The 576,716-nt window shown below is 42.1% G+C and overlaps 2 protein-coding genes and 1 pseudogene across 5 annotated transcripts; 2 read left to right on the top strand and 1 right to left on the bottom strand.

Moving 5' to 3' along the window:
• The first annotated feature begins 53,405 nt into the window (after positions 1–53,405).
• Positions 53,406–176,541, top strand: LOC126282519 (branched-chain-amino-acid aminotransferase, cytosolic). 4 transcript variants are annotated; one of them, XM_049982182.1, is made up of 8 exons: positions 53,406–53,518; positions 137,845–137,922; positions 146,684–146,893; positions 149,676–149,906; positions 152,321–152,509; positions 154,652–154,766; positions 167,890–168,044; positions 173,562–176,541. In XM_049982182.1, the coding sequence occupies exons 1-8, from the start codon at positions 53,492–53,494 to the stop codon at positions 173,757–173,759; spliced, it is 1,203 nt and encodes a 400-aa protein (XP_049838139.1). In that variant the 5' UTR covers positions 53,406–53,491; the 3' UTR covers positions 173,760–176,541. The 4 variants fall into 4 exon arrangements, with proteins under 4 accessions (XP_049838139.1, XP_049838138.1, XP_049838140.1 ...); XM_049982181.1 differs by lacking the exon at positions 53,406–53,518 and adding an exon at positions 134,923–135,380; XM_049982183.1 differs by lacking the exon at positions 53,406–53,518 and adding an exon at positions 135,017–135,380 and having other exon boundaries at positions 137,856–137,922.
• A 108,957-nt stretch (positions 176,542–285,498) lies between these two features.
• On the top strand, positions 285,499–285,616 carry LOC126282610 (5S ribosomal RNA; annotated as a pseudogene).
• A 6,280-nt stretch (positions 285,617–291,896) lies between these two features.
• Positions 291,897–540,209, bottom strand: LOC126281571 (uncharacterized). Its single transcript, XM_049980644.1, has 6 exons — positions 540,080–540,209; positions 361,130–361,302; positions 346,581–346,810; positions 322,541–322,784; positions 317,163–317,363; positions 291,897–301,120 (listed from the first exon to the last, which is right to left on the bottom strand). Exons 2-6 carry the CDS (start codon positions 361,295–361,297, stop codon positions 300,737–300,739), a joined length of 1,227 nt encoding a protein of 408 aa, XP_049836601.1. The 5' UTR covers positions 361,298–361,302; positions 540,080–540,209; the 3' UTR covers positions 291,897–300,736.
• Between the last annotated feature and the right edge of the window lie 36,507 nt (positions 540,210–576,716).

The following is a 576,716-nucleotide window of genomic DNA, read 5'->3' as shown; positions in this document are numbered from 1 at the left end:
ACTGATCCTTGATTACATGCCAAACCTGATATTGCTTTCTTTCCTCCCGATTTGTTTTTCTTTTTGTTCGTAAATCTTAAATGCTGAATACATTTCAACTAGTGGGTAGATTTTGTGTTCCTCCCACTGTTTTGATTATGGTACATACTTTACTGTTTAGTTACAACTTCACGATAGACTTTCATTAACTGATGCTAAAATAAACTGCTTGATTCACTGGTGTAATTAGGATCGAGTAAGTTGCTTCCAAGGTCACACAGTACGGCATCGTCCTCTTTTGGGTTTCTCTTCTTAGAGGAGGTGATAGACAGTCGAGGTGTACCACGAAAACCGAGGCGTTAAACACTAATCGTCCTTGCTAAGAGTCTCTCCTGGACGGAAAATGGTGGGAAACAAGAAAGGGAGTTTGTGGCCTAACGTCGCAGCGCCAACATGGTCAATACAGACGTAGCATCTACCTTGGATCAGAAAAGGATGGAGAAGGAAGTTGCGTGTAATTAAATGAAACTATATGGGTTCAGAGACGTTTTCAAGTCTCAGTCTAAGATGAACACTCACGTTCCGAAGAAAACGGAACGCTTTGAAAGATTAGATACAGCAGTTTCGCATTTACAGGACATGTAGATTATTACGTTCTGCAGAAATTATTAGCATTTCAGTGACGTCGGTTCAGAATGGGTTCCGTTGCCCGGTAGAAACAGGGTCCGCGTGGGTCCTGATAACTTTTTCCATGCGTTATGACATCGAAACATTTAAGGTGCATGTGGTGTCTTGCGGTAGAGCCATCCATACTGCGTTCTCCTGGTTCCGAAGTTCGTCTGTGGTGGTTGGCATCGGGCCATAGCGCTGCACCCTTCATTCTACCATATCCCACGCGTTTTCGATTGCTGACACGTGTGGTGGACCGGCGAGCCAGGCAAAAAGGCTGACATTCTGTGACACCAAGAAAACACGTGTTCGTGCGTGAACATAGGTCGTGCATTGTCTTGCTGAAAAATGGCGTCTGGGGTTTTGTGCATAACGGGTATGGCTATGGGTCACAGGATTTCATGCACGTAGGTCACACTGGTCACAGAGGGCTGTGTACGCACCAACTGTGGTTATACTCAATAGCACCCCACATCATAAGGCCTTGAATTGCCTTTGTATGTCTTCTGCGAATGCACTGACTGTGATGCCGATTCCCCTGTCTGCAGCGACCCAAAATGCGGCCATCATTTTCAAACAAACAGAACATGGGTTCATTCGGAAACTCTATCTGATGCCATTTTCGTCCACAATGACATCGTCCTATACAGCATTGCCGTTTACCATGTTTCTGTACATTCGTCAAAGGTAGGTCCAGAAGATGACGACCCGCAAGTAACCTATGCCGTAATGAACGGCGAAGGACGTCACCCATGATAGAGTACGATGTGTTAAACTCTTCCGCTTGAGCCGAGGAGGACGCAAATCTATACTGCAATGCCACTCGAATGATTCGCGTAGGGTGATCTGGCGTTGTGACCTGACCCACCTGGTCGTGTTCTACGGCCTTCCGTGGGCTATTCTGCACACACTCGTCGCAGTTCAGAAACGTTTCTTCCCACACCAGCAGCAATTTCCCTGATGGATCAATCACATTCTCTCATTCCAATAGTGCGCCCTCTTTCAAACTCACAGCTTTGACGGTACGGTTCGCGTATATGTCTGAGAGGCCTCCTGCGCGTCTGCTCGAGTCACACTGATAGTTACCTTCGGTTTATAGCGACGACGAGAACCGCATGCACGTGTTGACCTTGAACCCGAGGTCCGACATGGTTCAAATGCTAATCATCTCTGCAGAACATACTAATGTACATGTCCTGTGAGTATAAACATCCTGTGGTGTCGATAGTTACGATGCCACAGCGTAGGTGCGCTCTGCTAGGTTGTCACTACGACACCGACATCGACGACAGCTCCCACTAGCCAGCGCTGTGGAGCTCCACGAGCGCCGCTCCAGATTCTACCCATTTGATGCCGAGCAGACGACCAAGCAACATTGTTTCTATTTCATAGCGGGCGCGCCACTACTTGTAACTTTGTAACTTGATGTACAGCTACGCACCTACGTGTTCATCTCAGCCAAAGTTAAGTACATAGTAAAAACACTTTCAATTGCAGTACCAAGTGTTCTACCTCACCTGCTCCTCCTAGCTTCCTACATTCGGCCTACCCTTCAAGTTTCAGGAGCAGAACCGAAGCCGCCTATCCAGGTGGGATACAAAACATCCTATCTCCAGTCATTTTTCTGAACGTGAGTGAACACGTGCAGACTGAACGTACGAATGAAAATTTGTAGTTAGACCGGGATTCGAACCCAGTTCTTCTACTCACTAGGCAGAAACGCTAACCAATACGCCACACTGGCAAAGTGATTTTGCACAACTGCACGCACTGCTCTAGCATGTCTGTGTTTTTTCTATTCTTGTATTTGCATTTCACAATTTAAGGAAACCCAGGGATAATGTTATCCAAATGTATAGACTCGGTTTAGAAAAGCATTCCGTTTGAACGTAAACTGCCTACGTAGCGCAGGAGTCAGCGAGTCTGGCTGCTATGTGGAAGTCACGGATTGAATTTCAGTACCGCCAGGGACTTTTCCTGGTGGGAAGACTGGTCCAAGTTGCATCAGCCTCCTGAGACCAATATACACCACTGGCCATTAAAATTGCTACACCACGAAGATGGCGTGCTACAGACGCGGAATTTAATCGACAGGAAGAAGATGCTGAGCTATGCAAATGATTAGCTTTTCAGAGCATTCACACAAGTTTGGCACCGGTGGCGACACCTACAACGTGCTGACATGAGAAAGTTTCCAACCGATTTCTCATACACAAGCAGCAGTTGACCGCCGTTGCCTGATGAAACGTTGTTGTGATACCTTGTGTAAGGAGGAGAAATGCGTACCATCTCGTTTCTGACGTTGATAAAGGTCGGATGGTAGCCTATCGCGATTGCGGTTTATAGTATCGCGACATTGCTGTTTGCGTTGGTCCAGATCCAATGACTGTTAGCAGAATATGGAATCGGTGGGTTCAGGAGGCTGTGCTGGATCCCAACGGCCTCGTATCCCTAGCAGTCGAGATGACAGGCGTCTTATCTGCATGGCTGTAACGGATCCCTGAGTCAACACATGGGGACGTTTGCAAGACAACAACCATCTGCACCAACAGTTCCACGACGTTTGCAACAGCACGGACTATCAGATCGGAGACCATGCCTGCGGTTACCCTGGACGCTGCAACACAGACAGGAGCGCCTGCGATGGTATACTCAACGATGAACCTGAGTGCACGAATGGCAAAACGTCATTTTTTGGATGAATTCAGGTTCTGTTTACAGCATCATGATGGTCGCATCGTGTTTGGCGACATCGCGGTAAACGCACATTGGAAGCGTGTATTAGTCATCGCCATACTGGCGTATCACCCGGCGTGATTATATGGGTGCCATTCATTACACGTCTCGGTTACCTCTTGTTCGAATTGACGGCACTTTGCACAGTGGACGTTACATTTCAGATGTGTTACGACCCGTGGCTCTACCCTTCACTCGATCCCTGCGAAACCCTATATTTCAGCAGGATAATGCACGACCGCATGTTGCAGGTCCTATACGGACCTTTCTGGATACAAAAAATGTTCGGCTGCTGCCCTGGCCAGCACATTCTCCAGCTCTCACCAACTGAAAACGTCTGGTCAATGGTGGCCGAGCAACTGGCTCGTCACAATACGCCAGTCACTAACTCTTGATGAACTGTGCTATGGTGTTGAAGCTGCATGGGCAGCTGTACCTGTACACGCCATCCAAGCTCTGTTTGACTCAATGCCCAGGCGTATCAAGGCCGTTATTACGGCCAGAGGTGGTTGTTCTGGGTACTGATTTCTCAGGATCTATGCACCCATATTGCGTGAAAATGTAATCACATGTCAGTTGTAGTATAATATAGTTGTCTAATGAACACCCGTTTATCACCTGCATTTCTTCTTGGTGTAGCAATTTTAATGGCCAGTAGTGTAATAATAGCTTTTCTATCATGTGAAGTGCCATATTTTGGTCATTTTGTGCACTTTCCTGGTTTCAGTAAAGCCCCGCGTCGTTCCATGCATTTATCTCTTTACCTAAATTATTCCATGAAGTACTGAATTTTCTTTTGTTGAGGGACTGTTGGGTACATTACGAAGAGAAGTACAGATTATCTGTCACAACTCTGGGTCTGCTTTACTAATTCACACACTACAAATGTGTTTGGACAGGCGAGTCAAAAAATTGGCGTTGAGACCTGTAACTAAAGGATGTAGTCGATACAAATGCGTGGTACCACTTCTACGTAAATCTTTTACTGGATGCTGTGTAACCAGCTGTACGCTCCTGTGCAGCTGGTCTTATCCTCCACTCGCTATCGCTGCCATAAAACCGCTCGCTCCTCAAAAAACGTGTTTTCTTTATCTCGAGTGTAGCTTGTGTGAAGTAGCAAACAGTGCTTTTAACTAATACTGCTCAAGAAAATGTCGACCTATGCCCGCTCATCCGACTGTTATTAGTCAATTACCGACAGTCAAAATCACTCCACAACTTCAGTTTATCTTTGAGAAAACAGTTCTTTTATTATTACGTTTACTTCAGTGAGTAAAATTAGAGTAAAAAATTAATTAATGATACTAAAATAGACTTTTATTTTGCCTCACTTTCACAGAGACTTTTATTATTACAATACCTAGGTACTGAGGTTTGATGTCTTATCTACTCGGTGCACTGCAGCTCACAAGAATCTCAAGAACATCATTTCTGATGACTAAATTGGCAGCTTCTGCTGCAAAGGACTTATTGTGGTAGGTTGGTATCGTCAGACATGTCCCAATGACGCACTGTAAGTATCTTTATGTCGTAGGAACAGCCTTTAAAACATGTACTACATGCTCTCTTACGTCCATGGTGGGCAAACTGAAACTGGTCTGGAAAATATTTCATGCATCGTAAGATAGACAACCCAACTTTCGTAATCAGCACCTTGGGCAGCTGATATAAGTTGGATTACCTACCTGGAAGTGCATAAAATATTTTCCGCACCAGTTTTATCTTGTCCACCATGTACAGGTCACGAACGTACATTGTTATTATGTAGAACTTCTTTTACATACTTCTGTGTGGTAAAATCATACTATTAAATAGAGTGAGTCACTGCTTTCCATAAATTAGGAAAAATACAGCAACTTAGTAGAAAACCTTGTGATCTGGAGGAAGCCATCAGTTGGTGCCTGTAGCGGATCCCGTTTTCGGTTGTGGTAATGGGGGGGAGGGATCACACTTTCTTACTGTTCACCTCCCCCTCAACTCCCGAATATAACTGTAAATCACCCCTTCCCTCCGCTTTTGAAGTATCAGAGAGGTCTTGAATTTAATAATAATAATAATAATAATATATAAATGTTTTACTATAATAACAATAATAATAATTTTTTAAAAAGGTTTTGTAGTAGATTACTATAGCGTAACTTTCAAAGAATTAGTTTCCCTTTAATTTACGTCTATGGTCACAAACTTTTTGTTAACAGATTACCGATTTCGGTCGATAATGACCATCATCAGATCTGCAGCAAAAAATGGGGAAAATAAACATAAATATACTCGCAGATAGTCTACAACTTAAAAACAATACAAATAACATAATGAAAAGTACTACTGACGAATATATGCATTTGTGCGCTTTCAAGTATGAAGAGGCATACCTGTTCTGTAAAAACAACATCCTAATGTACTGCAGCCATTTTGGCCTCGTCAAATGTTAAATGCTGAATATACATCTACATCTACATTTATACTCCACAAGCCACCCTATGGTATGTGGCGGAGGGCACTTTACGTGCCACTGTCATTACCTCCCTTTCCTGCTCCAGTCGCGTATGGTTCGCGGGAGGAACCAGCATCGTCAAATATATATAAATAAAATCATATGCAAGGGGCATGTTGTCAGTAGCACTACTGTTCAAAACAAGCTGCCGTTTCAAGGAATTGTAATTCAGAGTTATACAGTATTTCAGAAGCATTTGTCTGAAAAATTGAAAAGTACATGTGTCATGCAACTGATCTTAGAGCTGTCATAGCACCAATCTCTGACGGCTTTGATGTTATCTTATGTACAGTGCGCAACAAAATTAAAGGAATACTTATTTGAAATCTCATAATTGTCTCCCCATTCCGACGCATAAGTTTGAATCTGGCTCAAAGATGCCTACAGCCTTCCTGGGCTATGATGCAAAAGCGCGGCGCCCTGCCACGTCACTATAGGGCCCGGCGACACTTCGAACAGCAAGGCGTCAATACATGTGAGAAAAAGGCCACACCACAGAAGTTCTTATGAGTTATAAGGTAGGTTAAAGATGTCACATTGACACCAAATTCCACCGTGCACGTGTCATACTATGCGAACGTCGACTTACATTTCACCCCGTTCTTTGACGCCTTTGCGATGGAGGTCAGAACCGAGACACGTAGCATTGCAATCAAGCTGTTTTCTTATGGGTGGCGGATCAAGACATTTCAGACACACTGCCGTACTGAACCGACTCGGAAAGGCCCCAGGGGGCTATGTAAAGGGCGCCAATTAAAGGGCGCCAATGAAACCATCCCTTCGCTTGGAGCGTCAATCCCCACAAATTTCGCTTTCGAAAACGGAAGTCCGCACTGCGATAAACAACAGTGTACGACGTTCTTGCCAACGTTTGACCGTTCTGCCATCTTCTACATCTACATCTACATCTACATGGATATCCTCCAAATCACATTTAAGTGTCTGGCACAGTGTTCATCGAATCACCTTCACATTTCTCTATTATTCCAATCTCGTACAGCGCGCGGAAAGAACGAACACCTATATCTTTCCGTACGAGCTCTGATTTCCCTTTTTTTATCGTGGTGATCGTTTCTCCCTGTATAGGTCGGTGTTAACAAATTATTTTCGCATTCGGAGGAGAAATTTGGTGATTGGAATGTAGTGAGAGGATTCCGTCACATCGAAAAACGCATTTCTTTTAATGGTGTCCAGCCCAAATCCTGTATCATTTCTGTGACTCTCTCTCCCATATTTCGCGATAATACAAAACTTACTGCCGTTCTTAGAACTTTTTCGATGTAATCCGTCAGTCCTATCTAGTAAGGGTCCCACACCGCGCAGCAGTGTTCTAAAAGAGGACGGACAAGCGTAGTGTAGGCAGTTTCCTTAGTAGATTTGTTATACTTTTAAGTGTCCAGCCAATAAAACGCAGTCTTTGGTTTGCCTTCCCCACAACATTCTCTATATGTTCCTTTGAGTTTAAGTTATTCGTAATTGTAATTCCTAGGTATTTAGTTGACCTTACGGCCTTTAGATTTGACTGATTTACCGTGTAACCGAAATTTAACGAGTTCCTTTTAGCACACATGTGGATGACCTCACTCTTTTCGCTATTTAGGGTCAACTGCCACTTTTTGCACCATTCCGATATCTTTTCTAAATCGTTTTGCAATTTGTTTTGATCTTCTGATGACTTTATTAGTGTATAAACGAAAGCGTCATCTGCAAGCAACCTAAGACGGCTGCTCAGATTGTCGCCCAAATTGTTTAAATAGAAAAGAAACGGCAATGGGCTTATAACACTACCTAGGGGAACGCCAGAAATCACTTCTGTTTTACTCGATTATTTTGCGTCAATTACTACGAACTGTTTCCTCTGTGACAGGAAATCAGAATCCAGTCACATACTTAAGCCGATATTCCATTAGCACGCAATTTTACTACAAGCCGCTTGTATGGTACAGTGTCACAAGCCTTCTGTAAATCTGGAGATTCTGGGCATTTGAACCCTGCTATGAGGACGTAAGAGGGCTGAAACGCCATTGAACGTGATCTGTCCTCTTTGGAGCGTAGTGCAAATGCAATTTTTCCTCCGTTATACAGGGAGAAACCACAAGACACCGTTGAAAACCATTCGACGAAATCTGAACTTGATCCGAAACAGAAATAAGATTTTGCGCTTTTTCATCCCTCCTTTTTCGCGCCCTCCTATGGAGTGATCACAGGAAGGTGCAACATTAAGATGTGCGTGAATAAAGCCAGAAAGGGTTCCTCTAAGACCTACCCTCCCCCCCTTTCTCTCGGTCGGCAATACACTGGGTGCCACCCAAGCACCTTAGTTGAGTACGTTACATATGTACCTGCCAGAAACTTCGACAAACTTTTTGCTTTGCGGATGCTCCAGCGTGTGAAAGTAGCTAATACCACTTGAGGGCTGTAGAAGGGGTTACCTAATCCTCAGGCGCTAGAGCAGACAAAGTTTCAGACAGGCACATTTGTAGCGCACTCAACTAAGCTGCTTGGGTGGCACCAAGGGTGGGGGACCTTAGAGAGGGACCCTTTGCCGTTTTATTACCGCCCGCACAACTTACAACTTAACGTCACCGCCACCCCCCCCCCCCCCCCTCCTTGACCATGGTATAGGAGGGATGAAAAAGCATATGAACCCTTTGCTGCTTCCGACCACGTTCAGATTTCGTCGAATGGTTTTTAATAGTCCTTACTTCTTCCCCCCATATAACCCATAGTCTAAGGGTTGGCCGACACGGTAGCTCAGCGTGTTCGATCAGAGTATTAGCTGCCCTCTTAAACAAAAAACAAAAAAAAAAAAAAAAAAACTGAGTCAATGGATCAACGATGAACCTCAAAAGATCTCATGTGACGTCCGTCCCGAACAAATGCAACGAACTATAACAAACAAAATGTGATCAATAGAAAAAAAAAGGGGTAGCGTATTTGATTCATAATCAAAACGACTTCGGTCCCGGGTTCGAATCCCACCGCTGCTTAAATTTTGATTAATAATCAGCACCGGTGGCCGAAGACTTCCGGCATGTCACCTCTCATTCTGCCAACTACCTTGTCAAAGGGGGTGGAGGAGCGGACATATGTTCAGAGCTCTCTTGTCCTACGGGTGGAAGAATCAGCAATGATCAACGGCATGACGATGCAGAAGGCAATAGAAACCACTGCATTAAAGACACGTAACGTGTATCCACAGGACATGTGGCCTGTAATTGAAGAAGTGTCATGATAATCTCTCCATTGGCAAAAGGTTCCGGGATACTCCCCCATTCGGATCTCCGGGAGGGGATTGCCAAAGTGGAGGTTACCATGAGAAAAAGGTTGAATAATCAACGGAAGGATAACTTTCTCCGAGTCGGGGCGTGGAATTTCAGAAGCTTTAACGTGGTAGGGAAAGTAGAAAACCTGAAAAGGGAAATGCAAAGGCTCAATCTAGTTATAGTAGGGGTCAGTGAAGTGAAGTGGAAAGAAGACAAGCATTTCTGGTTGGATGAGTATAGGGTAATATCAACAGCAGAAGAAAATGGTATGAAGGGAGTAGGCTTCGTAATGAACTGGAAGGTAGGGCAGAAAGTGTGTTACTGTCCGCCCCCGGTAGCTGAGTGGTCAGCGCGACAGACTGTCGATTCCAAAGGGCCCGGGTTCGATTCCCGGCTGGGTCGGAGATTTTCTCCGCTCAGGGACTGGGTGTTGTGTTGTCCTAATCATCATCATTTCATCCCCATCGACGCGCAAGTCGCCGAAGTGGCGTCAAATCGAAAGACTTGCACCAGATGAACGGTCTACCCGACGGGAGGCCCTCGTCACACGACATTTCATTTCATTTCAGTGTGTTATTGTGAACAGTTTAGTGATAGGGTTGTTCTTATCATAATCGATAGCAATACCAACACCTACAGCGATAGTTCAGGTGTATATGCCGAAGTCGGAAGCTGAATAGGAAGAGATAGAGAGAGTGTATGATGACATTATAACGGTGATACAGTATGTAAAGGGATATGAAAATCTGACAGTCATGGGAGACTGGATTGCAGTTGTAGAGGAAAGAGCAGAAGAAAAGGTTACAGGAGAATATGGGCTCGGGACAAGGAATGAAAGAGGGGAAAGACTAATTGAGTTCTGTAACAAGTTCCAGCTAGTGATAGTGAATACTCTATTCAAGAATCGTAAGAGGAGAAGATATATTTGGAAAAGGCCGGGTGATACAGAAAGATTTCAGTTAGATTACATCATGGTCAGACAGAGATTCCGAAATCAGATACTGGATTGTAAGGCGTACCCAAGAGCAGACATAGACTCATGTTACAGTACAGTAGTGAAGAAATTTTTCTCTGTGACAACTCTCAGAAAATGATGAAAGGGAAAAAATTTATCGCCAACCACATTTTCACTGTTCACGCAGTAAACTACCGTATGAAGCATGACGTTTTCACTTACTACTTCTTTACTAACTGTACTTACGAGACTTTTAGCAGACAGTATTCATTTATACCTCTGAACGTACCAACGGAGTTATATCATTGTACGACACGTAATTCAGGAGATAATACGTCAAATAATTTAGATGCGTGAAAAACTGCCGCATCATGCGTGTCGTTTTAATTTATTACTACTTTACTAGCGACTCTTTCACAACACATTTTGTAGACGGTAGCCACATATATCACTGGCTGTACCTGCAAAACTATGTCACTGTACGACACACTGGATGATTCACCAAGATATGCATATATTTTGATATGTTATTCTACAAGTAAACCTAAAGAAAAAAGTTCATATAAACATAGGTCCGCAAATGTTTAGTTACGGCTAGTAAAAGATTTTACCTGAAATTTAGCAACTTCGCTAATATGAAGCTATGGCAAAACTGTACGAGATTAAAGTAAAGCAAGATTTTCATTTATTTTGTTGTTATTGGACTGTTGAATCCAATAAAACATGTCCCAGATGTGTATCTCAGTAGTTTCCAGAACATCCAGAGAAGCAAAGAGTTTTATAGAAGTAAATTTGTTTTCCATTAATAATTTAGAAACGTTTATGTCATTGTTGGAAACCGTTACTGAATTGTTTAGTGAATGAGCATAATGACAACAATGCATTTAAGTGAAACCACATAGTACCTGTTGTAGTTTGTTGAATTAACGTTATTACCATCATTTTTCCAAAATTTAATTGTCTACAACTTCGGTTGAAAACTTTGTGCAATTGTCGGGAATTTGAAAAACAAATAGGGCCCAGTAGCTAATGAATTAAAAATTTCCCGAAATTACGTCTTTGCTTCTCTGGGTAGTCTGGAAAACTACTACAGATATACGTCTCGGACATATTTTATTAGATTCACCAGATCAATAACAACAAAATCAATGGGGAATCGTGCTTTACTTTAACCTCGTGCAGTTTTGCGATGTCTTCATATTAGCGAAGTTACTAAATTTCAGGCAAAATCTTTTATTAGCCGTAACTCCGTAACAAAACATTTGCGGAACTATGCTTATATGAACTTTTTTCTTTAGTTTTACTAGTAGAATAACATATTGAAATATCTGCACACCTTCGTGAATCGCCCTATATAGTTCAGGAGATACAAAGTCAGAAACATTCAACTGCGTGAAAATGAAACTGCAGGGCGAAATCCGCAAGAGATACAGGTGAAATATTTGTACACGTAACTTTGAAATTTATTAAAAATTTATTAAATACATGTTAAATATATTAGAAATATGCCTTCGTGGGCAACACCACAGTTGAAAAACTCTTCATAAACCCATGGAACCATTTCAAACAATTTTGGTACAAACTTTAGTTAATCTGGTAAGAAGTACTGTGAGGGTAAGAACCACCAGCCTCCTATGGAGATGGGGGTGATAACATGGAGACAGAAGGGTCAGGAGGAGATCGTCAGACAAAGAGGAGAAAGGAGAAGATGAATAAAGATAGGGGCTGAGGAGGAGATGGAAAGAGAGAGCAGGGAGAATGAGATGGACAGAGAGAGGATGGAGCAGTAGACGAACAGCGAGAGGTGTGGAAGGATTTTGTGTGGGAGAGGAGGGGGGGGGGGGAGAGAGATCAACAGAGAGTGAGGCGTGCAGGAGGTGGGGGATAGACAGAGAGAGGGGGTGGACGAAGTTGACAGTGGAGGGGGGGGGAGGAAGAAACGGACAGAGAGAGGGGGAAGAAGGAGATGGACTAATAGAAGATTGGAATAAATACATACTTGGGCCTTTTTTTTATAAATAACTGTTTGCCCCCGGTATCTGAGTGGTCAGCGCCACAGAATGTCAATCCTAAGGGCCAGGGTTCGGTTCCCGGCTGGGTCGGAGATTTTCTCAGCTCAGGGACTGGGTGTTGTGTTGTCCTAATCATCATCATTTCATCCCCATCGACGCGCAAGTCGCCGAAGTGGCGTCAAATCGAAAGACTTGCACCAGGTCTACCCGACGGGAGGCCCTCGTCACACGACATTTCATTGCATTTCACAGCGAGAAACAACGCAGGGTGGAGGTAGTAATTTACATAACGTAAAACATGTGTGCTTGTACAGTTGTCAGTAGTGTACTTGTCATAATAATAGTAAGCATAAGTTTTCGAACTACAGCTCCTCGCACAGAGACGGCTGTTTCTTTCAGTCGTTCCCGCCAATCTTTCGGAAGGTCAGTTTTCTTGTTATTTTTTTCTTGGTGGAGGGTTTGCGTCAAGCCGATTCGTGTGTTTTCTGAATCTACCTGTAGAGTTACGAACCACGTCGGGTTTGTCGTTGGCAGTGGGTCTGACCAGCGTGTGGTGGTGCGCCTTTGACATGTCTGAGATGTTTTCTGCAACCGGTCAGAGCGGAAGGCCAGTTTAGAATCGCTTAGTTTTAAAGGTACTTTTTCCTCCGAAAGTTAGTTTAAAAATTTGGAAATTTTTAAATGAAAACACATAAACGCTTCTACTAAAATGTTTTTTTTTTTTTGGGGGGGGGGGTGAATTAATGTATCCCATGACCCTCCCCTTCGATATGCGCCTGGTTGGTAGTATGACAGTAGGAAAAGCAAGTAGAATAATAAGTTTCATTGACCTCGTGGTGTGATTCAGAGACCTACAATACTGGCCATTAAAATTGCTACATCACGAAGATGACGTGCTACAGACGTGAAATTTTACCGACAGGAAGAAGATCCTGTGATATGCAAATGATTAGCTTTTCAGGGCATTCAGACAAGGTGGTGACACCTACAACGTGCTGACATGAGGGAAGTTTCCAATCGATTTCTCTTACACAAACAGCAGATGACCGGCGTTGCCTGGTGAAACGTTGTTGTGATGCCGCGTGTAAGGAGGAGAAATGCGTACCATCACGTTTCCGACTTTGATAAAGGTCGGATTGTGGCCTATCGCGATTCTGCTTTATCGTATCGCCACATTGCTGCACCCATTGGTCGAGATCCAATGACTGTTAGAAGAATATGGAATCGGTGGGTTCAGGAGGGTAATACGGGACGCAGTGCTGGATCCCAACGGCCTCGTATCACTAGCAGTCGAGATGACAGGCATCTTACCCGCATGGCTGTAACGGATCGTGCAGCCACGTCTCGATCCCTGAGTCAACAGATGGGGACGTTTGCAAGACAACAACCGTCTGCACGGACAGTTCGACGACGTTTGCAGCAGCATAAACTATCAGCTCTGAGGCCATGGCTGCGGTTACCCTTGTCGCTGCATCACTAACAAGAGCGCCTGCGATGGTGTACTCAACGACGAACCTAGGTGCACGAATGGCAAAACGTCATTTTTTTCGGGTGAATCCAGGTTCTGTTTACAGCATCATGATGTTTGCATCGTGTTTGACGACATCGCAGTGAACGCACATTGGAAGTGTGTATTCGTCATCGCCATACTGGTGTATCACTTGGCGTGGTGGTATGGGGTGCCATTGGTTACACGTCTTGGTCACCTCTTGTTAGCATTGACGGCACTTTGAACAGTGGACGTTACATTTCAGATGTATTACGACCCGTGGCTCTACCCTTCATTCGATCCCTGCGAAACCCTACATTTCAGCAGGATAATGCACGACCGCATGTTGCACGTCCTGTACGGGCCTTTCTGGATACAGAAAATGTTCGACTGCTGCCCTGGCCAGCACATTCTCCAGATCTCTCACCAATTGAAAACGTCTGGTCAATGGTGGCCGAGCAACTGGCTCGTCACAATACGCCAGTCACTACTCTTGATGAACTGCGGTATGGTGTTGAAGCTGCATGGGCAGCTGTACCTGTACACGCCATCCAAGCTCTGTTTGACTCAATGCCCAGGCGTATCAAGGCCGTTATTACGGCCAGAGGTTGATGTTCTGGGTACTGATTCCTCAGGATCTATGCACCTAAATTGTATGAAAATGTATTCACATGTCAGTTCTAGTATAATACGTTTGTCCAACGAATACCCGTTTATCATCTGCATTTCTTCTTGGTGTAGCAACTTTAATGGCCAGTAGTGTAACTGCCACGGAGGATCACTGACAAAATTGAGGTAGATCAAATTCAGAAGTGGATAGATGTTGGCCTCCCGTTGTGTTAGAAGGTGGCAAAATTTCTCATGAGGAGTCCGGCATCCTGAAGACTTAGCGAAACTGATCAACATCTCCTCCTGCACGAATGGTCAGTAACTGCTGTTAAGTAATTGACATTATTGGAACTGTGGCCTATCCTCGTAACAGTCACTGGATATTACTCACTGAACTCACAAGAAGGAAAATTTGTGTAATGGTTCGTAAAATTTCAAAACTACATATCTGAATGATACCAAAGTCGGTAGTGGAAGCGGGAACTGGGTTAATAAAGTGCGGAGTCACTGCTTCCGATTATTAATTAAAAATACTGCAACGGCAAAAAAGTTAGAATTTAAATAACTGTCTGCTACTGTAATTAAATGTTAGACGGTCTACAATGAATGACTTATTCACTCCTTTGAAGGAATGTCTCTTTATCGGTTACAATCAGCCAATACTTAAGATCATTTGTAACGACTAACAAAACGTTATAAACAACGAATACTGATAATCTGCAAGATAAATTGCATTTGGATTTCACCAAGACGAAAGTTATAAACCTCCCATACTGATTTTCTCACTTTTAGATCATTAGTATTGCCGAGGCTCTCCAATATTGGTGTAGCACCCCACCTTTGTGCGTAATGGGTAAATCCCGCCTATGCTTTAGCTGTTGGTGAGCTATTACTTAAGCTTTTATCCTTATGAAAAATGAAGCTGAGACTCAGCATGTCTCCAAGAAAGTCTAATTACATAAGATCAGTAAATTACCTGCCCCTGAGGTACAGGAAGGATTCCCCCATTGCAAAGGTGGGGTGCTATCGAAAATTGGCGAGCTTAGGCAATACTGAAGATTTAAGGAAGGGAGAATCAGGATGGGCTGAGGTGTAAACAGAAGTTTGTGTTAGGGAGGGCACCGGACTAGGATAGTCCATACAGCTGTGTTAGCCACAATTACATGATGTTGTAGTGGATAGCACACCTGCCTAGTAAGCAAGAGACACAGATTAAAATGGCTCTGAGCACTATGGGATCGCACGGTTCCAGACTGTAGAGCCTAGAACCGCTCGGCCACTCCGGCTGGCAAGAGATCCAGGTTCAGATCCTGCCCTTGGCACAAATTCCTTATTGCAGTTTCCATCCTTATCGATGATAAATGGTTCAAATGGCTCTGAGCAATATGGTACTTAACTTCTGAGGTAATCAGTCCCCTAGCAATTAGAACTACTTAAACCTAACTAACCTAAGGACATCACACACATCCATGCCCGAGGCAGGATTCGAACCTGCGACCGTAGCGATCGCACGGTTCCAGACTGTAGCGTCTCGAACCGCTCGGCCACACCGGCCGGCTTATCGAAGATAAAGTTGAAATTTAATATGTCTCCAGCATAATGTAAGTATATAAAACCAAATAATACTTCATAAAGTGATTAGCATATGCAGGAGCACATAGTTCTAAGAAACGCTCTTTTAGCTCATAGGGAAGCCAAACAACTTAAAGTAACGCTACATAAAATAACTAGCATGTGGAGTTCCACTTAACTCTCAAACCCGCCGATACAACATCGTACATCGTATAACCTGTCACACATATTTAGTAACAACAAGTACTTGTTTAAATTAAAGACTAAAGACGACTAAAGACTAACATAACACTCCCCAGCCATAGCTGTGGTTCAGAATCTCAGGTGAGTTTAATACAGGTAGCACAAAAGTAAATATTGGGCCAATAGACCAATTCTTGCGAGTGGGCCATGTTCCATTCACGCACCATACCCACAGCAGCAACAATCTCCATCAGCACTGACCCCAGTGCCTACTTAGTTGCGTCCATAATGATTATATGAAGTCAGAATGGCGACGGCAGCGATCCGGTCTAGTTCACTTTTCCAAGCCAAAACATCAGGAATCTAGAAACGAATCCAAGACCACAAGCTATGGGCATTCGACCCACCTGAAACCCAGCCAACACCTCACGAGCCCACAGTTGATAACGATGAGATTGCACTACCTGCATTCTACATTTCACTGAGTATTGTGCATCTCTCCACAATACATTCCCTTCTGGAAATTCGAGCATTCTCAAATAGATGCTCCAAAATTTCCTTAAGAAGCTCAGGTCGCTATTCGAATTCCGTCCGGCCTTTATGATTTAGGTTTTCCGTGATTTCCCTGAAGGCAAATGTCGGGATGGTTTCTTCGAAAGAGCATGGCCGATTTCCTTCTCTGTTGTTCTCCAACCCGAGCTTGTGCTCCGTCTCTAATGACTGCGTTGCCGACGGGACGTTAAACACTAATCTCTTCCTCCTCCCGAGTTCTAAGAGAGATGAAAACCGACTAGCTATTGCAGGTAACGTAGCAAACAGTCTCGCCATCGTGCCGCACCACTTCATACACAGTACGATAACAGTCAGATCTCAGACTGTCAACTGCTGCAGTCAGTTTACATCACCTCAGGTCCTTCCTGTTCGTAGGCTCACAATCGACTCCAATCGCCGCCGCCCCGGTCTGTCTGTTCGGCTTCGACACACAGTGGCCGCCAACGCACGGAGCCAAACATCACACGGTTAGCATCGACAACATTGTGTAACAAAAAGGCATGGGACAAAAAGTTCTGAATATGTGACCACGTCTTGTGATACGGACCACTTGCATGAAGATCACGTGCGACACTGGCCGAAAAGTTTGACCATGCTGCAAAATGATGCGGTCATATTGCCAGAAATGAACCACACTTATTCAATATTTTGTAACATGTAAAATCTCTAATCGTGTCTAAGGCTTCAATTCAGTCCGTTTGTCTGACCAGTCTGGGGTGGCAGTTGAAGATAGCAAGACGAGAGTCGAACTTTTAAATTTCAAATTCAAGAAGTCGTTCACACAGGAGAAAATGGTTCAAATGGCTCTGAGCACTATGGGACTTAACTTCTAAGGTCATTAGTCCCCTAGAACTTAGAACTACTTAAACCTAACCAACCTAAGGACATCACACACATCCATGCCCGAGCACACAGGAGAATCGTACAAACACACCATCATTTGACCATCGGACAGACTCCCGTATAGATGCCGTAGTAATAAGCGTATTTGGAATAGAGAAAAAACTAAACGATTTGAAAGCAAATAAATCACCGCGTCCGGATGAAATTTCATTTCGATTTTACAAAGGGAACTCTACGGCATTTGCCCCTTACCTTGCTCCCATTTATCATGAATCTCTCGTCCAGCAGGACATTCCAAGTGACTGAAAAAAAGAGCATTGATTCCTGTGTATTAGAAGGGTAAAAGAACGGACCCGGGAAATTACAGACCAATATCCCAAACTTCGGTTTGCCGCAGGATTGTTGAACATATTCCCAGTTCGAATAAATGAGACTTTCTTGAGACTGAAAAGCTTATGTCCACGAATCAACATTGTTTTAGAAAGCATCATTCGTGTGAAACATGATACACTGCGTACTATGGATGAAGGGCATCACGCAGGTTCCATATTTCTACATTTCCGGAAAGCATTTGATACGATACCCCATCAAAATGGTTCAAATGGCTCTGAGAACTATGGGACTTAACGTCTGAGGTCATCAGTCCCCTAGAACTTAGGCCGCCCGGGTGGCTGTGCGGTTCTAGGCGCTGCAGTCCGGAACCGCGGGACTGTTACGGTCGCAGGTTAGAATCTTGCCTCGGGCGTGGATGTGTGTGATATCCTTAGGTTAGTTAGGTTTAAGTAATTCTAAGTTCTAGGGGACTGATGACCTAAGGTGTTAAGTCCCATAGTGCTCAGAGCCTTTTGAACCATTTTTAACCCTAGAACTTAGAACTACTTAAACCTAACTAACCTAAGGACATCACACACATCCATGCCCGAGGCAGGATTCGAACCTGCGACCATAGCGGTCGCGCAGTTCCAGAGTGAAGCGCCTAGAACCGCTCGGCCACGATACCCCACCACAGGCTGGTAACGGAGGTATGAGAATATAGAATAACTTCACAGATATGTGAGGTGCTAGAAGTCTTCTTAAGTAACAGAACCTAGTATGTTCATCACAGACAAGGATATCGTCAGGAGTGTCCCAGGGAAGTAGGATAGGACCGGTGTTGCTTTCTGTGTACATAAATGATTTGGCGGACGGGGTAGACAGCAATCTGTGGTTGTTTGCTGATGATGCTGTGGTATACTATAAGGTGTGGAAGTTGAGTGACTGTAGGAAGATACAAGACGATTCAGACAATATTTCTAGTTGGTGTGACGAATGGCAGCTAACGCTAAACGTGGAAAAATGTAAGTCAATGCTGATGAGTAGGAAGAACAAACATGTAATTTTCGGTTACGGTGTTACTAGTGTCCTGCTTAAGAAAGTCAAGTCGTTTAAATATCTGGGCGTCTTCACAGCTCTGTGCATTGATTGTGGTTCCCCGCTAGAGGAACACGAGGAGTAGTGGACCCCTGCACTCAAAGAAGGAGGTCATTATGGCCTTAGCGGGACTTGTGTGAACGGCTTTGGATTTCTTTGCTGGGTTAGAGGTGGAATGTTTCCGCTGTTGGCTTTGCCGTTGACCCTCGAGCCATCGGAAAGCTGTCGGACAGAATAATCCTGTCTCCCGATAACGCTGATCATCATACTGGCCGGCCGCCGGTGGCCGAGCGGTTCTAGGCGCTTCAGTCTGGAACCGCGCGACCGCTACGGTCGCAGGTTCGAATCCTGCCTCGGGCATAGATGTTTGTGATGTCCTTAGGTTAGTTAGGTTTAAGTAGTTCTAAGTTCTAGGGGACGGATGGCCTGAGATGTTAAGTCCCATAGTGCTCAGAGCCATTTTTTCATCATACTGCCGATCGGACGAAGGCCACCCTTCAGTTATTTGGTTGGGAAACATTGCAACATCCTCTGTACAGTCCGGATATTTCAGGGCGTGGTTTTCACGTCTTTGGTGACGTGAAGAAAGACGACGTCGGTTTCAATCGGAGGAGGAAATGCAAGAGTGGGTGCTGTTGTGGATCCGTCAGTGGCCGATCGTGTTCTGTGAAACAGGAATTGATCGTCTCGTCTTCCAGTGGGGTAAATGTCTTAATACATGTGGTGATTACTTTTGAGTGGAACAACGCCATACAAACCACGTATCACCTCTTGTTATGCTATCCTAGCTACATGCACTATGTGTCCGACTCACAGTCACTTTCGTGCTACGTTTCTAATAACGTCATGTTTACGTGAACGGTAGAGAAAGTGGATCACCGGATAAAAAAAAGGGTGCTATTTCAGAAAGACATACCGCTATTCTTATCGAACAAAGATACAAGGAAGACACTCATTCTTGTAATTGTTTCTCTAGGGTTACACAACATCTGTTGATATTTTTTTGTTTTTCTTTTTGTTTCTGTAAAAAAGTCATTTGGGCTGGTGCAGAGAAATGGAACATGCTGATGAAAAGAAATAAATTATGAGATTTGTGGCAACTGGGTATTGAAATGAATTCAGTGGCAGCAAGTGGAAAGTTGTACTGAACCGGTATTCGAATCTGTAGTTCCCCACTGTACGCGAGCGGCCGCTTTAAGCGCTTCGGCTATGCAAGCACGCTTTCCGTTCGACCCAAATTCCCAGCTCGTTGCACACTACATACATAGAGCTCCCTGTCCACAATACTTAATGCTCGCCGCATCATGCTGGAATCCCGCTAGAGTTGAGGAGAGAGTGTGCATCCACACTGAAATGATCTTAATGACAGGCCGGCTGGAGTAGCCGAGCGGTTCTAGGCGCTACAGTCTGGAACCGTGCGACCGCTATGGTCGCAGGTTCGAATCCTGCCTCGGGCATGGAAGTGTGTGATGTCCTTACGTTAGTTAGGTTTAAGTAGTACTAAGCTCTAGGGGACTGATGACCTCAGAAGTTAAGTCCCATAGTGCTCAGAGCCATCTCAATGACAGAAAGAACAGCCGCCACACTTATATAAATAAATGGGACAGTCAGTATACTATACTGCTGTTCGACGAAACATGCTTACTTCTGACGCTGCTTGTGCTATAGCAAACTAACAAATTCTGATTGTACATTTCAGACATGTTCTACACACAGACATAAATAGTTGTCTGAGTTTCTGTCTTCTCATACTATGCCAATGGCACGTTATATGTTCTGTATGCTTGTATAGATTCATCATAATCGTTACATAATTTTTTTTCAGTTAACACATTTATGCTGTTTTTATTAATTACTTGCGGATAGTATTCTCAATGGCATTAACAGAAATTGTTAACCCCTAAAGGAAACGAGCTCGTCTGTAACAGCTGTGTCTCAGACATACAGTTCCTTCCTGTTAGCGTCCTCGAAGTGTTGTAATCTCCGACGCTAACGCTATTGACCTGTATGAGCGACACGTGTGGATGTGGGGACACAGAAATCCCGTCTGCGCAACCGTTTTCCGCTTCCAAGCGAATTTACGCTACAAGTCGTGCGGGGACTTCTTGGCTCCGCAGAACGTCTGACGTCACGCGTGCTGCAAAATCATTGGTCTCGCTATGTAATTACCCTTTATCAGTTACTTAGAAATCTTCCAAGGCGCGTTCTCCAACACAAGTGCTTCCCGCTTCGATAGCTCTCTGAATTTTTTAATGTCTTCAGCGAGTGGTATAATGCACTATAAAAAGAAAGATCGTATTTTTCCATCGCGTATCACATACAACTCAGGCAATGATTCATTTACTGTATATCCACTCAAAGTCGACTGTTTCTTTCACTGTTTTCACATTATAATAGTCTGTAGATTACTTATGCCTGCAATTTTTCGTACTTGTGCCAGACATTTATTCGCAAGATTCATATGTCAAACTCTCGCAGTGGTGTGTACGCCCTATATCAAATTTCATCATATTAAAATTAAAAGGAAGGTCAGCGTTGGCCGTAATATTGATGTTTTATTGATAGCAAAATCGATTTTCGATCACATGGTTATCATCTTCAGTGCTGTACAAATTAAATTCAGACACTGATATCAATTTATCAATAACCAAAACTGAGAAGCGATCACAACAGAGTTATTGTAATCGCTTCTCAATTTTGGTTATTGATAACTTGATACCAGTGTCTGAGTTTAATTTGTTCAGCACTGAAGATGATCACCATGTGATCGAAAATCAATTCTACTTTCCATGAAGCATCAATATTACGGCCAACACTGACCTTCCTTTTAATTTAACATATATGGTCGCTATGCACACAGTACTCCATGGAGTCGCCAATCAATAAAATTTCGTTATTCCCGCAAGTTTTTCACCTTTAACCCATCCCTCAAAATGGTTCAAATGGATCTGAGCACTATGGAACTTAACATCTGAGGTCATCAGTCCCCTAGAACTTAGAACTACTTAAAACTAACTAACCTAAGGACATCACACACATCCATGCCCGAGGCAGGATTTGAACCTGTGACCGTAGCAGTCGCGTGGTTCCGGACTGAAGCGCCTAGAACCGCTCGGCCACCGAGGCCGGCACTCATCCCGCACTGGATGCTATACTTCAGTGGCCTGTAGTCCATGTTTGTTTTTATAAGTGTAGAGTGAACATTTATGAAACGGACAAACTCGAGGGACAGATTCCTGATTGGAAACAGAGGGAAAAAGGTCCCATTAACATGTGTCCGGAAATGCATCTTTGCCACGGTATATGGCGCTGTCGAATGGAAGTTCCTCTGGCCACGTGCCGTATGTTCCTTGTATGCTGCAGGCAGTGTGAACGACGCAGCGTATTGTAAGCAGCAGAACTGGTTTTTATATCGGTATCAAACACTTGGTTCAAGAACCAGAAAAGAAGGCTGTATACATGGAAGAAGCCTAGAGATACTGACAGGATTCAGATAGATTATATAATGGTAAGACAGAGATTTAGGAACCAGATTTTAAATTGTAAGACATTTCCAGGGGCAGATGTGGACTCCGACCACCATCTATTGGTTATGACCTGTAGATTAAAACTAAAGAAACTGCAAAAAGGTGGGATTTAAGGAGAAGGGATCTGGATAAACTAAAAGAACCAGAGGTTGTACAGAGTTTCAGTGAGAACATAAGGGAGCAATTGACAGGAATGTGGGAAAGAAATACGGTAGAAGAAGAATGGGTAGCTTTGAGGGATGAAGTAGTGAAGGCAGCAGAGGATCAAGTAGGTAAAAAGATGAAGGCTAGTAGAAATCCTTGAGTAACAGAAGAAATATTGAATTTAATTGATGAAAGGAGAAAATATAAAAATGCAGTAAACGAAGCAGACAAATAGGAATACGTCTCAAAAATGAGATCGACAGGATGTGCAAAATGGCTAAGCAGGGATGGCAAGAGGACAAATGTAAGGATGTAGGGACTTATCTCACGAGGGGTAAGATAAATAATGCCTACAGGAAAATTAAAGAGACCTTCGGAGAAAAGAGAGCCACTTGTATGAACATCAAGAGCTCAGAAGGAAACCCAGTTCTAAGCAAAGAAGGGAAGGCAGAAAGGAGGAAGGAGTATATAGAGGGTCTATACAAGGGCGATGTACTTGAGGACAATATTACGGAAATGGAAGAGGATGTAGATGAAGATGAAATGGGAGATACGATACTGCGTGAAGAGTTTGACAGAGCACTGAAAGACCTGAGTCGAAACAAGGCCCCCGGAGTAGACAAAATTCCATTGGAACTACTGACGGTCTTGGGAGAGCCAGTCCTGACAAAACTCTACCATCTGGTGAGCAAGATGTATGAGACAGGCGAAATACCCTCAGACTTCAAGAAGAATATAATAATTCCAATCCCAAAGAAAGCAGGTGTTGACAGATGTGAAAATTACCGAACTATCAGTTTAATAAGTCACAGCTGCAAAATACTAACGCGAATTCTTTACAGACGAATGGAAAAACTGGTAGAAGCCGACCTCGGGGAAGATCAGTTTGGATTCCGTAGAAATGTTGGAACACGTGAGGCAATACTGTGCCTACGACTTATCTTAGAAGCTAGATTAAGGAAGGGCAAACCTACGTTTCTAGCATTTGTAGACTTAGAGAAAGCTTTTGACAATGTTGATTGGAATACTCTCTTTCAAATTCTGAAGGTAGCAGGGGTAAAATACAGGGAGCGAAAGGCTATTTACAATTTGTACAGAAACCAGATGGCAGTTATAAGAGTCGAGGGACATGAAAGGGAAGCAGTGGTTGGGAAGGGAGTGAGACAGGGTTGTAGTCTCTCCCCGATGTTATTCAATCTGTATATTGAGCAAGCAGTGAAGGAAACAAAAGAAAAATTCGGAGTAGGTATTAAAATCCATGGAGAAGAAATAAAAATGTTGAGGTTCGCCGATGACATCGTAATTCTGTCAGAGACAGCAAAGGACTTGGAAGAACAGTTGAACGGAATGGATAGTGTCTTGAAAGGAGCGTATAAGGTGAACATCAACAAAAGCAAAACGAGGATAATGGAATGTAGTCGAATAAAGTCGGGTGATGCTGATGGAATTAGATTAGGAAATGAGACACTTAAAGTAGTAAAGGAGTTTTGCTATTGGGGGAGCAAAATAACTGATGAAGGTCGAAGTAGAGAGGATATAAAATGTAGACTGGCAATGGCAAGGAAAGCGTTTCTGAAAAAGAGAAATTTGTTAACATCTAGTATAGATTTAAGTGTCAGGAAGTCGTTTCTGAAAGTATTTGTATGGAGTGTAGCCATGTATGGAAGTGAAACATGGACGATAAATAGTTTAGAGAAGAAGAGAATAGAAGTTTTCGGAATGTAGTTCTACAGAAGAATGCTGAAGATTAGATGGGTAGATCACATAACTAATGAGGAAGTATTGAATAGGATTGGAGAGAAGGAAGTTTGTGGCACAACTTGACCAGAAGAAAGGATCGGTTGGTAGGACATGTTTTGAGACTTGGTAGGACATGTTTTGAGGCATCAAGGGATCACCAATTTAGTATTAGAGGGCAGCGTGGAGGGTAAAAATCGTAGAGGTAGACCAAGAGATGACTACACTAAGCAGATTCAGAAGAATGTAGGTTGCAGTAGGTACTGGGAGATGAAAAAGCTTGCACAAGATACAGTAGCATGGAGAGCTGCATCAAACCAGTCTCAGGACTGAAACCACAACAACAACATACCGAGATGGTGATTGTGTAGGGCCAAGCAGATGGAAACAGTCGAGAGACAGCACTGCTGCAGCAAAACAAGTACCCTAACAGTCACCAACCGCATAACACAACAATTCAAGCCCTTTTCGGGCGTTTATGTGATCATGGGTCCTTTCTGATAGACGAACTTGCAGGGGGGCGACGAACTGTGGGTACACCAGACCTGGAGGACCAGATTCATAGGATATTGAGACGTGCCCCAGTGTAAGAACCAGGCAAGTGGCCCGACAACATGGTGTAAGCGCAAGTACGATTATGTATATCCTGCACGACAACCGCTACTATCCCTACCACCCGCAATCCCAAAGAGGTCACTTTAACATCTCTTCTGACTTCGATGCGATGAAGGTCTGTATATTGTTCCAGGGGACGATTCCATGTACGCTGTCCGTTTATGGACAATGTTCATACGACCTCTTTTCCTCCTTTTCCAGTCAGGAATCTGTCCTTGCAGTTTTTCGGTTTTATTAATGTTCGCCCTGTATAATAAATCCATTAGACAGTAGTTACAGGCATCTAGAATGAAATTTTCACTCTATAGCGGAGTGTGCGCTGATGTGAAACTTCCTGGCAGATTAAAACTGTGTGCCCGACCGAGACTCGAACTCGAGTCTCGATCCGGCACACAGTTTTAATCTGCCAGAAAGTTTCATATCAGCGCACACTCCGTTGTAGAGTGAAAATTTCATTCTAGAAACATCCCCCAGGCTGCGGCTAAGCCATGTCTCCGCAATATCATTTCTTCCAGGAGTGCTAGTTCTGCAAGGTTCGCAGGAGAGCTTCTGTGAAGTTTGGAAGGTAGGAGACGAGGTACTGGCAGAATTACAGCTGCCAGGATGGGGCGTGCGTCGTGCTTGGGTAGCTCAGCCGGTAGAGCGCTTGCCCGCGAAAGGCAAAGGTCCCGAGTTCGAGTCTCGGTCCGGCACACAGTTTTAATCTGTCAGGAAGTTTCAGTTACAGGTATGTTATTATGATACGTTTTCTGATGTTATACTCTTGTTTTCAGGTTAGAAACTACTTTTGCAGCACTAGTTTCGTGAGGTTAAACTAACGCCCCCCCATGAACCATGGACCTTGCCGTTGGTGGGGAGGCTTGCGTGCCTCAGCGATACAGATGGCCGTACCGTAGGTGCAACCACAACAGAGGGGTATCTGTTGAGAGGCCAGACAAACGTGTGGTTCCTGAAGAGGGGCAGCAGCCTTTTCAGTAGTTGCAGGGGCAACAGTCTGGATGATTGACTGATCTGGCCTTGCAACATTAACCAAAACGGCCTTGCTGTGCTGGTACTGCGAACGGCTGAAAGCAAGGGGAAACTACAGCCGTAATTTTTCCCGAGGACATGCAGCTTTACTGTATGATTAAATGATGATGGCATCCTCTTGGGTAAAATATTCCGGAGGTAAAATAGTCCCCCATTCGGATCTCCGGGCGGGGACTACTCAGGAGGATGTCATTATCAGGAGAAAGAAAACTGGCGTTCTACGGATCGGAGCGTGGAATGTCAGATCCCTTAATCGGGCAGGTAGGTTAGAAAATTTAAAAAGGGAAATGGATAGGTTAAAGTTAGATATAGTGGGAATTAGTGAAGTTCGGTGGCAGGAGGAACAAGACTTCTGGTCAGGTGACTACAGGGTTGTAAACACAAAATCAAATAGGGGTAATGCAGGAGTAGGTTTAATAATGAATAGGAAAATAGGAATGCGGGTAAGCTACTACAAACAGCATAGTGAACGCATTATTGTGGCCAAGATAGATACGAAGCCCACACCTACTACAGTAGTACAAGTTTATATGCCAACTAGCTCTGCAGATGATGAAGAAATTGAAGAAATGTACGATGAAATAAAAGAAATTATTCAGGTAGTGAAGGGAGACGGAAATTTAATAGTCATGGGTGACTGGAATTCGAGTGTAGGAAAAGGGAGAGAAGGAAACATAGTAGGTGAATATGGATTGGGGCTAAGAAATGAAAGAGGAAGCCGCCTAGTAGAATTTTGCACAGAGCACAACTTAATCATAGCTAACACCTGGTTTAAGAATCATGAAAGAAGGTTGTATACGTGGAAGAACCCTGGAGATACTAAAAGGTATCAGATAGATTATATAATGGTAAGACAGAGATTTAGGAACCAGGTTTTAAGTTGTAAGACATTTCCAGGGGCAGATGTGGACTCTGACCACAATCTATTGGTTATGACCTGTAGATTAAAACTGAAAAAACTGCAAAAAGGTGGGAAATTAAGGAGATGGGACCTGGATAAACTGAAAGAACCAGAGGTTGTACAGAGTTTCAGGGAGAGCATAAGGGAACAATTGACAGGAATAGGGGAAAAAAATACAGTAGAAGAATAATGGGTAGCTTTGAGGGATATAGTAGTGAAGGCAGCAGAGGATAAAGTAGGTACAAAGACGAGGGCTGCTAGAAATTCTTGGGTAACAGAAGAAATATTGAATTTAATTGATGAAAGGAGAAAATATAAAAATGCAGTAAATGAAGCAGGCAAAAAGGAATACAAACGTCTCAAAAATGAGATCGACAGGATGTGCAAAATGGCTAAACAGGGATGGCTAGAGGACAAATGTAAGGATGTAGAAGCTTATCTCACGAGGGGTAAGATAGATACTGCCTACAGGAAAATTAAAGAGACCTTTGGAGAGAAGAGAACCACGTGTATGAATATCAAGAGCTCAGATGGCAGCCCAGTTCTAAGCAAAGAAGGGAAGGCAGAAAGGTGGAAGGAGTATATAGAAGGTTTATACAAGGGCGATGTACTTGAGGACAATATTATGGAAATGGAAGAGGATGTAGATGAAGACGAAATGGGAGATACGATACTGCGTGAAGAGTTTGACAGAGCACTGAAGGACCTGAGTCGAAACAAGGCCCCCGGAATAGACAACATTCCATTAGAACTACTGACGGCCTTGGAACAACCAGTCCTGACAAAACTCTATCAGCTGGTGAGCAAGATGTATGAGACAGGCGAAATACCCTCAGACTTCAAGAAGAATATAATAATTCCAATCCCAAAGAAAGCAGGTGCTGACAGATGTGAAAATTACCGAACTATCAGTTTAATAAGCCACGGCTGCAAAATACTAACGCGAATTCTTTACAGACGAATGGAAAAACTGGTAGATGCAGACCTCGGGGAGGATCAGTTTGGATTCCGTCGAAATGTTGGAACACGTGAGGCAATACTGACCTTATGACTTATCTTAGAAGAAAGATTAAGAAAAGGTAAACCTACGTTTCTAGCATTTGTAGACTTAGAGAAAGCTTTTGACAATGTTGACTGGAATACTCTTTTTCAAATTCTAAAGGTGGCAGGGGTAAAATACAGGGAGCGAAAGGCTATTTATAATTTGTACAGAAACCAGATGGCAGTAATAAGAGTCGAGGGGCATGAAAGGGAAGCAGTGGTTGGGAAAGGAGTGAGACAGGGTTGTAGCCTCTCCCCGATGTTATTCAATCTGTATATTGAGCAAGCAGTAAAGGAAACAAAAGAAACATTTGGAGTAGGTATTAAAATTCATGGAGACGAAGTAAAAACTTTGAGGTTCGCCGATGACATTGTAATTCTGTCAGAGACGGCAAAGGACTTGGAGGAGCAGTTGAACGGAATGGACAGTGTCTTGAAAGGAGGATATGAGATGAACATTAACAAAAGCAAAACGAGAATAATGGAATGTAGTCAAATTAAATCGGGTGATGCTGAGGGAATTAGATTAGGAAATGAGACACTTAAAGTAGTAAAGGAGTTTTGCTATTTAGGAAGTAAAATAACTGATGATGGTCGAAGTAGAGAGGATATAAAATGTAGACTGGCAATGGCAAGGAAAGCGTTTCTGAAGAAGAGAAATTTGTTAACATCGAATATCGATTTATGTATCAGGAAGTCGTTTCTGAAAGTATTTGTTTGGAGTGTAGCCATGTATGGAAGTGAAACATGGACGATAACTAGTTTGGACAAGAAGAGAATAGAAGCTTTCGAAATGTGGTGCTACAGAAGAATACTGAAGATAAGGTGGATAGAGCACGTAACTAATGAGGAGGTATTGAATAGGATTGGGGAGAAGAGAAGTTTGTGGCACAACTTGACTAGAAGAAGGGATCGGTTGGTAGGACATGTTTTGAGGCATAAAGGGATCACAAATTTAGCATTGGAGGGCAGCGTGGAGGGTAAAAATCGTAGAGGGAGACCGAGAGATGAGTACACTAAGCAGATTCAGAAGGATGTAGGTTGCAGTAGGTACTGGGAGATGAAGCAGCTTGCACAGGATAGAGTAGCATGAAGAGCTGCATCAAACCAGTCTCAGGACTGAAGACAACAACAACACAACAGGTATTAAATTCACACACTCGCCAACAACAGACAAACACACAGCGACAGTTGGCAACACTTCGCTCTATAAACATACACACACGTTCAACAGACAGTGAGAAGTGCAAGTGGAGTGTTGTAATAAAGGTAAGTGAAAAAACTCCGGAAATCAGCCATCTGGAGTATGGAGACCGAGTGAACTAGTCAGGCCACAAACATGGACCAACAACTCTGGATATCGTAAGTAACACCAAACGATAATTTAACCCTACAGAACTCGTGCTGCAAAAAGTTGTTTCTAGCATGAAAAACAAGAGAATAACATGAGACAAAGTAACAAAGTAACATACTTGTAACTGCTACATAATGCTTTTGTTACATATACAAAAACAAAGCCGACCGTTGTGGCCGAGCAGTTCTAGGCGCTTCAGTCCGGAACCGAGTGACTGCTACGGTCGCAGGTTCGAATCCTGCCTCGGGCATGGATGTGTGTGATGTCCTTAGGTTAGTTAGGTTTAAGTAGTTCTAAGTTCTTGGGGACTGATGACCTCAGATGTTAAGTCCCATAGTGCTCAGAGCCATTTGAACCACTTGAACAAAAACAAAATGTATACATGGACTGAAGATACTTAATAAATAAAAAGTTGCCAAGATGGAGCATACCTCCATGAATTTTGAAGCAACTAAGGAACAACGGAAAACGGGAAACATGAGAATTTATTAATTAACTTGATGTTTAGAAAACCCTTTCGCCACGTCAGGATTTTACCCAGTGCGTACCTTCCTCTTTTTTATCTGTTCACATTTAGGTTCCTTGTTGCGCTGTGCACAACATACTAAATATAATGAATTTTGTCTGCTTTGCTAGATCTATATATACGTGAATCCAGAAGATTCTTCTTGATGTTAAAAGTATTCTGTGCCTTTCTACGCTTTATCTCTTCCTCGTTCCAGTCGGCTTCTATTATTCTGCTTCCTACATGGTGAAAAGATTCACTTTTCACGTATGGTCTCTCTAGCTTTGATCATCAATTATCTTCAGCTAGTAACTATGTAAGGTATTATGCGTGAACCTTGACGCTGGTAGCTGTCCCCAGCACGCAGCACTTTCACTAAAACTAAATGTATTAACGTTTTTGCTTCGCGAAGAACGTAACATAAAAATGTGAATATATTTAGTGTTAGTAAAAGGGCTGTGTGCTGAAAGCTGTCATATATTCATACAGGGTGTTTCTATAAGAACCGTGCAAAAATTTAATAGGACATAGAGGACGCTCCATCGAACAATTTGAGCTAGGGAACCTGGGATCGGAGAAGCCAGTTTAAGGAGATAATAGGAATAAAATCACAGTACTGTGTACTTTTTCAGTTACATTAGTTAACTGCAAATATCGTCACTGACACAATGGACGTACCATTTGTACGGTATTTTATTAAAAGTTTTGAAACTGACGGCCATCAACCTCAATGCAAGCATGACATCAGCAAACAAGATTCTGACGCACCCTGACAAATATCCCTGGTGTGTTTCGAATCACATCACAGGCAGCTACAGTTCTGGCAATTAATTCCATCTCCATTTCCACTAGTGTCTCATACACAAGTGACTTTAGATATTCCCATAGGAAATAATCAAGGGGATTGAGGTCAGGCTTAGGACCTCCACTTCCAATCCAGCGACCAGGAAATACTTCCTAGTCACCAGGCCCATCCTCCTCGTTACCTCGCAGGAAACACAGAATGTAAATGTAAATAAACATCACAGTACGTGTAAACTTGTACGTAAGTTAGTTCTAAATAAGCTGGAAAACAGCAATGCTAGACAAAGGTGTAGACCTTTACTTCCATATCCCCTTAAGCTGGCTTTTCCAGCCACACGTTCCCTGCCTCAAACTGTGCAGTGAAGCATTCTCTATGTCCCGTTACATCTTTGCACGCTCTTACGGAAACACCCTGTATTTGTGTAGACGATCGTGAATAATGCAATAAGAAGCAAAAATCTGTTCACTGAAAAGGCTTTAGAATAACTGTACCGCGTTTGGTCTTAGTAGACTTTATTTCAATCGCAAAAGACGGTATTTTACCTACACAACCAAGTGACTGTAAACAAGGCGTTTATAACATAAGATGTCGACAAAATTACTGTTTCCTTTGTTCTTACGGTGAATATCGCCCTGCGCGTGTAAATCATCAACTGCAAAATAACAATATATCTAACGGCCTACAGTGCCTTCCTGGAACTTTACGTATTTGCAATCCCATAATTCCCTTTGACTTTTCTTTTCATGCATTTTATGAAAATATTATTAAATACAATATACTGAGCATTGCTTCGATTTATCTGTATTGTAAGAAACGAAAAACTGAAAACTGAAAAAGAAAAAGGTTTCCACATACACACTTGACCCCTCAACCCTCGGATTACCGTTTTGTACTCTTTACGCGATGCCAGCCGCTGCTTGGAAACAACGTTAACGTAAATGCCCCACCAACAGAACGAAAAACCAGTCCAAGTTGCAAATATTTTATTTTTCATTCGATGACTAGTTTCGGGCCGAGACCTATTTTAAAATCAACATAACAAAGTCGAAAATGACGTTTCCGAAGATGTCAACGAAATGTATAATGCAGTTTCACAGTGCGTACATTACACATTTTGTTGAAATCATCGGGAATGCCGTTTCCAACTTTGGTAAGTTGATTTGAAAATGGTCATCGAATGAAAAATAAAATATTGGCAACTTGGACTGGTTTTTAGTTCTATTGTTTAACAGAAGTTGCTGACCCCAGTTACTCCAGCATGCAGGCAGCTCATAAATGTATCATATCTCGCCCGACTCGCGCCTAAAATGCTGTTTTCTGTCTAAACTCTCGACCATCTTGAGCTTCTTCTTCTGTCACATTCATTTCTGAGCGAACCTCACAAACAGACCTGGCATAAATTTGGACCAAATCAATGATGACGAAGGTGCGGTGTCCTTGTAAGTAATAATTAAAGTCAGTGACCAATCTTCACCCGACATCTCTAGTAGTGGATCTTATGCGTGTGACAGTGCCTTGTCAAAGTTAACTGTGTCATCGTCAAAACGAGCGACGATATGTCTAGCATTACATGCTAAATCAACAACAGACACACAGGTATTCTCTATACACCCAATCGCCTTACAGATATCATTAACAGTTGAGTTTCTTCTTAAGACGCGGAACGGGTTCACTTTTCTGCACGACTCTGTCAATACGACATTTACTATTTACCTTTCTTTCATTACTGCTTTTCAGACTTCTGTTTTCATCTTAATTGTGCATTCAGCAGCTGCTACTATCGCGTATTTTCGCATTCTGCACGTGTTGTATATGTGGTTAATATTGAGACTGAGAGGTTATCGCTATTCCGAAGGACAAATTTGGCAATTTGCCCGACATACGTGGTCTGTCCTTGCTTCTGCCAGCTCGTTGGAATACTCGTTCCATTTACTCATATCCAGTTAATGTGTTCGCTCGTTTACGCGCCTATCTCTTTTCGGTCTGTTTTTACGGCAGAAACAGAGGCTGCCATGCAAGCACTCCAGTTTGTGAGGCCGCCAGGAACTGGACGAGATAATGATCATATCAAGTCGTTAGTGTACTCTACTATCGGCTCGCAGCATCCTAGTAACATTGGGGAACAACAACGTTTACCTCAGGAATGTACGGTATAGGGTGGCCCAGTTACATCGATATGGAACTTCTTTGAGACGTTTTTGGATAGCAGAGCAACAAGCATCATAAAAAGTGAGTACATGGACCTCTTTGTAAAGGACTCAAGGACACTAGCTTAGCCTTACTTTCAATGCATCCAGTCATAACACTGAAGTCAAAGTCAGGGTGTATAATGCTTGAATAGAAGAAGGCGTCAGTACTATAATCATTTTCACAGAACGTCGCGATTTACGAATTGCACGTGCAGTAGGCAGCAACTAACGTTCACCAAAGAATGCGCTCGTATCACGTCAAGTTACCGTGTGTAGAGGGGTTCATGCACTATGAAGTAAACTTAAACAAGTCGGTTGCAGAAGCTACGAGCTATTTCACTTGCAAACACCCCCAGCTTGTCGACTTCAACAAGCTTCTTCAACTTGCAGAACCTTCTTCTGCAAACAGTTTCTTGCATCTTACTGCAAGTACTTCTCAGTTGTGTATTCAGCACCGGTACGAAAATGTGAATTATCGAAAAGGAGAGTGGTGCAAACATAGATGGGTCGAAATAAAGATGCCATTGGGTGAATCACCTAAACTTGCACCGCAAATATTGAGGAAATGGGAAGTGCTACTGCCGTGTGGTTTTCACAGAAGGGATTGGTTGTTAGGGGCTCGTATTGTTAGCCAATAAATAGATTACATTACCATTTAGAAAGTGTATTTTCTCTGCAAATATACACTTTTTTAATTGGAACAATGCTTATAGACATTAACATACTAAAATTACGGTAAATTATAATGTCAGTATTGTATGTTGAAGGATTCTAGCGCGAGTGGTTTACGAGATAGCGTATTTTGAAAAGTTTCCACATGGGGGTTTGTGCCATATCACATAACAAAGAACAACACAAGTGCATAAACTGATTATATGGATTCTGACCAGAAACGAGACAATTGGCCGTCACAGGTTGTGTTCAAAATAACCACCTGCAGCGACAATATACGCTTCCAGTCTGGTTTGGAACGACTGCTGCACACGTGCTAGCATTTCAGGGGAGGTATCAGAGCAGGCTAACGTAATACATCATCGTTTAACATCTGGTGTAATCGGTATATCCTTGTAGACAGCACCTTTCAGCTGTCCCTACCAAAAAGTTTACAGGCATTAAATTCGGAGAACAGGCTGGCCAAGGTGCAGGTCCTCTGCATCCAGTCCAAAGATTTGCAAACAATTCGTGAAGAGATGCTGAAGTACTTCATGTACTATGGACTGGACAGCCATCATGTTTGCACAACAGGTTCCTCCAAGTCTTCAGAGGAATGTCTTTTAACATCCTTGGAAGGCTACGATACTTGTGCGCGTTCAGTGTTTCATCTATGAAAAACAGGCCTATGAGCTGACGGTTCACTATCCCACACCACGGATTTACTCTCCATGGACGCTGACGTTCCACCTGACGAAGCCAACTAGGGTTGTCAACAGACCAATAGCACCTGTTTCGGTAGTTTACCTGGCCATGATTGCGAAATGTGTCTTCATCACTAAACAAGATACGTGATACATCTGGAGTACCTTGTCTTAAAGCCCATGTACAAAAGTTAATACGATTCTCATCATTGTTTACATGCAACTCTAGATGGGAAAAAATATCATGGAAATGGAACCTATGTCGATGGAGAATGTGTAGGAGACTTTCCTGACTCATACGTGGGAGATCACGTGCGGATCAACTGCAACAGCAGCAAGAATATCAATTTCCCCCTCTTATGTCACCACTCGTTTCCGTCTGTTACATTGTGTACGCTACCACTTTCACGTAACTGCTTGAAAAGCTCGATTAATAATTGTCGAGATGGTTTCCGTCTGTTGGGATACCTTGCCGCACACACTGTACAAAAACAAACTCCATTCTTCCTACATCTCCGATACACCACGAGCTTGTCGCCTTTTTCTGCATTGGTTAATCCCATCGTCCACTCACAAGTACTGCTTGGGCTGTCACACACCAACTGACCAGCAAGTCGCACGCACTCGAGGAAGACACACACACAGTGTAAGCCAATATAACAACATCGTACCTAGCGACTAAGCAGCTCGAATGGCACAAATAATTTCCGGTGTGAAACTTTTCAGAGCATGATGTATCGTAAATAGCTCATACTAGAATAGTGCAACAAAGATCATTGACGTTCTAATTTACCGTACTTTTAAAATGGTTCAAGTGGCTCTGAGCACTATGGGACTTACCGTACTTTTAGTTTGCCAGTGTCCATAGGCATTGTTACATATAAAAGTGCATGTTTGTGCAAACAATACACTTTCTAAGTATTACGAGTAATACGATCTGTTTATTAAACAACGGTAAAAGCCCGTGACTACCAATCCATTCTGTGAAAACCGCACATAAACAGAAATTTCCATATCAGCAATATTTGCGCTGCAAGTTTTGCATGATTCACCCTGTATATTTTTAACCACAGCAGCAAAGAAATGTGAATGCACTTGCCGATTACTATGTTTCACCAGAAGGGAAAGTTGAATGGGCGTAAAGACTGCTTCAAATTTTAAGTTGCTTGGTTTTTATAATGACATCAGAAACATAAATGCATTACATCTGTCACAAAAGTAATAAATTCTCTTTGCAAAAATCGGAAAGTACGAGGGTAAGCCAATTATTATCCGCAATTAAGTTATATTCCGCCCCCAAGAACCACGGACCTTGCCGTTGGTGGGGAGGCTTGCGTGCCTCAACGATACACATAGCCGTACCGTAGGTGCAACCACAACGGAGGGGTATCTGTTGAGAGGCCAGACAAAAGTTTGGTTCCTGAAGAGGGGCAGCAGCCTTTTCAGTAGTTGCAGGGGCAGCAGTCTGGATGACTTACTGATATGGCCCTGTAACACTAACCAAAACGGCCTTGCTGTTTTGGTACTGCGAACGGTTAAAAGCAGGGGGAAACTACAGCCATAATTTCTCCCGAGGGCATACAGATTTACTTTATGATTAAATGATGATGGCGTCCTCTTGGGTAAAATATTACGGAGGTAAAATAGTCCCCCATCCAGATCTCCGGGCGGGGAGTACTCAAGAGGACATCGTTATCAGGAGAAAGAAAACTGGCGTTCTACGAATCGGAGCGTGGAATGTCAGATCCCTTAATCAGGCAGGTAGGTTAGAAAATTTAAAAAGGTAAATGGATAGGTTAAAGTTAGATATAGCGGGAATTAGTGAAGTTCGGTGGCAGGAGAAACACGACTTCTGGTCAGGTGAATACAGGGTTATAAATACAGAATCAAATAGGGGTAATGCAGGAGTAGGTTTAATAATCAATATAAAATAGGAGTGCGGGGAAGCGATTACAAACAGCATAGTGAACGCATTATTGTGGCCAAGATAGCCACGAAGCCCACGCCTACTACAGTAGTACAAGTTTATATGACCAACTAACTCTGCAGATGATGAAGAAATTGATTAAATGTATGATGAGATAAAAGAGATTATTCAAGTAGTGAAGGGAGATGAAAATTTAATAGTCATGGGTGACTGGAATTCGACAGTAGGAAAAGGAAGAGAAGGAAAAGTAGTAGGTGAATATAGATTGGTGCTAAGAAATCAAAGAGGAAGCCGCCTGGTAGAATTTTGCATAGAGCATAACTTAATCATAGCTAACACTTGGTTCAAGAATCGTGAAAGAAGGTTGTATACATGGAAGAACCATGGAGATACTAAAAGGTTTCAGGGGCAGGTGTGGACTCTGACCACAATCTATTGGTTATGAACTGAAGATTAAAACTGAAGAAACTGCAAAAAGGTGGGAATTTAAGGAGATGGGACCTGGATAAACTGACTAAACCAGAGGTTGTACAGAGTTTCAGGAAGAGCATAAGGGAACAATTGACAGCAATGGGGGAAAGAAATACAGTAGAAGAAGAATGGGTAGCTTTGAGGAATGAAGTAGTGAAGGCAGCAGAGGATCAAGTAGGTAAAAAGATGAAGGCTAGTAGAAATCCTTGGGTAATAGAAGAGATACTGAATTTAATTGATGAAAGGAGAAAATACAAAAATGCAGCAAGTGAAGTAGGCAAAAAGGAATACGAACGTCTCAAAAATGAGATCGACAGGAAGTGCAAAATGGCTAAGCAGGGATGGCCAGAGGACAAATGTAAGGATGTAGGGGCTTATCTCATGAGGGGTAAGATAGATAAAGCCTACAGGAAAATTAAAGAGACCTTTGGAGAAGAGAGAACCACTTGCATGAATATCAAGAGCTCAGATGGAAACTCAGTTCTAAGCAAAGAAGGGAAAGCAGAAAGATGGAAGTATATAGACGGTCTATACAGGGGCGATGTTCTTGAGGATAATATTATGGAAATGGAAGAGGAGGTAGATAAAGATGAAATGTTAGATATGATACTGCATGAAGAGTTTGACAGAGCACTGAAAGACCTAAGTGGAAACAAAGCCCCGAGAGTAGACAACATTCCATTAGAACTACTGACAGCCTTGGGAAGGCCAGTCCTGACAAACCTCTACCATCTGGTGAGCAAGATGTATGAGACAGGCGAAATACCCTCAGACTTCAAGAAGAATATAATAATTCCAATCCCAAAGAAAGCAGGTGTTGACAGATGTGAAAATTACCGAACTATCAGTTTAATAAGTCACAGCTGCAAAATACTAACGCGAATTCTTTACAGACGAATGGAAAAACTGGTAGAAGCCGACCTCGGGGAAGATCAGTTTGGATTTCGTAGAAATGTTGGAACACGTGAGGCAATACTGACCCTACGAGGTATATTAGAAGAAGAGACAAGAAGAGAATAGAAGCTTTCGAAATGTAGTGCTACAGAAGAATGCTGAAGATTAGATGGGTAGATCACATAACTAATGAGGAGGTATTGAATAGAATCGGGGGGAAGAGAAGTTTGTGGCACAGCTTGACAAGAAGAAGGGATCGGTTGGTAGGACATGTTTTGAGGCATCAAGGGATCAACAATTTAGTATTGGAGTGCAGCGTCGAGGGTAAAAATCGTAGAGGGAGACCAAGAGATGAATACACTAAAAAGATTTAGAAGGATGTAGGCTGCAGTAAGTGCTGGGAGTTGAAGAAGCTTGCACTGGATAGAGTAGCATGGAGAGCTGCATCAAACCAGTCTCAGGACTGAAGACCACAACAACAACAACAAGTTATATTCTTGCTTATTTTTGTAGTAGTGTCGTTTTACGTTCATGACGCATGCTTTGTTTATTTGTTGTTATATCTTTGCAATTTTCAAGCTGCTAGGTTAGTATCGTTATCGCTGCCGTGCTGTTAATCATGGCTGCTCCACTGTCTGTCTGCACCAAAGAAGAGCAACGTTCAGTAATACCTTTTTTGTGGTCGGATGCCGTATCAAGGGCCGAAATTCATCGAAGACTTTCAGTACAGTACGGGAACAGTATTTTGCCACAACGGAGTGTCTACGAATGGACTGTAAAATTCCGAAATGTTCGCACAAGTGTTAACGCACCACGAAGGAGCCAGACGATCGTTTACCGCCACAAATGAAGAAACCATTGAGCGTTCACGTGAACTGATTCTCTCAGACAGACGATTAACTATTGACGAAGTGGCACATCGTCTGCAGATTAGTCATGGTTCTGCCTATGAAAACATCCACAACAGACTTGGGTTTCATAAATTTTGTGAAAGATGTGTCGTGTCCCAAAACAACCCACACAGGTGCATAAACAAACGCGCTTGGACATTTGCTATAGTAACGAAGGAAATAACTTCTTAGACAGGATCGTTACTGGTGACGAAACATGGATCCATCATTACGGGCCGGAGAGTAAACGGTACAGTATGGAATCGAAACATCCAAATTCGCAGTGCTAGAAAAAGTTCAAGACCCAACCGTCCGCAGGAAAACTGATGCTTACGGTTTTTTGGGAGGTACAAGGTCGAGTACTGGAACATTATGGGGAAAGGGGCACAACAATGAACAGTGTACGTTACTGTGAGCTGCTTACTGCCAGGCTAAAGCCTTCAATTCGAAACAAACGCCGAGGATTGCTGTCAAAAGGTGTTGTATTGTAGCACAATGCCCGTCCGCATACTGCTGCCCACACTCTTGAAACGCTCCAGAAACTCAAATTTGAAGTACTGGACCATCCTCCATATAGTCCCGATCTTGCCCCTTCTGACTATCACTTGTTTGGTCCACTCAAACAGGCATTACGGGGCCGTCGATTTGCCTCGGACGAATCAGTGAAAGGAGCGGTACATTCCTGGCTCGCGGCTCAACCGAGAACCTTCTTTTCTGAGGACATCAGGAAGCTTGTACATCGATGGACCAAGTGCGTTGAACTGCAAGGAGACTATTTGGTTACAATAAAATTTTATAACTGCTTTGCGGAAAATAATTGACTTACGCTAGTAATTAAGGGGTCATCTCTTGGTAATATATTTGTCACACTTTTGTGCCCTGTTTTCGAATATTTAATTATACTATAAAAAAAACATGTTCAAGGCTGGTATACGACATTATCAGATAGTTTTTAATCTGAGCAAAGTCCTCTAACTTCATTTCATTCAATAGTGTTTCTTTATAACTGAAATATGTACGCTTCCGTATCCATTTTCTTCACGTAAACATTTATTTTTTTCTTAGCTTTGTTTTTCGTAACGGTTTTTCTTTAATAATAATAATAATAATAATGCAACAGGAGCGGGGGTGCACTAGTAGTTGTTGTGTCAGAACGAGCGAACAGACAAAGAACGGACGTCCGGCCACCAACTGCCAAAACCGTAACTCGTGATATACACTATGTGATCAAAAGTATCCGGACACCCAGCTGAAAATGACTTACATGTTCGTGGCGCCCTCCGTCGGCAATGCTGGAATTCAATGTAGTATTAGCCCACCTTAGCCTTGATGACAGCTTCAACTCACGCAGGCATACGTTCAGTCAGGTGCTGGAAGGTTTCTTGGGGAATGGCATCCCATTCTTCAACGTATGATGAGGTGAGGTATCGATGTCTGTTGGTGAGGCCTGGCACGAAGTCGGCGTTCCCAAACATCCCAAAGGTGTTCTATAGGTTTCAGGTCAGGACTCTATGCAGGCCAGTTCATTGTGGGAATGTTATTGTCGTGTAACCATTCCGTCACAGGCCGTGCATTATGAACAGGTGCTCGAGCGTGTTAAAAGATACATTCGCCATCCTCGAATTGATCTTCAACAGTGGGAAACACGAAGTTGCTTATAAGATCAATGTAGGCCTGTGCTGCGATAGTGCCACGCAAAACAACCAGGGGTGCAAGCCCCCTCCATGAAAACCACAGCCACACCATAACACCACACCCTCCGAATTTTGCTATTGCCACTACACACGCCGACAGATGACGTTCACCGGGCCTTCGGATTGCCTAATTGTGTACTCCACACATTTTCCCACTGTTCACTCGACCAATGTTTACGCTCCTTACATCAAGAGAGGACTTGTCTGGCATTTACCTGCTTGATGTGTAGCTTATGGGCAGCCGCTCGACCCCGAAATCGAAGTTTTCTCACCTCCCGTCTAACTGTCACAGTACTTGCAGTGGATCCTGATGCAGTTTGGAATTCTTGTGTGATGGACTGGATAGATGTCCGCCTATTACACATTACGACCCTCTTCAACAGTCGGCGGTCTCTGTCAGTCTACAGACGAAGTCGGCCTGTACGCTTTTGTGCTGTACGTGTCCCTTCACGTTTCCACTTCACTATCACATCGGAAACATCTGACCTAGGGACAGTTAGAAGTGTGGAAATCTCGCGTACTGAAGTATGACACAAGTAACATCCAATGGCCTGATCACGTTCGAAGTCCATGAGTTCCACGGAGCGTCCCATTCTGCTCTCTCACGATGTCTAATAACTACTGAGGTTGCTGATATGGATTACCTGACAGTAGGTGGCAGCACAATGTACCTAATATGGAAAAAATATATTTTTGAGCGTGTTCGAACACTTTTGATCACATAGTGTAATACTGCCGGTCCCGCAGAGAAAAGGCAAAACAAGAAGGCCGTCACCAATATTTTCCCGTTACAAAATACAACTTACAGAATCGTTTAACACAGTTCTTTCAATAACGTTCATGCAACTTTCGGATGTTTGTCATCTTTGAATGGCAATCAAAGAGGCCCACACAAAACTAAACTATTAAAATGACACTTAGTTCAGTCTTTTGATGTTGGCTTTGTTGTCTCTTCTCAGGGGTATAATAATGTCCTCAGGTCTTCGTTGTACATAAAAGTTATACTAGTACTTCCAGGATTTTAAAGTTCATTGGCTCACTAACTACAAAATAAAACCAGTTTTTTTATTTATTCCCGCCATATTTTGGATTACTCACATGACTGGTTCACAAAACATATGAGCTACTAAGTTGTAACTGTTTGTTTCGGCTACTTCTCATAAAAGGTTCCACAAGGCCCCATTCTACAACTGCTCTTCCTGCAAATGCGAGAGATAGCTCAAAGATTACATATAAAGGCAAATAAACTAATTATTAACATCCCTGGCAAAGATCTTATTTAAATAAACTTACATATTTTTGCGTAAAAGTTCACAAAACCAAACAGATGAAATGTTGTAAATAAATTTATAAAACATATAGTTACGTTTCTATTTACGAGTACATCGAATGTAAATATTAACGTGTAGAACGACATTTTAGTGAACATTAGTTTTGTATGAAGTGACTGAGTTCAATATCGATACCTTGCGGTATCATAGAGTTCATAACCTGGATTAGGCTGATTACATCACAGTCATTATCGACTTTTTAAAAGACTGTAACCTATTCATTTCAGAGAATGTTAGTAGCTTTATGCTATTCCTTACCTTTCTCCACAATAATATAAAATAGTAGCATTTGTTAATTGTTACCATTATGTATTATTATGATCAGCTATTACGTGCTCCGTCTGTCAGTACAGTTTTTCTTTTTTTTTATCGTGAAATGTACCACCTATGTAGTAAGGCGTCGGCTGCATGTTACGTAGAGCAAAGGGCAATTAAAGATATTCGAAGAGAATAAAATCTTCATTAGAAGTAAAAAACGTAACTGTCAGAACGACAGGACGGTAGATAGGCGGGGTGTATACATAGCATAGCGTGGCTGTGGTACAGGTTTCAAAACACCGATGACGTCGCACCAATCCGTGTCATATCGTCAAACGGTCATTACCCTTCAACAGGACTGTTATCTGTCCCTAACGGCGGGACGTAAGCGATGGATGTCGGCCCCGAAACTCGCAGCAGCAATAGGAGGGCCCTGCTGAAAGCGACCTGTCTACCAGCTGCTGCACATAACTAGACGACCCTTGTACCTATCTCGTTAACCTTTGCGCAACGGTTGATTTGCTCTGAAACATTGAAATAAAGATACCAAATCAGTAGTACATTTTGTGCTTTTGCGACAGCGCCAATCACTACTCACAACTCACTACTCTTTGGTGACCGATTCACATACTTAAATAATGGGGGACGTTCATGAAACAGACCGAAAATGTCGATTTTCAGTTTATTTTTTATTTATTAGTGGAACTTATGGACAACAAGTTCCCAAAGCTTTAATGATAAAATCGCGTCCAAGGTACCTGAAATACACTCCTGGAAATTGAAATAAGAACACCGTGAATTCATTGTCCCAGGAAGGGGAAACTTTATTGACACATTTCTGGGGTCAGATACATCACATGATCACACTGACAGAACCACAGGCACATAGACACAGGCAACAGAGCATGCCCAATGTCGGCACTAGTACAGTGTATATCCACCTTTCGCAGCAATGCAGGCTGCTATTCTCCCATGGAGACGATCGTAGAGATGCTGGATGTAGTCCTGTGGAACGGCTTGCCATGCCATTTCCACCTGGCGCCTCAGTTGAACCAGCGTTCGTGCTGGACGTGCAGACCGCGTGAGACGACGCTTCATCGAGTCACAAACATGCTCAATGGGGGACAGATCCGGAGATCTTGCTGGCCAGGGTAGTTGACTTACACCTTCTAGAGCACGTTGGGTGGCACGGGGTACATGCGGACGTGCATTGTCCTGTTGGAACAGCAAGTTCCCTTGCCAGTCTAGGAATGGTAGAACGATGGGTTCGATGACGGTTTGGATGTACCGTGCACTATTCAGTGTCCCCTCGACGATCACCAGAGGTGTACGGCCAGTGTAGGAGATCGCTCCCCACACCATGATGCCGGGTGTTGGCCCTGTGTGCCTCGGTCGTATGCAGTCCTGATTGTGGCGCTCACCTGCACGGCGCCAAACACGCATACGACCATCATTGGCACCAAGGTAGAAGCGACTCTCATCGCTGAAGACGACACATCTCCATTCGTCCCTCCATTCACGCCTGTCGCGACTCCACTGGAGGCGGGCTGCACGATGTTGGGGCGTGAGCGGAAGACGGCCTAACGGTGTGCGGGACCGTAGCCCAGCTTCATGGAGACGGTTGCGAAAGGTCCTCGCCGATACCCCAGGAGCAACAGTGTCCCTAATTTGCTGGCAAGTGGCGGTGCGGTCCCCTACGGCACTGCGTAGGATCCTACGGTCTTGGCGTGCATCCGTGCGTCGCTGCGGTCCGGTCCGAGGTCGACGGGCACGTGCACCTTCCGTCGACCACTGGCGACAACATCGATGTACTGTGGAGACCTCACGCCCCACGTGTTAAGCAATTCGGCGGTACGTCCACCCGGCCTCCCGCATGCCCACTATACGCCCTCGCTCAAAGTCCGTCAACTGCACATACGGTTCACGTCCACGCTGTCGCGGCATGCTACCAGTGTTAAAGACTGCGATGGAGCTCTGTATGCCACGGCAAACTGGCTGACACTGACGGCGGCGGTGCACAAATGCTGCGCAGCTAGCGCCATTCGACGGCCAACACCACGGTTCCTGGTGTGTCCGCTATGCCGTGCGTGTGATCATTGCTTGTACAGCCCTCGCAGTGTCCGGAGCAAGTATGGTGGGTCTGACACACCGGTGTCAATGTGTTCTTTTTTCCATTTCCAGGAGTGTATAATTAAATGTGTGTCGCGACCTTCCTGCCACTCCCAGATTTTAAAGCAACATTTCAGTACTAGCTCGGTGAACAATGATTCCGTGGATTACTTTCAAGCGAACTTACACAGGATACATCAAGTTGGTTGTAATATATGCTATTTGATTTTCTAGATCATCTGTGCCTCTGGTCCGTATCTTTGGAACATAACAAACCCGCTGGGTTGTTTACGAAGAAGCAATTCTTGTTTTGCCTTGTGCTACTGACGGATGTTTACGCAAGTATTCGAGTCTTTCATCATGTCAATAAAGCCAGAACCTATCCAATGTAAGTGACACGAAAAGTGCAGATGGGCTACATATTTCCACATGGCGTCAACAACTGAACATCCCATTCATCAACTGTGCCACATTAGCTGGTGTAAATATCTACAGGTTCAGAGGGATAAAAACTCACACATTCATGAGAAGAGGCTTTCAAATTGTATCCTGAATGTTGTCAAGCTTAATTATAGCTTTCTGGCCCATCCTGACTTCTAAAAAAAGCGTGTTCATGGGAACACTCAGTCCAAATGAGTCTCTAAATTCACTCATATGGAAACGATGCCCTAAAATCATGATTTATTGTGCTACAGTTGTCAAAATTACGACTTATGATGCACTCCTTGTATTTAATGATGGAAACATAGGGATGAAGTTATTGGAGAGAATGAGTATACGATAGGTAATTTCACTAAAAACATCTTGAGAAAAAGTACTTTACAGCGCCTGTCAATTGAAAAGTCGTTGAAGACCTGGTAAAGGAAAGAAGGCAGAAAGAAAGAAACCAGAGGAAAGCCGTGAAGGGAAATAGGGCACTGAGTACAAATATGTGGCACTCTGAAGAGCTGACATAAGAAAAAACGTTGGGTTGAACTTTTTTAAAGTTTATGTACTCTTTTCTGAGAATATATAAAGGCTACAATTATGAAACATTGTTTCTATTAACCAAACAGGTGTTCTCTCAAGAGTAAATTTTGGAATTCTGAGTATAAGCTGAAATGTATGCAAAATACTTAGAATATTGCAAAAAAATGTATTATACTTAACAGCTTACTATATTCAAAGAGATTAAACAGAGAAAACGTTGCAGAAATCTCTAGAATAGTTTTTGAGAAAACAACATTTTTAAATTCCATACATGGAATTTATGGAATTTAAAAATATTTTCTCAAAAACTATTCCACATATGGAATTTAAAAATGTTGTTTCCTCAAAAACTATTCAAGAGATTTCTGTAACGTTTTCTCTGTTTCATCTCTTTGCATGTAGTAAGCTGTTAAGTATAACACAATTTTTTGCAAAATTCCAAGTACTTTGCCACATATTTCAGCTTATACTCAGAATTCCAAAATTTACTCTTGAGACAACACTTATTGGGTTAATAGAATCAATATTTCATAATTCTAGCCTTATATATTACAAAATTTCATTGTCACGTCTTCAAAACTGAACTGTGGATTTAAGCTCGCGGCCTGCCTCGTCACGTTACGCGACAGCAGCGCTCCTACCGCAAATGTCAAAACTATAGTGTCTGTGACAATGTTGACGGGGTAGTTGACGGGGTAACGCACCGATAGGAATGGGACCTTTTTCCCTACATGCCAAGCCAACAAATTATGCCTGAAAACACACGTTTTTGAGATACGTTCATATTATGTTCACCACATCTTCAGATTATATCGAGTTATTGCGCCGTGAACACTGTGTCTTTAATTATGACGTTTTACAATATTTGTCTTAAAAACCTCCGCTACAAAACGCTGCACCGCCGATAGTAAAGAAACCATATTTGTGACACATAAACAAATGTAATCGTCTGAGCATGAGTTTCCAGGCATCGTGAAGTGTCAGCATGGAAAAATTAACACCTATTAAAGCAACTCATCACTTGATGGTGATATGGAGGGACATGTGGTTAGCGCACCGCTCTGCCGGCCGTTGTCAGTTTTCGTGACCGGAGCCGCAACCAAGTAGCTCCTCGGTTGGCCTCACAAGGGCTGAGTGCACATCGCTTGCTAACAGCGCTCGGCCACCCATGCAAGTGCTAGCCAAGCCCGATGGTAGCCGGTGCTACTCTCATGGCAATTCTCGGCATTAATGCAGCTCGTTGTAGCTAATTCATTAAAAATTAAATTCCATCTAAACAGTTGCAGTGCTCTAATAAATCTATAAAGGACAGTAATTATTTAGCAATGCTAATATGAGAAGGTATAAACAGTTAAGAGTAACATGTTAACTGAAGGGCAGTGGTGGGGGGGGGGGGGGGGGGAGGAAAGGAAAGGAAAGGAAAGGAAGTAATGATTTCAGCTGCATCAAGACTTTGTGTGAATTCAGGAGTAACAAGTGAAAACATGTGCTGGACTTAGACTCGAACGGTGGTCTAGTACGAACAATAACCTTGTTACTGTCCAATTAATCGGAAGGAATCAGTACAGAAATGACAGGGATATAGTGTTGCGGGTAATTATAGACACTCTGGAAATATTGATTATCTTTGAATTAATGTTTTATATTCCATGATGTACGTTCCTTGGAGAGAAATAAATTAATGTTGTATTGTAATCACGGTGTTGTATGTCCGTAATATTTTGGTGCCGAAACCCGGGAAGAAATTGCGATTTACTGCGTGATTTCAACAATTAACGGCCTACTTCACGCTATAGAAAACAAGAGACGACGTCGGACCGCATCACAAGCTAAGTCCATTCCAATGTAATATGATCGCATGAATTGGTTGGTTCAAAACAATTTTTGCGGCTTTGTATTGCAAGATTTCTCAACACAGTCCTGGTCAGCATAGCAGCAGCACTAAACTCTAGACCAATTATGCAAGGGGGAGAGGAATCTGAGCCACTGATGCCCGCACATTTCCTTGTAGGTGATCCACTCACAACACTACCTACTGGTCCAGAATCACCAGTAAGAAAGGACTTGTCCAAGGAATTTCAACGGCTGCAGAAGATGGAAGAACACTTCTGGAACAGGTGAAAGAAAGAATATCTGATCCTGCTCAAAAACTTCCATGAAACTCATCAACCAAGGCCAGGTTCAGGAAGACTCCAATTGGGTGATGTCGTTCTTCTATAAGAGGATGTTCGTCCACAACACATGTGGAGGAAGACGGCGATAGAAGATATTCATGAAGGAAGAGATGGGAAAATACGAACTGTGACCTTCAGAAGGATCCATAATCTCACGCCCCGTTCAACTGGTCATTCCTCTAGAAGATGACCAGGTTGGGGAGGGTGTTGCGGGTTGATATTTGTAATTATATACACTCTGGAAATATTGATTATCCTTGAATTAATGTTTTATATTCCATGATGTACGTTCCTTGGAGAGAGATAAATTAATGTTGTATTGGAGTCACGGTGTTGTGTGTCCGTAATATATAGTATTGTGCCCAGAGGCGCTACCACTGCAGCAACGGCTGGTGATCAGACAACTCATTTATGTTCATTGTCAACATACACCGCAGGGGCCACTTTCTCAATGAACTCGTATGTAGAGTCCAGGATCATCCCTCACTAATCCGCTGCTTGCCTTGAGTTTGCACTGCGAGACCTTGGCAGGAATACTTGGCTCCCCTTGTTTGAACAAGGATAAGCTCTCCGAGTTGTTACTTAAGACGTTCCCATTTATCCAGTTCCAGTGGAATTTCTTCTTGATGAAATTCTCTGGTGTCGATCAGAAAGGCAGGAAAAAGTTGCTTTTGTTTGCTGAAAGAAAGAATGTTACTGCCACAACAGATGCAGTGCTGCAGCCTGGAGTTAGTAGTACAATTTTTCTGGAATTACAGATCGCAGATACTTCCGTTAACTTTCCTGCTGATATACTCATTTCTCTGAGACGTCTCCTGGGAAACGAGATGAAACAGAAAAGTCGGCTGCGGAGGGACAGACACTCTAGAAAAACGAATATCGAGCAAATTTTCTGGAAGCTCAGGTTTCATCCATTCCACTTGTAAGGTGGCTAGAGTATTTTTGGTATTCAATTACTGTGATGTGGGCTCTGTATTTTCATTTCTTGTGTTATATTTCACGTTTGTATACTGGATATATTTCAAACAGATGTTTTTAATAGTTGATATGTTACGCCTCAGAAGTTCTGAGTATAAGCAATGTGATCTTTGGTCGCTAGTAGCGCTGTCGTTCCCAGGGGCATTCTGTGAGAAGTCGGACGTTGGTGACACTACAGAGCAGCCTAAAAATTGCTAGCAGAGCACATAGATAAAGTTGCTGAATTTCGAAAATATGATTTGGTAAAGATTAAACTAATAATTGCGAAGATTTTCAGCTAACGTCGCTGCACTGCTTGGATAGGCATAATTTACAACGTGTTTGAGAAAAGAAAACTTTAAGTGCGATTTTTCTTTATTGGTTCGAGTTAGTTAGTTTCATCATTCAGAAGTGACTAAACAAAGTTGTCTGCTCACGTAGCTTGCACTGAAACTTTTAGATGCGTCACTCCTTTACCATTCTATTAACTCATTTCGTGCCAGAGTCACAGTCATTATAAAAAGAGTGATATTTTTTGTACATTTTATTGCATTTGTTAAGAAAACAGAGTTTCAATATAGTTTCGGAATGACAGTCTCTTTTTAACAATTTAGTTCATGCAGTATCTTCCATCGCCTCCTCAGAAAAATTTGTTGTTCCCATAATTGTATCACTACAGTGCACTTGGTGGAACACAACAACTAAAACTGAAGAATCATCTGTTTAGCATAGTTACACGTCCTGCGATGCTCCTGCGCAAGGCTTTCTTTCCTTTAGCCGGTGTGCTGCTGTGTTCAAGCAGTATTTATTTTTATCACTTTCGAATAGTACCGAATTTTCCATTTCTACATGTAAGCCATGAAAATTTGTTAGGGCCAGTTTTACATCACAGTTAGAACATAGTAAGATCATTCACAATTAAGTTTTGCATTTGGAAATTAACATCGGGTTCGATTTAGAAAATTTGGAAATTTGTGCTAAGGTCTTATGGGACCAAACTGCTGAGGTCATCAGTCCATAAACCTACACACTACTTAATCTAACTTAAACTAACTTACGCTATGAACAACACACACAGGACTCGAACCTCCGACGGGGGTAGACGCACGAACCGTGATAAGGCGCTCTTAGACCGCGCTGCTACCCAGCGCGGCTTTCGATTTAGGTGAGGTTCAGCACAGATTTTATTCTTCATGCAGACAACCTTATTCTTCCAGTACTGCTCTATATTTGTGTGTGCATTATTTAAAGTTTGGAATTTTATTTATTCAAGTTATATATGTAAAATCAGAGGACATTTTTACAGAAACTGTTTGGTTATTTGCTCGTGCAAAATTCGATTTGTAAATTTATATAGAATTTTCACGCTGTCATCTTTGTGTGTTGGAATTGCAAATCACGCACTATGACGTCACAGATTTAAATAAATGGTTCAAATGGCTCTGAGCACTATGGGACTTAACTTCTGAGGTCATCAGTCCCCTAGAATTTAGAACTACTTAAACCTAACTAACCTAAGGACATCACACACATCCATGCCCGAGGCGGGTTTCGAACCTGCGACCGTAGCAGTTGCGCAGTTACAGACTGTAGCGCCTAGAACCACTCGGCAACAACCAGCCGGACACAGATTTTAGAATTGTCCACTGCACTGCACAATACAAGTTTTACAGGACAGCTTATTTAATATACAGTTTTCATTTTGGTAAAAGTTATATAGATTTACACAATTTCAGATAGTTTTGGGGCCTCATTTAATCAGGGGTACACCACTTACATTGTTCAGGATTACAACGCAGACACACAGATACGAAGTATAAAGCATAGAAATCCAGTCCAATTCAGTTTAGTTCAGATTTTAGTGCACATAGTGCCCATAGTGTTGGTCATAATGTAAAGTACATAGACGTGGCGCAGTCGGCAGTGGCTCTCTGCTGGTTTCCTTCAAAGCGCGCGCCAGCCTGTGTGGCCAAGGGGTTCTAGGCGCTTCAGTATGGAACGGCGCAACGCTACGGTCACAGGTTAAAATCCTGCCTCGGGCATGGATGTGTGTGATGTCCTTAGGTTAATTAGGTTTAAGTAGTTCTAAGTTCTACGGGACTGATGACGTCAGAAGTTTAGTCCCATAGGGCTCAGAGCCATTTGAACCAAAAAAATCCTGTTCAGTCCATGTTTCACCCTTTGTCTCTGTACAGAGATGAGCTACAAACATCTGCTGCCGTACATATCACTTGTAGTTCTAACGGTAAGTTCTCCTTACTCAAGAGGAGGACATCTCTACATATAACAGTGACATCTCAAATTTCTCTGTCACAGTCACAAGCGGAGACACTGCGATCTGGGCCTACTGTTCATGTATTTTTCCAGATATACAGAAGATCGGGATTGTCAACATGTTTTTCCATCGTACATCCTCGTGTGTGTGTATGTGTGTCTCCAGCATGAGGTATAGCTTCTTTCCAGGCGGCACGGTTCCAGAAAATGCCGTCACTCCCACTTCTAACGTGCCACGGACGTCCACGATTTTAACGCTAATAACAATAACAAATATAAAACGTTTCATACAACAATAATTTTTGGTTTAGTACGTCTCTTAAGTACATCCCTTTAATATAGCTTTCGTGAAATTGCAATTCAGAGACATACAGTATTTGAAAAGGATTTGTTCAAAAACAGAGGAAATACATGAGTCACGCAAATCATTGAAACTCTGATAGCAAAAACTGCTATATCACTGAAAATTTGATAGTCTACACGATACATGAAATCAAGCTGCGCAGTCGCCACTAGCAGTATTACACTTGCCACTACGTCTGTGAACACAGGTCTGAAGAGTATGGATGAATAAGCGTGTAAATGTGTCGAATTCTGGTTCTTTCGATCACTTACGTCTACTTTCAGGAAGTTAGCTTTTTACTAGTGCTTCCTGTGCACTCACGAACTTTGTCGAATTTCTTGTTTGCAGCTGGTGCGGTCAACATTTGAATTGGAGGGAAGGGATGCTATCTACAACCGGTCAGAATACAAATAAGTCCACGTTGGGTAGCCTTCAGATTAGCAACTGTATGTCTCCAATTATCGCCTCGGACCTCCTTTGACAGGCGTAGTGAAGTAATTCGACGTGGCATAGGCTCAACAAGTCGTTTTAAGTCCCCTGCTTCTATTGTCGTGCATAACTGCGAAGGTGTTGCCCGTGCACGGTTTTGTGCACGAACTCACCTCTCGATTATGTCCCACAAATGTTCGATGGCATTCACACTGGCGATCTGGGTAGCCAAATCATTCGCTTTCATTAGCTCGGATTATCCAAAATGTTCTTCAAACCAGTCGCGAACAATTGTGATCCGGAAACATAGCGCATTGTCATCCATAAAAATTTCATCGTTGTTTGGGAAGTCCACGAATGACAGTCCATTCCATACCACACCATTATGTAGCCACCACCAACTTGCATAGTGCCTTGTTGACAACTTAGTTTCATGGCTTCGTGGGGTCTGCGCCTCTCGAGTCCTACCAGCAGCTCTTACGAATAGAAATCGGGACACACGTGACCAGACCATGATTTTCCAGTAGTCTATGGTCCAGCCGATACGGTCACGAGCCCACGAGAGTCGCTCCAAGCGGTGTCGTGATGTTAGCAAAGGAACGCGCGTCTGTTTCGTGTTGCCACAGCCCATTAAAGCCAAATTTCGCCGCACTGTCCTAACGGATACGTTCGTCGTACGTCTCACACTAATTTCTGCGGTTCTTTCACGCAGTGTTGCTTGTCTGTTAGCACTGACAACTCTACGCAAACGCCACTGCTCTTGATAGTCAGTGAAGGCCGTCGGTCACTGTCTTGTCCGTAGCGAGAGGCTATTCCTGAAATTTGGTATTCTCGGCACACTCTTGACTGTGTGGACCTCAGAATACTGAATTCCTTAACGGTTTCCGAAATGGAATTTCCCATGCGTCTAGCTCCAACTACCATTCCGCGTTCAGAGTCGATTAATTCCCGTCGTTCGGCCATAATCACTTTGGAAACTTGATAATGTGAATCATCTGTGTACAAATGACAGGTCCGCCAATGCACTGCCCACTTATGCCTTATGTACGGGATCCTAATGCCATCTGTATATGTGGATATCGCTATCCCATGGCCTTTGTCCCCTCAGTGTATAGCTAATAGTTTCTACACGGAGTGACAGTAAGTGAAACCCCCTCAACGGGGGGAAGAAACGGAGTGAAACTTCATGGGCTAAGAGACTGTGTGACGTTATTTCAGTGATTACAGAACCGCGTCAGAATGACAAAGAACTTGGCAGTACGAGCCAACTTATCAGTATGGCTGTGCATTTTCTCTGACGTGAATGCATGTACTGATTCGTGTGAAAACGGTGTCATAAAGCCATTGTGTTCTCCCTCAAGGCAAGCTGGCCGAGAACTGTTGTAATCGATCCTTGACATCCTGGATATTGGCAGAGGGACGGAGACGACGTCCAAGCTGTGACAAACCTGGGGGCCTTGTTACTTCATAGAGACAGGTGCCACGAGCATTGTCCTGTTGAAAAATGGCTCCACAATATTGCCACACGACAGGTAACACACGAGTCATGGTTAGTGCAGAACCGTAATTCCTCGCTGAGCAAAATGTGACGCCATTCATCAGTAGTCCATGCTTTCTGGTAAGGTCACCACTCCGAACGCAGCAGTCTGTGTTGCCATGCCAGTGGCAGCCTACACATAGGACGGAAATTTCGTACTCCGGCTGCTTCTAGTCTCCTACTAATGGTGCAGGACGACACAATGCTGCAAAAAATCAGGTGGGAGGAACAGATGTGAAGGGGTTCCGATGTGCTTGGTGCGCAAAATAGCGATCTCCACTTGTAATGGTCACTCGTCGTCGACAGGAACCTCGACGGAGAAGATGCCTGCCCTCACATTCCTGTACAGTCCAACATCGACCACTGTTATATCCGAATGACCCACAAATCCGGATATTGCACGATTCGACCAGCAGACGAAATGGAGATCCCCCAGTGGGGCCCCTTTTAAACTACCTGAGGTGCTGATAATGCTGTTTCACACGAGTACGCAGGATCTCCGTGTCCTTCGCAGTGATCACTGAACATCTGACGCTGTTGACACCTCTTGTATATCCTACCGGTTCTCGTAACAAACTGAACACGAACAACACTATTGCACTCTGGTGATCTACCTCTCACAGAAAATTACAACTACAATCACTTACATTATGCAGCCATCACCAACTTACTCAGTGTCTTGTTGACAACTTGGGTCCATGGCTTCGTGGTATTACTTAAATACCCGCCATGGCGTGAACACCTGCAATGTTACATTGACATCAGACCACGTCACTTTTTAGTCATGCGCTGCACAGCTCCTTGCCATTTTCGAGATACTTTCTATTCTAGTCTATTTTCCGAAAGTTAGCTGAGCATATGCTAAGGGAGCATGCGAAATGATGCAGCCATTCCACAAACATTATTGTTTGCATCTTGCGTAGTTTAATGAGCAGCCGAGCGATGAGACAGTTAACGAGTGGTCTCTGAACGTGGCTTGTGCTTCGTCAGAACATCCCCGTGGTTTCCCGAGGACGCGGAAGGCAGGGGTCTGTACCGGAGGAGATGCTATTTGCCAGGGCGACACGGCTTCTCGCCATTGGCGGAGGAACTGCCTGCGGTTGCGATATCTCGCGCACGCCCCTCCGCGACCTTCACTGAACCGGAAACCGTGACGTATTCGCGCCGAGAAGCGCCGCGGAAGTTCATCGCAAATAACTGGAGTACGTAGCGGCCGACGAGCAGACTCGTTACCAGCCACGCGCCGTAGCACAAGCACCAACCATGGCAGTGCGCTCCGTTGCTCTCCAGGTCAGTAATCGCCTATTATCTGCAGCGACGGACTCCATTCGTTTTCTGCTACTAAAGAGGCTTCGATAAACCTCACGCATCTCAGTGGAGAAGTTTTCTTTCTTCGCTCGGTGCAAGGATCGCAGTTGATTCTCAGCATAGGCAAATGCAGTGCTGGTATGTTGTTGTTGTAGTCTTCAGGCCGTAGACTGGTTTCATGCAGCTCTATAAGCTACGCTATCCTGTGCAAGCCTCACCATCTCCGAATAACTACTGCAACTTACAGCCTTCTGAATTAGTTTATTCTACTCATCTCTTGGTCTGCCTCTACTATTTTACACCTCACTCTTCCCTCCAATACTACAATGGTGATCCCATGATGTCTCAGAAGGTATCCTGTCAACCAATCCCTTCTTCCGGTCAGGATGTGCCACAAATTTCTTTTCTCCCCAATACTATCCAGTACCTCCACATTAGTTACGTCATCTACCCATCGAATCTCTTCTGCACCACAACAGTTCAAAAGCTTCTATAATCTTATTGTCTATACAGTTTATCGTCCATGTTTCACTTCCGTACACGGTTTCCGAAAAAGTACAAATACTTTCGGAAAAGATTTCCTAAAATTTAAAAAAATATTCGGTGTTAACAAATTTATTTTCTTCAGAAACACTTTTCTTACCATTGCCAGTCTAGATTTTATATTCTCTCTACTTCAGCCATCATCAGTTATTTTGCTGCCCTAATAGCAAACACATCTACTACTTTAAGTGTCTCGTTTCCTAATCAAATTACCTCAGCAACACCTGACTTAATTCGACTACATTTCATCATCCTTGTTTTGCTTTTGTTGATGTTCATCCTATATCCTCCTTTCAAGACACTGTCAATTCCGTTCAACTGCTCTTCCAAGTCCTTTGCTGTCTCTGACAGAATTACAGTGTCATCGGAAAATTTTATTTGTTTTACTGCTTGCTCAATGTACAGACAGAATAACATCGGCGATACGCTGCAACCCTGTTTCATTCCCTTTTCGACAATTACACATAACAACGAGGTGTCCTATTACCTTTGGTCAGTGTATGCATCCATATGAACCCTAATTTCCCTTATCTTTTCTTCACAAGCCTTTCTTAAATTGCATGTTGGTGGCACGTCGACTCTTTATAATTGCCGTCCGTTTTGTGTACAATTCGTAAATAGCCTTTCCCTCCCTGTATTTTACCGCTGCTACCTTGAGAATTTCAAAGAGAGTTTCCAGCCAATATTGTCAAAAGCTTTCTCTAAGTCTATAAATGCTATAAACGTAAGTTTGCGTTTCTTAACCTATCTTCTAAGATATGTCGTAGGGTCCGTATTGCCTCGCGTGTTCCTGCATTTCCAAGGAATCCAAACTGATCTTCCCTGAGGTCGGCTGGTACCAGTTTTACCATTTTTCTGTACAGAACTCATGTTTGTACTTTGCAACAGTAACTTATTAGATTGATAATTGGGTAATATTCACACGTTTCAGAAACTCCTTTCTTTGGAAATGGCATAAAATAGAACGACCACTTCGGTTTATTGAAAGAATTCTCTGAAAGGGTAACTCATATACCCCTATAGAAGCTAGCATAAAGAGCACAAGTGCGTCCCATTCTTGAGAACTGATCCATTCTCGAGAACTTCTTGAGAGTTTGGGATGCTCAGCAGATCGGATTAAAGGGAGACCTCATTGAAATTCAGAGGCATGCTTCTAGATTTGTTGCTGATGGTTCGATCAAGACACAAGTATTTCAGAAATGTTACTAATCTCAAATAGGGAACCCTAGGGGGAAGACGAAGTTCTTTTGAAGAAACACTTTTGAGAAAATTTAGTGAACCGGCGTTTGTGGCTGATTGCAGAACGACACTACTGCCACCAACATACAATTTAAGAAAGGCTCGTGAAGAAAAGATAAGGGAAATTAGGGTTCATATGGATGCATACACTGACCAAAGGTAATATGACACCTCGTTGTTATGTGTAATTGACCACTAGATGTCACGCTACGAGGACCCGCCACTATACAAGGAGGCAAGGAGTATCGTGTGGGAGTGGAGAAGTAGCGACAGCGGAATAGGTAGGTAGGGAGACTTCGAAAGTGCGGTGCATCAGGGATATTTCAGTCCTACTAAAGCTACCAAGATCGACAGCTGATGAAGTGATTGTGGTGGAAAAGCGACGGGACAACCACAGTTACACTAAGACCAGCCAGACGTGTAGTGGTGGATAGGGACCCTCGAGCACTGCCGACGGAGGTTGTAAAAAAACTCACAATAAGTCAGCGGAAGAAATAACTCATGGGTTAGAAAGTGATATCCGACGTCCAGCTAGCACTATGGCTGTGCGCAGCGAATTATAAATAATGGGGTACAGTGTTCAAACAGCTCCTCATACGCCACACGTCGTTGTGGCCAGTGTTAGCCATCACTTGAAATGGTCTAAAGAACGACACAACAGGACAGTGGTTCATTGGAAACGAGTGATTTGGAGTAATGAACCACCCTATAACTTGTCTTAATCTGATGGAAAAGTTAGTTATATGTAGGGCCAACAGTGAAATACAGAGGTGGTGCTAAGGGATAGGGAGGTTTTTCATGGGTCCTTAAAAAAACGCTAAATGCGGAAGAATATGATCATATTTTGCAGCTCTGTGTACTGTGTACAGTAGAGGAACAGTTCGGAGACAATGGCGGTATCAGCATGACGCCGCAACCTGTCATCAAGCAGCGTCAGTGAGGCAATGGTTGTGGACGATAACATTCCTGAAATGGACTTCCTTGCCCACAGTCCCGACTTGAATCCAATAGAACACCTTTGGGATGATGAAGGACGTCGAATTCGCTCTAGAACCCACTACGTTCTCCGTTTTCGGCTCTTGAGGAAGAAGGGCTGCCATTTCTCTGCAGACATTCAGACGCCTCGTTGAAAGTGTCCTCTTCACAGTTGAAGCCGTCATCAAGGCATAGTTTGGACGCAGCCCCCACAGATTTTCGATAATAAGTGCCGTATTTTATTGATCACATAGACTATAGACACTCGTTTTCTGTCCGCTCCTTTGGCGAGTGGAACGGGAAAGAGAATGAGTAGCAATAGAATAAGGTAAGCTTCGCGATGCAGCCTGTGGTGCTTTGCGAAGTCCACTATGTGATCAAAAGTATCTGGGCACCTGGCTGAAAATGATCTACAAGTTCGTAGCGCCCTCCTTCGATAATGCAGGAATTTGGTATGGTATTGGCCCACTCTTAGCCTTGAAGACAGCTTCCACTCCCGCAGACATACGGTCAGTCAGGCGCTGAAAGGTTTCTTGGGGAATGGCAGTCCATTCTTCACAGAGTGCTGAACTGACGAGAGGTATCGATTCGGTCGGTGAGACCTGACTCGAAGTCGGCGTTCCAAAACATCCCAAAGGTGTTCTATAGGATTCAGGTCAGGATTCTGTGCATGCCAGTCCGTTACAGGGATGTTATTGTCGTGTATCCACTCCGCCACAGGCCGTGCATTATGAACAGGTATTCGATCGGGTTGAAATATGCCATCGCCATCCTCGAATTGCTCTTCACCAGTGCGAAGCAAGAAGGTGCACAAAACACCAATGTAGGCCTGTGCTGTGATAGTGTCATGCAAAACAGCAAAGGGTGCAAGCCCCCTCCACACTATAACACCACCACCTCCGAATTTTACTGCCAGTACTACACACGTTGGCAGATGACGTTCACCGGGTATTCACCATACCCTTACCCCGCCATCGGATCGCCACATTGTGTACCATGATTCGTCACTCCACACAACGTGTTTTCACTGTTCAATCGTCCATTGTTTACACCAAGCGAGGCGTCGTTTGACATTTACCGGAGTGATGAGTGGCTTATGAGCAGCCGCTCGACCATGAAATCCAAGTTTTCTCACCTCCGACCTCACTGTCACAGTACTTGCAGTGGACCCTGGTGCAGTTTGGAATTCGTTTGTCATGGTCTGGATAGATGTCTGCCTATTACACATCACGACCCTCTTCAACTGTCGGCAGTCTCTGTCAGTCAACAGACGAGGTCGACCTGTACGCTTTAGTGCTGTACGTGTCTCTTGACGTTTCCACTTCACTATCTCATCGGAAACAGTGGACCTAGGGTTATTTAGGAGTGTGAAATCTCTCGTACAGACATGTTAACAAAAGTGACACCCAACCACCTGATTACGTTCGAAGTCTGTGAGTTCTGCGGAGTGCGCCATTCTGCTCTCTCACGATGTCTAATGACTACTGAGATCGCTGATATGGAGTACCTGGCAGCAGGTGGCAGCACAATGCACCTAATATGAAAACCGTATGTTTTTGGGAGTGCCCGGATACTTTTGATCACATAGTGTATGTACGAGATGTGTGAGGAAAATAAGGAGACCGACAACAATGCGAGCGGTACGGCGTTGGCTGTGTGGTTCGAGTTGTGTAGACTGATGTGTTCATCCATTCCAGATACTAAGTCCTAGTTTCAGATTCGTACAGCCGTTACGTGACTTTTGAAATCGCCATCGGTGAAGTTATGTTTTTGTTGTGTATCATGAAAAATGGAACACCTGGATTTGGAACAGCGTTCGCCATCGAGTTTTATGTTAAGCTTAAGGCATCCGTGATTGTGACTTTTGAAAAGTTGAAACAGGCTTTTAGGGAACATTAGTTTTTCGCTGGCAAAAATCATTTTTGGAAGGCCAAGATCACGTTGAAGATGAAACTCCTCAGGGAGACTATCAAAATTCAAAAACCGACGAAACGTCGAATGTGTGCTTACTGTTGTGAGATCAGACAGAATTTGTCCCTCTAGCACAAACTACCAGCCAAGTGTTTTACAAAGCTCCCCTTGAAAGGCTCGGGAAATGTCAATCGAGTGTGACTTGGTACTGTGTACATGTGGGTTCTGCATCATGAAAACGTCTCATGTCACATAACTACTTCCATCAAGAAATTTTTGACCTCAAAATACAGTTCCGTTGTTCCAAAGGCGCCCTATTCACCTGATCAAGGTCGTTGTGGCTTTTTTCTTTTCTCGAAACAGAAAAAGTCCATAAAGGATGTCATTTTCGTACTCTGGAGAACATTCGAAGGAATGTAACCGAAATGTTAAAGGCCCTACCATTTGAAGTCTTTCAGTGTTGCTTTCAAGACTGGAAACGACTCCGCCGACGTATAGCTACCGAAGGGAACTTCTTTGGAAGGGACAATATTGTTGTTCGAAAATAAAAATAAAAAATATGGTAGATAAAAAATGAGTCTCATTGATTTTTTCTCACGCCTCGTATGCAAATATAAATGTGGCTACGTAAGCGTTGGCCAGGAACATAACCTTAACGGAACTAAGAGATTTACACAAAACGGAAGTTACTGTGACAGGATATGTTACGCAGGACAGACGTATGCACCTTGTCCGATAGGATGTTACATCGCACTTCCTGTTCTCATGTCTGCTCATACCGCTGGAGAGGCAGTTTCCTAAGAAATGTAACCCTCGCCAATCTGTAGACAATTTGGACGCAAGGGCACTATTTCAAGCAATTTTTTTCCTGAAATTGCAGCACAATAAAAAAGTCATTTAAAAAAATGCCTTGTACTCTCCAAATGCCCTAACATCTGTGGTAATTGAATAGCTCACGAGAAATGAAGAAAAGGCAGGAAATCAGAAGTTGAGGGTCCGTGGATGACGAGGCGACGAGGTGATCATAGACAAACTAGGAAAGGAAATCAAATGGTTCAAATGGCTCTGAGCACTATGGGACTTAATATCTGAGGTCATCAGCCCCCTAGAACTCAGAACAACTTAAACCTAACTAACTTAAGGACATCACACACATCCATGCCGGAGGCAGGATTCGAACCTGCGACCGTAGCGGTCGCGCGGTTCCAGACTGTAGCGCCTAGAACCGCTCGGCCACAGCGGCCGGCGAAACGAAATCAGCCTAGCCCTTCTAAAAGAAAGCGTTGCGGTATTTTCCTTAAGCGAAACCATCTTAAAACTAAGTCTGGATGAGGATTTGAAGCGCCGTCCATCTGAATGCGAGGCTACAGTCGCTAAATAATTTAAGCTTCGAGGATATGTAGAAGAGGATGCCAGTGAGAAGGCTTAAAGCCTGAATATAGAGGCGAACAGGTAGGTGCAGCAGTGCTCTTTTGTGTGATCAGAAAGATTTGTCGCCTGTCAATGAAGAGACATCAGACGAAGTAGAAAAGTGAAAGCAGTATGCTTCATCACCATATAGCGCAGTGTGACTGTGTGTGCGTGTTCAGCCGGAACAGTATTATCCGGCTCTGCTGCGACGAGAGTGCTGCGTATGTGGAACTAGCGGCTAGCAGAGGCTCATAGGAGCGACGAGCGGGTTCTGGATTGTCCATAGTGCTACATCGACGATTGAAAATGTTATTTGCGCGCTAGAGGCTGCAATGATGTCACACGTATCGCAGTGTCAGCTTCGACAAACGATAAGCGACTCAAACTGCAATGGGCACATAAACGTCGCTGCCCTGACGAGTGGCTGACGTTCAGTGTTTCGAAACGAGTCCCACGTCAGCTAGCCTTGCAGCAGTTGCATTTGCACACGTATTAGATGCTACCGTTCCGGCCACAATCGGGCAGAATACGCTGACGCGTGGCGTAGCGAACAAACGTCACGTATGATTTGTGACGCTCTTGAATAACGTACGCGAGTCGATTACCACATCTGAACATCAACCACTACGTCGGGGAGGTTTAGAGCCACAGCTGCTGCCCATATTTAGGACAATTTCAGCTCCTGCTCGCACGTGTGTCATATCCGTCTGGGAACGTTGTTTTTTGTAAACTTCCGCAAGGGCTCAGACATGACGATCCCTATATGGTCAAATAATCGGTATGCGTACCTAATACGTTCCAAAACGCCGCGCATAAAAACACGCTTTTCCTGTGCTGATACATCGTGTTCTGTTGGTGATAAAAAGGTAGGTTCAAGTATTTTGGATAGCCTTAGGACCAGGGACCATTTATATATCCAATTGAAGGATCGTTTTATTGTTACTGCCCTACAGTATAGGGTCAAAGTATGATTGTTACATACTTCCTACTGCTTAGGCAAATAATGGAGCAAATCTGTTATTTCTTTTTTCATTTGATATGGTCTACAATGGGCCTGATGGCACTTACGGAGGAGCCATTAGCTCACGGGCGGTTGCTCGGAAAGACCCACGAAAAGAATTTTTTTACTGTATTTTCGTCGTCACCAGCTGAACAAAACTCAGCAGAGGATTCTAAGAAGTATATGCACAGCAAATGGCTGAAATTTTTACGATATATTTCTCAGATCCAGATCTCGCACAACCATGAAAATTTTGTTGATATAGTTATCCGTTTCCAAGATACAGAAGTTTAAATTTACCCTACATCTACAAGTAAAATCCGGTATTACGAGAAATTTAAATAATAAATAACCGAAGTAAATTGCTCAAATTTTAACGGTATATTCTTTAGGTATTTATCTAGAAGAGCCATCTCCCTATTTTCTAAAATCTTTATCCGTCATCGAGAAACGCCCCCCAAAACTAGTTTTTTTTTTTTTTTATCTTAAAACCCACTGCGGATTCCGAGACAGCTAATCACACCAAGTGGCTGTAATTTTTACGATTACTCCTATTATCCTGTTTTCGAACAGCCCTGCAAAATTTTTTCATACCTTTATCCGTTTCCGATTTACAGATGGTCAAATTTACCCTACATGCACACGAAAAATACGCACGTAAAATACGGCTTGAGGCGAAAACGTTGTTTATAATGTGACATAGCACGAAGAAGTATGCTGTAAAGCGTCTCCGTTATCACCTGGGAACCCCATTTTGCAGTTCTGAAAAACAAGCGCAATTGTTTTGCATGTAAAATCCGATCTGAAGTGTAAAATTGGTTTTGCTTTATTTCAATTTCACATAAGTAACCTATGTACTTTTCATATGAGTTATCCGTCATGTTGCAGCGGGGAAAGGAGGGAAGCAGCGTTAAAATGCTCCTACCGGATCACAAAAGATGCTGATATGTTCCTGTTTATTTAAAAGACTCTGACTGAAAAGTGTTGTACCAGCTGCCTCAATCTGCCTTCCTCAGCATCTTTAAACATTCGATACGTAATTGCAGTGCCTGTGTTATTCTGATTACGATGCAAAGTTGCTTTCGACATGCATGCATGTCCAAAAAAACAAGCACTGTGGCGACCAAAGTAGTTACGAAACACATCAAATGAATTCGCAGTGAAAATTTGTGCCGGATTTCCCGGAACACCAAAACACCGTAGCGTAAGCATACAACGCGTAACATGGCATAAATTAAACTTTAGAGCACAATTACTGTCAAAGAATTTATGCTACAGCATGTTCCAAGCAGTAAGATATCATCAGTGAGCAATGCGTGTGGAGTATGCGTCTATAAACAGCCAGCCACATCGAATTCTGGGGCGCCACCTAGAAGAACAATACATAATCGCACAAGATGTGTCTTCGATGGTGATTGTCATTAGATTTCATGAGATGGGGCATTACTCGATAGCGAAACTAACAGACATTCATTTAATATAGGGTGCAGTTAGACATACCCGGAAATCTAAACAAAATAACGTAAAAAGCTTTCAGCATAGACACCACCCTCATTGCAGAAAACTGATCTCCGGCCAACGCCTTCGACAAAAATGTGTTAGGAGATCGTGAAAGGGGAAGATTTAACAATAAACAATCATCAAGCTGTCGGCGAAACGCTCACTTACAGAGAACAGAGTGGGGAATACTGCATTCCTCTACATCTACATCCACACTCTGCACAGCGCATGGCGGCAGAGTGTACTCCACATTATACCAGTTACAAAGGGTTTTCCCTTTCCATCCACATATGAGAGAGCGAGAGGAGTAACTATTTAAATGCCTCAGTTCAGGCTGTAATTAATCTAATCTTGTTCTCACGATCTCTACGAGAGCGATGCGTGGTACGCTGTACTGTATTCCTAGATTCATTATTTAAAGCTGGTTCTCGGAATTTTAAGCAGCGTTTTTCGGTACAGTGTACGTCTGTGTTCCAGTGTCTGCTAGGTCAGGTTTTTTTTTTCAAATCTCTGTGACACTCACTCAGGGTCAAGCAAAACTGTGACCAGATGTGCTGTACTTCTCTGTGTATTTTCAGTATCACTTGTTAGCCCTGTTTGATGTGGGTTTCATACACTTGAGTAGAATTCGAGGATGGATCGTATGAGTGATTTTTAAGCAATCTCCACCGTGGACAGGCTGCATTCGGGTAGTATTCTATCAATAAACCGATGTCTGATACCTGCTTCAACTACGGTTGAGCATATTTGATCATTCCATTTCATATCCTAACGAAGTTTTACACCTAACTGTTTGTGTGGGTTGACCGATTCCAATTGTGACTCTTTGATACTGTAGTCATAGTATACTTTTTTTCGTTTTCTGGAGTGTACAGTTCTACATTTCTGCACGTTTAAAGCAAGTAACTTATCTTCCCAGAACTTTGAAATCTTTTCAAGATTCGGCTGAATTTATGTGTAGCTTTTTTCAGTCAGCATTTCATTGAAACAACTGCATCATCTGTGAAAACGTCCAGGTTACTATTAATACTCGGATTATCTGTAAGGTCATGAATATGCGACATGACCAGAAACGGTTCCAACACACTACCTTGGGGCACACCCGAAGGTGGTTCCACATCTGTCCGTGACTTTTCATCCAAGACAACGTGCTACGTCCTCCCGGCCAAGAGACCGTAATTCCAGTCATAAATTTCAGTATATACCCCGCACGATCGGACTTTTCATAATAAATATCTATGTGGTACTGAATTATATGCTTTTCGAAACTGGAAAAATAACTGTCTCTGTCTGATTGCCTTGATCCATGGCTTTCAGGATGATTGACAACGTGTATAAGTAATGCTGCCAAGCGACAGTGAAAGCAGAGTCCGTTTTCTCAACAGTATTATGTTGCAATCCAAGCACTGAGTCTAACAGTATTCAGTTAGTACAGTTAATAACAACTGAAGCTGTTGCTACAAGGCGTAAATGCCTGCGTGAATAAAACACTAAACATTAATTCGCGACTATTATTGGCCCATTACAAGCAGTTTAAGACTCTCTGCCATCTGAACAATTTGACGCTAAGCATCTAGGATAACGTGAATGCAGATGCACATGGATTGCAACTGCAATAATTAAGTACGAAAATTACATATCACCTGATTCATATTTTGATGCGTTACTAGTTTTTTTTTTATTGTTTCCGACTGATTTGTGTAAACTGGTGCACTTCGTCGTGGCCTTCGCGAACAGGTGAACTTTTGTAACATCAGAAGGCACAATTCAACGCTGACAGTCTCTGATCCAGGCGCGAATTGCGAAACGAGAAATGTTTCTTGATGTTACAAAATAAATATAAAAGGTAAAAAAATATATAAAATGTTTTACTGATTCTTCTGCGTATACTTAAACTTTTAAAATTTTTCTTACTCTCTATAGTTTAGTGACATGCTGCTCATATTTGGTACAGTAAACATTTCATCGCATGATCATAACATTGGCAGGATCTGGAATACACATTGTCATTTTTAGATTTCCGTGCCTAATCTGTAAAAACAGAATCCTTATACGATCGTTTTGTTGCAAGTTTGTCTGTCTGTCTCCCTGTCCGACTGTTAGGAACTCCCTTTCTCAAGAATGAGCAGACGTGTCAAGTTCAAATTTATGTCACATATTAAGGTCTATGGTCCTTTGGCGATGTAAACGTTTTCGATTTCTAAGTCTCTTCAGACAAAACATACGGCTATTTACGTTATGTATTTTCATACTCGAAAACTCACTCATCGAAACCTATACGGTACTATAGATTGACCTAGAATCATGATAAGCTCAAGCACTGTGGTATGAATGGGGCAGCGCTCAAATGGTTTAAATCATACCTAACTGGAAGAGTGCAGGAAGTTGAAATAAGCAGTTCACATAATATGCAAAAAACTGGTGATTTCTCAAACTGGGAAACAATCAAGAATGGGCTGCCGCAAGGTTCGGTCTTGGGTCCTCTGCTGTTCTTAATATATATTATAGACTTGCCATTCTATGTTCACGAAGATGCAAAGCTGGTACTTTTTGCCGATGACACAAGTATAGCTATCACACCCAGCAGATAAGAATTAACTGGTGAAATTGCAAACGATGTTTTTCAGAAAATCATTAAGTGGTTCTCTGCAAATGGGCTCTCATTAAACTTTGACAAAACACAGTAAATACAGTTCCACACAGTAAGTGGAATGACACTATTAATAAGTATAGACTTCGATCAGAAATCGGTAGCTAAGGTAGAATATTCAAAATTTCTAGGTGTATGCTTTGATGAGGGGTTGAACTGAAAAAAACACACTGAGGATATGCTGAAACGTTTGAGTTCAGCTACTTATGCTGTTAGGGTCATTGCAAATTTTGGCGATATATATCTCAGTAAATTAGCTTACCACTCCTCTGCTTGCATATGGCATCATATTCTGGGGTAACTCATCATTGAGTAAAAGAGTGTTCATTACTCGAAAGCGTGTAGTCAGAATAATTGCTGGAGCTCATCCAAGATCATTCTGCAGACACTTATTTAAAGAGCTAGAGATCTTCACTGTAGCCTCACAATATATATATTCACTTACGAAATTTGTTATTAACAATCCGAACGAATTCAAAAATAAAAGCAGTGTACGTGGCTACAACACAAGGAGAAAGGATGATCTTCACTACTCAAGATTAAATCTAACTTTGGCTCAGAAGGGGGTAAATTATGCTGCCACAAAAGTCTTTGGTCATACCTAATAGCATCAAAAGTCTGACAGATAGCCATATAGCATTTAAAAGGAAATTAAAAGAATTTCTTAACGGCAGCTCCTTCTACTCATTAGATGAATGTTTGGATATAGTAAGTGGGTAATTCCCCCAACTCACACAAAAAAATTTAAAAATTTTAATAATATTAAGTGTCATGTAATATTTTGTGTAATGTAATATCTTGTATAGACACCTTTTATTAACCTGACACATTCCACATCATTGCGAAGTGTTGTATTCATGATCTATGGAACAAGTACTAATCTATTCTAATCTGAAATTTGGTAAGAAACAAGGTTCCACAGTGCAAGTAAAGGAAAAATCAAAAACTGTTAACTTGTAATTATATTACACGAAAAAATATTTATTTCTTCATTTGTTATCCGACTTCATACTTGAACTTCAAACAGTCTCGAAAGTTTTGGAATACTTGGATATGTTGCCAGTCGATAATAGGCAAAAATCGTCACTATTCTCTGTTGCGGATTGGATAAACTGTCTATAATCATGTTTGAACGGAACCCTCAGTGTGCGAGTCCTACTCGTACATGGCCATTTTTTATCTCACTTTGGAGAACAACAGTGCCACAACGAATATATGGTCATCTGTTGCACATCTACAGTGACCAGTCAGAACATTATAACCACCTACCTAATAGCCGGTATGTCCACCATTGGCACGGATAACAGTGGCGACATGTCGTGGCATGGAAACAATGAAGCCTTGCTAGGTCTCTGGAGGGAGTTGGTGCCATATCTGCACACACACACATCACCTAATTCCCATAAATTCCGTGGAAGGGAGGAGCGGAAGGGGGGGGGGGGGGTGATGTGCTCTGACATCATGTTCAATCACATCCCATATGTGTTCCGTAGTGTCCAGATATGGCGAGTTGGGAGGCCAGCTCATCAAATGGAACGCGCCACTCTCGAACCACTCCATCACACTTCTACTCTTGTGACATGGCCCCTTATCTTGTTGAAATATGCCACTGTTGTCACGAAACATAATCGAAAGAAGGGGTGTACATAGTTTGCAACCAGTGCGCGATACTCTTTGGCCGTCACGGTGCCTTGCATGAGCTCCACTGGACCCATGGATTTCCACGTGAAAGTTCCCCAGAGCATAATGGAGCCACAACCAGCTTGTCGCCGTTCCCCGGTACAGGTGTCAAGGAGCTGGTCGCTTGGAAGACACCAGATTCCCGCCCTCCCATCGGCGCGACGAAGGAGGTAGCGGGATTCAAAAGTTCATGCAACGCTCTTCCATCGCACCAACGTCCAGTGCCAATGGTCACGTGTCCATTTCGGTCGTATTTGTCGGTGACGTGATATTTATCAGTGCATGGGTCGTCGGCTGTGAAGGCCCATCGTTAGGAGTCGCCAGGTGCTGAAGACACTCACCACAGCACTTCCCGAACACCTGACAAATCGTGCAGTCTCCGAAATTATCGTGCCGGACCTCAGGGCCATCACAGGCTTCTTTCGGTCAGATTCAGACAAATCGCGCGCCATCCCCATTGTATACAAGGTCAGATACTACAGACACCGCGCGTGTGTCTGGCTAGCAGTTATTCCTCGCCAGGTGACGCTGCTGTTGCCTGGACGGGTTATATCGATAGTAGATCAGTGGTCATAATGTTCTGGCTGATCGGTTTGTGAAGAAGGGTACTAACAGTCCATTCTAATTTTTCTTTCATTTTCATTGGACTTTTACCCTTATTTTCCGAATAATCCTAGTCTATCACGGATCCATGTGGTGCGATTAAACTTTTGTTGCTAGAAATGTGATGACTTGTTCGCAATATTTTGCAACGGTTGTACAAATAGTTTCGTTTCCACTACCTCAGCTGATGCCACTCACTTCTTATTTTAAAATGCCTGTGGGTGATTGTTTGTTTAGTGTCTCCTTTTCACATAGCGGCGTGAGAAATAAGTCAGCCATTTCGGACACGGAAAACATTGCGACCAAAGTCACCTCGGAACGTACGATCGTCCAAGGAGGTCTGTATTTCAAATGTGAGGATACTGGTATTCTTATCCGAGATATACGTCACTTAAACGAGCGGACTCACTCCAGCGTACTTAAAACATCAGTAGATCATTACTCAGCCAATTTGCACCATCGCATGACTCCTTGAATTCTGCTTTCACCCACATATATGGAGATGAGCGCTCTCATTAACTACTTCTTGACACACCACTAACCACTGGATTTACTACACTGATTTAGGCTCGTCACACAACAATATGAAGAGAACGACATGTCTCAGCTTTCGGTCCTACTCATCTACAGTATGGATTCAATGCCTTAACTGCTGCCCCACCCTGACACGCTGTTTGATACGTGATTCTTCGACAAAGCTAATGACGTGGCAGGTAATCGGAGAATGTGACTCTGAATTTCCCACCGGTAGCTGTTTGAAGACTGATAATTCCCAATTAACAATTGTTAATTCAAAGTATATCGATTTATTTCCCAGCCACCACATTTTCAAGAACTACCCAGCATGTACACTGACACTCATTAACAACAACCGTACTACACACATCAAAAAAAAGTTTTGCATCACCTCGGTTCGTAGGGTTCCGGAACCTGCACAGAAAACTGGAATAGAGATCAACATAAAATCATTTCCGCCCTTTTTATTGCACATGAAAACCACAAATTGCATGTTGTACAACCATACAGCGAGACCTTCAGAGGGGGTGGTCCAGATTACTGTACACACCAGTACCTCTAATACCCGGTACCACGTCATCTTGCATTGATGCATATCTGTATTCGTCGTGGCATGCTATACGCAAGTTCACCAAGGCACAGTTGGTCCAGATTGTCCTACTCTTCAATGGCGATTAGGCGTAGATCCCTGAGAGTGGTTGGTGGGTCACGCCGTCCATAAACAGCCCTTTTAAATCTGTCCGAGGCATGTTCGATAGGGTTCATGTCTGGAGAATGTGCTGGTCATTCTAGTTGAGCGATGTCGTTATCCTGAGGAAGACATTCACAAGATGTGCACAATGGGGGCGCGAACTGTCGTCTATGAAGACGAATGCCTCGCCAATGTGCTGCCGATATGGTTGCACTACCGGTCAGAGGATGGCATTCACGTATCGTACAGCCCTCCATGACCATCAGCAGCGTACGTTGGCCCCACATAATGCCACCCCAAAACAGCAGGGAACCTCCACCTTACTGCACTCGCTGGACAGTGCGTCTAAGGCGTTCAGACTGACCGGGTTGACTACAAACAATTCTCCAACGATTTTCTGGTTGAAGGCATATGCGACACTCATCGGTGAAGAGAACTTGATGCCAATCCTGAGCGTTCCATTCAGCATGTTGTTGGGCCCATATGTAACGCGTTGCACGGTGTCGTGGTTGCAAAGGTGAACCTCGCCATGGACGTCAGAAGTGAAGTTCGCATCATGCAGCCTATTGTGCACAGTTTGAGTCGTAACACAAGGCCCTGTGGCTGCACGAAAAGCATTAATCAACACGGTGGGCCATATTCCGTTGGTAGCGGTCATCCATTGCTGTAGTAGCCCTTGGGCGGCCTGAGCGAGGCATTTCATCGAGCCTGTCTCTCTCTATCTCCTCCATGTCCGAAAAACAGCGCTTTGGTTCACTCCGAGACGTCTGGACACTTCCCTCGTTGAGAGCCCTTCCTAGCACAAAGTAACAATGCGGCCGCGATCGAATCGCGGTAGTAACCGTCTAGGCATTGTTGAACTACATGCAACACAAGTCGTGTATCTCCTTCCTGGTGGAATGACAGGAACTGAACGGTGGTCTGACTCCTTCCGTCTAATAGGCGCTGCTCATGCATAGTTGTTTACTTCTTTGGGCGAGTTTAGTGACATCTCTGACCAGCCAAAGCGACTGTGTCTGTCATACAGTATCCACAGTCAACGTCTATCTTCAGGAGTTCTGGGAACCGGGGTGATGCAAAACTTTTTTGATGTGAGTGTATCGACACCGACGGTATGTTAAACACTTATCTTGCTTTTTTCCTAAAGTGACACGCAGAGGCGACTGATTAAAAAGAAACATCGAATGAATCTAGCTGACAAATACAGACGTGTTGACCTAGCGAAAAAGTATTCAGTATCGTAGTGTGTGATTTCCACAGAGCGCAAATATTACTTTTGAGCCGGCTGTTGTGGCCGAGCGGTTCTAGGCACTTCAGTCTGGAACCGCGCGACTGCTACGGTCGCAGGTTCGAACCCTGCCTCGGGCTTGGATGTGTGTGATGTCCTTGGGTTAGCTAAGCTTTAAGTAGTTCTAAGTTCTAGGGGACTGATGACCTCAGATGTTAAGTCCCATAGTGCTCAGAGCCAATCACTTTTGATTTTGTGATCGTTTACTTTCTTCAGAACTAAAATAACAGAAAATTTCGGGGGCAGTAGGAAATAAGACACACGACACAATGTGGAAATTATACCGAAGGGCGGCAAGTAAACGCCAGCGGTGTTTGGGCTTACGACCTTGAAACAGGTCTGTTGCTGCGCAGAACACAGCAAGCTTTGAGACTGCCTCAGCAGCTACACCTCTGCGATATCTCTTGCGTAACCGCAACAACCGATTACGCCCAGATACGAAGGAGAACCTCAATGTCATTCACTTGTTTGTTCAGTGTGTCATAAAAGCTAGCTGAATAATAAGGTCAGAATTTTGAGAACTTATTTTTTCTATTGGTATGCTGAGCCAAACGTTGTATTAATTGAGCATGACCACCCCCATATAGAATCTTCTCCTCACCCACGTCCGATCGCTTAAATTATCGTGATCGAAAGTCTAACAGTTCGAAAATGATGCAAAGAGCCTCGAATAACAGCAGAAAATAGATGGGGAACCTTCAAGACAGCAAACGAGACGTCCGGCACACAAGTTAAATCTGCCAGGAGGTTTCAAATCAGCGCACACTTCCTTGCAGAGATCATATTCATTTTGGAAAGAGTCCTCTGCGTTGTGGCTAAGTCATTTCTGTACAACATCCTCTCTTACACGAGTGCCACTCCCGCAAGGTATGCAGGAGATCTTCGTGAAGTGTGGAAGGTAGGAAGAAAGCTACTGGTCGAAGGAAAGCTAGGTGGCGAATTGCGAGTCCTGCATGGACAGACAGACCGTTTACTCGCAGTAAGCTAAGGTTCGGGATCCGAATTCTAGTCCAGAACACAGTTTTAATTTGCCAGAGAGTTTCAGACTGAATCGTGATTGCATGATTGCGACCTTTCATTTATTTATTTATTTATTGATTTATTGCTGCTTTGTATATGACGCCGTAGAAGGAACTGCAGTCCATGCTTCACAGTTATTGTACAAATGTTTTCTCAGAACGAAAACAGGAGTCTCCAGGTATTACACAGTGCATTTTTGCCCGAATTTTCATCGGGAAACGAAGAGAGGGAAATGGAGGAACGGAGTATCAAAGTGACCAGCGTGAGGTCTAGTTGTTCAAAAACAGATTTAATTGCTTGAAATTAATCAGGATAATTAAAAAAATAATTACTGACTTGAGGGACAATTGACATATTTCACGAACAGCTGTTGAAATGTGAAAAAGTTCATATCTTTGGGGCATAGCTATTATGTACATAAAAATTTATATTGTTATGATGTTTAACCGTCAAAAATATCTGTATAAAACTTGAAATAAAAAAGTCAAATCATTTGTGAAATGATTTGCCTGAATGTCAGAAATAAAATAGAACAGAGCTACATTTGACATGCCTTTGAATGATGCTCGAAACGTTTACATCTCATGACCACATTAACAACGGACAGCATGGTAAATATCCATTAACACTCTTAAAAATTCTAAAACATTGAGCTTTAAAATCTCAATTGGCTCCTCGTTTGCTGTACATGATTTCGAGGACCACATGTTTTTCTACTCTACACTTTTTTTGTCTAATTCATCCATGAAGACCATTTCCCTTAGCATCTGTGGAACGCGCGTTACCGTGTCTCTTTGTTCGAAAATCCTACGCAACATAATTGAAAGGTCACATTATGACAAAGAAGTTTGAGATTCGGCACCTGTGTATTGGTGCAAAATAGTGGCGCCCTGCGACATCAGCCTCCGACTCGGCGAGTGTTTCAAACAGTAATGTGTCGACACACACGAACGAAAGTCCGGAGCTCGGAAGCTCATGTTATCTGTAAGGTGACTTAATGACGTCACTTTGGCAGAAATTTCGCCACAATTCTGCTCGATCCCATCGTGCGTGTCACACCTTGGGAAGGTCATCGCAGCCCCTCTTATCCACATTTAACCCCCCCCCCCCCCTTTCTTTTATTTTGACGCCCCTACGGTGAGAGTCAGACCCGCGACTCCCAGAATTGAAAGCCCCCTGCTTTCTTGTGGGTGGCCAAGGAAAACATTTCAGACACACTGCTGACCAGAATCGACACGAAAAGACCTCAGGGGGTGGCATATAGGGCGTAAATGAAACCACGTCTTCCCCTGGGGCGCCGATTCGCTCACATTTTGCGGTCGAAAACGAAATTTCGCGCCGCGAATAGCAACAGGACAACGTTCTTGACAATCTTTGATACTGCTGACTCCTCCTCCCCTCCCACTCCCCCCCCCCCCCCTCGCTGGACAATTCAACCCTCCTCTAAGAATGCCGTGACTGCCTTCCGTTGGAACGCAGCGCGACTGCAAATTCTGTTCTGGAGCACAGAGTGGGAAACCTAAGGACCGTTCAAAATCATTCAACGATATCTGAAAGTGATCCGAAGCAGGTAAGAGTGCTTATGCTTTCTCAGTTCTCATTTCGTGCCTTCCACTGACGTCACCACAGGGCAGAGGGAGAGGGGACGGGGAGTTACAGCTTTCAAACATGCGAAAACGGCGAATGGTACTGTAAGACTGCCAGTTGTGGCAATAGCCTCAGTAACACATGCCTACCTTTATTGGGTACTTTAAAAATGTACTTTGCAAAAACCAAGTGTGATGGCGTCATAGGCACCTGCAAGCACGTTATAATGTAGAGCATCAAGAGGTGTGCAGTATCAGATGGGTGTCATAGGGTTGCCTGCCTGCAGGCGCTTAGGGGCTCTGGCACAGGTTTCTCTGTACAGGTACATTTTTAAAGCGCTGAATAAAGGTGGAAACATGGTGTTGCCAAAATGGGCGGTCTTAGAAGAAGCCGTTTTATTCATGTGCCTTTCAAAGGGTCACCCCCATCCCCCCCCCCCCCAAACCACACGCCAAAGGAGGGCGCGAAAAAAGGAGGGATGAAAAATCACAAACACTCTTTTCTGCTTCAGATCGAGTCCAGATATCGTCAGATGATTTTGAACGGTCTCTAGTGACTCCATACAGCAGACTAAAGCAAAACTTGCAGTTGCACTATATTTCAAAGGAGCAAGATCACATTCTGTGAGCTTGCAGCCCAGCGATGTCCTTGGAAAAGGGTTGAATGGTTCAGGAGGTGTCAGCAGTGTCGTTTCCGACAGCATAATGTGTGGAAATCAACGTCCCATAGAACCGGTGGTTCTGCTGACACCATCTGTGCCACCCCGTGCGGCCTTCTCGTGTCAATTCTGAGCGGCAGTGTCTCTGAAATGTTTTCCTCGGCTACTCATAAGAAAACCGAATGATTTAAATGTTGGGCATTGCAAGTCTGACTTACTACGTAGAGGCGTCGAAAGAAAGGATGAAATGTGTGTAAGAGAGGGTGTGACAACCATCCTATCGTCTGACACATCTTGAGGGGCGTTGGGCAGAGTTGGGGTGAAATTTGGTGTAAATGTGGCATCATTAACTCACGTTACACCTCACGTGAACGTTTCAGCTGTGGCCTTTATTTCGCATGTGTCGACAACTCGCTGTTTGAAGCATTGTCAAGCCAGATGGTGACGTCGCAAGGCGCCACCCTTTTGCTCAGTTACAGAGGAACGCAAAATTTCAAACTTCTGCGTCGCAATGGGAGACAATTACAGGGTTTCGAAAAAGTGACCCTTTAGCAGCGTTGCACAGCGTATTTTACTTGTTACTTTTCGACAAATCATTTCACAAAAAATTTACCGTATATTTGTAATTTTTTTAATAATAATCTATACCACATTAATAACTCCAGGATAGGTTGTGGAGATGGCATTAACAGAAGGTGCTAGATTCCGACGTGACTAGAAGCTCGAACATAGCCTGAAATTTCCCAAGCTGTGACGTAAACTGCTCGAGCTATTCTGGACATGCTTAAGTACCGCACTACTATATGATACTTCAGTAGCGCAGATAAGTAACTGATAACGTTCTTGGCCTATGTCTGTTCAAGTTTTCCAGTTTCTCTGTAGCTGTAGATATATCTAGTATGTCATCATCTGACGATAATGACAAATTAATATCACAGTTTTACAAGGTTTATCAGAAAAGAGACATTTGATTAGCAGTTAAACGTAACTTCCGTTATAGAGATGCAGCTATCAAAAGTTTTGTTTGCAACATATTTATTTAGGCGTTGTTGTAACATCCTAGGCTGCCCGGATAGCCGTGCGTGTTAAAGCTCTGCTTCCGTGATGGAGAGATTAACGAGGGACAGTGGGCTGGCGAGCCTGTATGTTGTTTTTAGGCGGTTTATCACATTTTACTAAGTGAGTACCGGCCTGGTACCCAACTCCCGCCTAAGTTATACGATGATCATAACCACTGAAAAGATAGTTTTTTCATGAGATAGCACCCATACACTACGAAGAGAAGTTGCATAATAAGGTATCTAAGCAGAACTTTTCCAGTCAGGTGACATTATCACCTTCCCACGCCTCTCTGACAATAATGGTGTACAACTTCACATCGATTTCTGTCGTTAGGAAACGGTGTCATTGTCTATAAGTAGTGCCTCTTTCTTCTCATCTGTTCTAGTCCAAATCAATAAAAGACTTACCAGCAAAAAACTTACGGTCTTTACGGAATTAATGCATAGAGAGATCATAATTATTCTGGTAATCGATTGTGAATGTACCGACATTTATTTCACCTTAACTTACGTTAAAAACTCGATTAATTATTTTAGTTTGCCTTTTTTTATTTTAAAACAGTAGAGCGTTCACTTACTATCTGGAACTTGATGACGGAAAGAAGGCCGATTTCCCCTGACACTCAACACGTAACATCGGCACAAGTCGTAACATTTCGTGTCGACTGTGTTGTATCTGCGATTGTTACCAACCTCAGCGATCGAACAGCAGTGGGTCACGGGTTTGTTTGAACATGAACGTCCCTGTATGTGCTTTCACCAATCCTTGTTAGAACTACTTTCGTAGTAATTTATACCACAGCTGCTGATCGGTACGAGGCACGCCAGTCCGTAAGTTGTCATTACTGAACTCAAAAAAGTTAACCATTCCTCCTTTCACGTCCCTTCAGCACACGGTGGTTGTGTTATTCTCCTGCTCCCTGATATCTATGAGCTAATCGGATTTCGACCCACAACCAAGGGTATTCATACCCAGGGGGCGGCCCCTCCCATCCCCCCTCCCCCAACGACCCCCCCCCCCCCCACACACACACACACAACACACTCACTGAAAAGGAAAAATTTCAATGCAACCAGGTGTTTTTTCTTTAAAGTATGATTTTAAAGTCGGTATTTCGCTGATTTGTAACAATCGGAACCCCATTCGTCTTCCAAAATATAAAAAATACTCCATATGTTCAGGTCTAGGCCCTGCCCCTACAAATTATCGTATAGACACCCTTGTCCACAACCAAGCCCTATTCTTGTGCCCAATGTCCAAGTCATTGTGTGTACATAAGGACAAGTTAAAATTATGGCACCAAAGAAATCGAGACGAATAGTATGGAAATACATTTAAAAATGTGACAAAGGTTTATGATCACTTTGAAAAAATTCTGATGCTTGTAACAATATTCACTACAGTATCTGTATTCCAAACAACGATTTTACAAAGATTAAATGCATACATATTTCTACTAAAAGTAAAAATTGTAATCATGTACTTCATAAAACAAAGCAACTATTATAAGTTAGTTAAAAGAGATATACATGTGCAACAGTAGCGATTTATTTTTTTGTTAAACGAACGTTTTTACCACAAAAAAGCAATATATTGTCATAAAAAATAATTTCATGGAATTGCTTCATACACCTAAACATTAAGACGTGATATAACAGTTACCTGAATAAACTATTGTTCGGATGCAGTTAATATACAGCAAATCAATTCATTTAAACAATCGAAAAGACTCTTATTCACAATCGCCCATCCCTAAATCCGTGTGCTTTTTCCTTCAGTATAAGCTCGCACGTGGATGTATACGTGGCCGCAGCACCATCTATGCAGTCTTATCACAAAGCCGCCAAGCGGTCCCATTTTTCGGGCCTGATACAGCGTTATGTAACCGACTTTTGGTGCCATGTCTCATCCTTGAATTTTTCGTTATCTGAGCTCGTGAATGGGAAGTTTTGAACAGCATGCATTAATTTTAATTGTGTTTCACTTATTACAGTGTGTATTAATTTCCGTGCCATGACACATGACCAGTTTTCAACACTGAAACTTTATTACACACTGACGCAAAAAAAGTTGCAACATCAAGAAGGAGTTGTGTGAAATGAACGAAAGTTGTTAGGCGTGTTTGCATATCTGAAAGATGATATCTGTTCAAATTTCGCATAAGAGCGGCGATAGAAGTGACACGATGAGGATGCAATCAGGTTTACTTTAAATAAACATTAGTGAGCGTTTATTACCTTTGATTGTCTTTGAGATTGGAGGTGGTGAGTTGATGTTAGTCAAGAATGCCTTTCAGGCGACAAAGATGCCATTATCAACAACTAACTGGGTTTGAATGGGGTTTAATAGGGCTGCGAGGAGTTGGATATTCCTTCTGCGACACTGCAGAAAGACTTGGCAACAATGTAGCGACTGTATATGACTGCTGCTTAAGAAGACCAGGTTCCGGACTACCACGTCGCACTACCAAGAGAGAAAACCATCGTGTTCGGCATATTGCTCTGGCACATCTTAATTCATCTGCAGCAATAATTTGGGCAGCAATTGGCGCCACAGTGACACAACGAATCGGATACTTCAAGGACAGCTCCGAGTCAGAGACCCTGTAGCTTGCATTCCACTAACCCCTAATCACCGCCATTTGCGACTTCAGTAGTGGTAAGTGAGAGTTCATAGGAGGGTAGGGTGTAGATGTGTTTTCTGACGAAAGCTAGTTCTGTCTCGGTGCCAATAATGGCCGTTTATTGGATAGAAGGAGGTCTGTTGAGGACCTCCTACCAACCAGTCTGTGGTGTAGACGCACCTTACCCACACCTGGAGTTATGGTGAGGGATACGATTTCGGATGACAGCAGGAGCATTCTCGTGGTAATCCAGCGCTCCCTGACTGCAAATCTGTACGTTAATCTGGTGATTCGACCTACTGCGCTGTTATTCATGAACTGCATTCCTAGCGGTGTTTCTCAAAAGGACAACGCTCGCCCATATACCGCTGTTGTAACCCAAAATGCTCTACAGAATGTCGACATATTGTCCCGGCCTATTCGATCACCATCTCTGTCTCCAGTCTAGGGCATATGGGACGTCATCGGACGACATCTGGAGCGTTATTCACACCCAGTATTTTCCGTCCCTGTAATTACTGATCAAGTGCAACGGACATGGAACACCATCCCACAAAGTGACATCCAGCCCCAGTAAAACACAATACACGCACGTTTGCATGCTATCAGTCAACATTTTGACCTTTACACTGGTTATAAATGTACCAGCATTTCACATTTACAGTTAGTCATCTCGCACTCCCGTTAACCTGTGACATTGCAGTATTAATCACTCGAATATGTTAAATAGACAAATGTATTCCCGAAATTTCGTTACTCTACATTAATTATTTTTTGGTGCTGCAATTTTTCCCCTCGATTTTTGTGTAATATCATAGCTTTATTTTTTGTGGAACAAGCCTTTTTTTGATGAAAACACTTTTTATGATAAAAAATAATTGTAGAGGAATTCTTCACAGACCTTACCATAAAGACGTAACACAACAGTTAAATGAATATTCGATTATCAGGATTTAATTAATGACAGGATTCATCGTGTCATTTGAACAGTCGACAAGACATTAAGTGACAACCGCCCATTTCTAAACCTATGTACTTTCTTCTCCAGCGGAAGTCCGCACGTGGATGAACACATGGCTGCGGCACCATCTATGCAATCTTATCACAGACGGCCAATCGGACTCATTTTTTGGGTCTGATACAGGGTTATGTAACCGATTTTTGATGCCACGTCTCATCCTTGAAATTTTTTCTTATCTGAACTTGTGGATGGGAAACTTTGAACAGCCTGTATTAATTTTGACTGAGTTCTCTCATATATTACAGTACGCATTAAGTTCCATGGCATGTCACATGATCAGTTTTCAGCATTGAAGCCTGGATTAAAATTTTAGAGCTTTTTAATGATATGACTGTACTGTAAAAATGTACCATTGCCTGCCACGGGTAAAGCGAATGGCAAGTGAGGTGACGCGTTCAATATTTTACCACAAATCTGCTTGGCGTGAATGATGTCCAGTCCGGCAAAGCAGCGTTTCCTTCGCGATAAAAATCAGTCCAGATAACACGAAGGCCGAATTGGTGAGGGTTTACTTTTATTTTGGGTTTTCGTTACGGTCCACGAAGATATTTTTCAGAGAAGTGTAAGCATTATACATAAATATCAATGATATAACGGTTGTCAGATGTTGTCAGGTGCCGTAACTACACTGTGTAGTGTGTTAGTGTATGTGTCACAGAATATCTTCTAATTGTAAGAGCAGCACTTAGTGACTCAACAGTATTTTGTGAAGCCTTGATGTAATTGGAAATCTAGAGATAAGGTCTATAGCTAAGTGGAAGCTAAAAATTAATTGGTGGTAATTCCCGCAGTGTGTGTATTTTCCGGAGCAGAAGTATCACTTTCTGCTTTTTCTTTCCTGGCAGATACCATTAAAGTTCCATGACACCAATACGTAAGGAAATTCCATTGAGAAAGGAATGATTTGCACCGTATCAGTAGAGGTGGAGTCTGTCCTCTCTACTGGAAAGAAAAGGGAGACAACGGTTTCCATCGACGAAGAGGTAATGATAAATGGTGCGTGGATGAAATACGACTAAGGAAGGAAATTATCAGTTTTCATTTCAGAGCAATTACCCCACCGTCATATGGGGATTGATGAAACCACATGAAACCTAAATTTGGTTGCCAGACACTGATTCGAACCCGTCTCCTTCGAAGTGCGAGTCCGGTGCCTTGCCGGATGCACCACTTCTCTTGGTTGAATACAAAATATTGGATCCCCGCTTAAAACTAAAATTTACTTTGTCTCCTGCTAAAACTTCCAGTACGCACTGCTGCATTTTTCCGTGAATAATAACGCCTTTTTCCTGAACTTCAGACACCAGAGCCACGGAATCGCATCTCGAACTAGAAATGAACAGAAAAAATATGACTTGGTTTGAAGAACTGTCCCACGTACGCTTCAAGTGATTTGAGAAGACCACGAAAACATAAATCGATATGATCAGATGAAATCGACAGTCACGTCTTGCGAAAAAAGTAGTGAACTTGAAGCGTTTACGGCCTTCTAAAACAGACGTCCTCCAAATCACGTGCCTAGAAATACACAGCATCTGATGAGACTCTGAGGAGCCCACCGCTTCGTCCGTCTACATCTGGCTGGCTGACTACATAGGCGTAATAGTTAAGCGCCGCTAAGTTTAACGCACCTGTCGTGTGTACAGACGGAGAAAGCTTCGAATCCCCGTCCAGTCATTCTGATCTGGAATACTCATCATTCTATAATACAGTTCATACTAATGCCAGAATGGTTCCCTTGATAATACCACAGGCAAATCCTTCCGAAACCTATTGCAGCTGGTGCTCCATTCCAAATTTGTAGACAAGGCATTACACTCTGGTCTTCTTTCTCCCACTCAGATCAATACAACTGAGGAGATTCGGTGAACCGAGTTTTCAATTATTGAGTACTTAAAACAGGCTGGCAGCGTGGGATGTTAAAACGTCGTTTCGTCGGAGTCCATTGCGTTAAGCAATGTGGCATCTAGCCCAAATGATCGATGTTAGCCCGCATCTCGTGGTCGTGCGGTAGCGTTTTCGCTTCCCGCTTCCTGGGTTCGATTCCCGGCGGGGTCGGGGATTTTCTCTGCCTCGTGATGGCTGGGTGTTGTGTGTTGTCCTTAGGTTAGTTAGGTTTAAGTAGTTCTTAGTTCTAGGGGACTGATAACCATAGATGTTAAGTCCCATAGTGCTCAGAGCCATTTATTTTTTTTTTTGATCGATATTACCGTATGGCCAAATTGTTATGTTCCTTCAAGTAAATGAATCTGTTAGCTTTAAAATCCATTCGTACTTTGATATCCACAGATTGTTAAGCTCAGTGGCATTGATGTGATAGAGAACCCTTGAACGTGATATAGTTCCTAATGTGTCATACAGGTTGTTGCAGGAGCAGTGGTAAATATTTTAGTATATGGTAGTATAGAATAAATCGAATAAAACATACCATCTAACATGTGTCCAGTTTCTACTGGTTACGGATACACGATGGTTACCAGCAAAATTCTTCATTGCGCTTGTTGGTGTATTCGATTCGCTACGGGCTTTTATTGCGATTGTCATTTTTTAAAGTTCTAATTGTGAAGTTGTGCATGAATTTACATAACTGAATTTTCTAACTGTGTCTGTGATTATATTTTGCTGGAAAATTCTGTTGTAAAGTTTAAGCGTGCCTCACGTGTTCATAACTACTACGTTCTGTATGTCGATATGATATTTTTGTACAGGTTTTGTGATGGAGAGGCTGCTGCCTGCTTGTAGAAAGTATAGTAGGGGTTTCCTTAACCGCATAGTACCACATGCGAGACTGTTTATTCGTTTTTTTCACTAACCTGTGTAATCCTGGTGCAATTTCCAGCTGTGATGTCGCATCTGAAAACGCAAATGAACAGTGTGTCGATGAAATACGAGGACGTGCTGAAATCTAATGTCTCCGATTTTTTTATGTCAATACTCATGAAGCTTTTTGAATAAGACAAACGTTATTAACATTCTACACATCTAGATGTTTATTTCACAACATAGTCACCCGGGCAAAGGAAACATTTCTCCCAACGAGAGACCAGTTTGTTGATACCGTCACTGTATAATGTTCATAGGCACACCACAACCTCACCCCTGCTTGCACCGCTTCATCACTATCAAAGCGAAGTCGTCAAAGGCGTTCTTTAAGTTTTAGAAATAGATTAAAATCGAATGGGGCCTTGTCGGGACTGTATGTAGGATGATCGCTGACAGTAAACCAAAGGAGTCAGAGTGTTGCAGATACCGCAGCGCAGTTGTGTGGTATGGCGTTGTCGTGCTGAAGGAGAAGACACTCAATATGCGGACAAACTCATTCCTCCAATACTAAATTGACAATTGCTTCACGTTTCAGAATTTGTCCTAAAAACCGATCCCTTCTACTAGTCAGGATGTGAGACAAATTTCTTTTCTCCCGAATTCATTAGATACGATCTAATCTTTAGCACCACATTTCAGAAGCTTCGATTCCGTTATTCTCTTAACTGTGCATCGTTCTCATTCTACTTCCGTACGAGGCTATATTCCTAACAAATGTCTTCACAAAAGACTCCCTAACTCTTAAATTTGTATTAGCTATTAACAAAGTGCTACCGTTGCCAGTCTACATTTTATGTCCTCTCTACTTTACCTATCAGACCATGTAATCACGTGCCCCAGGTAGTGCTAGCGTTCGTGCAATGACGCGACAATTGTTCACCCATGGTCAGCAGTACGGAAAGTTTTGTTGTCTATTTTACACAGGTAGCTGTACAAGCTCCAGACGGTAAGCAGCAACTGAAACCTCATGATCTGTAGCAACGTTCTGAAATTGTCCATCGGTATCTAACACTGATCGAAGCTGATGAGATGTGGCCGGGAAATATTCTCCGGAATGACGAGGCACATTTTACACTACAACGTGCAGTGAATACACAGAACTGCCGAATTAGCAATTCTGTGAAATCGCGTGCCGTTGCAGCTGCCGTATGTGACTATGTGGTGTGGATTCACAAGCATCTTTATTCTGTCCGTTCTTCTTTGAAGAGAATACGCGCAGAGATCTGCCAGATGTACCGTGACTGTAACACGTTTACATGGACTGTGCCGCTGGTCCAGGCGGAGGTTCGAGTCCTCCCACTGGCATGGGTGTGTGTGTTTGTCCTTAGGATAATTTAGATTAAGTTGTATGTAAGCTTAGGGACTGATGACCTTAGCAGGTAAGTCCCATAAGATTTCACACACATTTGAACATTTTTGCAACATGTTTCGAGGCCTCCTTTTACAGCATGTGCTTCCTGATTTGGAAGAGCGCACTATGAGGAAACCAGTGTTTTCATGTAAGATGGAGCAACTCCTCATGTTGCTCGTCCAATGAAATATATGCACGATGCAATATTTCACTAATATGTTATCTCCAGAGGTTTTTCAGATGGATGGCCTGCAAGATCACCTGATCTGAACCCCTGTTTGATCCTTTCCTCCCACGTCCCCTTCCTACACATTAAATATGGAAACATTTCTATAAATATTTCTTTCTTCCACAGCGCCAGATTTGCACGTAGTGGCCAAAACTGTATTAATTTTTTCCAGCAGAAATCGGTTTTACATTAACGTGTTACAACGACTACCAAGTTTCTTAGCCGTAAAATAATTACAACCCACGCGGGCTTCTGTGAGTAGCAGCACTTTAATTACAATCATCCGATGTAATTCTCTCAGCATTGCCTGAATGCTACTACATACCGTCTCTGTAACCAACAAAAATTGGACATATGTTCCAAGGAAGTTTTATTCAAAGTAGTCTGTCCTACCACTTCTTAAAATACTTGCTGTTTCTTCTCAAACGTGCTGGTGCATCACATTGTAAAAGTAACAGTGATGCTGGTAGAATACAAGGGAGCTAATTTAATTCGCGGAAGAGTTAGATAAAGGCAGCAACTCGTGTAACAAGATCATATGGAAATGCAACACGATTGCCGGAGAAGCCACATGATGCGAGGTCGCTAGTGATACTTAAACTTGCGGTTTCCGACAGCACAAGAGGCGAACCACACGTCACGAAGGCGGGGGCTGCCTCGCTGACCCCAGCTGACAAGCAGCGAGCTGACTCGCCAATAAATAACATCGCCTGTCTTTACACGTCGGCGCCATTTCCTGTCATTCATGAAACACAAGACCCCGTACGGAAGCGCCTTAACCGACACTGCAAACCTACAAAATCGCCCAAGCGTGTGATAGTGATACATATTACACTTATCTTGCTTGTTAGTTTCCACTTGGTTAGAGACCGCTACTGCGCCACAACTGCGTTTTAAGTTTATGAACAGCCACTCTAGACGCTAAAACGTTCTTTACTTTAGCTTTCCCAGTGTAATCTGAAGCTGACACTGAAAATGCAACCAAACGTTGCTCATAATACAATGAATAATTAACAAGAATGTAGGAGTTTGAAGATGAAGAAGTTTTTAAGTTTATACATGTATCGTATAACTACAGAAAAAAGGAAAATATAACTTACATTGTGCTGTGGTGGAGCAGAGTCAAACGATAAAGATAGTAAGAGACGGGAAGATTTAAAAATGACGCTCCAGGTAACATCGTAAGAAAAATAGACGTGTCATGATTCTAGAAAGTAGACATTTTGATAAAATAGAAATAAAGCAAAGCTTCAGCATTAAAAAGGAGTTATTCTGTTTCGTTGAAAACAGACATTTTGAGACTGTGAATGTTAAGAAAATACAGGACGGTTCTTGTAAAGAAAACCACCCAGCCGCTGTTATAATTCATATTCACACAAATATATAATTCATTTATTCACACAAATAGCGCCGTTACCGGTTTCGAACCGACAAGTTCATCTTCAGACAGTTGTTCACGTTTAGATGTACATTTCTTAATATTTATATTAGCTTGCGGCGCGTTCCATGAGGCGGTGGTGCCTCTAAAATACTGCTTCATTATATTGCAACTTTTTTTTAATTTATTGGCTTTCGACAGGGGGGGGGGGGGCAGTGAGGGCCGAACCGCACAATAACCCTGGGTTCGATGTGGGGCGGCGGTGGGGTGAGTAGACTGCTATAGCCTGTTGTGGACTTGTGAACTACTGAGGACGAAGCCTCTCAGCCGTTGCTAGGTCCCCAGTTCCATTCAATACAATACAATATCCTCCACCACACACTATAAGTTGGCCTCCAGAGTCCATCAACTATCACAACAATGAACTTGTTTCAAAAGAGGTACCTGAATATTCTACCATATCCCCGCTCTGATAATAAAACAAGTACACTATGTGATCAAAAGTATCCGGACGCCCTCAAAAACATACGTTTTTCATATTAGGTGCATTGTGTTGCCACCTACTACCACGTACTCCATTAGACATCTGTAGTCATTAGACATCGTGACAGAGCAGAATGGTGCTCTCTGCAGAACTCAACGGTCAAGTGATTGGGTGTCAATTGTGTCATAAGCCTGTACGCAAGATTTCCACACTCCTAAACATCCCTAGGTCCACTGTTTCCGATGTGATTGTGAAGTGTACGCTCAAAAGCGTACAGCCCAACCTAGTCTGTTTGACAGTGACCGGCGACAGTTGAAGAGGGTGTAATACGCAGACATCTATCCAGACCATCACACAGGAATTCCAAACTGCATCAGAATCTGGTCATGATGTGGGGATGTTTTGAGGTCCATAAAGTAGAAGATCCATTGAGAATTAATAGAGCATTAAAGAAGGATGCTGCTGATCAACATTGCAGTTCCATATGGCAAGACACATAATGTTCGTGGGTCTGTTCTACAGCAAGACAGTGATCCCAAACATGCTTCTGAATGTGGGGAACTGAAGAACATTATTTGGCCACGCCAGTCACATGACTTAAATAGCATTGAACTATTATGGGTGAACTTGTCAGGGATGCCAGAAAACCGACGTTGAAGAGCTGTGGAATACTTTACAGAGGAGTTCAAAGACAGAATAACAAGAGTTTGTGCAGCTGTTCTTACGATAATGGGTTGATACTTTGAAAAGGCTGCAGTCTAAACCATATTGTACTATACTTAATGACGGAGAGAAAATACTTATGTTGTTAGTATATTTAATTTGTACGATGTTTGTACGAGGGTAAGTCAATTATTATCTGCAAGGTAGTTATAAAATGTCATTGTAATCAAATAGGAAACCTAAAAGAACACCATTTTTCGACATAGTCTCCTTGCGTTTCAACGCACTTGGTCCATCGTTGTACAAGCTTCCTGATACCCTCATAAAAGAAGGTACTCGGTTGTGCTGCGAGCCAGAAATGTACCGCTTCTTTCACTGCTTCGTCCAAGGCAAATCGACGGCCCCTTAATGCCTGTGTGAACGGACCAAACAAGTGACAGTCAGAAAGGGCAAGATCGGGACTATTGGAGGATGAACCAGTACTTCCAATTTGAGTTTCTGGAGCTTTTCAGCAATGTATGCAGCAGTATGCGGACGGGCATTGTTGTGCAACAACACACCTTTTGACAGCAATCCTCGGTGTTTGCTTCGAATTGCAAGCTTTAGACTGGCAGTAATCATCTCACTGTAACGTACACTGTTCATTGTTGTGCCCCTTTCCCCATAATGTTCCAATACTTGATGTTGTACGTTCCAAAAAACTGTAAGCATCAGTTTTCCTGCGGACGGCTGGGTCTTGAACTTTTTCTTGCACGGCCAATTTGGATATTTCCATTCCATACTCTGCCGTTTACTCTCCGGCTCGTAATGATGGATCCATGTTTCGTCACCAGTAATGATCCTGTCAAAGAAGTTGTCCCCTTCGTTACCATAGCGATCCAAATGTTTTCTGCAGATGTCCAAAGCGTTTGTTTATGCAACTGTGTGAGTTGTTTTGGGACCCATCTTGCACAAACTTTATGAAACCCAAGTCTGTTGTGGATGATTTCCTAGGCAGAACCGTGACTAATTTGCAGACGATGTGCCACTTCGTCAATAGTTAATCGTCTGTCTAAGAGAATCATTTCACGTCAACTCTTTCACGTAAACTCTTCATTTGTGGCGGTAAAGGGTCGTACGGCTCCTTCATCGTGTGTAACACTTGTGCGACCATTTCGGAACTTTTCAATCCATTCGTAGACACTCCCTTGTGACAAAACACTGTACCCCGTACTGTGCCGAAAGTCTTCGATGAATTTCGGCCCCTGATACGCCTTCCGACCACAAAAACGGATCACTGAACGTTGCTCTTCTTTGGTGCAAGCACACGGCGGAGCAGCCATGATTAACAGCACGGCAACGATAACGAAATTAACCTAGCAGCTTGAAAATAGCAAAGATGTGACAACAAATAAACAAAGCATGCGTCATCAACGTAAAACGACAATACTATCAAAATAAACAAAATATATTTAAATTGCAGTAAATAATTGACTTACTTTCGTACATTAAAGTACAGAATGTAGACTTGATGATAGCTCTAAGAATGTATGGCAAAAGTACACTGTATATCTTCTCCTCCTTCTTCTTCTTCTCCACTTCACATATTAGGCAGGTTGCCTGTACGTTACTTCATCTCTTGCATAGGCTGCCTACCCTTCTTCTTCCAGGGTGTTTATAACCGAGAGCCTTTACCGGGAATCTTTCGCCAGCGATACAGTTCCCTCCTTTTTCTCCTATATTCCTTTATATTTTCGTTTAAGTTATGTATTCCTAAATCATTCCTTATATCTTCATTCCTTTTTCGGTCTACCCTTGTACATCCTTCCATTCTTCTTAGAAATGTCATTTCTCGATCCTGTATTCTAGTTTCTTGACGTCTTATTGTTGACCATGCTTCACTTCCATAAATAAGGGTTGGTAATGCTATTTTTTGTGAAACTTCAGGCGGAATTCTTTCATGGCTTTATTCTGCAAAGTTTTTAAGATTCCACCACATATGAAAGTAAATTTATTTAACTTTTGGCATACGCCATGGTTACATTCATAAATCATGTCCAATTCTAGATATTTAAAATGATTTACTCGCTCCATGATTTTATTGTTCAAGACTATTTTAGGTCTTACTGATAGCCTACCCTGAAATTACATCACTTTCGTGTTATCTACCTAGAATGTTAGGCTGTAATACGTGGCTATCTGCTACAACTTATAGGGTCCCATCAGAAGGACATCTTCATTCTCTGTAATCATAGCTCATCTGCATATAAAATTACATTTAGTCTAGTGTCACAATTTCAAAGAACTCCATTTGTGTACAACATGTTCTATCTGCTTAAAACTACGTCTATGTATATGTTGAAGAGTGCTGGAGAAATGTCGCGCGGAATGGCTGCTTGGTTTGAACCGCCATGTCACGGATTGCGAGACCCCTCCATCGGGCAGGGGTGCGTGTGTGTGTGTGTGTGTGTGTGTGTGTGTGTGTGTGTGTGTGTGTTGTTCTTAGCATAAGTTAGTTTAAGTTAGTTTATGTAGTGTGTAAGTCTAGGGACCGATGACCTCAGCAATTTGGTCCCTTAGGAATTCACACACGTAATAAATACAGCATCCTTGTCGTAGCCCTTTATTTGTATTCATTGGCTTTATTGTTATGTTTCCCGTATCTATAAAAATTTCGGTGCTTGTGTATAGACCTTTGAAAGCATTTGTGAGGTGAGGTGAGATAGATAATCTCGTTAAACCATGATACTCCATAGCATTTCTCTATTCACATTGACGAACACTTTCTCAAAATCCACAAAAGTAAGATTCGTTTACCAATTGAACTCTCGCCTCTTTTCTACAACTTGTTGCAGTACAAAACGTTGTTAATGGTTGATCGTCTTTTTCTCAAACCTGATTGTTGTTCAGATACTTCTAAGTCTTGCGTTCAGAATTTTGGCCTATAATTTATAGGCTGCATCCAGGAGGCTTATACCTCGACGGTTACTACATTTATTTTTATCGCACTTCATAAAGACAGATATTACTTTGGCTCTCAGTCAGTTTTTTGGTACTTTCTTATTCCTCCAACATTAATTAAATATGTGAAGAAGTCTTAGATGCTGGAATAACCTTCCATACTTTTAAAGTTCCATACAATACCATCTAAACCAGTGGCTTTCCTATTTTTTGTAGCTTTTAGAGCTTCTGTCATTTCTCTCATGTCAGTATCGTCCAGGATCTTTGTCTCATTGAATTCAGGTAACACTTGTATTAAAGCATCGTCATACCACAATTTTTTATAATGGCTTATCCATTAGTTCTCTCCTATATTATTAATATGTATACGATCATTTTCTTGCATGTTGAGTGATTGTAACTAATTCTTGCACGGGATCGACACGATAGAATCAGTTGTGGGACTTCAGTCTTTCCGATATTGCGTAGAAAGGCTTCTTCGTGTCTACCGCATTTTCTGAAAACGAAAATAATGTGGTGGAAAATCTATCGCTTAACTGCCATCGCAGTCGTTATTCGTGCGTCAAGTCTGTGCTAAGCATATAACCATCCTCCTGGTACCCTTACTGACAGACAATGCAATAGAAAATGAAATGTCGCAAGCGTCCTTCGAGAAGGCATTTGTGTTGCTAGCGGAGTTTTCCTGAGTACTGGTCCTCATCTTGCATCACACAGAATAGTATGGGCTGTTACACATAGTGTAACTGCCAAGTGAAAAGTCTTTAGGGCTGTAATCTCAATGGACTCTTCTAACGACCATATTTTGCAAAATATCTCGCCCATTTGCTGTACTTTCTGGACTAAGCGCTCGTTAACGAAAATATTCCCATTTCGTCTGCATCGAGTGTGAATGGAATTTTAATGGCCATATTGAAGACGCACCCGTGTTTTGTTTAAGCGTCGTGGCGACTCCGTTACAATTGATGAGTCGTAGTTTTGAAGAGTACCGTAAGCCACACCAGGGACTGTGTTGTTGGAGACATATTATAAACAGTCTCTTACTCTTCGATATCAAGTGAAACAATGGTTATGTCTCGCGGTTATATTCTCGAAGTAAGAGCGTACTTACAGTTATTTCAATTTACTGGTATTTCACACGTGACTGCTACTAATTCCATTGAGACAGAAACGGTAGCTCTCTTAAATGGCCAGAGAACAAGCAGTCTGATCTTTTAGCATTATTTTGAGTCTAATCTCAATATTTCCATAGAGCATTTTTAAAGGAGACGATTATTGAACCGATGTATAACAAGATGACAAGTTTTAACCGCGATATTTGTTCATTACCACCACAGTTTTCTATACATTGCTCTGACTTACTCATTTCTTCTTCTTTTTGTTCCGCCTTGGTTCCTGGGCATCACCGCCCGGGTGAGGGGGGTGAAGGAGCAGGTGGGACATGTTGTTGTTATTGTTGTTGTCGTGGTCTTCAGTCCTGAGACTAATTTGAGCAGCTCTCCATGCTGCTCTATCCTATGCATGTTGCTTCATCTCACAGTACCTACTGCAGCCTACATCCTTCTGAACCTGCTTAGTGTATTCATCTCTTGGTCTCCCTCTACGATTTTTACCCTCCACGCTGCCCTCCAGTACTAAATTTAGTGATTCCTTGATGCCTCAGAACATGTCCTACCAACCGATCCCTTCTTCTAGTCAAGTTGTGCCACAAACTCCTCTTATCCCCAATTACATTCAATCCCACCTCATTAGTTGTGTGATCTACCCATCTAATCTTCAACATTCTTCCGTAGCACCACATTTCGAAAGCTTCTATTCTCTTCTTGTCTAAACTTTTTATCGTCCATGTTTCACTTCCATACATGGCTACACTCCATAGAAATACTTTCAGAAACGACTTTCTGACACTTAAATCAATACTCGATGTTAACAAAGTTCTGTTCTTCAGAAACGCTTTCCTTGCCATTGCCAGTCTACATTTTATATCCTCTCTACTTCGACCATCATCAGTTATTTTGCTCCCCAAATAGCAAAACTCCTTTACTACTTTAAGCGTCTCATTTCCTAATCTAATTCCCTCAGCATCACCTGACTTAATTCGACTACATTCCATTAGCCTCGTTTTGCTTTTGTTGATGTTCATCCTATACCGTCCTTTCAAGACACAGTCCATTCCGTTCAACTGCTCCTCCAAGTACTTTGCTGTCTCTGACAGAATTACAATGTCGTCGGCAAACTTCAAAGTTTTTATTTCTTTTCGATGGATTTTAATATCTACTCCAAACTTTTCTTTTGTTTCTTTTACCGCTTGCTCAATACACAGATTGAATAGCATCGGAGAAGGCTACAATCCTGTCTCACTCCCTTCCCAACCACTGCTTCCCTTTCATGCCCCTCGACTCTTATAACTGCCAACTGCTTTCTATACAAATTGCAAATAGCCTTTTTCTCCCTGTATTTTACGTCAGAATTTGAAAGAGAGTATTCCAGTCAACATTGTCAAAAGCTTTCTCTAAGTCTAGAAATGCTAGAAACGTAGGTTTACCTTTCCTTAATATTTCCTCTAAGATAAGTCGTAGGGTCAGTATTGCCTCACGTGTTCCAACATTTCTACGGAATCCAAACTGATCTTCCCCGAGGTCGGCAGGTGGGATATAAGCCCCCAATACTGTTTTCAAAGCAATATAAATTTTGTTGAGTCTTAGTTGAAAAAAAAATTAAACCGTTGTACGAACATACCCAAGCTTAACTAATTACACATACTATAAGCTCTTTCGCAGGAACAATTAATTTTTTGCAGGATTTATTAACGTTCCAGTTAATCATATCCACTTATTCACTAAAAAGCCCAATTCCACGTTTTAATGAATCGTGTTGGTACGACTAGGAGTGATGAAGGAGCAAAGTAAATAAGCACGAATCCGCTTAGTTTCGTTGTATGTTTGTAGGAAAGGTGGCCAGCAGGCAGACGCCTAACAATCGAACGAAACGCGACAGTCTTCCGCACTCCGGTGTTTGTACAATAATAAAAGTGTAGCCAGTGCATGTGTCGAGAGGAATTGCTATGAAGAGAAGAGATTTCAAGGCAATTCATCCACATTGTCTCTTTTTAAAAGGCAAAGTAATGACGGTGAATCTTTATTACAAAATGTATTCAAACATACTCAATTTTTCCGCTACAATGTAGTAGAAAACTAGTTTATAGGTATTTATGAACGGTCTTTTAAACTGATCTAATATAGCATGTAGCATATTTTGTTCTATACATTGCAACAAACAATCCTGAATTAATAACGAGCATCAAGACGAATCCAGGAATTAGCGAACACAGGGTTGTCGTAGCGAGACTGAATATTGCAATCCCAAAACCATCCAAAAATAAACGAAAAAAAGCAAAAAAGCAAATAAACATTCACTTGACGCCTTCCAAATTAATAAGTGTAGACCAGATGTGGCTTGAATTCAAAGAAATAGTAGCTGTAGTAATTAAGATATTTATATCAAATAAATTAACAAACGACGGAGCCGATCGTCCTTGGTACACAAAACGGGTCAGAACACAGTTGCAGAAACAACGAAACAAACATGCCAAATTTAAACATACGCAAAATCCCCAAGATTGGCCATCTTTTACAGAAACTCGAAATTTAGCGCGGACTTCAATGCGAGATGCTTATAATAGTTTCCACAACGAAACTTTGTCTCAAAACCTGGCAGGAAATCCATAGAGATTCTGGTCGTTTTTTAAGTACGTTAGCGGCAAGAAACAATCAATGCCTTCTGTGCACTATAGCAATGGAGATACAATTGAAGACAGTGCTGCCAAAGTATAGTTACTAAACACAGCCTTCCGAAATGCCTTCACAAAAGAAGACGAAGTAAACATTCCAGAATTATCAAGAACAGCTGCCAACATGAGTAACGTAGAAGTAAATATCCTCGGAGTACTGAAGCAATTCAAATCACTTAACAAAAGCAAGTCTTCTGGTCCAGACTGTATACCAATTAGGTTACTTTCAGAGTATTCCGTTGCATTAGCTCCATACTGAACAATCATATACAACCGTTCGCTCGACGAAAGATACGTACCCAAAGACTGGAAAATTGCACAGGTCACACCAATATTCGAAAAAGGTAATAGGAGTAATCCACTTAATTACTGGCCCTAATCATTAACGTCGATATGCAGCAGGATTTTGGAACATATATTGTGTTCGAACATTATGAATTACCTCCAAGAAAACGGTTTATTGACATACAGTCAACATGGCTTTAGAAAACATCGTTCTTGTGAAACACAACTAGCTCTTTAGTCGCATGAAGTGCTGAGTGCTATTGACAACGGATTTCAGATCGATTCCGTATTTCTGGATTTCCAGAAGGGTTTTCGCACTGTACCACACAAGCGACTTGTAGTGAAATTGCGTTCTTATGGAATATCATCTCCATTATGTGACTGGATTTGTGATTTCCTGTCAGATAGGGCACAGTTCGTAGTAACGGATGGAAAGTCATCGAGTGAAACAGAAGTGTGCAGGTAGTGTTGTAGGCCCTTTGCTGTTCCTTATCTATATAAACGACTTGGGAGACAATCTGAGCAGCCGTCTTAGGTTGTTCGCACATGACGCTGTCGTTAATCGACTAATAAAGTCATCAGAAGATAAAAAAAACTGCGAAACGATTTAGAAGAGATATCTGTATGGTGAGAAAATTGGCAATTGACCCTAAATAACGAAAAGTGTGATGTCATCCACACGAGTGCTAAAAGCAATTAGTTAAACTTCGGTTAGACGATAAATCAGTCAAATCTAAAGGCCGTAAATTCAACTACACACCTAGGAATTACAATTATAAAATGTAACAGATCTATTAAGGAGACTGCCTACACTACTCTTGTTCGTCCTCTTTTAGAATACTGCTGCGCATGTTTGATCCTTACCAGATAGGATTGACGGAGTTCATCGAATAAGTTCAAAGAAGGGCAGCACTTTGTGTATTATCACAAAATATGGGAGAGAGTGTCACTGAAATGATACTGTATTTGGGCTGGACATCATTAAAAGATAGGCATTCTTCGTTGCGGCGGAATCTTCTCACGAAGTTCCAATCATCAACTTTCTCATCCGAATGCGAAAATATTTTGTTAACATTGACCTACACAGGGACAAACTATCATCACCACGATAAAATAAGGGAAATCAGAGCTCGTATGGAAAGATATACGTGTCTTTCTTTGCGCGTGCTATATGAGTTTGGAATAATAGAGAATTGTGAAGGTGGTTCGATGAACCCTCTGCAAGGCACTTAAATGTAACTTGCAGAGTATCCATGCAGATGTAGATGTAGATGTAGATATTATTTTTCCTTGATTATTCCCTAAAAAGTTTTGTAATAAAGTTTTCTGTCGTTGCTTTGCCGGTGTTACTAAACAAAAGAAGGTGTGAATTCTTGTAGGGTATTCTTGTAAAGTAATAAGTTCCCAGCATTCTCCATGGTTTAAAAGCGTAGGTCTGTACTTTAAACCGCAAAATACATAGTTTGTAGCGGCTTACTTTCTCTTTATTAAACTGATTGTAATAATCAGACTAATACAGTATTTAAAAATCTGGAGGTCTTTATCTGTTACTGTTTTTCTCAAGCGACTGAGCTGAAATTTTCGTTGGGCGAAGCTTTTATGTATGGAAAGAGCTCAGGACTATTGCCATTTCGCTTCGGACGTTATGCACAATGATCATACACACGCTGTCGATAAATTTAAATGTTAACATTATACCAGGTGAACACTAAGGACAGACGTTTAGAAAAAACCAAAATATAATTACTTGTCCTTTAAAAATATTATTTACAGAATAATACTCAAATGATGTTGCCTTTTTACAAAATTAATGCTTGAAAACATCTCCCAGACGACGGCCGTTTTCAGCGATGCACTTCTCAAGCCACTCGCCAACTAATGTCACCAAACCGGGAAATGGCGCGACAGCGAAAAATAGTCCGAATAGCTTTCATTGACAATCTTGGTGTGTGAGCTGTGCCCCCGTCCTGCTGAAACCGAGCTCGCCGGATAGGAATACGTTTTCTTCTTTGTTCAGATGAGAAGAATTCAGTGATCGTCTGTCTATAACGTTCCCAAGTTACACTTACAGGCTACCTCTATCGTCTTGGAAAGAAGTATGGATCAATAAAATCTTTACAGGTTACAGCACACCAGACAGTCACCTTGGGACTATGTGATGGTCTCTCATGCGTTATTTTTGGATTCCACTGGCCCAATAACGACAGTTTTGCTTATTTACTATGCCATTCAATTGATAATGATGTTCACCATTCATAAAGATAGTAATGTTGTCATTTTGCTCAAGTATGGCCCCTATTTCTTGAGCCGACCTCAACCACTATACATAATCTTTAGCGTTCAATAGTTGCACCATGGCCATTTTGCAGGGATGAAATTCTACATCAGTATCCAAAATCCGCCTTACTGAAAGTTCATCAGAACGTCTCCTAGCACCGAGCGACGTGGCGCAGTGGTTAGCACCCTGGACTCGCATTCGGGAGGACGACGGTTCAATCCCGTGCCCGGCCTTCCTGATTTAGGTTTTCCGCGATTTCCCTAAATCGCTCCAGGCAAATGCCGGGATGGTTCCTTTGTAAGGGCATGGCCGACTACCTTCCCCACTCTTCCCTAATCTGATAAGACCGATGAGCACGCTGTTTGGTCTCTTCCCCCAAACAACCCAACCTGTCTCCTAGCAGTTAGAGCAGGACTACAGAGTATGGCTTGCTGAACTCTTTCAACATTTTCTGCAGTGCATACTGACCGAGGAGCCCATGGCGGTTTTCTGTTCATCACTGTTCCTTGTAAACGAAATGATTCAGCCCAACGTAAAATGGTGTTAAAGTTGGAACACTATCGTGCCTCGCAAGATTGAAGTGGTGACGAAACTCACACTGAAGTGCAGCAATAGACTCATTATTGGGCACAAAACTATCGTAAGCAAACACACGATGTTGCACAGTCCACGGCGCCATGACCTCGACCAAGCACGTGACCACATCAGTTCCCCCCTCCTACTACTTGAGCCTGAGTACTATCTGTTCTAAAAACGTCCATCCTTTCTGCCTCACCCTGTACAGCTTTTTATACTCGGTAGTCGCGAAATGCGTTTTAATTCAGCTTAAAATGTCAAGCTTTAGAAGTTTTAAGCGCCATGAAAATATATGATCCAGAATGCTCCAAGAAGTGGTTTTAGCTCCTAATTTTTCAACTTTTTTCAAGGTGATCTCCCGTTTAGACCCCTTGTGATACATTCACTATTTATTGAGTCGTGCTCCCCAGTAATTCTGTGCTAGTGGTGCCTATCTTCGTTATCCTTATTACATTCTGTTTGACAAAAAAAAAGTGTAGCACCCAGAAATATGGTCTAATGCCAACGCACTTTCGTACATGTACACATACCATCGGTATTATTAGAGCTGTAAATGTTTGTGAGAGGGGGAATGGCCACTAGAGTGCTTTAGCGTTGTTCAAGTTTAATGTTGTTTCAGGGATGGTAGGATATATAAGGGGATGTAAACAGAATCATATGGTGAGTGATCACTGTGAAGGACAAGGAAATGCTGTGCAGTCGGATGAGACAGCGTTGTCCACATCTGACAGAGTTTGAAAATGGGCTTATTGTGGATCCCCATTAGGCCGGCCGGTCGAATGGTGCAGTACCCAGAAAAGTATAGTGACAGTGGCTCGATGTTGCACTGCCTGGGAACTCGAGGACGGGTATACAGGGACTGGACGTCAAGTTTCCGTCTGCGCCGCCTGCAGATAATACAGAACAAAGTGCTACGTATCACAAGGAACGCACCTTCACAGAGAATACCGCCTTGAGACTCTCACAGAGGTGTCAAAAAACCAGCAACACGACTGTACTGGAAAACGAGACATTTGAACAATCCTTCCATCCTTAACCTGAGAAACTACGATCACAACCATAGGCTGAAACATAACTGTCCAAAACACTACTAGTTAGGGACAGTTAACCGTCCAGAAACACTATGGATTAGGGTATGCATAATAAGTGGGTAGCTGCAGGACAAGTAACACAGAACGCCAACGTCCTAAACAATGTTACAGAATACGTTTATGTGGGGCAATTAATTGACACAAAAGGGGATTTGAAACCTGAAATTTTTCGTCGAATTAAACTGAGTTAGAGGGCTTACGGAAGGAATGCAACAGTTTTCAAATCTAACATGCCAGTCTACTTAAAGAAGACAGTTTTTGATAAGTGTGTACTACCGCTTTCAATGTACGAGCGTGAAACTTGGACTTTAAATGAATTTTTCAAAAGGAAACTTAGAACTGCTCAGAGAGCTACGGAAAGGTCAATATTAGGTCTCGCTAAGAAAGGTCGACAGAAAAGAGAAGACGTTCGAGCAATAACAGGAGTGAAAGATATTATAGAACGGGTTAAGACTCTAAAATGGCAGTGGGCAGGACATAGTGCACGAACGAAGGATGGAGGATGGACAAAATCAGTTTTAGAGTGGAGTGACAGAGAAAAACGAAGACCACCGGGGAAACTACCTGATCGCTGGGATAAGGAATTCATGAAGGTTGCGAGCTTCAACTGGCAGAAGACAGCAGAGGACAGAGATGCATGGAAACGCCTCTTAAAAATGTATTTAATAACTTTAAGAGGCTACATCTTATACAGATTGAATTAGCTGACTAATAAATAAATATATAAATAACCGACCAAAAACACTACTAGTTAGGGACAATGAACCACCTATGGGTAGCACCAACACACATACATAGCAAATACTGGTGAACCGTACAGACGCTGCAGTTGACCCAGGGAAGTCACAGGTTCCTAGCTCAGCAGTAGCCCTTCTCGATAGGACTGACAACGACCTAACCTATGACAACGAACTGAGCATAGCACCAAGGCAGAAAATAACAACAACGTCAACTTTACATTATCTACCGCAGATAACAAGAAAACTTCTTCTGCTCTTACTACCTGACAAGACTATTGCAGAGGATTTTTTCCCATTGTCGTTTGTCTTGGCACTTTCTTCCCTCTGCCCTTGAAACCGCTACCGTTCGTTTCCTTTTCGTCCACTATCTGTCTCCTTGATGTGACTGTAATAGTGAGTACTCCCACACAGACGTATGGGTAACATTACAATTTCACATCTCGTGAAGTTCTCGATTCGTAACAACAAATACGGAGGTGAGAGTAGAATTTTTGTGATGGTTATCACGTTGGTGTGGGCGTGGTGGGGCTCCACATTTTTTTTTTTAAATAAAGAAAAAGGTTCCTGTCGACCGTGTCTGACAATAAGAAGGGAGGATCGTCGTGCTGTGTATCAAGCACAGCCTAACCCCTCCATACCTGCGTCTGCCATCCGCGAAAAAGTAACGGACTGCCTCCAATATTTTGTGTCATTCTGCACCATTGGTCACAGACCACCAGAAGCCCAACTAGGGAGTTACCGTCCCGTGGGTAGACTGCCGTTAACAGCACAACACAAACGGCAGCGTTTGGGGTGGTGCCGTGACTGGGAAGCATGGACTGCTAATGAATGGCGTCACTTAGTGTTCAGCGACGGATGGCGTTTCTGCACTATCCCGGATGACCGCAGCCGGTGAATATGGCGGCGACTTCGGGGGATTGCGACACTTGTGAGGAGCGAAAGTTGTGAGGAGTGACATTTGAGAGGAGACCCGGCCGAACAGGTAGCGGGCGGTCTACAGGAACACCAAACAGGTAGCACACCACACTTCGGTACTGCATCGTCACATCAATGCCGTCACACAGGAGTGCAACACGATCGCTGCAACGCATCAGGCAAAAAGCATTGGATCTACACAAGATCCGACCGATGCTGCAGGAATATTTCTGCAAGAACATCATTTGCTAATGAATGATGGGAGCAAATATTTACTTGCAGATGACGACAGCGGACCAGATGATAGAATATTGGTGTTCGCCAGCGAAAGGGGAAAATCCTGTTTAACAGATTGCAATACGTTCTTTGTCCATGGAACGTTCAAAAGCTCCTGCAAGCAGTTTGGACAACTATTTATTGTTCATGCCGATATTTTTAGTTCTGAGGAGGAAACAAACATAGTTCCAACCGTGTACGCCTTGCTACCCAATTAAAAACGAGAAACGTACGATCGCTTTTTCACAGCTGTTGAGAGCAACGTACCTGAATGGAATCCTACAGCTATCATGATGGATTTTGAAGCTGCAATCATCCAGTCAGTAACACATTTGTTTCCTGTTGCAAAGATTAATGGCTGCAACTACCATTTCAATCAGTGCTTGTGGAGGCACGTGCAGAATTGCAGCCTTGTTTCTGCCTACAAGGAAAACGAAGAAATTCGTTTTCACATAAGATTGTGTTCCGCTTTGGCTCACATTGCCCTCGACATGTTAGATGATGGGTTCCTATGCATTCAGGAGAGCATTCCAGATAATGAAAAACTGCAGGATTCTTACGACTGTTTTTGTGAACAATGTCTGGATAATGAAGACATGCCAAGAGATATATGGAACTGCGCAGGAAGACGTCACCGTACCAAAAATGTTTCAGAAAGATGGAATCGGAGGATAAATACATTCATTTCGAAGGTTCATGCAAATTTTTACTCCTTAGTAAAAATTATCAGAGAAGACGCAGAATATCATGGGCACCGACTAGTTTTAAATCTAGGTGGGAAAAGAAGAAAGAATTCCACAATTAAGACAGATGAGATAGTTTCTAAGACCCTTACAAGTCTCCAAGTTGACGGCAATACAAAATCATTTCTTACTTGCGTGGTTTATGCACAGAAATTACAATAAAAAGGAAATGGCTCAAGCTACAGCATCACTTGTAAATATTGAAAAGGGGTTCAGTTCACGTCGATAGCCCAATTGTAAAAATTGTAAATAAATAATCATCCTGTAAATATTATAAACAAATATAATGCAATGCGGGACGAAGAGAGACTACCTCCTTGTGGTGTTCCCTGGAAATGACACAAATACGGCTAAATGTCTCTTGCAGATTGTAAAAGATTCACTAATGGAGTCAAAAATGTCGTAGCTTTTCTAACAATCACAATCAGCATTTTTGTGTAGAGAATTTTAGAAACAATGCCTGTTTGAGTGGACGATAAATACATCTTGTTTCAATACATAAAATGCATTCCTTAACGCTAATTGATAGCAGGACTCACATTAGACCTCAGTACACTTCCCTGCGTAGTACGGAAAAATTGAGGTTTATTTCGAAATAATTAAAGAAAAAGTTTCAACCGAGAACCAAATTCTTTAGTTGGCTCCTCTTAATATATGGTAAAAGGTTGCCACTCTTATCATATCAAATTTTGGGTGAGGGGTTGAAAGATGGAAAACATTTTGGGTTTCTATAGTTTCTGTAAAATATATCGTTAAGTATGAGGTTGAGAAAAAATTATGCCCTATGTAAGATTAATCAGATTAAAAATTCCAATGAAAAAGGGCTTACGCATAACTGTGCTGCAACTATCGACTGACATGATATCGTGGGGGCAAAATCAGCTCAGATTTCTAATTTGACTAAGGCCACTCTTCCTTGCCCAAAAAAATTTTGAAATAATGTAACCTGGCTGCACTGGAGGAGTGTGAATGTCCCTCGGCAGCTGCCCGGGCCGGCACAAGCCGAGCGTTCAGTCACACTGAGCGGCAGCAGATAGTGGCCGAGCAGGTGGTGGCGCAGCATTTGCGACACACCCTGTGGCGGTCCCTTAGCATTCCGGATATCTCACAAGTGTCGCCACATTCCAGTTTCTCACAAGTGTCGCTTCTCACAAGTGTCTACAACGCGACCTCAGGAAGCTGCCATTATTTGCAATATTTTGGAGTGGCACAGCGGCGTTACTCCTGGCGTCATTGCGTGGTGCGCCACCAGGTATGAATTCGCGACGTGGCTGGTAGCGATTTAGGGAACTCCGGTCCGTCACTGGTATCCTGAGTGCTCGTGTGCCACCTCTCATGCGACAGTTTCGTATTGACATGTTTCAGCGAGGCAGTTCTCGCCCACTCGCAGCAAGTGTCTCTATGGACTTATTTACTCCCCTAAACAACAAGTTCCCTAGACCTGTCCCCGACAGAACATGTACTATACCGGCTCGGATGTGAACTCCGTGCCTGCGCCAGTATCTACACCTACATCATACTCAGCAAGACAGCTGACGGTGTGTGGCCCAGGATACTTCTGGTACCATTAACTGTTGCCCCTGCCCTGTTCCACTCGCGAACGGCGAGTTGGAAGAATTACTGCCGAAAAGACTCTTTATTAGCTCAAATTTCCCGAATTTTCTAGTCGTGGCCACTTCTCGAGATGTGTGTGAGAGGAAGTAATATGTTGTCCGATTCTTCCCGGAAAGTGCTCCCTCGAAATGTCAACAGCAAACCTTTCCGTGATGCACAACGCCTGTCTTGTCACGTCTGCCACAGAAATTTGTTGACTATCTCTACAGTGCTTTCGCGACGACTAAAAACCCGTGACGAAACGCGCCGCTCACCGTTGGATCTTCTCTATCCCTTCTATTAGTCCTATCTGATAACGATCCCATATTGATGAACACTTTTCAAGATTCGGTCGAACGAGCCTTCGTAAGCCGCTTCCTTCGTGGATGGCTTACATTTCCTTCAGACTCTTCCTATGAATCTCAGTCTGAAATCTGCTTTTATTACTATTTTTTAAGTGGTCATCCCCCTTCAGCTAGTTACTCCTAGATATTTTACGGTAGGTACTGTTTCCTGGAGAATTACATCAATAGTGTGGTTGTGAAGTATTGGATTTCTTTTCCTACGTACAGGCAGTATGCTACATTTATATAAGTTCAAGATCAACTGCCAGAACCTACACCATTCAACAATCCTCTTCAGGTCATTCTGCAAATCGATTGTGTCATCCGGCATTGCTACCGTCTTATAGTAACCGCATCATCTGTGAACAGTCTTACAGAGCTTCCGACGCTTTCTACTAGATCATTGTAAACAGTAACGGTCACATCACACTTCCTTCGGCACTCCGCAAACTAGTCCGCAACTCGTGGTCTAGCGGCTATCGTTGCTGCCCCTGAATCACAGGGTCCCGGGTCCGATTCCCGGCCAGACGGGGGATTTGCTCTGCCCGGAGACTGGGTGTTTGTGTCTTCCTCATCATTTCATCATCATTCTAGAACGTGGCGAGACTGGACAGGGTAAAGACTGGTAATTTGTTTCGGCGCTGATAACCACACAGTTGGGCGCCGCACAAACGAAAATCATCATCATCGAGAAATACCCTATATATCTGTCGATTTTGTTCCGTTAACAACGACGTGTTGAGCTCTATCTGCAAGGCAGTCTTGAACCCAGTCGGAAATCTGGTTCGATACTCCATAAGCTCGTTTACTCTATCTCTCTCTCTCTCTCTCTCTCTCTCTCTCTCTCTCTCTCTCTCTCTCTCTCTCTCTAACTGGCAGTGCGGGACGGTGTGAAATGCATTCCTGAAGTCAAGGACCAGTTGTGAGCTAGTTTGCCTCAGGGACGATACAATGGCTTTGTTACACCCTTCCCAACCGAATCAGTGCGGGCACTTAGGCCGAACGGGGTTCAACTGTATACTCGTAAAGTGGCTACGTAAAATTTGACTCTGTTTTGAAATAACTGAAATAACACTTGTCTTCTCAGCCTATTTTGTTTCCTGCTTTCCTTCTGTGTGCTTAACCTTCTTTGTCATGAAGTGTATGTAGACTCTTTTGCCACGCCACTAACTCGAAGTCATCTCTTTCCCGTCTCCTCGCGTATATGAGCAACGTTTTTTATGTGTCTATTCCTTCCAAAATATTTCAATACCCTTCTCTCCCAATTATACTTATCCTCTGCAACCAAATCGCACTCTCATTCCCTCTAAAGGTGTGAGTTGTTATCCCTGCGCAGCCGTAAGGCCTATAGAAGTAATAAACTGTGTCTGTCTTATGTCAAGAAGGTGTCATCATCTGAAGACACTGACAGTAACGTCACTTAAAGTGACCACTTGACGCGATTGGATGCCAGGGAATATTTTATTAGTTTGTATCACCACGAGACCGTAGATTCGTAAGTTACCCGACCTGTTCTGAAAGCACCTCATATGTGATCCCATTATGCCAGACGACCATAATTTCCCACCAACAATTGACAGCTGCCTGAGAAAGATAATCGCTTACCGCATATGCAGGGTGGTTATAATTAAACTTTCACACTTGAGCCAGAGTAGCCTGTTTATCGTATGGGTGCTAAACGTTGTGGAAATTATGTTCAACCAATGCGCTAGAGGATTTGAATTGTTAGTAGTGTTATCGTCATGACGTGCCGTTAGACGCCGGTACTGCGACGGCGACATGGGTTGAAACGCAAGCACCGGTGTGCATTACAGCTGCAGGCAGTCAACTTGGGTCCTGGACAAAGTGAGCATTAAGGGAGTACGGGAGGTCCTCTTTCCACACAAGGGTTGAAGAATGCGATTCGGAAGTTCGAATTAACTGGCTATTTGGGAATTACTCCTGGAAGATGCCGACAGCCAATTGCACCACAAATTGATCAAGAAGTTACTGTTAGCATGGCTGAGAAACGTGCGATCTTCAAGCAGTGCATAAGCTGTGTCACGACAGCTGAACATTCCGTGGTCCACCATTCGAAAAATTGAGAAATGGTATCTCCAATACGGTTCCAGGCTGGAAGCAAATGGTCGTTACATTGAGCAATGTTTGTAACCTGGAACGTAAACGTGATACGCAATAACAAATGTTACCCTCTTATTTAGAGATTAAAATGTGTTTCTTCCAGTGGTTTATTCCTTATTTTTCTTCCCCAAGTCATTGCAAATGTATCCATAAAATTTTATTGCTTTACGATCACTCGTTTTTTTTCACGAGGTCTTCTCAAGTAGCAAAAATGTAATTTTAACCACCTGTATTTTCACAGTAGCGAACACTAGGCATCAAAAGCGCTCGCACCATAGCTGTGCCACCGCTGTATGTTTTTAATTCGTCTGCCTAATCTATGAAGCGGCTGTATCAGTGACACACCTTCTCAAGATGATAAAAAAACTATGAGACGATAAGATAAGGGAGAACACCCAGTAGCGGTCTCCCAAACAGTTTTATCTCTGCGGATGCCGCTGGAAACACCGACGGACCAGAGGAGAATTTATCGCAGTACTTATCTGCCACTTCAAGCTAAATGTTTCGCTAATGGCTACCCGCATACTCTCATAAACATCTTTTTTAAGGAAGTTTTTTTTTACTGACATTAATATCTGTTTCACCATGTCAATATGTTTATGAATTACGTCCGCCGACAGCGTCACTAACTCTCTTACTTGCCAAATCGTAGTTCAATAATGATGTAACTTAGCATTGGCTTCTAAAGCCAGCCGGCCGCGGTGGTCTCGCGGTTCTAGGCGCTCAGTCCGGAACCGCGTGACTTCTACGATCGCAGGTTCGAATCCTGCCTCGGGCATGGATGTGTGTGATGTCCTTAGGTTAGTTAGGTTTAAGTAGTTCTAGGGGACTGCTGACCATAGATGTTAAGTCCCATAGTGCTCAGAGCCATTTGAACCATTTTTTTTCTAAAGCCAGCTACGAAAGACAGTTTTGACCAGGCGAAGAATAGCTAACAATGTGCTGGTTAACACGAAAATGTGTTTAGACCAGCCTTTCTCAACCTTTCAGTATTCACGACCCCGATTTTCAATAATAATTTTCATCGCCGCCTCCTCCCTTCCTTTATTTTATATATATGTATGGTATCACAAAAAAACACCCGCAACTCTTAGTACATACTATGTCGTGCGCGAAGGCAAAGTGATCGATTTTCGAGAAGGAACACATGTCCGCAAACGGACAGCTTGTGCGCTGGAAAGCGTCGAAAATTGAGAACGAACGATTGTGACGGTTTGTTCCGATTCGTTTTGGTGTCTCAATACGGAAGTTATGCAACCATTCAACTTTATGTGTACTGCGGATGGACGGCCTAAACCTAATAACATTTCTGCGCATGCGCTACATTCCTCCACAGAGCCGTTGTGTGCATCCTACCGCTGACGATGTGTGGTCTGCCAGTGCAAATAATGTTGTTGTCAACAGTGCGAACTGCACCTGTACAAATCTGCGGAAATAACCGGCACAGTGCTCGCATACGATAAAGCGGACTGCGGTCGGAGAGCTGCCGCAAGATTATATGCAGAACATTTTCCAAACAAACATCCTACCCATTATTCCACGTTCTGCCAAGCGGTCTAGGGCGCTGCAGTCATTGACTGTGCGACTGGTCCCGGCGGACGTTCGAGTCCTCCCTCGGGCATGGGTGTGTGTGTTAGTCCTTAGGATAATTTAGGTTTAAGTAGTTTCAAGTCTAGGGGACTGATGACCTCAGATGTTAAGTCCCATAGTGCTTAGAGCCATTTGAACCATTCCACGTTCGCAGTCATTGTGGGACGCCTCAGAGAAGCCGGAAAGTTGCACGTAGGTATGTTCTGTCTGAGGTGTGTCCATTACGTATTAAAGTAGTAGCATTTTGTGCTTGGTTCTTGCGAGTACTATCCTCAGTCTACTATTTGTACCCTGGTAGGTGCCGAAACGTGATGCGGGTCGTCCACGCCGGCTCGAATACTACAACTGGAGGAGAACGTGTTGTCAGTGTTCGAAGAGGAGCCAGCCACCAGCACTCGGCAGGTGGCAAAGGCGCTGCATACGGGTAAAAGTGCCGTGTGGCGAGTTGCCTATGAACACTGGCTCCATCCATACGATCTGCACAAAGTCCAGGCATTCCGGGAGGAGGACTACCCTCGACATGTGCAGTTTGCGCAGTGGTGTTTACAAAAATGGTCGTGCGGTAGCGTTCTCGTGCCTCGTGATGGCTGGGTGTTGTGTGTTGTCCTTAGGTTAGTTAGGTTTAAGTAGTTCTAAGTTCTAGGGGACTGATGACCGTAGATGTTAAGTCCCATAGTGCTCAGAGCCATTTGAACCATTTGAACGATTTACAAATATACGTACTCCAGCCACAGTTCAAGGGCTTGGTGCTACTCACGGATGAATGCACGTGCACTAGCGACGGCATATTAAACATGCACAACATGCACGTTTGAGCGGACGAAAATCGGTATGCACAGGTGATTCAAATTCACTAACACAGGGTTTGTATTAACATCTGGGCCGGGATAATTCGTGACCATATCATTGGGCCGTCCGCAGCTTTCGGTAGACTTCTCGCTTCCCGCGCACGGGGTCCCGGATTCGATTAGCGCCGAGGTCAGGGATTTTCTCTGCCTGGTGATGACTGGGTGTTTGTTGTGTCGTCTTCATCATCATCATTCATCCCCATTACGGTCGGAGGAAGGCAATAGCAAACCACCTCCGCTAGGATCTTGCCTAGTACAGCGGACGGTTCTCCCGCATCGTCCCCTGCGCTCCTCGGAGTATGGGACCTCATCATCATCATCATTGAGCCATATCTACTGCCAAACAGACTAATAGGACCGATCTACCGTCAAATTAATAGAGGTGTTTTGCCTACCCTATCGGATGTAGTGCCACAAAATGTTCGGATGGACGTGTGGCTACAAGACGACGGAGCTCCAAGCTTAGATGTCGATTAGCGAAATCACCTCAACGTCGCATATCCCAGTCGATGGTTTGATACGGATGGACCAGTTCCGTCACCAGCACGGTCGCCAACTCTGACACCTTTCGGCTATTTTATGTGGCGTATTATGAAGCGTATGGTGTATGGCACACATGTAAAAGCCAGTGTCCTCCCCGATAGCTGAGTGGTCAGCGTGAGGATTGCCGGCCTACGGGCCCTGGTTCGATTCCCGGCTGGGTCGGAGATTTTCTCCGCTCAGGGACTGGGTGTTGTGTTGTCTTCATCGTCATTTCATCCCCAACCGGCGCTCAGGTCGTCCAATGTGGCGTCGATATGTAAGAGGTTCATGACTAAGGAATTTGTTGCTAGCGCACTGGAGCAGATGTAATTCCGATCGATTGCTCACGCGTTGCCTGCGATATGTAAGCTATAAGAGAATCTGAAACCAGAGAGTAGTGTCGACTGCAGTAAGAACTGTGTAGCGGTAGTAGTGGTAGTAGCTAGGAGTCTGGTGTATGGAGTTGGCTGGGCCGGTCGTGTGGAGCGATGGCGGTGCCTGAGCATTGTAGTATAAGGTAAAAGCAGCCTCGCGCATATGTAGTATTGATATAAGTCCCATGTAAATGTTTTTAAAAAAATCTCTTAATAATAATCTTTCTCATAAAAAGTAACTTTTGACAATCATTCATCTCAATTTAAAGAATTTACTAATTTCTCCAATCCATGGTCATCCCGATTATTGTAAAGAAAAATCAGTTTTTTCTTTTTATACATGACAAATCTATCGGCCAGCATTGCACTGAGCTGTGCCAGAAAAATTATATATGCGTTATCCGGCGACTTTATTGAAGTTAGAATTTTCAATTTATTCAGTATGATCTTTCAGGGCCATGACGCAGCACTGCTGACGTCCAAAGTTATCAGCTTAGATTCACAGTCAGTTAATTATTGAAAGATTATATATTTTTTATTAGGAGGTTAGTCACATTCTTATTATTGGTAGGTTACGAAATTTAACTGTTGGGAGGTTACAATGTAATCAGACCTGCAACAAGGCGGCCTGATCTGCCCCGAAGGGGCCTCCCGGCCAGTGACGACAAACGCTCATTATATTTCGTGTAAAGCCAGTGGAGGATCTTATTGCTCGAGTACACGGAGCGATTGAAGTACTTCGAAGACAACCGAACGCACTGACGCAGATTGAATCCATTTTGTAATGTAGACAGAGTGGTGTGCTACTCTAGTTGAGTTTGTTGACGTTGTGTGGAGTGGACCCGAGCCGTGAGTTTCCGGATGTGCGTTCCTTCTTGAAAAGTGATCAGTGTGCCTTCCCGCACAACATGCTTCCTCCCACCCCAAATTCACACCTTGTATGTAACTATTCTGTCAACGTATTTTTGCACTTTTTTTTATAATTGCTCTCGACTTTACAACTCGTTTTCATTATAGCGTTTTCTTGTCTGTTTGTTCGGTACAAATTTTGCAGTTCATTTTAAACTAACTTGAGCTAGAGACTTGAAATTTTCATCATCTTTCAGGACTGAGTGGAATGCAATGTTAACTCGCTTTCTTGTCTGGCGTGTAGCGAACGGTATTTCCCGCTTTCCTGCTCCACTTGAGAATGTTTCGTGGTAAGAATAGTTATCGGTTAGCTCCCGTGTGCACTTTAATCTTCTAATTTTTGCCTTCGAGGATTTTTCGTGGTATAAAAGTAGAAGGAAACATTGTATTGGTTGACTCAGGTGAAGAGAAACTGAAATAATTCTAAAACTAACCGCATATCTCTGGTTTAATTTCATCAAAAAGTTTGAAATCGACTGAAAAATCTCACACACAGAAGACTAAAAAGCAGAAAATAATTATTTGAATAAAAATCTTTTTAACGCAACACGGTCTTAAATCGGTCTAAAAAGCATTAAATAATTTCTCATCGCTCCGTACATATCCCTAACCCTATACAGATAGCCATGAAAATTTTTGCTTGTGAATTTTTAACAGTTATGTAAATACTTGTAGAATTTAAAACATAAAACGTGTGTCGCTTGCATTACATAACTGATGCATGAAGAGTTCACCTTCTTATTATTATCTGTTGCCTGCGCCCCATATTTCTCGTTTTAATTTCTACAAACACTTTCGTAACTATTAAAAATTCACAAGCGCAAATATTCAGGGCTCTTTATATTGGGGTGGAATCCATATATGGCTAGGAATAAGTATTTTATACTTTTTAGTCCGTTTTAAAACATGTTGTGTTAAAGACCATTTTATTTAAATAATTACTTCCGTGTTTCCAGAGAAAGAAGATAGGACGGTTATAGATAAGCACTCGTCATCATGAAGCTGTATAGAGACAAAGCATTTATTGGTTAGAACAAAAATGGAGAGAGTCTTTTTTCGTGACTTCTTTGAAGAAATATTCCCGCTATTTACATCAAGCAGTTTAGAAACATTCCGGAAAACGTAAATCACGATGGTCAGCTGGGAATATGAACCTGGCCCCAGCACCTTCACCATCTCGCTACATCGATGACAATAAGGATCAGTCGATACATAAATGTAGACAGCTCAATTCGAGATCTACGACGTTTCAGAAAGAGATTCCAAAATCAAAGAAAGGCTGTCACGGTTGACAGGATGCGGAAAAGCTCTTCTTTTTCGTATGTGATTAAAATTTATCTTTTTCTTCTTCGCTTCATAGATTAGGCTTTTAAGCCTATTTCGTCTTCACAAATTCTTTACTTCTTATTCCTCAAGATGAAACAAAGAAAATAGCGTTTTGTGTCGAAGATCTGGTCCGACATGAAATTGTTTTACGGACGCGGTTTTAATCATCTAGCTATTAGGGTTGGTGAATTCGATATATCATTAAAAATCTTGAAACATAATTATCCAGTCTCAATACAGAAGTGGCACTATTCACAACACATTCAAGAACAAAACCCAGCGATAATAAAGGATAGCACTTCATTGTTTTATATAGCACCGAGATAATCATGCAAAAAGTTTTTTTTTTTAATTTGCACGCCAAGTATTTTTTACCAGCATTCAGTGAAAGAAAATCTTATGGATTTAACATCCCTTCAACAACGAGTTCACTGAAGACAGAGAACGAGTTCTGATCAGAATTGAATGTAGAACGATGTCGACCATATCCTTTCAAAGGAATCGTCCCGGAATTTGCATAAATGTATTTATGGAAACATCGCTGTTACCGTTCCCTTAATCTGTCATGTACACAAAAAGACGGGTGTTGAAGATGAAGAAAATTCTTGCAACCTTGCGTACTATTGTTTGTTGTAAACTTTTCCAATTATTTCGAACCCTTTATGAAATATGAGCTTACGTGGTTCGCCCTTTAATTAAACATGGAGATGCTCTTCGTCGCATTGGTTGTGTTTTAGGAAGAAGGGATCGAGAATGCTATCGCGTGACGTCTTCCGCGGGTCTAGTCTTCGTTAGTTAACGGCTGACGCCTTAAGAATCCGTTTGCCTTCCTGTGCGTTATACTCCCTTCAGAAAACTGCGCCGTTATCACTTGAGGAGCGTAAAAGGCCACACCGACGGAATGTGGGCGTGTTTGCGAACACGAGTACCGTAGCGCCACGTAATACCAACAGCGTTACGCAAATACAGCTGTTCTGCTACTTCGCACGTCACGAACGGGCTTACAGATCAGTGCGAGGTGTTTTTCTCTCGTTGAACAGTTGGCCTATCCATAATGTTCGGCACCGCTAAGACCTCCTTTTGATTATTCTTGCTGCAAAAGAGTGTGGAGTTACAACGTTGTCTGACGTGCCTTGAAACGCATTCCAATTTATCTGAAAAACTTATTTTCAAATTATTTGTGCAAACAGTAAAAATTTAAATCTGTGTATCTGGACTAGTAAAAAGTCAGAATTTCTCGATTGCCACAGCTGAAATAGTTCCTTTCCCCTCACCCTTTCCCATCATTCTTAAATAACTTTCGAATCGTTACTGAATCCTTTCTTTTAATTATCTTAGTAGGCTTACGCAAATATTTAAATAATTAAGATTTCAACTGTGATCAACAGATGTCTTTGACATAGTTATCGTGATTCGAGAATATTCCACTCTGAAAGAAAATATTGAATCAACACATCGTGGAACTATGATCTTTCAACGCACTGTTGCGATCGCAGTTCAAAATTATACGGCTCTCAAGTTCCATAGTAACTAGCGGCGAATCCCAAAACACAATAATAGCTCTGAATCCCCAATCTCAGAGTACTTAAATCTCCTAATTTTTCCAGCCTCAGTTCTCTTAACTAAACTTTACAGAATCTCCTAACTTTCAACCTTTCAGTCTCCAAACTAGTTGATATCGAATTTGAAATTTTTGTACAAATCTGCTGAAGGGAACAATACCTCCAGGCCTCTTTGGTTCGGTCTTGCTCGATAGTTATTCACCACGCTTGTTGCGAACGAGCATTACATCGTTGAGTGATCCTTTGTGAGGGCAATATGTTCGTGAAAACTCGATAATTTCACAGATCCACAGCATATCGCGTTTGGTAGGATCACCACACCCTTTCCTTCATCATGAACAGGTTCACCTCTCAGCAACGATTCCTTTACCGCTTTCTGCAGTAAAGGTTTCCAAGCGGCCAATCATGGATGTTACCATTAGTTTATTCACTCAGATTTCGTTATTCCCCTCAGTATGAGATGAAGCCTAAATGGATGTTGAATGGTTTAAAACAAGCGGTACTTCTGGTGCCTCGTTGTCTTAGAGATCATTTGAAAAAGTAGCGAAATGCAACGGGCAGTGCAGAAGATAATGTAAGTAGCCGAATCTACGCTATAGTCAACTACCCACTGGAAAAAGTCGTAATCTCCAAATACATAGCGGTAGCCTCGTGGAGTGATGTAACTGTACGGAAGGCAGATGATAAATCCCAGGGCCTTTCGAAGAAACCTAAGAAAGCGCCACGTAGTCTCAGGAGCAATCTCCTACAAAACTCCCGTTTCATTTTATTTTTATCAAGGACCTCTACTACCACAATGAATGGTTTCGTTGTAATGCTACGTCTCTTGATGTGTTTTGTATACAATCCAATTTCAGCCCACATCCCTCTACAAGTGTCAGGAGTTATCGAGGGAATTTTGGAACATGCTGAAATGTAGCTCCATTTGGGACAGCCTCCAATGAAACAGTAGATACAAATCATTCATCCAAAAAACGCATAGGTTGCATCTAAAAAGTATGTTACCTGACTGATGGCAATTTTGATCCACTACGTTGTGTTCCTAGCCTCTCAAGTACATTAAAAAACTCATAGTTTACAATCTTGTACTATCCCACCCCTGGTTGATAGTAAATTTGACCCACAATGTTGTGTTCCTATCCTCTCAAGTACAAAAGGGTTATCTCCCAGTCAGGCGTTTGAATAATACGTAATACCTTTTGCTTCTCTTCGTTATTCAAGTTACAGCAGGAGCAACTGATGGTGTAGCTATGTTGTGCTAAACTAGTTACGAAAGGCTTGAGAGAAAGCATGCTTCAGTTGATTTTTGATTTTGTATCACTTACAAAAAAAGTTTCCAAAGTCATCTCTACGTGACTCTTGCACCACTGAATATTTAACAGCAACGGATATCGGTGCACACACTTCGATAAAATAATACTGTATCCACCAACCTATTTTGACGCTAAAGTTCGCGTAGTTCATGATACAAACATTCCATCGAAATCCAACGGAAGAATGGTTAACGTTGTCGTAACATTATTTGTAACCTTCCCACTAAGTCGGAAAGAACTACTTCCACTGAAGTAACTGTTTTTCCCTTATCTTGACCTTATCTTGAAGGAAGCTTTTAGCTTGTAAGTGTAAGAATTTTCTTGGAAACCTAATCGGTAGTTCTTCTGGAGCGGCATTAAGTGAGAAGTAAAGTGAAGGGACTTTCCACAACAAACAAAAACACTTACGAGGTATGGCGAGCAAAATGTAGACATTTTCATAAAACAACAGAGCGCTCCAGTCTGTTAGTTTTATTTGTCTCAGCAGAAACTGCATTGCCGGAAAGAAAATTAGTACACCCTTTTAGAAGTTTCCAATTCACTCAAAATTTCCAGAATGAGATTTTCACTTTGCAGTGAAGTGTGCGCCGATATGAAACTTCTTGGCAGATTAAAACTGTGTGCCGGACCGAGAATCGAACTGGGGACCTTTGCCTTTCACGGGCAAGTGCTCTACCATCTGAGCTACCCAAGCACGACTCACGCCCCGTACTCACAACTTTACTTCTGCCAGTAAGTTTCACTCAAGATTCATTGTTCTAACGGTGCATATAGAGTACATGAGATGATTACATTGCAGATCAATAGCACAAGCGTTTTTGAGGTACCACGTGCCGACCCATGCTGAAACACCCATATTAGTACGTGGTGTGGCCTACACGGGTGGCAATGCTGGCGCTGACTCTGGCATACAGTCGATCGAGCAGATAGCCAATACTGTCCTGGGACACGTTATGCCACGCATGCTCCACCTGTTCTAGTAGTTCTGCAAGAGATGTTGATCGACGAATCCCAAGAGTCACTTCTCGTCCCATCATATCCCACACGTGCTTAATTGGAGACAAGTTTGCAGATCGTGCTGTGCAGGGAAGTTTACGAACGTCTTGCAGAGCATTTTGTCTCACGGGCAGAGTGTGGCTGAGCATTATCTTGTTGGAACGACACATCACGTTCCGTTGCAAGAACGGAAAAAGAAATGGATTCAACAACTTGCTGCACATACTGAGCCCTGGTTAGCGTCCCCACCAGAAACACCAAATTAGAATTATATATTAATACCGTAAGCTGCTGACTGTCGTTGATATATATCAACGGGGACAGGTGAAAATGTGTGCCCGAACCGCGACTCGAACCCGGGATCTCCTGCTTGCATGGCAGACGCTCTATCCATCTATCCATATATAATCCTAATTTCTTTCTAGACGGCTGCAGGTCATCAATGGTGTCTGTTCTATCGGACATGTCCGAAAGAACTGACACCATATCCATATAGGTATATAGTTCTGGGTATACCGGCCATGACCTTCTTCTTCTGTGCGGATGCACACATATTACCCCAACTCTTACGGGACTTTGTAAGAATGTCTTCCACGATTAATGAGTGTGTTGTGTGGGGACACTACGAATGTAGTAAGTGGACATACAAGGTGAGAATGTGGGTCTCGCGGGAGTCGTGAACGAGAAAGTTCCTGCAGTCGCACTATCCTCTGTGCCCTCTGTGGCTCGGATAGATAGAGCGTGTGCTATGTAAACAGGAGATCCCAGGTTCGAGTCCCGGTCGGGGCACACATTTTCACCTGTCCCCCGTTGATATATATATCAATGGCCGTCAGCAGCTGAAGGTATTAATATATAATTCTAATTTCGTTCTAGACGGCTGCACCTCGAACCACCATACCGCGATAAAAGTGTTAATTCCCTTCGTGCGGCCCTAATCACGTCGGAAACCTTTTCACATGAAGCATCTGATTAGAAATGACAGCTCCGCCATTTCGCCGCCCTTTTGTACCTTGTGTACGTGATACTACCGTCTTCAGCATACATGCATATCGCTATCCCATGACTTCTGTCACTTCAGTGTGGCCGCGCGGGATTAGCCGAGCGGTCTGTTCACAGATGAGTTAACAGTTTAACTTGGAGTGAAATGGTTCAGTATGGTGACTGCAAGCTAATTCGGACCACGTACGCTTCTATGTGTGTTTCCTAGTGGTATTGTGACATTTTAAATATTTAGAGATAATGTCTGCGGCGGAATGTGTGCATTTCTGTGATTCATGTAGACTAAGTTACAACTCAAGGATGGTAATCCCAACAACAAATGTCTGATCTGGTGAACGAGTACCTACAATGACATAACGTATCTAGAATGGCCAGCTTATTCTCCCGGCTTAAATTCGATCGAAAATGCATAAAGGCATAAAGACTGCAGCCCTACTCCGCTACCATAGGCCGCTGTTGACCGTCGGGCAGCACTTCCTGACAATGGGTAAGGGGTGCGTTAATGCAAGACATGGTAGACAGCCTGATGCACAGTATAGGGAGTCACTCTGCATAATTTTATGGGATTCGTGGTGACTTATGTGTAGACAACGGCTGCGTAGTAGGATTTCTGGAAAACATTAAATTTATTTATTATACTGGACTGGTAATGGAACACTTACCCTTCTTCAACAGCGCAGCGGTCTAAAATTACATACGAACACATATAGTGCCTAACTGAACAGTGTTGGCTCGATAGACGGCATGTTTGGTGTCTGTTGTGTCTAATTTTAAGTATCGATTTAAGCCGCGCGGGATTAGCCGAGCGGTCTTAGGCGTTGCAGTCACGGACTGTGCGGCTGGTCCCGGCGGAGGTTCGAGTCCTCCATCGGGCATGGGTGTGTGTGTGTGTTTGTCCTTAGTATAATTTAGGTTAAGTAGTTTGTAAGCTTATGGACTGATGACCTTAGCAGTTAAGTCCCATAAGATTTCACATACATTTGAACATTTTTGAACTTAAGTGTGTGTTACGCTTATTTGTGTTGTCCAGCCGCAATTTAGTCTATCCTGCGACTTGGTCTGCCTTTTTCCCTTTGCCTTGTAAAAAAATAAAAAAATAAAAAACTTTGAAGTAAACTAACAAATAAAAAGGTATGTGTTTTGTATTTGGAGCTAATGTGATGATAACGCTGATGATAACGTTTCCACAACAGGAACAGCAATAAACAGCTTTACCTTTTGGCAGTCTCTAAATAATAGAAAATCTCTAAAATACGTGACCGGAAAAAATTAGTAGACCTGAAAAGACGACGTCTATTTTGATCCGATGACGACGCATGCCGCCTTGGGATAGTAGATGTACTGATAATGATTTCAGTCTCATCCGCCAACATAGCGTAGTGGCACGGCTACCAGAGAGTCATCTGTATCTACCCTTAAACAGGGAACGCTCACAGCTAGAAGGCTCAATGTGGTGCAAATGTGCGAACCAAGCAGGCAACCATGCCTCGGAGACGCGCTCGTACTTCTTACAGCCAACTGAGAAGTCTGAAAGAGTTCAAATTATGGTCTTCCGAGTGGCGGGTTGATCCCTTCGGAAAACTGCTACACAAGTTGGTCCTGTTGCCCGTAAGGCCTGGGATGGGGCCACTGTGTCTTGGACGAATGCAGTCTACGAGACAACGCTTGCCAGGTATATGTCGCATGCACGAACGACCATTACTAGCGCGCAGGCAGGATCTGCTTTCATCGTTGAAGATCATAGTACGCCATTCCACTTTCCAAATGATTATCTCACGGCACAAGTCGAACCGTGCTCTTCGATACTGTGGCGTGAGTGGAAGGCGAGCTAGAGGTGTTCGTGTCCGTAATCCCACTGCTAATAATCGGTTCGTAACAGTTCGTGTTGACACGCTTGGCTCGCAAGCCCTCTTATCTATACTGTGGCAGCTGTACAATCTGCCACTGTTGCCTTTACAATACGACTGTCCTGGCCGGCGTCTGTGCTGCTCAGACGTCCAGAACCTCGTCTACAGATATGGGAATGTTGACGTGACCACTGATACCAGCATCGTCGCGCAATTGAGGCAGCAGGACCAACTTGTGTGGTAGTTCTCCGAAAGGATCAACCCGCCACTCGGAAGACCATAGTTTGAACTCTTTCAGACTCTCTCAGTTGGCTGTAAGAAGTACGAGCGCGTCTCCGAGGCATGGTTGCCTGCTTGGTTCGCACATTTGCACCACATTGAGCCTTCTAGCTGTGAGCGTTCCCTGTTTAAGGGTAAACACAGATGACTCTCTGGTAGCCGTGCCACTACGCTATGTTGGCGGATGACGCTGAAACCATTATCATCTACTATCTCCAATGTGGCATACGTCGTCATCGGATCAAAATCGACGTCGTCTTTTCAGGTCTACTAATTTTTTCCGGTCACGTATTTTAGAGATTTTCTATTATTTAGAGACTGCCAAAAGGTAAAGCTGTTTATTGCTGCTCCTGTTGTGGAAACGTTATCATCGGCGTTATCATCAGTTTAGCTCCAAATACATAACACAAACATGTTTATTTGTTAGTTTTCCTTTAAAGTTTTTTTTATTTTTTGCCGGGAAAAGGGAAAAAGACAGGCCAAGTCGAAAGACAGACTAAATTGCGGCTCTACAACACAAATACGAGTAACATACACTGAATGACAAAAGTCATGGATAGCGATATGAATAGACAGGGTGTTACAAAAAGGTACCGCCAAACTTTCAGGAAACATTCCTCGCACACAAATAAAGAAAAGATGTTATGTGGACATGTGTCCGGAAACGCTTAATTTCCATGTTAGAGTTCATTTTAGTTTCTTCCACGTACGCTCAATGGAGCACGTTATCATGATTTCATACGGCATACTCTACCTGTGCTGCTAGAACATGTGCCTTTACAAGTACGATACAACATGTGGTTCATGCGCGATGGAGCTCCTGCACATTTCAGTCGAAGTGTTCGTACGCTTCTCAACAACAGATTCGGTGACCGATGGATTGGTAGAGGCGGACCAATTCCATGGCCTCCACGCTCTCCTGACCTCAACCCTCTTGACTTTCATTTATGGGGGCATTTGGAAGCTCTTGTCTACGCAACCCCGCTACCAAAAGTAGAGACTCTTCGTGCTCGTATTGTGGACGGCTGTGATACAATACGCCATTCTCCAGAGCTGCATCAGCGCATCAGGGATTCCATGCGACGGAGGGTGGATGCATGTATCCTAGCTAACGGAGGACATTTTGAACATTTCCTGTAGCAAAGTGTTTGAAGCTACGCTGGTACGTTCTGTTCTGTGTGTTTCCATTCCATGATTAATTTGATTTGAAGAGAAGTAATAAAATGAGCTCTAACACGGAAAGTAAGCGTTTCCGGACACATGTCCACATAACATACTTTCTTTCTATGTGTGTGAGAAATGTTTCCTGACAGATTGGCCGTACCTTTTTGTAACATCCTGTATACAGAAGATGGTGATGGTGATGGAGGTTGTTAGTGTTTAACGTCCCGTAGACAACGAGGTCATTAGAGACGGAGCGCAAGCTCGGGTTAGGGAAGGATTTGGAAGGAAATCGGCCGTGCCCTTTCAAAGGAACCGTTCCGGCATTTAGCCGGCCGCGGTGGTCTCGCGGTTCTAGGCGCGCAGTCCGGAACCGTGCGACTGCTACGGTCGCAGGTTCGAATCCTGCCTCGGGCATGGATGTGTGTGATGTCCTTAGGTTAGTTAGGTTTAAGTAGTTCTAAGTTCTAGGGGACTAATGACCACAGCAGTTGAGTCCCATAGTGCTCAGAGCCATTTGAACCACCCCGGCATTTGCCTGAAACGATTTAGGGAAATCACGGAATACCTAAATCAGGATGGCCGGAGACGGGATTGAACCATCGTCCTCCCGAATGCGAGTCCAGTGTGCTAACCACTGCGCCACCTCGCTCGGTTATACAGAAGAAGGTAGTATCGCGCACACAAGGTACAAAAGGGCGGCGAAATGGCGGAGTTGTCATTTCTAATCAGATGCTTCATGTGAAAAGGTTTCCGACGTGAGTAAGGCCGCACGACGGGAATTAACAGACTTTTATCGCGGTATGGTGGTTCGACTTAGACGCGCTGGAAATTCCATTTCGGAAATCATTAGGATATTCTGTATTCCGAAAGCCACAGTGTCAAGAGTGTGCCGAGAATACGAAATTTCAGGCATTACCTCTCACCACGGACGACGCAGTAGCGGACAGCTTCACTTTAACGACCGAAGCAGCTGTGTTTGCGTAGACTTGTCAGCGATAACAAACACACAGCTCTGTTTGAAATAACCGCAGAAATCAATGTGGGAAATACGACGAACATATCCGTTAGTACAATGCGGTAAACCTAACTAACCTAAGGACAGCACACACATCCATGCCCGAAGCAGGATTCGAACCTGCGACCGTAACGGTCACGCGGTTCCAGACTGAAGCGCCAGAACCGCACGGCCACACCGGCCGGCTTCAGTTTTCAATATTCGAATTACAGGGTATCGGGATTGCACATGAAACACATAGTGACGGCATTATGAGCGGCCAGATGACTGGCATATTACAAGCCAGTCCTATTCAGCGCTAAGTGAATCGAGAATTTAATGTCGTTTTTAATAATAATAATAATAATAATAAAATAGGACAATCTACCATAAGCAAAGTAAGTGAATTTAAATATCTCGGAAGCAACAATAACTGAAGACTTGAGATGTCACCAGGAGGTGAAATAGCGAAGGAGGCATTCAACAGAAAGAGGAGACTCTTTTGTGGCAAATTAGATAAGGACTAAGGAAAAGGCTTGGCAAATGTTTTGTCTGGAGTGTGGCACTATATGGGGCAGAAACATGGAAACTGAGACGAGAGGATGAAAAAAGGTTAGAAGCATTTGAGATGTGGATGTGGAGGGGAATGGAGAGAATAAGCTGGATGTAAAGAGTAAGTAATGAAAGAGTATTGGAAAGGGTTGGTGAGAGAAGATGTCTGCTACAGGTTGCAAGAGAAAGGAAAAAGAACTGGTTGGGACATTCATTGAGAAGGGAGTGCTTGCTAGTAGATGCTTTGGAAGGATTGGTTTGTGGGAGAAGACTTAGAGGAAGAAGGAGATACAAGATGTAGACGACATAAAGGGAAGAGGAAATTATGCAGACCTGAAGAGGATGGCAGAAGATCGGACAGCCTGGAGAACTACCATGTGAAAACCTGCCTTTAGGCAGAACACTGATGATGATTTAATATCATTTGCTGGCGAAATTAGGATTGAAGAAACAATCAAGAACTGTACAAGATGGAGCATGTACTATAACTCAAGTCCTGGATCATTACCTTCCCTTACGTGGCCGAAGATGTTGGAAGATGCTCAGTCTGCACAGGATACACTAGTTTAGAGATCACGCAGATGCCTCAGGGCCATACATCTCTTATCAGATTGTGGACCATCGGCTTTCACGAGTAGCTGTATAAACTTTCCAACTCGTCACACATATTCCTAACACTCGACTATTGTGGCACCTTTTCCAGTATGAGTAGATTCTAGAACATTGGCATAGTTTCCTGTTCACAGATGAGTTAACAGTTTAACTTGGAGTGGAATGGTTCAGTATGGTGGCTCCAAGCTAATTCGGAGCACGTACACCTCTATGTGTGTTTCCTAGTGGTATTGTGACATTTTAAATATTTAGAGGTAATGTCTGCGGAGGAATGTGTGCATTTTTGTGATTCATGTAGACTAAGTTACAGCTCAAGGATGGTAATCCCAACAGCAAATGTCTGATCCGGTGAACGAGTACCTACAATGACATAACGCATCTAGAATGGCCAGCTTATTCTCCCGGCTTAAATTCGATTGAAAATGCATAAAGGCATAAAGATTGCAGCCCTACACCGCTACCATAGGCCGCTGATGCACAGTATAGGGAGTCACTGTGTATAAATTCATGGGATTCGTGGTGACTTATGTGTAGACAACGGCTGCGTAGTAGGATTTCTGGAAAACATTAAATTTATTTATTATACTGGACCGGTAATGGAACACTTACCCTTCTTCAACAGCGCAGCGGTCTAAAATTACATACAAACACATATAGTGCCTAACTGAACAGTGTTGGCTCGATAGACGGCATGTTTGGTGTCTGTTGTGTCTAATTTTAAGTATCGATTTAAGCCGCGCGGGATTAGCCGAGCGGTCTTAGGCGCTGCAGTCACGGACTGTGCGGCTGGTCCCGGCGGAGGTTCGAGTCCTCCATCGGGCATGGTTGTGTGTGTGTTTGTCCTTAGGATAATTTAGGGACTGATGACTTTAGCAGTTAAGTCCCATAAGATTTCACACACACATTTTTATCGATTTGAGATCTTCTTCAATGGAATTATTACGGTTATACGAGGGCCAATACATGATGATACAGGCCTTATATCTTTACTACACTGGCTAATTACACGTGTGGTTTCTCTAAATCGTGTAACCAAATGCGGTGATAGTTCCATTGGAAAGGACACATCTGATTTCCTTCCTTTAACGTTCCCCAATTCGAGTATTTGCTACGCCCCCTACGATCCTGTCATAGACGGAATGTTAAATCCTAATGCTCCTTCCCTTTATGAACAGCAGCACCACTTTCAAAGTCTGTCGAATATAGGCAACTGCTCGAGGTATTGGCGAGTGGATTTCACACTCATACTGCCATTGTCTTTCCACTTCTTTCTGGTGAACGTACTTCGATTACCTCTTTAATGCAGCATTGTTTTACTCAAAGCAAAATCTCATCTCAGCCATTTTCGCAGTTGATGTGACTTTCGCTATCGGCTGGAATAACATTGCGTTATACTATCCTGGGAAAATATTAACAACGTTTCATTTTGTTACAAAGATACTGCCTACCAAAGACGAGCAAATTTATTTGTAATTTCTTCGCTCCCCCCTTTCCGATTCCCCCTCCCTCCCGCTCCCTCCCCCCCCCCCCCCAAAAAAAAAAACACCTTATTCGCCTGAGATGACACAAGAAAGTTAAAAATCAGTGCCGCTCTTAACACAGGCGTACGAGATCGTCAGTTGAGACCTGTCCACCCTGATATTTCCTATCTGTTGCTAAGATGGAGCGCAATGAAGTAAATACTTGTGAAAGGGCAAATATGATAAGAGATGACAAACATCGGATTGTTGATAAGAGTGTGTTTTCAGTTTCCTTTCACCTTTGTTTACGCTAGTGACTCACATATCATAACAACACTCCATCACTTATCAAGTCAACAACAATTAATTGAAAATAAACCTGTTTTGCTCAAGTTACTTAACAGTATTGCCGGTGCTCTGGCTCTACTCACCTGATGTCGACGAGGCGTTAAATTCTACTTCCGCTTAGTGAGTATCGAGTGTGGACAGAGTTGGTCTCGCATTGCCCATCAAGGCTTCTGAGAAGCCCACTCTGGTTTCTTTTGTGGCAAAAACAAACGCTATCTTTTGCATATACTTATTAAAACTGGACCGCTAAATACTGTAATAAACATAGGAAAGCTGCGTGGATCAAGCTGTACGCGATGACATTACATCCGGAGAAACTTTGCATTACTTTGGAGGGATATGTCGAAGTTTTGTCTGAGCTCTATTGTCTATAAGATGGTGCAGTGACTAACAACATATGTATTAGCATTCTAAGAGTTTTAAAAAAATATTTGTATCGTTAAAGAGATGAACCAAAGCACAGACAGTAATGAAATGGATTGCTTTTCGGAATTAATGCCTCATAAATTCTAGAAGCCTTTCCAGGTACGAAGAAAGGAAAGGTGCCAGGAAATAACATCGTTTCAGTAGAAATGATTGAACTTGGAAGGAAAAATATACAAAAGAAAATTGTAATGTTTTTACAGTATTTTTGCGAAAGGAGGTAAAAAAGTTCTGTAAAACTGAAAAAAAGTACGATTATTTTCCTTAAACACACAGGTGACATCAGCACAGCTTGAATCTGTTTAAAGTAAGCCATCACGAAACCACCAAAAATCGTTGTAAAATGTATGTATTCAGTTAAGCGACCAACTCAAGTTACCTTCATACGCACAAAAATTTGTATGGGACGTTATATGTCAAAATGATTACCGTGGCCAATTGCATATAATAGATAATCTGTGTTAATTCGCGAATGAATCCACCATAATTATGTTGCCGTGTAATGGTCCGTATACATTTTTAGCTAGAAGATGGTCCCTTGACCAAACCTGTTTGTCCGAGTATATATACACAATATCAGATCAAAAGTATAAGGGCACTCCCTGTAAGGCGTAATTGGCCACTACATAGCACGAGAGACGAACCACTCAGTATGAAAGGAGGCGGGTAGTATTGTTTTGTCAGTAGAGAAGCAGTAACTGCAACAATATTGATGCCAAACTTCCAGAGTATACAGTTTTTCCTGCAGCTTTTCAGCCGGTAACAGTTCTCCAGAACTACTAATCGTCTCTGAAGCTGTTCTACATATATTGAGCCTTATATTAGTTTTTGTTTCACTATACCAAAGCAATGAATTCAGAATTTGGACAAATGTGTATTTTGCAGCTTTTTCGGTTTCTGTATCTCCTCTGATACGAAACTTCCCTATTTGCCTAGTGCAACATCTACGAAATTTCCACTAACTTTCAAATATCTCATTTTTCCGACTTTCACAAGCGGGCCGCATTTTGCATATTTATCCATTAGTTTTCACGTCATAAAGTTCACAACAACTTCATCGAGGCAGTCATGGGATCGTCCGTGAATAAGACAGCATATAAATAATTATCACTTATTTCAACAACTATTCATATCAATGTATAAGTTTTAAAGAAAGTGGGTGACAAACATCATCCGTGTTGAATACTTCCGGTACAAATTTCTTTTATGAAGAATCGATTTTTGGAAACCCAGAATTTTATGTACAATCTTACAGCGTTAGTCGATTTGATCCAGGTTTAATGCGCGATGACTCACCTTTCACCATCTTCCACACTTCGAACCTACACCTATTGCACTTTTGTACTTCAGCGGTCACGGTGGTCTGGCTTTGAACACTATGGGACTTAACATCTGAGTTCATCATAGATCATAACTGCGGTCTCTCTCTGTGGTTTTGTGTATGTTTTACTATTATAATACCCTTTCTCAGATTTCTTATATTGTATTCCATTTTGTGGCACTTTGATAATTGTTAAAAACAAGTAGGTATTTCGTGGAGGTTTATTAGTACGAAAACAACTATGGTCTCCATAGACCCGAAGATCCCGTGCCAACCTTTCATAACAATACAAAACAGTGCACAAGTACACAAACGTTCATCACAATCAGCGCCATGACGTGCGTACACTCTAGGTACTGCGTGACATGTCGGAGGATGGCTCTGTCGAGTACATAACCAAAGAAGCAAAGCAGGATTCTTTGACTCTTCAGAAATACCGTTGTCGCTTTTATTAACATTACGTACTTCGGAAAGTACAATTAAAATACCCGACAAACGTTATATACTGCAGATAATATGAATTAAACGCCAGACAAACATGTTTGAACGCCACAGTGCTTTTCTAGGGACGACAAATTGTAAATGGTGTGCTCTGGACCTCCTCTAATACGACGGCTGGCCTGTATAGGGTACTCGTTTTTTTTTTCCCCTCATACACAAAAGATTTACAGAGGTGAAAGTTGCTGCAGCTGCCAGAACAAGAGTCACGTACGAAGTTGGGGCACGAGCTATACGCGTAGAGATTTGAAATTGTTGTTGATCCTTACCAGTGCAGTCATAAAACGACTACCATTGGTGGCAGCACTAATAAAATTAAAAACTGATGTCGCTCAACAAGATTGGTGAGATGTATTGCTCTTTTTCCTAAGTATTTAGAACTTTGATTCAGAAAAGAGAGTTAACTTTTTCTTCCTTCGCTTCTCGGAAGAACAACTTCTTAGTTATAAATGAAAACACAATACTGTGTACGTTTTACGGTAGTAAATTATTTTGTTAACCCTTAACTGACTATCCTCGTCAAAAACAGTCAGTCAGTCAGTGTGATGATGGTCATGTAAGCCGAAAACCAGTTAACCGAATATATTAATATCGTAAAACGTACACAATATTGTGCTTTTCATTTAGAATTAAAAAAAAACAGTACTTATTCCTCGTCAGGACCACAATACTGTTTCTTTGTGATTACCGGTTTCAGTTTTTAGCTAACGACATGCTCACTGAACAGACGTAGTAGTCGCACCGGAAGGAATTACCTAATATGGAGATTGTTTTATAGAAACTGAAACTGGTGATAACAAAATAATAATAATCCATACATATTACAAAAATGTATGTGTGTGTGTGTGTGTGTGTGTGTGTGTGTGTGTGTGTGTGGGAGGGTGTGTGTGTCTCTCTGTGTGTGTGTGTGTGTGTGTGTGTGTGTGTGTGTGTGTGTGTGTTTGTTTGTTTGTTTGTTTGTTTGTTTGTGTGTGTGTGTGTGTGTGTGTGTGTGTGTGTGTGTGTGTGTGTGTGTGTATTGTCCCACATCTCCTCCTAAGCCTCTGGATCACGGGTTCCCGGGTTCGATTCCCGGCCGGGTTGTGGTGTTTCTCTGCCCGGGGACTGGGTGTTTGTGTTGTCCTCATCATGACGTCATAATCATCATTTGTGAGAGCGACTAGATTGGATTGTGAGAAGAAAATGGAGTGTGTAAAAATTGGGACTCTGATGACCGCGCAGTTGAGCGCCCCACCAACCAAACATCATCATCATCATCATCATCCTAAGCCACAGGACTTATTTTAGCCGAATTTGGTATACATATCCCTTACTGTCAAGCAACTATCACTGTGGGAAAAGAACCACGTACGTATCATAGTACTGGAGATATAATGTCATAAACAATGAGGTGCGTGAAAAAATTCCGCATAATGCAAGACATTTAAAATTATTATTCTGTGCTACTAACTCTACTTGCAATAAGTTTCGCAGGCAAAGTCCACATATGTCGCTAAATGCACTTACAAAATTATATCATGATACCACACATAGTTCAAGAGATATGACGTCACAGACATTGAGATGCGTGTGAAACTGCCACATTGTGCATGAAATTTACATTAAATTTATTACTTCTTCGTTACTAAAACTGTTCGTAGCACATTTTGTAAACGACATCCACGAATGGTTCAAATGGCTCTGAGCACTATGGGACTTAACATCTTAGGTCATCAGTCCCCTGTAACTTAGAACTAGTGAGAGCCTTAACCGCGAGACCACCGCGGCCGGCATCCACGAATGTACCTACAAAATTATATCCTATAAGACATAGATGAAGAGATATGACGTCATAAACACTGAGATACTTGAAAAAACGCCGCATCACGCATGATGTTTAAATTTAGTACCTCTTTGCTACTAACGCTATTCGCAACTTATTTTGGAGATAGTATGCACATAAGCCCTGAACGTACCTACAAAAGTATATCGTTGTATGCGACATAGATCAGAAGATACGACGCCATAAACACAGACATGCGTTAAAAAAATTCCGTATCGTGAATGATGTTGTAATACATTTATTCTTTATTAGTAAGACACTCACTCCTTCAGTCAAGTCAGCTTATTGAAATCCCTGACCCATGGCCGAGCTTTTGACACCTTTCAACTTCGAAACGCAGACGACGGATTTTCTGTTTTCATTTCTAACGGAAAATTGGCAATGCCCAGTCTGTCAGCTAGTAAATAAATAAAACTGTGGTGTGTTCTCATTTCTAATGGAAAACTGGCAAAATGAATACCTAGGCAATGCCGAGATGCCGGGTTTGTCAGCTACTAAATAAATAAAATTGTGAGGCTGATGTTGAATAAATACTGTGTTAAAATAAGGGATTATCACGAGTTCACTAACATCCGGTATCTTTTTTGTATGGGATTTCGAAAATAACATGAACTGGAAAAAAGGGGTGAAAAAAATATTAGCGTACCAGAAACAGTAAATAAAAATATTTTCTGAAAGAGCTGTAATAGTGCTTCTGCTTTCATCGGCCAAGCGTACACCACAAACTACAGTCCTGAAATGACTATGCCACAAACACATTCCACTATGCGGAAACCCCATTTGGCAGATTCCCGCGCCAGTCGCTCACAAAGGCACGCTGCGAACAACTTTCGTAACGGGATCCCGAGTAGACATTCCGTTGTCCTTACCTGTTCCGAAACAGGGGGACTATGCCAAGCACAAGGGAGCGAGGACAATTCGCAAGCGTCGTCAGACGTCACAAAACAGGAATTACCTTCCTTCGGCGCTTAAAACTCTTCTACTCCACCTCTATACTGTGCAAACCACTGCATGGCATAGGGTGTATCCAATTGTACCAGTTATTGGGCCCCTTTCCTTTCCGACGACGGGAAGCTAAACCCAATCTTCCTTCCTTTACTTTCCGTTCCATTCACGGATGGAGCGCGGGAATAATGATTGCATAAACGTCTCTATGCGAACTGTAATTAGTCTAATTTCGTCTTCGCAATCCCTTTCGAGAGCATTATTCTAAGACGGGTCGAACTAATGTTTTGTATGCAGCCTCCTTTGTAGGCTAACTGCATTTCCATAGTGTTCTACCAATGAGGCGCAGTCTACCGCCTGAATTACCTACTAATAAGACTATGTGATCGATCCATTTCATATCCCTTCAAATTGTATGACTTGAGCGATTCCATTCATCAAAGATAGATCTAATGTAGGGAGTAGTAACATCTTTAGTGCAGGTGGAATGCTACTGTAAGTAAAATGAAAACGAACCACCGTTAACTATTATGTTCGTCAAAAGTAGTTTCATTATCGTTTTGGAACCGAAAGATGCGTTTTGAGACCTCAGTTCACATTCATTTTATGATATTTATATAGTGGAATTCAGGAATTCCAAGATACACGCCTTCCATATTTAATTGTTTTTTCGTGGCAGATAATTTGATTTTCGAATGATCTTACACATTCCCTGAGTTACCAGAGACTATTAGAGCGTGGTTAGCACGTAAGCGTCAATGACGGTGTGTTTACATTGTTTGTCGGGTGCGAAACGCTAGTGATCGCAAACGCAGGCACAACGAAGGCTACCTAAAAATTAAACAGTGCTTCTAGTATCGGCGTTACAAGTTAACGTGAACAACGTTTCCACTTCTGAGAGTTGATTAGTCAAGTCTCTGACATTAGAGCGAACCACTACCTCAAATCATATAATAATTGTTATGTGACCTGGGTCACTATGAAACTGCAAAGTAACTGAAACGTCTAGTAGAAGAATGATCAAAGACACGTGTTCGTCGAGAATGAATCATTCTAATTATAATCGTAAAAAAAGATTAAATAGAACAACTTTAAGCATTTGTCTTTGTATTAATGAAAAAACTGCTGATCTTCATCCAAATGATAATAAATAATTCTGTACCGACATTGTTAATAGAACATTGAAAGTATGCGTGAAATTATGGAAAAACGATTAATGATTATTGAACATAAGCACACAAAAAGAGTTTTCTAAGTGATCAAAACATTCGCACTACACGTGTCATATAAATTTTCATGAAGAAAATCAGTTAGGTTTAGGAAACTGCTCAGAAATGCCACTCTCTTAACAATTTGTTATAGACAGGGTTGTCAAGGATAGCTGAAAAAATTATCGAACATTTCCTGGCGAAAGGAACTGCTGAGCTGAGGGTGAACGCAATAAAACACTCAGTAAACATTAAAAATATTTTTATCGCTACTTACAGCTTTCAACAAATACTTGTTACCTTTAATTTTTTGTAAAAAGTCATTGCATGTTGCAAACTTCAAATTAGACGAATGCGTAGTTCTGATTTTACCATACCGTCACTCAATTTGTTTCTAGAATCAGATCATAAATGATTCATGAGGCTGAAGACACTCTGCACAGAGGCATTGCTACATAGAACCGCCATTATCATTTTTATATTTTTATTTTAGCCGTTTCTCCTCCGTTTAAAAACATTTTCCAGGAAAATGAATTTTCATGGACATAGAAGCTTGTCTTCGTAATTGTTTCAAAGTTTTACGTACTATCTCTCCTTAGTAGATCTCTTCTTATAAACGATCTAAATTAGTGATACGAAAGGAATTCTAAATTTGCCGAGCCACTCGTCCTTAGATACCGAACACCGAACACGGGGCTAAAATACAGAACAGTTCGCTAAAACCGTACACCTGGGAATCCAGGTTGTAGGAATTACTGTGCAGCTTTAGTGTAATATCTCCTCAGAACCTGTAGAAACTGAAATTTTGACTTGTAGAACCTGATATCTATTATTGCAAGACTCGGATAAGCGCACTTCTTTCTGAATGAAGCGTTTAATTCCGATGTACTGTCATAAACCAAGTTATGCTCAGTTTCGACCACAATAAAAGGGGGATCGATTTAGTCATGCTCCTCTATGACGTCATTCCATGTAAATGAATTTCCATCGGCTTTCCTGATTTATCGGGGCCATACTGCTATCATATTCAAGGTAACTGTGGTCTCTCACTGGAAAGGTAATCATTACTTGAGCAAAACGTCTCTTTCCGTGTAAGTTATGAAACGCAGCGCAGTTTTCATTTGTCCTCCAACAGAATCTCACAGAAGAGGTGACACGTCATAAAACTTTCCGATACGAAATTGACGGTGAAAGTCACTCTGTTTGTGCTATGGATATGCACTATAAACATTGTAACGTACACTCAAAAGGCTTTCAATAACATCACTCTTAGCACGAAACCTCTTATATGCATCGCTAATTGTTCGAGTCTTCATCCTTCTCTGTTGCATTTCATCATGATCTAAATAATGATTTAATTGTGTGGTGCTGCTTTCTTGAAAACGATATGCGAGTGAACAATAACAATGAAGCTGTTTAGGTAACATAACAAAACGCAAAACATTCCTTTAGCTCATAAAACTAGTTTCTGGTGGATTAAACAAATGCGCTATAACAAGTGAAAGACGGTTGAGGTGCTCAGGTTGGCCAACACGTTTTATAACAGCTCCTTCCAAATTAAAAAGAACTGCCCTTAAAAATAGAAAAGAATATTCAGAACACTGATCATTCCTCAGCATAAGTGAGGACTTGAATAGTTTATTGCTAAACATAGATCGTTATTACATTGAGACTCGAATTTCGGAAGCAGAACTTTCCCCATGCTGATGTCTCATTGAAAATGCTGTACTTGACCTTCACGAACAGGTGCCATCATTAATTCGTTAAAAAGAAAAGAGTTCGATCGTTTTTCCTTGGCATCCTTCAAAAGAAAAGCGAGAGGACATAACTATTACCAACTGTACCGGGCAATTGTCAACATTTTGTTCCGTGTAGCAATTGGCTAAGGAATCTGCACATCTACACTACCCGGTACCAACTGAAATTCAGTGGCCGGTTACGAAGTTCGCTCTCTTTTGCTGAATGTGATTAGTGATTCCACTCCTTGCGCAGTTGTAGTCACAACTGGCATTTTTGTTCGACATGTTTTGGTCCACCTTAGTGGATTGCAACCTTAATAAATCGCTATATGAGACATCAGCAGGCAAAGATACACAAAGCGTCTGAAGATTGACTTTCCAAGTCCGAAGAAAAAAATGTAAGGGGCGTTAAGTTTAATGTCCAGCCGATGCAACTGATCAAAGCCCATATGTCCAGTCGATGCAACATCATCAGGAACTGATCAAAGTCCAAAACCGGGCATGCTTCATCTGTAAATAAAATTGCTTGAAAAAAGAATTGTGGCTTGTCGCTCTCATTTAAGTAAAGTATTTTGCGCATTGCATGCAACTGCTTATCTCTACATGTCTGTATACGAAGAAATTAGCGCTCTTGAACTCCTCTACACAATAAAACTTCCATACTCACTTGCTCTGTAGTTCAAGATTAAAGAAAGGAAGTTCGAGTTTGTATCAATGCAGTACCGGAAGGACTTGACAGTCGCAGTAGCGAACCGCAAAATTTCTCTTTCATAAAACGTCGTAGCTTATGTATGCAGGAATACAACGGGTAACGACAGACACAATATATTAAATATCTCATACTTGTGAGAAGTCACGTCTTCTGAGCGAAAAAGAAGACAGGAATCGAGCTTCATGCCTGCCGAAGTACGAAACAACAATTACTCGTTGCTTTGGTCCGAAGAAGACCAGTAGGCCTACTTTCGCGTCATCATGCATCTAGAAATAAATCAAAGCTGACAAAGAGACTTCCTCAACCTGGGGTCACGGATTTTACAGTCCTTTTAGGATAAGGAAGTACTCGTTGTAAGTAAACTAAAGGTCTCCGTTTTGGCCGTCAATGCTCAGCCATTTCGAAGAAAATTCGGTTTGAATAATGTGACGCGATTTATTTACCTGTATTGTTACATGGACTATGGCCATGGCCGCGTAGCTCGGACGATAAGCACCTGATTACTGCCCGGCTGATCCATATTCGATTCCAGGTCCTGACGTTCTTTTTCTTTCTTTTTTTCTATTGCTACCAGACGACGTATTATTCATTCTTCCGAGATTTTGTCAACTAATCTGTGGATTGGAATGTTATTAATTTTCACTGTTTACAACAAAATTTTACAAAAATGTAGAATATATTTCGTTTGTGGCATCGTTATCTTTCGCTGTCGTGTCGTCATCTGGAGCACAATTCCTACATTAACGCGAAAGGTACTTGTCGTAGAAGCACGCGAAACATGAATTGTGTTTACGCCATGCGCACTGTATAAACGCAATGTCCTCACATAGGCAATTTTTTTACGACCGTCACAGGGAAGCATACTTCGTTGACATTTAAGATGGTGGTGGTGGTGGTTGGGTGTTTAACGTCCCGTCGACAACGAGGTCATTAGAGACGGAGCAGAAGCTCTGGTGAGGGAAGGATTGGGAAGGAAATCGGCCGCGCCCTTTCAAAGGAACCATCCCTGCATTTGCCTGAAACGATTTAGGGAAATCACGGAAAACCTAAATCAGGATGGCTAGAGACGGGATTGAACCGTCGTCCTCCCGAATGCGAGTCCAGTGTGCTAACCACTGCGCTACCTCTCTCGGTGACATTTAAGAATGCAGGCCCCTGTTCAGTCAAACTGGCAACAGACCAAGAATATTACAATATATTTTCAAATATTGGTGTGCTCAGTTCATTCATAATCAAGGAATATATCTCGATAGGCCGGCCGTTGTGGCCGAGCGGTTCTAGGCGCTTCAGTCTGGAACCGCGCGACCGCTGCGCTCGCAGGTTCGAATCCTGCCTCGGGCATGGATGTGTGTGATGTCCTTAGGTTAGTTAGGTTTAAGTAGTTCTAAGTTATAGGGGACTGATGACCTCAGATGTTAAGTCCCATAGGCTCAGAGCCATTTGAACCGTTTTATCTCGATAGAATCTTCGCTCGATGATACTTCCCTCCTGCCTTTCATTAAACATCGCCCCCGACGTTTTGCAACCGCTTCGTCAAAAGTTTCACCTGTCGATAGAAATAAGTATCCATCACAAGGACGACAGATGGGCGTAACTTTCGAGGCATGAATTTGAAAGTGCACGTCACTTCTCCAGCCTCATTGTCAAAAATCTCGTCGTGCGTACTGCAACCGGGAAGAGTCCGCACATGATACCGTAGCCGAGGTGCAGTGACCAATTTTCGTCCTAAGCGCTGGGCGAGTTCAATCGTTAGCTCGAATGGGGAGGCCGACATGTGTTTGACCCCTTTTTGGCCGGTGAACTATTACAGTATCGAGGAGTATGCCCTGCAGTCTTTCTCAAACGATTTTTGCAGAAACTATTCGGTAAAACAATTTCATTTTTGCGTTATTTATAGCATTATATGAGAGCGTCATGATAATGTGGCCATCATTTCGTTAACGGTCATAATTGTTGTGATATTTACACGTAAGTAAGACAATGAGCAAAATGCGAAATAGTTTGCAATGAAGAATAGGGATCGCTATGAGTTTGGGTTTGGTGCACATTATACAATATGTTACTGTGTATGAAATTTAGCTAACGTACTGAATTTTTCTTTAGATTTGGCTGGATGTATCCATCTGTAACCAATCTCGCGAAGTCTTCTTAGATGTCGCACGCTTATTTGTGATCACGAGCGGCAGCGATAAAGCTAGAGTGAAATATCCGTAACATTCCTCATATTTCATAAGCAGTTTGAGATCCTGAAGTGGGACTTTGGTAAATGATAGCACGTAAAGAAGAACGTATTTTGCCTTATGGTTATTATGCAAAACTTCATTATCTACCATGGCATTCCACTAATTAAAGACTTTTTCGAGGAAAAAATGTAATTCTTAAGGGCCATCGATAGCTGGAGAAATGGGACATGCTGTGCATTTTGGAGCAACATAAATGAGGACATTACATATTTAGCTTCTTATAAGCTACTGAATCTTACTTTTCCTCAGTACCTCACTTAATAAACTTAATAAGTCACTGTTTCAGAATTCTCTCGCAATTGCATCTGCACAACATATTAGTTAGGTGACACTGTGTAAACTCCGATGTGTTTTGGCAAAAGAAGCGATTCTTAACATGGCAACAAGAGAAATTCGCCATTCCAGACGCTTCTCTGAAAGTTAGAAATGGTTAACAAGACAGACGAAAGTAAATCACTGCATTTTCAGTGACATTCTTTTTAGATACTAACCAAAATAGAGGTGACATGTTTTTGTATGGTCTCCATGCAAGTGTGAGCGTGGAGGAGCTCCACTTAAACTGTAAAAACAAAAAAAGGAAAACAAATGCTTGGGCTTCATTTTAGAATGGCCCTTCCTCTCCAGTGCTCGGCATTTCCCCTACATCGCCTGCCCATAACCCCCACCACTACCGGCCTCCAAATGTGCAGCCTGTGGCCATACTATTCTGCCCAGACTCTATCAGTAACGAGTAAGAACTTTTCATTCTTCACAAAATGTCGTAGTACTGTTTTGAGACAATTCCGATAAAGACCTTTGATGAGCTTCCCGGACTTTGAAGACACCACAACAACATTTTTAAATTCTGTGGTCAGTTTATCAACAGTTTTCTAAAGAATCAAATGCATGTTGGTTTTTTTTTTTTTTTGTGTGTGTAGACAGATGGAAACCTTGGGGAGGAGCTTGCTAGATGTACTTACACTGAACTGTGCGGCATACGAATGTGATGGCTTATTCAAACTCTGTTCTGTGTCCAATGTAGTCTTTCCTCCCTGATAGCCAACTATCTGTTGTACGTTGTTTGATACTGACAACTAGTCTCATCTCTGCTGATCACAAAATCCATAGCAAAACGAGCAACTAGCTCCTGTTTTGTGTTTGAAAATTTTGCACTAGCTGTGCAGTTTGTCCCAGAATAGTGTTCTCTCTTCTGTCCTCGAATTTCTTTACTTTTCATTATCTTGTCTCTTTGTTTGAAACGTGCACCCAGAAGGGACTCGCTTGAAAACCTAAATTACTAAAAAAAAAAATGGTTCAAATGACTCTGAGCACTATGGGACTTAACATCTGAGGTCATCAGTCCCCTGGAACTTAGAACTACTTGAACCTAACTAACCTAAGGACATCACACACATCCATGTCTGAGGCAGGATTCGAACCTGCGACCGTAGCAGCAGCGCGATTCCAGCCTGAAACGCCTAGAGCCGCTCGGCCATAACGGCCGGCCTAAATCACTGGAAAGATGGGATAAAGATGCCACGGTCACCCATTGCTGAATTGTTCTCGTAGTCACCCGTAAATTTGTAATTCGCGTACATGTAACATACCTTGAATTGAACCTGACAGAAATACGTATTACATTCCTCGTGGAAAAATTATTTCGAATATTCTTGCCTGTTTGACAGAACTTCTTGCTTCTAGGAAACGCTGAAAAGCGTGCGAATTAATCAACTGCAAACTTGCCAGTTTTTGTGTCACCACGTCGTCTCTTCTTTCCACCGATTAATAAGGTCTTTCTCTTCAAGAGAGGACTGCTGTGAACTCTTCTTCAGTGGAAAGGAAGTTTTCGTTTACCAAGTCCATAGTATCTCTGCTGATTTCTTCGGCCATGGCTTCGCTTGGATGCTGGTCTCTGATTAGATTGTGCTGGTGGTAAATCGCATTCGCTGCAAGAAGAGCGTTCATTAACTAGACATTTGAATTTTTGATCTTCCCACGAAGTCTCACGGAGGTTTATTTTCGTACCGGTGGGAAGTCCAGCTTCTTCTTCCATTTCTGTTCTTTTATTATCTCACACGAATATGTTGGTGCAATTCACACACCTAAAAACCTTTCCGTTTATAGATTTGTGAAGAATGTTTGATCTGCAATGCATACACGACCGTGTCACACTGACTCAAAACGGCTATCCTGCTTTCTTCCTCACCTTTGACAACTTCGAGGAAGGCGGTAGGTATAAAGGGAATATGGGAATATGGACTGTGTACGAGCGGCGGAGGAGCAGGTATAAAAGGAAGGCCTCGATTTCTACGAGGGACAGGGAAGCAGAAATGAAAGGGACGCCGCAGTTTGTGGAGGAAGCAGTTGTAAAAGTTCTCCAGACTCTCATTGTGGAATGTAAAGAAATCGAAAGTAACATTATTTTCGAGTCAAAATCACTTAAAAGAAAATAATAAATATTAATAGCCTCCCAGTCCAAAGATTAGTCGACAAATCGTGAAAGAATGAATTATACGTCGTCGGATAGTAATAGAAAAGAAAAAGAAGAAAGAAAAACTCCCGGGCTAGGAATCGAACACTAACTGGCCGCTCATCCTCTGAGCAGGGAGTCTCGGCGATAGCTTATGCAACATTACGGGTATAAGACTCGCGTGACGTTATTCAAACCGATTTTACTAGGAAACGGCTGAGCGTTGACGGCCAAGTGGACGTCTTTAGTTTACGGTTTGGAGCACTTGTTTACGCAATGGACTCACTTTCGGGAAAAAATAGAGTTCAAATTCTCGCCCACCCATCCAGATTTAGTTTTTCCGTCGTTTCCCTAAAAATACTGGGATGGTTCCTTTCAAACAGACACTGCCAATTTCCTTCTCCATTCTTGCCTAGTCCGAGTTTGTGTTCCGTCTCTGATGACCTTGTTGATGGGACGTTAAACCGTAAAATTTCTTCATCGTTTGGCTTACAGTAACGGCATTATGCCTATTTTTCCCAAGCATTTCTGGGACAATCATACAGCATGACGCAAATCTTTTCCTCGATGTCTTCTTACTTGCTCAACTCCTGCGTCTACTTCAGATATCTTAACTTCTTGTCAATTTTATGATTCGGTCACCGCTAAACGCATTGCATCATTCTTGTATCTTTGCCCTATGAAGTTTGTTAGTCAACGGGTGAGCAGCGTCAGTCGTGAATGAAATGACTCCGTCATTGTTTAACAACTCTTGTTACTGAGTGATGTGTTGTTACGATTGAGGTCACATGTCCGAAAAAGTACAAAGTCATGTACTATCCTGATCTGAGAGAATAACGTGGCGGTTACTTAAAGAAGAGTCACGGCTGCTTCCTTCGACCATCACTTTTCAACCGACAAATTTTGCGTCAATAGCGACTTTGCTTTAGAAACCCTTGTCACAGTCATAATTTCTACTGTCGCAGTCACATAAAGTCTCAAAGTATAAAATCGAATAATTGTTGTCCTTTAATAAGTCTGTCAACACCTTAAATTAATGCAGGAATCTGTTGAGCGTGAGTGGAATTTTTCTTTCTTCATTTTTCTTACTTGTTTCTGACGTGTTCTACACACACGAGGATCATCACATTTTGTGGTCTATAGACCGGAAACAGAATCTAATCCAATATAAGTCGAATGGTTGTGTTAGACGAAATCAGGGAATTAGTTCATCATTACTCTAAATTGATGTTGTGATCTCTTTGTAAAGCCGTGGTCTCCAAACGACTAGATATGTACCGTAGTGGGAACCGATTTGTCTCTATTTCCTACATCTAGTGAATGAACACAAATCTAGTGACTTATTCTGTTCTGTCAGAATCAATTTATATAAATAGGACATTCAAGTCCCTTGAGGCAAGCAAAAATGCTGTTACTTTTTGCTATTGGGTTCCTTTAGGTTTTTCTGTGGATTCCCCAAATCCCTTCATCCTTTGAACATATTACAAAGGGATCCTAAGTTTAATGACTCTTTGTAAAGCTGACATTATTTTAAAGTTTCACAAAGTACAAAAATTCAATACTGCATTCGAAAAGACGAGGAAGAAGCAATGCTCAACGCTGGACAGGTTGGAAATGGCACTGAGAATCAACAGGCAGAAAATAAGACAAACAGAGTGGGTTTCACTGCCGAAGTCTCACAGATTAACGCACAAATTGAGCAACCCGTCATGTTTCGTAAGGCTGTTTGTTTCGCATTTGTTGATATGATGTCACGTTAGAGATAAGTCGTTTTTGCTTCTGTTGGCAGCATAGTGTAGGCCGGAGATGCTCCACTCGGTAGCTTATGTTGGTGGCCCTGTAGTGTTCATCAGACAGTATAGCGTCGCACGAGGGAAAGCGCTCGCAAAGTGAATGCGTGTTAGTAAGCTACGGAGCGCGCGTCTGTTTAGAACTTAGTGTAAACGCAATAACTGTGGACCAGCTGACTTAAAAGAATATGAATGTGATACAGAGGTGACAGTGCGTTTTAAACACTTATTATGTTCCAAAGACGTAAAGAGTATTACCAAGACAAACTGTTCGTTGTGCCGAGGCAGCCAATTAACAACATTCCGTCTTCGTTTTGTTGATAGTGTTAAAGTGATACTTGTGTAAACGGGATTGAAATGGCACGGCTTACACATTTTTCGCAGCTATTGTTACTACGTAAGGTGTGTATGCGAAACATACATATGTTTAGAAGAATTGAGTAGGTTATTTTTGTTTTGCTAGCGTAAATGCTATGTGTACTGGTGGAGTTTGCGGGTGAAATAGTATCATCATGGAATTAAAGTTCAAATTTTGGTGTCTTCCGTAATAAAACAGGAACTGTGTTCAGAGTGTAAGACTTTAAGACAATATTTTATTTTGTTTGTCCGTGGCATTTGAATTCCAAATATCTCAGACACTCTTCCTTGATGGCATATACTGGACGCCCGTTTGTGTGTGTGTGTGTGTGTGTGTGCTGATAATCTCGTATGTATTCGCCATGGGCTTATATCATTTATGTATGTCCAGATATTTTGCTTGTTGATCTCTGGTGAAGTGAGTGAATGATTCAGCACTATAGGGCCTTCATGGCTCTGTGAGCGCACGCTATAAATACATCATCGAATAAATTTTTGTGGCAACTGTCCTCATATAGCCATATTTAACTTAACAGTACATATCGTCCTTGCCAATCTCTAGGCACGCAAGGAGCGTGGGAGGGCAACTAGTGAAAGTGCTTATATATAAAGAAACTCTTATGCTTGCTGTAGTGATCCAGCCCTCAGCAGTTCTTCATTAATAAGACTGCTGCCAGATCACAAGTCTCAATGTATGTCTCTGAATTGTGTTGCTTGGTAATGATTTTTAAAAATAGAACCAGTTATTTTCACTTCATTGTGACTGTCACCCTGTTCTACCAAACAAAGTTTTGCCTAATCTCGTTTCTGATCTCGTATGGGCTATTGTCTGTGGTACATATTGTAGTGAGACACGGTGGAAGATTATTGGTTGGTTTGTGGGATTAAAGGCACCAGACTGCTATGGTCATCGGTCCTGGAACATTATTATTTCAAACTGTACTGCTAGCGTTTTTTCAGTGGTTGGAACAGGTCCAATAGACTGATTTTGGATCAAAGATCAGTTATAGTGCTCCAAACGAAGAAAAAAAGAAAAATTGGCAGTGTAAATGTGAAATCGTTTAGTCACAATTTAAATCAATGCATTAAAAATAAGTGTGACTTGACATTAGTCTCCTTGTATTCCATTCAAAGCTGTATGTAGCAATTTTACTATCCATTGTCAGTGTGAAGGGGAAACAGATACAGAGAGAGATTCCATTATGATGTCATTAATTTCTCATAGAGTTCCTGATCTTTGCCTTAAAAGGAGGGCATCATATCTATTAGATGACATTGCACTTTCTGAAATTTTGGTTTTTATACCAATTTTAAAGATGGCAGCAATGTTGCACAGGAAAGGGAAAGTGCTTTTTCATTGCTGATCTAAAGGACCAATGGATGCCACAGAAGCAAGTTTGGAAAGCTGTAGTCCAAGGTTTATGTGATGTGATGGTTAAAGTTAGTCACTGATCATGCTCGGCCTGTTTTGCCTTACATTTTTGTTCACTCACAAAAGAATGAACTCTTGATTTGTAATATCTGTAGCTCTTGCATTTAATTTGAATGATTTTATATGGGGTTTGAGTAAGGGTAATTTTCTTGCCCATTTCTATTTTCATTTTTTGTATTTAGAAACAGTTCCCTTTAATTTTAGTTGTTCTAGTAGGCTGCCCACATTTTTGCTTTGAACATACGTTCTGCAGTGGTCTTTTGAATAGGCATCTTTAACAAGACAAAAGAGTCAACTAAATTACACTGCCAAACAGTATAAGTAATTGAATCTGAAAACCTTTATGCTGATTGCAAACAAGTTATTTTTATGTGCAAAGTTATTTTTCTGTGAAGTTTGTGTTCCATAAGAGTGTTGCTAACATATTTAAATCTGAACACTACACACCATTTTCAAGTGCATAGCACAGGGAACTTCTCATTGTACCATGTATTAGGGATTCTTCCTCTTTCGTTAGCATAATTATTTTACTTTTCTCACATACAGTTCCTTTGGGAACAGTGTATGGGATGTTGTTTATCTAGTCCTTATTTAATAATAAAAAAGCATTATAACCAATTGAAATGCTGTATACTGTCTTCCATTGTACATACTGTGAACCAATAATAGTTTGCATAATGTATTGCAAAACTGTAGTGCGGAAGTGTAAATTGCTATAGTATCTTTCAAAGTATTTACAGTTTTGTAATGGTGGTATTATGCAACAGATTGATTGCGACTCAGCATATAGAGAAGAAACTGAGTAACAGACTGGTACAATGAAAAGACTGTTACCATTAAGCTTTTGTACAAAAGGCCTCTCCTGAAGTAGAAAACTCGCTCATTCACAAACTATGAGCATTTGCTGCTAATTTATTAATGGCAATGTTTCACACTTTTGTATATAATATTCACTTATTTTGCATTTTCATTATTACAAAAATTTATAAGTTTGGCTCTGACAGATATGCTTAACTGCACTTTTTATTTAACTCTTTTATGTGCTCTATTCAAATTTATAACTAATTGTGTTTGTAGTTTCTTTCCAGAAATCTCATCCACAGCCAGGTGAAATCAGTTCGGAGGTTGTCTTTAAAAGTGCATCATACTTTCAAGGTAAATATTATATATGCTGAATTTGTTTCTTTTGTTTGCCACTTTTCAGGATCACTAGAAAGTACACTGTTATTACTGCTCTGATAAGTTGTAACAACCATCCATTATGTTTTTGTGGCTGCAAATATGATAAAGTGCAAATTTTGCCACTGATGTACATGGAGTTGTACTGTGCTCCTTGCCTGCAGAAATCATCTCAGACAAACATATCTTTGAGATGAGTGAGAATTTATAAGAAGGTAATGCATTTCATAGAAATACCACATTCAGTCTTGGTGGTGTTTTATACATCACACATAAGTTACTGGAATATTGATTGCAACACAGTGCAGCTTATCACTTGTGTGTAATTGCCTGCGTAGTGAGGCCAATGAGATAAAGAGCTAAAAGCAGTCTGTAAGCCTTAGTTATCTACTTATTTCATGTTTTTCTTTGAGTAGCTCCACAGTATTCAAGGATGTTCATCTAAAGAGAAAAATGGTGTGCAAGTAAGTAAATTCAGTAGGGTCAGAGGACTACATTATATAAAAACACTGGCAGAGAGCAATAGTCAGTCATTATTAGGCTTTAGAAGTAGTGGCTCAGTAGAGCAACATTTACAAAAATTGTGTGTAGGCTGAATTGGAAGAAAAGTCTCCTTTTGGCATTTAGAAATCCTTCCATTACACATATATTGCAAGCAATGTTGACAACGCTGGTGGAGATGGTTGTATGTGTGATTAATGCATTACTGCAGTATGCAAAACCCTGAGTGTTAATAAAATGATCATAAAATTTTCATATCAGTGTCATTCTCAAGAAAAGCCGCTACTGACATTTGTTGAGATGCTCTCTCTGTTTTACCGCTCCCTCTTCTTTTTACCAGTGTCAAAAATCATTCGGAGTACATGCAAAGAACATGAGTGGTGCTGGGAGTTCAGCGGACTTATGCCATTGTATTTTTGCTCTTATTTTGACTAACTTATTTGCAGCAGTTAAACTAAAATGTTAAATGTTACATATGATGGTATAATAATAAAGTTTTTAAATATTCTGTGGCTTGAAGATGAAACTGAAGTTTGATAGTAGCTTCAGTTCCATAAACCATTTTTTCTTTAAAAACTTGTCTCAGATATAATTTAAAAGAATAACATACCTAAGATTGCAATTAAATAAAAATAATTTTTATCTTTTCATAAGAGGGTGGTTTGATAAGCCTGGCAAATTTTCATGAGAGAATGAAACATTTTTGTTGTGCTTTCATGTTTGGAAAGCTCGATTATTTCATGACTCGTATAAAGAATTTCAACAATGTAAAGTGTATGGTTCATCGTTGACAACATTTTGAATTTGTCAGTGTGTTGGCTGCAATTGAAAACTGAGAAAACTTAACTTCATGCTGTTATTAAACATTTTCATGTGAACGGTTGGACTGATGCACAAATTGCAACAGGAATTAATTTCATGCAGATGCTACAGCATCAATGAAGACCAGTTGCTTTTGGAGTAATGAATTTAAACATGGTTGGACAAGCACTGAAAATGAAATGTTCTCTGGCTATCCAATTGAGATTACAACAACAGAAACCATGGTTTGGTACTGCAAGACTACTGAATAAAGATTTGTGAGATTACTGAGACTGTAGGTATCTCATCTGAAGGAGTGCATGATATTTTGCATGGAGAATTGTCTATCAAAAAATTGTTGCAAGGTAGGTGCTGCAATTGCTCACAATTGAGCAGAAGTGCATCTTGCACAATATTTCAGCACAATTTCTGGCATTGTGTAGTTGCAGTCTACAAGACATCCTCATCCAATTTGTGATTGGATTTGATGAAACCTAGAGCCATAAGTACACAGCAGACTCTAAACAGCTGTCAAAACAATGGAAAATGCTGATGAAAGTGCTCTGAAGAAGGCAAAGTCCATTTTGTCACCTGGTTAGATGATGAGCAGTTTCTTTTGGGATTCCCAAGAAATGGTCCTCATAGATTACTTGGAAAAAGATAGAACCGTAACTGGATCCTATCTGCTTCATTGTTGGATTGTTTGGAATGTGTGCTGGCTGAAAACAGAGCAAGGTTGGCATGCGAAGAAGTGCTCTTTCACTAGGATAATGCACTATCCTACACATCAGCAATAACAAAAGTGCATGAACTGGACTTTGAATTGGTTCCTCATCCACCCTGTTCATGAGACTTAACCCTAAGTGACTACTTCTTGTTCCCTGGCGTGAAACTTTGGCTGGCTGGGAAGTAACTTTCATCAAATTAGGAAGTGATAGTTGCAGTCAACGAGTATTTCCCAGAGCTTGACAGCACCTACTTTTCTGATGGGATGAAAAAGCAGGATTACTGGACCAAATTTATACCCCTCAATGGAGACTGTTGAGATATGAGTTATTTATGAAGCAAGCACATTTTCCTTGCTTTTCCACCAGACTTGTCAAACCATCCTTGTGCGCCTACCTACAGTGATCAACTGTCGAGGGCCATCGAATGTTGAATTCTTCATGCGGTATTATTTACACTAAGCCGCTTGATGGTCTTACCGAGGGAGAAATCCAAATTTACCTCTCCGATCAGGGTGTTATAACAGTCCATAGGGTAAAGAAAAAGATTGATGCAACCTTAGTGCTTACATGTTTGACAGAATAGTGCTTCCATCAAAGATCAAAGTAGGCTATGAAGTCATCACAGTCTGACCATATGCTCCAAATTTGATGTGTTGCTACCATTGTCAATGTTTGCAATCACACTCAAATGTGCTATCAAAACACGGCCAAACATGTTACTTTGAGTAGGGATGCTCATGACGGTGACTGTCTACCTTCTCTTCCTCGCTGTATCAATTGCAGTGGCGACCATGCAGCCTCATCCTGCGAATGTTCCATGTATCTTGATGAGCGGGCCATCCAAGAGATCCCAGTGAAGGAGGAAGTACCTTACACTGTTGCTCGCAAGCTGTTGGCTAGTCGAAAGCCCTACTTTTTACCATCTGTCACTTACCGTACCATTCTTGCTATGCCTCACTTCACAAAGGACTTGCGACCTCAAATTCAGGAGTGCAGTTATAAAATTGACCAGTGCCATGGTAGTATCCCTGTCTCCTCCCCCTCCACCTGTGCAACAAGTGACAGCCAGAAAGGACAGAAGGAATACTCCCACGAAGTCTTCTTACATCCCTTCACCAATCAAACATCTGAGTCTTCATCTGCCAGTTGCAAAGCCTCTACAAAATCAAAGACAAATGGTCTTCTCCATTGCTGACTCGGAGATCCTTTCAACTGTGTTGCTGCGTGATACCCTCACTGACCCGATCTCCATTTCACTGCTGCGCACCACCAACTGTTTTTCTGCCCTGGAATCTGCAGGCTAAACCCAGAGAAAGTGCCACTGCTTCCTTAGCTCTGATGGAACAGAATCCTCCAGCGTCTGTGCCCTGTAGCAGTGAGTCTTGGGAAGCTGGCACTCAGCAGCTGCTTAGGTGACAACTCTTCATTTTTTCCCTCCTCCCCTCTCCCCATCATGACTTTCCTCCAATGGAACATTCACTGCATTAGATCCAACAAGGAGGAGTTATGCCTGCTCTTGGCATCAGTGTCCACTTGTGTTTTGCCTCCAGAAAACAAAATTGCATCCTCGCACCTACTTTGACTTCTAACATTTATTTCCAGTCCAATTTGACATTCTCCCTCCCACCCCTGGGGACGGCATTTCAAATTGCATCTCACCAAACCCCCAGCTGCAGGCTGTTGCAATCTGCATTTTCCTTCCTCACTTCACCTTTTCTCTTTGCACTGAGCACATCCCTTTGTCATTCGGCATCAACAGGGCAGATTTTCTCCAGCTTATTGGTCAACTCCTTCTCCTCTTTTTGCTGCTTGGTGATTTCAGTGCTAATGATCCCCTTTGAGGCTCTTCGAGAACCTGTTGGAGAAGTGTCCTCTTGCCTGACCTGCTCAATTGACTCAACCTCATCTGCCTTAAAACTGAAGTCCCCATGTTCCTTTCAGACTCCACACACACCTATTCACATTTGGACTTCTCATTCTGCACTGTCCAGCTTTCCCCTCATTTCAAGTGGTCCATTCTCTCTTCCATGTTCTCGAGTGTCCATTTCCCATGTGCTATCCGTTAGCTGACTCAAACCCCACGTACGTGAAACCCAGTTGGCAGCTTTCTAAGGCTGACTAGAGGCTTGAGTAAGCCTAGTAGTATCCCTGTCTCCTCCCCCTCCACCTGTGTAACAAGTGACAAGATGTTCACTTTGACAGCAAAATCACCTGCTACACAGCCAGAAAGGCTGCGAACAACATTTCCCCCAGTTGTGATGACCGAGTAGAATACCATACAAATATTATTCTTACCACTTCACCTTTACCACGCTGTTCCCCATCCCTTGGTGTATTGAGGTGTGCTGTGATGCAATTTGTGTGTGGAGGCATGATCTGTGCGATTTTAACTATCATCCTATGATGGAAATAGTATTCATCATAACCAGATTGTGTGCAGTGTCGTCGCATTCTTAGGGATAGCAAGAGAGCTAACTGGATTTCATTTCCTTGTTCTTTTAACAGTTCCATTCTCCCTTCCATCATGTGCACCAACCTCCAAAGGCTCTCTGGGACTGAGATGTGTTGCCCAATTTCCAGACTGGCCATAGCAAGTGATGTCATTGTGGACCCTATTACTATATCCAGCACCTTTGGCTGCTATCTTGTGGAGATTTCAAGTTCCACCCACTATCCCCCTACCTTCCTCCATTGGAAATGAATGGAGGAAGCTCAGATCATACCCTTCTCCTCACAGAATTGGGAATTCTTACTATGAGGGAGCTAGCTCATGCTCTCCCTTCATCTTGATCTCTTCCATCCTGGGACCAGATGAAGTTAACATTTGTATGTTGCAACCCCTTCCTGCTGGTGTGAAGCCACTGTCGTACCCATCCATACCCAAGCCCAGTAAGGACAAAACATCTTCCTTCGAACTTCTGCACCATTTCTCTCACCAGATGTGTAGGCAAGATGATGGAACGTATTATTTGTGCCAGGCTGGTATGGTGGCTTGAGAGTCTTGCAATTTACTAACAACTGCACAGTTGCAGTTGACCACCTCATCACTTTGTCAACCCATGCCTTGAATGGTTTTCTGTGGAAGCACCAGACTGTGGTCGCATTTTTTGGTTTGGAGAAAGCCTACAATGTCTGATGGAGGACTGATATCCTTTGTAATCTCTAAACGTGGGGCTTTCAAGGCTGCTTGCCTCATTACCTTCAGGATTTTTTAAAAGACAGAGTTTTCAAATTATGTGTGGGTTCTGCCTTGTTGGACATCTTTATCCAGGAAAATGGGGTGCCTTAGGGCTCTGTCCTGAGTGTTGTTCTCTTTACTATAGCCATTAACCCTATTATGGCCTGTCTTCCGACGGCCATCTCCGGCTTACTTTTTGTTGACAAATTTGCGATCTATTCAAGTTCTCTACGGACTTGTCTCAATCACTTTTACTCACGGAGCATTGGCAATGGTTTTCGCTTTTCCACTGGCAAAACCATTTGTATGAATTCCTGATGGTGCAGTGGGTTTCTCCCACTGTCTTTAAAGCTTTACTCTTAACTCCTTTGACCGCCAGTATGGGGCACGCCCCTCTTCTATTATCTCATGGAGTTCGCATTTGGCTCTTGCTCCAGCAGCTTAACTTCATGCTAACTGCCACTTTTCCAATGGATGTGAACCTTTCGCCACCTTGGCTTTGTGCAGCGGCCTGTGTTCACCTTGGACTTCATTCGCTTCCTAAGAAAACTACCTTAGGTTTGATCTATCGCTGTAACTTTCTCGAACTTCGCACAGAGCTTAGCGATGGTACCTTTGTATACATTGATGGCTCTTGCACTGACCGTGGTGTCAGGTGTGCCTTCATCATTGGCACCGATGATTTAGGCATTGGTTTCCGGAACACTGCTCAGTATTTACAGTGGAGCATTTTGCACTGTATCAGGCCATGCATACACTTGGTGCCGCAGGCTTTTCAATTGTCCCCCCTGCTCTGATCCTCCCAGTGCCCTTCAGAGTCTTTGTGTGCTGTAAACAGATCATCCCTTAGTGCAACAGATCCAAGAAAGCTTCTACTCACTCACTCTAAAGGAAACCACTGTGGTGTTTATGTGGGTTCCCGGTCACATTGGTCTGATGGGAAACAGGGCTGCTGACACTGCTGCCAAGACTGCAGTCCTCCTACCTCGCCCCACTAGTCCTTCCATACCTTCTGATGATCTCAGTTTTTCCGTCTGTCAATAGATGATGTCACTGTGGCATCAACACTGCTCTTCCCTTCACGGGAACAAGTACTGAGCAATTAAATCTCTCCCAGCAGCTTGGCCATCACAAGGACATCATTTTAGTTAGGTTGTGCATTGGGCACTGTTGTTGTAGCCATCACCATTTGTTAAGTGGTGATCCCCCAGCATTTTGTGCTCATTGTCATCAACCTTTGACAGTTCGCCATTTGCTGACCGAATGCCTTTTTTTAACCACTTACTTTCTCATGTACATTTGCCACCTGAGTTACCAGCCATTTTAGCAAACCACGTGCAGGCTGTCAACCATGTTTTACTTTTTATCCATCGTAGCAATATGGCAAAGGATATTTAATCTTTAGTTCAGGATCTCCAGTGTCTCTATGGCATTATTTTGCGGACCTGTCTCCAAGGGGAAGTTCTTGTTCTTAGCTCTCTTTCCTTTCATTTATTGGGCTTACCATGTAGTCACTTTTAACTCCTTTTTTGTATTATTGTTCTAAGGCTCTGACACGGGCGCATATGACCTTAGTTGTTTCTGCGCCCTAAAACAAAAGAAAACCAAAACAACCTGTGTAAGCTGAGACACTAAAATATTTTGAACCTAGACTTCCATCAGGGGTTAAGTTGTAATGCATGTATAGAGATTGACAGTCATCTGTTACAGGTATTCCTGTGAACTTCTGCTTAAACAGTAAGGTGTAAGTTGCTTATCATAGAAATTGTTTAATATTCATTCTTGACCTTTAGTTCCTCTAGTCAAAGATTAAAACTGTCCCGAGGAGAAGCTACTAATAATAATGTGAAATATGAGGTGTCACATTGGGGCATAGAATAGATGAAGTGTATGAGAACTTAAAAAAAAGGGGGATAGGGGAGGAGGGAGTGGTGGGTTCAGGTCAGTCTGGTATATCAGAGCAGTTAAGAGCAACTGAAGAAAGACTAATTTTCAATGAGGACCGATGATCACTCAGATCAGTATCAAACAGTCGCAGAGCACCTATGAGATGTGCGGATTTTGGGACTTAATAATGATACTTGTAGAAATTGCAGTGATCCAAATAAAACTTGTATATTAGGCTGAATGCAATAAACTACAGTGAAGATTATTTGTAAGTGCTAGAAAAAGCAAGGATGTTAATGTTGGGGTGACAGAAGTGCGTGTCTGAGTCTGAGAGGTAACAGCTAACAGAAGTAGCAATCAGTAGCTTCATCATAAAGCACAAACATTTGAGCATCATTTCAAGTGAGAAAGCAGACTTGAATCGAATCTTGGCCAAAGCTGGCATTGAGTGACATCAAGTTGGTACCCAAATGTTCTGACATAACTACTCTGAATGTAAAAATACATGATCTATTTAAGGATTGCAGTGGTGCTTTGTTCTCCCATTGGCTCTCCATTCCACTGGTACTTTATAGGCATTGGCTAATCTGACATGTGGCTTTATGCCACCATGGCACTTCTGCCCAACCATGTTCGGGTCTGCCTCCTACTCCTATTATGTAGGCTGGTATGTTCCTGGCCTTTGCACTACAAATTCCACGTTTGATACCTACAGCATTCCGCTGAAAGCTAAATATCACTGCTTGTCCTAGTATGGCTAGCAGCAACAGTATTTTATGTCACCCCTTCTGGAGTGGGGATCACTGTTCCGGCAGTTTTACTCATTTGCCATGTCTCTCTAACTGTGTGAATCCACTGATGTTGCTGCAATCTAAGACATGCCTGTTTCTCACTAACATGTGCTGTGGCACTGTACGATGGTATATAAAAGGTGTTTGGAGTAACCAACTAATTTTTTAAATTGAAACATCTACCCTGAGACAACTGCCCTGAGAACCCGCATTTGAATGCCACTCCTGTTAATGTTTGCGGTCTTGGAGTGCCCTAACTGGCTTCCAACAGCATCAAGCTTGACATTGGAAAAGTTGCCAATACAGGACAAAGGACCTCTCTAATTTTGTGATGAGCTACTCTCTGCCAATTCTAAGGTGTCAGAGTCTCAGCTGATATGTATTACTGTTATTAATTCTCATCCTGTCTAGTGTGTATCTGTTGATCCAGTCCACTGACAGTTTTCATAGTTGGTAACTGGTTTTTATTCCCTTCCAACAAATTAAAGTACCTGAATTACAAGTGAAGGAAAGCTGATATTCACCATTTGGTGAGTTAAATTGTTAAATGGGATAGGCAGGCTGATTAGTAAGTAAATTGGGTTAAGAATGTAGTAAAGAAACTGAAAATGGGGGGGGGGGGGGGGGGAGCAGGAATGGGAATGCACAGTGTGTAGTCCATAAATTTCTGGACAGATTTTTGCTGTTTCCACAACAAGCCATCTGTTAGCTGACTGCTGAACTATGTAATTTGAACTCTTTCAAATAGCCATGTTGACAGCAATTGTTAAAGTTTATGGATGCCTCATATAACGTGTGTGTGTGCATTTTTTATCTTGCTGTTAATTATTTGAAGATACTTTTTTCCCAAGTTTTCAGACTTGTCTGTGAGGTTGGCATCACCTGATGAACTGCATTCTAAACCAGATGTTAGTGAACTTCAGTTTGGCAAACATTTTACTGATCATATGCTGAAGGTTGCATACCATGCATCATTGGGTGGATGGCAGAAACCAGAAATTACACCTATGGAGAATCTCGTATTACATCCAGCTGCTAAAGTTTTGCATTATGCCATCGAGGTTAGTAAAATACTTAAGTTTGCTTATTTGTTACAGAATTTGTCACGTTGGTCAAAAAAAGTCTTCAAATGTTTACTGTGCTTACAAAATATTTGTGATGATTTCATTCCGTAACAGTTATTATACATTGGTTTACTAGCATTCAGTATAATATTGCCGCTCTCAACAGTACCTGCTTTAATGAATGCAAATTTTATTACTAGTAAATAAAATGTAGGTATTATTTGCAAAATCACTGGCTTATACCCATTTACTTTTTACGATATTTTGAGGTGGGAGATGGGCATTTTTTCTTGTCTTTTTTTATATCTGCTCCTTATTGATTGGATTTCCATTACCCATTGCACCCTGTAGATGCACCATGTCACGTCTGACAGTTTGCTGATTTTCCTATATTCCTTCAGTTGCAGCAAAATTTTGAGGCTACAGATGATATCTCTTTCTTGCTTAGCCCTGTGAGTGAAAAATTTATGGTGGTGATCTAATGAATTTGGTTTCCACATGTGTTGTTGATTTTATATCTTTAACTACTTATTATCTCACATCTTATGGAGTGTTTCATACAACAGTAGTACAGTCACCACAGTCTTAATACACACATGGAATACAAACAGCGTGCTAATAAATTGCAGGAAGGTGAATGCCTTCGTCTTAGATGACTCACTTGAGTATGATTACATATGCCCAGTTGAAATATTGTGCATTGATGTGATCTACGTTAATTGCAAGTGCAAAACTTCATTGACTGTCCACTTCACTGGTAAAATTTTAAAATTCACATCTCTCCTATTGTTGGAGCCTCTGGGAGAGAATATTGCAGTTCAGATATTGAGTTTCATCTGGTATAATTAAGTGTTTCTCACCCTTAGCTTTATATTTACAATTTGTTTTAGTCTTGAGGCTTGGCAGTAGATTGATTTTTGCTTATATAATTAGAACAAGGGAGATAGACAAATGACGGACTACATAATTTGCAAGCTTTCTCATCTTTCACCCTGCCACATTTTGCTGAATGTACGTTGGACCATATGTCCACAAAGTCTGTCCACAGTGGTGTGCCTCACATGCCATGCCTTGTGGGGAGAGTAAGGTTGGCAGCACATTAAAGTCTCACCTGTGTGTGTTCTGTGGACCTGCAGTGGATGGGTATGGATAGTTGTGTTGCGTGTGTGTTGTAGCAGTTAGTTGTGTTATTGTCTAGATCTTATGTAAGCTGAGTTGCAGGAGGAAACTTTGTGGAGCATGTGAGGTGGCAATTTAGATTGCATTTTCCTGCTTTGAGGTGTCAACATTGTGACACTGTCCATGATTTAATTTACAAATTCTAAATAACAGGTTCAGTTCATGATACACAACAAACTGGAAGGTGCACAATTTGAACAGAATTGCAGCTTGGTGACATTTTGGACATTATGTTGCAGAATTCAACCAAATCAGTGAGGAATTATTGCAGGAGCCTGAAGTCCGTCATATGACAGTACATAAGGCTGTAACAAAAGAACTGGGGATTTATCTGGATAGAATTACTGCTGTGCGACAAATTAATTGAATGTACCATGTGAAATGAATAGCATATTTTGAATGGTTTCAGTGAGTTGTTAACTGAAATGGAATTAATGTTTGAGATCGCACCTTTTTCACTGATGAGGCTTGGTTTCACTCATTAACACAAAAAATTCATAAATTTGGTCATCCGACAATACACGTGTCTTCAGAGAAACACCATTGCCCACAGAAAAAAATTTGTGGATTGCCATAACAGGAGCATGAATTATAGGACTGATCTTTTTCGACACTACTGTCCTTTCCAATTTCTGTTGTTCCCCGATAATTTATCCACTTAGTGCCCTGATGACTGAAAATCAGATCAGTCACTCATTTTTCCAATGAGACAATGCTGCTGCCAGTTGCTACAGCTTTTAGATGAAATCTATGGAGATGGAGTAATTACAAAAGGTCTCTGGCCCCCATGCTCACCTTATCTGCCTCTGTTCAGCTATTTCCTTATGGGTGTCGCTAAAACATTTGTGTATGAAAATAACTCAAAGACAACAGATGAACTAAAGACAGCAATAATTGATTACCTACATTCAATGACATATGAAACATTAGTAAAGGTGTTCTCAATTAATTGTAAACATGTTAAACTGTGCCTTCAAGAAAGAGGAGTTGGTGAGTACAGTGTATTTAATTGTAATGTAAGTAATTAACTTGTTTTAATAGTAGTAATGTTGAATCCCATCTCCCAACATAACTGCAGCCGCTGTCAGTGAATCCCAGCCCCTAGGTTACAAAGTGACATGAATGTGCTGTTCACTTCACTTGCCCTGCAAGGTGAGACACATGGAGCTCACCACTGCAGAAAGTCTTTGCAGATGCACTGTAGTAATTTTAGGTGGTTATATAAAAGGGCAGGTGGGATGCAAAGCCTCCAAAACAAGCAATTTCATCTTGCATGCTCAACCACAAGAAGATGTGGACAAACTTTGACACACGGGCAGTCAGGGATGTGCACCATAGCTGATACAACTGTTCTGTACTTTCTATCTTTCTTGTATTCCTGCCTTTTGTCTTTTCCTTTCTTGTTGGCTATCAGAGGAAGCTACAATTTACTCCTCCCCTCAATAAGATTTGGTAGAATTGTCTAGATCTAGAAATCTTAAGTCTTCTGCATTAAGGAAATGTGCTTGTGAAAGTAGTTTGAGTCATTCAGTTTTAAATTAATTAATATCCTTAATGTAACATCACAGTTCTTACACCTTGAAATCACTCTTTCTTCCAGGTCTTTGAAGGTATGAAGGCATATCGTGGAGTTGATGATAAAATTAGATTATTCAGACCAGATCTCAACATGCGTCGTATGAATGGCTCAGCAGCTCGCACAAGTTTACCAACATTTGATGGTGATGAATTGATCAGATGTTTGTGTCGTCTGATTCTTATAGACCAAGAGTGGGTTCCACACTCTGAGGCATCAAGTTTATACATCCGTCCAACAATTATAGGCATTGATGTAAGTAGCTATTCATAGTTAAATAAAATACCATCTTAATTGTTATGACTTTGGTTATTTTTCTTTGTGTTTAGTGTAATAATAGATTGAGTTGTTATGGCCTTATGTCCAAAAACTGGTTTGCTGCAGCTCTGCATGGCAGTCTAATCTACACTCCTGGAAATTGAAATAAGAACACCATGAATTCATTGTCCCAGGAAGGGGAAACTTTATTGACACATTCCTGGGGTCAGATACATCACATGATCGCACTGACAGAACCACAGGCACATAGACACAGGCAACAGAGCATGCACAATGTCGGCTCTAGTACAGTGTATATCCACCTTTCGCAGCAATGCAGGCTGCTATTCTCCCATGGAGACGATCGTAGAGATGCTGGATGTAGTCCTGTGGAACGGCTTGCCATGCCATTTCCACCTGGCGCATCAGTTGGACCAGCGTTCGTGCTGGAAATGCAGACCGCGTGAGACGACGCTTCATCCAGTCCCAAACATGCTCAATGGGGGACAGATCCGGAGATCTTGCTGGCCAGGGTAGTTGACTTACACCTTCTAGAGCACGTTGGGTGGCACAGGATACATGTGGACGTGCATTGTCCTGTTGGAACAGCAAGTTCCCTTGCCGGTCTAGGAATGGTAGAACGATGGGTTCGATGACGGTTTGGATGTACCGTGCACTATTCAGTGTCCCCTCGACGATCACCAGAGGTGTACGGCCAGTGTAGGAGATCGCTCCCCACACCATGATGCCGGGTGTTTGGCCCTGTGTGCCTCGGTCGTATGCAGTCCTGATTGTGGCGCTCACCTGCACAGTGCCAAACACGCATACGACCATCATTGGCACCAAGGCAGAAGCAACTCTCATCGCTGAAGACGACACGTCACCATTCGTCCCTCCATTCACGCCTGTCGCGACACCACTGGAGGTGGGTTGCACGATGTTGGTGCGTGAGCGGAAGACTGCCTATTGGTGTGCGGGACCGTAGCCCAGCTTCATGGAGACGGTTGCGAATGGTCCTCGTTGATACCCCAGGAGCAACAGTGTCCATAATTTGCTGGGAAGTGGCAGTGCGGTCCCCTACGGCACTGCGTAGGATCCTACGGTCTTGGCGTGCATCCATGCATCGCTGCGGTCCGGTCCCAGGTCGACGGGCATGTGCACCTTCCGCCGACCACTGGCGACAACATGGATGTACTGTGGAGACCTCACGCCCCACGTGTTGAGCAGTTTGGCGGTACGTCCACCCGGCCTCCCGCATGCCCACTATACGCCCTCGCTCAAAGTCCGTCAACTGCACATACGGTTCACGTCCACGCTGTCGCGGCATGCTACCAGTGTTAAAGACTGCGATGGAGCTCCGTATGCCACGGCAAACTGGCTGACACTGACGGCGGCGGTGCACAAATGCTGCGCAGCTAGCGCCATTTGACGGCCAACACTGCGGTTCCTGGTGTGTCTGCTGTGCCGTGCATATGATCATTGCTTGTACAGCCCTCTCTGTGTCCGGAGCAAGTTGGTGGGTATGACACACCGGTGTCAATGTGTTCTTTTTTCCATTTCCAGGAGTGTATATAAGTCTCTTCATCTGTGCGTAATAATTGCAACCTATGTTCATTTTAATGCACTTGCTGTATTCAATTGTAGGTCCTCCTCCACAATTTGTATCCCCACCTCCCTCCCCCACTCCCTCATTCCACAATTGCCAAATTAACTAATCCTTAGTGCTTTAGGATGTGCCCTATTAGTTGATCCATTCTTTTAGTGAAGTTGTGCTGTAAATATCTTTTTTCCCCAACTTTGATTTGGTACCTTTGCTCTAGTTGTTTGATCTACCCATCTAATCTTAAGTGTTCTTCCATAGCACACACTTTGAAAGCTTCTATTCTGTGGAATCATTTTGTAAAAACCTCCAAGGTTATGATAATGAAACTTTCAGCTAGTCATCACATATGTTATAAACAAACAATTACTATGTGTGCTGTTTGCTATTATTTCTCTCTTTGGTCACTTCCTCTGCTCAATGTACCAGAAAAGTAATGCTAGTCAAGTATCGAGTCAGGACATGGAAATCAATAGTAATCTTTTTTACTTGCACAATATTGCATTTATCAATTAAACAATTAATACAAGAGAATGTTGTAAAAATAACTATGTAAGAAAAATAATAATAGTTGTAGACTAGTTTTGACAAAAAATGTTAATTATATTGATAGAAGACTGTTGTATTGTGCAAACTCTTATGCCCTGATTCGAAAAGCCAACAGAATTATTTGTATTAAATTGCTTCATTGTAATACTTATATTCTGTATGTTGCCAAATAAGTAACCTCTTGCAGCAAGACACACTACTCATATGTCTATAATGTTTGTAATATAAATTCTAATTCCATTTTGTAATTTTTTGATGATAGCCTACGCTGGGAGTTGCCACTTCAACATCTGCACTTTTGTATGCCATCATGTGCCCAGTGGGTAGCTATTTTGGTCCTGACAGTAAAGCAGTTTCATTACTGGCTGATCCTAAATACACTCGTGCTTGGCCAGGTGGTGTTGGTGATAAGAAAGTAGGATCCAATTATGGTCCCACACTGCAAGTTCAGGTTAGTTTCTTTACTGACATGAAATGATCAGAATTAATATTGTATTTTGTTTGAGTGTCCGACTGTCTTTCCTAATTGAAATGCTAGTTATAATTAAACTTTTACAACTTGAGTCAGTGTAGACAGAAAACTTTATTGTATGAGTACCCAGTTTTGTAGGAATGATGTTCAGATTGTGCACTGCAGGATTTGCATTGTTAATAGTGTTAGTGCCATGATTTGCCATTAGGCGCCAGTAATGGTATAGCGACTTAAGGTTGAAACTCGAGCATCAGTATGAATTACAGTTGCAGAAGTCAACATGCATCTGGACAATATGAGCAGGGCTTTACTAGTAAAGCTGTTTTAACGAAACAACAACAACAATAATGCTGTTGCTCTTCAGTAGTGTTGATGTGTTAAAGAAATATGAAGGAGTCTTCTTTTCCACACTGAGGTTGAAGAACATGATTTGGAAGTTCGAACTAATTGGCACTTTGGGGGGAGGGAGAGAGAGAGAGAGAGAGAGAGAGAGAGAGAGAGAGAGAGAGAGAGAGAGAGAGAGAGAGAGAGAGAGAGAGAGAGAGAGTGAGTGAGAGTGTGGGGCGGGGAGGCGAGGCTGTTAGGAAAATTGTGCCACAAATTATTGAAAAAGTTACTATTGCCATGGCTGAGAATGCTGGATGCAATTTGCGATCTTAGAGCAGTGCTTGAGCTGAGTCTTGACAGCTGAAAGCACCATGGTCCACTGTCCAAAAAGTGCAGTGAACACTTGTGAAATGCTATCTCTAGTGCTATTCCAGGCTGTCGTGGATGCAGGTGGTCGTCACATTGTGCAGTGTGTGTAACTTGAAAGGTAAACATGTTAAACAACTAGAAACTGTTGCCATCTCTTGTGGAAAATAAATGTGTTTATTTCAATGATTTATTTTTCATGAGAGGTCCCTCTTGAGTATTGAAATTTTAATTATAACAACCCTGTACATAAATCAATACATACAATCTAAACTTTCTTTAAAATTTTTCCTTCTGTTGTTCAGCTCTGCAAGTGTGAGTAGTCTAAAGCAATTACCTAACACAGTTATCTCACCACACAAGATGCAGATAGTTCTTGCTGTAGTTAATTTGTTTTCTGCTTGTAAATGTTTAAATATTCCTGATCACATGCAAAGGCTACATCTTTTCTTCCATTAATTAACATTTTTGTTATTGTTATTCATGTAATAATGGCAGGCTATTTGCTGCCTCTACCTTTTGCGAGTCAATTAAAAACAATATATCGGCTTGTTGGTCTACGTACAGTAAAACATACCATTTCCAAGTGTGAATGAGAATGCAAAAGAAAGTAAAATTGAAAATTTACTTACAGAATTTAAAGTAAAGTGTGTCCATGCTGTTCTCTTTAATTTGGAACATAACAAAAGAATTCCTGGAACCACATACGACATGCACTTACATAAGTAGCCACTTGACGTGTAATTTTTAGTAACAGACAGTTCCTTGAGATACTTCGCAAATAAGCTGCATTTTTTTTACATGGACCACCACTAAATGCAAGACATAGAACATTTGGAGTTGATATTTATTTCACAATGAAGTAGCATGTAATAAGAAAGGAACTAAGTGATTTATATGTACCTGTTTAATTGTGGCTCAACGGTTGGTCAAAAACACTGCTGTTAGATACTTGTGTGTAGCTCCTACATAACTGTGTGTTTGTATGTGTGTGTGTGTGTGTGGGGGGGGGGGGGGGGGTTGTCTGCTTTCTCTTTCAAGGAAAGTGTATTTTATATATTGTTGTATATGGGTTACATAAAGTTTTATGAAGTGCAGCTAGACAGTTTTTATGATTTGGAATGCTATTTGTGCTCTAGGTGATACAGTTTGTATAAAGTACATGAACAGGGTGATATGGGCTGTCTCATCTCTAACAAAACTCTTTTTGGTATCCTTTAGTGACAGAACTTACAAATGTACTGAAAAAGATATTTCAGTGTTTTCAGTAATTACAAAGTTAATTTTCACACATAAGCAGTAGATCCTATAGTCTTAACTCCCAACTACCATTTATTGAAACCATCTTGTTGGTTTATTGAATTTATGATTTCATTTTTTTTATGCTATTAGTTTAACTTTTCTGTTAAAGTGTTGTTACTTTTCCAGGCAGAGGCAGCATCTCGTGGTATGCAGCAGGTTCTGTGGTTGTATGGGGAAGAAGATTATGTAACAGAAGTAGGAACTATGAATGTGTTTATACTTCGCTTGAATGAAAATGGAGGTAATTAATTATTTTTTAAGTATTATTTGAAATTTATGTCCAAGTAGTGATTGCACTTCATTATCACCCATGCAGCAGCTGATTCCAGTAATGAGGATAAAGGTACAGTGAGCTGTGGTGTTAATGAACAGAGAATAAATAAAGGGAGTAATAAAATTGAAATTTGTTACCTGGCCAATGAAAATAGATTTAAATCCCTGGGCAGCAAATTCAAATCAGTTTTCTAGAAAAATAGTGTAAAAACAGCAGGTACTAGGATAGAGAACCATTCTGAGACTATAATTCTTGATCTTCATGGATTTAAAAAAAAAGGAAAATTACCCTATTGAGATTCGCTGTTACAATGGCAAGAATTTTGAGAATATTGCAACAGTTATGACTGGACGATAATGCAAAACACTTCAGTTTATGAGAATAGTACCTTGTTACATTCCAAGAAACTGTGTGAGGAACATACTTGTACTCTTAGTTATGGAACAAATTAAAAGTTCTTGAGTGTGATTATTTATAAAATGAGAAAATTAGCCTAGTTGGGGGATGTTAAACATAGTTCAATTTCATTACATAAAAAATTCTGTAAGCTGATAACAGGTATTATTTAAAACAGTAAGGGTGCTAGCCAGTTTCTTAAGCGGAATACAGTCGGGAACAGTTTGACGTTCAGTTTTTAAATAAGAGTTCAGGAAGGGGGAACAGTCTGTTTTGCTCAACTGAACCTGTGATTGGTAAGTGGGTATTTTCGAAGTATTGAAGTGCTAGGAATTGCCCCTTTTGATTTATTCTGTTTGTGTCCCCATAAAAAAGAATGAACTTGATGTGCAGGATATCTGCAAGATTTTATAAGATTCCAGGGCTTGACAAATCATTGGTGGAATTAACTGATGAGTCAGATATTGACACAGACTATGTTGTTGGAGTGTGCGGAACAGTAATTTTGCAACTGTAAACCAACTTTCAAATAACAGTAGATGCGAAGACAAGATTGTCTAAGAGCACCTGTGGCAAGGAACAATCCATACCTCTTGTTTGTTGCACATCAGAATGTGTGACAGAATGCAGCTGTACTGAAATGAGCCTTGCAGAGAGCAAGAAGGTCTAGAAAGTCAATTCTGATTGCCAACTTCTTTGTAATATCATTTTATATAGCTCCAGGGCCTGTTCACATCTAAATGACAATTCGTGTCTGAAGATACAGGTTTGTACAAAGTGTGGAAGAGTATTTTATCTGCAGTATCAGTGTGTGTCGTGGCTGACACCCAATGCATTAAAATAATATATAATGAAAAGAATGTGTAATTTTAACTCATTGATCATTCTTGTGATCTGTACCCCAATATCACAATTTTGGACAAATGATGTGAGTAGATTTGGCATTAGCAGATGTACAGATATCCATGTTACCGAAAAGAGATCTTTGACTGTTTAGAGGTATAGGAATGAAGTTTTGTTCTCCTGTGTCCTCATGCCAACATGGTTTATTTTTATTTATTTATTTATTATTTAAGTGTTATCCCCATAGACATTTATTTGGTAATCAATGTGCTATACTCACATGCAGTGAGCAGTGTTTTCCTCAGAGTGAAAAAATGATATGCAATTTGCGATTTGATTCGAAAGCACTTAGTACACCATCCAGTATGAGTTGCTGGCGTTCAGTTTGTGGTGATATGTAAAACAAATGACTCTCCTGTACTATTCAGTCAAGTGCAACATATTGTAGGCATCACACCAATTTTTTAAGCACAGTGCGCTGTGCATGTGCTGCTGTTAGTGAAGAATATGCTTGAAAATGGGTGTGGTGCCTGAAATGTTGAAACAGTGAAAGAGGGTTAAACAGCTGTAGTGGAGTCATTTATTTTACATATTATGATTGATTGTTCTGTGAGATTGTTTTTCTCAGGTATATGTTAATAATTGCATTACATTTTGCCCTTATCACCTATGTCTGGTAACTTCTGCCTCGCAAAGAAAGATTTATTTAGGTGTTTCAGCAATTCTGTGGTATGCACCTCCTAGATGAATTTATTGTCAAGTTTTAATCCCAAGAATTTAATACTGTTTGTCTCTACTATCTACTTGTTGCTTATTTTAGCATACAATGGGGAGTTGAGGGGGAGGGTTCTTGACAGTTCTGAAGTGCGTACAATGATTTCTTTTCCAGAGTTTAGAGACAAAGAATCGGGTAGGAAATTAAGTTCATGAAAATATTATTTAAAGCATGATTTGCTATGTATTGTGATACACTCCTGGAAATTGAAATAAGAACACCATGAATTCATTGTCCCAGGAAGAGGAAACTTTGCCACATTCCTGGGGTCAGATACATCACATGATCACACTGACAGAACCACAGGCACATAGACACAGGCAACAGCATGCACAATGTCGGCACTAGTACAGTGTATATCCATCTTTCGCAGCAATGCAGGCTGCTATTCTCCCATGGAGACGATCGTAGAGATGCTGGATGTAGTCCTGTGGAACGGCTTGCCATGCCATTTCCACCTGGCGCATCAGTTGGACCAGCGTTCGTGCTGGAAATGCAGACCGTGTGAGACAACGCTTCATCCAGTCCCAAACATGCTCAATGGGGGACAGATCCGGAGATCTTGCTGGCCAGGGCAGTTGACTTACACCTTCTAGAGCACGTTGGGTGGCACGGGATTCATGCGGACGTGCATTGTCCTGTTGGAACAGCAAGTTCCCTTGCCGGTCTAGGAATGGTAGAACGATGGGTTCGATGACGGTTTGGATGTACCGTGCACTATTCAGTGTCCCCTCGACGATCACCAGAGGTGTACGGCCAGTGTAGGAGATCGCTCCCCACACCATGATGCCGGGTGTTTGGCCCTGTGTGCCTTGGTCGTATGCAGTCCTGATTGTGGCGCTCACCTGCATGGTGCCAAACACGCATACGACCATCATTGGCACCAAGGCAGAAGAGACTCTCATCGCTGAAGACGACACGTCTCCATTCGTCCCTCCATTCACGCCTGTCGCGACACCACTGGAGGCGGGTTGCACGATGTTGGGGCGTGAGCGGAAGACGGCCTATTGGTGTGCGGGACTGTAGCCCAGCTTCATGGAGACGGTTGCGAATGGTCCTCGGTGATACCCCAGGAGCAACAGTGTCCCTAATTTGCTGGGAAGTGGCGGTGCGGTCACCTACGGCAGTGTGTAGAATCCTACGGTCTTGGCGTGCATCCGTGCGTCGCTGCGGTCCGGTCCCAGGTCGACGGGCACGTGCACCTTCCGCCGACCACTGGCGACAACATGGATGTATTGTGGAGACCTCACGCCCCACGTGTTGAGCAGTTTGGCGGCCTCCCGCATGCCCACTATACGCCCTCACTCAAAGTCCGTCAACTGCACATACGGTTCATGTCCACGCTGTCGCGGCATGCTACCAGTGTTAAAGACTGCGATGGAGCTCCGTATGCCACGGCAAACTGGCTGACACTGACGGCGGCGGTGCACAAATGCTGCGCAGCTAGGGCCATTCAACGGCCAACACCGCGGTTCCTGGTGTGTCCGCTGTGCCGTGCATGTGATCATTGCTTGTACAGCCCTCTCGCAGTGTCCGGTTCAAGTATGGTGGGTCTGACACACCGGTGTCAATGTGTTTTTTTTTTCCATTTCCGGGAGTGTGTTTGTATCGTATGCAACCAAAACAAACGTGGCATCTGATTATGTCACTGATAAAAAGTTCATTGATATACAAACAATAAAATAACAGCAGTATGAGGGAACCTTGTGGGACAGCACACATGATTAGTTTGCAGCTGAATAATGTCTGATGTCTTAATACAAAAGTTTTTTTAATTGACACCCCTTGTGTCATAGAGTTACAGTTAGACCATTTTGTGGTATTTCCTGTAAAACTGTAATAATCTATTTACTCAAAAAGACATATTAATATACACAGTGAAATGCCTCTGTCAGACCACAGAATCTGCCAGTAGTTTGTAATTTATTGTCTAATGAATTGAGTATAGTCTCGCTCTGTGTGTAAATATCTGATTCCCGTACAAGGGAGTACATAGTAACTGAAAGGCACTGCCTGGTATCAGCAGATAATTACAATAATGCAGTGCCTGCATTCTTATGACAAATGATGCAATGTTCCTTCAGACATGCATACATGACATGTATTAGACTAAAGTGTACAATGAAGTCATGGATTACTGAAGGAATAAAAGAACCTTGCAAGACAAATGGCAGTTCTTACCTGCATGGCAGAAACAGTTCTGATGCTGTAACTAATTACAAAGCTCATTGCAAAATATTGAAGGTGGTGGTGGTGGGGGTGGTGGTGGTGGTGGTGGTGGTGGTGGTGGTGGTGGTGGTGGTGGTGGTGGTGGTGGTGGTGTGAGACAACAAAGCAAATACATTATGAGAAGAAGATAGTCACTTTAGATACAAAATCAGGGCAATATGGAATACAGTGAAAGAGTAGATTGGTAGAACCAGACATGAAGAGGAGCATATAGCATTAAGAATACATGATGCATTGGCAACAGATGTGTTCAGAGTTGCAAAACTCATTAACAAGTGCTTCATAACTATTAGTGAAAGAATGAAGTTGTTAGGTTTAGTAGATGCTGCCATGGAATATATCAGGCCAGATATTACAAATAACTCCAGTAATATGAATATAACCCTGACTATATAACAGATATAATGTTGATTGATCAAAGGAGGCAGTACAAACATGTTCCGGGAAAACCAGGAATACAGAAATACAAGTTGCTGAGGAATGAAATAAATAGGAAGTGCAGAGAAGCTAAGACGAAATGGCTGCAGGAAAAATGTGAAGACATCGAAAAAGATATGATTGTCGGAAGGACAGACTCAGCATACAGGAAAGTCAAAACAACCTTTGGTGACATTAAAAGCAATGGTGGTAACATTAAGAGTGCAACGGGAATTCCACTGTTAAATGCAGAGGAGAGAGCAGATAGGTGGATAGAATACATTGAAAGCCTCTATGAGGATTAAGATTTGTCTGATGTGATAGAGGAAGAAACAGGAGTCGATTTAGAAGAGATAGGGGATCCAGTATTAGAATCGGAGTTTAAAAGAGCTTTGGAGGACTTACGGTAAAATAAGGCAGAAGGGATAGATAACATTCCATCAGAATTTCTAAAATCATTAGGGGAAGTGGCAACAAAACGACTATTCACGTTGGTGTGTAGAATATATGAGTCTGGCGACATACCATCTGACTTTCGGAAAAGCATCATCCACACAATTCCGAAGACGGCAAGAGTTGACAAGTGCGAGAATTATCGCACAATCAGCTTAACAGCTCATGCATCGAAGCTGCTTACAAGAATAATATACAGAAGAATGGAAGAGAAAATTGAGAATGTGCTAGGTGACGATCAGTTTGGCTTTAGGAAAAGTAAAGGCACGAAGAGGCAATTCTGACGTTACGGCTAGTAATGGAAGCTAGGCTAAAGAAAAATCAAGACACGTTCATAGGATTTGTCGACCTGGAAAAAGCGTTTGACAATATAAAATGTTGCAAGCTGTTAGAGATTCTGAAAAAAGTAGGGGTAAGCTATAGGGAGAGACGGGTCATATACAAAATGTACAACAACCAAGAGGGAATAATAAGAGTGAATGATCAAGAACGAAGTGCTCGTATTAAGAAGGGTGTAAGACAAGGCTGTAGCCTTTCGCCCCTACTCTTCAGTCTGTACATCGAGGAAGCAATGATGGAAATAAAAGAAAGGTTCAGGAGTGGAATTAAAATACAAGGTGAAAGGATATCAATGATACGATTCGCTGATGACATTGCTATCCTGAGTGAAAGTGAAGAAGAATTAAATGATCTGCTGAACGGAATGAACAGTCTAATGAGTACACAGTATGGTTTGAGAGTAAACCGAAGAAAGACGAAGGTAATGAGAAGTAGTAGAAATGAGAACAGCGAGAAACTTAACATCAGGATTGATGGTCACGAAGTCAATGAAGTTAAGGAATTCTGCTACCTAGGCAGTAAAATAACCAATGACGGACGGAGCAAGGAGGACATCAAAAGCAGACTAGCTATGGCAAAAAAGGCATTTCTGGCCAAGAGAAGTCTACTAATATCAAATACCGGCCTTAATTTGAGGAAGAAATATCTGAGGATGTACGTCTGGAGTACAGCATTGTATTGTAGTGAAACATGGACTGTGGGAAAACCGGAACAGAAGAGAATCGAATCATTTGAGATGTGGTGCTATAGACGAATGTTGAAAATTGGGTAGACTGATAAGGTAAGGAATGAGGAGGTTCTACGCAGAATCGGAGAGGAAAGGAATATGTGGAAAACATTGATAAGGAGAAGGGACAGAATGATAGGACATCTGCTAAGACATGAGGGAATGACTTCCATGGTACTAGAGGGAGCTATAGAGGGCAAAAACTGTAGAGGAAGACAGAGATTGGAATACGTCAAGCAAATAATTGAGGACGTAGGTTGCAAGTGCTACTCTGAGATGAAGAGGTTAGCACAGGAAAGGAATTCGTGGCGGGCCGCATCAAACCAGTCAGTAGACTGATGACAAAAAAAAAATTAATGTGCACCATAAAATATTTAAAAATTTAAAAATTCTAGTGATTATCATAAAATATCAATAAAGTTACTTAAAGAGTGTTCTTTTTAGTTTAGCAGAGTATTAAGTTATTTGTGTAACCAGTCATTTATCGCTGGACCATTTTCTGACTGGCTGAAATATGCTGTAATCAGACACCTGTATAAGAAAGGAGATCTAGAAATACTGTCGAACTTCTGTCTAATTTCACTTTTGCCAGCAGTCTCAAATTTAAAAAAGATAATATACAAACAGTTGCTAAACTGTTTAACATCAAATAATAGATTGCTATAGACACGGTTTGGCTTTTAAAGGATTCCACTATTGAGAAGGGTATTTACACATAAAGGGAGAACATACTCAATTCATTCGACAATAAATTACAAGCTAGGACAAGGAGTATAGGTTGTGATGACATGTGGAAGTTTGGGTCTGGCTGTGAGTCATGCGAGGATAACCAAAGCGGTTAAAGAGATTGGTGGTTTGAAGTGAGACATCTAGGTTTGAGTCCCAGTCTGGCACAAATTTTCGTTGTCAGCATTCTCTTGAGCAATCAATTGTTGTTTGTATTTGCAACTGTGGTCTAAAATGTTATGTTTTGGCAAAAAAACAGTTTTCAAATAAGATAAGGACATCATTAATAATGTTTTATTTTTCATTCATGCAGTTGTTATTGAATACATCACTCCACTTCAGGTCTTTGATAAGTTTCCTAAAATAATCAACTTTTGGCTTACTGACTATTCTCTTGAAGTCAGATTTTGTGTCTGGTTCAGAATTAACATTTAGCAGAAGGAACTGCATGTCAGCTTGAGATGTCATGACTACTGATTTTGTAAGGCAATTTTGTTCATTAATCCTTTCTATAAAGATATTATATTGAACAATTAGCTACCCTATTTGAGAAATAAGCCACAGCTGCAAAATACTAACACAAATACTGTACAGACGAATGGAAAAACTAGTAGAAACCAACCTCGGGAAAGATCAGTTTGGATTCCATAGAAATATTGGAACACGTGAGGCAATACTGACGCTATAACTCAACTTAGAAGCTAGATTAAGAAAGGCAAACCTACGTTTCTAGCATTTGTAGACTTAAAGAAAGCTTTTGACAATGTTGATTGGAATACTCTCTTTCAAATTCTGAAGGTTGCAGGGGTAAAATGCAGGGAGCGAAAGGCTATTTACAATTTGTGCAGAAAGCAGGTGGCAGTTATAAGAGTCGAGGAACATAAAAGGGAAGCAGTGGTTGGGAAGGGAGTGAGACAGGGTTGTAGTCTTTCCCCAGTGTTAGTCAATCTTCATATTGAGCGAGCAGTGAAGGAAACAAAAGAAAAATTCGGAGTAGGTATTAAAATCCATGGAGAAGAAATAAAAACTTTGAGGTTCGCCGATGACATTGTAATTCTGTCAGAGACAGCAAAGGACTTGGAAGAACAGTTGAACGGAATGGATAGTGTCTTGAAAGGAGGTTATAAGATGACCACCAACAAAAGCAAAACGAGGATAATGGAATGTAGTCAAATTAAATCGGGTGATGCTGAGGGAATTAGATTAGGAAGTGAGACACTTAAAGTAGTAAAGGAGTTTTGCTATTTGGGGAGCAAAATAACTGATAATGGTCAAAGTAGAGAGGATATAAAATGTAGACTGACAATGGCAAGGAAAGCGTTTCTGAAGAAGAGAAATTTGTTAACATAGAGTATAGATTTAAGTGTCAGGAAGTCATTTCTGAAAGTATTTGTATGGAGTGTAGCCATGTATGGATGTGAATCATGGACGATAAATAGTTTGGACAAGAAGAGAATAGAAGCTTTCGAAATGTGGTGCTACAGAATAATGCTAAAGATTGGATGGGTAGATCACATAACTAATGAGGAAGTATTGAATCGGATTGGGGAGAAGAGAAGTTTGTGGCACAACTTGACCAGAAGAAGGGATCGGTTGGTAGGACATGTTCTGAGGCATCAAGGAATCACCAATTTAGTATTGGAGGGCAGGGTGCAGGGTAAAAATCGTAGAGGGAGACCAAGAGATGACTACACTAAACAGATTCAGAAGGATGTAGGCTGCAGTAGGTACTGGGAGATGAAGAAGCTTGCACAGGATAGAGTAGCATGGAGAGCTGTATCAAACCAGTTTCAGGACTGAAGACCACAACAACAACAACAACAACAACAACAACAACAACAACAACTGTAGGAAGTGAGTTGAATTATGATATTACTGACTTATTAAAAGAATTGTTAAGAAAAATCTACAGTAAAATTTCCAGCAAGCACTGTCTCCTTGTTCTCTACTTTTAAAGAAATGAGTAGAACTTCAAGTTGGTTTGAAATTACCTGCAGGTGCACAGTATACGCTTACTGCTATAAACAATTGATTATGAAATTCTACTTCATTGCACATGCTTCCACACACTGTTATAAGCACAATTTACGAATGTCTAAGTTCTTAAATTTGTGACAATCCCTGATGAAAGTGGCAGCTCTTCCTTTCTCCATTTCTGCTCAGCAGAAATGTAACACTTAAACACATCTATACCATTGGTCATATAGCGTTTAAAGGACAGATTGCGTCAACTGGGTTTGATCACTCTAATTAATCAATACAAATATGCTGTTCATCAATTTTACTTGTCAGTCTTTGAATATGTTGATGCAATAAAGACAGTTGGTGTTTCTCACTGACCAGAGTGCAGTCAGGTAGAAAGGTATAACTGGGAAACAACTGCTTGTTTTAGTGAAAGATATTTATGGAATGTGACAATCCATACAAATTGAACCAAACATCCAAAATTTTAGCATACAGCAGAACTGCTGAAATCTATCTTGAGGATAAAATTACATGTAAGTAATAAAACAAAGTGCTACAAATAGGAGTAGGCAGTTAAAGAAAACTCTGAAAAAGAAAAGATATTATATTGGCAAAAAATTTCGGTCTGCATTTATGACTGTTAAAATTTATCCTCTTTCTCTTGCTCCATTTAAGAATGGATATAGACTGGGAGACTCAAACGTTTATAATGGGTAGCAGGGACAAAGAATCCAGTGAAATTTTTTAAAGTGCTTTATCTGAAAACTATCTTGAGCAGTTAAACAGAGAACCGACTCGTGGTGATAATGTATTAGACCTTCTGGTGACAAACAGACCCGAACTATTTGAAACAGTTAACGCAGAACAGGGAATCAGCGATCATAAAGCGGTTACTGCATCGATGACTTCAGTCATAAATAGAAATATTAAAAAAGGTAGGAAGATTTTTCTGTTCAGCAAAAGTGACAAAAAGCAGATTTCAGAGTACCTGACGGCTCAACACAACAGTTTTGTCTCAAGTACAGATAGTGTTGAGGATCAGTGGACAAAGTTCAAAACCATCGTACAATATACGTTAGATGAGTATGTGCCAAGCAAGATCGTAAGAGATGGAAAAGAGCCACCGTGGTGCAATAACAGAGTTAGAAAACTGCTGCGGAAGCAAAGGTAACTTCACAGCAAACATAAACATAGCCAAAGCCTTGCAGACAAACAAAAATTATGCGAAGCGAAATGAAGTGTGAGGAGGGCTATGCGAGAGGCGTTCAATGAATTCGAAAGTAAAGTTCTATGTACTGACTTGGCAGAAAATCCTAAGAAATTTTGGTCTTATGTCAAAGTGGTAGGTGGATCAAAACAAAATGTCCAGACACTCTGTGACCAAAATGGTACTGAAACAGAGGATGACGGAATAAAGGCCGAAATACGAAATGTCTTTTTCCACAGCTGTTTCACAGAGGAAGACTGCACTGTAGTTCCTTCTCTAGATTGTCGCACAGATGACAAAATGGTAGATATTGAAATAGATGACAGAGGGATATAGAAACAATTAAAATCACGCAATAGAGGAAAGGCCACTAGACCTGATGGGATACCAGTTCGATTTTACACAGAGTAAGCGAAGGAACTTGCCCCCTTCTTGCAGCGGTGTACCGTAGGTCTCTGGAAGAGTGTAGTGTTCCAAAAGATTGGAAAAGGGCACAGGTCATCCCAGTTTTCAAGAAGGGACGTCGAACAGATGCGCAGAACTATAGACCTGTATCTCAAACATCCCTCAGTTGTAGAATTTTGGAACATGTATTATGTTAGAGTATAATGACTTTTCCGGACACCAGAAATCTACTCTGTAGGAATCAGCATGGGTTTCGAAAAAGACGATCGTGTGAAACCCAGCTCACACTATTTGTCCACGAGACTCAGAGGGCCATAGACACGGGTTCACAGGTAGTGAATACTGCTCAGCAGTGTGGGATCCGTACCATATTGGGTTGACACAAGAGATAGAGAAGATCCAACTGAGAGCAGCGCGCTTCTTTACAGGATCATTTAGTAATCGCGAAAGTGTTACGGAGATGATAAATAAACTCCAGTGGAAGACTCTGCAGGAGAGACGCTCAGTAGCTCGGTACAGGCTTTTGTTGATGTTTCGAGAACATACCTTCACCAAAGAGGCAAACAGTATATTGATCCCTCCAACGTATATCTAGCGAAGAGGCCATGAGGATAAAATCAGAGAGATTAGTGCCCACATAGAAGCATACCGACAATCCTTCTTTCTACGATGAATACGAGACTGGAACAGAAGGGAGAACCGATAGAGGTACTCAAGGCACCCTCCGCCACACACCATCAGGTGGCTTGTGGAGTATGGATGTAGATGTAGAAGAGGAAAAGTTGGTAATAGCTAACTTCTGCCTTTCTGTGATTAGCTTGTAGAAGGGAAGGAACAAATAAAGATTTTGCATGTTATGGTTAGTTCTAATCAGTAGCATGAAATAGGAATAATTTCACTGTAGTCATATTGTAGATGTACCCCAGAATCATTAATTGGGGGGGGGGGGGGGAGTTTGTCATTTAATACAGATTTTTGGAAAACTGTTTATTTCAGTTTGCTGGGATGAGAGGAGGGACTGTTAATGTAAGAAGAGTGCCATCCAAAAAGTAAGGAACATGCACATACAGTCTGCACAGTTGGGCTATGTCAGCTACTTGGTTTCTGGTGTTCAGTGTTATGTGGGCAGTTGCCGTATGTTCATGAATTGTATTAACCCAAACTTCCATATGTTGTCATTCCATTATACAGCTGATGGTTGTCCATATTCCACAACTGTGAATACATTTCATGTATTTCATAATGGCTGTAGTTGCTGCATTGCCTGTTCCTTCGGACATTCATGCGTATCAGAAGGAACATTGCATCATAATTCAGAGTGACACAGGCACTGCAGTATCATTGCTGCATGTGGTTGTAAGTTGAACATAGTCACGTGGTAAGTGCATAGATACTTGTGACCATAGCCGTGCTGATTACAAATCCTGTCGAGTGAGAAGTGTGAGTTGCTGTTTGTTTTGTACAGACAAAAAATGTTAGACCCTGTGACATGCACTGCAGACTTGTTACCATATATGGCAAAGGTGTAACAACTGCAGCTAGTGTCAAAAAGTGGTGCATGATGCTTAAGAATGGGAGAACTGATGTTCATTATGAAGAGAGATCAGGGTGACCCTCTGTCATCACTGATTTGGCTGGACAGAAGGTGTATCGCATCATTAGAGAGAATCAACATATCACAATTTGCAACATGCATAAACAGTGCCAGGAAGTGTCTCACTCATTTTTATATGAAATTGTCACTTAGCACTTATGGTACCACAAAATCTTTGCTCACTGGTTGCCACACATGCTCACAGATGACTAGAAAGCTGCGAGTATGGGTGCTGCATTAGCATTCTTGGAGCGTTGAAAAGGGATGGCAGTACATTGATTGACAAAATTGTTACTGGAGGTGAAACTTGGGTTTCTCATAACACCCCCACAATGAAGCAACAGTCTGTGGAGTGGCACCATCTTCAGTCACCACTGAAGCCACTAAGTTCAAAGAAACTGCATCAACTCAAAAACTGATGGCTTTTGTATTCTAGGAGAGTGAAGAGGTCCTACTCATTGATATCATGCCCCACAACACATCGATCGATAGTCGTGCATACTGTGCTACCCTTGAGCGTCTTCATCAGGGTATTCAGAACTGCTGAAGAGACATGCTCTCGCATGAAACAGTTCTGTTGCATGTTCGCACTGGTGCATGAGGAATTCCAGTGGGACACCACTGAGCATCCTCCCTACCTCTGGACTTTGTACCATCAGTCTTTTCCTGTTCCTGTTAAGGTGCACCTTGCTGGTAAACACTTAGCAAATGATGCTGTCATGACCTATTATGACTTAGTATGAGGTGGCTCTACACAAGCTGCTTCCAAAGTAGGACAAGTTCCTTAATGTCAACGGCAGCTATGTTGAAATTAGACAAAATATGTGCCAAAACATATTTCTTTGTTATTATTATGGAATATCTTGGTATGGCGGAATGTTCTTTACTTTCTCATATATAGTGCTCTCCATGTTAAAAATATGTGGTAAATTATAGTAGTGTGAACTACATATGATGCAAAAATGTAACTTTAACAGTATTTGACTTTAATGCACCTATTTGTTTTCCATACAGAAAAGGAACTTGTAACTCCACCACTAGATGGTCTTATACTGCCCGGTGTCACACGGTACTCCATTATAGACTTGTGTAAGCAGTGGCCGGAGTTTAAAGTACTTGAGGAAAGATTCACTATGGGTGACCTGATTAAGCTTCTCAGTGAAAACAGAGTAAGTACTTTTGTATTTATTTTCCTTGTAATTATCTATGGGCCAAAATATTGGAACACGTGAGACAATACTGACCCTACAACTTATCTTACAAGATAGCTAAAGGAAAGGCAAACCTACATTTCTAGCACTTAGAGAAAGCTTTTGACAATGTTGACTGGAATACTCTCTTTCAAATTCTGAAGATGGCAGGGGTTAAATAAAGGGAGCGGAAGGCTATTTACAATTTGTACAGAAACCAGGAGGCAGTTATAAGGGTCGAGGGGCATGAAAGGGAAGCAGTGGTCGAGAAGGGAGTGGGACAGGGTTGTAGCCTATCCCCGATGTTATTCAATGTGTATATTGAGTAAGCAGTAAAGGAAACAAAAGAAAAATTCGAAGTAGGTATTAAAATCCATGGAGGAGAAATAAAAACTTTGAGGTTTGCCAATGACGTAATTCTGTCAGAGACAGCAAAGGCCCTGGAAGAGCAGTTGAACGGAATGGATAGTGTCTTGAAAGAAGGATATAAGATGAACATCAACAAAATCAAAATGAGGATAATGGAATGTAGTCGAATTAAGTTGGGTGATGCTGAGGGAATTAGATTAGGAAATGAGAAAAAGTAGTAAAGGAGTGTGAATTAACCATTTGATTATATTAAACATTTTAGAAATCTTATAAACTATAAAGGAAGCTGGTTGTGTCTTTAATTCAGTGAAACCTGAGAAATGATTTCTTTATTCTGTGTGATATGGTGATCAGGTCATGCTTTCATGCTGATCAGTAAGAATTAAAGCTTAAGTTAGTATCAGCTGTTGGTGACTTAATGGTATAAATAGATTCACTTACTACTGTATCCTTTATTGCTCTTTACAATTCATAACACTATCAACCCTGGGGTCACTTAACTGCAAGTTCAGCCATTTGCTATAGATACATAACAATGAATACAAAAATTGTTTCCTCAGCTTTTTTGGAACTTTAATATAAACATTCACGAACTCAAACTCTGCAAGTCTTTGAAGCCAAGTAGGACAGTATCTCTGCATTACAGCATCTTTTTTCTCTCAAGGTAGCTGTTCATGGTGGCCCAGTTGGGAAGAGTTGACAAACTTGGTTTAGTATAATTAATACAGAGTTACTGAGTAGGAGCCAAGGAATGTTTAAGAGACTTGAACATGTTCAGTACTTACTGAAAATACCAGTCTGTCATACTGTCAACATATTGAAGCAATCCGTGCAGCATCAGTATTATTGTGAATATTGTCTGCTGACAATATTATTTCACAAGTTTAAGGTGTTGAACATCCATAAACAAGTGTGTGGCACAATTATATTTGCCATAACAACAGATAACATTGAATAATAGAAAATTGGTCAGAAAATGACTGAAAAAGAAGAGCAACTTGTCATATGTTAATTTACTAACTGAAATCAGCACCACATACCTGAAAGATTTCATAAACTATTTTTTTAAGCAGCCCTGCATCATATGACAAATTAATAATGTTGACACATAATAAAGTAGAGAAGAAAGTATGTTAATGAGGGATCAGTTGCTGTCAGTGAGAGTTAAGGAGTAACTTTGAGATATCTGGTGATAAGCAGGTCATTTGATTGTTTGAAGTTTAATTCTTTCAATTCTGTAAGATCAGCAAACACACTTAGTAAAATTGTATGGAAACCTGTGAAGCAGTTACATTTGCCTGCAAGGATATGTTCAAGCAATAAACATAAAACATGTTTTATGTTTTGTGATAATTTGATGAAATTAACATGCATGTCACAGGTCTCTTACTAGTGATTGCTGATGCATGATATATTTTTCGAAGTTGAAGCTGTTTTTCCAAACTGCTACATAATTCACCACCCTATACTACATATCAGGTTAATAAAAGAGTGTCATGGGGTATCCTCCGTTGACTATTCTAAAGTAAAATGTACAAAGATTACCCTTGCATAGGCATATTGAAATTTTTTTGTATTAAAAGACTACTCGAAAAATTAAATCTCAGGTGTAGTAAGCACAAACGTGAATTGAAAACATAAACAGTCCACACTAATGCTGTGTGACTGGTTCACACAGCTCTGTCGATATCTCAATGGAGAGTATTAATCAAGAGCATTATGAATTGAACAGAACAGTAAAGAATACAACTGGTAGGGGAAATATTTATACAGTGAAGATGAAATACATACTTCTGTAAACATGTAACATGCAAATAACCTATTTTTAATCACTCACTGAATGAGATGATGATCTTTGCTACTTCATCAATTACAGTTGTGTTACCAATAGCACAGTGAAGCTGGTAGGGCAAGTGCTCAGTCAAGATTTCACCTGGTTTTTAAAATCTCTGTTTGAGGAAGTGACACAGATGCAAGAATGCAGTTTCCAGTGTCATCTTCCCATCTCATTATGATAATTATTATTTCTCACAAAATAATCTTTTAACTGCATCGAGAGAGTGGTTTTCCTCAGAGATCTGTTTCATGTCTGATTTAATTTATTCTAAATTACTATCATCAGTTTCATATTAATTGCTTTCTCACTTTGACCTCCTGTTGTGGCTTCATCACATGACATAGATTGCTCCTCTATTATTCTGTAATGATCTTTTTAATGCAATATGGGAATATAACCCATGAACCACGGATCTTGCTGAGTTGGGGTGGCTTGCATGTCTCAGTAATACATATAATTGTACCATACATGCAATGACAATAGATAGGTACCTGTGTAGAGGCTAGACTAACCTATGATTTCTGAAGAGGGACAGCAGTCTCTTCAGTAGTTGCAAGGCAACAGCCTACATGATTGACTGATCTGGCCTTGTAACATTAGCCAACATGGCCTTACTTTGTTGATACTGTGAACAGCTGAAAGAAAGGGGAACCACAGGCATTATTTTTCTTGAGAGCTTGCAGTTATACTGTGTAGTTAAATCGTGGTAGCATCCTTTTAGGTAAATTATTCCAATTGTAAAATAATCACCATTTAGATCTCCATGTGGGGTCTATCCAGGAAGATATTGTTATCAGGGAAAACACAACTGGTACTCTACGAAATGGGACATGGAATGTTAGATACCTTAATTAGGGTAAGTAGGCTAGAGACCTTAAAAAGGGAAATGGATGTGTGGAAGTTAGATACACTGGAAATCATGAAGTGTGGTGGTATGGCTAGGTGATTACAGGGTTATAAATGCAAAATCAGTTATCAGTAATGCAGGGATAGGCATCCGAAAAATGTTAATGTGAGTAAGCTACTGTGAACAGCATAGTGAATGCATTATCATAGCCAAGATAAACTCAAAGCAAACACTCATTGCACTAGTAGAAGTTTATATGCCAACTAGCTCTGAAGAGAGTGAAAGAATGTATGATAAGATAAAAGAAATTATTCAGATAGTTAAGGGTGATGAAAATTCGTGATGGAGCATTGGAATTCAATAGTAGGAAAAGGAAAAGAGGGGAAAAATTGGTAGGGGAACATGGACTGGAGGAGAATGAAAGAGGAAACCACCTGGTAGAGTTTTGTGCTGAGCATAATTTAATCATTGGTAATACTTCGTTGAAGAATAGTAAAAGAAGGGTGTATATATGGAAGAGACTTGGAAACACACAGAAGTTATAAATATATTACATAATGGTAAGACAGAGATTCTAAAATCCAATTTTAAACTGAAAACTATTGTCAGGGTTGGGTGTGAACTGAAGCTATAATTCATACATTTTGAACTGTGGCTTAAAACTGAAGGAATTGCAGAAATATAGGATATTAATAATATGGAACCTGAATAAGTTGAAAGAATCAAAAGTTGTAGAGAACATTTGCCTGTAGTGTAGATTTGTACAGAAGTGAAACCTGGTTGATAAACAGTTTAGACAAGAAGAATGTTCTTTGAAATGTTGTGCTGGATAAGAATGCTGAAGATTCGATGGGCAGATCGTGGAAGTAATGGAGAGATACTGAATCAAACTGGGGAAAATAGAAATTTATGGCACAATTTGACTAAACAAAGGGGTCATGTGATAGGACACATCCTGAGGCATCAAGGAACCATCAGTTTGTGATGGAGGGAAGTGTGGGGGATAAAAATGGTCAATAGAAACTAAGCAGGTTTAAATGGATATAAGTTGCAGGATTTCGAGATACAAAGTATTGCATTGAATAGAGTAATGTGGAAAGCTGCATCAAACTAGTCTCTAGACTGAAGATAGCAGCAGCAGCATGTGAATATTATGGTTTGGTTGTGAAGAGGCTAATTTTCATAACTGTCTGAAATTTTCATGTTACTTTAGTTTCATTGTAAGAGAAGAGTGCAGTTCAGTGATGAAATAAATTCCCCATATGTGTGCTCCAAACCAAGCCTAACCATTTACAATCCACTGATAAATCTTATGATGTGATTAATTGTAAGATCCAACTTTATCTGCAGCTGCTTACATCTGACACTTAATCATTTGTTATGCTTTTAGTTCTTAAGCTACAGTGATTTAGCATTTGTGCAAAATAGTCTTGTAAGACTAGCTGTGTTACTAAGAAGGTTGCTGGTTAGGTTTAGTGGATAGGGTAGATGATTTAGCATTTGTGCAAAATAGTCTTGTAAGACTAGCTGTGTTACTAAGAAGGTTGCTGGTTAGGTTTAGTGGATAGGGTAGAGAATGAAACTTCTTGACAGATTAAAACTATATGCTGGACTGAGACTCAAACTCATGGCTGTCTTTGCCTTTCACAGGTAAGTGCTTTACTGACTGAGTTACCTAAGCATAATGTATGTCCTGTACTCACAACTTTACTTCTGTCAGTGTCTTGTCTCTTTCCTTCCAAACTTCACAGAAGCTCTCCTCTGAAAATGTTTCACAGGATAGCTTCTGTGAAGTTTGGAAGGTAGATGATGTACTGGAGGAGTTACAGCTGTGAGGACAGGTCGTGAATCATGCTTGGGTTGCTCAGTCAGTAGAGCACATCCCGTGAAAGGCGATGGTCCTGAGTTCAAGTCTCTGTGCGGACAGAGTTTAAATCTACCAGGAAGTTTCATATCGGTACACACTCTGCTGCAGAGTGAAAGTTTCATACAGGAGAAGAGAGACTAGTTTATTATAAAGTTTTAAGCCTGTATTTTTTTTCTTTTTTAGTTAAAGGAAAACTGTTATCCAGACCTATCTTATCTTTTTGACATATTTTACTACACGATAACTGGAGTAAAAATATGTCTGTAGTGTCCATTCAGTTACTGTCTTGTTTTATACTGTTTTTTGTTTAATAGACATGCTACATGCAAGTGAAGTCTGTTTAGATATTAAATTGCTACATCTGTAAGAAAATTCTAAACATGTTAGACTAATGGAAGAGGAATGTCTAACCCGACAGTTTTTTCTGTTATTCAGTTATTAAATACACCTGATATAGTTGATTTCTCTTAATGCTTGCTATTGCAACAGATACTAAACACAGATTGTTGCAAAAGAATTCATATTATTGACAGACACCTTTTTTTCTAATTTTGTATCTGTATTCAACTGTTGCAGTTGTTGGAAATGTTCGGTGCCGGAACTGCGTGTGTCGTTAGTCCGATAGGCTCAATTCTTTACAAAGATGTGTTGCACAAAATTCCAACTGTTGAATGGGAAGACCCTCTGTATGCTCGTTTACTTAAAACTCTACTGGACATTCAGTATGGAAGAGTAGACCATCCTTGGGGTGTTTGTATTGATCAATACTGCTGATAGTGGCCATTGCCAGTATGATTTACTGGTGTGTTTGTTTTCTAAAGACTTACGAATAACTTATAAAAACCACTGTACAAATTTCTAATGATGTGTGCAGCTTTTGCAGTGTGAAAAGACTGACTGTGTTTTGTAAGAAAGTGTTGTAAGTTGTGTGTTGAACTCTATCTCAGTGCTTAGGTTTTCAGTTTAATTGTAATCATGTGAGAAAGTGTGGCTGAATGTAGATGGTATTTTTAGGGCTTATTTTTGTATTGTGTGAGAAATGCCTCCTGTTGTGTTTAACAACAAAGTGTTGTATCTTGGTCTGTAAATTTGGAGAGACACTTGGGTGTTTCCTAAGTAATGAAAGAAAGTCTGTTGTGGCAGGGAGCTTGTAAGAGTCTATGTTGTATTTTTTATTTTTGTGTCATTGCTTTGTATGTTCAGATGATCATGTTATTTATTTATTTTGAACATATTTTAATGTTACTGCTGTGAAAACAATGTAGATGTAAAGTTTTACTACCTTGAATATCACATAGTGATTGCATGTTTTGAATAAGACATTGCTATAGATGCATGTAGCATACATAAAGTAAGAAAAGAAAATGTGTATGTATGGTGATGCTGTTATTTTGGCCTCTTATGAAGCGTGTGTAGTAGAATAACACTGAATGAAGGTATGTGAATTACAATGAAGCCCTTTGAGACATATTGCAGTGCATCCAATTAACATGTCTTAATTGCACCAAATGGAAAGGAAAAAGGAAGGGAGAAAATTCTTCCATCCTTTGACATAATCATAATATTCATATTGTTCAGGTTAATATCAAGTTTCCTTATGTTTTCATAAGAAGATGTAACGATCGTTCCATTTTATTGTTTTATTTCAGTGAGAGCTTATACAAGCTAATTTTGTCCATTGGACAGAGTGGAAACCATGTGACATTTATTTATTTTACCATAAAATTTAAAAATGTTCACCATGAGTACAACTTGATCGAATCTACAGAGACTGAATAACTACTTCAAAAAATTGCTTATCTTCTGGCCAAACTAGTTGCTTGGGATATGAATTATTTTAGTTTATATCTGTATGCCAGATGACAAGGAAATGATTTTGAATTACTCCATTCATGGTACAAAATGTATCTCAGTGGTTTTTACTGTGTGCTATGATTTGAAGGCACATGACAAAGTTCAAGTTTAGTGTGTTGTGCTAATGCATAGAATGCAGGGTATATTATATGTACAGTATTTTGTGTATATTAGGGTACTTGAAATTAGATACATCCAGACATTTATTAATTTTCCTTGAAACAAAGCGTAACAGTTTACGATTTTTTTTCAGCAGATTTGCAGTAGAGAATGCAGAGTCATTTGTCATTAGGAAAGTACAGCAATCCTGCAAATATAGTTCAGTAACACATTTTGTGTAGTATACGGTTTTGCAGTTTCTTCTCTAATACGATACCCAGTTTGTTCCTATGTGTGATCTAAAGAGAGGAAAGAGGACTTTTTTTTATAAATTTACACAATGAGTGCTTTTAACTCAACATGTGGGCTCAGAATAGATAATTTTAAATTTAGTTACCTATGTACCAGTGCAATCAATAATTTTCTTAAAAGCAACTATACTTTTGCAAGAAATTCTGTTTTTTAGTTTACAAAGTGCAAGTAGTTTATTTTAGCCAATGTCCAACTGAACAATTTTACTATAACAGTACTGCAAGAAGGTATTTATGTTGAAATTAATTTTGCTGTTATTACTTTCCATAACATACAAATTCAGGAATTACAGTGTTACAGAATAGTTTTGTGTGTTTTAGCATTCACCATTTATAAAATGGATTGATAAGGATGTGCCATTTTAGATAGCTTATTTTATTTTTGTATTGTGTTGTTTCTTCCTGAATTTCCCACCTGATTTGTAGAACATGTGCAGATGCTCAGAAGCAGGTATAAAATAAAATATGGTGCATTAATGTTTTTCATGGTGGCTGTAGGTATATTTTGTTAAAAACCAAACTCGTGCTCATAATGTTATCAGTACTGTGTCATACATGCGGTTTTTATGAAGCATATAAGCAATCTAATCTCGCACTGTGTGTGTGTGTGTGTGTGTGTGTGTGTGTGTGTGTGTGTGTGTTTTCAGGTAAAAACATGTGCTTGGTTGGTCTTACATAAAACACTAAAACTGTAACCATTGGCTTCTTTGTAATGCAAGAAAATGAGATGGTTAGTTGCTCACTTCAGTCTTTTTTTGTGTTTCTTTATTCCCTCTGTTTTCATAAATGCTAGATTATTTAAGAAAATTCATTTGTGCTGTTCTGTTACTGTTAAAATAGATTTACTATTTTCCAAAGTGTATTAAACTACCTTCACATTTGTTAGTAGTACGTAAACTTGTTATTATAATAAAAACATTAGAAATGAATGCCAACAAAATTAAATGATTCCTCAAAAGAAGAGACTGTTTAGTTAAAGCAAATTTATTCTTCTGTGTTGTCAGAAAAAACTGTGTTCTCAGGGACTGTCGACAATATAACTGTGATACCTTCCTGCTGACATATTTAATCACTATCATGTCAGCTTCCACTATTTTGAGAAGATATTTATTTTTTGTAATATGCATTCAGAGAGTTGCTGAATTGCTCTCTTTTTATCATGAGAACCATGACTGTAGAGTAAAACAGTTGCAGTACATGAAGAATGACTAAATTATACTACTTATATTTTTGTAATAGTATTGTTGTACATTTTTGATTCCACTACTGTTGATAAAATACGCTCAACTGTTTGCATGTGTTTTTATCTCTAATACTCATTTCTGCTGTCCTTTCCTTTATTTTCACCTCCCTATAAAATTCTGGAAATAGCGCACAGTGATTTATGTTATACTTCAGCCTGCTAACTGTTAAAAGGCATTATGGTATTTATGAATTACTGTGTCTACAACAGAATAATTGTAACTCCGCAGAGTTCCAACTCTTTCAGTTGTATATTGTAATTGAAGGTATTGTTTGACAATGATAGGGATGTATGAATTTGGGAGAGAGAGATTTTAGAGTAGTCAGACTAGAAGTATGGGAGATAATTACCACACTGCACAGAAGGGAAATTGCGAGTGACTGACACACACAGAGAATAGACCAACAAACATTGTGCTATTCATTTGTTATGAATCCAGCATTAACTTGGATGTGAAACTGAAAATAACACTTAATATTATTATGAGAACTGTAGAATGTGATCATCATCGAACACATGAGAACAAGCAACCACTCGCCCACAGTTTGGATGTGAATGGCTCAATGGGACACTCACATATAAGATATTTGTTGCTATTTTAGTTTATCTTTGGTTCCTGACTTTTTTGGCATTAAAAAAAAATCATTGCACTGCCCCTCCCACCCCCCCCCCCTCCCCCAATAGTTGCATCACAGCTGATAATAATCTCATTGCTTGTTGGTCTCCACCTGACAGAACAGGACATGTCTATGAAAGCAAATGGTGACAAGTGGATTTATAGGACAGATCTTGTATATCTATCCACAAGAAATATTCATATTAATCCACAAGAAATAATTAGTAGAGTGTCAGGTTAGAAGCAACAATAGTGTAATGATGGACAATCATGGTTATTACCTTCATAAACATTTCCATACACAAATATGTTTAATTAATAGAAATCAGACACTGTGGTCTAGTGCTACTCCCCACACAGAGGTGTTGTGCAGCAGACCGGCCCACTGAAAGTAGTATTTGGACAAGCATGAGTATCACCCCTCCCCCCCCCCTCCCTCCCCCACACACACACACAAATATATATGTGCAGTTTGCACAGACAGTGACATGCTAAAAACCAGAGCAGCTGCCATCATTGCTGTGTTGTTGTTATAGGATGTTTCAAAAATGACCGGTATATTTGAAACGGCAATACAAACTAAACGAGCAGCAATAGAAATACACCGTTTGTTGCAATATGCTTGGGACAACACTACATTTTCAGGCAGACAAACTTTCGAAATTACAGTAGTTACAATTGTCAACAACAGATGGCGCTGCGGTCTGGGGAAACTCTATAGTATGATATTTTCCACATATCCACCATGCGTAGCAATAATATGGCGTAGTCTCTGAATGAAATTACCCGAAACCTTTGACAACGTGTCTGGCGGAGTGGCTTCACATGCAGATGAGATGTACTGCTTAAGCTGTTCAATTGTTTCTGGATTCTGGCGGTACACCTGGTCTTACAAGTGTCCCCACAGAAAAAAGTCACAGGGGTTCGCCTCCTGTATGTTTCGGATAGCCCAAAGTAATCACACGATCATCGAAATATTCATTCAGGAAATTAAAGACGTCGGCCGTGCGATGTGGTCGAGCACCATCTTGCATAAACCACGAGGTGTTCGCAGTGTTGTCTAAGGCAGTTTGTACCGCCACAAATTCACGAACAATGTCCAGATAGCGTGATGCAGTAATCGATTCGGATCTGAAAAATGGGCCAATGATTCCTTTGGAAGAAATGGCAGCCCAGACCAGTACTTTTTGAGGATGCAGGGACAATGGGACTGCAACATGGGGCTTTTCGGTTCCCCGTATGCGCCAGTTCTGTTTATTGACGAAGCCATCCAGGTAAAAATAAGCTTCGTCAGTAAACCAAATGCTGCCCACATGCATATCGCCGTCATCAATCCTGTGCACTATATCGTTAGCGAATGTCTCTCGTGCAGCAATGGTAGCGGCGCTGAGGGGTTGCCGCGTTTGAATTTTGTATGGATTGAAGTGTAAACTCTGGCGCATGAGACGATACGTGGATGTTGGCGTCATTTGGACCGCAGCTGCAACACGGCGAACGGAAACCCGAGGCCGCTGTTGGATCACCTGCTGCACTAGCTGCGCGTTGCCCTCTGTGGTTGCCGTACGCGGTCGCCCTACCTTTCCAGCACGTTCATTCGTCACGTTTCCAGTCCGTTGAAATTTTTCAAACAGATCCTTTATTTTATCGCTTTTCGGTCCTTTGGTTACATTAAACCTCCGTTGAAAACTTCATCTTGTTGCAAAAACACTGTGTTCTAGTCGGTGGAATTCCAACACCAGAAAAATCCTCTGTTCTAAGGAATAAACCATGTTGTCCACAGCACACTTGCACGTCGTGAACAGCACACGCTTACAGCAGAAAGACGACGTACAGAATGGCGCACCCACAGACTGCGTTGTCTTCTATATCTTTCACATCACTTGCAGCGCCATCTGTTGTTGAAAATTGTAACTACTGTAATTCCGAAAGTTTGTCCGCTTGAAAATGTACTGTTGTCCCAAGCATATTGCAACAAATGGTGTATTTCTATCGCTGCTCATTTAGTTTTTATTGCCGTTTCAAATATACCGGTCATTTTCGAAACACCCTGTATTATTATTATTATTATTATTATTATTATTATTATTATTATTATTATTATTATTATTCAAGAAAACTCTCAAATAAAATCAAAAAAATTATGGAGAAAAGAAATGTTTGGATGAAGAGATGGATACAGGGGTAGATATTTATAAAGAAACTCTTTCGTATGAATTAAAATTGAAGAACTTCACCCATTATGGGAATGTCATATGCGATTTTTGACAGTCTCTTGTCTATTGAATAATAAAGTATTCAGAACTCGAATATAAAAATGCCACAAGCTGAATCACTAAGAGAGCACCTTTTATTTATTCTTCAACTTTGGCAAACATTATTTATTCCAAATGTAATATGTTTGTTAATGCTAAAATTAAAAAGCAGCTAAAATTTAAAGGCTTATCAACTGCCATTCTTCTTTCCCTTCTGGTAAACAAAGTAATTTTTTTGCACTTCCTTCGCTGAAGGCAGCCAAGTATATATGTTTGTGGGTTCCCATGGTATATTTATTTTGGGTCATCTGTTTTTGTGCCAGTCTCCTCTTCTAATGAACACACACAACTTCTACAAGTTTGAGAAAAACTTCCAGCAACAGGCGAGTTCGGCAACTACTCGCAGAAAACTTGTGGAAGCTACGTCTGCAAGTAAATGGAACTTGCAGAAGTTGATTTTCTGAAGATGTTTCCACATCATATAACACTAGTCGACTGTGAAAATGTAACTGAGAAGAAATAAATGTTTTTAACTGTATTGACCACACTAACAACAAAAGTGATAATGAAAAACTCAAATTGGCTGCCATTTCCAATTTGAAGGGGCTGTGTTTCATTACAATTATATTTTATTAGCATTCATTGTCAGTCTTTTCGCATATAAGCTTCAAAATCCCACTGGTGGTAGACAGAGTGATGAAGTTTCAGCCAACAATAGCTGTGTATATATTGTTGCTATTTTTAGCTTGTAGCAACAAGTGGAAGCAGATGAGGAAGGAATGAGCAGAGCATCTTTCATTTAAGCATAGTCTCAGTCTGTTACAGGCTGTGTTCTGTTTGTGCACTGGAAGAACATGTTACTGAAATGTAGTTAGTGTGTGTGCGTGTGGTCATTGTACTTCCTATCATTCAATGTGCCTCACAAATGCAAAAAGAGTGCTGACAGCTTCTTCTGTGTTTGAGGACAGGCTACATCGAGATCTCAAAGGAGGCCAATAACACCATATAAAAAGGCGTACAAACTGCACTTTGGCTGTATGTCGCATATCTTGTGTTGAGTAGTCATTCGTGGTTGAATCATAAAAGATCTTCAATTGGCTTAGCTATACCCATGATTCAAACCACGTGACTGATTGTTACTTTTGTATGAAAACTCCATTAACACATGGTATTTATAAGAAGAAAAAGTCTTTGGCATATCCTAACATACCATTGGCCATGCAACTAGTGTCTCATGGAGATGGACTGCCTGTTCCTGTTCCACCTGGTTGTGATAGTGATGAGGGTGCTAATGAAACTACTACTGCGCCGTCAACTTTAAAAACCAATTATTCAAAAGATTGTAATTTTGTGTGTAATGATGAGTCTACAGAGATTCACAAATAACACAGTGTGAACTTGATGACCTAGTGAGAGATCTGGAATTGCCAAAAGGTAAAGCTGAACTGTTGGTGTCAAGACTGCAACAGTGGAACTGTCTTCATAAAATGGTAAGTGTGACTGCATTTTGTAGCTGCCGTATGCCACTCCTTCTATTTTTGGAAAATGAAAATAACTTATTTTTTAGTGATGTAAAGTCATTACTGACACCTAAGGGCATTGAATCTAAGAGTTATGAGTGGAGGTTGTTCAACTCCTCCAAAATAAGCCTCAAGTGTGCACTACTGAATAATGGCAACGTGTTACCATCAGTTCTGATTGGTATGCACCTTACATGAAAGAAACATAACAATATGAAAAAGTTGTTTTTGTTATTGAACTATGACAAGTTTAAATGGCAGATTTCCAGGGATCTGAAAGTCATGGGCATACTACTTGGGTTACACCAAATTCTGGGACACTCACTCATGCCAAAGCATTGTATTATAGAAAAAAAGACTGGCCTAAGCATCAGTCACTTAAACCAGGATCTTACAGGAGACACCGCCTTAATTGAACACTGTCCGTGTGGACGAGGGGGTTTGTGTGATCCAATGAAGTGGAGGGCTATACTGGCGGTAGTGTGACTACTGGCAGGGCCTCCCAAGCTGGACAGGTCTCCATAGAGGATCCAAAGTGTCTCACAACAGCCCGTCTAGTGTCCTGTCCTGTCCTGTTCTATTTTATCCCATCCTATACACTCTCTTCCTTTCCTTTTCCTACCTGTGATTGTGTAGCAGCAGACACAGTTTCCTTGTGTGGACAGTGAAAGATCCTTGGAAGCCAGGACAACGTTGATGCACATATGCCTTACAGTGAAGGGATGGATAGCGTTCTGTATTCATGGTGAAGACGAGCTATCTAAGGGCTAAGACCCTGAAATAAAACCTTGGCAGGTGTCGAGGCCATGAGGTGACAGCCTCACCAGGACACTCGGTGGGGCTGTGGTCTGATAACCCGCACCACCAAAAAACACACATCACAGAAACTAAAAGGAGAAACAGCTGGATGGATCTTAAGGATATGACCTTTTGCCTGAAATGAAAACCCATATTGGTTTTCGGAATGTAAGGACGTTGAGAGAGGCAGGGAGACTAAGACAGGTTGCAAGAAAAGATGGAGAACTATTGACTAGATATATTGGGACTAAGTGAAATAAAGTGGCCAGAATCTGGGGAATTCCAAACACAGAATGGTGCGGTGCTGCTGTATGTGGGTCAGACAGGTGAGGACGCAATTCGTAGGAATGTTGTAGGGCTCTTACTATCTAAAAGCAGCAAGAAGAGCTTACTGGAGTGGAAACCAGTCTCAGAATGGATAATAACTGCACATTTTAAAACAAATGTGTGATATGTCACTGTAATTCAACGCTACGCACCTAATGAAATAGCTAAAGGAGAATTAAAAGATGCATTTTATACAGAGCTTAACGAAGTCCTTAGACAAACAAATTCTAGGGACATGAAAATTTTAATGGGTGACTTGAACACAAAAGTTGGTTCAGAAAAGGAAGGGCTTGAACATATCATGGGTGGGGATCAGGAATGTAAATGGGGAACTGTTGATAGATACGTGCGCTGAACATGACCCAGTCATTGGAGGCACATTGTTTCCACATCATAAGATAACATGGGTTACTCCAGATCACATTACCAAAAATCAAATAGACTACATAATCATAAGCCGCAAGTTCTAAACTCTCTGTTAGATGTCAGAAATAGAAGAGCAGCAGACGTTGGAAGTGACCACCGCCTAGTTTTGGCAGAATTCAGACTGAAGATAGTGGCAAATAGAACCAAGCTCAATCACAGGTGCAAGAAAGTAGATGTGGCAAGGTTAAAAGACCAAAAGATCAAAGAAACATTTGCCCTTGAACTACAAAACAGATTCCAGGTCCTCTCTGAAGAAAACTTTATGGAAGAGGGAATTGAAACATGTTGGCAAAAAAATCAAAGACAGTTATTTAGATGTGGGAGAAAAACTCTTAGGATTTAAGGCACATCAAAGGAAGGAATGGATCTCTGATGCTACATGGAATGAAATCAGCCACAGGAAAGAACTAAAACTTAAGTTAAATCTTTGTAACACAAAAGAGCAAAATGCATCAAGAATACATACATGGAGGTGAACAAAAAAGTGAAAATATGGTTATGTCAAGATAAAAGGAAATGGATAGATGAGAAAGCAGAAGAGGCAGCAAGACACGGAAATATGAAAGAGCTCCACAATATAACCGAGCGGCTGTCAATGAAGAACTTCAGATGTGAAGGACCAGTTAAGAACAAGGATAGGGTGATGCTTGCAACTTAACAGGCACAGCTACAGAGATGGGAGGAGCACTTCAAGGAACTGTTAAATTGTGAAGACAACCAAGAGGAACAAATAAGAGATGTTCCAGAAGAAGTCGAAGAAGATCAAGATATAAATTTGCAGTGACCCACAATGGACGAAATTAGAAATACGAAGGCTCCAGGCAACATAGCACTGGAGCTCTTAAAAGCCAATATTGAGAGTTCTGTTAAAATACTCCATCTCATACTGAAGCATATTTGGCTTGAAGAGAAATCTCCAAAGGAGTGAAAAATAGTTTGGTGGTAAAGCTCCCAAAAAAAGGGAAATTTGTCAGACTGTAACAACTGACATGGAATTACAATGTTGTCAGTGCCCAGTAAGGCCCTCACCAGAATTATTTTAAACAGAATTAAAGAGTCTCTTGAAAAGCAACTGTGTGAAGAACAGGCTAGGTTTATGGCACAACGCAGCTGTGTTGATCTTATTAACACTTGTGGCACCAACGAAATCAACACCAACATCAATATGCATTCATCTTTCGACTCTAAGCATTATCTTTGGCTGTTCCACCATTTTCAGTTCAGTTCTTTGTGATCCTTGTATGTGTTAAGGTTAATAAATGAACTGTTGCTAAATGGGTGTGATTATTGGTGTAACCAACCCTGTAATCCTCCTCACTGGTGACCCCAAGTTGTAACGTCTTCTGTTTTTGCTGTTTTACTGTGTCCGCGACCTCCGCGTCGGTTACTTTTGCGTGTATTACATTGACACAGCATTCAAACAATGACTTCGGCCCAGCGCCTAACGCCGGATTTTGTTATCGAAATGCATTGTGTTGAGGGCGATGTACATCCGCCAGGACTGCAGCACAATGCCTCTCACTCGATGATTTCGCCGGACGTTTTCGAGCGGGCAACAATAAGTGAGGTTAGGAGTGCGCATGACTCCAGCTCTCAAACGCCTTTGTTCCTGCCACATGTGCCCTCCCTCATCGACTGTGCAGTTACCTCGTACAGATCTCCATGCAGTGCAGGGCCAATTCCGATTTCTGCAAATGCTTCGTCGGACAACCTACTACCGCCAGGACAATGATTTGACATGCCGCAATCCATGCAGTACCTCATGGATACCTGCTATGTGGCTTGAACTGCTTCATTCACAGGTCTACCTCCTCAGCATCCGACCATGCCCGTGCCTGCCTCAGTTCAGCATCAGCACATGCCTTCCTACTTCGATACCTCGGCCTGCAACAGGAACAATAACTTGTTATCTGTGCCTGACATCCACCTCCGTCCCACTGCAAGCCTCAGTGTTTTGTGCTACGACATTCACCTTATCCGCGCAACGTTTTGAGTGGAGTGACTAAGAACAGTAAACATTCACACATTCCGTCCCACATTCGACATCACTTCCCACACTGTGCTTCTGGACAGCTCGCACCTCCACAACCTCCCTGCAACATAGGTGGCTCTCACTCTGATCATACATTGAGCCTTCTGCGGACTAACACGCGTTCTCAAACTTTGAACTTTTTCTCACCTGTCACCCCCACGCTGGCTCCAGTCGAGCTTCCACTACTGTTCTCGGCACATCTTGGTTCCTCATCTGCATCGGTCTTCCGTGAAGTGTCAATCCGAACACACTCACAACGTGTTGAGCTTCTGCAGCCGCAATCGACACATTAAGGTGTCTCACCTGCACCAGCCTTCCACGTCACAACAGATCACGCTCAACCACAACATGTCATCACGCTGCCACCCGAACAGCCATAGTTGCCACATCTCTTGGAGGCACACTCTACTGGAATACTACAGCAACAACAGCTCGTTTCAAGCAGTGCCCCAACGAACTCAACTCAACCTGTTCTTCCGAACATTCTACAATGCTTACCAATGCTGCCGCCGTTTAATTCCATCAGAGCAACAACCTGGTTCAAAATTGTGGATGAAGTGTTAGACTATTACAAACTCGACGAGTCAACTAGGTTTCTGTGCCTCATCATCCACGACCAGGAGGACTTAATTGCTGACGTGGTCAACACCCTGGACTCATCTATCCGGTCCACTCTAGCCATAAAGACAGTTCTGTGTCGGCTTGCACGCTCAACAGAGGCAGCAATATGGCAAGTGCTCCATGTTGAGCAACGACAAACCTTCCCAGCTCTGGAGACGGCTACGAGCCCTGGTCAGTGCCAATCTACTCTCTGACATAGCTCTCCTTGCCATCTGGTCAGATAAACTATCTCCTCACTTCTGCTTTGCTCTGGCTCAAAGGTCTCCTGAACCTGTCGAGCAAAGAATGACAACTGCTGACAAGCTACACGATCCATCACTGCTCTATTTCGCTAGCCACTGTCTACTTGACAAGTCTGAGGTTCAGGCTCATCGCCCTGCGTCTGGACGCGGCCGGGGCCGTACTGTGCCGACTGTTCTGCTCACTCTGGGAAGCAGTAAACAAGCAACTGGGATTTCACCGGCTCTGCCCACAGTCACGCTCTCTCCTGCAACCGAACCTTCTGCGGCCACCGAACCTCGGCCACCGCCACTGGCAACGAACCTTCCACAGGAAATGCATCTGCACTACCCGTACTGTTACTTCCACACACAGTTTGGTGAGGTGGCACGCAGACCACGCTACTACTAACCAAACGCCAATCGCAGGTAGGTCTGGGTGCCGCCTCGTGCGCACAACATGACAGGCACCCTCCAGTGCTCCATTCTGTCCGGGAACAACCGGATAATTGCGGACGACTTTACATTAAAGACATTTTGTCGCGATACCTTTTCCTAGTGGACACAGGCGCCAATGTTTCACTTCTGCATACGTCCTTAGTGTCGTCGAACATCCGCCCTCATCATACTTCGCTGCAAGCAGTGAATTCCTACTAAACTACAATGCTTGGGTTCAACTTCCCACGTAGTCTCACTCTCCGCAAACTGCAAACTCGAGTGGACTCTTTTAGTGTGCGAAATTGACGAACCTATACTAGACATTGACTTCTTGCAACACCACAAACTGTCACCGGACCTAGTGCGAAACACCATGTTTCATCATCCATCCAAGACTCACTTCCCCTGTGCTCCGTCGAACAAACCCCCATGTGACACATCGGTCTGGGCTCATCTCATCCGTACATGCTCATCTCTGTCGACAATGTTACAAGAAACCACACACAAGTGTCTTGTCAAACTTGAACATGTCACATGCCTCTGCAAGGAAAACTTCAAGTTGTTCCTCCGGCTCCATGAAACACAGCTCCAGCTCTCCAATGCAGCAAAGGATTTACAGACACTACAGCAAGGACAAAGCAAGGTCAGTAAGTACGCTGAATCTGCTTGCAATCCCAGCAATCGAGCCTCCATGTGTTTACCTCCTGCTACCCCTCGCAACTGTGCTATCAAAACTGCCATGACGTGTACTGACAGTTCCACAGGGCCACACCCTCCTAACATGACAGTGTTTGACACTCGGCCAGACACAAGTGCGCATGTGCGACAAGCATCACGTGTTCCCGATCTGAAGGCTCCTACCCCGCCCCTCGCAGACAGCACCTCAAACTGTGCAGCTTCGGCTCCTGCGCGCCGCCATGCAACTACCACTGACAACACAAACAGTGCACTCTTGCCAAGCGTTTTGCCTGTAACCGTGCTGCCACAAACCGTGCCCTCAGACAATGGACTCACTAACGGCTCACGAGCTCTACCGAGTTCACCCGACCATAGTGCCACTGCTTCAGGCCGGCAGCCATCTTGTCGCATTGACTCCTGATACACTTCGCCATCTTGGCTCCCATTGGCTCCTGCGAGTTGCTCCGAACACCATGACCACGCCTCTCCTGGCCCACCTGCCACACATTGTAAACAAACCGCCTCCCGTGCCGCCAGCAACATTTCCGTTGTCACCAATGGCATGGTTCACAAGCTCCACCTCACGCCAGGTCTCCCGATCTCCAGTAAACCACATCGACTTTGTCCTGATCGCCTCTCTGACCTTAAAAATCAGATTTCTGAACTACTAAACTCCAGCGTCATTGAACCCTCTGCCAGTAGCTGGTCTATGCCGATACATACGACACCCCAGAAAGACGGGTCCTGGTGCATGTGCGGAGACTACCCAACACTGCCAACTTTACCAGTTCCCTCACAGGTGCGACCACATTCTCTGTCATTGATTGCAAACAGGCCTACCACCAGTTCCCCATGGCACCTGAAGACATTAAGAAGACAGCAATCACCACCCCGATCAGGTTATTTCAGTTTCGATTCATCCCCTTCGGCCTGAAAAACGCAACACAGACCTGGCAATGCTTCATCAACGAAGTGTTATTCGACCTAAATTCTGCTTTGCATATCTTGATGACATTCTTCTGTTCAGCTCCTCCGTCGAGGACTACATTCAACATGTGCAAACTGTTATGAACACACTCGCGGCAGCAGTCATCGAGACCAACCAGGACAAATTGCAGCTACATCAACCTGCTGTCACTTTTCTTGGTTTCGGATCTCTGCTGACGGCATTTCACCACCCCCTGAGAAAGTACAAACAATACTAAACCTACCCAGACCTTCGCCATTCAAAGAGCTCTGGCACTTTCTGGGGACGGTTGATGCTGACGCTGACGCTGGAATGACGAGTCTGTCCTTGGCTCGAGGTGGTGCAGTATAGACATACATATGTCGTTCCTGCAGTTCCTGTAGGGGAGAGAAATATATATTAACAGTCTAGTCGAATGGTCCTGTCTGGTTTTACCTGAAAAAGAGAAAGACACACTCTGTTGAGGGATTAGTAAAACTTAATCCCTCAGCAGGTCAGGTTGGTTGTTGGCTCAGTCCACGGATGAGCCGGTTGCGGGAGTGTTCCGTCCTCTCGTAGAACTTCCTGGCGATGGCGCGGAACCTTTCTCGGAGAGACAGGATTCCGGTGTCCTCGTGGAGTTGGCACGTCGAAAAGCGCCTCGGAAGATGCATAGCAGTCTTCAGGGCGCGGTTCTGTATCCGTTGCAGAGTCACAATGTGAGCATCTGCGGCTTTCCCCCAGACCACGGCCGCATACTCTAACAGTGGGCGAACCAGTGTTAGGTAAAGCGTGATGCCGTGTTCCGGTGGCAATGTCGACTGGAGGTTTAGCAGTGGATACAGGGCGCGGAGGCGTCCAATTGCTCTCCCTTTCACATCACGGATGTGATGCTTCCAGGTGAGCCTGCGGTCTAGGGTAACCCCTAGGTATTTCGCCGTCCCACTCCATGGGATAGGTTCTCCCAGGATTTCGAGCGGCATAAGCCCTGGCGGCAGAAGTCTTCGAGTGAAGACGACTGCCTGGCTCTTTGTGGCGTTGAATTTCAACCGCCACTTTGTTGCCCATGAGCCCAAGGCATCGCACCCTCGTTGGAGGCGGTTTCTCAGCACCTGGGCATTCATGCTGTGCGTGTACAGGGCTGTATCATCAGCGTACAGCGCCAGTTCGACTCCTGCCACTTTCGGCGCGTCTGCAGTGTACAGGGAGTACATCGAGGGGCCGAGAACCAACCTCTGCGGCACCCCTGCACGTATCTGCCGGTCTGTGGACGTACCGTCGTCAGCCCTCACGTGGAAGGTTCGTTCGGACAGGTACGACCGCAGCAACGTCATGTGAGACGTCGGTATCCCTTGTTCAAAGAGTTTGAACTCGAGACCGTCGTGCCACACCGAGTCAAACGCTCGGGAGACGTCGAGGAACACTGCGCCAAGGAATTCCCTTGTTTCCAGTGCCCTCATGGCCGGTTCTACCACCCGCAACAGCTGATGGGAAGTGGCATGCTCTTCTCGGAATCCGAACTGCTCGTCCGGGATGATGCCCTCCTGGGTGACGTGTCGCATCAGTCTTCTCGCGTACAGCCTCTCGAAAACTTTAGAGGGGGACGGGAGTAGGCTGATGGGTCGGTAGCTCGATGCCTGGCGTGGGTCCTTGCCAGATTTCAGGATGGCCACGACCTCCGCGTGTTTCCACGCAGAGGGGCCTGGGGACGGTTAATTATTATTGCCAACATCTGCCTTGGGCTGTGGAGATACAGGCTCCACTGACGGATGCCTTGGCAGGCACCAACACTTTTGGAACTTGGCCTGTTCCATGGGCCCCTGCAATGACTGACTCTTTTACTACCCTCAAAAATGTTCTTGCCGAGACATGCACCATCGCGCATCCTCATCTCAATGCGCAGCTTTTCATCACCACAGATGTGAGCAATACTGCCATCGATGCTGTCTTTAGTCAGACAATTGACGGCCAAACTTAGCCTCTGCAGTTCTTCTCATGCAAGATCACCAATGCACAACGGAAATATTCCGCGTTTGACAGGGATTTGCTCGTGGTCTACGAAGTGATTAAGCATTTTAAGACTGATGTTGAGGGACGCCCTTTCTATGTTTTAACGGACCACAAACCCCCGGCTGCGGCCATTGCAAACCCGCCAAAACCGCTTCAGATACATGGACTTCATATCTCAGTTCACCACTGATGTCAGACACATAAAGAGTGCTGAGAATATAGTTGCTAATTTCCTTTCACAAGTCAACGCCGTCCATTTTCTGTTAGACCTCTCTGAACTAGCTAACCTCCAACCTGCCAACCAGGAAACACAAAACCTGATTTCAGACTCTACTTCTTCACTACACTTTGTCCACACCACCTTCACTGGCATTTCTGGTGAGATCTGGTGCGACTACAGTACAGGCACATTATGCCCCCTCATCCGAACCACACTCCGTCGAGCTATCTTCAACGCATTGCATAATTTATCCCACCCCAGTGTTCGTGCGTCCACCCACCTCGTAGCGGAGCACTTTGTGTGGAGAAATGTCAAAAAGGTCTGCCAGCAATGAGCATACTCCTGCGTCGCGTGCCAATGCTGCAAAGTACACAAGCACACTTCACACCCCCCCCCCCCCCCTCGGCACCTTTTCGATCCCTCCTGGGCATTTACAGCATATTCACATTGACATTCTTGGCCCTCTCTCCCCCTCTAAAGGATTTTGTTATGTTCTCCTGTCTATCGAACAAACAACTCGCTGGGTCGAGGCTGTCCCCCTTCCCAATATTATGGCAGAAACTGTTGCTCAAGATTTCGTCGAGTCATGGGTATTGCGTTTCGGATGTCCAGCTATCATTATGACTGACTAGAGCAATTTGAGTTGGCCCTGTTCAACGGGATTTGTAACATTTGAGGCATCTGGCGCATCCGTACCACAGCATATCATCCACAAAGTAACGGGCTAGTCGAGTGCTGGCACCGCACTTTCAAAGCGGCTCTTTGATGCCACGACTCTCTATGGACGAAGGCCCTTCCCCTTGTGCTACTCAGCTTTCATGTGATCTATAAGGAAGACCTCAAAGGCACAATAGCCTACTTCGTATACGGCCAGAACAATGTTCTCCCTGGCGAACTTGTGAGCCCTTCTGCTTCTCTCCTTCAGTCTGACTTACCATCCTTCATGGACCGCATCAGACGCCACTTCATCAATCTCCATATCCCTCTGCCCGCCAGCCATTCCCACCCTAAGCTTCACATCCCGAAATCTCTGTATAATTGCGAGTACGTCATGCTCCGAGAAGACACTGTCTGTGCTCCCCTCCAACCTCCATATACCAGCCCGTCCCGAGTTCTCCGGCTCTCGGCCAACACCTATAACATCAAGATGAAAGATTCAGCTGTTACAGTCACTCTCAACAGACTTAAGCCTGCTCGTGTCGAGCCTTCTTCTACCCCCTTTCAGGCCATGACCATGCCACTCACTGTCGTGGCTCACGACGCTCCGACCACTCCCTCCACGATGGACTTACACACTCGATCGAGTGACTTCCAGCTCCAATCGTCGAGCTCTCCTCCGACCTCGACATCTACTCTGGTCTCATGCACTCTGTCAAGTGACCACGTGCTCCCCACGTCGAGCTTACCTACGATCACGCCCTTGCCACCGGGCCCTTTGCCGGTCCCTTCGAACTCTCCACCGTCACCTGCCTCGCCCTGTCGAGGTTTCTCATGCCCCCTGTCTTGAACGTACCCTCACTCGATGTGTTTGTGCCTGTCCCCCCAGACATAATCCACTACATCTCAATAATACTGCACGATTATACACTGTTCGTCATGTGTTTTTCTTCATCCAGTGCTCATGACACAACCTCCGCCATTCCCTGCCACCTGGGGAAATGTGTTCCCCTCCCGCCCGATGTCGACCTGGACATGCTTCGTGTGTTCGCCATGCCCACCGGAGACATCATTGTCGTCGCTCTGTTCTACCCACAAACCGCCAGTCTACCTGTCGCTGCACGACCAGACGGCCCAGTACGAAGCCTGGCTCGCTTCAATGACTTCCAGGTTTGGTGGCCGAACCTTCCTTCACGACATCTACCCACACAGCTCCCCGACAATTCTGTCAAGCTGTGACTGTGATCTGGCTCCTGCGGACCACCCCTGCCGAAGCCGTAGTCACCCCCCCCCCACCAGCCTCTCAACATGTACTCCGTACTGCGGGGGGGGGGGGGGGGGGGGGGCTATGATATCGACACCAACATCCTCAACATCGATATGCATTCATCTTTGGACTCAAAGCATTATCTTTGGCTGTTCCACCATGTTCAATTCAGTTCTTTGTGATCCTTAATAAATGAACTATTGCTAAATGGATGTGATAATTGGTGTAACCAAGCTGGTAATCCTCCTCACACTCTTAGGATCATTTTAGAGCAAACAAAGAATTCCAAGCAGCCATGTACCTGGCATTCATTGATTTTCAGCAGGCCTTCGATTCTGTGAAAGTACTCTGGCAGGTGTTGCGGAAGTATGGCATACCACAGAAGATCTTAAACATCATAAAATATCTATATGATGGCTACAAATGTTGCATACTCCACAAGGGAAATATGATAGAGCCCTGAAAAGTAACAGCTGAAGTCCAGCAGGGTTGCATTTATCACCAACACTTTTTCTACTCTCAGTTATGAGAAGAGTCACAGCAGGCAGGAGACAAGGAATCCAGTGGGGGATCCATGAACGTCTGAAAGATTCGAATTTTGCAGACGACATAGTTTTATTAGCTTAAAGGCTGACTCATATGCAAGCTAAATTAAACTTGCTGAAAGAAGAACCAGAGATTGCTGGCTCAAGATAAATACAGACAAAACAAAGGAAATGAGAGTAAATTCAGGGAACATGGAGGTGCCACTCTTCATAGGGGAGCAGCGGGTGGAGACTGTCAACTCATTTCTGTATCTGGGTAGTATAGTGAAGGAAGATGGTGGAGCTGAAGATGATGTGAAAAACCGCATTAAAAAGGCAAATGCTGCCTTCATACAATTGTATCCAATATGGAGAAATAGAAATATCACATACAAAACAAAAATCCTTATTTTTAATACAAATGTGAATGCTGTCCTGTATACCAGTGAAAGCTGGAAAAAGGATAAAAAGATAAAATCCTAGTTAGAAAGCTTCATAAATAGATGTCTTCAATGCATCATGAATATCTGGAGGCCAGAAAAAATATGTAATGAGGAGCTCTGATGAATAACAAACTGAAAAAATATGTAATGAGGAGCTCTGGCGAATAACAAACCAAAAACCTGTAGAAGACCAGATACGAGAGAGAAAGTTGGGTTGATTGGTGCACACCTTGAGAAAACTAGATGGAGCCATCGAGAAAAAATCATTGGAATGGAATCCCCAGGGAACAAGGAAGAGAGGAAGGCCTAGGGGCACATGGAAGAGGACAGTGGAAGGGGAAGCAAAAAGAGTTGGCAAGACCTGGGCAGAATTGAGGCAAATGGCCAAAGACAGAGACGGATGGCAAGTTGTCCTGGATGCCTATGCCTCCATAGGGGCCAAAGGAATCAAGTTAAGTGAGTCACAATGTTATGCATGAAGCTCTTGTCAAACCCAAGAACATAATTCTCCCTGATGTTCATATAAATTAAAAACATCATTAAGGCCATGGACAAACCTGGAGAAGCATTTATCTATTTGTGTGAGAAACTTCCAGAACTTAGTGAGGCAAAAATAAAATGGTGATTATTGTGGGTCGCCAGACATGCAAGCTGTACAAAGACGAGCATTTCAATGTCATCCTGGAAGGTGATGACCAGTTACCTCGGGATATCTTTGTTCAAGTGTCAAAGAACTGTTTAGGAAATAAGAGGGCAGGAAAACTATAAGGATCTTGTGGCAAATCTGCACCGTTGCAATAGACTGAGCTGCAAAATCTCTTTAAAGTTACATTTCCTAGACCCCCACTTGGACTTCTTTCCTAACGATGTTGTGCTGCAATTGACAATCATGGAGAACAATTCCACCAGCAAGTTTTGGACATGGAGATGAGATATGAGGGAAAGTGAAGTGCATCAATCTTAGCCAATTACTGCTGGATACTAATTAGGGAATCACCAGCAGTAAACTCAAAATGCCTGGCAAACTGGTTGTACCTTCAGAGAGTTATGACACTAAGGTAAATACGTGCATAAGCCTAGATAAGCAATAACGTAATGTTATCATAACTTGAAAACAAGAGGTAATTTTGCATTTTCATTAACTTTTTAATTATTGGCTCACTCAAAAACATAAAGATTAGCTTCTTTGCATGACAGTTACAGGAAAAAAGTGAAATTTTGTTGGCTAGCGTAACTTGCAGGAGGAGATGGAGATAAGTGTTTCACATCCTGTTGGCAACAAGGTCATTAGAGATGGAGCACAAGCTTCAATTAGGGAAGGATGGAGATGGAAAGTGACAGTGCTCTTTTTGAATTGACCATTCTGGCATTTGTCTTAAGCAATTTACAGAAATCATGGAAAAACTAAATCAGGATGCTGGACACGAGTTTGAACCATTGTCCCCCCCAAATGCAAGTCCAGTGCACTGACCACTGCAGTAATATGCAGAAGTAGCTTCTGCGAGCGACTTTCAGAAGTTTACTTGCTAGTAGATGCACACCAATGGTTGGAGCTGCTGGTGGTAGCAGTCAGGTGCACATGAGGTGTTCTTGCTTGTGAGAATGTGTGTGGGTGTGTGTTTTCTGAATGTGTGTGTGTGTGTGTGTGTGTGTGTGTGTGTGTGTGTGTGTGTGTGTGTGTGTGTGTGTTTTCTTTGCTGAAGCAGGCTTTGATCGAAAGCTATAACATGTGACAATCTTTTCATTGCACCTGTCTGCAACTCAATGGGCCAACTTTGCAGTGAGCAGCAATTCTAATAGTGTGGATATTTTGACCTGGAGTTTCCATTATTCTATTTCATATTGTTGTTACTCCAGCCCAGATTTTCCATTTGTGATTTAAACCAAACTTTAGCTAAAGAGTTTTATGATCATTGTACAGTTTACTGAGATAAGTATTGACATCTCATGTGCTGTTTTAAAATACTTTAAACACAGATGCATTTATGTTAAATGTCCACAACCATAGATCATTTATTTATTTATTTATTTTCGAGTTCTGTGGATCCTTGAAGTGAATGTATCACTAGGATGTAGAACGTGTCAGGTTATTACAGTAATAGCCACATGTAGATGGTCATGAGGCAACCAGTTTAACATATATAAGCAGATACATTAAAAAGGTCACCCACATGTCAAATAATTATGCACAAAAATTTAGATAACAACACAGATAATAGTACAGCAATGACATAGATGATTGCATAAATAATAGTGCAATAATGACATAGATGATTACATAAACAAATTTAAAGTAATTCATCTAAAAAATATGCTGCCAACAAGTGATATGCTAATCTACGCAATCAGTTCTATTAGAAATGCATGAAACTAAACACAAATTCAAGATGTATTACACATTATCAAAGAATTCCTGTAAAAAATAGAAAGAATTATCCAAAAGATAAAGTTTTAGCTCTGTTTCGAATTTAGTAAAATCCCCAATGATTGATTTGATATGGACAGGAAGTTTATTTAAACAGAAAAATGTCCACATTTCTGCACCTAAGACATCAAAAAGTTGTGTAAAGGCAGTTTTTCAGGAGGAACATCCTGAAGAAACAAAAAACAAAGCAGGTGTCAAAGTGTTACATCAAAACATTCAGTACTTAAGCAAAAAGTGCACACAATTACAGCAAGCACTAAGTGAGGAAAATGCAGATGTAGTTATTCTTACAGGACATGGATTGTCTAGTACTTAAATTACAATGACTAAATCTGACAACTATACTCTGAGTAGTAACTCCTGTCGAACAGAATATAAAAGTGGGGGAGTTGCCATATATTGTAAAGACCATCTACATGTCACAAAACTGGATTTTACACAGAACTTAGTGTGGAAATGACATTTGGTAAACAAAGTGCCCCTCATTGTTATAGGTCTGTACAGATCTAGTAGCATTGTGGACAATTTCTTACAAAACATGGAAAAAATTATAGAAATTGTATGTAATAAGTATAAGAACATAGGTATTGTTATAGCTGGTGATTTTAGTATAGGTTCCTTAAAGTATACTAAAGATTATGAAAAAGTAAATGATATTCTATGTAGCTACAATTTGTCAGACAGGGTTAATGGGCCAAACAGGCTAACTAATGACTCCTCTAGCTATACAGATCACTTTTACACCAACTTAGGTAACTGCAGAGTTGACATAATAAACCTTCACCTCTCTAATCATCTTTGCCAGACAATGGAAATACTGAATATGTATGATTCACAAAGTACATATGAGACAATTGAAATAAGATGTACAAATGAAAAATGTTTACAGAAGTTGGGGTCTGCACTGTAGTCTGAGACATGGAATGACATATATTGTGCAGAAAATGTTGCAGACAAATGGAATAACTTTTATAACACTTTCTTTGTCCATTTCAATGTAACATGTCCAGTCACTTTCAAAAAGAAATATACTCAAACCCACAAAAGACTTCCTTCAGAAGTAAAACAACTGAAGAAGACAATATTTATTACTTGGAAAATATATAAAGAGTTCCAGGACACATCAACTAGAGACAACTACCAAACATGTCGAAAAGCCTATAAACAAGCACTGAATGTATACACAAAGGAAACTACACAGCACAAAATTGCTACTTCAAATAACATAAGCGAATCAGCATGGAACTGTGTAAATGCGAGAATCAGCAGAAAACCAAAGCCTAGTGTCAACAATATCCAACTAACGACTGATAATGTAAATATTTCAGATCCATATATGTTCAGCAATGTTTTTAATACCCACTTTATAAATTCAGATAACGTGTGTGACCTCTGACACTGATGACTACAGAACTCCTTACCACGTACAAAAATCAGTGTTTATGTATGAAACAGATACGACTAAAGTAGAGGGAATAATAAATAAAATGCAAAACAAATTGTCAATGGGATGGGATAAAATCTCCTCCATTATATTAAAATGATGCAAACATCCACTCATACCTGCTCTGGTCCACCTCTTCAATGAAAGTTTGAATAAAGGTGTGTTTCCATCTGAATTAAAATATATGACAGTCAAGCCATTGCACAAAAAAGGTAGCACCGACAAAGTCGAAAACTTCCGACCCATAAGCTTAATTCCAACCCTAAGCATAGTATCAGAAAAGATTATTTCGCTACGGTTAGAAAACTTTCTTGTTAAAGAAAAAGTGCTACGAGAAACCCAACAAGGTTTTAGGAAAGGTTATTCAACATCATCTGCCATATATGATGTAGTACATACGATACTTATGAAATTAGATGATAAAGAAAGGGTGGCATGTTTGTTCGTAGATTTATCATGTGCATTCAACACAGAATCTCATGAGCTGCTACTTGAGAAACTGGAAACTTATGGTATTAGAGGACAAGATACTTAATTATGCAGATGACACAACTGTTTAACAACGAGAATGATTTGGCCCAAAATTGTTCTGATGTCTTATTTGGATTGAAGAAATACTTCCAAGACAATCGCTTAAGCTTAAACATCAATAAAACAAATCTAATGGAATTTCAAATACACCACAAACAAGATGAAATGCAATGGAGTGTTGTGTCTCATGATGGTTCAGAAATAAAATTTAAAGATAAAACTTCCTTTCTTGGCATAATGCTAGATCAGTATCTCTCTTGGGAGCATCATATCAATTTCTTATGCCAAAAACTTAGCAAATCAATTTATGACTCCTTACCCTCTCCCTTAAAACCCACATCCTTTCGTCTTTCCCTCTCCTTCCCTCTTTCCTGAAGAAGCAACCGTCGGTTGCGAAAGCTAGAAATTTTGTGTGTGTGTTTGTGTGTGTTATTTATTGTGCCTGTCCACCGGCACTTTCCCTCTTGGTAAGTCTTGGAATCTTTGTTTTTAATATATTTTTCCCATGTGGAAGTTTCATATATATTAAAAACAAAGATTCCAAGACTTACCAAGCGGGAAAGTGCCGGTAGACAGGCACAATAAAATAACACACACAAAATTTCGAGCTTTCGCAACCGACGGTTGCTTCATCAGGAAAGAGGAAAGGAAAAGGAAAGATGAAAGGATGTGGGTTTTAAGGGAGAGGGTAAGGAGTCATTCCAATCCCGGGAGCGGAAAGACTTACCTTAGGGGGAAAAAAGGATAGGTATATACTCGCGTACACACACACACACACACACACACACACACACACACACACACACACATATCCATCCATACATACACAGACACAAGCAGACATATTTAACGGCAAAGAGTTTGAGCCCAAAACAAACACACACACAGAATTTCGAGTTTTCGCAACCGGCATCTAGGCAAATTGAGCATTAAAGATCTTGCTTGTGTCATATTGTGTATGCTCTCATGGTTGTTAAAATTGATTAATAAATACATTTAATTATTGTTAAAGTTTTATGTCTACACAGCTCCAATCATTTTCCACTCCCATTGTTTCCTTTGTCACAAAGGAATGAGAAGGAACACCAGGTGAACTCAGTGTGTACACTTGGTGACTTTGTTCAACATGCCGAATAGGCTGTTCCAGCAACCCTTGAGTTGAACAGTGTGCAACCAACTATGGACTGAAGCATATTTTGGAACAAAGGATATGTGTTGTCTAAATTCTTAGATCTTACTTAGATCATTCCAACTAGCAGAAAGGGATGAGAAGACCAGGCTTGCACATGTGTTTCAATGAAGCCCACAATTTGCTGTGTTGCCCCCAGAACCAATAATGGCTCTCAGTTATGGTTAAGAGTTAACTGTAAGGGTTGAACCAGAGACTTCAGAAGTTCTGTGACAAACTAGGCTGTGACTACCTAAACTCATACCACAGGGTTGAGAACTGAAGGGTCACTGTAAATGGGGTGGGTGTGCACTGCATTTCAGAGGCTGTTACCTACAGTTTTTTTTCTTTTTAGGCAACTCTCCATCCAGTCTAGATAACAATAGTAAGGGACCCAAAGTATCAGCATAAGATCTAAAGAAATTCCCCAAACAGGTGAGTGCATTAAAATCCTAATGATTAACCGCTGCAGCACTCATGACAAAGTGCCAGAGTTTGATGTGCTCCTAAAAAGCTTTAGAGCTCACATTGAACTAGGCACAGAAAGCTGTTTAATATCAGAAATTGACAGCAGAGATATATTTGAGAAAAATTTAAGCATATATCAAAGAATAGGTCAATGGTAAGTGGAGGTGATGATTTATCATAGTAGAAAAGAAACTCAGATCCACCAAGTTGAAGTTGAATCTGCATCTGAGGTTGTTTGGAAAAGACTCAGTATCAATCACAGACTCGTCTCAGCTGTAACAAATGGGGGAATTATGATATTGTAAATGATGGGCATGATGAACCCCTTGCAAAACACTACTAAATGTGTTCTCTGAGATCTAACTACAACATGTTTTTCATAAGCCCACTCATGATGGAGACCTATTGGATCTAATAGCAACAAATAAACCTGCCCTCTTCAAGGATGTCCACATTGAACATGATCTCAATGAACTTGAGAAAGTTGGAGCAACAATGATCGGCGAAGCACAGAGGGAAACTAAACAAGTAGAAGGATTATATTTTCAACAAACAAGATAAAGAGATAGTAGTGTCTTATCTCAACAAGGAACTCAAAACATTTACTTCTGGAAAGAAGCATGTGGAGGAACTATGGCTCAGATTTAGAAGAATAGCTAACCACAGACTTGATAGATCTGTACCTAGTAGAACAATTAATGATTGGCAGAACCCTCCATGGTACACAGCCACTGTACAGAAACTTCTAAACAAACAGAGGCTACTGCATAATAGATGTAAAACAAAATGTATGGCTAAAGATAGGGTGAGTCTGAATGAAATTCATTTGCTTTAATGAGGGCAATCTGAAAGTCTTCAGTGATTGCCTTAGCAGAATATTATTAAAGCATCTGTCACAAAACTTAAAGAAATTCTGCTCATATGTACAGGATGTTAGAGGTACAAAAGTTAAAGGCCAGGCACACACACACATATCCATACGCACATACACAGACACAAGTAGACATTTGAAAAGCTTTACAAATGTCTGCTTGTGTCTGTGTATGTATGGATGGATATGTGTGTGTGCGAGTGTACACCTGTCCTTTTTTCCCCCTAAGGTAAGTCTTTCCGCTCCCGGGATTGGAATGACTCCTTACCCTCTCCCTTAAAACCCACATCCTTTCGTTTCTCTCTCCTTCCCTCTTTCCTGAAGAAGCAACCGTCGGTTGCGAAAGCTAGAAATTTTGTGTGTGTGTTTGTGTGTTTTATTTATTGTGCCTGTCTACTGGCGCTTTCCTGAAACCATCGTTACAGAGCAGAAACATGGGTAATAAACAAGCATCAGAGAAACAAATAGCTTGCGGGGAAAATTGTGGTATCTTTAGGCTGGACTGTGTACCAAACGCTAACATAAGAGAGCTATGTGTGTCGATAAATCAATGTTAGATACCATAGAGATGAAATGGCTAAGTGATATGGACATCTGGAATGGATGGACAATAGCTGATGGCCAAAGAAAATGTGGCAGTGGACGCCAGTGGAAAGAAGAATGGGAGAGTGACCTAGGAGCAGCACAACAGAAAAAAGAAAACAAGGAAACACATGTATGTATTGTTAGCTGCAACAGGCAGAAGATGTGCTTTATTGGTGCTGCAGATTTTAGTGATTTGGACCAAGATAAAGTCATGTTGCAGTGTTCTTCGTTGGCATGCAAGTGCAGAAGTGTGTATAGAATCAGCTAAGTGAGAAATCCATGCGATATGAACATTTATTTATATATAAAAGCTGAGTTCGGAATTTTCCTTTGTGTGAGACATGTACAAGACTAATGTGCTGATTTGATGTTCTAGATCCCCATATTTTACTGCTCATGTTGTTTCTGCATAATCACAATAATCATTTCTATTTTGATATATCATACTGTGAAATTTCAAACATTTGTGAGTGCCGCGATAAACTCATACTGTTATAATCAATTATACACTTAAACTTAATTGTGCTCTTTTAAAACTTTAGGCCTATCCTTGTTCAAAACAGTTGTTATCTAATTTGATTGTACAATTATGTGAGATACAGGTTATTTTTGATCATTTTCAGATGTTTACAAAGTTATATTTTCAAAAGTTACTGGTACAAATGTTTTGGACACATAATTTATTTCATAGCACTTAAGTCTTTGTAGTTTGCAGTCCTGCCAAAGAATACATCAAACCTGAATTTCATAGTACCTCATCACAAATAAATGTGTGTTTTTGAGAATTTTCAGAAGCTACCACTGTCTTTTGCATAATCTATGAGCAGTCTCTAGTAAATCGGCATTCGTGATTTACTGTTGCAGATATTCTAACTAACATATTGTTAAATCTAGTTTTTCCTTAAAGAGGAATATCCCTATATATCTGCATTTATAATAAATTAATTCTGTTTTCAAGTTTGCAAACAAATATAATGAACCTTAAAACATTTTAGGAAACTAGTCACTTTTACCACAGATTTTTGTGTCGCCTTAATAGAAATCTTGTTTTGTGTATTTGCTTCAATTCTTACAGAGAATTAGGAACTTTTTAGCTCAACAGATAAAATATAATCAAAGAGCTTAATTTAAAGTTATTTGTTGATTGCCATGCACCAGCCAAAATGCATACCCCCTGTGAATGTTGCTCTCAAACATGAAACTAGTTGGTTGACATTTGTAAACAGGTGGACATTGCCCTAACTACTGTCAAATGATTGGCAGCTGCTGCAAATCAGTGTGTTGAAAGAGCTCCTGAGAGTTGTGTACCTGTGATACCAGTACCAGAGGTACTTCAAGTACCACCTCTCCCCTCTGTAGAAAGTACAGGATCTGTCATTATTTGGCCACTTGACTACAACAGACACATGACTGGTAGATCTAGGTATCATGTACAGGGTTGATGGGGACCAGGTAGAACTCGGGCTGTTGTGCCGATTGCCCTAACCAACAAGTTTGAGATTCTGTCTTTCACTGAAACTGAATATGAGCCAGTGGGACTCACTTCAACTGTTTGGGGGAAATCTATTTGCCCTGTGTCAAGAGGAGACAAATGCAAAAGTGTAGGGGTCTATTACTCGTCAGCAGTTCAAACATATGGTGAATGATCGTACCCCTTAGCTAAATGGTTGTAATGGTCAGGAAAGGATATCAGGTGCACTCAGTGTGTATGCCTGGGGGCCTCATTCAGCATGTTGAAGAGGCTATTCCAACAGCCATTGAGGGAACAGGGTGCAATCAACTGCAGATTATGGTACATGTTGGAACAAATAATGCCTGTTTTGTGAGTTCCAAGGTCATATTAAAGTCATTCCAGTGACTGGGAGAGAAGGTTGAAAAGACCAGCCTTGCGTATGGTGTTTCAACGAAGCTCACAATTTGCAGCATTGTCCACAGAACTGATCATTGGCATTTGGTTCTGAGTCAAGTGGAAAGACTGAACGAGAGACGTCAAAGGTTCTGTGACAAGGTAGGCCTTGACTTCGTGGACTTTTGCCATAGGATTGAGAACTGTGGGCCCCCTTAATGGGTCAGATGTGCACAACACATCAGAGGCTCCTACTCAGATAGCTGGCAGTGTGCGAGGTGCGCACAAAGGCTTTTTAGGTTAAGTGACTCTCCATCCAATCCAGATAGCATTAGCTGCGGGAAACACAGAAGTAAAATGTAAAATCAAAAGAAATGCCTCCCACAAGTGAGAGTATTAAAATCCTAATGGTAAAATACTGAAGCATTCACAAAAAAGTGCCAGATTTTGAAGCACTCATGAAAAGCAGTGAAGATCACATAATATTAGGTACAGCAAGCTGGTTGAAACCTGAAATTGATAGCAGTGAGAGTTTTGGGTAAAATTTAAGTGTATATCAAATGGATAGGCAAATGGGAAATGGAGGTGGCATATTTGTCATAGTAGACAAGGAACTTAAATCCACCAAGATAGAAAATGAAGCTGCACGAGAGATTGTTTGGGCAAAACCTAGTATGAGCGGTGAGCATAAAATGATAATTGGACCCTTCTATAGCTCACCAGACTCATCTTCTGATGTAACAAAAAACTGTAGAGAGTACTTCAGTTCACTTGTAGATAAGTTACCCAGTCATACTGTAATAATCAGTGGAGGCTTTAATCATCCAACAGTTAATTGGAAAAATTGCAGTTTTGTTAGTGGTTTACATGATAAGATATCCTGTGAAACATTACTAAATTCCTTCCTAAATTCCTTCTCTGAAAGCCACCTAGAAGAGATAGTTAGGAAACCCACTCAGAAAGGGACTATATTGGGTCTAATCACAACAAATAGATCTCTTTGAGTATGTCTGCATTCAAACCGGTATCAGTGACCATGATTTAGTTGTGGCAACAAAGATTACCAAAGTACAAAGGACAACTAAAACAAGCAGAAAGATGTATATTTTCAGTAATTTAGGCAAGAAATCATTAGCATCATGCCTAACTGTGGAACCTAAAACTTTCAGCACAGGATGGGCACATGTGAAGAAACTACAGCTCAAGTTTAAAAGAACAGTTGACCATGCACTGGATAGATATGTACCCAATAGAAAAGTTCATAATGGGAGGGAACCCCCATGGAATACAGTCATTGTAAAGAAACTTCTAAAGAAACAAATATTATTGCATAAATAAAATAGAAAGAAACTTCCACTTGGGAAAAATATATTAAAAACAAAGATTCCAAGACTTACCAAGTGGGAAAGCGCCGGTAGATAGGCACAATAAATAAAACACACAAAAACACACACAAAATTTCTAGCTTTATCCTTTCGTCTTTCCCTCTCCTTCCCTCTTTCCTGAAGAAGCAACTGTTGGTTGCGAAAGCTAGAAATTCTGTGTGTGTGTGTGTGTGTGTGTGTGTGTGTGTGTGTGTGTGTGTGTGTGTGTGTGTGAGTGTATTGTGAATATCTACCGGCGCTTTCCCGCTTGGTAGGTCTTGGAATTTTTGTTTTTAAAAGATTATTGCATAATATAGAGATGCTGAATGAAACACATTTGGCTGTGAAAAGAGCAATGTGTGATATCTTCAATGACTACTGTAGCAGAATAATGTCAAAAGGTCTTTCACAAAACCCAAGAAATTTTGGTCATATGAAAATGCTGTTAGTGGCACCAAAGTTAGTGCTTAGTCCCTAACAAATGAGGCAGGAACTGAAATTGAGGGTAGCAAAGCAAAAGCTGAAATGCTTAACTCTGTTTTAAAATATCCCTTTACAAAGAAAAACCCAGAAGAATCTTTTTGACTATGGTATATTTTATAAATATAGATGAATATGGAATTGCGGAAATTTATGCTTCAGCTAGCGTAAATTACAATGGATGTAACCTAAGTTTCTAGTATATTCATATATTGGCAATAGTTCAGTAACTGAATGACTGTTAAGCAAAATTTCTTCAAAATTAATGTATCCCAATTAAATTTTCTGTTCTACTATTATTTATATATGCATGAGACTAGTTACCTTTAATACTTAAATATTCACACACAACTTAACTTTAATTAAAAGTAAATGAATTAGATATTTCACATACATGCCAACTTTTTTGACTTTATAATAAAAATTATTATAACCAGAAAATGCACACAATACTATTGAACTATTGAATTTCACTTCTTAATTTGTTTTACTCTTTTTACCTTTTTTGCTTGAAGTGAAGCTCACTGTAGGCAAGCAGCATGCTGAAAAACAGTTAATTTGTGTTTTTTCTAATCTTAGGGAAATTTCTAACTGTCTTCTCAGCTCATGAGAAATTCATAAGAATTTGATTTAATCTCATGAGTATGGCATTGGGACCATAAGAAAAAAATGTAGTAAAGGAATATCTATAACATTTATAAATGGGAAATTTGGGACTGCTGTTACAAAATGAAAGCAGAAATGATAAATTAAACAATTATTATTTAACAAAGTAAATAATGTGTACGTAAAGCATTCATTATAAGGTCATATAAGTACTTGCAATTGGTAATAATAATAGAATGATTAAATAAATTCCCAGCAGGAATAAAAGTTTAGTTCATTCAAACAAAATGAAAGAAAATAGGAGTCTGATAGTGTAATATGCTGTCGGAAAGGTGTGTGATTAAAGAAGAGAAAGAATGACTAGCGCGCATTCTTATATAGAACAAAATACAGATGATAATGATACACTGCTCTCATTATTCTGGGCATACGTATTTGCTGACTTGCAACACAGTTCATTGGCTCAGTGGTTAAATTATATCTTTGAATCTTAATATTCCGATAGAAAAAGAAAATAGTATGTTGTTACATCACGGGCAGGGCATAATATTATACAAAGCAAAAGATGAAATGCTTAACTCTGTTTTAAAATGTTCCTTTACAAAGAAAAACCCAGAAGAACTGGCCCAATTTAATCCTCATACTACTGAAAAGATGAGTGAAATCAGTATTGTCAGTGGTGTTGAGAAACAGCTGAAATCATTAAAACTGAACAAAGCTCCAGGGCCTGTCAACAAGAAGGGTGGTAAAAGTGATCCACAAAACTACTGTCCAATATTCTCAACATTTATTTTTTGTAGAATCTTAGAACATATTTTGAACTCAAACATAATGAGGTACCTTGGACAGGACTACCTCTTCAGTGGCAGTGAGAATGGGTTTTAAAGACATCAATCATGTGAAACCCAAATTGTACTTTTCTCACATGACATACTAAAAGCTTTGGATCAAGGCAATCAGATAGATGCAGTATTTACTGATTTGCAAAATGCATTTGACTAAGTACCACAGTTAAGCTTATTGTCAAAAGTATGATCATATGGGGTGACAACTGAAATAAGTGATTGGACTGAGGACTTTTTGGTAGGGAGGTCGCAGCATGTCATCTTGGATGCACAGTCATTGTCAGATGTAGAAGTAACTTCAGGTGTGCCCCAGGGAAGTGTGTTGACCCTTGCTGTTCATGTTGTGTATTATTGATCTTGCAGACAATGTTAATAGTAACATCAGGCTTTTTGTGGATAATGTATTTATCTACGATAAAATACTATGTGAAAAGCCTGCATAAATATTCAGCTAGATCTTGATAAGATTTGAAAGTTGTGCAAAGGTTGGCAACTTGCTTTAAATGTTCAGAAATATAAAATTGTGCACTTCACAAAATGAAAAAAATGTGGTATCCTATGACTATAATATCAGTGAGTCACTGTTGGAATCAGCCAGCTCATACAAATACCTGGATGTAACACTTTGTAGGGATATGAAATGGAACAATCACATAGATTCAGTCATGAGGAAAGCAGGTGGTAGACTTCAGTTTCCTGGTAGGATACTGGGGAACTGGAACCAGTATGTATAAGAGATTCCTTACAAGTCACCATTGTGACCAGTTCTGCTCAGTCGTGTAGGAACTGTACCAAATAGCACTAACAGGGGATCTTGGACATACACTCCTGGAAATTGAAATAAGAACACCGTGAATTCATTGTCCCAGGAAGGGGAAACTTTATTGACACATTCCTGGGGTCAGATACATCACATGATCACACTGACAGAACCACAGGCACATAGACACAGGCAACAGAGCATGCACAATGTCGGCACTAGTACAGTGTATATCCACCTTTCGCAGCAATGCAGGCTGCTATTCTCCCATGGAGACGATCGTAGAGATGCTGGATGTAGTCCTGTGGAACGGCTTGCCATGCCATTTCCACCTGGCGCCTCAGTTGGACCAGCATTCGTGATGGACATGCAGACCGCGTGAGACGACGCTTCATCCAGTCCCAAACATGCTCAATGGGGGACAGATCCGGAGATCTTGCTGGCCAGGGTAGTTAACTTACACCTTCTAGAGCACGTTGGGTGGCACGGGATACATGCGGACGTGCATTGTCCTGTTGGAACAGCAAGTTCCCTTGCCGGTCTAGGAATGGTAGAACGATGGGTTCGATGACGGTTTGGATGTACCGAGCACTGTTCAGTGTCCCCTCGATGATCACCAGAGGTGTACGGCCAGTGTAGGAGATCGCTCCCCACACCATGATGCCGGGTGTTTGGCCCTGTGTGCCTCGGTCGTATGCAGTCCTGATTGTGGCGCTCACCTGCACGGCGCCAAACACGCATACGACCATCATTGGCACCAAGGCAGAAGCGACTCTCATCGCTGAAGACGACACGTCTCCATTCGCCCCTCCATTCACGCCTGTCGCGACACCACTGGAGGCGGGCTGCACGATGTTGGGGCGTGAGCGGAAGACGGCCTAATGGTGTGCGGGACCGTAGCTCAGCTTCATGGAGACGGTTGTGAATGGTCCTCGCCGATACCCCAGGAGCAAAAGTGTCCCTAAGTTGCTGGGAAGTGGCGGTGCGGTCCCCTACGGCACTGCGTAGGATCCTACGGTCTTGGTGTGCATCCGTGCATCGCTGCGGTCTGGTCCCAGGTCGACGGGCACGTGCACCTTCCGCCGACCACTGGCGACAACATCGATGTACTGTGGAGACCTCATGCCCCACGTGTTGAGCAATTCAGCGGTACGTCCACCTGGCCTCCCGCATGCCCACTATACGCCCTCACTGAAAGTCCGTCAACTGCCCATACGGTTCACGTTCACGCTGTCGCGGCATGCTACCAGTCTTAAAGACTGCGATGGAGCTCCGTATGCCACGGCAAACTGGCTGACAATGACGGCGGCGGTGCACAAATGCTGCGCAGCTAGCGCCATTCGACGGCCAACACCGCGATTCCTGGTGTGTCCGCTGTGCCGTGCGTGTGATCATTGCTTGTACAGCCCTCTCGCAGTGTCCGGAGCAAGTATGGTGGGTCTGACACACCGGTGTCAATGTGTTCTTTTTTCCATTTCCAGGAGTGTATAAAGACTCTGTTTCTACAACAAAACACTTGGAAGTGTTAGTTAAAATTAATCAGTTTTGTAGACCTTATTTGGGGGGCAAATTTAAACCCTGGAATTTAGTTTAATGTGGAAATTTTCTTGCTAAAGAGATAGTATAATTTTTCAGGATGTAAAGAGAATGGTAGCACAAATAGTCTGGGTTTGTATGATCTGTGGGAGATTGTCACAGAGATACTGAAGCAATTGAACTCTTGAAGGTAGATGTAAACTATCCCGAGAAAGTCTACAAGCAAAGTTTCATGAACCAGCTTTAAATGATGATTCTATGAATATACTACAAAATCGCCTACATGTTGCTCACAAAGGGATTGTGATGATAAGATAAGAATAATTACTGCAATCACAGAGGCATTCAAACAATCATTGTTCCTGTGCTCCATACCTGAATGGAATGGGAAGAAACCCTCATAACTGGTACAATGAAACATGCAGTCCACCATGTATCTCACAGTGGTCTGCAGAGCATAGATGTGGGCATAGATGTAGATGTAGAATCAATCTTGTCTCAGAACACAAAATCCTAAAATATATCCAACCAAAAGCCAACATCCTACATAACACTAAAACGCAATTAACAAGCAAATGGAATGTAAGTAACAGAACATAGCAATGCAACTTAACTCTGCTGGCCATAATGAAAGAGATTCAGATTCTTTATTAGACATTCAGCTTTTGTATGTGTAATAGACTTCATCAATATATTTACTTATTAAAATTATGAAATTCATATTTACATTTTTTCCTGTGATGTATTTGTCATTTCTAAAAATTCTTCTAAGGAATAAAATGGATTATCCAACAAGGTGTGCCATTTTTCCTTAAATGATTTGATTGGAATGCCTGTGACATGTCGACACAGTTTGTAACATATTTTTGTTGCCATGTAGGGAGGGCTATTGTCATTTTTCATAGTCTGTTTTGTGGTAAGGACAGAGTTGTACTTGTCCTTGTATTATAGTCATTTCTTTGATTTGTTGCACTTAAATTTGGTAGGTTAGCAAGTATGTAATTAAAACTTTCTAGACTACATAAATTAATTGCAGTTAAAATCTTATACTTCATGAACAAAGACTTGTAATGAGTTCTGCTGTCTGCTCTTGCCTCCTGAATTACAAAAATTTCATTCACTTTTTTTTTTGCTATTTCCACAGAGTATTAATGAATATTTTAAAACAGACTTAAAAAAAGGCAAAATATGCTGTCATTAGATATTCAAATGTGACACATGATGTCAGTCTCATCATTAAGTATATTTCTCTTAATAACTTAACTCTTACTTGTTCTATTTTGGTGTTCCATGTTAGTTTGTTGTCAAGCGTAATGCCTAAAAATTTTATACTCTCTCTCTGAAGCACATATTCTGTATTTTTGTATTTTGTCTCTACACACACACACACACACACTGAAGCACATATTGTCTCTTATTTATGTTTAACAGTAAACCGTATGCGTTTAACCAGGATGCTACACTTTCTTACACCAAATTCATTGTTTTGACAAAGTCTTCAAATACATTGTTTACAGACCAATAAGTAGTGTCATCTGTGGATGAATATGTCTTTACATCAGCATCATCCAGTAAGTTATTAATTTGTACCCAGAATAGAAGAGGTCCTAATTTTGATCCCTGTGGCACTACAGAACAACAAGACAGTGAAAGCCAGTAGAAAAAGCAGATCATAATTTCACTGAACGCCAAAAAAGATAAAAAGAAAAAAATACACATACAGATTCTCAGCTTCAATATACTAAGCCTCACAATAGCCTCACTGTAATTGAAATGTGATCTCTTGCATAACTTAAAATGGACACAACAGACACAGTCATTTGCACTACAAGATTAGCCCTGATTACAACTGGTACTGTCTCCTTTAACTGTTGTAGCCTAACACACACACACACACACACACACACACACACACACACAACAGCTATCACACAACTGAGTCCTGGCCTCACTGCAATCCTTGGATCCACGAAACCAAGCACCATCCACTGCTCCACCGTAATCGATGCCCTGTGTTGACAGCAAGCCACTACAAGCCCAAACTGGAACTCCAGTAGGCTACCTTGTCACTTGTTCTACAACTTTCTGCTTCACCTCACCCAATTGGACACTCTCTTAAAATGTTGCTTGCTGTCTTGATTTCTTGCTAGTCTTGTCTCCACTGCAGTTCCCAGTGATGATGACAGTGGCCTGCCTGCGTCCAACTACATGGGCTCATTATGACCAGCCAAACTCTTTGCCAAATCCTCAAGGCATAAACAAGCTCCGGCCGCACACAATGGATGGCCTGATACTGAACACAAAGACTTGGCTGCTGCTGCCCATGGCTGCCCAATGCTGGCCCAAATTTGATCTTTTCAGTTCACTCCCATATGCCAGACTGCTTTTTTGCAATGACAGTGTGCTACTCCACACCTCACCATGGTGCTGTGAGTGACAGCTTTGCTATTGCATGTGTACTCTGTCATGGCGGAAGGTGACACCAGCACTGGCATCAACAGCCAAGCAATGTGGGACTAGAACTGTCTCATGAATTGTTAATTCTTCTTGACACGGGACACAGGAGGGTACAAGTGAAGTGAATCTCATTGGTGGGGTTTAAGTTTTGGTGAAAGACAGTACGTTGGACTTGTTGACTCATGATCTCAGCTTACCTGAACAGGACAACATGAAGATGACTGATGTTATTGCATGTACAAACACTATAAAATTGCACTGCACTGATACAAATTATTTGTTTCCTTTCTTTATCAGTTTACTGCTACTTAAAATTCAGAAAGTCAGCATTTTATTGTAGTTCCCAAGTTGAGACGTAATCAAACTGATAACCTCATAACGAAACTGCTGATGTGTGAGCACAGCCGCTGGTAACATCTAGTAACTACACTCCTGGAAATTAAAATAAGAACACCGTGAATTCATTGTCCCAGGAAGGGGAAACTTTATTGACACATTCCTGGGGCCAGATACATCACATGATCACACTGACAGAACCACAGGCACATAGACACAGGCAACAGAGCATGCACAATGTCGGCACTAGTACAGTGTATATCCACCTTTCGCAGCAATGCAGGCTGCTATTCTCCCATGGAGACGATCGTAGAGATGCTGGATGTAGTCCTGTGGAACGGCTTGCCATGCCATTTCCACCTGGCGCTTCAGTTGGACCAGCGTTCGTGCTGGACGTGCAGACCGCGTGAGACGACGCTTCATCCAGTCCCAAACATGCTCCATGGGGGACAGATCCGGAGATCTTGCTGGCCAGGGTAGTTGACTTACACCTTCTAGAGCACGTTGGGTGGCACGGGATACATGCGGACGTGCATTGACCTGTTGGAACAGCAAGTTCCCTTGCCGGTCTAGGAATGGTAGAACGATGGTTTCGATGACGGTTTGGATGTACCGTGCACTATTCAGTGTCCCCTCGACGATCACCAGAGGTGTACGGCCAGGGTAGGAGATCGCTCACCACACCATGATGCCGGGTGTTGGCCCTGTGTGCCTCGGTCGTATGCAGTCCTGATTGTGGCGCTCACCTGCAAGGCGCCAAACACGCATACGACCGTCATTGGCACCAAGGCAGAAGCGACTCTCATCGCTGAAGACGACACGTCTCCATTAGTCCCTCCATTCACGCCTGTCGCGACACCACTGGAGGCGGGCTGCACGATGTTGGGGCGTGAGCGGAAGACGGCCTAACGGTGTGCGGGACCGTAGCCCAGCTTCATGGGGACGGTTGCGAATGGTCCTCGCCGATACCCCAGGAGCAACAGTGTCCCTAATTTGCTGGGAAGTGGCGGTGCCGTCCCCTACGGCACTGCGTAGGATCCTACGGTCTTGGCGTGCATCCGTGCGTCGCTGCGGTCCGGTCCCAGGTCGACGGGCACGTGCACCTTCCGCCGACCACTGGCGACAACATCGATGTACTGTGGAGACCTCACGCCCCACGTGTTGAGCAATTCGGCGGTACGTCCACCCGGCCTCCCGCATGCCCACTATACGCCCTCGCTCAAAGTCCGTCAACTGCACATACGGTTCACGTCCACGCTGTCGCAGCATGCTACCAGTGTTAAAGACTGCGATGGAGCTCCGTATGCCACGGCAAACTGGCTGACACTGACGGCGGCGGTGCACAAATGCTGCGCAGCTAGCGCCATTCGACGGCCAACACCGCGGTTCCTGGTGTGTCCGCTGTGCCGTGCGTCTGATCATTGCTTGTACAGCCCTCTCGCAGTGTCCGGAGCAAGTATGGTGGGTCTGACATACCGGTGTCAATGTGTTCTTTTTTCCATTTCCAGGAGTGTATATAAAAGCATTTATTTCTTCTGCTGTTCTAATCCTTTCCACACTTAGTTCATGCAACCACAGTGCCTCTCTTTCTTTCATGTTCTTCACTGATCTTGTAGTCCCATCAAATGTACTGATGAATCACTCAATATTATTATGGCAAGGTCACTAGGTGTGACACAGAAGGATACATCTGCCAGCACCAGGTCATTTGGAAATTCGCCCATGACAGATTTAAGGCCACTGCAGACAACCATGGGCTCACTTGGCAACCAGCTGAGGCTTACAGCAGGTTCTCCAAGATATCTACTGACATTTGAACCGGTGCTATGCAGTTTTCTCCTAGACTGTGATTTGGATTTCTTTGTTACCAGCCAATGACATTTGACTAATGCATGAATTTGCCTGTCTGCCTAATGTTTCCAGTGAATAAACGGACAGCATATGTGTGCACTGCGAGTGTGGTTCGTATCTGAGTGTTACCCAGTTGAATAGTGTTCTCCAGCACTGACATGTGAGTTTCTCCACGAAGATGCAGAGCGCTGTACTGATGATCATCAGGTATCAATGTCCAGAAGCATTTTTTGTTTATTCCCAGAAGAGTCAGGAACTATTGCTTTCTACAATTTTACAGTAAATAAATTGTGCTTAATAAAATCTGTGTTGCTGAATAAATAGACTTAAAACAACTGCCTCCTCCACTTATATCCATATACTTCTCAATTTCCATTTTACCCTCTGTCTTTTCTATATCATTCTCCTCCCTTCCTTCATCTAGATTCAGAAAATCACACAATATGCCCTCTACAGCTCTTTTGAGTCCTCTTCCTTCTCTGCCTCATTCTCATGTTTATCAGCCATGTTTACATTCTCTGTCTTTCCTCCTCTTTTTCTGACCATTGCATACAGTATTTTGTTACTTCATCTACTATACTGTTCCATCACTAAGGTCCATTTTCCCATCCACATTCTTTTATCCTCTGTAAAAAAAATTTGTGCCTATGTCCTTCTCTCTTTACATTCTTCCCTTGCTGCTTGTCCTTTTTTAAACTATACTATAAATGCCCTATTCTTCTACAAATTCGCTTCAAATTCAAAATTCCACCTTGGTGTTCCCTTGTATCTCCTCCCATTATAATTTCTTCCATACGCCTCTGCTGCTTCTGCAAGTGTATTCTCTGAAACTCCTCTTTATCACTTCCATAGTTTGTGGCTCACCCCATGGAATTTTGTTTCTCATTTTTCTCTGAGTTTGTCCCTTCAGTTCTGATTCTTGAAGCTTCCACACTTTTATTTGCCTGTCTTGGTCTTTGCCCCTTTTCTCTTCTTCATTTCTCTGTTGTTCATTACCTAATTCCTATGGTCACTGTCTAAGGCCTTTGATGGGATTACCTTGGTATCTGCTGTGTTTCTCATCATTTGAAGATGTAGATTTTGTTGTGACTCGCCGATCTTTCAAAGTGCTGCCGCACAGTTACGCGCGTCCTCTACATACGGCGCTGTCTGCCAGCCATGCAGCAGCAGCGCCATCTACGCTGCCAGCCAGCCAGCGGCTGCTAGACTTGGACTCAGTTATGATTTGACTGTTAAAGTGTACACACGTGTTACTCTGTTTACTTGATCTGTGACTTTCATGTATTGTGTCTTCCTTGAAATATATTTGTTCAACTTGAAGTTATTACAACTGGCGATGAGGTAGTGATTTTTCTTTTTCATCGTTGACGCACATGTTTCCATGGCTACTTTGGAGCAACTATTGCAAGGTCTCATAGAATAGCAAACATTTCAAATGCATGTGGTAGCCTCTTGTGTTGCCTTTTATCGTTGTCAAAAACAACTGAATCAACCCTATTGCACTTGGGCTGCTGAACTTCGTGGCCTCAGTAGAAAGAGTCAATTTGTTACGGAAGTTCACAAAGAATCCTATGCCTATTCCATAGTACAAGATGCTATTATCCAATCGGCACGTGAGAAAGAAGTTAGGCAACGTGCCCTTCAGTTGGCAACTCTGACTCTAGATGAAGTCCTATCCATTGCTCAGTCTTTTGACATTTCAGGCACCGCTGGAGTGCAAATAGAGGCATGAGGCAACGTCGGGGAAATACAACCTCTGTACGATGTTGACGAAGCGTGTGGTGTGTCCTCGTCGGCCAACGTGGCCGCAGTACGCTCCCAAGTGCAGCCTCGGCCTAACTGTAAACAAACCTCTAAGAAACTGCAGCATAACCCACAGCAACTTCCTTCATGTCCGCGGTGTTTTACAAAACATTCATAAGAAGATTGTCCACAACGTTGGGCCGTGTGTCACAAATGCAAAAAAAGGGTCATGTGTTATCTGTTTGCAAATCCAACCGCATACATGATGTTTATGAACATGACACTGATTCTGATTCTGTGTTGTCTGTCAATTGTATGTCTTCCCTTTCAGGAAAGTTATTCCTCACTGTCCAAATACTTGGTCGAGATGTTCGCATGCAGGTGGATACTGGTTCTGCTGCCACCATCATCAATTCTCAGATGTATCTTCAGTTGGGTTCTCGAATCCTGTCACCTCTCACTAGGCAATTACGGACTTACAATAAACAGAAGATTTCTCTCTTGGAACAATTTGATACTGAGGTATCTTGTTTGCACTGTTCCCATATTTGTGGTCGACCATAGTAACGTGGAGAATCTTTTTGGTTTCGATGCCTTTTGCGTTTTTGGGTTCTCCATAGATGACTCTGTCAATATCGTCCGTGATGTTATTTCTTATGCTCAATTTGATTCCTTGTCGATGACATTTTTGTCTCTTTTTTTCTCCTGGGTTAGGCCGTGCAAACGACTTTGAAGCTCATATCACGCTCAAACCCACTGCTCGGCCTAAGTTGTTTCGGGCTTGGCCCATTCCTGTGGCCCTTTGTGATCAGGTCAAATGGGAGATGGATTGTCTCACTGCTTCAGGGGTCTTGCTTCCTGTCACTTCCAGTGAGTGGTCCTCTCCTGTCATTGTCGTTGCTAAGCCAAATGGTGATATTCATCTCTGTGGCGATTTCAAAGCCACTGTAAATGCTCAGTGCCTTATTGACAATTACCCTATGACTCGACGTGAAGAATTGTTCACTAAACTTGCTGGAGGCCAGCAGTTATCCAAACCTGACCTGTCAGAAACATTTCAACTTCAACTTCCTCTTGATGCTGCTTCCTGGCAGTTTCTGGTCCTTAACACGCCTTTTGGCCTCTATAAATACCAACGATTGCCATCCAGGGTTGCCAGTGCCCCTGCTCTCTTTCAGCGTTTCTTGGAACAATTATTGCTCACTGTCCCTGGGTGTATAAATTACCAGGACGACATTGTTGTCACTGGCTCCACCACTGATGAACGTCTTCAAAATCTCCACACACTTTTTCATGTCTTACAGACTGCCGGTCTTAAGTGTAATCTTCAGAAATGAAATTTTTTTCAGGCATCTATCATGTACTTGGAGTTTCAACTCTCTCAGGATGGTATTCGTCCGCTTCAGCAAACTGTCGCTGCGATTGATGCCCTTCCTCGCCCTACATCTGTTAAGGAACTGCAGGCCTTCTTTGGGGAAAATAGCATACTATCACAAGTTTTTACCATCTGCTGCTTTGGTGGCTCAGCCGTTGCATTGCGTGTTGCATAAAAATGTGCCTTTTCACTGGTCCACATCATGTGATGTGGCTTTCCAGAAACTGAAGACTATTCTGAAACAGGCCCCATGCCTGGCTACTTATCGACCTGGCCAACATCTTGTTCTTGCCACAGACGCCTCTCACTATGGGGTCGGTGCAGCCCTTGCTTACCGTTTTTCTGACGGTTCTGAACAACCCATTGCTTATGCCTCCAAAATGCTCATGCATGGCCAACAAAAGTATTCTCAAATTGAAAAAGAAGCTTTGGCCATTATTTATGCTCTTAATAAGTTTGGTGTTTTTCTCTATGGATCCAAATTTCATCTTGTTACAGATCACAAACCACTTGTTTCCTTTATCAACGTCACTTCCCAACAAGGCTGCACACCGCCTCCAGTGTTGGGCTCTTTACTTGTCTCATTTCAATTATGAGATTCATTTCCAGCCGATGGCTCAACATGCGAATGCTGACGCACTGTCTCACCTTCCCATGGGTCCTGATCTGGCATTCGATGGGGATGAACTTTTGTGTTTCCACCTGGATGTTGCCGAGCAGTGGGTTGTGGGCGGGTTCCCCATCACCGGGGACCAGCTGGCAGCTGCTGCGGGTTCTGATCCTACCCTCTCCCAGGTTTTATGCTGTATTCAGAAGGGTTGGCCAGATTATCCATCTGCTAAGACTTCTGATCCATTGCGGAACTACTACACTTTGCGTTACTGCCTCACGGCTAGGGATGGTGTTATCCTCCTTTTCACCAAAAATGCTTCACCACGTGTTGTGGTACCTGCATCTTTGTGTGCTTTGGTCTTGTGCCTCTTTCACCAAGGGCACTGGGGTGTCTCTCACACAAAATCTCTGGTGCGCTGTCATGTGTACTGGCCCAACATCAACTCTGAAATCGGACACATGGTCACTACCTGCGGCCCTTGTGAGTCACAGGCCTCCATCCCGAAGTCATCTTTGTCACCGTGGCCTTTGCCTGAGAAGCCCTGGGAGTGTATTCATGCTGACTTCGTGGGACCTTTTTTAGGTACTTATTGGCTTCTCGTTATTGATGCCTACTCTAACTTTCCTTTCTTGTCCGTTGCACGTCACCTACCACTGCAGCAACCACAAATGCTCTAGCTCGCATTTTCTCTTTGGAAGGCCTTCCCTCTACTCTTGTTACCGGTACTGGTCTGCAATTTGCCTCTTCCGATTTTGCAGATTTTTGTGCCCGTCACAGTGTTGTGTATGTCACAGCCCCTCTGTTCCATCCACAGTCAAATGGTGAGGCTGAACGACTGGTCCGCACATTTAAGGCTCAGATGAGGAAACTCTTGACTTCTTCTGCTGATAATGCACTTCTCTGATTTCTGGCTTCTTACCATTTCACCCCCATGGGCGACCACAGCCCGGCTGAGCTCTTAGATGGCTGACAGCCCTGCATGCTACTTCATCTTCTGCGGCCTTCCACCTCATGGCTGCGGGTGCCTTCACTTGGCTGGTTCCGATGACCTTGTATGGGTACGGGGATATGGCAGGCAGCCAAAATCAAGTCCTGGCTGCATTTTAAGATACTGTGCCCAACACCTGTATGAAATCCAGATGGACATGGGTGTTGCAGTGCATCATTCAGACCAGTTTCAGCCTCATGTGACAGCAACACCTGTTCTGGATGCCACTGCACCACCTTCGGCTCTACCTGAGACTTGGGATACTGGAATCTCTCATTACTCACAACACAGTCCTCTCACCATCATATCGGTGCCAGAACAAGAACTGATGCCACCAGGAGATGTGCCCATGCAGGAACCAGATGACCATCATCTGTTGGAGTAACTCTACTCGCCTCCTTCTCCTACGGATGTGGACACATCACTCATGTCTCCTGTTATAACAACCGGACTTGCCTCAATGGGCAGATTGGTGCACGGGACCCCAGCAGATTCGACCCCCACGTCTCCTGTCATCTTGACCCGTTATCATCGGGGACACTTCCGTCCATACGGGAAGCCTCCTCCTTGAGACTTTACAGCCAGTCCAACAACACCTATGGATGTTAGCAATCTACAGGCCACCTCCATCAAGACCAGTGCAAAAAATTCAAACGGGGAAAAGTGTTGTGACTCGCTGATCTTTCAGAGTGCCACCGCACAGTTACGCGCATCCTGTACATGCGGACCGAGCGAGGTAGCGCAGTGGTTAGCACACTGGACTCACATTCGGGAGGACGACGGTTCAATCCCGTCTCCAGCCATCCTGATTTAGGTTTTCCGTGATTTCGCTAAATCGTTTCAGGCAAATGCCGGGATGGTTCCTTTGAAAGGGCACAGCCGATTTCCTTTCCCATCCTTCCCTAACCCGAGCTTGTGCTCCGTCTCTAATGACCTCGTTGTCGACAGGACGTTAAAAACACACTAACCTAACCTAACCTGTACATGCGGCGCTGTCTGCCAGCCATGCGGCAGCAGCGCCACCTAAGCGGCCAGCCAGCCAGCGGCCACTAGACTTGGACTCAGTTATAATTTGACTGTTAAAGTGTAAACACGTCTTCCTCTGTTTACTTGATCAGCGACTTTCATGTATTGCATCTTCCTTGAAATATATTTGTTCAACTTGAAGTTATTACAGATTTCATCACCTAATACCACATAATCAGCTACCAATTTTTAGCCATGTTGCCTTATAGCTTTTCCTATTAACAAACAATGAGTTTCCAACCTTCAAACCCTTCCTTTTTGAAAAAAAATAATAATTTTTCATATTCCTTGTTTTCGCTTCCTTGACCATTTGCTCCAAGTATGTTTTCATAGCCATGCCCTTGTACACCAGCATGTGCATTCAGATCTCCCATGACCATTATTTCTGCCAGTAAGCTGTATCTGTAATTCTTCATCATAATCTTCTTTTTCTCTCCTGTGAATCACAAGTGTGTGTGTGGGGGGGGGGGGGGGGGGGAGGTAGGGAGTGGAAAGGCAAAGAAATATAGAAGAGGAAAAAGATTAGTGGGTACGCTCATGGAAGAGAAGACTGTGGGAGTTGGAGTAGGAGTGGGGAAGGCGATTTTAATTGGTGATGCCTTCAAAGGAGAAGTAATTGTGGGTTTAGGATATAGCTTGTCATGGTGAACAGGAAGGAGGTCATAGGTTTGGAATAAGTCAGGCTTTGGGAAAGATAGCATTCAGTAGATTATAGCCATGTGCATTGGGGATGCTAGTGAGTGGGATGTGGCATCAACAGTGATGAGCAAGGCACCATGACATAAAAAAAAAACCAAGGAACTGTGGAAGAAATGGTGTGGAATGGTCGATGGGTATATAGTGGGGATGGATCATGGATAATAGGATGGTGTTGCTCTGTGATAGAAGAGATTCTCTTTCTGGGGGCTCAGTAACTAACCACAATGGAGAGTCTTGGGTGGTTGGGCTCATAGACTTCACAGACCATGTAGGAGGTAGGAGTGCAGGCAGTGTAGGGACAGAGAGAGTGAAAGGCTCAGGGGAGAGGTTTTTGGGTGGGCCTAACGATTTTGTCAGGGACTGGAGATATTGTTAGATATGTGGAATGGGGTCCCATAGCAGGGTTTGTAGGTGGACAAATCTGACAGTTAGGAGAATCCCTCTGCCACGCAATCCTTGTGGATGAAGATCACAGTGGTTGAGTATTAATTGGCAGGTAGAATTATAGGATCAGTATCAGTTTTTAGATGATGGAGTGCAGTTCCTTCTGCAGATCTGATATTAGTTTCTATGTTGAGGGACTATTTAAAAAACAGATGTTAGTTGCAGAATGTTCTTTATTAACTTGAGTTAATAAGGAACCCATGACTGTTTTTTAAAAAGTAGCAATAGATGGAATGGAATAATTTTCATGTTGAGAGATTCTGAGAATGATGGTGAGGTGAGGTCCAAGATTAAGAAATTCTGGAATACTAACAGGGATGATTTGTAGGCATTGGGTGTGGATTGCGGCTGGATGGAGGAGTGAACTCAACCAGTCAGGGTTCAGTACTGGTATTGGGATGAGCCTGATTCACAGGGTTGGTGGTAAAAAAATATTTCCACTGTAGGTACCAGGAAAAGAAGAGAATTTCTTTAACAAATTCAGCTTGACTGCATTTGTCGGTTTTTAGGTTCTTTCTGTGTAGGTAGTGGACTGTGTTTCTTTCTGCCAGTTTTTGGTGGGAGATTGGAGTTTTTTCTTATAATCCTATCTTTCTTATAATCCTAATTGCCAAAAAAAGGTTCCATGACTGTAGGTTTGAACCATGGAAATTGCTAGTCATTAGATTCATCCACTTACAAACCCTGCAACAGTGACCCCTTTTCAGATATCCAACAGGATCTCCAGTTCCTCCTCTAATCCATTGGCTCATTCCACAAACTCTCTCCTGAGCCTATCACTCTCCTCAACCTCACTACTACCTGAACTCCTAGTTTCTACGTGGTCCCTCAAGTCTATAAACCCAACCACCCAAGACCACTCATTTTGGCCAGTTACTGTGTACCCACAGAAAGAATTTGTGCTTTCATGGAACACAACCTTCATTCTATGACCCATAATCTTCCCTCCTATAAAAAAGACACCAACTATTTTGTCCACTGACTTTCCACGGTTCCTGCACTTTTCCACATGGTGCCCAGATCATCACTGTTCATGCCACCTCTCTCTCTGCATGAATGTCCCTAATGCCTATGGCCTTGTTGCTGTTCTGAATACTACCTTTCCCAATGTCTTACTGATTCCAAACCTATAATCTCACTCCTGATCACCATGACCAACTACAGGATGATTTTTTCCACAACTCTAGGTATTGTTTGGTCAAAGGATATGGAACAAAAAAGGTCTAATGAACTTATGTCTGGAAATGCATGGTTCTATGCTAGAGACCATTTATTCAATCATACTTTGTTACAGAGGCTGTTGTCTAATGCATGCTGTAACATGCAACCACAGTTACAGTATGCATGGTTTCCTTCTAGAGAGTGGTCTGTTACTCATATGTCATGCCCTGGCGCCCTCTCCTGCCATAGTAACTGAAAATGTTGTGTCCAATTCACATCTCTTGCTGACTCACCTTGTAGTGTATGTGATACAGTGTTGTACACAATAGTCTTGTATTACATCTACATCTACATCTACATCTACATACATACTCCGCAATCCACCATACGGTGCGTGGTGGAGGGTACCTTGTACCACAACTAGCATCTTCTCTCCCTGTTCCACTCCCAAACAGAACGAGGGAATAATGACTGCCTATATGCCTCTGTATGAGCCCTAATCTCTCTTATCTTATCTTTGTGGTCTTTCCGCAAAATATAAGTTGGCGGCAGTAAAGTTGTACTGCAGTCAGCTTCAAATGCTGGTTCTCTAAATTTCCTCAGTAGCGATTCATGAAAAGAACACCTCCTTTCCTCCAGAGACTCCCACTCGAGGTTCCTGAAGCATTTCCGTAACACTCAGGTGATGATCAAACTTACCAGTAACAAATCTAGCAGCCTGCCTCTGAATTGCTTCTATGTCCTACCTCAATCCAATCTGATAGGGATCCCAAACACTCGAGCAGTACTCGAGAATAGGTCGTATTAGTGTTTTACAAGCGGTCTCCTTTACAGATGAACCACATCTTCCCAAAATTCTACCAATGAACCAAAGACGACTATCCACCTTCCCCACAACTGCCATTACATGCTTGTCCCACTTCATATCACTCTGCAATGTTATGCCCAAATATTTAATCGACGTGACTGTGTCAAGCGCTACACTACTAATGGAGTATTCAAACATTACGGGATTCTTTTTCCTACTCATCTGCATTAATTTACAGTTATCTATTTTTAGAGTTAGCTGCCATTCTTTACAACAATCACAAATCCTGTCCAAGTCATCTTGTATCCTCCTACTGTCACTCAACGATGACACCTTTCCGTATACCACTGCGTCATCAGCAAACAGCCACACATTGCTATCCACCCTATCCAAAAGATCATATGTAGATAGAAAACAACAGCGGACCCACCACACTTCCCTGGGGCACTTCAGATGATACCCTCAACTCCGATGAACACTCACCATCAAGGACAACATGCTGGGTTCTATTACTTAAGAAGTCTTCGAGCTACTCTCATATTTGGGAACCAATCCTATATGCTTGTACCTTAGTTAGGAGTCTGCAGTGGGGCATCGAGTCAAATGCTTTCCAGAAGTCAAGGAATATGGCATCCGTCTGATACCCTTCATCCATGGTTTGCAAGATATCATGTGAAAAAAGGGTGAGTTGCATTTCGCAGGAGCAATGCTTTCTAAAGCCATGCTGATGCATGGACAGCAACTTCTCTGTCTCAAGGAATTCATTATATTCGAACTGAGAATATGTTTGAGAATCCTTCAACAAACCAATGTTAAGGATATTGGTCTGTAATTTTGAGGATCCATCCTTCTACCCTTCTTATATACAGGCATCACCTGCACTTTTTTCCAGTCACTCGGGACTTTATGTTGGGAAAGAGATTCATGATAAATGCAAGCTAAGTAAGGAGCCAATGCAGTAGAGTACTCTCTGTAAAACCGAATTGGAATCCTATCAGGACCTGGCAATTTATTTATATTCAACCCATTCAGATGCTTCACAACCCCAGGGATGCCTATCACTGTGTCCTCCATATGGGAATCTGTAAGAGACTCAAACAGCGGTATGTTTGCATAATCCTCCTGCGTGAAAGATTTCTCAAATACTAAATTTAAAATTTCAGCTTTCGTTTTGCTGTCTTCTGTTGCCAGGTCTGACTGATCAGTGAGTGACTGGATGGAAGCCTTCGACCTGCTTACCGATTTTATGTAAGACCAGAATTTTTTTGGGTTTCCAGCAAGATCTTTTGCTAAGGTATGACGGTGGTAGTGGTTGTATGCTTTGTGCATCACTCTTTTTACAGCAGCACAAATCTCTACTAACTTTTTCCCGTCCTCATTCTCCTGATCTTTCTTTTACCACAAGTGCAACTGTCTTTGCTTCCTGAGCATTCTCTGATTCGAGAGCTTGCTGACATGGTGTTTGCTTATGGAAAGGAAAATGGCAACAGGTAGCAGGCAGCAAGGTTGCATCAGGAGACCTGTTCCTGTCAACAATCACAGCATTCAATGTTTGCAGCAGTGTTATGCTGCTTGTCTGAGATGGGCTCATTTCAGGAAGCAGGAAATCATGAAGGACATCAAACATGTTCAGTCACCAGACTTGGAGGAAAATGTGATTAATATTGTGGAAGGAAATCACTGGGTCAGTACCAAGCAGTTGACTCACGTGTACATCATAAGCCAGATGATCATGTTGAACATTCTCCATGACAACTATTATTACCCTTATCATTTACAGCATGTGCAGGGAACTTATTAGTGAGAGACTTTCCACATCTGCAGCTGTTTTTTCACTGGTTTCTTCACCAGGCAACCAAGATTCCAGGACTTGTGTCATCCATCCTATTCACAGAAGAGGCCACCTTTATGCAGAGTGGTATCTTCAACTTTCATAACAGTCACCTGTGGGATAGTATGCAGAACCCCCATGGTATGGTGCAGCAAATCATCAGCATTGCCACAGCTGGAATGTGTAGACCAGGATAATTGGTGATCATATTTTGGGACCAGACTTCCTACAACATCACCTAACAGGCTGGAACTATCAGCATTTCTTTTGGGTGACTTTGTCTCCCCTGCTGGAAGAAGTACCACTGATGATTTGAAGGGTTGTGTGGCTGCTACATGATGGTGCTCCAGTACACTTTGCCGTTAACATCTGGATGCGTCTCAATTGGGTCTTCCCTGGTCAATGGATCAGATAGGTGGAAAGTCCAGTTGCATGGCCTGCTCATTCATCAGATCTCAAGCTGTGCAGTTTCTGATTATGGTGCCACCTCAAAAGTATCATGTATGCAGAGCCCATACCAGATGTGGAGACACTGGACCAGCATATTCTTGCTGCCTTTGACACTGTTCGGATGCAGCCTGGCTGATGTGAATGTGTGAGATAGAACATTCTATGGCATGCATATGCATGTCTTGAGGCACATGGAAACCATTTTTAACACATACTTTAACTGTGTCTGCATGGTACAGTGCATTTTAGACAGCAGTCTCTGTAATAATGTAAAATTGAATAAACACTCTCTAGCATGGAAACCATGCATTTCTGGACATAAGTTCATTTGACACTTCTGTATGGTCAAGATGGCGCCGATAGGAAAGTGTAGTGATGATTCTCTCACGTTAAAAAGGCAAAAAATGAACAGTTCTTCGTGTAGAGAATGTAAAAAGCATGTGATGAAGGGTGTTCTGTGTATCAAATGCAACTTCTGGTTACATGAAAAGTGCGCGAAAGTAAATCTAAAGTTCAACAGCGATGATTTTCTGTGGACATGTCATGGTTGTTTACGTGACGAAAGGGCCGATATGGTAAGTGCAGTCGATACAAAAAACCAAATTATAAAGTTACTACGAAGTGACATTGAGGCATTAAAAACCGAACTTTCAACCATCAAGAAAGAAAACAATACATTAATACAAGAAAAGAAGTCCTGTGTGTGTAAAAGCCATCAAACGGAAAAGCAAGAAGATCGCGAAAATGCGAATGACCGATCATACTTTAAAAACAACATTTCAAGTATTCCTGTTGATTTCTCGGTAAAGTCAGTAAGCCAAAAACCAGAAGATAAATATAAATGGAAGGTGGTGACATACAGCAAAAGGAAATACAAGGCGACAGATACGTAACAAAAGGAAAATGACTTTTTAATAATCGGCGATTCGCTGCTGAAGAATATCGCTGTCCCCAATTGCAAGATTGACATACGACCTGGTATTAGAATGCATCAACTCGGTAAACATTTTAAAAATATGGTAAATGCAAGACAAGATACTACAGAACCAGATTCTGAAACCAGACATAACTATAATGGGGTGTTTATACATGTTGGAATGAATTCATTAAGGAGCAGCAGTGAGGAAGAAATGGCAAGCGAAACAAGAAACATGATCCGTTCTGCAAGAAATATGTATGCAGGATCTCGTCTGATACTTAGCAGAATCATAAACAGAAGGTCGGTGAGTGAAAAATATATCGACAAAATAAACTGTGCTCTTAAAGAGCAATGTGATCATCTTGGGGCAATTTTTGTAGACCCAGACAAATTCCTATGTGAAACTCACTAGCAAAGGATGGCTTGTATTTAAATAGACTGGGGTCTGTAACGTTCAGCAGAATGTTTGCAGATATCTGCAAAATCATTAGATGCAAGGGAATCTAATATGGCCTGAAGGGGGTGAAAGATCATACACTCCAGCTGGAAAAGAAAAATGTAAGCACCATACAAAAAAAGATGATGCTAAAGAAATTGCTCCAGAATACAGCTCACAACATGTAAACAAACAAAAGAAAAATTACATAAAAGTACTTCATCAAAATATTCAATACATTGGTAACAAAAAAATTAGAAGCAGAAGTACTCCTGAGTGGAGTAAGATCAGACATATTATGCATAGTGAACATGGACTAACTGAAAGTAAAATACATAATGTGGCAATAAAGGACTACAAACTAGCTAGTTACTTCTGCAGATCTAAATATAAGGGTGTTGGCGTTTGTATATATATTAAAACAGGTAATCTATCAAAGAATGTAAACAGTGAATCTGCTACATTTCCCATAGCTAGAGAAAAAGTCTTTGAAGTTACTGATATAGTGGCAGAGGATTTTAGAGTGTTTTGTGTGTACAGGTCACCATGTGGCAATATTAGCATCTTTCTAAAAAAAAATTGGTAGCTTATTGAGAATGAATATGAAGAGAAATCTTATTATATGTGAAGACTTCAACATTGACACGGGAAAAGACACAAAAATAAGACAGGATTTTGAAGAATTGTTAATACAGCATAACATGAAAGTGACAATAACTGCACCAACAAGAGTGACTTCACAAAGTGAGACAATTATTGACAACATAATTACTAATATGTGTAACTATGAGTAACATGTAGTTCAGACAGAAATATCTGATCATCATGGACAACTAATCAGCTTTTGCAGAAGTAATGAATCAGTATCAGAACCAAAACAAACAACCAAAGAAATTTGGATCATCAGTGAACAAAATATCAACATCTTCAGAACAATGTTAAGTAAGGAAACCTGGAGTGAAACCCTACAGGCCCAGAGTGTAAATGAAAAATATGATGCATATATTTCAAAAATTAAGTACCATTTTAATGTAGCATTTCCCAAAGTAAAGAGACAAGAAAGGCAGCAAGATCAAACACAGTGGATTACCAGTGAAATACTAGAACAGCGAAGGAAGCTTCAGGACGTGAGACGGATGGGCGAAACTGAAAACTATAAAATGTTAAAAAAGAAGTATAGAAAAACGATAAGAGAAACGAAAGCAAGAGCAATTGACACCACTATAGCGAACTCAAAAAACAAGGCAAAGGCAACTTGGAATGCAATCAATGCTGAAAGAAAGGAAAAAGATGGGTAAAATAAAGAAGGTATTAGGTCAATTAAAATAGACAACACAGTGGTCACAGATGGTATGGAAATAGCAAACATACTGAATAATAACTATATCAGTGTAGTAGAAAACCTAAAATTGGAAAGAAATAGTCAAAAACGGAAGGGTTTTAAGGTACCAGAAAGATCATGCAGTACTATGTTCTTAAGACCAGTCACAGAAGATGAATTACGGAAAACTATACAGAAACTGAAGTCCAAGAAATCAGCTGGTGATGATGAAATATCAAATCATGTAATAAAGTTGGTATGTGAGGAGATAATAACACCACTGAAGAACATAGCAAACTGTTCTTTCAGAGATGCAATTTTTCCAGAAAAACTGAAGATAACAAAGGTAGTGCCAGTGTAAAATAAAGGGTGTAGGGATGATCCCAACAACTACAGACCAGTTTCACTGATATCAGGTTTCTCAAAAATCCTAGAAATGCTTATGTATACCAGATTAGTTAACTATTTGTACAAACATAACATTCTCATACCCTCACAACATGGTTTCAGAAAGGGTAAATCTACAGAATCAGCAATTGTCAGTCTAACAGAATACATTTTACAGTCCTTGGATGAGAAAAAGGTTGTCTCTGCAATGTTTCTGGATCTTTCAAAGGCATTTGACACCATTGACCATGAAATGCTGATACAAAAATTAAGCAACTATGGCATTCGGGGGCAACCAGGTGAATGGATAAAATCATACTTGTGCAACTGCAAGCAGTATGTATCATTAGGAAACTCGTACCAATCAGAAACCAAATCCATCAAATATGGAGTGCCGCAGGGTTCGGTAATGGGGCCATTGTTATTTAATGTATTTGTTAATGATATAGGTGTTGAGGAGGAAGAAAAGAAAATATTGTATGCTAATGACATGACAATACTAAATAGTGACCAAAATATGGAACAGCTTGAGAGAAGAGCATACATATCTGCAAATGTCACAGCTCAATGGCTGTTGGAAAATGAACTGGTTATAAATCTAAAAAAGACTATGTATGCAGTGTTTAAAAATAAGGTAAAGGCTGTAGATATGGATTTAGAGGTTGATGGAGCAAGGCTGGAAGAAGTAGAATCTGCTAGATTCTTAGGTATTCTTGTGGATTATGAACTGAAATGGAAAAAACGTATTAATAATGTCTGTAAGAAACTGAGCTCTGTCATATTCTTAATGATGCAGCTATCACAGTATTCAGACAAGAACCTTCTGTGTACAGTGTATCATGGACTTTTCGAACCATACTTACAGTATGGAGTGACTGTGTTGGGAAACTCAAACAAACAAGAGACAAAACGAGTGTTCACGTTACAAAAAAAGCAATTAGGACCATTTTAAGAAGGAAGACCTCTGAAACATACAGAAACTGTTTCAAGAATTTAAATATCTTAACTTTTTCATCGTTGTATATATACAAAACAATAATGTACATCACAAAAGGTAGTGAGGACTGGATTACAAGTGCTAGTGTACACACCCACAATACAAGAAAGAAGAATGAAGTACGGAGCATACCCCACCGACTGGCAATGCTAGAAAAAGGACCCCAGTACTTTGGTATCAGACTACTAAGAAGCCTGTCAAAAACCCTGTGAGATAGTGTACTTCACAAAGACTTTCCAAAGAAACTTAAAGACTATCTCATTGAAAAAGAGTTTTACAGTGTTGCAGAACTTATGCCATTAAATTTGTATATATTGTTACTCATTATCAGTAATGTAAAAATGTAAGCTAAAGGTGTAGAAAAATAAGTGATAAGGAATGTTAACACTTTGACATGTCCTATATTACATGTACATTTACTGTACACAATGTAATCTTACAGGATCAAATAAAATTCAATTCAATTCAATTCAATTCTTATTCCATTTCCTCTCATCGGTCAATCCCTAGAGATTGTACACGGTGGAAAAAATTACCCTGTTTACACCCTGTACAATCCCTAGAGATTGTACACGGTGGAAAAAATTACCCTGTTTACACCCTGTACATCCTAAATCCACAATTATTTCTCATTTGAAGGCATCACCTACAACTCAGTCCAATACTTATCTTGGTAACTGAAATAAGCAGTAAAGTAACTTTTGATTTTATTGCTTCTCCACTAAAGATGCCTGTGGTCTGGTCCTTTGCAATATCAAGCAATTAGTGACATAAAAACTATGAAATGATTTACGTAAAACAAACAATTTAACTTCAGAACTTTTATTACAAAATTTTAGCATAACGGAACAGGGTCTTGACACCAAAAAATCTGTTTCTACACTAAGTCATGAACTGAGACTGAACCTAAATTTATCTAAAGTGACCACTACCACTTGTTCTAGTGGCAATTGCAAAGATCTCTACAGTATGTTTATCATTCTAATTAATTGAAAATACATGACAGGTTTACTAATTACACCCCAGTCTGTCTGTTTTATCAGAAAAATCGTTGGTACAAACTGTAGAAAACTGAACATGCTTCACATGTGCAGGGGGTTATGTCACAATGACAGAGGAATTTATCAACTGGAGTCAGTACACTGAGGAAATGGAACAGAAAAGGAGCAGAATGAAACATGTACAACTGAATTCTGTATATAGCTCCTATGATGGTTGTGGCAGACAATCATGACCTTACCTCTCTCATTTATCAGGTAGTAAGAGAATAGATACAACAGTATATGGCAGGCAGAAATGTTGGTCTGTGCACACAAGAAATAGCAGCCATGAATGTCGAGCCCATACATTAGGAGGTAGAGTATGTTAAGATGACGTGTATCATGATTTAGCATATCTCCACCAGCAGTCAAATGTCCCATGAGGAATGGATTTGGCCAACTCAGATTTATGCCACAGTCAGCAACTGACAACTCAGCATCTGACCAACCAAGTTAAAACCAATACTGCCAAGTACAATGCCCCATAGGAGAACTGACATTTGGAAAATGGAGAACAATACAGTGATATGTTTCCACTGTGGACAACCCACAGAGAAAGAATATGAGTGTTCCACACCTATTATTCTGCAAGACATGAGCCATCACGAAAACCCTATTCATGCTATAGTGGAGTGCAGGAGTGCAACTGTGACAGCGACTAAGCAAAGCATCCTGTGCAAAGACAGAGGGAGAAAGCTTGTGATATCACCAGTTTGCCCTTTCAATCCAGACGGCACGGCACTGTGAGGTGTCAGCTGAGTGGGCTGCTTGCTGATCACTTGCCTGACTAGCAATATTATTATTCATGAGAGTCTCACCATTCCAGTGGATGTATTGTGCAACTAGTAAAGAATAGTCTACTTATACTTTGATTTCACAATTCAGTCATATATTCTGTACACTTAATCTTACTATTTTCATGGATTCTAATCTGTTTCTAATTTACTGATTTTAATCCAGTTGATATGGCTACAGAAGTTATGCTTTTTTGAGCTTATACATGATTACATTGACTGAGGCAAGACAGTGTCAGTGATGATGCTTTCTAGGTGACGAAGCAGTCTCTTCAACTTGCAGTAGAGACCAACTGGAAAGGTGACATTAAATTTTTCATTTATATTGTCATGAACATGCAATTGCTGCACAGATTACTGTACATAGAAACAATATCATAGCCATTTTAATAAGGATCTACAGTGTTTGTGGAGTGCTGTGAGTCACGATATGAATAATCTCTTTTTTGTATAATAAAAATTTCTTTTAATCTTGATTTGATTTTGCCCAAAAAACTTATTTCATATCTTTCAACTGACTGGAAATAACCAAAGTACGCAGCTCTCATACATTCTGGGCTACATACCTTGGATATTATTCTTAAGGCAAAACATGCTGAACTGAGGTCCTGAATAAGATACAAAAAACGTTTGTTCCAGTTTATATGTTCGTCAACCCGCATTTCCAGAAAATTTGTAGCACTCACCTTTTCTATTTGTGTTTTTCCTAGCATCATGCACATATTTTTCTCTTGATATTTATTTTTTTCATAGTGCATAAAGTTAGTTTTTTTGCCCTTAAAGCCAGCTTATTTGAATAAAACCATAACTGTATGCATGAGAGCACTTTTTCTGCTGTAGTACACAATGATTCCTTTATTCACTAATTATTGACACTTGTGTCATCTGCAACTGAAATAATTTCGACTGAACTGTCTGTAGCCAGTATATCATTGATATAAATGAAAAACAATAATGGATCCAGGATGCTGCCCAGTTGAACACATATTACAGTTTGTTTTGGTTCTCATATGAGTTTAAAATTATAAAAATGGTGAGATGATCTCAGCTCAACAATTTCTGACTTGTTTTGGAGGTAGGTTTTAAACCATTTTTTGTCAATACCCCTAATGTCTATCATAGTTGGAGAGAGAATTCTTGTCACTGCAGTTACACTGTCCCTGGGTGGCCAGGCTGTATGGGAGGGATTTTTTTAATGTGGAAGGGATGGTGGTTCTCAAAATGCAGGTACGCAACATTCAATGCAACACTTACAGTCTGCCCAGAGCATCCAGAGATAGTGGTCATGTGTGCGTGATTTGTGTGAATATCTGTGTGTTTTCCTATCTTTTCTGAAGAAGGATTTCACCAAAAGCTCAGGGCGTCACAGTCTTTTGCTGTGGCTTTCTGCAATTCAACATTTAATCTTTATAATAGGTAGCAATGTATCCTTTTCATGACTGATATTTCAACCAGGACTTTCCATTGTTTCATTTTACCTATGGTCTTTTTTTCCATCCCATAAGCCTGTGAAGTTTTCCTTTGTTAATATGCTCTAACACAGTACTCTACAAATTGTCTGTTCTTTCTCTTCTTCCCTTCATTTTTTCGTTGCTTCTTAAACTGCATGCACTCTATCTGAGCCACACTGTATCAACAGTCTCATCTAGGTACAATGCTCAGCTATTGGATCACACGAATTGTTGGTGCAGCTTCTAATGCTCCCAATCATTCCAGCCAATAATTATAATTATTTCTATTGATTCCATTTCTTCACTCATCCCTGCATATTTTTGTGCATTATTTTCTATACCTACCTGTGCCACATGAACTTGTGAACCTCAACGTAACCAGTCCCATCTCCCCCACTCTCTCTTCCCTTATCCAAACAGGTGCATACTAACATACCTCATTCATTTTGCCCTTTTTCCCAATTTTTGTACTTTTTAGCATATTTTTTGCCTGTATTTTTATGCGTTTTCGAATTTATTTATGTACTTGTACACATTTCTGCATTTTTTTTTACATATTTTTGCGTTTCTCTAGATATAAGCATCTTTTTCTGCTATCCCTCTCCTCACAACCACCTAATGCCTTCATTTGGCCAGTTCCTACGTAATTTCCCGTTTCCTCAATCCCATTGGTGCCACAATGGATGACTGCCCCACCTTTCTGCACCAGTTCAGAGTAGTATACTTTTTTCTGGTTAAAAATCCAGCCCCACACCCTGTTCCTTAAATATTGCCTAAACCATGGTATCCCCTCCCCTCTCCTCACAAATGGACTAGCCATAAATTCCTTTTGCTGTTTCCCACACCTCCTTTCCCAATGACCTTCATCTTTTCAAATTCCACCAGTACCCATCTCTCACATACCAGATACTGCAAAAATACAGATCCATGTCACAGATATCCTAGAACCATGTCTGCTCCCTCTGCAAGAAACTGCTACTGTGCAATTACAAAATATATCACATATCTGAACCTGAATCCCTTGCTTTCAAGGACACGGAAGAATATTCCAGACACCACCTCCATAAGTTATCCAACCTGCTGACATCCTACTGCCACCTTGGGGCACTATCCAATCCCTACCCTACCCTCAGTGTTCCTCTTCTTCAAACCCAATTTAAATTGCCACATCTACAAAAATCCATACCAACACTTTACTAAATCTAGAGCTGAAACAGTCCCAGAACACTGTTGTTATCTTTCCACTAAAATCCGTGGCTCAGCAGAAGTTTCAATACTATCCACAGGCCTCACCTTCAGCCCTATGCCCAAATTTAACCATGTTGGACTTCTAAAACACCTACTCTCCTTCTCCCAGTCGCTGAAATGGAAACACTTCTTTGCTACCAGTCCCTCCAACCATAGTCAACCTAGCCCCAACAATAAACCCTGTCTCTCCCAGTTCTTACCAGTCCAACTGTGATCCTCTCCCCCTCCCACCCAACCACCCTCTGGTTGACTTTCAGGACTTCCTTACCTCACTCTGGCTTCAACATCCATCCTCAAGTCCCTTCCTAAGAACACCAACCTTTCAGCAGAAGAAATAACAACCATACACACCCTCAAAACAGATCCTCACCTAATCACTCTATCTGTAGACAGAGGTTCAGTGACTGCCATTACGAATTGCAGTGACTATCTAGTGTAAGGGTTCTGCCAAATGTCTGACTCCTCCACTTGTAAGCTCTGCCAGTGTGATCCCATCCCAGAAGTTGACCATAGCTCACAATCCCTGCTTTAAAGCCTTAAGCCCTTCCCAGAACCTCTCCTCTGAATCCATTCCCCTCCTTGTTCCTATGGTACCCCACACACCCACCTTCTACATGTTCCCCAAAATCCACAAACCCAACAATCCTGGGTGCACAATTGTAGCTGGTTATTGTGCCCCCACTGAAAGAATTTTGGTGTTCTTTGAATGACATCTCTAAAAAAATGCCCAAAATATAGTCTGTAATGTCTAAGATATCAACTTTCCACCATCCCCACCCCTTTACTTCCTGGATCCCTACTCGTTATTGTTGATATTGTTGATGCCACTTCCCTAAACAACATCCCTCATGCCCATGGTCTTGCCAATATTCAACATTACCACTCCCAATGTCATTCAGAGTCCCACTATACCACTCCTCATACACCTTACTAAGTTTATCCTAATGCAAAACTACTCCTCCTCTGAAAGGAAGGTATAAAAACAAATCTGCAGTACAGCTATGGGCACCCGCATGGCATCCTTTTATGCCAACCTGTTTATGGCCCAAAACCCAGAACCTCTGTCTGGTTCAGCTTCATTGATGACATCTTCATGAACTAAACTCAAGACCAAGATACCCTTTCCTCATTTTGTCACTATTTCAACACCTCTCCCATCTGCTTTACCAGGTCCTTCTCTAGCCAGTGCACCACCTTCCTGAACGTTAATTTCCTCCTCTCTGATTGCTCCATGCACTCCACTGTCCACATGAAACCCACCAACCACCAACAGCACCTGCATTTTGACAGCTGCCATCCCTTCCACACCAAAAATTCTATCCCATGTAGTCTGGTCATCCAAGGATAGTGTATCTGCAGTGACATGAACTTTCTTGGCCAGTACACTGAAGGTCTCACAAAGAACTTCACAGACAGGCACTTTCCCCCAGACCTAGTCTGCAAACGGAATTCCTGTGTCATATCTTCACATACCCCCAGTTCTCCGCCACCCCGAAGAATCAGCTGCAAAGGATTGTCCCCTTTGTCACACGATTCCATTCCAGAGTGGAACAAATGAACCACATCCTTCAGCACTGCTTTGATTATCTTGCCCTGAAATGAGGCACATACAACCCAAGATTCCCCCCACCCCTCCTAAAGTGGTGTTCCATTGCCCACCCAACCTCCACAACATCGTAATCCATTCTTATGCCATTTCCAGATCCAGTTCCTTGCTGCAGGGATTACGTTTCTGTGGGAGCCCTGTTTGCAAGATCTACCCAATCCACTCATCCAGCAAGCCATGTTATATACCAGCTCAGTTGCAGTGACTGCACATCTTTTATAATGGGCCAGGTGTCCACCAGCATGAAAAACCACTGCCAAAATGTGGCCAACCACAGATTTGACCACCCTGTGGTACAGCGAGCAGCTGATTGCAACATTTCATTTCAATGGGTATTTCACAAACCAGGCCATCAGGATCCTCTCTTCCACTGTCAGCTTTTCGGAACTGTGCAGATGGAAGTCCCCCTTACAATGCATTTTTGCTCTTGAAATTATACCTCGTCAACCTATGATAGTCTACTGTGCCTGCACTCTCCATCGAACACCTACTGCCCCCTATGTCCTATCACCTCCTCTCAATTCATGTCACCTCACCCTCATTGTATACCACTCAATGTTACACCTGGAAGCTTCTTCCTGCAGCCTACTAGTCCCTGCACACTATGCCAGGCAGTGCTGCTCTCTCCCCCCACCCATACCCTGTTATCCCTCCCCCTTCCCTGTACCACTCCAGATTGTTGCTTTTACTCAAGGCAACAGTTGCAGTCTGCCTGTAGATAGCATTCATGTGGTTGTGAGCTGTGCCTGATTTTATGAATGTGTCTGTGTTTTCTCTTTTTTTCTGAAGGATGCTTTGGCTGAATGTTCAGTTTGTAACAGTCTTTTTGCCGTGCCTGTCTGTAACTCAATATATCATCTCTACAATGAGTAGCAATCTATTCTTTTCCAAATTTTTAATACATAGAAAAGCAATAGTAATTATGAAAGAGGCCTCTAAAGACATGAGATTCATGTTATGACCAAGAGGTATACTGTAATTGTAAAATAATCCACAGAGATAATTAAAGTATTTTTATTGATGTATGTTTCAGGAAATTTTAATATGAAACTTGTTACATTTAAATATAATAATTATATCAGAGATATCATCATAATTTTAAAACTAAATTTTGTAGCCAGTTTAATGAGATCATATAAATTTCAATTGTAAGTTTGATCATGTTCCGTTTAAACCATCCACAAAGTGATCATGTAATTGTTGTCTCTTATACCAGCACAAATTGTAGTAGCTGTATGGAGTTAGTATTGCATCAGTATTGTAACATCGCAGTTCATGTCAGTCTTACATCAGTTTTTGGGCACAAAACCCACATCAGTTTTATCTGTGCTGTGATGCAATGAACACATTTTAAAAACATTTCATTTGCTTTGACTAAATTATTTTTTGGTGAGCTCATCACAAGCTGCTTGAAAATACACAAAACTGAACCCATGTGATATTTTAGTTGGAGAAACTATATTAAATCAGATTTACACACATCAACATCTCTTTGACGATCAGCTAGTTAAGCAATTTAAACATAGCCCCTAAAGCTGGTTACATTTTAGGCTCCAGCAGTGCCATTTCAATGTATTAAAACTTACTTCTTGGGGAGGTTCCCCAAGCCAACAAATGGGAGTCCATGGATAATAGTCTGCACTGACTACCTCACTCACTATTCTGTCACCAAAGCAGTGCCAACTGCCAAAGCTCTTGAAACAATGTCCTTGTACAAGACACCATTCTGAAGCACAGAGCCCCCTTTGTGATGATTACTTATCATGGAAAAGTTTTCCAGTCAAGACTAGCAACAAAGCTAATTTCATACTGCAACATCACCCATAAGATGAAAACTATCTACCAAACACAGATAAATGGTCTCACAGAATGCTTTAATAAGACATTGGCAGATATGCTCTTGATGTATTGGCTGGCTGGTTCAAATGGCTCTGAGCACTATGGACATAACATCTGAGGTCATCAGTCCCCAAGAACTTAGAGAACTAGTTAAACCTAACTAACCTCAGGACACCACACACATCAATGCCTGATGCAGGATTGGAACCTGTGACCATAGTGGTCATGCAGTTCCAGACTGAAGCAACTAGAACTGCTTGGCCACCACGGTCGGCTGACGTATTGGTTTTGAACAGGGAGACCGGGTTACAGTACTGCTCGCTATGTCATTGACATATGGCACTGTGAAACAAGACACTGCTGGTTTCACACCATTCTATCTGCACCAGGACACAAGACAAAAATGATGACAAATACACTGTTCCCATTTCATCCAGACAACACTCAGGATGAATATGTGAAACATAACTAGGGCCAAAGAAGCAATACAGCTAGCTCACTAATGGTCAGTGGATGCCCAGGAGAAGGACAAAGAGCTTATAATGCCTAGCACTGACCAGTGACATACAACCCAGGAGACTTGATATGGAATTTTACACCTATGCAGGAACTGGAAGTATTGTAAAAATTAGTGAAATATTACTTTCTAGATTGACACCTACGTCTATACTCTGCAAACCACCATGAGGTGTGTGGCAAAGGGTAAGTCCCATTGAACCAGTTATTTGGGTTTCTTCCCATTCCATTCATATATGGAGTGCATGAAGAATGATTCTTTGAATGCCTCTGTGTGTGTAATAATTATTCTAATTTATTTATTTATTTAGGTTTTTTTAGCATGGAGTCATCAATACAATGACTTTTGCAAACATCAAGTACAGTTACAAATGTAAAATACATTTAGGTCTTAGCCTTACAGGCAGTCATTAAACAGTAAATTGATCCTTGTCAAAATACATTACATCTTACACATATTAATACAGCCAATTATTTTTTGTAAATTATTTTACAGCTCTTAAACTTAACTATTTAAAATTCATTAAGCGAATAGAGACATTTTCCAATTAAGAATTCTTTAGGTCTTGATTTGAATTGCTTTTTATTACTGTTTTTCATGGACTCTGACAGTTTATTATACCATATCCGTCTATTAGTATATGGTCTTTGGTCCATCATTTTTAATCTTGTTCTTTGTTGGTAGTAATTCTCTTTAGACCTGGTGTTGTGATCATGTATCTCACTTTATTTAGTTACTTCAGTTTTCTGTGAGATCAAAAAAGTAATTTATAAAGAAACAAAGAGTATATGGTGAAGTACTTCTGTTGTCTGAAAACACCACGGCAAGAGTCTTTATAGCCTAGTCCATGTATAATCCTTAACCTTCTTTTTTGTAGCAATAGTACTCTGTTAAGGTGAATGTCTGCAGCACAACTCCATATTTCTATACAGTGCCTAAGATGAGGATAGATTGTGCCATAATCCAAAGTTTTAAGCATGTGGGTTGGCAATATTTTGGACAGTTGGCTAAGAAGATATGGCCCATTACTGACTTTTTTACATACAACATTAATGTGGCTAATCCACCAGAGGTGACAGTCCAGATCTATCCCCAGAAATTTACACTTGTTTGCTTCCTCTGCCACTATGCCACATACCTCACTGACACATGAGTGGTGTGAGTTGCCATTTGTAAATATTAGAATCTGTTGTTTATTTACATTGACCATTAATCCTTGTGCATGAAAATATGAACTTAATTCTAGTATTCCATTAATTTTTGAAAATTTCAGTTCCTCACAATCTTTACCATTAAATAAAACTTAGGTGTCATCAGCATAATTTTCAATGTGCGAGTTAATGGGGTGTACAGCGTCATTAATATAGACTAAAAAGATGAAGGTCCAATAATTGAGCCTTGTGGGGCTCCCTGTGTCACTGTTCCACTTGTGGATCTAGAAGTTAAGATGGTGGTGGTGGTGGTTAGTGTTTAACGTACTGTCGACAATGAGGTCATTAGAGACGGAGTGCAAGCTCGGGTTAGGGAAGGATTGGGAAGGAAATCGGCCGTGCCCTTTCAAAGGAACCATCCTGGCATTTGCCTGAAACGATTTAGGGAAATCACGGAAAACCTAAATCAGGATAGCCAGAGACAGGATTGATAGAAGTTAAGATCTTATTGTCAATTTGATGTGTAAGTTTGGTACAGTGTTTCCGATTCGCCAGATAGGTGGATAGAAGTTTCATTGGTGCATTACTGATGTACACCTGCAGTTTTTTTTAAAGAGAAGCTCATGGTTTACTGAGTCAAAAGCTTTGTTCAGGTCAAGGAATATTCTGGCTGTGTGCATACCCCATTCTTTATTGCTATATACTTCGTGGAAGAAACTGGTAACACCATTGGCCATGCTTAGGTCTTTCCTAAATCCATGCTGCAATTCAGTAAGTATTATGTGCCTTGAGAAAAATATTGTGAGTTGTGATAGGATAATAGTTTCAAATATATTATTGAAGGTGAAGGTAGGGATTAGTGATATCAGTCTATAATTTTAAACTACTTCTTTACTTCCCTTCTTATGGATTGGCTGAATTACATTTATTTTTAAGGCATTTGGGTATATGTTTTCATTAATACTACAGTCAGTCAGATAGGCAAGGGGTTTAGTTATTTCATTGCCATCCAGATGAATGCTTCTGCTTTAGCTTTTGTATCAGGTTAAAGATTTCCTGTTGATTCACCTCCATAGATTAGAGCTCTATACCATCCATGACATGATTTGGTGTGCCAGCCTATAGATCTATAAATGGGCTGATTGATCAAAAGGAGAGATAAAATGCTTATTGAATAAATTACATACTTCATATGGATCTTCCAATAGATGGCCCTATGTCTAATGTTAACTGTTTCATTCTGTTCCTTGCTGGTGGCTTTACGATGTTTATTGATCAGTCTCCAGGATGCCTTACCTATGTTGGCTGAATACTCTATTGCATCATTGTTTATCTGTTTCCTCAGTTGTAAAACATCTGTCTTAAAAGTTTTTTGGCTTGATTGTACTTTTTCTTAAATATATGTAACTTTGTTTCCTTATATAAACAGTCAATATCACATATATTCTGCCTTAACTTAATGAGCCTAGTATTACTTTCAAGTCAAGATTTGGTTTGTACCCTAGTTATTTTTTTGAGAGGGCAGCAGCAGTTGAAATGCTTCAGCACCGTCCTATAACATTTTTCCCATTTGTTTTCTGATCCTTTAGTTTGGTAAATAGTGTCTCATTTATCCTCTGCTAACTTAGTTTTGAAGACGCTGATGTTGGTGCTATTCAGGATCCACTTCTTCTCAGTTATCTTAGTTGCTGTTGGTACAGCAAATCTTAAATATTCTAACACCTGACAATAGTAATCTAAGTAATGAAAATCAACACTTTGAAAGTTAACACTGTCTTTTATATTTTTGTTGACTATTACATAATCCATCTTACTGGAGCCTGACTCTGTTACTGTAGTGTCAGAGTTCACTATATTTGTGAGATTATATGAATTAAATAATCTGTTATTTTCAAATACTACAGGAGATTGCCTCAATATTTAATTCTCCAACTACGCTAAGGTCAATGGGGCCTGTTTGTCTAATTTCCCTGTTAAGCCTATCAAGATAGTACAACACATCTGTATCTGGTGGGCGGTACATACCAATAACTTTACGTTTAGCTAACCTGCTTTAATAAGTGTTTATATGGACCACAACACCAGCCATTCCAGTTGTTCCTTCTTTGCAGTATTGTTCAACAATTGAGATTTTCTTACATGGACGATGTTGGTTTACAAATATTTCCACCTCACCCTCTTTGTACTGTTGCATGCAGTAACTATCTGCTAACACATAACCATCTAATTTGTAATACTCAATTTCATTGTCTTTTAGTCTGTGTTCTGAAATGACTAACAGGTGTGGTGAATTCTCATCCACAAATACGTGCAGCAGATTGAGTTTATTCCTAAGATACAGCACATTTAGATGCATTATCCTAAAGGGCATTGATATTTTACAACACTTTGTGACACGGTATTCTGAATCAGTCGAATTATTACACAAGTCTTTAACACTGCACTGTAATGACAACTTACTCACTTCCAATTCAGTTTCTTTGGCATGTGAACAGGGTTCTTTCCAATCCAAGGGGGTTAGTTAAGTAAAATTGTGTTGCTTGAAATTGAGCATAAAAAACTTGTTGATTATAATCTAAGATGATTGGGTCCATGGTTTTATGCAGCTACTTACAAAGTTCTGCTATCTGGTTCACTAACTTCAGCTTTCCATTTCTGTTTAAGTGAAGTCCATGCCTGGTATGTTTTTTATATTTCAGTTTGCTTACGTCTAGCAAATGTACATGATTTAGTTTTTTACATATTTTCTGCAGTTCTAAATTATAGCTCTCAATTTCTGTATTCACACATGACCACTGTGGGAGGTCATGTTGCACTGGTAGGTTTATTAGGGTAAGATTTGTGTTGTACAGTTTTGGCAATAAAATTGTGAGTGCTGACTTGCTCTTGTGTCTGTAAACATTTTTGGTGCCGCCAATGGTTACAATGTGGCTGTCTTTTTTCAGATTGTTTGTTTCTGATAAATTCTTGACTTTAGCACTTAATGTAGCTCTGGATTTAACTTTCATGAATACAGAATATTCATTGTGTAAAGGTACATGAAGGGGAGCTGAAAGGCTTTTTCCGTGGGTGTCCGCATACAGTAATAACTTCTTTGTGCTTCCAGGCATTACAAATTTTCTGTTTCAGCTTTTATCACAGGACGTTATATTTACTTTTGCTTACACTATTTGTTGTTTCGCTGGCTATGTCTAGTGCTGAAAACTTATTCGATGTAACTGGCATACAGTCATAGTGCTTTGTTTTTCACTTTCTTGATGGTTTTGTGTTGTGTTTTCTGACTTCACTGCAGTCCACATAAATTTATTTGTTGTTTCGATGTATTCTGAGTTCAATATTACGTTTGTTTTGTCATAAATAACACTATTTTTGGTTAGCAAATCATGTTTAACAATATCAATATGACTATTTTTGTGGCTATTTTCCACCACTTTTTCACTGTTTTCACTAGACCTCAAACTTTTTTCACTTAATTGTTTTTTGTTTTCTTGTTTCAGGTTTCCATATCTTAATAACTTGATAATTTCATTTTTCGTGTGTACCATGTTGAGATCTTCACATTTTCCATGCACACAATCACCACAGGTCCAAAAAATATCGTCATTTATGAGCTACAGGTTTACGTTCGCGCACCTCTCATGCAACCAGAAGTTGCACTTCACGCACAGGATGCCCTTCATCACATGTTGTTTTCATTTTTTACACAACAAGCTGTTATAAAATTGCTTTTCTACTGAGACTGATGCAGCATTGCACTGACCTTCTGGCACTATGTTTGTGAAACTAGAGAGTAGAGATACTCATGAAACTTATGTGAGCAATACATAAGGGATTGTAGCAGGGTACATGTAGCAAAGATTGCACAGTCCCAAAGAGAGCACAGTTTGTGTTCCTGACAGTTGATTAAACTGATCAGCTCATCACTGACGTAGTTGTGTTTCAAGTGGTATCAGAAATGCTTCATAGAAGTTGTGTGAAGAAATTGTGTATTTCTGAAGTGAAATCTGTAAGAATTATTTTTCAGCTTTCTTGATGTGATTCTGGCACTCTGTTGCAAAAGTTATTAATAGAATTCACAAGCAATAACCTCCAGTTCGTGACTGCATTTTGAAAGGCTTGCGTTCAGTCTACCATAATGCATCCCCATGTTTATCAAATGTGACATGTGCTGCCGTCTGTTGACTTTGCTGAGAATCATTGTTACTGTATGAAAGATGTCCCCATAGAGTGTGTGCACACTCTTTAGGGTGCAATTGCAAATGTATACCATCTTGCATGTGTTGTGGAATCTGAAGGTTAGGTTTTGTTTCAGAATGACTTCAAATTACTGTATGTGCAAAAATCAGACAGGAAGTTAATCTTTACTGAAGACTTGCTCAATGAGGCGAGACAACAAATCAAAAATGGAGAAAGCAAGCAAGAGGTAGCCACTGCTCTTGGTATGCAGCAGTCTATTTTAGGGAAAAGAGTGGAAGCAGTGAGTTGGGAGCGTAGTTTCTTGCCTTCCCTTGTCAAGCATCCAACGTACAAAAACAATGGCTATGTTCAAAGTATTCTGATCACAGGTAGCCTTTTCTTTTAGGGCACTGTACCAACATCACTGGAATGTTTAAAAAAGATTTTTTCAAATGAGCTGGAAAAAGAATTAGCAACCCACATCAGGGATCTTCAAGCTGTGTTCTATGGTATCAGCAGGCTGCAGCTCATGCAATTAGTATTTGACTACACAGAGGCTAACAAGTTGGATCACCACTTCAATAAGGACCCTAAGGCTGCTTGACAGGACTAGGTTCATGATTTCTGTGAGAGGCACCATCTTACCAGAAATACAATGTAGACAGGAGCATTGATTTCAATACACCTCAATCTGAGATATAAAAATTTTAAGCAGAGAGCAGAAGAGGAAAAGTTTCTTGCTTATTGCATCTATAACATGGATGTGAGATAAATACCTTCTGCTCTAATGAGATCCCAAAGGTCATAACTCCAAAAGAAAAACGTTTGATTATGAAAAATGTGTCAGTAAACCATCACAGTTGTCTGTGAAATGAACCCTATCAGCTTATTCATATCACCAGCCATAACCTTTCCACAAAAGAGGATGAAACCTGAGCTCTTCAAATATGCACACATAGTAACTCCCCTCATGATCTTAGACACTGGTTTCATAAACTCTGATTTCTTCATTGACTGGCTAAAGCACTACAGCGGCTATGTCAAACCAACTAAAGATGATCCATTCTCCTTCATACTTGACATCACAAGTCACATTGCAGTCTTCAATCTGTTATCTATTGTCAAGGTTATAATAACTTTGTTATCCCTACCACCACATGCCAGTCATAAACTTCAGCCCCCAAACAATTGTTTCTTTGGACCACTGAAAAATGCTTACACAGGTGAATCTGACAAATGGGTGCATAACCAATGAGGGACTGCAGCTACGCTATGTGACATCTGCTCAGTATTTTTTTTTTTAATGTCTATGGATGAATTACCACTCTGCAGAAGGCAAAGAATTCCTCCCATGCAACAATTAAACACCCATTTAACGCCAATGTGTTTTTGGAGAAGGGGTTTCTCCCATATAATGTAAGTGGTTGACCCTAGGAAGATCTAATCCAGAAATCTAGAGAAACGGAACAACTTCCATCTTAAATGGTAGATTTGAACATCACATCCAGTGGTGACCCAGGTAGTGGGAAGTGAGAACACAGCAAAAACATCACTATCTCCAGCAGAAATCTTGCCTGTACTGAAAGCTAAACAAACAAGAAAGAGGAGGCAACAAGCCAGATGATTAGAAGTCATGACATCCTCTCCACACAAAAAATGTATTTTGGAGAGTAAAACCAACATAAAGTATGTACCATCTTATAGACCTAGAACTGCAGAGGTAGTCTGCTACATAAAGAATGTTGCTTCTGAGGAGGCATCACATTCCAGAGAGAATAGGCCTACTCCACATGAAGAGAGAGCAGACAGGTTATCTATTTTCTGTTGAGAACATGTCAAGCAGCATGAGCAACCAATTGCAGATGACTTGGTCCAGTGCATTAAGTGTGAGAGATGATGGCACAAACAGTGCTCTTCATTTGAGGTTGGTATTGTATTCATTTGTGACATTTGCTAAATGCATGCTCTTTAGGTTCGTTTTGCATACTCTTAAGCACAGGTGAGTGAGAGAGCACATTTCCCATTTTTTGCAGTTTTGAAAAGTTCCATAAAAGTATTACCTGTCTACTGCTGTTGTTTTTTGAAGATGTAGATACTGTGTTAATAAATATGAACCTAAACTGTCTTTGTTTTCCTACTGATAACAAGCTAGAAAAATTATTGTTTAAAATTATTGTTTAACTGTCCACTTTTATGTAAGATCCCCTTATATTCTTAGGCTCTTGAAACTTTGTTAATAGACTTTCTTGGGCTAGTTTAGATCTGTTCTCAAGAGTCTGCCAGTTCAGTTCCTTCACTATCTCTGTGCCACTCTCCCATGGATTAAACAAACCTGTCACCATTCATGCATCCCTTCTTGGTAAATTTTCAATATCCCTTGCTAGTCTTATATGATACATGGTCCAAACACTTGAGCAATTTTCTAGATTGGGTTACACAAGTGGTTTGTAATCAATCTCCTTTGTAGACTGAATGCACTTCCCCAGTGTTCTACCCATATAACACCTTTCTTGAACCTTCACTATCCTCCTCCATCATTCTGGTCCACTGTTCCATCCACTTTCTTCTTTCCTCCACTACCACTCTTTTTCCTCCTTTCTTTCTTGCCTGATACTCTTCCCTTGTCTCTACTGTTCTCTTCTGGAACCATACCCGAAAGGCTCTATTCTTCTTTTGTACTATATCCTTTGTTTTATCATTCCACCGGGGTTTTACTTTCCATCTCTTTTTGTTGCTTGTCCTCCCACATATTGCTTCTGCCATACTTACAAATGTTTCCTTGAATCTACCCCATTCCTCTTCTACCATTTTTGGTTCATCGTTTGGGATGCTTCCCTTTACTACTTGTAAGTACTGTAGCCTGCTTTCTTCTTCCTTCAGCTTCCATACCCTTATATGTGTTTCCTGATTTTCTGTCCCTTTTTAATCCTTAGTCCCTCTCAGGTTCATTACCAGCAAACAGTGGGCACTATCCAAGGCCTCTGATGGTACTACCTTAATGTCAATGATGTTCCTATTCATCTCACTATCATACAGGAAGTAGTCAACTATCGAATTTCTCTGTAAGTCTTGACTGTACCAGATAATCTTGTGGCTCTCCCTTTTCCTGGACCAAGACTTCCCAACCAGCAAGCCATTCCTTTGACAGAACTCCAACAGTCTTTCATCTTCCTCATTTTGGCAGCCCCAACCCTCTGGTCCAAGCACACTTTCGCAAACTTGTCCTTCTCTTCCAGTGTGTGTGTTTAAATCCCCCATTACTATCATATTCTTCCTTCCCATCTGCTTCTGCATTTCCTCTTCAAACTCTTGCTTCTTCTGAGTCAAATGCTTTTCAGAAATCAAGAAATACTGCATCAACCTGATTGCCTTGATCCAAAGTTTTCAGTATGTCATGTGAGAAAATTGTGTGATTGATGTTTTTGGAATCAACACTGGTTGGTGTTGAGGTGGTAATTATGTCCAAGATACCTCATTATGTATGAGATCAGAATATATTCTAAGATTATACAACAAATCAGTGTCAAAGATATTGGATGCTAGTTTTTTTGGATCATTTCTACTACAATTCTTGTAGATGGGTGTGACCTGTGCTTTTCTCCAAGAACTGGTCTTAGCTTTTTGTTCAAGGTATCTAGGATAGATTACAGTTAACACATCAGCTAACTCAGCTGAAAATTCAGTACAGAGTCTGACAGATATTCCATTGGGCTCTGGAGCTTCGTTCAATTTTAACAATTTCAGCTGTTTCTCAAAACCACTTACACTTATAGTTATTTCATTCATCTTTTTCTGTGGTACAAGAATTAAATTTGGGCTATTATCCTGCGGTTTTCTTTGTGAAGGAACAGTTGAAAATGGAGTTAAGTATTTGAAGTTTTGCTTTGCTATCCTCAGTTTCAATTCCTGTCACATTCACTAGGGACTGGACACTAACTTTGGTACCACTAAAGCTTTTAAAATGACCAGAATTTCTTTGGGTTCTGTGAAAGATCATTTGACAATATTCATTGAAGGGATCACACATTGCTTACTTGACAGCCAAACATGTTTCATTCAAACTTTCTCCATCTACAGACCAAGCTTTGTTTTAGACCTATTAAGCAGTAATCTCCATTTCTTTAAAAGTAACTTTACAGTGGCTGTAAAGGGTCCCTCTCATTCTGGGCTGTTCTACTGGATTCATTTTTATCCAGCACATGGTCAACTATTCTTTTAAACTTTAGCCACAGTTGCTCTACATGCTCCTGCCCTGTGGTGAAAGTTTGTCGTTCTTCATTGAGACATGACACTACCGATTTCTTATCTAGACTATTGAACATATATGTCTTACTGACTGTTTTAGTTGCACTTTATGCTTTGGTAATCATTGTTGCTACAACTGCATCATAGTCACTGATGCCAGTTTTAACAAAAGTCTATTTGCAATGCGAATTGTGTCAGATATAGGGGATATAAAAATGAAAAATCTGGCATACTATGCTTACTTTCATTCCATAATGTCATATGGGATTATTTTTGGGATAATTCATCAAGCCAAGCTAAAGTTTCCAGGGCACAAAAACGTGCAGTAAGAGTTATATGCGGTGTGAACTCAAGAACATCCTGCAGAAGCCTGTTTAGGGAACTAGGGATACTAACTACTGCTTCCCAATATATTTATTTTTTAATTCAATGTATCATTAAAAATATATCACTTTTTAAAACCAACAGCTCAATTCATGTAATCAATACTAAAAATAAAAATAACCTTCACAAGGATTTAAAGTCACTTAGTCTTGTACAAAAAGGTGTGCATTATTCAGGAACACACATTTTCAATAACTTGCCAGCAACCATAAAAAGCTTAACAACCAATGAAATTGGTGGCCAACTCCTTCTACTCCATTGATGAATTTCTCAGTGGAACCAACTGATTTGTGTGTGCACATATATAAGTACAATATAACTTCTGCACCATTTCAGTGCAGTAATGTGTTCATTGTAAATAAGTATTATATTAGTTGTATTACACATTTATCACCTTATAAATCAGGGCCTCCCAACCTTTTCAGCTGGCGGATTCCTTCTTCAGTCGAAAATTCATGGCCGGCCCCTAGTCAGCCAAGAGCACATGAACTTTAAATTTCAGAGCAAAACCCATGGGAACTGAAAGATTCTTAATGCAAGTACCATGTTCCCAATGACTCCCCCCCCCCCCCCCCCCCAAAGTATCAAAAGGTTTTGGTTTAGAGATGGATGAAAACAACTTTAAATTAATGATCCAATTTGAATTCCCACTGTATCCAGGCACTTGCTAGTGGATTTACTCGCTTTGTTCAGAACGCTATAGCCTGACTATATTACTTGGTAATTGACATTTCAGACGTTGGAGCTGCCTTCCTCCAAGAGCAATCGACGTCACGTCCAAACTGTTCGTTGTTGACAAGCTACTGCCTGTGGTGTGTTCACTTCCACTGTTTGGCAACTGTTGTGTAAGGAGCATGGATATTTCGTAACAGTCGTGTGTGTGTGTGTGTGTGTGTGTGTGTGTGTGCATGTGGGGGGCGGGGGGGGGGGGGGGGCTGTTCGTGAAATCCAAAGAAAAATGTTCAAATGTATGTAAGCCTATGGGACTTAACTGCTGAGGTCATCAGTCCCTAGTCTCACACACTATTACCATAAGTTTAACTTCCGCTAAGGACAACACACACACACACACGGGCCCGAGGGAGGACTCGAACCTCCGACAGCAGGAACCGCACCAATGTTATCGTTTGTGTTGCCGACTGTCGAATATTATTGCCAAAGATTGAATGTTATTGCCAACTTTCAAGTGCTATACACATGTTTTTCAAAGAAAAAAATAGTGATGAATTTGATTTATTTTCACAATTTTATTCAATAATTTTACTCATTATTTTACACGATTTGGTGAAAGGTGGCTGCGGACGCCCTAGAAAGAGCCGGTGGACCGCTAAGGGGTCTGCGGACCACATGTTGGGAAGCCCTGTTATAAATAAATAAAAAAAACTTTTTTATTTTAAATTCAGTGCATTTGTGTTTGTAAAATGATTCTTTCATATAGTGTTCATTAAAAAATGACGATCATTCCACTTGGGACCTGTGGAATGGTACATTAGCTTATTTGTTTGAGTTGTAAATATTTGTCATGTATTGTTGTTTTCCTGACATGTTCTACATCCTGGAGGACCTCCTCACTACGGATCAATTGGAATGAAAGTAAATCTAATCTACTCTAATTTATCAAATAAGAAGATTGTTATTTGTGCAGTTTAAGAAAATGTTTGGTGTAGTAAGAAATGACTTAAGCAAAAAAATCAAACTGCCACAAACATAGATAGGACAGCAAATGAAAAATGTATTATACTCTACAAAACAGAGACAGAACAGAAGATAGGACAACAGATGAGAAGTCAATTAGAAGACACCAAAAGTGGACTCAAAAATGTAACATGGAGTCAAATCAATGGAAACATTAGACAGGTTATTTTTGGAAAAAATACAGAAAACAACATAAAATTTCAGTCATGTTATACAGAATATCCCCCCCCCCCTCCCCCATGAACCATGGACCTTGCCGTTGGTGGGGAGGCTTGCGTGCTTCAGCGATACAGATTGCCGTACCATAGGTACAACCATAACGGAGGGGTATCTGTTGAGATGCCAGACAAATGTGTGGTTCCTGAAGAGGGACAGCAGCCTTTTCAGTAGTTGCAAGGGCAACAGTCTGGATGATTGACTGATCTGGCCTTGTAACAATAACCAAAACGGCTTTGCTGTGTTGGTACTGTGAATGGCTGAAAGCAACGGGAAACTACGGCCGTAATTTTTCCTGAGGGCATGCAGCTTTACTGTATGATTAAATGATGATGGCGTCCTCTTGGGTAAAATATTCTGGAGGTAAAATAGTCCCCCATTCGGATCTCTGGGCGGGGACTACTCAAGAGGATGTTGTTATCAGGAGAAAGAAAACTGGCGTTCTACGGATCGGAGCGTGGAATGTCAGATCCCTTAATCGGGCAGGTAGGTTAGAAAATTTAAAAAGGGAAATGGATAGGTTAAAGTTAGATATAGTGGGAATTAGTGAAGTTCAGTGGCAGGAGGAACAAGACTTCTGGTCAGGTGACTACAGGGTTATAAACACAAAATCAAATAGGGGTATGCAGGAGTAGGTTTAATAATGAATAGGAAAATAGGAATGTGGGTAAGCTACTACAAACAGCATAGTGAACGCATTATTGTGGCCAAGATAGATACGAAGCTGACACCTACTACAGTAGTACAAATTTATATCCCAACTAGCTCTGCAGATGACGAAGAAATTGAAGAAATGTATGATGAAATAAAAGAAATTATTCAGATAGTGAAGGGAGCCGAAAATTTAATAGTCATGGGTGACTGGAATTCGAGTGTAGGAAAAGGGAGAGAAGGAAACGTAGTAGGTGAATATGGATTGGGGCTAAGAAATGAAAGAGGAAGCCACCTGGTAGAATTTTGCACAGAGCATAACTTAATCATAGCTAACACTTAGTTCAAGAATCATGAAAGAAGGTTGTATACATGGAAGAACCATGGAGATACTAAAAGGTTTCAGGGGCAGGTGTGGACTCTGACCACAATCTATTGGTTATGAACTGAAGATTAAAACTGAAGAAACTGCAAAAAGGTGGGAATTTAAGGAGATGGGACCTGGATAAACTGAAAGAACCAGTGGTTGTACAGAGTTTCAGGGAGAGCATAAGGGAACAATTGACAGGAATGGGGGAAGAAATACAGTAGAAGAAGAATGGGTAGCTTTGAGGGATGAAGTAGTGGAGGCAGCAGAGGATCAAGTAGGTAAAAAGACGAGGGCTGCTAGAAATCCTTGGGTAACAGAAGAAATATTGAATTTAATTGATGAAAGGAGAAAATATAAAAATGCAGTGAATGAAGCAGGCAAAATGGAATACAAACGTCTCAAAAATGAGATCGACAGGAAGTGCAAAATGGCTAAGCAGAGATGGCTAGAGGACAAATGTAAGGCTTATCTCACTAGGGATAAGATAGATATTGCCTACAGGAAAATTAAAGAGACCTTTGGAGAAAAGAGAACCACTTGTATGAATATCAAGAGCTCAGATGGAAACCCAGTTATAACCAAAGAAGGAAAAGCGGAAAGGTGGAAGGAGTATATAGAGGGTCTATACAGGGGCAATGTTCTTGAGGACAATATTATGGAAATGGAAGAGGATGTAGATGAAGATGAAATGGGAGATACGATACTGCGTGAAGAGTTTGACAGAGCACTGAAAGACCTGAGTCGAAACAAGGCCCCCGGAGTAGACAACATTCCATTAGAACTACTGACGGCCTTGGGAGAGCCAGTCCTGACAAAACTCTACCATCTGGTGAGCAAGATGTATGAGACAGGCGAAATACCCTCAGACTTCAAGGAGAATATAATAATTCCAATCCCAAAGAAAGCAGGTGTTGACAGATGTGAAAATTACCGAACAATCACTTTAATAAGTCACAGCTGCAAAATACTATCACGAATTCTTTACAGACGAATGGAAAAACTAGCAGAAGCCGACCTAGGGGAAGATCAGTTTGGATTCCATAGAAATACTGGAACATGTGAGGCAATACTGACCTTACAACTTATCTTAGAAGCTAGATTAAGGAAAGGCAAACCTATGTTTCTAGCATATGTAGACTTAGAGAAAGCTTTTGACAATGTTGACTGGAATACTCTCTTTCAAATTCTAAAGGTGGCAGGGGTAAAATACAGGGAGCAAAAGACTATTTACAGTTTGTACAGAAACCAGATGGCAGTTATAAGAGTCGAGGGACATGAAAGAGAAGTAGTGGTTGGGAAGGGAGTGAGACAGGGTTGTAGTGTCTCCCTGATGTTATTCAATCTGTATATTGAGCAAGCAGTAAAGGAAACAAAAGAAAAATTCTGAGTAGGTATTAAAATCCATGGAGAAGAAATAAAAACTTTAAGGTTCGCCGATGACTTTGTAATTCTGTAAGAGACAGCAAAGTACTTGGAAGAGCAGTTGAATGGAATGGACAGTGTCTTGAAAGGAGGATATAAGATGAACATCAATAAAAGGAAAACGAGGATAATGGAATGTAGTCGAATTAAGTCGGGTGATGCTGAGGGAATTAGATTAGGAAATGAGACACTTAAAGTAGTAAATGAGTTTTGCTATTTGGGGAACAAAATAACTGATGATGGTTGAAGTAGAGAGGATATAAAATGTAGACTGTCAATGGCAAGGAAAGCGTTTCTGAAGAAGAGAAATTTGTTAACATCGAGTATAGATTTAGGTGTCAGGAAGTCATTTCTGAAAGTATTTGTATGGAATGTAGCCATGTATGGAAGTGAAACATGGACGATAAATAGTTTAGACAAGAAGAGAATAGAAGCTTTCGTAATGTGGTGCTACAGAAGAATGCTGAAGATTAGATGGTTAGATCACATAACTAATGAGGAAGTATTGAATCGGATTGGGGAGAAGAGAAGTTTGTGGCACAACTTGACCAGAAGAAGTGATCGGTTGGTAGGACATGTTCTAAGGGATCAAGGGATCACCAGTTTAGTATTAGAGGGCAGTGTGGAGGGCAAAAATTGTAGAGGGAGGCCAAGAGAGGAATACACTAAGCAGATTCAGAAGGATGTAGGTTGCAGTAGGTACTGGGAGATAAAGAAGCTTGCACAGGATAGAGTAACATGGAGAGCTGCATCAAACCAGTCTCAGGACTGAAGACCACAACAACAACACAACAACAACAACACATACAGAATACTTCCTTTAAAAACTTACAGTACAGACTGAAGATTTCAATTTTTATATTTAAATTAAGCTATTATTAGATATTGAAAATATGTCATTAAGCAGAAAAGTAGGAAAAATATAGTATATAAACCCTAAACCTGTTTTGTCTAGAATATCCCATTATAAATTTGAAATGTATTTATTTTGGCAATGCGTTCATTTTTCATTACTAGATGTGCCATTTCTAAAAAATAATGGTTTTGATATAACAAAGGTCTCAATTATGGAATTGTTATAACTAAAAATTATAATCTTTGAAAAACTTCTGGTGCTTATAGTAAACATCATAAGTTACAAACTGAGTAAATGTGTACTATTTTAAGTTCAGTTGTGTCTCAGTTTATTTCAGTTATGTTGCTTTAATATATGTAAGGTGGAGCCAGTTGTTATGTCAGTCAGTTCTCCTCATAACTTCTTTGGGAATTTTTCTTTAGTAATTAAACTTCTTTTGTTAATGTATTTTTGATGTAAATATTGGAACGGATTGTAAACAGTGTGTGAACTGAGAACAGACAGAAGAGAAATGAATTGACATTAAATTAGAGTTTATTTCAGTCATGTCAAAGAATGAATATAGATAACCATTCATGAGATGCAAGATCATCTCCTTGACAACTGGTGCCTCTGAAAGAAAAGTAGTTTTGTTAACTGCATATAACACATTTATGCATGAAACTTATTTACAATGTGCAACTTTAGCAATATATACCATGATTACAAGGTAAAATATTTGTGCTTTTAGTAGTCAAAAATCATGTAAATAAGTTATAACCTGCTTTCATTTTCGGACGTGACTGTGGTTATGAATTAATATCACCCGGATGACTGGATTACAGTCATTGACAATGCTAAGGGTAATAGATTCCTTGCCTACATGGTGGAACCAGGGGCTTTCAGAAGCCTTAGAATGAGCTGGACGGAGGGTGTGTAGAGGCTCCTTCAACATACTGAGTATGCCTGGATACAAGATTTCTTTGATAATCCTACTATGCTAAGTGGAAGAAAATGTCTCAACATCCTGGTAGTTTTGTTAAAACATTGCAAAGAAGCTAAGAGGTACTGAGAAAAGAAGTATTCAATCAGCTAACATTTCAGATTTTCCCATTTCATATGATGAAATTTTGTCAATCAAAAACATCTAGAAGAAAGACTTACTTTACATTTGTCAATATATCCTAGTTAAAATGCGATTTCTATCAGCAACTACCAAATGAATAGTTCATTTGCAAGCCATTCTAGCAAAACACACTGTTGAGGACTGGAAATACAATGCTGAATGTACATGTTTAGTACAATTGCAACTGAAATTGTGTTAAATTGCTCAGTATTTTATGCTGCTGATTATGTATATTTGTATTGCAATAAACATTAAGTGATTTGATCTCTTTGGTACTACTTTCTTAAAATAAGCTTTTGCTTTATGCAATGAGTAACACAAAAAAAACAGCATGCTTCAACAGCAACTATGCAGATTCAGTATTATTCTTCAAGAAAATTAAAACAGTGTAATTTTTTCAAATACAACATGTGCAACTGAGCAATAAGTGTAATAAAAATATGCATAATGGCATTTTAACTCGTATATACTGCTACATCGAGAAAATGCAAACAGGTAAGCATAATGTAAATTTTTGTTCTCTTGTAAGATTTTCTTTTTGTTAGTTACAACATTGTTTGGATTAATTATTCAGTTAAATTTGTTGATATTTATCATATTCAAAGAAGTTATTTGTGAAGTCTGGTCTTGAGTGATTAAGGGCACCATTTACTAAGTCTGACAACTACAGCTTTTTAGTAATGTATAAAGTTAACTGAATCTTCAGCCAGTTCTTGGTAGAACAACCTTATAATAAATTAAAAGTGCTAGTTTGCTTTTGTTCTACACTACTTTACTAGTTAGTGCTAGTTTGATATTGTTCTGCAGTACAGTACTTCTGCTCCTCATGTCAGTTCTACCAGTATTACTTATTCCATATAACTGAATTCCATATTGTATTTTTTTTGCCTGATGTGTTTCCCTCCTCCTCATAATGCATTTATTTCAATATTAGACTACTTTCTTCAGTGTTCTGCAAAATGACTTGTAATAATCTACAGTATCAAAGCTGTTCTTAACTGGCACTTCATGTTTTGTTTTTGTCCTGAAGATACAATTAATCCTTGAGTAATCCTTTGGTCCAATTTGAGATAATTTTAGAGAAAACATTTTTATTAAAAATATGTTTCATTTTTCAGCCATATCACAAATATTGTAAATAATTCCATAGTTCATATTTATGAGCAGTTTTCACCTTTGTAATTACACTCTGAGCACAGATTTACTGCTGTTTCTGCTCTGTTCAGTATCCATGTTTAATAAAAGATACAGGGTTACCGTCTTAGGAATAACAGAGTATTGGTTTATAAAATGATTTCATTCATTAGATGTATTTATGAAGGTATTATGAATGGTTATTTGTGAGCAGTTAGTTACTTATGTTGGAAAGCTCTGCAGAAAGAATTGATTTGATAGAGGTATATGGCCATAAGTTGTGATGCATGCAATGTGGCATAGCAGTTACTGGTAGCATTGTGCGGATCATCAATTCAAAAACCAGTAGCAAATATTTGGAAGCCTCTCAAAATTTCTTATGCTTGTACTGTTTGCAAGTCTCTTATTGTTTGTGCCTGTGCACTGGGGGATGAAGGCTGTGCACCTCCAAGATGGGATGAGAGTGACAATTTTGCTATGCATTGCAGTATCTATTGTCTTGGCAGTTATTCCATGAAATGACATCCCAGCTCAGAGAAGCAGAGACCGTCATCAAATAAAGGGGCACTTTGACAATGGTGCTGACACCACAGATGAGTAAATTGCTGTCATTAGCACTTTCAGACTGAGCTTATGTGACATCAGATCAAATATATGAACATTCACTGTAGATGTGGTGCTCCCTCGCATCATAAATTGTACTGGAAATTATATAACTGTTGTCAGAAGAAATACTTATTATCATTTAGAAGGAAGTTGAGGACTGGTTAAAGCTTCCAGATACCGGCATAACAGCAGCTGCAGGGGTGCAGATGTTGATATTAAGATTAAGTACATGGTTTGTCTAAAATATATTTCAAGTAGCAGCAGATCAGAATCTGATATCAACAACGTTCAAAATCTGAATATAAACACACTGTTTCAGACATAAGGAACACTTCAAACTGCACTGTTAGTTACCTTCTCAAAACTGAATGTTTTTTTAATCCTAACCTCTTTTATGACTTGCTCTCTTTCTGCCCTCCCTACCCTAAGAAAAGTATTGATGTGGGACTGTACTTCTTGGTATTTTGTCAGTTATAGTAATGCCCATGCCTTCCTTGCCCAAATAATATTTTGCTGTCATTCCAGTTTCACTTTTACTACCTGTATGAGGTGAAGCTCATGCACATGTCACCATATCTGCTGATAGAAACAATAGGAACAACTCCAGTATGTGTCCCTGTACCATACTTTATAATAATGTGCAATAACCACTGAGATAACTTGTGTGGCTCAGCATCTTTTGTTTGCAGGCCACTGCATAGAGTTATCAATAAATTTCAGAGAACAACTTAAAGTAACTGGATATCAGTACTTCTACATAACTTATGTGATGTAAGCAGTGCATGAGAGGAAGGTTGGTTGGAGGTACACTGAAGCACCAAAGAAGCTAGTATAAGACATGTGTATTCAAATACTGTGATATGTAAAAAAGCAGAGTATGGTGTTGTGGTCAGCAACGCCTATAGAAGAGAACAACTGTCTGGCACAGTTGTTAGATTTGTTACTGCTGCTACAATGGCAGATTATCAAGATACATGCGAGTTTGAACACCTTGTTATAGTTGGCACTCGAGCGATGGGACACAGTATCTGCGAGGTAGGGATAAGTTGGGATTTTCCCATATGACCATTTAACAAGTATACCATGAATATCAGAAATCTGATAAAACATCAAATCTCTGACATCATTGCTGGGAAAAGGTCATGCAAGAATGGGATCAACAATGACTGAGGAGAATCTTTCAACATGATAGAAGCGCATCCCTTCCACAAATTGCTACAGATTTCAATGCTGGGCCAACAAGTGCCAGCGTGTGAACCATTCAATGAAACATCATTGATATGGGCTTTTGGAGCTGTAAACCCACTCATGTAATCTCGATGACTGCATGACACAATGCTTTATACCTCGCCTGAGCCCGTCAACACAAACGTTGGACTGTTGATGTTCGGAATCACATTGCTTGGTCAGACGAGTCTCATTTCAAATTGTATCGAGTGGATGGATGTGTATGGATATGGAGACCTCCTCACGAATCCATGGATCCAACATGACAGCAGGGGCTGTTCAAACTGGTTAAGTTTCTGTAATGGTGTGGGGCATGTGCAGTTAGAGTGATATGGGACCCCTGATATGTCTAGATATGACTCTAACAGGTGACATGTACTTAAGAATCCTGTCTGATCACCTGCACCCATTCAACCCATTCATATCCATTGTGCTTACGACAGACTTGGGCCATTCCATCAGGACTATGTGACACCTCACACATCCAAATTGGCTGCAGAGTGGCTCCAGGAACATTATTCTGAGTTTAAACACTTCTGCTGGCAACTAATCTCCCCAGACATGAACATTATTGAGTATGTATGGGATGCCTTGCAATATGCTGTTCAGAAGAGATCTCCACTCCCTCATACTCTTATGGATTTATGGACAGCCCTGCAGGATTCATGGTGTCATAACCCTCCAGCACTACTTCAGACATTAGTAGAGTCCATGCCACATTGTGCTGTGGCACTTCTGCATGCTTGTGGAGGCCGTACATGGTATTAAGTAGGTGTACTAGTTTTTTTGGCTCTTCGGTGTATAAACATTATGTATTCCATTTTCAATTGGCATTTGGACTGGCATCTCATGGAACTGATGGGAGCAATCTTGATGTAAGTAATATGTTTACAGCCAATGTAGATATCTTATTGAAATTAGGGATGTATATATGTATGCTATGTATGCGTGATTCAGTAAGTATGTGAGGCTGGCGGGGGGGGGGGGGGGGGGGGTACAAATAAAAGAAAAAATTAAGACCAAATATGCGTCATGTACATGCTTAGCTCATGTAACAGCGCTCCTCTTGTGAAGCTTAGTATACTGTGATGGATTGTTGAGACTCATTGCTGCTATTCTTTGTCATGGACTCTTTATGGCAGACTTCTTCACCATGCCATGCAAAGAAATATGTCCACATCAAGGTTTGATTCAAGGATGGCGGAAAGCTGAAAATTGAGTCATCTTCTGTGCTTTTGAAAGTGAACTGAGTGTAAATAGACCAAAGTTTCTGAAGTAGCTTTTCAGAAAAATTCTATTTGTAGTATAAAAAATAAAGCACCCTGTATCTTGGATTCACTCTTTTTTGTATGCAGTTGTTTTCAAACAATTGCAGGTAAACTATTGGTTAAAAATATTTGATTGTTTTAAATTGTAAATCTCACATCACAGTCTGATGACAAGGTTATTTTTCCATTATTGGTCATATTTATTTTACTACTTCAGAGCTGGGTAACTCACTGCCTGCTGTTCAAAGAATTTGCAGTTAATTATGAGTGTGAGCCACAACTGACAATCTGAGTGAAGCAGAAACTGGCAGTGTGAAATCATTGTCATATTTCAAAATGCATAATTCCACATCATTGAGAGATGAATGCTGGTATAAAAGGCAGAGTGAAAAAAAGTGACCTAACTAGAATTTGATCTCACAACATTTTGGTTTTCAGCCACATACTATATCGATTTTTTTTTATCATTTTGTTCTATATTGTTTGTTGAATTTGTTCAGGGCAGACTTCTTATGACACCCATTTAGGTTCTTTGTTGATCCATTCACTCAGTTTTTTATTACAGAGAGTAGCTAACCCTCTGACTGCACATGCTGAGCTACTGTGCCAGTGACCATTAGACCACCACACTAGATGCAAATTAGATCATGCTTGCTGAATTCTCAAGGCAATGCTGTTTTATTGAGTTATGATGGTTGTTTGCTAGGTGGCAATTGTTCTAACACTGAAGATAATAAGAAATGCAGTTGTGGAAAACTGACAACCTTTATAAAACTGACAACCTTTATTTGAGTCATTGTGTGACATGCATACATAATAAGAACATCACATTTTGGTAGCATTTACAAGAGAGACAGGCCAGAGTGGATGTCACTGCCAGACCAAAAATCTTTAAAGAATTGAACCACATATTGAGGATCACTGTCCAAAGCCGCCACACAAGGCAGGCCTTTGATAGAAAAAATTGCTGACAGCGTCTTGACCATCAGTTCTGGCATACTGCCAAAATAGATGGACAATGAACAACACAAGGAAATTTGGAAAAGGCATCAACAACTAAAAGGCAAAAAGCATCCAAAAAAGGTCCAACAAAATCTATATGGATTTGTTCCCAAGGTATTGTGGGCATTGGCCGAGAGGACAAAACAGTGTGTTGTACCACCTGTGGGTTGTAACACTGGCAGCAGTCCATGACCAGGTGCTCCACCTCACAGTCAATATCACGCCAGAACACATGCCTAAATTCCAACTATTTAGTGTGAGGGGCTCCCCATTGACCTCAATGTAACCAGATGAGAATCTCCCTACATTTACATCTACATCTATGATCCCCAAACCACCATGAGGTGTATGGCAGATGGTGCATCATATTGTACGAGTTATTAGAGTTTCTTCCTGTTTCATTCACATATGGAGTGCAGAAAGAATGCTGATTTGAATGCCTCTATGCATGCAATAATAATTCCAGTCTTATCTTCATGATCCCTGTGTGAGTGATTTCCAGCAGTATGGGAATCACAAGCTGGGGAGTACACCTTCCATTAACAAGAGAATGACACAATTCAAGAGGTAAAGGTAATGATGGAACTAACACAATGGGGCAGATGCCCAGCCCAGTGGACATTCAGGTCATCTGTGTTGTATCATGTGCACAACTTGTTTAGGCACTGGTGTAATGCTGAAGCTGGTCATGGGAACCCATCAACAGCCTGCCATGCTTCCATGTCAAGTTGAAAACATAACGGTTGTCTTGATTAAATGATGGATCAGGCTGCATGGGCAGCTGAGGCAATATGTCTGCACTTGCATTTTGCAACGTGGGATGGAAATGGATCTCGTAATTATACCCTGACAAAAATAAGGACCAATTATGGAGGTGATGAGCAGCTTTATTGTATAAAGCAGCTGAAGGGCAAAACAAGGAAACTAAAGGCTAATGATGAGTATCTGAGTGGAATTTCATACTGTGTAAGAATACATAAAATATTCTGATGGGTGGAAATGATCATAAGGTTTCTTTTTCGACCTGCAAAGAGTATTGCTAAGCTGAACTGAGCAGTTTGGATGCAAATGAGATAGGTTTCTCAGAGCCATCTGCATGACAATGAGTCAGATCCACCCCCACCCCACATTTGGATGCATCTGTGGCCAAGAATAAACGTTTACTTTGCTGGAAGGCTGAGTTGCACAAATGCAGCCTCACAGGCTGGTGACCACTTGGAAGGTACATTTTTATGAAGCAAGTGGTGCATAGGGTGAGCCATAGAGGCTGCACCCAGAAAAAACCTATATTAGTAAGAAATGATAATTAAATCAAGACCCTAAGCTGTTGACAGGCATTGATTTACATCAACGAGGACAGTTGAAAATGTGTGCCCTGACCGGGACTCAAACCCAGGATCTCCTGCTTACATGGCAGATGCTCTATCCATCTGAGCCACCGAGGGTACAGAGGATAGTGTGACTGCAGGGATTTATCCCTTACATGCTCCCTGTGAAACCTACATTCCCAACTTAATGTCCACACACTACATTCTCATTACTCGTATCAGACAATCTTATTGAGTCCCATAAGAGTTTGGGCAATGCGTGTGCATCCAGCACAGAAGAAGAAGGTCAATGGCTGGTCTGTCTTAACTATATGAAGATGGTATCTGTTCTTTCGGACATGTCTGAAAGAACAGATACCACCGGTATACATGCAGCTCTCTTAGAATGAAATGATAATTAAATCAAGACCCTAAGCTGATGACAGGCATTGATATGCATCAACGGGTTACTTAAGGCTAACTGGCCATTGACCTTCTTCTTGTGTGCTGGATGCACATGCATTGCCCAAACTCTTACGGACTCGGTAAGATTGTCTGCCACGAGTAATGAGTATAATGGACAGGGGCACTATGAATGTAGTGTGTGGACATCAAGCTGGGAATGTGGGTCTCATGGGGAGTGTGCAAGGGATAAATCCCTGCAGTTGCACTATCCTCTGTGCCCTAGGAGGCTCAGATGGATAGAGCATCTGCCATGTAAGCAGGAGATCCCGGGTCAAGTCCCGGATGGGCAATACATTTTCAACTGTCCCCATTGATTATATCAACACTTCCCAACAGCTTAGGGTCTTGTTTTAATTATCATTTCATTCTAAGAGAGCTGCATGGTCACCGATTGTATCTGTTCTTTCGGACATGTCTGAAAGAACAGATACCATCTTCATATAATAATAAGCTTCCTTATCAAGAAATACCTGTGGGTCCCACAGATTGGATGGACGAAACAAAGCCTTGATTGAGGCAACACATTGTTCCAGGGTTTAAATACCCTGCTGGGAAAGTTCATGAACAAGATACTCAATAGAGTGTTGAAAAAAAACTGTGATGTACTAAGATTACTCCTAAGATCTGTGGTGTTCAAAACAGTAAAGAGAGAACAGAGGTTGCATAAATGTTCTTCCATTGAATTACCACTGATGACAATATCATCAAGATAGTTGATGCAGCAAGGAACATCAGCTGTAAGTTTTTCCAAAACATGTTGAAATATAGCCAAGATACCAGTTACAACAAACATTAAAAGTTGATATTCATAACAACCAAAAGGCATGTCCACAACAAGCAATTGTTTCAAGGCATCATCTAATGGAACGTGCAGGTTGGCCCTAGCTTAGTCAGTCTTGAAAAAAAAAAAAAAAAACTGGCCTCCAGCCAGTTCAACAAGTACCTCATCAGATCGAGTCAGAGGGTATGTGCCAATAACAGGTTGTGCACTTATAGTGAATATGAAGTCAGTACAAAGTCAGTCCTGATCCAATGACCCTTTCATTATCACTTACGTTGTAGCCCACTCACTCATTGAAATCAGTCTAATGATGCTGAGTGACATTAAGTGATTCAAATCAGAGTTAACTTGGCCATGAAGGGACAGAGGTATGGGCTTTGCTTGGAAAAAATGTGGCTGAGCCAAAGGTTTAAGCATGATATGTGCTGTGAAATTGCTCACACACCCTAAACCCTCAGAAAAATTCCGAGGATAATGAATCTAGAGTTTGATAAGGAACCTGATGTGACACAAGATTTACTGTATCAGTAACAGAAAATTCAAAGGCAATGAAAGTGTCTAACCGAAACAAATTCTCAGTATAGGGACCACTAACAACTAAATATGTGATATGATGAACTACAGATTTGTAGCCATGATGGTCATAAATTTAGTGAAAATAGGAATGTGATGTTTATTGTAGCTTACAAGATGGCAGTTGATGGTGGCCCATGGTGGGGAGCACAGCCATATGGATATTTCAGAGCTGAGGAGTGAAACAGCCACTCTGGTGTCCAGTTGCAGCAACAGTGTTTTATGCAGTATAGACACTTCAGTGAAAAGCTCATTATTTTTAGCAATAGAGCAACACTTACAGCTAAGATCCTGGAACTCCACCAGCCAAGCCCAATGCAGCCAACGTGATTGCTTGCGGCACTGGTAAAATTATTTGTGAACAGTATTGACATAGGTATATTTCCAATGAGAAGAAGACAACAAACTACACAGTTCATCAAAGGAAATGCAGCCAGTTCCTGCAAGGGGGCCATCTGACACAACAACTGAAATGCACAAGGAGGAATTCATGACAAAAATCAAGCCTCACAAATGTCCTAGTTCTGCATCCAAAATGCAAAAAAGTGTTGGCAGAGCCATTTTCATGAGCTTCCCAGTCTTCAGCAGTCAGTGTGTGGTAGAAATAGTGCAGAATCACTGAAGATGATGTAATCTGTACATACAATGTTGCCTTGAGTTTTTAGGAAGTAGCTGTAGTAAGTTGCTGCTGGTGGAGAAGAGATTGAAGGACTGTCTTCATAAAGAAGTTACACACACACACACACACACACACACACACACACACACACACACACACACACACACAAAACAGTCTCTTGAGTAGAGCACACAAAAGTTCTTATTGCTACTTAAATTGTAATTCTGAATGCAATAAGAAATGTGGTTACGAAAAACCAACAACCTTTATTTGAATCACAGTGCGACATGTGTACAAAACCAGCATGTACAGCAGAGACCATCTGGAGGTGCTGCAAGACAGAATAAAGGGTATTGACCCACCAGGGACTGCTGGTTTCCTACCACAGGTGACTGAGATGACATCCAATGTTGGCAGCCTCATGTGGAAACGCCTGAAGCTGAAGAATGGTGCGTTACTTGAACAAGACATGCGCTGCAGCCATGGTGGCAGAGGTGTAGTGACATGTGGGTTACTACAGCAATGACATTGTTTTCACAGATTAACTTTAATTCATCATAATGTAGTGAATGTGTATGAAATATTTATAAAATATACACAAAAACCTTCCTAACGAATTAGTGTGTCTATTAGGCAAAACCAGATCAAAATCTTTCCAGCAGTTCCTGAGACTAACCTGCATATGCAGATGGATGTTAGCAAGCATCTTCAATTTATATACATAGAAAAGAGGAGAGATTGTATAACCTGCTATGGAATATTTTAACTTCAACTCTGTTTTCCTTTCCTTTTCCTTCACATCTCTTTCACTGTGTTGTTATCTTTTTTTGTCAGGCTTGGTTGATCTAGTCTTCTCTAAGGCTTTTCTTGGAGATGTGCACAATTTTATAGCTTTTCGTTAAGTCATGCATGTCCTTGGATATCTTCTTGAGTAATTTTGAGTTCTTTTGTGTCTTTTCTGGTTTCCATCTCTGCACACAATTATATCATTCATTGAAAATGACCATAAAATGTTCAATCTTATGACTTCTTCTGTACGTTGGTTTACAATGCGAAATCCATCAGACCACAGCATAATAGCCCGGAAAAGAATTTTATTAATCATGACAGTTCCGGCCGTGAAAGTTTACATTTTACAATTCTTCTGTACTCTTCTCAATTTTCAGTTAGGTCCAATATTTTGCTTAATACCTTTTTCTGTGATTTTCAAGTCCTTCATCTCATTCAGTAACAGACATTCTACAATATGATGTTCTTCTGAGGAGATTACTGTTATATACCGTCTAAAGCTAATATTGAATCATATTGATTTTTTTTATTATTGATATCTTTGTTTAAGTGATATGTTACTTGAGTCTAGAAGCTCTTTGGTGAACTGGAACTTTATCTGCCACATTTTGTTCAATTATTTCTTGTATATAATGGTGCTTGAATTTAATGGCTTGATTAATGTGGTCATATTTAGTTATGCTTTAGAGGCTACCTTAATGTATATAAAAGTTATTTTTCTCAAATGAGATTTGTAACCTTGCTTTGTCAGACAGTTCTTTCGGTAGTTCGACATTTTTTGTTATTATTTCTAATTAATTTGTGGGGTGCTAGATCAACTGTAAAGGCTAAGCAGTCCATTGAAAGATTGCCTCTTTTCCATACTAGTTTAATTCTCATGTTGATTTGATTTTTTCTAGTGTTTTCCTCAATACTCTCATGAGTGATTCAATCAACATTTTCTTTTGGCCTTTGTTGCACTTCAACACAGGGTCGGCCTTGTTACTATGGATTTGGCAATGTTAGTGTCAGAGGGTGATCAGATGCCTTTCCTGTTGCCACACCATACCCCCTGGGACAGAATTAGTGTGCCCCAGCTATCTGCACCGAGTGTAAGCCATGAAATAGTACAAAAATTTTCAAATGTCTGTGAGTCGTTGGATCTGAGGTGGGACATGGGGACCAGCCCAGTACTCGTCTAGTGGGATGTGGAAAACTGCCTAAAAACCACATCCAGGCTGGCTGGTACACTGGCCCTCGTTGATAATCCACTGGACGGATTCGATCCAGGGCTGGTGCACCTACCCGAGTCCAGGAAGCAGCTCATTAGTGCCCTCGGCTAAGTGGGCAGGTCTCATGACTGATTCAACAATACATTAAAAAAAAACAGAAATGATGGGAGATCATCCTCTTGTCTGACTCTTGTTATAATACCGAATCTTCTGTCTATTTCACCTTTGAATTTAACTTTAGAGTTGAAGTGTGTTAATTTTTTATTAATTACTATGGCTGTTTTATTATCTAGAATGAATTCTTTGTGGATTTTAAACAATTATCAGTTGATTCATTCCAAATTAACAAAAGTAATTATGAATATTTAAGATCTTATTTTTCTTCTGTGATTGGTTATGTTTTTGAGACAATTTTATAGGTGACTGGAATGAGTGTGATGCATCCATAATTACAATGCCTAACAAAAAAGTGAAGGACCAAGAAGGGTATGGAGAAACAAAATAATACTTCCGACATTGAGAGAGTATGTGATGTTACTTAGTTCATGACAAAATTTTGTCAAATTTACAAAGAACTTGGCAGTATGAGCCCACTTATCAGTATGACATTTTACCCTCTCTGGCTTGAATCAGTGCACTGATTCAGCTGAAAAGTGTGTCATAAAGTCATGGTATCCTCACATGAGGATCGGGCTGAGTTCACATCTAAGCTGGTCCCAAATGTGTCCTATCATGGACAGATCTGGAAATTTTGCTGGCCTTTGGAGAACCTCAACATCTTGCAAACAGTTACTAGGATGTGTACCATTTGTGGATGAGCGTTTTACTGTTTAAAACTGGCATATTGATAGTTTCACATGAGAGGTAACACGTTAGGACGCAGGATGTCTGTGACACATGGTTGTGCCATCAGATTTTCCTTCTGACCCATGGCTCCCCACATCATGATTCCAGGTGTAACACCACAGTGCCTCTCCAAAACATTGGAAGAATGGGACCTCTCCCCATATCATTACCATACTCACCAGATCCACCATATAGCATCTGTTCCTCAGGTTAGAGGTGGATACCAACAGCATCAGTTCCCTATGTTAAGGGTTGCTGAAATAATCTACAAAGCTGGTCCAAGAGCTATTAGGTGACAGCCCCAACATTGAACTTCTTCTTATCATCCAGCAACCAACTGGAAGGATTTGCCCTGAAATAAGGTACATACTACCCACTATCCTTCTCAACCCTCCCACAGTGGTATTCCACTGCCCACTAAACCTGCACGATGTCCTTGTCCATCCCTACACAACTCCTGCTCCCAGCCCCTTGACTCATGGCTCACATCCCTGTAACAGACCTAGAAGCAAGACCTGTCCCATACATCCTTCTGCCACTAACTACTCCAGTCCAGTCACAAGCATCACTTATCCTATCAAAGGCAGGGCTACCTGTCAAACAGTTACGTGATCTACAAGCTAAGCTACAACCACAGTGCTGCATTCTATGTGAGCATGACAACTACCAAGCTGTCTGCCCGCATGAATGTCCACCAACAAACTGTGGAGCAGCTGGACCACTCCATTGCTGAGCATGCCACCCAACACAAAGTACTTCATTTCAATGACTGCTTCACAGCCTGTGCCATCTGGATCCTTCTCATCAACACCAACTTTTCTGAATTGCGCAGGAGGGAACTCTCCCTGCAGTATATCCTACATTCCTGTAAGCTCTTCACCCCAACATTCGTTAGTCTTAGTCCTTACCCTCTAGCCTCTTCCCTGTTCCCATTCCAGCACACACAGACCTCTGTTCCACCAACGCACCCACAGTCTTTTTACCTCTCTTCTTTTCCTCTAACCCGCTCTCCCCGTCCCAAGCTCTCTGTCTAACCTCCCGACTGCACCTAACTGCCCTACCCTCTCTCCACCTCGTCCCTGTGTGTTCCCACAAGCAGCACTTTACTGACCCCCACACCTACCCTTCTTTCCCTCCCCCTCCCCTCCCCAGGCTCCTCCTTACCACCACTGAACAGTTGCATCTCCCATCATGCAGAGCTGCTCACAGTGTGGCCTCAGCTGAAAGAGACAGTAATCATGTATGTGTGAGTTGCATCTGCATGAGTGTGTTTGTGTATGTACCTTGTTGGCTGAAAGCTCATTTTGTGACAGTCTTTTTGTTGTGCCTATCTGCAACTCAGCATCTCCACTAAATGGTGAGCACCAACTATCCTTTTAAAAATATTGTTACACTCCATTTTGGATTTTCCATTGTTGGTATGACTATTGACATATCTATAATCACAATATAACTAATATACTTTCTGTGATGAAGCAAGCTAGGATATTTTTAATTCCCCTCTTGTTTTGCCATCTGCCTCCTTAAATTTATTTTTTCAATTTTGAACTAATTACCATCAACATATGTGAATATGACCTGCATTTTCATTAAAGATAAATGTTGGCGCTTAGTTTTAAAGAATATAGCACCAGACCTAATTGTGTGCATGGTTTTATGTATGTAATTGATTTTCTAATTTATTTTGACTATTCACACACTCATGCTCATAAATTAAGGATAATGCTGATACATGGTGAAAAATGCTCTGGTGGGCAGTTTATGGGTTTCAATCACCTCAGGGTATGACCATGCAGTGCATTTGACCTGCGGTCATCGCACGATGGCTCTAGCAGCAGTCCACATACGCAGAGGTGTGTTGGTGCATGTCAGAGTTTGGTACAGTGAGAAAGTGTGCAGATATGTTCAGATGTGCTAATGGTGACTGTGTGTTGAAAATGGCTCAAAGAACACATAATGATGACGTTATTAGGGGTAGAATACTAGGGTGACTGGAGAATGGTCAAACACAGCAGGTCATAGCACGGGCCATCCATGTGCCACAAAGTGAGATCTCAAATTATGGCAACAATTCCAGCAGACAGGAAACATGTCCAGGTGCTACAGTATGGGATGTCCACAGTGTACAACACCACAAGAAGACCGATATCTCACCACCAGTGCCTGCAGGTGGCCACAGAGATGTCCAGGTGCTACAGTATGGGATGTCCACAGTGTACAACACCACAAGAAGACCGATATCTCACCATCAGTGCCTGCAGGTGGCCACAGAGTTCTGCAGGTAGCCTTGCTCGGGACCTTACCGCAGCCACTGGAACAGTTGTCTCCAGACACACAGTCTACAGACGACTGAACAGACATGGTTTATTCACCCGGAGACCTGCAAGGGGTATTCCACTGGAACCTAGTCACAGGAGAGCCCATAAAGCCTGCTGTCAAGAACACAGTCCATGGTGATTGGAACAGTGGTCCCAGGTTATTTTCACGGACTGGTCAAGGTATAGTCTGGACAGTGATTCTCACCGGGTTTTCATCTGGCATGAACCAGGAACAAGATACCAACCCCTTAATGTCCTTGAAAGGGACCTGTATGGAGATCATGGTTTGATGGTTTAGGGTGGGATTATGATTGGTGCATGTACACTCCTGCGTGTCTTTGACAGAGGAACTATAACACATCAGGTGTATCAGGACGTCATTTTGCACCAGTATGTCCACCTTTTCAGTGCTGCAGTGGATCCCACCTTCCTCCTGATGGATGATAATGCACCCCCCCCCCCCCTCCCCCCAAGCTGCTATCGTGGAAGAGTTCCTTGAAACAGAAGTTATCAGGTGAATAGAGTGGCCTGCCTGTTCTCCAGACATACACCCCATTGAGAATGTCTGGGATGCTCTCGGTTGACATATCGTTGCATGTCTTCAAAGCCCTAGGACACTACAGGAGCTCCGACAGGCACTGGTGCAAGAATAGGAGACTATACCCCAGCAGCAGCTTGACCACCTGATCCAGAGTATGCCAACCGATTATACGGCCTGTGTATGTGTGCCTGGTGATCATATCCCATATTGATGTCGGGGAACATGCACAGGAAACAGTGGCATTTTGTAGCACATGTGTTTCGGGACAGTTTTCTCAACTTATCACCAATACCATGGACTTTCAGATCTGTCTCATGTGTGTTCCCTATGTGCCTATGCTATTAGCACCAGTTTTGTGCAGTGCCATGTTGTGTGGCACCACATTCTGCAGTCTCTAATAATTGTAAACATTTGGAAGATGAAATACTAGTAATCTTAAAGTATTTATTTGGCTCTATTTGAAAACATGTTAGCAAAGCCAGCCCTTAATTAATTCCAAAGTAATTAACAGTTTTGTCAAAAATATTGTTTGCCTAACTATATTTGTTAATTTCATGATTTAAACAAATAATTCGGCTTAACCCTTGTAATAGAAGAAACTGTTACAAAGAACCAATTTTTTGATGTATTCAGTTAATTTAATGAGTTAAGTTTTAATTACAATTTCTGTTAATTCAACACCTATTATTGTGATGATATACAAGAGCCCAAATTTTGGTCACGAGACAGTCACATCACAGCCAAGTTTCAGATGAGAAACCTGTGTTGGTTAATAAAAAAACAATGCTTCAACTTAACTGTGGAATAAGTGTTAAACAATTAGGTTGTGTGTAAAAACAATGGTAGTGTCTGCTCCATACATACCTGACTATTCTCCAATAATGTGAACTTTTTGGTTAGGTTTTACTGCTCGTAGATGTTCAACAGGAAAATATTGTAGCAATATGTGGAGATTTACCTGCTAACTATTAATGATGATTATGGAAAGTTTAAACAATTGTGCATTAGCCATATTAAATGTGTATATGAGAGGCTGTGAAAAGTGAAAGTAAAAGACAGTGAATGCAACTTAGCATCTGTCAGCTACATTATTTGTCATAGTCAGTGACCAAATTACAAACCTAATTTTTCAGCCAGTGTAGCAACACTGTACATTGACACCAAGGACAACATAATGAGGATAAATAAAGCAGTTGGAACTGCTACACATCCATACTCATTTTTGGGACCATCTCCACTTGTGTTCACCAAGAACCACTATATTTGTCAATAATACCATTCCATAAGTGTTGATTAATGAATTCTCGCATTATTGATCACAAATGATGTGGTTTTCTATAGAATTTATGATATACAGACAACTCATTCCCAGTTATGATTCTGTTATGAGTCAGTAGGGTCACTGGCAAAAAGGATTAAACAAATCTTCAAACTGTACTAACAACTTCTCCATTGCTAACTTTTCTGTTTGTTTCAAATGTTTTATCTTTTCTGATAATGCAGCTAAACTGGAGGTGATATTATCTCAGGGTCCAAGTTTATTCTATCCAAATCATCTCCTTCTAAAATCTCCAAATTGGTGACCTCTAACCCTCAGTCTAAAAGTTATCTCTTCTGACAGGAATGTCCTCACTCTCATGGTTTTCACTACTTGCATCCCATATATTTCTTGTGTAAGAACAACACACCTGCATATTAACATGGTGACTTACATACCTCCTCATACTCTTTAGTGGGTCAACAACACCCAACATGTTTAATTGCAAATCAGCTCATGGACTTATGCATAGTAGTTTTTTAAAGTGGTACTTTATAATGTAAATTAATCCTTAGGGCCTTGCACACAGTCTAATTTGTTCATCTTTCACAGAGAGAAATCTTACAACAGTGTGGCACTGACAGTAATTTCCCCCAGATGAAATAATGTCCCATTGAGTTTCACTAAACACTGCCCTACATCATGGTATTCATATAAGAAATCTAATTCCACGATTGCACAGTACCCACTACATAAACTAGGTAAAACTTTCATACATCTCTAGGAATGTTTTGTCCCTACATGAAAACTCCATATCGGTGATTCCAGTGAACACGTCATGCCCTGCTGTGTACTCCACATAATATATATCATAGTGGGCTTAACCTCCTCAGCCCAATGAGGTCGTAATTTGTCATAGGTACTGCACACATGTCCAATAAAGACTTATGTTCACTTCCATCCACTGGCCAAATCAAGCAAAATTCCACCTCTTGACTGTTTTAGCTGTGCTAAATTTTTTTGGGAGTGCCACTTGCTGTCCTGGAGTCCCCATTGCCATTTAACTGAAAGTTACTATTCCTATTCCATAAATGTCTATCATGCCTCTTATTTTGCCTACAGACTAGTTCCTAATGCTCTACTCTCAAACATTTCCAACATTGTTGCTGATGGCACTTTCACTGCATGTGTCTTGACCATGTACAACAGAAAATAACATCGGATACAGTGACATCATCTGCATCAGATGACATACACAAAACACAATAGGTAGGCCTCACTTGACACCACATTATGCTACATGTAATAACTGCATTCTCTATGTTTGATGTCCAGGCTTATCTTCACAGAGCTGAAATGTACATGTACAAGCAATGGTCAGTTTAGAGAAGATGTTCAGGCCCACACTTGCATTTGCAAACATTTCACTGCTCACTGGATCATACTTTGCTGAACACTATGCAGCATTTATGAGAAAGCAAAAGGGGAAATTTTTACTTCCCCTCTTGTTTTGCCATCTGCCTCCTTAAATCCTTTTTTTCACTTATAACTAATTATGATTAACGTACATGAGTATAATCTGCATTTTGATTAAAGAGAAAGGTTGGCCCTAAGTTTTAAAACTTAATAGCATCAGATCAAATTTGTGCTTAGTTTTAGGTATGTAACTGATTTTCTAATTTATTTTGACTATTCCTAGTTAGTATATTAGATTATAGGGTGAAACCAGTGATTATTTTGTAACTTAAATTCTATTGTTGACTTGTAAACAAATATAAATTTTGTAATAATTGTAAACACTTGGAAGATGAAATACTAGTGATCTTAAGGTATTTATTTGGTTCTATTTGGAAACATGTTAGCAAAGCCAGTCCTTAATTAATTTCAAAGTAATTAACAGTTTTGTCAAAAGTATTGTTTGCATAATTATATTTGTTAATTTCATGATTTAAACAAATAATTCAGCTTAACCCTTGTAGTGGAAGAAACTGTTAGAAAGAACCAATTTTTTGATGTATTCAGTTAATTTAATGAGTTAAGTTTTGATTGTAATTTCTGTAAATTTAACATCAAACAATGTGTAGTTTTGGCACCTATTATTATGAGGATATATAAGGGCCCAATTTTTGGTCAGAAGACAGTCAGTCCACGGCTGAGTTTCAGATGAGAAAACTGTGTTGGTTAGAATGACAACAATGCATCTACTTAACAGTGAAATAAGTGTTACACCAATAGGCCATGTGTTAAAGCAATGACAGTGTCTGTTCCATATGTACCCAATTATTCCGAAAGAACTGTGAATTATGTGGTGATGTTTTTACTGTTTGTAGATGTTCAACAGTCAACTATTGTAGCAGTATGTGGATGTTTGCCTGAAAACTATTAATAAGAATTATCAAAAGTTAAACGATTGTGCACTGGTGATATTAAATGTGTATTATTGGATGGTTGTGACAAGTGAAAGTAAAAGACTGTGAAACGCAACTGTGCATCTGTCAACTACATCATTTACAATAGACAGTAGTTGTACATCCAACCCCTATTTTTTTCAGCCAGTACATAGACACCAAGGACAACAAACAAAGAAACAAAGAAGGCGAATTATTAATTGTGATGCACCGGGTGAGGAATCTTGTACATAGCCACAGTAAACAAGGACTCACGAATTTTGAGCAGTGAACTCAACAACAGTTTACAGTGTAGTGGTGCAACAGTCAATCAGTGCATGGGTTTCATGGCCACTGTATGATAGCATCCAATCAGCAAGCAGGTTCTATGCAAGCAGCCACTCAGCACTGGAGCTGGCAATCAGCACGCAGGTGGACACAGCTGACTGCAGGTAAACAAGATGCCTCACCAAGAGCCTTACAATTTGTCACACCCATGCAGATGATGAATCAGGTAACAACTGCAGCAGAAGAAGAGTGATTAAAGATAAGGTAATTCATAGCAAAAGCCGTTTCATATTAAGTGATACATAATGAGTGGCCTTAAGGAACTAGACAGTGTGACTGAGGACAAATCTGGAGAGGTTAAGTTGTTAAATGAAAAGGACATAAGAGTGACTGGTTCTGAAGACACTAGTAGTTATAAATCAGACATGAATGTAACTTTGAAGGTTGGGGACGAAAGTCCTATTGCAATGAGCAAAATGGACAAAAACAGTACTGAAATGGTAAAATTGTTAAAGTTAAGGAGGAGGGATCCAGTAGTGAAAATCTGCAAGGGCAACAGTTTATGGCAGACGGAAATTTGGAAGTGATGTTAAGGCAAATTATGAGTAGTTTGAGTAGTATAAGTATGAAAGAAGATATTAGTAGTATGAAAGAAGACATGAATAGGATGGAAAGTAGTATGAAAGAAGACATAAGGTGGAAAATAGTATGAAAGAAGACATTAATAGTTTGGAAAAGAAAACTGCTAGAATTAGAACTGACATGGTTAGCTTAAAACTGAACTGAAGAAAGAAATTAAAAAGGAAATTAAGGTAGTTAGAATTAATCTTTCAGAATTAAATAAGATATTTGATGTGGTAGTTAAAGATTGTAACAATACTAATGAGAAATTAACATAGAGTAGTAAATGTGTAGAGGAGAGAGAAACTTTGTGATGACAATAGTATGAAGGTGGATGTTTTAGAAACAATGTGCTGAAAATAGAGTTAAACTTGAGTACCAAATCGATCACATTAGAAATGATTCAAAAACTGAGTTAGAAACTAAGTGTGCAGTAGTGGTAGAGGGAAAACTGGTAAAAGTAAATAAAAATGTAGATTCAAAATTGGCTGGAATGGACAAAAAGATGGAATATGTACAAAATGTAAAGCACAGAGAAAGTGTGTCTGATTCTGACAACAGCCGCAATGATGATAGCAATCATGTGTCCAGTAGTGATGAGGATGAGGTGTTTGCATTTATAATTGATAACTATGGCAATGTGTTAAGTAAAGAAAGAATAAAAGAGGATAATGTTAGGTCTAGTAAAGAGTTAGAGTTTGAGAGTGGTACTGAGGAAGAGGACCATGCTATCTGTCATTTGACTGTGACTGATAATCATTTTGGTACGCAGGACGATAGTTTTTCCAGGGAAAAGATTGATGAGGATTTATTGTATGAACAAGATCACATAGTAAGTAATGAGGAAATGGGTCACCTTGTAGTAACAGCAAGTGTACAAGGTATACGTGTTAAGTGTTTACTGGACAGTAGTAGTGATTTGAACAGCATTTCACAGGCTTTTGTTGAATCTATTCAGAACACAGAGAGTATAGTAGTGATGCATGTTTCTGGAATAAAAATTATTGGTGTTACTGGTAAGCTATCAAAAAGTGTGAAACTATTGACTGTGGAATTGGCAGGACAGTTGTTGGAGTGCAATTTCTTGGTAATTCAAAATCTCAGCATTGATGGAATATTTGGGACTAACTTCTTGTGCAAATAGCAAGCAGGGAGCTCAACATTCTGTGTTGGATTCATTATGTGGCAATAATGTTTACCCAGCTGACTGTCTCATTTTTCATGTTTCCTGAGGCAGTCATACTCTTCTCCTATCCTATCTGTAATTATAAGTGAACCAGAGACATTTTATCTTCTACTTTCATGTAATTTTTTACAGAAGGATTCTTTAGTGTACGAATATTGTAGAAAAGGTTTCTCTAGTGTTATCCGTGTGTGTATAGATTATGTTGTGTTATGGTACTTATAAGAAATGCAATCATAAGAGGATGGAAGGAAGTGAAATGGTAAAATGGTTAAAGAATTTATGTCAAGAGGAATATTTTTGAGAATACACTCCACTGGCTAATAAGGTAAGGAATGTAAGTGAAATAATGGTGCTGACAGACATGATTAATGCAAAAGATAACTGTATACAAATAAATGTGAAGTAACTACCTTCATGATGTAATTGTAAACTAGAAAACATTGGGTACTGTTTATATTGCACAATTCATGACACTGCAGCTGGAATGAGAGATTAACATAAAGAGCAATATTTACAAGTCATATAATGTTGCATCGTTGGTTCTATAGGTTATACGGAAACTTCTGTTTGTGCTCTGAGGAGTTATGAGCTTGAGGTGGTAACACTGGGATGAAGAACAATAATTTTTCTGATTCACAGATAACTGTGGTGCTAGACTGGTGTGAATATTCTGACAGGTAAACTATTTGGTAACATTTTGTGACTTTGTGAGTATTCAATTTTCTGCTTGAATGAGTGTAGAACTCGGAATAGAGAAATAGAGCAATGATTTGGTACAACTTCCATCCCCTTAATCTTGATTTGAATAGTCATTAAGTTATGTGACTCTGTTCTTTTCTCTCATAACAAAATGATTAGTTAATCTATACTACTGCACGTCTAGAGTTTTTGCTATTTTGTAAAGAGGAAAGAGACCCTAATCTTTCAAGTTTAACCAGTTTCAGACAGTTATGACTTAAAGTAATGTTTTGCGGTGTAGATTTTAAATTTTTCCTAGTCCACACCTTTTGCCCTATAGTCCAATTTAGTACTAATTATTTCAATGTTATGAGAACTATGTATTTATTTATGATGTAATGACTATCATTTGCCATTAGTGTTAAACATATTTTTTCTTAGACTTAAGTCAGAAATAAAACTAAGTGAACTAAAGTAGGATATTTTGTCTCACTTTTTCATGTAGTGTGGCGGAGGAGAATCACCTCCAAGGGAACCAATAGCAGCATATTTCCTTGCTAACTGCCACTTGGAAGGTGTGGGCAGCTTGGTGAGAAAGTGTGTAAAATCTCATTGGAAAAGTTAAAGTGCTTGTGAAAAAATCTGAACGTTGAGCAACTGAAATTTTATATATATATATATATATATATATATATATAATTTCCTCTCCAACCTCAACTCCTTTGGTTCCATCAGATTCACCTGGTCCTACTCCAAATCCCATGCCACTTTCCTAGACGTTGACCTCCATCTGTCCAATGGCCAGCTGCACACATCCGTCCACATCAAACCCACCAACAAGCAACAGTACCTCCATTATGACAGCTGCCACCCATTCCATATCAAACGGTCCCTTCCCTACAGCCTAGGCCTTCGTGGCAAACGAATCTGCTCCAGTCCTGAATCCCTCGAACATTACACCAACAACCTGAAAACAGCTTTCGCATCCCGCAACTACCCTCCCAACCTGGTACAGAAGCAGATAACCAGAGCCACTTCCTCATCCCCTCAAACCCAGAACCTCTCACAGAAGAACCCCAAAAGTGCCCCACTTGTAACAGAATACTTCCCGGGACTGGATCAGACCTTGAATGTGGCTCTCCAGCAGGGATACGACTTCCTAAAATCCTGCCCCGAAATGAGATCCATCCTTCATGAAATCCTCCCCACTCCACCAAGAGTGTCTTTCCGCCGTCCACCTAACCTTCGTAACCTCTTGGTTCATCCCTATGAAATCCCCAAACCACCTCCCCTACCCTCTGGCTCCTACCCTTGCAACTGCCCCCGGTGTAAAACCTGTCCTATGCACCCCCCCACCACCACCTACTCCAGTCCTGTAACCCGGAAGGTGTACACGATCAAAGGGAGAGCCACATGTGAAAGCACCCATGTGATTTACCAACTGACCTGCCTGCACTGTGATGCTTTCTATGTGGGAATGACCAGCAACAAACTGTCCATTCGCATGAATGGACACAGGCAGACAGTGTTTGTTGGTAATGAGGATCACCCTGTGGCTAAACATGCCTTGATGCACAGCCAGCACATCTTGGCACAGTGTTACACCGTCCGAGTTATCTGGATACTTCCCACCAACACCAACCTATCCGAACTCCGGAGATGGGAACTCGCCCTTCAGTATATCCTCTCTTCTCGATATCCGCCAGGCCTCAACCTCCGCTAATTTCAAGTTGCCGCCGCTCATACCTCACCTGTCTTTCAACAACTTCTTTGCCTCTGTACTTCCGCCTCGACTGACATCTCTGCCCTTAACTCTTTGCCTTTAAATATGTCTGCTTGTGTCTGTGTATGTGCGGATGGATGTGTGTGTGTGTGTGTGCGTGCGCGCGAGTGTACACCTGTCCTTTTTTTCCCCTAAGGGAAGTCTTTCCGCTCCCGGGATTGGAATGACTCCTTACCCTCTCCCTTAAAACCCACATCCTTTCATTTTTCCCTCTCCTTCCCTCTTTCCTGACGAAGCAACTGCCAGTTGCGAAAGCTCGTAATTCTGTGTGTGTGTTTGTGTGTTTTGTTCATGTGCCTGTCTGCCGGCGCTTTCCCGCTTGGTAAGTCTTGGAATCTTTGTTTTTAATATATTTTTCCCATGTGGAAGTTTCTTTCTGTTTTTTGCCTTTAAATATGTCTGCTTGTGTCTGTGTATGTGCGGATGGATATGTGTGTGTGTGTGTGCGAGTGTACACCTGTCCTTTTTTTCCCCTAAGGGAAGTCTTTCCGCTCCCGGGATTGGAATGACTCCTTACCCTCTCCCTTAAAACCCACACCCTTTCATTTTTCCCTCTCCTTCCTTCCTTCCTGACGAAGCAACTGCACAGTGTAGTTTAGTCTTTTGCAACCCATGAGGATTCCAAAAAGGACATCACTTATGATGAAAATGCCTAATTTTTGTTAAAAGTATAACTTGTGGATATTTTGTGTAATTTTGCAAGACACTGTATGTAAATATTGTACATGGGGATTTTCATATGGCCAGTTAGTGTAAGTCTAAATTTGAAACACATATGTACTGTAATTTTTGATAGTGTATCTTATGTAATATTTTTTTGTGTGTAGATTTTAAACCCAATTTCTGGTATCACTTGTGGCCATTGAATTGTCCAGGTCTGGGGAATATGGGGGCCAAAACACTGGACCTCCACACAAACCACATTTCCCATCAAATGCTTCACTTAAATAGTTTCGTACATTCATTTCGAAGAGTGGCGGTGCTAAGAGCATAGCTATTATCAAAAACCAAGTGGAGCATTTTCTTATGCATCATCCAAAGTATTGCAAAGAAACATACAATGCAGGGGCACATTCAATGTGTCCAGCAATAGGTAAGGGCCCAAAAGTACTCCTCCCACAGTTCCATCCCACAGGTTTATGCCACAGCAAGCATGAAAGCCACATTCATGGTTAACATGTGGATTTCATTCCAATCATTAATGGCTGTTGTGAAAATAGTAAAACCTACACAAGTGAAGCTAGATTCATCAGCCCATATCATGTTATTTATAAAATATTGGTTATTTTACATTTGTGCAAAAGCCTTACACAAAACAGTACTCAGTGAATGTGGTCTTCTGGCTGCTAATGTTAAGTTAGTGTGTAATACTATGGATGCAGTTCTTCTTCTTGCAACACTTCTACAAACAGTACTATCTGGAACTGCCTTGCAATACCATAGGCACTTCATGGTGTAGTTCCAGGCAACAAATAACATTCTTATTTGGATGGCACCTTTGAGATTACTGTGCAGCATGTGCATGAGCAGTAGCAGCAGTTTGGTTATTGGATTCACCCAGCACTAAAAGCATATGAAAGTAATCCATATTGTGTACTCCATCGGGAAATCATCCTATGTGAACTTGACAGGACCAATTATGGCTGTGTACTGTGCAGGTAGTCAACAGATGAATGCAGTTTTATGGATCTCACTGTTATGTGATAGGCTATTGTCATTTGACAAATTGCTGTCTTGCTTCTAAATGGTGAGAACTAGAGAAGGATGTCTAAAAAATAAGAAAGGAATGTGATGACAATTTGGACCATAGCTCCATCATAAGTATAGGTCTGATGTCCCAGCAGTCTAATCAATGAGCTACAGTGGCTGGTTAGTGGTGCAGGTTGATACAAGCTGCTCCGTAAATTCTGACATGCTACATAATGTGAAAGAGTTTCCAGCTCCTCATTTTCATACTTGTGTATTCAAACTCCACCCAAAGTGAGTTTGCTACATAAGCTTTTGTCTTGTGCCTGGATAAGGAATCACATGCTGATCTCCAAGTGCAGCATTTTTTCTACACATTGTACTCTTCCAATGCTGTTGCTGCTCCTATGGCTCACACTAAGTCTTTAGGAAACTCTGTCCATGCTTTTCTCAGTAAGAGAGGTAGCAAACCTTGCAAAATGCATCTAGTGCTCTCTGTTCTGCCTCTTACAGTTGGACTTTATTAGTGTCATCACATTCTTTCACCTTATGCATGTTGACATTAAGATTTCTAATCCTGTCCGTGGAACTCTCTCTGGACTCACCCTGTTTTAGTGACAGACTGCATTGTTTAATTGCTCTCATCATATCAGGGTTTAGGGAAGAACTATACACCCCCCCCCCCCCCCCCCCGCCCCGCGCCCCGCCCCGTCCCCCGCCCTCCAGCTTTCAGGCAAAAGAAAAAATATAGTGTAGTCAGGTGGTTTTCTTTCAAGAAAATGATTAAAATCTGGTATTGTGCAAGGTTTTAGCAGGGTTGGAAATGAAACTTTTTTATGCCTACTTACAAGTTGCCATTTGTCTCCAGAAATATTAAAAATACACCATACTCTTAGGCATCGTCCTCAGTCCCCTCCTCCCTCCCTCCCCTACACTATCATATGGGTACACTTATCTACAACTACTCTTCATCTTATATCACTGTAACAAGCCTGCAGAACTTCAAATTTCTGAGCATTTCTTAAATCCTTGTGGTATATCATATATGTTTTTGCACCTTCCACCAAATGTAACTTTGTTGTATGCAATAACTGTCTCATCGTCATTGTGCCATCTGATTCAGCAAAGACTGAACCACCTCACTATGGTAACCTTCTCTACCACTGGTTCCCTCATTTGCAAAGCCTGTGTCTACAAGAAGAAGAAAAAGAAAATAGGAAAGAACTTAATACTAATATCACCTTCACACTTATTACTACAGCCACATCTAATACTTATACCTGATTGCCAACCATGTGCTTTCTTTACACTCTCTGGAACATTGCCAAGGCCTCCTTCATTCAAAACTGAAGACTGGGAGCACAGAGCACAGTGCTTCAACAAGTTACAGTGTCCTCAACTAACTGCATACAAACCACCATCCATTTCCTTAGTGTGCACCCTAAATTCACTCAAATCTGATTGAATCCACTTTCACCAGTCAAGCTTTCTACCCAAACCTCCAGTCCAGACAATTAGATATTGACAACTAAGTGCTTGAAAAAAAAAACAGTTTGCTTTTACTCATCATACTGAATGATGCTGATGATCACTGTCCTGTGATGTTGCTTGCAGTTACCAGATTTCTTCTGACACTTAAAGTAATGACATCAGGGGTGCAGATACCATTAAATGGCACGATGGCTGTTTCTGTTTTTTCTGCAGAAGTTAATGACTGCAAATCTGTGGCATGTGTTGACACCCAGGCAGTGGTGTGCTATGTTCTTCTCTACTTCTCTCCTCCTGTGGATTGCTACCACCAGAAACAGTTTTCTGTTTATGACTTTCTATCATTCTTATGACTAAAAAAAGTTTTATTTTCAGGTTAGCGTTATCCAGATAATGCAGATTTAAACCTTCGACATTCTGGCTAACCCAAGTTTCAGACCAATACTGTTGATCTCGGAGGCTCCATGCCATTGGCCTTATACTCTTGTACCTTTAGGGAAGATGTTGGTCTCAAGGGCAAAAGCTACCCTCCCTTAAATGTTCTTGTTATTCCTAAAGTAATTCAAGTACTCCTACTACCATTTGTTGCAATATTGAAGGACTGCTTCTCCACCAAATATACAGGGTATTTATAAATTACTTACACAAAAGTAATCTTTAATTGCGAAAAGGATAAATAACTTACAGAAATGTTTGACACAACACTGAATGCAGTGTATCTTCAAGTTTTATTCCTGCTCAACTCTTTTAGTTCCTGACATTCCCACTAAGTGGCATGTGTGATTGAGTTATTCCAACAGTCATCAGAGAGTCGTGTAATGGTGCAGAGTATGTGCAGTGCTGTTTATGGTTTTATGAATCCAGCTGTGCTACTATAGCTCAGAGACAGCTCAGGACTAAATTTCACAAGCCACCATATCAAAGACAAACTGTTATTAACTGGTAGAATCATTTCATTGAAATTGGCTGTGTATCACATAGGATGCCAGGTCAGTGTCAGTCAGGAGCCTCTGACAAAGCAAATGAAGAAGTTCAGTACTTTTGCATTCATAGACTGGGTAAATCAATGGGAAATGACAACTTAGAATTAAATATATCTAATTTTACAGTGTGGAATGCATTATGGGAATGCCTATCATTAAACCCTATAAACTGGAACTGTTGCGAGATTTAAGAGAAAGTGACAAAGAAAAGTGAGCAAAGTTTTGTGTAGAAATGTTCAACAAAATGCAGATTAAGATGATTTTCTTAATAAAATGATGTTCAGTGATGAAGCCACATTCCAACACCTTCCACCTTGGAACATGTATGAGGCTTGCTTAAGGTAAATGTTTTTGCACTGTAAATTGAAACAAGATTTACAGTACTTTCCTTTTTGCCAAACCAGCTGTAACTGGCATATCACACCTGGACTTGCCTGAAAATTATCTAATGCCTCAATTACAACAGGATATGGGCATAGTATTTGTTTTCCAGCAAGATGTTACAACACCACATTATCATCATGAAGTAGTATACCCCTAGCTTACTTATTTGTTACATAGTTTAATTCTTAATTTTTTTGCGTGTATTAGGGTACTTGCATTGTTTAATTTATAAATTTCGGGCGTATTATAGTATTTGAGAGTTGTAGCATCGCGCTTTAGTGTTTACTTTGTAGAGTCTTATTTAAATTGTGTGTGAGTTTCGTATAGGAGGTGTAATTTCATGGTTTAGTTACTGTAATCGTAAATTCAGGTAGATTGTAGCACAGTCGTTAGCCATTTGTACAGGTTAGTTCATACATTCTTTGCGTGTTTCCTTTGCGTTGTCTAGGCACTGACTCGTGTTTCAGTAACTGTTGTTCAACATCGATTAGAATGGACAGGGACTCTGATTACTGTGTTTGGATGAGGGCTGAGTTGGCATTCCTTCGCTCACAGCTGCAAGCACCGCTGACTTCGGTCGCACAGCTTGAGCCTGTTGCCAATGGGCACCACTGTGGGGAGCCGGACTTGGATATCAAGGGGATGTCAACCTCATCCCGTCTGTCCCCAGATTGGTCTGCTGCTGTTGTTGCCCCATTGCTGCCCGCAGTGGGGCTGAGCCCTTGCCTGTGGTTGATTGAGAGGTCATTCCAAGGCGTGGCAGACAGCGAAAGATGTCCCTGGAGGCTGATCAGAAAGCCTCCCCAGTGCGCCTGACAAACAGGTTTCAGGCACTGTCTCTGGCTGAGCCAGATGCAGCTGCCTGCCCTGTTTCAGAGGATGATTCTCAGCCTTCAAGGTCCGGGCAATCACAAAGGATGGACTTATTGGTAGTTGGGAGCTCCAATGTTAGGCGCGTTATGGGGCCCCTTAGGGATATGGTGGCTAAGGAGGGGAAGAAATCCAGTGTGCACTCCATGTGCATTCCGGGTGGAGTCATTCCTGATGTGGAAAGGGTCCTTCCGGGTGCCCTGAAGAGCACAGGGGCAGCCAGCTGCAGGTGGTGGCACATGTCGATTCTAATGACGTGTGTCACTGTGGATCTGAGGAGATTCTCTCTCGATTCCAGTGGCTATCTGATTTGGTGAATGCTGCCAGTCTTGCTTACGAGATGAAAGCAGAGCTCACCATCTGCAGCATCGTTGACAGAACTGACTGTGGACCTTTGGTGCAGAGCCGGGTGGAGGGTCTGAATCAGCGGCTCAGATGGTTTTGCGACCATGTTGGCTGCAGATTCCTTGACTTGCGCCATAGGGTGGTGGGGTTTGGGGTTCAGCTGAATTGGTCAGGAGTTCACTACATTCAGCAGATGGCTACATGGGTAGTGAAGACTGTGTGGCATGGACTGTATGGTTTTTTAGGTTAGAAGGCCTCGGGAAAGTATGAGGTGGGCTGCAATCTCAAAGGGTGCATGGCAAAGACAGGACGTGCTTGGATCAAGGAACAGTTGGAATTGTAGTTGTAAATTGTTGTAGTTGTGCTGGGAAAGTCCCTGAGCTTCAAGCACTAATAGAAAGCACAGAAGCTGAAATCGTTATAGGTATAGAAAGCTGGCTAAAGCCTGAAATAAGTTCTGCAGAAATTTTTATGAAGTCTCAGACGGTGTTCAGGAAAGATAGATTAGGTAGAATTGGTGGTGGAGTGTTTGTGTCTGTCAGTAGTGGTTTATCTTGTAGTGAAGTCGAAGTAGATACTCCGTGCGAATTGGTATGGGTGGAGGTTATACATAACACCCAAACTAAGTTAATTATTGGCTCCTTCTACCGACCCCCAGACTCCGATGATATAGTTTCTGAACAGTTCAGGGAAAATTTGAGTCTCATAACAAATAAATACCCCACTTATGTGGTTATAGTTGGTGGGGACTTCAACCTTCCCTCGATATGTAGGCAAAAATACTTGTTCAAAACCAGTGGTAGGCAGAAAACATCTTCCGAATTTGTCCTAAATGCTTTCTCCAGAAATTATTTTGAGCAGTTAGTCCATAAACCCACGTGAATTGTAAATGGTTGTGAAAACACACTTGATCTCTTAGCCACAAACAATCCAGGGCTGATAGAGAGCATCATGACTGATACAGGGATTAGTGATCACAAGGTCGTTGTAGCTAGGCTCAATACCGTTTCTTCCAAATCCACCAGAAACAAACGCAAAATAATTTTATTTAAAAAAGTGTCACTAGAAGCCTTCCTAAGAGACAATCTCCATTCCTTCTAAACTGACTATGAAAATATAGATGAGATGTGGCTCAAATTCAAAGATATAGTAGCAGCAGCAATCGAGAGATTCATACCTCATAAATTGGTAAGAGATGGAACTGATCCCCCATGGTACACAAAACAGGTGAGAACGCTGTTGCAGAGGCAACGGAAAAAGCATGCGAAGTTCAGAAGATTGGCTAAAATTTACAGATGTGCAAAATTTGGCACAGACTTCAATGCGAGATGCCTTTAATAGGTTCCACAACAAAACATTGTCTTGAAATTTGGTAGAAAAACTGAAGAAATTCTGGTCATATGTAAAGTACACAAGCGGCAAGATGCAGTCAATACCTTCGCTGCGCAGTGCTGATGGTACTATTACCGATGACTGTGCCGCTAAAGCGGAGTTATTGAATGCAGCTTTGCAAAATTCCTTCACCAGGGAAGATGAATGGAATATTCCAGAATTTGAAACACGAACAGCTGCTAGCATGAGTTTCTTAGAAGTAGATACCTTAGGGGTTGCGAAGCAACTCAAATCGCTTGATATGGCAAGTTTTCAGGTCCAGATTGTATACCGATTAGGTTCCTTTCAGATACAATAGCTCTCTACTTAGCAATCATATACAACCGCTCGCTCACTGATAGATCTTTACCTACAGATTAGAAATTTGCGCAGGTTACACCAGTGTTTAAGAAGGGTAGTAGGAGTAATCTACCGAACTACAGACCTATATCATTGACATTGGTTTGCAGTAGGGTTTTTGAGCATATACTGTATTCAAATATTATGAATCACCTCAAAGGGAACGATCTATTGATACGTAATCAGCATGGTTTCAGAAAACATCGTTCTTGTACAATGCAGCTAGCTCTTTATTCGCATGAAGTAATGGCTGCTATCGACAGGGGATCTCAGATTGATTCCGTATTTCTGGATTTCCGGAATGCTTTTGACACCGTTCCTCACAAGTGACTTCTAATCAAGCTGCGGGCCTATGAGGTACCGTCTCAGTTGTGCGACTGGATTCATGGTTTCCTGTCAGGAAGGTCACAGTTCATAGTAATAGATGGCAAATCATCGAGTAAAACTGAAGTGATATCAGGTGTTCCCTAGGGAAGCGTCCTGGGACCTCTGCTGTTCCTGATCTATATAAATGACCTGGGTGACAGTCTTAGCAGTTCTCTTAGGTTTTTCGCAGATGATGCTATAATTTACCATCTAGTAAGGTCATCCAAAGACCAGTATCAGTTGCAAAGTGATTGAGAAAAGATTGCTGTATGATGTGGCAGGTGGCAGTTGACGCTAAATAACGAAAAGTGTGAGGTGATCCACAAGAGTTCCAAAAGAAATCCATTGGAATTCGATTACTCGATAAATAGTACAATTCTCAAGGCTGTCAATTCAACTAAGTAGCTGGGTGTTAAAATTACGAACAACTTCAGTTGGAAAGACTACATAAGTAATATTGTGGGGAAGGCGAGCCAAAGGTTGCGTTTCATTGGCAGGACATTTAGAAGATGCAACAAGTCCACCAAAGAGACAGCTTACACTACACTCGTTCGTCCTCTGTTAGAATACTGCTGCACGGTGTGGGATCCTTACCAGGTTGGATTGACGGAGGACATCGAAAGGGTGCAAAAAAGGGCAGCTCGTTTTGTATTATCGTGTAATAGGGGAGAGAGTGTGGCAGATATGATATGTGAGTTGGGATGGAAGTTATTAAAGGAAAGACGTTCTATTTACGAAATTTCAGTCACCAACTTTCTGTTCCGAATGCAAAATATTTTGTTGAGCCCAACCTACGTAAGTAGGAATGATCATCAAAATAAAATAAGAGAAATCAGAGCTCAAACAGAAAGGTTTAGGTGTTTGTTTTTCCCGCGTGGGAGTGGAATGGTAGAGAGATAGTATGATTGTGGTTCAATCAACCCTCTGCCAAGCACTTAAATGTGAATTGCAGAGTATTCATGTAGATGTAGTTGTGTATCTGCTTAGGAATGTGACGACTTTGACTGGATGTGCTGGAGCAACTTCCTGGACACCATGGTCACCTGATTTAACCACAATGGATTTCTGTCTATCAGGTTACATTAAAGACAGAGTGTTTCTTTCTCCACTTCTGCGAAGAGTCAGTGAGCTGCAGCAACAGATAACACAAGCAAATGCCAGCATACATCAAGACCTGCTTCAAAGGATTTGGCATGAAATCTATTACAGGTAGGACATTTATCATGTTACAAAAGGTGACCACATAGAACATTTGCAAATAAAACTAGAAAATAAACTGCACTATCAACCATTTGTCTAAGTTATGTACCTTTTTCACAAATGAAGGTTACTTTTGTGTACCTAATTTATAAACATCATGTATTGTTGAGGATTAACTTTAGCTGTGTTCACTTACAAGGTTCTGAAGGCTTTTTTAAAACATGTATTACTTCTCTGTCAATGTTTTTGCAATCTATGCTGAGGAGGTCATTCTCTTTGAGATACTTTGTCATATTTAAGCTCAGAATGTGTTATATGATTCTACAATAGACTGACATTGATAAAACTGGGTAAATCATGTAGGGTACCAAACAAAATTTGTGAGTCTGGAGGTTTACTTAGTTTGAAGAATACAACATGTTATCTTGGATGGAATGTCATTGACAGATGTAGAAGTAACTTCATCATGCCTTGGGGTACTGTGCTGGAACACTCGCTCTTCATGTTGAAAATTAATCACTGCAGCTTAATACAAGTCACAGTTTGAGCTCCGTAATGGTCCTGACATAGAGAAGGTTAGTTTTATGTACAGTGAGAATGTAGTTAAATTATTAGATAAAAATTAAGAGGCTACTGGTATTTTCAGTGACCTGCCAAATGTCTTTGACTGTATAATCACAGCATTCTCTTAAGTGCATTAGAATATTATGGTGTCACTGACAGTGCTGCAAAATGGTTCAAGTCTTACCTATATAACAGGAAACAAAGGGTGTCATTGCAATATACCTGTGGAGTGAGCAATCAGTCTTCATCTGATTGGGAATTAATTATATGTGGTGTTCCTCAAGCTTCCATCTTGGGCCCATTGCTTTTTCTTGTGTACGTTAATGACTTGTCTGTTATATTGTCAGATGCTAAGTTTGCTTTGTCTGCCTTGCAATAAATAGCAAGTCAAGTACAGATTTAGAAAAGGGTGCTAATCAAATTTTAACTGACGTTAATAAATGGTTTAAAGCTAATTCACCCTCATTAAACTTTAAAAAGACTCATCACACAATGTGTAGAACTTGTGAGAGGCTCCTTCCAATATGTGTATATTATATGTTGACAGTGTTAAATTTCTGGGATTACATCTCAATAATAAATTCAGTTGGGAAGTGCACACGCCAGAATTGTTGAAGTGCCTAAACAAGTCTGTATTTGCAATGCTAATGTAGGAGATATAAATATAAAAAAACTTGCATACCTGTTTACTTTCATTCTATTACGTCATGTGGGTTCATATTCTGGAGTTCGGTACCTCATGAAACTGAGCAAAAGCTTTTAGAGTACAGAGGAATGAGAAAGACTTATCTATGGTGTAAATTCAAGAACTTCATGTAGAAATCTGTTCAAGGAACTGGGTATCCTAATGACTGCTTCTCAATATATTTATTCTATAATGCAATTTGTTGCAAATATTATGTTTCTATTTCCAATCAATAGCTCAGTATATAAATCAATACTAGGAATAAGAAGAATTTACATAAAGATCTGCCAATGGCCTCGCTGCAGTGGTAACACCGGTTCCCGTCAGATCACTGAAGTTAAGCACTGTCGGTCTAGGCTAGCAATTGGATGGGTGACCATCTGGCCTGCTGAGCGCTGTTGGCAAGCGGGGTGCACTCAGCCCTTGTGAGGCAAACTGAGGAGCTACTTGATTGAGAAGTAGCAGCTCTGGTCTCAGAAACTGACATATGGCCAGGAGAGCGGTGTGCTGACCACATGCCCCTCTATATTCACATCCAGTGACGCCTACGAGCTGAGATGACACAGCAGACGGTCAGTACCTTTGGGCCTTCATGGCCTGTTCAGGAGGAGTACACAAAGATCTAAAACCACTTACCTCGGTCCAAAAAGAGTCCAATATTCAGGAACACACATTATTAATAAATTACCAGCAACCATTAAAAACTTGTTTTCAGGTAAAGCACAGGTTAAACAGAGTTGGAAAGACTTTTTGGTAGGCACCTTCCACTGTACAGATGAATATTTTAATGGGAGCTGTTAGACCAGCATAAGTAAAAATGTCTAGATTTCATTTTTGACAGCACTTGGTCACAACAGTCAGGATTAGGTATTTTGTGTGTGACAAATTTATTAAATGTGTATAACTATATTTCATTCTGACAATATATTAATTCTGTAAATCTTAGTGGTTAAAGTTTACTATAATGTATTCACATGTCTTGACAATCTCCTGACAAATGATCAGGGGAGTGAGTATTATATTGCAATGTTGTATGTTTTTTATGTTATACTTCATGATATGCTCCACACCCTTGACAATCCTATCACTTTTGGGTCTATGGAACAAAAACTGAATCTAATCTAACCTAATCTTAGGGAACTCAAAACATAGCGCACTATGACTACAATATCAGTGGGTCAGGAATGGGATCAGTCAACTTATAGAAATACCTGGCTGTAACTGTTTTTAGTAATACGAAATGGAATGACTACATAGACTCACTTAAATATATGGCAAGTAACAGGTTATGTTTCATTGAAAGAACACTGGGAAAAGCAGTTCCAAACTGAACAATCCATTGCCCTCATCCACCTAATCCTTCACCTACACATGAACTCAGTCAATGAACACACCCGTCAACTCCTATCCTAAATAAAAGTCCTCAATCTTTCCTCTCTCACATCCACACTGGCTGTTCACAGCATCCTCCTACAGGCCAACTGCAAATTAGAACAGCATGCCACTCCCCACCTCAAAAAACTATCCAATCTCCTGGTTTCCCACCTCCGGAAAGGCAACTCACTCACCCTTCACAACCTTTCCAGCAAACCTCAACCTCCTCTCATTGCACACAGACCCAGTCTCTCCCATCTATGCAATCTCCCACTTCCAGCTCGACTCCCCCCAAAACCTCAAAATTCCAATCAACACAATCTGGAACCACAACACCCTAATTCAGTAGTTAACCTTTCCTCCAAACCTCTCTCCCAATCCAAAACCTCTGTCCTATCCAAAGGCCTCACCTTCAGCCCCACTCCCAGATTCAACCAAACAGCCCTTGTCAAAGATTTACTGTCCTACACTCGTACTCTCTGCTGGAAATATCACTTTGCCATGAAGAAAAATGATCCTAATCCTACTCCTAATGATCCAACTCCCCAAGACACTATCCAAATTGAACCCTGCCTGGAACAGTTCCGTCCTCCTCTTCCTCAAAATCACCCTCTCCAAACCTTCCAGGAATTTCTGACTTCCAGCTTTGCCTCTCAATTCTTCTTAAAAAACCTTAATCCTACTACCAACATCACCACTGCTGAAGCCCAGGCTATTTGTGATCTGAAGGCTGACCGATCCATCATCATTTATCTGGTGGACAAGGATTCCAAGACCGTGGTACTTGATCATCGGGAGTATGTGGCTGAGGGACTGCGTCAGCTATCAGACAACAACTCAAACCCAGAATCTCCCACAGAAGAACTCCAAAAGTGCCCCACCTGTGACAGGATACTTTCTGGGACTGGATCAGACTCTGAATGTGGCTCTCCAGCAGGGATACGACTTCGTCAAATCATGCCCTGAAATGAGATCCATCCTTCATGAAATCCTCCCCACTCCACCAAGAATGTCTTTCCACCGTGCACCTAACCTTCATAACCTCTTAGTTCATCCCTATGAAATCCCCAAACCACCTTCCCTACCCTCTGGCTCCTACCCTTGTAACTGCCCCCAGTGTAAAACCTGTCCCATGCACCCTTCCACCACCACCTACTCCAGTCCTGTAACCCGGAAAGTGTACATGATCAAAGGTGGAGCCACGTGTGAAAGCACTCATGTGATTTACCAACTGACCTGCCTACACTGTGAAGCTTTCTATGTGGGAATGACCAGCAACAAACTGTCCATTTGCATGAATGGACACAGGCAGACAGTGTTTGTTGGTAATGAGGATCACTCTGTGGCTAAACATGCCTTGGTGCACAGCCAGCACATCTTGGTACAGTGTTACACCATCCAGGTTATCTGGATACTTCCCACTAACACCAACCTGTCAGAAGTTGGGAACTTGCCCTTCAGTATATCCTCTCTTCTCGTTATCCGCCAGGCCTCAACCTCCGCTAATTTCAAGTTGCCGCCGCTCATACCTCACCTGTCTTTCAACAACATCTTTGCCTCTGTACTTCCACCTCGACTGACATCTCTGCCCAAACTCTTTGCCTTTACAAATGCCTGCTTGTGTCTGTGTATGTGCGGATGGATATGTGTGTGTGTGCGAGTGTATACCTGTCCTTTTGTCCCCCTGAGGTAAGCCTTTCCACTCCCATGATTGGAATGACTCCTTACCCTCTCCCTTAAAACCCACATCCTTTCGTCTTTCCCTCTCCTTCCCTCTTTCCTGATGAAGCAACCATTGGTTGTGAAAGCTTGAATTTTGTGTGTATGTTTGTGTGTCTATCAACCTGCCAGCACTTTCGTTTGCTAAGTCACATCATCTTTGTTTTTAGATATATTTTTTCCACCTGGAATAATTTCCCTGTTTCGCCTTGTGTAGGAATGAGTGCCTACAAGGACATGCATTTTGACAATGGCAGCCTCACAGCTATCAAAAGTGTGTTTAATCAATCACAGCTAGTGCCTAAGAAGGCAGACATATAATTTACTCAGCCATGCAGGATCATATGTCAATATCACACACATTTAATCGAGAAATAGGCATATTCATAGCAAGATAAGTGTCCACACTGGCAGAACAACACTATCTGGAGTGCCATGGTTTTGCACAGACCATCACAGCAGTCGTATGGTGGCCACAACAATGGTTGCCATGCTGACCACCTCTGGTGCTCCACATGTCATCACACTGTCCACATGGATACTTACTACTGTCAAATTCTGGCACATTCTGATGGTTCTATCTCCTTTTTACAAGAGGCACAACAAAATCTTCTCACAAACAACCAAAATTCAAATGCAATTTCTGAATGAGCTGAATGAGAATACCTTGCCCCTCCTCCCCCCTCCCCCCTCATTTAATGTTAATTTGAATACTAGTGAATCCAGAAATATTTTGCAATCACAAAATATGAATGAGAATTGGATATGCAACCTAATCTCATTCTCCCTCTCTCTATTCCTCTCCTCCTCTCCCTCCATTTTTCCATCTCCTCCTCCTCCTCCCCCTGTCTCTGTTTGTCATGTTTGTTACCTTGGCCCTGCTCCCGGTACATCTCTTATCCCACACACACTTTATCCATCTTCTCCTCCCTCATCTCTCTGTTCATATCCTTCTTTCTCTTCTTTGTATCCATTTCCTCTCCCCTTCTCTGTTCATCTCTTCCTCCCCCCTCTCTCTGACCTTAGTTATTATTATTGCAAATGGAACCATTATTGGGAATGGATGTCAAGTGAATGAGTAAATCAGTTGGAATCCTTAGTACATGGGGTGTGAGTGAGACCTTTCCCACTATTGGATCTGTGATGACCATAGCTTTAATGACAGTATTTTTCATGGTTTTAATCTACAAACATGTAGAATTATGAAGTTAGCCATAAAAATAGCCTTTTTGTTTTCTGTTAAAAATGTCTGTGAAAAGGAAAACAAAACCACACATTTTTACACTGCAACTTGGCATGTTCTTCCCACAGCTGGTTTAACAGAAAGTGTTTACTGGATGATTCTTATTCAGTTTGCCTCTAAACACTGTGTAAGCTGTTCCTCAGTGTCATTGACTCAATGATCGTGTTGTTGCTTTGCATTGTAAGAACACTGCTGACCAATATTATGATGCATCACTGGTGGAATTTCTTATTAATCAGTATTCAATGTTGACTTTATTGTTGTTATGAAAATGTGTAACAGCCAAACTGTCAAACTGAGCATCATAATTTTTTTATGAAAACATTTGAGAGAAGAGCTGTTAAACATTTCGTTCATTGAGATTTTCATATGAGGTCTGCTCAGAAACTTACAGAACCTTGTCCTCTAAATTTTTCTGTGCTTACCTTTTACTTATTGTGCATAGTTTCCTTCGAAATACTGTTCTCCACAATTGATACACTACTCCCAATGCTGTTCCCATTTCCGGGAGCACTGTTGGTACACATCTTGCTGGATTGCATGAAGTACCGTCTGTGAATTTTCTTCAATCCTGTCTATTGTTAGAAGTGTACATCCTTTTAGTGAGGTTTCCTACTTTGGAAATAAAAAAAAAGTCTGCAGGTGGCAGATCTGGAGGGTAAGGAGGATGAGGCAGCACAATGATTATGTTTTTGTGCAGTAGTCACGCACCAACAATTCTGAATATGGGGGTGCATTCTCATGCTGCAAGAGCCATGAACTGTCTCGCCACATTTCAGGCCATTTCCTTCTCACATTTTCTTGCAGGCATATCAACACGTCCTGATAGTACTACCAATTAACAGTTTGTCCCTGTGGCATGAATTCATGATGAACTAACCCTTCAAAGTCAATGAAAACTATCAGCATGGCTTTGACATTTTGAGGCAAAGAGTTTTATTGTCTTGGCTCAAAAGCTGTCAGACAAACTTGGTGGCAACACTATGCATTCCAAGATTTTCTGTCAGGATTTCATGACAGGATCCAACTGAAATGTTACACTCTTCTGCAATCTGTTGGACAGTCAGTCTTTCATTGGCATGCACAATTTCAGTGAGGTTCCTGATGTGAAAGAGGGTCATCTTTAATTTCAGTCCAGCCATTTTAAACCTTGTGAACCATTTGTAACATCTAAATCTACATCTGCATCTACATATATACTCCACTAGCCACTAGCCATATATACTTCACGCCAAAGTTATATTCCCCCCCCTCCCCCCCCCCTCCCCCTGTTCCACTCATGGATTGTGCGAGAGAAAAATGATTGTCTGAATGCCTCTGTACGAGCTCTAATTTCCCCTATCTTTGAATGGTGATCATTGCGCGATTTGAAAGTTGGTGGTAATAATATAAGCTCTACGTCCTCGGCAAAGATCAGATTTCAGAATTAAGACTGAGTCCAGCTTAATCATTCATTAGCATGGGATTCCTGCATCATGTGGTGTGTCTCTGTAAACCTTTTCTCAAGTTTCATGCAAAATTTAATGCAGACACAACTCTGCCTTCTGAAACTCACAAACTGTGTGAAAATGTTCTGCTCAATACAGCACTGAACAAGAACTAACAGACATACAACATTGAAACTTCTGTCAGTTTCACATAAAACACAGGTGTGTGCAGGGTTTCCAACTGCACTTTGCTCCACCACACCACTGGCACAAAATTATGAATGTTCTGGAATGTTTTGGACAGGCCTCCTACAAAAATACCATCATCCAAATTTCAAATTTCTCTGGTAGACTTTCAAAAAAAAATTTTCTTTGAAACAAACCTTTTTCTGATATTCACACACACACACACACACACACACACACACACACACACTGCAGATGTCAAGCTATCACTGGTACACAGTAAACTCATGACAAAGAGATGGAAATAAAGAAAAGATAATTAGGCTAGAGTAATTTCAGGTGCACAAATGAGGGAGGACCAAAAAAGAGAATTAAAAGAAATACCAGTAGCTCAAGAAAAAAATAAAACAAGCAATGTAAGCCTATAATACAACAATGTTTTCTTTCAAAAAATATATTGAGGCTATGGACCGATGCACAAACAAGATTATAAACAGGTATAGCTTTCGTACCAGTAAGAGCCCAAAATCCTTAGCATGTAGCTATCTCTACTTTTCATATCCCATCTAGCACTCAGCAATTTTCATTAAAGATGAGAAATTGTCTTTCATCTCGTCAATGCATACTCCATCACTGTAATAACAATAGTATAAGGCTAGACTACTACAATAGAATCTAGTTTATGCAGGAAGAGTGAAATTTGGGACTTTTTAAATAAGCAAAAACTTCAGATGATACAAAGAGCATATAATTTTTATTTTATCTGTTGATAAATTAAATTTTGTTACAATTAATTATATATATCACTGTATATTTGTCAATACTGTCAAGAATCTACATAAGCAAACTTTTTAAAAACGTGGCTGCATCTTCCACATCACAATCAATTACAAATAACTGAATGGTAAGACATACCTTTTCTCTGTAAACAGATACCCCCTCCTCTCCCAAAATACACACACTGGACACTTCAGTACCAAAACACACACACTGGACACCTCAGTACAACAGCTCTAATGAAGCAAATAAGCTGATTCAACAGTGCAACACTCCTGATGCACCTGATTGTCTTCATTCTCATTATACTGCCCCTGTTGCCTTAATGGATTTGTTTTCATTTAGTTTGACTTTTATATATACATGCAAGTGTTACACAATGTTTACAACAGGCTCAATATTTCAAGGCTCAGAGTGCAGATTAATCCTGATTTATGCTACTTGTCACCTTAAGTAAGTGGAACTAGTCCACACATTTTTCATTTACTTGTTTGTTCTGAATTCTATTATCTCCTTTTTCTGGTCCTCTGTAGATGCACAGACTTCAGAGCATCATATTATATAGAAATGACAAAACTGTGTTAATATCCTGCCATATATTGGAAAAAGGTTGTTACATGAAGTGTTTGACTCGTATGGCTGCACACAGAACAACTCCACTGTGGACACAGATGCTAACAAAAGGTCTCAGGCATGTGAGCAGCTAATGATATTATCTATCCATTGAGATTATTTTTTAGGTACTTCAATAAAACTCAGTAAATGTGTTGACAGCAGCAAAAAACTGGAGCTAGAAGAGAAAATTTAACACAACATTGACCTTCCTACAATCTTGCTGTATTCCAGCCATGTCAGTCACTGCTAGAATTTACTCTCATAACAGAAAAAACCTATAGTTTTGTGTTACAGGCTGAAGTAGTCAAAATATGTTCATGACACAAAAATTAGTCATTTTCATCCTAAGGGCATGTAACACATCCATAAGATTTAGTAATAGCTTTGGTATGAACTTCATAAAGTTCTAGCAGTAGGAGACATCAGTCTCTAAGCTTTCTAGTCACAGTAATTACTGGAGATCAGTTGTGTTCTGTGAATACAACCACAGTTGTTAGATGTTGTTTCAAGCAATCTCTCCTGTTTTCACTGGGGTACACTTCGGGGATTCTCTGGATAAATCCAGGTTTGTAACTGATGGTGAATGTTTCTCATGCAAATTAGTTTTTTCAAGAGGACAAAAGAATGGACATCTTGGGAAACAAGTGTTTTTTTTAAGTTAATAAAGTGGACAAATTGCACAAATTGGTAGTTGCTGTTCTATATTATAGAACCAGCTATCTCAACTAAAGAATCCATTTTTAGATAACTAAATATTCAAAAAATTCACAGAAAATTTCACAAACTCCTCCATTCTCATTATAGTACTCCTGAGACCAATGAGAAACACGACACTGGAAATCATTCACATACAAACAGCAGTCTGATTTGTGTAAATTTACAACATTCTTTCAATCCTACACAATTCAATGTTGGCGTTCTTCCACATACCTTTTGGACTGGTGTTAGTAACCACCTCTTGAATGTAGTTCTGCTCCAACTGTCCATGCAATGCAATTCCATCCAAAGTATTCAGTTTAAAAGTGTTGTGATGAATTGGCATTTATGTTTTGCAGAATTTTCTGTACTGTGGCAAAGCAATTTGTATCACAAACTGGGACATATATCAGTGCTCCCCATCCAGGATGACAGTCAGTTGGCCATGATTCTGGCATTAGCTCCTTATAGGCTGAAAACTCTGCCACTGCTAGTAAACAAATAGCACAAGAAATAAGGGTAAACCTATGAAATTTGTGACTTTCTGCACAGATAGTTCTTCAGTAGACTCAAACACGGAACATAGCTAGGCCCTTTTATTCCACATCATCAAAGTGAATCCTTACTCTGCTAGCAGTTCACGCTACTTTGAAACTTTTTGGCAGATTAAAACTGTGTATCAGACCAGGATTCAAACCCTGCTGACTGAGCTATCCAGTAGTGTTGAGCTACACTATTAATTAACATTAATTGTGGGTTACAAAGTTCCAGCTCCAACCAAGTGATGGATACCAGAAAATTATTAATTATTTAATAGCTACACAGGCTGTGAAGTAGTACCCTGAAACCAATGAAACTGTTCGCACTACTGCAGAATTCTGTCTGTGAATTGATACACTTACTGTTGGATGCCTTTGCTCCAGGTGTTTTCTCAGGTGACCACAAATACTGTACTGCACAATTTCTTAACTTGCATCTATTACAGAAAAATATACCCCATATAATCAGACTGATATCTATTATTCTGTTGACTACCACCTGCAATTACACAAAAAACAGAATGCAAAATGTCTGTAATTCAGTCTCCTGTAATATATCACATTACAGGATGGCAGTCAAGAATGCTTAACATACTTGAAACTGCCAGTGTATTAAAGCTATCACATTGGAATAGTGGCGCTACCTGCACAGAGGAATGACACAGCATTTGGCAGTTCATTCCTGGTGTGCATGTAAGAAGGTGAGTGGTGGGGCTATTTGCAATAGCAATGAATACTGTACCACTTGGTGCTCTGGCTAATAGCATAATTCTGTGTTGTCTGTCTGTCCTGTGTGTTTCAGGATGTGAGTAGAACATTTGGTGTTGATTCTCATTGCAGTTCAGGTATGGAAAGGCTACTTAGACACTGTATTATTCATTACAGGTGGCATAAAGCAAACATGTCAATTATTACTTTAAGAAGTGACAGTGATAGTTTTCAAAGCATGTAAATATATCTACAGAAAGTCAGGCAGAAACAGTGGCTTTGTTACCAGAATAGGCAACAGCTTGAGTGTGAAGAACAGGACATAGACAGAGAACATGCAAGTGAAGCCACAAAGTATTCTCCAGCCCGCTCTGTGCAGCATGCATAACACAACTGCCTTCTTACTTGCATGCCACTATAACTGTTACTAAAGGAATAAATAAGCTTAGACTATGAATAGCACTTCAAGCACATCTGTGCATAATAAATTGTGAGAGGGAACTCTGAGGCTGCCAATTCCAGTAACAAGGCGTGAACAGTATGGATTTGTTTAAAATTCCTTGAATTTTATCCAAGAATGAAAGCTATTCCATTTACATTACAACTAATATAAACTGAATAAATTTCTGATTGATATCCAAAACCAAGATGACTCTTCCTTTGGCAAATGCTACCCTATTAAAAATTTAATAGAGTGCAGAATGGAATTAATTATTTGTGTAGTGGGCAAGAACAAATGTGATTCATTGTCATAGGCTCTGAGGCAGAGCCACCTCAAAAGATATATTAAAACATGTTTTTCAGTAATATATTATATACAGAATTTAAATTGTGTGGAAGCATTTAGAGTGTTTTCCACACGAATTTAATTAATAACAGTAAACTCATTTAGAATTGTTGATGTTGAGTGCTGGTTTTCAAACAACAGGTAGCATCTAGTTCTAAAGCATGCCAGGAAATGCTGGTTAGCTCCATGTATCAGATATCTGGGGCTCAGAAAGCTGGGCCTAAGGGAGTCGTACCAACCTTAATGCATGTTTATAGCACAAGAAAATCAACAAAATAGCAGAAACTTCTGTCTTGAATCCCTCTCTTAGCATTTCTCTGTGATACTTTGATGCTTCATTAACCAACTTTTAATATAAAAGTTTTGATAGTGCTGAAGATACTCATTTGTTTCTGGCATTGAAAATTCTATCCACAGTGGTTTGTAAATGTCTTGCTAGAGTACAATAACATCAGTTTCACCATCTAGTGTGTGTTTCACAACTGATTATGTGAAATGAGGGTGTGAACCATTTCATTACTTTCAAATGGTGACAATGTGCTTGCTTGCTAACGATGTGTTTTCGATAAAGTGCGCTAGTTGCATTTGCTGTTTTGTTTCTTGAGGTGCATATTGACAGTTTTTTGTTACACGGAGCTGCCAAGAAAACGTATTTTGAGATGAAATTGGAAAGCACATTGGTAATGGATTCACAGCCTTTTCCAGTCTGGAAACCACAAACTGTGACTGCATAACACTCAGTAAGTGTTATTTCAATAGTTGCTTTAAATACTGGACATTTTTTTCTATTTGTGCATGACTCAGGACTAGTGTTGCCATATGTCCCAAATTCTGTGGGGTATTCAGATTTTTAAGTTTCATGATATGTCCCGTGAAAGCCATAAGCGAGATGCCCAACCTTCCTGCTTTTGGGCGCTGTTCCCAATTCGAAATATAATACGTGTATTTTCTTCAACAATGACTGAGTACCCGAAAATTTCAAGCTGAATTTCTGAACATATTGATGGCAGTAATCGAGAAAGTTATAATACGGCGGAGCAGGAAGATTTTCGGTTTAGTAGGCCTATTTCTTATCTTGAGTTTTTACATATTGGTTCTGGCAACAAAAGTCACTTCTGGCACTTAAAAATTACGTTACACACAAGGAGAGACACAAATACGAGCACAAACATCCATGTACGAGGCAGGATTCGAGTGTGCGACCTATGGTATAGTGTCGCAGTGCATTAGCCCACTGGGCCACTGGAGGTTGAAGATTCCACCATTTCCTTATATGTTCTGACGATACTTTCAATTAACCCAGCTCTGTAGGCAAAGTCACTAACCAATGTATAGGCAGTGGCACTCAATTCAAAAGCATGATAGTTCGAATCCTGGTGGTGGAAAATTGTCACTATTCTAAATCTCACTTCTGCTCTTTTCAGTTTATCATGAAGTGAGGGCACGTGACAATGCTGATGGACATCCACGAGTTGGATGGGACGTTAAGCTTGGTGTGCCCCTTAGTGCTATTCAAAAGGAGTAGGCTTCTTGCAGGAGCGGGTTTCACTCTCTCTCTTCCCTTCATCTATGACAATACAAATGCAACACTACACTGTACAAGGACTCATCACAGAGTACGCAGGTACGCACCTGACACTTGTGAACAGGTCAGAGGAAGGCAATGGCAAACCACTTACACCAGGAGCTTGCCTAGACCTGCGAAGTAGGATTCCTGCATCTGCTCCTCTGCGCTATTTCCCTGAGTATGACTTTGACTGTTAATTCACAGTACAGGGCTTCTGAATACAGTTATAACGTTTATAGCGAACAGGCACATGGCAAGTCACAATGTTGTGCAATGCATCAGAAGCCCAATGGCTGAGGAGCATACTGCATGCACAAACTACGTTGACACTGAGCACGGTGGATGGTGGGAACAACCGTAAAAGCATTTCCCATTTACAGTCGTTCCAACCAGTCACTGTGCAGAGTGTAAAATTAGTTTGCATGTCGAAAACTGTGATATTGCAGCATCTTGGTTGTGAGCTAAGGTGTAACAAATCGTTTAGAGACAGCATCTTCACTTCTCGATGGCTGACTAAAGCAAGATCTTATAAAGTAGTGTGGATTTTCCTGGATGTTGACTGATTAAACTTTTCGAGACAGAAACACCACTGTCACTTACAGAGAGCTGGGTAGTGGTGGACAATGTGAGCATTCGTGTGTAGGAGGTCACAGTTTGTGATCATTATTCTGATGAGCTGTGTTACTGACTGAAGAAGCAGTCACTCACGTGGAACGGTGTTGTGGCAGGAATTGATTCACGGAATAAATTAATGGCCCTTAAAACAAATTTGCGTGCTCTTAACTGGAGGAGAGATCAGCATTTTCCCAGACCAGTTTCAGCCAGTGCCTCATAAATGGAACCATGATCGTGCATGTTGTACATGTATGCCCAGGCTGCAGCCAGCAGCCATTTGCGCACGGCTTTTAAGGGGGAGGGGGGGGGGGGGATGTTCTACAGTTGTGCCAAAGTACCAACATTGGTCATGATATAAGAAAATACTGATCTAATGGCTGAAAATTAGCTCATTTAAGTGCTGTGGACGAGTTAACTCGTCATGTTCCACTGCTCCCCGGATGCTGAGTACATGTTTAAACGGGAACCCTGAGTTTTCCTGAAGCGCTATTGTCATGTTTGTGCGACCTGTTCCACCAAAATCTTCCTGCTGCGAACGAGCTACTTCCATATCTTTTTGAATAAAAAAGGTATAGAGTATTTATCAAAAAACATAGGTGTATCTTCGCATGCTACTACTTCCTCGTTTTGATATCTTGAACCGCTTACGAAATATGCGGTTGTTATGACCACACGATTCCCGATGTGCAGAGATGGAAATAGGCACATCGCGCAGTACTGTCTACAAAATCCATTAACTTGAGTACGAAATACCGTATCGTTCCGCTGAAAAATTTAAATAAAATTTCGATGTCTTATCTACATATCACATATAACAATGTACGAGGTAAAATAAGCCATGCGCAAAATTTAAGCAATGCATTTAGACCTCTGGAAACTCTTCAAAATTTCGTGCAATGTTATACTTAATTTGACGCAGCGCAGTACCTATGACATATAACGAAAAGAAATTCTGTTCTTTATCGAGCGAAGATATTGGACTGTAAAATGAGCAACATTTGGCGAGCAGTACGGCCACAACAAAGCCGCACTCAGCACTGAATGCAGAGAGAACTTCTGTAACTGTGAAAGTTTTTTCGCTGGTCTCTCTCCTTTATTTGTCTTACGGCTTAGGTCCCAGCCCAGACAATTTCTGAATAAGGTTTGATCTCTCAGACTGGGAGAAAATTTTTCAAGGTTAGCCATAGCGGAGTGCTGCTATACTCCCATCTATTCTCTTTAAACTGCCAACCTTGCAATGGTTTGCTGTCGGTTGCGTTATCACCTTCGTTATTTGTTGTCGACACGTATTACTGAGAGGTGTTAGGATCTCCTAGACCATGCTTTATGAAGGACGTAACTGTTTTCTTCAGTACGGTACCATAGTACAAAATGTGTTGTCAGGAACATGTCAGTTTTTTACTTCCCTGAGTTTGATGAAATTTTTTTATCGGTGAATATAGGAAGATGTCAGTGATGTATATCAAGAAACAGGCGGAAAAGTCGACGATTTTACAATAGCCAGTGATCACAGTTCTGTATCAAACAAAAGCATCATTCCGGGGGAGAACTTCACGGCAGCTGTGATGAGAGACTCTATTTCTACAACAAAACACTTGGAAGTGTTAGTTAAAATTAATCAGTTTTGCAGACCTTTTTTTGGGGGCAAATTTAAACCCTGGAATTTAGTTTCATGTGGAAATTTTCCAGCTAAAGAGATAGTATAATTTTTCAGGATGTAAAATTCAGTTCTTCAACTGTTCATTTATGTTAACCATTTTAAATAACCACAGAAAAAAATGTGATTTTGTGTGATAAATAGATGAATACTGAAGGCACTATTTAAAGCAATAAAATAAACAAGAAATATTTAAACAATAATTAATCAATTTCGATAAAAATACGGCAGTTATATTGCTCTCTATATTTTTTTATTGCGTAAATCACAATGAACTCATTTCGGCATATTGCCATCCTCATGCGTTCTGTAAAAACATTAATAGTCAATAGCCTTGATATTATGAACTATAACTATGTTTGGAGAGGTATTACACATGACTGGTATTTTTACCTTACATGTAATATCGATGCTGCCACATGCTGTCTTTGTTGGACTTTGTACTTACACGTCGCTTGTATGTTCTTTGTGTTCGTAATTCTACGTCTGACTTTTAGATATATGATTGGTCAGTTTTTTTTTCCTTTTTCACAACTTGGATCAGAGAAATTACATATTTACACAGATACCACCAGAAGTTGTTGATGTGTGGAAATTCGGCTACGTTTTCATTATTTTCTTGGGTTTATTCTAATTATGTTTTTTACAAGAAATGTCTTTTGGTTTTTTTGAGATTTTCACGTTTTATTGTTATTTTACAAGTAGTAATTTTGATATGGACTATGATTTATGATGTTTTCTTGCTTATATATTTTTGTTATGTACTGTTTTTTGCTGTTACTATGGAGAAGCGTCACTTAATATCTCTGGTTTGTTTTCTGATGACATCAGATGTTAAGTCCCATAATGCTCAGAGCCATTTGAACCATTTATGCTCTGGTTTGTTTATTTTATCTCTCTTCCTGCTTTGTATCAATAAAGTTTTCAGCATTTTTGTGTTTGATGTCGGTTTGTTCATTCAGTAAATTTTGAGCTCATTGGGTGCATGTGAATATATCTCTATTTCTTCAAGGATGTTCACGAATGCCATTTACAGAGCAGTGTAACTGGTATTCTTTATCGCAATATTTTACGCCGTAGGCCGAGAGAAGAAAAATTGTGGCCTTAAAGAAGCGTAAAAATGAATGTTGTATAACATAAGCTAAACATTTCAAATGATTCGTGCCTTCACTCTCGGTTCAAACGTAGGGGTCCCGGACAGCCCACCCACCCATGCTGCAGAAAAGTCACCTCCTATGTCCTGATTATCCGCAAACTGGATCTGGATACACTACTCACGACCCACCATCACAGCCTGAAATCTGTCCTGAAAGTACCCGTCTGCTGCTTGCTGGTGAAACACGAAATTCCAGATTCGAGTCCCAATCCAAATGGCCGTTTGAATGTACGAAGTTTCAAAACTGAGCACACTTCATTGCAGAGTGAAAGATTCATTCAGAAAATAAAATCTTTTTAATTAGGCAGCTGAGCTGCCCCTCGGGAAGTCTCGGCCAATAACGCCGTACTACTACTTCGGTGCCTCTGACATCCGCGCGGGCACACGGTCAGTTGTGTTCGTTTCCCGGCGAGGCGTCGTGCGGCGGAGCCGGCGCCAGCCAGCGGTGGAGCGGCGAACTACAGCTGCGTGATGGCCGGCTGCTGGTACGGGTAACGGCGCGTCTCGGCTGCGCTGAGCCAGTGCTGTGGCGCGTGACGCGCGCGCTTCATGGCGAGCCTCAGCAGCCAGTTGTAGAGCCTGCGCAGCGGCGCGAAGCGCAACAACCAGCGCAGCAGGCCACCCACGAAGAGTAGCGTGACGCGGTCGCCCAGACACAGCGCGGCGCGCAGGCGGGCCGCGGGCTCGCGCAGAGCCAGCAGGTCCCCCAGCAGGTAGCACAGAGACACTGAGAACGGGGGCCCAGGCACGTACAGCGCCACGCCTGCCACCATGCAGCGCGACATGTGCTCCCACTCTGCCGTCACGCGCTCCATGCTCGGCGCCACCAGGCGCTCCACCACCTGTTTGTCGCAGACACTTCATACAGATGCAATTGTTTAAAATACAGCTTCAAAAAGGAGGACAAAGGAAGAAAAAAGAGGACACATCAAACGGGTCAGCTGCAGATGAGGATTCCACTCGTCAGCTTTGGGCAAGTCACGTGACTGCCGGGAATTACCGGTAAAACTAGTAGTTAATTGTTACTGATGGTCAGGTGGTGGTTAACTGAGCAATATTAAAAAAAAATTAGAAACATTGATTGTGGCGACAGTGTGGCGTCAATTGTTTTGTTACGCAAACAACACGGAATTGTTTACAAAGCGAAAAACGTAAGACCATTCACCTCCCTTCATTCGACGCACCGCTACCAACATCTACAATTCAAGTAACAGCTGACGACATGTAAACTGCACTTTAACCTTCCGAATACAAATAGATTGAACGACTATGAAACAATGAAATAAAACCATGACAGTTAATCTGTCGAGTTATTTCTTACCTTTATTGGCCACAGAGACGTACTTTCCAGCTCAACATGTCTTACATTCCACTTCAAATTCATTTCTCCCTTTCTTGAAAGCTGGATATTTGAAGGGAAGGAATCAGAAAATGTACACTTTCATTTAGGCATAGTCAAATATTTTACGCAACTCACAAATCACACGTGCACTACAGAAAGCAAAGCCAATACAAAGCGAAGATAGAAACGAAAATTTTAAATAATCGATATTTGCATTCGCTTATAGGTCGATCAACGATAACATGGACGATCATGAGGCCAACTACGAACACCGCCTTCGTGCGTGTTTATCACGAAGGCTATGTCAATAGTTAAAGTATTTAAGAAAAGAGCAACAGAACGGGACGAATTGTAAATTTAACTGTATTACGCTCAACTTTGCGAAAAAGCCGGACACTGTAAAAATCTGCCCGGACCCCAGACAAAGAGCTAAAAAGGAGGACATGTCCGGATTAATCCGGACATCTGGTCACCCTATCTAAGCTTAACATCGGAGGCCATCAGACCCCTAGGACTTAGAACTACTTAAACTTAACTAACCTAAGGACGTCACACACATTCATGCTCGAGGCAGGATTCGAACCAGCGAGCGTAGCAGTCGCCCGGTTCCAGACTGAAGCGCCTAGAACCGCTCGGCCACCGCTACAACGTTATTATAAATGATTAAGCGATTTCACAGATTTGCTTTAGCTATGAGGTGCATTCAAAAACTAATGCAACAACTTTTTTCTCAGTCAATTTAGACCGAAAAAACGCGTAATTTGTTGTGGGGCATTGTGGAGTATTCCCGCTTCAGTCCATATAGCTTCATGAAGTTCCGATCGGTGGCGGCATTATACATGGCCTTCAAAATGGCGTCTGTTAACTGAGGTGCATCCTGAGCATAGAACTCTGGTGGGAAACTAGAGCATCTCGGATATTCAAACGCTACAGAAATTTGACAGTGAACAAAAGCATGGTGAGTCGTTGGGCTAGGCGTCTGACATCACCGCAAGACTGTCTTGCCGCCCTGCCGCACACAGCTATTACTCCTGTAATGTTGGAATGTGCGAACACTCTCATTCGAGGTGATCTATAGACCATCAAAACCTCACTGGTCAAAAAAAAAAAAAAAGTTCAAATGACTCTGAGTATTATGGGACTTAACATCTGAGGTCATCAGTCCCCTAGAACTTAGAACTACTCAAACCTATTTAACCTAAGGACATCACACACATCCATTCCCGAGGCAGGATTCGAACCTGCAACCGTAGCAGTCGTGCGGCTCCGGACTGAAGCGCCTAGAACCGCTCGGTCACCGCGGCCGGCCTCACTGCTCAACTGGGCGTCTGCGTTGGTAGTGCTGACACACTCGTCCACGATGTGTGATAGTCAAAGATGGGGTCCTCGCCATCTAACAGAAGATCATAATAACATCGTATGATCGTCTTTGTGGAATGGCTTGTGCTTTACAAGGCTCATCATGAATTTTTTTTTATCAAACATTGTCACAGTCAATGAAACATTGTCACAGTCAATGGGTTCATCAGTTTGAATCGGAAACGAAACTGCAGTCCATGGAGTGGTGCCACGTCAGTTCTCCGAAGAAAGAGTTCAAACTGCACCTTTAGCTGGTAAAGTCATGGTTATTCTGTTTGATTGTTTTTGTTTCTGTTTTGTTTTAGGGCGCAAAAACAACTAGGGCCATAACTGTGGAACACAAAGACAAAAAGAGGAGTTATAAACGACTACACATTAATCTCAAACGACGGAAGAGAAAACAGCTAAAAAACAGGGACTTGGAGAAAGGTCCATAAAATACGTCATAGAGAAACGAAGGTCCTCAACTAAAGATTAAATTCCTTTGCCGTATTGTTACCAGAGATAAAAAGCAAAACGCGGTCGACAGCCCGTGCGTCCTTCACTAAAACGGCCGATAACTCAGATAGCAAACACAAATGAGAAAGTAATTTGTTAAAAAAAGGGCATTTCGCCAGGAAATGGTGGATTGTCAAAAGTTGAAGGCAATGAGCAATGGTGGGGGAGCACCATTTGATAAACGGCGATGGCTAAAAAGACAGTGCCCGATATGCAACCTAGCTAAAATGATCTCCTCATGGCGAAAGGACCAAGAGGAGGTCTTCAAGCCACTGGGAGAGGCTTAATAACCCGGAGCTTGCTCCTACGAAGGGAGGACGTCCTCCCTCATGGTTCAACAATCAACTCTGAAGTGTATTGTGCTACCCTCAGGAAATTGAAGAAACGACTTTAGCGTGTCTGTCGCCACAAAAATGCAAGCGAACTTATCTTCCTCCATGAAAGCCTCACACCAGACTGCACAGCCCAGGGAAGCTCACAGAACTTCATTGGACTGTTCTTCCTCATCCACCCCACAGCCCCGATCTCGCACCTTCAGGCTTTCATCTGTTTGGCATAACGAAGGATGCACTCCGTGAGAAGCAGTACATGGATGATGGGGGCATTATTGACGTGATGAGACGTTAGCATGGACATCAACCAGTAAAGCAATGTCATGTGGACGTACAGGTCCTCCATGAAAGGTGTCACAAGGCCACTGCTTTAATTGGAGATTAGTTGGAAAACAGAGCTTTGTAGCGAAAAGGTTGGGGAATATGAGAGTGAGTCAAGTGAAAACCTTAAATTAGTAATAACAATTCGAAATTTCGCGCCATTATCCTGTAAGTTGGTAAGCATGCTACAAACAGTGGGCAGTATGGGCTGTAGATGGCAGCATAGTGCAGATGGACACATACCGTCGCAGTATCAGTATAAAGATGGCCGCCCCACTTGCGACTTGCACCAGGGAAGAACAGCGTTCTGTTATTCGTAGTGAAGGTGTGAAACCTCTTGAAATTCATCGACGAATGAAGGTACCGTACGGTGATGCATGTTTGTCGCATCAGCAAGTCTACGAACGGAGTAGGACGTTTGCAAATGATGTGACTTCAGTGGAAGATGCTCCTCCTCCAGGTCAGGCACAACAAGTTGACTCCACAGAACATTCCAGCAGTTGAAGCCATAGTGAAGGAAAACCGCCGAGTGACACTGAATGACAGTGCAGAATGTTTACAGATTAGTCATTGGTCAGCACACCACATTGTGCATGATGTGCTCCAGTTTCACAAAGTGTCTGCAAGATGGGTGCGACGGCAGCTGACTCCTGAAATGAGAGAACGACGTGTTGATGCTTGTGAAGAACTTCTTCGGCGCTTAGAACGAGAAGGCGATGGCTTCCTTGCAAGGATCTTTACTGGGGACGAAACCTGGATTCAATTCCACCAACCGGAAACTAAGAGAACGAGCAAGGAATGGCGCCATTCATCATCACTAAAACCAAAGAACTTTCGAACAGAACCATCAGCAGGGAAGGTTGTGCTGACTCTCTTTTGGGACGAAAAAAGGTGTCATTTTGGAGCATTACATGCCTAGAGGGACCACTGTCACCAGTGCATCATACACAGATCTCCTAAAAAATCATATGCGGCCTGCAATAAAACCAAAGCGACGTGGATTGCTGTTTGCAGGTGTCCTTTTGCAACTTGACAATGCAATGCCCCACACTGACTGTACAACAATTGCAACAATCACAGACCTTCATTTTGTGTGTCTTCCTCATCCATCACGCTCACCAGACCTTGCCCCAAGTGATTTCCATATGTTTTGACCACTCGGCGACGCAATGGGAGGAAAGAAATTGCGTTCTGATGAAGAGGTACGCCACGCGGTGCATGAGTGGTTGCGCGGACTACCAAAAGAATTTGTTTCTAAAGGAATTTATGCACTTCGTAAGCGCTGGAGGACTTGTATTGAGCGTGGGGGAGATTATGTTGAAAAGTGATACAGCTTTGTACCACCAATGCACAATAAATAATATTTTGAAAAATATTCAAGGTTTTCATTTGACTCACCCTCATAATAAGGTGTATTGGAACACCAAATAAAATTAACCCGCTTTCAGAAAAAGAAATGTGTTGCATTATTTATTGAAGATCCCTCTTATATTATCTGACATATTGTCACAGGCATAAGATTTCTTCAACATTTTACAAATTCTCCATATTTACGCCCCTGCTGTTTCTGCAGATACCAAGTCGGTAATCAAGTTGTTCCCTCCCTCGGTGCAGCATGTCCCAATCAATGTGTTCAAAAGCACTGTTCATGTGACCTTACATTTCTGGTAGGTTTGTTGGTAGAGGAAGTGTAGACACTGAACTTTTCACTCAACCTCATTCACAATTGTCGCTTGGGGTTCGGTTGGGAGAGTATAGAGCCCATGGCATGATGAATTGTTGATCCTCAGCCCCACCACAACCGAACCATCAGTTTCCCAATTTCCTGTTTTTCATGAACATAGTTATGGAAGTGGGTTGGAGCGCCTTTCTGTTGGTAGATGAAGTCCGCACTGTCAGTCTCCATTTGTGGCATGACCAAATTTTCTGTGTGTCCAGATACAGGTGTCCTGTAACAGTTTCTTCGCAGAAGAACAAAGGACCGCAAACTTTAAGTGGTGAGACTGCACAGAATAGAATAACTTTTGGGGAATCTCGAATGTGCTGCATGATAGTGCGGGGATTCTCTGTGCCCCAGATTCGCACATTGTGCCTGTTCACAGTGCCAGTCACAAAAAATATTGCTCATCACTGAAGATGAGTTCCTCACAAAACCCATCATCGTTCATAAGCTACTACAAAATGCCAAAAACTCAAAGCGTCTATGTGTCATTGGGAGTCAGGGCTTCTAGCAATTTCAGGCGGTAAGGTTTCAACTTCAGGAGTTTCCTTAAGATCTTCCAAACTCTCGATTGTAGTTCACCTCTCTGCTCGTCGACTTCTGTGGGCGAAGTGGGAAACTCTCCCGCATTTGGTCAACCGTTTCTCCACCCACTGCCGACCGACCAGTTGATCTCCCTTTGAAGAGGCATCCTGAAGCTTTAAACTGCGCATACCATCACCAAATGGAGTCGACAGTTGTTGGATCCTTGCAGAACTTCGTTCTGAAGTAACGGTGCAGTGTCATGGCAGACTGATGCGAATGCAGCTCAAGCACAACATACGCTTTCTCGGCGCCTGTCACCATCTTACCTAACCCCTCACTGCTGCGCTCTAGTGGCAGAAATCTGAAATGCGGCTGCAACAATACAAAGTTTTTGAGTTTTTCTGTGAGTGTTTTTGTGAAAATATGTCATTTACTATAGCAACAGTGAATTTATGAAATCGCTTCAATGATTTGCAATGACTTTGTACTTTGTCAGATACTCAACATACAATGCGTGATCAAAAGTATCTAGACCCCTGCCAGAGGAAAAAAATGTTCAGATGTGTGTGAAATCTTATGGGACTTAACTGCTAAGGTCATCAGTCCCTAAGCTTACTCACTACTTAACCTAAATTATCCTAAGGACAAACACATACACACCCATGCCCGAGGGAGTACTCGAACCTCCGCCGGGACCAGCCGCAGAGTCCACGAATGCAGCGCTTGCCAGAGGACATTAATATTGTGTGTTCTGTTACCAATCGCTTTTATGACTATTTGAACTCTGCTGGGGACATTCTCATATGTCTGAATGCCTCTGGAGGATTGATAGTCCATTCTTCCTCAAGGCTGAAACCAGAGAAGGGTAGTGACTTTGGACGTTGCGGTCTGGAGAGAAGTCCAAGTTCTAACTCATTCCAAAGGTATTTTGTTGGATTCAGGCCAGGACTCGGGGCAGGCCATTCCATTTCGGAAATGTTGTTGTCCACAAACAGCTTCCTAACAGATGTCATTTTAAGACAGGGCACATTGTCAAGTTGACACAATCAATCATGGTCTCCAAACAGTTCTTCTACAATACGAAATACAAAATGTTGTAAAATGAGATCATATCCTTCGACGTTTAGCGTTTTCTTCTTAAGTGCAAAAAAGGGGACCATACCGCAACTGCGAAAAACAGCCCTCTAACGCAAATCAACTCCCCTGTACTTCATTGTTGGCACTACACATAATGGCAGGTTTGCCACACCCAAACCCTTCTATCAAACCGCCGAGTGACACTGAATGACAGTGCAGAATGTTTACAGATTAGTCATTGGTCAGCACACCACATTGTGCATGATGTGCTCCAGTTTCACAAAGTGTCTGCAAGATGGGTGCGACGGCAGCTGACTCCTGAAATGAGAGAACGACGTGTTGATGCTTGTCAACACAAATCTCAAAGCTATTCCCAATCTCACAGCAATTGTGATTTCCTCTCTCATTAACGTATTTTGCTTCTACCTTGTCGTATCAACACTTATAATTTGTCATACGATGCTGGACTCATAAACTCCTAATCACTCGCTTACAGTCACCCAAGGTCCAGTGGCGTCGCTCTTTACTCCATCTCAAGCGTCGCTTAGCACTGCCAACAGAAGTGTGTGGCATATGAGGAACTGCTCGATCGTAGTGCCCCATTCTTTCTAGCTCGCTACGCTCAGTCACTGCGCTAGATGGACTGCTGGTAGTACTTTAGAGCTCACGAGTGATCTCTTCCGCCGATTCCACGCAAATTTTTACAGCAAGCCTCCGCAATGCTAGACGGTTCCTGTCCGTTAGTACTTGGGGTCTGCCTGGTCATGATTTGGCTGTGGCTGTCCCTTCCCGTTTCCTCTTCACAGTCACATCACCAACAATCGTCTTGGGCAGCTTTAGAGGGGTTGAAAGGTGCCTGGTGGATGTGTTAATCAGGTGACATCCAATGACCAGCCCACCTTCGATGTCACTGAGCTCTCCTGACCTGCTGTTACCGCTTCTCTGCTGTCGACACAATACTCACCAATACACGCAATTTTATAATAATTCCAATCCCAAAGAAAGCAGGCGTTGACAGACGTGAAAATTACTGAACTATCAGTTTAATAAGTCACGGCTGCAAAATACTAACACGAATTCTTTACAGACGAATGGAAAACTGGTGGAAGCCGACCTCGGGGAAGATCAGTTTGGATTCCGTAGAAATGATGGAACACGTGAGGCAATACTCACCCTACGACTTATTTTAGAAGATAGATTACGGAAAGGCGAACCTGCGTTTCTAGCATTTGTAGACTTAGAGAAAGCTTTTGACTTTGTTGACTGGAATACTCTCTTTCAAATTATGAAGGTGGCAGGGGTAAAATACAGGGAGCGAAAGGCTATTTACAATTTGTACAGAAAGCAGATGGCATTTATAAGAGTCGAGGGGCATGAAAGGGAAGCAGAGGTTTGGAAGGGAGTGAGACAGAGTTGTAGCCTATTCCCGAGGATATTCAATCTGCAGTAAAGGAAACAAAAGAAAATTTGGGAGTAGGAATTAAAATCCATGGAGAAAAAATAAAAACTTTGAGGTTCGCCGATGACTTTGCAATTCTGTGACAGCAAAGGACCTGGAAGAGCAGTTGAACAGAATGGACAGTGTCTTGAAAGGAGAATTTAAAAGTAGTAAATGAGTTTTGCTATTTGAAGAGCAAAATAACTGATGATGGTCGAAGTAGACAGGATATAAAATGTAGACTGGCAATGGCAAGGAAAGCGTTTCTGAAGAAGATAAATTTGTTAACATCGAGTATGGATTTAAATGTCAGGAAGTCGTTTCTGAAAGTATTTGTGTGGGGTGTAGCCATGTATGGAAGTGAAACATGGACGATAAATAGTTTAGACAAGAAAGGAATAGAAGCATTCGAAATGTGGAGCTACAGAAGAATGCTGAAGATTAGATGGGTAGATCACATAACTAATGAGGAGGTACTGAATAGAATTGGGGAGAAGAGGAGTTTGTGGCACAACTTGACTAGAAGAAGGGATCGGTTGGTAGGACATGTTCGGAGGCATCAAGGGATCACCAATCTAGTACTGGAGAGCAGCGTGGAGGGTAAAAATCGTAGAGGGAGGCCAAGAGATGAATACACTAAGCAGATTCAGAAGGATGTAGACTGCAGTAGGTACTGATAGATGAAGAAACTTGCACAGGATGGAGTACAATGGAGAGCTGCATCAAACCAGCCTCTGGACTGAAGACTACAGCAATAACAACAACAAAAACACGGAGTTTTATACCAGTGGGCCCACATCTCGCGTCATCCATTGGTCAATTCCGCATGACATAGGGGTGTCTGGATACTTTTAATCAGATAATGTTTTGAGGCCACCATCACATCATTATTAATATTCAGTAAGTTCAGAAAACTGCAACCAGTCACACATAAATAGATTTTCGACCCTATTTAGGCTCATTTTCAGATTGAGAACAGGAGGTTACATGACTATTTCATCGCGTAATGCTAGGTGCTGGCTCTGTGAAAAGACACAGAACATACTTTAATGTATGGTAAGGAGTATTGTTCATATGAAGATTTTGATCCAAAAATGAATTGTGTACTTACTAAGTACATGCCTTAATGTATCGCCAGGAGTATGGTTTATATCGAGATTTGTATCCAAATATGAACTCTGTACTTACTGAATACAGAAATTGAATTCTATACTTTTTGGATCCAAATCTCGATATAAACAGTACTCATGGCGGTACATTAAACCAAGTTCCATCTTCTTGTCACAAAGCTAGCACGCAGCACTACGCTTTAAAATAGTCATGTAACCTCCTGTGCCCCAGCTGAATATGAGTCTGAAAAGATTCACAAACTCGTTAATGGAATAAACAAGTATTTCAATACTTTAACCGGATGCAATTTTGTGTATTTGTATTGAATGAACAGTCACAGGTTGTTAAATATCTGTGATGAATAAACTTATTAATAATACTGTCTGCTGGAAATGCGATTTTGCAAGGTTAAAATAATGAACACCCAAGAGTAAGCGTGTGCCTCCGTTATATTAGCTACAACTGACAGGAAATAACAGAAAACAACTAAAAAGAGGAAATGGCTTCAAAAAAGGACAGATTTATCGTGTGTTAATTTACTAACTGAAATCAGAACCACAGATCCGAAAGATTTCATGACCTATTTTTATATGAGTCCAGCATCGTATGGTAAATTATAAGTGCTGATACGACAACGTAGAAGCAAAATACGTTAATGAGAGAGGCAATCACAATCGCTGTGAGATTGGTAATAACCTTGAGATTTATGCTGACAGGAAGATCATTTGAATGCTTGGAATTTAGTGCTGCAATATTAGCAAGCACAATTAGCAAAAGTGTTATGCAAATATGCGAGGCAATTATCTCTACCCTGCAATAATATATTCAGGTAATTGACGAAAAACTTTTATTTTATTTTATGATATTTTGTTGAGACTGTCGTGCATTTCGAAGACCTCTCGTTAGTCATCGCTCATACAGGGTGTAAGTGCGCTGTTTCTGTGTTGGCAGCGCTGTGTAGCGCTTTGCATTGGATCTCTGACTGCGCTTTCTTTGTAAGAGACTCTGTAGCTGGTCGGACTCATTGGAAGTTAATCGCCAGTAGTGCTGGGCATTTGGAAGTTAGTTGCCAGCAGTGTTGGAAGTACTGTTGGCAGTTGGAGGTGAACAGCCAGCAGATGTGAGAAGTTACATTGATGAAGGGTAGATCTGAAGTGTCAGCGTAAGCTAACGATCTCCAAGATGTTACATTGATGAAGGGTAGAGATCTGAAGTGTTAGCGTAAGCTAACGATCTGCGAGAGGTTACCTTGAGTAAGGGTAGAGATCTGAAGTATTAGCGTAAGCTAACGATCTGGAAGTGTCTGACTTGGAGATTGTATATTATTCAAGATTACATACCTTTGTACTGGATGACAATGACGATTTATATTCGTGTTTGAACTGGATGTGACATTATTAAGGCAAAAATAATACATTATTTGGTTCGCAACAAAATCTTTCCTTTGCTAACCATATGCCTATTAGTAGTTAGTGACTTTAGTAGTTAGAATCTTTTATTTAGCTGGCAGTATTGGCGCTCGCTGTATTGCAGTAGTTCGCGTGATGGAGATTTTTGTGAGGTAAGTGATTAATGAAATGTATAGGTTATTGTTAGGATTTCTTTTAGTTAAGGCCATTCTTTTGAATTAATTATTTGAGGTCATGTTATCTCTTTTTTTTTGCACCGTCAGATTGCGTTGCGCTAGGGTATTGTGGGTCTTAGTCATTCAACATTTTAAGTACAGACTCACACACGTAAATTATGAAGTTTCAAGGGTGGGCCTAGGTGCGATAGGTCACTCCTTGGAGAACAGATTTTGTTAGAGAAGATCTTCGCTCATACTTCAGGGCAACGTTAGGTGTCCATTAGTATCCGCCGACCCTGGGACGACGAGATTTCACCGAACTACCAGGGTCAATTAATTAGGTATGCTTGACACGACCCCAGTAAATTAACACAGAGATTTTCAACAAGGAAACCTTAGGACTGAGTGTCTCTAAGCGGATAAAAGTATCTTAGAAGCTTTAATTTTGCAAACTCTACTGCCATTCATATGGAGCAAATGACAGGATTATAGGCAACACACAGAGTACACACACGCCGCAGAAAGATACACTCTGCTGCCTCTCAAGAGCATAACAATAACAAACGGTCACCTAGCATTAGCGAACATTTTGTCTGTAGCAAACGTTGTTCCCCATGATCTGGTCTATCACCCCTAGATGTTTAACGCAAATGCTTTGAAACATTTTGTGTGTGGCATACTTTTTATAGAAGAAGCGCTTTTATAAGTTACTGTGTAATTCAACAAACTTATTCTATGTTTTAAAATGAATAAAGAAAGCAGCGCTATAGTGGATTCTCCAGTGACCATCCTAATGTGCTAAATACCATGACTGTCCCTGCATAGGCCTAGCGCAACTATTTTGCGTTAAATACACCAAAAAATAATTAATGTAGAGTAATGAACTTTCGGAAAATATTCGTCTAGGAAACGTATTTAAGTGACTAATATTGCAAGATCAGAAATTAATGTAAGCTCGAGATAAGCCATTGCAACGCTGGTACATTAATAAGCGGTCTAACTGCCAGAATGTTGAACGCAAGCATTGTGTCGTACAGGTGCCGGATGGCAGTTTGTGGAATGGAGTTCCGTGTTTGTTCACTTGGTCAGCCAATACAACATTGTGGATGATGTTGAAGCTGTCGTCCGATGTTGTCCCGTATGTGCTCGATTGGAGACAGATCTGATGATCGAGCTGGCCAAGGGAACATGTCGACACTCTGTTCAGCATGTTGGGTAACGACAGCTGTATGTGGCTGGAACTTATCCTGCTGGAAAACACCAACTGGAATGCTGTTCATGAATTACAGCATCACAGAGCAATTCACCAGACTGACGTACGAATTTGCAGTCAGAGTTCGTCGGATAACCACGACAGTGCTCCTGCTCTCACACAAATGTGCGCCCCAGACCATAACTGCAGGTGCCGGTCCAGTGTGTCCAGCTCACAGACACGTTGGTTGCAGGCCCGTCAATTGGTCTACTCCTCACCAAAACATGGCTGTCACTGGCGCCGCGGTAGAACCAACTTCCATTAGAAAACACAATACGAGGGGTGGGATCTTAAATAGTGGCAACTATTTATTCACAACTGATACAAAAGAGTTACCTGTCTGCACCTGTTACTGTCCTTCATAGTAGTCACCATCGTTGTGTAGAATCCGTTGCCAGCGATGTGGAAGGCGTAGTATATCGTTAGCAGAGCCTGTTCTGTTGATGGTGCGAATGGAGCGGTCTACTGCCTGTCGACTCTCTGCAACAGTTCTGAAGCGAGTGCCACGAAGTGGTTCCTTCATTTTCGGAACCAAATCAGAGTCACACGGATTTAAGTCCGGGGAGTATGGTGGATGTACAGCACTTTCCAGTCCCATCGACCGAACAGAACTGCCACACTTTGCGCTGTATGCGTCCGCGCATTGTCGTGCTAAATGATGGGTGCGTTGCGCAGAAAATGTCGCCGCTTGTTTCGCAAAGCTGGTCGCAGGTGATGCTCCAAAAATGAACAGTAATACTGTGCACTGACGGTCTGCCGTGGAGGAACGCAATGCTTTAGGATAAAACCATCACACTCGTACACGAGAATCACCACAACCTTAGACCGCTCCATTCGCACCATCAACACAACAGGCTCTGCTCTCGGTATAGTACGCCTTCCGCATCGCTGGCAACGGGTTCTACACAACGCTAGTGACTACTTTGAAGGACTGTAACAGGGACAAACATGTAACTCTTTTGTATCGGTTGTTAATAAATGCCGGCCGGTGTGGCCGAGCGTTTCTAGGCGCCTCAATCTGGAACCGCGTGACCGTTACGGTCGCAGGTTCGACTGTTGCCTCGGGCGTGGATGTGTGTGACGTCCTTAGGTTAGTTAGGTTTAACTAGTTCTAAGTTATAGGGGACTGATGACCTACGATGTTAAGTCCCATAGTGTTCAGAGCCATTTTTTTTGTTAATAAATAGTTGCCACTATTTAAGTTCCAGCCCTCGTAGACCTCCACCCTGTCCTCCAATGAGCTCTCCCTTGACGCCCCTGAAGTCGCAAACAGCGACATAATACGATGATTATCAGGTCGCAGGCTTCAACATATATGACGAGCTCCTGAAAAAGATCCCTAAATTGAAAGTCAAAAGCAATATTAAAAACTTACTGGACTATGTGGCAAAGAAAAGAGAAAGCAATATAATCTTCAAAGGAAATCATACGCTGCAGTTCATTTTCATCAAGCAGCGTGTAATGGCGAAGTTGGGTGAAACGCGATAATGTGATTCTTCCGTTATTTACTAACATTTCCAACACTGGGTAATGTACGTAGACAGAAATATCGGATGTACAGACTTCACGGCGTCACTGGGTATGTTACTAATCTGAAAAAAGCTTTTTAGGATAACGTCACGTCGTGTAACTACGCTGCAAACACGAGAAATTAAGGACGACGGAGAAGAGATGACTCGAAGAGTTCAGATACTAGTTGCTGCAGTCAATGTGCATATCACGATACAAAACATCCAAATGGGTTTTATATGTAACTATGATCAGAATCAGTTGATTTATGGTTTCTCTTCCTAAAGAGGGGGGAGGGGGGGGGTAATACTGTCTCGACGTTGCAATCAGTTAACAGTGCAAGAGGCAGATACACGATCGCTGTTGCTATATTAATGGAGGACGATTGGCAAATAAACTTTAGACAAAAAACTTTAGGAAAACCATAAAAAAGTATAGTAAACAAGAGCTCTAAAGGGCGTACCTTAAGAGATATGAGCCCTAGTCCATCTTCGGTACTACGAAACTCGCCTTTTCTACTGAAAGCTGCCAAATAACAAACTAACAAACAGACGCATACACTGATGAGTCAAAACATTATGAGCACCTGCTTAATAGCTTTTTTGTCCGTCTTTGGAACGAAGTACACTGCTGGATTTGTAGAGATATGTGGCAACAGATATCTTCGCATAAGTAACTGGCTCCTGATTTGCGTATGCACTGATGGCGCCCAATGGAGATCCAAGGGTTCCTATAGGAATTACATCAGGCGAATTTGGTAGCCGAGACTTCAACGTGAAATCACTATAATGCTCCTCAAACCACGGTAGCACGGTTCTGGCTCCGAGACACGGACAATTACGCTGCTGAAAGGTGACATTGCCGTCAGGGAAGACACCAAGCATGAAAGGATGCAGCTGGTTTGCAGCTGTCAGCGTGTCTTCGTTTATTACCACAGGTCCCACGCAAGCGCAAGAGAATGTCTCCCACAGCATAACACCGTTCCCAACGGCCTGCGTCCGTGGCGCGCTGCACTATTCGAGCCACCGTTCACCTCGATGACGGCGTTTGTGGAGACGACCATCGACCCAGTGTAGCAAAAGTGTGATTCACCAGAAGAGCCGAAGCGTTCCCATTGATCGACGGTCGAATCCCGATGATCCCGTGCCCACTGCAATCGTAAATGACGATGTCGTTGGGTCATCATGTGAACACATAGGGGTGATCAGCTGCGGAGCTCCATATTCAACCATTTACGACGAACGGTGTGCTCCGAAACGCTTGTGCGTGCACCAGTATTGTGCTCTTTCGGCAGAGATGCCACAGATACCATCTATGCTACTTTACAGAGCAGACAAGCCTCCGAGTCCCACGTTCTGTGAAGAGTTCAAGTGGCTCTGAGCACTATGGGACTTAACTTCTCAGGTCATCAGTTTACTAGAACATAGAACTACTTAAACCTAACGAACCTAAGGACATCACACACACCCATGCCCGAGGCAGGATTCAAACCTGCGACCGCAGCGGTCGCGCGGTTCCAGTCTGTAGCGCCTAGAACCGCTCGGCCATCCCGGCCGGCACGTTGTTGTTGTGGTCTTCAGTCCTGACACTGGTTTGAGGCAGCTCTCCATGCTACTCCATGCTGTGCAAACTTCTTCATCTCCCAGCACTTACTGCAACCTACATCCTTCTGAATCTGCTTAGTGTATTCATCTCTTGGTCTCCCTCTACGATTTTTACCCTCCACGCCGCCCTCCAATGCTAAATTTGTGATCCCTTGATGCCTCAGAACATGTCCTACCAACCGGTCCCTTCTTCTTGTCAAGTTGTGCCACAAACCCATCTTCTCCCCAATTCTATTCAATGCCTCCTCATTATTTATGTGATCTACCCATCTAATCTTCAGCATTCTTCTGTAGCACCACATTTCGAAAGCTCCTTTACTACTTTGAGTGTCTCATTTCCTAATCTAATTCCCTCACCCACACCCGACTTATTTCGACTACATTCCATTATCCTCGTTTTGGTTTTGTTGATGTTCATCTTATATCCTCCTTTCAAGACACTGTCCATTCCATTCAACTGATCTTCCATGTCCTTCGCAATGTCATCGGCGAACCACAAAGTTTTTATTTCTTCTCCATGGATTTCAATACCCACTCCGAATTTTTCTTTTGTTTACTTTACTGCTTGCTCAATATACAGATCGAATAACATCGGGGAGAGGCTACAACCCTGTCTCACTCCCTTCGCAACCACTGCTTCCCTTTCATGCCCCTCGACTCTTATAACTGCCATCTGATTTCTGTACAAATTATAAATAGCCTTTCGCTCCCTGTATTTTACCCCCGTCACCTTTAGAATTGGAAAAAGAGTATTCCAGTCAACATTGTCAAAAGCTTTCTCTAAGTATACACATGCTAGAAATGTAGGTTTGCCTTTCCTTACTCTTTCTTCTAAGATAAGTACACTCTCACAAGGTCTCCGTAATAATAATCTGCACTTTGTCAAAGTCGCTTATCTCAATGGATTTTCTCATTTGCAACCCATATCTTCGCTAGGATGGTCCCCTGTACGTGTCTGCTCTGCTTTCATGCTTTTGTTACCGCGTCACATTTCTGCATCTTCACCAGGCGGTATCCAACGTCGCAATGGGCAGTGGTCATAATGTTTTGGCTGATCAGAGTAAGTCACACGTATTTCGGCGAAGAGAGAGAGAGATAACGTACGGATCATAACCTATTAGCTGACAACACTGTACACAGCAGTTCGTAGTCAAGAAAGTTGCAAAAGGAAGAATAATAGACGAAGAAGGACGGTGGCCAGAAGGCAAAGAGTATGAGGAGCAGACTCACCAGCTGGCAGCGGCGGCGGACACTGTTGAGGTCGCCGGAGCACAGGTTGAAGCGATCCTCGATGCCCAGAAGGTAGCCCAGGCCGCGCCACATGTGCGCGAAGCCCTCCAGGTCTCGTTCACTCGCATCTGGCGCACCCAGCCGGTCCGGATGCAACAGCATCAGGCCCACGAAGCCAAACTGCGTCAGCGCCATCTCCGTCTGGAACAAACGCCGGGGCGACTCGGGTCATTCCGAGTGCTATACTGCACATATGCACTTTTCTGTAATAGCTCCTTACTTAGAAAGAGCGGTTAGTAAATCTTTCATGAGCATTAATAAACGCTTAATTGCTAATTCTTTGTCACTGAACCTTGAAAAGACACACTCTATGCAGTTCAGACGTTTTAAGAGGTTTAGAAAATTTGGAGATTTGTGGAAGGTCTTATGGGACCCTAAATTTACACATTACTTCATCTAACTTAAACTAACTTACGCTATGGACAACTCACACACACACACACACACACACACACACACACACACACACACATACACACCCATGTCCGAGGGAGGACTCTCAGACCGCTTGGTTACCATGTGCGGCTTTACGAGGTTTCCTCCCAGCAAGCAGAGTAAGTCGGGTAAGACATAACACCCATTTTGTTTCGTGAACGGTTCCAGATATAGAAACGAAGTTATTGTAAATGATAATACGCAAAGGGGCGCGTATGTTTGTTATGTGATTAAGGAAAAAATGTTCAAATGTGTGTGAAATCTTATGAGATTTAACTACTAGGGTCATCAGTCCCTAAGCTTACACACTACTTAACCTAAATTATCCTAATCACAAACTCTCTCACACACACACACACACACACACACACACACACATCCCCGAGGGAGGACTCGAACCTCCGGCGGGACCAGCCGCGCAGTCCATGACTGCAGCGCCCAGACCGCTCGGCTATTTCCGCGCGGGTGTGTGATTAAGAGTTTTAACTCTTGTAACGATCGACATATCGAAGCTAGTACGATTTTTTTAATATAAAATGGTCTACTTTTCTATACGGCATCCGAAAGTGCATGAAAAGACGAGGGCGGGGATATAATGCTTTTTAATTTTGAAGTTGAAAAACTTCGCGAGAAATATTCCAAAATGGAAAGTAAGTACGCTGGATGCGGCTATTGAGCTGTAAACACGCCCATGTCAGGCTACGTCATAGTATAAAGCCTTTCGGCTGTTTACTGGTCTTTTCGACAGGTCATTGATGCTTCAAAATTCCTTACCTGCAGATGTGTATGCCGTTTACTTCCGATTGCAGGGTGAAAGTGTTTTTGTAGCAATTTGAGTATCAGTTACTGGCAACTCAATCCTATTTCCATGTAATGCCCCAAAATTATTCATTTTGCATCTCAAAAGAAAGTGTGCCTGATTTTTCTAGTCCATGATTGGATGCGAAAATTATTCGGATTTGGCGAAGATCTATTGCCAATATTCCTTGCTCGATATTTTTGTTTCAAGTTAGTAACAGTACCAGATGTTTCTTACCTGTAACAATTCCATCCATAAGTCCATTTCCTTCTGTCTGGAACCGATACAAAAATTCCTGACGCTCATAGACCCTACAATCGTTCAATTCAGCGGTCATCTGACGTGGCACCCATCTTGCGTCACTTTACTGAATCGTGGCACAACATGGATAATATTGCGCGTTGAACCAACACTAGTATTCAAAACTGTGGCTGTTTCGTTTAGTGTAATGCGTCTGTTTTCCTTCATAAGCTGGTCTACTACAGCAATAATTATGTTCGCCACTAACAAGCAGACTGCGCCTATTCGTCCTCGTCGATTTCGTCGAAATTTATGCAATATGCATGGCTTGGGCAGAAATGAGAGCAACGGAAGTGGGCGCTCCTGCTGGTCAAGCGTTTAGAAAGAAAAGTATTTTTGGCGCAGGTCGCGAGAGGCATGAGCAATTTAAGTACACAAATAAAAAAAAGTTTTGCGTCACCTCGATTCCGATAGTTTCGGATTCTGTACAGAAAATTGGAATAGAGATCAACATAAACATCATTTCCACCCTTTTTATTGCTCATGAAAACTACACATTGCATGTTGTAACACCATACAGCGAGACTACCCAGCACCGCGTCCTCTTGCATTGATGCATGCCTGTATTCGTCGTGGCATACTATCCACAAGTTCATCAAGGCACTGTTGGTCCAGATTGTCCCACTCTTCAACGGCGGTTCGGCGTAGATCCCTCAGAGTGGTTGGTGGGTCGTGTCGTCCATAAACAGCCCTTTTCAATCTATCACAGGCATGTTCGATAGTGGGTCATGTCTGGAGAATAAACTGCCGATATGGTTGCACTATCGGTCGGAGGGTGGCATTCACGTATCTTACAGCCGTTACGGCATCTTCCACGACCACCAGCGGCGTACGTCGGCCACACATAACGGCACCACAAAACTTCAGGGAACCTCCACCTTGTAACACGACGCCCCGTGGCTGAACGAAAAGCATTTTTCAACGTGATGGCGTTGTTGTCAGGGTTCCTCCGGGCTATAATCCTTAGGTAGCGGTCATCGACTGCAGTAGTAGCCCTTGGGCGGCCTGAGGGAGATACGTCATCGACAGTTCCTGTCTCTGTGTATCTCCTCCATGTCCGAACAACATCGTTTTGGTTCACCCCGAGATGCCTGGATACTTCTCTTGTTGAGAGGCCTTAGTGGTACAAAGTAACAATGCGGACTGGATCCAACCGCGGTTTTGGCCGTCTAGGCATGGCTAAATTACAGAAAACACGAGCCGTGTACCTGCTTCCTGGTGGAATGACTGGAACTGATCGGCTGTCGGACCCCCTCCGTCTAATAGGCGCTGCACATGCGTGGTTGTTTACGTCTTTGTGCGGGTTTAGTGATATCTCTGAACAGTCAAAGGGACCGTGTCTGTGATACAGTATGCACAGTCAACGTCTATCTTCAGGAGTTCTGGGAACTGGGTTGGTGCTAAACTTTTTCTGATGTGTGTATGTTGGCGTAGTTCCTAGGCAGCGGCTGGCGCAGCGCAAAGAGTACAAGGCGATAAACAGAGTTTAGTGGGGCCGATTCCTTAAGCGGGCATTTTTTTAACATTTTCAATTTTTACGTTACTTATACTGCAAATAAACCGCAAGAATGTTCAGTATCTTGTGTTTGATAATATTTTTATGAAAGGCAAGAAAACGAATGGCAAAGGAAAATTAGAATTAAAGTAAATTTCCAGGACGGGGCAATGAAGCATACAAGAGAACTTACTATATAAAATTAGATTTTATTATAATTTTACAAGTGATTATTTACACGTACTGGATTGACATTCATCGTACCAACAGAGGAACAGCTGCTGAGGGCTGCTCGAAGGTCGAAATGAAATTAACAGAATACGAAACCCTGTAGCTTTAGCTACACATCACGTCTTAGAAAGTTATTTGCAGAGACCTCATGGACGCTGTAAGTACAATCCTTTCTTGGAAATTATTATCAATTCCGTTTTCTTTTGCATTTCCCTTTCACGCCTTTACGAAGATAATAAGTAAATACAATATATTGAGCCTTATTTGGTTTTATTTGCAGTGTAAATAATGTAAGAATTGAAAATAAAAAAATAAAAAAATAGTGTCCTCATAGGGCTTCAACCCTCGGACTGCCGTTTTATACTCTTTCCGCTGTGCCAACCGCTGTCTGGATACAGCACTAACACAAATGGCATGTGCCTCGCTCGACCCCCTCCATATAAGCTATTTGCTCTAAAGGCTTGGCCATCTGGAGCCCTCACTTCTGTCACTTTCATTTCTAGCCTAGACTTGGATATACCCTAATTGAACGAAATTCATGACGAGTAAAGCAGAGTGTGCGTCATACGGGCGCCTTCCACGGAAATTACGCCTCCGTTAAATGTTCTACACAGTTCCTACACTTTCTCCACAAACACACACGAATTATCTTACTGTGTTTTCATCCTGCGGTGCATTTCCACAGGATTTACACCTTCAGTATTAAAATACCGTATCGCAGATCCTTCTCCAACAGCGTAGAAGTTGACGGTGGGGTGGCCATCTTCGTACTGGCAGCTTTCTTTTCTGTGACGCTGTCAACTGTTGCCATTTGTTGTAACACAAAGATAGCTCCTAAGCATAGGCGCCCGCTGGGAGGGTTGGTTCAAATGGCTCTGGGACTTAACTGCTGAGGTCATCAGTCCCCTAGAACTTAGAACTACTTAAACCTAACTAACCTAAGGACATCACACACATCCATGCCTGAGGCAGGATTCGAATGTGCGACCGTAGCGGTCTCTCGGTTCCAGACTAGCACCTAGAACCGCTCGGCCACTCTGGCCGGCCGCAGGGAGGGGTAAGAGGGGGCAATCAGCCCTTCCTAGAATCTGGCTACATACTTTTTTTTGTAATGTTTCCATAAGGTGAGGCTCAACAGCTGTAAAGTATTTTATAAAATGGACTTTAACCATCAGCTGTTTATTTGTCTCATTAGTCAATACCGGTTTCGATTATTAATCATCATACAGGATGTAGGACACAATAGATTAGTTAAAAGCATCCCATATTCCTTTGAAGCTAAACAATATCCAAATTATTCAGCGAAATTGTACAAACACCCGTCATAATTTGGCTTAGAATACTGACAGCCACATCTCAGTCAAATAGAGAAGACTGTCAGTATTCTAAAACAAATTATGTCACGTGTTTGTACAATTTCACTGGATGATTTAGATATTGGTTCAAACAGCTGTGAGCACTATGGGACTTAACATCTGAGGTCATCAGTCCCCTAGAACTCAGAACTACTTAAACCTAACTAACCTTAGGATATCACATACATCTATGCCCGAGGCAGGATTCGAACTTGCGACCGTAGCGGTCGCGCGGTTTCAGACTGAAGCGCCTAGAACTGCTCGGCCACACCGGCCGACGATTTCGATATCGTTTAGCTTCAAAGGAATATGTGGTGCTTTTAACTAACGTGTTGTACCCTGCATCTTGGATGATGATTAATAATCGAAACTGATATTGACTAATGAGACAAATGAACAGCTGATGGGTAAAACGCATTTTATAAAATACTTCTTTTTTCTTTACAGCATTGAAATTTCCTGGTACATTAAAACTGTATGCTGGACTGGGACACGAATTTGGGACTTTAGTCTTCCGCAGGCAAGTGGGCTATCGACTGTGCTATTCAAGCACGACTCACGACCTGCCCTCATACCTTAACTTACGGCAGTACATCTTAACCACCACCACCACAACCACAACCACAGCCGTGTTGTGAGGGCACCTCTCTTGCCTTGCTACTTGGCGTGTGCTGTGCTACAGACTGCGGACGCACTAGCTCACCTGGTTGACGTCGACGCCGGCCCTCAGGCAGGGGCAGCCGCCCCCGCCGCCCCCGCCGCCCCCCAGCGTGCCGGCGGCGGTGAGCGGCGCCCACAGCGGGCCGGCCACGTGGCTGCGGCGCTCGCGCTGCGGCGCCGGCGTCGCCCCTAGGCGTCGCTGCACCGCCTCGTGCATGGCGCGCACAGTCCCCACCTGCCGCCGGGCCTCGCCGCCGCCCCCGCCGCCCCAAACGTCGCCCTCGAACCTGCAAAGCGCGTAGTCCTTCTACATCTACATCCATACTCCGCAAGCCACCTGATGGTGTGTGGCGGAGGGTACCTTCAGTATCTACCGCTTCTCCCTTCTATTCCAGTCTCGTATTGTTCGTGGACAGAAGGATTGTCGGTATGCTTCTGTGTGGGCTCTAATCTCTCTGATTTTATCCTCATAGTGTCTTCGCGAGATATACGAGGATTGTTTTTTAAGTAAGGGCCGTTTTTATTTTTAAGAAAAGATACAAATACTTTTCTAAAAAAACTTTTATTTTCTGATTCTACACACTTTTACCTATTTTTCTACATAGTTGCCTTGTTTATTTTCTGATTCTACACACTTTTACCTATTTTTCTACATAGTTGCCTTGTTTATTTAAGCACTTGTCATACCGTACAACTAAGTTTTTAATTCCCTCTTCAAAGAATTCGGCCGCCTGCTCCGACAGCCAAGAGTTCACGGCCGCTTTCACTTCATCGTCGCCATTGAAGCGCTGCCCGCCAAGATGGTGTTTCAAGTACCGGAAAAGGTGAAAATCGCTAGGAGCAATGTCGGGGCTGTATGGTGCATGGTCCAAAACTTCCCAGCCAAAAGAATCAATCAAATCCCGAGTCTTTTGAGAGGTGCGAGGCCTAGCGTTATCGTGCAGGAGCAAAACTCCTTTTGTCAGCATGCCGCTCCTTTTGTTTTGAATTGCTCTGCGGAGCTTCTTTAGAGCTGCACAGCAGGCATCTGAGTTGATTGTCGTTCCTCGTGGCATAAAGTCCACCAGCAAAACACTGCGCCGGTCCCAGAACACAGCTGCCACAATCTTGCGCTTTGACAGCGTCTGTTTGGCTTTGACCTTGACGGGTGAGGTTGTGTGTCGCCATTCCATCGATTGTCGCTTGCTTTCGGGAGTGATATGGGATACCCATGTTTCATCTCCAGTGACAACCTGACTCAACATGTCATCCACTTCTTCCTCATAACGAATCAAAAAGTCCAATGAAGTGGCAAATCTCTTCCCTTTCTGGTCCTCTGTGAGGAGTTTGGTTACTCACCGAGAACACAGTTTCTTAAAGTTTAGGTTTTCAGACACAATTTTGTACAAAACCGATCTTGAAACGCCTGAGCGTTCTTCGTCTTGGACATTTTGACGGCCAGTTTTAAACTCCCTAACCCATTGACGCACTTTACCTTCACTCATTGTATTCAAGCCATAAACTTCTGTTAACTGACGATGAATTTCTGCAGCTGATAGGCTTCTCGCGGTAAAAAAATCGTATCACTGACCGTATCTCACACGCGGCGGGCGATTCAATTATCGTAAACATTATAAAGCTACAGAGCTGCAACTTGCTTCAGTTTGAACGGGAAGGATGCCGGCAAGTGGCGCGGTGGCTTGTTGCGGCGTCCGCGCGAACTACGGGACTATACGCGCGAACGACCCTTACTTAAAAAACAACCCTCGTACGTAGGAGGGAGCAATGTACTGCTTTACTCCTCAGTGAAGGTATGTTCTCGAAACTTTAACAAAAGCCCGTACCGAGCTACTGAGCGTCTCTCCTTCAGAGTCTTCCACTGGAGTTTATCTATCATCTCCGTAACGCTTTCGCGATTACTAAACGATCCTTTAACGAAGCGCGCTGCTCTCCGTTGGATCTTCTCTATCTCTTCTATCAACCCTATCTGGTACGGATACCACACTGCTGAGCAGTATTCAAGCAGTGGGCGAACAAGCGTACTGTAACCTACTTCCTTTTTTTTCGGATTGCATTTCCTTAGGATTGTTCCAATGAATCTCAGTGTGGCATCTGCTTTACATACGATCAACTTAAAATGATCATTCGATTTTAAATCACTCCTAATGCGTACTCCCAGATAATTAATGGAATTAACTGCTTACAGTTGCTGACTTGCTATTTTCTAGCTAAATGATAAGGGATCTATCATTCTATGTATTCGCAGAACATTACACTTGTCTACATTGAGATTCAATTGCCATTCCCAGCACCATGCGTCAATTCGCTGCAGATCCTCCTGCAATTCAGTACAATTTTCCATTGTTGCAACCTCTCGATACACCACAGCATCATCCGCAAAAAGCCTCAGCGAACTTCCGATGTCATCCACAAGGTCATTTATGTATATTGTGAATAGCAACGGTCTTATGACACTCCCCTGCTGCACACCTGAAATCACTCTTACTTCGGAAGACTTCTCTCCGTTCAGAATGACATGCTCCGTTCAGTTATCTAGGAACTCTTCAATCCAATCACACAATTTGTCTGATAGTCCATATGCTCTTACTTTGTTCATTAAACGACTTTGGGCAACTGTATCGAACGCCTTGCGGAAGTCAAGAAACACGGGATCTACCTGTGAACCCGTGTCTATGGCCCTCTGAGTCTTGTGGACGAATAGCGCGAGTTGGGTTTCACACGACCGTGTTTTTCGAAACCCATGCTGATTCCTACAGAGTAGATTTCTAGTCTCCAGAAAAGTCATTATACTCGAACATATTATGTGTTCCAGAATTCTACAACTGATCGACGTTTGAGATATAGGTCTATAGTTCTGCACATCTGTTCGACGTCCCTTCTTGAAAACGGGGATGACCTGTGCCCTTTTCCAATCCTTTGGAACGCTTCGCTCTTCTAGAGACCTACGGTACACCGCTGCAAGAAGGGGGGCAAGTTCCTTGCCTAATGCGACTAAATACACTGACGGAAAAAAATCACAGCACCAAGGAGGAGTTGTGCGACATAAACAAAAGTTGGTAGGTGTGTTTCTACAGCTGAAGGATGATCACTATTCAAATTTCGCGTCAATCGCATAAGAGTGGTGCTAGTAGTGGCACTATGAGGCTGCAAATCAAGTTTGCTTTAAATACGCGCTGTTACGGTCGTCAGCGTTACTTACCTTTGCGATTGAACTTGGTGAGTTATGTTAGTCAAGAATGTCTTTGTGGCAACAAAGACCGACGATACTGCAGAAAGACTCGGCAGGAACGTAGCCACCTTACATAATTCCTGTCAGGTCACGAGAATGTACTGTCACAAGGAGACCGGGCTCCAGACGGCCACATGGTACTACCGAGGGGGAAGACCGTCGTGTTCAGCGAATGGCCCTGGAGCATCGTGCCGCATCTGCAGCAGCAATTTAAGCAGCAGTTGGTACCACAGTGGCACAACGAACTGTTACAAATCGGCTACCTCAAGGATAGTTTCGAGCTAGACGCTCTGTCGCGTGTATTGCACCGACCCCAAACCACCGCCATTTTGTACTTCAGTGGTGTCAAGGCAGAGCACACTGGAGTGCCCAGTCTAGGTCTGTTGTGTTTGCTGATGAAAGCTGATTCTGCCTTGTGCCAGTGAAGGCCGAGTGTTGGTCAGGAGGAGGCAATTTGAGGGCCTGCAACCAACCTGTCTGCGTGCTGGACACACTGGACTTACACCTGGAGGTATGGTCTAGGATGCGATTTCGTATAACAGCAGGAGCACTGTCGTGGTTATGTGACGCACCTTGACTGCAAGTTTGTATGTCAGTTTGGTGATTCGACCTGTTGAGCTGCCATTCATGAACAGCATTACAGTTAGTGTTTCCCAACAGGATAACGCTCACCCACATACCGCTGTTGTAACCCATCATGGTCTACAGAGTGTCGACATGTTGCCTCGGCCTGGTCAATCATCAGATCTGTATCCAACGAGCACACATGGGACATCATCGGACGAGAGCACCACAGCCAACCACAAGCAAGTGATCGAACAAGTGCAACAGGCATGGAACTTCATCCTGCAATCTGCCATCCAGCAACTGTCAAACACAATGCATGCACGTCTGCATGCTTGTATTCAACATTCTGGCTCATACACCGGTTATCAACGTACCTGCATATGATATTTTCTATGGCTAATCTCACTCTTACAGTAACCTGTGATCTCGCAAAGTCAATCACTTAAATATGTAACCTAGACAAATGTATTCTCTAAAGTGCCTTACTGTACATTAATTACTCTTTAACGCTGCGATTTTTTGCGTCACTGTAGTTGTAATGTCAAAAATGTAATGGGAGTAGTAGTTAGCAATAGTAGTAGACTACTGTTTGTGAAAATTGGAACACCAAGGAGCCATGTGATTAAAATGAAATTTATTTCACAGAACAGGTCTACGACAATAGACAAATGATAGAAGTACAGTAGTTACAACTATTCGCAAGCGTCCATTTTGGGCTGTAGTTATCTTACGGCAGCGAAACTAGTTATATTCTAATGCGTTAATGCGAAAACAATATACGGTGAGAAAAATTAGTTCAAATTTTTGCCACCAGGTGTAAATTTAGCGCTTTGAATGTCCGGAATACGTATAGAAATGTTCAAAAAATGGCTCCAAGCACTATGGGACTTAACATCTGAGGTCATCAGTCCCCTGGACTTAGAACTACGTAAACCTAACGAACCTAAGGACATCACACACATCTACGCCAAAGTCAGGATTTGAACCCACTACCGTAGCAGCAGCGCGGTTCCGGACTGAAGCTCGTAGAACCGCTCGGTCACAGCGGCCGGCTATAGAAATATATCCATATGCAATGGATTAGGAACGGGACGTGGGCAGAAAAGGCCAAACAAGTGAGAAAGGCATAATGTTGATTTTATTGTTAGCCGCCGCTTACACAGTTTGTTCAATATTAGCACCGGAGACGTCGACGAGATGCTGCATACGTAAAACAAGGTGATTAACAGTTGCTCGCAACAGTTCTGCACCTGGTGGGACATCAGCAACGAATTACTGGCCTTCAGATCAAGCAGAGATCAAGAAGATAGCCCCCAGAACCAAAATTCACCTGGGCTCAGGTCAGGTGATCTTTCAGACCATGAATTGTAAAACAAATGGAGGTAACCTGTTTGTGGAAGGTTGTTTTAAGCAGATTTTTTACAGGGCGACCGACATGAGGCGTTGCGTCATCGTGCATGAAAACTGGGGTTGCTTCACATTTCCGCTTTTCCATATCAGGAATCACGTGCTGTGCAAGGATGTCTCGATAACTGGCAGAGCATACGGCACATGTGATAGGCCATCTGGTTGTATTTACTTCAAAGAAGAACGAAAAGAGAATGAGAATAAACACCAGCCGCTGTGGCCGAACCACGCTTCAGTCCGGAACCACGCTGCTGTTACGGTCGCCGGTTCGAATCTTGCCTCAGGCATGGATGTGTGTGATGTCCTTAGGTTAGTTAGGTTTAAGTAGTTCTAAGTTCTAGGGGACTGATGACCTCAGATGTCAACTCCCATAGTGCTTAGAGCCATTTGAACCATTTTTTTTTATTTGATGAGTGAGTATATAAATAGCATTTGCAGTCGAGCAAACATTCTGGAATTCAAACTGTGACGTGCCGAGTAAACTGTTTTTACTTAAGTGTGAGTTTACTCTCGAGTACATTAGTTTTTCGAAGACGTCATTTAAAATATTCGACGAGAATTCTTTTAGTCTGTCTTGTCAACTTTCTTATGAAGACGGTTAACAACTGCACATTTTAAGTCATCTACAATAATTTCCAGTGTCGTTGATGCGTTACTTACAACTAAGGACATTATTGTTAAGTTACGCAACTTTTCAGAATTCTGTTTAAAACCCCATCAACACCACATGCGCTATTGGTTTTTAGAAATTTTATAATATATTAATTGTTTTTGAGAATAAACGTGTTTGTGAATCTACATCATACAGTCTGATAATGTGTGTGCAATGGTTCTTCGTGCGCAACTCGTAGTTTAATAATACCACAAAGTAGCCTTTTTGTGTTTCACTGCGTCCTGTAGTTTAAAATGTGCCTCGTCCCTCCATAAAATATTGCCCAAGCACATTCATCAACATCGATCCGTGCCAGAAACCGTAGGACAATTTAAAATGTTGTTTCGGTTCGTGGGGTTTCAGTTGCTGCACCATCTTGATTTTGTCGGGGTACCAGTGTAAAACATACCGCAAAAGCTTCCATACTGTTGACCGTGGGACGCACAATTCTCGTGCTACTCTTCGAGCACTAGCACTACACAGGGCACGTGCTACACGGTCAATCACTGCAACTTCCACCGTAGTACAATGCCTTCCTCTTCCAGGTTCTACACCAAGCTCATCTGTGTTTCGAATTTCATTATCATCTTCATTAAATAATTTAATGACATCGGGCCTCTCCTCCACCCTCCAGTCGGCGATACTTTGTCATTGCAGAACTGTAATTGCTGCCACTCACACAAAAAAGTTTCACTTGCAGCGCACGGTCTTTCTTCTCGATAGCTATACTACTAGTACTGCAAGGTTCGCAGGAGGGCTTCTGTAAGGTTTAGAAGGTAGGAGACGAGGTACTGGCAGAAGTAAAGTTGTGAGGATGGCGCGTGAGTCGTGCTTGGGTGACTCATTTGGTAGAGCACTTGCCCGCGAAAGGCAAAGGTCCAGAGTTCGAGTCTCGGTCCGCCACAGAGTTTTAATCTGCCAGGAAGTTTCATATCAGCGCACACTCCGCTGCAGAGTGAAAATCTCATTCTGGAAACATCCCCCAGGCTGTGGCGAAGCCATGTCTCCGCAATATCCTTTCTTTCAGAAGTGCTAGTTCTACAAGGTTCGCAGGAGAGCTTCTGTAAAGTTTGGAAGGTAAGAGACGAGGTACTGGCAGAAGTAAAGCTGTGAGGACGGGGCGTGAGTCTGCTTGGGTAGCTGGGTTGGCAGAGCACTTGCCTGCAAAAGGTAAAGGTCCCGAGTTCGAGTCTCGGTCCTGCACACAGTTTTAATCTGCCAGGAAGGTTCATATCAGCGCACACTCCGCTGCAGAGTGAAAATCTCATTCTGGAGCCGTTCTGCTCACTCGTGTTACGGCTTGCCAAATGACAGTGTGGATATCATACCGTGACACAAAGTGTGCAGCATCAGATTTCCACCTAGTCGCCAAAATTGTAACTAATTTTCGTAAACCGGTCCAGTATTAACGCATTAGAATATCTACCAATTCTCTCTTTTTTTTTTTTTTTTTTTTTTTTTTTTTTTTTTTTTTTTTTTTTTTGCTGTACAATAGTACAACCCACACTGGATCTCCGCGAGTAGCTGCACTTTTAGTTATAACCAGCCGCTACATGCACTTTGAGCATAAGAAAACAGTACAGTGTCAATCATCAGCCTGCTGCAATCACACTTTCTAGACGTCGTGGCAAAGAATCTAAAAATGCCTGGATGTGTTGCCGGGCAACACACTGCCACGCGGGTTATAGTCACGTCTACAAAGCACCGACAGTAGTTGCAGGTGGACCAGAACGACCGTATCTCAGACATGTTCTTTTCTTTGAGCAAGTTATCAGCGAAAGTGCAAACCAGGGAACTAGTGGTATGGGTCATTCTGTGAAGAAGGCTTGCACATTTCTCGCCACATGTATTAGGGCATTGTCCTGCTGAAATACGGCATGTGGAGATGCCTGCACGAGGGGCAGTGCGTTGAGCTCTGAAACTTCCCTGATGTAGCGGTAGTTGCTCAGATTGCTCTTTGTACGCAGGAGGCGGGCGTCTCGGACCACCACGTTTGGCGTTTGTCATCTATGCTACTCAACAATGCAGTCTGCCCAATTGCGTTTACCAATGCAGCTTCTAAAACGTAATCGACCATCAGCGTAGGACAGATTGAAGCGGGGCTCGCCCATGAATACTACATTTCTCCACTCAGCATCCCAGTAACGGCGTTCACGTGTTCCAGGTCGTCTGTGGGATTGATGAACTCCGTTCTATAGTAGCCGACGCAATGGCATGTGCGCCACTGGTGCAGCCGTCAACAGACCGCGTTGAACCATCCATGAACACATTTCCACGCCTGTTACAGTGCTCCAACGTCGAGGCAACACTGTGTAGCGTCTCTTTTTTAGCGTAAATAAACTTGAGCCCCAAAATTAAAATAATTTATGTAAACCTACGTAAAAAACGCTGTATTTTGTATTAATTCCGCGGATTTTCTTTAAATAGTATTATAATGTAAAATTGTAATTAATTCTTAAATTTGAGAGTATACAGATGATAAAATTAGCGAAAGAGAGCAATTGTATTTTTTAATTGGCGAATAATGCATCAGACGCAGCACAAGCGGTGTCAACAATCAAATTTTATGCGATCAGTCGCGCCGAAAGGAGTGCAGCGTAGTCTCTCGAACATTTTCCTACTCAAGAGGCTTCCAGAACAGGAAGAGACTGAGGAAAAATGACAGTAAAGTAGCCTTCAGTTGTCTACTTGTATATAAACATGAGCGGCGTCTCTCTCTCTCTCTCTCTCTCTCTCTCTCTCTCTCTCTCTCCACCCTGAGGCCCGCTCTCTATTCATGTCTTCGCTCTAGTCAATGGATCTCTTTGAATGACCATTCTATCGAATGATTTTGTAACAGGCAGTTGTAATTGGAAGACATTTTCAAGGTGTGTAAAGTAGTTATCTATTTAAACAGAAATGGCTCTGAGTACTATGTGACTTAATATCTAAGGTCGTCAATCCCCTAGACTTAGAACTACGTAAACCTAACTAACGTAAGGACATCACACACACCCATGCCGAACCTGCGACCGTAGCTGCAGCCTGGTTCCGGACTGAAGCGCCTAGAACCGCAGCGGCCGGCTATCTATGTAAAAGTTTCGTCAATAAATGAATAATTGTTACTGTTTATCAACGTTTGATTTCAAAAGCATTAACCTTGCCTGCCAACGTTTCCATGTTTCAGCTAGGATAATTACAATACTGCCGATATATCGTTTACTGGTCGCTGCCAAACATCACTGATGTTCGAATTTGTAGTAGCCACTCGTGAGACCCTGAGGTCTGTTAAGTCGATCTGTAAATGCAGTTTCCGGGGAGCGCTTCTGTGCATAACGCGTAATATTAAAGAACAAACGATGTGCGCGGTCAGTCCAATCCACGGTATTAAAGCATGTTAGGCTATACTTTGAATTATTAATTTTGTCTCTCTTAGTGATATATTTATCTGGGCCACGTGATAATTTAAATTTTATCATTTTCTTTTCTTTTTATTACTTGACTACGTCTTTTAATTAACGGCACTCCAGTTAAATTCCTCTTATCAGAATTTATTTTTCAATTACCACTAAAGAGCGCCACACAAATAGGGAAAACTTTTTTGTTAAAATAATAAGTCAACTGGACGAATCTGTTCTGTTGGTTAGGACCATGCATGGTTCCACACAAGCATCAATGTTGTAGCAGTGTGCCCTTTACAAGCCGTGTTTCAACGAACGACAAACCGTTTCCTGGAAATCAACCATTCTGTCCTGTTCGAACTGATTGACATGCTGATACTGCCTCTTTGATGAGGACGACACATAATTGCGATTGTTTGCACGTTTCCACTTCCTTTGAGGTTCCGCGCCAACTGAGTCTGCCGCAGTACTGACATGTATCGTAATCACTTATTATGTTTTCCACTATTCTGTACAGCCTCCGTTTTGATGTTATTAAAATCAGGTCTTCCGGGTATTGCAATTTCGCAGACAGATAAATTTTTTTCATCCACGAATTTCTTCTACAAGGATACTGGATAGATTTCCATGATGGATATTAATTAATTAATTAATTAAAACTATATAATTCTGCACCAGTCTCAAAGAGTTCACTCCTTACACTCACACTCACTGCGTCTCGAAAGTTAAACGTCATCTTCAGGTAGAACGCACCTTTTACCATTGCTGTTCTTAGTGGAAAGCATTCTGTGAGGACCCTATGCTCTCACACGTCATATGATTTACAATTTTTAGATATTTTTAAACTCATTCTTTATTTGATTGCGTATTGAGTATCGATAGTCAGGTAGCAAGGTCTGGTTAAGCTGTATCCAGCAGTAAAAAGTAATCTTTCCTCCACGATAATGTTTTTAGAATTGTTGCTGTTGTCACGATGCCCACTTACTTTGTATAATATTTGAATCAGCAGCAGTTGTTCGGCAGTGTTCATGAGATGCAAACGCTTTTAGGTGTGTCTGTGTGTGTGTGTGTTTGTGTGTGTGTGTTTTGACATAACAAGGATAAAATAAGACCCATCTCAAGATTATGTAGAGATTAATTCTTTGAATCCGTATACTTGTCGTTGTCTGTGAAGAAATTCAGTATGTGTTGTGGCATATGGGAGTTTTCTAAATCGAAGTGTAGCTTGAACTGATTGCTGGAGAAATAGCTATTCCACTAATACAAAATACATTGTGTGACCTGTGTCCGCGGCTCGTGGTCTTGCGGTAGCGTTCTCGCTTCATCCACTCGGGGTCCCGGGTTCGATTCCCGAACGGTCAGGGATTTTCTGTGCCTTGAGATAACTGGGTGTTGTGTGTCTTTCATCATCATTTCATCCTCATTCATCCGTAAATCGCCGTAGTGGCGTTTAAGAACTTGTGGAGCGGCGGCCGAACCGCCCCGCGACGGGTCTCCCGTCCACCAATGCCATACGCTCATTTATTTTTACTGTGATCTGTCATTACATTAGTTGTTCTCTATTAAAACCTTTATGTCACATATGTTAATGTGCTACTGAAGGAACAATATGATTGGCTGACTTGAGAAATGGATGTGGAGAGGAATAATGTAGCGCTGTAGCTAATACCGTTGTGGCACTGTTACAATTGGATACAGTAAGGTAGAAGAAACTGCTACAGCTTGCCATTAAGAACAATTATAAAAAATGATGTTTCCTGTCTGGTGATGATGATTAATCATCAAACACATAGTGGATGGAGTGAAAACTTGGAAACTGATACAGATCTTGGACAAGTTATGGTATTAAAGAAAAAAATTAATTGATATTCAGCCTGTAGGCAGCATAATTAATCGTGAAAACCGTTGTGTTGAAACAGGTAGTTCACCAGCATAGCATGTAAGTTTCGTAGGTTGCCGAAGCGCCAGTCTGTAGGCGATGTCTCTTCCAGAACCGCACAGCAATGTCTCTGGTGAACAACAACAACAGGTTGTTTGCATCAGCAGCTCCGACAGTCACCACCACAAAAGGTGGCAGTGTAATGTCACCACTAAGAGCTGCAGCGAACACGGCTCTACTTGTTTCCGCTGTGCCACGTGCCAGCAAGCAGCCTGCACCATATCCATCTGGCCACCACAGGGCTGCGGCAAGCCAATTAGAGCCACCGCTTCAATCACGACACGCCTTTGCCACGACAACGAGTAGCCTTCAGTCACTAATAAGCCTTTGCCTCTACTACTTGGGCTCTATGGATTCAGATGCAAACGCTTGGTACAAGTCAGTTGACTGAACTTATGTTTGTGATTAACGGACAGCCATTCCCTTGTGGTCCGTCTGTATTCGAATTTGTTCTAATTTCGCTCATCGGTGATTTTGGGCTGAACCGGATGTATAGCTTCTAATTTTGTTAGTTTGCTATAAACTCGATGGACGATTCATACACTTTCAGGAGGTCTTTATGATCTTTATTGAGACAGTTGATGACATCAGTGGATTTTGAGTGGAGTCAGACTTTTATGTTTGCTAAAATAAAGTTGATCTCATGTATACCTAGGAATACTGTTTTGCTCCCTAGCGAGGTGGCGCAGTGGTTAGCACACTGGACTCGCATACGCGAAGACGACGGTTCAAACCCGGGGTCCAGCCATCCTGTTTAGGTTTTCCCGGGATTTCCCAAAATCACTGCCGGTCGCTGTGGCCGAGCGGTCCTAGGCGCTTCAATCCGGAATCGCGCTGCTGCTACGGTCGCAGGTTCTAATCCTGCCTCGGGCATGGATGTGTGTGATGTCCTTAGGTTAGTTAGGTTTAAGTAGTTCTAAGTCTCGGGGGCTGATGACCCCAGATGTTAAGTCCCGTAATGCTTAGAGCCACTTGAACCATTTGAACCTAAATCGCTTCCGGCAAATGCCAGGATGGTTCCTTTGAAAGGGCACGGCCCACTTCTCTCCCCGTCCTTCCCTAATCCGATGGGACCGATGACCTCGGTGATTGGTTCCCTCCCTCAAACTAACCAACCAACCAACCAATCAACTGTTTTGCTTGCGCAGCCCACGTAAGGTCACTACGGTCATTGGCAGCAAGGTGTGCAGTACAACAGTTGTAAATATTGTGACATTGTTCACTAGAGAATGTAATTTAAGGACAGTTTTCGACACGTTTTCGTATCGTGCAACTTATGTTCTAATATTGTATCCTCCTTTCAGTATGGCCCTATTCAACACAGACTTGACCACTCAAGTTCTCTTGTTATTGCAAAAAATACAGCAATCGGAAGAATTACTATTGGAGAAGATGGCAGGTATTGTGACGCCACCAGAAGCATACAACCGACATTCACGGATCGACTCCATAGTGAATGGGTTCCGGTCAACAGTGCCTTCGTTTCCTGCTTTTAATAGGAAGGTGGAACAGCATTTCAGAGCACATGGAATCTAATGCGATACCCAGCAATGGGCCTATTTAGTAGCCTATTCCGATGCCAAATGTTATAGATCCGTTCAACAGTTGGATACAGAGGTCGAACCCCATGATATATCACATGATTAACTTAAAACGAAATTAATGAAGTGTTTTGATTCCCAGATATATGTGGGTGCTTCCCGACAGAATTCTTTAGTTATTACAAAAAATATGGCCAAGCATGCCGAGAATGGATAGTGGAGTTATAGGATGTTCCTCGGGACTGTCGGTCCAGTGTAAATGTAATCAATTTTATGTCAACTTCTTGATATGGAAATGACCCTTGTACATTCATCAAACGAGGGGCTTTGATTTGGTGAAACACAAGACTCCTTATTGTCACCTAGCCTTCCGCTCATTCGAGCGTTTGAACAGGCAATGCGACCCACAGCGGCCCAACGTGACTCTTGAGAAAACTAGATAATTTCTTTTTTTTATTTCATCCGTCTCAATTGCATTGATATAAAGTTCAGCTGTAGTGGTTACTGGTTTCGGGCCGACACATTCATTTTCAAACCATACACCCTGCTATTGACCGTATTATTTACACAATATGGTGTCAAAAAGCACAGCAAAGTATACAGTGGGCACCAAGTATCCTCATTGAATTTCGCCTGTGCGCTCGTTGCTGCTGACAACTAGTTTGGTTGTGTCAGACAGTCAGTCAGGTTAGTGGTTTGAAAATGTGTGTGTCAGCCCGAAACCAGTAACCATTGCAGCTGTATATTATATCAATGCGACCGAGACGGACGAAATAAAAAAAAAATCCAGTTTCCTCAGTATTGAACAGTTGCGGATCTACCATCCCTTAGTAGCCTCGAATAAGTTACAGGACTAATTTCAGACGTCTTTAACTTGTCAGTTGTGCAGGCAAAGGACCTGTCCTCGACGTTCAGCAAACACAGATTCTCAGGATGTAACTACTCAACTCCCAGAGATTTGATAAGTCTTAGAACGAAAGACACCAAAAACGAATTCATGCAATCCAGATATTGATGGCCCCACTTATGTAAGTACTGATATATCTGATTGTCTAGGCATGAAGTGCATAGGAGCCTGAAGGTGGCACTAATAAGATGCCGAAATTGGTTGTCTAAATAAAACAACTTCTCACGTAGTACGACTATTTAGCGATTTTCCTTGGTAAATATTTGACCAGCTGCTGTCCTGTATACACAGAGACTATAATTCGGTGCTCGCGTTCTTCAGTCTCATCAACAGTAGTATTTCACTTTCAAGATGAGTTCACAGAGGAAAATTCAGAAGACTGATATCAGGTTATCTTGGAGAGGGCCCTGCTCGACTTACCATTTTAGACCAGATTGATGTGTTTCATGTCTCACTTTAAGGAATCTACCACTTTTGCCAGCCATGGGCCACGAGTGCAATTTGAGCACATTTAGATGGAACTTCATCGAAAAGTTTACATTTCGAATATATTAGTACTGACTAGGACAATGCTTCATTCTGCAGTCAGTGGCAGCTCGTAACCACACATTCACAGTTATCTCTCAAGTGGCTCATTTTCAGATCCATATTTACTGGAAAGGTACTGCTTCAGTTATCAGATACTTTCTGCAACTGGAGTTGGTTGGTGGAGGAAACTATATATTTGTAAAAGGGCCCTGTGTCTGACACAATAATGACAATTACTTCCATTATTCAGATAAAGTTGTTCATAACACAACTGACAACCAATGACAACATTATTGTAGTAAAACGCTGGTGCATCAGACCCTGGGCTTTCGCTCTTCCGAGCACCTGCCGCTAAAAATGCTTCTTTGGAGCACGCTTGTTCCCTTCCCTGTGTATTCTACCATTTAACACACAAAAAAGTCATCTCTCTCTCTCTCATACTCCGTTTCTCCCTGGACCAATGAGGTGGTTCCTCGTCAGCACGGTTGAGGTGCTGTGTCAACCTGTAGTTTATTTATGTTAGCCAGTCCCCGTGATTCTTATGGTGTATAAACATTTGGTTTTCGTGAAGTCAAACTTCCCGCGGCACCTCACGCTTACGAATGCCATAAACTATGGGTCCCATTCTATTTTCGAGATGTTTATTTGTGGTGTCCAATGTTTTCTGAAGAAAAAATCAACTTTCACTGGTGGCCTGCGAGCCTCTCTCCCAGCATGTTCTCCCGTGAAACGACTCCAAGGATGGGCAGCCTACTTTACTCCTCTGGCAGCCTGGGTGCTTCTGAACTGTCCCAAATCTACTTTAAATGTCCTCTAATTTTACAAGCCATGCAAATAAGAATAAAAGAGTAAATGAAAAGTAATGTTACATTAGTCAGTTAACGACTATCACTCCTATTGTTATGTATCACATGCCTTGATGTCAATTAAATATTCCGATCTAATGAGTCCTTCATTACTATATTACATACGTTACGGGAGTGTTTCGAAAAAAAGTGGTTGGATAAAGTTTCATCCATTTCACTATTAACGGAAATATAGCTTGTATACAGGCATTTATATATTTGCAGGTCTAGTTTGATAAGGAGCGGATAGGCTCTGGCCTTATTGTAGGAACTAATCCAGCATTTGCCCGAAGTAATTTAAGGAAACCATGGCAAACCTAGGCCAGAGTAACTAGATGCAGTTTAGAGTCGCCATCCTGCCCAAAACGAAGCATGCCTGTTTCATCTACATCTGTACTCCGTAACCGCATTAAGATGTATGGCGGAGGGTTTGCTGTTTAAAATAGCGCAAACCATTTCGGTTCATTCTTAGTGTGCGATTCTGTCTTTCTTATCCATTCTTGCAAAGAGGTTATTTCATATGCAAAAACTTAGTACTACGTTGTCCATTCACTTCTCAACACCAGAGCCGACCAGTGTGGCCGTGCGGTTCTAGGCACTACAGTCTGGAACCGAGCGACCGCTACCGTCGCAAGTTCGAATCCTGCCTCGGGCATGGATGTGTGTGATGTCCTTAGGTTAGTTAGGTTTAATTAGTTCTAAGTTCTTGGCGACTGATGACCTCAGAAGTTAAGTCGCATAGTGCTCAGAGCCATTTCAACACCAGTTACTGTTCACACTATATACACTTCATTTCATAATGAAAAAAATCGGAGTCTCCTTGTTCATTGTTTGCTTAACATCAATCATTGCAATTGTTACACACGCGCTCTCGGCTAGAAAAGGGAGCATGACGAGGCTCATATGCTGTTCTGGTTTTGTACACCAGAACTTTCCATTTGGTTGCTAAAAAATGAAGTCAGCATCCCTCCATGAGTTAGGTGTTAAGCTGAGAGGGAGGAGAAGCTGTTAATGTTACCATTTCAGAGTGTTACTGTAAGGTCTTCGAGAAAATAAAAACAACAGTAAAGCGCGGAAGTGTGTCGCGAAATGAGAGAGGTGTTTTATTATTAATTATGCGTGTTAGATTTTTTTACCAAACCTGTAGTCTGTGTTACCTAAGAACTTTTTCCCTGTAGAGACAGAATTCTTTTACAGGTATTATTTAACATCCTTTTTTAAATATCTTTGTTTAGTAACATCATTACCATTTTAGGCAATTTATTATACAATCCTGTTCCTTGGTAGAACATACTGTTTTGAATTTCGAATGAAACAACAAGTTTACTATTACAAGTAACTGTTTTTTTATTTACACAACGCGTTTAAAGCTTTAAACCTCCATCATCAGGTGGAATTTTTGTGTACTAATATAACGTGTGTGTTGTTTCACGATTTTGGAGTAACCTGTGGCCCTGTCTAGTGGAGAAAGAAAACGCCCTTTCTGTAGATGGCTCTGTGGAGGTCTTTGACTGAAAACTGAACATGACGGCATACGTGAAAATGAAGCAAAAAAATAGAATACCTAAAGTGGTCACTGTTTCCTTTCTCTGTCGTAATATGTCACTTACAAAATGTCACAATTTGTTAACAGAGATCGTGTCTAGAGGCTGCTTGGTGCAAAGAACATATAGCAAAACATAACCACTACTTCAAATTACAAAGAAGATATAGCAAAACAAAACCATTATTTCGGAGTAAGTCCTAAACTATTGTGGAGAACTTTTGATGAATAGACGAACAGATTTGATCTAGTAAATACATCACGTGGCAGACATAATTATTACACAAAATGTTTTCAACATATTACCTAATTACACAAATGAGTACACAGTTTCAACTATATATTTAACAGAAAAATGACTTGCGCATGACCGTGAACGGTTGGTCTTTCTGAAGACATTGCTGAGTATGGGCTACCATCTTCCTCAATCAGCTTCTTCTCTTTTGTGTACTAAAGACGTTCGTCTATATAAAGTGATAGTTAACTTCATCAAGAGTACTGGTCACAATCTGTAGGTTTTAATGGTGTACATAAATTATAAATATGTCTTGCTGATGAAGATATTTCAGAATTGGTGTGAATTGTAAGTCAAGGCACTTTTAATTATTTTCCAATTCAATTCAATTCTATTTTTAAAACAATATGTACAAACCTGTAACAGTTAAGCTTTTTATTCTTGTAAATATGTACTTCTGGATTTGTTTATTCAATTATGTGTACATTGTCACTATGTGTTGCCGATGGCTAAATTGAGTACATACTCAAAGGCCAAATATAAAAATAAAAAGTAAAAAAATAAAAAATAAAAACTTGAAATATTTACTCTAACGTATCAGCTGTATGTTCTTTGCACCTAGCAATTTCTAGAGACAATATTAGTTTACAAAATGTGACATTTTATAAGTGATGATTACGACGGAGAAAGGAAACGGTGACCACTGGAGATATTCTATTTCAATTGTTTCATTTTCACATTTACATTTACGTTCAGGTTGTAGCCATAGACCTCCATAGAGCCAAGTTCTGAAATAAGGTTTTCTTTCTCTGCTGTACAGTTCCACAGGTTACCTCAAAGTCTTACTTGACACAACACGTATGTCATATCAATACACATAAATTCCACGTGATGATGGAGGTCCTAATAATTGAAACGGGTCATGGAAATATATAAACAGTGACTGGAAACAGTAAATTTGTTGTTCCATTCATTATCAAAAACTGTCACGTTAAAGCTAACCTAAAATGTTCTCATTTAAATGTTTTGAATTTTATGTTTCATCTTTATTCATAAATGTTACTTCAATGTAGATCTTGTTCCTTGGGCACGAGGGAGCTGTTTGTACATCTTCGTTAACAGTCAAAGTTATTTTTACGTGCGCAACTGATAGTAAATGTATTTACATGGTGCAGTTGAAAGTTGCATGCTTTGATCTGATCTTTACAATGAGGCCCAGTTACTATTTTTGGTTGTTATACTCATGTGTACGTTTCTGCTGTTTGAAAATTGTATTCATACTTTCTGATTTTGTTCCCCAGAAAAAGATTCCACAGCTAAGAATCGAGCGTACGTGTGAATGGTATGTAATTAAAGGAACTGGCTGTTACACACCAATGACAGAGCTATTTAGGGCGTAACATGCTGATGCTATTCTGTTTGCAAGTGTCTTTGTGTGTTCACAACACTTCAATTGTGAATCAGCGTTTAATTTCTAGAAAATTCGTGTCAGTCAGGCAGTCTACAGAGGCATCTAATTTTTCCTGACCAAAAGAACGGAACGTGAGTTATAGCTCACTAATTTAATAAAACTACGCATGCACGCCACAAGCATCTGAATGTGAAGAAATGGCACCCTGGAACACACTGTCTTGAGTGTGTCAAGAGGCAATATGGTACAGTCAAGGCTAGGAATGGATTTCCTAATAACACGGTGAAAAGCGTAATAAGGAATGACGATCTGCAGCACAGGCTGAAAAGACTGACAGGTGAAAATCAGACAACGAACTGCAAACGTGTCTAAAGGAGACAGAGTGGAAGATGTCACGCGTCATGAAAACGAGGCACACCAAGATGGAACAAGCAGCCGCAGCGTCCTTAGGAAGCAGCGAGGAGATGGGGCTCGGAGAGAACCGGAAGGACATCCTGAGACCCTGACAGCCATCCCACTATCAGTCTCCGCGGTCATGTAAGTCCAAAGACTAACGAAGCTGCCATGGCAGCACAGCCCCTGAGCTACGCCTCAGCACGTCAGAGGTTAACAATCCGAAACAAATGAAGGAAAAAAACAGTTCTGCATCTAGCTTCCAGCACAGTGTAGTGTAATGTAGTGTAGTGGTCTGTAACCTAGGGTATTATTATACATTAGAAAATCTGTGGCGTAGCAGTGGATATATAGTACAGTAGTAGAACAACACATTCCAGGTTCTTGACGTGTATACACTGCCTGAGCAAAAAAGCCAAGCACCCAAAAGAAACAATCGGGTGTCAGTGTAACATCAAACACCTACATACTAAAGACAAGTGTATATGTGATTATAGATAAAATTCTCTGTGGCAGACAGAACGGTCACCAAAGTTTTCGTGTTTAACGTTGTTTCAAGGCCAGGTAGGGGATTAAGGAGCATGAACAGCGTCAGATGTTGAGTGACCACTCTGAAGGAGACGAAGATGCCACGTACTCGTGTGAGACAGTATTGTCAGCACCTGACAGTGTTTGAAAGGGTCGTCATTGCGGGTGTCCGTTTGGCTGGTTGGTCAAATCGTGGAATATTCAGATGTTTGGCACATCGGGATGAAACAGTGGTCCGATGTTGGACTGTTTGGGCATGTGAGGGCAGCCGTACTCATCCTCAAAGTTCCTGTCGACAATATCTGCTCACCACAGGGAAGGATAGCCGTATTGTGCAACAAGCACATCGTCACCGCTTCACATCTGCGGCTGCTATACGAAAACAAGCTGTAGAGTCCCTGCAACATTTTGTCATCCCACACCATTGGTCAGAGAGTAGCAGCAGCCCGGCTAGTGAATTAACATCCCATGTGTAGTATGCCGTTAACATCATAAGAGAAACGGCTGAGTTAGAAGTGGTGCTGTGACGGGTAGCATGGAATGCAGATGATCGTCGTCGAATTCTGTTCAGTGACGAATCGCGGCTCTGTACTACCCCCTGGATGGCGAATATGGCGCCGACGAGGTGAGAGGTCCCATTCTTCCAATGTTTTGGAGAGGCGCAACGGTGTTACTTCCGGCGTCATGGTGTGAAAAGCCATCGGTATGACTTCAAGTCACGGCTCGTTGTGACCGAGGGAACCCTGAGGCCACAATGATGTGCCACGGAAGTCATGCATCCTGCTATGTTATCCCTCATTGACAAGTATCGTGCTGCCATTTTTTCAACAGATCAATGATCGTCTACACATGGAACGTTTGTCTACGGCTGTCTGCTTGATGTCGAGGTCCTCCAGTGGCCAGTAAGATGCTTACATAACTCCTCAGTAGAACATGTATGGGACCAGCTTAGCTCGAACGTCAACTCTGTTCCAGCGCCAGTATTCAGGACATCAAACACCAGTTAGGACAGATGTGGGCCAGCTTGCCTGAGGAGATGAAACAGTGGCTTTATGACACCTTATCCAACCGAATCAGTGAATGAATCCGGTCCATAGTGAGTGGAACATCGTACTGGTTAGCGGGCTCATATTGCCAAATTTTTTTCTAAATCTGACTCGATTTTTAATCACTGAAACAACATCACAAACCCTCTCAAACGTGAAGTTTATTTCGTTTCCTCCTACTGTTGAGGCTGTTTCACTTTTGTTGTCAGTCAGCGTAAATCGGAGAGTCAGAGGCCCAAACAGTAGTAAGTTGGTAATTTCTAATCTTAGCGTGTAGTTATTCTTCATTCTCTCTGCCGAGTGGAATGACTAAACGGTAAGACATTGGACTCGAAATGGGGTGGAATGGTTGAAATGGCTCTAAGGACTATGGGACTTAACGTCTGAGGTCATCAGTCCCCTAGACTTAGAACTACTTAAACCTAACTAACCTAAGGACATCACACACATCCATGCCCGAGGCAGGATTCGAATCTGCCACCGTAGCAGCAGCGAGGTTCCGGACTAAAGTGCCCAGAACCACTCGGCCACAGCGGCCGGCGTATTGGGGTGGATTATGACTCAAATCTCCTTCCGCTCATCGAGCTTTAGATTTACTGTGTTAAGCTTAAACCAATTAAGGCAGATGCCAATACGCTTGTTTCGAAAACCACATGATCAATTTACTCCCTTTCCTTTTCCAAACCGAGCATACACTCCGCCTCTAATGATCTAATCGTCAACGGGACATAATACTAAACACCCTTTGACCTGTTTAAGTATAGTACAGAAAGTAACAGTGAGAAATACCTAATGAGACGAATAGAAATAACGCTTCTATTCAAAGACAATTACACTGAAGTCACCGCAATTTGTTATGGTCCCCTGGACATTATAAAAGATGGGACATGATTCTTAATACGGTGTGTGATCACCACGGACAGCAATGAATGCTCTGCAAGGTGCCTCTATGCTGATCACAAGGTTCGTAACAAGTTCGCGTGATAGGGCGTTCCATTTCTACAACCGAGCGGTTGACAACTTCTGGACGGTAGCTGGTGAATATGGATGTGAATGTGCTCGATGGGACTGAACTCGGGGGAACGCACAGACCAATCCATCCGCCGAATATACTCTCGTTTCAAGAGCTCCCCATCTGAGAATTTCGACGCAGTTGCCCATTATCATCGATAAAGATAAAGTGAAGGCCGAATGAACTTCTGAAAAGACGCGCATGGTGAAGGAGTACAGTGTCACAATAACGCTGACCGGTGAGAGTGTCATGTTCAAAGATTTGGAGGCCAGTACGCCCACGCAACATTATGCCTACCCACATCGTGTAGTCTGAACCACCAAGACCATCATGTTCGACAGTGTTCCTGGGTTCATTAGGGGTTCCCATCTCTACGTAATACACCCATGAACAGTGTCGAAGATGATCGTTTTGGTGGTCCAAGTGTTATTGTTTGGGGAGGCATAATGTTGCATGGGCGTACTGACTTTTGAATCTTGGAACACGGTCCATTCACGGGTCCAAGTTATTGTGACACTACTCTTTCCCCATGAACGTCTTTTAGGGTTTCATTCGGCCCTGACTTCACTGTTGTGGATGGCAATGCATGACCCTATCTAACTGTACAGATGGACGAGCACGTGGAAGGGGAGGATATTCGGGGAATGGACTGGCCTGCCCGATGCACCGGCTTAAGTTTCATCGGGCACATGTGGGATGAGTTGGAGAGACGTATTGCACGACGACCATTTGCATCAATGATTATCCAGCAGTTGTCAACCGCGCTGTACCTCCAGACATGCTCACAAAAGTATAGGATGAATTTGACTATCAACTGGATGTTTGCTGTGAGTCCAGTGAGAAGCGTATTGTACATTTTTGAAAGGTACATGAAAACTATGCTTCTTAACGTAGTTGTAAAATTCACCCCAATATTTTATGATCATGTCGAGATGATATACCCTAGTAAAACCGGATGGATCTTTTGAAAAACCAAAACTTTTTGTGGCCTCTCAGATTTTCTCTACGCGATTGATTAATAGTGCACCTCAGGGTGTTCCGCCAAGTTGCTGCTTCCTTTTTCTGCACAACATTTCGAGAACCGACCAAGCTGTCTTCTTCAGGTGCTGCCATATTTGCTGTTATGTGTACACGCTGCCTGGTCTCCAACTATTTTTCTCCCCTATGCGTTAGTTAAAATTCGTGTACAGGTATTCAGAAAATTGCTGTGCAGTTGCAGCGTAGATCGGAAATGACGTGTACGGGCGGCTATACAAGTCCAAACCCGCTTGATTGTACTGGAAAACAAATTCCGCAGATGTGATTGTGATATGCTTCTCACTTACTCAGTTATTTCAGCTTTTAAATCGCAAAGCATGCGTGGGCGATTACGATACACAACAGATTTCACTGCTTCCCATAAAAAATAGTCTGATGGAGTAAGGTCCGGCCAGGGAGGGGGCCATAGCTTTTTTGAGATAACAAGTTACCCAAAAAACTCCTCCAGAAGGCGCATAGTATTGTTAGCTGTGTGCCCAGCAGCGTCATTTTGTTGAAACCGTGAGAATTTGATTCGTCTTCCTTTAGCAGACCACTGAAATTCTGGATCAGTAAACAATAACGTTCACTGTCCACGATTTCTTCAAAAAATAAGCGTCCAATAATGCACCGCGCCCTAAGGATACAGCTACCAATACTCCAATTTTCTGATCATATAATGGCGTTTCAAGCACAGGTCGAGGATTCTACGCTGACGATTATCAGTTATCTTGTGCGTTAATATGACCAGAGAGGTGGCCTCGCTTGTACAGATGATGACATTAAGCATATCAAAAGCACTCCTTGCAATTAAAAAAAAATATAAACCAATAGCAGGAAAGTCTTCGCGTTTCGTGGTCCGCATCTTTGAATTCTTGCACTGCTATCAGCTTATACTGGAACAATTTCTGTGTTGCCCTAATCGCTTTATGCGCGGTGGCAAGATTGATATATTTTTCTTGTGAAACTAGCACAAAGATTACGCTGGACACTGGTGCATGGAATCATAAATATCCAACAATTTCTGTTCGTTTAGTTTAGCTGGTCTTACAATTCGTTCGGTATCTAACACTGAGCTTGTCCCACGAATTTCCTCAGTAAATTGACGAACCACATTACTATGAGATGCAGCTGTTTCTGGGAATTTTCCAGCAAATGCCTCCCGCACGAAATCTTTGTATGTATCACCTCGTCGAAACAGATGTTAAACATGAAAAATACGCTCATAAGCTGAAAGCACCCTACTTTTAAAGCAAACTAAACATGTGAACACGACGCCTCACATTCCATAGCTTTCATCAACTGCACCAAACACTTAAATGCCACGCAACAGTAGAATGAATTACAAAACAGTCGCTTATCTAACAGTTCTACCAACTTTGTTTCGAAATTCCGTTACAATCTGTATCCGTAGCCGTAGTTCAGTAAACATCGAATTTTTGAATGCATTGTTTTTCATTAACTGTTCTACATTTTCAAAAAAGGTTCAAATGGCTCTGAGCACTATGGGACTTAACATCTAGTAGGCCACTATGAGGATGCGGATCACGTGCCCTAGAACTTAGAACTACTTAAACCTAACTAACCTAAGGACATCACACAACACCCAGTCATCACCAGGCAGAGAAAATCCCTGACCCCGCCGGAAATCGAACCCGGGAACCCGGGCGTGGGAAGCGAGAACGCTACCGCACGACCACGAGATGCGGGCTTCTACATTTTCATACGAGGTTTTTTTGAATTATATTAAGCAGAAGTTACACTTTTTTCTTTCATGTTAATGCTGGTAACTCTTGAATGTGTAAATAGCGCAAGACAAATGACCCAAGGAATGATTTATCCGTACAGCATTCTCACTTACTCGAAAATTCAGCATTGACAGAGCAAGCTGAGGGATACTGACCACGCCAGGACCCTGAAGCCTGTCGAGAGGTAGCGCTTGAACGCCTTAAAGGGCGTGTCGGAGTTCCCAGTGAAGATGAGCGGCTCCAGCGACGACGGGAAGGAGAAGAGGATGATGAGCGACAACATCTCGGAGTAGGCCAGGCCGAAGAGGTGCTCCGTGGCGAAGCGCTGGCCACGCCGGAACTTCTCTTCGTCCAGCCACGGGGGCGGCTCCGTTGGAGGTGGACCCTGAGAATGCAAAGCAAACAGTCAGTCCCTGTGTGAGCATGCAACTGCCATAGGGGTTGCAAGAAGTTGGAAAGTCAAACCCAACCCAAGTTACACCTATCTCTAGACACCAAGAGATAGTATCGAGGAGCAACACAACTACAATGATGGTAAAGAAATCGCAGCACCAAGAAGGAGTTGTGAGACATAAAAGAAAGTATGGAAAGTGCATCTGAAAGAGGACAGGTATTCGAATTTCACACCAGTCACATTAGAGTGGCGCTAGTAGGCCACTATGAGGATGCGGATCACGTTTGCTTTGGATATATTCTGTAACGGTCGTGAGGATCAGTTACCTTTGAGTTGGACTTGGTGCGCTGATGTTAGTCAAGATGCCTTTAATGTGACAAAGATACCGTTATTAACGCCTTACTGAGCTTGAATGAGGTCGTTTAACAGGGCTAGGAGAAGCTGGATATTCCTTTTGCGATACTACAAAAAGACTTGGCAGGAGTGTAGCCACTGTTCATAACTCCTAGCATTGCTGGTCACGAGAATATACGGTCGCACGGAGACCAGGCTCCGGGTGGGTACGGGCACTACCGAGAAGGAAGCCCATTGTTTGTTGTGGTGGTCTTCAGTCCAGAGACTGGTTTGATGCAGCTCTCCATGCTACTCTATCCTGTGCAAGCTTCTTCATCTCCTAGTACCTACTGCAACCTACATCCTTCTGAATCTGCTTAGTGTACTCATCTCTTGGTTTCCCTCTACGATTTTTACCCTCCACGCTGCCCTCCAATGCTAAATTTGTGATCCCTTGATGCCTCAGAACATGTCCTACCAACCAGTCCCTTCTTTTTGTCAAGTTGTGCCACAAACTCCTCTTCTCCCCAATTCCATTCAATACCTCCTCATTATGTATGTGATCTACCCATCTAACCTTCACCATTCTTCTGTAGCACCACATTTCGGAAGCTTCTATTCTCTTCTTATCCCAACTATTTATCGTCCATTTTTCACTTCCATACATGGCTACACTCCATACAAATACTTTCAGAAACGACTTCCTGACACTTAAATCTATATTCGATGTTAACAAATTTCTCTTCTTCAGAAACGCTTTCCTTGCCATTGCCAGTCTGCATTTTATGTCCTCCCTACTTCGGACATCATTAGTTATTTTGCTCCACAAATAAAAAAATTCATCTATTACTTTAAGTGTCTCATTTCCTAATCTAATTCCCTCACCATCACCCGACTTAATTCGACTACATTCCATTATCCTCGTTTTGCTTTTGTTGATGTTCATCTTATATACTCCTTTCACGACACTGTCCATTCCGTTTAATTGCTCTTCCAAGTCCTTTGCTGTCTCTGATGGAATTACAATGTCATCGGCGAACCTCAAAGTTTTTATTTCTCCTCCATGGATTTTAATAATTACTCCGAATTTTTCTTTTGTTTCCTTTACTGCTTGCTCAACATACAAATTGAATAACATCGGGGAGAGGCTACAAACCTGTCTCACTCCCTTCCCAACCACTGCTTCCCTTTCGTGCCCCTCGACTCTTATAACTGCCACCTGGTTTCTGTACAAATTGTAAATAGTCTTTCGCTCCCTGTATTTTACCCCTGCCACCTTTAGAATTTGAAAGAAAGTATTCCAGTCAACATTGTCAAAAGCTTTCTCTAAGTCTACAAATGCTAGAAACGTAGGTTTTCCTTTCCTTAATCTATCTTCTAAGGTAAGTCGTAAGGTCAATATTGCCTCACGTGTTCCATCTTTTCTACGGAATCCAAACTGATCTTGCCCGAAGTCGGGTTCTACCTGTTTTTCCAATCGTCTGTAAAGAATTCATGTTAGTATTTTGCAGCTGTGACTTATTAAACTGATTGTTTGGTAATTTTCACATCTGTCAGCACCTGCCTTCTTTGGAATTGGAATTATTATATACTTCTTGAAGTCTGAGGGTATTTCGCCTGTCTCATACATCTTGCTCACCAGTTGGTAGAGTTTTGTCAGGACTGGCTCTCCCAAGGCCGTCAGTAGTTCTAATGGAATGTTGTCTACTCCCGGGGCCTTGTTTCGACTCAGGTCTTTCAGTGCTTTGTCAAACTCTTCACGCAGTATCGTATCTCCCATTTCATCTTCATCTACATCCTCTTCCATTTCCATAATATTGTCCTCAAGTACATCGCCCTTGTATAGACCCTCTATATACTCCTTCCAACCTTCTGCTTTCCCTTCTTTACGTAGAACTGGGTTTCCATCTGAGCTCTTGATATTCATACAAGTGGTTCTCTTTTCTGCAAAGGTCTCTTTAATTTTCCTGTAGGCAGTATCTATCTTACCTCTAGTGAGATAAGCCTCTACATCCTTACATTTGTCCTCTAGACATCCCTGCTTAGCCGTCCACTATGTTTTGCGTATGACTCTATGCATCATACGGCATCTGCAGCAGCAAAGTGAGTAGCAGTTGGCACCACAGTAAATCATCTAACTGCCAAAGCCATTTGAGACTTCCTTGATGTCAAGCGGGAGCTCGTTGGAGGGAAGGGTGGAGATATGTTGTGTTTCCCAATGAAAGTTGGTTCTGCGTCGGTGCCAGTGATGGCCGTATGTTGGTAGGAGGATGCCGATAGAGGGCCTGCAACCAGCCAGTCTTCATGCTAAACGCACTGGGCTTACACCTGAAGTTATAGTTCTGGGTGCGATTTCGGATAACTGCAGGAGCACTCTCGTGATTATCCGACGCGACTCGACTGCAGATGCGAACGTCAGTCAGGTGATGTGAGCTGTTGAGAATCCAACATGTTCTGCAGAGTATCGATATGTTGTGTTGCCCTGTTCGATCACCAAATCTCCAGTCGGGCACATGTGGGAGATCATCGGAGACAACTCCAGCGTCATCCACAAACGACATTAGCTGTCCCTGTATTGACTGACCAAGTGTTACAGACATTTAACTTTATCCGCAATCTGACATCCGGCACCTGTAAAACACCATGCACGCACCTTTGCATCTTTGCATTCAACATTCTGGCGGTAGCACCCTTTTGTCAATGTACCAGCATTTCACATTATCTACAACTTGTTTCCCACTTACATTAACCTGTGATCTTGCAATGTCAGTCATTTAAATATGTTAAATAGACGAATGTAATCCCGAAATTTCACAATTTTACATTAATTATATTTTTGGTGCTGCAATTTTTCCCCGTCATCATGTACACTCCTGGAAATTGAAATAAGAATACCGTAAATTCATTGTCCCAGGAAGGGGAAACTTTATTGACACTATCCTGGGGTCAGATACATCACATGATCACACTGACAAAACCACAGGCACGCAGACACAGGCAACAGAGCATGCACAATGTCAGCACTAGTACAGTGTATATCCACCTTTCGCAGCAATGCAGGCTGCTATTCTCCCATGGAGACGATCGTAGAGATGCTGGATGTAGTCCTGTGGAACGGCTTGCCATGCCATTTCCACCTGGCGCCTCAGTTGGACCAGCGTTCGTGCTGGACGTGCAGACCGCGTGAGACGACGCTTCATCCAGTCCCAAGCATGCTCAGTGGGGGACAGATCCGGAGATCTTGCTGGCCAGGGTAGTTGACTTACACCTTCTAGAGCACGTTGGGTGGCACGGGATACATGTGGACGTGCATTGTCCTGTTGGAACAGCAAGTTCCCTTGCCGGTCTAGGAATGGTAGAACGATTTGTTCGATGACGGTTTGGATGTACCGTGCACTATTCAGTGTCCCCTCGACGATCACCAGAGGGGTACGGCCAGTGTAGGAGATCGCTCCCCACACCATGATGCCGGGTGTTGGCCCTGTGTACCTCGGTCATATGCAGTCCTGGTTGTGGCGCTCACCTGCACGGCGCCAAACACGCATACGACCATCATTGGCACCAAGGTAGAAGCGACTCTCATCGCTGAAGACGACACGTCTCCATTCGTCCCTCCATTCACGCCTGTCGCGACACCACTGGAGGCGGGCTGCACGATGTTGGGGCGTGAGCGGAAGACGGCCTAACGGTGTGCGGGACCGTAGCCCAGCTTCATGGAGACGGTTGCGAATGGTCCTCGCCGATACCCCAGGAGCAACAGTGTCCCTAATTTGCTGGGAAGTGGCGGTGCGGTCCCCTACGGCACTGCGTAGGATCCTACGGTCTTGGCGTGCATCCGTGCGTTGCTGCGGTCCGGTCCCAGGTCGACGGGCACGTGCACCTTCCGCCGACCACTGGCGACGACATCGATGTACTGTGGAGACCTCACGCCCCACGTGTTGAGCAATTCGGCGGTACGTCCACCCGGCCTCCCGCATGCCCACTATACGCCCTCGCTCACAGTCCGTCAACTGCACATACGGTGCACGTCCACGCTGTCGCGGCATGCTACCAGTGTTAAAGACTGCGATGGAGCTCCGTATGCCACGGCAAACTGGCTGACACTGACGGCGGCGGTGCACAAATGCTGCGCAGCTAGCGCCATTCGACGGCCAACACCGCGGTTCCTGGTGTGTCCGCTGTGCCGTGCGTGTGATCATTGCTTGTACAGCCCTCTCGCAGTGTCCGGAGCAAGTATGGTGGGTCTGACACACCGGTGTCAATGTGTTCTATTTTCCATTTCCAGGAGTGTATCGGTATACGTACATACATACATACATACATCCTTTCCAAACCACTGGAATTGATTTGTCTGACAGTGTGCAGTAAAGTAGTAGCAGTGACAGTCTTGGTGTAGTAACTTACGTTTGTAATTTTAACAAGACCGCTAATGCTAATGTGTGACTAAAAGACAACAGGAATCGTTTTGTCTGTTTTTTTTCATTTTTTTGTAGCTCGTAGTTTTTGTAGTGTTTCCTAGCACCGCCTATAACGCCACAGTGTCGTAGTTTTGAATATGATGGGTACGTCGAAACAGCCTCCCTAATTTAAAGTTATATTAAAAAGCAAATAAATCAAAAGAAAGAAACTGTGTCAACATGAATGACGTCTATGAATCGAGAAGTTCTGTTCACAATGCCACCGTCAAACTTTAAAGCTAGGTGTGATACGTCTAAAAAGAGCAGGAAGGTCACGCAGTGTTCGAACTCCACAAAACATTAATGCAGTGAGGCGTTCATTTCAGCGGCCACAAAAGAGATCTGCTCGAAAACGAGCTCTTCAGTTATCTGATAGAAGAGTGCGGGGAATTTTGTTACACAACTTAACATTTCATCCGTACAAGATAGTTGTTGTTCAGCAATTGTTTCAACGTGGTCACTACGTGTGCAAATATCCTTGAAAATGGAGTTGTCGTGGTCCTTTGCAGTGATGAAGCACATTTTCACTTACCGGGATGCGTTATTCGTCAAAACGTCTGATATTTTAGTGGACAGAACCCTCGTGAACTTCATGAAAAACCATTACATAATGACAGTGTTAATGCATGGTGCGCGGCTGGAAAAAAGAGTCGGTATAATTGTTCCATACTAATTTGAAGAGAATGGTTCTACTGCGACAGTAAACTTTCAATGATAAACTCACACGATCAACACTATTTTTCCACCAAGACTCAGTACGTTGCAAATCCACAAGTTACGATATCAGGGGGACGGAATCATCGCACACACAGCTCAGATTTCTCTGCAAGTGTTGAGACAGATGTTCCACAGACGCTTATTTCCTTTTACCTGATGATGCGACTTCTTTTCTCCGTGGGAGCACCTTAAGGGTGACGTGAGGTGTTCAAACATCGGCCGAGGACTTTTGCCACCCATGAGAAAAGAAATATAGAAACAGTTTCTGAAATCGCATGCAACAGTACACTGATAATGAAGGACAGCAACTGAATGACACATTGTTTATAAATGAAAAATTCCCAACCTATTGGTATCATTCATGTCAATGCAGTTTCTTTAATCTAATCCATCTTTATGTTTTTATTTGTATTTTATCGTGGATATGGAGCAGTTAGTGGTGTGTTGGGACGCAGGAGGAGATGGGCGCAGTTGCGAGTAGTTGAAGATGCTGTTTCCCACTGTTAGCCATCTGCAGGGTGCTGATCTCGAGATGTAGTGGCGACTAAGAAACAGGCGCGCGCATGGGGCACCTCAGGTCTCTCTCGTTTCGTCCCAGTCTCTGCTACCGAGACACCTTTCAGAGTACCAAACACGGTGAAACTGTGCACACGTCAGGATGAATGGTAAATTATAATCTGACGAGGAAATCATGTGGAGTAAGATTGTTGATATTTTTATAAATAATGGGACTCCGATATATCGATATTAAAAAAAATATCAATCTCATCCCCCAATATATCGAAAAATACTATCGATGTGTCGATATATCTACGGAAAGAATATCGACGTACAAGCTATATATATATATATATATATATATATATATATATATATATATATATATATATATATATGTGTGTGTGTGTGTGTGTGTGTGCTTCACATTATAAATATACTGCGAGCTTTAGAGTTGTATATTTAAGTACTGATTTATTATTAGGGATTCTGTATTTCAATAAGGTAACAGCTTGCTTATCTCCCTCAGAGCAGGAATTGAAAGGAAGGCGATGCAACGTTCACGCTTGGCGATAACCACTTTCCTAACAATGATAACTGCAGGTAAGTGACACAATAAAATGCGTCCTGTGGGACCGTCTTTCGATTTCGTCACATATCGGATTTCTCTGGAACACGTCATGTTGACCTTTCCGTTTTCTCCTTTCTGCAGATGCCATCGACCTAGCAGAAAACGGTTTTACTACCCATTTGCTATACTACTCGTGTGGCCCTCGCTTTCTCACAGTCAGCCACTGGACTCAGCTCACATAAAAATTGCACGTAGCTTTCACCACTGCGTAGAACTGAAATGAAGAAGTACTTAATAAGTTCACAATCATTGGTTTTGTTACATGTATATTTTCATGTGCCACTTATTCATTAAAAGTGCGTTATTAATTTCGTTTTTTTATTTGATTTTTTTTTTTTTAAATTGCTGTGAGCAGTCGCAGAGTCCAGTCGGCAGCTGCTGTCATCATCTTCAGACTGTCGTGAAGCCTGCTGAAAAGGTTCCACGGCTGATATTAACTTTTTTTCTCCTATATGACCGACTGTGATTTCCAGAGACGTCATTTATCACTTTATTCTTCGATGTTCAAGGCGTGTTTGACCTCTGAGGAAGCATCTGCATCACCTCGCCAATGTCTCCTACACGGTCCACTGACGTTAATGTAAGCACCTGTCAAAAGCCTGAATAACTATCTCATCAGTGTTGATTAGCACGAAGAGAGTCAGTGAGATTGTGGAAGATACCAAAAAGATGTGGAGCCATGTTGACTCCTGTGCCATTGTCAGCTATGCGAGGCTTCTTGGTTTAGGATCCACGGTGCGGGCAGCTCAATAGAGTTGACCCACGGATTCTCGATTGAGTTAAAATTTGGGAGTTAGGTGGCCAGGGGAGTGCAGTCAACTCATCCTGGTGCTCTTCGAACCAAACACATACACTGTGATCTTCGCAACATGTTGCATTGTCCTATTGGTAGATGCCATCATGCCGAGAAAAAAAAAAACTGCATGTGGGAGCGGACATGAACACCAAGCATAGATGCATACTTACGTTGATACATTGGGCCTTCCCCTATGACGAAATCGCCCAGGGAATGCCATGAAAACATTCCCCAGGCCATAGTGCTCCCTCCTCCTACCCAGACCCTTCTGACGATTGTTGCAAGGCCTTACTCACCTACGGCCATCTGTCCGATGGAGCATACAACGTGATTCAACTCAAATCGTTATCTGTCGCCACTCAATGAATGTCCAGTTGGAGTATGTAACGCCGGAAATGCATATCCTCCTATTTCCATCTATTGTACTATAAATTTTTTACTTCTTTTGTTACCTGAAGATATGACATTTCGGTGTCTTTATATATTGTAATTGTTTTTCAATTTATGTTTATATATTTGCATTTATGTCTATGTATAATTGGTTTGTTTTGTAAATATTATTTGTATTTTTACGCTGGGTCTGGCCTAGGAAAAACTATGCTGTCGAACGATTACATAGATAGATCGTGTGGAGAACCAAAGTGTTTAGGATCTTTGGTAGTGTTAACTCTGCCGCGTGGAGCGCGGGCAGAACAGAATCTGGCTGGAGTAGGGCGGTGGAGCAGGTGTGTAGAGTGACGCTCCCGCGAGTTGCCGCGCTTTCGGGGTTTGGCAACATGTAATTGCGCTCGACTTGCTATGATAGTTTCTGGCACGGTGTCGCGAACGGGAAACATTAGCTGGCACACATCAAGAGCCCCTTTCGCCTGGTGACCCTGTCGGGAAGAAGGCGTGCCAACATCCGGCTTCTGCAACAGCGACGGCCGACAATAAGTGATTTTCGTCACCTCCTCGATCGACGACTTCAAACCTTCAGTCAACCAACAAGGAAGACTGAAAGCACGTAAAGTTTTAGAACTGTATGGCAAACCTCAGCTTTTCAAACTGTTCCATTTGCATCACTAAAATACAGCAACTTAGTATGAATCTTTGTTGCTCATTGACCCAATTGCATTACCAAGCAGGGTCCCTTATTTTTTTGAAAGGAATCCGTGTGTCGTTGATATTCAAACGCCAGCATTAAAGTAATATCATTCCATTTCACTGCTTTAATTTCAAAGTTCAGTTAAAGTATTCATAGCTGGCTACAATATTTAGATTACACAAGAACAAATTAAGAGTGCTAGTTTTGTTACCATATTTTAGCTTACCTGTGACTGCAGCTCAGCTTGCTACGTACTAAATTTTACTATTGTTAATTGTTCAAAATCATTTAATTCAAGTTAAAAGTTAAATCTCTTATTTCTATATTGCGTAGATTCAAGTAGCTTTTGAGATGATTGTTGAGGTAGCCCAAGACTAACCTTATTTTATGTAATTTCGTAGTACTTCAGAAGCAAAGTTCACTATTAATTTCAGTCACTAAATTAACTTTCAGTTTTCCGGTTTTATTAGTTCTTTTGCTAAATTAAGTCAGAGTGTAGCGAAATTTATTACTTCTGACAAACAGTTTTCACACAACACGTGTCAACCTTCAGTTGCCACGCTTTTAGTGCTAATTATATGTGCATTAACCTTTCTTTTTCAGTTATTATAGTAGCTGTCCACAGGACTGGCGACTCTGATTTTCCCCAAATCTCAAATATCTAATTAACGCCAGTTAATTGTTAACGTAACGACCGCACATTTACTTTCTTTATTAATTTTACCCTTTTTTCAAAATTAATTTCCCCCAATTTCATTTGCATTTTCCTTTCATTTGTATGTAAGCCTTTCCTCCCTTTTTACCGACGGATTAACTTCGGTGACGATTGCTTTACCCAAATTTCCATTAGGTACACGCGGTTTCATTTTTCACTGTCATTAAGGTCGGTAATTGAGGGGGAGGTTACAAGTATTGGTTTGCAAATTCCAACCATCGTCAGGAATTAGCAGCAGTCAGCATGGGTGCAGAACCACCCACCTGCTGTGGAGGCTCATGCACAACAATATTTGCTGATTGCTCTATGAGGAGACACTAATGGCAGCCTTTTGGTTCATCAGGACGGTCAGTTGGCCAACGGCTGCGCTTCTATTCACCCACAAACATTTCCATAGCCGTCGTTCACCCCTGTCCTACATGGCCCATGGGGTACCACAGTTGCCTCGGCGCCGGTTTTGGATATGACCATTTTGCTGTTCACGATATACAGTAAGCGCAACTTAGCCATTTGGTTTGGGAAATGCTTCCACCCTTGGACCGAAAGCCAATGATCAAGCCCTTTTGGGCGTGAGATAGATCGCTGCTTTTCCGCATTACGACAATGGCATTGTTTTCCGCCTCCCCTCACAGACACGCTTTATACACCCTCCACTGCTACTGGTCCTACCTGTTGCCTGTGAGTGGTTATTCCACGTTGGCGTCGAACATATGCGGTGGTCACATTAATGTGACTGGACCGTGTACGATGATACACTGTTTCTGCTCACTTTCACCAATACTGCATGGATTATTGCGCTGTTGTTCCTCTGTCCGCAGCTCGTGGTCGTGCGGTAGCGTTCTCGCTTCCCGCGCCCGTGTTCCCGGGTTCGATTCCCGGCGGGGTCGGGGATTTTCTCTGCCTCGTGAAGACTGGGTGTTGTGTGATGTCCTTAGGTTAGTTAGGTTTAAGTAGTTCTAAGTTCTAGGGGACTAATGACCATAGATGTTAAGTCCCATAGTGCTCAGAGCGATTTGAACCATTTTTTGTTGTTCCTCTTCAAATAGAAAAAAAAAAAAACGAATTAGTGCCACATGCTGCTCCTCTTTACAAACGGCTGAACCATTTTGTTTCGTCACCTCGAACTGCGCAAGGATTCCATTATGTACCAGAACTGGAGACATACAAGGGAGAGCGTTGTACCTGGAGAATAGTGTATCTAGTACCACATGATACTTCCTGGTCGGTGTTTTAGTCTAGTATCCGATTTTATAATCACATGAAGGAATGCGTACTGGAGACCGCTATAAGGAATTTCCAATATTCTGTACAGTGTCTGTTGTTCTGAGACACGAGGTCATAATTTCTGCAACATTTCTAAATATTTTGAGTTCTACATGTTTAAATGCTGTGCGATAAGCGATTTTTTTTAAAAAAGGACCCTATTTGCTTCATTTGTATTTCACGAGGTTTAAATTGAATATGAACAGTCTACATACCAATGAAAGGATGAAGTTTCACATCTTTCTAACACAGGTTACAAATGTTCAGTGTTTCCTCCCTTTGAAGCAGAGCAAACGTCTAAGCGGTAGCCAAATTGGGCCGTCGTGGCCGAGCGGTTCTAGGCGCTTCAGTCTGGAACCGCGCGACCGCTACGATCGCAAGTTCGAATCCTGCCTCAGGCATGAATGAGTGTGAAGTCCTTAGGTTAGTTAGGTTTAAGTAGTTCTAAGTTCTAGGGGCTGGTGACCTCATATGTTAAGTCCCATAGAGCTCAAAGCCATTTGAACCAAACTCGCCCGACACGCTAAGAAACTGGTCTTGTGTTACAGAGTTCACCTCAACAGTGACACAGTTTCGCAGGTCGGCCAGAGGTGGTGGTAGAGGTACGATGTAAATAACCTCTTTATCGTAGCCAGACAAGAAAAAGTCACAGGATGTGAGACCAGGAGATCTTGTGACCAGTAGTATAGAGTCAGGTCTTGATTTCCCTTGCGATCTATGCAGCTCCAAGGAAGACATTGATTTAAAAGACCTCGAACATAATGCCAACGGGACAGAGCTCCATCCTGTTGAAAATGAACTCTTATGAATCTTCGGTAAATTCAGGAAAAATCAGTTGGTTCAACACATCCAGGAGCGTTATTCCACTTACAGTGCTTTCCAAAGAAAAAAGTGATCCATAAACTTTTGTCTATGATACGGTGCAGAACACCTTTAGCTTCTTCAAGTCTCTCTCAGACTGCAATGTTGTACGGGGATTTTGCGAACGTAAGAATGCTGAAACATTCTGCTACATCGCAGCCATCTTACTCACAACTGCCGATTGGCGCGAATGCCTTAGCGGCCGTTTACGCAGCTAGTAATTTACGAAACAAAAGTATGCAGACTGTTCATGTCCCACTTAAATGGAGCGAAATGAAAAATGAGTTGGCTCCATCGTTTTAAATAACCTCGCATATTAAAGCTATTTCGAAGATACAGTTAATTCTTAAGTTACAAAATTTTATGGCGAGTAAAATAATACATATTTATGAAATTAGTTAGGCTTATATAATCTGTGGGCGGTCTAACCATACTTCATACACTCATGGAACTTGTGATATTTGCAAATAAATTGAGTTTCTTTAAAATCTCAACAATTTAAACGATCTTGGTACTGGAAATTTCTCTTAGTTTCCAGTATCTTCTATTTCAGAATGTACTTAACTTGTAACTGATTTTTCACAATACTTGCACTTAATTAGATTTCATTAAGTGATTAACACGTAGACTATTAAATACAGTGGTGACGAGATTTTCTCGATTGCACTCCTTTTAAATTACACACATCACAAAACGTTTTGCATCACCTCGGTTCCGAGAATTCCGGAACCTGTACAGAAAACTGGAATAGAGATCAACATAAACATCATTTCCTCCGTTTTTATTGCTCTTGAAAAACACACATTGCTTGTAGTACCACCACATAGCGAGACCTTCAGAGGTGGTGGTCCAGATTTCTGTACACACCGGTACCTATAATACCCAGTAGCACGTCCGGTTGCATTGATGCATGCCTGTATGCGTCGTGGCATACTATTCGCAAGATCTTTAAGGGACTATTGGTCCAGATTGTCCCACTCCTCAAAGGCGATTCGGCGTAGATCCCTCAGAGTGGTTGGTGGGTCACGTCGTCCATAAACAGCCCTTTTCAATCTATCCCATTCGTGTTCGGCAGGGTTCATGTCTAGGGAACAATCTGGCTACTGCAGTCGAGCAATGTCGTTATCCTGAAGGAAGTCATTCACAAGATGTGCACGATGGGGGCGCGAATCATCGCCCATGAAGACGAAAGCCTCGCCACTATACTGCCGATATGGTTGCACTATCGGTCGGAGGATAGCATTCACGTATCCTATAGCAGTTACGGCGCCTTCCATGACCACCAGTGGCGTACGTCGGCCCCACATAATGCCAACCCAAAACATCAGTAACCTCCACCTTTCAGCACTCGCTGAACGGTGTGTCCAAGGCGTTCAGTCTGACAGGGTTGCCTTCAAACACGTCTCCGACGATAGACTGGTTGAAGGCATATGCGACACTGATCGGTGAAGAGAACATGATGCCCATCCAGAGCGGTCCATTCGGCATGTTGTTGGCCCCATCTGTACCGCGCTGCATGGTGTCGCGGTTGAAAAAGTGGACGCCGCCATAGGCGTCGGGAGTGAAGTTGCGCATCATACAGCCTATTGCGCACAGTTTGAGTCGTGACACGACGTCCTGTGGCTGCACGAACAGCATTATTCAACGTGGTGGCCTTGCTGCCAGTGTTCTTTCGAGCCATAATCCGCAGGTAACGGTTATCCACTGCAGTAGTAGCCCTTGGGCGGCCTGAGGGAGGCATGTCATCGACAGGTGCTGTCTCTGTGTATCTCGTCCATGTCCGAACAACATCGCTTTGGTTCACTCCGAGACGCCGGGACACTTTCATTGTTGCGAGCCCTTCCTGGCACAAAGTAACAATACGGACGGGTTCGAACCGTGGCATTGACCGTCTAGGCGTAGCTGAACTACAGACAAAACGAGCCGTGTACCTCCTTCCTGGTGGAATGACTGGAACTGTTATGCTGTCAGACCTCCTCCGTATAATAGGCGCTGCTCATACATGGTTGTTTACACCTTTGGGCGGGTTTAGTGACGTCTCTGAACAGACAAGGGGACTATGTCTGTGATACAGCATCCGCAGTCAACGTCTATCTTCTTCAGTTCTGGTAACAGGGTTGCTGCAAAAGGTTTAAAATGGTTGAAATGGCTCTCAGCACTATGCGACTTAACTTCTGAGGTCATCAGTCGCCTAGAATTTAGAAGTAAATAAATCTAACCAACCTAAGGGCATCGCACACATCCATCCCGAGGCAGGATTCGAACCTGCGACCGGAGCGGACGCTCGGCTCCAGCCTGTAGCGCCTAGAACCGCATGGCCACCCCGGCCGGCTGCAAAAGGTTTTTTTGATGTGTGTACAATATAATATTTGTTTCCGGGTATACGTGAACCATCTCGTACTTTGGAAAACTTTGTCGGCTTTGGAAAACATTTATTTTTTGGAGTATTTTTTGAAACTCAGAAAAAAGCTGCAACACACAAAATTTGAATGCTATCATTTAAAAATGGAACCAGAAATGTATTAAACCTCTCTTACGGGGCTGGCTACCCAGACGCTAAAGTGTCAAACGTGCTCCAAGGTACAACACTTTCCCCTACCAACAAACCAACCATAATTTAATTGTGTAACTTAAACTATTTCGAGATGATAACTGGAACTTTGTGATTATCCTTCGTAGGCTTGCAAATCTCAACATCTAATCCGAAAAGTTAGTTCTTTCAGATGATGGCAAATCGCCTTTCTATATTCAGTGATTATGAAAACTTAATTTTGTAAACTCTGCCGATAGTTCGTAATCATTATGTCTCTATAAATTATCCCTTTTTTCAGAAAGGACTATTTCTTTATGACTTTTCGTGAAGGGGAAGTCGTTTGAATTTTCGGTGTATGAAAGTCCTTCCTAGAAATGATCTAGGAGGGGACTGGAGTAGCGGAGGTTGCGATGTGGCTGTACCTGCGTGTGCGCCGGTACGTCGATACCCTCCCGCAGGAGCAGGCGCAGGTAGGCGTCAGCATCTGCTTCCTCGTCTGCGCCGGCACACGCCGCCTGCGCTCTGCCGTTGGCGCTGGCGCTCACTTCGCCGACGTCCGCGGGCACCGCCTCGTCCGGCTCGGGAGACATATTCTCTGTAACACACAAAGTCAAGCGTGTTTTTACTTCATCTACATCTACATCTACATCTACATGACTACTCTGCAATTCACATTTAAGTGCTTGGCAGAGGGTTCATCGAACCACAATCATACTATCTCTCTACTATTCCACTCCCGAACAGCGAGCGGGAAAAACGAACACCTAAACCTTTCTGTTCGAGCTCTGATTTCTCTTATTTTATTTTGATGATCATTCCTACCTATGTAGGTTGGGCTCAACAAAATACACTCCTGGAAATTGAAATAAGAACACTGTGAATTCATTGTCCCAGGAAGGGGAAACTTTATTGACACATTCCTGGGGTCAGATACATCACATGATCACACTGACAGAACCACAGGCACATAGACACAGGCTACAGAGCATGCACAATGTCGGCACTAGTACAGTGTATATCCACCTTTCGCAGCAATGCAGGCTGCTATTCTCCCAGGGAGACGATCGTAGAGATGCTGGATGTAGTCCTGTGGAACGGCTTGCCATGCCATTTCCGCCTGGCGCCTCAGTTGGACCAGCGTTCGTGCCGGACGTGCAGACCGCGTGAGACGACGCTTCATCCAGTCCCAAACATGCTCAATGGGGGACAGATCTGGAGGTCTTGCTGGCCAGGGTAGTTGACTTACACCTTCTAGAGCACGTTGGGTGGCACGGGATACATGCGGATGTGCATTGTCCTGTTGGAACAGCAAGTTCCCTTGCCGGTCTAGGAATGGTAGAACGATGGGTTCGATGACGGTTTGGATGTAACGTCCACTATTCAGTGTCCCCTTAACGATCACCAGAGGTGTACGACCAGTGTAGGAGCTCGCTCCCCACACCATGATGCCGGGTGTTGGCCCTGTGTGCCTCGGTCGTATGCAGTCCTGATTGTGGCACTCACCTGCACGGCGCCAAACACGCATACGACTATCATTGGCACCAAGGCAGAAGCGACTCTCATCGCTGAAGACGACACGTCTCCATTCGTCCCTCCATTCACGCCTGTCGCGACACCACTGGAGGCGGGCACGATGTTGGGGCGTGAGCGGAAGATGGCCTAACGGTGTGCGGGACCGTAGCCCAGCTTCATGGAGACGGTTGCGAATGGTCCTCGCCGATACCCCAGGAGCAACAGTGTCCCTAATTTGCTGGGAAGTGGCGGTGCGGTCCCCTACGGGACTGCGTAGGATCCTACGGTCTTGGAGTGCATCTGTGCGTCGCTGAGGTCCGGTCCCAGGTCTACAGGCACGTGCACCTTCCGCCGACCACTGGCGACAACATCGATGTACTGTGGAGACCTCACGCCCCACGTGTTGAGCAATTCGGCGGTACGTCCACCCAGCCTCCCGCATGCCCACTATACGCCCTCGCTCAAAGTCCGTCAACTGCACATACGGTTCACGTCCACGCTGTCGCGGCATGCTACCAGTGTTAAAGACTGCGATGGAGCTCCGTATGCCACGGCAAACTGGCTAACACTGACGGCGGCGGTGCACAAATGCTGCGCAGCTAGCGCCATTCGACGGCCAACACCGCGGTTCCTGGTGTGTTCGCTGTGCCGTGCGTGTGATCATTGCTTGTACAGCCCTCTCGCAGTGTCCGGAGCAAGTATGGTGGGTCTGACACACCTGTGTCAATGTGTTCTTTTTTCCATTTCCAGGAGTGTATTTTCGCATTCGGAAGAGAAAGTTGGTGACTGAAATTTCGTAAAAAGGTCTCGCCGCGACGAAAAACGTCTATGCTGTAATGACTTCCATCCCAACTCGTGTATCATATCTGCCACACTCTCTCCCCTATAACGCGATAATACAAAACGAGCTGCCCTTTTTTGCACCCTTTCGATGTCCTCCGTCAATCCCATCTGGTAAGGATCCCACACCGCGCAGCAATATTCTAACAGAGGACGAACGAGTGTAGTGTAAGCTGTCTCTTTAGTGGACTTGTTGCATCTTCTAAGTGTCCTGGCAATGAAACGCAACCTTTGGCTCGCCTTCCCGACAATATTATCTATGTGGTCCTTCCAACTGAAGTTGTTCGTAATTTTAACACCCAGGTACTTAGTTGAATTGACAGCCTTGAGAATTGTACTATTTATCGAGTAATCGAATTCCAACGGATTTCTTTTGGAACTCATGTGGATCATCTCACACTTTTCGCTATTTAGCGTCAACTGCCACCTGACACACCATACAGCAATCTTTTCTAAATCGCTTTGCAGCTGATACTGGTCTTCGGATGACCTTACTAGACGTTAAATTACAGCATCATCTGCGAACAGTCTAAGAGAACTGCTCAGATTGTCACCCAGGTCATTTATATAGATCAGGAACAGTAGAGGTCCCAGGACGCGTCCCTGGGGAACACCTGATATCACTTCAGTTTTACTCGATGATTTGCCGTCTATTACTACGAACTGCGACCTTCCTGACAGGAAATCACGAATCCAGTCGCACTTCATTACACAAACAGGTGCATATTGCCCAGGAAGAAAAAGAAATGAGAGAGGAAGACACTAGGAGAGGGAGAGAGCCAATAGACGACTCCATCTCTTTACTGAAACACGAAGGCTTGCAGAAAAGTAACCGTCTTTAGGCTGCAAAATAAAATACACCAAACACTCAATTACTAGGAGCGGATAAACCGATTAACTGGCTGTCAGAATATAGAGGAATGATGTTTGAAAAAAAGAAAACGAAGCCTGAAGTATCTATTTTCAGTATCTTCTATGTAGTCTATAAATATTGTAAACTAGCTCAAGCGTGCGGTTTTACTCATGATTAAAGAGTTATTTATAAAAAAAATACCCAGGTAAGCGGAAACAAGGCCGCGGGAGTAGACAACAGTCCATTAGAACTACTGATAGCCTTGGGAGAGCCAGTCCTGACAAAACTCGTATCGTATCGTACACGAGCCATACCGGACGTCCAGCAGAAGCCAGCAGAAGTTAAGCAGCCTTGTGTTTCTTTAAAGAAAGAAGCAGACCTTTTGTAACCAGTTTTGGTGGCCTCTTAAGTGTGGCCTTCGCGTTTACACTGCCTTTGGGGAGAGCTAATTCTTTTAAATTTAAATAGTTGGGGTTCCCTGTCTTTATAATCTTTTGGGGGTTTTATTTGAATTTTCTCTTTGGGCTTCCTTCCTTGTGCTTGGTTAAATGTTTACTTGTATAGCAGGAAGTGAATCCTGGTTAAAACTCGGAGAAGGTGTTTGATGTTACTGCCGCTTCCGGCATTTGTCTTTTCAATTAAGTGTTGTCATCCCTTCGAGAGACCTGGTGTCACTCCTCGTTAATTAATTCTGGTTTATGTGTACTTAATTTTGAATTGGCCATTTGAATTAATATTTTGAAGCGCAGTATAGCACTAAGGCAACCTCATTGTATACCACCTTGTGCCCCGGCCCAGTACCTTACTTTTCAGTGGCACGAGTTAGCTCCACTACCGGTTTTACTGATGTACTTCCTTCAAAATCTTGTCTTGTATAAGTTTGCCCCACGTGTGTCTGGGAACAAAGAGATGAGCTTTTGTGTGACTTCAGTGCTACTCAGTTAATGGAATCTTCATTTTCGCTTGGGTTTCCACTGAAGAGTTTGAGTGGAGCGTAGTGTGTTTGATTTGTTATTCATTTAATTACTGTATGTTTCTTTATTTAATGGGGAGCAAGACATTTAAAGACTGTTGGTATTAACTCCCCTAGTTGCGGGGTGCTGCTAATTCGTTACAAATGGAGTACTACTTGTTCAATGGCAAGGCTGTTCAGTAGTTGGTTACTGTGAGTACAAATTCACGCTATTTATTTGTTACCGAAATTGTTGAAGTGTCTATGTCGTGATTCAATCACTAGCTATGTGTTTGAGCTAGACTGAAATAAACCTTACATTGCCTCCTTAAAATTTGTTGCCAGCAGAAACCCGTAAGACAACTAAGTTTTGTCACTACTTATGTTAACCTTTACTGGGAGCAATATTTCATGTAGTTAAATTTTGTCTTAAAATGTGTATTTCTCTGATGTAATAAAGGAGTGATAAAAGAAAAAGGCAAAGGGGCCTGGTCCTTCCCATTGTGTCTGGTTTGTAACACGTATCACTACATTTCTAGCATTTGTAGACTTAGAGAAGGCTTTGACAATGTTGACTGAAATACTCTCTTTCAAATTCTGATGGGGGCAGGGATAAAATACAGGGAGCGAAATGCTATTTACAATACAATTGGTACAGAAACCAGATGGCAGTTATAAGACTCGAAGGCATGAAAGGGAAGCAGTGGTTGAGAAGGGAGTGAGACAGGGTTGTAACCTATCCTCGAAGTTACTCAATCTGTATAATGAGCAAGCAGTAAAAAACACAAAAGAAAAATTTGGAGTAGGAATTAAAATCCATGGAGAAGAAATAACAATTTTGAGGTTCGCCGATGACATTGTAATGATCTGGAAGAGCAGTTGAACGGAATGGACTGTATCTTGAAAGGAGGATATAAGATGAACATCAACAAAAGCAAAACAAGGATAATGGAATGTAGTCGAGGGTATTAGATTAGGAAATAAAGCGCTTAAAGTAGTAAATGAGTTTTGCTATTTGGGGAGCAAAATAACTGACTACGGTCGAAGTAGAGAGGATATAAAATGTAGACTGGCAATGGCAAGGGAAGAGTATGAAGAAGAGAAGTTTGTTAACATCGAGTACAGATTTAAGTGTCAAGAAGTCGTTTCTGAAAGTATTTGTATGGAGTGTGGCCATGTATGGAAGTGAAACGTCGACGATAAATAGTTTAGACAAGAAGAGAATAGAAGCTTTTCAAATGTGGTGCTACAGAAGAATACTGAAGAACAGATTAGTAGATCACATAAGTAGGGAGGAGGTACTGGATAGAATTGGGGGAAAGAGACATTTGTTCCACAACTTCACTATAAGAAGGGATCGGTTTGTAGGAAATGTTCTGAGGCATCAAGGGATCACCAATTTAGTATTGGAGGGCAGCGTGGAGGGTAAAAATCGTAGAGGGAGACCAAGAGATGAATACACTGTACAGATTCAGAAGGATGTAGGTTGCTGTAGGTACTGGGAGAAGAAGAAGCTTGCACAGGATTGAGTAGCATGGAGAGCTGCGTCAAACCAGTCTCTGGACTGAATACCACTGCATCAACAACAGCCGAGGTATGTATATATTCCAGTCTTCTATGAGTCCAGCTATTCCTTCCTCTTCCCCCTTTCTCTGCCCATGTCCTCCACCCTTCTCCTCTCTCTCCATTTCCTCCAACCCTCCCGCAACCTCACTATCTCTCCTTCTCCACCTCTCTCTGTCCATCTGCTCCTCTCTCCTCTCCACCTCTCCCCTTTCTCTGTCCACTTCCTCCTCCCCTTCTCTCTGTTCATCTCCTTATCCCCCTCTCTCTGTACATCTTCTTCTCCCCCTTGTCTTTGTCCATCTCCTACTGCCCCCTCTCTGTCTGTCCATCTCCACCCCTCCCCCCATTCTACCTCACGGTATCACCCCACTGCGACAGGAGGCTGGTGGACCTTAACTCTACACTATTTCTTTCCAGATCGTGTGTACCAAATTTGATGGATATCGATCCAGGAATGTCAGGTGAGCTTTTTACCCATGGATTTGCGCGCATTTGCGCATGTCAAATATGATTCACGTGTATTCAACAGCTTCACACGTATCTGTACACATATTTCACTTGTACCTCTAGTGAATTTCGCCATGCAGTTTCATTTTCCTCAGCTCAGTGTTTATGATGTCGCATCTTCTATCTGTCGGCTGCACAGTGATGTATTTTTGTAGGTACATTCAGCGACATTTATGGATACAGCCTGCGAAATGTGTCGCAAATATAGTTAGTAGCAAAAAAGCAATAAAACTTCATGCACGATGCGGCAGATGTTCACTCATCTCAGTATTTGATGTCATATCTCCGCAGCTTCATGTTGTACAAGACGACGACGTTCCTGTCGCGAGGCACTACTGAGGAAATTTAGAGAACCGGCATTTTAGGCTGACTGCGGAACGATTCTGCTGCCGCCAACGTACGTTTCGTGTGAGAACCACAAAGATAAGGTGAGAGAAATGGCATATAACAGTATACTATGCTAAAAGCATAATGCTCATACAGTCTACTTCGAATACACATCGTCTGAAGCCATAAAAGACGATTTCAGGAGAATTACGTCGTCTTTCTACCGAGAATTCGCAGTTAAGTTTCCCGAACATTACTGTTACACTTTCGTGTGGGCTACACGGCCCTGTTACGATCCTAACAGCGCTTCTCTGAATTCGTTCCATGTCTGTTATCACGCCTGGTAGTGACAGAAACGTTCTAGGTCCAAAGTTAGTGTTTCTAAAGGTAAGATTGCTTGTCCGGTTAGCCGATCGGTCCAACGCACGGCTTTCCAGAGTGGGAAGGAGCGCTTGGTCCCCGGCACGAATCCACCCGGCGGACTTGTGTCGAGGTCCGGTGAGCCGGCCAGTCTGTGGATGGTTTTTGGCGGTTTTCCAGCTGCCTCGGCGAATGCGGGCTGGTTCCCCTTATTCCGCCTCAGCTATTATGTCGGCGATTGCTGCACAAACAAGGTCTCCACGTACGCGTACACCATCATTACTCTACCACGCAAACGTAGGGGCTACACTCGTCTGGTGTGAGACGTTCCCTGAGGGGGGGGGGGGGGAGGGGGGGGGTCTACCGAGGGCCTAACCAACGGCACAATAACTCTGAGTTCGGTGTGGGGTGGCGAAGGGGTGAAGTGGACTGCGGTAGTCGTCGGGGTAGTGGACCACTGTGGCTGCGGCAGGGACGGAGCCTCCACGTCGTTTCTAGGCACCCGGTTAACATACAATGCAATGCAATGGCTATCGAGAAGAGAGGCCATGCGCTGCTAGTGAAACTTTTATGTGAACAGCAGCAATTACAGTTCTGCAATGATAGAATATCGCCAGCTAAAAGTCTGAGGAGGGGCCCGGTGTCATTAAATTATTTAAAGATGATGATAATGAACTTCGCTGCATAGATGAGCTTGATGTAACACCTGGAAGAGGAAGGAATTATATTAGGGTGGAAATTACTGACGAGGTTGCTGTTGCTATAACTGGCCATGCAGCATGTGCCCTGTGTAATGCTAGTCCTCGTGCAGAGCCACGAGAATTGTCCATCCCATGGTCAACAGTACGGAAGATTTTGCCGCCTATTTTCACTGGTATCCCCACTAGATTCTGACGGTTCAGCAACTGAAACCTCATGACCCGTAACAAAATTTTAAATTTTCCTTCGGTTTCTGGCACGGATCGAAGCTTTTGACATGGGGCCGGGCACTTAGAACACCTTAAACCTAACTAACGCAGGGACAGTACACACATCCATGCCCGAGGCAGGATTCCAACCTACGACCGTAGCAGCAGCGAGGTTCCGGACTGAAGCGCCTAGAACCCCTCGGCCACAGCGGCCGGATGTGCGGTCTAACCCACGGCTTTTCAGAGTGGGAAGGAGCGTCTGGTCCCCGGCACGAATCCGCCCGACGGTCTTGTGTCGATATCTGGTGAGCCGGCCAGTCTGTGGATGGTTTTAGGTGGTTTTCCAGCTGCCTAGGCGAATGCGGGCTGATTCCCCTTATTCTGCCTCAGCTACACTATGTCGACGATTGCTGCGCAAAGAAGTTCTCTATGTATGCGTATACCACCTTTACTCCACCACGCAAACATGGGGGTTACACTCGTCTGGTGTTAGACGTTTGCTGGGGTGGGGGGGGGTGGGGGGACACCGGGGGCCAAACCGCACAATAAACCTGGAAGAGTAGTTCGGTGGGGGGCCGTGGAGGAGTGAAGTGGACTGCGATAGTCGTCGTGGGGTTGTGGATCAGTGCGGTTGAGGCAGGGGCGGAGCCTCTCCGTCGTTTCTAGGTCCCCAGTTAACATACAATACATACAAAGGTAAGATCTGTCGTGCTACAACTGGAAACTTCCTAACAACCCCGCTTGCGTTTGCAGGGTCAATTTTGTATTTTCAAATGAAACATCTCATTTTTATTTCATATTCGGATTCTACGCCGAAAATACGTACGGTTCACTGAAGCCATTGATCCTCTTTCGTGGTAGACGGCGTTGTAATAGACAAATATCAAGTGTACCTGTTTTTGCATTTAAGATTCCACATTTCATTTACTAGCCGGACCTGTGGCTAAGCGGTTCTAGGCGCTTCAGTCCGGTACCGCACGAACACTGCGGTCGCAGGTTCGAATCCTGCCTCGGGCATGGATGTGTGTGATATCCTTAGGTTAGTTAGGTTTATGTAGTTCTAACTTCTAGGGAACTAATGACCTCAGATGTTAAGTCCCATAGTGCTCAGAGCCATTTCATTTACGACGTAACTGTAAACGTTGTGTTCCAAGGGTTAATACAGCTGTTACAACGTTATTTGAGTGTTGCAAATGTGATTGTACAGTACAATATGTTCAGTCGTTTCAATGTCCGGTTAGAAACTACGTTTAGTGTGATCCAGGACCAACGACGTGGATGTAATAATGTTCTGTTCCCATCGGGATACGGATTTCGATGAGTTCCCTCGCCTCTCACTATTAGCGTAAGTACCCACGGAAGATATGCCTGTCACTATCACTTAAGGACGTTTTACATTTTTCCAATGGTTGTGGTTTGTATTCCGCCCGTAGCAGCGTACTAGTAAGTGCTGTTGGATGGAAACGCACCGAAATCAGTCACCCGAAATCAGTCACCCTGATGGCGGGATTCGAGGGCGGCCACCGAAATCAAGCATTACGATGGTTTGGGGACTCACCACAGTCAACCCCGTAGGGAAGAGGAAACTACGTTACCGTACTAGTAGCTTATTTGCCAGAAATGTCAATGTCTAGTCATATTATTTGTGCTGTACAATCGCATTTTCAACTCTCAATTAAAGTTTGAACATCAGTATCAATGGTTAGAACACGAAGGTCTGCATTTACGTTGCAATCAAATGTGTCGTTCTTAATTGCAAAAGCAGGCACACTTGACAGTTGTCGATTACAGCGTCCGAAACAATGTTTTGAGGAAACAGTACGTATTTTTTGACAAAAAGTCCGCATACGCAATAAAAATGGGGGCCCCATTTGAAAATGGAAAGTTGACCCCGACTACACAGGAGGGCTGTTTGGGTGGTGGCCAGTTGTAGCACAGAAACATATTCCACTTTAGTAATATTAACTTTATACCTAAAAATTTTTCTTGCAAGATGTGTCGTTTTCGAGATATTTAGCTGTCTCAAATTAAAACAAACAAACCGGATGTTACCATGCGGTTCATGGTTTCCGATACCAGTTGCAGGTGGCAAAAATTGTTTAGAGCAATTAATGAAAGAGTTAAAAAAATTCAGACGCTGTCGTAACCTACTAATTTAAAAAAATCTAATCTTAAGTTACATGCTTAACACAGTAAGACAAGTATTACAGTAAGAAACATTGTGTTTGTCTTAAGGAAACTTAACTCACCGCGTATAAACACCTAGACGTCTTTGGTTCAGTATCTGAGAATGAGACTTGCAACAAACGTTGCAGATAATTTCAAACCTTTACGAATATTTGTAGCCTATCCCCCCCCCCCCCCCCCCCCCGCCACACACACACACACACACACACACACACACACACACACACACACACACATACACACCAATGAAAAGAGAAAATTTCGCGCGATAGATTTTCTGCATCAGGCACGGCGTTTTAATTAATTATTTCATTACTGCATACTCTTGGTCCTCAAAAATGACAAAAATGCGACTGTAAAAATCCATCGTGGAGCCAATGAGAGATTACGTGACTGAGTGTCACAGGAAGAAATTCACAGAAAGAAATAAAAGAGAACTTTAGAAGTGGACTACCTGAGATCAAAATTTAGAATTTCCCAACTTTATCGCATAAGAAATGAGAAAATTAGGAGAAGGGCGTGGACACTTTATAGTATTACGGACAGAAGAAAGACAGCTTGAACTTTTAGGGTATTTCGAAAGGATGGAAGAAGACAGATTGCACTTTCATGGAAAACTCCTCGAGCGGAAAGAAAATGAAGACAACGGAAAGAAAATGTGGCTAAGTGGCAACCAAGAAACGATGAAGAGGATGAGGAAGATTGGCGAAATAGAGGCATTATGGCGGCAGAGGTACGAGATACGGCGATGGCAGTAAGACCTCTGCGACGAAAGCAACAACCACTCACCTGAATGTACCTACAAAATTGTATAGTTCAGGAGATACGACGTCACGGTGATTGAGGTGCGTGCGAAACTCGCTTTTGTTTAAAATAGAGGGCAAATAATCCACAGTATACTCATCCAGCGTTTGATGATGAGAGCACTTCGTTTTTTCCAACAGACTTTAAACGTATTTTCAAGACTTTTCTAAACGTTTTCTTCCTTGCTTGTTCACCATCAAACATGTAACTCATTTGAAGCCGTTTTATTGATGGAAGTTCGATTCTTTAAAGAATCGGAGGTTTTCTGGTATTATAGAATTGATCAGTCTAGCGTCTTGCGCGTTATTTCCTTCGCCGGTGCGCTGCACTTTCTCAGAAGCAAATTTAAGTCTTTCATGCGCCTTATCTAATACTGATTTTACGTCAACACCAACTTCATATCGTTTCTTATTTTTATCCGTAAATACCACGTGCTCAAGATGTTCACGAATAAAGAGGAAGTTCGATACGAGTAGTCGACTTTGATCAATGACATAGGAAACAAGCGACAAACGTTGTAAATAATACGTCAACTGTGACGTCACATCAGATTAGATTTGGAGAAAGTAATAAAGAGAAACATTTTTGAGTAGCAAAATTTACCGCATCGCAAAACAGATACTTCGAATTACGGATGCTGTAGTGAATGAAATAAGGAAATAATTATTAGTACGAAAGAGGAATCGAGTATTGTAGAAAAAATACAGACTGGCGCTATATGTAGACGTCAGAAAATACAGCACGAACTGGAATTTTCTTGTAAAAATTGAAGCTATTAAAAAATACATTTCAGTTACCGGTACATCAAAGGAAGATTTCAATACTCATTTACAAATACCGTAGATGAACTGTTGAACACAAAAACGAATCATAACCAACAACTACCACTATCCGTTGAAAAAGACATAAACTTTCAGATTAAGAAATACTGTTCAGAAAATACACTTCACGAAGCTAAAAAAACAAAAAAAAAACAATTATCCGAAATGTGCTGTTACGTGGCATTCGATAATGATTGGCAGTGCAGTAAAAGCGGCGGGACAGGCCCGACGTCTTTCGGTAATTTCAGCAACCATAGATCAAAACGCCACCCCACGTACCACGATATAGCATCAGGGCAATAATAGTAGCTCCTGCGATTATTTGCTTCGAGAATAAATGTAACTCACATTAGGCCTATATTCGGAAATAAATCTTTCTGACATAAAAAACGAGTAAATCGAGACATATTCCGAATAGATTTCCAAATAAACCTCACAACCAAGAAACTTAATGTCATTCATCGTTAGTACGCTATCCTTAGCCAGTGGCAGTACTCATTCGTAAGTAACGTCAGTTGATATTTTCTTTTATTGAATCGTAACTTAATCACACCATCCAAATTTTCGGCAATATCAGAAATAAGAAATATAAATTATGTTGTTCCAAAGACGACCATGTAGCGCAAAATACACTACAGTTCAACCAGAGCACTATATTACGGCAATCGCACTTTCTCGTTGGCATTCGTTTCCTTCGACTACTCACAAAGAAATTTTCACATTCCACCTGACATAGACCTCGGGCTACGCTACAGGCGAGTCTCTCAGCACATGTAGTTTACTTGGCTTTTTTATAACAAGCTGTTGCGTCCAACATAACCTCGGTGTACGATACAGATCAGTCTGTCACTGCAGACAGCTTTTTCGTTGTCACATTTGTTGGATTCGCCTACATGCTTAATAATCAGCAATGACGTTCTTTCTGGATACGTTAATAACATTCACTGGATCTCTCAGTTCGTTCGCCAGTTACACAACAGTGAAACGAACGCGAGGAACTAAATGGTGTCCACTCTTAGTACTCTCCAAATCATCGTGAAAATCAGACGCAGAACTAGGGCCCGTAACTGCCTTTATAGCCCGCAGCTCGTGGTCGTGAGGTAGCGTTCTCGCTTCCCACGCCCGGGTTCCCGGGTTCGATTCCCGGCGGGGTCAGGGATTTTCTCTGTCTCGTGATGGCTGGGTGTTGTGTGATGTCCTTAGGTTAGTTAGGTTTAAGCAGTCTGCTTTCCGCAGCGCTGCGGCGAGGACGTCTTGTTTACGTCCCGTCCGCGCGGTCGCGAGTGCCCGTAGTTCTTTACTACTGCGTTGTCGCTCGTTTAGAGTCAATCACTAACGACGCAACATGGCACATTCACACAGACAAACCACCATCAAGATCAGTTTTCAACCCGATCATGCACGACCGCGAGCTTTTCAAGTGGAACGTTTCCTACGCGACGAAGTTAAAATTGACCCGCGAGACATAATTGGTATCCATCTCTTTATCACAAGCAGTGTTGTCTACGTCAAGCTAGTAAGTGACGAGGTGTGCAACAGAATCGTGAGCGCACATGCGAACGATCTCAAATTCAAACATTCTGATGGCCATATGGGGGCGGTCTCTATCGATCACGCGGGGCTTGGCCTGCGTACGATACGCGTCTTCGAACTCCCTTTTGAAGTACCACCGTACGTAGTCACCGCGGCTTTCCAGCCCTACGGCAGAGTGATCAGCCATATGGCCGAAAAATGGACCACCTTTACAACCTACCCCGTTCTTAACGGGGTACGACAGATTAAAATTGAACTGGCCAAACATGTTCCGTCATATCTTGTCATCAGCGGATGTAGGGCGATCATTATGTATGACGGCCAGCCACGCACTTGCTTTGGTTGTGGCCAAGTAGGGGACGTCCGTTCGGATTGTCTCCGACGACGGCTTACTCAAATCCCGACAGGTGAATCTATGACTCCTTCTACGGTGACGACCCTTCCTCTCAATTACGCCGAAGTTACACGGGCAGCAACCTTTACCGATGCTGACGACATTAGTCCGATAGCCGCCCCCGATATCGGGACCATAATGGCTTCTGCAGTACAGGATCCGGTCTCTACAACGGCACCCCCACCTGAAGATACTCACCGACCGACCTTGCAAGAAGGCGTGGATGCCAGGATGGACATTGACCCACGGGTTGTGCCGACAGCGGCTTTTCTTCCAGACACCGGAGCAGCTGAAGAAATCCACCCACATTCAGATACTGAAGCACACGTCCGTAAACAGCGTTCCCCGCGAAAACACAAGAGACGGCGGCGTGCTCCATCGGACGAGTATGTGCAGCGATCGTCTGACATGGACTGTGGAAATTCCGACGACGGTACCGGCGGTACAGAGGCCGCTGTAACTTCAAACTCAACAGATCGCCGTGCTGACGGCTTCAGCCCCTGGGGCAATTGGAATGGCACTCACAGTACTGGGTGTCCGCCTTATCAGTATCTACGCACCTTCCGGGACGGACAAATTTCGCGAACGTTCACGATTCTTTGCGGAAGACGTCGCCCCGCTCTTCCAAGGCCCCCACGACCATCTGTTGTTTGGAGGTGACTACAATTGCGTACTGGCGCCCAGAGACCAAGTCCTACGACATAATCCGTGCCCGGAACTCGAGACGCTAATTCGAGACCTACAGATGGTGGACACTTGGAAACATCTTCACGGCCACCGACCGGGATTCACGCACTTCAGGAGTCACTCTTCCAGTCGTATCGATTGGATTTATGTCTCACGCTCTCTCGCCGCTGGAACACAGGATGCGGAACTGTGGCCTGCAGCATTCTCGGATCACTCAGCTTACATTTGTGCCGTCACCCTGCGGCGGCAACAAGTGTGGAGAAGCCGCAGCCCGTGGAAATTAAACATCGCTCACTTGTCGTACCCGGATTGCCGCCAAGCCGTTGAGGATACGTGGCATTCGTGTGAAAATAGCCTCCGTGCATATCCCACAACGATCCGATGGTGGTTGGACTGCGCCAAACCGGCACGGAGGCGAACGTTGATAACCTACGGTCGCGACCACGCTACTTGGCGAAGACATACACTCGACTTTTACTTCCGGGTCCTGCGCGACTGCGATGCTATGGCGCCGTCTCCGGAACGACAAACGGCGGTCCACCGTGCTAAGGCTCAGATCCTGGCTCATATGCGACGCCACCTAGAGGGGGTAGTCATCCGCTCGAGGACGCAGGATCGGATACCGAGCGAACGCCCGTCAATGTTCCGCGTCCTTCGTGAACGTAAACGACGCCAACGAGCGCTGATACGCTTCATCGACACGGAGGACGGTCATCGCCTCACCACGCAGCAAGACATAAACACAGCGTTCTACAATCATTATTCCCAGCTCTATTCCGCTCAGACCCCTGATCCGACAGCACTGGAGGACGTCTCTCAGACGATTTACGGCACGATCACCCCCGGAAATGGAAGCGGCCTTGATGGAAGAAATTACAGGAGAAGAAGTGATCAACGCCATTAGAAAAGGAGCTGTCAACAAGTCTCCGGGTCCTGATGGCCTCCCCTTGGAATTTTACCGGACTTTTCAATATTTATTAGCCTCCCGATGGACGGACATCTGTCGCGAACTACTATCCCCGGACGTGCCGCTCCCTGCGGCCCTTGTGGAAGGGATGATTATTCCTATTCACAAACCGTCCGGTGGCTCACGACTGCAGGACTACCGCCCGTTGACGCTAAGATATTTTCTCGACTGTTGGCGGCGCGGATACGCCAGACCCTACGCAATGTTATCTCACCCGATCAGACGTCATTAGGAGGCGACAATAATATTCAAACAGCACTCAGCGAATATCGTGACTTGATCTCACTGGCGAGGGCATGTAGTCTGAAGGGTGCACTGGCGGCCATCGATTTTAGCCAAGCTTTCGACCGAGTGGACCACAACTATTTGGAAGCGGTCCTCCAACATATGCGGTGCCCTCAGCCATTCGTCACTGTCGTCATGCGACTACTCCGTGGCGCAACGTCCAAGGTGATCGTCAACGGCCGACCTTCGCAGCCCCTCACCATTTCTCGATCGATACGCCAAGGCTGCCCTCTGTCCACTTTACTTTACGCTGTGGCCATGGAAGCTTTCCTCTGCGTCCTGCGCCAACGACTAACGGGTATGACGTTACGAAGCCACACTTTCCGATGTAAAGCGTACGCTGACGACCTGGTGATTGTCATCCGCAACTGTGACGACACCGCTAGCGCACTAACTTGGATAGCGAAATATGGCATGGCCATTGGTAGTCGTATCAACGTCGCAAAATCAGCGGCGATGAACACCCCCTTACAGCTCAGTGATAGTTTGAAATGTCTCGGCATTGATTTTACAGACGATATACGACGGACCGCTGCTCACAACTTTCGACGGCTTTTACGAAATGTTCGGACTGGAATTGCCAACAACCGCCTACGAGCCCTGGACATCGTCCAACGGACCCAGTATGTCAAGACACATTTAGCGTCACGCATTCCGCACATCGCCCAGATATTACCTATACGGGTGATCTTAGCTCGCCGTATACTTGCGGCTTTTGGGTCCTTCGTGAGTTCTGGAATGCTTTTCAAGATCAAATATGAGGCTCTCACCCTTCCCCCGGATCGGGGAGGGCTTGGCCTTTATCAGGTTTATGACAGAGCGGTCGCCCTATTTGTGAGCACATTAGTCAAACTATGGCACCGCCGTCCGCACAGTCAGACCAGTTTGTTAATAGAAGAACTAGCACCGCCCTCCCCGTTGCCGCCTGTGCCGATACACCACGTCCCCTCTTCGCTCTTCTACATCGGTGTCTTTTACCTCGAACTCAGTTACGTTCGACTTGCCTTACCAGTGACTCAACTGGCGACGGCAAAGACGGTTTATAGGGTCCTGCAACGTGGACGACCCGATAACGTCGTGGAGAGGAAGCACCCGCACGTCAACTGGCGAGTAGTGTGGAGGACAATTCGCCACGTAACATTGGACACTGACGTCACGGCGATGTGGTATATCACTGTCAACGGTAAGCAGGTGACCAGATCAAGGCTACATGCGATCCACATGGTAGACTCACCCACGTGCACGAGCTGTGGCGTTCAAGACAACGATGAACACCGTCTTAGCTGTGGCGAGTCTACAGCAGTGTGGCGCTTAGCGAGGCATATGTCAGCATACTTCCTTCGGGTAACGCCGAATCATATCGACCCCAAGACTATCTTATTCCCGGATGAAACGTATTACCCACGCACTAAAACTAATGCAATGACGTCGCTTCGTGGACATGCAGCGCATTATTTGCTTCAAGACGGCACTAAGGACACTTTAGACATTTGGAACTATTTGCAGGAACGACATTGCAAGATCCTCCGTAACCCAAAGTATCGAAATATTTTTCCAATTTTTTTGTGGAGTGCGTTCCACAACCCTCCACGTAGCTGGAACATCACGGGTAAGAGAAGCTAAAATTACAATTCGATAGTAGAAAACTACACGGTACAACGTGGGATCTACTTTCATCATTACGAGAAGTCATATCTGGATGATACAGCAGATGGAGAGTTTCGTTGTGAACCGTCACACTCTGTAGCAGTATTTGCCCCATTTCCTCTTTTTGTCCCCGATGCGAAAAGGTCTTCGCAGTTTTAGTTTTCCCATCCGGTGCAAGATGTAGCACTGGTTAATGGTGGTATGGATTCTACCCTTCAGTTTTGTTTCATGGTTTCCTTCGCCCCGCACTTTGCTCTCTTTCTTTATGCCTTTATCTACAACTATTAGCATGGTTTTAGTTACGTCCGTCCCCAACTCGACGCAACGAGTGCACTTACTAGTTTTCAGTTCCTTACTGTTAAAAAAATAAATAAATAAAAAAATTAAAAAAATTAAAAATAAATAAATGAATAAATAAAAAAATCACAATAATACACCAACTGTATCCTTAAAAAAAAGTGGTTCTAAGTTCTAGGGGACTGATGACCATAGATGTTAAGTCCCATAGTGCTCAGAGCCATATATTTCGCGATGTTACTAATATATGTCTCACACGTACATCAAAGACAGACTTCTGTTTCTAATAAAAATCAAAGATTAACAAATTGGTGTTTCTATAAGCAATGAGATTACGATCGATTGAATATAACCTTAATGTAACGATGCACAGAAAGGGCTAGCGAGTACGAGTGATTTATGTCACCATGACTGTTTCGTCAATGTTGTCCAGTCTGTGGATGTAAACGTACCAGTAGATGCGCGTTTGTTACAGGGGTGACAGCCATGTGATACGTCTGTCTGCCGACCCGTGAAGAAGCACGTGATGAAACTGTCACTGCACCGCTACGTTTTGATAGCCACGCGCGCACGAGTGACAAAATAATCACTCTCCGTGCATTCTCTGCACCTCATTTTATTTTCGACTATCGACAGAGAGACACTTAAACATGACGTCAACATATTTACGCAACGTGATCACGAAGGAGATATCGATACTGATATTGTTATAGAAGAAGAGGAAAGAAGACTAGAACTTACATAAAAAATTGAAGAATATTGGTGCGTAAATATGAAAATTAAGTGATGGGAAGAAATCAGACGAACAGTATTTTTAAATGCTTGGGACAACTTGTGTTCAGCTGAGACAGATGATCTCATGTTCGCATTTTTCTTTGCCAGTGCAGGTAAAATTCAAAGTAATTCATCAAAACTTTCGAAACTCGTTCGAAAATGTTTGAAAAAATTTCTTTTGATGTTGTCGAAGTTTATGAAACATGTGTAAAACTAGCCACTTATCATCCTGTTACTGCAATGACTACTCTTTTTCATGTGTGTGTGTGTGTGTGTGTGTGTGTGTGTGTGTGTGTGTGTGTGTGTGTGTGTATGTTTACTTCCCATGATTTCGCAAATAATGGCCGTCTCTTCATAATACTTATCGACAAATGACACTTAGATGTAAAAAAAAAGATTAGTGTCATCCTTTGTGAGCGCACTCCACTTTTGTGACGTGACAGACTTTTTTGTCCCTCTTACAATGAAATTGTAACGCTATTTCAGTATAGAAATTGTTCTTCCGAAGTTGTACACACTTCACACTACCACAGTCTACACAGTCCCTCGTTCACTCGTCCGGTAGTGTTCCTTTTTTGCAACAAAAAGTCGAACAGTTTTCTACGCTGGATAATCATGGAATTAGATTTTTCTATGTGAGAGAATCCGCCGAAGAAACATCGACGACACCAGACATCCGACTCACTAACGATCTAAATCGTCTGGGTTTCGCTAGCAACTCACAAATAATTCGCGGAGATATGTAATTTAGAGCAACTTGGGAACAGCGGGGAAACAGATACAAAAGACGATCACAAATAATTGATAACAACGTCCACCAGCGGAGTCGCATGATCGATGTGTATCGTTTGGACCCAGTGACTTCAACAGGCAATCATTCTTGGAAATTACCCAGGATTTACCTTTCATTTATCCAAACTCATAGAGAGGTGCTATACTTACACCAAGTGGAAGTTTTGTTTAACTCTTTCTGCATTTCATTATGATCGTCCTTTGACGACATTCTGTTGTACATCACAGCATCGAAAGCGAAAAGCCTTGTAGCTTAGCTGACCGTATCTGATAAATCATTTATATATGTTAAGGGGACCATACCGTGGTTCACACCGAAAAAAAAAACGATTTTCGGTTTTCATCATATTTCGATAGATTAATGTTTTATTTAAGTACTCTGAAGAGGATTTTGCTGAAAAAAATTTTTTTTCGAGCATTTACAGAACATTTTCCTACCACGTGTGTTTATGTGCCACTTTTCTGTAACCCACTTTTCTGCGTATACTTTAGATCTTTATGTCTCCTACATTGCGCGTTAGGGATTTTTTTAACTCTCTAGTCCGTTGGCTATCCTTGGAATGCAACGGTCGGTATTCTATTGTTTCTGCTGTTTGTGAACAACACGCTTTCAAACACGCAATTAGTTTTGTTTCAAGTGTGATTGCGAGTAGTTGTTATAGAAAACTTGCAGGTATACTACGGCCAGGCAATTAGGAGGAATAAAGAAAATCTGGAGGCAATAGAGAGAGATGTTTGGGTCATATTCTTCCTTAAGTCCGCTACTGATGATAAGCCATGTCATGGATTGTGTCCATCAGGAGAAAATTCGTGAAGCAAATCCAATAGGGCTCAGGCCACTGGAGAATCTTATTCTCACCAGCACTCTCTTCCTGCTGCTGTTATTACAGCGATTAAACCTATTTTCAGAGACTTGGCTCATCCTGGTCTTCTAAGGTAATGTCTGCATGGGCAGACACAGAGCCCAAATGAATGTTTCAACAGCATAATTGGGAACCGCCTTCCTAAAGCTGTATTTGTAGGAATGCATACAATGAAACTAGGATTTCATGATGCTGTGATTACATTCGATTGTGGTAATATTGGAAAGTGTTGGGTACTGAAAAGGCTGGGAATTAATCTTGGTGAAAATATGATCACTGGGGTGCAACATTGCGATAAAATGGGGATAGCCGATACACACATGTCTGCATCTAATATGGCCAAGAAAGCAAGACAAACATCCAGGAAGGTAAAAAAGAAGCTGGAACCACTGCTAGAGGCCAAAGAAGGGCCATCATATGCAGCAGATCAGTTCTAATTAACTGTAAGTAACAAATTTCAAAAGTTTTTTCTTTAAAGTCAATTTCCTGCAAACTAAAATTTTCGGTGCATATGCCCCATTATATCAGAAAATATCATAGGTAAATGAATGAAATTTTCAGAGACACTGCATAACATAAAAAGCCACCTCTGGTACTACATTCATTAATATTTCCCCATTAGGAAGTTCACAAGAAAAATTTTTCTGAGGGAAAAAAATTTTGTTAATACATTAAAAAAATTATTTCTTAAAATATATAAAATGGATAAGTAGATTTTAGTATAGTTGACTCTATTAGCATCATGTAACATACAGTAAAAATATTAAGGTCCTGCATCAAATAGTTTTTTTCAGAAATGGGTCAAATACTTGGCTAAATTAACATGGGTTAGGTAGGCAGGGTATGGTACCCTTAAGAGCGTTAGAGGTCCTATTACGCTCACTTGCTTTCGATGCAGTCCTCCAATTGTGCGGGCAATGTGATTCGGTTATCAACTAGCACTGTTTTCTCTTAAGTCAAAGCGAGACTGGTGACAGACGAGTTGTAGCTACTCTACCTGCCTCGCTGCTCATCTGAGGCTCGTGTAGGCAAAAGGCGCGAACAGATGGCGCCGTAGCGCGCCGCGGCTGCTGACGTCAGAAGGGGGGGAGGCGCCGGGGCGCCCAGCGACCCTACAAAGATGGTATAGCCTTGTGCGAATGCGTCGGTTGCTGGGCAACAGTTCTCAGCGGACGGAGGACTACACGCGCAAACTAAGTTGACACTCGGCGTGGTGGCTGATGGGAACGACTCTAATTGCACTTCCTACTTACATTCGCTCCCATCAGCCACCACGCCGAGTGTCAACTTAGTTTGATCGTATAGCACTCGGCCTTCCGATTCCTACGAGGAGGTGAACAAAATGAGTATGTGGCGAGGCGAGAAGACCATCGCGTCTCTTACCAACTTTGCAAAGAACTCAGGTAACGGTAGGAACAATACCTTTAGTAATTTTCATATGTCCTTCATGTGGTGGAAAGTGATACACGTCTATTAAGCGCAGTTTGTATTCTAAGGATTACGCCTTCTAAATCTTATATGTAAATATATTTAGCGGGATATGAGTGGCTCGAAGACTTCTTAAGTAATAGAACGCAGTACGTCGTCCTGGACGGCGGGTGGGGTCTAGTGAAGCAGGGGATACAAACCGTCGGCTTTGATCAATGACGTCATACATTAGTCATAGATAGTAATGTCTTGACTTCGAGGCATAGATAATACAGCACTTCTGTGTTCCGGATAAGCGCTATCATCGCACATTAAAATAATTATTCATAACGCTATTGAGGTAATTTGGAGTATTAATTTGTTATTGTAGAACAATTTTTAGTGTCTTTTTTTTCGTTTATGGGAATGGATTTGTCTGTTTGTGGGTATGTAATTTTCGTTACTGTCTGTCTAGGCGATTTTCGGTTATTCCTTGATATTTCCGTGTGATAAGTTCACTTTCCCATTAGCTTCTTTCACTGTATTTCAGTATTTTGACATATTTCACTGTTTCATTCCACCAATATGTGTATTTTCGTGTTGTGAAGTACGTAATAGAAATTTCTCGGCTGTCGATCTTCTTTCGTTTCCCAGCACTAGTATCAGTGCGACATTTTCGAATGTGCACTTGCTATATTAAAGGCGAAACCCCTGACACAACTACAACTTGTATCCCGTCCTTCACTTCGCCTTTACACTGACGACACAACTAAAATTTGTATCCCGTCCTTCACTTCGCCTTTGCACTGACACTATATATGTCAATTGGTGAGCAAGATACAAATGTTGCGTATAGCTATATAGGTCAAGTAACGAATGGGATACTGTTAGCGTCCAAGGCAACAAGAAAACTGTACCCCATAGTGAAGTACGGGATACAAATTGTACATGTGTCATCTTCTTGTCTCCGTGTAGTTCAATAGAGGTACAGGTTGCAAATGTAAGGTACGTCTATTTCCACCTTTTCGTTACCAGTGTACATATATAGAGGTCAACGGAAGTCTGTTATACATGTATTACATACGTAGGTCCTTCTGTCATCAGTAGTACCGATATGTACGTAACAAAAGACTGTTAGTAATAGCGGAGACCAAATAAACACCGCATCTACAAGTTGTATCCCGTCTTCCACTTACGGATTACTGAAGCGGAGGATACACCGTTCAAGTAAAGAGCAGGACAGTAATGCTAGTGGAAACGAAGAAATCTACTTACGGCAAACTCCTATTCCGTACTGTACTTAAGCAACACACTTCGAGTGAGCTTTTAATTTGTATGCTGTATTTCATTTAAGGTTTAGCGAAGCAGGGGATACATAGTTCAAGTGAACAACAGGACAGCAATGCTAGTTGTACTAAAAAATCGACGTACGCTGAACTTGTATCCCGTGCTGCACTTAAGCAATACAGTTCGAAAGAGTTTCGCGATACAACTGACATACATGTAACGCGATGTATTCTTTGCTAGTAATATATTTCATTCATTTCTTTCCATAGTATTTTGCGGAGAAATACTAAGATACAAACACGCGATATCGTTAATGTGAAAGTACTACTGGCCCTTATATATGTGAAGTATAATTTTTCTCTCTTGCCTTCCTTTGTTTCTGAACATTTTTCTCAGCTCTTTCATCTTTGTAATACATGATCACTGGCCAATTCTGACGTCATTGGTCAAAGCCGACGGGTTGTATCCCCTGCTAAACTAGGCCCCGGGTGTTCAGCAGAGACAAGGGTATCATCAGGAGTGCCCCAGGTAAGTTTGATAGGACGGTCCTCGTACCTACAGGATGTATCATAATTAATGACATAAACACATAGAGACGAAAGTACACGATACTAGAAGCAAAAATGTCTCAGTAACCATGGGCTCTACAACGCAGTTCTTCATCTTCGATACCGTGAAACAAATCTCGTCTACAGAAAGCTATTTGCTTTCTATATTTGGCGTGTGGACACTTGTCAAAAAGAGTGGGATGAGAGTGATAAGGGCTGTGCAGTCTATTCATTTTTCACTAATATCCGGGAGTGGGTAGGGATGCGGCATATCAACCTCGATCGAAGCGTGGTTCATTTTGTGTCTGGACACAGCCCTTATCTCACACATTTTCAGCGCTTGAAGATTTCAGAAAGTAATCGGTGGAAATGTGGAGAAATTGGTTCCCCGGAAGACTTCCTTTTGAAATGCGTTAGATGCAGGCACTTCCGCAACAGCACGGAAAACATAACGGAAACTACACTACACGAAACACTGAAGAACGAGATTTTTTTCCCGACGGTGTACATTTACTCTTCCCTGTTTCCTTTTTATTTTCTTCTTAAGTTATACCACAAATTTATAATTTACTGCTTTGAGATTCATGTATTTTTGTTACAAAATAAGTGTAAGCAAATAAAAGATAATGTCGAAGAGCAGGCAAAAGAAATCCACACAGCCTTCCTTCACATGGTGCTGCACAGGCAACCGTTCCCGTGGCCTCAACTGCATAACATAATTTTACTTTCTCGTGGTGGCCATGGGTGTTGGCTAAGAGATCTGTAAGTAGCACTACAGGCTTCATAAAGCAATAAGGTTGCAGGCGTTAGTAACCATTATGCAGCTTGAAAGAAAAAGGCTGCAGCTTTCCATAGTTTGGGAGGAGGTATTATGGACTAAAACAAGGAAAAAAGTTCAATAAACATTGGCTCTAAAGTGCATACCTTAAGAGCTATGAGCACTTGTTCATCTTCGTGTCTGTGGAACACGTATCCTCAAGTGGGAAGGTGTCCATAGCTGTTTAGGTATGAATTCTAGAGCTCATGTTTATTGGACTTCTTTTCTTGTTTTGGATTATACTACCCCCTCCAAAATATTGAAACTAAAGAGCTTGCAGTAAAGAGATGTGTTCCACAGCATGGAATATGAGCGAGGGCTCGTAGGTATGCAATTTAGAGACCATGTTTATTAAACATTTCTTTCTTGTTTTGGTCCATACCACCACCTCTAGAGGTTGCCTAGCCTGGGCATAAAGTTCAAAATCTTGACACAAGCAGTTTTTGTGTAGATCAGTACGTGCTTATGTTATGCTATGGCAGAATACTTCTCTGGTAATTGTAACAGTCTACATATTCCCTTTTGGAAGCTTTTAGCTATTTATGAGAAATCTAGATGCATTATTTAGCTACCCGTTAGACAAGAAGAAACAGTTTGTACCTTGTGGAGATTTCTGTGTAGTTTTTTTAAAGATACGGACAGGAAAATGAGCTAGAATAATTATTTGGGTGTTTCAATCTAATTTCAGTAGACAGTTTTGCAACACGTGTGCAGAAACATAGTAAGATACCGACTGACAACATTTTTGCAGACACCGCTCAGGCTGAAGCAATTAATTCGCATCCAGTTGTTAATGGACTACCTGATGCACACAGTTAAAAAAATTACATGTCACCTTATAGATCTGAGGCAGGTTTATACAGAACAGTGAGGCTTACTAATGAGACCAGGATACAATATTTTAAGATCTATTAAAAAAAAAAGAAAGAAAGCCATGGATAACGAAAGGAATTAAAATCTCATGTAAGATGAAGAAGAAAATTTATATAAAGGCAGAGAAAGCCAAGATCCGGCATTATTTGCAAACTACAAAAAATACTGCAGTATTTTAAGAAAAATCATTAAAATGTTTAGAAGTATGCACATCCTGACAGAAATAAGTTATGCAGATATTAAGAGAAAAACTATATGGGATACCGTCCACGGGAGACAGGACAGACACACGGTGTACAAGATACCATAACAGTTAAACTAAATGATAATGTTGTGGCTGATAATTCGCAGGGTGCGAGTATTCTTATCAATCACTTCATAAATGTAGGAGAAAAAATGGATTAAATGGTTTAGTTGAAGGAGCAAGGGAATATATTGAAAATGACATTCCACAGAACCTTAATCTACTAGAAGTAGCACTAACATCCTTCAATGAAATTAATAGATTATAAAAATTCTAAAAACCAGTAGCGCATGTGGTCTCATTCTGGAAACATCCCCCAGGCTGTGGCTAAGCCATCTCTCCACAGTATCCTTTCTTTCAGGAGTGCTAGTTCTGCATGGCTCGCAGAAGAGCTTCTGTAAAGTTTGGAAGGTAGGAGACGGATACTGGCAGAAGTACAGCTGTGAGTACCGGCCGTGAGTCGTGCTTCGGTAGCTCAGTTGGTAGAGCACTTGCCCGCGAAAGGCAAAGGTCCCGAGTTCGAGTCTCGGTCGGGCACACAGTTTTAATCTGCCAGGAAGTTTCAGCGCATGTGGTATTGATGGGATTTCGAACAGAATTCTGAAAAGTTGTGCAACTTAACAATAATGTCCTTAGATGTAAGTAGCGAATCAACGACACAGGAAATTATTCTAGATTGGTTAAAATATGCAATTGTTAAACGTTTTCATAATAAAGGCGACAAGACAGACTAACACAATTATCGTCGAATGTTTTAATGGACATCTTCGAAAAACTAATGTACTCTAGAGTAATCTCACACTTAAGTGAAAACAGTTTACTCGGCACGTCACAGTTTGAATTCCAGAATGTTTGCTCGACTGCGAATGCTCTTTATTTATTCACTCATCAAATAGTGCAGGCATCAAATATTAAAATATCGCCAGTTGATATTTTTCGTAATCTTTACATGGCGTTTGATTGTGTAGATCACGTTACTTTCTTACAAAAACTCAAGTTTTACGGAGCTGATGGTTTCACGAAACACTGGTTTGAATCACACTTTAAAAACAGAATGCAAAACGCTGTGCTGAATAATTCAAACTATGTTAGAAAGACAGAAAATTTTAGTGACCAGTGAGAAGTCCCAAAGAGGGTGCCACGGTGTTCAATTTTGGGTGCACTTATTTTCCTTAAGTACATGAATGAACTTCCACTTAACATTCAGTGGGTACATTTTGCAGACGATATTAGTGTTATAATAAATACCATTAGAGACAAAACAACAGAAGAGATTGTAAATGATATTTTCGAGAGACTTATTAAGTGGTTCTCAGAAAATGGACACTCCTCAGATTTTGAAAAAAAAAAAAAACGCGCTATATTGAGTTTCGTACAACCAATAAGTCACACCAACAACTGATGTAGCATAAGAGCAGGTGTCAGTAAATAGGGTAGAATGCTACAGATCTCTGGGTGTATATATTGATGAAAACTTGAACTGAAAGAAGCGTGTTAGTGAGCTTCTCTAACAATGACAAACAGCCACCTTTGCTCTTCGCATAATTTGCCAATCTTGGAAACAAACTAGTTAACTTCCTGACAAATGTTGCGTATTTCCTCTCAATATCATCATATGAAATATTTGTCTGGGGTAACTCACCACATGGTTAGAAACAAAGTATTGTTTGCACAAAAGCGAGCAGTAAGAATAGTATGTAGTGAGACTTCCTGGCAGTGTAAAACTGTGTGCCGGACCGAGACTCGAACTCGGGACCTTTGCCTTTCGCGGGCCGTTGGTAGAGCACTTGCCCCCGAGTTCGAGTCTCGGTCCGGCACACAGTTTTAATCTGCCAGGAAGTTTCATATCAGCGCACACTCCACTGCAGTGTGAAAATCTCATTCTGGAATAATATGTAATGTTCACCCACGGTGTCTCGTAGGTTCCTTTGCAAGGATCCAGCATTTTAACAACGGCTTAGAATACATAAATTATATTCGCTAATTAAATTCGCCATAAATAATCCACCCCAGCTTGAGAGAAACGACTAGAGGGGGAAAATGACTTTTATTACCCTTTATTAAATGTGTCACTGGTTCAGAAACGAGTTCAAAGTGCAGCAACAAAAATGTTTGATAATTTGCGCAATATCATAAAATGTTTGACAGATAGTGAAGCAAGTTTTGAATCTAACCTAATCGTTTTTCCTGGACAACACCTTCTATCCCACTGACGAATTTCAGTTTAGAAACTGGTAGCCGGTGAAAGAAATTGTTTTTAAGTGTAGTTGGATGAGTAGTACTAAAAAGGTACCGGTAAGTGCTCATTAATGTTATCACTAATCATCTATACATATGCTGTAAATTGAGCCGTTTCATATCATTTCGATAAAAGAATCGTTCAAGTAATCTATGGAACATGTAACTAACAAACGAATTACGTGAAATTTACTGTGTGCAAGGGCGAAGTTTCCGTTTCCTCCGACAGATATGTAGTTGCAGCAATGTTTCAAAATAGCGTCTGTAAATGATGAACGTTACAAGCAGCTTGTCGTCACTGAATGTTTCACTGAGGAGAAACGAACTGTGAGGAATATTTGCACACTTTTTGTGTGATTTCTACGGAGCATCTGTAGGCGACAGGAGTAGAGTCCGTTGGTGGGTACAGACAGCGAGGCTGTGACAAGGCTGTTCGGTAGAGCTCCATGGTTTGCAGGGAGAGGGGAGACCATCCACGTCTGTCACACCCGACGTGTTGTGGCGCGAGGATCGGCGCATTACGACTGGGCAGTTAGCACTGCTGCTACCAGCCAGTAAGCCAAATGTAGGAACAATAATCTGCGCTCTTGAATACTCCAAAGTGTTTGCAGATAGGGCTCCGCGCTGCCTTACGATGGAACACAAATTTCACAGAGAAAAAAGATTGTTCAGAGTCCACTTGTTCGGGTCATTAAAGGAGAGCACTCGTGGAACACATTTTGAGGGCGACGACAGGGTGCTTCGCAGAGTGAAGAAACTGCTTCGCGACCAGAGCAAGGACTGGTACCGACGGGACATACGCACACTTGTGTTTCGCTGGAAGAAAACCCTAGAACTTGAAGGAGATTATGTGCAAAAACTGGGTACGTAGAATAATAAAATCATTCTTTCATGTGTCTAAATTTCATTGAAAAATTCGAATCTGAAAGGGTTAAGAACGTCTTTCTTCCACTTTATGGAGACTGTGAGGCGCAGTTTTGAGGATTTTACAGATGGCTTTAATACTCACCGTCCATTTATCATCCTGCGTGGATTTGATTCAAAGGTTGTTTTCAGTAAACACTTCTGCAAGACTGCTGGGGTCACCGGATTGTTATCTGTTGTAGAATATGTAGTCGGCTGCATTATTCAAGTCTTACACAGCAGCATTCCAACGTAACTTCCCGCGGACCTTGAAGAGCAATGACGCGTGTGAGGTGCTCCCGGCTGCTATTTCGATATCTGCTGAGGGGCACGAAAACGCCGATCGTGTTAGCATAGCGTGGATTAATTTTTGTGATGAACAAAAACCGTGATTTACTCAAGTAACAAATTTAGTACAGAGCGAATCTTTAGAAGGCGTAGGAGTAAAAATTCATTCTGTAAACATCCGCCTACGCTGTGATTATACTATCTCCTGCAATGTCCTTTCTCGCAGGATGTTAGTCATGCAAGGAATGAAGAAGAACTTCTATGAGGGTTGGGAAGTATATGAGAAGTAGTGGACGTACTACAACTGTGGGGAGTGGTCGTGAAACGTGTGTGGACAGCTCAGTGGATAACAGCAGTGTCTTCGAAAGCCAAGGTTCTGGGTTCAGGTCCTGGTCACGCTCACGGTTCTAATCTCCCAGAAAGTTTCAGGAAAAGGAAGGTTTGATTATACCTCAAGAACGAGAAAGTAGCGTCTCTCTGGGTGTAAAAAAATGACTCTGAGCACTATGGGACTTAACTGCTGTGGTCATCAGTCCCCTAGAACTTAGAACTACTTAAACCTAACTAACCTAAGGACATCACACAACACCCAGCCATCACGAGGCAGAGAAAATCCCTGACCCCGCCGGGAATCGAACCCGGGAACTCGGGCGCGGGAAGCGAGAACGCTACCACACGACCAAGAGATGCGGGCCCTCTGGGTGTACCTCCTGCTGAAAATCGTCCTATATGCGTTTATACCTACAGACTTTTCTAATTGGCGACCAGCCCCTCGAATACCTGCATTGTAATAGGGCATTAAATTTTGACTTTCTGTTTCAATGATGTATGTTACTCGTGAACTACCAAACAGGTTATCCTCGGTTTCATCCTGCGTTTCCTACACTAATGTATTGATATACACATAGGTGAGAATTACGTATTTAATTTATTTATCACAGGGCCGCTGAATTTCTGTTTATTGTACGAGGCTACAACTAGCCTACGATTAAAATAGGAGCAGCGTATTTACTTTACCGAATAACTTGTAAAATACTCAAAATAAATTAGTAGATGCATAAAAATGTGATTCTTTCATGGAAAACTGAAGCTAATAAAATTCTTTAAAATTATCCCTTTTTCTTATTTCGGTAGAGCGCAACCTTCCTTAAGCGTTTGCATTACCCATCCCAAAGAATAAATCCTCATTCGCTTTAAAATCCAACCGAAATGACAAAGGTAGAATCTGAGTCACTATATAAGAAACTGTGTAAGTTCCGGATTTGTTGTTTGTTACTCTGTACTTGCTGTGCTAGCACGTTTCGAAGCAACAACCAGTTTAAAGTTTCAGATTATTAACTTGTACAGATTTTTGTACTTCGTTCCGAAAATTAAAATCGAGGCCGATGTTTACAGAAAAAAAACTCAGATTTGTGGAATTCCAACATTACGTTGGTAAAAGCACTCACAACCGTATTCAGTTTTATTATTTCATTACTTTTCCGTCTCAGTTAATAATGGTGACTAGTTTCGACTTTTTTCCGTACATTATTGAAACATTACCCGAGTGGCTCTGAATCGATTAATAACAACATTAATACATTTCCAGCTATAAATAACTGTTTAGCTTTGAAAATTGTACGCCTTCATGTGACTACTTCACACTAAGTCTTCTACTAGCGTAATGTGGTAGAATTGATATTCCGCTAACAGAAGACTTAGTGTCCAGTAGGCACTTACATTAAGGCATCAGTTTTTGAAGCTGAACAGTTATTTATACCTGAAAATGTATTAATGTTGTTATTAATCGATTCAGAGCCACTCGGGTAATGTTTCGACAATAAACGGAAAAAAGTCGAAACTAATCACCAGCCCTAAATTGTAAGTGCAGCTGCCGTACGAGATAGCCTCTCGGTCTGGGGCGCTTAGCTACGGTTCGCGCGGCTCCCCCCTCCACTTGCCTCTCCCCCTCCCCCCCCCCCCCCCCCTCGGGCATGGATGTGTGTGTGTTGTCCTTATCGTAAGTTAGTTTAAGTCAGAATTAAGTAGTGTGTACGACTAGGGACCGATGACCTCAGCAGTTTGGTCCCTTAGGAACTTACCCCAAATTTCCAATTTGTAAGTGTAATTCACAAAGAAAACAAAGAAATAATAAAATTAAATTTTTTCATATTCTGACTGCCTAATTTACTGTCATATGTGTCATGTAATTGATTATTGGTACTTAAAATACGGTACGATCCTCGAAAAGTGATGGGCACCCTATATTCATATCACAAAGACTTAAAGCTAAGGAACCTCTATAGCGTTCATAATTGCAACATAAACAGGAACCACGGCGACATCAAACTGCAGAGGACGATACCATGATTCCTGATCACCACGGTATACACAAGCAGTGTGTTTGCATTGAGGTAACATTTAATTTCCCGTCCGCAACGAAGATCATTAGAGGCTGAAAACCTGCTAGGATTGACGCAGGAAATCGGGTTTGTATATTAGCGAAAACACAATTTAACTCTGGATGGTCAGACGGGTATATGAAGCTCGCTCCTCGGAGTGGTACGTGTGATACTAAATCACAAGCTTCCCATGTAGTTCGATGTGATTATTTGCCCGTGTGAAGATATTAGCTCGGATTATAGTTTTATGGGATTATATTAAAATAGTGATATTAAAATTTTGTGTATATTATTTTTCTTTATATTCTACGAAAGCACTTACATTTATCTGAAAATTACAGAGCTGAAAACATGCAAAGGACATTACGTATGGTAACACTTATGTGTAGGATAGCTTCTAACCAACTGTTTTGGAGTACAGTCTGTTTTGGGCAGTCTGCCGTATAGAGCTTTCATCTAAGGGAGCATGTCGAATTCATTCGAAGGAAGGTCTGCTTTCTCTGTTACATGCGAGACTCACATATGAGATGCGTGGCCTGCTAGTTATCACGCATCTGGCTGGCACTCTGTGGTAAAAGCGGGAGTGGTCGCCAGTGGAAAGGGATCCTATAGACTTTAGAGTCGTTGTGGCCTAACAAAGAAGAATCTAGTGCAATACCACTGTCTTTCTTCAGACGACATCATTACTACATCGTCATTGTCATCGTCACCGGCGTCAGCTGCGTAAGAGCAGATTTAGATGGGCTTTAGACTATGCACACTGGACTCACATTCGGGAGGAAGACTGTTCAAACCCGCGCGCAGCCACCCAATTTTAGTTTGTTGTGTTTTCCCTAAATAGCTCCAAGCAAATGGCGGGATGGTTGCTTTGAAAGAGCCGGTTTCCTTCGCCATCCTTGACACAGTCTGTGCTTGTGCTCCGTCCCTAATGACCTCGATGTCTACCGGACGTTAAACCCAATCTTCCTTCCTTTTTAGACTATATAGCTGTCTTAATGACATTTTTCTGATTTAATTTAAGAATATAGCAATGTCTAACTGTAATTTAGTTGTGAAACACTATTTTTCTTAGTCGTTGTTACCTGGGACAGAATACTATATGCTATTACCCTACTTGTGAATCGGAGAATCAGTGTAAGCCAAAGAAAAAAGAAATCTGCGAATATCACAAAAGATGTAAAATTATGTCTGCCTGAGTAACTGATTATTTCAGTAGCGATTACTTTAAAATAAGTAACCTTAAAAAGACACAAGAGCCCAAATATTTTGAATTTTGATTTATATAAATTTTCTTATGTTGTGAATTCTTTTCGCGGTTTTTCAGGCATGCGTAATATTTTAGCGTTCTATTGTGTTCTTTGTCCGAAGTGTCTAAAAAGTAATTCTTTGGGAGAGTCAGAATAGTTTTGGCTACTTTAGGTGAGTATGTTGTGTAACGACAAGCTCCGATGTGCACTGATGCAACAGGCATTGTTACTTGTTAGTTTTCTTATCCAATAATACACAAACAGCCACAGCCTTCATGATAAAGGACTTGGTGCAGAATTGACATGAATATAGTTAACTGTTTCAGTGAGTCGGTGGATTGTGCAGAAGAACGTGTTTCTGTGAAGTTTCATGTCCTTTTCCATTGGTGTAATGCCAATAAACTGTTGTGTCCGTGGCTGCAACTCTAATTTTTATAAAGAGGAGTATGTTGGTGTTCCCGTTTCCTCCTGACGAAGGAAAGAGGGAGACAAGGATTGAAAAAAACCAAGGTAAAATCTTTTATAGGGTACAGCAAACATACGTACTGGTGTTAAAGATATGCTTATTCTGTTTTAGAGTCCGTACTAATAATACTTCGTAAAAAGTTGGATTTGGAAAGTAATACTGTTCCACGATTATTTCCAAATTTACCTACGTATTTTCCCTCTCCTGATGTTTCCTTGAAACCTACGTCTGGATTCTTGGTTTAAAAAAATGTAAGACAATGTACTATATTTTTTGAAAGAAATTTCCGCCGTTTGACTGCTTGTTGTCCTTTTATTTTACACAGTCATGATTGCGGCCTTTGGAGTCATTACAAAGTGCATGTTGAAATGTAACAATATGTTTGACCTATTTGTGACATGTCATCGCCGAAAAAGCATGTTTCTTATCTTACAGACCAGTTGTCGCATTACAGGATACGCGTACATAGGGAAAAGACAGAATATGGCTGATACTGCGTAGCATGAGAAATCACTAACAGACAGTATAGCGTATTTAACATCTAACATATTTCTGTAATCTGCAATCATCACTTCGGTTCATCACCACTTTTCGCACATCCTGAAGCCATAGATCAAAAATTCAGGTGGATGCGTTTTTCTTGACTTCCGATAAACATTTGACTCGGCAGCATACGAACAATTATTAATAAAATGTTCCATTATGTAGTGTATCCAACAGAATTTTTGACTGGCATGAGGACTTCCTACAAGTAAACCACCCTCAGATTTAGTGGTAAGATGGCCCACAGGATAGCCCGTCTAAAACTGAACGCAGATCAAGCATGAAAACAGGAATAAGAGGTACTGAACTATGAAAAAAAAGCAAACTCGAAACAGTGAACGGTCCAGGTTTAACAAATGGAACATTAAATACAACTTAAGAGCGACTGCGTCGTGGTTACGTGGTCATGGTGTTGAACTGCAAAAGGGGACGAGCTGGGTTCAAAACTTCGTCAGGCCATCAATTTAAATTTTTTGCCACAACATTACGAACTCTTCGTCCTGTTATTGAAATGTTTGTTATCTTTCTGCAGTCTTGGCAGTTGTCTTACTATACATTGGTTATAGTCTATGAGTCATGTGGTAAGAATAAATTACCATCGCAAGTAAATGTGATGAATATTGGGAGCAGGCGAGATACCACTTAAATGTCTCATAGAAATGAAAACAGCAAATAAACGGATGTGAACTGTTACAACAAAATAATTCAAGAGTCAAAACTTCCAAAACGGAATACAACTTCATAAACGTTAAAAACATACGTTTTGACAGAGCACAGAGGAATTGTGCGATTGTGAAATTGTTGCGTTAATTTGTTGCAGCGTTTATAACAAACTATTACGTTTCCATCATTTCCGTGGAAGTAATCACATTCACATTCAACCGAACACCAAAATTGGGCAAGGAGGCATATCTCATTCACTCACCAAGCATAAAAATTAGGCGAAGTAAGAGATTACTATCGTATGACACACGTGCTGTCACTAATTCCTTGTATGAGACACTAGACGTGTTTTCCGGTGGAGGATTCGCTTGATTCGTCATCAAAGGTTTGCGGTTCCCATTCGAAAGCCACTTCCTTTCGGCTACCAGCAGAGTACTTGTGGAGAACTGACTGCTATTTTAGATCCCTACCTTATACCTAGCTGTTGCAAACGGCCATTACATCACGACACAGACATAAATTTGAATATAGCGAATAATAATAAAAAAAGGCATGAGAGAGCTTCGAACACGACTCGCCCTCTTCGCTAACATCGTGACCACTCCACCACGACGCCACGCGTGTCATCACAAACTCAATGTTGCACTGCTAAGCTTAAACCAGCTTAACCATTCACTGTTTCTATTTTGCTTTTTTTTCACTCTTCAGTACACGTTCTTCCTGTTTTCACGCTTGATCTTTCTTCAGTTTTTCATGGGCTATCCAATGGGCCCTCTTACCACTAAATCTCAGGGAGGCGCGATGGGTAGTTTGCTTTGTTAGTAGGGAGGATGCGGCATGTGATGTTGGATTGGATTGAATTGTTTTGGGGGAGGAGACCAGACAGCGAGTCATCGGCCTCATCGGATTACGGAAGGATGTTGAAGGAAACCGGCCGTGCCCTTCAAAGGAACGATCCTACCTGCGTTACCTATATGTTTGGCGTGTTGCATAACTATTGGACCTTACCTCGTTTCCATCGCTTTGTTTTTGTGTGCGATCAGAGTTTTACTAGATTCCCCTCGAAATCGAAAGCGTTGAACCGTATAGAAATTATAGAAAAATTTATTATTTATTATTTTATCATTTACTATTATAGAAAATATATAATATTGTATCACAGACACAGTCCCTTTGGCTGTTCAGAGATGTCACTAACCCGAGCCAAAGATGTAAACAATCACGCATGAGCAGCGGCTATTAGACGGAGGGGTCCGACAGTCAATCAGTTCCAGTGATTCCACCAGGGAGGGGGTACACGGCTCGTCTTGTCTGTAGTTCAATTATGCCTAGACGGTCAATACCGCGGTTTGATCACGATAACATTGTTATGTTGTGCCTGGAAGGGCTCTCAACAAGGGAAGTGTCCAGGCGTCTAGGAGTGAACGAAAGCTATGTTGTTCGGACATGGACGAGATACAGAGAGACAGGAACTGTCGATGACATGCCTCGCTCAGGCCGCCCAAGGGCAACTACTGCAGTGGATGATCGCTACCTACGGATTATGGCCCGGAGAAACCCTGACAACAACGCCACCACGTTGAATAATGCTTTTCGTTCAGCCACAGGGCGTCGTGTTACTACTCAAACTGTGCGCAATAGGCTGCATGATGTGCAACCTCACTCCCGATGTCCATGGCGAAGTCCATCTGTGCAAACATGACACCTTGCAGCGCGGGACAGATGGGGCCACCAACACGCCGAATGGACCGCTCAGGATTGGCATCAAGTTCTGTTCACCAATGTCGCATACGCCTTCAACCACACAATCGTCGGAGATGTGCAGGAGGCAACCCGATCAGGTTGAACACCTTGGACACAATGTCCAGCAAGTGCTGCAAGGTGGAGGTTCCCCGCTGATTTGGCGTCACATTACATGGAGCCGTCGTACGCCGCTGGTGCTTATGGAAGACGCCGTAATGGCTGTATGAAACGTGAATGCCATCCAACTACCGATAGTGCAACCATATCGGCAGCATAGTGGCGAGGCATTCGTCTTCATGGACGACAATTCGCTTCCCCATCGTGCACATCTTGTCAATGACTTCCTTCAGGATAACGACATCGCTCGACTAGAGTGGTCAGCATGTTCTCCAGACATGAACCCTGTCGAACAGGCCTGGGATAGAGGCTGTTTATGGACTACGTGACCCTCCATCCCCTCTGAGGGATCTACGCCGAATCTTCGTTGAGGAGTGGGACAATCTGGACGAACAGTGCCTTGATGAACTTGTGGATAGTATGCCACGACGAATACAGACATGCATCAATGCAAAAGGACGTGCTACTGGATATAGAGATGCCGGTGTGTACAGCAATCTGGGCCACCCCTGAAGGTCTTGCTGTATGGTGGTACAGCATGAAATGTGTGATTTTCATGAGAAATATAAAGGGCGGAAATGATTTTTATGTTGATCTCTATTCGAATTTTCTGTACAGGATCCGGAACTTTCGGAACCGAGGTGATGCAAAACTTTTTTGATATGAGTAGAAAGAACATTAGTAAGTGACCAAAGTCGCCACATGCATCATCGTTTGAAAATTTGGGAACTGTGCAATGTTAGGACCATAGAAAACGAGACAGAAGCCACGTGTGAGTACTGTGGAATCATACATACACCGGAGGTGAGAAAAGTCATGGGATACTTCCTAATATCGTGTCTTCGTGTCGGACTTTCTTTTGTCTAGCGTAGTGCAGCAACTCGACGTGTCGTGGACTCCACAAGTCGTTGGAAGTCCCCTGCAGAAATCTTGAGCCATACTGCCTCTATGCCCTCCATAATTGTGTGTTGGTGCAGGATTTTGTGCACGAACTAACCTCTCGATTGTGTCGCAAATGTTCGATGGGATTCATATCGAGCGTTCTGGGTGGCCAAATCATTCACTCGAACTGTCCAGAATGATCTTCAAGCCAATCATGAACATTTTTGGCCCGGTGACATAGCGCATTTTTACCCATAAAAATCTCATCGTTATTTGGGAACATGAAGTCCATGAAAGGCTGCAAACTGTCTCCAAGTAGTCGAACACAGGTATTTCGAGTCAATGATCGGTTCAATTGCACCACAGGACGTATTCCATTCCATAAAAACGCAGCCTATACCATTATGGACCCACCACTAGCTTGCACAGTTCCTCGTTGACAACTTGGGTGCATGGCTTCGTGTAGCCTGCATCCACTCGCACCCCACCATCATCTCTTATGACTAATATCGGGGCTCATCTGACCAGCCCACGGTTTTCCAGTCGTCTTGGGGCCAACTGATACCGTCGCTAATCCAGAAGAGGCGCTGCAGGCGATCTTGCGCTGTCAGCAAAGGCACTCGCGTCGGTCGTCTGTTGCTGCAGTCCATTAACGCCCAACTACGCTGCACGGCTATTTCAATCAGTATTACTTGTCTGTTAGCACTGACAACTGTACGCAAACGCCACTGCTCTCGGTCGTTAAGTAAAGCCGTTGGCCACTGCTTTTTTTCCGTGATGGTAGACTATACCCGGAATTTGGTATTCTCAGCACGCTCTTGACACTGTAGATCTCGGAATATTGAAGTCCCTGAAACTGAATGTCCCATGCGTCTAGCTCCAACTGCCATTCCTCGTTCAGAGTCTGTTAATTCCCATCGTGAGGCCATAAGCACGTTGGAAACCTTTTCACATGAATCACCTTAGTACAAATGGTATCTCTACTTGTGAACTTCCCTCTTATACCTTGTGAGCGCGATACTACCGCTATCTGTACATGTGCGCATTGTGTAACGTTCTCTGGCAGCACGCATCCAAAGTGAAAGTTAAAGGAACAATTCGATTTATAATGCTCACTGTAAAAAATAATTTATATGTCTTTCTGTTAACTGAATTTCAAAAGGAGACTTAATTTTGTGAGGAAAAATATAATTATACATTTTGCTATTATAAATGATTATTCAAAGAGTGTGAAATACTATCTGGGGCGGAGGGTGTGAAAACCGTCACAGAAGAAACGATATGTAATCAAAATGACAAAGACTGTACAAGAATTAGTTAAGACATAAATAGCAACATATTGTAATAGAATCGCTTGTCTTTTGCACGGACTGAATGGGAGAGAAACCCGTGACGTTAAATTAGGCTCTTACGTAGTTTTCATTTGTCATAAGTCGATGATTGACGCAATTCGTAGCTAGGATTGTAAAAGGTGTGTAAAGATTTTAATTGTTTCTGTTAAAATATATTTATCTAGTAAAATCTGTTTGTCACAAGTACTGCAAATTTCGCACCGGACAGTACCCATTTTATTTAAGAAATTTCTGCATTTTATTGGATATCGCTGGCGGTACGGAGCTGCGCCGCGAGTGAGCAGTCTGCAGAAGCGGCAGATTTAAATATACGATCGCTATAACGACCACATCCTAAAAAGGGTACAGGTATAGGTGAACGAAAATAATAAAGTGTTTCTTTTCACAGCATTCCAGACGCAGAATAAAAAGAGATAGTAGATTTTATCTTGTGCATTCACAGGTGCCTACAAGCTGCAGCTTTTGTAAATTTTAGTTCAAAAAAGTGATAAATTCTGAACATATCGTAAAATGTATTTAAAAGTGGATAATTTTCTTGAGAGTTTAGCAATATAAAATAGAAAACATTTTCATATGATAAGGAAGATCTTATGCTCCAAAGCTGGTCGGGGTATTTCCAGTTAAACAAAAATCCACTGCAACGTGAAAATGTTTGCTAAGTTCGATGAACAATTCTATTTTCATTCTTGCACAAACAGCTTTAATACTCGAATAAAAGTAAAACTTGAATCATTATTTTGGAATATTCAAAGAAATTCATATTTATTAATCTGCAACAGAATATTTCATACGTAAAGTAATAATCACAGATGAAAAATTTATTGCAATCTTTCATTTCCCATGTCCATCCATGTATATGTTAAGTTCAATCTCAATGGTTTTACAATCAAATTAAACGCAAAAAGCAAATAAAGTTTAAAACCAGACGGTAAAGTCCCTAATAATTAAAACAGACAGAATCGCATTAAAATTGCTATCCCATGACTTTGTCACCTCAGTGTATATTAATGACGCATCAGGTTATATTAACAGCAACGTCATACTTTTTGTAGTTGATGTAGTTATGTATAATGAAGTGCTACCTGAAGAAAAGTTATGTGTGCATTTCGATGTAAGAGAATTTACTTCCGAAAGTTTCATCATAGTATAACATATTTTGAGAAAAGTTCCACCATAGAAGAACATATTTTGAGAGGAAAACGCTCTCGTTTCGTACCCGTTTGTAGACTGGTATATGTATATATACCGTGAGGGATTGCATCACAAATTTTTCGTTATCAATAACGATATTGAATCACCATTAGCTGTTATAAGAAATCTTAATTATTGATATCAGTTTATATTGTCAAACTATTTTTATCATTCACAGCTAATTTTTGATTCGCAGTATGTATTTTGATGCTTGAATCCAATTGTATTACTGGCACATTGGATATTCTGAACAATGTTTGAACTACGTTTTAAGTTTGGATATTCAGTCTGCGTGTTTGACTTAATTTAGGATGGGTCTGAATTTCACGTGGTATGATACGATAATGGTTCTGGTGATAATAGTAAACGTTTCTCAAAGCAACTGTTGCTGCCTCTGGATCACGACGTCCCGGGTTCGATTCCCGGCCGGGTTGGGGATTTTCTCTGCCAGGAGACTGGGTGTTTGTGTTGTCCTCATCATTTCATAGTCATCATCATCATCATCATCATCATCATCATCATCATCATCATCATCATTCTTGTCAGTGGCTAGATTGCGCCTGTGTAAAAAGTGGAGTGTGTAAAAATTGGGACTGTACGGGAGCTGAGCGCCTGCAAACCACACATCATCATCATAGCAAGTATTGGTGGTGCAGCTTGATTTTCGATAAGTATCTGCAACTTTGCGGTACCAACTATGGAAAATGTTGCAAACTTTTCGGGTTCTCGGAAGATTGTTTTGGAGATCTGATTTGAACCCATAAAATTTAGGTTTGGGAGTTTTGTCGAATCCATCTGCTCTGAAACGGGCCTTGCATGATGATCATTCAACTCTACATTACTGAAAACAGAAGCGTTTCACACAAGAGTCCTCTGATAAGTTCACTTCCTTGCCTAGTATCGATAGTCCTCGCCTAAATCCTTGGGACACAGTTGGACTCTAGTGTGATGTTTTCATTTGCAGAGAGCACGGCAGCGGAAAACAAATGCTGCAACAGCGTGACTCTGGGGAACGCCCGACATTGACCTAGGACCGCAGAGGAACCGGTTTCCCTTGGCAGGTGTTTTCGCCCATGATCTCAGTCTTGCGAAACTTGTTACTGCGATGGCCCACGTTACCGGAAGGCGGAATGCGTGGCATCTGTTTTCACTACCCAGCTGCTAAAGGTGGCTTGTCGTATTTTTGTGCTGTTAGGGATCAGTCTCGTTATAAGTTGCTTTCTATAACTCTGAAGATACTTCAACTTCCACTCTACTACTACTCTAGCGAAACTTGTTTCTTCTCTGTAATTTTTAGCTCTTATTGCTTCCTACACTGATGTATAATGTAATTCTGGGTGCTGTAACATATGTTTTCACAATCTTTGCTCTCTGAAAAGCACTTCATAAATGAAAGTTGTCCCCTGCTATGTGACACTTGTTCATTTTATACTTTGACTGTTAACTCAGAAATGGAAATTTTAAATCTACACTACATGTCAAATAGTGTGGCTTACATTTCCAGTCTTTCCGTTGTACAATGTAACGAATTAGACTGTATAAGAGACACTACAAGACTGTTTTAGGTCGTGTATCCGAACTACAATATTGTTTTGTCGCGTATAGGACTCTACAATACTGATTTGTGCTCTCAATAGATTTGTTTTCATTTTCCTATTTCATTCTGTCTCACAATACTGTACTATGTATCTATTCTTAAGTCACTCGTATCCGGTGTTTGTGTAGTTCAGTGTTTTGTAATGGTGAACATCTACATCTATATCTACATGACTACTCTGCAATTCACATTTAAGTGCTTGGCAGAGGGTTCATCGAACCACAATCATACTATCTCCCTACCATTCCACTCCCGAACAGCGCGCGGGAAAAACGAACACCTAAACCTTTCTGTTCGAGCTCTGATTTCTCTTACTTTATTTTGATGATCATTCCTAACTATGTAGGTTGGGCTCAACAAAATATTTTTGCATTCGGAAGAGAAAGTTGGTGACTGAAATTTCGTAAAAAGATCTCGCCGCGACGAAAAACGTCTTTGCTTTAATGACTTCCATCCCAACTCGCGTATCGAATCCACCACACTCTCTCCCCTATTACGTGATAATACAAAACAAGCTGCCCTTTCTTGCACCATTTCGATGTCCTCCGTCAATCCCACCTGGTAAGGATCCCACACCGAGCAGCAATATTCTAACAGAGGACGAACGAGTGTAGTGTAAGCTGTCTCTTTAGTGGACTTGTTGCATCTTCTAAGTGTCCTGCCAATGAAACGCAACCTTTGGCTCGCCTTCCCCACAATATTACCTATGTTGTCTTTCGAACTGAAGTTGTTCGTAATTTTTACACCCAGGTACTTAGTTGAATTGACAGCCTTGAGAATTGTACTATTTATGGAGTAATCGAATTCCAATGGATTTCTTTTGGAACTCATGTGGATCACCTCACACTTTTCGTTATTTAGCGTCAACTGCCACCTGCCACACCATACAGCAATCTTTTCTAAATTGCTTTGCAACCGATACTGGTCTTCGGATGACCTTACTAGACGGTAAATTACAACATCATCTGCGAACAACCTAAGAGAACTGCTCAGATTGTCACCCAGGTCATTTATGTAGATCAGGAACACCAGAGGTCCCAGGACGCTTCCCTGGGGAACATCAAAAGCTTTCCGGAAATCTAGAAATACGGAATGAACTTGAGATCCCCTGTCGATAGCGGCCGTTACTTCGTGCGAATAAAGATCTAGCTGCGTTGCACAAGAACGATGTTTTCTGAAACTATGCTGATTACGTATCAATAGATCGTTCCCTTCGAGGTGATTCATAATTTTTGAATACAGTATATGCTCCAAAACCCTACTGCAAACCGACGTCAATGATATAGGTCTGTAGTTAGATTGATTACTCCTACTACCCTTCTTAAACACTGGTGCGACCTGCGCAATTTTCCAGTCTGTAGGTTCAGATCTATCGGTGAGCGAGCGGTTGTATATAATAAAAAAGTGGTCAGAAAAATCACAAATAGACAGTTGATACAAATGACTTGTCATAGGACAGAATGACTACGAAAACAATAGCAATTTCGAGATGCTAAAGATGATTGCAGGGTTCAATAACTCGACATCTACTAGTCATTTACATTACATGCAGGACTCCCGCTCAGATGTAACACATTAGCAGCCATTGGCAATAATAATTTGCATATTAAAGATCGCTCAACGTTTACAAAAAGTACATTGTCCTTGGAGCAGATGCTCAAAGTGACTGCCATGTACGTCCACACATTGCACGACCCGCTGGATCATGCAGCTGTGGAGTCTTCGCAACATTGCTGCATCCACATGGACAAGATCAGCATTAATACGCGCTATCAGGTCCCCCACATGCGTCGACAGAGTAGAGTACACGTAGTCCTTCAAGTGTTCCCACAGGAGAAATCCATGGGAGTTAGGTTAGGTGAACGTGGAGGCCACACAGCTGGACCTCTCCATCCGAACCATTTCCCTGGAAATATTACATCTAAATAGCGTCGCACAGTAATTCCAAATTGTGGAAGTGGACCATCATACTGGAACCATAATCTCTGCCGCACTTGAAGTTGTAGATTTTCCAGTGCTTTAGGCAAATAGTTTGAGAGGAATGCATCATACCTTTGCGCAATCAACCGGTCAGGCAGCAAGTAGAAACTCAAACTCCTGTCTCCCAATATTTTGGCCCAGACGTTGACGCCAAAGCGAACTTGACATCCACGGTCGCGGGTGACGTGCGGATTAACGTCACACCAACGATGGGCGTTGTGCATACTGAAGACACCCTCACAAGTGGACACTGTTTCATCCGACAATAAAGAAGTCGTTGGATTCCTGTCGTTGTTGGTACCATTCAGGATGCAGGTGTTGCATTAAAGAATAATGATAAGGGTGCAGCCCATGCTCGTGCAACACGTCAACGACCGTGCGGTGCGAGACCTGCAGCTGCTTTGCAACGCTACGTGTACTTCACTGGGGTCATCTGTGTATGACCTCTAAATCAGCTTCCTCAGTAGCTGGAGTGCAGCGAGGCCATGGACAACCTCTGTCAGACGAAACACTTTTTCGTCTGGATGACGTCGGCCAGGATATTAGCAGCATATTTACCAGCGGCAACATGAGCCTGGCTATCAGATGCACGAAGGTACAGAAGCATATGTACGTATTCATCATTCGTACGTCTGCCATTCTGATTTAGAATAACACGAGAAGAGCCGGCCGCGGTGACCGAGCGGTTCTAGGGGCTTCAGTCGGGAACCGCGCTGCTGCTACGGTCGCAGGTTCGAATCCTACCTCGGGGATGGATGTGTGTGATGTCCTTAGGTTAGTTAGGTTTAAGTAGTTCTAAGTTCTAGGGGACTGATGACCTCAGATGTTAAGTCCCATAGTGCTCAGAGCCATTTGAACCATTTAACACTCGAAGAATATACTGTACCTGTACAAATGTACATAGAAACAATCACGGACGCGTTACTCCAGCAGCAGCTACTTCCTATCTCGTGAACAGCGCACACAGTATAAACACGTCCTTTTTTGCAGCGGGCTGTTATTCCTAACGCGCATTATCTTTCTTACAGTTTTTGTCTGCATGATTCATCCCGATCTGTTATTGTGAAATGTTCGTCTTCGAATTACGCTGTTTCCCTAACGGTGACGGAAGTGGCGTTTCCACATTTCCATCGATTATAATGATGATAACAATAATAATAATAATAATAATAATAATAATAATAATAATAATAATAACACACGGAGATACTAAACAGCATGCTCTTATCATACTCAATGTTGAAAGGCAATTAGTAGTTGCATGGCCCTAACGAAATTTAATGTACCTGAACGTGGCACGAATAATAGTTGGTACCAATCAATGGGACCGTTGGGGGAGGGTACACAGAAAACAGATCTGGATTCTAACAGATGTAGCGGTGGAAAGAATTCGGGTTCATCACGTGCAAAAGATTTGTTTAAAAGCTGACCAATGCCAATGAACACTTACACTTCTGTGTTCGTCGTAAGTAAGTGCAAATGCTTTTTAGAAGACACACTGTTATCGCTTTATGAAGATTAAGATGCCAGATACCGTACCACGCAGATTACATTTAGCAAATAAAAGCAGATACTCCTCGATTCAGAATCGAACCATCGACCTCCTGCATGCTAACTCAAAACGCTACACACTGCACCAACTGCACAGCACTATTCGCAGATCGTGACAGTGTTAGTTACGGTACATATAAATACAGTGTTGCCAGAGTGCCAATCTTTAACATCCATTTACTGCATGAAATATGCGCAGGACGAAATTTTGTGACAAACTTTTTGTATTGCTAGTATGTGAAGAATCACCTTGCGAAGTCGAAGGGAGCGAATTTTTCTTCATCCTGCATATTTTTGCGTATTGATAAATCAAAATAAAAGATTCTGACGTGTAGAAGTTGCAGTCATATTTGCGACCTTCTGCATATAAAAAAATAATGTGTTGAGAAGCAATTTCCTCTTGGCTAATACTGGTTTCTTTTCGACAATAGCTACATCTTGTATAAAATAAACCAAAATTCGGCAGAACCATATTTCTTCGTCTGCTTCTCCATTAATAGATTTTGACAGCCATATAATGCATCTTCATTTCATGAATTGTAGTATATAATAGTTGATCTGCACTTGGTAACCTTTGCACTGCTTTATGTTAACCTAACTATTGTATTAATGAATACAAATTGAGGTATTACGTGACGAAACACTTAGTTTCAAAATATATCCATTTTTAAAATGTTATTACCTGTCGATAAATTATATCTTAGAAAAAGGTTAGAGGACAGAGTAAACAAAGCGCCTTTTATATTATGTCAAAACTGTTGCGTATTTAAATCCGAAAGTTTTCGTCAGAGTTTCGTGCATTAATTTTGGCATGTCGGGTATTCCTTGTAGCCGCGATAATATGGCAAAGAGCCTTGTAATTGCATTTGTTATAACTGCCTTTGTACGTTGTAATGAAACGTTTTGCTCGTTGACGGTATCTGTTATCTTTCAGTTTTAGGCGTATCTAAACTACAGGGTATTTTTTTAAAAAAAGTGTCACTATTCCTACACGAAAAGGTATTGGTCTAAACTAGAAGAAAACGTCGTATAGTGATGTCCGAAAACCAAGGCCTATTCAGATATGGGCCAACAAAACATCTCGTACTCGTCTGTCTATTACTTGAAGTAGACGCTATAGGCAGCGCACCATGTGGTTACCAAACAAGCTGACACATACTTCAGCTCTTCCTTCCAGTGAATCACGCACTCTTCCAAATGCACTGACGGAAAAAGATCTTAACACCAAGGAGGAGTTGTGCTACGTAAATGAAAGTTGGTAGACGTGTTTCTGCATCTGAAAGATGATGTCTATTCCTATTTCACTCAAGTCACATAAGAATGGTGCTAGTAGCGTCTCCATGAGGACGCAGCTTAGGTTTGCTTTTACTAAACGCTGTGTCTGTAGTGAGCGTTAGTTACCTTTGAGATTGGACGTGGCGAGTTCATGTTAGTTAGGAATGCCTTTAAGGTGACAAAGACACCATTAGCAACGCGTGTTCGGCCTATCACTCTGGCGCATCACTGTATCTGCAGCAGTAATTTGAGGAGCAGTTGGAACCACAGTAAGACAAAGAACTGTTACAAATCAATTATTTCAAGGACACCTTCGAGCCAGACGCCTGTGGCGTGCGTTCCACTGACCCCAAATCACCGATATTTGCTACTTCAAGTGGTGTCAAGGGAGAGCTCATTGGAGGGAAGGGTGGAGGTCTGGTGAGTTTTCTGACGAATGCTGGCTCTGCCTCGATGTCAGTGATGTGTATGTGTTGGTTAGAAGAAGACCAGTTGAGGGATTACAACCAACCTGTCTGCATGCAAGACACACGGGACCTACACCTTGAGTTATGCTCTGGGGTGCGATTCCGTATGACAGCAGGAACACTCTCGCGGTTATCCCACGCACCGTGACTGCTAATTTGTACGTCAACCTGGTGATTCGACCTTTTGTGCTCCCATTCATGACCAGCCTGTGTTGGTGCTTCCCAACACGATAACGCTCGCCCAAACACCATTGTTTTAACACAATATGCTATAAGGAGTGTCGACATATGGCTGTGGCCTTCTAAATCATCAGATGTGTCTCCAACCCAGCGCATATGGGACATCATTGGACAACTTCAGCGCCATCCACAACCAGCAGTAACTCTCCCTGTATCGACCGACCAAGTGGAACAGTATCACACAAAAGTATGTAAGAAATTTCGATTGCGCAAAGGTGAACCAGCATCAACACGATACAAGTGCCAACACTATCTTGAGCGCGTGTTGACCAACGTCGCAAAGAAGGGGTTATCTGATAGTTTCACATGGTTTAATGAACGGTCTATGCCTTATGCGCAAGTGTGTTTGTGTGTGTGGGGGAGGGAGGGGGGGAGGAAGGGAGGGTGACTATGTAGAACATCTGTAGCATTCAAAGCACCATAGTAACTTTTCTTTCTTTTTGGATTGACAGGGTATGTAGAACGAAACTACAGTGATTTACGTGCATTGTAACAGAAGCAAATCGCAGCTCCAGCAGTGACAGAAATTCGCGCTTGCGTCACAGTGGTAATAATTTTCTACAATAACGAATCAGCCGGCTAAAATATTCCAAACTCGGAGCGACTGCTATAGAGGGGCACTTCATTCTTCTAGAGACGTTTCACTTTTGGCTAGGCTGTATGAAACTAAATTGATAGTACTTCTACGAATGAAAAGTCCGAAATTTTGTGGACACGCTGTTAAGATAAACTTTCCACTCCTCTTACCTTTGCTCTTCTTGTTTGCCTAAGCTTCCACTGTTGTATCTCATACATGTAACCGGTTCACAATCTTATTTTGATAATATTCCTTTTGTAAGCCTTTTTTGTTTGAAGTTTACGCATTTTCATTCTTTACTCGGTCTTCATTATTTTCGTCTTCCAGGAACTCGGTTCTAATAATTTCTTTGTGATAATTTTGCTAGAGATAGTCATCACATGTGTATCTTCTCTTTTCCATAAATGAATTCCGTCTTGATAGTATAATTCTAATTCCCACCCATCTTAATCTTATCTGCCTTGGTAACACAGCACTGCTGCCAGACTTTGTATCCCATACTGTTTACCGCCAAATTTAATTTTTGAATTAATGTCGGCACTTCTGATCCATAAATAACGGTATTTTCCACAAATGGTTTCAAGCTGTAACTTTTTGTTGTTCTTGATGTTACTTTTCCACAGCACGGAATTTATAGTTCCTAACCCGCTTACTTTTCGTCTTTCCCATATGTGGCAACAGTAGTTCTCAAATCATTGTATTCTTCGGTATTTCAAGCAGCTTGTGCCAAATATTAATCTAAATCTCGCATATAACGTTTCTGATCGATCAGTATTTATTTCGAGAACTCAAATTGAATATACGTGTGTGTCTCTTCGTCATACATTACGTAGCTTCAATATCTACGGAGAAAGAATTGTTTCCAATCAATTGTCCAATGATATAAATTGCAAATTATTACAAATATCCTCAGAAATTTATGTTGATGTTCACTGTCATAACTCACTTAGGGCTCTTCATAATTCTTGTCTACGGACAGGGCGATATCAGCTGACAGCTCTCTCCGTTTTTCGTGGCTGTCTAACGTGATTAGTGGGCGACAGAGAAACTTTGGCACCTCTAACCAACCCGGTTAGCGCTCAGTTATGTGAACTTGCTGCAGAGTGCGTCTGTGTGTGAAACATAGTTCGCTTTTGACACTGAGCGACTGGTTACTGAATCCACATTTAGTTACAAATATAATGACACCACTGGTGCCTGAGTTCAAAAATTTTGCTAGGTGGATTCGTGTGCTCCAACTGTCGTTTGGTTTTGGAAAAGGACTGCAGGTTTCCAATTGAGTTAGTGGTGCGTTACTATTTACGTACTTTTCATTTGTATCTCAGTTCCCGTATCCACGACTGAAGGCAACAGACAAACTGATAACTGCTGATTAGCTTACAACTCACTAGGATTAAACAGTAGTGCAACGAGGTAGCACTAGCGGCATATTAGTTCATTGTAATAGGTTGCGACAAGTTCTGAATATTCTGTAAAGAAGCACTTCCTTCTTCTCATGAATGCCATACCAGCTCCTTCTTGGAGAGCTAATGCCAACGTTTATTGCATGAAACAGTGTTCAGGGCATGGTGGATGAATGGGAGTTAACCAAAAACAAAAAGTTCTTGGATTCGATACCCATTCAATCCTTTTGTTTCTATTGCTACTTCTGCTTCTGGTAATATTTTGAGTAACGGTAAAATTGGTAAATTTCATCGTGATTTTGGTCTCACGTTAAAATATCTGTCCACTTCTGTAACTCAATGGACGAATAAGCTTATAGGTTGCAGCAATGGAGGTTCATAACAGCTCTAGCAGGTCAAATAAATTTGATTCCATGACATTAAATGGCTGGTTTGAAGGGGATGATACAACTGAAGATCCAGTGACGTGATAATTAAGACATCAGTGAAATGCGGTCAGATATGCTGAAAATGCAGTGTTGTGTAATTCCTTCCCTGCTACATCACTTGTGCCAGACTGGGACTCTAATCAATGTTTCCAACTTTCCGTTATCAGTGTTGTTAGTTGTTAGGCTGTCTGAGCACTGCTTGTGAAGAAGCAGAAAATCCAGGTCGAGGTTCGATCTGGGACAAACTTCATTGTTCCCCTCTAATAGGATTGGCCATTCCTTTCAAACCACTGACCTTCATACGAACATCCTCCAGGGGCATTTCGGTTCTGTCTACACCATGGAACAGTAGATATCTACATGAACCACAGTTACAAGCAAGAATGCTTAATATGCAGCTCCTTCTTCGAAAGTTGGGCAGCCCCAATGGAAGCGGGCGTTCACTGAAAATAACCAATCCAAATGGGCTGAAGAGGTTTTTTTGAAACTCATTGATGGTGCTGCCAGTACTATAAAGGACTACACGTCTGAAACTGGAACGGCGCAAGATTGTAGATAAGGGAACCATTCCCACTGAACCTGCCGTTCTAACTTCTCCAGCACTTCCAGTTCTAATTAGGAACGTAACTCTGGTGCATTACCTGTGCGTGGAGTGCAGTCATTCCTTTTAGACGAAGGTTAGTCTGAGAGGCGAGAAGCAACTGAAGTCTGACCCGTAAGGAAGTAAAAAATACTTAGCACTGAAAGGATGAAACCAGATTGGTACGAACACATGATAACCTACCCTTTGTTCACTACCGGTCTTTTCTTGTCAGCAACAGAATCGCGTGTATGAACCAGGAATATTTTGAGCTATTTCCAAGGAGGACCTTCTGTTACGCAAGAGCCAAAATCAAAAGAAAGATCATCAGTGATATTCTATATTTTACATGCTGCTCAATGAAGAGCAGCATCTACGCCTGGGATTGACCCAACCAGGGCTAGATCAGTGTGATGCGGTTTTTCCCCTCCAGTATCTCATGTACAGTAACATCCATCGTATGACACCGATATGGAAACACACCAGACAAAAAATTAGTCATACCGGGATATGTCACATTAACACCACGTAAAACCACCCCTGTCTCTGATAATGACCTCGATTCGGTGAAGGAGATAATCCAAAAAGCTCTTCTGCTAAGCCAAATCCAGATGATCAAATCTATTCATGATTAGACTTTTGGGGCTGCCAGATTAGGGGGATTTTTAGTAGTACGTTTCAATAATCCCAAGCTCTTTCTGCGTGGTTAAGATCATGTGATTTAACGATAGTGTGCCAAAGTGTTCGTCACAGCCCCGTTGATGTTTGGTTTCTTGGGCGCTCAACTGCGCGGTCATCAGAGCCTGTACGAAGTCCCAATTTTTACGCAGTCCAATTGTTTTACGCAGTCCAATCAAGCCACTGTCACGGATGATGATGATGAAGAAATGATCAGCACAACATAAACAACCAGTCCCCGGGCAGAGAAAAACCCCATCCCGGCCGGGAGTCGAACCCGGCACCCTGTGATCCAGAGGCAGCAAGGCTAGCCACTAGCCCACAAGCTGCGGACATGCAGCCCTGTGAACACGACTGTTGTCATTTTCGAAGAAGGCAGTGTCTACAGGACTCTCATCGTTGATGTAGAAGAAAGGACTGGATTTAGTCACTGAGAATGTAGAAATGAACAACGTGGTTCATGTTGACAGTAAGATGAATGAGCAAAACCAAGTGATGGTACAAAAGGCGCCTCGAAATCAACACAGAACCACATCCAGACTGAGCTACATCCTCCACACGATGTTTGTTACTCGTCTCACTGGGCAGTCGGTGCACTCGACGTCTTGTGACACTTGAAAAGAGCCAAAATAATGGCACGCCGGTCCACGGTACACACTTCTAGTCAGCTACCGTCCAGTTTCTGTGATATTTGGTCCAATGAAACTGTGCATCTTCATATACTGCAGTGAGCAATGGCATTTAGGAGGCATCCGGAACCAATGGTCTGTTTCATGTAAGCTGCCTTCCGAAGGTTCGATTGGGAACTACTTGAAATGGACCGTCGTACACCGGCTGCTGCAATACCTGTCGGCTTCGAAACATGCTGTTTTTGACAAGGTGTGACGCCACTATCCGGCCGCCTTCGGTTAGAATCTTTTTACTATCACTGTTTTTACGCCATTACGCGGCTGCAACTCGTACGCCACTCCCTGAAGACCCGTTAGACAATCCTTGCTTGTACAACAACAAATATGGCAACTTTATTCACGGTATAGGGATAAGTTCATTTAAACACTGTAACTTCTTTCTGTCTTCTGCCACGTCACACGGTCGCCCAATCTTACATCTCTTATTCCATACTAGCGACTGAGACGTACACGTCTCTTTATTGGCACTTCTTCCGTTAACGGTGGAGAACGTCAAAACTGTCTATTTCAGTTCTATACCACATACGGCACTCCAAAGCGACCACTGCGGTGATGAAAGGGGATCGATTAAGGTTTTGCGAGTAAGTGGATTTAGCGCGGTTAGTGTCGAGATTACCAACTGCCCTAGCTAAAGTGTTAGTGTGTGGTTTTAAGATGTAGATAATTTCCAGAAAGCGTTGCCAATAGAACTGACAGGCCCCGAACAATATATATCGGACGCAGGACTCTTGTGGCTGCAAATACAGGTCGTCTATTGCGGTGACTGGAGCAACGGCAAAAGATAAACGTTTACTAAGTTAACATTATTTACAAGAAATACTAGTAATTTCATTTACTTTACTGGTCAGCCACGTCTTCTTCATTGGCTATTCCGCGGGTTGCATACACCGCCGGAAGTAGTCCTATCTTCCCATCACCTGGGTATTCTCTGGATATAGCTCTGAGGAATATTGGAAGAGTCTCAGAAGGTTGAATTTTCCCACGCAACTGCAAATTGTGGAAGTACAGGTATTATAAGAGGCGTAGTTTCTTCAATGTCTCCCTGTCGGCCCTGTCTATTACTCGACAATTCGAAAGATTTGCATAAGCGTTCTATATTTTGTCTGTGGACAGAGGGATCGTTCAAAGAGAGAAATTCCACAGATTGATTTACAGATTCGTGTTGGGATCCTCCTCTCATCAAGGTGTTGCACACCTTAAAGCAGGCTATTATAGCGTTGGTTTCTGGCAAGATGAAGCGCTTCATGAGAAACACTATAGATTTCTTGCCCCTCGAATATACTGAAACTCTGAAGAAATTCTCGGTTTTGTTTTCAGTGTCTCCCATGATCCACATGTGTTTCAATTCAGTTTTTAGAAGACGTTCTACCTTGTATTTTCGGATGGCTAGATACGATTCGTCTATTGCAACTATCCCACTTTGTCTAGCGGTGGAACCACTTCCATTCCTGACTATCACACAGCAGACTTTTCGACAGAACCCCCAGTAGTCACAATCGTGGTTTGTCTATAACTTAGTTACGGAAGCGGTCACTTGTAGAGTATAATTTCTCACCCAACACGAGACTAAAATAATGTTCTTTTCGATGGTCAACTTACAACTGTCGAATCATGTTCCGTTTCGACACCGCACACAGTACAACTGAAATAGGAAATCAGCAACGGTTCTTTCTTACGAAGCTTTACATAGTTGTCTCCTGAAATCGTCATCTGGCAACAATCCATATTCGCAGCAGAAATCCACATACAGTTGCATAGTGCACAGTCGAGGAGTTAAGTTTCTCCAGCTAAGAGTATCGGGACTCAAGACAACGCTTTCACTGTTACCTATTCGCAACGCTAAACGCTACAAACGTTTTGGCAACACACTAACAACACACATATCTCTCGCCACGACAGCCCTGCGTTCGATGTATTTCGTCGTTCGATATGTATTGTTTAAAAAGTGTAAAATACAACTTATGATGTTGCTGGTGTCACGAAATGACAAGCTTCTACCATACATTGTTTAAAGCACGGGTGGGCAACAAACGGTCCACGGGTCGAATTCGGCCCCCGATTGGCTCTGAGCACTATGCGACTTAACTTCTGAGGTCATCAGTCGCCTAGAACTTAGAACTAATTAAACTAACTAACCTAAAGACATCACACCCATCCATGCCCGAGGCACGATTCGAACCTGCGACCGTAGCGGTCGCTCGGCTCCAGACTGTAGCGCCTAGAACCGCACGGCCACTCTGCCCGGCTGGCCCCGATTGGTTTCAGCCTGGCCCGACGTAGAACTTTTAGGAGAGAGAGCCAGGCAATCACATTGTACTCCGTTTGCTTACTCCGCGCATAGGCAATGCCTTTTCGCTACCGATGGACTTGAACAACAAAGAGCAACATGTTTCCAGTTTGTTGGTTATTTTGGGAGGAGGGGTCAAACAGCAAGGTGATAGTCTCATCGGATTAGGAAAGGAAGGGGAACGATGTCGGCCGGCCATTTCAAACAAAACATCCTGGCATTTTCCTGAAGCGATTTAGGGAAATCACGGAAAACCTAAATTAGGATGGCCAGACGCGGGTTTGAACTGTCGTCCTCCCGAATGCGAGTCCATTGTGCTAACCACTGCGTCTCCTTGCTCGGTATGTTCCCAGCCTGAACGCTTTATTTAGAGCTACAGAAAAAAACCCACGCATATGCCATCAACCATGGAAAGTATTTTTGGACAAATATTTAAAACATGCTTGTTAATAGCGATTGTGGATATTTACACGCTAAATTTCAAACGCTTGAATAACGTGCCTGGATTGGGTGTCTTATTGTCCTATTCTTTTTCTTTTTAATATTACTATATAATTTTTTTCCGTTGTGGACGCATTGGAACACTGCAACTGTTGAACATGAAGGCAAATAATAGTAGGCTCCTTTTACAGGCGTTTATATTTTCACGATGACACTTCAAGATGCCTGTCATCCCATCTTCAGATGTTTACTTTTATTTAAGTGTCGTGAACATTGTTTCTTTACTAACGTCGTTGCAGAATTTTACAACGAAAGTTTCTAAGACAGTAGTTGTAAAACGACGTAAGTAAAGAAAGAATGTTCATGACGTGTGAATGAATGTAAGCATTTGAAGATGGGGTCATCGTAAAATGAATGTCCTCTCAAAACACGTATATTTATGGGTAGCTTGTTGGTATTGCACTTCAGAAAAGTTGTCCTATCATATCCGTGCGTTACCCCATAAACACTAACGTCACAGACGCTATAAGTTTGGCTTTATGAGCGCCACGTCACGAGGCGACTGGCGAGCTTCAGTTAAGTATGTTATCAGGCCCGCGGGTTACCGACCGTTACCCATGCCTGGTTTAAAGTGTGTGGCGTTGTGGGTTTGGTGACGTAAACCCGTCCACAAGTGGTTACGATGGAATAATGAGTTCTGCGTTCAGGAAAATTGGCACTCGGCGTTTGAATAAGTCACTTAAATGAGCATTCCACCACCAGAACATCCATTTGAACACAGCCAACCATGAACAGTATGTTGCATCCAACTCTAAAACTTTCAAAGTTTTGAAACATCTCCTACTACCTAATAATACTGTTGTTAGCGATTGAATGTTCTAGCCGCCTAACCTTTTATTTTAATGAGCGTTACCTAATGGATAAGAGTCGAAAGGTTTTAACTGATGCAGGCGTTAGTTCAACGGATGCTGGCTGCTGAGTAATATTGTATTCGAGTAATAGAGGTTTCGTAGGAATGAAATTCGTGTAAATTTGCACTTAGCGAAGCGATATATTCTTGTTAAACATCATCTAAGACACGCCTATTCACGTCTAATTCCAACACAGATCAAATACATCTAAATAGTCACACGCTGTTATATAAACACAATATCCTCACTGCAATCCACCGTGGTACAAGTGAATGGGTATTACTGGCACGCCCTATTTTATAACGATCTTTTGGGAAAACAGGTATTTTGTCAGTTGCCAATACAATTCTTAAGGTTTACTGAGGGCTAACCCACGGCGATGGGGACATGCTCAGCCGGTTCGGCATTTCAATATGCCACCGCCCGCCAAGCCATTGTAAGAACTCCCCTACTCAAGTGCCTTGACAACAATATCATTCGCTGGGCCTTGAAATCTATTCTTTACCCATCGATGACCCGTGTGAGCTAAATATGGTAACTCTGAGTAAGGGACTGTATATCCCTTACAATTTCTGCTCCAAATAAAATTGATAGAAATTTGATTTAAACTTATTTGTACGCAACTGGTTTAAATACATCACAAAACAGAGAAAATAATGTCCTATTTAAAACAATTATAACTAGTCGCAGTAATATCAGGAAGATAAGCAAGTAAATTATGTTCATAAACTTGCGGAAAGAGTAATGTTTCTTATCTTCACCTGCCTAAATAACTGTTCCTTTCACTTTTTATTTTGCAAGTTACAGAGAAAAACATCTTATCTGTAACATTCTGTCTATTTGCGTTTTCACGATTGTAATATTGCTGGATGGAGAGGGTTGAAGTGAATGCCAGACGTCTCTTCAACGAGTCGGGAAAAAATCTAAAAGAGAAGAGTAGTTGACGACTTCATTTATGTTTGATCAGGAATACTGAATTTTTCCTGTCACAATCCTGAATCTTCACGGGGTCGGCACGTTAAGCTGGATTTGGCCGTCTTAGCGGTAGTGGTGGTCGGTTACTCTTCATGTTGCCATCGCTTCCATACAGGGACGGCATTGTGTACCTCATCTGTCTGCATGTAGTATTATCCTGTGTGAAACTGCGAAAAAGTTTTCGAAATATTCTCAATCGTGCAACTAAAGCAGGACTTGGGTACCTGCCCGGTATTCACCTAGTCGTAAGTGGAAAACCACTTAAAAACCACACCCAGGCTGCCCGAGACTCCGGCCGTCGTAGTTTCTCCACCATGGCGGATTCGATCCGGGCCGGCGAGCCTCCCTAAATTACGGAAGCCACGTGATCTTGCGCATGGCTGTCCAGGCGTGTAATTGGTAAAACCGATGCACTCGGTAAATGCTGTACCAGGCAGGAAAATGATGAAAGATTAAGGTTTAACGTACCGTTGACGTCTAGGTCAGCAAAGACAGAGCACACACTCGAATTTCGTAAGGAAATTGGCAGAATCGTCTTCAGTGGATCCATATGGGTATTTGCCTTTAGGGGCAGTCTTCCCAACGTTAAAGTAGCGCTTATAAATTACATGTTTTCTCAGAAAGTATTTGAGCTAGGAAGATTAAATTTTTACGGGTTATTTACTGGAGTATTGACTATAACTTAACACAAGGATTTTTAAAAATTTGAATTCAGTTGCTAGAGATTATTTTTTATGTTGCAATGAAAATTCACTACTTTTTGTGCCATTTTTGGTTTATAAATTCATCAACATACAGGTTTTTGGAAAAAGGCCGTGTTAAGTTACGCCGAAGAGACTGTGTAACATTTCCCAAAAGTTTGAAGCAAATTGGTTTTTTAGTTCTTGAATATGTATGAAACTTTTGGAAGCACCGTCACCGAGGTAATACACATATCGCACTTTACCACACGCAACACGACCTTGAAATGTACTAGCAACACCAGCCACTGCCATTCCTCCACTACTGCCACAATAGTTAGCTGTGAAACTATTTTCATGTGTTCTTTTACTTTTATTGGCCATCGAGAATATTTAGATATTATTGCTACGTCTAAAACTTTCCCTGTATACATATTGGAGGCATATACTGCACCATGAAGAAATGTGTGTCCCCGTATTCCAGGCACCATCGAATGCTCCAGTCTTGTCTCTAGTTCCACTGTTTTCTATTACTGCCTCTTCCACAGCTTTCTTCATAGATTCCATAGAGACATCTTCTACTTCAGACCCTATAAATGTATTACAGTTCGTATACTTGGTTGAGGGATTTTGAAGATTCAGCATGTCACAGAAAACTGCACCTGAAGTAGCGCCCTTACCATCTGTACGCAAGGCATACACAAATCTAATGTTGTGTTCATAGACTTTGCAACCATTTTCTTCATTTGGAGTTACTGCAACATTGTTCAAAAAGGTGATCATATATGAACACTTGCGACAATTCAGTTTCATTTCACTGACAAGTCCTACCTGATTTTATATAGAGAGTTCGAGACCGACTTCAGTACACTGAATATGTCTTACACATTTTGTATAAATTCCGTTAAGAATGACATATCAAATCTTTCGATCACGCCCGGTTTGCCCATAAAACATTTACTCTTTTCACTGACTCATCCAAGCTTACTCTGCGAGGTACTGCCTATCTCACTTTCATTGCAATGGGCAGATATACCAGCAAGATTAAGTTATTTGGTTATCGTCTTTATTGTTTACGATAATAACACCTATCTTTCGCTTTCCAACATTTCTCCTTTTGTTAAAAGCCTTCAGAGGATTGCTAGCCGCTTTCCTTTACCCATGATTATCCTTCCATAAAACAGAGACTTCAATGTACGGAATTCAGTACGAACATTTTCGGGATTACAAGAGTAAATAAACATGAAACACACGACAATCCAGAGAGCGAAATAAACTATGTGATCAAAAGTATCCAGACACCTGGCTGAAAATGACTTACAAGTTCTTAGCGCCCTCCATCGGTAATGCTGGAATTCAGTATGGTGTTGTCCTACCCTTGATGATAGCTTCCACTCTCGCAGGCATACGTTCAATCAGCTGCAGGAAGGTTTCTTGGGGAATGACAGCCCATTTTTCACGGACTGCTGCACTGAGGAGAGGTATCAATGTCGGTCGGTGAGGCCTGGCACGAAGTCGGCGTTCCAAAACATCCCAAAGGTGTTCTGTAGGATGCAGGTCAGGACTCTGTGCAGGCCAGTCCATTACAGGGATGTTACTGTTGTGTAACCACTCCGTCACAGACCGTGCATTATGAACAGGTGCTCGATCGTGTTGAAAGATGTAATCGCCATTTCCGAACTGCCCTTCAACAGTAGGAAGCAAGAAGGTGCTTAAAACATCTATGTAGGCCCCATGCTGTGATAGTACCACGCAAAACAACAAGGATTGCAAGCCCCCTCCATGAGAAACACGACTACACCATGACATCACCGCCTCCGAATTTTACTGTTGGCACTACACACGCTGGCACTCGCTGAGCATTCGCCATACCCACACCGTGCCACCGGATCGCCACATTGTGTACGACGATTCGTCACTCCACACAACGTTTTCCACTGTTCAATTGTCCAATGTTTACGCTCCCTACACCAAGTGAGGCGTCGTTCGGCATTTACCGGCGTAATGTGCGGCTTATGAGCAATCGCTCGACCACGAAATCCAAATTTTCTCACCTCCCAACTAACTGTCATAGTACTTGCAGTGGATACTGATGCAGTTTGGAATTCCTTTGTGATGATCAGGATAGATGTCTGCCTATTAAAAATTACGACCTTCTCCAACTGTCGGCAGTCTGTGCCAGTCAACAGACGAGGTCGGCCTGTACGCTTTTGTGCTGTACGTCTCCCTTCACGTTTTCACTTCACTATCACATCGGAAACAGTGGACCTACGGATGTTTATGAGTGTGGAAATCTCGCGTACAGACGTATGACACAAGTGACAATCATCTGACCACGTTCGAAGTCCGTGAATTCCGCGGAGCGCCCCAATCTTTTCTCTCACGATGTCTAATGACTATTGAATTCCCTGATATGGAGTACTTGCCAGTAGGCGGTAGCACAGTGCACTTAATATGAAAAAGTATGTTTTTTTTGGGGGGGGGGGGGGGGGTCCGGGTACTTTTGATCACAGAGTGTACACCGAACTAGCACGAGTTAGCCACAACACTTATTCTGTAATACTTATTTTCTCTGACATCACTAAAATGTACGTGATGACCATGCAGATTCGTGAGTGCAACATATGACAGCAGTTTAACAGCGCCACATTGGATCACGCCCATGCAGAACATATTTCAATCATATTTTAAAAATAATTACAGTCTTCTGAAATGAATAAATTATGTATCAATTGAAAGAGAAAAGTCTGCACATTTTTAAAATGCAAAAAGTAAAAATTTAACATTTCGTGATTTTGAACATTTCATGATTTTGAACCTCTCTGGAGGCCCTTAAGCGATTTAGGGAAACAACGTATAATCTACATCTGGATGACTCGACGGGGACTTTAGTGCAAGCCCAGTCACGCTGTTCGTCCTACACAGTCAGTTTTTATACAAGTGCGGCATGCACGACTGTGGTGACCTTGGTGTGTGACTTCAGAGCTATCGATGTCAGTCTGTAATCTAGAAACTCAAACGCTACCAGTACTACTGCTGTTCCAGTCGGTAAAAGTATGTGAAGGAAGGTCGCATTCTCGCTGCCCTTGTTCTTAATTGCTTATATGTACTTACCGCATACGCCAGTCCCGGGAAAGTCGACATAACGCCCATAGATCCGGCCTGTCACAGTTCTCCTCCAACAGGAAAGATAAACAACTTGGCTCCCTACACGTTTGTCTGGTCACTGCCATTGTAAATGGGGAGGGGTGAGGGAGAGGGGGGTGGGGCAGAAAGACACAGAAGATACAGTGTTGCTTTCAGCGAGCTTTCCGCTACAAGCACGATTAAGGGGTGATACCATTGTAGAATTAAAAAAAAAAATAGTGGCTTAGAAAATGCTTTGAACTTTCTAAAATGCCAATCACAGAGGGAAAGCCCGGATAAAAAAAAAAAAAAAAACTGTTGTATGAAATCCCGAGCTCCACCGAAATCGCCTCGAATTATCCGAAATAGCCTGCCTGTGTCAACTTGATACACACTGTAGTGCGTGGGTGTACTTCACTATTTCAGAATAATAGTCGTTTTGCTTGGCGTCAGATAGCGTCAGTACGTCTACGAAAAAGAAAATTCTTTCGCTTCGAATCTTGGTTTTTGTGTGCAGTATTGACATTTGATAGTTTATTTGTGAACTTCCAGCATGAGATTTTATACACTGAAGCGCCAAAGACACTGGAATAGGCATGCATACTCAAATGCAGAGAGATGTAAACAGGCAGAATACGGCGCTGCAGTTGGCAACCCCTACATAAGACAACAAGGGCCAGGCGCAGTTGTTATATCGGTTACTGCTGCTACAATGGCAGGTTATAAAGATTTAAGTGAGTTTGAACGTGATGTTATAGTTGACGCACTAGCGATAGGACACTGCATCGCGGAAGTAGCAATGAAGTGAAGATTTTCCCGTACAACCATTTCACGAGTGTACCGTGAATATCTGGAATCCTATAAAACATCAACACATCGCTGCAGCCGGAAAAAGATTCAGCAAGAACGGGACCAATGACTACTGAAGAGAATCTTTCAGAGTGACGGAAGTGCAACCCTTCCGCCTGTTGCTGCAGATTTCAATGCTGGACCGTCAACAAGCATCAGCAAATGAAACGTTCAACGAAACATCATCGATATAGGCTTGCTCTTGATGACTGCATCACACAAAGCTTCACGACTCGCCTGGGCCCGTCAACACCAACATTGGACTGTTTATCACTAGAAACATGTTCCTTGGTCGGACGAGTTTCTTTTCATATTGTATCGACCGGATTGTGTACGGGTATGGAGAAAATGGTTCAAATGGCTCTGAGCACTATGGGACTTAACATCTAAGGTCATCAGTCCCCTAGAACTTAGAACTACTTAAACCTAAGGACATCACACACATTCATGCCCGAGACAGGATTCGAACCTCCGACCGTAACGGGCGCGCGGTTCCAGACTGAAGCGTCTAGAACCGCTCGGGGGTATAGAGACAACCTCATGAATTCATAGACTCTGCATGTCAGCAGGTGACTGTTCAAGCTGGTGGAGGCTTTGTAATGGTGTGGGGAATCTATAGCTGGAGTGACATGGAAACCCTGATACGTCTAGATACGATTCTGACAGGTGAAACGTACTTAAATATCCTGTCTTATCACCTACATCCATTCATGTCCAGTGTGCATTCCGACGGACTGGGCCATTCCAACAGGACAATGTGACGTGCCACACGTCAAGAATTGCTACAGAGTGGCTCCAGGAACACTTCCGCTGGCCACCAATATCCCCAGACATGAACATTATTGAGCATGCCTGGGATGTCTTGCGAAGTGCTGTTCAAAAGAGGTCCCCACTCCCTCGTACTCTTATGGATATATGGACAGCCCTGCAGGATTCGTGGTGTCAGTTCGTTCCAGCATTATTTCAGACGATAGTCGAGTCCATGCCACGTCGTGTTGAGGCACTTCCGCGTTCTCGGCGGGCCTTAACACTATATTAGGCAGGTTTACCAGTTTTTTGGCTTTTCAGTGTAGTATATAGTTTTATCTTCCTAGTAAAAATGTGTGGTAAGGAATTGTACTCGGGCATAAATGGTACGAAAATCGAATCCAACGCATCGCCGAAGCAGTATGTCATCAAAGCATCCAAAGGATAGATACGAGACTGAGAGCATTTCGGGAGGAGTCAATGCCTCTGCTAAGAAATTGAAAGACAATGAGCAGGATTTTGAAGTGAACTACAGATGAGGTATAAGTTTATAAATTTTCTTGTCGTTTTCTCTGTTATTTCTGAATATTTGAAATGTAAAACATGCAATGCAGACATCACGTTCCAAGAACGATGTCCTCAAGGCTTAGGCTTCGCTATAATTATTACCACCCAGAAATTGCTATACGAAGCGGTAAGTTTATTCGGGACGTATATTAAATCAACTGTCGAATCGTCCTAGCAAAGGAATTGTAAAATTTTGTGCGTTCAAGGAACTGTCACGACCGTTATTTCAAACGTTCTATGATAAACTAGTGGATATGATTTCGATCGCAGTGGTAGCTGTACGGCAAGCTAGTCCTGGCATAGCAGATTAATTATAAGAATTTTCCAAAAGTATAATTTTTTCATCTGTTCATGTCTGCAATACATTTCAAAAGTTCAAGCGCGTTTCTCTCGGAATATGATTTTTCAAAACGGCACTCACAGTAACTCCAACAATATTAAATATTCTTATTTGAAAATTTAATCACAACCTTGAAATAACATTTCAAAATGAACCACGTAGAGGATTTCCGATTGTGTTAACAGAATCTTCAGGCGGTTCTCAGTACTACAACGTTATAAATAAATGAAAAGCACCAGTTTGCTTTTGTTCTACAATATTACTTCTATTGTGTTAACCGGTTTTCGGCCTTGTAAGCCAAAAACACAATAAAAGTAATATTGTAGAACAAAAGCAAACTGGTGCTTTTCAATTGTTATGATTTCCGATTAGTTAATTTAAAGAATCTTTATTAACACATGACTGCCAGTTTTTGATGGCAATTGAACGACTTTATTCAGAAAACCCGCCAATTGCACGAAAATCAATATTTCTAAAATCTCCTACCTCGTTCACTAGCTACACTCATGTAGACTACCCTCATGTAGACTACACAGGTTTTTTTTTCTTTTTTACAGATTCATATTGGCAGCAGTTATAGTGCGCACCGCGGTTCGTCCCATATTCAATATGCCTCGACAGAATTGCTGCATTCTCGCCATTTTGTAACGTTTTGCGACAAAACGTTTTTGTGGTATATTGAAACATATACTCAATAACTGCCCCAAGTATTATTACTCTGGCACATATCGTTCTGAATAAAAAGTGATGTAGACAGGTAGGTATCTTCAGGTCATAAAGCCCAAAATCTCGTTGATGGTACATGGACGTGAATATTCTGTCGACGTAGAGATCATCGGAAGAGTGACACTAGCACGGTTTGTCTGGGATAGCGGTCGGCACCATGAGTGGTCTCTTTAAGGGAAGCATTCAAGATCTAGCTGAAGTGAAATATAAGGCTCTCTAAAAGCACGAATTCGTTAATTATAAGAGAGCAACTATTGGAATATTACTAACATACACAGTCTGTCCAAAAAGTTCTGAGACTGACTTTATCCTGGTGTATAAGCGACGTCAGCGCAGCAACAAATATACATTTGGCCATCTGTTGTCAGCAGGCAGTGTTAAGTATTGGACCTGTGGCCGTAGTGTGTAAACACTGTTGTATCGAAAATAGCTATCGAGTAACATGTCTAAATCAAGTGTCACGGACTTTTCCCAGAATTTTTTGAAGAAGAAAAACAGTGTGTGCAAAGGTTGCTCTGCACAGTATAACTGGCGAACAAAAGCAACGAGGCTTAGGCGCCTTCCGCCGACTTGACTGAAATGCAAAATGCAGGCAGTTTTTTTCTGGAAAGAATCACCACGATGACGAAACGGGGTGATTTCAATACGAACCTGTCACAAAACGCCAAAGTGCAGAAATTCACATGAAAGATCAACGTTTTGGAGACATAACTGCCATTCAAGCCATTGTAACGCGCGCTTTGAACATCATCCCAAAGAAAGACTTTTATCATAGTTTCACAGGGTTGTGTGAACGTGCTGCGCATAATACTCAAGTAGGGAGAGACGTTGTAGAACACCTGAAGCATTAAGCCCATCATCTTAACTTTTCTCTATTTTTTGTTAGCTCAATCTCTGAGTCTAAAATACATAGTGCTTCGAAGAAATTGATTATGCTTCGTAACTATTTTCAAGTGTAGTCTCAAATGTTTGGAGTTTCATGTTAACCGCTTTCCACAAAACAAGGAAAAATGACAGCGTCAATAAAGGGCGTGATCATCCAGGGTTCAACTTAACACAGTTTGTTGTGTGCCATTAATCTTTATCTGTGCTGAACTATAATGATTGTGCCATGCTTCTGTCAATTCTTAAACGTGCATTACGCGTTTCATGTCGCGAAATGAAAGCAATCACTCAGTGCGTCGAACTGCTCTCTTTATTTATTTATTTTTTTTTTAAAAAAAGAACGAGCTGCACTTAGCAGCCCCATCGGTCAGACAAATCAGTAACAGCTTGCACTGTACGTGCATGAGCATTGTCCTTCTAAATGATGGTCCGGTCCTGCAGAAAGTGTCATCACTTCTGTCTCCATGCTGTTCATTTTTGGAACACAACCGACGAGCAGCTTAGAGACAGAAGTGCAGAAATGATGATGCTTTCTGCAGGACCTGACCATCATTTTCATCATCTTGCAGGACAGTGCTCAAGCACGTACAGTGCAAGCTATTACTGATTTGTTTGAATGATGGGGCTGTTACGTGCCATACCACCTACTGCACTCCCCTAACGTAAGCTCTCGCAAGTTCAACTCGATTTCTAAACTGAAAGAAACACTTCACGGCATTCGCTTCAGTACTGCTACAAATTCGTCGGGCAATAGACCGGGCCGCTCGAACTGTCAACAAAACTGGCACTGCTAAGAGTATCCTACGACTTCCACATCGCTGGCAACGGGTTATACACAATCGTGGTGACTACTTTGAAGGTCAGTAAAACTTTGAAACACATATCTATTTTTTACGAGCTGTAAATAAATAGTTGCCACTATTAAAGTTCCAACACTCGTACAATAAGTTGTGGATTAGGCCGGTGGAACTACAAAATCGTAAAGTGTCGTAGATGCACGGTTTTCCGTCGAAGGCAGGTCAGAGGCGTTAAAAGGGTGGCGGCCATCTCGCAGTTGAGCACTATTCGGTACAACGTGGTTGAGGTAAACCTTTGCTGATGATCAAACCGCATTCCTTTTCTCTCACAAAAATTTTTCGCATCGTCAGTCACGACACTTAGAAATATTTCCCTTGGGTCCTTCAGGAACTTAGAATCATTCTGCATTAAATAGCCGGCCGGGGCGGCAGAGCGGTTCTAGGCGCTACAGTCTGGAACCGCGCGATCGCTACGGTCGCAGGTTCGAATGCTGCCTCGGGCATGGGTGTGTTTGATGTCCTTAGGTTAGTTAGGTTTAAGTAGTTCTACGTTCTAGGGGACTGATGACCTAAGAGTTTAAGTCCCATAGTGCTCAGAGCCATTTGAACCATTTTTGCATTAAATAGAACTTGTAATTTTGTATATGAAGTTGTTTGGGACTCTGAATTAGTGCTCCGAATCCAGACTTTAACCCAATTTGTCGGCGATGGAATATTTTCTGCTACTAATCAACATTTAGGTTATAGCACTGTGTGTCGGTTAGAATCTGATTAGATGTGTGTTAGTATCAGATTCAGCGTCAGTTAACTCTGAACTGTGAACACTGTATGTGTGTTTCCAGCTACTTTTAGTTTATTTATTGTTATGTAGTGAGTAGCTAACCACGATTTTGGGCGCTGAAACATTTTCAAATCTCTTAATTACTTAGTTGGTTTCACCAGTCTCTGAATTAGTGTGTGGACATCTAGAGCGAATAAACTCTTATTAGTCAAAATTTAAACACTCTTTGTGTAGCGTAAATTGCACCTTTGTACAGTCTACGTAGTAATCGTTTGTCTATCTTATTAGGACATCAAGAGCGAATTTATTTTTATTGAAAAGCACAAATTAAGGAGGCGAGGACGAAACATCATCCCCCGAATAGACTACAAAAGCCATCGCCGTTTTTCGTGATTTCAGCCTCTCAAATCGCACTCTTCCGTACGCACGAGGACCGTGTAATCGCACATGCAACCCCTTCCTGAATCCTTCTGCGTATAGTTATCTATGAAACCACCTTTCTGGTGGATACAACAAGGCAAAACGTTATTTAGAAAGGAGCTGCGGTGATGTTCCTTTGGGATATACAGAGAGATGACAAAAGTCATGGGATTCCTCCCAATATGGTGTCGACCTCCTTTTGCCCGGTGTAGTCCATTAACTCGACGTGACGTGGATTCAACAAGATGCTGTAAGTCCCCTGCAGAACTATTGAGCCATGCTGCCCATAGCTGTCCATGACTGCGAAATTATTGCTGGTGCAGGATTTCGTGCGTAAACTGAGCTCTTCATTACGTCCCGTAAACGTTGGATGGGATTCATATCGGGCGATCTGTGTGGCCAAATCATTTCCTCGAACTGTCCAGAATGTTCTTCAAACCAGTCCAGAAAAATAGTGGCCCAGTGACATGGCGCATTGTCCTGAGAGCATGAAGTCCGCGAATGGCAGCAAATGGCCTGCAGGTAGCCTAACATAACCATTTCCAGACAGTGATCGGTTCAGCTGGACCAGAGGATCCAATGGAAAAACAGTCCACACCATTATGGAGGCACCACCAGCTCGCACTGTGCCCTATGCACTGCTTGGGTACATTTCTTCGTGCGGTCTGCGCCACATTCGAACCCTTCCACCAGCTCTTGCCAACAGAAAACAGGAGTCATATGACCAGGCCACGGTTTTCCAATCGTCTAAGTTCCAACAGATATGGTCTGAAGCCCAGTAGAGGCGCTGCAGGTTATGTCGTGCTGTTAACTAAGATACCCGCGGTGGTCGTCTGTTGCCATAGTACATCAACGCCAAATTTCGTCGCACTGTCCTAAAGGATACGGTTGTCGTATGTCCCACATTGATTGTGCGATTATTTCACCCAGTGATGCTTGTCTGTTAGCACTGACAACTCTACGCAAACGCCACAGCTCTCATTCATTAAGTGAAGGCCGTCGGTCACAGCGTAGTCCCTGATGGAGGATAATGCCTGAAATTCGGTATTCTCGGCACACTCTTGGTCTGTGGATCTTGGAATACTGTATTCCGTAACGTTTTCCAAAAAAGGAATGTTCCATGCGTCTGGCTCCCAATTACCATTCTGTGTTCAGAGTCTGTTAAGTCCCGTTTTGCGGCTATAATCACTTCGGAAAGCCTTTCACATGAATCACCTGAGTATAAATGACAGCTCTGCCAATGCACTGTGCTTTCATACCTTGCGTCCGCGGTACTATTCCCATAGGCATATGTGTTTATCGCTATCCCATGACTTTTTATCATCTCAGTGAATAGCAGCAAATATTGGCCACTGTAGCAAGTGGCTGGACATTCTGTGTGTTGTAGGTATAATCAGAAACGGTTCTCATAATTTAAGAGAAACCGAAGGACGTACCTTCAAGGACCATGAGACCTCTGTCAGAATCTGACATGCCTGCATTTTGGAGATCTCTCACAGCGTATTTCGTGCAGTAAACGATGCGTCGATACGTTTCGATCACGTTAGCTTCTCTGACTCATTTCAGCGCCAAATGCCGTTCACAGTCGGTGCTGTCTACCCCACTACACACTGCACAGTATCTGCGATCCTATCAAAAATGATCCCAACGTGAGCACATCAAGTTCCTACTCCATACCCCAACCGTCACAATGCTCACATGAAAGTTTCCTTTTACAAGATTCTCATCAGTTTGCCAGCTACGTTCCATGTGCACTATTGTCATCCAAAATCTCATTTAACGAAATTTTTACCCAGAACTAGGCATCAGATCCCAGAACCCCAACAGCTTCTGCATCAAAATCGACAAAAACAGCATCAAAAGGTATATCCATGAATATCTAAAGCATGATAGCCACAGCAAGGAAGTTCATTTGTGTTAGTAAAATCTGCACTTTTCCAACATCTTTTAGTAGTTTTCTTTTTTCAGCTTTGTTTATTCAAGGGTTGTACAGTTGAAGATAAACGCGTGGATGCTGCCAGTCCGTCTCGACAGTGCGGCGGAAAAAAGAAAAGAATAGAGAAAACAAATAGGCCAAGTGCGAGTAAGACTTGCGCAATGAGAGTTCTTACAAACTTAATTACGTATATAGACTATTCATCCATCCTGGGATCGAGAATCTCTACGACTTTTGCCTGTCATAGATGTTGATACTGGCATGACATCGGTCCCCTGAATTCCAAGACTGTATCAAAATCTCTACAGCAGTTCCTGAAACTAGCGCAGACGTACAAAAAGGAGAGCGAGTGAGGGACTTCAGGTTATATACAGGGTGTTTCCATAAATGTGTCTGCCTCTGTAAGTTACGAACTAATAGGCGACGGAAATATTTATTGCGGTAGGTCACCATAAGAAACGTTACACTGTCTGCGGAGCTATGAATATAGTTTATTGTGTTATTATCCAAAGAGTTACAGCAAAAAGATACAATTTTTTTAAATAGAACAATAGTCGTTTCTATCATGCACTGGAATCAGTATCACCAGCTGTTTATACATCAATTTAAATTACATTCCTGTCACTTTTAGGTTGGGAGCTACAACCCTTCAAAGTTTCAGGGGCAGATACCACACACGCTGCACATAACGCAATGCGCCTTCTAAATGTGGTGCGGCCGAAACGTCGTCGGTGTCACGGAGCGAGAAGCTTCCTCGATGCGCTGTTAGATTGCCGACTGTCGCCGCATACGGCCGTATAGCCGGCAGTTCGAGCCACAAACAAACGGGGCTCAATTTACCACAGCCCCTGACATCTGATGAAGATGCCATACACGAACAACGAGTACGTTGACATATTACTGATGCTCGGCGAGTGCCGACACGATGCCACTGAAGCAGCCATGCCGTACGCCTTGAGATATCCTAGCCGAAGAACTCCGGCAGCCTTTACGTTCTTAATTGCGGAACAACGACTTCGGAAAACAGGCAGATTTGTAATGCGCCGCAGTAACAGACGAAGAACTGCAAGAAGTGAGGAGACGGAGGTGTTTGTTTTAGCCGCAGTACACCACGATACTCATGTCAGCTTACGAGTTGTTGCTGCAGTCGCTGGTGCAAGTCTCACATCTGAGTGGCGTATAGTACACGGTCACAGGTTTCACCCGTACCGCCTGTCATTGGACCCAGAAGCTGCATGGGAACGATTTCAGTGCGAGAGTTACATTCTGTGAATGGGCCATGCGTAATTTCACGCTGGAGCGTTTACAAGGTGTTATGTTCTCTGACGAGTCCACGCTCACAAATTATGGTGCAGTGAATCGCCATAACGTGCACTACTGGGCCGCAGACAGTCCTTGGTGGGTACGACTGTCGACCGTCACCGTAGGTGGTCTATTAATGTGTGGTGCGGAATCCTTGGGGATGAAATCATCGGTCTTTACTACTTCCAAGGTACATTGACAGGTGAGTTTTATCGCGCGTTTATAGTCGACAGTTTTGGTGGTCTCCTTGAACATGCGTGTCTACACGCGAGAGTTCATATGTGGGTGCAGCGCGGTGGTCACCCAGACCATTCTGCGAATGGTGTTGTGGAAGAACTAAACAACAGGTTTGTAGGGAGGTGGTTGGGTCGCCATAGTACCCATTCATGGCCCGCTATGTATCCCAATTTAACACCATTAGATTTCTTTTTGTGGGGACATCTAAAGGTTCGTGTTTATGTCACTGAGCCCACACCCACAGATGCTCTAAAACGGCGCATCGAGGTCGCATGTTGCTCCGCGACACCGGCAATCCTACTCGTCCGCAGATCTTTTAGAAGGTGCACTGCATTGTGCATTCAGGAACATGGACACACATTTTAACATCTCATTTAAATCAACTTCCCACCGCCAGAACATCTATCACACTCAACACAGCCATGTACTATATATACAAGTGTGGTATCTGCCCCTGAAACTTCGAAAGTTTGTAGCTCCCAAACTGAAAGTAATAGGTATGTAATTTAAATTGAGGCATACACAGCTGGTGTTACTGATTCCAATGCACGATAGAAACAACTATTGTTCCATTTCAAAAATTGTATCTTTTTGCTGTAACTCTTTGGATAATAACACAATACACAATGTACATAGCTCCGCAGACAGTGTAACGTTTCTTAGTGTGACCTACCGCAACAAATATTTCCGGCGCCTATTAGTTCGTAACGTATAGAGGCAAACAAATTTAGTGAAACACCCTGTATGCAGAGAGAAAATGGAATAAAATATTTTTATTTACTTACTGAAACATGACTGCAACTTATATTTTATGTTGACACGCGGTAATATTTTTCTATTATGCTTTCCACGGATGACGAATGCAATTTCAGTTCTAATCCAAAGAAACTGGTAAACCTGCCTAATATCGTGTAGGGCCTCCACGAGCACGTAGAAGTACCGTAACGTGACCTCGCATGGTCTCTACTAATGTCTAACGTAATGCTGGAGGTAAGTGACACCATGAATCTAGAAGGGCTGTCCATAAATCTGTAAGAGAACGATGGGGTGGAGCTCTCTTATGAACAGCACGGTGCAAGACATCACACGTATGCTCAATAATGTTCATGTCTGGTGCGTTTGGTGGCCAGCGGAAGTGTTTAAACTCAGAAGAGTGTTGCTGGAGTCGCTGTGTAGCAATTCTGGACGTGTTGTCTATCGCATTGTGCTGCTGGAATTGCCCTAGTCCTTTGGAATGTACAATGCCCATGAATGGATGCAGGTGATCAGAAAGGACACCTACGTACTTGACACCTGTGAGAGTCGTATCTCGACGTATCAGGGGTCCCATATCACTTCAACTGCACACGCCCCACACCATTATAGATCTTCCACCTGCTTGAACAATCCCCTGCTGACATGCAGGGTTCATGGATTCATGAGGTCGTCTCCATAACGTACACGTCAATCCACTTGATACAATTTGAAACGAGACGCTTCCGACGACGCAAAATGTTTCCGGTCATCAACAATCCAATGTCGGTGTTGACGGGCCCAGGCGAGGCATAAAGCTTTGTGTAGCGCTGTTATCAAGGGTACACGAGTGAGCCTTCGGCTCCGAAAGCCCATATCGATGACGTTTCGTTTAACGGTTCGCACGCTGAGATTTGTTGGTGGCCGAGCATAGAAATCTGCAGCAACTTGCAGAAGGGTTGCACTTCTGTCATGTTGAACGATTCTTTTCAGTCGTCGTTGGTCCCGTTCTTGCAGGGTCTTTTTCCGGTCGCAGCGATATCAGAGATTTGATGTGTTACCGGATTCCTGATATTCACGGTACGATTATGAAATGGTCGTACCGGAAAATCGTCACTTCACAGCTATCTCGGAGATGCTGTTGCCCACCGTTCTTGCGCTGACTGTAACGCCACGTTCAAACTCACTTAGAGCTTGATAACCTGCCATTGCAGCAGCAGTAACAGGTCCAGCAACTGCGCCGGACACTTGTCTTATATAGGCGTTGCCGGCCGCGGCGCTGTATGCTGCCTGTTTACATACACTCCTGGAAATTGAAATAAGAACACCGTGAATTCATTGTCCCAGGAAGGTGAAACTTTATTGACACATTCCTGGGGTCAGATGATCACACTGACAGAACCACAGGCACATAGACACAGGCAAAAGAGCATGCACAATGTCGGCACTAGTACAGTGTATATCCACCTTTCGCAGCAATGCAGGCTGCTATTCTCCCATGGAGACGATCGTAGAGATGCTGGATGTAGTCCTGTGGAACGGCTTGCCATGCCATTACCACCTGGCGCCTCAGTTAGACCAGCGTTCGTGCTGGACGTGCAGAACGCATGAGACGACGCTTCATCCAGTCCCAAACATGCTCAATGGGGGACAGTTCCGGAGATCTTGCTGGCCAGGGTAGTTGACTTACACCTTCTAGAGTACGTTGGGTGGCACGGGATACATGCGGACGTGCAATGTCCTGTTGGAACAGCAAGTTCCCTTGCCGGTCTAGGAATGGTAGAACGTTGGGTTCGATGATGGTTTGGATGTACCATGCACTATTCAGTGTCCCCCTCGACGATCACCAGAGGTGTACAGCCAGTGTAGGAGATCGCTCCCCACACCATGATGCCGGGTGTTGGCCCTGTGTGCCTCGGTCGTATGCAGTCCTGATTGTGGCGCTCACCTGCACGGCGCCAAACACGGATACGACCATCATTGGCACCAAGGCAGAAGCGACTCTCATTGCTGAAGACGACACGTCTCCATTCGTCCCTCCATTCACGCCTGTCGCGATACCACTGGAGGCGGGCTGCACGATGTTGGGGCGTGAGCGGAAGACGGCCTAACGGTGTGCGGGACCGTAGCCCAGCTTCATGGAGACGGTTGCGAATGGTCCTCGCCGATACCCCAGGAGCAACAGTGTCCCTAATTTGCTGGGAAGTGGCGGTGTGGTCGCCTACGGCACTGCGTAGGATCCTACGGTCTTGGCGTGCATCCGTGCGTCGCTGCGGTCCGGTCCCAGGTCGACGGGCACGTACACCTTCCGCCGACCACTGGCGACAACATCGATGTACTGTGGAGACCTGACACCCCACGTGTTGAGCAATTCGGCGGTACGTCCACCCGGCCTCCCGCATGCCCACTATACGCCCTCGCTCAAAGTCCGTCAACTACACATTCGGTTCACGTCCACGCTGTCGCGGCATGCTACCAGTGTTCAAGACTGCGATGGAGCTCCGTATGCCACGGCAAACTGGCTGACACTGACGGCGGCGGTGCACAAATGCTGCGCAGCTAGCGCCATTCGACGGCCAACACCGCGGTTCCTGGTGTGTCCGCTGTGCCGTGCGTGTGATCATTGCTTGTACAGCCCTCTCGCAGTGTCCGGAACAAGTATGGTGAGTTGACACACCGGTGTCAATGTGTTCTTTTTTCCATTTCCAGGAGTGTATATCTGTATTTGAATATGCATGCGTATAGCGGTTCCTTTGGCGCTTCAGTGTATTATACAACTATATGCACAATGTATAAAGAGGAATGGTTATTAGCAAAAACCTCGAAAAGTTCTTCAGCGATTTACTTCCAATTTTCACACAATACTTTAATAAACGTTTAAACGCTCATATGACATATATTTTTAAATATTTTTGTATATAGATATATACACACTCCATAAAAGAGAAACATTGTCAAAAATGTCGAAAAGTTCTTGTCCGAGTTTCCTCAGATTATTACACAATGCTCTAATCAGACGGACATAGGGAAAAAATAGTAGGCAAAATTCTCGAAAAGTTCATGACAATTCTTTCATATTTTTACTAGACGCTCTAATAAACTTACAAACGAACAAATGCTGATCTACAGGGAGAGAGGGGAGAAGGAGATGGGAAGGGAGCCGGAGATTAGAACATACATCCAATTCTCGAAAACATTTAGCTATCATGAAGCAGTGGTGGGTTCGCTACTTCTGTATATAAGGAAAGACTATGAAGCGAGTTTCTCATTCAGAAATCGCATTTGTGTATTGTTTGTTGGTGAGAGAAATACTCGTAACTACCGACACGTGTTGAAATTCGACAGTGACAGGATCGAGACAGTGTTGTACAGTTCTGTAATGCTGCAGCCGGCGGTCCTTGGGGTACTACGATTGTCCTGCGAATCGATGGGCTTAAGTGGTCAACAGTCAGCGCCCTAGAGGACAGGCGTATTGTTCTGTTGCCCGCGGGGATTGTAGAACCACGTCAGTTCGAGTCAACAAAGGATAGGGTGGCGATGTGCAGTGATCAGGTTTCGCCCAAAGCGCTGGGCGAGTTCCTCCATTTGCTCGGAAGTGGAGGCCGACGGTGCCTGCAATCTCTGGGCCGGACAGCGATCACAGAATCGAGGCGCACGCCCTGCAGTCTTTCTCAAACGATTTTACAGAAACTATTTGGTAATAAAACTTCGATTTTGCTTTGTGTTGTATTGTATGTTAACCGGGGGCCTAGAAACGACGGAGAGGCTCCATCCCCACCGCAGCCGCAGTGGTCCACAACCCCACGACGACTACCGCAGTCCACTTCACCCCTCCGCCGCCCCACACCGAACCACTCTTTCAGGGTTATTCTGTGGTTCGGCCCCCGGTGGACCCCCTCCCCCCCTCCCCCAGAGAACGTCTCACACCAGACGAGTGTAACCCCTAGGTTTGCGTGGTAGAGTAATGGTGGTGTGCGCGTACGTGGAGAACTTGTTTGCACAGTAATCGCCGACATAGTGTAGCTTAGGCGAAATAAGGGGAACCAGCCTGCATTCGCCGAGACAGATGGAAAACCGCCTATAAAGCATCCACAGACTGGCCGGCTCACCGGACCTCGACACAAGTCCGCCGGGCGGATTCTTGCTGGGGACCAGGCGCTCCTTCCCAACCCGGAAGGCCACGCGTTAGACCGAAGGGCTAACCGGTCGGGCCCGCCTTTGCTTCACTTGTAGCTTTATATGTCGGGTTCTTGGTGATGCGCTCATCATTTAGTTAATAGTCGTTGTTATTGTGATATTTACGTGGAGGTAAGACAATGCACGTAATTCGAAAAAGTTTTCAATGAAAAATAGGGGCTGCTATTATTTTGCTTAATACGTTGCTGCATATGAAATTTAGCTAATATATTTAATTTTTCTTTAGACTTGGATGGAGGTATCTATAAGTCACCAATCTCGAGAAAATTGATCTGACGTAGCGCACTCATTTGTGGTTGCGCCGCGCCATTGATAAGGCCAGAGTGAAGTATCCATAACATTCCCAATACTTCGTAGATGGCTTGAGAGATCGAAATGAGGTTTTGGCAAATGACAGCATGTAAAGAAGGGTGTATTTTGCCTTACGGTTGTTATGCAAAACTTCATTATCTACTGTATTATTTCCTCAACTACAGACTCGTAATTTTTGAGGGCCATCTATAGCTGGTTGAAAGAAGAAATGCTGTGGGTTTTGGAGCAACATGGGTGAATTCATTACACGTTTATTTTGTACTGAGGATTCGATTTTTCATAGATACTAACCTTACTTTCCATCAGTTCGTCTCTTAATACACTTAATAAACCACTGTTTCAGAATTCTCTCACAATTGCGCCTCCACAACATGTTAGCAAGGGGAGGCTGTGTGAAGCCCGCAGTGTTTTAGCAAAAGAAGCAAATTGTAACATAGCAACAACATAAACGTGTAGGTTTTGCTCAAAATTCGCCGCTCATGACGCTTTTCTGAAAGTTACTAATGATTAACAAGCCAGTCGAAAATAAATTGCTGAATTTTCGGCGGAATTATCTTTGGATACTAACCAAAGCGAGGTGACAGATGTTACTGAATGGTCACCATGCAAGTATGGGCATGGTTATGCCCCAATTGATGTTTACAGAAAGTTTTAGTATCGGCTTCACTTTAGAACGACACTTCCCCTACAGCACACGGCGTTTCCCCTGCAGCGCCTTCTGCAACCCCCACCACTAACGCTCTTCCCAGGCATTCTGCGCATCTACCGGCCACAGTATTTTGTGCGGACTCGATTGTAAAGTGATCAGGTGGGCTTGTTTGCAGCCATTTGGACTCTATCACAGAACTGAAGCAGCATGGCGTGACATATTTGTACTTATCATCTAAGCTCAGTGCTCTTCTATACCAGAATGCTTAGAGAAGCACCTCCATTGTTGGAGCCAAAGGTAGCAGCTCTGTGTGGTAAATTTCGCAGCCTGTACAGCCCCATATGACCTACAGATTAAATCGTGTTTCCTTTCTACTGTAATAAACGAGACTGGTTTGGTAAGACCGGTAAAAAAAGCAAGAAAAAATCTTTGTTTCATAAACAACTCACCTTGCTTCTCAGGGTAGTCTCCTTTGAGGGGTATGCACTTGGTCAACCGATCATACAGCTTTTACATCTCATGTGAAAAACAAGTTCTGTCAAACTGCAGAACACTCATTAAATGCAACCATCACTTCCTCATTTGATGAAAATTTTTTCCCAGCAAACCAGTGTTTCGAGGTAGAGATTAGGAAGAAGATACTTAGGGCTAAGTCCAGTGGATACGGCGGATGAGGAACCAATTCAAAGCCTAATTTATGCACTTTCGCCATTTTTATCGCTGATTTATAGGGTGATGCATTATCCTGGTGAAAGAGCACTTCGTTGTGTGTCAACATTAGACTCTTTTCAGGCAATACATTTCAACCGATCCAACAATCAAGCATAACAGTCTAGTTATGGTTCTGCTTGTCCCCAATTAATCTATGAGGATTATTCCTTCAGAATCCGCAAAATGATGATCATCACCTTACCAGCTGACAAAAAATGTCTTTGCCCTCCTTGGTGCATTTTCACCATCTTTTGTCCACTGCGTTGCCTGCCGTTTGGATTGGTGTGTAATGACGTGTTATCAGTTGTCACAAACTGCCACAAAAAGTCTTCTGGATTGCAATTTAACATCGCAAGACTTTGTGTTGAAATTTTGTGCTGGATGCACTTTTGGTCGACTGTGAGCCATCGTGGACTCACCTCGCACACAGATTCTTCATAACAAATTCTCCATGTAGGATATTATGCACTCGTTGAGGTCAGATGCCTATAGTCTCACCAATCTCAAGAATTTTATTCCGCTGTCTTGCATTATCATATCAGTGTCAATGATTTCCTTTTGTGGTGATCTCAAATGGACGACCGCATTGCTCTTCGCCTTTGGTGCTTGCCCGACCACGTTTAAATTCATTATCCAAAAGTAAATGGTGTTCAACAATGGTACAGTGTCCATGTGCACTTCATCCAGTTCTGTATTGATTTGTGCGGCAGTCCAAATCTTCAAAAGAAAATTTTTAATAAAAGAACGAAACTCTGTTCCCTCCATTTTCAACCGCAGTTGACACACTGACCAATTCAGACTGTTGTCAACAATGAATTGTACACTGTACTGTGTTGAAATTGTCTATGCGACGCTTGAAATAATCAAGCTTACCAACCATGAAGGCACAATAAAAACGTTCCATTCTTTCACTAAAATTTACCAGACTTATTAAGCTACCCTCGTATTGATAGAATAAGTAAAATTTCGTTATCAGCCCTCGTTAGTGGTGTTGTAATTTTACTGCATATCAGCTTACAAAAGTTTCTTTCCCTTTCTATTTAAGTTCAAGTGGTTTTAAATTGATCTCTGGAGACCAGTGTATTTTATTTCTTACAACTATGGGTAATCACAGTTTCTTCAGGGAGAATGAAATAAAAGGTCAGCAGGCAAAGAGAAACACAATCTACATATTCCCTGGTGACGATGGCAAGTGTTTAGTGGTGTCACACGTGAGAGTGATCCTGTGCCTCTTGTAAGGACGCCAGCCTCGGCTGCCTTGAAACTGCCTAACGGGGACGCCGCCACGCAGCGGTTGGTTTACAAATTTGCACGCTACGGCTGTTAATTTGACAACAGCGCCTGCCCGACCCGACGACACGTCTGGGGCAGAGGTACGCCAGTGTGGCCAAGGCCAACACTTCTCAGCCTCGTAGTCAAGAACGTATTTAGAACGAAAAAGTGGACTTACACTGAGGTGACATCATGGGGTAGCGATATGCTCATATACTGGGGGAGTCATTCTGGATGTGGAAAGGGTGCTTCCGGATGCCATGAAGAGTACAGGGTGCAGCAAAGTGCAGTACCAATGTGTAACGCTTTGGATCGGACGAGATTCTCTAATAGTGGAAATGGTAAAGACTGCCAGTGTTGCTTCCGAGATTAAGGTGGAGCTCACCATCTGAAGCATAGTGGAGGGTCTGAATTAGAGGCTCAGGCGGTTCTGTGGCCGTGTAGGCTGCAGATTCCTTGACTTGCGCCATCGGGTGTGGGTTTCCGGGTTCCGCTTAATAGGTCAGGAGTCCACTACACACAGGAGGCGGCTATAGCTTGTCGGTAAACTGAAGAGCGAGCGAGCGAGTCCCCACTCTGCCTACCCTGCTACGTCACAGGGCGCTTCTACAGGCTGTTTCACAACGCAGTACCGGCCCTGCCACGGCGCGCGCTTTAAACCTGTGGCGACGCCGTATACAGATACGTCCCGGCTGTGTTTATTTTTTAGACAAACGCGTTAAGAGTATAAGGAAAACAAAAAGACGATAGCTTCTTCGAAACAAAACATTATGGAGTAAATAATATTAACATAAGAATGGAAGTCAGAATTCTACTACAAACATAGAACCGAATGCCTATTCATGTGAATGTATGTTCCTCTATTCGTAAGACAAACCAGATATAGTGCAATCAATCTGTAGAATTTGACGCTTGTTCTTACTTTGTGTTTCTAAAAAAAGGTAGAAGTTTTCTTTAAAGCGTTGCATTGAAACTTAACAATTCTTGCAACACAATGAGTGTTTAAAAAGTAAGCAGAAATTTATAATTCCGTGTTTTGTATTAGTTCGATTCGCACTGATTTTTATTTATTTATTTATTGTTCCGTGGGTCCACATTAAGGAGAAGCCTCCATGCTCATGGAACGAGTCAATACATGAAATTATAACACGATTGTAGAAACAGATGAAATGAAATATAAGAAACATATTCAATTGTAGATTGTTCAAACAGATGAAATGAAATATAAGAAACATATTCAGGCGACAAGTCGTTAGTTTAAATAAAGAAAATCAAGAATGTAACACTGGAATTTGCTTAATTTTTTAGCTCTTCCAGGAGCTCCTCGACAGACTAGAAGGAGTGAGCCATGAGGAAACTCTTCAGTTTAGACTTAAAAGTGTTTGGGCTACTGCTAAGATTTTTGAGTTCTTGTGGTAGCTTATTGAAAATGGATGCAGCAGAATACTGCACTCCTTTCTGCACAAGAGTCAAGGAAGTGCATTCCACATGCAGATTTGATTTCTGCCTAGTATTAACTGAGTGAAAGCTGCTAACTCTTGGGAATAAGCTAATATTGCTAACAACAAACGACCTTAAAGAAAATATATACTGTGAGGGCAATGTCAAAATTCCCAGACTATTGAATAGGGGTCGACAAGAGGTCTTCGAACTTACACCACACATAGCTCGAACAACCCGTTTTTGAGCCAAAAATACCGTTTTTGAATCAGAAGAATTACCCCAAAAAATAATACCATATGACATAAGCGTATGAAAATATGCGAAGTAGACTAATTTTCGTGTTGAAATGTCACTTATTTCAGATACTGTTCTAATGATAAATAAAGCGGCATTTAGTTTCTGAACAATATCCTGAACATGGGCTTTCCACAACAGCTTACTATCTATCCGAACGCCTAGGAACTTGAACTGTTCCGTCTCGCTTATAATATGCCCATTCTGGCTGATTAAAATATCAGTTCTTGTTGAATTGTGAGTTAGAAACTGTAAAAACTGAGTCTTACTGTGATTTAGCATCAAATTATTTTCCTCAAGCCACGACCTTATTTCATGAACTACATTATTTGATAATGTTTCAATATTACACACAAGATCCTTCACTACCAAGCTGGTGTCATCAGCAAACTGAAATATTTTTGAATCACCTGTAATACTAGAAAGCATATCATTTATATCAATAAGAAACAGCAGTGGCCCCAGCACCGACCCTTGGAGAATGCCCCATTTAACAGTGCCCCATTGGGACTGAACATCACTACCACTCTCAATATTGCGGAGAATTACCTTCTGCTTTCTGTTCTTAAAGTAAGAGGCGAACCAATTGTAAGCTACTCCCCTTACTCCATAATGGTCCAACTTCTGCAGTAATATTTTGTGGTCAACACAGTCAAAAGCCTTCGTTAAATCAAAGAAAACACCTAACGTTCGCAACCTTTTATTTAATCCGTCCAAAACCTCACAGAGAAAAGAGACGATAGCATTTTCAATTGTTAAGCCATTTCTAAAACCAAATTGTACATTTGACAGCAAATTATGTGAATTTAAATGCTCCAGTAACCTTGTATATACAACCCTCTCGATAACTTTAGCAAACACCGATGGCATAGAAATAGGTCTATAATTGTCAACATTATCCCTGCCTCCCTTTTTACAAAGTGGCTTCACCATCGAGTACTTTAATCGGTTATGAAACCGACCACTCCTAAAGGAAAAGTTACAGATATGGCTAAGTACTGGGCTAACATACATGGAACAATACTTCAGTATTCTGCTAGATACCCAGTCATATCCATGAGAGTTCTTGGTCTTTAGTGACTTAATTATTAACTTAATCTCCCTCTTGTCAGTATCATGGAGGAGCATTTCAGGTAAAAGTCTCGGAACACTTTTTTCTACGAGCGCTATATGATTCACTGTTGGGACTAGGTTTCTATTTAGTTCATCTGCTATATTCAGAAAGTGATTATTAAATACTGTACATATATGTGACTTATCAGTAACACGTACATTCCCACTACGCACTGATTCTATATCCTCAACCTGTCTCTGCAGACCAGCCACTTCCTTTACGACTGACCATATGGTTTTAATTTTATCCTGAGACTTAGCTATTGTATCTGCATACCACATTCTTTTTGCCTTCTTATAACTTTTTTAAGCACCTTACAATACTGTTTGTAATGGGCTGCTGCATTTAGATTGTGACTGTTTCTAACGTTTTGATATAATTGCCACTTTGTTCTACAAGGTATTCTTATCCCTTCAGTCAGCCACCCAGGCTGCCTGTTTGTGCTAGTACCCTGTTTTGAACGTTCTAACGGAAAGCAACTTTCAAAGAGCACGAGAAAAGTCTTGAGGAAAGCATTATATATATCGTCTACTGTATCAGCACTATAAACATCTTGCTACTCTTGTTCCTTGATAAGGTTTACAAAAGTCTCTACAGAAACTGGATCAGCTTTCCTAAAAAGTTGGTAACTATATTTAACATGTGTTGCAGCACAAAAATCTTTTAGACTTAAAATTTGTGCATCATGATCTGAAAGGCCATTCACCTTTTTGCTAACAGAATGCCCCCCTAGTAATGAGGAATGAACAAAAATATTGTCTATGGTTGTTCTACTGTTCCCTTGCACTCTCATTGGAAGGAATATGGTTTGCATAAGATTATATGAATTAAGGAGGTCTACCAGCATCCTTTTCCTTGCACAATCACTTGTTCAGTTAATATTGAATTCACTACATATCACTAACTTTTCGTATTTCCTATAAAGTGAACCAAGAACCTCCTCTAGCTTTAGCAAAAATGTTGTGAAATCGGAGTCTGGGGATCTATAAATAACAACAGTAAGAAGTTGAGCTCCACTAAATTTAACCACACGTGCACAACATTCAAACACCTTTTCAGTGCAGTACTTTGAAACATCAGTTGACTCAAATGGGATACCGTTTTTCACATACACGGCTACTCCCCCACACCGCAAAGAGCTCCTAGAAAAGCTGCCAGCCAACCTGTATCCTGGTAAGCCTCTGAATTATCTCCTTATTTAAGAAGTGTTCAGATATACCAATAATTTCAGTCAACATCTATAAGCAGTTCACTGACTTTATCTCTAATAACCTCTATATTTTGAGGAAATATACTAATTCCCTCATTAATCGGATACCTAAGCTTTGTCGAAAGTGGTTTCTTTGTTAGAGAGACTTCCCTTAAGCAGGAATACCTATCAGCTGACTTCAATCTAAAAAAGGTACAGCTCTAACACCCACAACTACCGGAATTTTCCCATGAGTGATCCCACCACCCCCACCTATGCTGTCAACTATAAGCTTTGCCAACCTCCCCTTTCCATACTTGTTGAGGTGCAGGCCATGTCTAGTGAAACCCGTCCTGCCGATAGACTCCACCGACACCACTGAAATGTGACTCATGCCTTCTGTCATCAGCGCACCCCCAAGTCTCATGTTATTACGCCTGATGGCTGTATTAAGATGAGGCCGATCGTGACGCCGAAACAGTTCCACGAAATGCACACATTCGTGTTGCCAGACTGAGTGGCTATCTTTTGCAGGTCACCATCTATGTCATACTCTCCATCCCTATCAATACTATTACCAGCCCACCCACAATCACTACCTGATCCTCTTTAGTAAAATCCCTACATAGCCCCCCTTTGTTAACAGTCACCTGAACCAATCCTGCATTAGGCTTCAAAATGCTGGTGACCTGGTACTCACTCCCCAAAACTTCCTGCAACTGCTGGCCTACACCTCTACCATGAGAACTACCTAGTAGCAGAACCTTCTTCTTTCTCTTTGCAACTGTCCTAGCCACTGTAACTGCTGAGGTCTGCTGCATCCTTCCTACATCTACAGCTACTAGAGATTCCTCTCCACTAGATTCTGACAGCTGGTCGTATCTATTACAAACACCAATAGTAAAACTATCTGAAAATCTCCTTCTCCTAGCAGATCTCTTGCCAACAGCCAGCTCCCATTCCCCAACCCCCTTCTCCCTCCTCATCCTATCTAGCTCCTCCTGTGCGTTTTTCAACTGCACCTGAAGGGTACAGATCTTACACTCCTGCTCCTCTATCAACTTACTCTTGCTACATAACCTGCAGTTCCAGGAGAGGATCTCACCAGAATGCCCACTGGCTTCCCCACTGAATTCCCCCAGTGAAAATACTTCGAACAAGTCTCACACCGCAATCCACTACTCACGAACCTACGACAAAGCCCACACTTCTCACTCATGGTAGAATTTTACAGTTATTGAAACAAGAAAACAACTTTATCTAAGTTCCGCTACTACAATAAGAAGATGTTAAAAAGTGACTACAATAATCACAAACTTGCTCTACAAGGGAAGTAACTACTATTATTGACAGTATTAATCAACAATTGAGAATATAACAAAATACTAACACAGAAAGAAAATCAAACTTCTAATGACACAGTAACGAAACTGAAAGCAGTTCGCAAAAATTTCTTCTGAACTTATTTCACCGGAAAACACTAAGACTACTGAAGTTCCTAAATAAACTACTATACACAAATAATTAATTAGTACTTAGCTTTCGATGCGCCACTACAGCTGCACCTGGTCAGTGCGGAATGTAGACACGGGTTAGAGGTTAAGTTGCTCGATACGAAACACTCACAGATATCAGGTCACAAAACAAGAAAGGCAGAGGTGAATGAAGAGACCACTAATAAGTAAATAATATCACAAAGACCGTTAAAATATGTATCTGAAACCTAAAAATAGATGAAAACTTAGAGAGCGATCTCACACGCAGTCACACACTTATGACGTCACACCAGGTTTTTTTTTTTTGTCACTGTCTTCGTAAACATGTCTGAAAAGTATCTGTGCAATGTTTTGCATATTGGGTATTTACATTGTTGTCAGTTGTCAAAAAATTGTACGTGATTTGGTAGCATCAACTATTCTTTGTTTTGTATAAAAATAGATTTGAGAATCAGTACTAAATTTTGTTATAAGAATGGGATAAAGTGTATCAAATTTTTAGGAATGTTAAATATTGCTTTTGGTGACACTCGTATGAGTAAACCAAGAGCATACAAGTGGTATAAACATTTCAAAGCAGGCCTTAAAGAACAGCAGTTTTACAAGAATGGATGAGATTAAAAATGCAGTCAAAAGGCGTATGAAATATCCTGAGGAAACAATTCCTAAAGTGTTTTGGGAATTGGAAAAAGCACTGGCATAAGCGTATAACATGTACACATGTACTGGGGAATATTTTGAATAGGATAACATTGTTGCGCATTAACAAGTAAAGTTCTTGAAAAATGGTTCAAATGGCTCTGAGCACTATGGGACTCAACATCTTAGGTCATAAGTCCCCTAGAACTTAGAACTACTTAAACCTAACTAACCTAAGGACATCACACACACCCATGCCCGAGGCAGGATTCGAACCTGCGACCGTAGCAGCAGTAAAGTTCTTACCAAAAAATAAAAATTAATATGTGAACGCACCTTTTATATCAAGCTTTATACATAGATGTCCAGAATCGGTATACATGTTTCGAAAGAAATTTCATCAATGTTTAGAATACCTATTGCACACGTGTTTTAAGTAATATTCCTTAGAATTATGTGAATAGTAACCGAGGTAGAGTTTTAGTGACAGAATACATTCAAATGCTGCTGTTCTCTAAGCATCAAATGTTTTATGATACTGAATCACGTTCTACTAGCGAAACGTTAATTGATTTTACTATGAAGTTCTCAAGCTATTCCTGGTTTTGTACAAGTGATAATGGTATTTATTGCTTTGGACCACATTTGACTGTATTTATGTTGGAAAATCCTTTACTACCACGTAGTACATTTCTACCAAAAGAAACTTCATAGTGTATGAGCAGAGTCAGGCTTGAAAGGACACACAACATATTTTTCAAAAGAACATTCATTGCCTGTTTACATACATCGTATTCTAGAGGTCATCATCAACATTGTCCGTCATTACCGTCGTCGTCGTCATCACTTTCTAAATTAGTAACTATAGCGTCTATTATGTCTTCCATAACTCCATCCTTAACCCAGTACTCTCTTTCAAGTTTCTCCACGTGGAGACAGTCTGCACTCCAGTCATCTTGAGTTATTGTCTCAAAACCTGTAGCAATTGGGACAAGTGTTTGTATACGCTCTCTTTCGGTTATGGCAAAATTTAGTTCGGAATAAAAAATGGAAGCTCAGAAAATGGCTACATACCTTCTTTCACCAACTGCACCAACTTCGTCATGCAAATATCTCCAAGAATATGTCTTCCTCTGACGAAATTATTGAGCTTTGCCCTCGCCATTTCAATTGGATTTAAGTCGCAGTTGTATGGTGGAAGTCGCAGCACAGTGTGTCCATGAGATTCAAGTATATTATTACTTTCAAATACCTTGTCTTCCGGCTTATGTTGTTTAATTAAATCAAATAATTTTGTTTTTCTCATTGTCAAATCACTTCAACCTTATTTTTTAATAACCATTCAACCATTTCGGTTTTATTTGAGGACCTAGTTGTAGCTTTGTTGTGCTCCTTGTTGTGATATGAAGCGTTGTTCATAGCAGTAACACTGTTCGGTGGCAGATTCGGAATTACTTTATTCGATATCCAATTAGAAAAATTTTCGTAGTTCATTTGCCCATGGTAGTCTCCTGTTGCACATCGCGCTTTATAAAACAACTGTGTGTTGGGTAAGAACCCATCTTTTGGTCCAATATTGACCTCTATAATCCTATTGCTTCCGCTAACATAGTCCATAATGCCATCAATGCCAGGGCCCTGCCAACATTTTCTGTAAGTAATGTTGTTGTGCACCCAAGTTTCATCAATATAAAAGAATTTTCTGCCTAGCTCCCTTAATTTCCTCACTTGGGTCTGGTACTTACATCGCCAGTCAATTATATTCTTTCTACGAGAATCTTTTGTTTACTTACAGATCTTTTCCAAGGAAATCCCATTTCACGCAATGTCTTGTGTAAAACATCTCCTTGCCAACGAAAATATATATTTTTTGTTTCAAAGCAGTAAGTAATTTTTATAATGTCGGCACTATTTTTTGGTGTATGTAAAAGTCCTCCATCGTTTGTCGAATGACTGATTTTGTGAAACTGTCTATAACGATGGGTTTGCTCCCTAAATTATTACTTTTCCTTCGCGTTGATTCCAGTAAACCATGTGGCTTGTTTTCACGTTTCTTTCTTATGCGTCCTGTTGTGGCGAGGCTGTCGCTTGCATATACTGCAGCCATTTGATTGGGACTGTTAATATTAGCCAACAGTTCTTTTTGTATCGCCTCCTTAACACACTCGCTGTAATAACGTTAGAGACGATCGAACACTCGTTACTCCGCAAATACCTCCTTTTCTTCGTATTCTGCGCATTTTCTTGCAAATCAGGGCGATTATCCATCACTTCGGGATACTGAAGTATATCAGTGAGTACACAAAGTCAACTGACTGACACTGGGAACAAAGAACAGAAAGGACGTTTATCAGTATATCACTGCACACCGAACTACAACGCTAGACAGGTAACGGGGAAACTGATTTTGGGTGGCCCTGTAGGCCAGTGTTAGGGTTCTTCTGGGAAAGGCCACTTCCCCCACCAAAGGCGCTGCTCGCTCTTCAGTTTACAGACAGACTACACAGTTGTAGCGGAGGCTGTGTGGAAGAAACTGGACGGTTTTTTAGGTTAGAGGGTCTCAGGGAACCACAGAAAGGGCGTCCGTCTAAAAGGGGGCAGGTAAAACACAGCCTCTGTGCTGACATTGGAGAGCTGCCACCTAAAACCAGGCAAGGCCACCTCATGGTATGCGAACCCTATAAAACAACATCCATGCCAAAGGAACCTGTATACTATTTCTTTAACCTTTAATTGTCCATCCCTAACGGTAGAGTATGCTGTTCGATCAATGAGCCATGTAGAATAGGGAAATGTCAGCCAAACCTCAGGCTAGCTGGTAGTGTGGCGCAGTTGGGAATATTTCTAAGGGGACTTACAGTTTGCATTTGTCTTACAGTCAGGGGTAACCTCCCAGAAATCTTCATCATATCTGAGGGATGGGGACTATGTTTAGCTCAATACTAGGACAACATGTCCCAGACAAAAAAAAAATGAAATCTTAAAGAATCTGAAGGCCATTTGTTTATGAATATGCAGAGCAAAGTCACAGACTTTAACAATATGCGCGGAGTACCTGTTTTATACCTTAACTTCAAAGGCAGAGCGGGATATTGCAGTTATGACCCAACTAATTCCGTCTACTCCAAGAAGCAGACCAGGCTCTTTGAGATCCGCCCATTAAAGAGTTGCGATTGCCTTCAGCCGAACGTCATAGCAGGCTGGAAGTGACGCAGAGGGAGTCCCAATTGGAAATATTTGGGAATGGACTTCCAGTTCCGGCATTCACCTGATAACCAAGATAGCATCCCTAAAACCTTGGCTGATATTGGGAGATTGGAATAACATAAATTTATTTTTTGGACTGCGCTACCCATTGTCCCAGACAAATTTTTGTGTTTGCGTATATGTTTGTAGTGTACGCATGTATGTGTGGAGTCTGTAATTTGTTGCCATTGTACGACGATTAATATAACAACTGTCAGAAACTGACTGAAAGCAATGAGACTTATGCAATTTTGGAAACCCATACTGTTTTCCCACGATGCTGTCCAAGGACCTGTGTGGAGTCGTTAGAATCAATGAAACAATATTCAATGTTATTCCATTTGTTGCTCAGAATACAAATCGTTGCTGTGTCTTCTGCAATGGCTGATGGCTACATAATTTGAAGGGAAATCCTCTGTATCGAGCAGTGGACTATAGGCCGCCAGAGTGAAAGTCGATGACGCCCTGTTGAGGAGGTCTGTCCAGCTGGTAAGGTAGACGCGCTCTTTCGGTAACCCTGCTTGTAGATGGCGGTGACCGCAACATGTGTGTCCGAGCTCCACTGCCCGCCTTGTCCCACCAGGTAGACCGTGATGTCGGATGCTGTGATGTGTTGAATGCTGAACCTCACCAAATGGTGTGGTAGGCCGTCAGACTTGTGCGACGCTGTAGTTTTAGGGCAACTTTTTAGATGGCTCATCTCGCAATGCAGCAAGTGTAAGACCAACTCTAGAACTATCTCACAGGCAAGTTGTTAACTTACCATAACCAGAGAATCAAGTGCGAACGACATGAACGCCATCGATCCTATTGGTCGAGTGCTTTAAGGCTAGTGAGGATGGATTATTTATGTCATCTAGGATACGCTCCGCTCCACGTCGTCATACGTAATGATAGAATCGGTCCTGTTCTTCTCGAGTCGTCAGCGGTCTTTAGTGCCGCTGCATTTATTTAAAGAAATTGTTACAGCGTCCTTACTGCTCAGTGAAACCGCTGAAAGGCGACATTACGTTCTACCTAGTGTCTCCCGTATAACGTTGGTTGATTTGTTGGATGGTTGATCCTGTGGATGGCACTAAACGATGAGGTCATCGGTCCCATCGGATTATGGAAGGATGGGGAAGGAAGTCGGCTATACTCTTTCAAAAGAGCCATCTCGGCATTTGCCTGAAGCGATTTAGGGAAATCAAGGAAAATGTTAAACAGAATGGCTGGACGCGGGTTTGAACCATCGTCCTCCCGAATGCGACTCCAGTGTACTAATCACTGCGCCACCTCGCTCGGTCTCGCTCAAGAGTGTTGAGGTTGTTGTCTTACTGACCGAGTAACAATGTTTAAATATTTACAGTTCCCGAGTGGAGACCGTTGATACACACATCAAAAAAAGTTTTGCATCACCTCGGTCCCGGTACAGAAAGTTGGAATAGAGATCAACATAAACATCATTCCCGTCCTTTTTATTGCTCTTGAAAACCACACATTGCATGTTGTATTACCATACAGCGAGACCTTCAGAGGTGGTGGTCGAGATTGCTGTACACACCGGTACCTCTAATACCCAGTAGCACGTCCTCTTGCATTGATGCATGGCTGTATTCGTCGTAGCGTTCTATCCACAAGTTCTTTAATGCACTGTTGGTCCAAATTGTCCCACTCCTCAACGGCGATCAGCTTCGATCCCTCAAAGTGGTTGGTGGGATAGTCGTCCATAAACAGCCCTTTTCAAACTATCCCAGGCATTTTCGGTAGTGTTCATGTCTGGGGAACATGCTAGTCTCTCTAGTCGAGCGATATCGTTATGCTGAAGGATATCATTCACAAGATGTGCATGATGGGGGCGCGAATTGTCGTCCATGAAGACGAATGCCTCGCCAGTATGCTGAAGATATGGTTGCACTATCGGTCGGAGAATGGCTTTCACGTATCGTATACCCATTACGGCGCCTTCCATGACCACCAGCGGCGTACGTCGGCCCCATATAATACCACCCCAAAAAAGCGGTGAACCTCCACCCTACTGAACTCGCTAGATAGTGTGTCTAATGCATTTAGCCTCACCGGGTTGCCTCCAAACACGTCTCCAACGACTGTCTTGTTGAAGGCATATGCGACACTCATCGGTGAAGAGAACGTGATGCCAATGCTGAGCGGTCCATGATGCATGTTGTTGGGCCCATCTGTACCGCGCTGCAAGGTGTCGTGGTTGCAAAACTGGACCTCGCCATGGACGTCGGGAGTGAATTTGCGCATCATGCAGCCTATTGCGGACAGTTTGAGTTGTAACACGACGTTCTGTGGCTGCACGAAAAGCATTATTCAACATGGTGGCGTTGCTGTCAGGGTTCCTCAGAGAGGTCAGTAGTAGCCCTTGGGCGACCTGAGCGAGGCATGTCATCGGCAGTTCATGTCTCTCTGTATCTCCTCCATGTCCAAACAACGTCGCTTTGATTCACTCCGAGACGCATGGACACTTTCGTTGTTGGGAGCCCTTCCTGGCACAAAGTAACGATGCGGACGCGATCGAACCGCGACATTTACGGTCTAAGCATGGTTGAACTTCAGTCAACACGAGCCACGTACCTCCTTCCTGGTGGAATGACTGGAAATGATCGGCTGTCGGACCCCCTTTATCTAATAGCCGCTGCTCATGCATAGTTGTTTACATCTTTGGGCAGGTTTAGTGACATCTCTGAACAGTCAAAGGGGCCACCACACAAATGATATCTTCGTTCTGTAATGGAAGATTAGTGTGTGTGTGTGTGTGTGTGTGTGTGTGTGTGTGTGTGTGTGTGTGTGTGTGTGTGTGTGTGAGAGAGAGAGAGAGAGAGAGATACCCTTATTTTATGGCGTTTTACATACATGGCACGAATTTAATATAGGTTTCACTGCCTGAAAAAAACGTGAAGCATCCAGAAGGCGAGGAGGAAACGATACGAAACTTAAGGGTTTGAGAGTGCATATAATCTTAGTTCAGCAAATTCAAAATCGAGTCAGGTTTACGAAGAACTTGACAGTATGGGCCTACATATCGGTATGAGGATACATCCCCTCTGTCCTGGATGCATACACTGATTCGGTTGCGAAGGCTGTCATAAAGCCATTGTGCCTTCTCTTGCGACAAGCTTGTCCACAACTGTTGCAACTCCTCCTAGATATTCTGGATACTGATGCTACGGTGGCAATGATGTCCTAGCTGGAGCCACCCATTTTCTATCTGGAATAGATCTGGGTATGTTGCTCGGCACACAATACTTTAACACCACAGAGAGTTCATAGAGACACGTGGCACGTGCGCTCGACCATATTCCTGATGAACGATGATAACACCACGATACTGTAGCATCAGATGTCACACGTGAGGACCCAGGATGTACGCGACATACGGTGGTGGCGTCAAAATTTTCTGAGTCACCATCAGCTGTGTGCGGAAGTCATAGCTGACGGCTACCCACACCACAACGCCAAGAGTAGCAACGCTGTGCCTATCCAAAACATTGGAACAAAAGTGTTTCGTTCACAGTCACCGCCATTGTGGGCGAGGATGGTCATCTGGGATACTGCTGAACCGCTGTCCATTGCTGAACACAATGCGACTTTATTCATCGGCTGTCCACGCATCCCGGTCGTGACAACACTCCATAAGCAGCTGCTTGTGTTTTGGTGTTAATGGCTGCCTAATCATGGGATGTTAATTCCATAGTCCGGCTCTGCTGGCCTCCGATCATTGGTGTGGGGCGACACGGCTGTCCATTACTTGTTCTTCGATGGCAGGCATAGATGTGATGTGATGTGGCTACGATTTGCTTGGTGCACCTTACAACGATCTACCCATGTTATGGTCAGACGTCGTCATCTGGAACCTTGACGACGAGTATGCTTATTCCAATGTAGTCCAACACTTGGTCACTGTCACATCTGAGTGCCCAAAAAATACGGGTATTGCACTGTTTGACCAATTTGTCAAAAGGAGACCCCAATGAGGCACCGTATAAGCTCTGCCAGATGGTGATAACGCTGTTTCATACGGAAACGCGGCACTTCCGTGTCCTTTAGTGACCACTCGGATTCTGATGCTGTTCATACTTCTCATATACTCTAACAGGTCTGTTAATATCATTAAACACCAACGACACTAATTCTTTCCGACGACCGTTCCACCTGTCACAGAGAATTCCGACTCTAATCATTTACATACCCGCCGATGGTTTTAACGTGTACGGGGTTACATTGACACTTATTTTGGTCAGGCAGTGTAGCACACTCCGGCGCTCGATGACAAGGGGTCTCTTTTGGCTGTTCAGTCGTTTCCCCTAACCACATATTCGGAATTACTCTTCCCTATGGGCACGCGAGATGAAACCACGCGAACAGACGAGGTATAGTCACCGAATCATCAGTTTAATAAGCCACGGGTGCAAGATACTAACACAAATTCTTTGCAGACGAATGGAAAAATTGGAAGAAGCCGACCTTGGTGAAGATCAGTGTGGAATCCTTACAAATGTTGGAACATGTGAAGCAATACTGACCCTACGACTTATCTTAGAAAATAGATTAAGGAAAGGCAAACCTACGTTTCTAGCATTTGTAGACTTACAGAAAGCTTTTGACAATGTTGACTTGAATACTCTCTTTAAATTCAGAAGATGGCAGGGGTAAAATACAGGAAGCGAAAGGCTATTTACAATTTGTACAGAAACCAGAAGGCAGTTTTAAGAGTCGAGGGGAATGAAAGGGAATCAGTGGTAGGGAAGGGAGTGAGACAGGGTTGTAGCCTCTCCCCGATGTTATTCAATCTTTATATTGAGCAAGTAGCAAAGGAAACAAAAGAAAAAATCGGAGTAGGAATTAAAATCCATGGAGAAGAAATAAAAACTTTGAGGTTCGCCGATGATATTGTAATTCTGTCAGAGACAGCAAAGGACCTGGAAGAGCAGTTGAACGGAATGGACAGTGTCTTGAAACGAGGATATAAGATGAACATCAACAAAAGCAAAACGAGGATAATGGAATGTAGCTGAATTAAATCGGGCGATGCTGCGGAAATTAGATTAGGAAATGAGACGCTTAAAGTCGTAGATGAGTTTTGCTATTTGGGGAGAAAAATAACTGATGAGTAGAGTAGCATGGAGAGCTGCATCAAACCAGTCTCTGGACTGAAGGCTACAACAACAACAACATCAAAGTTAAACGTCTCTCGTCTGGTGTGATTCGCAAGCGTTGCGCAAATTTATCGAGAAGAGAAAGTGACATAAAGGGTCCAAGACCCTCTCTTTCTGCTTAAGACGGAGGGGAACATGTATCATTCTGCTGGATATCGGGGGAAGTGACTTATCAGAGAAGGAAGCCTGCTCGAGGCACATCAACACAAAATGAGACGTTCTCTTGTGGGCTAGTATCTTGCTGTTGAGTCACGGAGGTGTGATACTGGAGTAGCGGTGGCTGACAGTGACTGAGTGGCGATAATCTGAGGTTGGCTGAGTCAACTATCCGGCTGAGGCTACCTCATGCTGTTGCTCCAAAGGGATAAATTTGCAATAATATCCCTCTGAACAGAAGACAGCTCTTTAATGCAACATCATTTCATATTCCGGCAAGGGAGCCCTCCTGTCTGTCGTGCCCGTGCTGTATAAATCACTGTACACTTTTTTTTAGATGCGCACACTTCATATTTTGACAAAAAGACAGAAGCAGGTTGCAGTGGGTACCTGCACCCTATTTTAGAAGAGACAGCAAAACTTAAAAAAAAAACTGTATCTTGTCTGGATTATAGCCCAGACATTCCGGCTGGAGATTCTAGAGTGTTTGAGAGTGATTCGCTCCTTCTTTTTTGGTCCAAAAATTGCTCAGCCACTTTATTTGCCGTATTGTTTCATGTCTTTTTTTTTGTAGAATGTTTCAAACAGTCCGCAAATACCATTTTAGAGTTGTTCTCTATCTCTCTCTCTCTCTCTCTCTCTCTCTCTCTCTCTCTCTCTCTCTCTCTCTCTCTCTATATATATATATATATATATATATATATATATATATATATATATATATATGTGTGTGTACCTGCCAGGTACGGGCATTTTTATATTTTAAACCTTGTCGAACTTTTATTATTTTAATGTTTTTAGACATACTTGTCCCATAAGAAATTTTAGTATGGGCGTTAAAGATCTGGCTATTCTGCGCCCAGATAAAAGTATCATCATAATCACCGTTACACCTGAGCTTGTAGTTCCTTCTCGGTTTATGAGACTTAATGCCACACAGGTAAGACTCTAGAGCATTATGCTGATAGGAGTGTCATTTATATCTCAAGTGTAAAATACAGAGCGTAACCGGCACATATTTTTATATGTGGTGCCTTAATTATGGTACCTTAATATGTATACACAACAATGTGTTGGTTGTCTTTTCTCTGTGTCGAACAGTCTTTCTACAAACACATCACGAACTTTACGACCTGATGTTTTCTGCACTATGCCTATCAATAAAGACTAACCATTTTGCATCCGCGCCTCCACACTTCAACACCTGACCAGCTGCTCAGGAGAAAACACGAGTTATTAATTAGTAGTTATTAATGAAACATGTACTTTGTGGTACTAACCAACCTAAAAACATTTGACTTGTAATGGCTATAATTATTAGCTTGCAAGTGACGTAAACAGTGATATAATATTGTTCAGTGCACCGTCCTCAGTCAGCAACAGAAATTTCAGTGCTTATACTGTTACATCCTGTATGTTCGAGGATACCGTGGGTAAAGAACAGAATGGTTCAAATGGCTCTGAGCACTATGGGACTTGACTTCTGAGGTCATCAGTTCCCTAGAACTTAGAACTACTTAAACCTAACTAACCTAAGGACATCACACGCATCAATGCCCGAGGCAGGATTCGAACCTGCGACTGTAGCGATCGCGCGGTTCCAGACTGTAGCGCCTAGAACCGCTCGGCCACTCCGGCCGGCCTGGTAAAGATCACTCAGCGAGTAACAGTGAATTACATGGTTTTTACTAAAGGGGTATTTAATTTCAGGCGAAATCATTATTTATTTTGGGGTAACTAGTGACCAAGCAGATTGTAGCTTTATCTCCCCTACAAAAAAATAATGACTTCCTCCGTTTTTAGGATGGGCCGATGCATCACCTCGTCCCTCATTTTGCGTCGCTGCTTTTCTGTTGGGCGCAGGACAGCCGTAATGAAGTGGTATCAGGCAACGTGGCAAAGTGTGTTGTCGTACGTACTGCGTATATCGTCCTTATAGCATGCGTCCTCGCCGAGGCCACAGACATGCGAAGAACCAGAGTAAATACCACAGCGTCCTCGTAAAAAGCACTTTGTTTGTCACAAGTCTTCGCGACGTAAGATCACTCATAGCCCTGCGCGTCTTTAGGAAGCTGCAGCAATTTTTGTCATATGTAGTTAATTCTTTGGCTAGACCTGCATTACTAAAACAGTAGAGCAGGATTGTTTCAAAAACTTGTGTTATCATATGGGAACACAGCACACTCTTCTCCTCAGGAAATACACTTTCCTTTCCTTTCGGTATGCTGCATAAAGTTATCTTTGATACCTCACGAGACCGCATTGCAGAGGAATAAGACGCTGGCGTAGTAACGAGGAAATGTAACTTGCAGTTTATCATGCTGCATGAGTAGCTACGTTGTTGTTGTGCTCTTCAGTCCTGAGACTGGTATGATGCAGATTTCCATGCTACTCTATCCTGTGCAAGCTTCGTCACCTCCCAGTACGTACTGCAACCTACTTCCTTCTGAATCTGCTTAGTGTATTCATCTCTTGGTCTCCCTCTACGATTTTTACCCTCCGCGCAGCCCTCCAATACTAAATTGGTGATTCCTCGATGTCTCAGAACTCGTCCTACCAACCGATCCCTTCCTCTAGTCAAGTTGTGCCAGAAACTCCTCTTCTCCCCAATACTATTCAGTACCTCCTCATCAGTTATGTGATCTGCCCATCTAATCTTCAGCATTCTTTGTAGCACCACATTTCGAAAGCTTCTATTCTCTTCTTGTCTAAACTAATTATCGCCCATGTTTCACTTCCATACATGGCTACACTCCATACAAATACTTTCAGTAAATCTATACTCGATGTTAACAAATTTTTCTTCTTCAGAAACGTTTTCCTTGCCATTGCCAGTCTACAGTTTATATCCTCTCTACTTCGACCAGCATGAGTTATTTTGCTCCCCAAATAGCAAAACTCCTTTACTACTTTAAGTGTCTCATTTCCTAATCTAATTCCCTCAGCATCACCCGACTTAATTCAACTACATTCCATTATCCTCGTTTTGCTTTTGTTGATGTTCATCTTATATCCTCCTTTCAAGACCTTTTAAGACACTGTCCATTCCGTTCAACTCCTCTCCCAAGTCCTTTGCTGTCTGTGACAGAATTACAATGTCATCGGCGAACCTCAAAGTTTTTATTTCTACTAAAGGGCATGCTACCGAAGAAATGGAATAATCAGATTGGTGAAGGGAAATTAGGATCATTGCGTAATCACAAATTGCATAATCTAATAAGCTTAACTCTCGTATTTCCTGACTGAACACACTCCCTCAAAAACTCATTCAAGAAGAGCAGGAAGTACGCACGCACTACACCACCAAACCACAGGTGATATTGTATTTATAACAACTGTTGTGCAATACCTTTAAATCCAAGGCTATATCAGTAGAAGCAGAGCGTCACTGTTAAAGCCATAAAGTTGGTTCTTGGTATCAATTTTCCGAAGTCTGGAATATTAGATTTTTATTTTCTTAGCAATTGGTATTCATCATAGAGAAAATTCATCATAGAGAAAATACGCCGCCACTTTGATGCACCACATTACAGCTCGCTACATATCTCACGTTCGTAACATTATGCCTTGCTCCACACAGCACCTAGGCCTGAAGTACCATACCGAACTCCCTTTCAAAGACCGCAGTATTAGGAAATGAACCGATTTCTCCGTTTATGCTTTAGAAACGACCTTGTGGTTTGCCTAAAACTGTGGCGTCGTGTGTACGTTCCTCGACTGTGTATTATCTACTTACGAGATGTGTGACTACCAAGTCCAGATCGCCGATATGACAGACAATTAAAGGAGAATTATCACACTAGTTTCGTAGTATGATCATCTCAGAATAAATAGTCTAGTCCTTATGCTCCATTGTCCGACGCCTGTTTTATGTAGCACTGACGAACGCACCTGCCAAATATCGTACAAGTCTCTTCACAATCAGCATAAGATATTTGCCCCGAACCATCGCATGTACAGGGGGTGGACAAAAATATGGAAACATTAAAAACCAACACATTACTTTGCCTATTGCGGGGTGGGTAATGCACCGACATTCAAAATAGCTTCCAGTCACCTCGAAATGCCGGCCGGTGTGGCCGAGCGGTTCTAGACGATTCAGTCTGGAACCGCGCTATCGCTGCTGTCGCAGGTTGAAATCCTGCTTCGGGCATGGCTGTGTGTGATGTCCTTAGCTTAGTAGGTTTAAGTAGTTCTAAGTTCTAGGGGCTGATGGCCTCAGATGTTAAGTCTCATAGTTCTCAGATCCATTTGAACCCATCTCGAAATGGATAAATACAGGTTCGGTATGGTTTTCAAGGGAATATTACGCCATTCTTCCTGCAGAATAGTGCCAAGTTCAGGTAACGATGATGGAGGTGGCCAGCAATCGCGCATCCATCTCTCCAAAGTGGACCACAAAGGCTCAAGAATATTGCTCAATAATATGGCAACTGTGGCGGCCAGATGAGATGCGACATTTCATCCTCGAGCTCATAAAACCAGTCCTGAACGATGTAAGCTATGTGGACAGGAGTCCTGTCGTCTTAGAACACAGCATTACCATGGAGATCAAACATGGTGTAAGTAGGCTGTTTAGGTTTTTATGTTGGTAGCGCCACGTAGCGCTCTATATGAAAATCACTGGCTGTGCTGTGTGCAGTCTGTGGCTGGTTGGCATTGTTGTGATATTCGCCATTGTAGTGTTGGGCAGTTGGCTGTTAACAAGGCGTAGTGTTGCACAGTTGGAGGTGAGCTGCCAGCAGTGGAGGATGTGTGGAGAGAAATGGCGGAGTTTTGAGAGCGGATGATCTGGACGTGTGTCCATCAGAGACAGTAAATCTGTAAGACTGGATGTCATGAACTGATATATATATATATATATATATATATATATATATATATATATATATATATATATATATATATATATATATATAATGACTTTTGAACATTATTAAGGTAAATACATTGTTCGTTCTTTGTCAAAATCTTTCATTTGCTAACTATGCCCTATCAGTGAATAGTGACTTCAGTAGTTAGAATCTTTTATTTAGTTGGCAGTATTGGCGCTCGCTGTGTTGCAGTACTTTGAGTAACGAAGATTTTTGTGAGGTAAGTGACTCATGAAAGGTATAGGTTATTGTTAGTCAGGGCCATTCTTTTGTAGGGATTATTGAAAGTCAGATTGCGTTGATCTAAAAATATTGTGTGTCAGTTTAGTGTTGATCAGAATAAGTAAAGAGAGTAATATCTGAGTACGTTCGGTTTTGCTCAGCTGTTTGAAAAGCAAATAATCTAAGAGGTTTGTTTATCAGCACAGTCATTCATTAATTTTTCCAAGGGAACGTTTCAATGGTACCATGGGCTGAATCTTATCATCCAAAATAGTCAGTGATCCTTAGCAGTAATGATGTCTTTGCAGAGTAACCGTGGTGCTCATGGAATACCACGATATGGCTACCAAGATCATCACCGAACCCCCGCCATGTTTTAGTCGTGGCACGCTAGCTCGGCCTGAAGTTGGAAACCTCATGTAACAAGACTCATCAGACCAAATGACGTTCTTCCATTGCTGCATAGTCCAGCATTTGTGGCTTCCGCACCACGTTTCCCTGTTACGGGCTTTTGCAGCACTGGCGAGTGGTTTTGGAATTTCAGCTCGCCCTGCAATTCTCTGATTATGGAGCTCACCTCGTGTTCTTTTGGGACTGTCAGGGTTCGCGAGTGCAACATTCAGTTCTGCAGTGACTTTGCAGCTGACTCCCTCTTGATTTTCGTCACAGTCCTCTTCAATAACCGTTCGTAACGATTACTCGACACACACTTTCGTACAAGAAGTAACTCAGCAGCTGATGTTTTTCCGCTTTCCCTCTATGCGGTATACATCTTCTACATGGTGTCTCTTGAACCACCAAACACTTCTATTGCCTTTGTTACGGAAGCACCCACATACTAGCACCAACAATCTGCTTACGTTCGAATTTACTTAGCTTCAACATAATGCTCTCACAACTACACAGAATACTGCCCTGAACAGGGCTGACACTTGCAACGTATTGAGACCACTGCACAGGTGCTGTTCGTGGTCAAATGCAACAGCGCACCCTGCACGCTTGAGCATGTTCAAGAATACGTTTCTCGCGGTGTTTCCGTATTTTTTGTCCAACCCCTGTTTTAGTTTTTAGTTTCACTCCGTATGACGAAATAATTTTGAAGTTTCGTGACAAATGGCTCTGGGCACACATGATACCTGTGACCATTCATGTCATGTTCTGGACTCCATTCGTCAAACTGATACTGGTTTGATATGTGTGTCTGTTTGGACGGGCAGCAGGTGAATTTCGTTTCCAAAGTTTTTTGCCTGGGAGGGGGGAGTGAGTGTGGGGGAGAAAAGGGAGCATCAGCTCTCTCTCCATCTCCCCTGCCCCTCGCTAGCTTTGTCCTGCTTGTTCTAATACACTGAAGAACCAAAGAAACAGTTACACGTGCCTAATATCGTGTAGGGCCCCCACGAGCACGCAGAAGTGCCGCAGTACGACGTGGCATGGACTCGATTAATGTCTGGAGTAGTGCTAGAGGGAATTGACATCATGAAACCTGCAGGGCTGTCCATAAATTCGTAACAGTACGAGGCGGCGCAAATCTCTTCCGAACAGCACAGTCCAAGGCATCCCAGATATGCACAATAATGTTTATGTCTGGGGAGTTTGTTGGCCAGCTGAAGTGTTTAAACTCAGAAATGTGTTACTGGAGCCACTCTGTAGGAATTCTGGGCGAGTGGGGTGTCGCATTGTACTGCTGGAATTGCCCAATGCCCAATGCACAATGGACATGAATGGATGCAGGTGATCTGACAGGATGCTTACGTACGTGTCACCTGTGAGGGTCATGTTTAGACGTTTCAGTGGTCCCATATTACTCCTACTGCACACGTCGCACACAATTAGAGAGTCTCCAGCCTCTTGAACAGTCCCCTGCTGTCATGGAGGGGCCATGGATTCATGAGGTTGTCTCCATACTCGTACACATCCAGCCGCTCGATAGAATTTGAAATGAGACTCGTACGACGAGGCAACGTATTTCCAATAATCAACAGTCCATTTTCGGTGTTGACGGGCCCAGGCGAGGCGTAAAGCTTTGTGTAGTGCAGTCCTCAAGGGTACACGAGTGGGCCTTCCTCTCCGAAAGCCCATACGATGATGTTTCGTTGAATGGTTCGCACGCTGCCTCTTGTTGATGTCCTAACATTGAAATCTGCAGCAATTTGCGGAAGGGTTGCACTTCTGTCACGTTGAACGATTATCTTCAGTGGCTGGTTCCGTTCTTGCAGGATCTTTTTCCGGCCGCAGCGATGTCAGGGATTTCATGTTTTACCGTTTTCTTGAAATTCGCTCGTGAAATGGTCGTACGGGAAAATTCCCACTTCATCACTACCTCGGAGACGCCGTGTCCCATGGATCGTACGCCGACTATAACGCCACGTTCAAACTCGCTTAAATCTTGATAACCCTCCATTGTAGCAGCAGTAACCGAGCTAACAACTGCGTCAGACTCTTGTTGTCTTACATAGGCGTTGACGACAGCAGTGTCGTATTCTGCCTGTTTACATATCTCTGTATTTGAATATGCATGCCTATATCAGTTTCTTTGGTGCTTCACTGTAGAATACCTTACTTTTCCTCGCATGTCAGGCACCAGTTTGCAAATAGCTCTGTATGCAATGAATCGAGTCGACTAGGTCATTGACAAGCTTAACAATGTAATCTTCACGCGGTTCCGGCATTGTAGACTGTTGGGAAAGAAGGAAGACTAACTACTAACACCCTTCAACGAAGAGGTTGTGAGAGACAGAGCACAAGCTCAGATTGGTCAAATGTGGGGCAGGAAATCGGATGTGTGTTTATCAAAGTAACTGTCACGACGTTTGCCTCTAGAGACTTAGGGAAATGATGCAAAACCTAAATTCGGATGGCCCTTCAGGTTTTTTTATCCTCAGGGACGCGACTCCAGCGTCTTCTTCACCATTGTGTCATCCCTCAGCCGCATTTGCGACTACAGCCGTTCTAGGTAATCCGAACAACAGTGTCAGAGTTATTACGAAGTAATGCGGTTCTAGTCAGCCTTGACCTGCGACTCTGATGCATTGCGTTTAGTCACGGCAAACGCGGCTGCTTCCGTAGAGAAACGTGAAAGGTTGTGCGCTGGTACGGTAAGATTATAATGCTGAACGTTTATCAGTGTCAATTTGTTAAGCGTGGTGACGGTGCATTCATGGGTGCCGACACAAGAGACACAGGAAGATTGATTATGATAGCAGAATTAACAGTAATTTCAATTCCAACTAAGTGTATTAGGTCTAGAACTTTGCTTCCACCGTGTTGCAACAGATAACAGTATCGGCAAGTGGTGGCGCAGGTGATAGGTCGTAAGTATCGTACAATAAGCCTACTCTTTTTTGAACATAATGCCATCAAAATATTAGTCGATTTGTGACTGCATCATAAATTTATCCTCGATTGAATATGTCAACTTACGAGCCGGCCGCGGTGGTCTCGCGGTTCTAGGCGCGCAGTCCGGAACCGGGGGACTGCTACGGTCGCAGGTTCGAATCCTGCCTCGTCCATGGATGTGTGTGATGTCCTTAGGTTAGTTAGGTTTAAGTGGTTCTAAGTTCTAGGGGACTGATAACCACAGCAGTTTAGTCCCATAGTGCTCAGAGCCATTTGAACCATTGTCAACGTACGTCTCTAATTCTCGTCATCTGCGGCATCTTTTAATTTTCTGCTTTAATATGAAGAAATCTGCGGCTGAAACTCACAAAATGCTGCATAAGAAGCATGGTGAGGCATCTGTTAGTGAAAGAACGTGCAGAGAATGTTCCCAACGCTTCAAGAACTGTGATTTTGACGTCGAAGACCTGCATGGTGCTGGAAGAGAGAATATTTTCGAAACTACTCAGGAGATCGTTATCCAAAGCAACTGAAGCGTTTGAGCCGAGCACTGAAAGACCAAAGGGCACAATACAGCGATAGACATGAAATAGTGGTTTTGCAGCGTGACTATGTTGAACCACATTGCCGAAAAACCCGTCAAAATATACTTGTATACGTTGAAATGGGAACTCCTACCCCACCCGCCGTTTGCTCCAATGGCACACGGCTTGGGTGACCAACATTACAGTGCAAAATTGGGTCGATTCATGGAGCTCCTCGAAAGACGCCCAGTTCTTCCGCCGTGGGATTCATATGCTGCCGTAAAGATGGGAGAAAGTAGACTACTTTGAATTGTGATTTTCTGTGATGTTCTTCGCAATAAATCCCTGAATTTCAAGAAAAAACGACAAAAGCAAGATGGAGACCTAATACATTCCGAGAAACTGATCTGAAGACTACTGTACTGTTGGATGCTCATCCTCTAGTGTATAAGAAATTCGAGCATATGGAATACTTCCAGAAGTTATTCTCTGGAAGGCTATTGCGGATTTTATGGGAATGATACGGATGACAAGGTAACGAGAAAAGCGACTACCATGGGCAGTCAGATGTATGAAAAGAGCACGTTCTCACATTTCGTAATCCAATCCAAGATAAAATTTGGAGCCGGCAGATGTGGCCGACCGTCTCTAAGCGCTTCAGTCTGGAACCGCGCGACCGATACGGTCGCAGGTTCGAATCCTACCTCGGGCATGGATGTGTACGATGTCTTTAGGTTCGTTAGGTTTAAGTAGTTTTAAGTTTTAGAGGATTGATGTCCTCAGATGTTAAGTCCCATAGGGCTCAGAGCCATTTGAACCATAACATTTGGACTATGAGTGGGAAACGTTTATCTCTAGCACACGAATTATTACAGAAACGTACACCCGTACATACCTCCACTTCACTTGTCTGGTGAACGAACCGTACTACACTGGCTTCACACACCAGTGGGTTGCCTAAAATTCAGTCTACGCGGAATTGGGATTGAGGACTTGCCACGTGATTAGTCCGGAGTGCAAGAAGACATTATCTACACTGTCTGACGAAAAGAGTCAAGCACCCTGAAGGGGACAAGGAAAATGGATGAAACTTAACGGTCTGGGAGGATGTATAATGTTACCTCGGTGACAACAGTGTTGAGTAACATTTACAAAAAACTTGGCAGTATCAGCCTACTTATCACTATGGCGCTGCAGCCTATCTGGCCAGGATACAAGATGTGATTCGGTTGGGAAGGGTGTCCTAAAACTGTATCCCTTTCCCAGGATATCTTGTCAACAACTCTTGTAACTGGTCCCTAGTAGACTGAATACTGGCACTAGGACACAGTTGATTTCCGAGGTGGTCCCCATATGTTCTATCGGGAGCAGATCTGGGGATCCTCTTGGCCATGGGAGTAGCTCAACATCAAGCAGCAGAAGATAAAGACCGCTAGAAGCCGTAATCTGAAGACATACACGATGGCTCTCCATACCAGACATCAGGAGTAACACCGCTGTGCCTCTACAGAACATTGTAAGAATGGGATCTCGTCCTAAGTCGCCGCTATACTCACCTTTGATGGTTATGTGGGATGGTGGAGAATCGCTATGAGTCGCTGAACTCAATCTGACGCCATTCATCAGCAGTCCAGGGCACCACTCAATAGGCAGCCGTTTGCTTTCTGGTGGTGCCGGTGGCCTATGGATGGGACGGTAAGTCCATAGTGCGGCAGCTGCTTGTCTCGGACCATTGGTGCAGGATGATACAGAATTTTGCAGGGAGTCCACTACCTGTTCTCGGATGCTAAGCGCAGATGTGAAAGGGCTACCATATGTTTGGTGCACAAAACAGCAATCCTCCATTGTGGTGGTGAGACGCGGCCACCGGAATCTTCACGATGAGTATGTCTACACTCAGGTTCAAATGGTTCATATGGCTCTGAGCACTATGGGACTTAACTGCTGAGGTCATCAGTCCTACACTCAGGTTCCCATGCACTTCACTGTTACATGTAAATACCGCACAAAACTGGATATTGCACGATTCGACAAGTCAGCCAAATTGGAGACGCACAATGAGGTGTTCTTTCCTACTCTGTCAGGCGCTGATGAATGCTACCTCACACGAGTACCCGACATCTCCGTATCGTTCACAGTGAACACTCAACATCTGACGCTGTTCACGTCCTTACACCCAACAAGTCCTGGTTACAACATAAAATATGAACAAGCCTAAAGCACTCTGGCGATCGTTCTACCTGTCACAGAGAATTACTGCTCTAAACATTTACTTATCCGGCGATGGCGTGTATGTGTACTAAGTTACACTGTCACCCGACCATATCTTCTGGGTCCTTCACTTGTTTTGTTAGCTTGTCTACACTGTGCGAGCCTGCCAGCGGCGGAAAGACACAACGCGAATCGTAATTCGCCTGTTGCTGAACTTGAGATAGAGGGGACCACATAGCTTCACAACGCTTCTGTCTCCTGCCGACGTCAAAGTCTTCAAACAACTAAAAATCTTCCTTACTGCAGACGGGTTTAACAGAGCGTGGCTCAGTCATACCCGGAAAAAAATCTGCATTGACTTGCATATAAGATATTCAACATTAAGAAACGGGAAGTGAGAGTGTTTGTTGAATTATGTACGTGCAGAGTGTGGTTGTTGGTAGACAACTTCGTAAATATATGCCGTTAAGTGATAAGTATATAACACGTGAGATGGCTATAGCTGTCAAACGAATACGAAAAAGAAAATTATCAAGCTGTAGACTAAATGGATACAAGGACCAAAGTAGTTGGTCAGCTTCGATGGTAGACTGGAGAATGAGTGGGTCCTTTTTAAAAGCAGCAATGTAGCTTTATTAGATAAATTTAGAGATACTGAAACCAGCGGAAAAATGCTCCTAATGGAGCACTAAAAATGCGAATATATACCTGTTTATTTAAGAGACTGACTGAAGAGTGGGACACCAGCTGCCTCATTTTATCTCCCTCAGCAGTTTTTAAATTTTTCCCATAACTTATGGCATATTTGTGCTTTTACAAATATGGATCTCACTTCGAACTCCCACAAGCTCCCCTAACTGTAACTCACCCACACTCTCTTGTCCATCGCTGTAAAGTCGCTCACATCCATCCCCTCCCAACTGCCCTTTCTCACTCGCTCATTCAGCATCCAACTCATTGTCACTAACTCTTTGTATTTCTCTGTCACTGACTCCAGTGTCGCAGCCGCAGTCCCCTTCGCTCTGCCCTACTACTACAGCTTCCTCTCACTGTCGCTGTCTCCCTCTTGCTCTCTTTTACTGCAAATATCTCCTTCCTTCGTTCCTTGCGCTGCTCTCTGTCGTCACCGTTACTGTCTCTGTCTTCCCCGTTCTCACTGTCACATACTCCACTTCTCATTATCACTGGCTCTCACCAGACTACTACTCTCTCTTTATTCGTCCGCCCTGGCACTGCCTTCTTCACTCTTTCCTAGCACTGTTCTGTCACTGTCAACTATTTTCCACTGCCGCTGTGTCCCTCTCTTTCTCTCACACTGGCATTGTCTCCTTCGTAGTTTCTATAACACAACCACTATCTGCTGGCTGTCAGTATTTATTACTTTTCTGTCTCTCTGCGACTGCCACTCTATTCTTCTCTCTCAGCATAAGAAAGCGTGAGTATACTCGCTTACAAGAATTTTTCGATTAATTTTTAAAGATGCTGATAAAGGTAGAATGAGCCAGCAGGTACCCCATTTTTTCGCCTCACATCAGATTTTACGTGCTTATTTTACATGTACAAGAAGGGTAATTTTAAGCCTCTGTGTTTCGGAAACGGATAAGGATATCAAGTTTCCAAGGTTATTCGAAGTCGGAATCTTAGCAGTAAATCGTAAAAATTAGTCATTTGCCGTCTCGGAAGCCGCGGCACGGGGGATGAAACTTCCTGGCAGATTAAAACTGTGTACCGGACCGAGAATCGAACTCGGGACCTTTGCTTTCGCGGACTCTACCATCTGAGCAGGAGAGCTTCTGTGCAGTTTGGAAAGTAGCAGACGAGGTACAAGCGGAGTAAAAGCTGTGAGGACGGGGCGTGAGACGTGCTTGGTTAGCTCAGATGGTAGAGCATTTGCCCGCGAAAGGCGAAGGTCCCGACTTCGAGTCTCGGTCCGGCACAATGTTTTAATCTGCCAGGAAGTTTCAAATCAGTGCACACACCGCTGCAGAGAGAAAATCTCATTTTGGAAATTTTTGGGATATTTCTCGATAATGGATAAAGATTTTTGAAAACAGGGAGATGGCTCTTTTAGATAAATGCCTAGATAATATGTCGTTAAAATTTCAACATTTTTCTGTAGTTATTTATGATTTAGATTTCGTCTCGTACCGAATTTTACGTGTAGAAGTAAGGTAATTTTGAACCTCAGTATATTAGATACGGATAAAGATATCAAGGAAATTTTCGAGGCTGTTCGAGATAGGAATCTTAGAAATATATCGTAAAAATTTCAGACATTTTCTGTACGTCTTGGAATTCTCGGTTGGGATTTGATTCACTGGTGACGGCGGATATCTAGTAAAAAACGCTTTGTGGAGTTTTCCTAGGAATCACTCATGAAGTAATTGTGCCTCGGTAAGTCCCGTCAAGCCCATTGCAGGCCACATAAAATGCAAAAAGAACCAGCCGATTTGCTCCATCTGCCTAAGCAGGAGGACGCGTGTAAAATTCATACTTTGACGCTGTGCTGTAGGATAGAGACACAGACGATCGTTCGGTTGGGTGTACAAATGAACCCTAGCCCAAGGGCTACCCAAAGCACCTGACGCTGCCCTTTTTTTTTTTTTTATCAACAACAGAATCCGAGATATGAGCAGCGGAAAATCCCGTTTCTATGAGCAGCGTTTTGGAAAATGTTAGGCGCACTTACACTGAGGTGATAAATGTCATGGGACACCTCCAGATACCAAGTTGGACATCCTTTTGCCCCGTGTAGTGCAGCAGCTCTATGTGGCATGGATTCAGCAAGTCGTTCGAAGTCCCCTGGAGAAATATTGAACCACGTTGCCTCTATAGGTGTTCATAATTGCTGAAGTGTTGTCAGTGCAGGAGTGGTTCAAATGGCTCTGAGCACTATGGGACTTAACTTCTGAGGTCGTCAGTCCCCTAGAACTTATAACTACTTAAACCTAACGAACCTAAGGACATCACACACAACCATGCCCGAGGCAGGATTCGAACCTGCAACCATAAAGGTCTCGTGGTTCCAGACTGTAGCACCTAGAACCTCTCGGCCACTCGGGCCGGCTGCAAGAACTGACTTCTCGATTATGTCCCGTAAATGTTCGATGGGATTCATGTCGGTCGATCTTGGTGACCAAATCAATAGCTAGAATTATCCAGAATGTTCTTCAAACAAATAGCCAACGGTTGTGGGAGGAAGACATGGTGCACTGAGATCTACAAAATTCCAGTGTTGTTTGGCAACATGAAGTCCATCAATAACTGAAAATGGTTTCGTTGTAGACGACCAAAACCATTTCCAGTGAATGATCGGTTTAGTTGGACCAGAGGACCCAGTCCATTGCATGTAAACACAGCCACACCATTACGGAGAAAGAACCAGCTTGCACAAAGCCTTGTTGATAACTTTTATCCACGGCTTCGTGGAGTCCGCACTACACTCAGACCCTGCCGTCAGCTCTTACCAACTGAAATCGGGACACATCTGACTATTCCAATGTTTTCCAGTCGTCTAGGGTCCAAGTGATATGGTCACAATCCCAGGAGAGGTGCTACAGATGATATCGTGCTATTAGAAAAGCACTTTCGTCGGTCGTGTGCTGCCATAGCCCATTAACGCCAAATCTTGCCGCACTGTCCTGAAGGATACCAACGTCGTACGTCCCACATGGATTTATAATGTTATTTCACCCAATGTTGCTTGTGTGTTAGCACCGACAACTCTACGCAAACGCCGCTCTCGTGCGTTAAGTGAAGGCGTCGGTCGCTGCATTATCCGTGGTGAGATAGAATGCCTCAAATCTCGGCACATTCTTGACACTGTGGATCTCGGAATACTGAATTCCCTAAAGATTTCTGAAATGGAATGTCCGATGCGTCTAGTTCCAACCACCATTCCGCGTTCAAAGCCAGTTAATTTCCACCGTGGAGCCATAATTAAGACATAAACCTCTTCATATGAATTGCCTGTGTTCAAATGGCAGTTCCGCCAATGCACTGCCATTTTGTGTGTGCGATGCTACAGCCATCTGTATATGAGTATATTACTATCCCTAGACTTTTGTCAACCCCAGTGTGCTGTCGTATGCGTTTCGATATTTGGCAATTTACATGGCAGGCCGAGATTACAACCCGATCATTGGTTTTTATGAGGTGTTGTTAATCTTTTGAACATTGATAGAAAATCTTGTTACCCGTTTTGAACCGCCTGTGTTTTGATAGTTAAGTAGAGGCATCACGACCAATACTGGAAACATGGGACTCCTAAGAACACGTTCGTATAAAATATTCCTACGTAACACTCTCTAATACAATATTCCAACAATTGCTTTTGTTTTCTTATTAATCATAACTTTGCACCTTGTTCAGTAAAAGCCACGTCAAGTGTACTGACTGTTATAAAGAGCCTATACATTGACTGAGAAGAAGCTTTTTTCGTTGAGAAAGTTTAAGACTTCTTTGGCTTCCATAAATTAATGCAGTCTGGCTTAATCCAGAAAATCGATCATATATCAGATCATTACATTTGGTACTTGTTGGAAACATTTCATCAGCTCTCGAAAAACAGTGCTTTAAATTTTAGAAATGTACTGTCAGTAATTTCAGAAAATACCAATTATTGCAATTTTCAAATCAAATGGGTCCAAGTACTATGGGACTTAACATCTGAGGTCATCAGTCCCCTAGACTCAGAACTTCTTAAACCTAACTAACCTAAGGACCTCACATACATCTATGCCCGAGGCAGGATTCGAGTGTGCGACCGTAGCAACCGCCAGATTCCGGACTGAAGCGCCTAGAACCGCTCGACTACAGCGGCCTGCGATTGTAATTTTGATGTGCTGTTCCTACGGAGGAACTTCTATGCCGAAGTTTTCCATGAAGGATCTTCTTGGATACCTTAAGAAATTGTAAGTAATAAATGAACTAGTGACTAGATCGTACATGACGTTTTGATTTATTACTTCTTTACTCCTAATTCTATTCCCAACAAACTTTAGGGATAGTGTCTTCGTATGCAACTGGATGAACTTAAAAAATTATGTCATTGTACAACAAAAATTTCAGGAGATTTGACGTCATAAAAATTGAGCTGTGTGAAAAGGAAACTGCAGAGAGGCATTTGTGAAATATGTTACATATACGTGAAATGTGTGTAACATGTACATATTCAGGAAAAGCATGGGTAAGAAGCCTCTTCTAAACCCCTGGATCGATTTCAACCCCCCTTGCTACATGTATTACTTATTAACTGGAAAGAAATACTGAGGGGGTAAGAACCAGCAACCTCTTATTAGGGTAGGGGGTGACAACGTGGAGAGAGAAGGGGGGAAGAAGAGTTGGAAAATCAGAGGTGGAAGGAGGAGATGTACACAAATTTGAAGAGGGAGAAGATGAATACAGGAAGGGAAGGGGAAATGGACAGAGACTGGGGGGGGGGGGCGAAGTACATGGACAGAGAAAGGTAAGAGGAGGAGATGGAAAGAGAGAGGGAAAGAAGGAGATGGACTGAGAAAGAGCGAGGAGGAGATGGACAGAGAGACAGGGGGCAGGAAAAGAGCAGAGAAAGGGAAGAGGAGGTCGACTGAGAGAGGAACAGGGGGAGATGGACAGAGAAACGGAAAAGGAATAGATGGACAGAGAGAGGGGGAGAGGAGAATCAGAGAGAGAGAGAGGGAAGATATGGACAGAGGGAAAGGGGAGTAACTGGTGAACACAGAGTGATGAACAGCAGGAGATGGACAGAGTAGGGGATGGAGGAAGTGGACAGAGAGGTGAGAGTAGGAGATGGACAGAGAGGAGGAAGAAGGAGATGGATGGAGAGGGGTAGGAGGATACAGATAGAGAGAAGGGGTGGGTGAGATGGACTAATAGAATAGGACTAATATACCCAGGCAGTTCCCAGTACTCAGCTAATATGAAATAAAATAAATAATGGTTATATATGATTTAAAATGCAACAGTGAAATCACCAATAGTTCAGCATAACTGTGGTAAAGAGAAAATGACGATCAGGTGCTGTAATGATTATCAAAAATGTTGCTAACTATAAAGGAAGTGGAGTACTTTATATCTCCAGTAGGCTCCTAGTTGAAAGATAACGAAAGGCGCTGTATTAAATCCTTAATATCTGAAAAAGTTTATTATTTAATGCAGCAATTGCACCTTTTACTTCCCATCAAAATTATTGCTTCTACGGTGTTATGTTGGAGAGTAGTAACTTTAAGCCCCGTGAGTGGAAGGTTATGAGGAGTGAGATAATGCATGATGCTCCTTATCAGAGTGATGGAGTTATATCGAAATGTCAAATAAACTACCTTTCAGCCGTCTAATTCCCAAACTGTTTTTTATTGGGCTGCTAGTTTCGGCGACATATTACGCCTTCTCCAGGACGCCTGATCGACGCGCAGGAAGATTCCAACATAGGTTTCGGTGAAAACAGACGCCAGTATTCAAAGACTGGTACGTGTAGTCTTTGGATGCTGGCCCATATTTTGACCGGAACCGAGGCTGGAATATTCCTAAACGTCCGTCAGGGAAACTGAAGATGGCGTAATATATCACCGAAACTGGTAGCCCAATAAAATAACAGTTTGGACATTAGACGGCTGAAAGGTACTTGATTTGACATTATGTACTGATCAGTCGAGTCCCACAACCATCTCTGAAGAGATGGACACACAGATTGTTGTGTAGTGTTTCGCTTTCGTAACGAGTTTCTGAGGAGTGACTTAAAGTCTAATGTTCTCAAAACCACAGGAAGTCTCGCCTCTCGATATTCATTGGATTCCTGAAACGGCGTAGTCTGCAGATTTTAGCCGTTCTGTTGTGTTCAGAAAGACTCGTCCGTTTTCTAGCCGTAAACAAAACTAAATCAAAATTCAATGATTAGACACAGAAATCGCAAAGCGAACTAAATAAATTCGTTTTTCTTAGCAAAGAACATTAAAAAAATTCGAAGAAACGAAGCAATGTTGGTAAGTTTTTAACACACGAAGCGAAATCAGTAAATTCATAAATCCTAGTCAAGTAAATTCACTTCTCACTAACAAAGAGAAGCCACGACGTTAGTATTACAGATATACTTCAAACTTTGTTCACATTTAGTAGGCCATTAACAACATAACGTGCTAGTATTAAGGCGTACAACTCTTTCAAATGCGAGAAATCACAAGAGAGGTTTTAAACACGTATTATGTTACTGATATATCTGTGAGTAGGTGCCAAACGGCAGCTTTCGTGATGATCAAGTGATTAGCGTTTGAGCTTCATAAGACGAACATGTATGAGGTGATAGTTCGGCTCCCGCTTTAACTTAACTCTTAACCTATATTATCGGAAAAAAGAGAAATTTGGAAAATATCAACGAGGTGTGTTTTTCCTTAGAAACTCTGAACGTCCACTATAAATGCGGGGAAACTGCATCCATTCGATGTAACAGTTCCAGTTTCAATTTGTTTTCCGCGTATGTATGACAAACACTTTTCTGTAACGTTTGATGTCGAAAGCACATCCGGCGAGAAATTGTACGTTACTCATGAGGCCTTGTGACTTCTTATATTACTGAATAACGTCATTCCCATAATTATCTATCTAGATTTTTTCTTGAGTTTTCCAAGCCTGTCCCTCGTCCAAGAAAAGTTAATTAAAAATAGTAAATAGTAAAATAAAATTCTCTACAATTTCATGAAAATACGCATGGGATTTCACATTGTATTACATCTCAAATGTTACATAAATTAAATTAAGTGACCAATGGTGAGAAAATGTAGATTAAAGAAAATAAGTGTTAGCGCGATTCGAACCGTCGCCTCATCCACGTCCGTCTGGCTACGCGCGAGTGCTAACCACTTTTTCTTTTGTTGTTGATTTCATTGTGTTCGTTATTGTTCGTTCTGTTTGTTCGGGGCGGACGTCCAATGACGCTTGTTCAAGTTCGGCGTCGATGCATTAGCTCAGTTTTTTTTTTTTGCAGACTGCAGCTAATCTCTTTTTTTTTTCAATGCTGTTTTTTGAATTTTTTATTTTTTCGGTGCGGATGGCCCATGACACCCGTTCAAGTTCAGTCAGCCATTGCCTCAGTTTTTTTTTTTTTTTTTTAATTGCAGGGGGCAGCTAACCCTCTGACCGAACACGCTGAGCTACCGTGCCGGCTAGCCACTTCACCGCAACGGCTTCTTACTGTAGAGCCAGCCCTTCGCACAAATTCATCATTAACATAATACACGCGTGAAACTATGTTGTTTTAATGGCCTACTAAAGGTGTACAAAGTTTGACATAAATTATTTATCCCAGCGTCGTGGCCTCCCATTGTAAGTTAAAAATAAGAAAATAAAAAATAAATAAATAAAAATCTTACAGCGCCATCTATTGGTTCTTTGGCGTACTATAGCGTGATGATTAAACATCGCAAATACTAATGAGCAGAAGATTTCAGATGAAACTTAAATCACTAAATCTGTCTTCCCGTGAACCGATTTCAATTAAAGAAAGCCTATATGTTTCCCCATCTACTTTATGTCACAACATGGTTTCTAAGTTTGTTGCCGTTCTTTCCGGCATATTTTCTGTATTTTGTTACCGTTTCTTAGGCTTAGGTCGTTTAGTAGTTTTTGAGATGAGCGTGTTAGAACAGGCAGACAGACAGAGAATGGTTTTACAGTTTTATTGTAAGTATAGATAGATTGATAAATTTTGCTCACTAGGTGGCAGTGAGGAATGGTATCGAACGCTTTCCGAAAGTCAAGGAATATAGCATCAGGCTGGGCGCCTATTTCTACTGCTATCTGGGTCTCGTGGACAAACACAGTGACTTAGGTATAACAATACAGTTGTTTGGAGAATTCCTACAGATTCCTACGGAAGACTTTCAGTGTTCAGAAAGCTCGTCATAGGTGAACATAAAACGTGCTCGAAAATTCTGCAACAAACTGAAGTCATCGGTATGGGCATATGATTCCTCACGTCACTTCGACAACCCTTCTGGAAAGCGGGAATGACTTACAAATTCATTCACTGATTTGGAACGCCTCGTTCCTCCAGCGACACACCGCAGACTGCTTCTAGAAGAAGAACTAGTTTTTAAGCGTACTGTATGCAGAATCATACGAGCAGTGGGAAAAAATGCGGAAGCATCAAAAACACAACTCAAAAATGTCCGCAGCTCGTGGTCGTGCGGTAGCGTTCTCGCTTCCCGCAGCCGGGTTCCCGGGTTCGATTCCCGGCGGGGTCAGGGATTTTCTCTGCCTCGTGATGACTGGGTGTTGTTTGATGTCCTTAGGTTAATTATGTTTAAGTAGTTCTAAGTTCTAGGGGACTGATGACCATAGATGTTAAGTCCCATAGTGCTCAGAGCCATTTGAACCACAACTCATAAACATGCCGAAAACGATGTAGGATAAGCGTTGACATTCAAAACAGCTTCCAGTCTTCTCGGAATGAATAAATACAGGTCTGCATAGTTTTCAAAGGAATCTGATACCATTCTTCGTGCGAAATAGTGGCAAGTTCATGGAAATGGATAGCGAGCGTGCATCCTTCTCTCCAAAGTAGACCACAACTGCTCAGTAATACTGAGATGTGGTTACTGTGGTGGACAGGGGAGATGCAACAGTTCATCGTAATGGTCGCAAAACCCGTCCTGGACGACGCGATCTATGTGAACAGGGCTCTGTAGTCTTGAAACACAGCGTCATCATTGGGGAACAAACATTGTACCATAGGGTTACATCAGCCAAAATAGTCACATTATCCTTGGCAGTAACGTAACCTTTCCGGGTGCCGTTGAGGCCCGTAGGATACCACGACATTGCCGCAAAAATCACCGAACCCCGGTAATATTTCACTCTTGGAACGTAAACTCGAACGGAAGTTCTAAACAGTAAGCAACAAGACTCATTCGACCAAATTACTTTCTTCCAGTTGCTCCATAGTGCTGGTTCTATGACTTCGGCACCGCGGTTTCCTATCACGGGCATTTGCGTCACTGATGTCTGGATTTGAATTTCCCGGTGTCATTGTGTCGTTCTGGTACTGAGAGGGTTCACGTTTGCGATATTCAGTTCTGCAGTGTGTTTTGCAGCTGTCGTCCTCTCACTTTTCGTCACTATCCACATCAATGACCGTCTGTCATGATCACTCAACACACTCTTTCGTCCGAGTAGTGACTTAACGACTAATGTTTTTCCACCCTGTATGTAGTACAAATCCTCGAGATGGTGCCTCTTGAAGCGCCAACACTTCAGCTGCCTTAGTTGCAGAAGCACCCACTATACGAACACCAACAATTTGGCCCCTTTCGAATTCACTTAACACTTACATAATGCTCTCATAATTATAGAGAGTCCGAAGCTCGTGGTCGTAGGGTAGCGTTGTCGCTTCCCACGCCCGGGTTCCCGGGTTCGATTCCTGGCGGGGACAGGGATTTTCTCTGCCTCGTGATGACTGGGTGTTGTGTGATGTCCTTAGGTTAGTTAGGTTTAAGTAGTTCTAAGTTCTAGGGGACTGATGACCTTAGATGTTAAGTCCCATAGTGCTCAGAGCCATTTGAATTATAGAGAGCACTGTCCAGACCAGGACTAAGAGTTGCAATATACAGAGGATAAAGCAGCGCACCCTGCACGCTTGGCTAGGATCTGCATTTACGATCAAGCATACATTTTTCGCGGCGTTTCCTTATTATTGTCGAACCCCTGTAGATAACCACACGAGATTCAATCACCTTTCTGTGCTGAACTAGTTTAGTTCATACTGGATTAAACCGCGAATGACTGGAAAAAACGTGATCTTCAATGGTTTACTTCACTTGAAAGCATCTAAATCTGCAGATGGTAAATTCACAGAAACGCCAAGGAAAATAACAGCAAAGTCCTTATGTTGGAAAAGGGGAGGAATTATGTGGAGTTAGTTGATTACACTTTCCCTAAATCAAATTCACGCCAACGGCCTTGCCGCAGTGAGAACACCGGTTTCCGTCAGATCACCAAAGTTAAGTGCTGTCGGGCTTATCCAGCATTTGGATGGGCACTGTCCGGGTCTGCCGAGTGCTGTTACAAGCATCGTGCACTCATCTCTTCTAAGTCCAATTGAGGAGCCACTTGATTGAGAAGTAGCGGCGCCGGTCACGAAAACTGACAATGGCCGGGACAGTGGTGTACTGACCACATGCCCGTCCATGTCTGCATCTGGCGATACCAAAGAGCTGAGAATGACACGGCGGCCGGTCGATGCCGTTGCGCCTTCAAGGCCTGTTCGGACGGCGTTTCTTTGTGTTTAGATCCGTTCACTTCAATCGTTATGAAGTGGAACTTGTTAGTTGAACAAACAATTGCAGATACAATTAAAAATGAAAAACTTGTAGAAGTCTGTGACTACTTATTTCAATTCAAGAACTTTTCAAAGGTATGGAAGGACTTGGCAGATTATCGAACAGTCTCACAGATACGTTGTCCACTCCTATGTATGTCAAAGGTAGACACACGAGAGGGAAGCGCACGTCAATTCTGGCATTTGTGAATATCTATGTTACTCCCTAGCTGCAATGCATTGCTGTCAACGACTTTCATCGGCGATACGGGAAACCTGTTAACAACCAGATGTACAGAGACCAGGCACTTTAACGATATATGCTTTTGATCAGAGCTGTAGTTACTGTGAACTTTCTGTTCATGGAACTGTTCTTGTGAACCACATTGTCGGATATGAAAATATTGACGTACCCAAATCAAGACAGAATCCTGTGAAGCATATTCACTTACAAAAGACTTTTACACTATACAAACGTACATAAAGTTTTAATTCTGTTGTAGTTCTAATGTCTCTGCTCCGACAAATGTTTGTGGAGGTTTCTCTTTGTTGCTAGGGAAATACGCGATCTGGCAAACTTCTTTCATTAATTCCCAATTTGGGACCGCTCTGTTCCACTATACTTGCAAATTTTGTTGGTTTCTTTTATGTATGGCATCACAATGTAATTGTGGTGGAATATACAAAGAATTGTAGAAACTTATGTGGCAGGTGTACTATAATTATTAACACAATAATGGATTTATCTTGGTCATCATGCAACCTTCTTCGCTCTTCTCTCCGTGTTGATTTTGTTGAGGGTATAGTTCTGTCCACGAAACCTGTGAAAAGCAGAATTTTTAATTGAAAAATCATTGTTTTGTATATCTCCGGTTCCTGTATTTCCATGTCTTCGAGATTCTTTTGCATCTCTCGATTCAGCCGTGTTAACCCTCCCTGATCCGTTCCAAGGACGTGTCCTAAGAACACGCTCCTTTTCCTGTTGATGTCGATGTTCTCCTTACGTTGGTATAGATTTTTTGGTTCGCTCATCTTCTAAACTATCTTCTGTTCTTCGATGACCCAATATCATCCCGAGAATCTTTCGTTTTACCAGCTCTTGGCTCTTAAGTACTGCTTTATTGGATTAAGAGTTTCTTCTGCGTATAAGGTTTCAGGGCCTTTCACTGTCTGGTAATGTTTCAGTTTTGGAATGATCGAAATATTTTTCTTGTTTTAGATAGTCATAGATTGTAAATTAAATTCCTGACGTCATTAAAACCTAACAAAATCGTCTGGCTTCCCTGTACTACTAATGTAAAGAGTAACGCAAACTCGCCCAAGTGCTGGAACTGATTATAAACGAATAGAAATACTAGAAAAATGCGCGTGGGCCACTGAGTTCCCCCTGGCGTCAACCATTACGAAAGAAGGGTAGTGATGATTCAGTTTTTTTTATTATCAAGGACTGCATTTACAATATCCAACATATCGTTTAGAAGCACTGCAGCACTCGTACTGTACTACCTCTGCCCGTATTACAAATAACAAAACGTAACTGCAATTCCTGTTACTCTAACTTACATTCTCCGTAGATGACTACCACTTCTAGCTTCTCTTCGTTGGTGTAGATAGCCACATAAACAGTCAATTGAAGACGCTTGGCTGAATGACCGGTGCGCATTTTCCTTGTACTTCCATTTGTGTACTGGCTACTCCAGCACGTGGACGAATTAGGTTACTCCGGGTGCCTGCATTGAATAGGACTGACGCGGAGATGGTGTGCTGATACAAGAGAGTGGCAGTCAGTTTTGTGCTACGTTTTCAGTAACGTCATGTTTACGTGAATGGTACGCTGTAATACGTTCTCGAAGAGGTCTTGAGGAGAGAAACTGCATTACCGAATTAAGAAAAAAATTGGCCAAGTACGAGTACGACTCGGGAACCGAGTATTCCGTACAAACTTAATCATGTATACATATAGTTCATCCACACTGGGAATCGAGAATCTGAACGATTTTTGCCTATTATTGGTATCGATACAGGCAAAGTATTGGTCCTGGGAATTCCAAGACCATACCAAAATCTGTACAGTACTTCCTCAGACTACCCCGGACATACAAGAAAGAGCGAGGAGCGGACTTCAATTTATGTATGTAGAATGAGAGAAAATTTAATAAAACACTTTTATTTACTTATCAAAATATGAGTACAACTTATATTTTATGCTGCATCCATTATTATCCGTCTGTTATGCTTCTGACGAATGCACTGTACACTGATCAGCAAGAACATTTTGACGATCTGCCTAACAGCCGATATATCCACCTTTGGCACGGATAAAAAGAGGCGACACTTCGTGGTATGGAAGCAATGAGGCCTTTCTAGGTCGCTGGAGGGAGTTAGGACCACATCTGCACACACAAGGCACCTAAATCCCGTAAATTTCGGGGAGGGGGGCGATGAGCTCTGGCGCCACGTTCAATCGCATCCCAGATGTGTTAGATCTGGTTCAGATCTGACGAGCTAGAGGCCAGCACATCAACTGGAACTCGCCGCTGTGTTTCTTGAGCTACTTCATCACACTCCTGGCCCTGTGAAATGGTGCATTATCTTGCTGAAAAATGCCACTGTCATCAGGAAACATGATAGTCATTAAGGGGTGCACGTGGTCTACAACCAGTGTACTACTTGTCTGTAATGGCGCCTTGGGCGACCTTCACTGGATCCATAGATGCCCACGTGAATGTCCCCCAGAGCATAATGGAGCCGCCGCCAGTTTGTCTCCTTCCCGCAGTAAGGTGTCACGGAGCTATTCCCATGGAAGACGACGGATTCGCGCCCTCTCATGGGCATGATGAAGGATCAGACGATGCAACGCTCTGCCTCTGCGCCAATTTCCAGTGCCGATGGTCAAGTGCCCATTTGAATCGTAGTTGCGGATGTCGTGATGTTAACATTGGCACATGCGTGGGTTGTCAGCTGCGGAAGACCATCATTAGAAGTGTTCAGTGCGCTGCTTTTTCACACACACTTGTACTCTGATCAGGATTAAAATCTGATCTTATTTCTGCCACAGTTCACCGCCTGTTCTGTTTTACCATTCTGCCCAGCTTACGACGTCCGACATGAGGGGTGGCCGTCCAACCACACGATGCCTGGACGTAGTTTCATCTTGGTTTCACCACGTTTTAAATACATACACTCATCACAGCACCACGGTATCCCTCGAACACCCAACAAGTCGTGCAGCTTCCGAGTTCCTCGTGCTGAGCTTCTTTACCATCATAATGTGCCCTCGATCAAACTAAGGTAGATCGCGCGCATTCCCCATTTTACAAATGGACAGCACGCTCAATGATACTAAATGCACCGTGCGTGTGTCTGACTAGCAGTCATTCCTCGTCAGGTAATGTTGCTACCGCATGGACGAGTTTATATCGATAGTAGGTTGATGGTTATAATGTTCAGTGTATGTTCAAATACCAAAAGATATGTATTTGACATAGTTACAATTTAACCAGTCTTAGATTTTTTACTTTATTTGTACTATGACACCTTGCTGCTTGCCGAATTTCATGATTCTGAATCAAGGTGAAGTACTCTATAGGTTATGACGAGTGAGTTTGTGAGTATCAAAATACGTGACGTAAATGGCCGTATGTTTTCGTTGAAGTGATTTGGGAGCCTCCAAGGGACCACATACCTTAATACATGACACTAATTTGAGCTTCATACGTCTACATGTTCACGAGAAAAAGAGTTCTTAACAGTCAGACAAACAGACAGACACAATTGGACGGACGACCAAGCGATGCTAAAAGGGATCCGTTTTTACAGATTGAGGCACGGAATCCTAAAAAAATATCAGGTCCTATTTATAAATGGACGTACTGCTGTTCATATCTTCGTAACAAATGCAGTTGCTAGAAAGGATACGAAGCTGGTTAATTTCCTACTGGTAACTAAACAACATTTGCTAGATATATTCTTTTGTTTTGCTTCTGGACAAGAAGTTATTTGGGAGTTGTCAAGACGAATGAGACATGGTGTATAATCCACCAAAGTTTTGCAGATGGCAATTATGAACGCTCCCAAAGATAAGCGTTCCTGGTGTGTTAGCATCGCAACGAAGGTGCTTACATAATGCTGTGACTTCCAAATAAGCAGCAAGCATGTCTCCGAAACGACAGAACATGAATTTTACTGTCAAGCTTTCCGCGGCGTTGTTAGCCTCCCGTGCAGTTTTTGTTTCGCTGCTGGCCTTTGCTACGACAGCACTGCGACAAGCCGAGTGGGCGGATGTGGCCGCCGGTGCCGGCTTTTTTCACCGTTCCGCTCACTGCGGCCCCCACTCCGCGCGCCTGCGCTGCCGCTACAGCAGAGCGGGCTGCCCGCTGCCGGTGACGTCACGCGGTTGCTCGGCTGCTGGCTGTCACGGTCGGCGGGGTCAGTTCCCGGCCCGGCCGCTAATAGCAGCCACGGCGGCCTCCCTGCCCAGCCGCGAGCCGCGAGCCGCACGCAGGCAGGCTTCCTTCTGCCTTCCTCGAACACGCCAACGCCAACTCTGCATCAGTCGTGTTCAAATACGTGACGAGGACATCCGTCGCTAGCTATTAACCTTAAGCCGTCGGCACAGGGAACGTGCTGTCGAACGTTAACGTTGAACGTGCCAAGTTCAACGTGCTGCTGAACGCTCAGGAATGATGCGACTTGTGCATACGGTACGTGGGCCCCAACGTGGTGTGCGCGATCGCAACGCACTCCAGCGGCAGTTCAGGAATGTTTGTTTCTAGTTCGTAAACTTCACTGTTTACTCAACGGGCGCGCGTAAAATTCCCACTTTACCTCTATTAAAATACACATTTCCTCCATCGTCCACGAAAACGGAAGCACCTCGTCCAATCAGTAAGGACAGAGACATATAATAGCTCCATTTCAAACAGTGCGGTACAAATTTGGAATACTTCTCCGCATAAGATAAACATTATGTAATCATTCCCACATTTTAGTAAAACCCCAAGGTCAGTCTTACTTGATGACTGTTCCTACCCAGTAGCAGAATCTTTGCAGCGCGTGAATTACGAAGCGTAATAGAAAAAGGAGCAAAATAGCTTTATACAAGTAGCGCAAGGTGTCCTGTAGATCAAGCCAATCGAACAAAGTCACCCCCCCCCCCAAAAAAAGGTTAACTTGTATTTACATAACATCAAATATTACAGTCTATATTTATATTGAACTAATAATAAAGTATCAGAACCTAATAAAAACGCGAATGTTACGAAAAAAAATTGGTTCTGTCAGGAGGCGAACCACCGCCCCAACAAAATAATCTAATTAGAGACAGTGACGCTATTCATTACACTCATTATTATTATTATTATTATTATGGTTCGGTTCCGTTCGTTGTATCTGCTCTGGGCGGTCGTCGAAAGACACCCGTTTCAGTTCGTTGTTGACCCATTAACTCAATTTTTTTTTATTACAGAGGGCAGCTAGCCCTCTGACCGAACAAGCTGAGCTACGGTGCCGGCTAACTAAACCACCATCACAACTTTCGTTGCAAATCATACTATGTTACCACTTATTAAAAATCTTAATCGTAGATATGTTACTAACTGAAATGTAATTATAACAAATTGTACCAAGAACAATGCGTTTTAGGTAGATCTTCAGTGTGATGCTGCCTTCAAATAGCCTACTCTCACTGTACGCTAGTTACAATAATTCTTTTGCCACGAATATGATGTTTCTCATTATTTTATTGCACGAATCACACAGTTAACAACGGGTTTTGCAGTGATTCTCAATTTTCTGGTGCTCGGAACAGTATATATACATATAGGCCTGAAATGAATGCCAATATGGCGCCTCACAACTCTGTACGGAAGGGACAAAGGTGGCGTTTTGCCATCTCACTGATCACCGCTCAGACGCAAGCTCAGAGTATCTGACATGCCAGATATTGTTCTGCGCGTTCCGAAAGACTCCCGAACGTGTTATTCCACGCTATGACGTCAGAAAATCGGCACGCTCAACGTTCGGATGCACGGTCCGTGTGCCGACGGCTTTAGGGCTAAACTTCATTCGTAGAACGCAGGGCGAATCACCTAAAACTTACACCGCAAATATTGCGGTAATGGAAAGTGCTACTGACATGCCCTTTTTACTGTCTGGATTGGTAGTCAGAGGCTCGTATTGTTAACCAGGCAACAGATTGTATTAATAAGAGGGTCACTCCAAAAGAAATGCACACAATTTTTTTTAAATCCATCTTTTATTCTACATGTTTGAAAACTTTACAGTTTTCCGAAATTCCTTCACCAGGGAAGACAAATAGAATATTCCAGTATTTGAAACACGAACAACTTCCAGAATGAGTTTCTTAGAAGTAGATACCTTAGGGGTTGTGAAGCAACTCAAATCGCTTGATATGGGCAAGTCTTCAGGTCCAGATTGTACACCGATTAGGTTCCTTTCAGATTACGCTGATACAATAGCTCCCTACGTAGCAATCATATACAACCACTCGCTCACCGATAGATCTGTACCTGCAGATTGGAAAATTGCACAGGTCGCACCAGTGTTTAAGAAGGGTAGTAGGAGTAATTCATCGAACTACAGACCTATATCATTGATGTCGGTTTGCAGTAGGGTTTTGGAACATATACTGTATTCAAACATTATGAATCACCTCGAAGGGAACGATCTATTGATACGTAATCAGCATGGTTTCAGAAAACATCGTTCTTGTGTAACGCAGCTAGCTCTTTATTCGCACGAAGTAATGGCCGCTATCGACAGGGGATCTCAAGTTGATTCCGTATTTCTAGATTTCCAGAAAGCTTTTGACACCGTTCCTCACAAGTGACTTCTAATCAAGCTGCGGGCCTATGGGGTATCGTCTCAGTTGTGCGACTGGATTCGTGATTTCCTGTCAGGAAGGTCGCAGTTAGTAGTAATAGACGGCAAATCATCGAATAAAACTGAAGTGATATCAGGTGTTCCCCAGGGAAGCGTCCTGGGACCTCTGCTGTTCCTGATCTATATAAATGACCTGGGTGACAATCTGAGCAGTTCTCTTAGGTTGTTCGCAGATGATGCTGTAATTTACCGTCTAGTAAGGTCATCTGAAGACCAGTATCAGTTGCAAAGCGATTTAGAAAAGATTGCTGTATGGTGTGGCAGGTGGCAGTTGATGCTAAATAACGAAAAGTGTGAGGTGATCCACATGAGTTCCAGAATAAATCCGTTGGAATTCGATTACTCCATAAATAGTACAATTCTCAAGGCTGTCAATTCAACTAAGTACCTGGGTGTTAAAATTACGAACAACTTCAGTTGGAAAGACCACATAGGTAATATGGTGGGGAAGGCGAGCCAAAGGTTGCGTTTCATTGGCAGAACACTTAGAAGATACAACAAGTCCACTAAAGAGACAGCTTACACTACACCCGTTCGTCCTCTGTTAGAATATTGCTGCGCGGTGTGGGATCCTTACCAGGTGGGATTGACGGAGGACGTCGAAAGCGTGCAACAAAGGGCAGCTCGTTTTGTATTATCACGTAATAGTGGAGAGAGTGTGGCAATTATGATACGCGAGTTGGGACGGAAGTCATTAAAGCAAAGACGTTTTTCGTTACGGCGAGATTTATTTACGAAATTTCAGTCACTAACTTTCTCTTCCGAATGCGAAAATATTTTGTTGAGCCCAGCTTACATAGGTAGGAATGATCATCAAAATAAAATAAGAGAAATCAGAGCTCGAACAGAAAGGTTCGTTTTTCCCGCGCGCTCTTCCGGAGTGGAATGGTAGAGAAATAGTATGATTGTGGTTCGATGAACCCTCTGTCCAGCACTTAAATGTGAATTGCAGAGTAATCATGTAGATGTAGATGTAGATACATCCTTTAGGAACAATATTTTCATTTCTCCACATAATTTCTATCCCACTCAACTGCCTTATGCCATCTTGGAACCAGCGCCTGTATACCCGCACGGTAAAATTCTGGACCAACCTGTCGGAACCACTGTTGGGCAGCGTGCGCAAGAGATTCATCATCTTAAAACCTTGTTTTCCAAAGAGATGATAGTCACATGGAGCCAGGTCAGGGCCGTAAAGCGGGTGTTTCAGTGTTGTCCATCCGAGTTTTCTGATCGCTTCCATGGTTTTTTGACTGACATGTGGCCGTGCATTGTCGTGCAACAGCAAAACATCCTGCTTTTGCCGATGTGGACGAACATGACTCAGTCAAGCTTGAAGTTTCTTCAGTGTCGTCACATATGCATCAGAATTTATGGTGGTTCCACTTGGCATGATGTCCACAAGCAAGAGTCCTTCGGAATCGAAAAACACCATAGCCACAACTTTTCCAGCAAAGGTGTGGTTTTGAATTTTTTTTTTCTAGGGTGAATTTGCATGATGCCACTCCTTTGATTGCCTCTTCGTCTCTGGTGAAAAATGATGGAGCCATGTTTCATCACCAGCCACAATTCTTCCAAGAAATTCATCTCCACCATTCTCGTACTGTTCCAAAAGTTCGCTGCATACCGTTTTCCTTGTTTCTTTGTGAGCTACTGTCAACATGCTGGGAACCCACCTGGCACAAACCATTTTTAATGCCAACACTTTCAGTATTCTGCAAACACTTCCTTCCCCTATCCCAACGTAGCGTGACAATTCGTTCACTGTGGTTCAGTTCAGTTGGCTCTGAGCACTATGGAACTTAACATCTGAGGTCATCAGTCCCATAGAACTTAGAACTACTTAAACCTAACTAACCTACGGACATTACACACATCCATGCCCGAGGCAGGATTCGAACCTGCGACCGTAGCAGTCGCGCTGCTCCGGACTGTGCGCCTAGAACCGCGAGACCTCCGCGGCCGGCCGTTCACTGTGATGCGTCTGTCAGCAGTCACCAGTTCGTTAACTCTCTGCAGATTGTCTGGAGTGTGTGCAGTACGAGGCCTGCCGCTGCGAGGACAGTCCTCAATATTGCCGTGCCCGCTTTCATCACGTAACCTGCTTGCCCACCGACTAACTGTACTGCGATCGACAGCAGCATCTCCATACACCTTTTTCAACCTCTTGTGGATGTTTCCCACTGTCTGGTTTTCACAGCACAGGAATTCTATGACAGCACGTTGCTTCTGACGAACGTCAAGTGTGACAGCCATCTTGAAGACATGCTGTGACGGCGCCACTCACGGGAACAGGTTGAACTAAGTTTGAAAACAAGCGGGAAGGATGTAACTAAACACTAAAACTTCCACACGTGCAGAATGAAAACTGTATTTTTACAAAAATAGTGTGCATTTCTTTTGAAGTGCCCCTCGTACTTAGATAGAGACTTTTTTTGTCCAAACATACAGTTTTTAATTGGAACGGTGCCTATGGACACTAACACACTGAAAGTAGGGTAAATTAGAATGTCAGTGGTGTTTGTTGCAGCATTCTAGTGCGAGTCGTTTATGAGATACCCTATACTGAAAATTTCCCACATCGCCTCTTGTTTTTACCATTCAACCTGCGCAGTTGCGACGTACGATGTTTTTTTTTTTTCGATTACAGTCTGTCTGTGTGTTCCTTGAGCGCAGAGCGACTTGCTAGTCAGCTATTGTGTGACAGTCCAACCAGAAGGTCGTGACTGGACGGTGGTATTTCCCAAATGCAGAAAAAAACCTACATTCTCATGGTGTGTGGAGAGTGTAGGAAGAATCCAGTACTTTCTTGTACTGGGTTTATCAATCTCTTCAAGCAGTTACGTGCAGTAGTTGTGTAACAGCTAGACAACGTAACAGAAGGAAACAAGTGACGACAGAAGAGAGGGAAATTAACATTCTTACTGCTGTTAGTGTTGACCCACACTTTACTTCCCATGCAGTCGCACGAGGACGTGGTATCAGTCAGGCAAGTGTGTTACGCATTCTCCATCGACATTAGTCCCATCCCTATTGCATCTCTCTCTCTCTCTCTCTCTCTCTCTCCCTCCCTCTCTCTCTCTCTCTCTCCTGACACATCCATGGCAACGGTTAAGAGGGTCATGTTAACTTCTGTATATAGGCATTAAGACGGGATTCTCCAAATGTATCATGTCTCCTGTTTCTCCTTCTTCTTCTTTCGTTTTGGCCATATTAAGACCACGTTAATTCGCTTCAACTTCGTTTCTTCGGGTCTTTCTTTTTTCCAAATATTCTTACATTCTCATACTTTGTAACCTTCTTCGTTCTTCTGTCTAAGATGATTTTATTCTGGGTCTCGTTCTGTCCACGAAAGATTTGAAGGCCTGAATTTTTGATTTAAAAATCACCCTGTTGTATATCTTTGGTTCCTGTATTCTCATTTCTTCCAGATCTCTTTGTATTTATTGGATGAATCCATCGTACTTTGGTTTTCTTGTTCATCAGAAATTGTGTGATTCACCGCGTTAACCTCCCCTGGTCTATTCTGAGGATGTGTCCGAAGAACATGCTCCTTTTCCTAATGACGTCAAAAGTTTTTTCTACATCCGTATACAGTTCCTAGTTGACTCGGTTTCTAAATTGATCATCTTCTGTTCTTAGAGGTCATAATATTCTCATGAGAATCTTTCGTTCCTTCAGTTCTAGCCTCTTGATCACTCCGGTTCTTGTTAAGTTGAGAGTTTCTGCTCCTGGACGGATCACTGTTTGCTAATGTTTCAATTTTGCATTTATCGAAATATTCTGCTTATTGTAGATGTTGATAGTCAGTTTATATCCTAAGTTCATTTTGTATATTCGTCCTCCCATTGCTTCTTTTTCGGTCAGTCCAATGTCTATCCATTCTTGAAGGAATTTGAATCTCTCCACCTTCTGAATTTTCCCTCCTCCTATTGTCATCCATCTAGGAGCTGTGGTGATGTTTGTCATATATTGTGTCTTCTTGATAGAGATCTGTAGGCCTGCTTTAGCTACCTGTCTCTGCAGTGCTGTGGTTTGCTTAACTGCCTCTTCTAGTGATTCGGACAAGATCACAATGTCATCTGTGAATGCTAGACGATCTACCGATCTACTCATACTCCTTTATTCTTACACCCCAGTCCTGTTTCACCCAGTCCTTTCATTCCTTGTCGCCACTCTCTGATCACCTTGTCGAGGACACAAAGAGCAAAGGGGACAGTCCGTCTCCCTGTCTCGCCCCGGTTTTAATCTTAAAGGTCTCCGATAGCTTTCCTCTGATCCAGTTCACTGGATTTTCTATTCAAACTCATCTCCCCTAAAATTTGGAACAATGTGTTTCTATCTACAGAATCATAGGCTTTCTTGAAGTCTATGAATGTAAGCACAAACTTTTTGATCCTATATTTTTGATAAGCGATTATCAGTTGTAGATTCTGGATCTGTTCTGCGCATGATCTCTCCTTTCTGAAGCCTCCTAGGTACTCATCAGTTTGTGGATTTGGTTGTTCTTCCACTCCATTTAGCAGTGCTTTTGAGAATACCTTATTGGTTATAGGTATTAAAGAAATTCCCCTGTAGTTCTCAGGTTCTGTCTTATCGCCTTTCTTGTGTACAGGATGTATTAGTGCCGGTGTGCAACCTTCTGGAAGCTTCTCTTCTTCCCATATTTTTCGTGTAATTTGTGTTAGTTCTATTATCACATTCTCGTTGGCATACTTTTAAGAGATCTGCGATGATCCCGTCTTCCCCAGGCGCTTTGTTATTTTCCTAGGTTCTTATAATGTTCTTAACCTCATCTATAGTTGGTGGTTCCGAGTTGGGGTTTGCTTCTTTCTCATTGTAATTGAATGTATCGGATGGCACTTCACAATTCAGGAGGTCTTCAAAGTATTTCGCCAAGATCTGAGTGTTTTCCATGTCTCCATACACTGCCTTTCCTTCTTTATTCTTAAAGCTGAGGATCATATCTACTTAAGTTGGTCTTGAATGTCCTATAGAAGTCACGCGTAATGTTCTTTCGGAAGTCGTTTTTTATTTGAGTTAAACGTTCTTCCAAATATTTCCTCTTGAAATTTCTGATAGTTTTAGCAGTGGTTTTCCTTACTTCTTGGACGTTATTTAGATTTTCTGGTGTTTTATGAGAGCACCAGTCAACCCACGCTTTCCGACGCTTTTCGATTGCTTTATCTCCTTCTATCAACCACTATGCATGTTTGTTCCTCTTCTCCAGGCGAACTGTTTCCTTTGCGCTGTCAATCAGTGCATCTTTCAACTGTTCAGAACCTTGATGGTTCTTCTGATTCAAACTCTCCTTAAAATATTTGCTAGTTCTAAATTTCTCTGTATCATATTTCACAATATGGGTAGTTTTTAGTCTGACGGGCACTTGGTAGAATTTTGATTTTTATTATGGGTAGAAAGTGATCTGAGTCTAAATTTTGCACCCCTGAGGACTTTGACGTTTTGAATTTCCTTCTCAGTATGTCTTGATATTGCTACATGGTAAAGCTGAAATTCTCCTAGTAATGGATTGGGAGATACCCATGTTTTCTGTTTTCTTGGAAGGCGTTTAAACGCCGTTGATTTCATTATCAGATCAAAGGTCTTACAAATTTCCAGTAGTCGTTCGCCATTCCGATTAGCCCTGTTGTGGGCTGGATAGTTCCCAATTATGTTTCTGAACTTCTTCTCTTTCCCTAGCTGAGCACTAAAGTCTCCAAGCAGTATGATAACATTCTTAGTTGGAATCTTGGGCAGTGTTTCCTCCAGGTCTTCCCAAAATTCTTCTACTTTCTCCGGGTCGGTTTTATTAGTCTCATTTGTGGGAGCATGTACACTGAGCATGGTATAAATGTTATTTGCTCTCCTAGAGGTCGGTGTACCAAGTCTGCTTTTTCTGGAGCTCTTGTTTAATGATGAAGCCACATTTAGCAATTACGGCCAGGTAAAAGGCCGAATATGCAATACTGGTCTTTTGACAACCCCTGTTGGCTTGTTCAGGTGGAACGTCAGCGTCCATGGAGTGTAAACGTGTGCTGTGGGTTAGTGAACCATCAGTAATACGCCCGTTTCTCAAGAACGGAACACTGAAACTGGTCCGGGATCGCACCTTCCTAATACATCATCTTCCACGGATGCTAGAAGCAGACTAGGAGGAACCTGTGGCACCAACATGATGGCTGTCCAGCTTATACTACATAAAGTACTCCAGCATGTCTTCACTAATTGTTCCCAAATCATTGGACTGGTCACAGAGGCCCTGTACCTTGGCCAGCCCGTTCTCCTGATCTGACGGCTGTGGACTTGTTTCTGTAGGGAAAGCTGAAAGACGCTGTATGCAAGGACATATCATCTACACTCGATGATAAGCAACGAGGTATTACTGTAGGCTGTCCGGGCATCAACACTGAATTCCACCATGTGTGCAGTAGTTGTTCCAGACCAGACAGGACGCGTGTATTGCCGCTACTGGTGGTCGTTTTTACTACAACCGGTGATGCTCAACTGTCTTGTTATTGGTAAGAATCCACATAATTATTGTACACACTTGTGCTTTTCTTTAGTGTGCTCTACTACAGGTATTGCACAAGTGCCACTGTGGGAACTTGGTAAAAATACGATATCCCCTAAGCGGTTCGCACTAGAGTCCTGCAACAAACCTCATTAATATTCTAATTCTCCCTATTTTTAGTCTGTTAATGTCAACAGGCATTTATGTAAGTTTTGCAGGTGGGGATATTCAGTCGCCAAATAATTATTAAAATTATTTGTTGAACCTTCAACAGTTCTTTATTCTGCACAATTCGCTACTAGTTTCGGTCAAACGACCATTATCAGGCTAATCGGGCGTAAACGGCAGGACAGTTATACCATAATGTGAACAAAAGTAATTTGCTCTTTTGACCCCACCATTGTACGTAAATTGTTTTTACAATAATAACCTTGTACAATAGTTTCCTTGAAGAAGCAAAGTCCACATCGATAGACAGGAATCGCAGTTGGCTGTTACAGGCTATCAATGTGGACTTTGCTTCTTCAAGGAAACTATTGTACAAGGTTATTGTGAACAATTTTTTACGTACTATGGTGGGGTCAAATGAGAAAATTACTTTTGGTCAAGTTATGGCATAACCTTACTGCCGTTTATGCCAGCTTTGCTTAAATGTTGTTTGCATAGAAACTAGTAACGAATTGTGCAGAATAAAGGGCAGCTGAAGGTCAACCATGAATTTTAACAGTTATCAACAGGCATCATTCCATATAAAAAATTGTGTGTTCGCACAAAAAATACGCTTTATAAGTATTATTACAATCTCTGGATTGGCTAACAATTACGAGCCCCTGACAACTGATCCATTCTGTGGAAACCGCATTTCAATAGCACTTCCCATCTCCGCAATATTTCCGGTGCAAGTTTTAGGCGATTCACCGTATAGTCTGTAAATCAGTGACAGGTAATTCTCCTTCCTTGTTCCGCGTGTTGCAGGTTCTTCAACTTTCTGTTAGGGATGAAGAGGTCGAGAAGTTAACTTATATATGCCCTAGTGCGAAGCGTCGTAAGTGCAATGCCCATTTCCTGATCGGCATAGCTACATTTAGAGAAAACTAGCCAAATTCGAACCCTCATTTTCTTTTTAATTAAAAAAATAGAATATATCAAAACATTTAATATTTACTTTATCGGCCCATGCGCGATAGTTCACAGTACCAATACGAGTGTATTCCATAAAGCCGCTCGCGAAATTGCGATTTTTCAGTGGGTTATATTTCGGGTTCTGTTGATCACGGAGATAAGGAGCCAAGAGTTTTCGATAGTCCTTGTTATAGCGACTATTTGTATACCTATCGCAAGAAGGGGCATATTGTAGCTATCACTCAGTACAGGGTCAAAATTTAAAAATTCATTAGGTGTGCCCTAGACTGGACCCTAGGCGGCTTATAACAGCATCATTTGATTCGGTGGGTGGGGGAGTGGGGGAGGGTTTCCTGAGAAAATCCAGAACAACCATGATCTCTGGGTATGAAAAGTATCAAGTGTGGGTATGGCCACTTCTACAATTTCTGTTCATGGCAGATCGTCGAAATTTTTACCGTTTGTTCTTAAGATGGTATTCTCGGGGAACTTCGAAACTTTTTACAGTATAATTATTATCCGTTACCGAAAGTCAGAGATTCAAAGTTATCGTGCTTATGTACATACAGCATACACATAATATGGGGTCTAAGGTGTAAATGTAGTTTCACCTGACGTAGTGATCACACATGGAAAGGGTCCTAGGATCATCACATCGGCTCTAAGGTCACCGAATTCCGTACATGTCCTATGTGGGGAAGACTACTCCAACAGTCGAGGAAAAATGCAAGCAATATCAACGATACATACGACTAAAACAACCGAGCAAATCAGATGTCGCCGAGCACTGCCTTCAATACAATCATGAAATGAAATATGTTGAGATCAACGCCAAGTTTCTGGGACAGCGTAATTAAGACGTCTGTCGAAATAAATAAAAACCTAATAAACGTTTGGGCTCAGCCCTCAATTTATTAAGATCCCACTGGTCATCACAACCACTCCAACAGAAAAATGCTGAGGAAATGTGCTTTTCACAGAGTATCAGTGGTGGCTCTGAAGAACAACGGAGCGTCAAAGGGGTCAGTGAGCGTTGTGCGTCGAGCTCATTGCATCTATAAATAGTCCTCCTCCCCCCCCCCCCCCACCCCACAAACCGACTATAGTTCACTCTGACTTGAGTCTAGGCAGAGAACACACTTAACAGCAGGACTCACTACACTTCAGGAATACATCTTATCGTCAAAATATTGTGCATTAAATGGAAATATCAACTCTGCTAACACCTGGAAGTACACAATTAGTCAACGACGCCGAGAAACTCTGAGAAATCACAAGGTGTGGGACGTCTACGCTTTATCGCAGAACGAGGAGACACGAGGCTAGACCACTCTGTAATGCCAGGATAGGCTGCGATCTGCGACAGATCTGAACGCAGGCTACAAGACTGGTTAAGGCACAAGAGTTTCAAAAAGTACCATTATTGCACAGTGTCGAAAATGGGGATCCGCAGCAGACGATCCCTGCGTTTGTCCATATTGGCCCAATTACGTTTTTCAGTGGGCACGGGATCATAGATCTTGGACCATGAATCGTTGGGAACGTTTCGCCTGGTCGGACGAATCACGTTTCATGTTGTACCACGTCGATTGTCGTGACCAAGTATGCCGTAGTTCAGGCGAATGGCAATTTGAAACATGCACAGTGCCACCAACGCAGGGCAATAGGGCAGTATTATGCTGTGGCAGATATTTACCTGGGATATTTTGGGACCTGTGGGAGTAATTGAAGGCACTAGGAGAGTCGTGGACAGTTAGAACATTATTATTGACCACCTGCATTCCTTCGTACTTTATGTCTTACCCGAAGGCGAAAGAATGTTCCATGTGGACACCTCTCCTTGTCACAAGACCAGCACCGTGCTGCATTGATTTAAGGAGTATGATAGTGAACTTATCATGATGCCTTGACCAACAAGTCCTCCTGATCTGAACCCAACGGAACGCATCTGGTAAGCTATCAGGTGCTAGCGTACCTCCCACAAACTACCGGCCCGTAATTTAAGGGAACTGTGTGACTCGTGTGTAGACATTTAGTGTCACATACCTTCGATAATTTACCAACGACTCCGATCCACACAGACTCGCTGCTGTATTTCATTCTAAATATTGATCAAATGGTTCAAATGGCTCTGAGGACTATGGAACTTAACATCTGAGGTCATCAGTCCCCTAGAACTTAGAACTACTTAAACCTAACCAACCTAAGGACATTCATGCCTTAGGCAGGATTCAAACCTGCGACCGTAGCAGCAGCGCGGTTCCGGACTGAAGCGCCTAGAACCGCTCGGCCACATCGGCCGGCAAAGATTGATCAAGACGCTTATTACGCAAGTGGTCATAATGTTTTAGCTCACCTTGTACGTGTATGTGTGATCAATTTTCAGTCTGGTTCTCATCTGTTTCGCTTTTCACAGACTTGTCAACGAATCAAGATTCCACCGTCTCGAGTATGTTTTGCGGGTTCTGTTGCTTGTCATTTTTAACATAATGTGATGTTGGCACGTCATGCTGTCGTATACGAGACGGTGATATCGCAGACACTTCGACCTAACTGATCCTTCTCCACTGATGACAAACGATTGTGTGATTCAAAACCCCGTAGTAGAGACATCTAACGTGACAGTTCCAGGGACTATCTCTCTGCGAACAGGAAAACAATTTTCATTTATTCTGATTCCCCCCCCCCCCCCCCCTCCCAAATCCCCCAATAAGGTAAGCGACGGGGCATTACAGACTCCACTCATAACGTAAGTTAGTTACATTCTGAATAATTCTTTTATGGAAATTATGTAAAACGAGTCAGTTAACAGGATTTGTAAATATGACTAGTGTTAACATTAATGAACACATTTTTATTTTTAGTCCTACTCATACATCACTACTTAGTTTTTTTTTTTTTACTGTATAGAAGTTTTAGGCAGAAATTCGTCGTTAGAGTAATAGCAGTTGCCAAAGGAAAATATTTTAAATTACATTTTAAAACTTGATTCGCTACGTGTCAGATATTTTGTGTTATTGGTCAATTGATCAAAAGATTTTGTGCTGCATGTTAAACTCCTTGCGTAACCACTGACAACTTAAAGAATGGGTAGTAAAGTCAATTTTCCCTTTAATGCTATAGTTATGTCCATCACTGTTCTTCTCAAATTGTGGTGGATTTTTCATGACGGTTTTCGTTAGCGAGTATACCCATTGTGGCGCCGAAGTTAAAATGCCTAGTCCCTTGAAAAGGTAGCTACAAGATGTTCGTGGGTGAAGACAACATATTCTTACTGCTCGCTTTTGAACAACCAGTATTTTCATTCTACTTAATAAGTAACCACAGAAAATTATTCCGTAAGTGATTACTGAGTGGCAAGTACTGAAGTGTTCTTTAAAAGAGGAGCATAGTGACATAAGACGTTGATGACGCATTTAATGTTTACGTTACGGAGACATACATCCTCGAATTCTATAATGTTTTCCTCAATACAATTCGACCGCAGAAATATTCACACATGGAGGTTACTTCTAGATTTGCGACTCACACTTATTAAGACGAAACCCTGTTTTCTTATCTATCTGTTTTCTGCTGATAGACCAGTGATACTCATTTCTTGTAGCGCAGTTATTTCTATACATCGCCATTACACAGTGGGTACAAAAAACGTGGTATAATTTCAAAAAATCGAACGTTGGAAACGATTAGAGATACAGAGTTGTGATTTGTTATAAAACTTCTATTAGCTCTCAATCTTTATTTCCTTTGTCCATTGTTCCAAATTTGCCTCGGAGTGAATCAAAATGGCGACAGAATCCATATCTGTGACAACGGCACTGCGGAATTATCGACGCATGTATGGGAGAGCGCCTTCCGCAAAAAGAAGCGTAATGACTTAGCTCAAGAACTTTACAGTGACAGGCAGTATTTAAGACCTTCTTCGAAGAGGACATCCCACTGTGTCTTAACCAAATGTTGACAGAGTGCAAACTCTACTTTAATGTAATCTCCACAAGCCAATTCGTCGTTCATCACGCGAATTGCGGGAAGTAAGATCAATTGCCCGTAAACTCTTACATAAGAGGTTAAGCACGGCTCCTGCACCCTCCAGATTCGCGTGCACAAAACACCAGTCAGTGACATTACCACACTTCGTGCACCGATCAATGAAGCCATCAGAGCTGTTGAGGCTGCAATGATGATAGGTGCATTTGCAGAACTCGAGTATCGCCTTGGTTATCTACAAGGGAAGGCTGGGGCAAACATTGAAAGTCTGGCATAAAAGAAAAAAAAAACTTTGAGAGCTGCTAAACGTTTAACAATAAATTGCATTCAGGCCCAAGATGCCGGAGTTGGCTCTCATGTATGCGCGAGGTGTGTTTGCTTGTGTGTATGAATTGTGTATATTTCTATTTTGCTGATGAAGGCTATGGCCGAAAACTTTAGTGCCTTTTAATTGTAACTGTCTGCAAACTTAACGTGTCTTCTTTGCAGTAAGTATCATTCTATCTTTTCTTACATTGTTGAGTTTCGAAGATATGATTTTTTGAAATGATTGTGGAACTTTATAGACATTGTGTATTGCCCGTCGTTATTGCACTTCATTTGCTTGATCATTCCATAAGAGATAATTTCTGAGTTCAGTTGCGGAAGTGGTCTATTCTTTTCTATAACTAGAAAGACAGCTATTTTAATTTGCTGAGTAACTACTGAACACTTTACTCTCACTGGCGATTGTTTATGTTGTTTACAAAAAGACTAAATTACTGCCGCGGACGATTTAATTTCTGCGCGGTGCACTTACGTGATTGTTATCACATCAACTTAACTACTCACGTTTTGTGTCTCTAGCTAATTTCGAACGTCTATACTTTCTAGCGTAACAGAAAGATTGTTATCGTCCGATGTAATTGAACAGCAGTTTACTTTCTCTCGCAGTGTCTAACAACAGGAAATAGATTCATCCCATATCTTGCTACAGAAAGTATTTCTTAGGCAACATTGCTTACGAAGGAAAGCATTGGATATTCAGAGTATTTTGACATATGATATCAATCACAACAGTTGTAATCTGCTGACTGCAGGGCTACGTCCTAGCGGAAGTTGAGAGCTGTTAACTGCCTCCCACTTGAGGATCATGTTCCACATGGATTTCTGTACTGTGTGGATGCATCTAATGGGGGACTGTGGGGTGTAATTTTCGTTTCTTAGTCGTTATCAGTGAGAGTGGAGGTAACGGGGAGGGAAAGGGATCAGCACGATGACGGCACTTAAAACCTGGAAGTCTCTAGTACCAGCCAGAATATTTTCCAGATTTTACGAGGTATGTGAATAAAAGTAATGACACTGATTTTTTTATCTACCAAAGTTTTTATTTTTCCAAACAACAAAATTATCCCCTTCAAAGTAGTTCCCTTCGGCAGCTATACACCGACGGAGTTGCTCCCAGTCTTCGGAGTTGCGCTGACAGACTTTGACTGGCAGGTCACATTCTACATCTACATCTACATCTACATTCTTTTGAATGCTCTCCAGGGTCCCAAAGCGACGTCGTTTTAAGATATTTTTTTTTAATTTCGGGGAAAAGAGAAAACTCACAAGAATTCAGATCAGGCGAATAGGGGGTTAACGGAACAATAGGAATGCCGTTTGAGGTTAAATATTCCGCGACTGAAGTGGCTGTGTCACGATGCAGCATCCACTTGTCTGCAATGCCCAGTCTCTCTCGATTCACCCTTTTCCTGAGCATTTCAAGGATATCCACGTAAAATACTTTGTTTATAGTTGGCCATGGAGGAACAAATTCTTTATGCACGATTTCCCTACTGCCGAAAAATAAGATCAGCATTGATCAGTCGAGCTTTTTTCGCTCGTGGAGGTAGCTCAATATGCCACTCCTCACTTTGCCGCTCTGTCTCAGGATCGTACTCAAAAATCCATGATTCATCACCTGTGATCACGCGACTGCACCATTCGTGGTCACTAGCAATCCTCACAAGAAGGTCAACTTACAAGTTTTTTCGATTGTCCTTGTGCTCACTTTTGAGGTTTCTCGGCACCATTTTGGCACAAACATTTCGCCTGTGCAAATCTTCGGTCTAAATTTGACGTACGGTGAAAGTGTTTAACAGTTCATCCATCATCCTTATTGTTAAAAGTCGGACTGATCTCACGAGAGTAAGCACGAGTTCGACGTTTTCGTCGGTTTTTGAAGTTGAAGTTCTCCATGAGGGAGATTCATCATCAACATGTTCTCAGCCTTCCAAGAATGATTTGTGCCAGCGATAAACTTTTGCTCTTGATAATGAATGTTCCGCACCGTCTGTTTCTACTTTTCAAAGGTCACACTCAAGGATTAATCAAGATGAATCCAAAACGTTGCTCTAAATACCGCTGTTCCATTTTCGTACCACACAATAAAAACGCACAATAATGACGCTCTCAAAAATCACGTGATGGCTGTACGGAGCTGAAACTCGGACTAAGCATAAGGAAAGGATGAACATACCGGTACACACAAGTAGAACAACAAAGCGTTGCCAGATCGCTCACAGCGTTGTCGCTGTCATTTTTCTCACACACATTGTATGATTTCCAGTTGAGTTAATGTTAACTCGGCTAAAAAATTTAAAATATAGACATTATCAGTTTCGTCGAGAAAGTTTAAAATATCCCAGCAGCAAGGTGTTAGGTACCCTCTGACTCGCTAACCGCCGAGTGTGTCTTAGTCTATCGAGTCACGTTCTCTTAGTGCATTAAATACTACCTTGGCGTTTCGGCTTGAAAGCAAATCAGTGGCCAACAATCTGATGACCGGTAGCTAAAATGTTACTTGCAAATGAAAATAACAGTATTGTGTAGTTCTAAAAGATGAATTTCTTTTTGTTAATCGGTTTTCGGCTTACAAGGCCATCATCAAACTATCGTCGTGAATGAGGGTATAACGCTCGTGAACATTGAAAAATATTTTTATGTCGATAGTGTGGTGCGACTACTGAATAAAGTCATCTCTCACAGATGACATTTAATGTAATTGAAAATGTTAAATAGATAAATATAAGGGGAGCAAACCAGATAAAATAATATTACCTGTAAGCTCTTCCATCGGTCCTTGTTTAAATAAAAACAATGTGGGGTTGTGGATCCGCGTTGATGCAGAGCACTTATGTTTTATTTCTTTTCTTTTCCAAGGTAGTTTCAGCGGCAATATCGCCATCATCAGTGGATTTTCATTATTCTAAGACATGGTAAATTTGTATCGTTATAAACATTAACAAAAGTATATTACAAGTATAATGTTTCGTTCAAAATATTGCATTCTCTGAACACTTATTATACCACAGCATGGTTTCTACGTTTGTTGCCGTTATTTCAGGCATATTTCCTGTGTTTGGGCTTGAAAGGAGTTAGATATGAGTCGGTGTATTCCTGCATTGCTGATAAATTAATGAATCCCAGTAACATTCACAAAAAATCAGTTAAATAAAATTTACCATCAGAGAAAACAGCCTCAGACAAATTCAGCGATGCAAGAATATATCGACTTACGTGCAACTGCCACCAAACCCAATGCATGGAACAAACAAGCAGAAACTTCCGAACAAGGTATACAGAGCTCACGAGAGCTCTGAAGTGTGATAGCAGATGTTCCACTTTCGCAGAACACCTAATAAGTAAAAACCACCACCTCACTAACATCAAAAATGATATACACATACTGAAACACTGCAACGGTAAACTGTAAACTAACAATAGAAGAAAATTGTTACACACAACAGGCTACAGTGGAAGGGAAAAGCCTAATAAAACACAATACTTAGCAACAACGCACTTTTTACAGGTTTAAAAGAACTGACACAGAACTGGGAACAACACACACACACACACACACACACACACACACACACACACACACAAAGCCACCTCCCTCATCGCACATAGAGATATAAATAAGCAACAGAAGTCCTCAGAACTCCCGCTACAGTTTTCAAAGCCTTCCCGCAACATGCGATAGATTCTCGCGACACACGCGAACTGCGAGATGGTGTGACGCTTTTAATTATGATCGAGGCGTAAACGTTATGCTTTTTTCTGCATAAAAGGAACTGCACGCCGATCAACGAACGTGAGTACATGATAGATTACGTAACAAGCTAATGCACACCAAAACTGTGTCTACAATGTGTCTCTCTAAGAGCGTGCAAAAATGTAACAGGACATAGAGAATGCTCCACTGAACAACTTGAGATAAGGAACCTGGGGTCGGAGAAGCCAACCTAAGGAGATATGGAGGGAAACTTGTCTACCGCTTTGTCTAGTATTACTGTTTTCCATCTTATTTATAACTAACATGCGTACACGTTTACACGTACTGTGCTGTCTGTTTACATGTACATTGTTCCTGCAAGGAAACGAGGAGGACGAGTTTGATTACCAGCAAGTCATTATGCAGGTTTTGTTTACTTTACTTGTCCATAAGGGGGCACCGCTGTATCGTATTTACACTGTCCCTTGGCAGATCAACGACAGACCCACTCCTTACTCAGTGCTGTTCACAGACCTACAGTACAGTAGGATGGAGCAATACCGGTACAGTATTTCCAGGTCGCTGGAGTGGAAGTGGGGGTTGTACTCCATGGTCTGCGAGGTACAAACACACCAGGGATATTTGTCAGGGTGCGTCAGAATATTGTTCACCGATGTTATGCTTGCATTGAGGTTTTGGCCGTCAGTTTCAGCACATTTTGTAAGAAACAGTACAAATGCTACGTCGATTGTGTAAATGATGTTATTGCAGTTAACTAAAGTAAATAAAAGGTACACATTAACATTATTTTATAGCTGTTACCTCCTTAAGCTGGCTTCTCTGACCCTAGGTTCCCTACCTCAAATGGTTCAGTGGAGCAACCTCTATCTCCTGTTAAATTTTTGCACGCTCTTACGGAAACACCCTGTATAACATTACAGCAGTGCGCAATAGTATAATGCTGCCGTATACAGGTCGAATCGCCTAAAATTTGCACGGCAAATATTGCGGGTATGGAAAGTGCTATCGATGTGCGGTTTTCACAGGATGGATTAGTAGTCAGGGGCTCGTACTGTTAGCCAATCAACAGATTGTAGTAATACTTAGAAAGTGTATTTTTGTCCAAACATAGACAATTGTAAATGGAACAATATTGAGACTGACAAACTAAAAGTAGGATGAATTAGAATGTCAGTGGTGTTTGTTGCAGCATTCTAGTACGTGTCGTTTACTAGATATCATGTTTTGAAAAGTTTCCACATGGACTTTCCTACAATACCCATGGTAGCACACACTAAAAAACAACACAAGCGTATACAATAGTAATGTGGATTCTGACCAATAACGAGACAACTGACCACCACAGGTTGTGTTAACTATGGTCATCGGTAGCGGCAACAAACACTTTCAGACAGGTATGGAACGACAGCTGCACACATGCTAGCATTTCAGCAGGGGTCTCCAGGAAGGTTGCAGTAAGACGTCGTTGCATAACATCAAATGTTGTTGGTATATCCTTGTAGATAGCGTTTTCCAGCTTTCCCCATAGGAAAAAGTCTAGAGGCGTCAAATCCGGGGAATGGGCCGGTCAAGGTACAGGTCCTCTGGATCCAGTCCAATGATTTGAAAACAATTCGTCAAGACGTATTGTAGTACTTCGTGGACTAAGAGCTGGACAGCCATAATGTTCGTACCACAGGTTCCTCCACGTCTAGCATCCGTGGAAGATGGTCTGATAGGGAGTTGCCACTTTTGCGGAACACCTAATAAATAAAAACCACCACCCCACTAAAATCGAAACTGATATACACATCCTGAAACACCGCAACGGTAAAAAATAAACTGACAACACAGCCGCACGTTCAATCCATGGACGCTGACGATCCGCCTGACTAAGCCATCTAGGAGTGTCAACAGATCAATAGTGTATGTTTCGGCTATGTACTTCGCTATGATTGCTAAATGTGGCTTGATCACTAAACAAGACACACTATGTGATCAAAAGTATCCGGACACCTGGCTGAAAATGACTTACAAGCCCCCTCCATCGGTAATGCTGGAATTCTATATGGTGTCGGCCCACCCTTAGCCTTGATGACAGCTTCCACTCTCGCAGGCATACGTTCAATCAGAATGCTGGAACGTTTCTTGAGGAATGGCAGCCCATTCTTCACTGAGGAGAAGTATCGATGTCGGTAGGTGGCCTGGCCCGAAGTCGGCATTCCAAAACATCCCAAATGTATTCTGTAGGATTCAGGTTAGAACTCTGTGTAGGCCAGTCCATTACACGGAAGTTATTCTCGCTTAACCAGTCCGCCACAGGCCGTGCCTTATGAACAGCTGCTCGATCGTGTTGAAAGATGCAACCGCTATAACCGCATTTCTCTTCAACTGTTGGAAGGAAGTAGGTGCTTAAAACATCAATGTAGGCCTGTGCTGTGATAGTGCCATGCAGAACAACGAGGGATGCAAGCCCCCTTCGTGAAAAACATGACCACACCATAACACCACCGCCTCCGAATTTTACTGTTGACACTATACATGTGGCAGATGACGTACACCGTGCATTCGCCAAACCCGAACCCTACCATCGGATCGCCGCATTGTGTACAGTGGTTCGTCGCTCCACAAAACGTTTTACACTGTTCAATCGTCCAATATTTACGCTCCTTACACCAAGCGAGGTGTTTGACATTTACCAGTGTGATGTGTGGCTTATGAGCAGCCGCTCGACCACGAAATCCAAGTTTTCTCAGCTCCCGCCTAACTGTCTTAGTACTTGCAGTTGTTCCTGATGCAGTTTGGAATTCCTGTGTGATGGTCTTGATAGATGTCTGCCTATTAAACATTACGACCCTCTTCAACTGTCGGCGGTCTGTGTCAATAAACAGACGAGGTCGGCCTGTACGCTTTTGTGCTGTACGTATCCCTTCACGTTTTAACTTCACTATCACATCCGAAACAGTGGACCTAGGGATGTTTAGGAGTGTGGAAATCTCGCGTACAGACGTATGGCACAAGTGACACCCAATCACCTGACCACGTTCAAAGTCCGTGAGTTGCGCTGAGGGCCCCATTCTGCTCTCTCACGATGTCCAATGACTACTGAGGTCGTTGATATGAAGTACCTGGCAGTAGGTGGCAGCACAATGCACCTAATATGAAAAACGTATGTTTTTGGCGGAGGCCGAATCCTTTTTATCACATAGTGTACATGATACATATGGAGTATCCTGTCTTAATGCCCACGTATAGAAGTTAACAAGAGTCTCTCAATTGTTTCTTTGCAGCTCATGATGGAGATAGATGTGATAAGGACTGAGCCTATGTCGCTGTAGAATGATCCGGACACTTGCCTGACTTATGCCATTTCTTCGTGCGATTTGGGGGGGGGGGGGGGGAGGGGGGGAGCTAACGTGAGGATCAAGTGCAACAGCAGCAAAAACATTAATTTCTCCCTCTTCTGTCGTCACTTTTTCCTTCCGTTATGTTGTGTAGGTGCTACACTATGACTTTCACGTAACTGGTTCAAGAAGATGATAAATAATTACCGATATGGTTGACATCTATTGCGATATGTTGCAGAATACACTGTACAAGAAATCACTGCATTCTTCCTACACTCCCCATACACCATGAGCATGTCGGCTTTGTCTGGCATTGGTAAATCCCGTCGTCCAGTCACGACTTACTGCTTGGACAGTTACGCACTAACTGACCAGCAAGTCGCAATGCATTCAAGGAACACGCAAGCATATTGTAAGCAATAATAACATCGTACCTAGCAACACGCTGGTTGAACGGCACAAACAAGTGTCGGTGTGTAAATTTTTGAAATACTATATATCTTAAACGGCTGGCAATACAATCCTGCCACAAATACCGTGACAACTAATTTGTCCCACTTTTAGACTGTTAATATGAATAGGCAATGCTCCATTTAAAAAAGTGTATGTTTTCAGAAAAAAGACACTTTCAAAGTATTTTTATAAACTGTAGATTGGCTAACAATATGAGCACCTGACTATCAGTCCACTCTGTGAAAACTGCACATGAATAGCGCTTTCCGTCTAGCAACATTTGTGGTGAAAGTTTTCCGTGATTTATCCCGTGTAAGTTCAGTTAACATATTTATTAATAAACACTGCTCGTACGATTCCAAATGACATGTTCTATGCCGAATAAACGGCAACAAAACACAGATATTATACCGGAATGCCGCGCGGGATTAGCCGAGAGGTCCGGGCCGCTTCAGTCATGGACTGTGGGGTTGGTCCCGGCGGAGGTTCGAGTCCTCCCTCGGGCATGGGTGTGTGTGTTTGTCCTTACGATAATTTAGGTTAAGTACTGTGTAAGCTTAGGGACTGATGACCTTAGCAGTTAAGTACCATACGATTTCACACACATTTGAACGTATACCGGAAAGAACGGCAACAAACGTAGAAACTATATTGTGACTTAAAGTAAATAAGATATTATAAAACTATTTACGAAATACAATGAGTGCTTGGGTAGCTCAGATGGTAGAGCACTTGCAAAAGGCAAAGGTCCCGAGTTCGACTCTCGTTCCGGCACACAGTATTAATCTGCCATGGAGTTTCATATCAGCGCACACTCCGTTATAGAATGAAAATCTCATTATGGAAACATTACCCAGACTGTTGCTAAGCCATGTCTCCGCAATATCATTTCTTTCATGAGTGTTAGTTTTGCAAGATCCGCAGGAGAGCTTCTGTAAAGTTTGGAAGGTAGGAGACGAGGTATTGGCAGAAGTAAAGCTGTGAGGACGAGGAGTCAGTCGTGCTTGGGTAGCTCAATTGGTAGAGCATTTGTCCGCGAAAGGCAAAGGTCCCGAGTTCGAGTCTGGGTCCGGCACACAGTTTTAATCTGCCAGGAAGTTTTTTTACGAAATTCAATATTTGTAACCAAACGGTACTGATAATTATGTTTTATTAGTCTAATGTTTATAACGATGCTAATTTTGCATGTTTTAGAATAAAGGAAAACCCACTGATGGCGATATTGTCGCTGAAACTAGTTTGGGAAAGAAAATAAATAAAAAAAAGTGTTTGCATTAAGGCGGGCCCACAATCCCATAAACTAGAAAAACATTAACACTAAACTAGAAAAACTATTGCCTATTTAACAATTTAAATTAAATTAACAATCCCAATAAAATAAATTAGTAAGTGACAAGAGTACTGGAAAAACAGCTTGAGGCGGTTTTACGAAGGGAAACTGATAAAGAAACGGAGTGAATGATAGAATTGACAATTTTATTAAGAGAATACATATGGAATACGTAGACAAAAACGAAGAAAATAAATAAATACAAGAAAAATAAAGGAATAGTATGAAACTCGGTGTAGGACGCAATAGAAAACTGAATATTAAGTGACTAAATTTCACTTAAGTCTCAGTTTTTCAATGCTTCCTATATTGAGTTCCCTTCAGTTCTTCGCTTCTCATAGATGTACTACAGCCATTCTGAGAACGAAGAATTCTATCACAAAATCAATTCTTCATTGATTGTTCGACCGACAAGTAACAAATATTATTCGTTGTGTATCTAAATTATTATTCACATAGTAACAGTATTTCCGTTGTGTACATTGGCCAAACACAACCAACTGCTATTTGAAGTTAAGCAGAGATCTCATTGAGTTTCAAAGTAGAGTTTGTGTGTGTGGCCTCTTTCGTTTGAAATTCGTTGTATAAAATTTTCTATACAATTAAGACTTCTAATAGACTAGTCGAATTGTCAGTTACGGAAGGAGAATTCTTGTTCCTTAAATTGAGGACAGAAATGGAATCTGATTACTGTATTGCAATAATAAAATTTTGTGACTGAAGCTATAGCAGTCTTTCGGCGGTAAACAATTGACATGACAGGTACACAATAAGAACTTACACGGGACATCTTAAAGGTGTTGAAACCACTGTTTAACAGAAAAACTGGGACTAGTTTCAGTTATTATGTTTTCCAGATGAGAGAATAAAAAGAAGTTCGAAGTAATGTCGCAAAATCAGTGAAATCAGTGGACGACCAAGTTGATAGAAGAATGAAGAAGATATTGGCGCATTTACATGAGCCATTATTGTTCAGGCAAAATAAGTTGAAATGTTGTAGGCGTTTTCAGAGAAGGAGACCTTCATTTAAGAACAGCAACGTCGTTTGCCTTGCATGAGCCAACATCCTAGCGCAGTTTCCGCGATTTCTCATAGAACTCGTCATGGCTTTCAACGGCAGCGTTGTATTGCTTCTCTTAGCACTGTTTTGTGAACAAGAGGAAGCGAGAGTCGCCTTAACAGTCGTAAATAGAATATGATGATTCGAATACACAACGCGGAGGAAATGGCAACCAAATAGCGTACTTGTGCCGTGCACGAGAATCGACTGTGCAGACCTTGGCGGCTAGGGAAAGTGGTTATGCAAGGCAGATCGTACGACCTTAACACCGTTCCCCAAGACACCGACTCATGGAGAAGTAACGCATCAGCGAAGCTGATTCCCGGTCATTTATCGTTCTCGGAGATGACTCGAGTGGCATCAGCGGTATAACGAGGTTGCTAATACGGGATGGCAATTATAAAATTGGCATGAAAAGTGTGCTTTGCATTTCGTAACAACATAATTTAAACAGTTAATAGATAAGGAAATGAAAGATCATCAGGAATCAAGACACACACAATTAGATAAAAATTCTGATATTCGTCAATTAGACCGTTTCTTCTCAGAATTATAAATATCATCCCAGCCATATTTACGAGGGGTATTCGGAAAGTAAGGTCCGATTAGGCGCGAAATGGAAACCACTGTGAAAATCCCATGGAACTTTGCACAGATGTGTTGGGCAGTGTGTAGTTTACCTGTAGATCGCTTCATGTCGCTCTTTTCAGTTAAGAGCGCAAAGTGATCGCTTATAAATGCCTAAAACAACTGTGTCTCCTGCCAAATGTGTGGATCTGGTGAGAGATTTCGCTAGAAGTTATGCAGCCCACGTAACATAAATGTCATTTCTTTCTTCAAAACAAGTTTCAGCTGCATTGTCCAGGGCCAACGAAGACACTCCTGCAACATTTTCTACATCTACATCTACGTGATCACTCTGCTACTCACAATGAAGTGCCTGGCAGAGGGTTCAATGAACCACCTTCAAGCTGTCTCTCTACCGTTCCACTCTCGAACGGCACGCGGGAAAAACGAGCATTTAAATTTTTCTGTGCGAGCCCTGATTTCTCATATTTTATCTTGATGGCCATTTCTCCCTATGTAGGTGGCTGCCAACAGTATGTTTTCGCAATCGGAGGAGAAAACTGGTGATTGAAATTTCATGAAAAGATCACGTCGCAACGGAAAAAGCCTTTGTTTTAATGATTGCCACTCCAATTCACGTATCATGTCTGTGGCACTATCTCCCCTATTTCGCGAAAATACAAAACGAACTGCCCTTCTTTGTACTCTTTCGATGTCACCCATCAGTCCCACCTGATGCGGATCCCACACCGCACAGCAGTACTCCAGAATAGGGCGGACAAGTGTGGTGTAAGCAGCCTCTTTAGTAGACCTGTTGCACCTTCTAAGTGTTCTGCCAATGAATCGCAGTCTTTGGTTTGCTCTATCCGCAATATTATCTATGTGATGCTTCCAATTTAGGGTATTTGTAATTGTAATCCCTAAGTATTTAGCTGAATTCACAGCCTACAGATTTGTGACTTATCGCGTAATCGAAATTTAGCTGATTTCTTTTAGTACTCATGTCAATAACTTCACATTTTTCCTTATTCAGTGTAAATTACTACTTTTCGCACCATACAGATGCCATATCTAAATCATTTTGCAAATCGTTTTCATCATCTAATGACTTTACAAGACGGTAAAGGACAGCATCATCTCCAAGCAATCTAAGACGGCTACTCAGATTGTCTCCAATGTCGTTAATATAGATCAGGAACAATAGAGGGCCTATAACACTTCGTTGAGGAACACCGGATATTACTCCTGTTTTTTTCGATGACTTTCCGTCTATTACTACGAATTGTGACCTTTCGGACACTAATTCATGACTCCAGTCCCACAACTGAGGCAGTTTGGTTAGAAGACGCTTGTGAGGAACGGTGTCGAAAGCCTTCTGGAAATCTAAAAATATGGAATCAATTTGACATTCCCTGCCGATAGCACTTATTACTTCAGGAGTATAAAGAGCTAGTTGTGTTTCGCAAGAACGATATTTTCTGAAACCGTGCTGACTATGTGACAATAAATCGTTTTCTTTGAGATACTTCATAATATTCGAATACAGTGTATGTTCCAAAACCCTACTGCAAATCGACGTTAGTAATATAGGCCGTAATTCAGCGGATTACTCCTACTTTCCTTTTTGGGTATTGGTGTGACTTGAGCAATTTTCCATTGTTCAGGTACGGATCTTTCTGTGTGCGTGTGGTTGTATATAATTGCTAAATATGGAGCTTCGATGGGAAGTGTTTGATCACCCACAATACAGTCCTTAACTGGCTCCCTTCGTTGTTCATCTCTGCTCACACGACCCGTTGGCTACCAAAACAACATTTTGGCACGAACAACGAAAGGCTGACCAGCGTAGAGAATCGGCGGAAAGCACAGGGAAGTGCTTTCTGTGACGAGTGGACTGGAAAGTCTGTACAACACCACGATAAATGTCTAAGTCGGAGCGGCGACTATTTAGAGAGGCAGCTGGAAGGTGTGGCTAACTGTTGCGAATAAAAATTTTTTTATTTTCATTGTGTGACCGATCGGACCTTACTTTCCGAACACCCCTCGTATTTTTGGCACCCTGTACATCCACGGTAGTCTATTTACTTACGTTGGTATTTTACGCTGTACGCTATGTGATGAGAAGTACACTACTGGCCATTAAAATTGTTAACCATGAAGATGACGTGCTACAGACGCGAAATTTAACCGACAGGAAGAAGATGCTGTGAGATGCAAATGATTAGCTTTTCAGAGCATTCACACAAGGTTGGCGCCGGTGGCGACACTTACAACATGCTGACATGAGGAAAGTTTCAATCGATTTCTCATACACAAACAGCAGGTGACCAGCGTTACCTGATGAAACATTGTTGTGATGCCTCATGTAAGGAGGAGAAATGCGTACCATCACGTTTCCGACATTGATAAAGGTCGGATTGTAGCCTACCGCGATTGCGGTTTATCGTATCGCGACATTGCTAATCGCGTTAGTCGAGAACCAATGACTGTTAGCAGAATATGGAATCGGTAGGTTCAGGAAGATAATACGGAACGCCGTGCTGGATCCCATTTGCGTCGTATCACTAGCAGTCGAGATGGCAGGCATCTTATCCGCATGGCTGGAACGAATCGTGCAGCCACGTCTCGATCCCTGAGTCAACAGATGGGGACGTTTCCAAGACAACAAGCATCTGCACGAACAGTTCGACGACGTTTGCAGCAGCATGGACTATCAGCTCGGAGACCATGGCTGCGGTTACCCTTGACGCTGCACCACAGACAGGAGCGCCTGCGATGTTGTAGCCAACGATGAATCTGGGTGCACGAATGGCAAAACGTCATTTTTCGGATGAATCCAGGTTCTGTTTACAACATCATGATGATCGCATCCGTGTTTGGCGACATCGCGGTGAACGCACATTGGAAGCGTGTATTCGTCATCGCCATACTGGTGTATCACATGGCGTGATTGTATGGGGTGCCATTGGTTACACGTCTCGGTCACCTCTTGTTGGCATTGACGGCACCATTTCAGATGTGTTACGACCCGTGGCTCTACCCTTCATTCGATCCCTGCGAAACTCTACATTCGAGCAGGGTATTGCACGACCGCATGTCGCACGTCCTCTACGGGCCTTTCTGGATATAGAAAATGTTCGGCTGCTGCCATGGCCAGCACACTCTCCAAATCTCTCTCCAACTGAAAACGTCTGGTCAGTGGTGGCCTAGTCACAGGCCCGTCACAATACGCCAGTCACTACTCTTGATGAACTGTGGTATCGTGTTGAAGCTGCAAGGGCAGCTGTACCTCTACACGCCATCCAAACTCTGTTTGACTCAATGCCCAGGCGTATCAAGGCCGTTATTACGGCCAGAGGTGGTGGTTCTGGGTGTAGATTTCTTAGGATCTATGCACCCACAGTGCGTAAAAATGTAATCACATGTCGGTTCTAGTATGATATATTTGTGCAATGAATACCCGTTTATCATCTGCATTTTTTCTTGGTGTAGCAATTTTAATGGCCAGCAGTGTATTAAAGGACATTAATGTTGCGTATGTCTGCACTTCGCCATCATGAGTTGAGTTTTGCTGGGGACCCTTTCAATGAGGCGTTTTAATGTCTGTGGGGGAACGGCAGTCCATTCTTCGCCAACAGCCGAAATCACAGCAGGTAGTTGTGTTTGACGCCGGTGTCTGGAGCGAAGTCGACGTTTTAACTCATCCCAAAGGTATTTCTTTGTGTTTAGTCACAATTCTGCGCAGATGAAAGAACCACACCCTAACCACGAAAAACACTCTCATGACGTATGAACACCTCCTGCGTACTTCGTTGTAGGCACTAAACACAATGGTAGGAAACGTTCTTCAGGCATTCGCCAAACCTAACCCTTCCAGCAGATTGGCAGAGGAAAAAGCGTGAGTCATAGCTCCAAATCATTCGTTTTGAGTCATCCACTGTCTCAGTGGTGTCGCTCTTTACACCACCTCAAGCGTCACTTAACATTGACTACAGAAATGTGTGGCGTATGAGGAGCTGCTCGACCACCGTACCCCATTCTTTTAAACTCCCTATGAACAATAATTATAATAGCTGGACTACTGACAGCACTTCGGAATTCACGAGTGATTCCTACCACTGGTTTCATGCAATTTTTACAGCCACGCTCAGTCCCTGTCCGTCCGTATAAGAGGTCTGCCTCATTTAGGTGCAGCTACTGTTTTCCCATTACGCGTCCAGTTCACAGGCACATCTTCAGCATTTGACTTGGGTATCTCTACAAGGAATGAAATGTGCTTTATGGATCTGTTGTTGTTGTTGTTGTTGTTGTTGTCTTCAGTCCTGAGACTGGTTTGATGCAGCTCTCCATGCTACTCTATCCTGTGCAAGCTGCTTCATCTCCCAGTACCTACTGCAACATACATCCTTCTGAATCTGCTTACTGTACTCATCTCTCGGTCTCCCTCTACGATTTTTACCCTCCACGCTGCCCTCCAATGCTAAATTTGTGATCCCTTGGTGCCTCAAAACATGTCCTACCAACCGATCCCTTCTTCTAGTCAAGTTGTGCCACAAACTTCTCTTCTCCCCAATCCTATTCAATACCTCCTCATTAGTTACGTGATCTATCCACCTTATCTTCAGTATTCTTCTATAGCACCACATTTCGAAAGCTTCTATTCTCTTCTTGTCCAAACTAGTTATCGTCCATGTTTCACTTCCATACATGGCTACACTCCAAACAAATACTTTCAGAAACGACTTCCTGATACATAAATCTATATTCGATGTTAACAAATTTCTCTTCTTCAGAAACGCTTTCCTTGCCATTGCCAGTCTACATTTTATATCCTCTCTACTTCGACCATCATCAGTTATTTTTTCCTAAATAGCAAAACTCCTTTACTACTTTAAGCATCTCATTTCCTAATCTAATTCCTGCAGCATCACCCGATTTAATTTGACTACATTCCATTATCCTCGTTTTGCTTTTGTTGATGTTCATCTTATATCCTCCTTTCAAGGAGCTATCCATTCCGTTCAACTGCTCTTCCAAGTCCTTTGCCGTCTCTGACAGAATTACAATGTCATCGGCGAACCTCAAGGTTTTTACTTCGTCTCCATGAATTTTAATACCTACTCCAAATTTTTCTTTTGTTTCCTTTACTGCTTGCTCAATATACAGATTGAATAACATCGGGGAGAGGCTACAACCCTGTCTCACTCCTTTCCCAACCACTGCTTCCCTTTCATGCCCCTCGACTCTTATTACTGCCATCTGGTTTCTGTACAAATTATAAATAGCCTTTCGCTCCCTGTATTTTACCCCTGCCACCTGGATCTGTTACACGGGTGAAATCCAGTGACTAGTCCAAGTTCGAAATGACTGAGCTCTCTTGAACGACCTATACTGCCATTACTGCTTCTTTACTGATAACGCAGCAACACTTCCTACCTCATTTTATACTGGGGGGGGGGGGGGGGGGTGGTTAGTCCTGTGGAGATATCTAGTGTTTAATTCCTCATTACATAGGGTTTCCCAGATACTTTTGATCCGATTGTGTACCTTACGAAACTCCACTGCTTCAATATGACTTTCGATTTTATGTGGTTTGAAAGCGGATTGTCGCTCAGCATATGAAGGAACCTTACACACGAATTAGCTTAAGCAGAGACAGAGAGAGAGAGAGAGAGAGAGAGAGAGCTTAAATTCATTAGCTTTGCTGAGAAGATAACTAAAGTTTGTTTGTAACTGACAATGAATGGATGTTAAAAGAAAAGAAAGTATTTTTGATTTTTTGAGTAGTAGATGCTGAAAAACGGACAGTCGTTGTGATGAACATTTTGTTCCTCAGGTTGCGTATGACTGCTGCTGAATTTGTTTCCAAGGGCAGGTGTTGGCATCTGTAGGTGACAGGTTGAGGATTTGAGAACTGGTTCACTGTGGAAACAGGTATCGACGGCGTCAAGAGACTGGATTCAAGGAAATAGTTACCTTGGCAGATATGCTTCATCGGTTGTAGAGCGTGTTTCAAGATTCGTCCAAGGTACAAAGACGTGTCTGGAGTTTAGTGGCCATTACGATGGAATAACGGCAAAGGAAATTAGAGTCGTATAATCTAGCCGTTCTTCACTACCGCGCACAAGGACGTTAGATAGGCGATCGGACTGATTCGGTGAAGCAATAGTATTTCTGCAAATGTCATAATACGTTTATTCTACATCTACATGGTTACTATGTAATTCACAATTAAGTGCCTGGCAGAGGGCTCATCGAACTATATTCATACTACTTCTCTACCATTCCACTCTCGAATGGCGCGTGGGAAGAAAGAACACCTAAATCTTACCGTTCGAGCTCTGATTTCTCTTATTTTATTATGATGGTCATTTCTCCCTTCGTAGGTGGGCGTCAACAAAATATTTTCGCATTTTGAAGAGAAAGTTGGTGATTGAAATTTTGTAAATAGATCTCGCCGCAAATAAAACCGACTTTGTTTCAGTGACTGCCACCCCAACTCGCGTATCATATCAGTGACACTCTCACCCTATTGCGCGGTAACACGAAACGATCTGCACTTCTTTGCACTTTTTCGATGTCCTCCGTCAATCCTACCTGGTAAGGATCCCACACCGCCCAGCAAAATTCCAGCAGAGGACGGACAAGTGTAATGTAGGCTGTTACTTTAGTGGGTTTGTCGCATCTGCTAAGTGTCCAGTCAACAAAGCGCACTCTTTGTTTCCCCTTCTCCACATTATCATCTTTGTGGTCTTTCCAATTTAAGTTGCTCGTAATTGAAAGTTCTAGTATTTGGTTCAATTGACAGACCTTAGATTTGTTGCGATTTATCGTGTACCCAAAATTTATCGGATTTATTTTAGTACCCATGTGGATGACCTCGCTTTGTTCACTGCCAATTGCCACTTTTCGCACTATATAGAAATTCTCTGTAGATCATTTTGTAATTGGAATTGATCGTCTGATGATTTTACTAAACGGTAAATTAGTGTCATCTGCAAACAATCTAAGGGGGCTGCTCAGATTATCACCTAGATCATTTATGTAAATCAGGAACAGCAGAGGGCCTATGACACTACCTTGCGGAACGCCAGATATCACTTCTGTTCTGTTCGATGATTTACCGCCTATCACTACGAACTGTGACCTCTCTGAGAGGAAATCACGAATCTAGTCACACAACTGAGGCGATACTCCATATGCACGCAATTTGATTAATAGTCGCTTGTGAAGAACGGTATCAAAAGCCTTCTGGAAATCTAGGAATATGGAAGCGGTCTGAGATCCCTTGTCGACAGCACTCATTACTTCATGAGAATAAAGAGCTAACTGTGTTGCAAAAGAACGATATTTTCTGAATCGGTGTTGGTTATGTATGAATAAGTCATTGTCTTCAAGGTGATTCATAATGTTCGAGTACAGTATATGCTTCAAAATACTACTGCAAATTGAGGTCAGTGATATGGGTCTGTAATTCATGGGTTACTCCTATTTCCTTGCCGGGCGTTGTGACCGAGCGGTTCTAGGCGCTTCAGTCTGGAACCACGCGACCTCTAAGGTCGCAGGTTCGAATCCTGCTTCGGGCATGGATGTGTGTGATGTCCTTAGCCTAGTTAGGTTTAATTAGCCCTAAGTTCTAGGGGACTGATGACCTCAGATAGTAAGTCCCATAGTGCTCAGAGCCAACTGAATCTATTTCCATTCTTGAATACTGGTGTGACCTGTGCTACTTTCCAGTCTTTAGGAACAGACCTTTCGTCAAGTGAGCGGTTGTATATGATTGCTAAGAAAGGCGCTATTGTGTCTGCATACTCTTAGAGGAACCTAATTGGTATACCATCTGGACCGGAAGACTTGCCTTTCTTGAGTGATTGGAGTTGTTTCGCAACTCCCAAGATATCTACTTTTATGTCACTCATGCTAACAGCTGTTCTGGTTTCGAATGAATGTCATAATGAAGGACATAGATCTCTTCAGACGATAAAATAATTATTCCGCTCTATAATACGCAGTCCTATGTAACCCGTTCTACATAACAAAAAAAAATCGCGTATAGTATACTTAGGAATTTTTTTAACACCCTTCCTGCACATCTTTTTCCTTTCTATCAGTTACCTGCTGCTCCATTAGAGATCTTTACAAATATTCACAAGGCTTTTCAAAATTAATATACGTGTTTCAAGGCTGTACAGTATTATTACATTCAACTTACAATTATAAATAATACATCGAATGAGAAAGTAACTCAAACAGTTTCTCTTACATGTGTTCAATAGGAGCATCGTTCATCACACATCGAGTCGATTGGCAAGTTCTTCCTAAACCTAGATCAGCGTGTCTGGAGTAATTGTTGCAACAATACTGTGTCTGAATTCGGGTGGATCAGGCGGTAGTGGAGTATCATTCACATGATTCTTGATGAACCGACACAGGTAAAAATCGCATGTCGTCTGATTGTTTCTGAACGTGGGCATCATGCAAAACAAGCTCTGTCATTCGACCACTTTCGGCCTACCCAGCTGCATGTACAACGTCGTTTAACCTCAGTTGAACCAGTGAAGCAGCGCACCATCTTGCTGCCAAATAAAGTTCTGCGGTTCTGCTCCTTCCAAATTGAGGAAAGAACCGTAGTTCCAGCGAACCAAAATAAGAAACACCTGCAACAGTTGCTTAAGTGAAAAAAAGAGCATTCAATTTAGGGGAGTCTCGTTGCAGCTGTACCATCCCGTGGGGATCTCCTGGCTCCAAGATGCGCTCATTATGTGTGTTCGCAATTCCGCTTAGATGACATGTCGATTCATCACTGAAGACGACACGATCCAGAAAATCTTTATCTTCGAACAGCAACATTTCGTTTGCAAAGTTGGCACGTAAACCGTACTCTGTAGACTTTAGAGCTTTTAACAACTGCAACCGATACGGATGCAGCTGTATGCCCCTGCCTCCTTAAAAGTCTCCGTAGATGTCACTAGAACTGCTTATTCAGTACTGGCCTTCAGAACTGATTTCTTGGGGTTACGCGCGACAGACTCTCATTCGTTCAACTCGTTCTTCAGTCACTCTCGAACATCCCACTGTGTGTGTGTCGTGCATTGAACCGTGGACCTAGAAACGACGAAGAGGCTTCGTCCCTGCCGTGGCCCTCAGTGGCTCGCAACCGCACAACATGCTACAGCAGTCCACTCACTCCACCACCGGCCCACACCGAACCCAGGGTTATTGTGCGGTTCAGCCCCCAGTGGACTCTCCCCCCCCCCACTCCCCTCTCCTCCTCCCCCCCCCCCACCCTCCGCTGCAGGGGACGTCTCATTCCAGACGAGTGTAACCCCAAATGCTTGTGTGGTTGAGTAATTATGGTGTACGTGTACTTGTTGGAGACAGTATTTGCACAGCAAACGCCGACATGGCGTAACTGAGGCGGAATAAGGGGAACCAGCCCATATTTGCCGAGGCAGATGGAAAACCGCCTTAAAAACCATCCTCAGATTGGCCGGCACACCGGACCTCGACACTAATCCGCCGGGCGGATTCGTACAGGGGACCGGTACGCCTTCCCGCTCGGGTAGCAGCACGTCAGACCGATGGCTAGACGGGCGAGCGGTCATTCCATACTCTTCCCTTTGAGCACAAGTAAACAAACAGAACTGTCTGTTTCTCTTTGATTTCATGTTTTATTTATTATTATTGTAAACTGAAAGTAATACATTCTACAAAGCCTTAAAAAAGCCATATATTAATTTTTAAAACCTCCTGCACGTACAGCATCTAGTACTTACATACTAATCAGATTATGTTTTTACCAAGGCGAAACAGCATCCCATTGCTTGACGTAAGGTAACGGCAGGCTTCTGAAATAGTTAAATTGTAGATGTTTTGCGAGGGCAGCCTTTAATTAGAGAAGGAACTCAAGCTCGGGCGAGGCAAGGATAGGAAAGGAAATCGGCCGTGCCCTTTTCGAAGCAACCATTTCACAATCGCTTCAAACGATTCAAGGAAAGCGTGGAAAATCTAAAGCAAGACTTCTATCTTGCGCCATCCGAATGCGACGTCATACACCGAGAGGCTAAAATTACATGACTACATTTCCGAAATAATGTCTCCGTTGTTTAAAGTAGTCAAATGTCTGTTTCTTTAAAACAGTAAGAGTGTTTTTCCGACTGAAAACTGAAAAGGAAGTTCAGAATTTAATTTCCAGTCAACGAGGAGTTTATTAGGGGAAAAGATGGGACACGGCAAGCGTAAGAATGGAAGCCACCCGTGTCCTTTTCGAAGCAACCAATTTGAACCTCACTCCTCCCGATGAATCCAGTGTACTAACCAATAAGTCGCCTCTGTATGTTTGAAAATTGAATTAAAATAAATTGAAGCACGTGGTAAGGATGTTCCGAGCACGAGTAGCCTTTTATACAATAAGTTCCAGTGTTATTCGAATTATGAACCTGATTCGGGTTTGCCAAGTCTGATGTACAGGAACCAGTGTCTTGAAGATATCATCGGCTGTATGTCAACAAACTGTTCGCTTACGTGTTGCTGAGTTATCTACCATTTCGACTCCCTCCCTAACTCATCTGTTATCGAAAATTTTGAGTATGTTGGAACCAATGTGCTTCGTATATACAGCATATCCATGAGATCTTTATAATGTGATCATTTTACGTATTAGTTAATTTTATGTAGATAAGATACATCGTTTGTGAGCAATGAAATACAGTGACTGCTCCATAACTACTGAGATTGTGAGGCAATTATACTGTATATACACTGTGTGGTTCAGGTGTCCCTACCGCTGTTTTATGCAACCCACAGTGTGATATCTGGACTTCAGAAACCACGTAAGAGATTTCCATATCCTCTCTTTCGCTACGGGAAAACTATTAGTCCTAAAGCAAAAATGAACTGGACCGCTTTTTATAGGAAATTTAATGTAGTAATATTTTTATCGGGATACATTTTCGCTAGAGGGGGTAGTCTTAGAGTTATTCAAGAAAAAGGTACAAAAGTGACCTAGAAAGACACACCCACCCCTACACTGAGCCTCCACCGGTCAGGATTTCTAGTATGTCGTTCATAGCACTCGTACCACTGTGCATAAATTTGCGACTGCACGAATTTTTTTCCCACATTTGACATTTTTTGTTCTTAACTGACTGGCCTTAAAACGCAACCGGCTTACTCGAGCGCTTAAAAATTGAAAAATTGACGTTTGTGTAAATTTTACCCAAACACATTGTGAATTTTAACAGCGTAAAATACACAATTACACAGTTATATACGTTAGGTCTTCCGACTACGAAACTAATACGCTTATAAGGGTTAAGCTTGGTTCGAATTGTGAACATAATTAGCTTTAGCGTAATATTTAAAACAGTATTTTTTCTTTCATTACTCTCATGGGCACATTTAAATTAATAATGTTAACGCAATAGCCGAGGATGCTGGTAGCGTAACAGCTCAATCAATAGAGACCAAAACACGTCGAATATCGGGATAGTTACTGCAGTTGGACATTTTTCCACAATGATAGGAGAAAGAGCCACGAACAACATAACTGAAATCCTGACTGCTAAGGGATGAGCCTGGGTGTGGTGGCCTGCTTGAAGGTCACTTTTGTACGTTTTTCTTGAATAACTCGAAAACCGAAGCCTCCAGCGAAAACGTAAATCAATACAAAATTTAACTACGTTAAATTTCCTACAAAAATGTTCTGTTAATTTTTTCTGTAGGGCTAATAGTCTGCGCGTAGCGAGGGAGAAAATACGAAAATCTCGCGCGTTGTTTTTTAATGCCTTACATAATATTTCGGGTTGAATAGAACGACAGAAGTAGGGGCGGCAGAATACTACTGTATGTGATGACTTTTCATCGTTTATGCAAAGCCAAACGTTGTGTTAAATGAACTTACAGATTCCTTTCAGCATACTCTCAATGTCGTTTGATTTGCCATAAACATGAAAGAGTCGCCTTTAGTATGAGTATATTGCGTGACTACATGTGTGTAATTAGCGGGAGGAATTTGTCCTCGAGTGACAGTATGTCCATTGGCTACCGTGAAACTAGAGGCCAGTGGGTCCATGTCGTCAAGAAGGCTGCTGCATTCTTCACGTGTGTAAAAAGTAAGACAGCATATGTGAGTTTTTTGCCGTGAGATACACAGAAACTTGCTGATATTTGGAACAAGGTGACTGAAGGCTTGATTTCAATTTTCGGTGGTTCGTTTTGCATGACCATGACGCCATTAACGACGTAGTAACTCACTTTTGCTGGGCATACGTTTTCATATCCACACGCAACAGCGAATACTCAGCCTACGTAGCTGTCGTCTGGCCATCACAGCGGAAACAGGTTGTTCCAGATGCTGATGATGTCCTGACTGCCATTTGCATCTCATTGACTCCTCGCCTCTTTGTGGCTCTCTTCAGCGCCCTGCGATATCCTTCGCTAAGGATTTGTAAAATCTCTGCCAAATTCTTGATACAGTTTGCTGCACCTATTATAATTTAGAGTCGTTTTCTCATCCACAAATCACTCTAAATCTATGAGCTCCTCTCAGGCAGTACGTATCTCGCAACCTAACTGCTGCAACTTTAGAGGAAGATCGGCGGTATCTTTGATGGAATAAGCTCATAGTGATAAAAATAACAAAGCTGATAGTAGAAATACATGCACGGAGATGACAAAAGCGATATGCATATATACAGATGGCGGCAGTAACGCGTACACAAGGAGTAAAAGCGCAGTGCACTGGCAAAGCTGTTATTTGTACTCAGATGGTTCATGTGAAAGGGTTTCCGACGTGATTATGGCCGTACGACGAGAATTAACAGACATTGGACTCGGAGTGGTAGTTGCAGCTAGATCCATGGAACATTCCATTTCGGAAATCGTTATGGAATTCAATATGCCGAAATCCGTTGTCAAGAATGTGGCGAGAATACTACATTTCAGGCATTACCTCTGACCGTGGACAATGCAGTGCGCGGCGGCCTTCACTTAACGACCGAGAGCAGCGGCGTTGGCGTAGAGTCGTCAGTGCTAACGGAGAAACAACACTGCGTGAAACAACCGCAGATATCAATGTAAGAAGTAGGACGAATGTATCCGCTGGGGCAGTGCGGCGTTAATGCGCTATGGCAGCAGACGAGCGACGCGAGTGCCTTTGCTAACAGCAGGACATCGACTGCAGGCCTCTCCTGGTCTCGAGGCTATATCCGTTGGACCCTAGACGACTGGAAAACCATGGCCTGGTCAGATGAGTCCCGATTTCAGTTGGCAAGAGCTGATGGTAAAGTTCGAGTGTGGGGCAGACCGCACAAAGTCAGGGACCCAAGTTGTCAACACGGAACTGTGCAAGAAGGTGGTGGCTCCATAATCGTGTGGTCTGTGTTTACATGGGATGGACTGGATATTCTGCGCCATGTGAACCTATCATTGACTGGAAATGGTTATGTTCGGTTTCTTAGGGTCCATATGCAGCCAGTCAGGGACCCAAGTTGTCAACAAGGAACTGTGCAAGAAGGTGGTGGCTCCATAATCGTGTGGTCTGTGTTTACATGGGATGGACTGGATATTCTGCGCCATGTGAACCTATCATTGACTGGAAATGGTTATGTTCGGCTTCCTAGAGTCCATATGCAGCCAGTCATGGACTTTATGTTCCAAACAACGATGCGCCATGTCATCGGACCATAATTGTTCGCGACTGATTTGAAAAACTTTCTGGACAATTCGAGCTAATGATTTGGCCACCCACATCTCCTGACATGAATCCTATCGAAAATTTATGGGACATAATCGAGCGGTCAGCTCGTTAGCAAAATCCTACGCTGGCAAAATTTTCGCTGTTATGGACAGTTATATCAGGGGCGTTTGAAAAGTCCGTACAGAGTCCGAGATATGGCACCACCGGCGCGTATCGAGGTCATGTTTAGTTAGTAGCATCTTTGGAAAGAAGGTACACAAAGTTTCAGCCATAATGGTCTATTTCTTTGTGTTTGACATTCGTGTGAATCAGGAAGTAGAGTGATTGTCAAAAAAATGGAGGACGAAGAATTTCGTGTGGTGATGAAACATCACTTTATGAAAGGCAAAACGCCTGAGGAGACTAAAGAGAAGCTTGATAAACCTTACGGCGGCTCTACACCTTTGATTAGAACAGTTTGTAAGTGGTTTCAAAATTTTCGGAGTGGCCATATGGACACAAGTGATGTTGAACGTTCTGGACGCCCTGTGGAGGTTACGACTCCATAAATGGCTGATAAAATCCATGATATGGTGATGGATGACACAAGAGTTAAGGTGCGGGAGACTGCTAGTGCTGTGGGCATCTCAAATGAATGGGTACATAATATTGTGCACAAACATTTGGACATGAGAAAGCTATCCGCAAGATGGGTTCCGCAACTGCTAAAGCTTGACCAAAAACGGAATCTTATGAAGTGTTGCAAGGATGGTTTGTAGGTGTTCAGGAAGAATCCGCAGGACTTTAAGCGTCGTTTCGTCACTGTGGATAAAACATGGATACATTACTATACTCCTGAGACGAAACAACAATCTAAACAATGGGTTTCCAAGGGAGAATCTAAACCAGAAAAGGCGAAGACCAGTCCTTCGGCCGGAAAGGTTATGGCGACTGTCTTTTGGGATTCGCAAGGGATAACCCTAATCAACTATCTGGAAATGGTAAAACTATTACAGGTGCATATTATTCATCGCTATTGGACCGTTTGAAAGCCGAGCTGCAAGAAAAACACCGGCGACTGCACCGCAAAAATGTCCTTTTTCATCACGTCAATGGACCAGCACACACCTGAGCAGTTGTGGTCGAAGAATTAATGGAAACAGGATTCCAACTTTTTTCACATCCCACCCCATATTCTTCAGACTTGGATCCCTCGAACTACAGTTTGTTCCCCAATTTCAAGAAATGGCTGGCGGGAAAGAGATTTTATTCAAACGAAGAGGTGATTGCAGCAACTAATAACTATTCTGGAGACTTGGACAATTCCTATTATTCGGAAGGAATCAACTAATTAGAATAGCGTTGGGCAAGTGCATAAGTCTTAAAGGAGACCATGTCGAAACATAAAAAAAGGTTTACCCCAAACAAGTAAGTAGTGTTTTTTTTTTTTTTTTTTGTTTTTTTTTTTTTTTTTGCACGGACTTTCAAACGCCCATCGTATAGTGGCAGCATAGCTCAGTATTTCGGAAGTGGACTTCCAGCGACTTGTTGAGACCATGGCACAAGTTGCTGCAGTACGCCGAGCAAAAGAAAGTTCGACAGGATATTAGGAGGTATTCCATGATTTTTGTCACCTCAGTATAAGTGTATTGCGAGTTTAATAAAAACTATTTAGTTAACGTTAGTCTTTAGTCTGAACCATTTCTGACTGATATTAAGATAGCAAGGATTTTATCTCATTTCTTTTCTCTGAGGGGTTGTTACCTTCACTATGTTATCGCGTATCCATATTACCCAATGTAAGTCTTCGATATTCTTATGTCTACAAACTAAAATCTAAAACCTTTCCATTAACGAAATTCAAGGATGTTCCTCATTTCATCCTAATAACGTATATTCGTTTGCAAGGGTGGTAACTCAATAAACAGTTTCAGGCAATGGACTTAGAACGGTCTTCAAATTCGTGTTCGGCCGTAGAGATTTACGTTGTCCTTATTTCCCCTCACCTAATTAAAGCGAAAGCGAGATCCACGTCGTTTTTTTCTAACACTAAATCCTGAAAAAAATGGGTTTGGAAATCAGGAGGATGCAATACTTCTTAAGTTTCGACAAGCGTTTGACTCAATAGCAAACAAACGATTATTAACTAAGGTACAGTTATATGGGGTATGAAACAAATATTTTGTGACTAAATTGAGGATTCCTGTGTGAGGAGGGCGCAGTATGTTATCGTGGATGGACAGAAATAACTTCAGGGAAGTATGAAGGTACGCTCTTGTGGTGCTGCCTTTGCTGTTAATACTGAATATTAGTGTCGTGACACAAAATATCCGTGCGGTATGGCCGCGCGGTTAGGGGCACCATATCATAAATAGCGCGGCCTCTCCCGCCGGAGGTCAGAGTCCTCTCTGTGGCATGGGTGCTTGTTGTCCTTAGCGTAAGTCAATTTAAGTAGTGTTCAAGTCTAGAGACCGATGACCTCAGCATTTTGGTTCCTTAGGAATTCTCACACATTTGAACAGACAAGATTAATTGTAACGTCAGACTTTTTGCAGATGAAGCAATTATCTATAATGAAGTACTGTCTGAAAGAAGACTCCATAAATGTCGAGTCACACCGTGATAAGGTTTCAAAATTTGTATAACTATTGGCAACTTGATGTAAATTTACAGAAATGTAAAATAATGCACTTCTAAAAACGAAAAAACACAATATCTGACGACTAAGTCACAATTATTGAAACCAGCACCTCATACATATGAGAAGATGTAACAATTCGTACGGATATGAAACAGAATGATCACATGAGTAGGGTTACTCGGAAAATGCAATATAGATAAATGTGTGGGACTCTTATGAAATAGGACTGACGGAGGATAAGGAACCTGTGAGAAGGGCATCACGAATGCCAACGGGTTTCTTTGGCCCATGGGAGAGCGTGAAGGGGTCGTTAAAATTGAACTAGCTGAGGCTTGAAGACAGACGAAAATTATCTCCCGAAACCGTACTTACAAAATTTCAAGAAGCGGTATTCAGTTGCGACAAAAAGTCAAAATCAAAGCAATCATTCTTGCTTGCTCCATACATATGTGGAACAGCAAAGAACCCTAATATGTAGTAGAATGGAAAGTAATCATAGCCACTCACATTACAGTTGACGCAGATGTAATAATACACTCGCAATTCTTGACTGGTAAGTGTTACTACTTCGTAAAGTTATTGCACTTCGTGAAGTTATTGCACTACGAGAAATAAAGGGTGTTTGTGGTGTACGTCCACTTATTTTTACAGTGTTCTGAGAACAGTGTTCTGAACAACATTACATCAGTATTTACTTCATTTCCAGACTAACAATTATAACTATTAGGAGAAGTATGTTAGGTTGTTTAATGAATCTAAGGCAGGTGATGTGTTGAAGTATGGACGCGTGGGCCCAAAGCTGTTAGTCTATACTGACAGGTATACTCCATTTAGTGGTGCAGCTGCGATCGCGGCAGGAAACATCATTTAGTAAATTGTATGATGTGTTTGCGGGAGGACTATTACACAGATAGAAAAAGCAACCAACACACTGAAAAGGGCACGTGTTAAGGGACCAGTGGTCACAATTATCTCTTACATCCCCTAACATCCTGTATATCATTTTTCTCATTTTGGTATCTATTTGCAATTTATGCTGCAGATAAGCATATGAGGACCCATGATACGACGATCAGGTTCAATTACAAAGCAGACTAGAAAGATAAAATGAATAAAATACCTGAAATTGTGCGGTGAACTGTGCAACTAACATTAAACGAGAAGATCTGAAATGGGTTGTGTGAGCTATGTACAATTGACATGATTGTGACTGTGTCCATGAAGAAGAAAAAATGTGCCATTTAATAATTACGGAGGGATGGATAACACGACAATTTCACCATAAAAGCTTTGGTTTTTATTCACAGTCTGGAAGTTGCGCAAAGAGAATTCTAACAATTTTTTCCAGTAATCTCCGGTCACTAAATATGTGCAGATTCTGTTTAATAACGGACGATGTAATTTCCCCAGATTGGTGTGAGATGCAGCGCAACTAAAGATATGAACCAATAGAATTTTTGAAATGTAAATTGCATATAGTAATTTGGTAATCACTCTATGCTGTGCAATTAATTAAAATTTTCGGTCTTCTTCTTCGGATGACTGCAGGTTGAGGTTGTACAATCAGTGTAAAATATATACTGAAAATATGCAACAAAAGCACGAAAATCCGGATCGGTGCCACTTCGAAATAATATGAGCCTCCCACAAAATGCTGAAAAATGAAACTTAAAATGCAATGGTAGCTAACATAAATTTGTGTAATGGTGTTGCAATAAAGAACTGGAACGCATTTTGATAGAGAAATAGCTGAATGTATTATAAATTTTGTAGAACTACAGAGAAAGGTGCTTGCCTTGAGAGATTAGGATGACAAAAGACAAAACCGAACCGCCAGGTATTTCCTAGCTACCTCCGAAAAAAGTGAAGGCCGCGCCATAGTTTATTTGCACATATAATGTGAATGTTAACGTATAGGCTCTTTGGCCGGGAACAGTTACACAAAATTTTATACACAAAAATAATTTTTAGAAAGGGCTATTACAGATGCCATGGTTGGGTGTCCTTGAAATATCACATGAAGGTTGATTACCTTGTTTGGAATGACTGTATTAGCTTTGGAAGGAAACTCAAACGATGGCTGTGATGATGCTGGCCTACTCCATAGAATATCAAGGCCATACGCTACTCGAACTACTGCAGATCGTTACGTTCAAATCCTTAGAAAGCAGCTGCAATTACATAGTCCATAGACCGTCCATAGAATTCTCCATGCTAATCTTAACTTAATGTTGCCTTCATTCTGCACAATTGTTGAAAGATATAAACATTCTTCCAAAAATATAGTACATTAGAGATACCCATTCTCGAGTACTGCTGGAGTGTTAGGGATCTCCACCAGACGGATTAAAGGAAGACATTGAAGCACTTCAGAATAGCGCTGCTAGATTTATTAACGCAAGTTCCATCAAGGTGCGAATATTACGGAGATAATTCGCGAACTCAAATGGAAATCCCTGGAGGAAAGACGACGTTCTTTTCGCGAAACACTTACGAAGCTTTAGTGAACTGACTTTTGCGGCTGACTCCTGCCAAAGTACATTTCGCCCAAGGATCGTGAAGAGGAGATAGCAGAATTAGGGCTAATACGGGGACTCGTAGATAGTAATTTTTCCCTCGTTCCATTTGCGAGCGTAACAGGAAGGGGAATGACTAGTAGCAGTAATATTAATAATAGTAGTGGTAGTATTAGTTGTGGTACAAGGTACCCTCTGCCATGTATCGCATGTATCGCATGCAACGCAGTACAGTCAGTTCCACAAGAAACTGTTGTCACTATGGATTCTTGTTCGCCTGAATTAACAGCCGGTTCCACAACGCACATGCGAGGAAACATGAAACAAAGCAAAAACTGAAGGCGCCATCCGTAGTATCGCAGTAGAGGTGTTGCTGTGAGCTGCATATCACCCACTATTTCTTAAGGATTGTTGGATACATCCGTTTCTTGACGACATGTTGAAATTTTATTTAATTTCAGTCTCAGTGACGCCTCAGTAAACCAACAAAAGTTTAAATGGCTAGACCATCCATGTACGCTTCCATGTCGCTTTGGATAATTTCTAACGTTGTTTTCCATTAGTTTGTAGTTTTGGTCATTTACTGTCTTGCAATCTAAGAAAAGACTTCATTTGCCCATTTCTCGCCCGGAAGCAACCTCCAGCCACCTTCATTTTATTCTTAAATTTTTATGTCACCCATAATTACGTCTGTCTCACAGTCAGTTGCCTGATATATTCGTTCGTTTTTCTATCTCTACCATAAATCCGAGGTTTCTCTCCACTCATCATTTTGCAGCCCTCAAACATCTATGGTTCTTTATCACGTATTTGAGAAACATCTCACTTCACTGAACTTCCATGGAAACAGCATTAGCACAGCAATTCTTTTGTAATGGACACATAGAAGAGGGGAGTTCAGTAAGTAATGCAACTTTTTTTCCTCGGTCAAATTCAGTTGAAAAACTGAAGGTTTTGTTGTGGGACATCGTGGAATATTTCCGCTTCAACCCCTATAGTTTCATGAACTTTCAATTCGTGAAAGTGCTGTAAGTGTTATAAGTAGCCTTCAAAACTGCGGCCGGCCGCGGTGGTCTTGCAGTTCTAGGCGCTGCAGTCCGGAACCGCGGGACTGCTACGGTCGTAGATTCGAATCCTGCCTCGGGCATGGATTTGTGTGATGTGCTTAGGTTAGTTAGGTTTAAGTAGTTATAAGTTCCAAGGGACTGATGACCTAAGATATTAAGTCCCATAGTGCTCAGAGCCAATCAAAACTGCGTCTGTAACCGATCTGTCACCGAGTTTCTTTTTGTGGGAAAACAGAGCATCTCAAATTTTCATAGGCGCTTGCAGAATGTCTGTGACCACCTGACAGTGAACAAAAGCAGGGTGAGTCGTTGGGCGAGGCGTCTGTCATCGCACCAAGGTTCCACAAATACACTACTGGCCATTAAAATTGCTACACCACGAAGATGACGTGCTACAGACGCGTCAGGAAGAAGATGCTGTGATATGCAAATGATTAGCTTTTCAGAGCATTCACACAAAGTTGCTGCTGATGGCGACACCTACAACGTGCTGACATGAGGAAAGTTTCCGACCGATTTCTCATACACAAAATGCAGTTGACCGACGTTGCCTGGTGAAGCGTTGTTGTGAAACCTCGTGTAAGGAGGAGAAATACGTACCATCACGTTTCCGACTTTCATAAAGGTCGTATTGTAGCCTATCACGATTCCGATTTATCGTACTGCGACATTGCTGGTCGCGTTGGTCGAGATCCAACGACTGTTAGCAGAATATAGAATCGGTGGGTTCAGGAGGGTAATACTGAACGCCGTGCTGGATCCCAACGGCCTCGTATCATTAGCACTCGAGATGACAGGCATCTTATCCGCATGGCTGGAACGGATCGTGCAGCCACGTTTCGATCCCTGCGTCAACACATGGGGGCGTTTGTAAGACAACAACCATCTTCACGAACAGTTCGACGACGTTTGCAGCAGCATGGCTGCGGGGACCCTTGATGCTGCATCACAGACAGGAGCGCCTGCGATGGTGTACTGAACGACGAACCTGGATGCGTGAATGGGAAAACGTTATTTTTTCGAATGAATCCAGGTTCTGTTACAGCATCACGATGGTCGCATCCGTGTTTGGCGACATCGCGGTGAACGCGCATTGGAAGCGTGTATTCGTCATAGCCGTATTGGCGTATCACCCGTCGTGATGGTATGGGTTGCCATTGGTTACACGTATCGGTCACCTCTTGTTCTCATTGACGGCAGTTTGAACAGTGGACGTTACATTTCAGATGTTTTATGACCCGTGGCTGTACCCTTCATTCGATCCCTGGGAAACCTTACATACCAGCAGGATAATGCACGACCGCATGTTGCAGGTCCTGTACAGGCCTTTCTGGATACAGAAAATGTTCGACTGCTGCCCTGGCCAGCACATGCTCCAGATCTCTCACCAATTGAAAACGTCTGGTCAATGGTAGCCGAGCAACTGGCTCGTCACAATACGCCAGTCACTACTCTTGAAGAACTGTGGTATCGTGTTAAAGCTGCATGGGCAGCTGTACCTGTACACGCCATCCAAGCTCTGTTTGACTCAATGCCCAGGCGTACCAAGGACGTTATTACTGCCAGAGGTGGTTGTTCTGGATACTGTTTTCTCAGGATCTATGCACCCAAACTGCGTGGAAAGGTAATCACATGTCAATTCTAGTATAATATATTTGTGCAATGAATACCCGTTTATCATCTGCATTTCTTCTTGGTGTAGCAATTTTAATGGCCAGTAGTGTTTACAGGTTGGCCCGCGTGCAGGCCGTTCAAGCACTGGTGTGAATCCTGAAATGTTGGAACGTGCGAAGAGTCTCATTCGAAATCATCCACTGATGACAATTAAACCCTTGCTGTTCAAGTGGACGTCTCTGTTGGCAATACAGACACACTCGTCTCCCAGTTGGGGTACTCAAAGGTGTGAGCCCGCTGAGTTCCTTACCGCCTAACAGAAGACAGTAAAGAGTCGTGAAGAACCACATGTGCGTAATTGCTTGCGAACAGCATCAGAGGCTACTAGACATGGATTCATCCCTTCGAACCGGAAGTATAACGGCAATCCATGGAGTGGTGCCACACTACATCTTCTCTGAATAAAAGGTTCAAAGCCGCACCTTCAGCCGGTAAAGTCATGGAGACGATGTTCTGAGACTCTGAAGGGGTTATTCTGTTTGCTGTTCTGCCTCATGTTGCAACGATCAAACCTGAGGTGTACTGAAGAATACTGTAGTGTACTGAAGATAACTGGAGAAACGACTTCAGCTTGTTCGAAGCCACAAAAATGCAAACGTACTCCCCCATCTCCTTGACAGCGCAAGGCCTAAGACAAGGCTGCGCACCCGAGAGGACCTCACAAAACTGCGTTGGATTGTTCTTCCTCATCCATCCTACAGTCCAGATGTCTCACCTTCCGGCAACCATCTATTTGGCCCAATGAAGGATGTGCTCCGCTAGAAGCAGTGCGTGGATGGTGGGGAGGATATTGACGCAGCGAGACTGTGGCTCCCACGTCGGCCAGGAGAGCAGTGAGAACATACGAGGCGAGTTTTTAAGTAAGTACCGTTTTGAAATTAAAAAAGACGTGCTAAGCTATCTCAATAATTTTATTTTTGCATGAAAGCCTGTGCCTTAATCTACTTTTCCACATAATTTCCGTCAATATTGAGACACTTGTCATAACGTTGTACCAGTTTTTGAATATCCTCCTCATAGAACTCTGCCGCCTGACTTGTTAACCACTGCATCACCACTGTTTTGACTTCGTCTTCGTTCTGAAGACGCTGACCGCCCAGGTGTTTCTTCAAGCGCAGGAACAGGTGGTAGTCACTGGGCGTAAGATCGGGGCTGTACGGATGGTGTAGAGTTTCCCATCGAAAAGATGTGATGCGATCTGTGGTCTGATGGCCGGGGATTGTCTTGCAGCAAAACGATACCCTTGCTCAACTTCCATGTACTGTTGCTTTGATTATGGTGTGACATAGGCCACCCATGTTTCATCGCCCGTAACAGTTTGGCTTAAGAAACCCTCACCGTTATTGTGGTACCGCTCAAGGAAAGTCAATGCACTGTCTAAACGTTCTTTTGTGCACATCTGTCAACATTTTCGGTACCCAACGTGCGCACAATTTCCGGTAATTCAAGTGCTCGGTCACAATGCCATACAAAACACCACTAGAAACATTAGGAAAGTCATCTCGCAAGGAGGAAATCGTAAAGCGTCTGTTTTCTCTCACCTTATTGCCCACTTCCTGCACCAAACTTTCATTAACGACCTAAGGACGCCCGCACCGTTGTTCATCATCCACATTTGGGCGGCCATCTTTAAATGATCTCATCCACTTTCTTGCCATTGCATCACTCATAATATTTTCTCCGTAAACTGCAAATATCTCACGATGAATATCGATCGCTTTTAGGCCTTTAGCACTAAGAAATCTTATAACAGCCCGTACTTCACAGTCGGCGGGACTCACGATTATCGGAGGCATCTTCAACACTCAGTACACAACGTAAACAAGGAAGAATCAGACTGTAATGGCATCAGTGCGTAGATTAAGAAGATACAGGCTTTCACGTAAAAATAAAATTATTGAGATATCTTAACACGTCTCTTTTTAATTTCGAAACGGTACTTACATAAAAAACACGCCTCGTACAGGCCCTGCCAGTAAGGTGGCGTAAAGACGTTGCATTGAACGGACATTATTTTAAAAATAAGGTTTTGCAGCCTAAAGAGTTGCGAATAATATTGCGTACTGGAATCCTCAAGATAACCAACCTGCTTTCAGGGGATAGAATGTTGCTTTACTTATTGAACGCCCCTCGCACAATGTACAGTGAAGTCGCAGTTACAGACAACAAGCGACCAGCCTCTGCTTAGTGTGATTGTGGCACTAGTACCTTGGGCTGGACGACTTGTCTGGAGTGGTGGTAATAAATTATATACACAGATCTTCCTCGTGAATCAGTCTATCTGTTAGTTAAAACTATATCAATGTACCTACAGCAATTCCTGAGAATGGCCTTCACACACAGACAGAAAAATAAGGCGGCGGAGTTCTATTCAGTAATACGCAAATACATCCAAGGAGGGACCGGGGGGGGGGGGGGGGGGAGGGAGATTCGATTCGGCAAACCCCGCTTCACAAAGCAGCGAAGCTCCACAGAGACCGCAGCAGGCAACTAAAAACGTGTAGAACACTTTTAACTTCACACATTGATGATGGATGTTTAAACCTTTGAAACGCGTCGTGGGGATAAATAAACGGTGACCGGTAACGGTAAATTTGTTGTTACATATAATAACTAGGCTAACACTCATTTCGGCAGACTCACTGCAAACATGGCGTCATTTTGACGTCATACATAATATCGACAACTATCGACTTCTTGATAAGGAAGAATGTGAATGTTACTGCTCCTCGTTTCACTCTCTGCTATTTTAGTTGTCCTCTTAGGCTCCTGCCTAATCATACCCTCGGAAATGAAATGACCGTTTGGCTTTGTTGGCCGGGAGGCATCAACCAGGAAAGTTCGGCCGCCGGGTGCCCAGTCTTATATCAGGTGACGTCACATTCGGTGACTTGCGCGTCGGTGATGGTGATATGATGATGACGACAGCACAACGCCCAGGCCGCGAGCGGAGAAAATCTCCAACACGGCCGGGAATCGAACCCCAGGCCGGTTGCATCATAGGCAAGCACTTTACCACTCAGCTAAGCATGCGGACACACACTCGGAAATAGCCAAACATTTATTTCATCCTTCGCTCTCTAATCCGACGGAAATGTAAACAAAATCTAATACTGCAGAATACACCGTATTATATTCATAAGCAAGACCAAGAATTTGTTAACAATGCCAAGGTAACAAAGAAATTATTTGCATATAGCGCGATGCTAATCTACATCCTTCGACTCCATAAATCACAACATTATCCATTACGCTAGCACATCGTCGTGTAATATCGGTCTCCTGTCTTGATTATCATGGTATCTCTAAAAGCCTTATACCGACGGGGCGTTATTAACTGCCATTAATGATAATGGTGAGATGTTTGCGACAAATTTTCAATACGTCGTTATCTTGAAACGGCAGACTGTAGGTTTTACACTGAAGCTCCAAACAAACTGGTATAGGCGTGCGTAATCAAATACAGAGATATGTAAACAGGCAGAATACGGCTCTGCAGTGGGAAACGCCTATATAAGACAAGTGCCTGACGCAGTTCTTGGATTGGTTACTGCTGCTACAATGGCAGGTTATCAAAATATAAGTGAGTTTGAACGTGATGTTATATTATATTATAGTCGGCGCACGAGCGATGGGACTCAGCATCTCCGAGATAGCGATGAAGTGAGGATTTTGCCTTACGACCATGTACGATTGTACCATGAATATTAGGAATCCGGTGAAACATCAAATCACCGAAATTGCTGCGGTTGGAAAAAAACTCCTGCAAGAAAGGGACCAACAACGACTGAATTGAATTGTTCATCGTGACAAAAATGCAACCCTTTCGCAAATTGCTGCAGAGTTCAATACTGGGCCATTAAAAAGTGCTAGCGTGCGAACCATTCAACAAAATATCATCGAATGAACTTTCGGAGCCGAAGGCCCACTCGTGTACCCTTGACGACTGCACGACACAAAGCTCCACGCCTCGCCTGGGCCCCTCAACACCGTCATTGGACTGTTGATGACTGGAAACATGTTGCCTGGTCGGACGAGTCTCCTTTCTTATAGTATCGAGCGGATGGAAGTGTGAGGCTATGGAGAAAACCTCATGAATCCATGGACCCTACATGTCAGCAGGGAACTGCTCAAGCTGGTGGAAGCTTTATAATGATGTGGGACGTGTGCAATTAGAGTGATAAGCGACCCCTGATTCGTCTAGATAAGACTGAAAGGTGACGCGTATGTAGGCATCCTGTCTGATCACCTGCATCCATTCATGTCCATTGTGCATTCCGACGGAGCTGGGCAATTCCAGCAGGACAATGAGACAGCCCACACGTCCAGAATTGCTACAGGGTGGCTCCAGGAACACTCTTCTGAGTTTAAACACTCCCTCTAATCACCAGACTCCCCAGACATGAACGGTATTGAGGTTATCTAGGATGTCTTGCAAAGCGCTGTTCAGAAAAGATCTCCAGCCCCTCGCACTCTTACGTATTTGTGGACAGCCCTTAAGGGTTCATGGTGCCAATTCCTTCCAGCACTACTTCAGGCATTAGCCGAACCAATGCCACGTCATATTCCGTCACTTCTGTGTGCTCGCCGGGGCCCTACACGATATTAGGCAGGTGCATCAGTTTCTTTGGCTTTTCAGTGTAACAAGCAAGTTTCATGCTCCAATTATACATTATTCATGATTACCACTCACTCCTGATAGAGCACTCTTATATGAAAGCATTAACTGTCGTTAATCATTATGTGTCGTTTAGTTACAACAATAATTACAATAAATGGTACCAAGAACTGCTTGTTTTTATAAATCGCCGATAAACGTGGGTGAAGTCTAGTGAGAGGCTCATATCGAACGCTAACGGAAGTAGTTAGAAGTTCCTGCTGTTGTCGATGCAGTCACGTCTTGCGAAATGACTGTTATCCTAATAACCAACTGTCCAGAGTATTCATATTGTACGAAACCTTTCAAGGTCGCGGCTAGCTCATTATTTGACTAGTTCCATGTTAATAACAGATCCCAGAGACTTATTGTTTTTAAACACTTTCGAAGTTTATAAGTTTTCGTCCGCTATTATGAAATCTACACGTGGTTCGTGCTCTTTAAAATGTTCGTTCCTTAAATACAATTTTTATTATTGCTGTTCGGCCGTCTCAAGCGACTAATATCTCAAAATCTTATTCGTCCTTTAACAATTCAAAAAATGGTTCAAATGGCTCTTAGCACTATGGGACTTAACATCAGACCCCTAGAACTACGAACTACTTAAACCTAACTAACCTAGGGGCATCACACACATCCATGCCCGAGGCAGGATTCGAACCTGCGACCGTAGCAGTTACGCGGTTCCGGAAGGAGCGCCTAGAACCGATAGACCACCGCGGCCGGCCTTTAACAATTCCGTGCTTCTAAATTTCTGTTACGTACTTCAGTCCCGTGTACTTGAATATGTCCAGTCTTTTTTCCTATTTTACGTCGTCACACTCACTGATCTGAGGTAGAAATAAAATGTTCCCGCACGCTCATAATTTGTCCTTCTACTCTGTGTAACTGGACAAATAAGACAGGACGATAAAGTATGCCATCTTCACGACATCAGTTTAACTTCTGTGCAGCTCTTATAACTGTGCGAAGAGCTTTTTGGGTCACGGTCGTTACGGTGACCGTAGTAAATTATGCAAGGGGCTTCTTATCGATCTGATCGCGGCTTAACGTCAGTCCAGTCACTGTGGGTCCATTTATCTGCAGCATTCGGAGGTCCGTACTCCGACGACATTCCGGTGGGTCGCTGAACTCAGCAGCAGCTCCGACCTGTTGTAAACAACACATCTAAGCAGGTCATTAGCAGTTAAGTATGTCAAATAAGCACCAACTTGTGTATTAGTCTGGAGCAGAGACAGATGTTGAATACGTGGGTTGGAACAAATATTTCAGGTCGTTTGTTCCAAGGCATGTATTCAACACCTCAAAATAAAGATCTCCAGAACCCTTTAAAATTTATTCCGCAATAATTTTGTTACGATGTATATTCTTTGTACCTTGTGATAGTGTTTCTCTTCCGCTATATGATCCGTGTACCTAATATTTCCAGACGCCATATTTGTTTACAAAATATGACACTATACAAGTAATATGTTACGACAGAAAAAGGAACTTGTGTAGGTACTCTATTTTACTTATTTTATTTTTAACGTTATATATGCGTGTATTTTTCTGTTGAAAGAAACCCAAAACCATGTTCTGAAATCGTGTTTTGTTTCTCCACTAGACAGTTCCTCCAAAAAATCGTAACACACACACACACACACACACACACACACACACACACACACACACACACGTTATACTAACAAATGTAAATCACCATAAAAAGTGACTGGTAACAGTAAACTTGTTGTTTCAATAACAGTCATGGTAATGCCTAACCGAAAAAATTCCCATCTAAAGTTACCCTGGTTGTTATAGTAGGTGAAGCCATAGTTACAATAGTAATCGTGGGGCTCAATGGTCTGTGCACTTTCTATTGAACGCACTTCGGCCACTTTTGTGTCCCTAACCTATCGCAGTAATACAAACGGGGAAAGGAGACCTTCTGTTTAACTTGGAATCCTAGTCAAGTGTGATTTCTGCTGACTCTCGCGTCGCTGAGATGTGAACGCTAGGTTTAAAACGCAGACTGAAAAATCCGTGGTGCGACCGAGTTCGATCGCGCGACCTCTTGATTTATAGACACGCCCTATACCGCTTTTCATTTTTTTAAATTTTTTTGTTCGTTGAAGCCGCGCGGGATTAGCCGAGCGGTCTGAAGCTCTGCAGTCATGGACTGTGCGGCTGGTCCCGGCGGGGGTTCGAGTCCTCCCTCGGGCATGGGTGAGTGTGTTTGTCCTTAGGGTAATTTAGGTTAGGTAGTGTGTAAGCTTAGGGACTGATGACCTTAGCAGTTAAGTCCCATAAGATTTCTTACACATTTGAACATTTTTGTTCGTTGAATTTGATCTGGGTGAATATCACTTGACACTCGTTCAAGTTCGTCGTTAATTCCTCTACTCAGTTTTTTTTATTATTACTACAGAGGGCAGCACAACCAGACCACCATGCTCGACAGCTGGAGTTGTAAAAATGTTTAACAAAGGAAACACGTATAATTGTAGAATTGCCGAAATACCGGCCTTCTTAAGGCGAGGTTCACAATCCAAGCCAAAACATTAACGACAGTGTTTTTATATTAGTTATGCAGTTATTAAACGACCAACTCCACTTTTTGAACGAAGACCATAAAGAGATTATATTTTGTGTAACAGAATATATGGAACAACACAAAAAATTCAGCAAACGAACATAAAAACGGGAAATTATGAAAGGGAAAGGTGTACCAGTCAATCTGCTAAATTGTGTTAAACACCTCTACCGTAAAAATACGTACATTGAACCGGAGTTAATCGACAAAAAAAAGCAATATAATACTTTTAAATCATGATGCCAGACTAAAATGTTCTTTATCATCTGCACATCATTCTTCATTGGAAAATACACTTTGTTATGAAATACAGGAACGAGTTATCAAAAATGAATTAATTTTTTACTTATGAGCAAATAGTCATAAAAGTCAGAAGATGATTCACGGAATTCAGTGATCGGCTACATTTAATAACAAAAACGTATGTTATTGGAACAGCTGTATATAGGCCTAAGACAAAACCATTTACGGAAAACGCTTAACAAGACCAAAGCTATTAAGAATAGACAAATATGTTGAGCAGATTAAAATTTTCAAAACCGTGATTATAGTTTATGTTTAGACGATTCTAGAAGTACTGACTTCAAAATTTAGTCGTTATGAAGTTTATTTGGCACAACTGCAAGAACGTTAGATGGCAAAGTCAGTTCTTAGCAGGTGGCAGTTTTATACAACCATAGTTATTTTTACAGTCCTGTATGGAGCAGTATGTTGGACAGAAAAAAACGACAAATTCAGGAAGCAGGAATGATTTTCCATGTTCAATTTTATGGTACACATAAGTTGATTGCATCCTAAATGACGATACAAGACTCTGGTTACGATTGAAGAACATTGTGAGACAAAACTGAAACACATCCTATGGAATTATTGAGTAAAGTAGAAAGAATACTTATAAAAATAATCTATAATTACAAATACATGGGGGAAAAGCAGCAGAACAACACAGTAGAAAAGGTGGAAAGACCAAATTTGACAAACTTGAAGATGGCGTAGTCTCGGTAAGTTCAGTTCCTGTTGTCGTTGATGACCGCCGTTCTCGCGAATGCGACTCGTTAGTGCTAACCACTGTTCGGTAAAGTAACACTTAAGTGTATGTTTCTTTGTGAGAATTAGCGAGTTTCATTCGGAATCTGTGTGTGTTCTTCCGTTAGAGATGCAGATATCTTCTCAGCAGACAAAATGAATTATAATTTAAGTTACAGGTTTTTTTAAAGCTAGGTAGGAATTATGAGTGTGGAAGTTAATTATCGTTTTATTTTCATGCCGCTAAACAACTGCTGTTGCACGATATTGAAAGAAAGACTTTGCCGCCTGAGTGATGGAGATACAGAGAAGAAATTCGGGGAGATAATTTTGAGTTATCTGAGACGTTATAAAAATATATAGTATTGTTTGATTTAGAATCATAAGAATTATAAGAATAACATAAAATTTGTGATTTTTTTGAGGTTGTAAAGAGAGTGGAGTCTTTTATATTATATTGGAGACTGCCACACACTATACGTTACTGAAAGAGCCACATCTGTTTATTTACCAGATTGCAGCCTGCTACTTTCAAAAATTTCACTTACATATAAGTGAATGATTTGTGGTCTGATGAGAAAGTGGATGTCTTATTTCAAATCGGATCATTGCGTTGCCAAATTCGACTTTTCTTTCCAGATAGCAGATGTGACTGGAAATACAACCTATGTTGTGGCAGTATTGGTTCAATATTCATATACAGGAATAGTAAAGAATGTGTTAGATGAGTGCTTTCTCCGTATATTTGTGCTAATTGTTGCCTCTCAGTGTGTGACCCTGGAGGTGCAATCGTATTTAAACTGAATACTTTTTATGAAATTGTGGAAAGCAAACTGCTTCTCTTTGAGCTCCCACCTACGTCATACAATAGCCGGACGTTGTCGCCGAGCCGTTCTAGGCGCTTCAGTCCACAACCGCGCTGCTGCTACGGTCGCAGGTTCGAATCCTGCCTCGGGCATGAATGTGTGTGATGTCCTTAGGTTAGTTAGGTTTAAGTAGTTATAAGTCTAGGGGACTGATAACCTCAGATGTTAAGTCCCATAGTGCTCAGAGTCATTTTAACCATAATACAAGAAAAAAGGGATATTTATCACGAAACACTCAACAGAAAACATGTTTGCGTCACTGCTCATTACACGTTGAAATTTATTCTTTCTACTGGTGAGTTAGCTTTATTTCGGATGCAGGTCTATTGGCCATCGGTATCCTGTCACCTGAATTTCAGTTGAGTTTATTTCCAACGGTACCTCGTTCACTTCACGGACGAAGTTCCACTCGCGCCGTATACCATTCTACGGATACTACTGACACTGTACCTTTTCAGCTCCACGTCGCTGCGTTTGAAGGACGGAGTAGTAACTACAGGAATTATAGGGGAAGGCATAATTGCAAATGTAGTATAGGACAGGAAAACAGATCCTCTGCCGCTGCTCAATGAAATGGTGAAACATAAAAGTTGAAGAGAGAAAAGTGCCACCACAACTGACTATACTATCTCACTGGTTTATTGAGATTAACGGTATAAAATTACTGTACGTCGGTGTACAAGTCAGCGGCAACAAGACTCGATAATTAGACTCAGCTATTTTCATAACTGACAAGTTTAATGTTATTTGCGAGTGACTTTTTGCTGTCATAGTGTCGGGATGGTGGTTTAACTGAGCAGGACTCTCTCGGGTACAAGACTAAAGAGAGATGCAGTTAAGTGGTTTGACTGTCACATTAAGACAAACCGTGCGGTAGAGCGTGATAATTTATTGATGATACTGCTGCCGTCGGGTGGGGAGCTCGTTGGCTCTTTCCAGCAGCACGCTGGTGTTTCCTGGCACTTGGTTTTATTCTGTGCCTTCACTTCCATGGCAGCATCTTTGCAGACCTAACACACACTCGTCGAAGCCGTCCGCACCGGTTGGCAGAACACGGTCATACGCAAACCAGGCAAGGATCCTACCAAAAGTGTCATTAGAAGACCACACGGCAAACCGCGGCAGCAACTCAATATGGCTGTGATCCAGACTGTTAATGACAAAAAGCTAATGACATGAATCTTTTCTTGCTTATGATACTTTTTGCGACGGGAAAAACTTCTAATTCGACCAAATATGTTTCTTGTTAATTCAACCTGTCATTAGTGGTCAACTTCTTGTAACGACACATCGCTTAGCTTTGAGTGTTAGATACTAGAATAATTTTTTGTCGCATATGACACTACACTAACCTTCAGGTAGACAACTTGATTACATTACTTTACTGGATGAGACACAATCGTAAAATACGAGCAAATACGCATAAACTTAAAAGTTACGCCAGTGTCTATTAGAGGACACAACATCGATGTACAAAAACAATTTACTACAGACAATACTTTAAAATAAAACGATACAGCTGTGGTCGAATTAAGGACTCACTGCAAATACAGAATATGTCACAACCAAGGTGTCACATTTTCACTGCGAATGTCTTGTGATAGGCCTGAAAGTAACTGTTATTGACAGTCACAGCAACGTGTAACCGACCACTTTTCTTTCACAGAACCACGATAACTTTCAGTTGTTATACCATCATCGTCAGGGTGACTGATATAATTGCAATCTGTTGTAGGCTACATGTAACATCATCTAACGGTTGTCGCAGGCTGAAGTAATATCTATACGCGGTGCACTGCCGCTGTCGAAAATTGAACCATGTTATATTCTGGATCGTCAGAAACAGTTTGAAAAGCTTGTAAAATTGTCGTAGCGGTGGGTTGTCACGATGATGATGTTTGGATTGTGAGGACAGTAGTAGGGATCGCACTCCAGCCAAAAGTGAGCAGTCTCGTGCGCTATCATCTATGCTATGAGAACGACTTAGTAGGCTTCTTGAATTTGGGCGTGAAACGCCATGATTGGATAACTTCGATGCTAATTGATTTGGAAGCGGTACTAGGTATCGAATTTGTTTCTTAACAATTATTTCTCAGCGCAACCTACCCTGCAAAACCCTTACAAGCTTTCCAGACTGGTACTGCGCATCCTGGAGAAAAAGAAACCCCATAGCGACTCTGAAGCGGGTATGTAAGCACCGACATGTATGCAACGGGTTGCTGTGGCCTTATAACGGATACCTTTGGTCACCCTTTACGAGTGATTTTGAAAAGTAGATTGTCACCATTGCAAAGTAGTGTAAAACTGCCCGAAAAAATTACAAGTAGAAAAAATATGAGGTACAGAGTGAAATATTAAACAACCATAACTCGAAAGAGCAGCGTTCGAAACAGTGCCTAGCCATTAGTCGTTACGTTACCTATAGTTGTTCTAAGTCTTTTAAGATTTATATCTGATTAGTTCCTTCCTTATCCATCCTTGTAATCCGACTGTACTGTATTAGTCGTCGACGGGCTCTTAAAACTCAATGCTTTTTTTTTTTGCCTTGTACTCTTTTCGAGCTAGGCACTTCACTGGCTCAAACGCTGGACCCGGGTAGCCACCCTAAAGAAGGTTTTTCATGTTTTCCGGGATTCATTTCAGGCCATTTCCGAAGAGAATTCCGTAAAAAAACTTCGAATACTTCCCTCTCATATTCTCCATCCGAGCGAGTGTCCAGTCCCTAACCCAGCATTGACGGGACGCCAGAGTTGTTTTCTATCATTGCGCTACCTTTAACCTAACCCACATGATGATGAAAACATAGCGCTTCGAAGACAATAGAACTTCAGAACTGAAGTCAATTATCACAGATATTTGAATATTTCAAGGAATTATTCGTTAAATCTGCGGTAGCAGAACTTAGGATAACAGATTCATCTGTAGCTTAGAGATCCAAGTTCGCTCCATATTTAACACACCTTTCGTTACAACTAAGTATAGCTGCAAGAGAAATTCAGAAAAGCTGTATTACGTAACACACAAACCTCTGACGAGGATTGTGGTGCATGTCGGTGATCTAAGAGGAATGGCCAAAATTGAGGCATATGACAGGAACAATCATTGGAGGTGTAGTAAAAGATGGCTCTAAAATGCATACCTTAATAGCTGTGAGCACTGCATCTTCGATACTGTGAAACAAATCTGTTCTGCAGCAAGCAACTTGCTTTCCATATTTTGTGAGGGTGTAGTATGGCCCAAAAATAAAAAAAAAGATGTCCAGTAAACATTGCGCTCCAAAGAGATGCGTTAAAAGCTATGTTCGTCTTCGCTACTGAGAAAACACAAGTCGTCTTCTAAACAAGTGGCAGTCCATGTCTCTTAGACGACCATTATCTCCTCCAGAAATATGGAGAGCAAACAGCATGGAGAAGAAGAGATTTGTTTCACAACATCGAAGATGAAGTAGTGGTCATAGCTCGTTTTAAAGCCCATCTTTATTAAACTTCTCTGCTTCGAATAGTCATCTCTTTGTTATACCTGAGTAATGAACTTTGCTTTTGGGACATCATGTACATCGTACAACTACTGCCAAAAGATACCAGAGGGTTGGGGAGACAGCCCTAATAATTTTTACCCTATGCACCTTCCGCCACACAACGGTCTGTGTCTTATTTTTTGTTTACTTTAGATCTGCAGTCCACATCACTAAAAGGCTAATCCACTCCATGGTACCTAAGCCCAGGCGCAGGTTGCCTATCAAAGGTTTCCAGAGGCAACAGAAAATTAATTTTTCAGTATTTCATATAAGTACGGACCGAATTTAAAAATTGTAATTGCACATTGAGAGCTGTAATCCCATATTAAAGGTTTAACACAGTAAAACAAGTTTTACGGTTATCGACTGTGATCTGTCTTAAGGTTACGTAACTCAATATATATTCATCTAGTATTTGTGAAGGAGAGCACTTAGAGATTTTCAACAAACTTTACTCGTAACTTACAATCTTTCAGAAACTTTTTATCACTGACACCCTCTAAGAAGTAATGAAAGGAGAAAAGTATGTGCCTCATTTCATTTTTGCTGCTTATGCAGTAAAACTTTGGCATCAGGCAGAGGTTATAATTTATTATTACCATCTTTTCTCGCGACACATTTGCATACAGTATCCACATGTATCACTAAATGATCCTGCAAAATTATGTCATTGAACGAAGAGGTACGGCGTCATAAACATCGAAAAGTGTGGAAAACTAACTTTTGCTTAGAATGGAGTGCAAATAACTAAGACGGTACCCATCCATTGTTCGCTAATGGGAGCACTTACCGGCTTTCAACAAACTTTAAACATAATTTCAAACCTTTTCTAAACCTCTTCTCGCTTACATGTTTAACTTCAAATACTTAACGCATTAATTCATTTGTAATGTAATCGAGCATTTGAAGCTGTTTTGCACATTGGAGTTCAAATCTGTACAGAATCAGGGGGTGGGGTTTAGCGGTATTTCAGAAAGGACACCACAATCCGTCTGGACAGTCACTTCAATCATTTATTTCACAATCACGATTTTCGCGTGTGTACTATTTCCAAGTGTTAACTGGATTTGAAGCATTTCGATGCATATTCTTTACTATTAAGAAGAAGTCGTCAGGTGGGACCATTTTCACAAGATTTGCTTAATCTGTAACCCCTAAGAAAAACCGAAGTCGCCCGTCTCGGTAGATGCGGGGACAGCACGACATATTGGTAACCGAATGGGCCTGAGTTCGATAACAGGCCGGATCAGAGACTTTTCTCCGTTCGGAGACTGTCTGTCTCTTGTTCTTACATTCGTACCGTCATTACTGACACCAAAGTCGCCTCAAACACACTGTCGTAATGCCTTTCTTTCCACTGCGGAGATGGCTGCATGCGTACGAACCAAAGCTACTAAAAAAAGAAGTAAAATAAAAAATAATAAAAATAAAGTGACAAATAACAATCAAAAGGGCGCAGCATTTACGCTGAACTCGATAAGAATTACTGTATCCAGTGTTATTTTTAAACAGATGACGAGAACTACTTGTTGTTATGCAGATGAAGTGAAGCGTGTGGTTCTAGGCGGTAAAGTCTGGAGCCGAGCGACCGCTACGGTCACAGGTTCGAATCCTGCCTCGGGCATGGATGTGTGAGATGTCCTTAGGTTAGTTAGGTTTACTTAGTTCTAAGTTCTAGGTGACTGATGACCCCAGAAGTTAAGTCGCATAGTGCTCAGAGCCATTTTTTTTTTAAGCCTGTGAATATGGCTGGTACGAAGACTATGTACTTTTAAAAGTTTTTCGAAGCACTTCATCCTGAGTTATCATTTGAAAATGGCACACACTTCGGAATTACGATTGTGAGATAAATAAATGCAATGATAGTCAAGGCGGAATAAGTACTGCGGTACTTACGGTGTACAGATGTTGATTAAAAATATGAGACAGGTGTGCGATTAATTCATAATGCACAGAACTAAACACAGAAGTGCAGTTGTCAGAACTGTGCTGTGAAACAATATCAACGTTGTATAGACAGAACGGAGAGCAACAGTATCTCTGGAGACGTATATACGTCGCCGGCGGATTAGGCACAACAAAGCCCGCGGGGACGTCGCTCAGAGATATGCTCGCCGCTATCACAGTGCGACGCGGCGCAGTTACAGCAGCTGAGCGTGTGCTTGGAGCGCTGCCGGCTGTATTTGCGGAGCTCTTCGTGGGCGCGTGCCAGCCCGGCCGGCTGCTCACCTGAGCCGAGTCGCAGTTTCCGCGTCGCTCGGTGCGGCGTCGCTGTCGGCTGCTGCGTGTTGCTCTCGCGCGCCGCGCCGGTAGCCGTCCTGCTCAGCTGGCGAACTTTTCGCGCGGACGTCCGCACTGGCTCTGCGCCGCACACCGCCCCTCCCCTCCGCGCTGCGCGGCTGCTGACGTATCGACCGCGACGCGCGCCGGCGCGCAGTCGCGGCACAGCGCTGCACAGCTGCCCCCTTACGACATCCGTCCCGCGAGGCGCTCGAGGAAAGGCGGAAACAAGGTCGCGGTGTGCCGTTCCGTTGAATTCATTAGCGGCGAAGCACAAACTACTGGAGCCATCCGGACAGTAACCTCCGTTGAAGTAAACCCGAAGGTTGGTTTGAACACACGGTGCTTTGAAATTTCCTGGCAGATTAAAACAGTGTGCCGGTTCTAACAACCCTACCACAACAAAGGTCAAAACTAATTATGATTGTGGTGTTGCTCACGTTGCTAAATATTGCATTTTCGGGCAACAACAAAGTTATATTATGTGGCAGGGGGCACAGTTAATAAAGTCATTTCTTGAAATAATGGATAAACTAGGCACTCATCTTGTCGTGTTTCCCACTTTGGTATCGTTGAGAACTCATGGCTCAATCGTCGAAAATGTAGGTAGTGATGCTTCCAAGTTCGGATGCAAAGAGGCCTAGATGTTATTCTACGATATTCAAAAGTTTTATAAATGTGTTTCATATACCATTCTTGAAGATTTAACTTTTGCAAGTTATCACAATGATGATGTAAAAAAATAATCAGCACTCCGAATTTAAGTTACACTTCTTTTTTATTACTTTTGTTGCAATATCACGTAACTCGTTCCGAAACATCACTTCACAGTATAAAACATACTTGAAAATATCTTCCTCACTCTTAATGTTCACATTTCATAAACTAACTACAATTTGTGTCTTTTTAATATGACGACCAACGCTTGACTCTCCAGTAACCGCTTACGCGCCCAAAAATCAGAGTTACAAGTACGTCAATGATCATAGTGACAAAAGAAAGAATATACATAAGAATAATATCATTGCAATATATACATATCGATGTATCGAAGTACTCTACATTAATGAAATCAAATCTGAATGTTGTCACAGAAATATATTAACTATTTGACAGAAACACAGTAGAATATTGCTGGTATCGAGAGGTTGAGGTGAGGTGCCGTAATAGTTACGTAATTCATGTACCATTACACGGTCAGAGACTCGAACTCGGGACCTTTAAGGCAGTTTTAATCTGCCAGGAAGTTTCATATCAGCGCACACCCCGGTGCAGAGTGAAAATCTCACTCTGGACACAGTGCTTTGCTAGACGTGCTCGTTTGCGAGATGGGATGCCTTTGCCTGTCTCTGACTTTCAAACTTACGTATCCAACAAGTTACAGGATGACCGCTAAACGTAGACTCCGAAGCACAGGCATTTACAGAGGTGAAACAAATGCTAAATGACAAAGAAAAATAAACTCTAAGACAAAAAAAGCGACACACCAGGAAGGAATCACCTGAATGGGAGGGAACTCGGTAGGTCTGATGTAGATCTACAGACAAACATATGAGTCCAGTTTCAGAAAAATTGGATGATTTATTCAACAGAAAGGTCTCCAATATTTGAGCAAGACAATAACATGACTACTATAAGGATATGGACATGTTCGAAAGAACAGGTACCATTGATGACCTCCAGCTGTCTAGAACGAAATTAGAATTCTACATGGTGGTCCATTGATCGTGACCGGATCAAATATCTGCCGAAATAAACATCAAACGAAAAAACTACAAAGAACGAAACTAGGGGGAAACTAGATGGCGATCTGGTTGGCCCGCTAGATGGCGCTGCCATAGGTCAAACGCATATCAACTGCGTTTTTCTAAAATAGGAACCCCCATTTTTTATTACATATTCGTGTAGTACGTAAAGAAATATGAACGTTCTAATTGGACCCCTTTTTCGCTTTGTGATAGATGCCGCTGTAATAGTCACAAACATATGGCTCACAATTTTAGACGAACAGTCGGTAACAGGTAGGTTTTTTAAATTACAATACAGAACCTAGGTACGTTTGAACATTTTATTTCAGTTGTTCCAATGTAATACATGTAACTTTGTGAACTTATCATTTTTGAGAACGCATGCTGTTACAGCGTGATTACCTGTAAATACCACATTAATGCAATTAATGCTCGAAATTATGTCCGTCAACCTTAATGCATTTGGCAATACGTGTAACGACATTCCTCTCAACAGCGAGTAGTTCGCCTTCCGTAATGTTCGCACATGCATTGACAATGCGCTGGCGCGTTGTCGGTGGACCACGATATCAAATATCCTTCAATCGCCACTCTGTCATGCGTTGAGACATGTTGTAGTAACATCGGTAGAACAATACGTAAGAAATCAGCATACATTGCGCCATTTAGATTGTCATCGATAAAATGGGGGCCAATTATCCTTCCTCCCATAATGCCGCACCATACATTAACCTGAAAAGGTCGCTGATGTTCCACTTGTCGCAGCCATCGTGGATTTTTCGTTGCCCAATAGTGCATATTATGGCGGTTTACTTACCGCTGTTGGTGAATGACGCTTCGTAGCTGAATAGAACGCGTGCAAAAAATCTGCCATCGTCCCGTAATTTCTCTTGTGCCCTGTAGCAGAGCTGTACACGATGTTCAAAGTCGTCGCCATGCAATTCCTGGTGCATAGAAATATGGTACGGGTGCAATCGATGTTGATGTAGCATTCTCAACACCGACATTTTTGAGATTCCCGATTGTAGCGCAATTTGTCTGCTACTGATGTGCGGATTAGCCGCGACAACAGCTAAAAAACCTACTTGGGCATCATCATTTGTTGCAGGTCGTGGTTGACGTTTCACATGTGGCTGATCATTTCCTGTTTCCTTAAATAACATCCGGTGAACGGTCCGGACACTTGGATTATGTCGTCCAGGATACCGAGCAGCATACATAGCGCACCCCCGTTCGGCATTTTGATCACAATAGCCATACATCAACATGATATCGACCTTTTCCGCAATTGGTAAACGGTCCATTTTAACACGGGTAATGTATCACGAAGCAAATACCGTCCGCACTGGCGGAATGTTACGTGATATATGTACTTATACGTTTGTGGCTGTTACAGAGCCATCTATCACATAGCGAAAAGAGTGGTCCAACTAAAACATTAATATTTCTTTACGTACTATACAAATATGTAATAAAAATAGGGGTTCCTATTTAAAAAAACGCAGTTGATATCTGTTTTACCTATGGCAGCGCCATCTAGCGGGCAAACCATAGCTAGACGAGTTTCGGTCTTTGCAGTATTTTCGATTCATGCTTATTTCGTGAGGTATTTGGCCCGGTCACTATCAATGAACCACCCTGTATATTAATACCTTCGGCTGCTGACGGGCGTTGATATATATTAGCGGGCGTCAGCAGCCGAAGGTATTAATATATAATTCTAATAACACGTTTGTCCACCTCTAGCCCTTATGCAAGCAGTTCTTCAGCTATGCATTGATTGATAGAGTAGTTAGATGTCCTATCCAATTGGCTGGAGCGCCCTGCCAATGATGCTCCAAGCGTTCTCAGTTGGAGAGAAATCAGGCGATCTTGCTGGCCAAGGTAGGATTTGGCCAGCGTGAACACAGGCAGTAGAAACTCTCGTCGTGCGAGGTCGGGCATTGTGAAAAATGGTTCAAATGGCTCGAAGCACTATGGGAGTTAACATCTGAGGCCATCGGTCCCCTAGACTTAGAACTACTTAAACCTAACTAACCTAAGGACATAGCACACATCCATGCCCGAGGCAGGATTCGAACCTGCGACTGTAGCAGCAGCGCGGTTCCGGACTGAAGCGCCTAGAACCACTCGGCCACAGCGGTCGGCTCGGGCATTGTCTTGCAAAAATGTAAGTCCAGCACGGCTTCCCATGATGAGCAAGAAACGGGGCGTAGAATATTGTCGACGTACCGCTGTGCTGTAAGAGTGCCACAGATGACAACCAAAGGGGTCCTGCTATGAAAATGAATGACGCCACAGATCACTATTCCAGGGTATCGGGCCGTATGGCGGGCGACAGTCAGGTTGGTATCCTACCACTGTCCGGGGCTACTCCAGACACGTCTCCGGCCTCGAATCCCATTGACTGGAGTAGAACTGTCATCAGTGATGAGTGTTGGTGACCAGCTGGAAACGCTCAGGATATTTTTTTTTTATCTTATTGTGTACTAGGTCCTGGAGCGGGGATCATAACGCCCATAAGAAATTTTACTATAAGCGTTCATATCTTTACACCAGGGAAGGGCGTCTATAGTCGAACACTTAGGCTTAAATTGGTATAAATCTCTTACGGTTGCTTTGAAATAAGTTCTAACTGCATAAAATTTTTATTTGGACATTTGTTTTGCTTTAAATGGCTAAAAGACGATTCCTAACCAAAATGACACATCTTCAGTCATTACATCTGCATCACTACTCTGTATTTCACAATTACGTGCCTGGCAGAAGTTTCATCGAACTGTCTTCAAGCTATTTCTCTACTATTCCACTCTCGAACAGCCTGCGGGAAAAACGAACACTCAAATCTTTCAGTACGAGCTCTGATTTCTCTCATTTTATTGAGATAATCGTTTCTCCCTATGTGGGTGGGAGTCAGCGTAACCTTTTTGCATTTGGAGGAGAAAGCAGGTGATTCAAAGTTCGAGGAAAGATCTCTCAGCTACGAAAGACGCGTTTGTTTTAATGATTCCCACTCCAATTCGCGCATCTTGTCCGTGGTACTCTCTCCCCTATTTCGCGATAATACAAAACGAGCTGCGCTTCTTTGAACTTTTTTGATGTACTCCGTTTGTCCTATCTGGTAAAGATCCTATTTCTCAAAGAAATACTGTAGCAGAAGACGGACAAGCTGTGTGCAGGCAGCTCTTTAGTAGACCTGTCGCATTTTCTAAGTGGTCTGCCAATAAAGCGCAGTCTTCCCTCAAAATTATCTTTGTGATAGTTCCAATTTAAATTTGTTCGCACTGTAATTCCTGGGTATTTAGTTGATTTGAGAACCTATAAATTTCTTGTGTTTCACAATGTAACCGAAAATTAACGGATTTCTTTTCATACTCATGTAGATGACCTTACATTTTCTTTATTCAGAGATAATTGCCACTTTTCGCCCCATACAGATACCCTGTCTAAATCATTTTGCAATAGGTTTGGGCTTTCTGATGACTTTACTAGACGTTAAATGACAGCGTCATCTTCATATAATCTAAGAGGCTGCTCAAATTGTCTCCTCAACGGTTTACATAGATTAGGAACAGTAGAAGGCCCGTAACACTTTCTTGGCGAACGCTAGGTACCACAGGTAATTACGAAACCAGTCACACAACTGAGAAGATACTCTATGGGCGTGAAATTTGTTTACTCATCGGTTGTCAGGAACGGTACTGAAAGCCTTTAGGAAATCTAGAAATATGGTATTGGAGATCCCCTGTCGAAAGCACTCATTACTTCCTGTGAATAAAGAGTTAAATGTGTTTTATAAGAATGATATTTTCTGTATCCTCGCTGATTGTTCGTCAATTCATCGATTTGTTCGAGGTAATTCATAATGTTCGAATACAGTATTTGTCCCAAAACCCCACAGCAGATCGACGTCAGTGATATAGATCTATAACTCCGCGTGTTAATCGTGTGTAGTTTCTTAAGTATTGGTATCTCTAGGTACGGATCTTTCGTCGAGTGGGGGGTTGTATATGATTGCTGAATATGGAGCTATTGTATCGGCATACTCTGGAAGGAACCTATGGGATGCAATCTAGACCGGAGGGCTTGCGTTCACTAACTCGACCGACATTGCACATTAAAACTGGAACCGAATTGCCACGCATTCTACATTAGGCAACTTGTATAATAATGTTAGTATGATAAAATTACATCTTACCTCTAACATAATCTGATGCTGAAAATTACGTCGTTCACCAGCTTCGACAAGAAAAAATAAATAAAATTCACTAGTGACACAAACTCAACAGCTTCATCTCTCAAATTCTAGCGAATGGTGGTGTAATATTTGCGCTTCAGTGCAAGCACAGCGTGCGTTTGCTGTTTTGCGGCAAAACCAAGAGACACCAGAAAAATGCCCCATATTGCCCACCGTTCCAAACTAGTCGCTGTTCGCCTGTATCAGTTTCCAAATTTCGTAGCTAACTTAAAACTAACGAGGAGAATACCGTGATCGTCACAACCAGATTTCCCCGAATCTTCGCTTAGTCAAAGTTTTTTAGGTACTTTATATGTCTTTTAGCGAGTAAATAGTTCAACAGAAGCTATGGCATAGTGAATAACGTCGCGGCTTCTTACTTCTGCCCCCTATGGGAGCGAAGTTATTCGCGACGACATTTATATATAAAACATTCTCGATATTCTTGCCGCGTCAATTCTGGATAAAATCTCGACGATTACCTCCATCGTCATCGTCAGGAATTGACTGTCTTCACTGCTACGCTACGCTACGCAAATGCACGGAGCTTCGTACTCCGGTGTGTTGTAGGGTGAGCGGATCACGCCTTTCCTACTTCTGCCTCGGTGAGTTTGAAGTAGTCCTCTCGTCGCAATCTTCCTCACGGTTGCGTTTCTTCTTTTTACTGCATCTGGCTCATGTTGCTGTGTGCCTTCAACCAAGAAACAGGTCTGGCCACCTTGTGGTCGGGCGCCAGTGCTCTTGGTTTCCCAAGTTGCGTATAAGCTCGTTCTCCGACATCCTGGCGGCCTCGTAAAAACGATCCGCCGCCTGCCGGGATCGGTGCTTTAGCACCGGGACTCCTGCTACTCAGGAGTTCTCCGGTGCTGAAGTCTCGTGGCAGGTGAAGCGCTAACCTAAGCGCCTTGATCTGGACCGTCTGCCACCTGGCGATGGACTAGTCGGCCGCGTTGCCCCACACCACAGCAGGATACTCTAACACAGGCCTGATGAGTGTCAGATACAGAGTAATGCCACAGTGTGGGGCAGGGTCGTCGCTGGGTTCAGTAAGGGGTACAACAAGCGCAATCTGCCAAGCGCTTTACCCCTTACTTCCCTGATGTGCGCCTTCCACGTCAGGCGCCGGTCCAGACTGACGCCTAGGTAGCGTCCGGTGTTCGACCATGGGATTGGGATGGGGCCTCAAATGATGCTGACTGCCTGGAGGTCGGCAGGAATCTTCTTTCTGGTGAAGATCACCGCCTGACTTTTGGCTGCGTTAAACTTGAGCCACCATTTGGTGGCCCAAGCCCCAAGGACGTCGCAAGCCGATTGCAGGTGGTGACGCATCAGCCTGGCGTTGATGCTTCTGCCGTAGAGCGCCGTATCGCCCTCGTAGGGCGCACTGTCTTCACTGGTTTTTTTTTTTTCTTTATTGATTTTCAATTCCCACCCCCCCCCCCCCCCCCCCCCAGGGGGCGGGCTCGCAGCAGCTTAGTACGCTGCTCTACAGCCTACAGACTTTTTTTAAAAACGGAAGAAGAAAAGAAACAAGAAAAACAGGCGATAAAATGGTGACCTAAAGTGTAAAGTGGCGGAAAAATGCTGAAAGTTAAAACAGAAAGCAAAGGGGTTGGCAATATTAATAAAACACACAGGAATCAGACAAGTAAGATAGTAGACACACAATTAAAATAACATGGCAACAGTCTGGTTTCTGTTCGCAAGACATAAAAAAAATCACACCTTGCGACAGTATGATGGCCATTCGCAACACTTCCCAAAAGACACACAACACGGAAAACTCACTGTAAAACACTGCACGAAAATGGCGGCACAAAGAGGACACTCCCGAGCCAAGGGCAGATGGGGGGGGGGGGGGGGACCTGGAGGAGTGGGAAAAACAAGGAGGGAGGAGAGGAAAGAACGAAAAAAGGGGGGGAACCATGAAGGCAGAGGACTCATAAGGGGGGAGAGGGGCAGGGCAGACGTGAGAGGGAATGAGAAAAGGCAGAAGAGGGAAATGCAAAAGGACTTGGGGGAGAGAAGGGGACAGAGAGAGGGGAGCTGGGGAAAAAAGAGGATGGAAGAGGGGGAGAGGGAGCCCAGGAAAAGGACAGAAGAAAGGAGGGGGAGTGAGGATCAGAGTTGATAGGAGGGATAAATGGAGGGAGAGAGGGCATCATCCGGGAGGGAGAGTTGATGGGAGCCACCTTGGGAGAGGAGATGAAGAGTGTAGAGATGGAGGGTAGGGGGTACATAACAGTGAAGACTTGGCAGGGGGCAGGGATGGGAGAGGAGAGGAGCAACCATGGGGTGAGGGGGAGCAAGGTGGCAGGAGGTGTAGAGGATGCGGATATGTTCAAGGAATAGGAGCAGATGGGGAAAGGAATGAGGTCATAGAGGATCCGCGTGGGGGACGGGAGGCGTATACAGGAGGCAAGGCGCTCAAGGATCTGGAGGGACTTATAAAATTTGGGGAGGGGGCAGATATCCAGGTGGGACTGGCATAACAGAGAATGGGATGGATTAAGGATTTGTAGGTGTGGAGGATGGTAGAGGGGTGCAACCTCCATGTCCGGCCAGAGAGGAGTCTGTATCTTCACTGCTGCTGTAGTGGCCTCTATATAGCCTGAAGACGGCTTCTGATTGGTCGGCTTCTGATTGGTCGGCGATTAAGTACTGCTGTCTCAGATGGTGTCACTGCGTGCGCCGGTGGCGCCACCGCTTCCGTTGGAAGGAACGTCTCTGCTGCTTCTCTGCATCAAGCGCTCGTTTCCATGCACAAAAGCTCCTGTGGTGGACACTTTGAAAATGTTGGCGGATCGTTTTCCTCCTAAAATTACAAAGTTGTTCCGGCACATGATGACGACCACCTACTTCTTGTATGGTAACAAATTTTATGAAATGACAGACGGTATAGCGATGAGCTCTCCGTTGTCTCCATTACTGGTTAACTTTTTTATGGAGAATTTTGAAGAACGTGCATTAAATTCGGCTCCCCTCCGTCCATCCTTATTTTATCGTTACGTTGACGATACATTTCTGATCTGGCCACATGGCGCAGAAGCTCTCGAACAATTCGTGGAACACATGAACAGCATACATTCGAACATCCAGTTCACTGTCGAGATGGAGAAAGAAGGGAGACAGCCTTTCTTAGACGTTTTAGTACAACGACAGGCGGACGGGCGTCTTGGCCACTCTGTATACCGTAAGCCGACGCATACCGATTTACACCTGATAGCCGTTTTGAACACGCTGGTACACAGAGCCAAAACTGTTTCTGACGAGGACCACATCCGAGATTAACCATCTGAAGAACGTGTTCCGAAAGAATGGCTATGGTGCACATGATATAAAGGCAGTGTTCTCCAAAAGAAGGAAAGGTGAAAATGCTACAACCTCACTGGATGAAACACTGAGTGCGGTTCTTCCTTTTTGTGGCGCGATTTCCAGCAAAATTGGAAGAGTCCTGCTTAGACGAGGTATAAGACCGATTTTTCGTCCTCCTAAGAAAATTAAGGAGATGCTGCGCCCTGTTAAGGACAATTTCGGCCTCAGGGTCCTTGGAGTTTATAATATACCCAGTGAGTGTGGAAGCAATTATATAGGTCAGACGATTCGTACCGTTTCCGACCGCTGTGCAGAACACCAACGCCATATTAAAAATAGAGAACGGGAGAAATCGGCAATTGCGGAGCACAGCGTCGTGAACAAATATAAGATATTGTTCGATGAAACTGAAATTATGTCCCATGCCTCCACGTACTGGGAATCTGTTATTAAGGAGGCTGTTGAAATAAGATTGAGCCAAAAGAACTTTAACCACGATAGTGGATACCATCTGAGCTGTGCCTGGAAACGAGCGCTTGATGCAGAGAAGCAGCAGAGACGTTCCTTCCAATGTTTACGTTAAAACGGAAGCGGTGGCGCCACCGGCGCACACAGTGGCACCGTCTGCGTCAGCAGTACGTAATCGCCGACCAATCAGAAGCCGTCTTAGGGCTATATAGAGGCCGCTACAGCAGCAGTGAAGACAGTCTGCTCCTAACGATCACGATGGAGGTAATCGTCGAAAGCTCGAGATTTTATCCAGAACTAACGCGGCAAGAATACCGAGAATGTTTTATATATTCTGCCCCGTATGTTGGAAATCTGATAATTATTTTAATAGTTTGTTTTTCAAATCTCTAGTCATGTCCAGAGATGACAACTACACGAATCTTTTCCAACATATATTGAAGTAACGTTGTCCTTATTCGTCTACTAATTGTATGCCTGGTAAATAAATTCAAGAGAAACAGCAATACATATATGAGAAAGTTATTTGAAATAGTTTTCGGTGAAAATCCTATGGTGTACCTCGATTCACAGTCAACTGCAAGCGCCAGTTTTCGGTGAGGTGATCCATTATGCGTGATCTGCCGCGAAATTATTACCAACATGCGAAATCCTCATAAATGTTAGCGACTTTTCTTCCCCGAATGAGTTTCGTACAAAGAAATGTCACTGAGTGATGTTCGTGGCGTTCTGAATTTCTGTATTTCGGATTTTTCTACGATCGGTATCATTCAAGCGATTGCACCAAATCTTCCTGAAGAAAAAACATAAGAAATGTAAGAATAATGTAAGAATTGAAATGAAAATCAAATATAAGAATACGATTATTTAAAAAGTTTGTAACCCCTGAAAATACCGTACACACATGTATGATACCCATTGTGAAACACACTTGTAATGTGACGATTAATATAATGCCCTTGTACCCCCCAACTTGACAAGAAACATTCGTGTAGTAACCTTCTACGGACACGGATAGGTAAAAAGAAAATCGGGTTTAAACTCGGGACGCAAAATTAAGAAGCTGCGATGCTAGCCACTGTGCCCCTTTTTCGACTTAGATTATCGCAATCTAAAAGTCATCTAAATATCATCGAAAACTTTGGCAGACCCACGTGTTCGATTATTTGGATCCCTCTTCCACTCAGAGAAGTTTCTGGGAAATCCGGTATGGTATTTGCCGTGTTCTCCTCTTAAAAGGATCGACAATAGCAAAGAATTCTAGAACTTACAAGCTACACTCAGAACTGGATACCTCGCAGTTGCTTGTGGGAGGCCTTGCTCACGTGGAAGGTTTTGTAGCTCGACTGGCAACATTCGAGCCAGGTGGAGGTGCATCAGTACAGGCTAATATACCAACTGTCAACAAACGGTCTTATACGGTTTGTGAATCCACGTATAAAAAGCAAACCACGGGAAGTTGAGTAAAGGTAGATCAAATAGCTAACTGACTTCCTTAACGTACGAGGAAATGACTTGAAATAACAGTATTCCTCTCGTTTGAAATCTCTTATACCCATAGTTTTCAGGCCAGCACTATAATCGTAATGCTTAGTGAGAGGCTGATATATGAGTGCAACCTCCGATTTTTATATTTTGTAGATTATGATGCTATCAGAGTTGTGAGAGACTGTTGCTATTATAGTTCTTACGTTAACCGAGTAACATATGTGCTTCTCAAATTTTCTGACGCGTTCTTTTGGAAGGGTACCCGCCCGGACGGCTGAGAACACTAACGTGCTCGCTTCCGGGACATGGAAGGCGAGGTAGCCGAGGCGAATTAACGAAGCGTGCTGGTGAGCTGGCCAGCCTGAATGTGCTTTTTAGGCGGTTTCCCACACCCAGATAGGTAAATATCGGGTTGCTAATACAACCATCCCCTACACTTCCCGTTAATTAGGACTTAAATGAACCGTGTGCCTGAAGTTCGCTGTTGTGTGCAAAGGCGTCTAATTCGAAGAACAAATGAAATCCATGAACTGTAGGTGCACTTATGACCGAATCGCCAATGCTCAGTACCTGCAGCAATGTCGACAATAAAGGAAAATTCAAAATTCAGTAATCACTTTCCTGTGAGTTGCAGTTACTTTATTTGCAAAGTCAAAATTTCGATTGTAAGAGAATGGCAAAATTCGTGATATAATTTTACTGACTTGTTCGTTTCATGCACTTCAACTTTTATTACTATCCGTTAACAATTATTGCTACTTACCTTGTGCAATTACTGCTATTATTTGCTCAAGACGTTAGTAAACATTTCTGACTAATTGCAGTTGCGTAAAACTGAAAACTTACTTATTCATGAAACAAACATTTACTGTGTCTTACTGTGTCTTTCAAAATAGTCTTGCTATTTATTGAAATTTTATTTACTATTAGTTCTTTCATAAAACACTGTAATAATTTCTCAATCAGTAATTTCTCAACCACTAAAAGATAGGATGGATCGTGTTTAGGTATTCTATATTGGGTAAAATGAACGGTCAACACTTTAGTATAACTCGGTATTATTCACAGACGAAAATGAACTACGACGGTGACTAACCGTATATAAGTCTGCCCGAGTAATTAGTTGGATGTTACTTCACGTTGAGATGACGTCGGTGCAGCGTAAGGCATTGTTCGTTGACAATGTGTAGCACAGGCTCTTCTTCTTGTAGCTCAGTAACAAAACGAATCGGACCCATAGTATTTTTCATGTTGGTTTACATTCTCTTGAGTTAATTATACTGTGACCGTTTAACACCTGATACTTCTCCCATCCAAACCCTATCATTCGCCGACTTATTACTTACTTCAGCATCCCTACGTTATGACCATTTCTGAACTCTCTTCTACGTTCTTCTTTGCACTGTACTGAATAGCTGGCGCGCTAGCGCGTCCAGCGATAATGCAATCTCTGAGAATATCGTACCGCTCTGACTAAGCCAGCGTGTCTACTTACACTAGCCCACAAGTAAGGTTTATTTAACTTGACAATGGGGAAATATTTCATTTCATCATATAAACACTACCACACTTATAAACAAAATTCGATTCATAGAAAAATACATCGAAAATAAAATAGCAACGAAAAGTATTGGTAGCCCATAGAGTCGTGTTGCAATAGCCACCCCCCGTCTCAGACATACGCTACGCATACATTTAGTAACTGTTATAACGCGTCGGTTTGAGATTTACATCGGACTCAGACAGATGGGGCACACACAGAGTTGCGCTCTACCAAAATTACGGTTCGGTAGCTTTGGTGGAGTATATCAATGACGTAGTAAACGGTAGGATTACCGGCAGCTTTGATAGCTGTGGGAGAGACAACGGGGGCCGGTAACTTCTATTTTTTGTTTGTTTGTTTGTTCTGCGCACAAAATGTAAATTGCATTTTGTAAGTATTAAGAATTATTTCATCGCGTAATTTCTGTGTTCTTATGTAACCAAAGCAATTGTTTTTGAGGAAAGAAGAGTTTACATGCAAAAATATACAAAAGCCTATATAATTACTTATATGATTTTGGATTCAGTAGAAAGTTATTCATCAAGATCAAATGCTAGGGTTTCCTGTTATTATTTAATAAGTGCGAAGGTTATATATGATAACAGAAACATGTTTTTTATAAGCTCGAAAATGTATTGAAGTGACGTTTGATATGGCTTTTTTGCGTTATTCATTTATTTATTTAAGTAATTAATTTATTTATCTTGAGGAAATTGTATTTTAAAGTGTTGTATGATAAAGCCGTTTCTATGTTTTATTTTTACTACAACATCCCTGTGTTTCACGTTAGGAATCCTCATTTTTCGAATAAAGTCTGAATTGAACATTGACATTCTCAATTTGTTATACATACTGTTTACTTTGAAGTACCACAAGAAGGATAACTACTGAGAGCAAAATTGTTCCGTAGGTTACCTGGGCCGTTACACGAGGGTGACCACAAAAGAAATGCACACTATTTTTGTAAAAATACAGTTTTCATTCTGCATGTGTGAAAGTATTACAGTGCGTAGATACATCCTTCCCGCTTCTTTTCAAACTTAGTTCAACATGTTCCTGTGAGTGACACCGTCACAGCATGTCTTCAAGGTGGCTGCTGCACTTCACGTTCGTCAGAAGCAACGTGCTGTTATAGAATTCCTGTGCTGTGAAAACCAGACAGTGGGGAACATCCACAAGAAGTTGAAAAAGATGTAAGGAGATGCTGCTGTCGATCACAGTGCAGTTAGTCGGTGGGCAAGCAGGTTACGTGATGAAAGCGGGCACGGCAATATTGAGGATTGCCCTCGCAGTGGCAGGCCTCGTACTGCACACACTCCAGACAATGTGCAGAGAGTTAAGGAATTGGTTCAAAAAATGGCTCTCAGCGCTATGGGACTTAACATCTGTGGTCATCAGTCCCCTAGAACTTAAAACTACTTAAACCTAACTAACCTAAGGACATCACCCGCATCCATGCTCGAGGCAGGATTCGAACCTACGACTGTAGCAGTCGCGCGGTTCCGGACTGAGTGCCTAGAACCGCGAGACCACCGCGGCCGGCAAGGAATTGGTGATTCCTGACAGACGCATCACAGTGAACGATTTGTCACACTACGTCGGGATAGGGGAAGGAAGTGTTTGCAGAATACTGAAAATGTTGCCTTTAAAAAAGATTTGGGCCAGGTGAGTTCCCAGGATGTTGACAGTGGCTCACAAAGAAACAAGAAAAAGTCTATACAGCGAACTTTTAGAACAGTACGAGAATGGTGGAGATGAATTTCTTGGAAGAATTGTGACCTGGTGATGAAACATAGCCCCATCATTTTTCACCAGAGACGAAGAGGCAATCAATGGAGTGGCATCATGCAAATTCACCCAAGAAAAAAATTCAAAACCACACTTTCTGCTGGAAAAGTTATGGTTACAGTGTTTTTCGATTCCGAGTGACTCTTGCTTGTGGACATCGTGCCAAGTGGAACAACCATAAATTCTGATGCATATGTGACGACACTGAAGAAACTTTAAGCTCGACTGAGTCGTGTTCGACCACATCGTCAAAAGGAGGATGTTTTGCTGTTGCCACGACAATGTACGGCCACATGCCAGTCAAAAAACCATAGAAGCGATCACAAAACTAGGATGGACAACAGAGAAACGCCCGCCTTACAGTCCTGACCTGGCTCCATGTGACTATCATCTCTTTGGGAAAGTGAAAGACAAGGTTTGAAGAAGATGACTCCCTTGTGCACACTGCCAAACAGTGGCTCCAACAGGTTGGTCCAGAATTTTACCGTGCGGGTATACAGGCGCTGGTTCCAAGATGGCGTAAGGCAGATGAGAGGGATGGAAATTATGTGGAGAAATAAAAATATTGTTCCTAAAGGATATATCTACTAACTTTAAAACTTTCAAACATGTAGAATAAAAGATGGATTTAAAAAAATAGTGTGCATTTCTTTTGGAGTGACCCTCGTGTATCCTCATTCATTTTATAAATGGCTCACCGCTTCTGGTTTCTAGGGAAATCTGGTAAGACACTGATCGCATATGTAAGCAAAGCGCTCAAAATGAGGTAACTCCCAATAGGTATGCAGCACACCTAAAGTACAGGTAACGCGGTTACGATCTTAGTTGACCAGGGCTACTAGGAAAACTTATCATTGTCTACGCTTTCTTACGACAGTCTGTGGTAGTCCAGTGCAGTTTGACAACTCTAGGGCCACAGGTTCTTTTGCGGGGAAGCTGTGGCGTCAGGAACAGCATCTGGCCATCAAAGGCCACTAACACTGTCAAGGCCGATGTATAAAAATGCCGACCCCATAGGGAAATGGAAAAAGCCAAAAGGAAAACAAAGACGACGATGCTTAAGGATATAATTTTCTGAATTTCAATTACATGTGCTATTCATTGATGCAAACAGAGTACTATTGTTGCATTATAATTTTTTAAATGTTTATGGTAAATAAGCAGTTTATAATTCATACATTGAGACATTTTATACAATTTATTATTATGATTATTATTATTATTGTCATTATTATACCTCTGCACGTCTCAGTGTGTTGAAAGTGGGTGTGACACAATTTGTTTTGGGAGACATACACACACACATACACACACACACACACAGAGAGAGAGAGAGAGAGAGAGAGAGAGAGAGAGAGTCAGTAACAAATTGTGCCCCCACCCCTAGAAGCGAATCCTGAATCTACGTCTGCCCAGTACGGTGTCTTGCATACTGCGGCAAGTGAAATACGCCAGAAAAGTTCGAGGAGAGATTCACTACCATCCCCCCCTCGCCACTCCCCCCACCCCCCCCCCCCACCCCCCTCCGTTCGAACTCCGCAACTCGGCCGGCAGGCAGAAGAGCGAGGGGTTTTACGTGGCCTTTCACTTTATGGCAACTGCTGGCTGAGTGAACCGGAGGAGTTAGAACTAGAAATGTAACGTCAATTTTTTTTTTCGATCGTAATTGATCATACTTCATTTCTTTTTATGTCAACGCAATCACAATGACCAGACCTCTGGAAACTACGATGAAAATTATAAAAACCAAATTACAAATACGAAATTTAAAAATCAAATCTGATCTACCTGACAAAGCATACTTTAAAATAAATGTAAAATACAATGTGGTCCATCCCATTTGTCAGCAAATGGCACCTGTAATGTAGGCCTACATAAGATGCGTTGCCATTCTAACTAAAATGCTTGGGTTTTGTACATATATAGGGGACATAAGCTGTACGTAGCTTCTCCTCCCACTACAAGCTCTAAATCTACGCGTCCTCTATATGTGATTTCAAAACAAGATAAAAACTCTTTTTAATTGTAATTCTGCTATTCATTGTTATTATTGCCATGTTGAAGATGTATAAGCATTATAAAATTGTGCATTAAGTAAGATATTCTTTAAAAGCACAGAGTATGCATCGTAAAATAACATAAGTACTAAGAGAGAAGTTTTTTAAGATGACAATGCACAACATTATTTTCATATTACAACAGATTATGCATCATAAAAGAAGGAGAAACAGGGTTTAAACGTTAAAACAAATAGAGCATTGCAGTATGGCCGGCGGCGCTGATCTTCCGGCAGGATCATGTTTACATTGCAGGTCGTTTGCGTGGGGGCGGCGGCCCGGCTAGGAGAGGATGTGGCGCTTCACGGTGGGCGCACTGTGCGCTTCCGGTGGGCGAAGACTCACGAGGTGCAAGTACGCCGTGATGCAGTTGAAATAAAAGAACGCTTTTGTTTTTACATTGCTGTACTGAAAGTTCTGTCATTCCAGTTGTATCTAATAAGTGATTTCGCGTAATACATTAAATCTCATAAAATTTGTTATTCCTTTTGGTTACTAGTAGTTCATGCTTGTCCAATATATGTTCGCACAATTTTGCACTTAAAAATGAAGCCATAATTAAGAAAATTTAGATTGGCATTGTTATCTTTCAGTATTTTATATAATATGAGTTTATATCGTATGTAAAAGTCTTTTGTATTGTGTTAGTCAGTTTCAGCACAAAATAAGCAATGTGTTGTGGATAGTTACTCATAAAAATGTTAAACTTTTAATTGTTAGTTTAATAAATTTACACTTTAGTTTTGTTGAATTGATTGTTAACAAACGTATAAATAGGAGGAGCACAAGAATGGACAGTTGGAGACAGTTTTGAGACGCAACCACTGTGTCGCACATCTGTGCGATAATGTAATTATTGTAATACAGTATTGTGACTATGTAGCCTGTTATGCGTAGTGGGCTCCCACTAAGAAGAAATGGTGCAGCTTGTCATAAATAAACCACTATAAAAACGACTTGATACCTGGATTATTTCATGGAATTCACGTAACTTGATCCAGTTGGCAGATGAAATGGACCGAGGCAACGACTACTTCAGCAGCAGCAGCAGCAGGAAACAGATTACTCCGAGTTACACCGAACGAAGGTAGTATAAGAAATCAACTGAACTATGTATGCGTCACTGCAGAACTAATAACTAAAGTGTAATGTTTTGGAAACTGTTCTAGCAGTAAACTTTTGCATTTGTCTCAAAGTAATTCTTTGTGTGGTGGAGGCCAATGTGATAATTAAGAAACATCCCCATGGTCACACGTTTCTTGATGTCTTTGGATCACAAGAATAACAACAAATTTTTGATGTTTTCTTGTTTAAATCAAATAATCTCTTTTCGATGTTGAAAATTTTTGCCCCACCAAAATTTCACTGCCTTCCCCACGGAACATAACTATAGCAGTTTCGTTACATAGTGAGCAGGTAGTTTCCAGGAATGTTAGGCGAAAATTTCACAGATTTTTGTATGGCTGCAAATCTTACTGGGCGAACTTTTAATGTATCTGCCCAAGACTCAGCAATGATTGAGTCCCACAACTATGCATCTGAAGTCTGTTACTTAACCATTGACACGGGAGCCATCAGACCTGTTAATCGTGGATTTTGAGGAGTCTTATGTGTGTTGTAGAGGGATCTGTCCTTAGTATCTGGCTAGCGGCTCTTCATGAGACGCCATCTACTTCCTGAAAAAATCGAGGTTGAAGCTTTATGAGTTCCTCCTGTATCTTCAATGGTGATCATATTTCGAGCGTCCTGCGTAGTGTCTAACGTTGAGGGTAAGCAAGCTGGCGATCGGGGTTCCAGCCCTACAAGTGTTTGTTTTCTTTTTTCCTTTTTCTTTGATTTTACGTGTTAGTAGCACGTAATATTAATAAACAGTATCTGCAGCTGCGGGAGGATTTCAGATACGGACGAGAGTACTCATCCCTAATTTAGAACTCGACTGTGCAGTCAGGCTGTCAGTACCAATCGACGTACAATAGAGTCCTTGCGAAATAAGAAGCGAAAATTGCCCCCATGCAGAAAAAAGGACGGTCCTTCGCCGTGCAGGATATCTGTGTCAAGATAGATATTCCGTCACTTTTTCCTATGTGCAAGAACCATCCGTTAAATTTGGTCGGATCGTTGAAAAAAGAGTTGACGAGTTGTTTCATAAATTAAAAATTGTAATTTTGGCCTGCAAGATGAAGAATTTTATTTCATTTTCGTACGTGGAGAGGGCAAACTATTTAGAAACTTTGCTATCAAATCTCTGTAAGTGAAACAAAACCATGCACCTGCCCCGTAAAAATTATCCGACCTAAATGTAGTCCACTTTGGAATCCCTTTGACGTTTATTTTTATAGGTAAGTTTAATTTTTTACAAAAAACTTCACAATTGCTTAAGACTAATAGAGAAACAGCTTCGAGAGGAGATCCCATGAAAATACATCCTTTAATTCTGTATTAGCTTAGTGCATATGCTATCACAGGAATGATGAAATACGCGTGATTCTCATCGAAGTTGTGTTCTCCAGTACCGCTTCTGAAAAATCCGCGTGCCTGCAAGGCACTAGCTCATACAAAATGCATGTCGCGATATACAAATTTGTGTTTCGGTTGCTTTTACGACAAATACCATCCGGAATTCTGTTTAAGCACGGCGCGCGATGCAAACGATACAAACAGAACGATTTTGTAATTTGAAGACAATATGCTGTAAGGATTGATTTAATGAAAATACCACGACGAAAATGCCTATTTTTGAATAATTTTGCATGACACACACTCTTTAATAATTTCCTGTGTGATAAAATTGTAAAAAGAAAAGAAAAAGTAAGTAGGCAGGATTGGAACCCCTACCAGCCGTATGGTAGGAGTATGTAGAGGGTCTGTACAAGGGAGAGGTAATTGAGGGCGATATTATAGAAATGGAAGAGGACGCAGATGAAGAAGAGGGAAATATGATACAGCGAGAATTTGACAGAATATTGAAAGACTTAAGTTGAAACAAGACTTCGGGGATAGAGGACATTCCATGAGGACTACTGATAATATTGGAAGAACCACCTATGACAAAACTCTTCCATTTGGTGCGTAAGATGTATGAGGCACGCGAAACACCCTCGGTCTTCAGGAAGAATAAAATAATTCCAATCACAAAGAAAGTAGTTGCTGACAGATGTGAATATTACCAAGATTAGTAAGTCATAGTTGCAAAATACTAACAGTAATTCTTTAAAGAAGGCTACAAAAACTGGTAGAAGCCGACATCTCGGAGGACCAGTTTGGATTCCGGAGAAATGTAAGAACACGTGAGGCATTACCGGCTCTCCGACTTACTTTATAAGACAGGTTGTTACGGAAAGGCAAACATTCGTTTCTAGCGTTTCTAGACTTACAGAAAGCTTTCGGTAATATTGACTAGAATACTCTCTTTGAAATTCTGAAGGTAGCAGGGATAAAATACAGGGAGTGAAAGGCTATTTACAACTTGTACAGAAACAAGACGGAAATAAGTGTCGAGGGGCATGAAATGAATGCAGTGCCTGGAAGGGACTGAGATAGGGTTCTAATCTATTCCCTATGCTATCCAATTTGTACACAGTGCAAGCTGTAAAGGAAACTAAAGAAAAATTTGGAATAGCAATTAAAGCCCAAGGAGAAGAAATAAGAACCTTGATGGTTTCCGACGGCATTGTACTTCTTCCAGGAATAGAAAAGAACTTGGAAGAGCCGCTGAATGCAATAAAAAATGCCCTGGAAGAAGGATACAAGATGAAAATGAACAGAAGGAAACAAGGATAATGGAATGTAGTCGAATCAATTCGGCTGTTGAGGTAATTGGATTAGGAAACGAAACATTTAAAGTAGAAGATGAGTTTTGCTGTTAGGGCAGCAGAATAACTGACGATAGCCCATGTAGAGAGGATATAAACTATACTGACAATGGCAAGAAAATCGTTTCTGAAGTAAACAAATTTGTCAACATTAAATATAGAGATGACTGTTGGGAAGCCTTTCTTAAAATATTTGTATGGTGTGTAGCCATATATGGAAGTGCAACATGGATGATAAATAGTTTAGACAAGAAGAGAATATAAGATTTTGCAGTGTGGTTCTACAGAAGAATGCTGAAGATTAGGTGAGTAGATCACGTAACTAATGAAGAAGTGCTGAGTATTATTGGAGAGAAAAGAAATTCGTAGCACAGGCTGACTAGAAGAAGAGATCGTTGATAGGACACGTCCGAGACAAGGAATCATTAATTTACTACTGGATGAAAGTGTGGAGGTAAAAACTATAGACAGAGACCAAGCAGATTCAGAACGTTGTACGTTGCAGTAGTTATTCGGAGATTTAGGAGCTCGCACAGGATAGCGTAACATGGAGAGTGGCATCAAACCAGTGATCTCACTGAAGACTACAACACCACTAGTGTGGTAGCCGCAAACCTTCCCTACTGCGCTGCGCTCGATAAACGTTACATGTATACGATACGCACATACATCTTCAACCTTGATTTTCTTAGAAACTAGGAACCATAGCAAGAAACTTTGCTAGTCAGGTATTCAGAGCAGTTACTTCTACAACACGGTTGGCCACGGCGTGTCAAACTTCACGTGCAGCGTGTGCGGGTCGCGGACGAACCAAGGCCTCGCCTGTTACTCTCCTTTGCTCGAAACTTCTCGGACGTATCCGAAAGAGCAAGACATTTCATTTGGCACTGCGTGGCGGCAGTTTGCGGTCGACACCACTGTATGATTTCGGCAGAAACGTGCTGTTAACGCTGTTTACCCTTCGCTAATTGTCCGTGTTATGTAGGACGTTCACAGATCCAGTGGCTGTTTCCACAAAAAGAGGCAGTATAGCAATCAATCGTTGTAATCCTTGAAAGTGAATGGGAATGACAGAAGAGAGGAGTATTGTTTATTTGCTACTAAACGACATTACATTACCATGCAAGTAGCATTTAAACTTTTAGATGACAATCAAAGGGCAAAAAGTAAAACGATCGACAGGATTCATTGTTCTGAACATGAAGAAGCACTCTGTGCGAAATTCGCAGGCATGGAGCACTTGATGAAGTTGGCGATACGAATAGTAAAATTTCTGAAGTCGCAAACCATTATTCTATTATACAGTTTTCAATGAACATGAACTAAGAGTTGGGTGGCTTCTTATTTTAATGCAAAGTGAGTTGGTTAAGTCAAGCATTCTTCGATTTAAATTGCGGTATTGTTGATTTTATGAAGGAAAAACAGCAGTGCGGGAACGAAAATGAGAACATCCGGAATGGATTGCAGATTTTGCATTTTAAGTGGATTTGATTGCACACTGCCAGCAGTAAGACACTGCAAGCTCACTTCTTTCTGTTTTGATGGGGATACATTTAAAAAGAAAAGCGCGTTGTGGAAGGGACACATTCTGACAAAGGCAAACCAGTTCCCTAAGCTCAGTGGCGTTAAGGAAAGCTCGAACTCTGAAGAATTCATTGTGGCCTTGCGAGAATTAAAGCGATAGTTCTGTAAAGATATTGAGGAGATTGGCAATCTTTCATATATCTTCGAGTTCTTTTCGAGACTGTTCGCGGTTTCAGTTGAAAGCGTCCCTGTGCTTGTGTAGATGTAACTGACCAACTTGCAAAGTAATTCCAGTTTTAATCAGAAATATTTTTACGTTAAAACTTCTCAGAACATCGACATTGATATTCTCAGGTAGACTTTTCAAGTTTCCATTGTGAGGTTGCAATGTTTCGATCAACGTATTTGTGTGAAAGTCCGTTGTTTCTATTATGAAAGAAAATAAGTCACGATTACGCGGAAATTTGAGCATAAAGCTCTGTAAAATGGTCTGCATCTGACCGTATGCTGACATTTTATACCAGATACTAATTATGCTTTTAGAGACCCAAAAATAAATGATTAACACTGAAAACTTGTTCTGCTCGTGGCCCATGTTGTTGAGAAATGTGAAATATGAAACCAAGTCATATACAGTACGACTGTGCTCCCATTTAAAGGCGGCGCGTTCACTGTTTTCTCCTCTTCCCCCTTCTCGAACTAAGACAGCGCGGAGTGGAGTATGGGTTAAATGTGGAGCGAAGCACTCGAGACCGGGCGTGGCCAAAGTTTGGGACACTCCTGCGCCACAAAATACCTGAGACATCAAAATCCATGATTATCAGGTCTGATTTTCTCCTATTGAGCCACTGAGCCTCAGTTATGCTATGAATAAAATAAAGAAATTCTTAAAAGGCAAATAGACAATAAAATGTTAAAAACACTTCTTTGTATTGCTTCTCTACATTATCACCATTCACATTTACGTTCTTTCCATATCTCTTAACGAGCTGACAAGTTCCCTTGTTATGTACAGTCCTTCTGTAAACAGAGTTTTGCTCTTCGTGGGGGAATTGGTCCTAACCAGACGAGCATTACAACCGCCGTACATAATGACTGAGAATTAGTTTCCCATCTACCAGTACTGTGCAGAGCAGTGTGCAGTGATTTACGTAGATTCTGTTTTGGTACATTTCTTATATTCGTTACTAACTCTATATTCGGTATAAGTTTAATGCCTTAAGTGCAAAATAAAAACTCTGCAGGAGCGTCTGCGAATTTCGTCGCCAGTGTTTTGAAAGGTGCGCTGAGGAAGGACTAGCATAACTTTGTGAAATAGATTGTAGATGTTGTGGTGGTGTACCAGTAGTTGAGTTCAGAGAGTTGGGGAGTCGCCTGCTCAGTGTGAAGTTTACGTACAGACTACATCATTCAAGGCTGTGCACTTGTGATGACGAGGGGAGGGTGGATAGGGAGGGGGAAGGGAACACCCGCCTGGTCGTTGTGGACAATGAGTTGTTTTCTGGCATCCAGAGGAAGGTGGAGTTGTGTAGCCTGGAGAAAATGTACTTCGCTTTCAGTAAACCTGCTAAATGTGTCGTACATTTTTTATTTGCGGTTTATGATGTTATGTTTGTGGCAGTATTGTAGGATATTTCTTTTGAGTTAATTTTTTATTGTCTTTTCTGCTTTCTTATTGCGGCTGGCTACGTATTCCTGATATTTATTGAACTGACTGATAGATCCGTATTTACTTTTAATTAAGCTGCGAAAAATAATCATGCGATGGTTGTAGGCTCGATGTGCGCAACAACCGTTCCGACAAACATTTTGGCATCCCACCAAATGTAAAATTTCTACACAATATACTTTTGAATTATGTAAAAAGAATAGTAAACTACGTAATGAGAAGTGTAAATTACAAAGAATCCCATGCTTTTAACTGAAGGTCCAGTAAGTCTTATGATACAGTATCGTGAAATCGAGAACAAAACATTCAGATGGGTAAGGCAGTGTTTAGCACACTCGACTCGCACTTAGGAGGCCGACGTTTCAAACCCCTTGTAAGTAGGCTGTTTACGTGTTCTTATTGATAATGCCATGTAGCGCTCTGTATGAAAATCACTGGCTGTGCTGTGTGCAGTCTGTGGCTAGTTTGCATTGTTGTTTGCCATTGTAGTGTTGGGCTGTTGGCTATTAACAGCGCATAGCGTTGCGCAGTTGGAGGTGATCCGCCAGCAGTGGTGAATGTGGGGAAGTGAGATGGCGGATTTTTGAGAATGAATAATCTGGAAGGGTGTCCATCAGAAACAGTACATTTGTAATAATGGATGTCATGAACTGTTATATATATTATGACTATTAAGATAAATACATTGTTTTTCTGTATTAAAATCTTTTATTTGCTAACTATGCCTATCAGTAGTTCGTAGTTCTTCTATTTAGCTGGCAGTAGTGGCGCTCGCTGTATTGCAGTAGTTCGAGTAACGAAGATTTTTGTGAGGTAAGTGATTTGTGAAACGTATAGGTTACTGTTAGCCAGGGCCACTCTTTTGTAAGGATTACTGAAAGTCAGATTGCGTTGCTCCAAAACTATTGTGTGTCAGTTTAAGCACAGTCATGTACATTGTTCACCCTGTCCGGCCATCCGAATTTAGTTATTCCGTGATTTCCCTAAATCGCTAGACGTAAATGCCAGGATGGTTCGCTCGAAAGGGCAGGGCCGCTTTCCTTCTCCATCTTTCCTGAATCCGTACTTGTGTTCCGTCTCTAATAACCTCGCTATCGAAGGGACGTTAAACACTAATCTCCTCCTTTTCCTCCTCTTCCTGGAGAATGAAGTCTCTTTCCTCGTGGATCATGTCCATGTAATGGACCTAATTGGAAGACCCGTCCTACACATTCTCCCACTACCACTTATCCTAGTTCAGTCACAGGCATCTCCTATCCCATCAAAGGCAGGGCCACCTCTTAAAGTAGCAACGTTCCTAAGCTGCTTTCTCCGTGGGTGTGACAACCAATTAGTTGCCTGTACATATGAATAGCCATCAATAAACTGTGTCCAAGAGAGAGCTGGACCAACCAATTGCTAAACATGATGCCACACACTACATGCTTCCCTTTATTGACTACTTCACAGCCTGTGCTGTCTGATTCCTTCCTACCACAAGCTTTTCTCAATTTCGCAGGTGGGAACTTTTCCTGCAATACAACGTACGTTCCCATAACTCACTTGACGCCAACTTTCGCTGGTCCTTGTTATACCTATCTCTTTCCATGTGCGTTGTGTCATTCTTATACACACGTACGATTTCTAATTTAATTTTCGTAACGCTGGATAAATAAACGCAATCAGTTTCTCATTGTCTGATACACGTTTGGCGTATATATTAGCATTACTCTGTAGTCTGACTAGTACCTGTTGGCTATCGCGCCTGATTGTAACTTCTACAGTGCGAAAGATTTAATACACGTATAAGCACATTTTTTGGTTTTAACGCATCTATCTAGCTATTTTATCACAAAGCTACCTCAGCTCTTGTGCCAACGGCCTTGCCGCATGGTAACGCCGGTTTCCACCAGATTATCAAAGGTAAGCGCTATCGGATATAGCTAGGATTTAGATGGGTCACCATCCGGGTATTCTGAGCGTTGTTGGCAAGCGGAGTGCACTCAGCTCTTGTGAGACCAATTGAGGAACTGTTTACATGTGAAGTAGCGGAATCGGGAATGAAAACTGACAACGGCCGGCGGAGCGGTGTGCTGACCTCATGGCCCTTCATATCCGCATCCTCCGACACCAGTCGGATGAAGAAGACACGGCCGCGGTTTGTGTCATGGGCCCTCCGAAGCCAGTTCGGACAGAGTTTAGTTTTCCTTAGTTCTTAATGGAATGCTCATACGTATTCATGAATTCGATAACGAGAGGTAATAGTATTGGGAAGTAATCACAGTCAGCTATTTGGTTGCGTAAATGCGATTAACAAAAATTATCTGCTCAACAATACTTTCTGAAGCCTAGTGGAATTTAACTGTGTTAAGAAACTTAAATTCTTTTAAGGCTTCCCGCATTTTGAGAATTATATATCGCAGACTTGTACAAATGTATTACAGAAATTTTATTCAGACTAGTCCCATTCTAAATTAATCTAGGAATGGATATTAAAAATAAATCCTTTCATTTACCGATATCGTATCAATATCAATAGCAAAAACTACTTACATGAACCTTTTACTAATGAAAATTCAGTCCAACAAAAATTACACTCTTTTGTTTTGTAAATTTATCACAGTATCAGAGATTGTGATATAACTTATTAGCTACACCGACTTTCTCTTATTATTCTCTTGTCAAAATAAATCTGATTTCCTTTGTGTTTTGTATTTTTGTAATGCAGTTAATTTTTAATATTAATGAATTAAAAAGAATGTATGAATCTTTGATTCTTAAGTAAAACTCTTTTAATAATCAATATCTTCCTCTTTCAAGCTAGATAGCCGTATTATCAAAACAACTCTTTGCGTCAGCTTCAGTATCTTTGTTTCATTTGAAAGACCTATTCAGAGTATTATTTCACAATACTATTAGCCTTGGTTACATAAAATAGATCGTCAAAAGGTAATTTATATTCAGTTATATGCCGGGAACCAAACTTTCATTTAAGTACCTTGGCTCTGTTTTGTATCTTTTATTTCAAAGTCCAATACAACCGATTTGCCGTAAGTGTACAAGTGATAGCAAAAAGATAAGTAAAGAACCTTCAACACTGCTGCGCGTCAGTAATCGTTGGTTAATATATTAAAAGACTAAAAATCTGTCTAGATTGCGACTAAAGCACCTAGTGTTAAGTATTAACCCAGGTTTCGGCGTAGATAACTACACCTTCTTCAGAACAACAATAAAGCCCACAAGAGCCTAAGAAGACCTTTGTCAATGATTAAAAGAACACCGTAGCTATACATTTATAAACGAAAAAGAAAAGGTAAACACAAACAGTACATATGTACAAAGTCAAAACCACTACTTAACTTAATGGTGTACGCTCCACCTCACTTCGGCCTATGTTCGAAAGGCCATGGGCCATTTATGGCTTGTAATTGTAGAGTACACCATACTGTGCAACCCTGCACTATACAGCACTCCACTATACTGCTCTACACTATTGTACGTGGTATCAGAAGCAAAACTAGATTTACTCATTTTCTCTATATTGTTAATCCCTGACACACTGGGAAACAACTCACTCAAGTTGTAGGTATTGGAAGATGGCTGTCAGAGTTTCTGAAAATTCTTCTTGGTTCCCCTGAGCCACATCTCGCTGTCTTCCAGGAAGACATTGTAGCTGGATGTTCTGCAGTGGTGCGTCTTATACTATGATGTGTAGCCCCTTTCCGGTTGTCTCTCGGCCATGTAGGCTGCAGATCGTAAGCTTATATTTTGGCTGTCAGCAAGTTCAGTACGTAATAGACTCGTGTATTACCAAAGAGGTTTGTATTATTTACATTCTTGCATATTTGCATGGATAAGAATCTCAACTAGAAGTCACATGTTGTGATATTCGATATGCAAGCTGAGCAGCTACTTGTTTCTGGGTAACAGCAAACCCTGAAGTCACTGTTCATTGCTCAGAAGTGTGTAATATGGGTACATGATTTTTTCCTCAGGAAGTTTATTGTCAACAGTCAGTCTAAGAAGGAGAAATGATTTACCCTAGTCATCAGCTACAAATGTTTCTTGAGCACTTTCCTAGTGATAGAATGCTTTAATAGGTAAGAAAAGGAACTTCGAACAAACTAAAAGCGTATCTATTCAACAACTCCTTCTGGACAGAAAAAAATTGTGAATGCTGTAAGATGTCCATGACTAAGGAATTTATTGCTAGAGCACTGGAGCAGATGTAACTCCGATGGACTGCTCATGTGCTGCCTGCGGTATTTAAGCTACAATAGTATCGCAGACCAGAGAGCAGTGTCAGCAGTAGTAGTAGTAGTAGTAGCTCGCCGTCGGTCGGTTGGGTCAGGTCACTCGTAGAGAGCAGTTGTCTAGTTGTATAGCTCACAAGAGCACTTGTGTCCTATATGGAACTACCAAGGCCGGTCGTGGCGAACGATGACGGTGCCTGAGCGATGTAGTATAAGGTAAAAGCAAAATTAGTGTTATTTACTACCACGTGTATATGTAATTTGCAACAACTGATTTTGTACTATACTTATATCAAAGACACATGTAAATATTTTTCAAAAATTTTTCAATAATAATCTTTCTTATAAAGATAACTTTTGACAGCCGTTCATATGAACTGAAAGTTTTTTACTAATTTCTCCTATCCACAGTCATGCCAATTATTGTAAATAAAATCAGTTGTTTTTCATACGTAACAAAATCTGCTGTGCCAGAAAAATTTCTTATAGGAGCAGATATATATATGCATTATCTGCTAATTTCATTGAGGTGAGAATCTTCAGTTTATTCAGAATGACTTTGCAGGGCCATGACACAGCATTACTGCCATCTAGATTTACTAGTTTAGATTCACAGTCAGTTAACTATTGAAAGGGTATGTATGAGTTACATTTTCGTTGGGAGGTTAGTCAGATTTTTATTCCGAGGTTACGGAATTAAACTGTTGGGAGGTTACACTTGATGACCCAGCCAGGATACTATTTTTGTGTGCATTTCTGAGAAGTAGGCAGTTATATATCTGCTCTTATTTACATAATGTTAAATGTAGTTTGCATCTGGCGCAAAGCATTTACTAATTTGTCACTCCTTCTTTCACATATCATCGAGAATTAATTGCTCTTTGTTGTTATTGTATTTGTTCCATTCTTGCTTTGTCTTTGTTTGATTTAGTGCGCACTTTTGATTTGTGTAAATGCTTCGAAAAACTGTCAACAGTACATTGCTATGCGTAATGAGGGAAAAAGCTGACTTGAATTATTTGACTGATAATACTAGGAACACTGTGTCATAATGATAATTCTCCAATTACAGATAATCAGTGCATGCCGACCACCAGTAATGATTCTAATCTAAATGAGGAGGAAACAAATTCAATTATACCCACAGTAAATTTAACGACAATTGATGACAGCACGTTCCGCTACAAGGAACGCTTTCCAGTTTGATACACCTTAATTGCAAACTTTACACAGTGAGCAGATAAATGTTCCTAATGAAGATGAACAATATACTCAAAGTATGTCAGATTTATTTGATTCCAATGTAGTGACCAACAGTGCAAATCCAATTAGCAAACCTTTTCGTGAATCAGACAATGAATGCATGGTTACACAAAACGTGACAAATGCAGAACAGAGAATAGAGTCGCTAATTTTGGCATGGATGAAGTTGTGGCATTATTGCTACAATTTAATGATAACACAACAACAATTACAAACAACTTATTGAAAGTTTAAGTTGATTGAAAAACACGAAAGGTCGTTCAAACAAACAGATAAGAACTTGAAACAGATTAATGAACAGATTACAGCCATTGCCGAGCAATGAAATGAAACTACATCTACATCTATATGACTACTCTGCAATTCACATTTAAGTGCTTGGCAGAGGGTTCATCGAACCACAATAATACTATCTCTCTACTATTCCACTCCCGAACAGCGAGCGGGAAAAACGAACACCTAAACCTTTCTGTTCGAGCTCTGATTTCTCTTATTTTAATTTGATGATCATTCCCACCTATGTAGGTTGGGCTCAACAAAATATTTTCGCATTCGGAAGAGAAAGTTGGTGACTGAAATTTCGTAAAAAGGTCTCGCCGCGACGAAAAACGTCTATGCTGTAATGACTTCCATCCCAACTCGTGTATCATATCTGCCACACTCTCTCCCCTATAACGTGATAATACAAAACGAGCTGCCCTTTTTTGCACCCTTTCGATGTCCTCCGTCAATCCCACCTGGTCAGGATCCCACACCGCGCAGCAATATTCTAACAGAGGACGAACGAGTGTAGTGTAAGCTGTCTCTTTAGTGGACTTGTTGCATCTTCTAAGTGTCCTTCCAATGAAACGCAACCTTTGGCTCGCCTTCCCTACAATATTATCTATGTGGTCCTTCCAACTGAAGTTGTTCGTAATTTTAACACCCAGGTACTTAGTTGAATTGACAGCCTTGAGAATTGTACTATTTATCGAGTAATCGAATTCCAACGGATTTCTTTTGGAACTCATGTGGATCATCTCACACTTTTCGTTATTTAGCGTCAACTGCCACCTGACACACCATACAGCAATCTTTTCTAAATCGCTTTGCAACTGATACTGGTCTTCAGGTGACCTTACTAGACGGTAAATTACAGCATCATCTGCGAACAGTCTAAGAGAACTGCTCAGATTGTCACCCAGGTCATTTATATAGATCAGGAACAGTAGAGGTCCCAGGACGCTTCCCTGGGGAACACCTGATATCACTTCAGTTTTACTCGATGATTTGCCGTCTATTACTACGAACTGCGACCTTCCTGACAGGAAATCACGCATCCAGTCGCACAACTGAGACGATACCCCATAGCTCCGCAGCTTGATTAGAAGTCGCTTGTGAGGAACGGTGTCAAAAGCTTTCCGCAAATCTAGAAATACGGAATCAACTTGAGATCCCCTGTCGATAGCGGCCATTACTTCGTGCGAATAAAGAGCTAGCTGCGTTGCACAAGACCGATGTTTTCTGAAGGCATGCTGATTACGTGTCAATAGATCGTTCCCTTCGAGATGATTCATAATGTTTGAATACAGTATATGCTCCAAAACCCTACTGCAAACCGACGTCAATGATATAGGCCTGTAGTTAAATGGATTACTCCTACTACCCTTCTTGAACACTGGTGCGACCTGCGCAATTTTCCAATCTATGAACCATGGACCTTGCCGTTGGTGGGGAGGCTTGCGTGCCTCAGCGATACAGATGGCCGTACCGTAGGTGCAACCACAACGGAGGGGTATCTGTTGAGAGGCCAGACAAACGTGTGGTTCCTGAAGAGGGGCAGCAGCCTTTTCAGTAGTTGCAGGGGCAACAGTCTGGATGATTGACTGATCTGGCCTTGCAACATTAACCAAAACGGCGTTGCTGTGCTGGTACTGCGAACGGCTGAAAGCAAGGGGAAACTACAGCCGTAATTTTTCCCGAGGACATGCAGCTTTACTGTATGATTAAATGATGATGGCATCCTCTTGGGTAAAATATTCCGGAGGTAAAATAGTCCCCCATTCGGATCTCCGGGCGGGGACTACTCAGGAGGATGTCGTTATCAGGAGAAAGAAAACTGGCGTTCTACGGATCGGAGCGTGGAATGTCAGATCCCTTAATCGGGCAGGTAGGTTAGAAAATTTAAAAAGGGAAATGGATAGGTTAAAGTTAGATATAGTGGGAATTAGTGAAGTTCGGTGGCAGGAGGAACAAGACTTCTGGTCAGGTGAATACAAGGTTATAAACACAAAATCAAATAGGGGTAATGCAGGAGTAGGTTTAATAATGAATAGGAAAATAGGAATGCGGGTAAGCTACTACAAACAGCATAGTGAACGCATTATTGTGGCCAAGATAGATACGAAGCCCACACCTACTACTGTAGTACAAGTTTATATGCCAACTAGCTCTGCAGATGACGAAGAAATTGAAGAAATGTACGATGAAATGAAAGAAATTATTCAGATAGTGAAGGGAGACGAAAATTTAATAGTAATGGGTGACTGGAATTCGAGTGTAGGAAAAGGGAGAGAAGGAAACATAGTAGGTGAATATGGATTGGGGCTAAGAAATGAAAGAGGAAGCCGCCTAGTAGAATTTTGCACAGAGCACAACTTAATCATAGGTAAAACTTGGTTTAAGAATCATGAAAGAAGGTTGTATACGTGGAAGAACCCTGGAGATACTAAAAGGTATCAGATAGATTATATAATGGTAAGACAGAGATTTAGGAACCAGGTTTTAAGCTGTAAGACATTTCCAGGGGCAGATGTGGACTCTGACCACAATCTATTGGTTATGACCTGTAGATTAAAACTGAAGAAACTGCAAAAATGTGGGAAATTAAGGAGATGGGACCTGGATAAACTAAAAGAACCAGAGGTTGTACAGAGTTTCAGAGAGAGCATAAGGGAACAATTGACAGGAATAGGGGAAAGAAATACAGTAGAAGAAGAATGGGTAGCTCTGAGGGATGAAGTAGTGAAGGCAGCAGAGGATAAAGTAGGTAAAAAGACGAGGGCTGCTAGAAATCCTTGGGTAACAGAAGAAATATTGAATTTAATTGATGAAAGGAGAAAATATAAAAATGCAGTAAATGAAGCAGGCAAAAAGGAATACAAACGTCTCAAAAATGAGATCGAGAGGAAGTGCAAAATGGCTAAACAGGGATGGCTAGAGGATAAATGTAAGGATGTAGAGGCTTATCTCACTAGGGGTAAGATAGATACTGCCTACAGGAAAATTAAAGAGACCTTTGGAGAAAAGAGAACCACGTGTATGAATATCAAGAGCTCAGATGGCAACCCAGTTCTAAGCAAAGAAGGGAAGGCAGAAAGGTGGAAGGAGTATATAGAAGGTTTATACAAGGGTGATGTACTTGAGGACAATATTATGGAAATGGAAGAGGATGTAGATGAAGACGAAATGGGTGATACGATATTGCGTGAAGAGTTTGACAGAGCACTGAAAGACCTGAGTCGGAACAAGGCCCCGGAGTAGACAACATTCCATTAGAACTACTGACGGCCTTGGGAGAGCCAGTCATGACAAAACTCTACCAGCTGGTGAGCAAGATGTATGAGACAGGCCAAATACCCTTAGACTTCAAGAAGAATATAATAATTCCAATCCCAAAGAAAGCAGGTGCTGACAGATGTGAAAATTACCGAACTATCAGTTTAATAAGTCACAGCTGCAAAATACTAACGCGAATTCTTTACAGACGAATGGAAAAACTGGTAGATGCGGACCTCGGGGAGGATCAGTTTGGATTCCGTCGAAATGTTGGAACACGTGAGGCAATACTGACCTTACGACTTATCTTAGAAGAAAGATTAAGAAAAGGCAAACCTACGTTTCTAGCATTTGTAGACTTAGAGAAAGCATTTGACAATGTTGACTGGAATACTCTTTTTCAAATTCTAAAGGTGGCAGGGGTAAAATACAGGGAGCGAAAGGCTATTTACAATTTGTACAGAAACCAGATGGCAGTCATAAGAGTCGAGGGGCATGAAAGGGAAGCAGTGGTTGGGAAAGGAGTGAGACAGGGTTGTAGCCTCTCCCCGATGTTATTCAATCTGTATATTGAGCAAGCAGTAAAGGAAACAAAAGAAAAATTTGGAGTAGGTATTAAAATTCATGGAGACGAAGTAAAAACTTTGAGGTTCGCCGATGACATTGTAATTCTGTCAGAGACGGCAAAGGACTTGGAAGAGCAGTTGAACGGAATGGACAGTGTCTTGAAAGGAGGATATAAGATGAACATCAACAAAAGCAAAACGAGGATAATGGAATGTAGTCAAATTAAATCGGGCGTTGCTGAGGGAATTAGATTAGGAAATGAGACACTTAAAGTAGTAAAGGAGTTTTGCTATTTAGGAAGTAAAATAACTGATGATGGTCGAAGTAGAGAGGATATAAAATGTAGACTGGCAATGGCAAGGAAAGCGTTTCTGAAGAAGAGAAATTTGTTAACATCGAATATAGATTTAAGTGTCAGGAAGTCATTTCTGAAAATATTTGTTTGGAGTGTAGCCATGTATGGAAGTGAAACATGGACGATAACTAGTTTGGACAAGAAGAGAATAGAATCTTTCGAAATGTGGTGCTACAGAAGAATACTGAAGATAAGGTGGATAGATCACGTAACTAATGAGGAGGTATTGAATAGGATTGGTGAGAAGAGAAGTTTGTGGCACAACTTGACTAGAAGAAGGGATCGGTTGGTAGGACATGTTTTGAGGCATCAAGGGATCACAAATTTAGCATTGGAGGGCAGTGTGGAGGGTAAAAATCGTAGAGGGAGACCGAGAGATGAGTACACTAAGCAGATTCAGAAGGATGTAGGTTGCAGTAGGTACTGGGAGATGAAGAAGCTTGCACAGGATAGAGTAGCATGGAGAGCTGCATCAAACCAGTCTCAGGACTGAAGACAACAACAACAACAGGTACAGATCTATCGGTGAGCGAGCGGTTGTATATGAGTGCTAAGTAGGGAGCTATAGTATCACCGTAATCTGAAAGGAACCTAATCGGTATACAATCTGGACCTGAAGACTTTCCCGTATCAAGCGATTTGAGTTGCTTCGCAACCCCTAAGGTATCTACTTCTAAGAGACTCATGCTAGCAGATGTTCGTGTTTCAAATTCTGGAATATTCCATTCGTCTTCCCTGGTGAAGGAATTTCGGAAAACTGCGTTCAATAACTCCGCTTTAGCGGCACAGTCGTCGATAACAGTACCATCGGCACTGCGCAGCGAAGGTATTGACTGCGTCTTGCCGCTTGTGTACTTTACATACGACCAGAATTTCTTCGGATTTTCTATCTAATTTCGAGACAATGTTTCGTTGTGGAACCTATTAAAGGCATCTCGCATCGAAGTACGTGCCAAATTTCGCGCGTCTGTAAATTTTAGCTCATCTTCGGGATTTCGCGTTCTTCTGAACTTCGCATGCTTTTTCCGTTGCCTCTGCAACAGCGTTCGGACCTTTTTTGTGTACCACGGGGGATCCGTTCCATCTCTTACCAATTTATGAGGTATGAATATCTCAATTGCTGTTGCTACTATATCTTTGAATTTGAGCCACATCTCGTCTACATTCGCATAGTCAGTTCGGAAGGAATGGAAATTGTCTTTTAGGAAGGCTTCTAGTGGCACTTTATCCGCTTTTTTAAATAAAATTATTTTGTGTTTGTTTCTGATGGATTTGGAAGAAATGGTATTGAGCCTAGCTACAATGACCTTGTGATCACTAATCCCTGTATCAGTCATGATGCTCTCTATCAGCTTTGGATTGTTTGTGGCTAAGAGGTCATGTGTGTTTTCGCAACCATTTACAATTCGCGTGGGTTCGTGGACTAACTGCTCAAAATAATTTTCGGAGAAAGCATTTAGGACAATCTCGGAAGACGTTTTTGCCTATCACCGGTTTTGAACAAGTATTTTTGCCAACATACCGAGGGTAGGTTGAAGTCCCCACCAACTATAACCGTATGAGTGGGGTATTTATTTGTTACGAGACTCAAACTTTCTCTGAACTGTTCCGCAACTGTATCATCAGAGTCTGGGGGTCGGTAGAAGGAGCCAATTATTAACTTAATTCGGCTGTTAAGTATAACCTCCACCCACACCAATTCGCACGGAGTATCTACTTCGACTTCACTACAAGATAAACCACTACTGACAGACACAAACACTCCACCACCAATTCTGCCTAATCTATCTTTCCTGAACACCGTCTGAGACTTCGTAAAAATTTCTGCAGAACTTATTTCAGGCTTTAGCCAGCTTTCTGTACCTATAACGATATCAGCTTCTGTGATTTCTATTAGCGCTTGAAGCTCAGGGACTTTTCCAGCGCAACTACAACAATTTACAAATATAATTCCGACTGTTCCTTGATCCAAGCACGTCCTGTAATTGCCAAGCACCCTTTGACATTGCAGCCCATCCCGCACTTTCGCGTGGCCTTCTAACCTAAAAAACCGCCCAGTCCACGCCACACAGCCTCCGCTACCCGCGTAGCCGCCAGCTGAGTGTAGTGAACTTCTGATCTATTCAGCGGAACCCGAAACCCCACCACCCTATGGCGCAAGTCAAGGAATCTGCAGCCAATACGGTCGCAAAACCGTCTGAGCCTCTGATTCAGACCCTCCACCCGGCTCTGCACCAAAGGTCCGCAGTCGGTTCTGTCAACGATGCTGCAGATGGTGAGCTCTGCCTTCATCTCGTAAGCAAGACCGGCAGCCTTCACCAAATCAGATAGCCGCTGGAAACCAGAGAGAATTTCCTCAGATCCAAAGCGACACATGTCATTAGTGCCGACATGTGCCACCACCTGCAGCTGGCTGCACCCTGTGCTCTTCATGGCATCCGGAAGGACCCTTTCCACATCAGGAATGACTCCTCCCGGAATGCACACGGAGTGCACACTGGATTTCTTCCCCTCCTTAGCCGCCGTATCCCTAAGGGGCCCCATTACTCGCCTAACATTGGAGCTTCCAACTAAAAAACAATTACGTGAGGAAATTAAGGCCTGTGCCAGGAATAGTAGTGAAGAGGTACGTAATTCACATGCAGCTACAACAAAATTAATTAGAGATGAAATTAGTGCAGTTAATAACCAATGTTCAGAAAACGCAACACAGTTACGTGACGAGTTTAAATTAATGTCAGCAGAACTTTCACACGCTCTGGATGTGAAAGTCTACAAGAAATTGGAACAACAGAACAGCCAAATTGACGAACGTTTTAATCACCACCTCCAAAACAGTGAAACACGCTACTATGAATTCATACAGGAACAGAACAAAGTAAAGAAACAAGTCATGGAAACAATTACTACACAGAGACAGGAAGACAAGCGTAAGTTGTTTACGAAAGCAAAAATATACATAGACACCAACATTGCTACAGTA

This window comes from Schistocerca gregaria, chromosome 7 (assembly GCF_023897955.1).
Source record: "Schistocerca gregaria isolate iqSchGreg1 chromosome 7, iqSchGreg1.2, whole genome shotgun sequence".
Taxonomy (NCBI): Eukaryota; Metazoa; Arthropoda; class Insecta; order Orthoptera; family Acrididae; genus Schistocerca; species Schistocerca gregaria.
This window is presented reverse-complemented; position numbering and strand designations above follow the sequence as displayed.

Excerpts from the sequence above, each read along its gene's own strand:
- LOC126282519 (XM_049982181.1), top strand. The coding sequence starts at position 135,336 with ATGGCACGGCTTACACATTTTTCGCAGCTATTGTTACTACGTAAG. Across the intron at positions 137,923-146,683 it reads AAGTGCATCATACTTTCAAG|TTTTCAGACTTGTCTGTGAG; the intron begins GTAAATATTATA and ends TTTTTTCCCAAG. Across the intron at positions 149,907-152,320 it reads CAACAATTATAGGCATTGAT|CCTACGCTGGGAGTTGCCAC; the intron begins GTAAGTAGCTAT and ends TTTTGATGATAG.
- LOC126281571 (XM_049980644.1), bottom strand. The coding sequence starts at position 361,297 with ATGTCTCCCGAGCCGGACGAGGCGGTGCCCGCGGACGTCGGCGAAGTG. Across the intron at positions 346,811-361,129 it reads ACGTACCGGCGCACACGCAG|GGTCCACCTCCAACGGAGCC; the intron begins GTACAGCCACAT and ends TTGCATTCTCAG. Across the intron at positions 317,364-322,540 it reads CCGGCGTCGACGTCAACCAG|ACGGAGATGGCGCTGACGCA; the intron begins GTGAGCTAGTGC and ends CGTTTGTTCCAG.